The following is a 576,716-nucleotide window of genomic DNA, read 5'->3' on the forward strand; positions in this document are numbered from 1 at the left end:
ACACAGGGCTCTGACTTCAGCTCTAAAGCTGGGTAATTCTCTTTATTCAGGTAGACTACGCACAGAGCCCCAGGGATTGATGAGCTGGGGAGATGTTCAAACAGAAATGAGCTTGGCTCCCCAAACTTCCAGTGTTGGTTTCACATAAGCACTGAGACTAATATGGTCCTATGAGCCAAACCTGCAACTAAGTGAACAGATGTGGGTCTAACAGCTGCCTCTAGCAAAAGAGGAAGCCAAGGGAGAGGGAGGGAGCTCCAGCTTGGCAAAGATATGAATAAATGGGAGAAAAGAGCAGAAATCCTCCCTCATACCATTACATAAAGGGCCAAAGCCCACCAGGGTCTCCACGTGAGACATTAACCAAATACACAGAAGACAGAAATCACTGGAGAGAGAGGAAGGAAGGGAGAAAAAAAGGGAGAGGAAGAGGGAGAAGAAAAGAATGGTCAATTTTCTGTCAACTGGAAAGGTAAACAAAAGCGCCAGTTGGTTTCTCAGGATCAATATTCATTCTTTCTCACACAACTAATCCTCTTTTGCTTGCTGATGCCACTGAGGAAAACTTTCTTTTTTTTTTTTTTTTTTTTTTTGCCAGTCCTGGGCTTGGGCTAAGGGCTTGAGCACTGTCCTTGGACTTTCTCAAAGCTAGCACTCTCAAGTCACTGATAGTTGGTGTTCTATGCTTTCACTCAGACAGTACGGTTTATGTAGGGCACAGGACAGAGAGGTAGCACAGTGTGAATATGCCAGCTCACCTCTGTCACCTAGTGCTCACAGGCATGCCAGGGAACTTTGCACTTTGTGGCAAAGAGCTCTGCTCCAGGACCAGACAGGGTTACGGTCTGTCACACCCCCCTCAGTGACTGGGTACAGGCTGCTTCCCCTCCCTATGTCCATAATCTGAAAAGGTCAAGACACAGTGAGTGCTGAGTGAGGCCATGGGAAAGAGTCTAAGATGAACAGCTAGCCAGCCCTTACTCCATGTAAGCCATGATTATTGCCGTGTAGGCCCTAAGGGTTCTGTGCTAAAGCAGGAATTGTCCTGAATAGTGAAGAATGTAGGCTGGAAGGGGAGGGGGGCCTAGAATATACTGATGCCAGAAACTACTTGGATATTGTGACACCCTGAATAATGATTTCTCTTCTTAAAAAAAAAGTCTAGGGCCAGGAGTTTGGCCTAGTGGTTAAAGTGCTTGCCGAGCATGCACAAAGACCCAGGTTCGATTCCTCGGTACCACATACATAGAAAAAAAAAAAAAGCTGGAAGTGGTGCTGAGGCTCAAGTGGTAGAGCTCTAGCCTTGAGAAAGTCCAAGGACAGTGCTCAGGCCCTGAGCTCAAGCCCAGGACTGGCAAAAAAAAAAGTCTAGTTTTAGCTTTTGAAGTCTGAGAAACGCACGTCATGCGGTGTGATGAAGGTCATGTGTGTGATAGCTCAGGATCTCAGTACTATCTGTGTGGGTCTACTACAATCTGTGCGATGACAGACAGAAGAGGATGCTACTCCAGCAAGGGATGGGAAGGCTGTGGAATCAGGGCTGGGAGCCAAGGCGTAGGGGAGGCCTCAGAAAGTAGAAAAGGCATGGATCCTCCGGGTAGAACAGAGCCCTGCACACACAGGCTTATTTCCTTTGAACATGTCACTTTTGAACAGCAGCAAGGTCAGCTGGAGACAGGGAGAAGCGTGCACTGGGCCTGCCATTGGAAATCTGCCTCTAGAAATTAGTCTGCTTCATCGCGATGAGCCTAATGGTTCCATCTCTTAAAGTGAAGATAAACATATTGAAGTGTTGGCTGTCAACAAGATACAACAGGCACTCCAGAGTTGTATCATTCTTTTCATAAGAGATATCAGATGCACTCTGCTGTTCCTAAAGGGACTGGTTATTTAAAGGACCCAGTGCTTCAGAGCTCTGGCTGATGCTCGTCACTTGTGGATGGGTTTCTGTCTATTTTGGAATTCCCCAAGATTCCCCAAGAGATAACATTTTAGATTCTATTACCAGGGCCTGCTGATACTGTAGCTCAGTCATTCCCCACACCGTACCCCATTCATGATTCACACACCCTTGACTGTGAGTCTGTCCTCAGTTTTAGACCAGCTTGTACATCATTTCACCAAAACTTACCGAGAATGCTAAGAAGTAAGTTCACCTTCATCTGCCCATAGGAAATACCGTCACCATTCTGATTGTTGTCAGTAATCATAATGGTAGAGTATGCTGACTACCGGATGCTGCCCTACGGAGAGATGGGCTATGAGGATGGGATCTTTTTCTTCCCTCCCATTCTTTCCCTGGAAGCTCCCTTCCCAAGGTTGGCATAGAGACATACTGGAGTTACACAACAGGAGGTAAATAACATTAGAAACATGTATGAAGTCTGTCTTGCAGAGGTTTCACTCAGACTCGTGTCCCCTCCCCACCTCTGCTCCAATCTCTGCCCCACCCTCATGGCAGCTACAACATGGACTTACCCTAAAAATCCAGGCCTGACAAGACAGACCCAATGGATCAAAGACAAGGGAAATGCTGAAGGATGCAGGGGAGGAAGGACTGAGGGTGCAAGGGAAGAGAGATGTATGGGTGTCCACAGCAGAGTGAGAAGGAAAGTGCATTCTTGCTCCTCTTTCTCTGTCTCCATGCCTGACCATTGAGTAGGATGGTTCTTGTCCTGGTGATGAACTGTATCTTCCCATCATTATAGACACACATGGGACGCTAGGTACACACCCATCATTTCCCTTAGCCCTGATGAGAACATGCTGAGACACCAAGGAGATGATGAGTTGATGTCCATGACAACCCATCAGTCAAACCCAGGACCTCTACAGTACCAGCCCCACTCCAGAGACGACTGCCCTTGGTGGCTGCTTCCCCTGGCTTCCTTCCCAATAACATGACAGCCATTGCTAAGATCACCCCTGAGACCTCTCCCTATAAGGCCCAAAGCCCTGCAGCATCCAGATCCAGGAACAAATGAAAAACAGAAAGCGAAGGATCCTTCCCAAGATAGAACAGCTGGGCCCAGCTGAGGGAGAGGATGAAGTCACACACACACGCACACACACACACACACACACACACACACACGCACACACACACCCATTACAGCATCTTGGAAGAAAGCCGAAGGCGAGTGCTGAGAGAGAGCACTGCCAGTTGGCACAAGCATGAAGAATAGTAGCCACAGGATGCCAGGCAGCTGCTGGGAGGAGGTCATAAAGAACAGGACTTCAGAACAGCCTTGGAGTCCTCGGACAGCTGACTTGAGGGCGCGTGAGCATCCAAAGTCTTCCCAGCACACCTGCAGGCAAAGGATAACCCAGAACATCTTGTGCAACTCACAAGGCTGTGAGCTGCTGACATAGTGTCCCTGAATGGAAGAAGCTTCTCAGTGTCAAAAAGTCTCCTTTTTTGGCCTGGGATCCTATACCCCACAGGGCACCTGACGGACAAGGTACCTGCCTTGTCTTCCCCAAAGGTTCCGCGGTTGACCCTTGGATCCTGGCCCCCGAGGCATCCCTCATATGACTTGAAACTGTCTTGGCCCATTTTGATACCTCTCCCTCCCTCTCCCAATCTCACCCTCCTAATCTCTCCTCAGCCCCAAAGGACTTCACCAAATGTCATGTTTTCACTAACATGCAAAAGCTAGGCCCATAATGTTAGCAACAATAGTAATAATAATATGAATTTAATAACTGTAAGCCCTCCATACATTGAAATAAAATAAACAAAAAAGAAAAAAGAACATGAATTTAAAGGGTAACGGGATAAATGGATCACATACAATATATGTGTACACACATGTACACACACAGAGATATGTACATACATATGGAAAGATAGATATAGATAGGTAGATATAGGTAGATAGATATGGGGAGGGTATAATGAAGCTCACCACAAACTGTTAAAAAGGGCAAGAGAAGAGGGAGAAAGGTTAACAAAAAGTTATGTAGACGGGGAGAATTTTATTGAGGTACATTAGATGCATGTTGTAAATATCACAGTGAAACCCCTTTGTATAATTCTTTTCTTGCCAGCCCTGGGGCTTGAACTCGGGGCCTGAGCACTGTCCTTGGGCTTCCCCCAGGCTAGCACTCTACCACTTGAGCCACAGCACCACTTCTGGCTTTTTTCTATGTATGTGGTACCAAGAAATCGAACCCGGGTCTTTGTACATGCTAGGCAAGCACTCTACCATTAGACCAAGCTCCTGGCCCCACCTTGGAATAATTTATGTCAATAAATGTTCATTTACTGGAACTCCATCTTGAGCTCAGGCCGTGCGCCATCCTCCAAGCCTGCTGATCCCAGCCCTGCGTGTCTCTCTCCCCGGTACCTGGCTCCTCATCCATCACGAGGCATCGAGGCTCCTGTGACTGGCACAGAAAAGCACTGCTTTGGCCTTCCATAAATCACCCAGCTAATGGTCTTCTTGCTCCCAAAACTATGTGCGGACAGCCCTGTTGGCACTCACTGAAACGATAAAACAGCTGGGCCCCATGCTTGTCCTAAAGGAAGGATACGAATTAGGAGAAAGGAAAGGCCAAAGGCATATTCCTCCCCTCACGCATATGCCTTCCTCTATGCTTTGCTTCCTTTCTCCTCTCCCTTCCTTGTTCCCCCTTTCCCTTTCTCTCATGTTCCTTCTTCCTTCTCTTTCTCCCTCCTTCCTTTCCTCTTCTTTCTTGTCTCCATCCTCACTCCTCCCCTTCCTTACCTCTTTTTGTCTTCTTCCTCCCTGCTTCCCTACCCTCCTCTCTTTCCTGTCCTCTTTCTCCTTCCTTTATTCTGGCCCTGTTACTACATCTCCCACTCATTCTGATTGTTTTATTATCTTCTGGAAGGATTTATTTCCTGTTGCCTGAATCCAAGATGGTCTGTCCCATCTGTAGGACTTCTATCTCAAGCTCTCACTAAATTTCCTTCCTCGAGCTTTTCTATCCCATGTAATAAGCAATTAGATCCACTGGGCTTGCTGAATGCTACTGGGAAAGAGGGATAAATCTCTCCTCCTCTTCTTCTTAGCAGAAGAGGGTCATTCTCCTCAGGCATAGATCAGTTTAATTTCAATGTTTTTTGATCACCTAGTCTTGAGAGGTGCCCAAAGTTTCCAGGAGAGCAGAATCTCTGCTCTCTTGTTTATCTCTACCATCTTGCATGACATTCAGCTGGCAATTAGCAAAATGAATGAATAATAAGTTCTTCTGTACACATGCTATTCTCATCTGGGTATTTTGCCAAGGCAGACATTGTCTCCCATTTAGTTGTACCCGTCAGCATTATAGATTTCCCCAGCTTCCTATGCAGAACAACATGGTGTTTGTATACAACCCTCAAAAAACATTTGATGAATGAAGGAATCATTGAAAGAATGAGCAAATGGCCCATAGCCAAGCCTTGATGGACTAAACTGAGTTAAGTAAACCTGCAGGAATAAAGGAAGTGCCACATCCTCACGACGGCAAACATGTGTTCTGCGTTTGTCAGTGATGCGTTCTTGTGTTTAGTTCCCCCATACGGTCGTCATGCCGCAGTCTGCTAATGGGATCATAAAGGAAGGGGAATCAAGCCCTGGGCTTTTTCAGAGTCATCAGCTCAAAGCCTTTTTAATGGGAGTTCCTGGTTCAATTGGGTGTGGAGAGAAGAGAAAAGGTGATGAATGGCCCAAACACAAGGAAAGTCAGATACCTGACTTTGTTCTTATCTTGGGAAGAATGTAGCAGCCTAAAATAGTCTGCAGCTGGCATACTGTGTCAAGATGAACTAAGAAACTCAAGAATGTCCCTTGATAAATGTTTGCTGGATAAATGAATGACTGCTTCTGTTGCTTATTACCTTTTAAGTGAATAGGGTCAAAGGTTGACATTAACACAAGGCTCATGGAGTAAGATAATCTTTGTGACCTGGCAGGAATTATTACCAAGGGCAAACCAGGCTAGCAAGTTCACATGGCTAATGAAGACAGGGTCACAGGTTTGAGACCCCCTAAAGACTAGTTATCTGGAGGCAGGAGAAAATTCTCTTTCACACCCATACCCTATACCGTAGTGCTGAGCAACCATCTTATCAAGTCATGCATTTACCCAGCAAAGGAAAGCATAGTATGAATGCTTCTGTTGACACTCTTGATCAGAGGATAAGCATCCAAACATTTCACATTTGCAAAGGATGCCATCATGATTTCCATGATGATGGTGATCGTATGTAATAAGACTTAACTTGGTGTCAGGTAGTTTGCTGAGTCTCTTAGAGAGACCTTTTTTTTCTCACTGACCTTTTCTCAGAGACCTTTTTTTTTTTTCTTACAAACTGGTAAGGATTAAGTCACACTTATAAAGGAGAAGACTGAAGCTTCGCTTACACAAGATCCTTTCACACCCACTGTCCTGCCCATGTCAACTGATTGAACTAGCTGCCATTTTGAGAGATGAATTTTATTATTCTCTGTGTGTATGTATGTGTGTCTCTCTCTGTGTCTCTCTGTGTTTCCCTCTCTCCCTCTCTCCCTCTTTCCCTTTCTCCCTCTCCCCACCCCCTCTCTCTTGGGGCTTGAACTTGGGTCCTGGGCATTGTCCTTGGGCTTTCTCAACACCACTTCTGGCTTTTTCTGTATATGTTTTACCAAGAAATTGAACCCAGGGCTTCATGCATGTTAGGCAAGCACCCTATCACTAGGACACGCTCCTAGCTCCTCTCTCTCCCTCTCCTGCTCCCTCTTTAACACATGAGAAAACTAAGGGTGGGAGAGATTCCTTGATTGATCCATAATCACCTAACTGGGATGTAGCTGGGCCTGATGTTAGGTCTAGGAGTGCTGAAAATCAGTTCCATCCTCTTAACCAAAACACCAGAGAGAGTGTTCATTCTTCACATGCAAATTATTGATGCGGTCTTTACAGATGAAACATTATTTCAAAATCAGGATGAAAACAAAAAGGCCATTTGATGGAAAAGAGTGGCTGGGCTACACACACACACACTGAAACGAGGTATGAAATGTAGAGGAAAGTATGGGTCTTGCTTCAAGTCCTGACTTCCCCTTTGTGACTGCTGAGGTGGGTTATTTCACATCTCTGAGCCTGGTAAAGAAGCATTCTCAGTGCTTTAAATGCATCAATATTGTCCTCACAACAAACCTCTGAAGTGGGGAAAGTAGCCCCATTCCATGGATGAGAAGTCAAATGCAATGAGGCCAACCAGTCAGTGGACTCAGGTCCAAGGACAAAGATAGGTGCCACCATGGAAAAGATCTTACTAGAACAGGAAAGATGAGAGGAAAACATGCTCTGAAAACAAGAATAATGGGAGTAAAGAAGAAATGAATGGCTGCTGCCGAGATAAAATTCCATCTCAGTTATCCTACAACCAGGCAAAAGATGACAGCCAAATGGGCAGTCCTAGTGGTTGTTTTTTTGTTTTGTTTTGTTTTGTTTTAAGATTTTATTAACATTGATTTTTACATGGTATTTCAAATGTCATGTTTAACAAACAGGTATTCAAGAAGAGAATCTCTATACACAATCACTGGCACATAGATTTTAGAAAATAATTAATACTAAGCTGAGGGTTTGTATGTCATAAATACACATTAATCTATGTAATGAGGCAGGTTTCATTTGACTCATCTAGAGTTTCTTAAAACGCTCCTGTTTTGGGGTCTTCATGGGCCCTAAAAGCTCAGCTGGGAAGAGTGGGGATAAAGGAATGGATAAGGCCAAGATGCTCCACTTGGCTCGGAATTCTTACAATGTCTGGGGTTTGGGCAGAGTGTGACCTCTGCAGACCAAGGCTGGTGGCTACTTGTCACGTGTGTGAGGATTTCTGCTGCTGATTAAGGGCGGGACCAGTGGCCTCCCTTGCATCCTGCAGTCCCAGTATAGCACAATCTTGCGCTCCACCACTTCCTCTGGACAATGCTGAAGTATCTACAGGCTAGAGAGACGCATCCTGGCAGAAGCACTTTTGTGTCAGACATGGAGACAGCACGATTCTCTGAAATCAGAAGATGGTGGTGGCAGACGGGCCTGGCAGAGATGTCTCTGAGAACCATCGCCCTATCGCTGCAAAGTTTCTCCTGAAATCTGCGATCCCACAGTCGCACGCCTGTTTTCTAAGTTGATGTGACAGACTTACAGGAGGTGGGAGCCCCAAGAGGAAGGCCCAGCCTCTCGAGGTGCAGGGATGGATGGTCCCAGCCATCAATGGAGCCTTGTGGCCTCAGTGGAAAGAGAGGAACACCCTGTCTCAGGAATGCAACCTCCAGAGCACCGAAGACAGTCACTCTTTGCCATTATGAAACCCCAAACAGTCCGGCTGTGGTGGGGGGGTGGCTGGTTAAAAGCATATTCTATTGCACTGAGGAGCCTTGGAAATGTGGAAAGTATACACCCAAGGCCATTAAATGCCCAGACAGCTCAGGACAGAGACAAGAACAAGGAGCCAATGAGCTTGGGGCAGACTGTCTCAAAGAAATAAACATGCGGTGAAGGTATTTCCATAACCTGTAAATACTGTCTTTCAGGGGGTTCCGGAGGAGACCAAACAGCCTTCCTCTGATAAAAGACTGACACTGTGTATCTACGGAGCGAGTAGCCAGGCACCAAGGCCAGATTTCCCAGCCACCCTTTAATTTATAGGCCATAAATGATGGGGCCCGTGATCTATTGCCCCTGATTCGGGGGGGATTTTATTCCAACCAGAGGCGCACACAGAGTCCACTGACAGAACAAATGGCCTGGGGTGGAAAAAGGTCGGGCTCTCACTGAGCACTAAGTAAAGATGTTTAGAACAGACAGTTGTAATGCCAAGAGATGATTCCAGATGTGACAGGAGGTAGCAAAGGTGAACCTTCAGGCTGAGCTGAGGGAAGGAAGAGCTGGGAGAGTTGGCCAGAGCAACTGAGACCAGACCTTGCTCTCTCCCCGCTTCTCCATCACAACTCTGCAAGCCGCCCTCTCGCCCAAGCTCACACCCCACTCTCAGGTGAGGAGTGGATCAACTCCTTTCCCAGGGAGCTGCCAGGCCAGAGTGCCACGTGAGCCCTGACTCACCTTCCCCTGATCACTGGACATAAGGCAAGATAAATTTGTGTTCAGTGAACACACAGAAGCAGCCTGATCCTACTCATCCATCCACTCTCCACCACCCTTCCTATGGGAGATTCCTCCAAAGGAAACTTGGTACAAAAAGAGAATATACTTCCTGCTCACGGCAGAGCCAACAAGAGAGAAATAATGCTTTGTTTCCACTGCGCGCATGCGCGCGCACACACACACACACACACACACACACACACACACACACACACACACACACACGATGTTCGTCCTTTTCACAGATAGGAATCCTGTGTTCTGTTTAGAAACTATGTTCCAGTTAGCAATGGAGCCCACTTGAGCAGGTCAAGGTCCTGGCCCACATGTGTCTTTGTGCACCAAAGTCCACCTGAGGGAGGGGCATTAGGATGAGGAGCAGACAGCCCCAACTTCCCCCGAGCTTCCCGCCCTCCAGGGAACAGGGGTGAGTGAAATGTCCAGTGTCTGAGATGGGCTCAGCTGAGCCAGGGTGTGCCTTCCACTCACTGCAAATGAACCCTGGGGACACACTGAAATGGCAACCACATTTGAAAAGAAAACAGAGCGGGGGCTAAAATCAAAGCCTGAGCAACAACTCAGAATAAGAATGTGGATTTCGGGAAGACTGAGTACTGGTGGCTCACACAGCTGATCCTAGCTACTTAGGAGGGTTAGACCTAAGCGCCATGGTTACAAAAACAGCCTGGGCATGAAAGCCTGTGAGATTCTTATTTCCAGTTGACCACCAAAGAGCCAGAAGTGGAGCTATGGCACAAGTGGTAAAGCACTAGTCTTGAGGAAAAAAAGAAAAAGGGAAAAAAGCTCAGGAAGAGTGCCCAGATCCTGAGTTCAAGCCTCAGGACCAGCACCGAAAAAAAAAAAAAAGTTTACGTGAAACAGGGCCCACATTTACACTCAGAAATACCACCTGATTCCCAGGGTAGAAAAGCCTTCTGATTTTCCGGGCACTCAGTAGGCTTTGTGTAAAGTCTTCTACCTACTTCATTAGGAATAATTCATCATAGGTGGAATGGTCTTAATACAGCTCAAAAGACTTAAAAACAACACTCCAATAATTTTTTGGCAAGTAACTAAATTGCATTCCAGAGAAAAACCCCTGGAATATAAGAACATAAAACTATCCAGGATCTGCCTGGTGTGGTGGCTCACGCCTGTAATCCTAGCTACTCAGGAAGCTGAGATCTGAGGATCACAGTTCAAAGCCAGCCTGGACACTAAAGAACTTGAAAATCTACCTCCAATTAATCACTAGAAAACAGGAAGTGGGGCAGTGGCTCCAGGGTAGAGCAATAGCCTTGAGCTGAAGAGCTCAAGGATAGCACCCAGGCCCAGAGTTCAAGCCCCACAATGGGAAAAAAAAAAAAAAACTATCAAGGGTCTAACAATGTAATCAGAGAATCAGAGTTTCTAGAGAAGACTAACAGAAGGCAAAAACCATACTGGGAGATAGTGAAGGAAGGGGTGATATTGTGCAAAAAAAAAATGTACTCATTTCCTGACCTATGGAATGGTAAACACTTTGTATATCACCTTAATAATTGCAATAAAAAAAATCACATACAATCACTGAAAGAACACTCAGATACAATCACTGAAAGAACCATCTGCTGAGAATTCCTCACCTATATGGCAATCGTTTTTAGAATAAAAACTTTTATAGACACACAGAAAGCTGTAAATTTTATCAGCAGCAGATCCACACCATAAGAAATGTAAAATACACCAACGAATAAGATAAAAATAATATTTTAATTTATTGCAAAATTAAAGTTAAGGAAATGGGAATATACTGCATAGGCACCAACTAAAAGACAACATGATAGACAAACATATCAACCATACCAAAATCTCATTTGATATAAATAGACTAAACATCTTGATTAAAAAGCAAAGATTTGGTCAGGGGGTGGAGCGGTAAAAGGTTAAAAATGTTGAAAGGATGACACAGACCAACCAAGATGCATTGAATACTTAAACTGCTCTGTTAAATGGCAAAACTAAAAATATATTCTACAAAATTAGGAAAAGCTGGGAGTGTTGGATGAGAATGTTGAAAGGGATGACAATCAAGATACCGTGCATTCATAAACTACTTTGTCAAATAACAACTCCTTAATGACAATAAAAACGTTTTATTTTAAAGGCAGAGATTTTTTAAGACATCAAAAAAGCAAAATTCAAGCACATGCTGTCTATAAAAATGTACTTTACAAATGCAGACATAGATGAACAAAGATAAAATGGAAATTGCACATGAATGCTAAACTAAAAGAATCTGGAGTGACTGTACTATACTCAACAAAATAAATTTCAGAGCAAAGGTTATTATGAAGATCGTTTCATGAAGAGTTCAATTCATTATAACATAATTCCAAATATTTATACATCTAATAACAGGCTTTAGAATATGTGACATAAATGCTGATTAACTAAAAAGAGAAACAAAAATCATAATTATAGAATGACACTTTAATACCTAAACTCAATATGTGACAGAACAAATGGGCAGAAAATGTGGATGGACACAAATTTAAACACACCATCAACTAGTTTTCCTTCACTGACATTTATAGAACATACTACCCAATTATCAGTGTAGTACTGATTAATTCCAAGAATACACAGAACACCAAAGTAAATCATATTCAGACCCATAGGGTAATATGCTTTAAAGGATTCAAGTCATATAACTTGTCTGAGAACCAGTGTTCTCATCTATAAACAGAAATGCTTCCAACCCCAGGATTTCCTATGATGAGAAAAGATATGTAGATAAAGATGGCTGCCCAAAGTCTGACATTGTCAAACATAAACAAGGCTCCTCAGAAATTGCAATGAAAACAAACAGAAAAGGCTAAAACCACATGCAAAGAAGAATCACAATTATCACCATCCAAGGTTACGAATGAGAGCATTTACAATGTTCTGAGAATAGGATGTACTATATATGCTTTTTCTTGTTTTTTAAAATGAGCGACTTGGGTTCTGAGTATTAAGAGAAACATACACATATTTCATGAATATATAAGAATAATTCTACATGCAAAATGTTAATATTGTATATATAAATATGTACTAACACCGAGCACTGGTGGCTCATGCTTGTAATCCTAGCTACCCAGGAGGTGAAAATCTGATGAATATGGTTCACCGCCAGCCGTGGCAAGTCTGCAAGTCTTAGGTCTCCAATTAACCACCAGAAAACTGGAAGTAGTGCTGTGACTCAACAGGGTAGAGCACTAGCCTTAAGCGAAGAATCTCAGAGACAGCACTCAGGCCACAAGTCAAGCCCTATGACTGACAATAAATAAATGAATAAATAAGCAAGCAAGCAAGCATTAATATCCATTCTATAGCATGTACCTTTGACACAATGTCACATTAACAACACACGCACACACAGTAAGAAGAGACCATGGAAATGTCAGCACACATTCCTAGATTAATTTACACGTTTCAAGCTAGAGTCATACACATGAGTCCGTGTGATGTTGTCAGTTGTTCTGGACTATAGATAGGCTAGGGAAGTGAAGCATCCTGGGAGACATCTAGTGCTTTCTACAATAGGAAGCACGGGGTGAAGCTTCTAGAGCCATCTAGAACCAGGAAGACTTGGTTTCAAATCATAGCCCAGTCCTCTGCAGCGGTAGGCGGGTAAACATGGAGAAAATAAGTGTGGTAAGCACAAAGGAGACTGAAATAGGTCCTGGGCGGGTCACCCTTGGGTACTGGCAGAAGACAGGCAAGGAAGGCTGCCTGGTGGAGGCTCTATCTGAGCTGCTTCACGGAAATGATTGACATAGAGCAAGACATTGCAGCAGGAAACCACTTCCACTGGCTTCGCTGCCTTCTCTGAGTCCTAACTCTGGAACTCCCCTTGAGTCCTATAATGGCCGACGTTTCTTGCCCATATATCATATTCTCCCTTTCTGATTTCTATGATTCCATCATTTTCAATTATTCTCATTTTCCAAATGGCTCAGTCCTTTGCTTCAGTGGTAAATCCCTATCCACTGGTTGGATATTCAGCCAGCACCAGTGACTCTCCTTACCTATGGGGTTGGCTCTCTCCATCTCCCGGGGCTCTGTTTCCATGAAGGACCCCATGTCTTCCCAATGAGTTGGTCAGGCTGGTAAACCCTACTGTCTTTTATCCAGCACCTCCTTTGGTCTTCTCAAAGCCAGCCCTAACTGCATTATTTTACCACTGTTTATGTTAAAATCTTGCTACTGTTCCTTTCCTGTTCTTCAGAAAATAGTTGAAATTCCCATTCAAATTACCTTCAGCAAAGAAGATGTCTGTTGGCTAGTGTAACGGAAATCATCTTCAGAAAGGCTGAATTCAGGGCTTAGATGTTGTCAGATATCACTCTTTGGGTTCTCTCTGAGTTGATCTCGCCCTTGCTCATCAATTCCTTAAGAACTGACAAACCTCGCTTCAGGATGGCATCTTACCTCTTGGCAGCCCCTCTGGTAAGAGGGTACCTCAGCCGCGAGTCTGTGGTTCTAGCACACACACCCCTGAGGAACTGATGTTGTTTGGGGACAGTGTGCTATGTTTTCTCATACCTCACCATTGACCCTATCCAAGATGCCCCCCAACACAAAACGGAGGAGTTGCCACTCCAAAGTATAGAACAACAATCAGCACCACACTAATTAATTAATTAATGAGAATATTGTCCAGACTGCCTTCTCATGGTATTTTTGGATTCCAATTTCATTCCACTCTATGTGCTGCTCTTTTTCAAAATAATTTTGATCATTTTGCTAGATTGTCCACAAGCCTTCGACTTCTCAGTGAGCCCGAGGCTGCTCAGAGAAGGGCTGCAGCCAGCACACATGAAACGTCACAGCTCCTCCTCCCGAGGGACGTAGCAAGAGCTGGCATTGTCATGAGTTCATCAGTGTGGGTGGGAAAGGAGCTGTAGTTTCTGGGAACCCAGCTAGATACCTACCCTGTGCTGGTGTAATTTGAGATTCCCAGCCAAGTTTCCAGGAAAGCAGATTTAGGCAGCTTCCGGTTTCCTGTGTAGCTGTCAAAACTCTTGATTTCACCTACCAGTCTTGTCTTCCCCCAAGAGAATGACACATGCTCATCCCTCTCCTTATTTATCTGCCTTTGTAGAAATGTAATGCTGGAAGGCAGGGAATGCGTCTGCTTCATTTTTCTGTGTTCCCAGTGTCTAATAGGGTACCTGACAAATTATAAATACTTTAGTATTTACTGGCTGAATTAATGAATGAAGAAATGATGGATGCCCAGCATTGGTCTTTTCAATTCACTACCACTTATTCCAGAGCTTTACAGACAGCACAGGCTCCATAGATCTTCCTCAGCTGTGATTCATTTCAACACATCATTTGTAAAAGGATCTAATTCATATTTTGCTGCTTTGAGCCTAGGTAGATTTTAGGAGGCAGCCTAATTTATCTCTGTGCCAGTGTCCTCAGACCCATACCTGCCAGTCATTAAACTGTGACCAGCCACATTTTCTATGTCATTGCCATATGAGCACCACGCTGCTGGAGCAGGTAGGAAGAACTTTCTCAGCTCCCATCGGGAGAACTACCCGCATGGATGCACATCCTTCCCCATAACCTAAGCAAATTCCATTCCAGGTGGGTCTGCCCTCCGTCTCAGCCCTGCTAAGTGGGCTTCAGGCCTCAGCACAGAACAGTGTTGCTCCTGGGAAACCTTCGGAATGTGAATGCTATTGAACCACTCCGCTCAACCCCTCCTGGTGTGAATGGAGCTCTGGTTGCTAGGCAACCACTACAAAAGCAGCAAGAGTTCCAAAATATAAAGAGACCCAGAATACACTTGAATCAAGTACAATTGCGCTGTTAATTTGTGAGTGGTCGGGTTGCAGCCTTTCCTTGGTCAGATAGCCTATATTTAATATTTTCCCCAGAGCCCTAATGAAAATAGAGGCATGCCTTGATTCCTAGACTCCTAGGAAATAGTAGGTGTTCAGTAAGTATCTGTTGAGTTAATGAATATGTGGGCACAGGGGCTGTTTATTCATCCAGAGAGCATCGTGGCTTCTAGAGAGTTGATAAAGCTTAGTTGTGCATCTGCATGGTGCTTTCAAAATAAGCCCACAAACTCTTCGGTATTTCCATCTCTTTATGCAGTGCTGCTTGCAATGGGGATTGGCCCAGTGAGTTGCTCCTAGAAAATGCAAGATGGCAGAATTGACAGCATAAAGCTAGGGCATAAAATAAGCTGCAACTTTCCTCTCTCTCCCTCTCTCTCTCTGTCTTCCATCTTTCCATCCCCTTTCTCTCTTGCTCTCTTTGTCATTCTCTCTCTAGCCCTCAACACTTTGTCATAAGTTGCCATAAGCAAAGCCAGCTACCACGCTGTGAGGTCGCCTAGATGTCTGTGGAGAGGACCCCCCTGCCCCCCGGGATCCTGAATTCACTCAACTGACACCAGGAGCAAGCTTCTTTGGAATCCTCTATGAAAACCTGGACATAACTTCTTTCCACACTGAGAAGCAGTGTATAGTGAATTCCCTGATTAAAAAGGAGCTTAATAACAAAAGAACCATTAAACAGGTAAATATCCAAATAGACATAACAGGAAGTACAGATTAAAAATCCAGCAGAACTCACATAATCCTATGTTTAAAACAGAAAGTTGAATATCCAAGACCAGAGGTGGGTTTGTTTGTTTGTTTTTCCCAACCCTTTGAGTTTCCCTGTGGCTACTGTAATACAAGGTTAACAGCAGACACGGCAATTCCAATGTTCTTCCAGTCCCTAGTGCAATGCATTCAAGGAAAACTTCCTGAGTCTCAGGGTGCCAGGCACCATGGAGGGGTCTTTACACACCTCATGCAGTCTAGCTCAATAGAAAAATGATAGTGTGACACTCAGATATCAGCTCAGAGAACTTGTGTTATTTAAAAGTAATACCACAGCTGGGTATCGAGTGGCTCGTGCCTATAATCCTACCTGCTCAGGAGGCTGAGATCTGAGGATTGCAGTTCCAACTCAGGCCAGGCAAGAGAGTCTGTGAGACTCTTCTCTCCAATTAACTACCAAAAAAAGCTGCAAGTGGAACTGTGGCTCTAGTGGTAGAGTGCTAGCCTTGAAAGGAAAAGGGGGGGAGCCAATGACAGTGCCCAGATCTTGAGTTCAAGCTCCAGGACCAGCTCCTCCTCACCTCTCCCCCCCAAAATACGAATGCCCTATCTAGACATCCTCCAACCATCCTGTTCCCTGCTTAGAGAGAAGCACCTGTGTAATGTTATTTTCATTTTACTGTTTCAAAATTTTAGTATTTAGAGATCATTTTCATTTTTAATGCATCAAACAAGTTTCCAATATTTTGAAATAATTTAATAGGTTGGCTAAACATATTAGGAAATATTTCCTTGTTTGTTGTAAAACATTGAAAACTTGCTGGCCAGGTTTTGCCTCCACATGAGACAATACAATTTACCACACTATAGATAAAATTCCAGTGTAAGAGGTCAATATCTTTCTAGGTCATATCTTCTGAAATATTAAAACTAGCCCCAAGTGCCCCATGGTTCAGGTTTTTCCTTCAAAGTGTCTTAAGGAAGCCATTATTACAATCAATGCAGTGTGAAAGGGAAATTCCATTCTGGGGATTTGAAAGTAAGTCGGTGTTAACCTCTCTGTCATTGCCTCCCTTTTCTCCCAGCCCAACCCAAGCTGTTCCAGCAAGAAGAAGCTGGAAATGGGAGGAAAAGGGAAGTAGGGTGTGGGGAGAATTGAGAGCAAAGACTCTTCTAGAATTCACTAATTCCCAAAGCAAAACAGCAGCCCATAGCATCGACCATCATCCAGCTCTGGGACAATGCTGCCATCTGCTGGTACAAATGGAAAATTAAAGTACACAATGTTGCATGTCTAACAAACCATACATGCTATCTCATGTACCAATAGAAGTTTTGAGGGTTGTTTTGTGTGTGTGTGTGTGTGTGTGTGTGTGTGTGTGTGTGTGTGTGTGTCTCCAGTGCCATGTTTTAATTGTCTGTACGAGGAACTTTCCTCAGGTCCTCTATCTATCAGGTGCTCAGGCTATCAGAACCTCCACATGTGTGAAACCCCTTTATGTGGCCTCTGAAGTCTGTGACATTCACGTGGAAGTTTCCAACCAAGTCAGAAGCTCAGAATTTAAGCTTATTTCAAAATACGATTTCTATAGATTTCTTCCTTTAAGAAGAGGCGATCCTGGTCCTTAAAGGAGGCTCAAGGTCAACATCCCAAGTGCAAATACCAGTATTAAAAAGGGACTTGTCCCTGACTTAAGCACAGACACGGACACAGAGCTGAAAAGCTCTGAGATCACTTCCGCATCCACCTTTTCCTATGCTAGCCAGTTCCACATGAGCCCACACCTCTTTTTCTCTTGTTCCTTCCCTCTGTCTCCATAAACCTCCATCTCATGCAGTTTGCTCTCCTTTCTGCCTGACCCAGGTGACACATTTCCTTTTGGCAAAACTTAGAATGCCCAGGCCACAGAATAGCAACTTGGGAGAAGAGATAAGCAGATACTTTGCTTTTATATTTCATGAAAATAAACTCACATTAGGTCAAGAATCTCAGTGTAACAATGAACTCTCACAAGAACTAACAATAATCAAGGAAATAAAGGCATGGCCTCTTCTTCTTCAAGCTTTCTACATATGATGATGCAAAATCAGGGCATAAAGAAGATGGATCAACTGACCATATAAAGATCTGAGGATTCACGTGCAAAGCCAGACAGAGCATAAAAGTCAATGAGACTCTTCTCCAATTAACTCCCCCCAAAAAGCTAGAAATAGAGGGGTGGTTCAAATTGTAAAGCACTATCTTTGGGCACAAAAGCTCAGGGGAACCATCACACACACACACACACACACACACACACACACATACACACACACACTTACAATAAACAAAACTTTTATTGTAAGAGCTCACCAAGAGCTAAGTCGAAAGACAACTAGCACATGAAGATAAAATATTGACAGAAATACCAAAATAAAGAACTTGAGCCAGAAGTTTGGCCTAGTGGTAGAGTGCTTGCCTAGCATGCACGAAGACCCAGGTTTGATTCCCCAGTACCACATACATAGAAAAAAGCCACAAGTGGTGCTGAGGCTCAAGTGGTAAAAGTACTAGCCTTGAGAAAGTCCAAGGACAGTGCTCAGGCCCTGAGTTCAAGCCTAGGACTGGCAAAAAAGAACTAAAATCTGTCATGTGTTGGGTGATTTTTTTAATTGAAAGAAGAAAAAAATGACCAAACTATTTTTAAATGGATGAAAGATTTGAACATGATTCACCAAGGAGAAAAAGACGTGGTGGCCTTTAAACATTTAGGAGAGTGTTCGTCTTCACTCATGTAATAGAATTGCAAAACAGAATAACACGGAACTAACATTTCTTGCTGGGTAAAACCATAGTGAAGGTTTAATGGGAGAAGCACTTCCATTTGTTGCTGGTGGGGGTGCGTGTTTGGCAGTCCCCTGGAGGAAAATCCTGCACCATCTAACAGATACAAATGCATATGATCCCCATCAACACAAGCTCACTTCTGGAAATTGGCTTGGAAGATCAAATTTATAAAAAGCATATGCACAAGTTTACTGAAGTATTATTTTATTCAAATTCCCACAAATGTCCAAAAATCAGTTTGATGATTAAACTATGGCTTTCTAGATAGGCTGATTTTTTTTTTCCTAGGTAATCCTGGGGCTTAAATTCAGGGCCTGGGCACTGTGGCTAAGTTTCTTTGGCTCAAGGCTAACACTCTACCACTTCTGCCACAATGTCACTTCTGGCCTTTTCTGAGTCATTTATTGGAGACAAGAATCTCAGAGGCTGGCTTTGAACCACAATCCTCAGATCTCAGCCTCCTGAGCAGCCAGGATTACAGGTGTGAGCCACTGCGCCCAGGTTAATTTGTTTTTTTAGATCATCTCATGCTAATGGCAACCGTGAGCCACCCACCTCTGCTTTTCTAGTGGTTGAGATTACAGACATATGGCACCATACCCAGACCCCAACTTATATTTCTATGCACATCAGTTTTTTATATTTCTATTAACATCAGCTTCCTTGAACCCCCACATACAAACCCTCAAAATTTCATTTTCAATATTTATATTATTTTAAAGTCAAGAGTTCCGTGGTGTCAAATGTCTTCATCCTTAATATATGATCATGAGGCGTTGTGATGGACGTATGAAAGCAGAGCGCATTCCTCTTCACTCTGGAATGCTCCCTCTGAAAAGGCAGAGGGGCAGGGCATCCCCTCCCAAGCTCGCCTAGGACACGGCATGGACTCACTGCAGGCCCAGTACTGGGACTGGACTGACTGGCCAGCAGAGAAGAGTTAGGCCTCCACCAGCTGCTGCAGCAATGACAGTGTCCCATACAGAGCAGACAGGGGCATCTTGGCATCCAGGACCCAGGTTGAATTAGGGCTATTCTGCTCCATCTTCAGGCCACACTCCTCCAGCAGGCCATAGGTGATGGCCACACCCTCACCCTGGAGCTTGGCAAGGAGCTCAGATGGGAGCCTGAAGGGGATGCACCAGGGATATCGGAAGTTTGGCTCTAAGATGCTCCTCACCTGGAAGAAGGAGGAGGAGAAGAAGGAGGAGGAGGAGGAAGAGGAAGAGGAGGAGGAGGAAGAGGAGGAGGAGGAGGAGGAGGAGGAGGAAGAGGAAGGGAGGAGGAGGAGGAGGAGGGGAGGAGGAGGAGGAGAAGGAGGAGGAGGAGGAGGAGGAGGAGGAGGAGGAGGAAGAGGAGGAGGAGGAGGAGGAGGAGGAGTAAGAGTAGGAGGAGTAAGAGAAGGAGGAGGGGGGAAGAGAAGAGGAAGGAGAATGAGAAGAAGAAGAGGAGGAGGAGGAGGAGAATGATCAAGACCAGCCTTTGTAAGAGGGAAGGAACATTCTATCCCACTTGTCAGAGCCCACATGGGGTAATGGAAAGACCCAAGAACTTTAGGGCCAAGCTTTGGTGTGATCAGATAACTCTCATTGGTTCCTCAGCTACAGAACTGAAATCATAAAGCTAACTTGCACGACAGTAATACTTGGATATCTATCTACATAAGTACACGTGCATGTCTGGCATAAATCAGTAACCTATGTATTTATAGGTATAGGTAGATGATAGATTCATATAGATAGATAGGTCCATTAGCAAATGGTAACAACAGTAAAAACATAATATATGTGCAATATATAATATAGAGTAATATATAATGTATATAATATATGGAGTGTATAGGATATATAGAATATATTCGATACATCCTATGTAGAATAAATACTATATACTATAGGCTATACATCTATGTATGTTTGTGTAGCTTCCAAAGACCTGCGTTCCTATACAGCTGTTTTCCAGATGTTAGGGTCTCCTGCAAGGGTGGCCATGAAAGTAGAGATTCTCCGACATGGGCTCGTTCCTAGCAGGCTGCTCACCTGAGGGAGGAGCTGCTGGGAGTTCCACTGATCCTCCCTCCCTCCCTCCCTCCCTCCTTCCCAGGGAAGCCAACCTCATCTCCTTTCTTGAGCGTCATTCTTCTCATCCCTGGCTCCCTGCTCTCCCCCTACACTGACCGGGATTGCTCACCAGCTCCTGCTGCTGCCGCAGAATCCCCTTCTCCACAGACTGGGCCAGCAGATCAAGTTGGGTGTCACTCAGCACTGGAAGGAGGACGTGTGGGAAAGGAGAAGGACTGAGACCCATTGAAAGGAGAGCTCTTGAGTAGGGGAATAAGTCCCCTACAAGTCCCCTAGCCAATCTATCTGCCTGGGCAAGTCCTCTGTCTGCTCTTGAAACGTTAAATAACATTATCTGTCTCTGAGGATGTGTCTATGAATGGTGGAGGCTAGAATCATCTATCTCCAAGACCTGGTGTAAGATCAAAGGATGCCTACTTTCCAGACTTCACCTGGAGTCATCACACTGACCCTGACTTAGGAGAGAAGGATGATGGGAAGAGGAGGGGGGAGGAGGAAGAGGAGGAGGAGGAGGAGGAGGAGGAGGAGGAGGAGGAGGAGGAGGAGGAGAGGATTGAAAGACTTTGGAGAAGTGGCATCTAACACATCCCTAACAGGGGCTTTAAGGACCAAGCAAGGTCCCTCCCACTCTTACCCATGAGGGCTTGAAGAAGATAAAGAATGAGGCTCTGCGGCCTCACCCAGGAAGGTTCTGAGCTCTGTTGAAGCGCCTCTATGATGACTCCTCCAGGACCATCCAGATGACCCAAGCTATCCAATTCCAGCTACAGGAAACAGGTGTTTGTGTTAATAAGAATAGTAATGCCATCGTGCTCATGTGATTTACCCGTGTGTCTGACAGCGATAACCAATGGGCAGACGAAAGATTCTCTACCTTCCCCAGGAATCCCAAACAGCCTCAGAAAGTGAGCTCGAGGGTCCTCCCTCCCCACCCCCAGGCATCTTGGAAAGTCCATCTCCTAAACACCCCTCAGAACCCAATCAGCATTCGATAGCTGTGGGGCTCTCACCATATCCAACAAAGCCTTCAGAGCCCCTCTGTCCCTGAGCATGGACAAGACATTGTGGAATAGGACATCTTGAATATCCTTTGTGAGGACAGCCAGTGCCTCGGCGTTCTCTGAAACTTCCTGCTGGAGGAACTTGAAATCTGCCACAGGGAAGTAGAGACAATTCTTCAATTAGAATATCTTTGAGAGCTGGAGCCCTTTCTCCTCAGGTAAGTCCAACCCTTCCAGCTCAGTCAGCAGTTGACAGAGTACACACTAATGGCTGGCAGGACACTTGATCCCCAAGGAAGGGACTGCTATGGAAAGATGGTGATCCCTGCTCTGAAAGGAAAAGACATCCTGGTTGCTAGAGAAGGAGGCTCAAGTGGCCAGCTGTGCTCAGCTGAGAGTGAGCGGCCACCACAATGGAGCCTGGAAGAGGTGTTTGCGCTATCTCCAGGGCCAGAAGAATGCCTGCTGCTCCTTCCTAAGCCCTCCTAACTGCAGGAATGAGTGCAGCTGGCCAATGCAGGAATCTGGAAGAAGACTTCAGTTTTCCGAGTTGCACAGAAACCTCCATCTTGGATACCTGGCCTTTAGTTTCGCAGCAGAAGCATTGCATTCCCACTTCGCCAACACTCACCTAGCCCGAAGGGTTCCTCTATCCTTCCTAGAAAGAGAACCACAAGTCACGTTTACTTTTGAGACACAGTAGAGAGATCCGTCCCTCTTCTCTCCTGCTGCATTCCCTTCCTGCTCCATCCCCTCCGTCCCTCATCTCTCCCCATCCCGGGGACCCCAGAGCCAAGGAGAGGACAGCCGCAGCCCAGCACGCCAGGCTGCCTGCTCACGTTGTGTGCAGAAACGGACACACTTCAGCAGGCCCACACACTCACCTAGTGGAAGGACGGAATTCATTGTCCGCCCTAGGAAAGAAAAGAAATTAACCAACCAGTGAGTCAGTCCTCAAGAGACTTGGTTTCTTCCCACTCTGCCTCTTTGTCCCTTGACCCCCCCTTCTCTAACAACCTCCACCCTTTACCCAGAAACCAGACCCCAACAAAGCCTTTGGCAAAGGCAATCAGATGAGTTTGGGGTGTGTAAAGTGACCTGAGGGAAGAGGCTGGTTCTACTTGCCAGGCTCCAAAACCATTCACTCAAACCACAGAAGAATCCCAAGTGGAAGGAGAAAGAGAAGTGTTCACTCTCCAGTAACCAGTCCCCCTCCCCTCCTCCCTGCTCCATCTCTTTCCTTCTCACTTTTCTATTTCTCCCTCCTTCACGTTATTGTTTACCTTCTATTACTACTCCAGGCAAGAAATGTCTCCTGAAAGACCACCCCCACACACCACCACCAACAAAACACCACCACCACCACCAACACACTTATCCAAGTGTCTGAGGTTGGTTCAAACTCAGTGGACCGTATCTCAATAACTTCGCCATAGAAGTCCGAGTCATCTGACAGCGGCTCTGTGGAAAGGAACCCACAGAGTCCTGTGCTGCTGAGAATTTGAGGCTTCACAGGGGCTCTTTGCAACATGCCTGGAAGCACAGTACCCATGGCAGGCTCTATAACCAGAGAACAACGCGACCACCACTTGTCATCTTGAAAGGTTTTCTGCTTGGAATCAGCAGAGTTGAGAATGGCTGGAAGGAAAAGAAGAGGTGTTAGGAAAGCTGCAGTTCTGCCTGCTGGAGGGGCCCCATGCCTCCCCCTCAGCATGGGAACCCATCACACCCAACACCCAGGGTGACAGCTGGCTGCTGGGTCCCTTGAATGTGATCCCATGGAGGGAGCTGGGAATCTTGCACTTCAGAGAAGTGCCTTGGGGGAACCATTCATGTCCCCCTATTATTAGAGAATTGCCTTTATCGGGTACAGGAGCTTCCTCTATCCTACCCTGCCTAACCTTTCCTCACTGTTTTGTTTTGTTTTTTTTTTTAATCAAATCTCAACCATGCAATCTTGGAATCTTTCACATTTCATGTACAGAAGTGTGTGCTGAAATCTGAACCTTGGCCTAACAATAGGACTTCGGCTTGTGACTTGTGACAAGAGCCTACAAGAAGACAAGATAGTTTTGACGGTTGGAAAGGATGCTCATTTCAAAGCAGCACCTGCAATCAATTCATATGCTGAACACTAGAGGGCGCCACGTAGGTATCTGTTTAACAACTCGGGCCTATCAAGAAAGTGAACTTGCCTTTGACCAAACAGAACAGAACTGACCCTCATAACGAATCAGAAAGGAAGATAACACTGGCAACTGTTTAACACTTTGCCATAGCACTGACCAGTGACTATAGCGAGACTTAAAGCGTCAGCATTCTCCTGTGTAACATGAAGTTCATATGAGAAATGGAGCTTAAGTCTTCACCTTGGCCTCCCTGGCCAGAGAGCAAGCTCAAGTCTGTACTTTATGACTCTCTCTCACCCACTTTCTCTGCCATATTCCCCCAAGCATCTTTCAACTGTGTCCTCACTTCCTCTCCTCTCACCCACACCTAGCCATTGCACAGTGATCCTGCAGAGAATTCAACTGAACTCAACCACCGGTGACCAGGGCCTTAATTCTCTCTGAATGCTATACCTGTCATCAGATTATTTTTTTTTCATTATTTTCCTGAAGTACAAATACTTGGGCATTCGCCAAGATCTTTAAGATCACTGGCATCTCCAGGCACCCTCCGCTGGCCTCTCCCTGATCTCTTTCCTGCTTCCACCCATGGCCTCAATAGAGAAATGCTTGACATGATCTTCCTCCGGGAGCCAGACTAGAAAGTCCCACCTCATTCCGCCCATTGTCAGTGACTCCTTGACCCTCCCTTACCCAGATTCACAGTGAGGTATTGTATTGAGGAGAGGACATGTTCCAGCCTCCGCTGACACTGCTGCCCCCTAGCTGGGAAGCAGCAGGCAAAAGGAGACGCCCGAGACCCCGAGCACTCACATCACACCCAGGTCTAAGACTGACACGTGGATCTGCCTGCATGGGGCCTACACTCAAGGGGTGTGTGTGTGTGTGTGTGTGTGTGTGTGTGTGTGTGTGTGTGTGTGTGTCACACACACACACATTGAGGTCAACAAAGAAGGGAGAGATGTGGATAAAATCCTATAGTATGGCTGGTGGCTCACACCTGTAATCCTAGCAACGCAGGGGTCTGAGTCTGAGATCCGAGGATCATGGTTGGATGGTTGGAAAGCCAGCCCAGGCAGAAAAGTCTGTGAGACTCCTAACCATGAAAACAAAGCTAAAAGTGGAGCTGGCGTTCAAGTGGTAGAGGTCTAGCCTTGAGGGGAAAAAAAAGCCAAAGATACTTCCCAGGCCATGAGTTCAAGCCCCAGTATCAGTGCACAAGCACAAAGAAAGACGCACACACACACACACACACACACACACACAATCCTATATGTTACTGTTGGTGTCACTTATGTCTGTGACCTTAATGAGGGTTTGTGGGCCACCCAGGGCCCAGTATAGCCTCTTGTTTGTCTGCTGAGAGAGGACTGTGCATGTCTAGAGATAGCTAGGACTAGGGCAGAACTTGGCTCATTGCTCAGGAATCTCCAAGTTGGGTACCACAACAACCAGTCAGGGACCCCTGGCAACATTTCAGCGAGGGAGGCCTGGCTTAGCTGGCTGTGGGCAGCGGGCAGTGAGTGTGTGCTGACAGTGAGAAGTACTGCCCATCCTCCTCCCTGGAAAGAGGAGACAGTGGGATGGCGGGCTGATGGGCTTCTCCCCTCGTGATTCTCTTCCCAGCAGAAGCAGACCCCATCTGCCTCCCTCCACCCCTGCTCACCGCAGCCTTCCTCTGTGATCACTAGCTGCTGCTTCTTATAAGCTATCACTGTGCCTCTTGGGAGAGTCAGTTTAGTTTCTCTCTCCTTGCGACCCTCACCTTGGCTTCGAACATGGGAAGAGAAAAGATGTCTCCAGGTTTGTAGTTCTTCATCATAACACTATTGCAAATTCTGTTTACTTTTATTGTTTAAATGTTTCAAATTGTTATTATCATGGTGATGTACAGAGGGATGTTTACTTTTAATCAAAAAATACATGTAGAGTAGACAGAATGTACAGCGTGGGAAAAGTACACCATAGTGACAATACTGCTTCTGTCTCACTGAAATCATGGCCTGATTAGGTCCCGAGAACCCTGGGAAGTGAGAGGGGGCTGGCTGGACTGGCTGCTTTCTTGGTGTCTTCACTCCATACCTTGCCAATAGTGTTCCAGGGAATGGACAGTTTCCCAGAAGTATTCAAACTATCCACATGTCGCAGCACAGGTTGGTTGGTCAGCTCCACAGTCTCTGTCACCACATACAGGTTGTCCCCTCTCCTTCGGCAATCCTTCAGAAATGATGGCTCTGGATCCCGAAGTTTGCTGAGGATGAACACAAGAGGGAAAGGTTAGAATGGAAGAGGGATGCATTTTCAGAAAACCCTGAGCTTCCTTCCTCCTTAAGAAGCAGAAGTGGGGGTTGGAAGCATGGCTCAGTAAGTAAAGCACTAGCCAGTGAGCAAAATCGCAAGGTGTACTAAGTTTAAATCCAGGTCTCAGACCAAAGAAAGAGAGGGTGAGAGAGAATCAGGAGGGGAGAAGTGCCTTTGGATTTTAGGGGGTGAGTTCTCAGAGGCAGGAAGATACTAGATCACTTTGATTACTTTGGTAAGGTGAAAAGAATATATTCTCTGATACACCAGATGGAAATGGTGTTACAGGCGTGAGAGTAATATACCACAGGGCTGAGACATCTGTATTTTGCTAGTTCATTTTGTTAGGGGGTAGTTTGTAGAGTCCACACCTTTGGGCCATCTCAGACAAAAGGTTACAAGCAAGATTGCCCCAAAAGCTGAGAACACACCTTACAAGATCCTATTTTCAAAGTCTGAACGTGTCCAGGGATAAAACTGAGGTAGTTAGGGTAGAATGTGGCTCACACCTGTAATTCTAACTCTTCTCAAGAGAGGAGAGAGCCAAAGGATTGTGGTTTGAAACCAACCCTAGGCACAAAACTTGAGAGATTCAATCTCCAAAATACCCAGTTACAAATAGGGCTAGAGGTGTGACTCAAGTGGTAGGGTAGCAGCCAAACAATCAAGCCAAGCAAGCTCAAGGCTGAGAGTGCAAACCCTCATACACTGCTATCAGCAAGAAAGCAAGATGAAGGAGGGAGGGGGAGGGGAGAGGGAGGGAAAAAGAAGAGAAGGAAGGAGAGAGGGGGGAGAGGGAAAGATGGAGAGGAAAAGGGAGAGGGAGAGCTGGGGAGAAGAAGAAAGAGAAAGAAAAAGAGAGAAAAGGAAGGAAGGAAGGAAGGAAGGAAGGAAGGAAGGGAGGGAGGGAGGGAGGGAGGGAGGGAGGGAGGGAGGAAGGAAGGAAGGAAGGAAGGAAGGGAGGAAGGGTCAGTGCAGGACATAACAAATTAAAGATGTCAGGTGCTGGCTACTCAGGAGACTGAGATCTGAGGACCACAGTTCAAAGCCAGCCCTGGCATGAAAATCCATGAGATTCTTATCTCCAATTAACCACTGGAAGTGGTGCTGTGGCTCAAGGGGTAGAGCACTAGCCTTGAGCTGAAGAGCTCAGGCACAGCGCCCAGGCCCAGAGTTCAAGCGACCGAAAAATAAAAATGTAGAAATCATGAAAAATGAATCATGAAATCTTTCAAATAAAGAGCTCAATAACTCAAATGAAGAAAACGAAATCGAAAGCTTAAATAATAGAACACAAGTAAAAACAGAGTATGGTGACTGAAGATAAATCAGAATTAGACCAATCAGCCCCAGCACTTTAAAAAGCACCGAGAAAATTCAAATGGAATTTGAATGGTATGTCCTCTAGGACATACCATTGAAAGACCAAAAGGGGAGTTTGGCCTAGTGGTAGAGTGCTTGCCTAGCATGCATGAAGACCAGAGTTTGACTCCTTGCTACCACATACATAGAAAAAGCCAGAAGTGGTGCTGAGGCTCAAGTGGAAGAGCACTAGCCTTGAGAAAACCCAAGCACCGTGCCCAGGCCCTGAGTTCAAGCCCTAGGACTGGCAAAAAAGTGACCAAACATACAAATTATGGGCATAGAAAGTAAAGACACAGATCACCTGTTTAAAAAAAAATAGCAGAGAAATTTCTCAATGAAAAAGATAGGATACGTAGATAGGAGATTTTCAGAACTCCAATAAGGGAGATCAGACACAGTATAATTTAAACTTAAAAGTACTGAAAAAAGAAAGATTACAAGCTGCAAAAGAGTGCAATGGCTCATTTATAATGGCAATGCATCAGCAGGATTTCTCAGCATAAGCTTTCACTGCATGGAGGCGTGGGATAATAGATTCTAAGATCTGAAAGAAAAAATATTGTCATTTTATATCAATGTATCTAGCAAAATTATTCTTCATAATTGAAGGAGAACCAAAAACCTTCCACAATTAACAACTGGGCTGGGAGTTTGGCTGAGTGGCAGAGTGCTTGCCTAGCATTCACGAAGACCTCGGTACCACATACATAGAAAAAACCAGAAGTGGTGCTGTGGCTCAACTGGTAGAGCTCTATCCTTGAGAAAGCCAAAGGACAGTGCACAGGCTCTGAGTTCAAGCCCCAAGACTGCCAAAAAAAAAAAAAAGCAAGACCCGATCATTTATCACCAGAGTGTTTAGGATATCTGTATTTTGCTAATTTACACTCATTTGATTAAAGGGTATTTTATAGATTCCAAGCCTTTGGATGTCTCAGACAAATGGTTACAAGCAATATGTAGTGAAGTGAAAGACTTTTAGACTATGGTCTCACCAATACATAGCTCATCTGGAAAGAGAAAAAGGTATCAACAAAGAAACTTCAAAATTAATGACATTGTAAACCAAATGGACTTAACAATAGCTACAGAACATTTAATCCACTGACTTCACGATAAATATTCTTCTCAGAAGGCCATGGAGCTTTCAAAATAGATTGTGTTTAGCTAATCTTAGAAAATACTTAGAAAGCGCAGGCCACCAGCAGCTCACTCCTATAATCCTAGCTACTCAGAGGCTGAGATCTGAGGATCCTGGTTCAAAGCCAGCCCGGGCACAAAAGTTCATGAGACACTTATCTCCAATTAACCACCAGAAAACCAGAAGTGGTGCTGTAGCTTAAGTGGTAGAACAGTAGCCTTGACCTGAAGAGCTCAAGGATAGTGCCCAGCTCCAGAGTTCAAGCCCCATAACTGACAAGAAAGAAAGAAAGAAAGAAAGAAAGAAAGAAAGAAAGAAAGAAAGAAAGAAAAAGAAAAGAAAGAAAACTAAAGTAATCCCCAAGCTAAAGTAATCTTGGACCATAGTAGAATGTTTAATTCTATTGGCATCAAAAGATACCACACACACACAAAAATTCAAACACATGGGGACTGAACAATATGTTGTTAAATGGTCAGTGAGTCACTGAACTTTTTGAACCCAAGGATCCTAATGAAAATGAAAGCACAACCTACAAAATGAACTGGGTATAACAAAGGAACAGTCATTAAAAATTTTTCGTAATAAAAAAACATTAAAAAAGAGGAACACTCATGAGTATAAGGGCATAACCAAAAAGCAGAGGGATCTCCTGTAGAACATGAACGCACCTCAAGCCCCTATCAAACAAAATCAAGTCAAGTACCAAACTGGCAAAATCAAAAATAATAGTGAAGATGAGGGTAGATATTAAATAATCTGAGGCTTTCAAAAACTATACCAAAAAATCATACAAACAAAAAGTGGTTTCTTTATGAAAAATAAACAAAATTCTTAAACCTAAATGAAAGGAAAGAAGGAAGGAAGGAGGGAAAGAGGGAAGAAAGGAAGGAAGGAAGGAAGGAAGGAAGGAAGGAAGGAAGGAAGGAAGGAAGGAAGGAAGGAAGGAAGGAAAGGGAAGGGAAGGGAAGGGAAGGGAAGGGAAGGAGGGAGGATCCACAATAAATCAGTAAATTCCAATGAAATCCAAAAGAATAGGGGGGTTTGAATACCCTGCGCGCAAAACCTGAAAGGGCATACAAGATGCTATGAGAGTAAAACCAAGATGCAATGGAGACCCAAAGAAGCAAGAGATGCCAGAAATAAGAAAAATATACCCAGTGAAGGCTAAAGACCATGAGAGTGATCCCAAGAGAGGATTGTGGGCTGAAGCTAGCAAGGCTGTGGAAGCCCTCTCAAGCTCGCATGACACCAAAATGTGCCCAGGATACCAATCAGAGAGCTACAAGATTTAACGATTGCCATCCTGAATTTCAATCTTGATTCGTTTTGCTTCTTTGATATTTCCTATTCCTCCTTTTTGAAAGGGGAATATGCACCCTTGCCCACCATTGTTGGAAATATGTAACTTGACTTGATTTCGACTTTTTAAAAATATACTATTGGGGGGCCGGGAGTTTGGCCTAGTGGTTAAAGTGCTTGCCTAGCATGCATGAAGACCCGGGTTCGATTCCTTGGTACCACATACATAGAAAAAAGCCAGAAGTGGTGCTGAGGCTCAAGTGGTAGAGAAAGTCCGAGGACAGTGCTCAGGCCCTGAGCTTAAGCCCAAGACTGGCAAAAAAAAAAAAAAAAAAAAAAAAAAAAAAAACATATATATATATATATATATATATATATATATATATATATATATATACCTACTATTGGGCATTGGATTCCTGTCGTTGTGCTTAGTAGGCATGCATCTTTAAATACCAGAGGACATCTAGGGTGTCATTGCTTTTGTGTGGACCCAGAAGCAAATCTGCTACAAGTATTTTGTTTGTTTCTTTTTGTCTACAAGAGTACCTCTTGGACTCCAAGGCCTGATTCTTTACTCTCCTGTGGCCTTACCTGTTTTGAAGGGTCTGCAGGTTTTTTAGTGGAATCTTAGCAAACTGATACTCAAGAGTGGATTCGTGCATTTGAGTGACCTCCCCTGACACACCTATTTCCAGCCCAGCATCAACTTCTGCACCCATCTTCCAAGCCTGGACCACAGTGTCAATGAAGGGAAGGGGTCCTTCCACAACAGATTCTGGAAAAAGACAGGATAACCAGAGAGTTACCCAAGAATTTACTGTGTGATTGCAGATGTAGAGCATGGGAGGAAAATAACAAGAGCAATTTCCTTCTAAATATATTACTTATTTAAACCCCTCAATCAAGAAGCAACCTGAAGGGGTTGGGCACATGGCCTCCCAGGGAGTGATTGCCTCGCATGCATGAAGCCCTGGGTTCGATTCCCTACTACCACATATTCAGAAAAAGCTGGAAGTGGTGCTGTGGCTCAAATGGTAGAGTGCTGTCCTTGAGAAAGGATAGTGCCCAGGCCCTGAGATCAAGACCCAGGACCAGCAAAAAAAAAAAAAAAAAGACATAAAAACCTTCCCTACGGTCCCACCATACCACTTCTGGGCATCTACCCTGAACATCATAACCCAAGATATGATAAGGACACCTGCTCAACTATGTTTATCTCTGCACTATTCACAATAGCCAGGTGATGGAAACAATCCAGATGCTCTACTGCAGATGAATGGATACAGAAAATGTTATATATATATATATATATATATATATATATATATATATATATATACACACACACACACAATGGAATTCTACATAGCCAACAGACAAGATAAAATAATGGCATTTTCAGGGAAGTGGATGAATCTAGAGCGAATCATGTTGAATGAGACAAGTCAAGACCAAAGGAGGAAAAGGCTCATGGTATCCTTAATATGTGGCTTTTAGATCCAAACAGTGCAAGAGTGAGGACTCAGTATTTGCATACCCAATGATATGGACATGGCACTGGAAATATAAACACAACTACATAGACCTAAAAACTTATGATTCTATAGACATAATGTTTTTTTCATATATTTTTACTGTAATTAATAGAAGGGTTACATTATATTTGCCAGATAGAAGGTGCATTAATTCACATACATTGATACCCTTTCTCATGTGTTGGTCCCCATTTCCCTCCCCCCCCACCCTCACTCCTCATCTTGTTGACATAATGTTTTATTATATAGATTAATATGTATCTATGATATACAAACCCTCAGCCTAATTTTGATTATGTTCTAAAATCTAAGTGCCAGTGATTGTATATAGAGATTCCCTTCTTGAATACTTGCTGGTTAGACATGACATTTGAAATATGATGTAAAAATTAATGTTAATAAATTCTTTAATTAAAAAAAAACTAATCACAGAGGACCCGAGGACGGACATCACTACAACTTCTTAAGAGCCCCTGGAGTCTCCCTGAGTCTCCTCTGGCAGCTACCAAAAGCCCCTTCATCACCCCCATTTAGCAGGAAGGGTTTCCAGGTCTTGCGGCTCACTCTCCTGAGTGGCCTTTACTTTCTCTTTATTAAAGCTTTCAAGTTGTGGGAAGAAAAAAGAAGCTAACTGGAGTTAGCTCCAATTTTCTTCATATCAAGTGACATTCCTCCTTGCTTTTTATTTTCTTCTCTGTTGTTCTGCTTTGCCGAAATTAATTGTTTCTGGCTTTGGGGGTGGTGAGGAACTAATCAATTAATGATCAAAGAGTAAATTGCACAGAAGGCAAATGCTTCGATCCTTCCATGTGTTTTCGTAGCCCCAAGAAATGGTGATGTTACTGTACAATACTCGACCCGCCGAGTCATTTATCCAGGTGTAGGGATCCAACCCCAGAAAGCCGTTCACTGGGGCAGAGAATTTGAGGATTTGGATTGTCAAGTCGATCTGGGCTATTATTCTAGTTCTGTCAGAACCAATGTAACTTTAAATGAATTGATTTTGTAAATCTCAATTTCTCGTGTGAGTAAAACAGAGGATCCTGTAATTCTTCTGTGACCACATGAAAACCTACATCCAGAACATGAGAAAACTGTTCATTCCTTGCCCCCTGCATTTAAGCTCCGTGAGTTCTGTCTGTCTGTGCATCTAGGAGATCCTTAGCTGCTGAACACCTTCTGGTGAAGAGGCTTAATATTAATACCTTGTGTCCTTTGCCCATGATGGATAGAACGTACCTGGGACAGGAGAGCCTGCATCCAGGATGTCCATGAGGGAAAATCCAATTGGATCATCATTGGGTTTCTCCCAAAACCTGGACTTAGAATTCTTCCGCAATATATTTAACTGGCAGAATTTTTTGGCATCCATCAAGTATTTGACAGGCCTCAGATCTCTGCCTCCAAGCTGTTTGGCCATTTTAGTACTTAAATGCTCAAATATGGAGGGCATGTTGCCAGATGGAGAAAGAAGAAAGACCAATGTTGAGCTGAGAAGAGAAAATGGTTAACGTTCACTGACCTGTGATGGTTTTCATAAAGCAAAGAATCTGTCTATGAGATGATCAGGTCTTAACTTAGCATCGTAACTAGCTGATATCTCTCAGTTTTGCTATTCTGAAGAACCTCAGAGCTCCTGACAGAAGCACAGCTGAAAATCTCATTGCTCCTGACAGTTCTAACAGAAAAGTCTGAGACCTCATCTAAAGCTTAGGGATTCTCTCAGTGACAAGAAAGGGGAAGGATCGATGCTATCACCAGCTACAAAAATGGAGGGAAGGTCGGGTTTATGTTAAGGGGATATGGGCAGTGGTGGTGGTTGCATGTTTACACATTTTTCAGAGAAGACCTCCCTGAGAAGTGAGGCTGAACAAAGACTTAGAAGCGGTAAATATAAACCATGAGGCTATGTGGAGACCATGATTCCAGGAAGAGGTTTCAGCAAGTTGAGCATGACTAAATAAGTAAGAAAAAAGAGGTAGTTAGCAGTCATGGAGGGCAAGTTAGTACAGGTCCCAGTTGGGGCCTGTCTCATGCATCTGTGGACAGCCTGTGAATTGACAACAAACTATATACAGTAAGGCAGGGAGGACAGAACTAGACAATCTAGTTTGGGTGCTCTCGCAATCATTCAGATAAGAAATGGTTACAGAGTTATCCAGTTCACTGGGCTCAAAGCGCTGGAAGTGGTGAAATCCTGGTCTATGCTGAAGGTAGCTGCACCTACAAAATGGGTGGATTGACTAGGTGGCATGGCTCCAGAAAGTTCTATAAAACAATTCTAGCAAATAACTTACTCAACATCATATAGTAGGTACCGAAACATAAAGCAAAAATAAGATTCTAATTATATCTTTTAGACTAGCCCAAACCCAAAGCACAGAAAACATCAACTGCCAGTGAGAATTTTGGTGGAAGAGCAGAATGTTAGACTATCTTTGAAAGACTGTCTGATGAGTTGTTACAAATCTAAGTTTGCATTTTCCACACAGAGTTAAAAAAAAATGTTTGTGCGCATAAAAATCTTTCTTGGCCAGGAGTGTGAGTATGGCCTAGTGATAGAGTACTTGTCTAGCATGCACAAAGCACTAGGTCCAATTCCTTGGTACCACATACACAGAAAAAGCCAGGAGGAGTGCTGTGGATCAAATGGTAGAGCGATAGCCTTGGGAAAGCTCAAGGACAATGATCAGGCCCTGAGGTCAAGCTCCCCACCCCACCCCCCAAAAAAACATTCACATACACTACTAGAAGTCACGAAATACAAATAAATAAAAGGCACCTAAATCAGAAGGAAGAAATCAAATTATTCCTGAATGCAGATGACATGCTATATAGAGAAAAATTATAGACTTTTTATTTTTTCAATACTGATGTTTGAACATGCTAAAAGAAGCTTTACTACTTGAGCCACATTCCCACTATAAAGCTAGCTGACATATAACTAGGTATACTGCATTGTTTAGAGAAAAAGTCCATGCATGTTCATACAGACTCAATTTTGTTCTGTGCATTTTCAGAATATTCTAGTTAAGTCCATAGCTACAAGACCCTTGGTTATCAAGAGCCCTCAATTCCCCTAATAAACAAAAAAGAGCATTACTGAGAAAGTGACCTAAATAGATTTATGATACAGAATCCCTTAGTGTGAAAAGGATCGAAAGCAACAAACTTCAACTAATTCTGAGGTTATTTATAACAATCTATAAAACCAAGAGGTGATAGCTTTTATGTGGGTCACAAAGAAAATGGATTATCATGTTTCTGGCTTGGTTTTTTTTTTTTTTTGCCAGTCCTGGGACTTGAACTCAGGGCCTGAGCACTGTCCTTGAGCTTTCTCAAGGCTAGCACTCTACCATTTGAGCCATAGCACACTTCTGGCTTTTTTTAACTGTATGTGGTACCAAGGAATCAAATCCAGGTCTTTGTGCATGCTAGGCAAGCACTCTACCACTAGGCCAAACTCCCGACCCCAGTGGTGCCATTTTCTGAAGAAGACTTATTTGCAAAGGAAGACGATGTATTCATGCTTGGAAACACTGATGCTGAGATCAGATGAAACAGTGATACAAATCAACCCTCACAGTGGGAAACTGCCTTGGAGATGGAAATGTTTGAGCTATAGGTAGACAGGTGGAAATTGAGGCTCTGTATGCGGACAAAGTTATGAATTTGAATACTAAATAGGGATAGAAAGATGTAACAGCATTTTGCAGACCCAATTAAAGAAAATCAATCTATTTATTCAGAGCAACTGAGAATGTTTTCCAGCTACATATAATTGAGCTTTTCAACATTTTGAAAATGTTGAGTCTTAATAAGAGACAGAATTTTCAAGATTTATGGAAAAATCCTGATGTGATCATTTTGATTCTGTCTGGTATGTGCTATAAAAGAGGTCATGAGACAACAAAGAATAAGAAAAGAACCACCTCTGGAACAGTACCTAGACAAAGATACATCAAAGATCAATCACTTTGAGTGAGGGTGGGAGTGTGTGAAGGTATGGTTCAAGTAGTATAGTATCTGCTATGAGTGAAAAAGCATGGGACCTGGAATTCAAGTTCTAGTATAGACCCACAAATACACAAAGAGAAAGAAAAGGGGAGACCCTGTCTTTCAGACATACATGCTCTAAAGAATTCCCTATTAAGTCTCTTCAGAAGAAGTTACTAGAGAAGTGTAGATCAAATTATATAGGAAAAAAAGATCTTGGGAATAGTGCTGTGGCTCAAGTGGTAGAGAGCTAGTCTTGAGCTGAAGAGCTCAAAGACAGAGCCCAGGCCTATATATAGTTCAAGCCCCATGATCAACCAATCATATATATCATGTATAGATATATAGATATCTTCTATTCATGTCACAAACCCATTTTGAACCTCTGTGTTCTGGCCTGAAGTAGTTTCTTCTTTACTTTCTACACCCAATTAGCACTTACCAGTGTAATGTGTATTGGTGTGTCCTGTAGCAAAGGCCTCTGTAAGATCTTCAGACTTTCTGATATCACACAGAATTTGGACAAATTCTCACTATGTTTCTCCTCTGTGGAGGTCTGTGACTCAGTTTCCAATGGATATTCTGTTAATGAACAAACAAACAAAGCTTAGGGAAGGCTTCTTCTCTTCTGGAACTGAATTTTGGATCGCAGAACTTTGCTTCTCCCGTGTTTCCCAGCCAAAATCTGTATGACAGACTCAAGTAGCTCTGGATGATGTGTCCGGAAAGTCCTCTCAGAATACAGTAGAGAAGGCCCTTTGAATGCTGTGCCTTTTCTTTTCTTGTAGAAAACCTGCTGGGCAAGTCTCTGACTCATGGATTTGCTCAGAAACCAGCAGGAGAAATAAGCTAAACTAAACATGTTCACAGCAAAAAAAAAAAAAAGGACAGCAAGAAAGGGATCTTCAGGAGGAGAAAGGAAGTGGGGAGGACAGGACAGGTCAGTGCCACTATCCTGGACAGAACTGCTTCAGAACTGCCTACATGCAGAAGGCTGATACAATAGAAACAGTACTTCTTCCACCGGGCACCAGGCGTATAATCCTGGAATGCTCTTTAGTGTAGAGATAATGAAGCTGGGCATGGTGGCTCACACTTACAATCCTAGCTACTCAGCACGAAAGCCCAGAGACAATTATCTCCTGGTAACTACCAAAAAGAGTTGGAAGCTGAGCTATGGTTCAAATGGCGGAGCGCTAGCCTTGTGAAAAAAAAAAAAATGAAGCTCAGGGATAACCTGAGTTCAAACCCTAGGACTGGCATCCAAAAAAGAAGAAAGAAAGAAGGAAAGAAAGAAAGAAAGAAAGAAAGAAAGAAAGAAAGAAAGAAAGAAAGAAAGAAAGAAAGAAAGAAAGAAAGAACTCTACCACTAGGCCAAACTCCCAGCCCTGATTTCACTTTTTTTTCAGTACTAGAATCTGGCCTCCTGCTTGCTAGATTGGTACTGTCACCGCTTTTGATTACTTATTTTGGAGATAGAGTTCTCTGACTTTTCTGAGCAAGTTAGCTTGAAATTTCAGCCCTCCAGATCTCAGCCTCCCAAGCAGCTAGAAATATAGGCATAAACCACCAGAGCTCAGCTTAACAAGTTGTTATTTGCATATGCATGCCGTTCCTCGACAGGAAGAGATAGCCACACGAGTCTCTACAAAGACTCCAAGTCACTGAGGTAGACTGTAAGGACAAAGGCAGGCAGTTTAATTAGGATGGTCGTATAGTAGTCCAGGTGACCATGGGTTGGGCAAGCCACTGCTCTGGAAGCCATGAGGAATGTTCATAGCCTGGTTTATGCTGAAAGTAGAGACATCTACAGAAAGATGGAGTCACATGATGCTCATAGTTTTCACTGTCATTCGGCTCAGGAAAGTACCATGTATATGTTAGGAAACAATTTTGGCATCGGTTCTTTGATTAGGAAATGAGTTGGCAAAAGAAATCAGAGTGGTAGGTGTTCAAGATTAAATTGAGACAAGTTGTGACAAATAAAGGGAATCTTGCGTGGAATTTTCCAAGCATCAATTCAAAGTGTGTCACTGCGTTAATGCTCTTGGTCTCTCCATTATGAAACACCCAAGGCAGTTCTCTCAAGAGAAACCATGTGATTTCGCTCTGTTTGAGAGGTTCACAGTTTCCTACTCACTGGCTTTATTATCTGATCCATGGGGAGCTTCATGTTGGGAATGTGTGGCAGAAAAAACCATTTACATCATCAGTAAGAAGAAAACTGGAGGAAGATACCAGCTTTACCTCCCAAAGGTCATGGGCTTTTGGAAGGCGTTTTGGATCCAAACTGTATCAGTCATTGTGAACCCATTTACTGTACTTGTGATAACAAAATGATTCATTGTAATGGCATGTCTTAACTCTTTCAAGAGGTAATACATGAGTTTTATAATGTCTTGAGCCACAGAACCACTTCCAGCTTTTGTTCCATATCTATGTGGTACTGAGGAATCGAATCCAGGTCTTTGCACGCTAGGCAAGCACTGTACCACTATGCCAAACTCCCAGCCCTGAGCTACATTTTAGAACATAAATTTATTTATGTATTTCTCTAGCAGAGGCCCAGAGGCATTGAGCCTTTGGGCTTCTCCCCTACGAATATTCTGCTTTGGTCACATTGTGTGTGAATGCCTAGAATCCTGTATAATTTATCATGATTCAGTACATGTTAGATCTGGTGTCTGCATAAGAGAGATGAGAGAAAACATGCATTGACTGTCTCTGAGCTTGGCTTACCTCACTTAACATGATTTGTTCTAGGTCCATCCTTTTCCCTGCAAATAACGTAATCTTATTCTTTCTAATGGCTGTGCAAAATTCCTTTATGTACATGTTCCATATTTTTTCAATCCACTCATCTACTGTAGGGTGTCTGGGAGATTTCCGTAACTGGCTATTTTGAATAGTGATCTCCTGGCTTGTGATGTTATGGGTAGCTGCCCAGGAGTGGTATGGGCTGCAATAAAGATCGATATTTAATATTTTAAGGAACCTTCAGACTGCTGTCCAGAGTGGTTCTACTGGTTTACATTCTCACCAACAGTGTAATAGGGTTCTTTCTCCCTGCATCACCACCACCATTTGTTGTTTGTATTCACAATGTTAGCCAGTCTAACTGGGGTGAGATGGAACCTCAGAGTTGTTTTTTTCATTTTCCTTTTCTTTTTTCTTTCCTTTTCTTTTCTCTCTGGTACCGGGGATTGAACCCAATACACTGCACTTGCCAGGCAAATGCTTTGCCACTGAGCTACATCCCAGCCCTCAGGCTTGTTTTGATTTGCATTTTGTCATGTGTTTTCTTTGCTTTTCTTACCTCTTCTTTTGAGAAGTCTTTCCTTAGCTCCCTTGGCCATTTAGTAATCAGTTGATTAGATTTGGGAGGGGTTAGTTTCTTGTGTTCTGCTCAGCCCCTGCCTCCCCCGCAAAAAATGTATAAAAACTACCCCTGGGCTTGGGGCCTCTCAGCGTCACCGGTTTTGGCCATGTATGTGGGAGACCCAAGCTAGAGCTTGCAAAAAAGACTCCTTTGTTTTTACATTGGTGATGGTCTCTGGTGGTCTTAATCTAGAGATAAGTTTGTGTGATGTCAAAGTCCATTTCTCTGGAAATCTGAAAGTCCAAAGTCCTCACACACTGTCTCCACCTAGGAATGATGAATCCAGTAGCTCTTTACTGGAAACCAGATAATGAACACATCCCAAAATCAACTGTAAAACCTGTAAGGACTGCATTGAATCATGGTTAGCACTATCAGCTAGTTCAGCTTCCCCAAGTTTTCCTTCAAATGATTCCTGGGTCTTCCTCTGGATATCAGAGATAACACATGGCCTGGGGAGGGGGGGGAGGTCAACAATAGCTATCACAACTGGATAGACAGCATACTTTGGTTTGGAAGAGCATACAGGATGCTCTCCCAGTTCTGCACCCAAGAAGGCCCTCACAATTGGGAAATATACATCCAAGCATAGCAATGCCTCAGATGGGCACAAAGAACAGATCCGCATCAGTGTACCAACCCTGACCCTGTTTGTGTTATGGCTAATTCAATTACATACTAATTTTACTTGTAAGCTCCATTCTCAGGGCATGCTCATACCATCTCCTACATACAGGAACTCTCTAGGATTTGTCTTCCTCCCTTTTTAGAACATTTAAGACAATTCTTTCCAGATCCCTTCTTATCCATCAGAAGCTATTTTTCTGTTTTCAATTCCTTTCCAAAGGTTTTCTTTACTAACTGTTCTCTCTCTACTTTATTTGACTATATTCCTCATTTACATTTAGCACATCTCATCTCTAGGATTTTCAACTCTGGATGGAGATTTCCCTTCACCCAGGCAGAGGCACCATGATGGATGCAAAAAGCTAGGGGACTTTGAACTAAGTACAAATAGAACGCCCCACCACCAAAGGTTTAGTTCCAGTCCTCTCGGGAAGCAGCTGCGGGGTGGTGGAATCAGGCAACATAGGATGTATAGCAGCAGCCTTGTTTTTCAGTAGCTCCAAAGGAACTTCACACCTCCTGCTCAGTTGCCTGCAAATTCCTGTACAGGCTGGAACTTGGTAAGGGCCAAAATTACATCTAAATAAGGATCTGCTGTCTCTCTCCATGGGCCCAATGGAAATTGCTATAAAGAAACTTACAAGAGCAAGCTGAAATAGCAATTAAGCAATCATTTTGGTAGTCCTAATTTTCCTTCCCCCCCCCTCTTTTGGTTTAGGTTACTGCTGAGAACTCCAATAACAGTTTACACTCAAAATAACAGTTTTTCCCTAATGCAAGAATTGCAATCATCCCTGCGCCAAAGGTCCAGACTTAGTTTCCTTCTTTTTCTAAAATACATTCAATTGAAAAGTAGCATGAAACCAAATCATAAGGAAATAAACCTTTAAACATTCCTTTAAAAACCTTTTTCCCCAATTTAATACATTTTAGGGGGCAGTTTAAGAAATACTAATCAGGGCCAGGAGTTTGGCCTAGTGGTAGAGTGCTTGCCTAACATGAACCAAGACCCAGGTTCGATTCCTCAGTACCAAATACATGGGAAAAAAGACGGAAATGGTGTTGAGGCTCAAGTGATATCGCTCTAGCCTTGAGAAAGTCCACGGACAGTGTTCAGCCCCTGAGCTCAAGCCCAGGACTGGCAAAAAAAAAAAAAAAAGAAAGAAAGAAAGAAAAGAAAAGAAAAGAAAAAAGAACTACTAATCACATCACTCACATTTTACCATCAGCTTTCTAGTGTCAGTTTGCAAGGAAAAAGACAGGACGAACATCTGACCAGGTTTAGATGAACAGCCTTTGTGCCAGCTTCTCTTCTTTCCCCATGCGTGGACCCTCCCTTACAGTCTTTTCCACCATGGGAACACAGAGCTGCACCTTTGCCAGTTCACCTCTCACCCCCAAAGATGGTCACACAGGACTATCCTAAGATTTCTCAGTCCTTTTCTTGGTATTTGATTACCTAAACAGTTTTAAAAGACAGGCAAAGTTTCTGACATTGATAAACAAATTCACATTTAAATTTCTGATACATATCTCCAAATTTTAACTCAAGGAAATAAATTCCAAATTCCCTAATGCCTCTGTGCTAAACAGGATAGAATGTTTACAATGTAAACAACTCTATGCATTACAATACCAGATTTTTTAAAATGCAGATTTCAGAATTTTTAGAAAAATCCTTTTAACCAGTTCCTCTTTAAACCAATGCAATAATCCTTTGAGATATTGGAAACATTCAAACCTAATCATTTTCTTGAAGTTTCGACTTAGATTTACCCAATTGCCTTTGTGTTTCAAGTATAAATTCATCCATTGTTTTACACAGCATGCTGACAATTTAACCTTGAACATGTTCACTCACTCCCATTCACACACACATTCATACTCAAAGATCTTAAAGCATGCAAAATTAATATTAGCCAAACATTTTCTGAAAGTTTTAACGTCAAGAGATTTTTTTTTTTTTGCCAATCTTACTCTTGCTGGTGACAACCAAGTTCTAAAAAAAAAATTTCTAACAAGGCAACTTAGCTGAAATTTATTTTTCCTGATGTCGGACAAATTACCATAATTCTTTTTGCAGATAAAAGCTGGGGGAACTAGGGCTGAAGTCTGCGTCTTGCCACCAACTGTCTCCAGACTGTCACTTCAGCAGATTGTTAGGAAAAAGAAAACTAGACTAGGTCTGCAGCTGCCTTATCTGAGCGTGGCTCACCTCAACTGCAGCTGAGTGGGAGGGGCCATATCAGGCCCGAGACCTACCCCAGGGGGGCCAAAACTTTTACTCCCCAGAAATATTCAAATAGATAACAAAGATGCACACACACACACACACACACACACACACACACACACAACAAAACCACAAGGATCCATATTTAGGACTGATACCAATTTCAAAGACAAAACCGGACAAGAAAAAATATCCAAGGAAAAACATGTAACATGAACAAGACTGAAACTTTTAAGTAACTCCCAAACTTCTGACGACATGCGTGGCCTTAAACTATCAGAGTGACGGAAAGACCATGGGGCCCTAAACTCAGGAGGCGCCTCCCCTATGGAGATTTCCATTACCTTGTGGCTGGCCAGCAGAGGCCATCCTAACCTGCAAAAGGTTTTCAAGCAAAAGGGAAAGCAAAACCAGACATTGACAGAAATTAAGAACTCATAACAAGAAAATTGGACTCAATCAGATTCACTTAACACAAACATGAACTCAGATGAATGTTCTCACCAAACAGTTTATTTAGATTTAGACATGTCTTGCCAGTGGGACTCAAACCCACATGTCCTCTCAGACATGCCCTGTTATCAACTAGAAACCCAGAAGGGGGCCAAGGCATCCCTTGACCACCCAGGCCTTAGATAGATTACTGCGCCCAGCTTTTCCTCTCTGTTTTAGGCCCACAGTGCACTTTCTAGAAAAAAAAATACAGACTTGCACAGGGTTGGCTGACTTCTACTTACTTCCAAAGGCCTTTATTTTCCACCTAGGCATCTTTCCCAAAAAAGGTGGTTAATAGGAGGGGTGGTAAAGGCAAACCGCTGTTTATGAAGCAGGTGAAGGGAACTAGGGAAAAAAAGCAACACTTTATCTCAATAGCATACAAATTATTAGGAATTGATGAAAGACTTGGGAGTCCTGGTTGGGTGGCCCCCACGGACTGCAGATTATTTACTGCACGGAGATCATGAAAAAACCTGTATTTGAAACCTGCATTTGCCTGACCCTTTTGATAACAAAAATGGGGAATTCTGAAGCTGTTCCTGTATGAATTTTAGTAGCTCCAATTGTTTTTGCTGCCAATAGGCCACTGCTCCACCCAAAAAGAGTCATGTGATTTCCAAGTGAACTGTGGCCCCTAGAATTGGGGAGCAGTTTTATGCCAATTTTCTCATAAATAATGCAGTCATCATAGAATGCCACAACATCCACATCTTGTCTCTCCCTAGAGCTCACTGGGCAGGTCCTCTTAAGAACAGCGGCTGAACGGCTCTTGCCAGGGCACAGGGCATGCTGTTTGCCAAGATGCTGCTAGGCCACATAAGCCCTGGAGCTGGGGCCTGCGGCAGAGTTTCCAGGAGGTGGCAGAGTTTCTAGGAGGCGGGAATTAGGGGTCTGGGAGGAGATCTGACCTCAGCCTCATCATAAAAGGCTGCTTTCCACTGTAAAAACTGTCTCCCTGAAAGTATTGCCCGTATGATTGTCTCCTAATCCTGGGGGGTGTGGTATTGAAGGTGGTAGGCATTGTTTCAAACATTTGTTCTACAGAAGGGGGAGGTGCAGGCCATTTTCAGAAACTGCCTTCCAATATGGAATGGTTCTAGGCTGTGTGGTTCCCAGATCCCCCGGGGTGGGCTGCTGTCTGCCTGAGGGTAACAATTACAGGGAACACTTCCAGAAGGTAACAATTACAGGGAACACTTCCAGAAGGGTTCAACTAGGCCTCAAGTAAAGGAAGCATGGGGGTTGGGATTATTGAGGGAAGGGCTCCCCACCCCAGGAGATTCCTGAGGAGGCCGAGGGGCAGAAGGGAACCTCTGTGAGGGGGACCAGCCATGATGAGGGGAGGTCTGCTTTCATTTTTGAGTTTGAGATCAATCAGTGAAGAATAAACTTGCTGGCCCGTGCTTTTCTCTACAGGGGCGGCAGAGCACTCTCCCAGGGGGCCCCTAGTCATGGCCGAACCCCAGAGGCAACTCAAAGTGGCGGCCACAATGGGAAGCACATATGGGGGCAAGTCATCCATGTGCCCCTCTTTCTGACCTGCCAGGCTTCCCTCTCCCAGGTGAACTCATCCCATATCCGGCCTGCAAGAATCCATGGGCAGAGGCACACAACAGTTTCATAAAATTGCTCAAGCTTTTTCCCTACCTTTTGCCAGGTTTCTAAATTTACGGTTAGCCCCTCTGGAAGCCATGGGCACACTGGCTCAACAACCCAAAAGATCAAGCTGCTCTTGCCCGCCTGTTACTCTGTGAGCATGGAGTGTTCCTTTAGGAGCCTGCACATGGAGCCTGCAGCTCTTACCTTGTCCCATTATTTCTTACTCCCGACTCTACACTCTCCTGCTCTCACCCTCCCTTATGCTTATGATTCATCACTCACCGCAGCGGGGGTGTCCCAGGTTTTCAGGTACCTGTTCAGGGGCCACTTGTCAGAGCCAGCCAGCAGCAAGGCGCAATTCCTGATTTAGGGTTGAGGAGGAGAAAAGAAAAAGACAAGAAACAGATGGGGTTGGAAGGTCTACAGCTTAAGTCAGCAGCCCAAGACTAAGGCTGTAAGCTTAACTGTAACCCCGTTTATATCTGGTTCCAGTCTTATATACTCTCTTAAAACCAGGAAACTGTCTGGGTATTCAAGTCTCATCTCAGTTAAGAAGAAAGTGACAAAGCAATAAAGCAACAAAGCCATACCTCAATAAAGCAATAAATCAATAAAGCCAGAAATATTCACAATACTCGCTCACAGGACAGCTCATTTCTTTCTGTGGTTATCTGTGATGCCCATTTTGGAATCCTTACCCAAAAGACAGCCAGAGACTGGCTCGAGCCTGGGCTCCCGTGTACCTGGCTGCAACCGGTGACGGTGAGACCCCCAGCCCAGAGTTACAGCTCTTTTTATACACTTCTTTGGGGAAGGCAAGGGCTTTGCATACATCATAGCATCTTGCAGCAATCCATTACATACTGCGGGAAGGTTACAGAACAACATAATTGGCATATCATATAGCGGGATTGACTAAATCAAAGGGCCTGGGTACTTCAAACTAATTGGTTAGGGACATCTTACCCTAGGCAAGAGTCACCTGTGGGTCATCCTGCCCTGGGCAAACACCATCTGGTGCTATTTCAGGGAAATGTGTGTGCAAGGCTCTCTATAGGACTGCAGTGGATCAGGGGTTTAGTCTCAGAAAGAGGTCTCAAGTAAAATGGGGTTGCTTTGGTCTCTCATATCTTAGCGATGCAGATCCATGGGTCAGCTTGACCCTACACTTGGCTCCCAACACTTCTTTAAAAGTCTTGTAGAATTCAGCCATGAATCCATCCAGGCCTGGGCTTTCCTTTGTTGGAAGACTTCTGATTATGTCCTCAATCTTGTTGCCTGTTATGGGTCTATTTAACTACTTGGTGTCTTTGTGGTTCAGGTTGTATGTCTCTAGGAATGAATTCATTTCTACAAGGTGTTTCTTCTTATTTGAGTATAGGTTTTGAAAGTAGTCCTTTATACTCATCTGGATTTCTTGGATATTTGTTTATTCACACAGGAGTTGATCTTGCAGTGGTGAAGCAAGTCATCCAGCCAGCTAGAATCCCTCTCCTCCTTAAGATACAGCTGCTCTGTGATATTTGCATTTCAAGTAGATGATGTCCAGTCCTTCAAAAAGACATACTGGGTCTTCAGACTGTTAAATGGTCTGTTCAGGTTGCTGACGAATTTCTATACACTTCAAAGCAAGGAGAAAGTTCTTATGAATTTTATAAATTAATAGTGTGTGTGTGTGTGTGTGTGTGTGTGTGTGTGTGTGTGTGTGTGTGTTGCTCCTGGAGCTTGAGCTCAGAGCCTGAGTGCTGTCCCTGAACTTTTGTGCACTCTACCACTTGAACTGCAGTTCCACTTCTGGCTTTTTTGGTGATTGATTGGAGATAATACTCTCATGGGCTTTCCCAACTGCGCTGGCTTCAAATTTCAATCCACAGATCTCAGTCTCCTAAGAAGATAGGATTAAAGACGTGAGCCACTGGCTTATGAATGACTATGTTTAAGAAAAACAGAGTCTATGAGCTCCTCCCTTACTTTCAAGGAGAACTAGTTTTATTTTTCAATATGTTTGTCTTTATCCAGTCTTCTCATCCATAAAGTGAAATCTCTCTAGAACTGATGTGAGGTAGAGAGACAAATTTCCAGCAAGGAAGCTGAGGACTGACATGTCTCATCCTTCTCTCCAGTTTACCTGCCTGATATCACATTCAGCTTTCTGCCACCTGTAACTCTGTCATCACCTTACCTCCTCTCGTACACTTTCTCTGAAGAAAGTTGATTCACTTCCTCCCTGACGTGCATACCTCTGCCCCTAGTGAAAGTCAGAGAGCACTGTGGCAGGGTGTGGTTACTCTCTCCTGTACTATGGCACAGTGACTAGGCATTGCTGTGTTTCAGGTATTCCTAGGTTCTGGAGTACAATACTCAAGATTTCTGACTCCATTGCAGCAAAAACAACCATTAAGAATAGGAAGATAGATTTGAAAGAGCAATTTGTTAGCAAAGCAAAGCTCACCTGGAGACATGAGATGGGTGGTTCAGGTCAAAACTGACTACACGAACACTGTCTGGATTGGGGTTTTACTGTTCCATAGGGTGACATTATTAAGTGGCATGCCTCTTCCCCAGATGTCTGCTGACTGTGTGGTGACTTCCAGAGTTTGGAAAGACGCACACCTGCACATGTGACACTCTCCCCATTGGATCACTGCACCTTCAAGGTGCTTAATCTAACTTTTTTTTATGGGAAGTGGCATTCATGAGGATGACATAAGAAAGATTTTTATGCCAATGTTGGCCAGACTAGACCATGCTGATTTTAGAATGGAGTCTTTTAAATCTTTTATTATCATGGATAACATGATTCTATACTTTAAAGACCCCCAAAAACTCAGCCAGAAACTTAAGACCTGATAAACACTTTCAGCAAAGTAGAAGGACACAAAACAAACATTCAAAACCTTGTAGAATTCCTATCACTTTGCATTTTCAAGATACTCTGCAAGAATGGGTTCAGGTTTTCTTTTTTGCTGTTTTGAGTTTCTTTCCTTTTTGTTCTGTTTGCTCATTTGTCTTCGGGAGGTAAGAGGAGACACAGAAATGGAGGGACCAAGGGAGGACAAATGCAACAATGGTGCTCACTGGACACGGTTGAAAATGAACTCTGCCGCTTGTAGATGGGAATGGGGAGACCTGGGAGATTGGGAGGGGATGGGGGAGGGAAAGGGGGCTAAAAACATGAGAAGGGGTATCAAGATTTGAGAAGTAATGCACCCATTACCTGATGAATGTAACTGTAACCCCTCTATACATTATCCCGACAGTGAAATACAATTTTAAAAAACTGGGAGACATTTATAAGGAAATGGAAAGACTTAAGCCAGACTCAAAGGAACATAAGCTCAATGGTTTCCCTCATTCGTCATAATCAGTAGAAATCTTGGGCTCTCCTGGCAGAGATTTACAATAGAACAAAACCTAGATACATAAGGCCATATAGTATGACACTAAATGAAAGGACCTCCAGGATATAGAAACAAAAGCCATATAATGAGTGAATGCTGTCCTTAATGTACTATGTTACCTATCATTTCTTTTTTTATCCCTTGGTTATCGCATATTGTTACAGCATTTTACCTTGTTATCTGATATATTGTATATATGCGTATCTGGTTATTTGAAATAGGATAGGGAAGGGGGGAAACAAGATGAGGGGTGGGGGTGGGGGGAGGGAAATGGGGACCAAGACATAAGAAAGGCTATCAATATTTGTGAAGTAATGCACCTTCTATCTGGTGACTATAATGTAACCCTTCTATTAATTACAATAAAGATTATATTTAAAAAACTGGGAGAGTGGGAGAGGAGGTGACACTATCTGAAAATAAATGCACTCTTCACTTATGGAACTGCAACTTTTCTGTACATCACCTTTACAACAACATTAAAATATAAGTTTAAAAGAAAAGAATAGATTAAAGTAGTCATCTTTAGCATTCTGGTGGCATTATTCAGTAGTGAATGAATTGAACATGAAACCTCTGCCCAGATGGCTTTTGGAATAGAAGCTTGGAATCTCAGCCAGCTCACATTATTGATGCAATGTCATTGTCAGGGACTTGGTCAACGTCATGTCTGCATGTTCCTTCATTGTAAAAATAACTGTTGAGTTAGTGTACAAAGAGTTTCATCATGGTACTTCCATACATGACTACAATGCACCCCGATCAAACCCACCTGTCTGTCACACCTCCATCTTCTTATAACATTTTCAACATGTTCAAATGCAATCTTGGAAGTTACCTTTTTCCAGCTCCTGCCTACCTAGCTACCTATGCTAACATTATTCTGTCCTATCCAGTCTTGTTTACCAGCCTATTTCCATTCTATTCCTTTCTGGAATATGTAAGACTTGTTCTTGTGCCAGTCTCTGACCCAAGCACATTTCTCTACATAAATCTGAAATTACCCAGGAAGATGGCAGGACTGGGAGAAGCTACATAAGGGCAAAATATTAGGGCAGGGGACAATTCCAAATATGGAGGGTAGAAGAAGTTGACTTGGTTTACCTCACGAAAGCGTTAATGAAATATCAGAGGGCAAACTGATCACCCTGGTGCTGGCTTTGGCTGCATGACCTGCAGAGACTGGGTCAGAAGAAACAGTGAAGCCAGAAGTCTCTTTCAATAAGAGACATATATAGTCCTGATTCCAGAATCCGAAGGCCACACTGAGGAAAGCTGGCATACTTTGCTTGGAAGCAAAAGTCAGAGAAGGCGTCAGGTGCCAGCCACAAGATCCCAGCAGAACTTCGCCTAACTTGGCTACAATTCCGCCCTTCCTGTCATCACAGATGACAACAAGCACTTTTCAAGAAGGTGAGTTCCAGATTTGGGCAGGTTTTCTGCCCATGAAGCCCAAGTTGCTGTCAGGAGGTCTTCTCTCAGACCCTTCCTGGCCCCTCGACTACCATAGCAAATGGGGCCTTGGAGAGGCATCTTTCTCTCTGGACCTGGGAACACACCTCTCCTTCCTCCCAGGAAAGCTGGAGGATGCCAGCAAAACTCCCACACACCATCTGTACAGACACTGCTCGCTGGCAGCTAAAAGGTGCCAGGCTCATGCCAACGAGGAAGGGACAGGCTTGTCATCCTGGGGATATTCTAACCAAAAAAAAAAAATGGTCTCTGCTTTCTGGTAGATGCCAGAGGACAGACTTCATGCCCCGACAAAGGGTTTCCCACAAAACAGGGTCACCCATCTGAAGGATGTGCATGTCATGTTCTATGGCATCCTATTCAGACTTGGGGCCAGAGGGCTCTGCAGGGCCTGATGGACATAGTGGAGATCCCACAGCTGCCGAGGGGCATTATGCCTTAAAGAGGAATGTTTAGGAAGTAGCGCTAACAAGATGCATGGGGAAGGAGGCTTTCTGGGAACTATGGTCTTGAGCACAATGGCCAGAAGGGGGCAGTATACCTCGAATGCTGGAGAAGGTGGAGATCCCACAATCTACCCACTGCTTATCACCTACAGACACAAAAGAGACCAGTAAATTACAGAACAATGACAAATTACTATTGTTATCATTGTGCACAAGAACACCTGTTAGGGCCAGGAGTTTTCCCTAGAGGTAGAGTGCTTGCCGAGCATGCATGAAGACCTGAGCTTGATTCCTCGGTACCACATACATAGGAAAAAGTTCCCCTTTCCTCCCCAAAGCCATGTCTTCTCTGTCCTTTTCTGACCCCATTTTTTATGCCCCCAGTGTCTCATCCATACAGGTGACTGGGAAAGACTTACTAAACCGAAGTTTATTAGTTGCTAGTCCTGCGACTTGAACTCAGGGCCTGGGCACTGTCCTTCGGCTTTCTCAAGGCTAGAGCTCTACCACTTGAGCCACAGCACCACTTCCAGCATTTTCTCTGTATGTGGTACCAAAGAATCGAACCTGGGTCTTCATGCATGCTAAGCAAGCACTCCACCACTAGGCCAGACTCCTGACCCCTAACCCAGAGTTTTAGACCTTGCGTAAAAGAGCTGTCAACTACAGTCACGCTTCACTTTCCTCTTCCTGCCTGGGGATCTCTCATCACTCATTTTCTTCCTTCTTCTGAACAATGTCCCCGACATTTTGTGTTCTCAAATTCTAATGTTAACTCCAGCATTTATCTCTTTTTATGTATTCGAGGAGTTTTAACTCGCCCAGGTAGGGCACAGTGTCCAGGGAGTCCACTCGTGCTGCCTGCACACATGTGCATTTGAAATGTTCCTTGCCCTGATGTGTAGCTGCCCTTCTTTACCTCCTTGAAGGAAAGCTCTGCAGGGACACCAGGCAAGACGATGTCTTTGGCTTGGGTGTGTCATCTTCATCAGAAAAGGCCCTGACACTTTCCCCCACTGCATATCTCAGAAATAACTAGTATGGACACCCTTTCAGTGTTTTTACACACACACACACACACACACACACACACATGAAATGTCATAGAATGAGGTGAATATAGACATAGGTAAGAAAACCTGCTTGTTAGAAAAGTGATATACAGTGGGCGTATCAGTAAATCATGCTCTGTAAACCTGGAATCCAAAGTTTGGGGCAAGGAAATCTTTGTAGACTTTTTACCACAGCCTGGAGAACTGGAGTGTGGGAAGAGATGTATCATGGCACCACCATCACACCACCATCACCCCTCCACCACACTTCCGCCACACTTGAGCACCTTCCGGCTTCCTCTTGCTACATGACCTTGTCACAGGCTCCTCCTTGTGGGGCTTGAGAACACAGACACTCTCCTCCCTCCACTGTCTTAATGGTGTGATCCATCCAGTCAATCAAGTCTGCTTTGGCACCTGGCCGATAGGTTCAGAGACTTCAGAGTACAGTGGGGACACCCCAGCAACTTAGAAGCAACCCATTGTTTATCCAGGTCTTCAAGAACATGACAGCGGCACAGGATTTACAGCAAATTCAGGTTATTATCTCCCTCCACCTTGCTCCCTAAAGCATCCCCAGCTCCCCCCACGCCTGACCCCACCCTTCCAAGATGTGGCCTTGACCTCTGGCCAGTCCCTGTCTGTCTCCTCTTTATTCTAGTCCACTGAAACTCTCAATTCAGATTGACCTACTTTCTTGCCCAGCAAGAATCTGTCCTTTGGCAGAGGTGAGAAAATGGACAGTATTGGTAGTTCATGTCTGTAATCCAAGATACTCAGGAAGCTGAGACCTGGAGGATCATAATTTAAAATTAGCTTTATGAGATTCCATCTCCAATTAACCAGCAAAAATGTTGGTTTGGAGGCATGGCTTAAATAAATGGTAGAATACCAAGCAAATAAGAAAACCAAGCAAGTGCATAAGTTCAATTCTGGGACTAGGACACCAAAAAAGTGTCTTTCTTGTGGTTTGGTAAATGTATTAGTATTTTCAAGCTCAACTTTTTTTTTTTTTTTTTTTTTTTTTTACCAGTCCTGGGCTTGAGCTCAGGGCCTGAGCACTGTTCTTGGACTTTCTCAAGGCTAGAGCTCTACCTCGTGAGCCTCCGCACCACATCTGGCTTTTTTCTATGTATGTGGTGCCAAGGAATTGAACCCGGGTCTTCATGCATGCTAGGCAAGCACTTTAACCACTAGGCCAAACTCCCAGCCCCTCAAGCTCAACTTTTATTCAAAGGAACCTTTACCTAAAATTAGAAGTGATCACAAATTTAACCAATAACATTCTACCAAGCCAGTCTCATTCTTGGTTCATCATCAACTAAGGTGGAGGAAAATAATGTCATACAGAACAAGGCTCAGTAGCCAATAGATTTGGGGTGAACCCTGGCTCTGTTAGCAGCTGTGTGACCTTAAACAAGTCTCCTACCTCTCTGAGCCTCTAATATTGTTCCTTTACAACAGGAACAATATTATCTCCATGTGTCTGAATGGCCAAGTTCAGACAGTGGCCTTTCAGAGGAGAGCCATGTCCTCTAGCAGGTGCGACCTGCCAGGGCGTGTGCCTGTGGTGCTCAAGGGGCAGAGTCAAGGCTTAGGGGCTTCAGGAGGTGCCAGGTGCCCGCAGAGGTGACAGGTAAGCTGACCTGGAGCAGCAGCCACTTCCGGGTGTGCAGTGGCTCTTCTGCCTCCGTCCACTCGCGTGTAGCTCTCCCGGGCAGGCACAGTGGCAGCTATTAGGGGGAGTGTGTAAGTAGGGAGGGGGTAACTTCACAGACAGTTCAGAGGGGGCCTGGGGAGCTCAGTCATCACAGGAAGGGGGCCACGGCCAGCACACACAGCCCTTCCCTACCCTGGAAGTCCCAGTTACTTATCCTCCATGGTCCTCTCCCCTAGTCTCACTGCCAAGTGCTCACTTGAGCTGTTTCCTGCACGGGCCCCACGGATGCCCCAAAGAGCAGAAGCCCTCAACGGGGTGCGGGGGGACAGCACCTCTGCATCTGGTAACCTCCCCAGCCTTGTGAAGCTGCCTCACCCCGCTTCCCATCACCTCCTATCCTCCCAGGAGTGGGGGCGCCTCTAGATACAACCTTCACAATACAACCCAAATCTGCTCAGCAAATTTGGCATGGCAACCACCTCCACCTGTAGTCCCTCTGCCTCCATGACAACTGCTCAGTGGGCCTCCATTTGTCTTCCCACAGTCAGTCTGGACATCATGTCGTTCCTTGTCTGAGGCATTAGAGCTGGGAAGGCTGTGATCTGACCCAACCTCCTCCCTCCACCCCCACCCCCAGCCCTGTAGTGCTCTTGGCTCTGTGGGCCGCTTACCCACACCCCTCGCTGCCACACTGGCCTTCCCTCCTTCCTGTGTCAGCTCCACATTTCTTACTCGAGATCCACCATGTTAAACTGCCTCTCAAGCCACTTGAACTCCAGAGAACTTAAGAGTGTCCTCCCTAGGACATGGCATACTGGAAACCCAGCAATCTATGAAACAGAGAACCCCAGTTCTTCATGGACTACCGTTTGGCAGGTAGGAGAAGTAGCTGCTAAACAAAAATCACACCGACACTTTGTCCATTCTGTGATGGCTGCTACGAAGGGGGCCGCCTGAAGTTGATAGTCTCAGTTCATGTCCTCAGATTCTGCTGCTGTCAAGCAAACTGTCACACATGCTTCAAGAAGTAGTGCTGTTTAGTGCAAGCACAAGTCCCTGAGTTCAAACCCCAGTACTACTTCCTCCACCAAAACCAATAAATGCCAAATGAATGGTGGGAAAAGGCAATGATAGCATGTCAATAATTCTAGCTACTCAGGAGGCTGAGATGAGGACTTCAGTTCAAAGCCAGTCCAGGGAAAAAAAGTCCTTGAGTCTTTATCTCCAATTAGCTTACAAAAATGCTCGACTTGAAGGCATAATTCAATTGGTAGAGCACCAGCTGTGAACAAGCATGCTGAATGACAGCACAACACCCTGAATTGAAGCCCTAGAACAAAAACAAAAGCAAAACCAGTGAACTCAACCTACACACATTACACACGCAAAACCAAGGTTAATTCTGCATGTGAAAACCTGACCACAAGACATGTCCTCTGCTTCATAAGGCATTGCAACCAGCAATTGAAGCCCAGCCACCAGGGGCCAACATCACAATCACACCTTCTTATAGAAGAGATCAAAGCTTTGGTGTCATGAAGAGGCTCAGACAAGGTACACTCTACAGCTGGGTGGATCAACAATATTAGAGATTGTTTCAACTCCTCATTTCACTAATTAAGGAAAATAGTTCTAGAGAAGTGATATTGGCTTGGGTCTTGAGACTCTTCACCCACATATCTGTCTACTACATCTTTATGATTCATCTTATTTTGGCCTTTAGGACTGGAACCGTGTCTCAAGTGGTAGAGTTAACTGTCTAGCAAGCACAGGATTCCAACTTCAATGCCTATTACCACCAAAAATATGAATTAAAAAATAGGACCTGGGGCAACAAGGCGTGGTATTTATACACAATGGAATTCTAGGCTGTCAGAAAGAATGACATTACCCATTTGTAAGGAAATGTAAAGACTCAAAGGAACATAGGCTCAATGGTTTCCCTCATTTGTCATAAGTAGAAATCCTGGGCTCTCCTAGCAGAGATTTACAATAGAACAAAACCTAGATACATAAGGCCATATAGGATGACACTAAATGTAACAACCTCCAGGATATAGAAACAAAAGCCATATAGTGAATGACTGTTGTCCTTAATATACTATGTTACGTCTCATCTCTTTTGCTGTCCCTTGATTATCTCATATTGTTTATCTGATATATTGTATATATATTTGGTTATTTCAAAATTGGAAGGGGGGAAAATAAGATGAGGGGTGGAGGTGGGGGGAGAGAATTGGGGACCAAGACATGAGAAAGGATATCAATGTTTGTGAAGTAATGCACCTCCTATCTGGTGAATATAATGTAACCCTCCTATTAATTACAAAGATATATGAAAAAAATAGGATCTGGGGGCTGGGAGTGTGGCCTAGTGGTAGAGTACTTGGCTAGCATGCACAAAGCCCTGGGTTAGATTTCATGGTACCACATACACAGAAAAGGCTGGAAATAGCACTGTGGCTCAAGTGGAACAGCACTTGCCTTGAGCAAAAAATGTCCAATGACAATGGCCAGGCCCTGAGTTCAAGCCCCATAACTGGCAAAAAACAAAACAAACAAAAAAAAACACACACAAAAAACTAGAAGATTGCTTTATGAGAATTCCTGCAGTGACTAAGTCTAAAATGGAACCAAATAACATTTAACTCAAAAGCTCTTACCTTGAGCACAAATGCCAATTATCCTTATGACAAAATACCTGGAGTAATTTTTAAGTAGTAGAAAATGGTTGTGTGGGGGGGGGGAGGGGAGTTGGGGTGCCAGCCCCAGGGCTTGAACTCAGCTTAAGCACTGTCCTTGACCGTCTTTATTCCAGAGGATAGCACTCTACCACTTGAGCCACAGCACCACTCCTGGCCTTTTCTGTGTATGCAGAGGTGGGCAGTGGAGACATGGCATTAGTAAAGCTCGGAGCCAGATGACTTATTCCTCTTGTGAAAAGGAATGAACAGGAAGAGAAGACAACCAGAGATGTTTCAGAAAAACCCAACATGGCAAAAGGAAGTTATCTCCAACAGGCAAGGCACCGTCCACTAACCCTGGTCCTCAAGCTGCACTCGACCCAGCATGTTTGCGCGGAGGGCAGACACTGGAGCAGAGGTCTATTTGAATGGCAAACAGTAGGCCTGAAGTGGAGCCTGTTCCCTACCACAGCATAGTACATCTTCTACCGTGGGTTCTCAAACCCTCTCTGGTGACTGGGGAGCAGTATCTATTTGCACCTGAAGGCCATTTGGTCTCTGTCACAGCTAGACCCTTCCAAAGTCAGAGTAGCCATAAATAATATAGACACAAATGACGGAATGTGCAATAAAACTTTATTTATGAACACTGAAATTTGAATTTCATATACTTTTTTCATGCTGCAAAATATTTTCTCAACCTTTTTAAAAAACATTTGCTTTTTCTTTTGAATTTTTCAACCTTTTAAAAATCATTCTTAGTTCACAGGATGTATACAAACAAATGTTGGCCCACAGGCCGGAGTGCTGGCCTCTGGGCTACAATAAGCAATGAGATTCTCCACTTACTCTTCGACATGCAGAGCATGAACTGGTGTCACCTCAATAGGCCACGGCAGTATTCTACATCTACTTCAATAAAATTACTCTGATTTGTGTTCACTCACTCTACTCAATCACTCACTTGGCACCTACTCAGATTTGGGTACTGTGCAAGGTCCATCCTAGGGACACTGAAAACCAAGACCAAGCTCTACACTCAAGCTCGCATACAGTCTCAGCATCCAGCATCAGGAAAGTGCAGTTAAACACCAGGGGTGCTTTATGACACAGCTGTATTAGACTCTTAGAGGTGCTGTAACCAAGTACCACAAACGAGGTGGCTAACCCAGCAGGAGTTTGTCACCATCCTAGATGATCCAAGTCTGAATGAAAACCTCAGCAGGGCTGTTCTGGAGGCTTTGAGGGACACTTGTTCCACGATCCCCTGCTAGCTGCTATACCCAGCAGTTTTTGACAACCCTGGGCATACAACAATGCAAGTCTCTGCCTCCATCCTCTTGGGGCCTCTGTGGTGTGTCTGCATGTCCTCCTTTTCTCTCACAAAGACTTGATATCCATGATTTCATCATGTCTAGTTCCTTAATTTCCCTGCAAGTAAGTCTTTTACCAAGGGAGGTCATATTCACACGTTCCAGGTAGATGTTATTTTTAGGGCCACCATACCGCTCACGGCTTGCAGAAGATGCCAAGACAGAACCAACATCATCCAGAAAGCTGAGCCTCGGAAGCTAAGAGGTGGTGTTGGTCAGATGGAGATGAGAGAGAAGGGAAAGTCAGGTTTAGACTTAGCCAGACCACAGTGATGAGACAACACCCCATGGAACCATCTGTAAACAGCAAGTAACTGAGCTTGGCTGGAGAACAGAGTGTGAAGCAGCAAAGTGAGCAGGAAGCCCGAGAAGGAAGCAAGGATTTGATCTCGAAGGACTACATGTGCCACACTGTGGCATATTCCTCCAGGTCGCGATGGAAGCTTCTGTGATGTTCTTTCATGTAATTGTACTCCGGTCACTAAATCACTGGCATGGTTAAGTCATCTTCTCCTAACCATGAAACTGAGATTTCATGATTTCATTTTTATGACCTTAAACTAAAAACATTAGTTTTCTATGAGGAGTGAGAACATGGCCTGGGAAGTCCCATTTACACTCCTCCTCTCCAAGGCCAAGGGCTGCTTTGCGTGCATATCATTTGCTTCATGTTGCTGCCTTCTCGTTCCTAAATGAGAATCAAGCAGGTGTGGTTTTCTATTACTACTTCCATACAAGATACATCAGGACAGAAGTCAAGTTCATAACACCATCACTAGTCTTAACTACTATACAAAGCGAAGTATTAAAAGCAAGTATGTACATAGACAAAGAAGAAATATACAACTGAAAAGACCCATCTAGTCCCCAGAAGGAAAAAAACATGTGATGTGTATTTGCATTCCGTAAAAATATACACGAGGAAAACTTAAGAAGCCTAAAACAAAACCTCAGTAAACCAAGCCACACTTAGAAAAAGGAAAGCTGATTTTTATTTTATCAACAGCCATTCTTTAAACAGGAACATGCATACGTAATATTCTACGCACACATCACAGTTTTTAACGTTAGTTAATAAAGGTTAAACACACAACATACATCCTTACAAAAAAGTTAAAATGCAACTTAAAACTTTAAACAAAAGTCTAATTTAAAAAAAGTTTGTGTTGGGTACCATTTGTACAACACAGTTAATTTAAACATTTTCATTTTGGCTGCACATGGAAAAAGCGGCAGTAGAAAATAAAGTCATTGAGGGATTTTAAATAGCAGAATAGGCAGTTTTGCCATGCAGGAGAAGCAATATTAAATATTAGTTTTCAAAAAAAATCCACATTTAAAAATATTTAGTTCAAGTCACAGAACTTTTCTCAGTAGAGACCCAATGCAATGCATAATTAGCTGCCTTAGATGGCCTGGGCGAAGGGCTGAAGTCCCTTCAGAGGATAACTTCACTTATTTTGGCACAGAAAAGAAGTTGTAAGAACAAGAACATGATTAAAAAAGTGGGAAGAGGAACAGAGGAAAGAAACAAAAGCAAGAATAAATGAGAGTAATTGCAATCACTAAAAACTGTGCATTCTCAGTCAATGCAACACTGTCCTCCATCTGAAGCAGGCGCTTGCTCCTCAACTGCTATTGCAGCATGGATTTAATTTGCTTGGAGGTAGTCTCATCATTCAAATGTTTTGTTGTGTACCTAAAGGGAAAAAAAATGTAAAAAGATCATTAGGAAATTAATAACAGTCTGCACTGCATTCTATAATGATGACAGGATGAGGCTGGACTCATCTCACCCAATTATACGTGGCTAAGGTCGGAAGTGCTGGAGAGCCCTGTGCAGTGACTCACACCTGCAATCCTACCTACTCAGGAGAGGCTGAGATCTGAGGATTGTGGTTCAAAGCCAGGCTGGACACTGAAGTCCATGCGACCCTTATCTCCAATTAACCAATAGAAAACTGGAAGTGGTGCTGTGGCACTGTGGCCACACAGGGGTAGGGCGGTAGCCTAGAGCAGAGGGCTCAGGGACAAGGCCCAGGCTGAGTTCAAGTCCCATGACAGACCAAAAAAATAAAATAAAATAAGTAATAAAGAGTGGGAACAGCTGTCTCCTCACACCTCTACTACATGGCCTGTCATGTCTCCTGTCACAGCCAGTGCTCTCATGTAACAGCTGTAATGGAACAGCTGTTCCATTACAGAGGTGGGAAATGAGTCACAAGTCAAATCCATGTCATCACCTGGCCTGTGACCTACCTTTTTTTTTTTTTTTTTTTGCCAGTCCTGGGGTTTGACCTTAGGGCCTGAGCACTGTCCTTGGACTTTCTCAAGGCTAGTGATCTACCACTTGAGCCACAGCACCATGTGCAGCCTTTCTGTGTATGTGGTACTGAGGAAAAGAACCTGGGTCTTCGTGCATGCTAGGCAAGCACTCTATCACTAGGCCAAACTCTGGGCCCCTGATCTATACTTTTATACTTTGGATAACTGGGGGTTGGGGACAGAATCAAAAGAATAGTAGTATTTGGTGATGAAACAGAAATTACATGGAATTAAAATCTTAGTGTTTACACATGGAAACCTACACAAAGCTACTGACTGGAGCATCACCTATGTTACCCTCTTGTCACAATGGCAGTTAAGTAGCAGTATCCTCATGCAGTCACTATGAACCAAACAGCTGAAGATTATAACAAGATTTTATTTTCTAATTACCACTCTGTATTTGTGGGGAGGGGGGACTTACTAAAGCTGGTGACTTTGCCTCTTTTTTGCTTTTCCATCCCTTCCCTCAAGAGACATCAGTGTAAGTAGAGTTTGCGTTCTCTTCCCTCTTTACCAATGCCCTCCTCTGCTTTAATTAAAAAAAAAAGGGGGGGGGGTGAGCACAAAGACCCGGCTCGATTCTTTGGTACCATATACATAGAAAAAGCCAGAAATGGTGCTATAGATCAAGTGGTAGAGCTCTAGCCTTGAGAAAGTGCAAGGACAGCACTCAGGCCTGAGTTCAAGCCCAGGACTGGCAAAAATACATACATACATACATACATACATACATACATACATACATACATACATACATACATACGGGGGATAGAATCATCCTTAAACTCTAAAGAGTTTACAACATTATACGTTTCTCAAATAATTTTTGAGAATATCTCTAGTGTCAGCTAGAACTAAACCTCAAGTTCAATTACCTCCACATTTAACAGTGCAATTTGCTGCCACATGAGGGCTTGGAGAAAAAAATCTGGCTGAGAGACACAAGGAATGGCCAGGAAACAAACAAGGAAAAAGCTTGACAATACCCCACTGGTTAAAAAGCAAAAAATCAAAAACAGCTTGGACTGCAAGACAATTTTAATCACCAGGCTTATGGCTAGAACAGCCTGACATTATACAGTTAAGTTTCTTTAGTATCATTTAGAATAGATTTCTATTCAGGTGATGCCTGAATTATTATGCAGCATTTGAAGGTGTTATTCATGACATAAGCATCACTATGTAAACCCTTGTTCGTGACATTTTGTGGTTAAGCATCATAAAATCAAGAAATGAGAAATCACCTTTCAGATCATGAAAATTTTACTAGCAGATAAATTTCAGTGATAAGACATTACAAAGTACTGAGATTTTCATTCAAAAAACATTCCAGCATCCTCAGGAGCTTTAGTAACTACATCAAGTAAGACATACATACATACATACATACATAGATAAATAAAATAGTGAGTGACCAATTTACTTTCATTAAGACAAAGTAAAAGCAATCCTTGCTTTGAAGTTGGGGGGGGGGAGGGACCCAAATCAAGATTTCATGTTTATAGTGTATATGCTGATTCTAAATTTAAAAAAAAAAAAAGGATGTGGGTGCTGATGGCTCATGCCTGTAATCCTAGCTACTTGGGAGGCTGAGATCTGAGCATTGTGGTTCAAAGCCAGCCTGGGCACGAAAAGTCCCTGGGACTGTGATCTCCAATTAACCAGAAGTGGCACAGTGGCTCAAGTTGTAGAGTACTAGCCTTGAACTGAAGAGCTCAGGAACAATGATGCACAGGCCCAGAGTTCAAGGCCCATGACCCACCAAAAAAAGGGGAAAAGAAAGAAAGAAAGAGAGGGGGGGGAGGGAGAGAGGGAGGGAGGGAAAAGAAAGAAAGATTAGAAAAGAAAGAAAAAGTTGCTGATCTCCTATCTTCATTATAAGACACCTCAGCAACTAACAGAAAGCAGCATTAACTATAAGCAAACTGGAAGGTTCTCATTTTAGCCTGAACCCACCTACCTTCATATTCTTAGGTGCTGCCACATTCTGAAACATTACACGGTATGTACTTCCTTACCTATTTCTTTTACATGTAAGTACACGTGAGGATACACACCTGAGAGCATTTAGAAGACCTTCTACACTATTAGGAGGTTGGTCCTTAAGAACTTTGATACAACCTTTCATCTAAAGTGAAAAGAAAACAGAAAAAAAGTAAAATGCTTGCTTTTTATAACATATTCATTCTCCCTCCCTTGGGGGGAGGGACGGTACAAGGTTGAATTCATGGTCCTGCTTGACACGCAAGCATTCTACTACTTGAGCCATGACTACATATTCATTTTCAAAATAGTAAAACTCAAATCAGAACATTATAGCACTCCAATTGTCCAAGTATTCATTCTTACATGAGGGAAATTTTAAAAGAGAAACATAAACCTACTAAATGTTTTTAGTTTCAGTTTATCAGTTAAATCAAACTTGAAGAATCAAATCAGTCAATCAAAAGCATATCCCTACTGATGGCAAAAAGGGAGGCTGAAAAGTGAAGAGGACTAAGAACAACTGAAAGGACAGAATGGGTCTACAGAGTGGGTCTGATGGCACTGTATACAGGTAGAAAGGGACAGGGTATCCTAAAGGCCAGGACTACTCCTCAATGAGGGAGGTTACTGCGAGAAAGCACAGCAGAGCAGGCTTTGGAAGCCTGTGTTAACCCCCACAATGGACTACTCTGATTCTAACACTCAATTTCCCACAATGCACTTGCTCTGCTAGTGAAGGGGGGGGGCAGTATCAACACCTGCATTGCCACAGGTATCCAGGAGAACAAGGTAACAATACAGTAGGTGTTAGCGCTGTTCTCTGCATAAAACATGCGCTCACGAAGGCACAAAGACTGGCATAAAATCTGTAACTGAGATTCAAAATGCTGAGAGAAGACTTACACTTTCAGGGCTCATTTCTATAGTGCATTACTACAGAAGTCTTACTGATTGTGTAAAGTACCAAAATGCTAAAAGCCTGAACAAATAATGAAGGAGAACTGGAAGACAGTTCTTAGCAATTTGAATTTGAAAAACTAAATTTGAGAGGATGATGAGACAAATGACAAGACAGAGAATCCAGAAAGCTACTTCATTTCTAATAGAAATTTCTAGAGAAGGGAAAAATCTGGCTATAGTCACAAATGACTATGACTTAGTAGGGCAGAGGAAATATGGGAGACTAACTAGTACTGACATTTTGTGAATAACTTGGGAATAAATCTTTTCTTTGAAGTGACAATGGCCAAAGGAATTAAATAACTAGAAATTTTATTTCATCTCACTTATTTACATTGCCATGCATGTAAAAATAGAAAGCTCCACAGAAGGTTACAGACAATACAGTTATCCCTCTATTATTTAACTCCACCTGCACACTAGCCACCATGAATAAGACAGCAAAGAAGATGAAAATCTACCATTATTATATGTGATAAAATCAGAGTTCTGTGAGGATTCAGCCTAGTAGGTTTTTAAAAACAAAAGCCAATTGATTTTCATAGAAAAGAAAACGGTTTGTAACTTACATCAATTTTAGAAGTTTTGGCAAATGCTCCCACTGGATGTACATGGTCATAGAGTATGATGACACCCACCATTACCCTTAAGCAGAATGACACTGTCTCTTCATTTGTAAATCTGCTTCTGTACTCCCTGGAGGGCAAAAACATGTGGTTGGGTAAGCACATCAAGACTTTAATGAGCTGACTCACTTTGCTGATACTGAGACACGTTTATAGCTGGGTATGCTTTGGCAAAATCATTATCTCATCAGTATTATGTGGGTGAAAAAGGTCAGAGAATACTTACGGTGTTTCCAGCATGACTCTACACACGCTAGCCATGGTGCTTAAGCAGTCTGTGGTATTTTCTATTGGTAAATTTTTATTCTGCAAGTATATGGAGAACAAAAGGAAAAATCATTTAAGAATAATTTAAAACTTAAAAAAAATCACAGCTTTTAATTTCCTAAATTAATTCTCTTTCAACTAATTCCTCTTCTAATTTCCTAAATATGCCCTAGATTGAAGTTTTGTTTTACGCAAGCTCTGGAGATAGCGCTATGTGAAACCATCTGCTTGAGAGCGAGCACAGTCTTGAAGTACAGGTCAGGGGTATGAAGTCTTGATTTGGATTTACCCTAAGCATACTGAGAAACTGCTAAAAAAAACATTTTAAACAGAGGAGACAACTTAACTACGTGTTAAAACTAATTGGCTGTTCCATGGGGCAAGGACATAAGAGCCAGCAGGAACACAAACACAGTAATACCCAGAAGAAGGAGTCCTATCTCCATAGGCAGAAAAGGAGTTAAATGTCCAGACCCATGGTAACCTTCAGTGAGCCAATGATACTTCAATGAGTAGATTTAGGGAGAGATTCGAGAGGATGTAGGAACAGAATTTAAAATGATAACCTCTAAGCTACTTGCTCATATAGTGGTACTCCAAAAGACTGGAAAAAGGCAAGATGGAAAAGGTAATCAAGGGTTGAGTTAGGCTACTTCATCACTATAGTGTTCACAGTACCTCAGGAAGAGAGCAAACCGGGAAACAGACGTGCACATATGGGTCTTGGAGAAAAGCTAGTGCGCAGTTCAGATGTGCAGGAATCCACAGCTGGAAGAATACCAGCACAAAGAAATGCCTCCGCGGCAACACTTACCTCTGATACAAACTTGGTTGTAGCATCACTTAAAGTTTTCAGCATTGGTGTTGCTTCAGCATAAAACAAAGACATTCGATTTGCCAACTCATTATTTACTTCATTTTCTCCTTCTGCCTGTGTACAAAGTAAGAGCAGCCACTATTAGTCCATGAATTGTCAAATGTTGGCAACATCTACAAAAGGACCAAGACAACGAGCCTACCTCACTAATGCTTACTCATCTAAAAAATACTCTTAAAAAGACACTCATATGCACACAATACTAAAATATTCCTTAAAAACAATGACACCAAGCAATTTTTAAAAATGGATTCACATCTAAAAACTTAAATAGTATTAATATTCTCACTGTACAAGAAATGGTTACATATGCTGTGAAAAACGGGAAGATGCTTATGAAACTGTACCTGTCCTCATGATGAACACAAAGCATCCACATAACACTGGGACAGACAATGGCAGAAAAAAAGGAATGAGGAAAAGATTATTAAGCTAGACTGGAAGACCACTAAAAGGATTATGGAAGAAAAAAGACTTTCATAGGCAGTAATGAAAGGTATGCCTAACTGGTGGGGGAGGGGTGAAAGGAGAGAGAGGTAAAAAGAGGGAGTGGAGAATGTTTTCAAGTAACACAGTACATTTTAGCATTTTCAGTGGTAGTAAGGACCAGCAATTAGCTTAAGTTGAAGTTGGAAATTACACTGCAGAGTGTCTTAAATGCTAGCTTATTACCTCCCTAGTTTTCTTTCCAAATTCAGTGTTAGAAGATAACAACAGCCATGTATTATTTTCAAAGAAAATGAAACCTGAGAGTAGTTAGAAAATAAGTGATGCTGTTATATTTAATGTCCAAAGAAGGTAGGAATTGGGCTCTCTGCTGAAATAGAAGCATTGAGAGATGAAAAGAAATACTGAAGGGGGAAGGAAATGGGGACAAAAACATGAGAAGAGCTATCAATGTGTGGGAAGTAATGCACCTACTACCTGGTAAATTAACTGTAACTCCTCTATATATTTTCCCGAGAATAAATAATAATAATAATAAATATTGGAGAAAACTGTGAGAAAAAACTTCACTTGAAAACAACTGGCTCTACCCTTTAACTGTTAAGGATGAAAAACACAACAAAGATAGCTTTTATTAGCTATCTGAGCTTTGCTCAGAGTGATGGTAAAAATGATTACACAGTTACCTTATTAGCTTACATAAAGAGATAGACAAGATGGTTCACTTCCACACTGGGAACTGGTCTAAACAAAACCAAACTGATGTAAATAACCTACTGCATCGAAATCTTTATCTTCAATTCTGTGCCTATGGCACAACCGCTTCACAAGTACTTTTTTTTTTCCCCCTGATAAATAACTAAACGTGTTTTTGGGGGGAATTTTTTAAATCTGCTGTTTACTTATCATTCCCTAAAAAGTTCCAATATTTCTCTATTAAATTATTTAATTGAGGTGTGGGTTCATTTTTTTTAATTTGTCTATTTTTCATACCAAATAATACAATGTAGGTAGGTATTTTCTTCATATCTAAGGTTTACTTATAGCGTTTATCTCCTCAGAGGTAGGAAAATGTACAACAGAGCTTAAAAGCACACATATTAAAAAAATCTGTATATGGCTGGGAATTTGGCCCAGTGGTAGAATGCTTGCCTAGCATGCATGAAGACCAGGGTTTGATTCCTTGGTATCACATACACAGAAAAAGGCAGAAGTGGTGTTGTGGCTCAAGTGGTAGAGCTAGAGAAAGGCAGAAGTATGCTGTGACTCAAGTAGTAGAGCTCTAGCCTTGAAAAAGTCCAAGGACAGTGCTCAGGCCCTGAGGTCAAGCTCCAGGACTGGCAAAATAAATAAATAAATAAATAAATAAATAGATAGATAGATAGATAGATAATAAAATAAAATCTGTATAGTTACAATGAGAAAACACAAGTTACAATATCCAATGCTGTACAGACAAAAAGCCATTTTACTGAAGTAATCATGGTAATCAAAGGCTGAAACAGACCAACATCTTCCTATGGTTTGCTACAGTTTGCTGTCCTGTCCCACAGCTGTGACTGTCCATAATTATTACCTGTAACACTAGCTCTAACATCTGAATAAATTGGGGGAAGGAAAGAAGCAAAAGAAGGAACATAGTGATTCAAATTAGCCTTTCACTCAGTAATTCATAGCATTCACTTACTGGAACATTATTAATCCTCATTCGACTCAAAGTTCTTCTATAGTAGCTGAAATCATTCTGTATGGCAGGATTTGTCATCTAAAGAAGGCATTTAGAAAAGAATGTTATATACCAACTGCTAATGTCAAAAACATAATGAAAAACTTATTAGTTTTTCTCTTAGTAAATAACAATTTGGATTCTGTAATGTTTTTAAAAACTAACCTAGGGAGCTGGGAGTTTGGCCTAGAGGTAAGTGTTTGCTTAGCATGCACAGAGCCAGGTTCAATTCCGTGGTGCTGTATACATAGAAAAAGCTAGAAGTGGTGCTGTGGCTCAAGGAATAGAGCACTAGGCTTAAGAAAGCCCAAAGACAGTGCTCAGGTCTTGAGTTCAAGCCCTGGGACTAGCAAAAAACAAAAAAACTAAAAACTAAAAGCCCCCCCCAAACAAAAACTAAGTTAGGGGCCAGGAGTTTGCCAGTGGGGTAGAGTGCTTGCCTAGAATGCACGAAGACCTAGGTTTGATTCTTCAGTACCACATACATACAAAAAGCCAGAAACGGTGCTCTGGCTCACGTGGTAGAATGAATGGTAGCCTTGAGAAAACCCAAGGACAGTGCTCAGGCCCCAGTTCAAGACTTGGGATTGGCAAAACAAAACAAAAAAACTAATCTTGCCATTGAAGGCCTACAACACTGAACTCAGTCCTTACTAAACATGATAGACCACACAGATCATTTCCCACTGTGGGCAGCATATTTCCTTCTTCCTGACATGACGTTCTTAACCATTGGGGCCAATAGAAACTGCACCTTGAGTTCATCAAAGCGGAGTGTGAAGTGAAGAATCTCTGCAAACTGTTTGGCAAGAGCCTGCTCTCGCTCCAGATGCTGGGTGGGGGAGTATGGTGTACTGGTCAGGGCCCCCAGGAGGCCTCGTAAGGCCGCTTCTAGGGGAAAAAAGAGAAAAACAGTAAACTGCTTGCATTCTGCTGGCATCTAAATAAATTAAAACGCAAAGAATTCATAAATGTTGTAATTCTGAATCCCCAAAATGAAGGGTCTCTTAATTCCATTTATAAACTGTAAATACAAACTCACTAGCAATTTAAAAGCACCAGGGCTGAGGGGCAGATGCAATTACTTTCATTATTCCACGTACTGAGGAATTTGGTAGAATGAACTACTGATGGCTTTTTCAGCAGCACCGAGTCCACTTAATCAAAACTACACAGGCTATGAACGAAATAACCACTTCTCATACTCTGAAAATGCTATCAACTTACAAATATAAATTGCTTTCTCTTAGCTACTAAGATGGCTTTAATAAGCTGATTTAATAAGCTTTACAACTATCTTAGAACCTCCATAAAAGCCTAATTCAGACAGGCAGATAAGTTGAAATAACTTTACTACTGGAGTGGAAGATTAATAAATACTATGTTTCAAAATGGAAACACTAATATTCCATTTAAAAATAGAACTCTCAGTTATAAGCTACAGATAAGAAAACAATGCTAGATTCTAAAAATTAATAATGCAGTGATATGACATGAACAAATGCCTGATTAATAAGCATTAATTAACAAATTAATTTCAGATAATCAACCCTGACTTTAAAAATACTATCTGGGGGCCAGGAGCTGGCCTAGTGGTAGAGTGCCTACCTCACATGCATAAAGCCATAGGTTTGATTCCTCAGTACCACATACATAGAAAAAACCAGAAGTAGTGCTGTGGCACAGCTCAAGTGATAGAGAGCCAACCTTGAGACAGCCCAAGGATAGTTCCCAGGTCCTGAGTTCAAGCCCCAGGACTGCCCCCTCCCACAAAAATACCCCAAAAGAAAAAACAAAAACAACTATTTATAAAGACCATGTGAGCCAGTAATAGCTGTGTACTTAACACGGCTTCTTATTTAACTGTCATTATCAACTCTGACTTGAGCCTTGCAATAAATAGACTGGTTCAAAAGAGACTGGAACTCAGGCAATAAAATAGCTAGCATATGTTAGATGTTTTTGACTGTAAAGTTCACTTTAACACTCATACCAAATAAAGCTTTACAAAACACAGTACTACTAATACTAGGTATTTCTTACATATTTCTCACCTACACAGTAAATTCAAGTGACAGGTATAATCTCCCCGCCTCCCCTCAAGGAATCAGAAGCTGACTGCTTACTCTGTGTCAGGGAAGCAAAGATACTGCCCACCCAACAGAAAGACTTCTTGCACAGTGGAAAACCGTCTACGAGTCTAGGTAAAATACTCAAACGTAGAAAAGTTAAGTAATCAAGACCACGGGAAAATCTGTAGCAAGCACGAACCACAGATGTCTCCAAAGGCTCACATCTATTATTATTGATGCTCTTGAATTCATACACAATATTCTGATCTATCAGGTTTGCCCTTCCATTCTTATATCATTCTTATATCACTTTTTTTTTCTTTTGGTGGGCCATGGGGCTTGAGCTTGGCCAGGGTGCTGTCCCTGAGCTCTTCAGCTCAAGGCTACCACCCTACCCTTGAGCCAAGCCCCATTTCCCATTTTCTAGAGGTTAATTGGAGCTAAGAGTCTCAGGTCCTTTTGTGCCCAGGTTGGCTTTGAACCTTGATCCTCAGATCTCAGCTTCCTGAGTAGCTAGGATTACAGGCGTGATCCATCACGCCCTTCATCATTCTTATATATCTCTCTCTTGTAAAGCAAAGAAATGTATATCGTACTAGCAAGTAAAACAGGTTATTGATCAAGAGATAAGGTAGCCCACTGGATCCTTATAACCTACAGAAAGTCCTTTAGGATACAATGAGGAAGGCTCAAGGCTCCCCACAACAAAAGGAAAATCGGTAGTGTTGACGTATCCTGTTACCATGCCCTCTAGTGAAAAAGAAAAGCACAGCACCCCTGATGGAGCACACTTCACTAGACTTCACTCTAACAGTTAAAACACAGGAAGACATTTAAGTCCAACCAGTCCAGTCACTCTTTTTTCTTTGAAGTCTGTTGAAGTTTAGTAGAAACCGAGTCACATAAAGAATGTTAACTTCAAATTCAACTAGAAACTACCAGCACAAGAGTCTACACACACAATAATAGGTAACAGAGTTGCAAACAGGTTAAAGAAAACCACAAAACCAGACAACCAAGATACTTGAACAAAAGACAAACACTGTGAAAGAAGGAATTTTCATGCTTAGGAAAATAACTACTCTGGGCTGTATATCATAAGCTCAACAGCAGAGAGCTTGCCTACCATGTACAAAGGCCTGGGTTCGATTACCAACACTCGAGATGGAGGGTTCCCCAACAGTCTGTCCAGTCTTAAGTCTGGACTTAAGATACAAACTCTACCATGTGGTTTCTTATACTGAGATCCTTCAGCATGCAAAGAAAATATAATTTGCTGAGAAAAACAGTCTAAGTAATAAAGATGATCAGTAGATTACAACGTAGTATTATAACCTGTTTTAAGTATAAAAAAGTATATTTTGTATTCTATAAAAAATATGTTTCAACATAAAATATTCTGGATAGCCTCTAAATCTAACATGCTTGTCACCATTAAGTCATAATTGTAAAACTTCTCACTTACCTAACCTCTGAGAAAATTCATAAAATTTCTTTAATTTGCCTACTAGTGGAACAACTGCACCCCATGCCTTCTCTTGTAACTTCTCATCTGTTGGATGCTGGATTGCCTTTAAATCCAAAGAATAAAAAAGTCAAGATCAAATATATATACATATATATACACACACGTATATATTAGATGTGTGGTATGTGTATTACTGGTGTCATTTTTACACTAAAAATACATGCTTTAGCTAATGACAGAAACTCTAGTATAATGTGTAAAGTATACAATAGTGGACCCAGGAATGCCAAGCTAAGGGACTACCTTCACAACTCATAAATACTTTAAATTCTATTACAGTACATTTTAAGCTTCCTTGCAGTAGATTTGGTATATATAAAATATACACTAAATATGTTAACTATACTATATTACTATACTATATTACAGTGTCATTTAAATCTGCAAAAAGGCATTCTATATTGGTTATAAAATCACACAGTGGCTAGGCGTGGTGGCTCAAGCCTGTAATCCTAACTACTAAGAAGGCTGATATCTGAGGATCGCGGTTCAAAGCCAGCCTGGACATTAAAAAGTCCATGAGACTCTCATCTCCAATTAACCACCAGAAAGCCAGAAGTGGAACTGTGGTAGCCTTGAGTTGAAGAGCTCAGGGACAACATCCAGTCCAGAGGTTCAAGTCCCACGACCAACAAAAATAAAAACAAACAAAAAAAGCCAGAAGTGGTGGTGCTGTGGGTCAAGTGGTAGAGCTCTAGCCTTGAGAAAGTCCAACAACAGTGCTCAGGCCTCGAATTCAAGTCCCAGAAATGGCAAAAAAAAAAAACCCCAAAAAAGTGGAAAAATAAGACATCTATGTTTGATAGATTCAACAAGCAAGAAAGCAGAAAAGGAAAAAAATAGCTTAGAAGTCTGACAAATATTTAATGAACTTAAATTGACTTGAAATAATATGGCTCAGAAATGGTCATATTGTGGATTTTAAGTTTCCTCAGGCTTTCCTGAATAAGATTAACAACTACTTTGAAATCTGAAAAAAAAGCAGAAGCTAGAAACCCTAACAAAAACATACCTTTGTCTTTTAAGCCAGAGGCAATCTTTTCTGAGTATAAGGGGTTATTTACAAATAACCAAATAATGCTTTTGCCTACAGATGCTTTCTTAATCCTTTATAGAACTTAATTTTTTAATAACCGTTTCACTTTCTCCAATAACTTCAAACTAACCATACCACAGCTAAAATTCAATTAACAAATAACAATTAACAATACAGGTAAACATCAGCAAGTATTAACATGCCTACCTTTTCCTAAGACACTAGTACTTCGAACCCTTTCAAACTATCACAAAGAGAGCAAAGAAAAACTGAACCCAGATAAATTTAAAAGATGCTGTGAGTAAATTAATTTTAGAATTGCTTAAGCAATTTCTTTACTTTTCGGTATTTTCAAATTTGTAAGTTTGAGCAAACTGTTCTTTTCCTTTTAAAGATAAGACCTTTTATCCCAGATTGGGATTATGAGAATGTACCACCAAATTTCCTTGGTTAAGTTTTCTCTACACTACTTTTAATCTTTTTCCTTCTTCTGTGGTCAGTCCTGAGGCTTCAACTCAGGGCCTGGGTACTGTCCTTGAATTCTTATGATGGTTGATTGGAGATCAGTTTCACGGACTTTCTTGTTTGGGCTACCCTTTAACCACAATCCTAGGATATCAGATATGGTTAGCACTAACTTTATAAAACGTTTTTGGAATGATGCTTAAATCCAATATGATCTCAAAGTCCATCTTGGATTATTGCCAGAAAACATTGTAACATTGAAAATCAAACATCATATTTTGTGATAATTCTAATTTTATATCATATAACTGTGAATATTTTAATTGCTGAGATACCTGAAAACAATCATCAGATCCTCAAGTCCAAATACAGTATTTTATAATGAGTAGTATAAATTTGTCTAATTATTTGTAGGAAACAAGCAAACTGGTGAAAATTATAATTTTATTTTCTTCTCATTAGTCCATCAAAATTTTCCTGAAGGGTTTAAGGCTTGCTAAATAGATGTGGATACAGTCTCACAATGTGAAAACACTGCAGTAAACATTCACTCTTGTGAGTAGGGCTATCTATTTTCCTGGCTCTGTTTTGCATGGATATACAACACTAGGGATGTTATAAACAATATTAAACTTATGGCTCTCAAACATCTGTCTGTTTCATGGTTGCTAGGTAAGGATTTTGTTCAACACTCCATTAGGAAGTACCAATGGTGAGGTTATCATACAGCATTTTCAGCATCAGTCAAACTGGTAAGAACATACACAAATATTAACAGTAAATTCTTATTTCCCTCCCTTGGAGTTTATTCAGTGGAGTATTTTATGTTATGTCTTCATCTATTTATGTACATTTTATAGATTATAACTTCCATCCTATCTTAAAACAATATTATTTAGCATATATTTAATTTTATATTATTAGCTTATCAACAGGAAACTCAGTTTATATCAGGACTGTTACAGGGGCGAGTGCTTGCCTACCATGCACAAAGACCTGTGTTCAATTCCTTTATACCACATACACAGAAAAAGCCAGAAGTGAGGCTGGAAGTTTGGCCTAGTAGTAGAGTGCTTGCCTAGCATGCACAAAGATCCGGGTTCTATTCCTCAGAACCACATACATAGAAAAAAGCCAGAAGTGGTGCTGTGATTCAAGGGGTAGAGCTCTAGCCTTGAGAAAATCTAAGGACAGTGCCCAGGCCCTGAGTCCAAGCCCCAGGACTGGTTTTAAAAAAAAAAAAAAAAAAAAGAATTTGTGACTGGTTTCCCCTGATGAATCTCTATTCTTAGAAACTTTCTCTTTGGGGCCAGGAGCTTAGCCTAGTGGTAGAGCTTGCCTACCATGTACGAAACCATGGGTTGGATTCCTTGATACCACATATATAGAAAAGGCTGGAAGTGGTGCTGTGGCTCAAGTGGCAGATCACTAGCCTTGAGTAAAAATTGTTGGATAGTGCCCAGGCTCTGAGTCAAACACCAAAGATGAGCAAAAAAAAGCCTCACCCACATTTTGTGTGACTGTGCCTGGGCTGGCTTTGAACCACGATCCTCATATCTCACACTCCTAAGTATGATCACAGGCATGAGCCATCAGCACCTGGCTTTTACCTCTCTGTCTTCAGTTCCTTTATCAAATACTTTATAATGATGGCATCTTTGTAATAGGTCTCAGCCTGGAAAGACTCTTTTACCTGTTTTTTCTCTTCATTTTGATATGTGTGTATGCATATACATCTTAAAAAAAAAAATGAAGTGGAGCACCAGTGTCTCATGCTTGTCATCGTAACACTACTCAAGTCACTGAGATTGGAGAAGCAGGGTCATAGCACCTTGTGAAAACTGGAAGGAATGGAAAAGGAAATGACTAGAAATCTGGCTAAGTTCAGAGATTGGGAAAGGAAAGCTTAAGGACACACCACACTCCACTTGGCATCAGGCATTAGAGAAAGGAAGCAAGGAGAGGCTGGAGATGGCAACTTTCACTGCCTAGGGCTCCTAGAGAAGCGAAGCAAAGTGGCAGGGAAAAAAAAAAAGCCACTCTCTCTCCCTGCACAAAAGCGAAGCAAAAATAGTGCCCCCTGAAAGGTAATAAAACTTTAAATTGGATTGGAAAAAGGAAAGAGGATAAGGGAGTGACAAACAGATACACTGTATGCAAACATGGATGTGTCAAAATGAAACCTGCTTGCATAGCTACTAATGCTAATAAAATATGGGGGGAAAGGAAAATTGCAATGAAATACCTGACAGCTCTTGGGATGGCTATTATCAAAAAACAAAAGACAGTAATTTCTGGAAAGATGTAAAGCAGTTTTAACTCCTTCACAGGGTGGGAACATAATGCTGCAGCCAATCTAGAGAATACGGCATCAGGTTCCTCAACAAACAAACAAACAACAAACAGACCTAAAACAAAAAAACCTGGTACCAGTGGCTCACACCTATGATCCTAGTTACTCAGAGGCTGAGATCCAAGGATCATGGTTCAAAGCAAGCCTGAGCAGGAAAGACAGTGAAATTTATCAACAATAAATTACAAAAAGCCAGAAGCAGAGCTGTGGCTTAAGCGGTAGACCTCTAGCCTTCAGCCTTCAACAAAAGAAGCTTAGGGACAGTACCCAGGTCATGAGTTCAAGGCCCAGGACCGGCACAAAAAAGAAAGAGAGAAAAAGAAAGCTTTAAGATATAAGTACTGATTCCCTTTACTCTCACATTTATCATTACAGTCACTTTTTAATGGCCTTCCTTCACAATGCAGAATTACTTATGAAATGTGAATCATATTTCATATGACTAGTCTCAGGTCTAGAAAACAAATGGAAGAAGTGTGACACAGGATATCATTTACTAGACAGTGAGTGGGGCTTTTACCTCTCGTATGTCATGGCCAGCTCCTCTGTATGACTGCAAGTCTTCCAAGATGCCTTCTGCATCTTTTAATACTACATTCACCTGATTGTAAATTTCCTTCTCAGACTCTGTAGGCTGGGCATCTAAACAGCAGGAAAGCACAAGAAAATTTACAGTGACATGAATTTTTTTAAATACTTATTTAACACTAAGAAATCAACAATCCAAATTCCCCAAAATGAGTTACATTTTAATGCAACAGAAATGAGTCTATAAAATTATCTTGTTCATCTGTACTTTAAGACTGACACTACTTTACTTTCCTATAAAGTCTATTCTATTCTTAGCAATAGGTTTTGGAAAAAAAAATGTAAAAACTTTTCAACAAGTATTTTTTACATGGTCCTCTTGTCTAGGGGTCATTTAAATTGTCTCCACAAATATGACAGGCAAACAAAGGAGAAGATGCATACTTAAGACTAAGGCCGTAACAGTTACCTAGTACTTCTCTGCTTAATGAATACAAGGTCAGAATTCCTATGTGGAGCAGTTAAAATTAGAAAATGCTCCAGAATTCACAGGATACTGAAAATGAGATAATTCACACTAAACTACAAAACTACTGTTTCAGTTTTGAAATGCTAAAGTAAAACAAATTTCTAAATCCCTGGTATTTATAAGGAAGAAACAGAGGGAGAATTACAGTTGAAAACATCACCACTGGGGCTACACAGGGGCATTTCCACCATCTGTGGTGTTAATCACAGAACATATGCTAATAGTGACTCAATCTGGGTTTCTCTCTGCTAGAATTAAGGTAGCAGAGATCTCATTTTTAGTAACGTGGACATGTTACCTTTAAGGACAAATCTTAATACATTTGTCTTTCCTCTTTCCAACCGAACCCCAAATTGCAGGTAAGGCATAAAGCACTTAACGTTTTAGTGAGGACTTAAGCTGGCAGGACTACTCCATGATATAAATGTTTTATCTTAATAGGGGGAAAAGAGACAGCTCAAATTTGCAAGGAAACTTTAAGAGCATTCACTTTGTTTACTAACTATATAAAACGAGTTCCTATACTCTGTATTTGTTTCACCTCTCCACAGTACACAACGATTCACTTCTTAGGAAAATTTCTCCAGGAAACTTATTCCAGGAAAAATTCTCTTAGGACACTTACTCCACACATGAAACAAGGAAAAAAGATGCCTTAAAATGTAACTACTTTATACTTGGTGCAGGTAATAACTCAGTTCTACCAATTAAACCTGACAATTTGTCCAAAGTACACAACATTTTTAAAACAATTACAGCACTAAATTTGAAGTCAACACATATAAAACAGTATGGCAACAGTAAGAAAAACATTCATATGCAAAGCCAACTTTTAAAAATTGTGTTCATGTATCTATCTGTTTCCTTATTTTCCAAATTTCTTTTCAGAAGTAACTTTCTTTAAATAAAAACACACTGAGATAAAATAACTGCATTAAGAGAAGTCAATTGGTAAACTAAGACTGTGTTCAAAGCTAAAAAGCTTACTGCAAATACTGGTGATGAATATAAAAGACTGCATGTTTTAAAACTCTGGGACTGTCATTTTAATATGCTTTCACATTCTGCCAGACTATACTGTCCAAAGTAATAGATGCACACTTGAAAGAAGCAATCACAAAACTTTATACTTACACCAGATGCAGCAGAGAAAAATACTTTCTACATGCAAAAATGACAGTTTTATATTTTTCATATGGAATTTGGAACTATATAGACATAACATCAATAGTGGAAACACATTATAGTTTGAATTTATGAAGTGGGAATTCATGACAAAAGACAGTATTTTAGCTATTATACATCAAAGGCATTTGTGTAAATAAAGTATGTATTTTTGGTGTGGTGACTAGTTATTAACATAAAAATGTGACATTAAGACTTACAAACAAAACATTACCAAGTAGAATTAAATAGACCTTGTAAGTAGCTAATGACTAGTAAAGGTTTAATAAACGCTAAAAAATTTATAAGAATAAAGGAGATTCAAGTTCCCTCAAGGGTGGGAAAAATACCCAGCACCACAATGATTAAGCCTTTTTTAGACTGTCACAGGAAAGTCACATTTATAATTTTGAAAGCTGCTGAAGACTGCTGTAGAAATGAAGACAAACAGAAATAGCAGACAAGTAAGCACTAGTATACTGAAAGCAAGTCATGCAAAAAGGCTGAGATGCCAGGGAAGGAAAAAGACTTTTCCCCACCCCAAAAATGGCATTACATAATGCAACCAAGACTTGTCACTTTGATTTTTCATTGCAAAGAATGGCTTTACTTCAAGAAAACATACTGTTCAGCCTATCAACAAAAGGATACTCAGTTGATTGCAAAATAACATCTACTATTGAGAGCAGACATAGATTTCTAATGAAGCTTAAGTTTGAAGGGCTTTTAAAGAGAAATTAGGAATGCTTTAATTGTTCTTACCAGTAAAATTAAATATTTTAATAAATAATATACCTCAATATCCTATATGGAAACAATCATTAAAAATATCTTAGCCAAGTGTGGTGGCTCATGCCTGTAATCCTACCTACTCGGGAGGCTGAGATCTGAGGATCAAGGCTCAAAGCCAGCCCAGGCACTAAAAAGTCTGTGAGACTCTCTCATCTTCAATTAATCACCAGAAAACTGGAAGTGGCGCTGCGGTTCAAGGGGATAGGGTGGTAACCTTGAGCTGAAGAGCTCAGGGAAATGCCTAGGACCCAGTCTGAGCCCCATAACCAACAAAAAGAAAAAAATTTTCAGTCAACATAAAAATTACCATAGTGAGATGGGCAGTGGTGGCTCACATGTGTGATTTCAGCTACTCAGAAGGCTGAGATTAGAGGATAGTGACTTGAATCCATTCCAAACAGGAAAGAAAAGACCATGATACTCTTATCTCCAATTAACCACCAAGAAGCCAAATGTAGAGCTGTGAACTCAAGTGGTAGAGTGCCAACTTTAAGCAAAACACAGGGCAGGGCTGGGCCTCCCAAAATTTGTAATTGTAGTGAGTTGTTTTTTTTTTTTTGTTTTAATCCTATATTCATTTTGTCCATCATAACTGCATACAATCTGTCTCTGTAAGTTTCATTAAAGCAGGGACCAAAATGGGTATTATATACAACTGGTATGTTTTGCAAACTCAATATGAATAGTTTTTCTGTAGTATCGTTATTTAATGAATGAGAAAGTACAGGCATAATTAAAGGAGGGCATAATGCATTTTAATCTCTGGTCAATTTTATACGCAGTTTTACTTGGAAAATTATATATGCTACCAGAAAAAGAGGTATTTCAAGTACAGGACAAACACGATAGAAAATATGCAAGAGATCAAATAGATATTTTTAAATAATTGGGAGGGGGACAGGCAACACAAGAAGACATAAGTAAGAGAAATGTATGACTAAATGGAAAAGGCAAAGCTGATAAAGAATCAGAGGAGACTTTAGTCTCACTTATAAAGACTATTTCTCTATTCTGATCTACCTGCATATCAGTAAAGCGTACTTAGCTATAAATATTGAACTTGTATCTCACTTATAAAGCACTTTGGCTAAGGTTTAGATGGGCACAAATCAAAGTCGTACCAGAATTAGTGAGCTATTGGATAATAGGAATTGCTCATTAGAATAAGTTACAAACTAACAACGTTTTCATAAAATAGTAGAAAATTTCAAAAACTAAGGGGCCAGGAGTTTAGCACAGTGGTAGAGTGCTTGCCTAGCATGCACGAAGACCCAGGTTCAATTCCTCAATACCACATACATAGCAAAAAGCCAGAAATGGTGCTGTGGCTCAAGTGATAGAGCTCTAGCCTTGAGAAAGCCCAAGGACAGCACTCAGGCCCTGAGTTTAAGGCCCAGGACTGGCCAAAAGAAAAGAAAAGAAAAGAAAAGAAAAGAAAAGAAAAGAAAAGAAAATTTCAAGAACTAGAAGAGACTATCAGACCCCATTTGGTGACTTTTTTTATGTATCATTAGCTTCACAGTTGCTATTGAATGGACAATTCTGGGCTTATAGCTGAACCATTATCATAAAATACAAATAAAATCTACTGCATATGTAGAATTGAAGGAAAAAAATCCCTCTACCTAAAGATCATTTCACTGAACACAGAATGACAGTGCACAACCTAAGATCTTTGTACAACTTCCTGTTCCAGTGTCTCCCCCTAAATTAGTCTGAAATATCTGAATTCATCCTACAAAATACTAGTGAAACATCACCACCAGAAAAGTTTTTGTGACGTCCACGCTACTAATTCCTTCTGTTCTACCCTCTGAATGTTAACAATGTAAATAAAACTGTGAGTTTATATTTCTATCTGTCCTACTAGATTGAGAGTTGTCCTCAAGGCAGGTGTTAACCAGTTACCTTTACATCCCTCCCAATACCAACTGGCTGGTATTCAGCAAGTAAACTATATTCACTGAACTTAGTAATTGGAAGGATGAGGAAAGGGGAGAGTTAGGGGAGTAATAATTTAAAAGTTCCCTTTATGAACTCTAAGTAGAATTTTATTTCATAGAATCATGAAAGATGTAATAATCGAGCTATACATAGATCTATATTCCCCAGTGGCAGCGACATCGCTAAGTGGCTAAATTTAGCCACTTAGAATGATGGAAATAGTATAATTAATGTAGTAGCTATCCTACATACATTTAAAATGTGGTTATATTTATTAAATTCATCAATAATTCTGGTAATTTTGAGTCTGGTATGAAATAATATAAAATGATCCATTTAATGTGGCAAAGGCCACCAAATATAATATTCACATGAAGTGACTATTTCTTTTCTTTTAAAAAGATATGAAAATTGATGAGTGATTAAAAAAAAAAATCAAGAATCCAGCAATGTAAGCATCTTCAGTGTATCAGTGCCAAAGTTTTACATTGGCTGATAGAGGCAACAAGTATTTAAACAATTATGTCTGCCTTTTAAAAGCTAATTTTTATATGTAATTCTACATTATTAGTTATTAATGTTGTAATTGTGACCTTTTCCTGACACTAAATTAACTATTTAAATTTCAAGAATAATGGTCCAACTACCAAGACTGGAATGCTGTGCTTTTTAAAATCTTTTACATTTTCTATTTAAATTCAGGCCTCCCACTTGACCATAACCTATGCTAGTTTTATAAAAAAGATCAAGTGCCAAGTCTTGAACAAGATCTTGACTGTATCAAAGCCAAGATTCTGCAAATGTAAAGGGATGTGGGACAAGGAAGAAAAAGAATAGCAGAACAGCAGAAAAATAGACAAGACCAAGATTGAAAAAGATGCAAATAAGCTAAAATACAGCTTTTTAATGTAAGCTGCCTCATCTGAAAGAATAATTTTCAAGTCAGCAATTTGCTCAACATCCCCAAGCTGATTAAAACTCATGCTAAGCATGCACTTAAAAGAGCAGTGGTAAATTGTTGAGAAGGGTCAAGAAAACTAATAATCATTTAATAACATTTTCCTCAATTTACTATTGCTTGATATTAGCATTACTACCCTTTAACTAGCCTGAACATAACCCCCCATGTAGTAACTAATCATTAATGTAATACAAGAAAATAAACATCAGAGATCATAAAATATTCTGAAAAATGTATAATGCCATAAACTGACAGCTTTATATAACCTTGGCTTAAATATAAAAATATGATGTAAATGATTCACAAAATAAGTTAGTTTTTTAAAGTCACAAAAACTAAAGTAAAGATGGTAGAAAAGAAAACGCTTTGGCATTTACAGGATTTGGTTTGTTTTTAAGATTAGAAAAAGTCTTAAACTTTTAAGTATTTAAGTCTGTTCAAATGTTTTAACCAAAGAATGTAAGGGAGAATACAATTTAAAAGCTAAAAGCTATCTCTTCACCCTTTCCTAACAATTTTCTAAGATCAGTTAAAATAGCAACATTCACTTAAAACACCAATATCTTTTTTTTTCCGTTATGACAACCAGACAAGCTAAAGCAATAACCAACAGCCAAAAAAAAAAAAAAAAAAAAAAAAAGCAATAGTTTTGCAGCATGCAGAGATCAATGACACTTACCTGCCACTCTTAGACCATACTACAATAGGTCATGCAACACAAACAAACAGAAGGCAAATTACTCAAAGGTCTGTGAACCTATTTTTCTTTTTATTCATTAAAAAGTTTATCTTTAAAATAGTTAATTTTTAACTTTCAAATTATATGATGATTTAATCATTTAGGTTCACACTTACCTTTTAATATTATGCCCAAATTACTGAGCTCTGAATAGCCTTCATGAAAAGAATTTTACTTAAAATACTTTAATATACACACAGTAACTGAAGCCCAGTCAATTTTTTCAACTGCAAATAATTTTCCGAAACACTGCTTTTACTAATAAATTTTGAGATAGCACTTCACTAAGGTTTTTTTTCCATGAAAATGTGTTCATTAAAGCAGGTCTCAAGTCATAAAATCTCCAATTAAAAGATATAAAATTTCACAAAAAATCTAGCTCACTTTATCATAATTAAATATAAAAATGACTTCCAGTTCTAGAAGGCACCAGAATTTTACTCAGACAATTCATAGCTCAGTCATGCAAAGCGATTAAAGATGGCGAGGTGGAAACATTCATTTAGTGCAAGACAAACGCAGTCTACCGCAGGCAAAGAGAAATAGGTATAAAATCATCTTCTCACTTTCAAAATCAAGGAAAAAATTTGGCCCCTGCTCAAGGTCTGTGCATGTCAAAACTTTAAGAAGATTCCCCATGTTAAGGTACCTGTCAAGACAAGAATGAGAAAAGAGAAAATATCCCTTTATAAAAAAGAACATCTGAAATTTACTCAAAAAAAAAAAAAAAGTAACGGAAAACGTTCATTAGGCCATGAATTCATCCTTCAGGTTACCCAGACTGTGCTCTGGAGGCAGCATACAGTGTTCTCAAGATGCTGATATGTAGGACCTAGAGGTGAAATGTGGTTTTTCCTGTACACAATGGCACAACTGTTGATCTAATTCCTCTCAAAATTCTCCAGATACAAGTTTCATTAATGGCCTTATAATGAAAAATTCTTTAAGTATTCCAATAGTGTTAGGATTCTGAAAAAGAAATTTCTGATCAAGCATTATTTGTATCTGATTTGGGCAATGTAGCACTAAACAGTATGTCAAAGTCAAATACTAAGAGGCTTAGCCAAAGCTCACCTTTGCATCTCATCTTAAATTAGCAGAATTACAAAGTTTATTTCCTGAATACTTTTAAATATAGCAGGGGTTTCTAATCAAATTTGGTTATTAGTAATATTTGTGAAAATGAATGTATTGATTTGGATATGCAGCACACTATTTTTTTTAAGGTTATAAGATTACAAACAGACTGGCATAGTCACTAAAGCATACTACTAAGAATATTCATCATAAGGCTACTTGCTTCATGGACTAATGAAAAGACATCACTGGCTACAGACTCAACATGATTTTAGCAAATGAGAAACTGAAGAATTATACATATGATGGTGATGTTTGCCTATGATTAAGGAAAAAAATCATGCAAAATTGGATCCCCATGTTTAATTAGCAAATACTCTGCCTGGCCTTCACTGTGGTGTGAGTATAATTATCTTTCACCTTTACCATAAGCACCAGCTGTGAAGGGCTAAAGAGACTTACTTTCAAAGTCCAAGAAAAAATGTGCTGCATTGTGGTCTATGTCCCTGGTTAGCACCTTAATGAGATTACCCATGCCAGCAAACCTAAAAATAAAAATGGCAACATCATTTAGTTCCAGTAAAAAAGTTGAAGCAGAGGCCTGGGAGCCGGCAAAGGCTGGCTTGCTCATAATTACCAACAGGTGCGGGTTTATATGCTTCTGGTAGCGAAAATTTGGAACAAAAGCACATTTGGCTGACTTGATAGCTCCTGTCTCTCTTTTCCATATATTAAAAAAGTTACATTAATCAAGGTGGGGAAAAAAGGATTAACTTTTACATACAATTTGCAAAATTTACATCTTAATACCTATGTTAATGTTGCTACTTTGAAACTTGCATAAATTAAATTAACATCAATAATCTTTCAAACAAGTAAATATTGAGACTTTTATTTTAAAATAGGGATTTTTTTCTTCTTGCTGAATCAAATCTTATTGGTAATACAAAAGAATAGTATCCAAACCACATTATAACCATTAGACTAAAGAAAGTTACCAATTAAAGACCCATTTAAAAATGTACCATACAAACACCAATATTTCTTTTTATCTTCCATCTTCTAAAATAATCAAACTTTGCTTAACTCTTACAGTGAATATGCATCTCTATATGGTATATGCGTTAACAGCAAATAACACATAAGGAGTCAGTCACCAATTATAAAAACTTAAAAGTTTGTAAAAGAAAAAAGTAACATAAGGCATTGACTGGCAGAATTCTTGCCTGAGAACATGTTATTGCTCAGAGACAATAATAGGAGCAGTGTCAGGAATATTCAGAAAACCAGGCTCAAGGCTCAAAACTGGAAATTGAAGAACAACAGGGAAGGCAGGCTACATTATCAGAGATAGCAGGGATATCCATTCCTTCCTGTTCTACCTGCAAATGCAATCGTTTTCTCCAAAAACTGAACTGTAGGCATATATAAATAAAACAAAAACTCAAAAGCAACAATATTTTTACTAATGAAGGAAAAGACCTTCTATTACCTCCATTAGAAGTTTGAACAACACTACCGTCTGTGGTCACAGGGCTATCTGGCTCTATTTCCTCCACTACTTCCTAAGATTGGTTCATGTTCTTGTCAGTTTCCCAGAGGAAATAATTATGCAGGTATAACAGTAACTTGCTAGAAGTCAAAGTCTGATAAGACAAAATACATCTCTCAAAATTTGATAAATGTGAATGATAAGTACTAAGGAAGCTTTCTTTTCCAATATGCCCTCGAGATCTTTTTATTTAATATTTTTATTACATATTCAATGTTCTGACTGCAATGTTTTACCTAAGTAAGTGGAATAGGTAAGACAGATTACATAAAAGATATATTTAATTTTTCACTGTATCTATAAATTAAAAGTTTCAAGCAAACCTTTCATATCTAAGAAAAAGAAGCATCTTTCCTTATATCATCATATACAAATTCATTACTTAAACTTAAATTCATAACTAAACTTTTACCTAAAAGTTTAGTACTCAGAGGAATGAGATGTGAGGACTGTGGTTCAAACATAGCCCAAGCAGGAAAGCCCACCAGTCTTGTCTTTAATTAACTACCAAAAAACTGAAGTGGAGCTGTGGCTCAAGTGGGAGAATGCTAGCCTTGAGCACAAAACTCGGGGACAGCATCTAGAAGCCCAGAGTTCAAGCCCTGGATTCACACAAATCAAAAACTGCAAAAAGTTTCTTTTTGACAAGAAAAAAGCAGTACATCTGCTGAGTTTAACCTATGGTATCAAATCGGATTCCAATGGTAGTTTACTAGTTGTGTGATTTCAAGGATGGCTGGTAGCTTCTTTGGGACTCAATTTTGGACTGGTACAACAGAGATGATTACCTATCATTATCAATGGGTTATTAGGAGGGTTTGGCAGATTAAGCATTGACTGAACACACAGAAAGCATTTAACAAGTAAGTGGTAGCAGCTTTTACATTGAAAACCAAAGATCATATATAGTCACTTTCTAAAAATAGCAATGGCTCTACTCCTTTTAATGCAAAACAATCTTCAATGAATCTCAAAATTCCAAATTTGATCATTTGTGTCAAGAATACTGATGAAAGCTGAGCGTGGGTAATTTAATCCTAATACTAAGATCTGAGGATTATGGTTCAAAGCTAGCTGGAACAGGAAGCTACAGGTAGAGCCCGGGAAAAGCTCAATGACAGTGCCCCGGTTTGGAGTTCAAGCCTCAGGACTGGCACCAAAAACAAAAACCAAAAACCAAAAAAAAACCCTCCTGGGATGCTGTCCTAAAAGACTATCAGCAGATATCAGAGGCAGAAAAGGAATGATTACGGAGTTCTTTATTATCTTTTTACCCCACATACACACCACCCACACACAGAGAAAATGACCTGTTCCTTCTCTACTCTTTGATAATTTAGAATTTATTTTAGTTTTATCTCATACCTTAACATTTAGCTTGACAATGACTGTAACATAGTGTTTGCCAGCCCTAACACATTTATTAATGTTTTGGTCTGGATAACTCATTCCTCTGTTGTGGAGCTCTGCCTCACTCTGTAAGATACTTAGACTCAACTCACTAGATGGAATCAAAAAATGTCTTTGTCATGGGGCTGTGAGTCTGGCCTAGTGGTAGAGTGCTTGCCTAGCATGCACGAAGCCTTGGGTTTGATTTCTTGGTACCACACACATAGAAAAAGCCGGAAACGGTGCTATGGCTCGAGTGGCAGAGCTCTAACCTTGAGAAAGCCCAAGGACAGTGCTTAGGCCCCGAGTTCAAGCCCAAGGACTGGCAAAAAAAAAAAAGTCTTTTTCAGCTCGATGTAGTGGCTCAAGCCAGTCTGGAACTGGAAACGGGAATGTGGCTCCGACTATAACAAACAGTTCATGAGTCTCTATTTCTGTCAATGGCTGCATGCAGTGGCTTCTTATGTCTGTCATCCTAAGGAACTTCGGGAAGTACAAGAGTATACCTTTTGAAACCGATTTGTTTTCTAACTCATCATCCAGATTACCCTTCTGACACACTTAGCACAATCTGAGTAACACCACTGTTTCCTCTTGTTTAGCCTACTACCACCACCACATGCCTCCTACCATGGGTTCACTCCCATCACACAATCACTACCATACTGCCTGGATCGTCACACTGCTACATGGCACTACACACCTACTATCCACTATGTGCCTACTACCTCATGCCATCACACTATTATCACCTCTTACCATCACGTGCCTACTACCACCACACACGGTTAAAACCAAGCACCTCCGCCACTGCGCCTACTTTGTGCCTACCATTTGCTCATTGTTATCACCACGTACCTACCTACTACCTAGATGCCTATAACTTACTATCACCACATGGCTACTGCCATACATACAGCTACCACTACGATGTGTTACCAGCACCACATGGCTGTCACACCATATGCCTAGTACTCCCACATGCCTTTGAGCATCACACTGCCACCAACCACCACACTGCCACCACCTCATGACTCCTATGCACCTACTACCAACACCCACTCCCATGTACCTACAACCTGGTGTTTACTGCCATGCATCTACACCCACAAAGCTATCACCTGTACCTACTACCACTTCAATGCTTTTCTTGACCCCACTATGAGACTGACAAATGAACCTTCATTACTGCTTTCTACATTTTCAATCCAAATTCTCCTAACTTATTTCTGTGTGTCTTTTATACACACCACAACTATGTAGGTAATTCTCTAAGGTCACTGAAACTTGCATCTATCTCAATTCAAAGGGCACTTTTTACAAAAGCAACAGCTTTGGACACAGTTCATATGCCTTCAAGACACTGTCTTCATTTGACGGGCGTTCTCCAAAACTCTCCCTGTTTCCTTCCCACTTCATGGTTTTTCTTTTTCAGCCCCCCTCCTTTTTTGTAGGTTATGGGACTTGAACTCAGCCCAGGCATTGTCCCAGAGCTCTACAGCTCAAGGTTACCACCCCACCCCTAGGCCTGGCCTGGCCGAAGTCCCAGAGCTCTTCAGCTCAAGGCTACCATCCTACCCTTGAGCCAAGCCCCACTTCCCCGTTTTCTAGAGGTTAATTGGACATAAGAGTCTCAGGTCCTTTTGTGTGCTCGGGCTGGCTTTGAACCTTGATCCTAAGATCTCAGCCTCCTGAGTAAGTAGGATAACAGGTGTGAGCCACCAAGCCCAGCTTCAGTCCCCTCCTTTTTGAATTATATAGATTTACTCCTCCAATGTTATATAAAGCAAAAACACATCTTGATTCTCTTTTCCCCTCTAACGCCCTCTCTACTCCATTGCCTCTCTTTGTTAGCAAAATTCAGGCAAAAATGTCACTGTACTTACTGGCTTTTCTTTTTCTCCTTCACTATCTCTTGGCTTTTGTCCCAACCCAACATTACTAAAACTGCTGGGACAAGTACACTACATGTTCTTAGCAACATTCCACCAATGAATTCCCATATCTTCATCTTACCACCTGTCAAGAGCATCAGCCAAAGGGCCACATCTCCTTAATATAGCTTCCCCACCCCAAAGGCTAGTGCTATACCGCTTAATCCACAACCCCACTTCCAGCCTTTTTTGTCTGTGTGGTACTGAGGAATCGAACACAAGACTTCATGCATAGTAGGAAAGCACTCTACCATTAGGCCACCTTTCTAGCCCCTTTTATCATTAAGTCCAAGGAGGCTGTGACTTCCTGTCCCATCACTGGGGTCTGTGACACCACTGCTTCTTGCCAAGACTACTTCAAGATCCCTACTGCTACCCTCACCTCCTCCTATAGCCTCTAACATAAAAATCCTCCTCCAGGAAGGGGCACTGTGGCTCCAGGGGTAGAGCAGTAGCCTTGAGCCGAAGAGCTCAGGGACAACACTCAGGCCCAGGGTTCAAGCCCCACGACCAACAAAACAAAACAAGCCCCCCACCAAAAACAAAAATAAAAACAGCCCTCCTCCTATAGTCTCTTATATAAAAACAAAGCAATTTTGGAAAAATATAAATGGGGCCACATTTCCCTGTTCTATGCAATGGCTATCATATGCTAAATAAAACCCAAACTTTTACCAGTTCTTACAAACCCCCATATCTCTTAGTGACGTACTTTGTCCTCATCTCCTGTCACTGTACAGTACTCACATCTATCTAACCACAATGACCTGCTGTTAGTTTCTTCTAGACAATGGCCACAGTTCCCTTTCTCTTTGGACTCTTTCCTGTACTCTTCTATGGAGCACTTTACACAGACCTCCCAGTGAGAAAGAAGCACTTCACCGAGCGCCTGTTGGCACCTGCTCAACTAGCCAAATGAGCAGGGTTTTTAAGCACATTAACAGAAATATATAAAGCATAAGTAGATATAATCAAAGTAGAAAGGCAGGTCAAAACTAAACATGCTTTTGCTATACTGAAAGGTATTTTAAATACTAGGGTACAGGCCACAAACATTAAATATAGTAAACTGCAAAATTAATATGTGGAAGTAAACCACAACAACAGTGGTATTACACTGCTATGGCATCTGAGTTTGATTTAAACATTACTAGTACTCTCCCTGACCTTTAGCCATTAAAGGTTAGTCCTCCAATACAAATTATGACCAGAGCTGTATGTACACTGGGTATGATCAAGGATGTAGAAGGAAGGGCTGGCACATGTTTATTATAAATACAACTATTACCCTGAACATTTTTTGTCAATAGTTGAATGTAGGGGCCGAGAGTTTGGTCTAGTGGTAGAGTGCTTGCCTAGCATGCATGAAGACCCAGGTTCGATTCCTCGGTACCGCATACATAGAAAAAAGCCAGAAATAGTGCTGAGGCTCAAGTGGTCGAGCTCTAGCCTTGAGAAAGTCCAAGGACAGTGCTCAGGCCCTGAGCTCAAGCCCAGGACTGGCAAAAAAAAAAAAAAAAAAAAAAAAAAAGTTGAATGTATAGAAGTGGAACCCATGGATAAAGTACTGATAGAATTTGCTTCACAAGGTCTCTCTACTTTTTGTTTAGTTAATCTCTCAACAGCCCCCAACCAGCTTCTCTGCCTGTCTCCTCTCCTAAAGCAATGAGTACATGAAAGGCATGTTTCCTTTCCAACAAATTGTTTTTCACTGTAAAGATATGTATTCTTTTGACTTTCATTCTAGCTGATATTTTTAACTTGTACTTTCTTAATTCAGTAAAAATGAATGTATCTTTTTGCATGTTTATGGCAACTATCAGATGTATATATTAATTTCCTTTGTTACCAGCACTAATTGTTATTCTATTCTCTATGTTCAGTTTTCTTTGAATTATGTTGTAAGACTGTACTGGAATAGTTTTGCTTTTAAATCTACTTTTTACATACTCCTTCTATTCCTTGGTATTGTTACAAACAATAGAAGGTGTTAGTTTTTCAGTGAGTTTTAGAGTTTTATCTCCTTTTCATCTTTGAAACTCTAGTGGCCAGCACTGTCATACAACTAGTTTCAATATACATTTTTACCATGTTAATTAATTAACAATTCAAGTACAAAAGCTTGGTCATTAAAAGAGAATATTTAAACCAACCAAACTTCATAAAAGAAGTTTTCTTTAGGTCACATGAAACGGAATGTGTTAGTTACCTATCAAGGTATAATTCAAATAAAACTCCACAATAGTTAAGAAAAATCAAGAGCAAGTAAATGTTCACTGTTAAGATATTAAAGTTGATTCAGACAGCAATTATTTCCCTCAATATTCTTTACTATCACTGAATTTATCTTCAATAGTCATTCTTTTTTAATATTTTTTATTGTAATTAATAAAAGGGTTACATGATATTCGCCAGATAGAAAGTGCATTAATTCACATACATTGATACCCTTTCACATGTCTTGGTACTCATTACCCTCCCGCCCACCCTCCCTTCAATAGTCATTCTTAAACATTACTGGCAGTAATAGCCAAAATCTACCCCTAAGACCAACAGTCATCCTCACAAAAAAGGAAGTAATTAAGGGCTACACAGAGGCACTCCCACCTGTCACACACAAATATTCTATCTCCCCCCACACACTACCCACCCCTGCTGCCACCACCCCAAAGAGACTTCTTAAGACAAAGGGAGGGAATTTGAAGAAACCTGCCAGAATCACACAGGTAAAAGTAATGCTCCAGTCCTACTGAAATGGATAAATTCTTCTCTTATAATCTGAGCTAGAAGATAAGGTATTTTCTGAAGTGAAGTATCCCTTAATTTTCTAGACCAAGGGCTCTTATTTTAATGTCCATCTAAGAAAAGACATAAGGTATAATGGGTATTTTATCACTAGTAGGCAACAGAATCTTAAACCAGGAATGGACCCTCTACACTAAAAGGGAAGACTCAAGCACAATCATTTTAGTTGAATATCAATTTACTTAAAATATTTATACCACGTAAGCTATCTATAGCCACTGATTAAATACTTAATAACTTTTGGGGAAAAATGTTAACAATCTTGTCCTTAAGAAGCACAAAATCCTACCACATAAGGTGGCTCATGTCTGAAATCCTAATCATTCAATATACAAAGATCAGGAAGATGGTAGATCAAAGTCAGCCTGGGTATGTACGTGCATGCACATACACACCTCAACCAACAAGCTGGGTCTGTCTATAATCCTAGATATGCGTTGGAGAATGGACCATTCTTAACCCTGAGCAAAAATTTGAGATTCTATTTAAAAACTAACCCCTCTCTCTGTTTTTTGGCCAGTCCTGGGCTTGAACTCAGGGTCTGAGCACTGTCCTTGGGCTTTCTCAAGGCTCTAGCTCTACCACTTGAGCCACAGACACACTCCCGGCTTTTTCTATGTATGTGCTATAAAGGAATTGAATCTGGGTCTTTGTGTATACTAGGCAAGCACTCTATCACTAGGCCAAACTACTGGCCCTAAAACTTCTTTTTGTTTTAAGGATGGGTTCATGGATTATGAGTACAAGACCTATCTAGCAAATGTGAGTTTGAACTCCATTATTGCTAGGAAAAGGAAAAAAAAAAGTAGCAAGGCACCTTCCATTAATCTGCAATCACTTACCAATTTCTTCTCATTGGTTCTAATTTTCAATGGCCTCCCAGAACTAAACAATCCCAATACCACTTGACAAACTATTAAATCTTTAATATCTCTCCAAACACTAAAATAAAAAGGAAATCCATCAGATTATACAGATATTTATATAATATATATATATATATATATGAATGTTTCCTGCCTAGTAATTATGGGAGGATTAGCTTCTGAAAGGGAACAAAAAGTTCAGAAGTGGCTATTTAGTAAGCATATCACTAGAATCTTCTTTAACATTACAAACTAAAGATATAAGGGGAAATAGTACCATTTTTTCTCTTTTTTTTTTTTGTGGATAATGGGGCTTGAACTGGTCTGGGCACTGTCCTAGAAGACCTCTTCAGCCCAAGGCTACCACCCTATCCTTGAGGCTAGCCCCACTTCCCATTTTCTAGAAGTTAATTGGAGGTTAGAATCTTAGGTCCTTTTGTGCTCGGGCTGGCTTTGAACCTTGATCCTCAGATCTCAGCTTCCTGAGTAGCTAGGATTACAGGCATGACCCACTGCGCCCAGCTAATAGTACCATTTTTCTTTTTTTTTTTGCCAGTCCTGGGCTTGAGCTCAGGGCCTGAGCACTGTCCTTGGACTTTCTCAAGGCTAGAGCTCTACCACTTGAGCCTCAGCACCACTTCCAGCTTTTTTCTATGTATGTGGTACCAAGGAATTGAACCTGGGTCTTCGTGCATGCTAGGCAAGCACTCTACCACTAGGCCAAACTCCCGGCCAATAGTACCATTTTTTAAAAAGTCTGACTCTATCTTAATCATGAGCGAAGGGGATAAGTCAACAAACAAAATCTACTATTTGTCACATACTATGGCAGTATACACAGTCATAAATAAAAGCCCATGTCATTTTTACAAAAAGAATTGTAAAAAAAACATCTTAGACATTCCTGAAAGAAATGAATACTAATACTAAGATTACTACATCGGGCAAAATGTCCTCAGAGGAAAGAAGAGTCTTTTTTAAAGTATGATCATTAGTAAAAGCATACAATTAGCTGGGCGTGGTGGCTCATGCCTGTAATCCTAGCTATTCAGGAGGCTCAGATCTGAGGACACAGCTCAAAGCCAACTCTATGAGACTCTTATCTCCAATTAACCACTAGAAAACAAGAAGTGGTACTATAGCTCAAGTGGTAGGGCAGTAATCTTGAGCTGAAGAGCTCAGAGACAACGCCCAGGCCCAGGGGTAGGGTGATAGCCTTGAGGTAAAGAGCCCAGGCCCAGAGTTCAAGCCCCACATGGACCCCCCCCCAAAAAATCCATGTTAATAAAACACCTTACGTAATCCTCTACACTAGGTCTGCTTTAAGGTTTGTATCACAGTAAACTTTACAAAAGAGTAGAGACTAGCTGGGAAGGTAGCTTAGTGGTAGAATGCTTGCCTAGCATGCTTGAAGCCCTGGGCTCAATTCCTCAGTATCCTATAGACAGAAAAAGCCAGAAGTGATGCTGTGGCTCAAGTGGTAGAGTGCTATCCTTGAACAAAAGAATCTCAGTGACAGTGCCTACGCCTTGAGTTCAAGCCCCATGCCTAGTTTAAAAAAAAAAAAAAAAAAAGCAGAGCCATTTCTTTATTGCTAAAATAATATCCTAAATATATTGTCTCCCAGTTCATCATAATAAAATATATTAAAATTACATATTTTCTTTGTATCAGAATTTTAAATTACATATTTGAATAATTTCTATATTTCTAAATCAGTTTCGTAGAATGCTAATAAAAGTCTAGCAGAGGGGCCAGGAGTTTGGCCTAGTGGTTAAAGTGCTTGCCTAGCATGCATGAAGATCCGGGTTCGATTCCTTGGTACCACATACACAGAAAAAAGCCGGAAGTGGTGCTGAGGCTCAAGTGGTAGAGCTCTAGCCTTGAGAAAGTCCAAGGACAGTGCTCAGGCCCTGAGCTCAAGCCCAGGACTGGCAAAAAAAAAAAAAAAAAAAAAAGTCTAGCAGATAGCAGAGGTTATTCATTATATCATGATCTTGCCACACAATGGCCATTACGACGAATATTTATTTTTTTCTTCCCTATCTCCATCTGAATTATCAAAAAAAGTTATTTCCACTAGGCAGTGGAAATTCACAACTGTAATCCTAGCTACTCAGGAGGCTATAATCTAAGGACTGAGGTTCAAAGTCAGACTGGGTAGAAAAGTTCCTGAGAAACTTTTATCTCCAATCAACCATCAGAAAACTGGAAGTGGCACTGTACCTCAAAGTAGTAAAGTGCTAACCTTTAGCAAAACTGCTCAGGGCAGCGCCTGGTCCCCACAATGGGCAAAAAAAAGTAATTTTTTTTTTTTAGTACTGTACTCCACAGTATTGAATTTTTGGGTACAATATGAATTGTTAAAACCATATTAATATTAAATATGGTATGTATATTATATGCATTTTTGAACCTCATAAACCACTTAGCTATTACAGCTTTTAAATGTCTATACAGTTTAATAAAAAAATATTTATATAGGCCAAAGTTCAAATCCCTATTTTTACCTGATGTTCAAACTTGTAGAGAGGGAAAAGAAAAAAAAAAAGGAAAAGAGGTATGAGAAAAGACAGAGTATAAACACAGACACAAGGTTTGTAAATGACTGAATGTCATGTAGCTCAGCTCTTGAATCTTCTGGAAGATTCCTCTGGAATTGAGGAGTAGAAAAATGTGGTGGTTCAGACAAAAGCAGCACAATAGTGAGTAAGTGGGACTGAACACACTTAGGCTCTAAATATGGGTTTAACACTGACCATTAGGGCCGATAAAAGAATTCAGTACCAACATAAGAAACCCAAGAGTCCAATGCCATCCCTCGGCCCCTTCCAAAACAATATTTGTGCTATTTACTCTATCAACCAAACCTCACTAGAGAATGTGCCATTCCTTAGTACACAGTCTGCCACCAGAAGCTTGACAAGCTCAGCAGCAGCAGCAGCAACACTGTAGGCTCTCCCTGGTATAAGCTGGCAATAGTAACTTTGTATGTGACTCGGTATTGAAGGCACTGCAAAGCATTAGTGCGTTACCTGAAATTTGTTACCATTTTTGTCTTTCCAGATGGAAGCATCCATGTACTTAGTATCTACATTTTTCCAATATCAACTATGACAATTCTCTCATGAAAAATTCCTGTATCTAGATGATTGGGATGGGGTGGTGGGAGGGAAATGGGGACAGAAACATGAGAAGGGGTATCAATGTGTGAGAAGTAATGCACCTTCCTTTTTTTCTTTTTTTTGGCTAGTCCTGGGCTTGAGCTCAGGGCAGGAGCACTGTCCTTGGACTTTCTCAAGGCTAGAGCTCTACCACTTGAGCTGCAGCACCACTTCTGGCTTTTTCTATGTCTGTGGTACATGAGGAATCCAATCCTGGTATTCATGAATGCTAGGCAAGCACTCTTACCACTCAGGCCAAACTCCTGGCCTGTAATGCACCTTCTATCTGGCGAATACAACTGTAATCCCTCTATATATTACAATAAAAAATGACAAATATTCCTGTATCTCACTATATATATGAAGATACATACATTCATGTTTATGTATTTATTTCATATATCTTCAAACCAATATGCAAAAGTTCTAAGCAGGCAGGGAACTCCAAAGTTTAAAATCTATTTTCAGTTCTCTACTGTAGTAAATAATGTTCTTTTTTTCCAGCTAGTATTGGCCAGCAACAAAAGACTGTTCAAGGCTATTTCACAAACTTCTTACTTTAAAAATGAAGATCATGCTGGGTGTGGTGGTAATGGTGGCTCACGCCTGTAATCCTAGCTACTCAGGAGGCTGAGATCTGAGGATCGCAGTTCAAAACTAGCCCAGGCACTAAACTCCCTGAGACTCTTATCTCCAGTTAACCACCAGAAAACCAGAACTGGTGCTGTGGCTCAAGGGGTAGGGTGATAACCTTTAGCTGAAGAGCTTGGGGACAACACCCAGGCCCACAGTTCAAGTACCATGACCGACCAAAAAAAAAATCTTTAGAATATGGGCCTGGGCGCTGTCCCTGAGCTCTGCAGCTCAAGCTCTACTGTGTTGAACCACAATACCACTTCCACTTTTCTGGTGGTTAACTGGAGATAAGAGTCTCACAGACTTTAGTACCCAGGCTCTCTTTGAACCGTAATCCTCAGATCTCAGCCTCCTGAGTAGCTAGGATTACATGTGTGAGCCACCAGTGCCTGGCTATATTTGGTAACTTTTAATCTAACTGATTTCCTTCTTCATTGCAGATATTTGGTTTTAGTCAATTTTGAACCATTACGTCGACCATTATTCTGGAGAAGGATTCACAGGCTGGTTATGGACTGGTAACACAAAATGGGTAGGTGGTGACAACTCTGAAGAACCACTGAGCAAATTTATTGCATTAGCGCCAATAAAATACATATTTTACTATCTTAATTTGTTACAAGGTAATTATAAGCAATAAGTAATAATTTATTACAAATGTACTCAGGATTTTGAAATAACAATTATATATTTTGCTAAGTATCTTTTTTTGGGGGGCAGGAGTTCCATGGGGCTTAAACTCTGGCCTGGGTGCAGTCCCTGAGTTTTTCAGCCCAAGGCTACTGCCCTACCCCTTGAGCCGCAGTGCCAGTTGTGGTTTTCTAGTGGTTAATTGGAGGGAAGAGTCTCATAGACTTTAGTGCCTGGGCTGACTTTGAATCACGATCCTTCCTGAGTAGCTAGGATTACAGGCGTGAGTCACCATACCCAGCTTTGTTAAGTATTCTTTACTTTTTAACTGTTTGTGAGAGTTCTGTTTTTGAAATATGTAACTTCTACAACAGTATTTACATTTCTAGTTCTTTTTACAAAATATGCGTTGCCATTTAAGAAGTATTCTTTACTGCTAAGACTTTTTTTTTTTAAAGGACCAAGCCCAGAAATAGGTGTAATTCTTACTTAAGATTTTTAAAAAAGTGTGTATGAAAGTGTCCAGCTGGGGGCCGGGAGTTTGGCCTAGTTGTAGAGTGCTTGCCTAGCATGCATGAAGACCCGAGTTCGATTCCTTGGTACCACATACATAGAAAAAAGCCAGAAATGGTGCTATGGCTCGAGTGGTAGAGCTCTAGCCTCGAGAAAGTCCAAGGACAGTGCTCAGGCCCTGAGTTCAAGTCCAAGACTGGCAAAAAGAAAAAGAAAAAAAGAAAAGAAAAAGTATCCCTCTGTCTATTAAACTAGTTATTAAAGATATTTGCAAATTGGGGGGGGAGGGTAATGGGTACCAAGACATGTGAAAGGGTATCAATGTATGTGAATTAATGCACCTTCTATCTGGCAAATATCATGTAACCCTTTTATTAATTACAATAAAAAAAAGAAAGAAAAAAAAGATATTTGCAAAGATGCAAAACCATGTTGCCTTTCTAATTGCTTGGTTCTGGAAAATGGAGTTTGCAAAATAGGTTATTTGTGTAAACAAAAAAAAGCCTATTTTATCTACAAGGTGAGAGGATATTATGTATATATCATGTACATATATATATACATACATATGTACTCATACATTCATGCACCCATTTTTTAAACTACTAAAATTATACGTTAGGCCTTTACTGATCAACAATGCTAGTAGTAACTAAAATGACTTACAAAAGAATCCAAAGAAAGCCACTCACCTCAACTACTGAAAGAGAGCTGTAAAGGAAAAATTCTAATTAATTTACACTTTCCCCACTATTTCCTATTCTAAACGAGAAACTAGGCAATACTTTCTACATACATTTTCCTTAAATCAAATTTAACCAATCTGGATTTTTATTTAAATAATGACTTTCCATTTATAGTTGATAATCATTTCCCAAAGACATATTTACCTTCAGCCAGTGCTGGTGATTCTGTCCTTGTCCCTCTATCTGTTTAAAGAAAGAACAAAGGAAGACAGTCTAAAACATTATTATATTTTTAAAACAAATTATTACAGTTAAATTTAAAAATAAAGTCCAACCAGGGTGCTGGTGGCTCATGCCTGTAATCTTAACTACTCAAGATGCTGATATCTGAGGATTGTGGTTCAAATCCAGCCCACCCAAAACCTGGAAGTGGAAGACAGGTAGCCTTCCTGAAAAATTTCAGGAATAGCGTCCAGGCCAATTTCAAGCCCCAGGACTGGCACCCAAAATCAAAACAGAAATAAAGTTCATGAATGCTATTAAACTCATTAACTCCATCATTGTTTATGGAAGAAACAATGGGTAACAAGGACATTTTTCTATATTCCCATAAGAGGGTCCTAAAATCACCGAAAGACGTGTTCATACATTCTTATCACAGTTTTAAGTTCATTTAGTGTAAATGTATTTTTTAAGTTGTACTAGTCATAGGCTACAATAATTTTAGGTAAAATAAAATCTTTATAATGAGTTAATTAAAATTTTGCAACTAAAGTCTCTTTAGGATACTTTACACAAGGAAGGGGAAGGAAACACTGGACTAAGGTATCCAGACATCTTTATGTGAATGTGTTTCTCTAAGTGTTGATTCTATAACTCAAGAGTCCTGGTAGGTTGGGTACCAGTAGCTCACCTGTAATCCTAGCTACTTAGTGGGGCTAAGATCTGAGGATCACAGTTCAAAGCTATCGCAGGCCACCAGAAAACCTGAAGTGGAGCTGTGGCTCAAAGTAATACAGCACTAGCCTTAAGCATAAGAGCTCAGGGACAGGGTACTTAGTTCAAGCTCTACAACTGACCAAAAAAAAAAAAAAAAAAAGTCCTGAATTCAACACATTTCTACTTACAAAATTACTGGACAGCATTTTTAGTATATAATCTTACATTGTCTTCCATAAGCTGGAATATGTCTGGCAAGTATTGAAACAGAACAACACAACAAAAACACACACAAAAAAAACAAAACAAAAAAACAAGACAGGCACTTGTAATCTTAGCTCCTCAGGACACCTCTGTGCTACCTCTGTGCTGCCTCTGTGCAGGCATCTGCCTTTGGCAGATCTCTACTTCACTGTGTTTGGGGACTCTCTTAAGAGATGCTATCCAATCACACAAACCTGCAATTAGGAAAATGTTAGCATAATGTGGCCTGGGGTAAATCAATATTCCCTCTGCTTGCCACAACCTTCTCAAGACTTTCTTGAGTTGCTCAGTTTAATTTTTGCTTCCCCCAAACTTCCCCACCCCTATTTTTTTTTTTTGTCAGTCCTGGGCTTTGAACTCAGGGTCTGAGCACTGTCCTTGGGGCTTTCTCAAGGCTAACACTCTACCATTTGAGTCACAGCACCACTTTCAACTTTTTTTTTTCTATGTAAGTGATACTGAGGAATCGAACCTGGCTCTTCGTGCATGCTAGGCAAGCACTCTACCACTAGGCCAAACTTCTGGCCCTCCCCATTCTTTCTCATATCAACAAATCCCCAAATAGATTATCTTCAAAAAAGCTCCATTCTCAAGCTCTACTACAGTGAAACCAAATTCTAACAACTGTCTTCCAGGATGCCACACAAACTCTTTTTCGCACATTCTCACTGCATGTTCTTCTCAGTCTCCTTTAACTCCTCCTTTGCCCTCAAACTCCTAAAGCTGACAGGACCAAGGCTCTCATTGTGATCCCATTTGTCTTACAGCTTTTGGACCAGTTACCTCAAGTTTTCATGTCCAGTCATTTCTCTCCAACTTCACCCAGTATCTCCAATAATATCTCTAAAAGTGAACTCTTTCATCCTCCCTCCCCAAATCTGATCTACCTGCAGGGTCCCTCAACACGGGGCATTAACTCTCTTCCCTTTACTCACATCCCAACCTTACATTATTCTTTCTCATACACTCAGTGTTCTGCCCAACCTCTGACTAAATCCTTATGTTTTCAATCTCCTGTTAAAAGCTGAAGGGTCACCTACACTATCAGTATTAAATTTACTACTTCTTCTCTATTCAAGAGGTTCCAGATCACAGGTTGCAAAGAAAATGCATATGAAATTGGCGGAGACCATCTAAGGTCCAAACTGTGCCATTGCTATTAACATACCATAAACAGATAGGCAATCAGTGCTAGATGTAAGTAATAAAGAGATGTTAATTGTGATTGAATTTAATGAGGTAAGTTTAAGAAGTACTTGGCAAGCCAAACAAAACAGTTGGAAGGCTGCAGTGTGGTAACTACCATCGTTTGCTTGCTCTCTAGAACTTTATGCTGTCTAGACTGTAGAATACCATTTACTTTTTTCAGAACATGAAAAGTAGCTATATGGTCAAAGTCTGACCACTGCGGTTTTCCTCAAAATTTTCTCTTGAATCATGTCTTTATAAACGGACACGAACCAATATTTGATGCCTTAGTTTTTGCCAAACACAAAATGTTTCCCCTAAAGCCCACTACAGACACCTAGAAATAAGTAGTTATTTGATGCTCAAGTATACACCCAAAGAAACACATGTATACACACACACACAATGAAAAGTGTACCTAAGGCTAGGAGTGGTGGCTTATGCCTATAATCCCAGCTACTCAGGAGACTGAGATCTGAGGACTGCAGTTCAAAGCTGGCCAGGGAACAAAAAAGTCAGTGAGACTCTTATCTCCAATTAACCACCAGAAAACCCCAAGTGACTATGGAGCTGAAGAGCTCAGGGACAATGCCCAGGCCCAGAGTTGAAGTCCCACAACCAACACCCCCCCCCAAAAAAAATTAAAATTGTAAAAAGCTTACAAATTCTAACTTTCTGCTGACAGCCAACCATCAGTTTACAAAGTAGTGCTGGCTTGCCAAGTTCACTTTTGAATATCACCTCTGGAACCACACTGTCAGGCACTACTTGGGACAAGTTAGCCTCTACCTTTGCCCACATACAAACTTCAGGACAACAGCAATACCTACCTGCCTGAGTTACTGTGAGGCTTAAATGAGTTGGAAGCTGATACAAACAGAATACTAATAATTTGGCCCACGCTTAGAAATGAGGCTAACTCCATATTAAGAAAGCAAGCATTGCCAGGGTACTGGTGGCTCATGCTTGTAATCCTAGCTACTTAGGAGGCTGAGATCTGAGGATTATGGTTCAAAGCCAGCCCTGGGCAGGCTCTTATCCTCTTATCTTAGTCCATCAGCCTCTTATCTCCAATTAACCAAGGGGGAGGTAGGGAGGGTGTAAAAAAGCTGAAGTATCAACACTGGTAGTTAGCCTTGAGTGAAAAAGCTCAGGGACAGCACCCAGGCTCTGCACAAAAAAAAAAAAAAAAAAAAAAAAAAAAGCATTCTGCAGTGCGGGTGTCACTAGCAACTCAGGAGGCTGAGATCTAAGGATCAAGGTTCAAAGCCAGCCTGGGCACAAAAGGACCTGAGACTCATATCTCCAATTAACCTCTAGAAAATGGAAAGTGGGGCTTGGCTCAAGGGTAGGGTGGTAGGAATTCTACAAGACGTTTAAAGATGAAATAACTCCTATACTCTTGAAACTTCCGAGAAATAGAAACAGAAAGAACAATACCAAACTCATTTTATGAAGCTAATATCACTCTCATCCCCAAACCAGGGAAAGACCCAACAAAAAAAGAAAACTACAGACCTATCTCTCTTATGAACACAGACACAAAACTCCTCAATAAAATATTAGCCAATAGAATCCAGAAACAAATTTATGATCAAGTAGGCTTCATCCCACAGATGCAAGGCTGGTTTAACATTCGCAAATCAATCAATGTAATACATCACATCAATAGAGCTAAGGATAAGAATCGTATGATAATTTCTCTGGATGCGGAGAAGGCATTTGACAAAATACAACATCCATTCATGTTGAAAGCACTAGAAAAAAATAGGAACAAGAGGTACATTCCTCAAAATAATGAAAGCCATATATGAAAAACCTACAGCCAGTATTATACTAAATGGTAAAAGACTGGAACCATTCACCTTAAAATCAGGAACTAGACAGGGATGCCCACTCTCTCCACTTCTCTTCAATATAGTGCTGCAACCCTTAGCCAGAGTAATAAGGCAAGAAAAGGACATCAAAGGGATCCACATAGGGAAAGAAGAAATTAAACCATCCCTATTCGCAGATGACATGATCCTCTACTTGAGTGACCCAACAAACTCCACTCTCAAACTTCTAGAATTAATAAACTACTTTAGCAAAGTAGCAGGATACAAAATTAACCTTCAGAAGTCAGTAGCCTTCTTGTACACCAACAATACACAAACAGAAGGCCAAATCAAGAAAATGATCCCATTCGCAATAGCCCCCAAAAGAATAAAATACTGAGGAATATACTTAACCAAAGAAGTAAAGGAATTATTCAATGAAAACTACAAAAGCCTAATGAAAGAAATTAAAGAGGACACTAGGAAATGAAAAGACATCCCGTGCTCATGGCTAGGGAGAACGAACATAGTGAAAATGGCTATCCTGCCAAAATTGATATACAAATTCAATGCAATCCCCATCAAAATCCCAAAAATATTCTTTACGGAAATAGAAGATATAATCCAAAGATTCACATGGAACAAGAAAAGACCTAGAATAGCCAAAACAATTCTAGGCAAAAAGAGCAATGCCAGACCTCAAACTCTACTATAGAGCCATAGTAACAAAAACTGCTTGGTATTGGCACAAAAACAGACCAGAAGATCAGTGGAACAGAATAGAAGACCCAGAAATAGAACCACATACCTATAGTCAACTTGTATTTGATAAAGGAGCCAAAGATATACAGTGGAACAAACACAGCCTATTCAGTTATTCGTGCTGGCAAAACTGGGCAGCCACATGCAGAAAACTAAAAAATTGACCCTAGCCTTTCGCCATGCACAAGCATTAACTCAAAGTGGATCAAAGACCTCAACGTCAGACCGGAAACCGTGAAACTGCTACATGATAAAGTAGGAGAGACACTGGAACTCATAGGCACAGGCAAAAGATTCCTGAACAGAATCCCAGGGTCACCACAGATTGGAGAGACCCGATAAATGGGACTACCTAAAAATAAAGTTTCTGTACAGATAAAAACATAGTCGCAAAAGTAGAGAGACAGGCCAGGAGTTTGGCCTAGTGGTTAAAGTGTTTGCCTAGCATGCATGAAGGCCCCGGGTTCGATTCCTCGGTACCACATACATAGAAAAAAGCCGGAAGTGGTGCTAAGGCTTAAGTGGTAGAGCTCTAGCCTTGAGAAAGTCCAAGGACAGTGCTCAGGCCTTGAGCTCAAGCCCAGGACTGGCAAAAAAAAAAAAAAAAAAGTAGAGAGACAGCCAACCAACTGGGAAAAGATATTCACCAACAATACATCTGACAAATGCTTAATATCCAGTATCTACAAGGAACTCAAGAAACTAATCCCCCCAAACCCAATAAACCATTCTATAAATGGGCAAGGGAACTAAAGAGAGATTTATCAGAAGAAGAGATTAAAATGGCAAAAAAGCATATGAGAAAATGTTCATCATCTATGGTCATAAAGGAAATGCAAATAAAAACAACCTTAAGATACCACCTTACCCCAACAAGAATGGCCAAGAAGCCGGGAGTTTGGCCTAGTGGTTAAAGTGCTTGCCTAGCATGCATGAAGACCCGGGTTCGATTCCTTGGTACCACATACATTGAAAAAAGCCGGAAGTGGTGCTGAGGCTCAAGTGGTAGAGCTCTAGCCTTGAGAAAGTCCAAGGACAGTGCTCAGGCCCTGAGCTCAAGCCCAGGACTGGCAAAAAAAAAAAAAAGAATGGCCAAGATTTTGAACTCAGATAATTACAGTTGCTGGTGGGGTTCTGGAGGAAAAACGAACCCTAATACACTGCTGGTGGGAATGCAGACTAGTTCAGCCAGTCTGGAAAGCAGTGTGGAGGTTCCTTAAAGAACTGAAAATTGACCTTCCCTATGATCCTGCCATACCACTTCTGGGCATCTATCCTGAACATCATGACCCAAGATATTATAAGGACACCTGCTCAGCTATGTTCATCTCTGCACTATTCACAATAGTGAGGCGATGGAAACAATCCAGATGCTCTACTGCAGATGAATGGATACAGAAAATGTGGTATATATACACAATGGAATTCTACGTAGCCAACAGACATGATATTTGTCATACAGAAGGTGCATTAATTCACATACATTGTTACCCTTTCACATGTCTTGGTTCCCTTTACCCTCCCCCCCCCCCCCCCCCCGCTGGCCCCACTATACATCATTTTTATAATAATGATCTTTTTGCCACTCCTGAGGCTTGAACTCAGGGCCTGAGCGCTGTCCTTGGGCTTTCTCAAGGCTAGAGCTCTAGCACTTGAGCCACAGCACCACTTTCAGTTTTTCTGTGTATGTAGTACCGAGGAATTGAACCCAGGTCTTTGTGCATGCTAGGCTAGAGCTCTAGCACTTGAGCCACACACTCCTAGCCCTATAATAATTTTTTTAAAGTACAAAAAAAGGAATTGTTCAGCTATTCCTACTAAATTTTTAGCAAAGACATAAGACACATGAAATTCTCAAAGTTTAAATTACAATGTACTCAGTAAATTTTAATGTTACTACCTCATTTCCTTACTCACAAAAAAAAAACAACTATGCTTTTGACAAGAAAATGTACAGAATACACAGTACAAAGTGAGAACTACCTTAAGAAAAATTGATACCTGTAATCCTAGCTACTCTGGAGGCCGAGATCCTAAGACCGAGCCTGTTTGAATCCAGCCTTGGAAGACAAAGATGTTTTATCTCCAAATTAAGAAGCAAAAAGCTGGAAGTGAAGGATTGAGTTTCACAGTTTCTTAAAAAGTTACATATATACTACCACACGACAGTTATTCTACTTAGGTAGATGAAAGATGAAATGGTTATGACCATACAAGCTATCCTACATTGATTCTCATGGCTCTTCCATTGGTACTGTAACTAACCTGCACTGGAAACAATCCAAATGTTTATCACCACATCAATGGACAAACTATGATAACATTCAGGCTTTGGAATACCACTCTGCAAGAAAAGGAACAACTTCCTGTTGTACTCACATATGTATAATTTCGAAATCTCATTAGGCTGAAAAAAGCAAGATAATCTTAGTATATAAGTTCTCACATAAAATATTGTAGAAAGCTGGGCACGGTGGCTCACACCTGCAATCCCAGCTACTGAGGAGGCTGAGATCTGAGAATCAAGGTTCAAAGCCAGCCCTGGCACTAAAGACTGAGACTTTTATCTCCAATTAGCTACTGGAAAACAGGAAGTGGAGCCATAGTTCAGGGGTAGGGCAGCAGCCTTGTGCTGAAGAGCGCAGGGACAGCGGCCAAGGCCCAGAGTTCAAGCCCTATGATGTGTGTGTGCGCGCATGCGCGCATATAGCACGCGCGCGCGCATGCATGCGCGCGCATGCATGCACGCACACACACACACACACACACACACACACACACACACACGATTACTGAGGCTTGAGGCTAGGCACAAGTGACTCCCATCTGTTATCCGAGATTCTCAGGAGGCTGAGATCTAAGGATTATGATGAAAGCCAGCCCAAGTAGATGAGACTCTTATCATCTTCAATGAATCAGTAAAAAGCCAGAGGAGGTGTGGAGGTATGGGGTCAAATCAGAGCACCAACTTTGAGGGACAAAGTTAATAAACAAGAGTGTAAGCTTCAGAACTTGCATGTATACACGTACACATGCACATACTCTCTCAATCTCTCTCTTGAAAAACTGAAGGAATGAAGGACATACCACACAAGCACTAGACCTTTTGCCAAGCCTCACCTGACATGTTGGGAACAACAGTAACTCCTCTGCATGGGCCTTATCATAACCATTATATACTACATATTTGATAGTGTGTGCTGGTAGCAATCAAAATAACAAAATTTTCAGATTAAATAGTTTTCCACATCATCTAAAACAGTACATTCAGCAAAAATCAAGAAAGGAGGTCCGGGAGTTTGGCCTAGTGGTAGAGTGCCTAGCATGCACGAAGACCTAGGTTCAATTCCCTGGTACCACATACATAGAAAACAAGCTGGAAATGGTACTAAGGCTCAAGTGGTAGAGCTCTAGCTTTGAGAAAGCCCAAGGACAGAGCTCAGCCCTGAGTTCAAGCCCCAGGACTGGTAAAAAAAAAAAAAAAATCAAGAAAGGAGCTCCAAAAGGCCAGATATTATCTGCAAGGCAGAGTATGAAGTGCAGAGTAAAACAAGACCTGTCCTCAAGATGCTCATAGTCTACGAGATGACATGTAAACAAATCACTATACTAAAGGCTAATGAAATAAGATGCTATTTCAGAGTTGTGTGGTTAAACTGCTATAGGAAACAGATGAGGGACTAATTTAATTCCAGAGGAGCATGTCAGAGAAATCTAGAGAGTGATGACAGAGTTTGCCCCTACATTAAAAAGCACCACTAGCACTAACAGCTTACAAAGACATTTTCCATATGCTTTGAACTAAGCAAAATAACTTTCTAAAGGTTTAATATTAGTGGGCTGGGAGTGTGACCTAGTCATGAGTGTTTTGTCTAGTATGCAGGAAGCCCTGGGTTCAATTCCTCAGTACCACATACACAGAAAAAGAGGGAAGTGGTACTGTGACTCAAGTAGTAGAGTGCTAGCCTTGAGAAAGCTCAAGGACAGTGCCCAGGCCAAACTGGAGAACATTTTCTTCTAAAAGAAGCAAGAGAAAAATACCATCTGATTATTAACAAAGAGATACATAATAAAATAAATCTGAAATCCTTAAGGAAAAGGCATTGTTATCTCCACTGCATACTACAAACTCAATCACATGGTATGGAGGGCTATTTTTATGTCAGTCATGTTTTTGTCTTCATTTCTCATATTTAAATTTCACATCTTCAATAACCTTTATGAATTAAGCTTAGTAAAATGCTTTTAGTTTAAATAATTTAAATATAACGTACTTTCATAGGGTTGACAACGCAATAAATTTAAGTTGAGACTTACAAAATAAAAAGGCTTTGTTCAACTAAGACTAAAACAACATTGAGAATTCACCAGAACAATGTCTTTTTGAATGTTCATTGTTAGTTCCCAAATTCTCAATGGCTGATGTGCTCAATGCCTCCAAATACAGCTCAGACGTCACTCCCCCACATCTGTATACTGTCTCTTTCACCTGAATTCCATCAGCTGTAAAAGTACCTAGACATTGTTTCATTATATAGTCCACTGTTTTCATTTGTATCTGGCAGGTATTTATTCTATCTAGAGAAAAAAAGCTTTTGAAAAAAATATTTTTAGGAAGGAAAAAAGGGAAGTGCTCAGACATTCATCGCCGAGGAACGGGGTTAAAAGGAGCATCAAGTCCGTGGACGACCCTGGGGCGGCCTTGGCAGAGGAGCAGAAGGAAATGGAAGATAAAGTGACTAGTCCAGAGAAAGCTGAAGCAGCAAAATTAAAAGATATCCTCACCTGGGACAAAAGCCTTAGGTTCAGATCTTTTAAGGAAGTGACTGCAGAAAGGGCAAAAATATTTTGATTCTGGAGATTACAACATGGCTAAAGCAAAGATGGAAAACAAGCAACTGCACACCGCAGCCCCGGACAAGACAGGGGTCACTGGGGACCACATTCCCACTCCACGGGGCCTTCCTCAGCGGAAACCTTCCCTCGTCGCTAGCAAGCTGGCTGGCTGATGAAAAGACCTGAACTGCATGAATCTTCTAATTCCCATTCTTTCTCCTTACTATGTGACGTCCCCACTTCTGTTTCCTTTCCTTCACTAAGTCTTTTGAGACTGACAGCTTTGCAGGTAGCGGTAGTGTGTGCTGCTATTGTAAGGGACTATTCCTGTGTAGAGGTTTTGATTAGCTTAACAGTGCACTGATGAAAAGGACATAAATAATCTACTTGAAAATAATGGTATATATTACCTACTTTCTAATGTAGGTCTGGTCCCAACAAGAAACAAAGCAAGTTGTACCATTTTAATGTTCTGGCTTTCTTCATCTTAATTATCGCTTCATACACTAAGTACTATTTAATATGACCTCTGTTGTGTTGATTTCTTTTGTATTTTCCTCCTGGATTTTGTTACATGGAAGTTTAAGACCACAAGTTGGAAGAAAAGTCACATAACTCAAACACAAGTTGATGGGGCTCCAAAAGATTGGAATGACTATACTTAAACTTGAATGGCCTTCAACCTATCTCAGCGTTCACAATAGACTCTCCCTTGGGCAATTTGTCCATTCCAATGTAACTTTTGTGGCTTCAGTGCTTAGTAGCTGTTGGTGAAGCTTGTCCCTGGTTTTGTGGCGTTACAACCTTTTCATTGTGGATGATGTAAAGCACTCATGTGCAGTGACTGTTGCATTCACTTTTGTGCCATTTTTGTAAATACAATAGTTTTGCACAACCTTTCACAAATGTCTGTATTAATTTCACATATTAGAAAGTAGATAATGTGCCAACCAGAAGCACAAGAGCTCCTTACAAACAAACAAACAAAAAACCCCACCAACTATATGTCCTTATAGCTTTTATATAATAAGAATAGTTTACAATTTGGGGCGTACAGAATATCTGACAGAATATCAGTACCTTCTACTTGCAAGCACCCCTATTACTTGCTGAGCTATAGCCTCAGTTCTATAGAAACTTCACAGTGAAGTATAGTTGTGAAGATGCCCAGGAAACTGTCAGAAGCATTCTAAGACAATCAGACTTGTGACAGAGTAATTTACATGGTAGATAAAACTCATTCATATTAAAACATTTTGATGATTGCTTCTTTTGATATCATTTTAAGAAACTACCAATTTGCTTTTAAAAAAATATTTTTAGTCACTTGGAGCTAGACTATGTAAGAAAATATTTTTATTTTATTATTAAAAAAGACATCACAAAGCTAGCTCCTCAGGAGGCTGAGATCTGAGGATCTCAGTTCAAAGCCAGCCTGGGCACCCAAAAAAGTCTGTGAGAATCTTATTGCCAATTAACCACCAGAAAAACCACAAGTGGTGCTGTGGCTCAAGGGTTAGAGCAGAAGCCTTGAGCTGACCACTCAAGGAAAAAGCCCAGTCCCAGAGTTCAAGTCTCAGGAATGACTCCCCCCCCCCCAGCCAAAAAAAAGGAGGAAAAATGACCAAACACCAAGATCATTTTCTAAATATCAGTTGAAAAAAAAAATTTGAGAACTTCCTAGAAAAAGCACATTACAGAAATGATAGTGTTTGTTTTAAAGTCTACTCTCGCCAAACAACTTTTTCTTTCATGTATTCCAGATTACGCCAAGAATAATGTGGGATTTTCCCAGGCACATGACTGTATCCCATAATGCACATGCTTGTTCATACATACCAATTTCGTTCTGAAAACTTTTCTTTTTTTTGGTGGTGGTGGTGGGGCTTGGACTCTGGGCCTGGGAGCTGCCCCAGAGCTATTTAGCTCAAGGCTACTGCCTCCCTTGAGCCCCAGTCCCATATCTGGGTTTTCTGGTGGTTAATTGGAGATAAGAGTCTCAAGGTCTTTAGTGTCTGGCCTGGCCTTGAACTGTGATCCTCAGATCTCTCCACCTCCCAGCTGGGATTACAGGTTGAGCCCCTCCCTATTTTTTCCACAAAGATGGAGGTTAGGAGAAGAGAGGGTCCTATTATACCTACAACTCAGTTCCAACAACTTGGTTTGAAAACTCTTCTAATTTCCACGTTCTGATTTGTCTGCATTTCTTTCACAGTGCTTCATTCTTACAACTCACTTCGGCCTAGTGTGATGGCATACTCCCATAATCCAAATCACTTAGGAGGCTAAGGTAGAAGCTAAGCCTGCCTAACAAAACCTCAAGACTATAAATTTCATTTAGCACTTTCTCACATAATGTGTGCTATACTTTCTCAATTTTCCATAAAAAGGAAGAAAATAAAAAATCCATAATTCTACCAGTTAGACACTATTACCACTTCATTTTCTACTAATCTGTCATCTGAATTTTTTCTTAAGTTTAAAAAGGTTAAAATCTCACACAGGGCTGAACATGTAGCCTAGTGCTGGATCATTTGCATTCAATTCTTTCCTCAGCTTCACAAATACAAAAATACATACTATGTACAAAAATACTTTGTCATTTCATTGAGTAATTCAATTTACTAAATAATTTAAACAGATTTTCTTCAAACACCATCTTTACTATGTTGACACTCTCCCTCCTCATTTTGTCATCTCACAAGCAAATCCTTTAACAGTTATTCCTTGCCAGAGATTCAACTGCTTTTGTAACATTCAGCATGATCTGTACAGTCTCTTATAGCTGTTACTCCTCTAAAGATGATTTTCATATGATGTATTCATCCTATGAAATCCTACTACAATAAAAATGTGAATGTCAAGGGAGCTTCTGATAATAGGATCTGCCCTTCACTGGCTATAGTACAGATTTCAGAGGTCACCAAAGTTCTATCATGGCTAACTAAACATATCTCAGGCTTCATCAAGGTTACATGATTAATTTACAAAGTGCAAAAGAGCAAAGGTTGACATTTCTTTATTATTAGTGTAAGCTAAGCTTGTGGCGTATATTAGTTCTCACATGATTGCAAATAAAATTCTGTATCACCATGCATATATATTTTCTTGTTCCACATCTGTCACCAACTGACAAATCTAATATTCAAGAAAACCCTAAATGCTTAAAACTGGACATGGAGATTCATTTCATTAAATCATACATGATTTGTTATAAAGTCATCTTTCCAAAAATAAAATGAGAAGCAAATTCCATTTAAACATGCTACCAAGAAAAAGGCACTTGTAGTTCTTAGTCCAAAAAAAGCTTTAGTCTCAAAAGTTTTGTCGGTAAAAATTCATAGAATTACTAAAGTGCCTGCAGAAAAATAGTCCTTTCAAAGCTGACAATGAGAGTATTCACAGGAAAAGCACACAAGAACAATGTGTGTGGAGAGGACAAATAATGGTGTGTCTTTATGTATACATGGGATGTGTGTATTTGCAAATACATACTCATGTAAACTAACAATGTTAAAGATGCACAGGTGTTCATGTAAAATAAGAATGTTAAAGATTCGAGGAAAGGTGTTCATTCAAATTGAGACTATCTAAGTAGTGACTTAAACTTGTTTTCGTCATCTGCTTCTCTATTATTTCAGTTCTTTACAAACTTCAGCATCTATTTTGGTAAGAAGTTACTAATACGACACGCCATGCTAAAAGTATAAGCAAAACCCCCCAAAACAACCACCAACCTAGAAATTCAGAAATAAGCCTATTAACTTGCAATCAACTACTGAAGTTTACCAAGGTAGTTCAATGGGGTAAAGGGATAGTCTTTTCTGTATAGTGTTGATACAACTAGATATCCATATGCAAAAAGATAAACTCAACACAAAGTTAACAAGACTGGATTGTATACCTAAATGAAAAATTAACTTCGAAAAAAAATTTTTGGTGCTAGTACTAGATCTTGAATTCAGGGCCTGAGCACTATGCCTTAGCTTTTTCACTAAAAGCTTATTACCACTGAGCCACACCTCCATTTCTGACTTTTGGTGAGCCACCAGCAACCAGCATTTAAACAAACAAACAAAAAACCCTCTTACAATAAAATACAGAAGGCACCAGTGGCTCACGCCTATAATCCTAGCCACTCAGGAAGCCAAGATCTGAGAATCTCAGTTCAAAGCCAGATCAGGCAGTAAAGTTCAGGAGACTCTCATTTCCAATAAAATTATCAAAACAAGGCTGGTAGTTTGGCTAGTGGTAGAGTGCTTGCCTAGCATGCATGAAGATCAGGTTTTGATTCCTCAGTACCACATATATACACAGAAAAAAGCCCTTAGTGGTGCTGTGGCTCAAGTGATAGAGCTCTAGCCTTGAGAAAGCCCAAGGGCAGTGCTCAGGCCCTGAGTTCAAGGCTCAGGACTGGCAAAAAAAAAAAAAAGTTATCAAAACAAGCCAGGTGACAGTGGCTCATGCCTGTAATCCTAGCTACTGGGGAGGCTGAGATCTGGATATCATGGTTCAAAGCCAGTCTGGGCAGGAAAGTTTGTGAGACTCTTATCTCCAATTAACCACCAGAAAACCAGAAGTAGCACCTTCAAAGTGGTAGAACACTTGGGCTGAAGAGCTCAGGGACAGCGCCCAGGCCCCAAGACAGACAAAAACAAAACAGGCAAACTAACAAAAACAACTGCTAGAAATCGCACTGTGGCTCAAAATGGGACTACACTAGCCTTAAGGAGAAAAGCTGAGAGACAGTGCCCACACCCCAAGTTCAAGCACCAAGTCAGGCTTAAAAAAAAAAAAGCAACTCTGAAACACATCCTAAAAGAAGATGAATATGCTTACAACTATGAAAACTGAGCCAAAAATCCTATTGGAATTATTTAGAGAAGAAGAGAAATACAGAGGGGACAGTGACAGATTGGAATACGTGTAAATGTGGAAATTTAACAGTAAATTACCCCTCTGTATAACTAATGTAAGCTTATAAAAACAAAATAAAAACGTAAGATAGAATACTGCCAATCAGCTAAGAAAAAGTTCTTAGACGACAGAAAAGATAATATGCTAACAGACACTAAGAAGGATGAGTACCTCATACTAAAGACAGAGGCTGGCCAGTTGTCATCAGTACACATACCACAGTGGAAGAACTCGGCACACCCATTCCAAGAGATTTTTAACCCAGGCTACATATTTTGACTTGCCTTAATACTGTTCTATAAATAAAAACAGAAAGCTTCAACTACGTTCACATTTTAGTATAGAAGACGATTTCTAAAATACTTCCATATTCATGTTTTGTAAGCGTCTACTTTTAGTAGTCAGCAACCCAAAGTGGAGTTCTGCTATTACTAGATTAGTGTACATTTCTAAGTCTATAAACTCATGTATTGTCTAACTCAAACAAACAGAATAAATGAAGTGGACTCACCTGCATTTTTAACATTAGCTCAGTAAATACATTTATGAAACACCAGTAAGATATTTAGTATGGGAGGGAACTGATGATTCATGGCTGTAATCATAGCTACTCAGGAGGCTGACATCTCAGGATCACAATTGGAAGCCAGTCAGGGAAGAAATGTCCAATGAACTTTTACCTCCAATTAAGTATCAAAAAAGCTGGAAGAGGGGCTGGGAGTGTGGCGTAGTGATAGAGTGCACCCCTAGCATGCCCGAAGCCCTGGGTTTGATTCCTCAGTACCAAATACTCAGAAAAAAAGCCACAAGTGGTGCTGTGGCTCAGGTGGCAGGGTACTAGCCTTGAGCAAAAAGTGTCCAAGGACAGTGCCCAGGCCCAGAGTTCAAGCTCCAAGACTGGGAAAGAAAGAGACAGAGAGAGAGAGAGAGAGAGAGAGAGAGAGAGAGAGAGAGAGAGAGAGAGAGAGAGAGAGAGAGAGAGAGAGAGAGAGAGAGAGAGAGAGAGAGAGAGAGTGAGAGAGGGAGAAGAGAGAGACAGAGAGAGACAGAGAGAGAGAGACAGAGAGAGAGAGAGAGACAGAGAGAGAGACAGAGAGAGAGAGACAGAGACAGAGAGAGAGAGAGAGAGAGAGAGAGAGAGAGAGAGAGGGAGGGAGAGAGAGAGGGAGAGAGAAAGAGAAGCTGCAAGCGGGGCTGGGAACATAGTCTAGTGGCCGAGTGCTTGCCTAGGATCCACAAAGAATTGGATTTGATTCCTAGACAACATACATAGAAAAGCCAGGAGTGGTGCTGTGGCTCAAGTAGTAGAGCAGTAGCCTTGGAAAAACCCAAGGACAGTGTGCCCTGTCCCTGAGTTCAAGCCCTAGGACTGGGGGGGGGGGGGAGGAGGAAGGAAGAGGGGGGAGAAAAGCTGGAAGTGGAACTGTTGCTCAAGTGATAGGCAGCCTTGAGGAGAAAAGCCCAGAGATAGTGTCCAGGCCCTGAGGTTCAAGCCTCAAGAGAACCACACATGCACACATACAATGATGACATTAAATGACATTCAACACAAATAAAAATTGCGATTACCTTTTTAAATACTTCTTTACAGAACTAGCTGGGAGGAAAGATTTTAAAAATGCAGTCCCCTAAGCTGAGACAGAAAATGAGCAAGAGAAAGGTACTTCAGGTTTAAACCTCTCCATCACTACTAGATCTTACAATTCTGAATTTGTACTGTCTCAACAGAAAAAGCAGCCTTCCTTAAAATGTAATTAGGGCTGGGAGTTTGGCATAGTAGTCAAGTGCTTGCTTAGCATGCACGAAGACCTGGGTTCCTTGGTATAACATACATAGAAAAAGCCAGATGTAGTGCTGTGGATCAAGTGGTAAAGCCCTAGTCTTGAAAAAGCCCAAGGACAGGGCTCAAGCTGGCAAAAAAAAAAAAAAGTAGTTAATTACCATCATTTGTTAGAACTTGTAAGGATTTCGAGAACGGTAGTTTGATATATAGTAAAAGCAAAGTTATCTCATATCTTGCATACTATGGCAGTATTTTCATATTTCACTTCATTGCTCTTGAAATTCTTGAGGAAAACATATGGATCTCTTCCAAACAGAAAGATGTCTAAATGTGCCCAACATTACTCACTGATTAAATGTTACTGGTACTGTCCATTTATCTTAAAGAAATCTAATCATATTTCTACCACGGTCCTTATGTTGCTACAAAAAACCAGATCAAGAAGTAAACATCAATCACATGTCTTGTCTTCTTACTACATGCAAAGAAACATTTTTGCAATCAGATTTTTTTTTTTTTGCCAGTCCTGGAGCTTGAACTCAGGGCCTGAGCTCTGTCCCTAGGCTTTCTCAAGGCTAGAGCTCTACCATTTGAACAATAAGCATCACTTCTAGCTTTTTTCTATGTATGTGGTACCAAGGAATTGAACCCGGGTCTTCATGCATGGTAGGCAAGCACTCTACCACAAGGCCAAACTCCTGGCCCTGCAATCAGATTTTTAAGAGCCAATTTATATCTATGGGTAAACAATTCTCTATAGATATTTTGCATGTGTTGTAAGAAGTACCAACTACTCTTAGCTCTAGAGAATCTTTCCAGGATTTCTGCACTGTGAACAATTGTGAAAAATACAAATAATGCCTCTTTCCAGAGAGAAAGACAAACATGCATACTGTTTACTGTAAAGATTAAGGTTCCCTAATTTCAGAGCTTCATTCCAAAAACATGTGTACAAATATTATTTGACCCTCACCAACTCACTGTAGAATGGAGGCTCAGAAAAACAGTACAAATACTGATACTCTGCCTTCCTTCCATCTCTGAACAAGTGTCACGTCTTCTGCCACTATCCCTTAGAATGGGAAACTTATTAGATTGCAACAGAATATAGCCTCAAGCTGGGTGCGGTGGCTCACACTTGTAATCCTTGCTACTCAGGAGGCTGAGATCTGAGAATCATGGTTCAAAGCCAGCCTGGGCACTAAAAAGTCCATGAGACTCTTATCTCTAATTAATCACCTGAAAACCAAAAGTGGCGTGGCGCTGTGGCTCAAGGGGTGGGTGGTACCTTTGAGCTGAAGAGCTCAGGGACAGCACCCCAGGCACAGAGTTCAAGTTCCACAACCAACAAAAAAAGGAGAAGAAGAAGGAAAAAAAAAGGAATGTAGCCTCAAATTGTTCTGGCTCTTACCAGATGCAGAAATATAACATTCTAAGAAAAACAATAAAGGCCCAAATACTGAGTTCTGGAAATCAGAATGAGCCTTGTAGCTGGTCAGGAGAAGGTGGGAATCAGGATCATCTCCCTTCCAGTCTGCTATACCGTAGAAGTGAAACCAAAATTAGCAGCCTCAATGGTAGATGGTTGTTTACTCTCCACTGGGATAGTGGAGAAGGGATGTACTATGACAACAGGCCAACCCAAGTAAAAGGAACCAGGCTGCTGAACTAAAGAATCCCCTAAGTTAAATTGATGGTTTAAATAATGGTGGCCTTGCTGTCAAATGCAAGCTTCAGGAATATCTGAAGCATTAGAAGCTTCTTTGATCAACAGTTAATACAAAGCTCTGATTCCCGTCACAGTTTCTCTCCTTCCTTACCCTGATACCATTCTGCTTACAAACTCAAATTCTTTTGTTATAAAGTAAAAAATGATTGGTGATGGAGCTGAGGTCCACTGAGGGACTAATCCGAGACTGCCCAGAAAACTAAGAAGGAACTCAAATGCTGTGGTTCTTCTGGGTACAAGCAACAGAGACATCCAGATTCCCATCATAGGATTTGCTCAGGGTTTCCAGCAGACTAGGGGATCAAATATGAGGTACATGTGGAGTTCTTCAGGCCAGTGCTCACTATATGGCTACAGCTTAGTGAACATTAGAAATTGACCATACTTCTCTACCCTGTGTTAGAGAGGGTTCTTCCAATCTGGAAGAGGTACACGTGCACAAGTGCTATTTTGGGGGCCCCACACTCAAATGCCCATTTAGGGCTATCAGTCTCTGGGATTCATGTTTTACCAACTAGTACATCAAGCCAGGTATCATCTACAAGTGAAACTTGAGAGTTCTGGACTCACTGCCTCCTATACAACTATCAGGTATATTCCCTTTGAAAAAAAGCTATTAGCTTCTTGGCTCTGTAGAAACTGAATGGACCATTTCTGGATCCATTTGCTTAGCCTGGCATTCCTATTTTGGGGTGGATCAGCTCATATCCAATGACTAACAATACAATAAGTCAATGGAAAATGCTCACTTAGAAACATATCTATCTGGCTTAGCCTTAGCCCCAGGCAGCAGCATTTCAACTGCGGTAAAATTTCCATTTCTCCAATGCTCCAGTGAGGTTGGTTACAGGCTCGATGGACTCCACATCCAGAAAAGCAGCAAATCTTATACACTGCATCATACATATTTAAACATTTCCGCATGGACTGGGCAATGACTTACTAACCAGTCTTCCTATAGCTGATCTTATTTCCATCTTCTTTCACTGTCAACCCACACCCTAAAAACAGACAGAACAGACTGCATGTGGTAGTATAACCATAATTCTAATTCTTTGGAGGCCAAAAAATTTTAGTTGGGCCACAAGGACTACATAGTGAGTTTGAGGCCAGACAGAACTATATGGCAAGTTCCTACCCCCCAAATAAAAATAAAAATTTGAAAATTTATTTTAAAGATTAGAAAAGGCAGACTGAGCAATCTTCCCTTCTCCCCACATCTGTAGGTGGGGATAGAACCCCAAGCAAAATGCATGTCTGGCAGAGGCTCAATCACTGGACCACACCCTCTGCACTCAGAACAAGATAACCTGAGTCTTTAATTCTCTCCCACAAACTCCGGTACAGATTTCTCCACTGCCACTAGGCCAAGCGAACTGAACACAATTAGTTCCCACTAACTTGTGTAGATGGTCTTAGGGTTATTTACCTTCCTCTTTCTCACTTCTTTACTTAGCATTACAGCCCTACTGTACAAGGCTTTATAAACAAAAAGGTTGACCTTAGCCTCAAGATAGGTTATTCATACAACACTTAAAATAGGTTATTCATTTAATCACTGAAATCACAGTATCTTCCATTCTAAACGGGGACTATGATGCTCTAGTCATCAATATATCTCTGCTTTTATGTGCCCAGTAAGTATTTGAGTAAGGCAATTATATCCTGCCTTCCTTATGTTTCATTAAAATCAATACAAAAAATTCCAGTAATATGGTGTAGGGTACACAGCTGTAATCCCAGCACTAATGCCACTAGAGCAGAAGACCAGCCTAAACTATATGGCATGACCTTGTCTTTAAGAGTTTGGCCTAGTGGTAGAGTGCTTGCCTAGTATGCACAAAGACCTGGATTCAATTCCTCAATACCAGTACAGAGAAAAAGCCAGAAGTGGTGTTGTGGCTCAAATGGTAGAGCCACAATGAGACAGCCCAAGGACAGTGCCTAAGTCCTGAATTCAAGCCCCAGGACTGGCAAAGGGGGCTTTACAGTTGTTCCCATTCTGTAATCAAAGGATCTTCACAATATCAGACAAGAGCATACCAGAAAGTAAACACAATGTTTTTGGGTAATACGTCAATGAAAAGAATTTCTAAATAGAGTACAAGTTAAACTGCAGAAGTGTACTTCAACAGGTTTAATCCTCAGCCATCACCAAGAGTTTGCTCTAAGACCCACTTAAATTTCAGACTTCATTTAAACTAATACAGTTGGTTCTCTTTCCTCTACACCAAGGACAGGGACATGGCATCTGAGAATATGTCATCATTCTTTTTCTTGGCCAATGTTTTCTAAAAATCTTCCATCTAAACTGGTGTTCAGTACAAACATTCCAGTTGTTGAACTTGACAGCAAAGAGCTTGTATCATCCCAGGATTTCATATAAGCCATATTTAATGCATTATACAAATATATCAAGTAGAGGGACCGGGAGTTTGGCCTAGTGGTAGAGTGCTTGCCTAGCATGCACAAAGACCCGGGTTCGATTCCTCGGTACCACATACTTAGAAAAAAGCCAGAAGTGGTGCTGTGGCTAAAGTGGTAGAGTGCTAGCCTTGAGAAAGTCCAAGGACAGTGCTCAAGCCCTGAGCTCAAGCCCAGGACTGGCAAAAAAAAAACAAAAAAACAAAAAAACAAAAAAAAACCAAATATATCAAGTAGAGAATACTGCAGGACAGAAAATAACAATACATGAGTTAATGCTTCAGTGCACCACATAAACTATAATAATGTACCTCTACTTAGAAAACCACAAGAGCAAATAGTTTCAAGATAATCTTTATATCATGTATCACTTCAAATTACCCTATAGGACATCTTTGAGAAGTTATTCTCTCCTACAGTCACATTTTGAAGATCAAAAATGAGTTTCTTCATAAATGCATATAAGAAATGTATATGAAGAATCAAAATGTTGGGAATGATTTCCTTGTTTAAAGAGTTTAATAACTGCCACTCCTCCTTACATGAGTGGAAAAGAGGTAGATCTATGACTGGTTAACAGGCAATTATAGTATTGTATGAACTCACAAGAGAGTTCAGAACAAATGAACATTATCTTGAACATATTCTGAGACTACCTGTTTAGTATACCTGCTACAAACATAATATAAAATATAACACCTCAAATTAGTACCTTGAAACACAATTTTAGTAAAGATAAGTCATAGGCCCAAGTTCAAATATCAGTTTTTCACATTTCACTTGAGTGTATCTGAAAAAACTGAAATAAGCTCAGAGCTCCTAGTATTAATCAGGAATTAACTACAAATAAACTTAAATGTCTTACAGGGTTGTCAAAAAAAAAAATTAACAGCACATATAAATACCGGAGGCAGAATAAGTATCCAACATCACAGCACAATAACTTAAGAACCAGGTCCCAGACAAACCGAATGAACATTTACTATGTTACTGAAGTTACTTAACCTGTTTCCTCATCTGTTAGACAAGGATATTATTGCTATCCAGGCAATTAATATGGCAGTTCAAAGTTTTGCCTGTTAGGGCAGAAAAGTCCATGAGACTCTGATTTCCAATTAACCACCACAAAGCTGGAAAAGCTGAAAGTAGAACTGTGGCTCAGGTAGTAGAGCACTAGCCTTGAGGGGGGAAAAAAAAGCCATGTGAGAAAATGAGGCCCTGAGTTCAAGCCCTAGTACAGGAACATGCACAACCATGCACGCATGCATGTGCAGACACACACACACACACACACAAACAAATACAGGGTTACTGAAAAGACTTGAAACAAGTCAGAATACTGCCTGACCAGTAGTGGTCACTTCGCAAGGGTTAACTGCCATTATCACTAGCAGTACCAGTGAAACAATTAAGTCACCATTACATCACACTGTGTATTCTTCTACTATACAAAAAAATGCTTGAAATGCTAAACTTATTTAGTGAACTGGTGTATAAAGGAGGAAGTTACACACTGAAAAATTTTAAGCTGACTTTTAGAAACTTTTAAATGTATAATTCCGTATCTCATATTGTTACAGTATTTTACCTTGTTATCTAATATATTGTATATATGTTTATCTGGTTATCTGAAATAGAATAGGGAAGGGGGGAAAACAAGATGAGGAGGGGGGGTGAAGAGAGGGAAATGGGGACCAAAACATGAGAAGGGTATCAATGTTTGTGAAGTAATGAACTTTCTATCTGGTGAATATAACGTAACCCTTCTATTAATTACAATAAAAATATATGAAAAGAAAAGGAGAGAAAAAAAAAATGAGCCTTCCATGTTGAACCTGAGTTCAACTTCTAGTTCTGCCTCTGTTGCAGTGATTCCGAGAAAGTTCCTGGACTTCTCTCGGACCTTGACTCTGAGACCTTGTCTCTTAAGGTTATAGAGAGGAATAAATAAAATAATCAATGGTTAAAAAAAAAGTATAATTCATTAAACTGACTACTGTTCATAAATGTTTACAAGATACATACATACATGCATCAAATCTCTTCTATGTAAAACAACCCATTCTGTGAATTAAAGCATAACACAAAATGACTATTGTACTTTCTCAAGACCATTTAAATAACTTAATCTAGGAATATTCTAAATATGCAAAATACTTGAGAATGAAGCTCAGAACAATCAATATCTTTACTTTTGCCACATAATTACAAAATATCATTAACTGTCCAAGACTCTGACCTTGGTCAGAGTCAAAATATTAACTGAGTATCCACCAACATCAGGTAGGAACTGTGCTAACTTCTTTGTGTTATCAGAAAAGTAGAAATAAAAAAAAATAAATGCTACCAACATCATAATTAAATACCACCATGTATTATAGTCTTGATTTCCTTAACCAGTCAACGAGAAAATTATAGGATCTGACAGCTGAAAGTATCAATACGTAATAAAAGTAAAGTAATTTTGGCTGGGAGTTTGGCCTAGTGGTAGAGTGCCTGCCTAGCATGCACGAAGACCCGGGTTCGATTCCTCAGTACCACATACATAGAAAAAGCCAGAAATGGTGCAGTGGCTAAGGGTAGAACACTAGCCTTGGGGAAAGCCCAAGGAGAGTGCTCAGGCTCTGAGCTCAAGCCCAGGACTGGCAAAAAAAACAAAGAGTAAAGCAATTTTATGCAATAATCCATGAAATAAGCATCCTTTATGTCATCATTTGTTATAGATAAATAACCATTTCAAAAATGAGACATAATTTAAAGAGTGGTGCCATTTATCTTTAATCATTTTTATTTTGGAAAGTTTTAAAGAAACTAGTTTTAAGTTCCACTATATATCACCTTAACCTACCAAAAATAAGCTGCCCTCACTTTACTTGCCACCTAAAATAATATTTTTGCTGGGACAACTAGAATCAATTTTAATCACATCTCTCTTTGACCAACCAACCACTTTCTTAGGAAGAAAAATCTAACCTCAGCAGGTAAAGTTAGCCAGACCCGATTCAAAAGAACAAAATACAAGTGGATGTCCAGGCTCACACTTGTAATCCTAACTACTCAAGAGGCTGAGATCTGACAACCATGTTGAAGCCAGCTCTGACAGCAATGTCTCCTATCTCCAACTAACTACCAAAAAAAGCTGGGAGTGGATCAAGTGGTAAAGCTATTCTTAGGCAAAAAAAGCTCAGGGACAGAGTCCAGGCCCTGAGTTCAAGCCTAGGACTGGCCCCAAAAGATGAAAAAGGAAATAGCTCAAGTGACAGAACACTTGCCTGGAATTCAACTGCCAGTATCACAAACAAGCAAACAACAACAAAACCCACCCTTACACAATTACACAGAATGTTTACTATATATCCAACAATAGTTCACAAAGCCAAGGGTTTCCTCAAAAGCAATTACTATTAGAAATCACCATGTCTACAATCCTACCAGAAAACACAATACCTGTAGTCCTAGCTTTTTAGGAGACCGAGATCTGAGGATCACCTTCGAAACCAGTCCAGGCAAGAAAGTTCTTGAGATTCTCTTTCCAATTAACAAAAAAAAAAAGCTAAGGGGCTGTGCGTAGTTCAAGCCTCAGGACCAACACAAAAAGAAAAACAAGAATCATCACTTATCACTGTACTAACCCAACATGCAAGTAGGTAGGTGGAGACGCGCGTCAGAACCTTCCCTGGAGTTGGAAACAGGTGGCTCACACTGGAATCCCAGGTACTCAGGGGGCAGAGATAAGAGGATGCCAGTTTGAATGCAACCTGGGCAAGAAGGGCTGATTTGGGCGTTTTACCATCAAAACGCTGTATCTCCACTGTAGGTCCAGGTCGGCCGTTAGCAGGGCAGCGAAAGCTAAGGGACAGCACCCAGGCCCTTCAGGTCAAGCCCCCACTATTGGTGCATACACATCCATGTGCGCACCAAGTCGTGGTGTCATCTCATCCGTGGACGCTGGCTGGTCAGTCAGCTCCGGTGCACTGCTGCCACCCCACAAAGCAGGGCCCCAGGACCAAGGCACCCCGAGACACTCATGAAACGCCATCCAAGAATTCACAAGGCTCCGGGCGCTTCCCTGCAGGGACGCTCATCCACGACTGATTCGCGCGGGGGGGGGGGGTCAGGTACTGAACACGGAAGCGATGGAAATTCCTCCAGATGCGGGAGAGGCGCCTCCTTTCGGAAGGCGTCGGCCTGCCCACCCCGGGTGGACACACGCCGTCCACACGGAGCATCTTCAGGAGCTAAAACCCGTGCCAGACTCGACAGACTTACGGAAGGGGGGAGCAAGGCGTGTAAATTAAAAAGGGGTGGGGGAACCACCCCTCCTCCTTCCTCAGCACGGCGGGCGTGGGGGTCTCGGCGGCGTGCCGCACTCCGGCGGCGCCGACTCGGGGGACGAGCACAAGCGTCCTCGGCGCACACACAATGCGCGGGGTCGGCGGGAGCGGATCCACGCGGCCGGCGCCCCGCCGGGCCGGGGTGCGGGAGGGGGACCGCCGAGGACCCGTGCCCCGGAGCCGCCGCGCGCAGGCCACACCCAGACCGCGCGCGTCCCCCCCGACCCGGGGGTTCCCGCGAGCGGGCGGCAGGAAGGCGGCCCGGGAATGAATGAGCGCCGGGCCGGGCAGGCCAGGCCCGCGGGGCCGGGGGCCGGGGGCCGGGCCAGGCCCGCCGCACCGGGACGCCGAGAGACCCCCCGGCCCCCGCGGCCGGCGAACGGCCCCGCCGTCCAAACCGGGTGGCGGCCCCGGCACGCGCGGCGGGCGCGAGGGAGACGGCCAGACCCAGTCACTCACCCGCCCTCGCGCCTCGAGGCTCTCAGCCCCGCTCCTCCGCCCTCCGCGAGCGAGCGGCGGCTCCGCGGCGGCGCTAGGGGGAGCCCCGGGTCCGGAGAGGGGGAGCGGCGGCAGCCGGACCGGGAGCCCCCTCCGCACCTGCCCCTGAGGCGGAGCCGCGACGAACCCGGCGACGGCAGCGACGACGGAGGCGGCGGCCGCGGCGACTCCGAGCGGAGGGCAAGTGACCCGGATGTACAGGGTAACGGCGAGAGGGGGGAGGGGGAATGCCAGGAAGTGAGGGCGCCGCGGACCTGTCCGGCCCTGCGCATGCGCCGCGCGCCCGCCCCGCAAGGTAAACCCTCAAGCCCTCCTTCTCCGCCCCCACCTCCCCCGCCCTCCAGAAAGGGGCGTGGCCTGTCCGGAGACAGGTGGTCCGGCGGCTCCGAGACCGAGGGGGCGCGGCCAGCCTCGGGCACGCCCCGCCCCTTTTAAAGGGACAGCGCCTCGGCGCCGAGACAGCTTCGGATGCTCGGGGTCTTCAAATGGAAGGCGAGCTCAGGAGGTGCCCGTGACCGGCCTCGGCTCTGCAAGCTCGGAAACACCGAGGCGTGGAGCTCTCGAGCGCAGACCAGGGCTCGAGCCCCCGGCTATGCCACATTCCAGCCCCGCACACCTGGGGCGTCTGGCCGGGCTCCCTGCAGCACGCCCTGTTCCCTGGGGGCCCGGTCCCGAGCGGCAGGCGAGCTTGGCAGGCTCCCCGGGGCCCGGAGATGGTCTCTGGGGGCCGCCCTGGGGAGCCGGCCCGCGGCTCACCGCACGTCCAGACACACCACGCGGGTGTCCTGGGCCCACTGGGCGGGCTTGAGGCCCGTTCCTCCCCCTGCCACTCCGGGAACTTTAAATATGCACTCCACGAGGACACAACACCTCATCTGAACTGGGTCATTCATTCACATCCTGTAATAAAAACGCCCAGATTTTGTTTTCACTAACATAGTGTAAAAAGATTAGCACGGTTACTGCCCCCAGATCTGATCAATAACTTTAGTGGTTGTAAAGGCTTTGAGGCTAAGGCCTAACTGCAAAAAGGGAGGGGGAAAAATCCCCTAAAAATATGGGTTTTCTCCCTCGGGAAAGTATATATATATATATATATAGTAATTCAAATCTGCATATGATCTCAGAAGATCGTATGACTTATAAACCCAGCCTATGGATAAAGCCCTAATTCATGAATTAGCCCCTCTAGTCAACCAATATCTCAGCCACGGCTGGCCTTAGTCTATGGTGGCCAATAAAAATCACTTCATACCCCAAATACTGAAAGTTGGTCTTTCTGGCTTCTTTCCCATGGAGTTAGGAAGAGGTCAAAAGGTATGCAACAAGGTACCACATTGTATACAATTGGGCCTCAGACCTTTCTTTACCTTAGTCAAACTATTTTGGAAGACTGGGGATCCTATACTTTTTTTTTTTTTTTTTTGGTCAGTCCTGGGTCTGGAACTCCAGGGCCTGACAACTGTTCTTTGGCTGTCTCAAGGCTAGAGCTCTACCTCTTGAGCCACAGTGGCACTTTTAGCATTTTTTTCTCTGTATGTGGTACTGAGGAATGGAAACCCAGGTCTTCATGCATGCTGGGCAAGCACTCTACCACTAGGCCAAACTCCCCACCCCTGTTAACATGTCTACTGTAGAAAATTTCATTTGTTTCTGATTCTTGTTGTTGTTAGTGGTTGTAGGGCTTGAAGTCAGGGCCTAGGGTGCTATTCCTGAGCTTTTCTGCTGGAGGTAGCACTCTACCACTTTGAGCCAGCCACAGCTCTACTTCTGGTTTTTAGGTGGTTAATTGGAGGTAAGACTCACAGAATTTCCTGCTCAGGCTGGCTTTGAACTGTGATTCTCAGAATTCAGCCTTTTCTGTTTGTGGTATAAGGAATAGAACCCAGGTCATCATACGTGCTAGGCAAGCACTCCACCACAAGGCCGAACTCCCAGCCCCCACCCCCTTTTTTTTAAATGTCAGTGATGCACTCAGGGCCTGGGCTCAGGCTCAGTTTGCTCAAGGCTGGTGCTCTAACACTTTGAGCCACAGCTCCACTTCCAGTATTCTGCTGGTTAATCAGAGATAAGAGTGTCACTATTTTCTGCCCTGGCTGACTTCAAACCTCAATTGTCAGATCTCACCTCCCACCCGTACCTGACATGTTCCACTTGATTATTACCAGTAACCAATGGACTGTCAGATCCCCAGGCTGGTATCTCACTTGTGTTGCTCATCTGAGATAAACTGGTACCAACAGTACCAACAGACAGGCTTTAGTTTTCACATGATTTAAAAGAGGTTGTCCTAGAAGAAACTGACATTTACAATTAGGATCTGTCTGTAATGAAAGATATAAAACTAACCTGGAAGTTCAGGTGCTGAAGATGCTATGGGAGAGATTTCTGTTTTTGCTGGCAAGGTTGGATTAGATATATGTGGTTGATGAGAACTCATATCAGAGGCACTGGACAGGTATGTGAGGGTGGTGGGTACACATGGACCAAGAAATCAAGTGCCAAAAAAGGCAGAAGTGGAGCTATGGTTCAAGTAGCAGAGCACTAACCTTGAACCAAAAGAGCTAAGGGATAGCACCCTGAGTTCAAGCCTTATGGGACACACACGCACACACACACCTATTTCTATGTTCCTTTCTCCGACTGTGAGAGGTAAATACCATTCCTCAAGTATAGGTAAGGAAACTGGCTCAGAAAATGAGACACTACAAGAAGTGCTGAGCTTGCTCTTCACAACTCTTTCATTAGTCTGCATGAGTATTATCAAATTTCAGCTGAGGCTGAACCCCACAAGTTTTAGATTACAAAACCAAGCAGAAGGACACTAAAACGTTGTTCACACACAGGCCTCAGCCTCTCCATGACATGTGATCTCCGTACTGTAGTGAGCCTATTAACTACTTTGTCCTCTTTTGCTGGCCACAGACACGTCACGTGGTTCTGGCTTTTTTTTAAATGTCCATCTTACACAGGAAGCTTGGGACTCAGCTGGCAGTCCAAGATTGAAACCCAATCTGGGGTTTGGAGGGGTGGTTCAGGTGATAGAAGTCTAGTCAATGAGTGAGTTCAAGTCCCACTCTTGGACAAAACAAAAAAGAAACACAATCTGTCTACTCACTCCATAGTTCTTTGTTTCTCAATTTTTAATTCACTGCCTGTACTTTTCTACATTTCAAAAAATTCTGGCTGGGTGTTGGTGGCTCACACCTGTAATCCTAGCTACTCAGGAGGCTGAGATCTGAGGATTATAGCTCAAAGCCAGCCCAGGCACAAAAGTCCATGAGACTCTTGTCTTCAATTTACCACCAGAAAATGGGAAGTGGCACTGTGGCTCAAGTGGTAGAGAACTAGCCTTGAACTGAAGAGCTCAGGGACGATGCCAGGCCCAGAGTTCAAGCCCCATGAACAACAAATAATTCTGTTGCTTTCTTTGTTTTGTTTTGTTTTTAGCTCTTCAGCTCAAGGCTACCACCCTACCCACTGAGCCACTGCCCCACTTCTGGTTTTCTAGTGGTCAATTGGAGATAAGATGGGCTGGCTTTGAACCATGATCCCCAGATCTCAGCCTCCTGAGTAGCTAGGATTACAGGCATGAGCCACCATGCCCAGCTCTGTTGCTTTCTTTCTTTGTTTCTTTGAGGCCTGGACTGTAGGCCTGGGCGCTGTCCCTGAGCTCTTCAGCACAAGGCTACCACCCTACCCTTGAGCCATTTTCTAGAGATTAATTGGAGATGAGTCTCCCAGCTTTGTAGTGCCCAAGGCTAGCTTTGAACAAGGATCCTCAGATCTCAGCCTCTTGAGTAGCTAGGAATACAGGCGTGAGCCACTGTTGGCTTTCTGTTGCTTTCTTTTAAAGGCTGTTTCCTTTGCAGATTTGCTTTCTATTAAACCAATTTTAATTTACAACTGTTATTCTGTCTACTCCGGAGGCTAAGATCTGAAGACCAAGACCCAAAGCCAGCCCAAGCATATATATCCAAGAGATCTTTAACCTCCAATTAACCAACCAAAAAGCTAAAAGTAGAGGTATGGTTCAAGGGGTAGAGGGCCAGCCTTGGGTAAAAAGGCCAAGTAAGAATGCAAGGGCCTGAGTTCAAGGTCTAATACCAGCACACACACACACACACACACACACACACACACACACACACACACACGCACACAATTAAAACATAACAACACTGCTTCACTGGACCAATTATTCATTCAATCAGCATGTATTTTTGCCGGTGGCATAATACTGAGGGTCTCAGGAGGAGAGCAGTAAGATGAAGTCTCTGCTCTAGAGGGGCTCTAATCTCATAATTATATCCGCATGAATTGTGGAACTTTAGGGAGGCAGAGGAACCAACTCTCCCTGGGACAGGTACGAAGGCTTCAGAGGTTAGAACCTTTGAACATGGTCTATAGGAGAATGGAAAAGGAGAAAGCCAATAACAATAACAACAATAACGCACAGGGCAGAGGCAGTAAGATACATTAAGGCTCCTCATTGCAGTTGTTAAGTAAACAGAATCTTATAACCAAGGGAGAAACAGAAGCAAGTCAGGCCCTGGTGGCTCAAGCCTGTAGTCCTAGCTCCTTAGGAAGCGGAGATCTGAGAATCATAGATGGAAGTTAGCCAGGACAGGAAAGTGGATGAGATTCTCACCTCCAATTAACCACCAAAAGAGCGACCCAGAAGTAGAGCTGTGGCTCAACTGGTAGAGTGCTAGCCTTGGGCAAAAAAAAAAAAAGCTCAAAGACAGAAGCCAGGCCCTGAGTTCAAGCCTCAGTATTGGCAAGAAAAAAAGGAAAAGAAACCTAACCCTAATGGAACCACAGTGTCCTCCCCAGTGAGGCGCCTGGAGAGATGGAATGGAGGTCGAGAAGTCTTAAGACACTGTAGAAGAACCTGGAGAGCACAAGTATCCAGGCTGGAGGGGGAGCTTGGTGGCAGAGTGCTGGTTTTAGGGCCTGGGGCTATCACTGCCCCTAGCCTAGACTAAAAAGAAAGAAGTCTGGTAGTAGAAATGAAAATGAAGCACCAGAATGAAGATACTGTCATCACATGTATAGAAGAATCTGTGACTGGATGAGACTGGAGGAGAAGGACCAGGAAACACAGGGTAGAGTAAATGGATGGAACCTTTACACAACTTTCTTTCCTATCTTCTTCAGACCTTTGTCCAAGTAAACTCCCACTGCCTTTGCCGGCATCTTCAGATATGTGCAAGTGTTTCCCAATACTTTTTCATGTTTCTACACTGTGCTGTCTGGTTAGCATTATTTTAATAGCTGTAGCGTATTTCATCATGTGGAGATAGCACAATTTCCTTCAGTTGCTAAAGTCCACAGCCTCTGTGCCTGGCTTAGCCTTGCCTTCCTCTGCAATGGGTGTTTTGTAAGAGATGGGCTAAGCCAGGAAAGAGAGCCTTTAGGCAAAGGCTTTGGGAAAAGTGTGGCCTTGGGGCAACCAAACACCATGCTGGAAGTGGCTTAGGCAACTAAAAATTGCACACGGAAGCTTCAGACCTTCAAGGAAGAACTGGTGACCCCAGATGTCAAATTCTCTAAAGAAGCTGCTTCTCCTATCCTAACCCCTCCTCTCCATTTCTCCACCCATCCATCCATCCATCCATTCATCCACCCATCCATCCATATGCCTCTGCCATGAAATCTCACAAAGCATAGTAAAGTAGAAACAGAAGCCCCCTCAAAGCTCGGGATAGAACCTTATCAGGGTCTAAAAACCTGCTCTGCAACTTATACCGGTTATCCAAACCTCTCAGTTTCCCAACACATGGGTTGTAAAAACTTAATTGAAGACAGCCAGATGCAGGTGGCTCATGCCTGTAACCCTTGCTACTCAGGAGACTGAGATCTGAGAATCTAAGTTTGAAGTCATTCCAGGCAGACAAACCCCATGAGTCTTATGTCCAGTTAAGCAGCACAAAGCCAGAACTCTAGTGTGGCTCAAGGGGTAGAGTACCAGCCTTGACGGGAAAAACAAAAGCAAGAGCTGAAAGCCCAGGGTTTATAGGCCCCAGTACATGCACAAATTAAAAGAGGGGAATGATTGAAAAGAGTGCCTGAGCATAGTGTAAGACATGTGCTCTAGCCCGCATGCCTGTGTCACCCTGATGCTGTAGAAAAAAAATCTAAACATACGTGAGCATAAGAAAATATACCCATGATCCAGCCATGCACATACTTTTATTAAAATGTCTCTTATCAGAATGATCATCTTCTATACCCCCTCCCAGTATATCTCAGTCAGGCTTCCTTAACAAAAGGCTATATAATATTCCACTGTACATTCACACTATAACTAGTTCAGGAGTCCGGTTAGAGTTTAGCTAAAGGGAGGTGTCTTCGAGGTCAGGGAATGTTTGTCATTGCACTTCCCTCTTGACAAGTTCATTTTTCTCCCCCTGTTTGTGTTCCTTCAGCCCTGCATATCCACAGAACTAAATTTCCTGATGCCCATTTGTCATCTGCAGATTTTAGAGTCTCTGTCAACTAGAGAAGAAAAATTGTCTGCTATGGGGTCAGGAGTTTGGCCCAGTGGTAGAGTGCTTGCCTAGAATGCATGAAACCCCAGGTTCAATTACTCAGTACCACATATATAGAAAAAGTCAAAAGTGGTGCTGTGGCTCAAGTGGTAGAGCTTATTAGCCTTGAGAAAGTCCAAGGATAGTACCCAGGCCCTCAGTTCAAGCCCCAGGACTGGCAAAAAAAAAAAAAATTGTCTACCACCAGGAAATCTGACTTTTTGGTGGCTAATTGGAGATGAGTGACACCTTTTTCTGCCTGAGCTGACTGAGAGCTGAGATCCTCAGATCCCAGCTTCTGGGTGCTAGGGTTATAGGTGTGAGCTACTGAGAGCTAGCTCTCCAAGCCAAGGTTTTAACTGAAAAAGAAAGACTTCTTGCCCAGGCCACCCCTCCTCAAGCCCTGGTACTGACTGACAAAAACAAAACAAACAAACAAAAAAAACCCCACATGTTAACAGAATCATAGGAATCTGAAAGAATTGTTTATACAATAAAAGCCATTTTCACTAAAATTTAAGTGTCTGCTCTGCTACACAGGAGCGGTAAGATCTTAGCATGTCTGTTCTTTTCTGTGGGCCTGTTTCCTCACTTCAGCATAGTGCGTTTGTGCTCAGTAACCCACAAGTTTTCTAAATAAATTGTAATCCATTCACATCAAGATAATATATAGCTACTGATCCCAAGAAAGATGGCAGAAACATGGAAAATATTCTATAATGCTTTAAATATCAGTATTTGCAGTCATCTTTAACTCTATTGCTTTCTCTTCAGGTTAACACCTTCCTCCTTAGTTTGCATAATATGGGTTGTCTCTCTCCATGACAGATAATAAGGACTCTCATGACAGACAAGCAGGAACTTATGTCTGGTTTGTTCAGGTATATTTCCAGCCCCTAAAACAGTGCCTCACTCATATAGTAGTCATCTAGGGATTAAAATTTTGTGACAACTGACTTGTAAGAACAAAGGACCAGTCTGTCTATGTACCGATTGCGGTTCTTAAAAAATATGGACTCTTGCAGAGAAATGGTACAGGAAAAAAAAAAAAGGACCAAACAAGTGAAGACTCAATGATAACAGGAGAAAAACAACATTCTTATTTCTCTTTCATGATGTGAACAATCTTGTTTCAAAAGCCTAGCAATTGAAATGTGAAGAGTTTCAACAGAAGGCCAGTAGAAGAGAAGCAGCAGCAAATGTGGCTGAGGGCCATGCAACAAGCAGGATGGAGAACAGGAAGGAGGAGAGGGAGGTGCCAAAGCAGAGAGAAGACTTGGGGCTGTCTCCACATTCTGAACAGAACCACACAGCAAAGACGAAGCCAGGTACCGTGAAGCTGATTTAAAAAAAAAAAAAAAAGCCAATTCACCTTGAACTTTTAATTGCAGGCTAACATCTTTTAAATTATTTCCTACGTCAATAGAATTCTCCCCACTAATTGCCCAGCTGAAAAGAAGCACAAGCAGACAGTTGAAGCTGTCACATGGTAACCATCTAAGGCCTCCTGACCAGCCACCTTAACCAAAGTCAACACACCAGCCCTCGGCACTCTAAAACACCACCAATGTTGGTGATGCCAAACAAATGCTACAGATGACTGATCCTGTGAACTCAATAGGTATGAATTCTTCCTTCTGGCCTGGTATGGAGATGTCAGGCCTTGTCCTGCGCATCATCAAACCACAGGGACTTTCGTGCTGTCTGTAGGAGGGTGTAAGGAAGCTGGGGAAGGGGCTCTTTCCCTGTCAATCAACCACTTTTGATGTCCCTACCTGCCTGCCTTGGTTCCTGTCTGCAACTTGCAGACTTAGAGCAAACCAGGTGGGCTTCTTGGCTGTGCAAGCTCTCACAGCGTCACGTTTCTGATTTAGGACACATGCCGCCAGAATAATGGTTATGTGTGCCACTCCTTGAACACTGTGAGCTCCATATAGGGAAAGGCTAAGCCTTTTTTTTTTTTTTTTTTTTGCCAGTCCTGGGCTTGAGCTCAGGGCCTGAGCACTGTCCTTGGACTTTCTCAAGGCTAGAGCTCTACCACTTGAGCCTCAGCACCACTTCCAGCTTTTTTCTATGTATGTGGTACCGAGGAATCGAACCCGGGTCTTCATGCATGCTAGGCAAGCACTTTAACCACTAGGCCAAACTCCCGGTCCCATGGGCTAAGCCATTTTGTCACTCCTTTACTCCCAGGGCCAGCACTAAGCCTAGTACTGGACACAACGTATGGCTGAACCAGTCCAAGACATGACATTGTTGTGGGCTAGACAAAAACTTGCACTTCATGCAAGTGGTGACAGACCAGGACCCGGCAACTCAGATAAGCAGCCCAGAGAGGGAAACTGGAGCACCCCTCAAAATTAGCTTAGATGACCAAGTCACTCGCTAGGGACCGAGTATCTGAGATCTGAGCTTCTGCTAGAACAGTAAGGATTAGTAGTTAAGTGAGCTAAAAAGTATTTTAAAAGCTTAGCAAGTGGCCAGGAGTTTGCTGGCCTAACTGCGCAAAGACCAAGGTTCGATTCCTTGATACCATGTATGTAGAAACAAAAAAAAGGCAGAAGTGGGGCTGTGGCTCAAGTGGTACAGCTCTAGCCTTGAGAAAACCCAAGGACAATGTCCAGGCTCTGAGCCTGGCAAAAAAAAAAAAAAAAAAAGCTTGCATAATAGTTACTTTTTAATTTTACTTTTTGAACTTCACAAAAGGGATATTGCATAAGGTTTTACTAATAACACAAAAACAAACACATGGCCAAATCCCAAAGTTTAGCTAACTTCTTCTCTAAAATCCTAGTGCCCACTTCATAGTTCATGTTAGAACACAGGCTTCAAGAGGATACATCCCTCTGCCCAGCTGCAATGCTCAGAGAAGGCACAGGGGAAAATGTACCTTGTCTAAACATCTGGTCTTCCTCATCTCACAGATTTGGAATAAATATCTGTCATGTCCATTTCCATGTTTGCATTTTAATGTAATAGGTTATCTGTATTCATGACGCCTGTATCAGAGTTTCTGAATGATTCACCTAAAATTCTTTTTTTTTTTTTTTTTTGTTGGTCATGGGGCTGGAACTCTGGGCCTGGGCACTGTCCCTGAGCTCTTCAGCTCAAGGTTACTGCCCTATCCCTGGGCCTGGGCTCTTCTGCTCAAGATTATGCCCTACCCCTTGAGCTACTTCCCATTTTCTAGTGATTAACTGAAGATAAAGAGTCGCCCATTCTTTGGTGCTTAGGCTGGCTTTGAACTGCCATCGTCAGATCTCAGCCTCCTGAGTAGCCCGGCTGACTGACCTAATTCGAAAAGTACAAGAAACCCAAAGCTTTTCACTTACAAAAGTATAGCCAGAGCTGGGCACCAGTGGCTATACCTGTAATCCTAGCTACTCATGGGACTGAGATCTGAGGATCATGGTTCAAAGCCAACACAGGCATGAAAAGTCCTTGAGACTGTTATCTACAATGAACCACAACAAAAAGAAGTTGAGTTGTGCCTCTAATGGTAGAGTGATAGACTTGAGGAAAAAAGAAATCTCAAGGACAGTGCCCAGGCCCTGAGGTCAAGCCCCAGGATTCGGGGGGGGGGGGGGGGAATCTCTACCAATGGTATGTTGTCTGGATTCTTCAGGGTACAAGGGAGTCGATGGAATTATTGCCCTTGTCAGTCTCTTGTTACACACAAACCTGTCCCATCATTAAACCAGTCAGGACTCATATTGTGCTACATGATGAAAACATAAGTGAGATACACGTTTGCTGGGATTTCCCAGCCATGTGCAGTAGTGGGGAGTGGTGGTTTCACTAAAGTGCTTACAGGGCTCCAGGGAACACTGGTTCCTGCTTCCAGGCCTTTATCAGAGAGCTCTTTTCTCCCTTTGGAACATCTTCTGACCTCCTAGAAACTCATCAGGGATCCAGTCACAAATCTCATAAGTATTTCAACATAATACAACACAGCTCCCCTTTTTACCTTGCAGTAACCTACAAACCTAGCAATCCTTCTAGGTGTCAAATGTACATAATGGGGTGAGGTTTGATGAACACTACTGTGTACTCTATTGAGAAAAGAGTATAAAAATACCAAGCAAGGCCGGGAGTCTGGCATAGTGGTTAAAGTGCTTGCCTAGCATGCACAAAGACCCTGGTTCGATTCCTTGGTACCACATATATAGAAAAAGCCGGAAGTGGAGCTGAGGCTCAAGTGGTAGAGCTCTAGCCTTGAGAAAGTCCAAGGACAGTGCTCAGGCCCTGAGTTCAAGCCCAGGACTGGCAAAAAAAATACCAAGCAATGTTTCATTAATTTATTTAACCTGGTTCCTTGAGACACATACAGAGTGGTTTTCATGGGCAAACCAACGAACCCACGATTAACAGCCGAGTTTAATGCCCTCTTCCCTTTTGCCAAGCCACAAGTCAAAATAAATCCACCCTCAGTCTCTAACTTTGTGACATATGCTTTTTAATGTTGATGCTTGAATCCGCTGTGGTTTATTAGAAGGATGGTTAGATCTATCAGAGTTGGCTAGGGGATGCTGTGGTAACAACATCTCAACCTTAGGATAGGCCACTGGGATCCCGCTGGGGTCAACAGGATACATCCAGCAAACCTCTTCTTTCTAGTCTGTAGCAGATGGTCTGTCTAGGTCAGCCAACTTGGCTGGCATAACTGGACAGGTATCACCCCCCCCACACACTTCCTTATCCGATTTCCCAAAGCTCTTCGTGCAGAGTAAGGACCAAATCCGAGAATGTCTGTGAAATATTCCATGTCCTGCCTGGGCTGGAGGTCCTACAATGTCAGCCCTAATGACAACAATCACAATCGTCACCTTCTAGAGTCAGCAATCATTTTTTTTGTTTTGGTTTTCTTGTTTTTGTTTTTGGCTGGTCATGGGGCTTGAACTCTGGCTCTGGGCACTGTCCCTGAGCTCTTCAGCTCAAGGCTAGTATTCTACCACTTGAGCCATACCTGCAATTGTGACTTTTCACTGATATAGTCGAGACAAGGGTCTCAGACTTTTCTGCTGGGATGGTTTTGAGCCTCCATCCTCAAGATCTCAGCCTCTTGTGCAGTTAGGATTACAAGCATGAGGCATAAGCACCCAGCCTGTTTTTTTCAGTTTTTACCTGGCATTTTAAATCTAAGCCTTCCACAGCTCTGTTTAATCTTCCTTTCATTTTATACTTTTTCAGGGTCCATTTGAAGTGTGCCAGGCTCCAAATCAGAGCTCATGATTATAGTGATGTAAACAGACACAGGAGGCTATTACAGCTATGAGTAAAGAAAATTATGTTTCCATCCAGTCTCTACCCAAGACACACAGCATCAATGTGAGCAAACATCACAATGTGGTTAACATCAGTAATAATATGGGGGGAAATGAAAAAGAAACACAAGAACTCAAGCTGGATATGGTGGCTCATGCCTATAATCCTATACTCCGAGGGCTGAGATCTGAGGATTGTGGTTCAAAGCTAGCCTGAGCACTCATTTTTTTTTGCCAGTCATGGGGCTTGAACTCAGGGCCTGAGCACTGTCCTTGGACTTTTCTCAAGGCTAGTGCTCTACCACTTGAGCCACAGTACCACTTCCAGCTTTTTTTAATGTATATGATACTGAGGAATTAAACCTGGGTCTTCGTGCATGCTAGGCAAGCACTCTACCACTAGGCCGAATTCCGGCCTCCCACCTCCACACCACCCCAGACACTCTGATCTCCAATTAAGTACCAGAAAACAAGAAGTGCAGCAGTGGCTCTGTGGGTAATGTGGTAGCCTTGAGCTGAAGAGGTCAGAGACACTGCCCAAGCCCAGAGTTCAAGTCCCACAACAGACACACACAACAACAACAACAAAACAAACAAAGCATTTTGCCGGGCACTGTGGCTCATGCCTGTAATCCTAGCTACTCAGGAGGCTGAGATCTGAGGATCAAGGGTCAAAGCCAGCCTGGGCACAAAAGGACCTGAGACTCTTATCTCCAATTAATTTCTAGAAAGTGGGAAATGGGGCTTGGCTCATGAGTAGGGTGGTAGCCTTGAGCTGAAGAGCTCAGGGACAGTGCCTAGAGGGAGTTCAAGCCCCATGACAAAACAAAAACAAAACAACACACACACACACACACACACACACACACACACACACACACACACGCACACGCACGCACGCACGCATGCGCGCAAGAACTCCAAAAGCAGAACACCAAATAGAAAAACTATTTGCTAACTGGTTGTCAAATACCATTTGGATCTCCCATTTGTGTTTAAGTTCCCCCACAATGAGAACTGGAGAGGTCAGGAGACCTTTGAACAGATGAGTGCCCTTTCCTCAGTCACCAAATACGGGTCACTCACAACAGGGTCAGGGCACACAGTCTGAACACACATGCCACCAACACATAAATGATTTCCAGCAAATCATTATTATGCCTTTACTCTGCTTGTTATGTCTAGAGAAAGCCAGCAAACGCAGCTTCTTTGCCCTCATTTTGGCAATTTAATCCAGAAATCATACTAGTTTTAAATAGTCTCTGCTGAAATAAAAGGTATTCTGTATTTTGAAGATTCAATTTAACTTGGGCCCAAGGAATAAAAAGCAGTGTGAGTAGTTACACTATCACTTTAAAGCTAATGGTGGCCTTTTTTTTTTTTGCCGGTCCTAGGGCTTGAACTCAGGGCCTGAGCACTGTCCTTGGTTTTTCTCCAGGCTAACGCTCTACCACTTGAGCCACAGCACCGCTTCCGGCTTTTTCTGTGTATGTGGTACTGAGGAATTGAACCTGGGTCTACCACTAGGCAAAACTGCCAGCCCTGATGGTGGCCTTAATTCTGCTTTGCACAGAAGCTCACTGGATTATGTCTTGCTTACCTGAATTTTCTAGCATTTTCTTCCCATTTATAGTTGGTTAAAGAAAAAGGGCAAGATTTCCCTCAATGAACGCTTCAAATGAAAAGGAAACAGTAACTACTCCCCAGGCCTAGCTTGGTGGGGGGGAGGGGCGGATTTTAGACAATCCTTTTTGAGGTCTCTATTAGCAACGTCTTTGTCTCTACAATCATTACAACAGGGAGAGGAAATGGCAAGTGGAATCCACAACCACAGACAGATCCCATTGGCTTCCCAGGCCAGCAGTGACCTCAACTCTCTAAGCTGGTTTTCACACCTGTAAAGTAGGAATAATGACCTACTTGACGGACCATGCAGAGATGGGCGTTATATCTCTCCATAACATCTATTGTACTCTTCCCCACCATGGAGCAACCCTCAGTGTTGTAGACCTCTTCTCTCACTCCAAAGGGGCCATGAATGGTCGAATAAGCCAATCAGTGCTATCCTATATCCTCCACCTCCATGACTGGTTGGGCAATGGTCCAATCAGAGGGAAACTCAGACATTTTGATTAACAGCTGTGGAGAGAAGGTAGCTCTTTTCTCTAGGCTACTATGAAGGAAGTGGGGCTGAGAACAAAGCCAGTGGAAGTGCAGCACCCAGAGAATTACCCTGAGATGAAGCCAGAGCCCTGATCAAAATATGCCTGAAACTTATCCTTCTCTACTCAGTTACTTGCAACAGAAACATCCTGGTCTAATGTGAAAGGGTATCAATGTATGTGAATTAATGCACCTTCTATCTGGCAAATATCATGTAACCCTTTTACTAATTACAATAAAAAAATAAAAAAAAAAAAAAAAAGAAACATCCTGGTCTATAGCCGATTGAAATCCCTACAGAAAAAAAAAAAAAGGTCTGGAAAGAAACACCATCATCACCCTGACAATGATTGGCAGGAACCCTACGGTACCTTAAGCTGAAGAGCTCAGGGACAGCGACCAGGCCCAGAGTTCAAGCCCCATGATCGACACAAAAAAAAAAAGAAAAGAAAAAGAAAAAAAGAAACAGGAGCCCTAGGCAGTGGTCACCTAGATCCTAGGACATGGCAGTTTCTGTACACAGACTATCAGCAAATACCTTTGTAAGGTTATAGATGCCTTTGCTGTTGTTGGTGGTCATGGGGCTTGAACTCAGAGCCTAGGTTCAGAGCTTTTTCCTTCAAGGCTAGCACTTGACCACTTTGAGCCACAGAACCACTTTTGGTTTTCTGGAGATAGAGAATCTCACCGACTTTTCTGCCCAGGCTGGTTTGAATGGCAATCCTCAGATCTCAGCTTCCTGAGTAGCTAGAACTACAGGCATAAGATACCAGCACTGGCTTGCAGATACTTTTAAAGCCCTAAACCACAGACATATCTAAAGCAAAGGAACATCAAGAAGAAGTTCGTGATATCTGATGATATCGCAGAAGGCTGGGCGTAAAGAATGGCCCCCACCAAACCTCAGCTTCCTCTCCTGCAAAATGGAGGTAAAACCAGTCTCGTTGGGCTAGGGGAAATGTGTCACAACACCAGAGGAGGTCACAATCACAGCTTTCTGTGTATCATGGGCTCTGCTCTAGGGTTCAGAAGCCAAGGCCATTGTCTATATGCAGTGGTGGAACACAGGATCCCAGCAAGACTGCATATCTGTGAGAGACAGAAAGGTGCAGAAGGATACAAAATGATGGACTTGAGGCTTGGCTAATAACACATGACCCCTCATGATGCTTCTTGTTCTCACAAGTGCCTCAGATTTCTGCTCTAACACTTCTTCCCATAATGCCCTGGGTGCCCATTCAACCAATGAAAAGAGAAAAAGGGCATCACATGTATAAACCATGAAGGAACCAGGAAAGAGCCACGGGAGGCGAGCCATGCCATGAAAACCATGCATAAGCACGTGCTGAGCAGACTCCATCAGAACACTTTAGATCCTCTCACTTCCTCTTTTTTCTGCTTTGTTAATTGTCTACAAGTAATTGTGTGGGGCAGGTGCAAAAGGGCAGCATCACAGTCCTGCATACCTAATGCATTTGGAAATGATGTAGGGCTGCTAAGCTCCGGACTATCCCTGCTATCCCACTTGATAACATTGGTTCTGCGTACATGAATGAAGATGAGTGGGTGGACATGCAAATAGTGGTTAAATGAAGATTCTCAGAACTACGGCGAAACTCCAACATGTAGTATCACTGGATATACAGCAGCCAAATCAATGATCTAGAAAATAAGAGGATAGCTGACCCTGACAGACCTGAAGGCCTAAGACAAGCTCCTAGCTTTTTTTTTTTTTTTTGGTGAATGTTCCAGTAGTGAGCTTGAACTCAGGGCCCCACTGTTGTCCTTAAACTTTTTTGCTTAAGGCTGGCACTTTACCTCTTGACCCATACATCCACTTCCAGCTTTTTGCTGGTTGAGTGGAGATAAGTCTTTCTGATTTGTCTGTTCAGGCTGGCTTTGAACCTGAACCCTCAGATCTTAGCCTCCTGAGTAACTAGGATTACAGGAATGAGCCACAAACATGGAGCTTAAGTTCCTAAGGTTTTTGTTAGTTTAGTTTCTTTAGCTAAAACTTTAATTTTCAAGATTAAATCAGAATGTTTTGGAACGAGAGTAGAGAGAGAAATAACCAGAGACCATGTGCCAAAATATTAGCTGTGAATAACCTTACATGGTTATTATGAAGATGCTCACTTTCTTGTGGATTTTTGGATTCTGTATGATCAACATAAATTAGTTAATAATAATAAAAGTGAGGTGATAAAAAATGTATCTAGCCATGCACTGAGGACATAAAAGAGAGTCCTAAGGCACTCTTTCCCTGTGGATGCCCTTTACTTGTTTGCACAGAGTGATCATATGTCTCATCCATCTCTTATTACTTGTTAAATATTTCAGCTAATTGAATGACTTGATTTCAAGGCTCTTTTTTCTCCTTGTCTCTGCACAGGCTCCATCTGTTAACACCTCCACTCCAAGTACTGTGTACCCAGCTCTCAGAGCAGCAGCAGGGCTTCTTTGCTCATTCGTCTGTTAATTCACTCACTGAGTAAACACTGATTCAAAAGCTACTATATTGGACATCCTTTGCTTTTGCCTACCCACCATTCACAAATGGTTCCCGGACTTTTTTGGAGAAGAATCATCTTCCCTCACTCTCAATCCTTCTGCACTGAGAGGTACAGAGAACATTCTAGCTTCTTCAAAGGGTGGGTACCTCTTCCAAGATGGGCAATCAGAACCTCACATTCACCTGGCTGCAAGGACTGGTTCAGAAATGCGTGTGTTACTCAGACAAAGCTAATCACAGAGTGAGACCCCATTCGGAGATTTTTGTTGAATTACTGGCTTTCTTTTACTTCCAGCTGGAATTGCTAACTACCTTGTGTCACACTATCTGAAAAGGAAATAAATTTAGGCAGCACTGAGAGAAGGTTTAAAAAAAAAGTGTAAAACTCTGTCACATTGTTTTTGTTGTTTTGGTTTGTTATTTTTTTTTTTTTCCGTATCAATCCTGGGGCTTGAACTAAAGGCCTGGGCACTATTTCTGAGCTTCTTTTGCTCAAGGCTAGCGCTCTACTACTTGAGCCATAGCACCATTTCCGGCTCTGTCCGTTTAGCTGGTACTCAGGAATCGAATCCCTGGCTTCATGCATGCTAGGCAAGCACTCTACCCCAGAGCCACCTTCCCAGCCCTATCAGTCACACTGCCTACGCCTTAGATTCTCCACACCGTAAATCTCATCCACAGACATTTCTACACATCAGCTCCATCTACAGAAGCTGGAAAGAGGAATTCGACTGTAGAAGTCGAATGGATGCTGCATGCCGAGGTAAGATGACCCACACCACCTTTCCAGTTTGAGGTAGAGACAATCACGTACAACTACAATTCTGTCAAGCCCTCCAATTCTGTAACTGGCCCTCCAGTTCTGCCCTGTGCACTGTGATCTCAGGAAGGGACAACAGGAATGATGTGCCAGCCACAGCCTTCATGCCTCCTCTCCATCCCTCCCCAGGCAGTGAAGACAGAATGTTTTTGTGTGGGGCAGTCAGTGAACATGGCTTGCTTACATTCCTCTCCTGGTGAACTAAAAGTACCACTAGACCCCTTACTGCAGAATGGGCAGTAATTCTGAAAAGCACATACCATCTTCAATGCCATCCCAAGAGATCCATCACTAAGTGGCAGGATCTCTCTTGGAAGAGTGTCCTCTGAAGGTCACAGATGGTGCCATGCTCTGACACTTCCCAGGTCAGTGTTTAGGATGCTGATTCCATAAACTAAGCTGTCACTCCATTTCCCTGTCCTTTTGGGTTATTGTTGATCCAGTCATTGCAGCATCATAAAAAAAGAAAAGAAGAACAGAAAAGCGAAGAAAAAGGCCCTTTCAAGATGAATAACCCACATTCAGAATTTGTTTCCAAGTTATAACAAAAGAAAGGAAGACAGGAGGCTTCAGATTCTATAGAACAGTTCACGGCCGGGTGAGATGCAGGACTGACTGTGGAAATCAACAATAACAATGATAAACCTGCCTCTGGAAACATCTATTCTGCTGAGGCCAGCCCTACAGGTGGCCATTTTTCAGAGAGCAGAAGCCAGTGTGTCTGGACCCTTTGATAACACAGCCTTACTCCCTGGTCAGTTTGTGAAGAAACTAAGTTAGAAAACAAGGGCACCACAGGACAAAAATCTCCCGCCTCGATGTTTTCTAAACACTTCAGAAGTTTATTTGGTCCAGGAACACAGCTCCAACTTTGCAGAGCAAAAGGACCTTACTTGGGACAAGCCACTCTCTGAAGTCCCCAGGGAGGCTCCAGGGATGAGTGGCAGGAGAAAGAGAGCAGCTCAAATACCTTTGTCTCTAAAACCTTCCTGACTTCTGCCAACTTCCACCCCCTCATTTTGAAAACAGATGCACATTTCTCAGCCATTTCCTGAGCAGCTCTGGGGTCCACACAGGGCCAAGTGATGAAGAGCCCTCCATAAGTGCTACGGGTTTGCTACAACGAAACTAGGGAGCATGGTAGCTTGGGCTCCGATGGGAGCTTAACTCTGGCGAGAGGGTAACAATCCTAACAGACACAGGCTGACACCTCTCGACTGGCAGGGGTTCCATGTTGAAGGCCCCTCGCAAAATTTTGTCACCAATTTCTGAGAGTGTGTAGTTAAGCATAGTACTGGAGGTTAAACATCATAGGCAGATGCTCTCCCACTGTGGCCACAACCCAGTGCTTATTTTGTTTGCTTTTGTTTTTCAGATAAGGTCTAACTCTGCTTAGGCTGGCTTAGGCTGGTCTCAAACCTCTTATCTCTCGACTCCCTCCTTGCTGGGATTATAGGCATGCCCCACCACATCCACCTTGTGTTAATATATCTATATCTATATCTATATCTATATCTATCTATATATATATATCTTTTTTTTTTGCTAGTTCTGTGGCTTTAACTCGGGGCCTAAGCACTGTCCTTGGGTTTTTTCCTCAAGGCTAGTGCTCTGATCTGTCTATGTAGTCTGGCTTTGAACCTGGATCCTTCAATTTCAGCCTCATGAGCAGCTAGGATGACAGCTGGCTAAAATTTATTTTCCAAAAAAACATGAAAAGACCTGTAGTCAGATATCTTCCATCTACCTCTGGACCGGCAGGCCTTCGAGGCCTTTCAAGGTATAAATATTTCCCCAAACAACTTATACTTTCTCCATCATATATACAAGATATGTATCTATATACATGTGGGTAGGTATAAAAAATCACATATATTCCCTTTCCTACACATCAAAGCACAATATATACACTATTTTGTATATTGGTTTTAAAAGAAACAAAACAAAACAAACCTCAAGCATCTGAGGATGTGGCTAAGTGGGAGAGCACTTTTCTGAACATGAGGCCCTAAATTCAATCTCCAGTACCACAATCGTAACTAAGGAAAAAAAAAAAAAAGAAAAGGATCTGCCTTCAAAACCACTCTTTCTTGCATATGCAACCTTCTCTTCTGCAGACAGCATTACTCTATGGATATACAGTCAGACTGTTTTCTGCTGATATACATATAATTTGCTTCCAGGGTCTTGCTATTGTAAACGCTGCAGCGAATTAACATTATACACATGTGCAACTACGGAACAGATTTATAAGATACATTCTCAAAGTAAGCTGGGCTTCCGTGGCTCACGCCTATGATTCTTTCATCTTTTATTTTTATTTTTTGGTGCCTGTCCTAAGAACTGAACTCAGAGCTTAGGCATTATCCCTGAGCTTTTACATTCAAGGCTAGTGTTTTACCACATGAGCCACAGCTCTACTTCTGGATTTTTCATGGTTAATCAAAAATAAGAGTCTCATGGATTTTCCTGCTTGGTCTGGCTTCACACTGTGATCTTAGATCTCAGCCTCCTGAGTAGCTAGGATTATGGGCATGAGCCACCATTGCTTAGCTTTCAGCTTTCATACCTTTAACAGAAAAAGCAAGAGCTTGAGACTCAAGAGTTCAAGCCCCAGTAAGGGCGCACATGCGTGTGCGTGCACACGCGCGTGCACACACACACACACACACACACACACACACACAATCTCTGAAGCAGACCTGGGCATAGTGATATATAACTGTTATCCTGGGCATTAGGATCATAAGTTTGAGACCAGCCTGAGTTATGTAACATTCAAAAACAACAACAAAAAAAACACCATAAGGATGAAATTGCAGGGTCAGAGAGTATGAGCATACAAAATGTTGGCAGGCAGTGCCAAACTGTTCTTCACAAGGTTTCACTAGTTTCCACTCTCACCTGTACTACAAGGACTATGCCAGTTTCTCCACCCACCTTTACAAAGATTGTTGTGTTGTGGCATTTTGTTCTTAAAAACAGTTGTCTATTCTTGCCCCTATGAATCACCCATGACAGGATTACTTCCTTTAAATTCTGCCCTGGGGCACATCACCCAGAGATCAGAGTGTAAGAGGATGAACACAGCTATGTTTTCTCTCAGCTGGGGAAGCTAGATCTAAAATATACCAGGACATGATAAATGATACAGGACGTAAGACAGCCATACACAGTAAGACCAAAGGAGAATACACTCTTAAGAGAGGAACAACAAGGCAACACTGCCTCTGCCTCCAATTATACAAAATAATACTCATCAAAGTGGACATGGAAATAAGTGGATTTTTTCTTTGTTGTTGTTTTCTTTTTTCTTGTTTGTCTCTGAGATGTCAAGGAGGGACAGAGAAATGGAGGGACAAAGAGTAAATGAATGCAGCAGTGGTATTCACTAGACATTATGTTGAAAATAAACTATGAAAGAAAGAAAGCCAAGTATTAGTGCCTCATGCCTATAATACTAGCTACTCAGGAGGCTGAGATCTGAAGATCACAATTCAAAGCTAGCCCAAGCAGGAAACAAAGCTAGACCAGGCAGGAAAGTCCCTGAGATTCTTATCTCTAATTAGTCACCAGAACACCAGAAGTATAATGGTGGCTCAAAGAGGTAAAGCACTTTTGCCTTGAGCAAAAAATAGGTCAGGGACAACACCCGGGCCCCAAGTTCCATGACCATCAGAAAAGAAAGAAAGAGGGGGGGGGGGGAAAGGAGGGAGAGAGAGAAAATGAGCTATACATCTTGTTCAACTTGTGGATGGGGTTAACTTTACATAAAATAATAGTAATACCAATCAGTCAGTATTTATTGAAATGAACTCCAGGAAATAGAAACCTGAGGGTTTTTTCCCCCTTTTGTTTTTGTCTTGTTTGTTTATCTATGCATGAGAGTGAGTGTGAGGCATGCACAAAAATGGAGAGACAAACGGTAAACAAATAAATGCAGCAGTGAGCCAGGAGCAGTGGCTCACGCCTATAATCCTAGCTACTCAGGAAGCTGAGATCTGAGGACTGCAGTTCAAAGCCAGCCCAGGCACTAAAGAACCTGAGACTCATTTCCAATTAACCACTAGAAAAAACTGGAAGTGGGGCTGTGGCTTGAGGGGTGGGGTGGTAGCCTTGAGCTGAAAAGCTCAGGGACAACACCCAGGTCCAGAGTTCAAGCCCCATGACCCACAAAAAACAACAAAAACAAATAAACAAACAAAAAATGTAGTAGTGATACTAGACACTGTGTTGAAAATGAACAATATAACTGTGGGTCGGGATGGGATGGAAAAACTAATTCCAAGTCTAGTGACACTCACAGTAAGAGTTCAGAATTGATCACTGTGGAAATATCCACACCATAAGTTCAGCCAATGCTGCAAATCAGAGCTTTTTGTTGTCAGCTTTTCCCAGAGACTGTTGTAAACATTTTGCAGCCACTAATGCAATCTACCATGCAATCTGAGGCTCTTCTGCTCAAAGATGAGAGGAAATCTCACCTCCTTTCCTTTTCTAATAGTGGCTCTTCCTGGTCCTCTACTGTAGACAGTTCCATTTGTGCCTTCTTACTATTGGTTCATACTTCCATCTCTAGTTTTTACAGTCATTTTTCTCTGAGTGTCGTAACTGGAATCAGCCTCTACACTTGCCAACCTGAATCAAATCCCAGCTCCCGTGCTTACCTTGGGCAAGAGGGAGAAATGACCAAGTGGTTTAAAATACACCTCATCTATCAAGTACTGAGGATCAAAGTAACACCTCTTCAGCATTTCATTGAACTGAATGAATGCAACACACTTCACGAACTCATTGTCCATTTCACTAACTCTCTCCTCAGCTACATCTATTTTTCACTTCACCCTTTTGTTAGACTCTTTAATGCAATGGCTATGTTTTATTTTAGTTTAGTTGCTTTCCAGTATCCTTATTCCTTTCTCAGTATTTCTGACCTTTCTGACCTTCGTCAGTTCTCAATCATTTTCAGCATATCATTTCCTAGTCTTGTCCACAGAGTTCCATTACTTACAACTGTAGTGATTGGAGTTTTTTTTTCATTGTGAACTCATCTTCGGAACCCATCTTCAGAAAATATGGGACTCTGCATCAGGAATACACAGTGACTTCGTGTTTACCGTAGGGGTTTCACTGGTACCAGTTTTTACGCTCAGTTTGAAGAGTGTCATACTTCACATATCTCAAAATATACGTGCATTCTGCAACTATATATAGTACCCTGACAGATTTGAAATTTCCTGCTGGTAACCTTTTCTGGCTCAGTATAAACTTCCTAACAATGGAGTTTGGTTTTATTTTTGAGCTCTTTTTTTTTTTAAATTGATTTTAAAAGTTTCCTTAAGTAGTTGTACAAAGAAGCTTCAATGCGACATTAACAATTTATAAGTACAAAATGTTTTTCCTTTTTCTTGTCAGTTCTGGGACTCAAAACTTGAGTACTGTTCCCGAGCTTCTTTTGTTCAAGGGTAGCACTCTACCACTTGAGCCACAGTGCTACTTCTGTTTTTTTCTGCTTGTGTGGTACTGAGGAATTGAACCCAGGGCTTCATGTATGCTAGTCAAGTACTCTACTGCTAAGTCACATCCCTAGTCCCAAAATGCTTTTCTAGACCCTCAGTTCTACCAGGAACCTAGGCCTCATTTCTTGACTCATTTAAAATCTTAGCACCCCAGACTCTCGGTTGTATCACCTGGGTACAAAATCCCATGAAAGGCTGGCTTACATTCCTCTCTGCATCTTTCACACTGGTGGGCTGCCTTTTCATAATGACTTACTTTCATACAATTCTTCCATTTCCATCAATCTAGCATTCTTACCAAGAAGGATTCAAGCAAATCAGCTATTTCCCCAAGATGCCAACGTGTTCTAGCTCACCAAATCCAGTAGAATCACTCACCCGTGCTCACACTCTGTCTGCATTACTCAAGGGTTAGCATCTATAGTCAGCAAGGCATGGGAAAACTGGAGAGCCCATTCTTGCCAAATTCCTACAGCAGGCATCACATTGGAGACCGCACAATCGTGTGCAATGTCCAGTGTAGCTAGCTGGCCCTTCCTTCAGAACCGTATTGGGTTTCTTGAGCTGAGCACCATAAGAAATAACTGGTGTGGATCCCGGGACAACGTTGTACGCTGCTTGCAGTCTACATGAACAGGGACTACAGGAAGACACACGATGCTCATGCTCTAAAAGGCCATGGGAACAAAACCCAACAGAAGCAGCAGATCTGGGCCTCTTGTTCACATGCACTCTGAGAGAGATGCATGCTGGGTAGAAGTGGATGTAACCACCCATGCTAAATTTAGAGCTTTTCTCTCTCTACTTCGTTTGGTTTTTGTTGAGCAAGTATGTGCAGATGCAGAAAATTAGAAACACAAATCTATGATGATAAAAGTCAAATAGTGGTTTATCCCTCAGGCCATATTAACTTAAAAGAGGAACGCTGAATATTCTGATGTAGGGATGGTTAGATGGCTATCACATATTAGAATTTTATCCAGCTGGATAATTAAGACTGTGTATTTAATAGTAACTATAGTTCCATTAAAATAAAACAAAGCCCATGCCTGGACAGAGGCTGCTGTCAGCATTACACTAAAGGGCTCCTGGGACTGCCCCACCCCTGCCCCCATCCCGACCTTGGTACCACTTCTGGGGCTTAAATTCAGACCCTCATACTGCTGTTTAGCTTTTTCCACTCAAGACTGGTGCTCCCTACCACTGGAGCCACACCTTCTTCAACGTCTACCTTTTTGCTACCTACCTGCAGATAAGAGTCCAAACTCTGAGTCTCAGATCTCAACCTCCTCCGTAGCTAGGATTACAGGCGCAAGCCACCATCACCTAGCATGGCTCTTGTCTATGGAGAATCCTCCACCAGAGGCTGGAGGAGACGGAAGTACCGGTCAGCTAGAGGGCATTCAGGCTCCAAGGGCAGCTGGGGGTCTCCAGGGATACCAACTCTTAGTGGCAAGGAAAAGTAGCCACCAAGCCAGACTACAGGGATGTAGAGCTGGACCTTGGGCAAGGAGCTTCCGGCCTCTGAACTTCACCTCAACAGTGTGACGCCAGACTCCATCAACTACACAGCTCAGCATAGGATCTGCACATAGCAGATTCCAGAAATACTCACTCTTATTGCTTGCTCCTAAAGACAGGAAGGCTGGAAATGGCATCTTCTTTCCAAAATTATCCTTTAATTAATAATTTGACCCAGTGACCTTGTAGACGTTGTTCTGGAATATTTGCAGAGTGAAGCAAAGAATGCAAATGTGCTCTGAATTTACTGAGACATCAAGAATTACTTCTGCTGAGCTTTTAAGTGCATCTCCTGGCTGTTGCCCCACACAATCTTTGGGGGGGGTTGTTTGTTTCTTGTTTTTGTGCCCATAAGTGAGGCCTCAGGCTCTTGCTTAGCTTTTTCACTAAGGCTCCCACTCTACCACTTGAGCCATGCCTCCACTTCCAGATTGCAGCTAATTAGATGAGGGTAAGAGTTTCTCTGGTTTATCTGCCTGGGCTGGCCTTAAACTGAGATTCTCAGATTATAGCCTCCTAAATAAGTTAGAATTACAAGACGTGAGGCACCAGAGCCCAGTTCCCACACATTCTTTGATGTTTTTTCCTCAGTGGAACAGTATAGAGGCCAGGTCCTAGAGCCAGATAGCCTCAGTCACAGCCCAGCTCCATTACTTACCAACTTGGTAAACCTTGAAGGAATGACTCAAACTTCACCCCTCACTCAGTTTCTTCTCCTGGAAAAGAGATACAGCAAGTTAACACTGCATCATATAGAACAGGCTCTTGGTTAAATCCTAGCCACCATTTCCCACCACACCCCTGGAAATACCAAATAACATTTTATCAGTCCATTGTAGGTTACAGGGTTCTTTCGCCAACACATTTCTCATTCAATGCTCAAAACAATTCAGACATCGCAAATAAAGAAGTAATGGATCCGAGATGTGAACTAACTTGCTGATGCCGCACAGCAAGAGCAGAGACCCAAGCCTTACTCCGAAGACTAAGAAACAGTGGGCTATGTTGTCCCCAAAGCACAAGGCAGTACCAGCCTGTTCTTCAAGATTCCAAATTCTAATGGGAAGCTGCACACACTGGGCTACAGGAAGTTATGGTCCCAGCAAAACGCTCAGCTCTGGCTTGAAGCATGGCTCAGGTGACAAGGCCACCTCTCAAAAGAGAAAAACAAAACCAAGCACTTGGCTCAACTTGCCTTTGAACTGGGCTTTGTCATTCTGCCCCCTGAATCATTTCCTGGTTTAGATTTCCACTCTGCAGAGAAAAGAAAGCACACATGCACACACACGCGCCAACCAGCCTTCCTTGTCACCCTCAAAACTGGCTTACAACAACAAGAGCTTGGGAATCAAAGAGTTCACAGAGTGGTTCAATGCTATCCCGTCTAATGCAACTGCCACACATCGCATGGAGGGCTGGGCACCGACTCGATGCCCTTATTACGCGGTGCAAGTGGAAGGGAGGCTCTCGAGTCTGGTCACCCCTCCGGTGGCCTCAGATTCCTTAGGCTCACAGCACACTGAAACCTCTGGAAGCCCCTTAACTAGCCACCCTGGAGGGAGACCCCTGTCTGCTGTTCATCCCACCCTTTCTGCTGCCTCGAAGCCACCCCACCCCGCGCCCCGCTTTCTCTCCTCAGCACAAGGGTTCTTTTCCTTCTTCTCGCTAACAGTCTTCACTTTGTTGTTGCTTTGTTTTGTGTTTTTGTGCTGGCCCTGGAACTTGGTGCTGTCCCCGAGCTTTTTCCCTCAAGGTTGGCACTTTACTACATAGACCTATGCTTCTGGCTTTTTACTAGTTAATTGGAGATTAAATGTCTTACACACTTTTCTGCCCCCTGGCTGGCTTCAAACTGTGATCCTCAGATCTCAGCCTCCTGAGTGGCCACTGGCAGAGGCTTTGTTCTGGAAACAAAGTCTCCCTAGCTACCTCAGGCTGGTCTTCTACTCCTGTCTATCCTCCTTCCTCCGCCGAACAAGTTTGCCTTCGTTTGTATTCCCAGGATGGTAGGGATGGACTCAGGCCCAGTCCAGGCACACAGCACGGAAGTCTCTACAACCCAGCTGCACACCTGCCCTTGAAAGCTCTCCTTTAAACACAAGCCACAGGACGGCATATGCCCAGCGGGAGAGGGCTCAACTGAAGGACAGTCTAAGGCATGTCTTCAAATGTGTGCATGGACTCTACACATACAAACACACAAAGTCCAGTCTTCCTGGCCCCATCTTGTTTTTACCTGTTACAGCTACAGTGGGTTCTCCTGTCTAATCCTTTGATCTGCTTTTCCAAAGCAGAAAATGGGGACAGTGGCTCACTTGGGAAATATTTCAGGGCCTTGGGCAAAGTCCTAAAAATAAGAAGAGCTTGCAAACTGGCTCCCACAGAAGTCAGGCTTGCTTTGTTTTGAAGAACACAAAGGAAGTGCTAGCTGCTTGGCTTAGGGACAAACCCAGGGTAGCGGGGGGTGGAAGGGGAGGTAGGAGGAAGGTAACACAAAAAACAAGGACAACTATGTCCTTCATCCCAAGAGAGGCACAGAATGAACCAGACCCTCTTGCCTCTCCCAGGACATACCCTGGGCTCCCGAGCCACCTGACCTGGGACGGGTTACCTGCCGTCGGGTCCCTCCCCAGCCTCTGCTGCGGACTGAGGACCAGACAGCTCCAACATCCCCTGAGTACCAGGGCCCATGAACTCAAGACTCTCCAGCTTGGGACCTCAGATCAGGGGGACAATTCCAGGCAGACAAGATCTCATGCTTCTGAGCAGCTGGGATTACAGGCATGAGTCACGGGCACCCAAGCCATGTTTTTAAAAGAAGCATGAGCATGTCTAAATGCATGGCTCTTAAGCCACTAGGCTCAGACATATTGCTTATTGGAGGAGAAAGCTCTAATGTTGACACGTGCAGGAAAAGCGCTCTCCCAGGCCCAGCCATGCCACACTACCACCTGTCCTGGTGCTCACAGGAGTAAATCCATTTATGAAGATACCAGGAATCTTTTAGAGATTGTCTATATTTTTTGGTGATATATATTCTTCAAGTAAATCCTCTATTATGTGATCTAAGGCTACGATGGTATTTTTTAAAGAACAAGCTTTGCAAATTACTTCATCTTTGTCTTTTAAAGTTTGTGGGAGAGAGCTAGGCTGGGTCCCTATCGTAGTCTTTTAAAGTTTATTATTAAGCAACTTTACTGTAACATCAGCGTCAATATTAAAGATAATGTTTTTGCCGGGCATCTCCTAGACACTTAGAAGGCTGAGATCTCAGGATTGTAGTTCAAAGCCCAGGCAGGAATGCCTGTGAGACTCTTATCTCCAATTACTTACCAAAAAGCCAGAAATGGAGCTGTGGCTCAAATAGTAGAACACCAGCCTTGAGTATAAAAAAACCCAGGTCCTGAGTTCGAATCGCAGTACTGACTGGCACCAGAATAAGGAAAACGGGCTGTAGATATGGGCAGATTATTCCACTGGGCACAGCAAACAAAAATCTCAAGAGCTGCTTGCCACTGAAATTGAAGTGGACGTATTTTTTGTTGTTCATTTTATGCAAGTGAAAGGACATCTGTGGCTAGTCCAGGATTTTAGTGCCAGCCCTGCACAGGTAGACAGGATGGAACCCAGCTAGCTGGGCCCAGCTCTCCAGGTAATTCTCATGAGGGATGGGGCTGAGAAAAGCCAGGCCAGGATAACTCATTAATCAAGAGAATCCCCTGGGAAATCTGATCTGCAAGCGAAGAAGTCTTTGTAATTAAATAAAACAGCAGATGTAAAAGTACCCAATGGTGCCTATTACCCAGAAGACAATAAATGTTAATTAAATAAGAAAATACCACTCAAATAATCACTTCTACCACTCCATGAATCCATCTTGTAGTATTATTGGCTTGTCACTTTTTTTTAACCATGATTCACTCTATCCCAATTAAGAAAATTATAAATTTACACCCATAATCCCGTTCATTTACAAGAGCTCCATAAGCTTTCCAACAACCTTTAATCATTTCATTTAATAAAAACTTCCCTAGAACAGTAACTAATAGTAAATATGTATATTTATGACTATTCAGAATTATTTTAATGTAGGACTCATGTTCCTTTTCCTAACTCAACTGAATTATATTTATTTCATATTCTTAGGAGGTATCTAAACGAAATAGAACAATGCTTAAACAAACAATGAAACTGGCCTTTTGGACAAACCATTTCTTTTCTTTTTACAGTTTTATGGAAGAAATAATAAATACAATCATTGAAGAGCAGGTAACTTATTTAAGTCCAAAGCTTGTGCTAATTGTTACTGTATCTGACTTTGTTGCCTGGTATCTTGTATATTCATTTATTTGATTAGTTGAAATAGAAAAGGGAAGGGGGAAACAAGATGATTGGGAGGAGGTAGGGGGAGGGAAATGGGAACAAAAACATGAGAAGGAATACCAGTGTATGGGAAGTAATGCAGCTACTATCTGGCTAATGTAACTGTAACCCCTGTATACATTATAATAAAAAAAATTACTTCGATATTCCTCAAAGGAATTAGTTATAATCTGTTCCTGCCAGAAGTTTGGCCTTGTGGTAGAGTGCTTGCCTAACATACATGAAGACCTGGGTTCCATTCCTCAGTACTACATACACAGAAAAAGCCAGGAGTGGTGCTATGGCTCAAGTGGTAGAGTGCTAGCCTTGAGAAAGCCCAAGGACAGAGCTCAGGCTCCGAGTTCAAGTTCTAGTGCTAGTATGCATGGATACACACACAGAGAAAGACAGAGAGAGAGAAAGAGAGAGAGAGAGAGAGAGAGAGAGAGAGAGAGAGTGTGGGAGGGAGGGAGGGAGGGAGGGAGGGAGAGGGAGAGGGAGAGGGAGAGGGAGAGGGAGAGGGAGAGGGAGAGAGAGATTAATCTAATCCCTAAGAATGCATTTTCAATATAAGGGATTCCAATGCACTCTTGTACACAAGCTTTTTTTTTTGCCAGTCCTGGGGCTGGCACTCAGGGTTTAGGTGCTGTCCCTAAGCTTTTTTTTGCTCAAGGCTAGCACTCTACCACTTAAGCCACAATGCCACTTCTGGCTTTTTCTGTGAATATGATGCTGAGGGATGGAACCCAGGACTTCATGCATGCTAGGCAAGTGCTCTCCCGCTAAGCCACATTTCTGGCCCTGCACACAGCATTTTAAAAGCCCCTTCTAATAAATAGAATATATGTAAATGAATATATATAATATATGTAATTCATATAATTCTAATATGTAGAATATATGTAAAAGAAAGAAATAGAATGTCAGACTTTTCAGTGCATGTTCACCCTCAGTATGCCAGCTCCACACATTTGGGGCTTGCCGTGGATGTTGTTGTTTGTTTTTAATTTCCAAATTTATTAAATTAATTTGAGAAACTTACATTGATGTTGTTTTTTGAGATAGAATGTCTGACTCTAGGATCCACCAGGGACTTGTAAAGATTCTCTGCTGCCTTTCTTTCCCAGAGTGGCCAGGGTTCCTTTGACGTGTTTTGCTACGCTGAGATGTGAACACAAAAGCCACTAGGGCTGCTGTTGGTCATGGGCTATGTTCTGGAAGACTGTAACCTGTTGATGAGAAGCCCATTTGTGGGGAGGGAACCGCTGGGGAATGGCCTGTGCCCCGGGGAGATAGGGCCCAGCGCTCTGCCCCATTCTCCACCCAAAAGATAAGACAGCACCAGGGCCTCCTGGAACTCTGAATCTCTTCCAGAATCAAATGCTGCTGTGTGATAAAAAATAAATACACAGTGTCTACATTTCCCCCAAGACTCTGACTACATGACTGCACTCACATTCTTCCCACTAGCTCTATCTACTCTTTCCATATTTTAAAATATTCCTAGCTGGCATAGATGGCTCACAGCTTTAATCTTAGCTATTCAGGAGGCTGAGGTCTGAGGATCATGGTTCAAATCCAGCCCCAGACAGGCAAGTCTCCACCAATTAACTACCTAAATCTGGAAGTGGAGCTGTGATTCAAGTGGTAGAATGCTAGCCTTGAGTGAAAGAGCTCAGGGACAGAACCCAGGCCCCGAGTTCAAGCCCCAGTGCCGGCACATACATATACACACACACACACGACCATGTGTGCACACACATTTCTAATGAGTATCATTTGCAATTCAGACCAGCCACCAGAATAAAGCAATAACGTTAACTCTAAGTGTGTACTTCAACACCTGGTCTTCCCTTGTTCTTTCTTGGGTCCTCTTCCCTTCATCTTATAAAACATACCATGCAGGCAGCAGGCACCAAGAGGGCAACAGCTTACTATGTGCTGAGCAGCCCTGTGTGTCAGAGCCTCCAGACCCTCCCAGTTGGCCCCAGACCCTGTGTTCAGCTGGCCCTACCCTTTGGCAAAGCGAGGACAAGGCCAGTGTGGGCAGCACGTGCCTAGCTACTCAGGAGGCTGTGATTGGAGGATTGCACTCTCAAGCCAGACCTGGTGGACAAATGAGAGACTCGTCTCCAAGTTAGCTGCAAATAGTGGTATGGCTCAAGTGGTAAGGCAATCATCTCGCAAGAGTCTGAGGCCCTGTGTTCAAGGCCCGATATCAGTGCCAAAAAGTCAAATGGGATAAAGTGGGAACAAGCAAGTGAGCTGACGTTTCTAAGCTGGTAACCGGGTGGTTTGTCAGGCGCTTTGGGCTGTCTTGAGAGGCAGAGAAGATTCTCCCTGCTCGGATCACTCTGATTGAGTTGGGGGGACCCGCGCGGCTGCGTTCACCTGGCGCCCTGCCTGTGTTCATTCTGCGGTGGATGGCACCTGCGGCCAGTGGAATTCAGTTCCTGCCCTGCAGGTGGGTGCTCCCTCACAGTGCTCCTCAGACTGGACCTGAAGAGGCCTACTTGGAGTAACATTCCTCTCCGGGTGCTGACACTGAGAAGAGCACGAAGTGACTGGGAGAGCCTCATGTCCCCATGTCCCAGTGTTCCTTCGGTAACAGTCCCTGCCATTGGAGGCAGGGCTGTGGGCATGGCCGCTCAAGGTCAAGTGCTCTCAGAACTTCCTGTCCTGAGGCATATCTGCGCTGTCCCATCCCAGCCACAGGCCTGCTGAGACTCCCAGGCTGTCTAACACCTCTGAGCATTTCGTTTAAATTCAATATCTCTCATTTTTTTGTTTCATGCCTTTGCAGTATGGGGGTTTGCACTCAGGGCCTGTGACCACCCACTCTGCCATGCCTCCAGCCTTCTTGTGTACTGGTGATTTTTTTTTTTTTTTTTGCCAGTCCTAGGCTTGAGCTCAGGGCCTGAGCACTGTCCTCGGACTTTCTTAAGGCTAGAGCTCTACCACTTGAGCCTCAACACCACTTCTGGCTTTTTTCTATGCATGTGGTACCAAGGAATCGAGCCCAGGTCTTCGTGCATGCTAGGCAAACATTCTACACTGGGCCAAACTCCTGGCCCCCTGTACTGGTGTTTTTTGAGAGAAAACCTCACTTCCTGCCTGGGTCCCTGTGGTGCCAGGATGACGGCACACACCACTGTACCCAGCTTCTTCTGTTCAGATACAGTCCTGGGGACCATTCTGCCGCAGCTGGCTCAGAGTGGCCGTCCTCCCTACCTGAGGCCCCTTGTGTGGCTAGCATGACAGACACAATCAGTACTGAGGAAAGGCCTGGCTGCTCTGCCTGGATTGGCCTCCAACTGCGATCCTCTGGACCTCAGCCTTCCAAGTAAGCAAGCTTGCTCTTTCACTTGAATCAACATGAACAGCCCTGGGTAGCCAATGGCTGCATTATGGAACTGCTGGGCTCTGGCTTACCTGCTCGAATGACAGTTTTAAGTGACTGCTCTCAAAGATGGGAGGAGTGCAGGGGGCAGGGGGCAGGTGGACCTTAGGCCAGATCCTGACTTGATCTTCACTGACAAGGCACATGATGTCTCAGGGAAGCTTGCTTCTTCATCCATAACCCTTCAGACGTACTGTCTATTCAGAAAGTGTCTAGCCCACAGTTAGAACTTCCAGAAATAGGATTTTTCTACACACAGCCAAACTAAAATTACGTAAACATGTTAGAAAATCTGCTGTTGGACGAAAAAGTGAAAATGTAAGGATCACTGGACCAACACAATTTCAGCCTGTTTTTAATTCTAATTGTAACTACCACAGCCGGCCTCCTCAGCTTGCCATGCATTGGTTTTTGCCAGTGGTAATCTCCAGATCACTAATACCGTGCAAAACACACACACACACTCGCACTGAGTAGGGCATGGTAGTTCATGCCTATAATCTCAGCCACAGAGTGAAGGCAGAGGGAAGACTGCCACTTCCAGGCCAGCTTAAGCAAAGTCACCAAGACGCTGTCTCAAAAGCAAACATAAGCTGGGTGGCTCTCACCTGTAATCCTAGCTACTCAGGAGGCTGAGATCTGAGGATCAAGGTTCAAAGCCAGCCCGGGCACAAAAGGACCTGGGATTCTTATCTCCAGTTAACCTCTAGAAAAGGGAAGTGGGGCTTGGCTAAGAGTAGGATGGTAGCCTTGAGTTGAAGAGCTCAGGGACAGTACCCAGACTGAATTCAAGCCCCACAAGCTACCCACCCCCCCCCCCCAAAAAAAAAGCAAACACAGAAGGGCCGAGGTTGTCTCAAATGGCAGAGCATTTACATGGCAGGACCTCATCTGTCCCAAATCATCAAAATGTACACATTAAATATGTACACTGTTTACATTATGTATGCCTTAATAGAGCCACACTAACCTTGCAGGTAAAGAGCAGACTCATTTTAAGAAGGTACCTCACAAGCCCTGCCTGCAGTCTGCAGAGCCCTGCCTGGATCCAGGGAGGGGTGAGGGTGGGTGGGGAGGGCTCCACAGGAACTGCGGGGGAGGCAGCTGAGGACACAGCCGGCACCTTCCTTCCGGTGTGGAGGTGGGCGGGGCAGCCAGTGAGTAGGAGCTGTGAACCCCAGAACCTCTTCTGGGCCCTAAAGCCCCGCCCTTTGGCAGGAATGGGTGGCAGGTCCCAGGGGACCCACGGGTCTCTGCTGCAATCACCTGGAGAGAGGAGTGGGGAGTGAGGAAGAGAGCTTCTGAAAAGTACTGTGCCCCAGAATTGAGCTGCAGACAGCTCCCAGGTGCCAGTGACCCTGACAGATGGATGCAGAGATGGGCAGCCAAGAAATGGGGAGCCTTCCGGCAGAGAAGCCCAATTTAGAGCTGTGGCAGGGAGCCTGTGGTTTAAGGTCCTTCCTGCTGCAGGTGGCCCCAGGGTCCTGAAGCCACAGGGGGCACAGGCTGTCTTCCCCCACCCGCCTTCCAGTGCCCACTGGTCTAGGGTCCTTGGGACCCTTCTCTTCCATGGTCATGGTCAGTGATGTCATACCTACCACAGAGCCAGAAACCAGCTGGAAAGATGGCTGTGACTCAGGATGGGATGCTGAGGCAGGGCCTCTTATGGAACCCAGTCTCCTGGGCCACTTTCTTCCCTCCACCCTCACACACTGTCCACTGGTGTCCACCCCTCTCTTGTCCCTCTTGAGCCAAGAAGCAGGCTCCTTCAGTCAGGATAGAAGTCCCACTGCATAGCTAAAGTCTCTAATTAGGAAAAACCTGTCTTCCCCAAAGCAGTCCTCTGATGCGGAGAGGGCCTTGTGCATGGGGTGTGTTTGCTTGCTTTGTTTTGGAGAGGCAGTATTGGGGTTTGAACTCAGGGCTTTGTGCTTTCTAGCAAGGCTCATCTACTTGAGTCACGCCTCCTGCTCTTGCGTAGAGCCTGGACTGGTCTGGAGTGGACTCCAGTCTTCCTCTTCTTACTCCTTCTGCAAGTCAGGATGAAATGCGTATACTACCATAGCCAGCTTTTGTTTTTGTTTTTTTCTGTTGAGATGGGAATCTCACAACGTTTTATTCATTTATTTATTTATATTGTTGATCATGGGGCTTGAACTCTGGGCCTGGGCGCTGTCCCTGGGCTCTTTAGTTCAAGGCTACCACCCTACCCCTTGAGCCACAGGACCACTTCTGGTGGTTAATTGGAGATCAGAGTCTCACAGACTTTGTGCCTGGGCTGGCTCTGAGCCGCGATCCTTAGATCTCAGCCTCCTGAGTAAGCTAGGATTACAGGTGTGAGCCACTGCACCCAGAGTACAATGTTTTAATTTGAACTTTTTTGGGGGGTGGGGCATAGGCTGCCTCAGTCTCCAGACTATAAAAATGAGCCCCCGGGCTGGGAGTTTGAGATAATGGGTAGAGTGCTTGCCTTGCATGCACAAAGACCCAGGTTCGATTCCTTGGCACTATATACATAGAAAAAGCCGGAAGTGATGCTGTGGCTCAAGTAGTAGAGCTCAAGCCTTGAGAAGGCCCAAGTACAGTAGTCAAGCCCAGAGTTCAAGAATGAGAGCCTAGGCTCAGTTTCCTCAGCTGTAAAATGGGGATAAGAACACCACTAAAAGTTTTAGTCAGGATTAAGTGAAATCATTCCAAGGACTACGATTAGCCCCTAGATCAACAGCAGCAAGTCACTAGCGGGTGGTAGAGGGGAAATGGGGGCCCTCTTATCCACAAGGGACAGATTCCCCACCCTAGGGGGTGCCTGAAACCTCCCACAGTACAGAATCCTATGGTACCATGACTTTTCCCGTACATACATACATATGTAAGTACATATATGCATACCTACGGCCAAGTTTAATTTATAAGCAAGGCACAGTAAGAGGTTAGCAAGAGTGGGGAGTAATGGAAGCTTATGACAGAAGAGTTGTGGGAATGTGATGTCCCCTTCTCTGGAGTTATGCAAATAGGACCCATCACCCCTGCTCTCCCAGGACCTCTCTCTCCCACGGTTCCCCTGCTCTCTCTATGCCTCCGTCATCTAGGAGGAGGCAATGCGCAGGGTGTGGGACATGTGGGTCACAGGAGGGCGTCCACACATTCCACCCACTCCCCAGAGCACTGCGCCAGTTCAGTTTATTTCTGAAATACCCCATGAGGATTTTCAGACTGAGACCCATCAGTAGTCTGCGGGGGGTGGAGGGGAGGGTTGCTGTGTCTGTTGCCTTCTCCATGCCAGGACCAGCAGCAGTGCTCTCCCCTGCCTTCCTCAGCTCTCCATGTCTTCCACACACCTCACCTGACCTCTCGTCTCAGGGGCGTGGTCTGCTCAGGTGGCTATGATGGCCATATGGTCAGAGGCACCTCATGTCCCCTGCCAACCAGAAATAATAAACCCATGATAAACCCCCTATTTCAGGTGCTTTTACTTGAAATCAAATATTTATACTCTCCAAGGCTCATAAATGAGTAAATGAATCAATGAGTAAATGAATGAGTGAATGCATGCATGACAGAGGCGGGTCCATACAAAGTGAGTCAGTCAGTCAGGACATGATTTAAGCTGTCTCAGACACATGGTCTGGGGTACTGGACACATAGTCTTCACCCAGGCCACTGGATTATTCACAGTCCACAGGGGTGGGGGGCGGGAAATCCTATTTCCTTTCAGCATGCACAGTCAGGCCATGCAGACTGAGTCTCCTCTCTTGGCCATCCCTGGCTTCCTCATTAAAGTCTAGTTTCCTAATTTGTGTTTACTCAGGGTCCATAAACACAGCTCTCCCCAAACCAAGTGTTTAAGAGAAAGCAGATGAAATGTGGGGAAGGAGCAGCTAATAAAACCCAGGCAGCTCTGAGCTCTCAATCATGACTGCAATTAAACACCACTTGCCAGAGGAGGCTTTGAGGGCCAGGACAGCAAAGTGTGTGGGGCTGGAGTTTCCAGTGTGGATCAGATCCTAAACCTGAACTTCTGGCACAGTGAATTGCTCATCCTCAGGAGATGCTTGCAAAGATCTGCTGTTCAGGGCCAGGGAATCCTGGGGCAATGAATGTGGCTTCCCTTCCTCCTCCATCACCACCAAGCAGTCACCTGGCCCTACTACATGGCATGTAAACACCGCCAGTAACTCTGGCAGGCCACACCAGGGACAACATGCAAGGGCCTGTGCAAGGACTCCAGGAGGTGTGAGAAGCTAGGACTGGTAAACACACTGATAATCCCAGCTACATGGGAGGCAAAGGAACCACAAGGCCAGCCTGGGATACACAAAGGAGACCCAATCTCAAACACAGGAGCATCAGGACTGCACTAGATGAATGGCAAAGACATTCAAGAAAGGAGAAAGCCAAAGGAATCCCCAAGGAAGGAAGTGGGTGGCTTCCCAGTGATCAAAGGGTCTTGGGAGAGGACTCCCTGGGCGGGCCTTAATGAAAAACCAATGAGCAATTCTCCACAATAAAGACAACAATACAATGGATGCCTTTGATTGGACAATATGCCCCCAGTGCTCAGCTGGCTCCCCAGGGTGTTTCCTGGGCTTTGCAATGTTTTCAAAGCAAACCATCTTGAATGTACATTATCCCTGAAACAGAGAGCTGCCCAGGGCCGCCCCAGGGCAAAGAGCAGTGGCCCAGATGGTCTCCTAGTCACACAAAGGCAGCCCCAAGATCTCCACTGCCTCCCTCCTCACCAGTCTGTTTACTAAGGACCTGTGACCTGGCCTTCAGACTCCTTTGCCAGGATCCAATCTCTCCTGATGCCGCAACCTGGGGCAATTCAGAAGTGCTCTCTGCCAACTGGCTGACAGCAGTGTTCATCCGGAATCAGCTCTAAGGCAGCCTGGCAACTGAGGCATCCTGGGGACCATGGGCCAGAGGAAAGCAGGCTTGGGAAGGGCTGGTCATTCCTGTCCTACCCGCCTGTCCCCAGCACTGGCCACAGAGCTCAGCTCTAGCTGTGCTTCCCAGGCCCCCAGTCCCTATTCAGTGAGCTGGCCTGTGGACTCAGACTGCAGAATAGAGAACTGGGTTTCTCCTCCTGGGTTAGATTTTTGAACACCCCCATGCTCACTATTCAACAGTTTTGCTGAGCTGCGGCCTCGGCCCAAGCCTGTACTCCTAATGACGCAGTTGGCTGAGATCTGAGGATCATGACTCAAAGCTAGTCCCAGAGACTTAAGTCGAATTAATTACCAAAAAGCTGGAAGTGGAGTGGGAGCGCAGCAACCTTGAGCAAAGAAAGCTCAGGGTCAGTACCCAAGCCCTGAGTTCAAGCCCCAGGGCTGGCAAGTGTGAGCGTGCGCGTGTGCGCGCGCGCACACACACACACAAACACACACACATTTTTGTTGTTGTATAGTAATTCATAATGTAGAACTCTATAGGGTGACCTTTGACCATTTTGTCAGAACAGAACAAACAAGCCAGCACCAGGGGCTCTTGGGAAAAGGAGAATGGGGGATCCCACTGAGCACCCCGAACGTGAGCCCCTCCTGTTTTGGGAGTGTCAGTGTGAAGCTTAGCACCCACAGGGGCTCTGCAGCATTTGGGGTGAAAGGCAGTGTGTACCGGGCAGGGAGCACAGGCTGTCTGTCCACCAGTGGGAAGGTGAAGCCTAGGACAAAGTCTTCTCCTGCCCCACTCAACCCCGGCCCCCAACTCTCCAATCACAAGGGGCCTTGGGGTGCGGGGCTTTGGAGGAAAAGCTGGGTGCAGCCCCATGAAGGAGCAGATGCATCCACACACGGGATGGTGGAAGGGAAGGGGCCGTGTGACAGGGGGCTAAATCTCTGAGCCCAGTGGAGCTCTGTATTGGAGCTCTGCTGCAGGCAGGGTGGGCAGGAAGGGTGGCCGGCACACTCCACCCTCCCAAGGTCATCTCAGGATGGCCACCCCTCAGGGACACATGACACTACATGCACCGCCGATCAATCAGATGGCAAAACACGTGTCACAGGGCAGGGGGAGGCCCAGGTCCTGTGTGTCCTGCACCCTCGGGTGCTGGCCCGGACTTTGCTTTGTCCCAAGGACCAACTCTTTCCTCATAACCTTGGGGAGCTGACCTCACTGCCGCAGGTTTGGATGAGGGTTGAATGAGATGACGTGGCCAGTGGCCAGCTGCCTTCCGTGTTTCCATTCAGATTCTTCCTCGGCCCTGGCGGGGGTCACTGCTTCCTGGTGCCCACAGCTGGGCAACCTCAGGACCCAGTGGGTGTAGTCGTTGGCTTCTTCCCACACTGCACGCTGTGAGCACTGCGCCAAGGCGAGGACAAGACACCCTCTGGGTAGGGTACAGAGGGGAAAGGACCCTTAACTGAGGCCTAGTGATGACGCCGGGACCTCTGCTGAGTGGTGCTGGCTCACGCCTGTCATCCTAGCTACCCAGGAGGCTGGATCGCAGTTCAAAGCCAGCACAGGGAAGAGTCTTGTACGACTCTTTATCTCCACCATAAAAGCAGAAGTGGAGGGGTGGTTCAAGTAGTAGAGTGCCAGCCTTCAGCAACAAAACCAAACAACCCCAAAACAACAGCGGCTCAGGGACAGACACACACACACACACACACACACACACACACACACACACACACACACACACACACACACACACACTTGTCCCCATTCTGTACTCTGGGCCTGGCTGCAGTTCCTGAGATTTCTGACTCAAGGCCACCACTTGAACCACAGCCCTACCTGTGATTTTTTGCTGGAATCCTGCCCAGGCTGGCTTTTTACTGAGACCTCTCTTCTCAGCTCCTGCACAGCTATGATTACAGACGTGAGCCACTGACTCCCGCCTCCCATCAACTTTTTAGACACCACTACTGACTGTCTTCCCAAAGAAGAAAATTAATCCTTACAATCCTTTGTCCAACACAACTCAAAACCAGGTATCTGTGGGTGTTTTGTTCTCTGAATGTACACACAAACGAATGGAAGGAGGAGGATATCCAAAGGGAGGAAGCATCTAAACATGCTCCCCCCCTCCGCTTTGTTTTGTTTTCCTTTTTTGGGGACACAATGGAGGGAAGAAGAGTGAACAAGTGCAGTTGTTATATCCAGAATCCACTAGTAAACAATGAGCTCTGGAGCTTGTGAGCAGGGATGGGAGAGGAAATGGAGGAAAACAAAGATGGGTGACATGGAAAAGTTGGAGAAACTCCATCTCCGGCTATAGCTGGCCACAGTGGCGTAAGCCTGTCGTCCAGCTTCATGTGAGGTGAGGGTCAGGTGGAGACTGTGGCTCCTGGCCATCCCAGACAGAAAAATCCCCAAGACCATGATGGTCTCATCAACAAAGAGGCTGAGTGGCTGATGTGTGTCATCTCAGCTTTGACTTGGAGCTTATAATAGGTGGATCGTGGTTTAGGTGCAGGGCTGGACAGGCAGTGAGAGCTCAGCTCAGAAGTACCAGTACAGAGCCGGACATTGGCGGCTCACATCTATCGTCTTCATGGTGGTTCAAAGTCAGCCTAGATAGGAACGTCCACAGGGCTCTTTTATCTCCAATTAACCACCTAAAAGCCGGAAGTGGAGCTGTGGCTTTAATGGGAGAGACTCTTGAGCCAAAACATTCAGGGAGAGTGCCCCAACCCTGAGTTCAAGTGCGTGTGTGAGCTCTCCCCCACCCTTACACACACACACACACACAATCAATGCAAAACAGGATTAGAGGCATGAGGCGTGGCTCAGTATTAGAGCACCTGCTAACAAGCACGAACCTAACAGGCTCTGGGTTCAAACCCTACTACTGTAAAAAAAAAAAAAAAAAAAAAGTGAGGTGTTCAGGAAGATGGCCTAGTGCTTGCTAAGCATGCATGAAGCCCTGGGTTCGATTCCGAAGTACCACATACACAGAAAAGGCCAGAAGTGGTGCTGTGGCTCAAGTGGTAGAGCTCTAGCCCTGGAAAACCCAAGGACAGTGCTCAGGCCCTGAGTTCAAGCCACAGACTGGCAAAAAAAATAAAAGAAAATGAAAGCTGAGCTGACATCAGAGACACAGGCAAAGATGACAAGTGGGCCACGTAACAGAGCAAGAGGGAGCGGAGCAGCAAGTGCGGCAAGTAGTAGTCCCGTAAGGGCCAGTGGGGCGCTGCCAGCCATCGGCTTCTCTGGGCAGATCGGAGGCATTTCTTGCTGCTGTTCAAGTCCCATAGAACTCAGTGAGGGATCTAGAAAGGGTCCCTGTCCCCAGAGGGCAGACACACCCCCACCTCTGGAGGGCAGAGCAGAAACCGGTGCTGATTGCAACCCCACATCCAGCCCACTGCCAGGATCAAGTCCCTTTCCACCCTGGCACCCCCAGGCCGCCTCACCCAAACAGCAAACCCTGGGCCACCTACTCGGCCGTGGCCGTCGTGTGTCCTCCTTCCTCCAAGATGACTGCGTCTTTGGGGACCAGTGGCTCACGCCTGTAATCCTAGCTACTCAGAAGGCTGAGTGAGGTCTTTGGACTGTGGTTCAAAGCCAGCTCACACATACAAATCTGTGAGGTTCTTACCTATCACATTTACCAGCCAAAAGCTGAAAGTGAAGAGTGGCCCCAGTGGTAAAGTACCAGGCTTGAGTGAAAATAAAGGAGAGCATAAGCATCTTACTGAATGGGGCATTTTCCAAAGCCAGCCCCCATCATGGCCGAGTATGGTGGCTCTGCAGGCTGGGGCCAGCTTTTTAAAAAACTGTGGGGTGTTCCACTATGTAGCTCAGCTGACCTTGAATTTGTTTTGGTACTGGAGTTTGAACTTAAGGCTTAGCTCTTGGTAAGCAGGCATTCTCCCACTTGAGCCTTGGCTGGAGGTACAGCTCCCTGGAAAGAAAGCACTCCAGGAGCATTCCCCAGACCAGCACCACAAAATGAACAGAAACAGAAATCAGTTAATGAACAAATGAACAAAGTGCATAAGTAGTGTTCACATGAGTGTTCACATTTGTATTCATCTCTTTTTCTTCCTCATTCAGTGCATTGCATGCACGCATACCCTGTTCTATACAGAATCACATGCAAGTTGGACGCCGGTTGCTCATGCCTGTAATCCTAGCTATTCAGGAGGCTGAGATCTGAGGATCGAGGTTCAAAGCCAGCCTGGGAAGGAAAGTCCATTAGACTCTTTATTTGTCTGTCACAGGACTTGAAGTCTGGGCCTGAGCATTTTCCCTGAGCTCTTCAGCTCAAGACTACCGCCCTACCATTTGAGCCACAGTGCCGCTTTCCCCATGAGACTTTTATCTCCAATTAACTACCAGAAAACCAAAGTGGTGCTGTGGCAACACAATTCAAGCCATATGACTGACCAAAAAAAAAAAAAAGAAAAAAGAATCACATGCAGCCACAAAACTCCTAAAGAAGAGAGTCTTGGGAATGCTTCTGCCATGGACTTTTGCCACCTTGGCCGGCTGAACTGGAAGATGGCCTCTGAATTCCCAGGCCAGTGGGTGCCATGCAGGGCTCCAGAGTCTTACAGCAGGGACAGGCTGGCAGGGACAGGGTACCTGCTACATGCTGGCTGTGTGGCCTTCTGCAGGATGGCACCTCCCTGGCTGCTCCTAATCTCTAAGTGAAGGCTGATTGTCAAATTCCTGGGGGACCCTGTGCAGCTCAGCATCCCTTCTCTGGGCCCCTCACTGTCTTGAAAAGGAGGCTGAGTCACCTCACCGCCGGCTCCAAGAGGGCCTTGAAGATGGGGTTACACTGTGCTGAGACACTGGCCTTGAGAGGCGCTTCCTCTTTCATTCTGGGGTGGGGGCCCCCCGCCCAAGTCTTATAAATCCATTTCCTCTGTGGGCCACGGGCGAGTGCAGCTGGGGAAGAAGCTGCAGGGGACCTTGCAGTGGTGCTTCTGTCTCACTGCAGCTCCCCCTATCCCTCGGGCCTTAGAGCCCCTTCACTGGGCCCATCCCCAAGGGGATTCCTGACTTCCCCCCTCCAGCCAGCTTAACCCTCTGCCGAGGAAAGACAGGAATAAGCATGGGATGTTCTACCAAATCCATGCGCTGAGAATGAGACACTGAGAACAGAGGTGCAGAGCCTGTAGCCACCCTGTGGTGCCAAGTGGACAGTGACCATGTCCAAACACAGGGACAATTTCTACCCCCAAAACATGCAACCTGTAACCTCCCCCTACCAACCTCCCCGACCCAGCTCCAGGAGGGTCTCCCAGCACGGAAGGGCAGACCACGCCACCTGGCACAGACGCATGCCCAAGAATGACTCTAAGAACAACCAAGAACTTTCCACTTAGCATTTCCTTCACTAGCCCATCTGATCTGCAGGCACACCGCATGCACCCCAAACCAGAGTTCAGGGCCACGGAGCTGACATGTGAGGCCGACACTGTCCAAATTTCACTTCCACTATCTTTGGCCTCAGCTCTGGTGTTGAGCAAAGCAGGGTTGCTACAGCTACGCAGAGTAAACACCACCCCTGGCCGATGCTCCTCTCCCAGTATCCCTGGCCTGTATGGACCAGGAGACTCCAGTACCAATCAGCCATCGAATGCCAGACTCTGAGCCAGGCCTGTGCAGAGTCAGAACTCAGGTACTGAGATATGCTGAGAGGAAGGGGCGGGGGTCGCTAAACAACCCATAGCATACCTCACAGTTAGGGGGTCAGGTTTGAACTCAGAGCCCCTGGCCCCAGGAGCCATAAGTCTCACCTGCCACTGTCACCTTTCAAGAGTGCCTACCACCTTTGCATTCTGGATTGTGTAAAACCACCTGGGCTGTCTGGAACCATCAGGCAGGAATGCCGCTCCACCATCCAATCTCTGCTCGGCAAAGTGACCGTCCGACAAGTATAGGAGGCTGGGACGATGCAGGTGTGTTTTGGGAGGGGGCCTCAGGCCATTTCCAGAGGTGATACCAGATGCTCTCGATCCCGCCAACATCCTGGGACCCAGGTGGCCTGAGCCCAGCTCTCTCAAGGTCACGTCTGCTTCAGCAAGGTGATGGCATCTGCCAATCACACAGCACTGAGGGCTGCGGCTGGACTTCGATGCCAAAGAGCACTGGACACCAGAGGTACATACCTGTAATCCTAGCTACTCACTGAGCCGAGATCTGGGGGCCTCAGTTCAAAGCCAGCCTAGGCAGGAAAGTCCATTAGACTCTTTTCTTCAATAAAAACTTCCAAAAAATAAAAAATAGAAAAGCTAGAAGTAGAGCTGTGGCTCAAGTGGTAGAGTACCAGTTCTGTGTGAAAAGGATAAAAGAGGCGGGGGGTTTGGCCTAGTGGTGGAGTGCTTGCCTAGCATGCATGAAGAGCCAGGTTCCATTCCTCAGTACCACCTACATAGAAAAATCTGGAAATGGTGCTGTGGCTCAAGTGGTAGAGCTCTAGCCTTGAGAAAGTCCAAGGATAGCGTTCAGCCCCTCAAACCCCAGAACTGGAAACAAACAACCTAAGGGACAGTGCCCAGGCCCTGAGTTCAAAGTCCAGTACACACACACACACACACACACACACACACACACACACACACACAATTAATCAATAAAAATAAAGTCCAAAGAGCTAAACTGGTGATGGGAGACGTCTCAAACATAAGAACGGGGTCCTCCCAGCTCCTGAACATTCCTATGTCCTCCTAGGCCCCACTCACAGCCCAGGGGACCGGACAGAAAACCAGGAACCCCTGAGTGGTGTGCTGGGGCCCGCACTGTTGCTTTTCCTTGTTTTGTTTTCACTGCTGCCCCAGGCACGCTGTCCTCAGTACACAAACTGGCAGGTGCTGGGGGCTGTGGGAAAAGCTGTGCTCAGGAGCCAGAATGGCTCTGATTCTGCCTCTAGATCAACTTCCCTGCTCCCTCCTCTGTTTAAGAAGAGTGCAGAGCTGAAGGCTCCAGTGTTCCCCCAAGATGTTGTATGGGAGCTGTCTCCTGACAGTCCCACTCCCCCATCCCATACCCACCCCTAGTTCAAGGACCCTGCTAGGCCTAGCAAGCACCTCCTCCATGGGCTTCATTCTACCCCTGGCCTGCGGGAAGTCTCTCCTAAGTATACTGCTGTCTGTGTGTATTTTTACCTCCTGTCTCTTCTACTAGCTATAAGCTGAAAGCTGCCAGAAAACTTTCAAGGCCATAGATACAGAAGTTACATCCTCAGTGTCTGTCTGCCTATCTGTCTGCCTGTCTGTCTACCTGGCTATGAAGAATACACAGCAGAGTTAAGACAGGATGGTCACCAGGGCTAGCTATCGAGCCACAAACCACAGGCACGACATCCCAGGAGGCTAGATTAGAAATGTAATCAGGCGAGGAGCTGGGAGTCACGCCTGTATTTCTAGTTAGTCAGGAAGATGAGATCTGAGGTTTGCAGTTTGAAGTCAGCCTGGGCAGGAAAATCCATGAAATTTTTTATCTCCTCCAGAAAGCCAGAAGTAGAGTTGTGACTCAAGTGGTAAAGTGCCAGCCTTGGGTGAAAAAGCTAAGGGACAATACCCAGGCCCTGAGTTCAAGCCCTGGTACTAACATAAAAATACATATACACACACAAAGAGGGAAGGAAGTAGGGAGGAAGAGAAGGAGGGAAAAAGGGAGGGAAATTTAGACTCAGGCCATCCTAGGCTGATTCAGAATCTGTATAGTGAGTCCCAAGTGGCCTAAGCATACTTACATTTGGGGAGCCTTCACCCCCAGCCCATCACACAGAAGCTTCCCAAATGTGGTCCTTAGAATTATTCTCCAAAATGCAGCCTATCATTAGGCAAAAGGGATCTGTCTTAGGAACCTTCTAGAAGCCTGCCACTCACTGCTACAGCAGGGCGTGGTATATGCAGGTGTCGGGTCCTCCAGGCAGGGGTTACTGGACGTCTGGACATCTTGAGGAACCCAGGCAGAAAAGTTCACACCACCTTATACCAAATACTGGGGACCACACTGCATGCCTGGCATTTCCTAGCTAGGTAAGAGGCTGAAATCAGGAGGATCTAGGTTCTATGCCTGGCTTGGTAGAAATGTCTACAAAGTTCCATCTCCATAAAGGGAAGCTGAATATCTGCAATCCAGACAGCTGCACAGAAAGTCTAAAAAGGTGGTGTATCACAGATGGGGTGTGTAAGCCAGAAGGAAATGAAATCCTATTATCAAATACAACCAGCCCCGAAGAAAGCTGGCGGCCAGGCTCAGTGGTAGAAAAAAAAAAAACCTGCCCAGTAAGAACAAGGCCCCGAGCTTCAATTCCAGTACTGCCCCTCATCAACAAAACCTACTTTGGGCAGTTGAGGTCTGAGATGGTCCACTGACTGTGACCACTTCACTCTCCTACCACACGGCACGCTGAGATGCCCACAGGAGATGGAAGACCACGAGAGTAGCCTTCCACAGACTCCCTCCAGGTCCTGGCCCAGGCTCGCTCAACACAAGAAAACATAAAAAGCCTTTACAAAGGACACTTTCAGTTTGTTTGTTTGCATGCTTAATAAACCTTGTAAATTTTTAATGGCTTCAGATTTGTCTTAAATATGTAGTTTTTAAAAAAAATCACTCCCAGCCACGCGACTCTAGGCAAACCTCCTCTTCGACTTCGATTATTTACGAATTCACGAACACTATGTTTGAGGAGCAGATGGCAGCTAGTAAATCTTTGAAAACGGGAGGGGGGAGACGGGGAGGGAATCAATGGGATGGAATAGAAACTGGGTGAGTCCCCGTCAGGCTTGCCTCCCTCCACACAGCGCAAGCCCTGCCAGCAGCTGGGCAACGACTGTCTGAAAATAGCGCACTTGGGCTTGGGAAAGCTTGGAAATTCCCATTTTCATCTAGGAACAACCTGCCAGCCAAGGGCCACCACCCTGGGGAACTGTTAGGGGCGGGGAGGAGGGCAGGGCCAGGGTAGTCACAGAGAAGCCCAGCACGGGTGATGTATGCTGGTAAGCCTAGTTCCTCTGGAGGGAGGCTAAGACGTGAGGATTGTGGTTCAAAGCCAGCCCCAGCAGGAAAGTCTGTGAGACTCTGATTTCCAATTAACTGCCAGAAAACTGAAATGGCTCAAAGTGACACAGCAGTAGTCTTGAGCAAAAGAGCTCGGGTCCTGAGTTCAAGTCTTAGTAACATCAACAACAAAAAAGAAAGGCCAAGCGCTACGTACAGTGTACTATACAACCTCCCAGTTGGTCCCACCAACGCCAACACCAGTGTGATGATGCCACACAGGAGACTGAAGGACAAAGAAGGATCCTGTTGGGTCTTTAGGCTGATAACCAGCAAAGCCCAGGGTGAATGGCACACCCTGATACCTCCGGAAACAGAAAATTAGAGATCAAAAAGAATTGTTTGGGGTTTTATGCAGGTACTAGGGCTTGAATTCAGAGCCCGGGCATGGCACAGTCCCTGAGCTTTTTTGGTCAAGTGTAAGTGCTCTACCACTTGAGCCACAGTGACACTTCCAGCTTTCTGGTCATTAGCTGGAGATAAGAGTCCTGTCCAGGCTGGCTTCAAACCACGAAGGGCCTGTCATCTTTCAATCTGGGAGCCAATCACTCCTTCAAAACAATCAATGACTAGATCTCCCCAAGTTCTGCCAAATCAGTAAGAGTCTTTGTCCACTGGAAAAACTGAATGATAGACCAGACAGACAGACAGACAGATGGACAGACAGACGGATGGATGGACTGACACAAAGAGAGCAGAGAAACCCCTCTTGGATGGGGGCCACTGCACTCATAAACTGACATGCTGAATTAAAACTCCTTTGCACAATTACTTAAACTTAAAAGTGCCTCAGCCCTGGCCGGGAGTTTGGCCTAGTGGTTAAAGTGCTTACCTAGCATGCATGAAGACCGGGGTTCGATTCCTCGGTACCACATATATAGAAAAAAGCCAGAGTGGTGCTGAGGCTCAAGTGGTAGAGCTCTAGCCTTGAGAAAACCCAAGGACAGTGCTCAGCCCCTGAGCTCAAGCCCAGGACTGGCAAAAAAAAAAAAAAAAAAAAAAAAAGTGCCTCAGCCCTTCGATATGGGTGAAAAACAAAACCCACAGCCTTTTCTCAAACATCCCTGGTCAGGCAGGGGACTCTGCCCCAATCTGCTCCTCGAAAGAAGCTGGATTCCAGGTAAAACCACCATTAATACAGAGGATGCAAACTCTGAATGCTGTGCTCACAGGACATGGCTGAGGGACACAACCCCTGCACAAGCTGCCCATCTTCCAGGTGAGAACATGGAGACTCCAGAGGTGGGCAAAGTTTCTTTAGAAGTGAGGTGGGACCCTCTTTCTTACAGGAAACCTACAGAGGTTCTACGTGCAGACAAGAAAATAGGCACCCCAAGAAGTAGTGACACAGGGCTGTGTGGGCAGTGTACAGTGAAAGAGTTGTTATTGGCTTGTTGCTGCTGTTGCTTTTAAGGCAGACTCTCACTATATAATCCAGGCTGGCTTCGAAATCACAATGTAGCCAGGCTGGCCTTGAACCTTAGATCTCTCGGCCTCGGAGTGCCAAGTGCTGGGACTACAGACGGCCAGTGGCATACTGGCTCAAGGGCACTGACCATGCCTCTGCGTCTTTGCCAGCACAGCATAACACAGCCTCAGAGTTTCACTGGAGACAGCCAAATCCCAGACCGCCAAAACCACATGAATGGTGGTCTCTTCACAATCAAAGGCAGGGCAAGAAAACAGAGTGAGGCTGCAGCCTCCTGGCACCCATCTCTGGGGAACTGTCCCTCAGCCCCAGTCTCTGGATTCCGATGAAGGAGCTGGAGCTGCTGGGGACTGCATGGACCCGGAGGACAATTCAAGGTCACTTCCAGGCCAGGGCATCGACCTTGAGATGCAGATAGCACGTGCAAAGAGAAGAGCAGCTCTTTTACTCACTTTGTTCAAAGAAAGAAAGAAAACCCAACAAAACAAAAACACAGAAGCTGAGTTGTCAGGCCACCTTGTCAGGTGCCAGGAGGACATAGGATATTCGGAGGACCGCAAGGCCCACAAGAACCAACAAATACAGCAGTGGCACTCATGAGTCAGTACTGTGTGAGAAAAATGCACTATACAACTTGTTGGTGGGGGCAAGAGGGAAAAAACTGGAAGAAAGAGGGAAGGGGTGACATTGTCTAAAAAGAAATGTACTCTTCACCTGACTTATGTAACTGTAACCCCTCTGTACATCACCTTGACAATAACACATTTTTAATTAAAAAAAAAAAAAAGATCAAACAAGCCCCAAGCCTGGGAAATGGTCCCAGCTGGCAGCCCTGGCAGTGCCCAGGCCAGTCCTCAGACAATGGCAACCAAACTGATACTTTCTTTTTTATTACCACCAATGTGATCCTCCTCCCAGCACAGGAGAGAGGCTCCCTGTTCACAGGGAGGCAGGATTCCCACACAGCCCTCCTCCAGGCCCAGTGACTGCACAACTGCACAGAGGGCCTGGCGGCCACACAGGACCCTGGGAGAAGGGAGGGGAGGTTGGACTACACGTTACCGGGCAAAGAAGCCAAAATGAGGAAGCACGGTGGCTCACTTCTCCAAAGACACAACCAGCCACGGTTGCTTCCACAGCTCCACGGAGTGCCTGCCTCCCCTGGGGCTCCGGGCAGACACCCAAGGCAAACCACAGAGACACCTTCCATGAAAGCGCCCAGCTCGTGCCAGAGCCCACGGTGCAGTTTTCTCCAGACACTCGGAGAGGGTGGGTCACTGCGCCCACTTGGCAGGGCAATGAAGAAGGCAGGCCCCACGGGAGAGTCCCCTGTCCCTCCTCCCCATTCAATCCCCCAGCAGCAGGGTGGGAATCAAAGACACCTCCTGAATGGGGGGGGGGGTCCTCTGGAAGGGGAAGTGCGGGTTCCTCTTTCCTCCCACCTGACCCAGGACACCAGGTCCCTTCCACGCCACACAGACCAGGGAAGGCCCAACTTCACTTGAAACAAAAATGAAAAGATAAAGGGCGAAGAGGAAGTGAACACAGGCCGCGCTACCCCAGAGGAAGTGGGGGGCAGCACTGGAGACTGCGCCCCCCCCCCCAGTTCCTCAATTCTCCACCACTGCCCTCCCCAACCTGCTGAGGTTAAGGGAGGCGGAAGCTGGCGCGGCCTCCAGGGGTCAGGCCCTGCGCCCTCACCTGGGGCTGCAGGTGGTGCTCTGCCCGGGGTGCCGTGGTGCGGCGGCGGAGGGGGGGGGTGCGGCCCGGGGTGCAGGCCGCCCGGGGCTCGGGGTGTGCCCTGCCAGGAGGGTGGGGCGGGAGTGCAGAGGGGGTGCATCCTGTGTGGGTGGAGGAATGGGGGTGCTTCTTTGCGTGGGGGTTGGAGACAGTGCGCCCAGACTGGAGGTGCGGTAAGGGGGGGTTGCATCCTGCCTGCGGGGCGCCGTGGGGGATGGGGGTGCAATGGGGGTGCGCCCTGGGGGGTGCTGTGGGGGGATGGCCGGACGGACTCCGACGGCGACGCCGCCGCACGCGCGCCCCCGCCGCCCCGCGCCCGCCGGCCTGGCGCCCTGGCCCCTCGGCGCCCTCCCCCTCCGTCTCTTCCCGCTGCGGCGCCCGGCCCCGATCGCACCCCCATCCCGCACCCTCCCGGCGCCCCCACTCCGTGCCGAGAGCCCCGGGGCGCGCGGGGGCTTCAGGGCGGCGGCGCCGGGAGCCCCGCACGTACCTGGCGGCCCCGGGCGGGCGAGGGGACGCGGGCCGGAGCGCAGCAGCCTCGGAGCCTCGGTGCCGCCGCCGTTTCCGGGTTGGCGGGGCTCACGTCACCGCCGCAGGTTCGCGGGCGGCCCCCGGCGCGGCGGCAGCGCGAGCGGCGGCCCGGAGAGCGGCGAGAAATAACTATAAAAGGAAGCGGCGGCGCGCGGAGGAAGAGGAAGCGGTGCCCGCCGAGCCGCCGGCGCCCGCACAAAGGAGGACGCCCGCCCCGCGCCCCGCCCCGCACCCCGAAACCCGCCGCGCGCCCGCGGGGCCTCGCCACCCCGGCACTGCGGGGGGCCCCCGCGGGGTGACCTTGGGCGAGTCACCGCCGGCCGGGGCGCGGAGGGCGGCCCGCGGTCCTCCCGTGGGCCTGGACACTCGGACCCAAGGTCGCGCCGTCCCCGGGCTGCGCCGCCTGCCTCACCTGGGTCAGCGAGGAACGCGGGGCGCACGGCCCGCCCGCGGGGTGAGCGCTCTGGGCCGCCAGCCGAGGGCCTGCTCCAGGCCCCCCTCCACCCCCAGGGGTCCCGGGCGAGCGCGGTCCTAAATGACTCTCCACGGACTTGTCATTTGCAGCAGAACATTCCAGATGGAGAGCTCCCCCCCTCCTCGTAGTTCTAGTTTCCTGGTGGGAGACCCCAGCCCCCTCGCCTGCAATGCTGATCGCCCTCTTCTCTCCCCTTGCCAGGGGTGATGGGGCGCGGCTGTTTTCCTCTCCTCCTCACCCCAGCATCACCTGCACATCGGGTCAGTGACCTCAGGAAGATGGACAGGAGTCTGGAAAAGTCGTTCCCCTGACATTCAGCGTGGCACCAAAAGATTCCCCTTAAAAAGCGGTCATTTGATTCCATTCCTCTTTCTACCCTCCACCTCCAGGTTTCCGGGGTGCTGTGGGGGGCAGGTGCCCACAATGGTTTACCTGGTTGGAGTGCACACATTCCCTGCGCGCCTTCCTTCAATCCGGGGTTCTCCAAGGCCGCAGGTCCAGCCCTCCTCCGTTCCACTAGGGTCCCGACCCCAGGTATCAGCTCCCATTACCATGGCAGAGTCCAGCAGCATCCTGTAAGGAGCCCAGTGCCCGCAGGAGGGAAAGCCAGGCGGCCTGCACAGACCCCTTCATCTCTGCCTCCGGTTTCCTCCTCTGGAGTGGGAGTAAGTCATCAAAATGCCATTTTCTGGTGTGGAGAGGCTACATGAGGCCATGGATTTCGAATGCTTTAAACACAGTGACTGTTCCAGTAGTAGGATGTGGGTCTCCCATAACACAAGATCCAAATATTAAAAATGCCAGCCAGACTGCCTGTGTCTCGCGCCTGTCATCCTAACTGCTCAGGAGGCTGAGATCTGGGGATCCTGGCCCAAAGACAGCCCTGCAGAAGAGTCCATGAACCTCTTAACTTCAGTTAATTAGCATGAAGCCAGAAGTGGGGGTGTAGCTCCATGGTAGAGTGCCAACTTAGGGCAAAAGAAGCCAAAGGTCAGAGCCCTGTGTCTTTGGGCCTTCACCATTGTGGCAGTATGTGTGGCTCAGCCGCAGAGCATCACCTGGGGACTGTTTAGGAGAGCAGAATCCGTGCGGGGAAGGCCCTCTAGTGATCTGTCAGCTGCTGTAGGCAGAGCCCCATTTCCAGGGAGCAAAGCTGCTGAGCCCTGACTGCATGTATTAGAACCACTTGGGAATTTGTTACCAGGGGAACCCCTGAACCCTAACCCAAGACTCCGAGCCAAGTGATACTGCTTGTGCTTCAGAAAGTCCTGCTAGGGGCCAGGAGTTTGGCCTAGTGGTAGAGTGCTTGCCTAGCATGCACGAAGACCTGGGTTCAATTCCTCCGTACCATATACATAGAAAAAAGCCAGAAGTGGCGCTGTGGCTCAAGTGGTAGAGCTCTAGCCTTGAGAAAGTCCAAGGACAGTGCTCAGGCCCTGAGTTCAAGGTCCAGGACTGGCAAAAAAAAAAAAAAGTCCTGCAAGTGTTCTGTAGGGCAGGCAGACTGAGGGACCCTGCCTGGTGCTGCAGCCCGCTCTTGGACTGTGGGTATCTTCCCCACTTCAGAATGTGAGAACACGGTAATGTAATGGAGTACACGGATTCTCTTTAACCTTGGATGCAGACAAAGAAATGGAGAGATTGGCATGGCATAGGACAGCTACCAGCTACCAGCTCATTCCACTCTCCTTAGGGGCTGGATTGTGCTCCTCTTCCCCCACCCCCCCATTCCTCCACTGGAGTTCTGAGCTCCCAGCCCTCACAGTGAGTCTGCATTCTTTTCTACAGAGGACAGTGAGTGGCAGACATATTGCAAGTGGCCCTCAAGTGTTCTTTTCTCATTTCTATGTTGAGCCAGGTGTGAATCCTAGCACTCGGGAGGCCAGGAGGCAGGAGGATGGTAATTTGAGGCCAGTCTGTGCTACATAGTAAAGCCCTATCTCAAAAGAACATAGTTCAGCTTTTATTACATATAAGCACATCAAATACAGTCTTCTTGGTTTCCTCCTCATCCTGGGGCTTGAACGCACCTCATGCTTGTAGGGTAGGTGCTTTATCACTTGAGCCAATGCCTCCAGCCCTTGCCTTAGTTATTTTTGGAATAACTACGTGCCTTAATTAGGACTCTTTTCCCGTCATCTTTTGTGCACAAAGACATCCAGGTTACCAGACTGTGGTGCTAGTTAGGCGGAGCACAGAATGGAGCAGACATTACCAGAGCCAGGGGGTAGTCTTTTGAGGTGGGCAAAAGTTTTCAGGCAGGGGTAGATCTATAGACCTGTCTTACAGGTGAGCCCAGCAGCCATGGACCTTGTTTTATGCCCCTGCCACAGTGCCCTGTAAATATGGCACAGCACAGGAGAGAACTCGGCGCCCAAGGCCCTGTCCCATTCCAGAGTTACAGCTTGTGCTCTTCAGGACAGACTTTTGCTTTATTTTTACCAATCTCTGTGACCTCGAGAAAGGTCATGGGAGGGATGCAGACAAGCAGCGAATCTGAGCAATTGGACCCAAGTAGACAGGACAATAAGGCCATCCCGCCTCTAGCTTGTGTCTGGGGAAAACAAAGGCGTCTGATCTTTTGAGTAACGTTGTGAATTTTGGCACGGTAATAGAAAGATCACCATCTCTTCAGTGACTCCTTCCTCCTGGGAGGCTCATTCCTCTCCTTGCTACCAAAACTGGCACCTGATACCTGTCTCAAACAACTGTAGTCTATAGTCCCCACATATTCGGCATGTATAGCCCCACCCTCCCTCCCTCCCTCCCTTCATCTCTCCTTCCTTTCCTTCCCTTTTTCCATTTCTCCCTGTTGCCCATCCTCTTCTTTCTCCTCTTTCTTCTTTTTCAGGAGGCAATGTTACATAGCCCAGACTGGCCTTGAACTCAGGATCTTCCTGTCTCAGCATCCTGAGTCCTGGGGTTACAAGCATGTGCCAACATGCATGGCTCCACTTTTTGATAGCTGTTCACAGGTGGCTGCCTGCCGGCTGCCGGCCTTCCTGTTCATCCTGGAGAATGGCAGTCAGCTCCTGGGCTGATGGAGGAGTGTGGGTATAAACCTGACAAGGGCAGAGCCCACAGCAAGTCCTGGCTTCCTGTGTGGGTAGAGACAGCTCTGAGCAGTGGGAGCTCACACATCACCAGCTCGTGCTCAGGGCAGATGGAGGAGGTGAGCCACCTGGAGACACCTGCCTGCTGTGACGTAGGGAAAGTTAGGTCTGGACATGGGAGATTGTCCAGGAATTGTGGGTCCTCTGTAAAGGATACAGAGGAGGTGAACAAAATACAGAGGTTGAAATGTGCTTTGAGGTTACAAGAAGGGACCACAAGCCAAGGAATGCAGATGCCTAGATCCAGAAAAAAAAAAAAAGGCAAGTAAGGATTTACCAGAAATGTCTAGAACACACTCTGATTTTAGTTGTTCTCCTCCACCTCCTCTTCCTCTTCTTTCTTCTTTGGGACAGAATCTCACTACGTAATCCACACTGGCTTCAAACCTTCCAGCCTCCTGCCTGGAAGGTGCCAGTACAGCCCGGGGCAGCCCTGCCCAGCTTGTGAGGGTGGAAGCGGGGCAGGTCTAATGGGAATTCACCTCCCATTCTCAAAGCTGGTGCACATGTGCATGTGTGTGTGTGTGTGTGTGTGTGTGTGTGTGTGTGCACGCACACATGCACATATGTGTGCACACAGAAGAGGGCAGAAATCCGGCCTGCATGGCACAGGGCACTTCTCTGAGTGGGGCGGTGTGTGCCAGCACAGCTCCCGGCCCAGTCTGACTGGGCAGGGAGGCACTTCGCACTCAGGGCTCAGGAGCTGAGATGCACAACAACTTGGTTTCATTTTGATTTCTAAACTCACAGCTCACCGTGCCATGGTGTGCCATGTGCCTGCTCAGAGTTGTTTCCACAGGAAGTGGGGCTCTGAGCCTTCAGATATGCTGTTCAGGGCCTGAGTTCCCAGCTGCTCCCCAGCTCAGGCAGACTTAGGAAGCAGAGTCTGGCTGTTTCTCTAGGGTGGTTAGCAGACCAGGCCCAAGGGCTCAGGCACACAAAGTGTTTCGGGGTTCTGGAGGAGACTGAGAAGTCCCTGCTGAGGCCCACAGCCACTTCCCTGGCAAGGAGAACCAGATGCATGACACCATTTTCAGTTGACAGCAATTGTGTGCATGCAGGTGCACTCATTCTGGGACTTGAACTTAGGGCCAGGACACTGGCCCTTAGCTTTTTCACTCAACAATGGTGCTCTGCCACTTGGCCCACACGTCTGCTTCGGCCTCTAATAGTTAATGGGCCTTTCCTACCCAGGCTGGCTTCAAGTCGTTATCTTCAGATCTCAGCCTCCCAAATAGCAAGGGTTACAGGCGTGAACCACCAGCGTGGGGCAGTTCTGGAAAGGATGAGTGGCAATAATGACTACTTTCTGCCACAGGGTTGAGACTGAGTGAAGCCCCTGCATGCACCACCTCGCTACTTCATTTATATCTTGCACTGTCACTCTAACCACTTTCCTACTTAGGCAGAGAAAGAGACCACGGTCTGGGGAGGTGAAGGCCTAGGGCCCTGGTTTCTCTGAATTCTAAGCCTAATCTTGCTGGTTTTTTTCAGGACAGCTCCTCCAGATCCAGCAGGATCCATTCAGGACGTGGCACTGTGCTGAGGCGATCCGAGACGTGCAGCAGGGCAGTGTGCTGGCATTTATCAGACTGAAGGCTAAATCTGGGGAGATTGGCTTTGTGGCTTCTTAGAGATTAGCACACTCCTCTCCCCCATCTTCAGCCCAGGGAAGCTGACTGTGCAACGAACTCACCAAGCAGAAGCTTTCTGTAGCATCCTGGTTCACAAAATCACTTTGAGGACAGGAATCACGAAGAGTAGCAAGGTAGAAAGATCTTAAGAGGACTAGCGTGATGAACTGTGCAGAGAGAACCAGAACTGTGCCACCTTTCAGCTCCAAGGTAAGTCTCAGAGGCCAGGGGGAACAAGGAGAGCCAAATTCTAATTTGTGTCCTCTCCTTGAAGGTTCGTGTGGCAGTTCTCAGTTCTCAGGGGCCTGTGAGGGGGCGACTAAAGCACGCTGGTGCTCAGGTGCTGAGTTATAATTCACCAAAAGTCCAGCCACTTGTGATGGATGGAAGCTAAATTTGAATCCCGATGTGGCCCTGTGCTACTCTGTTCATGGCCCTTTGGGAAGAGAAACTGAGTCAAAGCTGGTCTTCCCTAGCCCCCTTCGAGCAGGCCAGCCATGAGGGAGGAAAGTTTCCAAATGACAGTCCTTGCCTGAGGGGCCCCTCAACAGCAGTTCGCTGTCCTGCATTCAGGAGCCAGACTTGGGGGTTCTTGATGTGGGGGCTTCTCACGTGCTGGGACACAGGACAGCAGGGAGGGACCAGGTCTGTGAGGACAGTGCCCTGTACATAGACACAGACACATGTAAGCTCCTGAAAAGAATTCAAGCTCGGATAAACACAGCTGTGCTGCAAACATGGACCCACACAGCAGAGGCTCCTCCATCCTCGTCTAAAGAGGCCCAGACAGACCTTCTGAAAAGTCACCATGAGAACTGTGGGCTTTCACTCTTCCACAGATAGAATTCAGCTCAGTAGATAGCTCCAAGTGCATGCAGGAGCAAGAGACAGCCCATGTGTCGCCCGCACACAGATAGGAGATATCCTAGGGCCAAGTTTTCAGAGTATGGTTAAGTTCACCCAAGCTCCTCTGTATGAAAGACTTGCTCACAGTTCCTGGAGACTGCGTCTCAGGAAGGTCCCAGGAGTCTGCCTTAAACCTAGGTGTAGGTAAATCTTGTGCACAGCCAGGTCTCAGCTACCCCCGGACCAAGTGGCTCAGCCCCTCCAAGAATGCAGTTGTTACCAAAAGGGAGGATAGATACCCAGAGTCTGACCCTCCCTGTAAGGACAGGAACCGCTCAACGTGGGCTCTAGTACTTAGGAGACACCCTTGTCACTACACTGCCATCGTAAAGTTAGCCGCTTAGTCAGAAAACCCACGTTTTGACAAATGGGGGCAAAAACAGATTTACAATCACGATGGACGGAACTACCTGGAAAAAGAGGTAGAATGATCATAACCAATGTGATTCTGCACTCCACCACTGCCCTGAGAGGGGGAATTCCAAATACAAATGGAGCTGGGTGTTGGTGGCCACCCAGGAGGCTGAGATCTAAGATTTGTGGTTGGAAGACTGTGGTTTAGGTGGTAGAGTACTAGCCTTGAGCACAAAAAGCTCAGGGACAGTGTTCAGGCCCTGAGTTCAAGTCCCAAGACTGGCACATACACATGCACACACTCTCATACACACAATGGGGAGGGCGCGGGGAGAGAAAAAGCAGGGGTAGAGGGACAGAGCTATGGTTGGGGGTATCAGAGGTAGCCCTGAGCAGATCCCTGCGGCTTTGTGGGTGCGTTTCATTAAATGTGGCTGGTAATTCTGGCCTCAGAGAGGGCAGAGCAGGTGTAAAGAATACACCTCCTCTACAGTAAGCATTCAGTGTAGGCTGGGCTCGTCCCACTTTCTTTTGCTTTTTTTTGGGGGGGGGGTGGGACTTGAACTCTGGGCCTGGGCTCTGTCCCTGAGCTCCTCAGCTCAAGGCTACCGTCCTGTCCCTGGAGCCACAGCCTCACCTCCCATTTTTTAGTGATTAATTGGAAATAAGTCTCATGCTCTTTAGTGCGTAGGCTGGCTTTGAACCACAATCCTCAGATCTCAGCCGCTTGAGAAGGATTACACTGCACCTGGCTCACCCCGTTTCCTACGACTGCACTGTTCGTGCTGACTGCATCACAGTCCCCCATGTGTGGACATCTCAAGACCCTCGCACAGAATCCAGACTCAGTGGTTTTCTGGTTATGAACCTCCATTAGGTGCAGGAATCTGCATCTCACTTCCACACTGGCCCAGTGAGGGGGTTCGGGCCTCGGATTCAGTGAGATATTGCAGACAGGGCACCTGTGTGGCTCCCGCTGCCAGGCAGAACACATCCACAAGAAGGGCACTCACCTGTTGCCAGTGCACTGCACACGGGAACTGGCACCAGGAATGGGAACAGAAGCAGATACAGTGGAGATCGAGGGAACTCAGGTTTCAAGAATTCTTTGCAAGCCATCAGGCTCATGCGTGGTAACCAACCCCCAAAGCAAAGCCAATGAAATCTTGGCTTATTTTCCAGTCAGAAGAGTAGTGGACAACTCACAAAATGGCCTGATTTCAGATGTTTGGGATCAACTGAGAATATGTTTATTTAAAAGCAATTTTAAATATCAAAAAAGTAGAAATTAACACATACAGTACTGTCACATTAAATACATGTGAAATGAAAAAGGTACTGATGCTTATGGAATTTAACTAGCTATGGGATTGCTATACAACATGTTGAAGTTCTAGGCAATAAAAAAATAAATAGTAATTGTGTTCAACAGGAAAATAAGACACACACTATTTGCTGAACATAACTTTCCCTTTCTGGGGGGAAAAGAACTAATTTGCTATTTTTTTTCTTAAGGTTCCATACCTTCAAAATACTATATCATGTACAAAATTGCAGATAGTGGCTCACTGAGTTAAGAACAAGATCAGACTCAAACTCAACAAGATCATCAAAATTTTTTCTGTTTTCCTATATCCCACTGGAAACTGTATGAGAGAGAGAGAGAGAGAGAGAGAGACAGACACACACACACACACACACACACACACACACACACACACACACAGAGAAAGAGAGGGGGGGGAAGGGGGAATATCTTGATGCAAATCAGAAACCAAACAAGAAAAGAAAGGTATGAAGGTTGCATCTGTGTGATTTGGGGCGATGGGACAAGAGCAGACATTGCTCATGGAATTTGGGATCTGATATTTTGTTTTCTTTTCTTTAAACCCATGTTATTCTATATCACTTGAAAAGAGTCTGGGCCACAAAAAAAAAGAACGGTCTTTCATTGAAATGTAAAAACATTGGATGGAATGTTGTGGGACACCAGGCAAAGTGGAGGCCATTTCCTGTCTGCTCCCCAGCGTGGCTGCCACAGACATGTCCGCATGCACCAATGCCAGGGAGACCGGCTTTCAGTCCATTTCTACGAATAGCCAGTGGACTATTCTGCAGGTTTATCACTCAAGCCCTATTTTTTACCTGGCTGCTCAGTGTCTGAAGCGAGCCCAGGAAGCAGAACTGGATTAATAGCTGCTGAGGGCTGTGACTACAAAGGAAGCTTCGTCTTGTTGGAAACTGTGCTTGTGTGAAATGAGCATTTCTCATTCACTGCCCAGATTCTCTGCTTACAAATATTCGTCTTCTGTGCTGTTGCCACAGCCGCAGTTTATGCAAATGTAAGATCCAAATAACACAGGAGCCCTTGAGTCACCAAAGCAGCACAAGGACTGCATTTCTCCAAGACCCAGACTCAGGTAAAAGATGGGCATGACAATGTTCTTAGTACTCTGCTGAGTATGGCTAGGATGGGAAAAACTGAAGCAAAAACCTAACCTGACACACCACACACACACACACGCACCCCACACACTCCTTGTAGGGAGAGAGCTTGTTCACAGTGCAATTCATAGCAGCGTTCCAAATCCTGGTTATGAATGGACTCCCGGGGCGGACCTGCTGGTAGTGCTTTAAGGTAGGAGGAGCACGGCTAGCGGGGATGAAAGACGAGATGGAGAGACAAACACTTGGTTTCAGCACCTGGATTCTATGCTGGAGGGGCTGACTTGTTAGATTCTTCATACAATCGTTTAAAAGTCGACATTTATCTAAGAACAAAAACCATTTAGAAACGATTACTTCAGATGCTTCAACACCGCCTGGAGCTGCCAACTCAACGCCCAACATGTAAGCTGGGCAAGGCCAAATGACTGACTGGAAACAAAATGGTTGCAACCTTATAATTTCTGCTTTAATGGCAATCAGGTTTAAAAAATGTACAGTTCAACTTATCCATACTGTGTATTCCTTTATAAAAGGCAGAATCTCGGGAAAGCTTCTAGAGCATGCATAATGTAGAGGCTAATGTGTTCTGGCAGTCCTTGGTTCCTGAAAGTTGAACTTCATCAGACGTGGTTTGAAACTTTTGTTCAAATAGTCATGAAGGGTATGTTTCTGCATCATGAGGTAATAATATCTCGGGGCGAGCACTCATCACCAGGACACCGCGGAAATCCACTTGTGCGAAGGGCTCGAGGAGCACGGGTGTTTTGCTGAAGGAGTAACACTTACACTAACAAAGCGCTTCTCTGTACGGAATACCAGCATGGGCGTGGTAGCTGTACACGGCAAACACGGGTGACTGTAGGCTGGAGACCAGAACCTATCACTACACCATGTAGAATACTGCATTGTGAGGACCCCTCGATGGTCGCACTCGCGACACCAGCCAGCAGTTCCTACATTCCTGCTTTCTTTCTTTGCTTGTACAACAGCATAGAGAAAGATGTAAGTGCTAGATGCCAAGGATGGCTTTGGCAAACCAGTAAGGCGTGCCGGGTCCCGAGGCTATCCTAATACTGGCGAAGGCAGAGACCACAGGATATTTACAATGCACACTATATTCCCTCCTGAGTGGCCCTCCCACAAGCTTCCTGTTCTGTAACAGCAGCTATATACACGTTGTGCACAGGACTACAAAGAAGCAGAGGTCTGCACGAAGGACGTGGACCATCTTCAGGTTCTGTTTTTTGCTAGTCAGACAGGATGTGAACGAAGGACACTGGAAAGACTCCCTTCCTCTCGGGCTGTCCTTCAATGTGCCCAATCTGCAGGGAGAAGAGAGACTGGTCAGGCTGAGGCAGCAGGCTGCTGCCCTGGACGAGTGCACAGAGTGAGACCCCGGGTCAGGCTCTGTCCAGAGCCCCAAACTCATTCTTGCTCACCCTGTGGTGAGCTGCAGAACTCACAGATCACAGAGTGCTTTAACAGAGCAGCAAGCACAAAGTAGCCAAGAAGACATTACAAAGATGCTCCCTGTCCAGTGGCTCCCCCATGTGATCCTAAGAATTCAGGCGACTGGGATGTGAGGATCATGCTTCCAAGCCAGCCCCAGAAGGAAAAGTCCATGAAACTCTTATCTCCAATTAATCAAAAAAACAGAAATGGCACTCAGGTGTGATCCTGTGTTAGCCTTGAGCAAAAGGAGCTCAGGGACAGTACTCACATCCAGAGTTCAAGCCCCAGGACTAGCAAAACAAAATGAACCAAAAGCTGGGAGTGTAGCCTGGTGGTAGAGTACTTGCCTAGAAGGCACAAAGCCCTGGGTTCCATTCACATAAACAAAAACAGCTGGAAGTGGCACTGTGGCTCAAGTGGTAGAGTGCTAGCCTTGAGCAAAAAGCTCAGGGACATTGCCCAGGCCCTGAGTTCGAGCCCCAGGAGTGGCAAAAAAACAAAACAAAAAGCAAACAAAAAACTCCATGTAAGGCTCATGTGATTAGATTAAAACAACAACAAAAAGTGTACATGAAAGGGACCATTATGTATTGATCACTCTTTTGGTTGCTGTGGGGAAAGGATGCTGTGGAATGTTTGAGTCGGATGGTGGCTGTAGCCTCAAAGCTACAGTCACTTGCAAAAGTTATCTTAGCTGGGTGAGGTGGCTCACGTCTGTAATCCTAGCTATTCAGGAGGCTGAGATCGGAGGATCATGGTTCAGAGTTAGCCCCGGCACTAAAGTCTGTGAGAATCTTATCTCCAGTTAACAACCAGAAAAGCAGAAGTGGCACTGAAGAGCCCAGGGACAAAGGCCAGCCAGGCCCAGGGTCTTCTTTTATTTTATTTTTTTTAAAGTTGTACTAATTTTTTTTTTTTTTGGCCTAATGGTTGAGTGCTTGTCTAGCATGCATGAATACCAGGGTTTGATTCCTTGGTGTCACATACCCACATGCATAGAAAAAGCTGGAAGTGGTGCTGTGGCTCAAGTGGTAGAGCTCTAGCCTTGAGGAAAGCCCAAGGATAGTGTTCAGGCCCTGAGTTCAAGCCCCAGGACTGGCAAAAGAAAAAAACACCAAGAAAAACAAAATAAAAAAAAATTAGAAAACATCTTCAACGTATGAAATGATTATAGGATACCATGGAAAAAAAGTATATATAAATATTAGTTTTTAGCTAGGCATGGTAATTCATGCCTGTAATCTTAGCACTCAAGAAACTGAGATCGGGAAAATTGTGGTTTGAGGCGAGTCTGGGTAACAAACATTTGTGAGACCCCCCACATCTGAACCAAAAACTGGGTGGTGTGTGCCTATCATTCCAGCTATATGGGAAGCATAAATTGGAGGACTGCAGCTTAAGCCAGCCTGGTAAGCAAAGCTCCTGAGTTTTAACTCCAATGCTACCGAAAACAACGAAGTCAACTCTCTAAGCTATGTGCAAGAAATAGATGTGCTTTTCTAGCATATACAAGAGGCAGAAAAGGACAAACCCCTAGGTAAGTAATTCAGCTGGCAGGATTTGTGCCCCAGAGGACTTTCCTCCCTATGATATCTGTAGCACCCAAAGTAGGATGCACCAGCGTGCGTGGAGTGCTCAGGGAAAGCTTGCTGGATGGGTAGTGTGTGTCCAGGGTGAGCGCCCGCTGGCTGGCTGGTTGTGTGGTGGGCCCCCAGGGCATGTTGGAAAGGCTAGCTGCCTGGCTGGACCGGCCAACGCTGTACGTACCCACCACTCCTGGTCCTCCTCTCCAGTGACAACAATCACCTCTCCCTCAATGAAGGTGAGCTCATCGTCGTTGTCTGCCTGGCAGTCGTAAATGGTCTTCACACGCCTCACTTTATTTTTCCCCTTCAACAACAAGAACAACAAAAAAAAAGCTGGCTTTTAGTGGAGAACAGACTGATGAGAGAGAAAAAAGCTAAGCCCTCTTTATATGGTGGTGATTGCAATGTGCTGAGCCCCAATTTCCTCAACTGGAGTGTGGGGACATGTTTGACAACCTCTTCCTCCCCCAGCATCTGGCTGGTGCCTGTGCGGGTCACTTGCCCCAGCACAGACAGTACAGGTGGCAATCACTACTCAGATTCGTCCCCCTGTGTGTCGGGGGGAGTTGGCCTTCCCCCATCGACAGCCTCAGCTTGCACACACGACAGCAGAGTCTAAAAATGGTTTTAGGAAGCATGATGTAAAAGCAAAATGTGCAGCCTGTGCATGCTGAATGTGCAGCATAAACAGATTTCTCTGTTCCCTCACATAAAGCAGCAGCTCAGGACGTGCTGGTGAAATCAGCAGGGCAGAAGTCCTGCACAGTACTCCAAACAGTTGTGAAAGATGCACAGGGAGACCTTTTTAGGAATACCAGCTAGCAAAATTGTAAGCAATACACACATGTTCTGGAGTAAGGGACTGACCCTCTCTGTCCCCAGTTTCTCCCAGTTGATCTCAGTTCCTTTCTGAGTTCTGGGGGGCACCTGTGGGGTCTAGGAAACCCGGCAGAACTGTGGCAGCAGCAAATTTTCATCTCCTGTTGACTCTGATGCCTTCATTTACAATGGCGGGCTTAGGTGAGAAAAAGAGCATGAACTGGAGTTTTGCACATAAGCCAAGGTCAGAGAAGACAGCACTGGATAAGCAGTAGCTGTGGTGGTCGCCGGTGCACAAGAGGACAGGGTTTACTGTTCTTACCTTCTATTGTAGCCCTGTTTTCTATATATCTATTGCAGCCGTGTTTCTAAGAGACAGAGTTGACCTGTGTAATAGGACTTCTGGCTTGCATCCTAATCATTCTCAACTTGGGGTGCTGCTCCCGCACGAGATGCAGCCATGTCTGGGGCCTGGTAGACTAGACATTCTCACTCAGCCTGATACTTGAGGAAACTAAGGCCTGAGGATGGCCAGTGTTCCATCTCCACGGAACATCTTCTTTCCAAAAATGATTGCCAAGAAAAAAGTGCTCACTGTAAAAGCCTTTGTACATTAAGATAAGGGTGATGCATTAGAGAAGGTGAAGCATCGCAGGAGGTGATGGGAGGTGGGGACTTTCACACAATTCCATCTGTGGAAATCTCTGGGCTTTCCCTCCTGGTTCCTTAAGGAAGTTTCAGTGAGAACTGGGAAACTGCTTTCTTAGGATCCCGTGTTTCTTCCCCAAGGTCTTGCCTTTTATTCTAAGTCCAGTATTCTATCAGCTTCTCTATGAGACACAGACTCACAGGTAAGTGTGATGCAAAAGTGTGCAATCAATGAGGTCCTGAACCAGGTATGAGGCCTGTTGGAGTACAAAGCCTGCATGGCTGCGATCCCACCCATCATGCTTGACGTGCATGGACATGCGGCCAGCTGGGTGAGTAAGCACCCATTTCCTCAGGTCAGTTGGATCAAGTGGCCTTCTGCTAAAGTGCAAACTGCAGCAGGTCCTAGAGAGGTAGCTTAGTGGTAGAGTTTATCTAGTATACACAGGCTCTAGGTTTGATTCCCAAGTGCTGCAAATGAAAAGAAAATGTGTAGACAGGAAGTGAAACTGTGGCCAAGAGATAGAGCACTAACTTTGAGTAATAAAGCTAAGGGACAGCACACAGGCCCGGAGTTCAAATTCTATGACTATTATACCACAAAAAAAAAAAAAAAAAAAAAAAAGGGAAGAGCAGGAAAATGTGCAGACAAGGGTCAGAGTGCCTGAGCCCTGGGGCCACCCACCGTGTTAATCTTTCTGGGCAGTGGTACCGGTGTCTCTGGCAGAGTGGGTGTGAGGTCATTGGAGTCTTCGGATGCTTGCTTCTGGATGGTGTCCCTGGACTGTACATGCGGGGACAGATCCCCTGGGTGTGACTTCTGAGTGACATCCGAGGGCTGTTGTGTCTTGGGGGAGATATCACCGGGTTGGGACTTGGCCAGCAGATCTCCCAGCTGTGGTTTGGGGGGCAGGTCCTTCATCTGTGGTTTGGGAGGTAAGTCTGAGAGCTGGGGCTTTGGTGGCAGGTCGCCCAGCTGTGGCTTGGGGGGCAGTTCTCCAGGCTTAGGTGGCAGATCTCCAATCTGAGGCTTAGGGGCCAGTTCTGTGGGTTTCGGGGGCAGGTCTCCAGGTGGTGGCTTTTGTGGTAACTCTGCCAACTGTGATGATTTCTGAAAAATTTCAGGTGGGACATTGGTTTTGTCCAGGGAGAGATGATGGCTCGTTTCTGTTTTCCTTAGGGCCACTGTGGGAAACAAGGAGAGACAGGGTCAGGGAGCTGGGCAGAGGCAGGAGTGGCGGCTCTCTTCTTCTGTCCCCTGAAAGAAGCCAAGGGCCTTGAGGATAATGGTTGTTTTTTTAAATTTTTCTTGTCAATTCTGGATTAGTTGGACATCTTACTCTTACATAGTTCAGATATATTCTGAAGAGGGTGCTCTATTCAGTTCTATAGCTGTACTATAATATATTTCCTATTTTGTAATGCATGCAGCAAGAAATACCAAACTTTTTCCCATCACCCCCTGTAAGCTCACCCCAGTTTTTTGGTGATACACACATGCTGATGAGTGTATTAGAGTACAATGCAGACTGAGCATCTGAAAGCTTACGTTCCCTGTGTAAGATGTCCCCAAATCCTGTCCTTTTCTTTACCAGCTGCAAACTGGTGTAGGCAATGGCACAATGTCAAAGTTGACCCATTTTCGCAGCTCTTAGTTAGCTCTGAAGATGCTAGGATATCTTTAGATGCTCAGGATATCTCCAATTTAGCTCAACCTCTTTACAGCTGTATGATGGTGATCAGGTTATACAACCTTTCTGTGCCTCAACCTCTTCATCTTTAAGATTCTACCTTCAACGACCGTCATGAGAATTATATGAGTTAAGCTATGTAAAGAATTCACTGACAGGACCTGGCAGGCTGCAAACATTCTCTAAGAGTACAGTTATTATTGTTACACAGGGTTCCTTGAGCCAAGATTTCTCATTTCAAAATTCTTGGTCTGGGTACAGAGGTTAAACACTTAGCTTACACTTAGAGAGGAAATGGCCAAACAAGGGATATTGATTGAATCAAATAAAGAATTTCACTTTCTAAATACAACATACTTAGAAAATAATATGTACAAGACAGAGGAAACAAGAAGGAGAGAAATCCCAGAGTTGTAAGCTGTCAGGAAGGTGCAGTGGGGCTGTTTTTGCTGTTCGGGCGCCAGTTGCCGGGGCCTACCGGCAGCAAATTAGGGTTCCTGAAATAGGGGGCAGGGACTGGAAAAAATAGAAGAGAGACAAACACATTGGGTCTGGGAGGTCTGCCGCCCAGGCAAAAACTGCAGCCTAGTTTATTGTCAACTCCCTTCTTGAAACCAGGGAACTTCCAGCTGTTACATTCATATGGTAAATCTCAGGTCATTTAAACAGAATAAGGCCATAAAACAATAAGACAATAAAGCCATTGTCTGATGCAAATCAAGGTACAATTTGATTCCACTCTGGCTCCCAACACTAGTTACTCAGGAGGCTGGGATCTGAGGATTGCAGTTTGAAACCAACCCAGGTAGCAAAGTCAGTGATAATCTTATTTCCAATTAACCACTAAAACCCCAGAAGTAGCATGGTGGCAAAAGCAGCAGAGTGCTAAAGCAAAAGAATCTCAGGGACTGAGCCTAGGCCCTGAGTTCTAGCCCTAGGACCAGCAAACACAGGGGCCCCTATCCCCACACATTCCTACATACACATACTCAAACCAAACTACAACCAAAAACTACCAACCCTACAAACTCAGCAGTCAAGAGAGGCCACCTTGTGGGTTCTGCTGTGTAACCATGCCTGGCCCTACGTCAAAATGCTCTTCTGAGGTACCACCTGACATAAGAGTTTGGAGAACTGAATTTCAACTCAGAGGGCCTGCTGCTACTGGTACTTCCTGCATGGCCATCAGAGCTCTTCTGCGTGTCCACTGAGATTTAACATGGGATTGAGTGAAACAGCCATCTCTGAAGGGAACCTGGGTCTCTAAAGGTAAGCAGGTTGCAAGATCACTTGTAATAAGAAAGCTAAAATTTTAGGAGGCTGAAAAGTGTGGTAAGGATTATGGAAGACAAAAGATCTCTTCAGAGTGGAATGCCTGCTTGGCAAGACAGTTTGTAGACACACTTTCATGTGCTTGGCACAGTACGGGTATCTCCATTCTACATGGCAGGTGACACTCACTTGCTAGGGGTTTTCATTCTGTGCATAGAACCTCATGAAGGCAGTAGGATTTCCAACTTGACAGCTGGGGAATCTGAGTCTCTTGCCCGAGGTCACAGTACTGAGTACAAGAGCTCAGAATGGCTTCTAAGTCCCTTCAAGACCAAGAAGAGAAAGAGTGGCCCTTGGGGGTCATAACGATGTGCCTTACAGGGTCTTATAACACACATATTTCTGTTTATAAGTACAACAGACCCGAGGTATCCAGTACTCTATGATTCTGAGACAGCTGCTAAGGAAAATCTGCCCATGCTAAGGAGGTGAGTTCAGTGCTGTACTTCAATGTTTGACTCATTTTCCCATAATGCCACTTCAGCTAAAGGCATGTTGTCTTTCAATAAAAAATAATCTCAGATTCTTTATCATTTCATCATGTTAGCATTGTTTTGCAGGGGAGGGGGATATCGGTTGTGGGGCCTGAACTCTGGGCCTGGGTGCTATCCCTAGTGCAAGGACTAGGTGATTCTCTTCATCAATGGAGCCGGGGAGGATTTAAAGTTTCCTTTGGTTTAAAAGATTTTTTTTTTCCTTTTTTCTTTTTTCTTTTTTTTGCTAGTCCTGGGCTTGAGCTCAGGGCCTGAGCACTGTCGCTGGACTTTCTCAAGGCTAGAGCTCTACCACTTGAGCCTCAGCACCACTTGCGGCTTTTTTCTATGTACGTGGTACCAAGGAATTGAACCCAGGTCTTCGTGCATGCTAGGCAAGCACTCTACCACTAGGCCAAACTCCCAGCCCAAGATTATTGTTTTTAATCATGCTTGGTCAAAGCCACATGTAAGAAATCTGTAAGTAGGGTGGCTATTTGTTTCTTCCTGGGCCTCCACCACACACTACATACCTGGCACTGGTCACAGAGATGAGACCCCTGTCCCCAGCAGATGTGGTGACAATTTAGATACTTTTGAACACAAAAAAGAGAAACCTTACCTTTCTGAGGTAGTTTGGGAAGAACTCGTGGGCCAAGCGCAGTCTTTGCAGAACCGGTACTAATTAATAAACAACAGTCAGTTAGGCTCTAAGTGGGTCACAATACCAACAGAGATTGATTATTTAAACTAACCACAGGCACTGACCCAAAGGCTCCTTTTGATTTTCTTTTTCTAACAAAAGATTAGTGTTGGGGTATCAAGGTGCGAGAAGTAATGCACCTACTACCTGATGAATGTAACTGTAACCCCTTTGTCCATTACCCTGACAATAAAATTAAAATACAATAAAATAAAAGATTACTGTCTACTTTTTATACTTCAGTGTGTGTCACTGTTGAAACACAGGGAACAGGTGTGAAAAAAATAATCACCATTAATGATAAAGCCAAACTTTCTACACCATGGCTCTTACCAGAGGCAAGAATGCATACACAGCACACTGTGGCTCCTATGTAGGGTAGAGTTCTCCCCCCTCATATGATTCCACAGAGCAGCCTCAGCCCCCCTCCTTTTCAGACAGTGAAACTGAGGTGTGTGGAGTGTCACTGGCCAGCAAGGTATCCCCCAAGTGGGTAGTGGTGGAAGTGAAATCAAGCTATATGAATCTCTGAAGCACTTCCTTCTTCCTCCACACACACAGCTTGCTGTGGCCAGGGCCTCTGTGGGGGACATGTAAATAAGTAGGGGAGAAATGCTAAAGTCCCTGACATAGAAGTGCATACCATGCTTCCTGAATAATCAAACTCAGTGTCAATCAGCTGGAAGGCATGCCTTCACTTTAATCAGGGTGGAGAGCACGCAGGCTGTGCACACCAAGAGCACAAGCACCAAGTGCCCATGCTATGACCCAGGGCCTCTGGTGTCCTGGAAGATGGCACTTGTTCTTCTTTATACTAACTGCATTTAAGCAGGAAACAACAAGCCAATCCACTCCAATCAACCAACTAGCCAACCCACAAGAATTCAGGGGAGATGAGACACACTTAGTGCTGGTTTCCCTTCTGATGACTTCAACACTGCTGAGATGAAGCCTCAGTACATGAGAAGCAGCGCATGTGAGAGGGTTGGTTGGAGGACTCAGAACAAGGCCAAGGGTACGGAGGGGCCTGGGACATGGAGTGTGGAGGGAGTGAGAGACAGCTCTGACAGCCATGCTGCTACTGAACCAGTCTGGACCTTATTTTTCTCACTTGTGAAACTGAAGACCATTGTAAACTCTATACAGCTGAAAAGAGTGTCATTTAAACAAACAAAAAAAGGTAGGTTTAGATGCGGTACACATCTCCAGCACCAGCTAGGGGGAGTTAGAGATGAAGGAAACATAGTATGAGGTAATGTGGGAAAAAGTGAGAGCCAATTTCATGAAATAAACTGGAAATAGCAATTCATGACTATAATCCCAGCTACATGGGAGGCAGAGAAAGGATTTAAGAAACAAAAGCAGTAGACTCTACCTGCATAATAAAGTAAAAGGGGGTTAGGAGCATGGCTCAAGTGGTAGAACACCTACCTAACAAGTGCAAGGCTCTAAATCTTAGGACTATCAAAAATAAAATTTTGGTTTACAATCACAATAAATATTTTATAAGCATTAAAAAATTAAAATTTTGGGCCAGGAGTTTGGCCTAGTGGTAGAGTGCTTGCCTAGTATGCACAAAGACCTGGGTTCAGTTTCTTGGTACCATATCATAGAAAAAGCTGGAAGTGGTGCTGTGACTCAAGTGGTAGAGCACTGGAAAAAATAAAAATAAAATAACTTTTTCTTTTCATATCTTCAACAGACTCCCCACATCAGCCCCTTGTCGGCCCCCAGCTGGAAGTTTCATATCTAGAAGTGGCTCTGCATCCTGATGTCAGATCTACTTCTAGAGGAAACGATCTGGGGTGAGGCTCCGTGAACACTGCCCCAGGAAGGTCTACCAAGGCACCCTGCTTCAGTGAGAGGAGGGAAGAAAACAAGACTATTCAGCCTAGCCACAGATACTTTGCGAACCAGGAACCCAGGAAGAGTTTTCCCTTTCTGTCTGGAGATCTCCCAAAGGGGTCGAGAAGAAAAGACGCATTATAATATCACAAATAAACTTTTAAGACCCAACAGGAGTTTGGTCCAGACCACTGTAGGCCTGACTGGACAGAGCAGGGAACTGAGGCTCTGCTCCCAGTCATTCTATGGACAGAGTGGGGCCAGGGCAGATCTGTGCTAGGCTAGGGTGCTCCATTACAACCCAGGAGCCTGATACAAACCCAGTGAACACTCAGCTTCCCATCGTCATCTGTGCTGCCGGCTCAGCACACTTTGAGTATTGCCAAGAAGAGTAAAAGCCACTTCTAGAATGCAGTCCATTGCAACTAGGCACAAGTGCTCGGGGTAGCTCACCTTGACTGCTGAGACAGCCCCTCAAACTTGTTCGAGGCCTTACTTGAAGACGATGGACCCACATCATTACCTACAAGGAGAATACAGAGTTGAAGGCTGTGCCTCAGACATGGACAGGCAGCACAGGGGGACAGGGCGCTGGCATCCCTTACGCCCATGGAGGCATTTAAAAATCAGAATTGTAAACAAAAACCCAAGCGCTGTCTTGGACCTGCCTGCCTTTCTTCCTTTCCTCCCCCTGCCTCCCCCCACCTCTCTTTTGCCAGTCCTGGGGCTTGAACTTAAGGCCTGGGCACTGTCCTTGGGCTTTCTCAAGGCTAGAGCTCTACCACTTGAGCCACAGCACCACTTCTTGCCTTTTCTATGTATGTGGCAGTGAGGAATCGAACCTGGGTCTTTGTGCATGTTAGGCAAGCACTTTACCTCTAGGCCAAACTCCTCGCCGGGCTTTTCCTTTTCAATTACAGAGGACAATATTGGTAGACTTCCCCTTGGCCAGGCCTCTCAGATCAGAGATTCGATGGTGTCCCAATAGCTCAGTGTCTGGGGCTTGGCTTGGTCTCAGAAGAGACTGCCATGCTGAGACTCACCTCCTGTAGTCTGAGTGTGGGCCCCTGTGTGGCTAGCATCAGCCAGGAGCTCACACCCAGTCCTCACCTCAGCCACTCACTTCCTCACCATCCATCACGATGTTAACACTCTTTAAGCACTTACCTCTAAGCAAGGTATAAACACGAAGTAGCAGCATCAAAGAAGGTAAAATGTCACCACACTCAAAGAGTTTAGGATCTGGCTTGAGAGACTTGTACACAAGAATGATCTAATCACGTGAGTTGGGCTAACAGTGGTGAAAATGGCAAGGAACCAGTGCTTACACCTAGCCTGTGAGAGGGAGTAGGAATGCTATCCGCAGAGGACACTGCATCTGAACAGTGGCTAAACCAGAGACCATAGGTACATAGAAATGCATTGAGCCCAGGAGAAAGATGAAAGATGAATTAGAATAGATGCGGGCTCTTTTGGGATCACTCCAGGGTGGGACAAGGATGACAGGACTGGGGCCGCCAGCCACAGGCCCCCAGAGGAAGCTGGATGAAGGAAGCTGGCCATCAGCTGCCCTCAAAATACTTCCTTGGGCTGGGAGCATGGTCTAGTGGCTGAGTGCCTGACTTGTATGCACAAAGCCCTGGGTTTGATTCCTCAATACCACATACACAGAAAAAGCTGGAAGTGGTGCTGTGGCTCAAGCAGTAGAGTGCTAGCCTTGGCAAAGCCCAAGGACAGTGTCTGGGTCCTAAGTTCAAACCCTAGGAATAACAAAACAACTAAAAAAATATTTTCTCATGCCTGGCGCCAATAGGTCACGCCTGTAATTGTAGCTACTCAGGAGGTTGAGATCTGAGGATCAAGGTTCAAAACCAGCCCAGGCATAAAAGAACCTGAGACTTTATCTCCAATTAACCTCTAGAAAACAGGAAGTGGGGCTTGGCTTAAGGGTAGGGTGGTAGCCTTGAGCTGAAGAGCTCAGGGACAGCACCCAGGCCAAGTTCAAGCCTCATGACCCACCAAAAACAAAAAAACAAAAAAACCCCAAAAACCTTTCTCATCTGTCCTGCCACCTTCCTTACGACATAGGAGACTGGCCTGACATTCAGCTTTTTAAAGATGAGGAGAGGAGGCCAAATGTACAAGTGGCTGTAAGCGTCATGGTCCTGACCTAAAGTCTATGTGCTCTTCACAGTCCACAGCGATGCTCCAGTAGTCATATTAGGAGCAGCAGCTATCATTTATTGAACACTTACACCTTATAAGGTATAGTGAGAAATAATCTCCTCCTCCATTTCATACATGAATAAACATATAGAGAGGAGAGTAATGTGCTCCATGGTTAGTGCTAGGACACAAGGTCAGCTGCCTCCTAGATCTGACCTCTGAACTCCCACGGAAGTTTGACTGAGTTCACTCCATGGGAGATACAGTTCACTCCATGGGAGATACAGTTCACTCCATGGGAGATGCTGGCAGAGCGGAGGTGCCAAGATGAGATCTTGATAGATTGGTCTGTCAGCTCCAGGACAAGGTGACAAAAAGAAACAAGCTGAACTGGCATTACCAGCACCAAAGACCCTTACATTTGGCTTCTGCTTCATGTGAATACAATACTTTTCCTAATGTTTATATACTTCCATGTGCCTGGGGCCCAACACTTAGGGTTTCTTGGGTCTCTCAGGAGCCACTAAAAAGCAGGCATTTCTGGCACTGCGCTCCATGCTGAGTCCACAGAGCTGGGCACTTAGCCACACGTGTCAGACTGGAAGGAGCCCTCACAGTGAATGACTGTGGAATACACAGCTGGCCACACCTGTTGATTTCTCTCCAGGCAGGAGGCATTTCCAACAAGTAACACACACAACACTGTGCACTCCCTAGCTGTTCACTGTGACACCATTTTTATGCCTATGTGACTTTGTCATTCTTACCTCTCCCCTACCCCAGGGCCTGCCCCTGCTCACTCCTGCAGACTCAAAGTCACTTTCTGAGAACTGACCCCTGGTCGACCTGGCAGTGCCCTCCTGGGGAGAGGTTAAGGATGTGGACGCAGGGCCTGAATTTCAGATGTGCTGCCGATTCAGGAGGTATGACATGGGAGGACCCTGCTCTACTCTGCCTCCATCTCCTCGTTTATACAGCAGGAGTAATAACTGGGCCCACTACACTAGGTGGTGTGAGCATGGAGAGCTGGACTAGGAGTTGTGGGGAGAAGTGCTAGAAGCTTCACAGGAAGTGTGACATGGATTTTTCTCCATTTGCTCAGTGGGAGAGTACCTCTCCAAGCAGTGAGTTCCTTGTGTGTAACCTTCCAGGATAATGTCTGCCAATCATCCACAGGCTTCTGTTGCAGAAAGATGGGCTCAACTTCTCCCACAGAGTGACTTTCCACACCTGGGTGGGAAGCTATCTGTGGTGGATTGACAGTAATGCTGTCATTCTCACAGCAAGGCCAAGAAAAAAATTCAGAAATTTGGTGTTGCTAAAAAGAGGTGAATGAGAGTAAACTAAGGAAGCAGTTAACTAAGAAATTTGGTGGTGCTAAAAAAGAGAATGAGAGTCAACTAAGGAAGCAGTGAAATCTTTTTGAGCTTTTCCTTTTCCTCTACACAATTTGGAAAGGGCCCTTGGTGTGTCACACAAAGGTGTATAACAGAGCTGGAGACAGATGATGGGCAAGAAAGGAAAGAACCCGCGGCCATAACTCTTGACCACTTATGTAGCTCACAGGTTGCAGGCTGAGTTGATAGAGAAAGCCAGGGCTTCGGCTCAGTAATACACAGCAAACAGGTCCCAGAAACTTTTAGGACAGTGAACTAGTTATGTGCCTTGGAATCAGAATCCAATCTCAGTTCTGAAATCACTCAGCTTGTTCTAGTAAACAAATCATTTGTTGACTGTGTATGTCAATCCTTATCTTTAGGCTGAGGACAGTCACAGTCCCTATGTTTAAGGATGGCTGTGAGGGTACAATACAAACATATAAGGAAAAATTACCTGCTCTATCTTCGTAAAACATGTATCTCTACCTGTGTCTATAGCTGTACATGCCAGTGGTCACCTAGGCAGGGATTGGTAGGATGCAGGTCGAAGGTCAGGCTTCTGGAATGCTCACCCAGGGCACACCTGGTCTCCCATGTGTGCTGTAGGAACGTCTCTCAGTACTGAAGGGTGAAAATCCCCAGAGAATTTACTGTCTGGTATTCACTCTAAGAATATCAGGGGGCAAGAACAGGATTAATCTCAGGAGTACAAACTGAATGGTTGTTTCTTCTTCTTTGCTTTTTCCCATTGGCCCCTTGCACTGACCTACCCGTGGTCCACTTCCAGCCACGTCATCTGTTCTAAGGTTATGAATGTGAGCTCACAATCCCGGATTTCATTTTACTTTGCTATCTTTACTCTGTCTTCATTTCCTTATTATTTAAGCTGTATTCAAATATGATACCTGCGGTAAAGCAGGTCATTAAAAAGGGGATTTAATGAAATGTTGCTGTCCTCACAAAACACCAAGTTGTTCCTTAGGTTTTCTGAGCCAGGAGAGGCACCAGCAATGGACTTCAGCACGAAAGGCCTGGGTTCTTCTGGGTGCTGTGAGCACTGTAGGTCTGGCAGGGGAAAAACCTTGATGTGACCCTCCCTGCCTGAGCCAGGCTGGAACTGCATGCCAGGTGCCCTGTGCTGAATGCTTATTATCTATTCTAAGTGGAATAACAGAGGTGGATGGTGAAGTATGTGGAGAGCAAGTAAGTTAGTCCGCTGCTATCTCCTTAGCTTCTGTACCTCGGAGTATCAGGACTCGAGGGGTGGAGGGTTCAGGGGAAGATGCTATCTAGGAGGCTATCCCTCTCTGTGTCTTGTTAGTGACCAGTGTGATCTCTGCCTTTGGCTCATGGAACACAATGTTAGCGGGACACAGGTGACAAGTTCAATAAAGGACAGACATTTGGATCAGAGCCAAGTTTAACCTGCTGGTGAGAAGTTCAGCTGTGCACCTGCAGATACACACCTCTATTACTGATCTGTGTTGTCAGATAAGTCTATCTCACACATGTGTTACACCAACAAAAGCCTTGATTATTCCAGAAGTAACACTCAGGGTTGTTTGTGAATGGTCACTAGAGTTGGGTCATGTGGAAAAGTGTCACTGTTGTTAAGGACAATCTTTAAGGCAAAGGTACACGGCAGATGTTTGAGGGCCACACCCACGAAAGGCTCTACTGCTTCCAGATATGCAGGCAGTAGTTTTTATTAAGTGGTAACAACTTTTGTTTTGTTGGGAATAGGCCCTCATTCTGCCAACACCAGAGATGAAGAAAGGCCAGATCCTAGTTCTGCTGCTGAACAGAGTGAAAGAGCAAACTTTCCAAAGTTACAATTTTTAAGGCAGAAAATAGGAATTCGTTAAATTTGTTTGAGAGCTGAAGAGCTCAGGGATAGCGCCCACACCCAGGGTTCAAGCCCCATGACTGACAAAGAAAAAAAAAAAAGAAAAAAAACCCTTCCCTTTGAAGGGGAAAATAAAGATGACTAGAATGGGGTGGGGAGAGGGAAACTGGGAGAAAAACATGGGAAGGGGTATCGACGTTCAAGAAATAATGTTCCCACTACCTGATGAATATAACTGTAACCCCTATATACATCACCTCGACCATAAAATTGGGAAAAAAAAATCTTCCTTTTGCAGTCAGTAGCACTAAACTGACTGTTATACTAGCTGACTGGATGAGGTTTTTCTTCTCAAGAGATTACTGACTACCTAGTGTGAGCCACGTGCCATCCCAGGCTCTGCAGACACAGATGAGGACGAGACAAGACAAGTGTGCTGCACTGTGAATGTACATTCTAGATGGGGAGACAGACACAATGAGGACTTCCCACCCTCGATGATTTCTCACGGTGCTGGGGAAGAAGTCAGCCACTCGAGGGATGAGGTCAGGGGAAATGTATAGAGCGAGAGCAGAAGACTGACCAGGGGCCAGGCTTCCAAGGAGTAGTACGGGGAGTGCGGGGAGTGCGGGGAGTGAGGGCTTTGGGAGGGTAAGTGTGGGGTGGTGGCCAGGGAGGAAGGACAGCAAGTGGAAGAGCAGAGGTGTGAGGCCCTGCAGACTCTAGTGTAAGGAGTCTGCATTCAATTGAAACTCAGCAGAAAATCTGTAAAGGTGTGAAGGCAAAGGGTGACTATAATCTGATGCTGTTTTGTAAGAAAGCCCTTCTGACTACTATGAGCATAGGCCCGTGTTTCCTCTCTGTGGGATTAACAGCACCTGCCTCTCAGAGCTGTTGTTAGGACTGTACAAGATCTAGGATATGCTTATTAGTACTTTTTACTATTATACTGGACTCTCTGTATCTGTGAAGCCAAGCAACTGGGGATCAAAAGTATGTGTGTGTACAGAATGTGTACACAACACTTGCATTGTATTAGATTATTATAAATTATCTAGAGATGACTTTTAAAGCATACGGGTTATATGCAGGTAATGTGCCGTTTGATACGAGGGACTTAAGCATCCACAGATGTTGGTGTCAGGGGGTAGTGGTCTGGAACCAATGCCTTGACACTGAGGCACAACTGCATTTATAATTAACATCAGCTTTTGATGTCCCCAAGTATTTTCAAAATACTTGTTGGCCATATGAGGCAGATATAACTATAATGATACATATCTAAATCTTCATCCAGGGGGTGTAGGTTTGGTCCATTTTCTGAATGTGCTAACTATTCAGTGCCCAATGGAGCCCCCCCATTCTGACTGGCCCTGGGCAGCTTTGGCCCTGACTTTAGGAAAACTTACCCCAAGGAATTGCGCCTTTGTTTGGGGGCCCATGAGGTAGTGGGCTGGGAGGGTCAGACAGGGTTCTCTTGTGTCCGGGTGGTGGGGGAGGAGGTCTCTTCTTGGAGAGAGTGGAGCTGCCACTAGAGGTCTGGGTGCTTAGAGGGAGTGTTGAAGGTGGGCCAGTTGGACCTAGAAAGGAAATTGAATGGGGGCAGGAAGGTTAATCCCAGTCTCACAGACACGAACAGATAGTATGCAATCTCACACATCAAAAGGTGGTACGACACAGAGAGACAAAAGCCAAAGGCCAGGTATGCCACATTTACCAATTCAGTGACTCACAAATAAGGGTCCCAAAACTTGATGGTTACAAACTGATACAAATAAAAGGAGAATTTGTGCGTTTAGGGAACAAAACTTCAACCACATTGTGTGTGGTGACGAAGGCCTGTAACACAAGCTACTTGGGAGGCTGAGAAAGGAGGAGGATGTATGAGTTTGTAAATAACTTGGGCTGTTTCTAGATATCATCTCAACCAAATTGAAACAAAACTCAAAATAACAACAAACAAAACAGTAAAAAAAAAAAAAAAAAGCTAGTCCACACAGAAAGCTAAGGGGTTTAGACCATCATTTAGCTACCATGGGCAAACTAATACAAACACATTGGAAACCAACCACTCACTGGAATCATCACATAACCTGCCAAGAAAGAAGAGATATAGCACACGACCAGGAAAATCAGCACAGGAAGACTAGAGCTGTGGGAACTGCTCCATCAACGAACTACAGGTAAAACGGGAAATATTTTCATCATGGGTTTTTTTCCCCCTTGTCTACTTATCCAGTTGTTTTTTTTGGGGGGTGGGGGACAGTTTGGAGTTTGAATTAAGGGCCTGGGGATTCTTAGGCAAGAATTGTACCACTAAGCCATGTCCTCAGCCCCCCAGTTATTCTTTTAGTCACCAAACTGAAGTTTTCGTTTCAATTTTAAGTGAGAGTCTTCTGAATTCTAAATGATGTAAAATTACCTAGATAAGAGAAAGGGTATCAATGTATGTGAATTAATGTACCTTTTATCTGGTGAATGCAACCCTTCTATTAATTACAATAAAACTATATGAAAAAAAAGAAAAGAAGAAAACTCCAAAAATGTTTTATGTTCTAGTTCTGAATTATTCTAGCAGTCCTAAGCTACCTGTTGTATTGAAAGTGAACAGCAGTGAGTTTGTCTTTGGAAGCATTCTGGGGATAGTATGTATGAATAGTATATATATTGTTAAAGTGACAAGAAGTGGTTGATATCTGTGAGGCACTGGTCTCTTGGACAACTATTTATTTACGGAACATTACTAGGTGAATGGTTTAATCGTGTCTATGAATAATTATCTTTGCAGACATTTAGAGAAAGAAAAAAAGAAACAGAAGGAAAAGCTAAGAACACTACCACACCAAATGTTTAACACAGGATAGTAGATACCTGATGGTCCAGAAAGGCTCCAAAAGAGCTTTTTATATTCTGTGTATTAAAAGAAAAACTTAAATTATTGCTAGTGTCCTTCCTGGATATAGATATTTCTTATTATCAAATTTACCATCTAGTACTCACATCGATTTCATTCTCAAAAGATGGTCTAGTCTTGGCAGTAAATATTGTTAATCTCAGGGAATAGTCATAACTATATAGTTTATTTTCTGTCTCAATGGTATATGATAGAAGTCTTATGGTTATCCTAAATCAGTGCCTAATCCCAGTTACTACAGTTTTCATGAGCACCTTTCGGTACTTGAATGTTGTACTGTTCCCACTATGCAGGCAAAAAATTGGGCCTATAGATCAAGGGCCCATGGACATGAGGGATGGAGCTGGGGCAGTGCTGGGACAGAGACTGGTGAGGTGTTCATTCCAGCAGTAGATGCTGCTGGTTTTTTCTGAAAGCCAGGTAGCATTTCCTGTGCTTGAGGGAAACAACACCAGTTAACTATCAGGAAGCATAACTTTCCGTGTGAAATACATGCATTACACACAATAGACAATGCTGAGATTCCCACCAATTTCATCTTTATCGCCACCTAGGGACATTCTGATGCAGTGCACTGGAAAGGTCACTCAGGCTCCAAATCTTATCTGGAAGCAAACACTGCCACAGACAAGATGCTAACAAGACTATGTTGTATGCTTACATGATTCCGAGAGTAACCACACCCTCGAGTCATTTAGTTACCACAGAATTAACAGAGTATGCCTCAGAGAGCACAGGAACTTGGCGCAACCCAGTATGATGCGACATCCAGGCGAAACCCTGCTGACCTAAAGACTGAACTCTTGGCCCAGGCACCAATGTGCTTCTCTTCCTCTGAATGGCATCTTGTCTTCTCTGTGTTGAACACTTAGAGACACCACCAAGCTCTTCAGTTTCATCTTCCTCCACATCTTCAGCTTTCAATGGTCAGCAAAGGTGCAATCCTATCCAGACTCCTCTCATGAAGCCCCTGTGTCCTGAAGCAACTGCTTCTATTTCTGAATTTCCACAAGGATTACAAAGCTCTGGAGAGTCTCCAGATTGTTTGGGCCATTGGGGTGGGTGATGGATGGTGTGGTGGTGGTGGGGTAGGCTGCCCTTGCCAGTACTGCTGAGTGGCACATTCTGCAAAACGCCCCCCCCCCAATACAACTATCAAGACAATTCATGGTACAGGCAACCAGGAGACTTTCCAGTGCTTGCATATCTGGTTTTCAAGACCAAGGAAAATACAGTCCTCCATCTGGGAGATTGAATAAAAGTACAAATGTGAAACTTCATAGATAATGGATTGAGAAATCATCTTGACCATGTTGGACAGATTTGTCTATAAAAGTGTAATTACTGATTCTAACATGCCAACCAGGAGGAACAGTGACAGAAACTGTATTTACCAAATTCTGTATCGTACAGATGAAACTTCAACCATCATTTCCTACTGACCTTTAAAAATTGGTTTTGATAAATAAGCATTGTACATATTTATCATGCTCAATATATTGTTTCAAGCATATATTCCCTGGAATGGCTAATCTGAGCTACCATTTATTGCTTCACTCGTTTCAAGAAATATGACTTAACTACAATCACCAAGTTGTATAACCTATCTCCTGAAGATATTCTTTCTGACTTACCTAGTGGTTTTCACAGTACAGAGCTTCAAGGAAGGGTAAGCTAATGTTAATCACTTTAAGTAGATGAAGATAAAATGCTGGGTAAAGAACTGTGTAAAGGAAGGAACTGTCATCATCTCCACATCAGATGGGAAAACAGAGGCATAGGAGGTACAGTGTTGGAGCACTTCAGTGAGTCAGTAGCAGGTCTGGCCAGGATGCCAACATGGAAGTACATATGCCCAGGCATGACAAAGCAGGATACTACTCTGTTGGCTGATTTCTATATGAAAAACAGCATTTGTTAATCCTTGAATCTTCAATCTTTTTATGATACTGATGACCAGGAGGAAAGTATTAGAACTTGATGGCTCAGGGCTGGTTCCTTAATAATCACTCCTATGTCCCTGATTGCAAAAGCACAACCAGGATTTCCTCTGCTTCCCCTTCCCCACCCTGGTGGTCAGGCAATGTCGCTGGACAGTGGCCAGTGTCAAGGGCAAAGCACACGTACAATGCTCTGGCTACTTCATGTGCAATGCTTTGAAAAGGAATGTCAGACACTGATAAAGGCCAAAACAAAAGCATTCCCCCTCCTCCACAAAACAGAAATCCAATGTGAACCAAGGACAAACTACTGTATTCAAACTGTCTTGCACAGTATTAAAAAAAAAAAAAAAGAACAGGAAACTAAAGCCATCAATGTATGACTCATGCTACTGATAGGAAAATGCTTCCTAAGCTTGTCTCAGTCGTCTAGCAGTGTCCTTCCTGATGGCAGGTGGCTGCAGGAAGCTGAGAAGGCTTGTCCCTTTCTATTTGCTTTTGTCCTCTACTATTACAGACCTCTGGGAAGAGTGAGAGCAGCTTTCCCAGCTGCATTTAGCATAACTAGTGCAGACATTTCACAAAGAGATTTTTTTGGGGGTTGGTTGTGGGACTTGAACTTTGGGCTTGGACATTGTCTCTGAGCTCTTCAGCTCAAGGCTACCCGACCCTACCCCTTGAGCCACTGTGCCACTTCCACTTATGGTTTTCTGGTGGTTAAATGGAGATTTAAAAAAAAAAAAAAAAGTCTATGAGATTCTTAAGTCCCTGGCTTTGAACTGTGATCCTCAGATCTCAGCATCCTAAGTAGCTAGGATTACAGGCATGAACCACCACACCTGGCTTCACACTGAGATTTTTCAGCAAGTGAACCTTCACAATGCAGGACATGTGGTTCAGTTTTAGGATGCTTCTTCCTTAACCTACCACCTATTTCTAGGACATACTTTCACTGATTCTTTCTGTTGTTCATGCAGTAGACAAGCTCTTATTCTCTGCTTTAGGAGTGCTGAGACCATTTATTCATGGCCCCAGTCTTCCAGGCTTTTGTCTCTAACCAGGTCTAAAAGAATCCTCCACAGAGGAGAAAGCAGCTCCTCCCACCCCCACAGTACCTCCTACTGGCCTGACAGGATATTTCCATGTTTCTCCTGATGACTAGCTCTGGGAAGAGCGGCTATTCCATCATTCTTCCTGAAATAAGTTTCTGAACTGAAAACCTGCCCTAGGATGGAACTCATGTTTTCTGAATGCTTGTTAGGTGTGTGATATATCACAGACTTTATTGCATGGGATTTGTTCAGTGGCTCAGGATAGCAGACCCTGTTTCTTATTTTTCAGATGAAAATGTTGAAACTCCACAAGGATCACTGAAATTAGAAGAGGAGACATATACCAACCTGTATGGAGAAAAAATTCCAGTCTTTTGTGAGCTGGAGAAAGGTGGCTTCGTAAAAGAGAAGATGAGGTTTGAAAGGCTAAGATTCATAGCTACCCAGTAGCTGCAGTCTAGCTTGCTACAGATCAAACTGCCTTAGTTTCATTAGTGAGGCATCTAGTCATTGTCCACACTGATGGCTATACTTCCTGGCTGTGTACACTCCACGGTACCAAGACTTCATCACTATTAGCAGGTAGGTACCATGCTGCTTTTGTCTAGATTACTGCTTTCTCAGACCAAAGTCAGAGGCTATTTGAGGTAGGATGTCTGCATTACACTGGACAAATGTGAAATGGAGAGTTAATATTCACTGTAAATAATTCTTTTTTTTCACTGCTAATAATTTTTGATTTTAAAACTTCATCTCACCAATGATGGGAATAAACCATAATTTGCATTCTTGTTCCTAAAAGCTTACACTATTTTAAGTTGAGATCAGATTCATCCTAGATTTAACAAAACCTTTAACTGAGCCTATACCAGTGCCTGGTGTCATATTTGAAGCACTTGTTAATTCAGTAGGTAGATGATTTCAGTGCAGACTCTGTAACTGAAAGGATTCCCTTCTTAGAGCTATAGAGTTGCTGGACCTAGCAAGGGAAAGATAGTATCCCCTGAGGAATACTAAGGGCCAGGAGCTGAGTAAAATGTCTCATAGACTTCTCATGTAAGGTACTCACTCTCTGCCTGCACTATTATACACACACACACACACACACACACACACACACACACACACACACACGGCATTAGATAATTGTAGCTGCTCAGGAGGCTGAAATCTAAGGATTGTGGCTCAAAGCCAGACTGGCTACTAAAAAGTCTGTGAGACTCTTACCTCCAATTAAAGATATATCTTGCAACTTCTGCCTACCACTTGAGGCTCAGCACCACTTCCAGCTTTTTTTTTTTTTTTCTATGTATGTGATACCGAGGAATCGAACCTGGGTCTTCATGCATGCTAGGCAAGCACTTTAACCACTAGGCCAAACTCCTCGCCCTCTTACCTCCAATTAAGTAACCACCAGAAAACCGGTTGCTCAAGGGGAAGGGCAGTAGCCTTGAGCTGAAGAGCTCAGGGACAATGTCAAGGCCCAGGCCCAGAGTTCAAGTCCCATAACCAACAAAAAAAAATATTTAAAGACACAGTCAAATCAAACAGAAGTAACGTATCTTCAAGCACCTGTCTGTGGATGGGTATGCTGCCCTCTGGTCTCTCACACTCCAGAGTATTTCTAGTCATAGCCCAATAATCCCCAAATTGAGTCTCTTAGGGAAATGAAAAGCTCTGCCTCTTCCAAAATGCCTTCTTGCTGTACTGTCTCACTGAATTCTGATAACAACCTCATGAGCCAGGCAGGAGAAAGATGGCCCATTTTCCCCAACAAGGGAAGGAAGGAACTAAAAGATCTGGTGTGACAGCCATGAAGTCCAAGTAAATTTCCCATTCATTTCAGCACCATGTGACCAGAAGTAAATTCCTTAACCTTTCCAGAGCTGTTTCCTTCTATACATGATGGTACAGACACTTAATCATCCATCGACTTCTTTCTTTTTCTTCTTTTTGCCAGTCTTAGGCTTGGGCTCAGGGCATGAGCACTGCCCTTGAGCTTTCTCAAGGCTAGAGCTCAACTATTTGAGCCAAGCACCACTTCTGGCTTTTTTCTATGTATGTGGTACTGAGGAATCAAGCTTGGGTCTTGGTGCATGCTAGGCAAGCACTCTACCACTAGGCCACACTCCCAGCCCAACCTATTTTTTTTTTTTTTTTGGTCAGTACTGGAATTTAAACCTGCTTGCTAGGCAGATGCAGTACCACTTGAGCTATGCCTCCAGCCTTTTGCTTCAGTTATCTTTTTTTTTGTTTAGAATCTTGCATTCTTGCCTGGGTCCAGTCTCAGACCAGAGTCTTCCTTCTCCATTGCTGGGATTACAGCTATAGGCTACCATATCTGGCAATCTAGGATAAGACTTTAACCTAAAGATTAAAAGCAAATATATGTCTAGTCTTTAAACATAAAGTAGGCAAAGGAAAGCTGTTGATCACAGGTGACCAATGTCTCCACACTTGGTTTTGTAGTTTTCATTTACTGGATCCTTTCCCCCTCCAAAAAGGGGTTAGGCAGCATAATGTTTCTGTATGAACAGAAAGAACGGTAAGTTCTTCTGAGACTGATGAGGACTGCTCAAACACAAGGGGGCTTTGCTTGATGGTAATTCAGATCAAACTTCCTGAATTTTGATGAGCCAGCTGGAGTTTCTTGAAAATATTCCTAAGTTAGGCTCAGAAGAATTCTTTCTATGGTTCTTTTTGTACTCTTCTTGTTTGTGGGAACTTTGCCACAAGTGTCTGTATACATCATAGAGGCCACTACTCTTTAGACTCATAAATCTGAGGCCATGAAGATGACTTCTGCTGTAAACAGAGACCAGGTCTTTCCTTGCTTGGAGAATGAGCAATCCAAACCAGGATTCGAGACAGTCTTGTTCTCAATCAGAGGCTCCAATAGGAAGCCACAAAAGAAGAACTAAATCTGTACACACAGCATCAGCTGACATTTAACAATGCCTTCTAACAACTCAGTTCTACACACTGCCAGTTCTTCACATGTACGGGCACTCAGTCCCTTATGACCATCACGAAAGGCTGCCTTGTCTTACCAGCAGACAGGTCAGAGCTCTCAAGCTGATGTTCTACTCTGAACAGCCAGGAAGGTTACTCTGTTGGAAGGAAGGATTTCTTTTTTTCCCATTATGGTCTTTAGTTTTCAGGAGGGGGGATAAGCTGCCTATCCTTAGTTGACCACAGTTGCTATAGCCAAGTCTCTAAGCTCCTGTTCCAGCAGCTGACTCACTAAATAAATTTGCTCTTTGTCTTCAAAGTCTTTGGTAAAGAGCTGGCTAGAATTTATTCAAGGCAGGAGAGATATGCATGGCATTGAGCCAGAGAGAACATTTTATGTGTTACTGTGTCCACACTGAGATAAAATTACAAAAGGGGGTGAAAGGAGGTGAGTATCTACTGGTTCCCTGGACTCTGGTGTCAGTTCCTTCAGGATCTCAATGACACGGAGGTTCGGTGACCTGGGCAGGCCCTTGCCTGTGGAGGGAGATTCATGAACTGTGTTGGGGAGCATAACTATAGAATATGAAGTCTTCCAGAGTTGTTGCTTACTGTTATTAGGACTGGGGATCCCTTACTGTGCTCTGGAGGGTGCAGTGCAGTGAGGGGCCCTTGCTCTTGTTTGTTGGGGAACATCTTTCCCCAGAGGGGAGCAGAAGCTCAGCATTCAAACACTATGAATCTGGAGTTTGATACCCTATTTATTTAAGAGAGAACGTTCTAATATATAGGACGCTTATATGTATAGGGTGGTAAGAAATACTGGCAGGTCCAGCCCCTGGCTCACGTGTGCTGTTATCATTAGGGCCACTGGTTATGTTTGATGAGATCTGTTCATGCAAAGCCTTATTCTAACTTGTCTGTCGTATTTTATGATCCATGAGGCTATTTGTGGTCTAAGAACACAGCTCCCATTTATAACACTATTTCAATGGAGAATAAGCTCTGAAAAAACACTTTTGAGTAAAGCTCACATTTCCTACAAAATAGCTCCAGTGATTCAAATAGGCATCGCATTGTACACCACGAGGTCCTTCAAACCTGGGCTAGCAGGGCTGAGCACACAGGGAGAATCCTGTATTTGGAATCACTAGCAGAGACCAAAATCAAAGGTGCAGCTTGAGGTATCTCTCCATCCCACCACCCCTTCACCTGAGTGGCCCTTGAGATGAACATTTCTGTGCCTCAACTTTTCCCTATATAAGAGGAAGCACAGTGACTTTCTGGGCAGGACATACTCTTGTGGATAGGAGGCGTAAGACAGCACTTTGTGAGAACAGGATGCTGGATCACTGGCTTAAGGAGCATCCCTGTGGAGGTTTTGATAATGCCTATTCTAACACTCCTCTGGGAAGAGAGCCCTCTCCAGATCAGGCCCTGTCTCAGGGAAGACAAACCTCATAGGAGAGTGTAGTACTGTAGATTTATGTCATAGAAGACCTGGTGACGAATCCCAAGTAGTTGAGAACCTTAGGCAGTCTCTATGGATGCTACAGCTGCAGTAGTACCCACCTCATCTGGGGTCCAAAGAATGGGAAGAGCTTGGCTTAGATTCTCTATGACATGAGTGTCAACCATCATTAGGAGCTTCAGCATCTTCAATAGAGTCACTTAGCGTGGAGGAAAGTTAAATTTCTGAGAACTCACATCCCAGCATGCTACCAAGACCACAGGTTTTGAAGCCACAGGAACTCTCAGACTAAATTTTATCTCTAGATCTCTTATGGCTGTGTGACCTCCAATAAGACACTGTACCTCATCTTTAAAACAGGCACAAACGCATACATCTCACTGGACCTGTGTGAATTTATCAAGAGGCAAAGCACAAAGTGTGCCTCTTACACTGCTTGACCTGCTGCTGGTGCCAGGCAGATGACAAGGTGCCCACTAGATACTGTGCCTGACTGTGTGGTCCCCATTTTGCTACTCCAATGGACCTCAGACTCTTTCTTTCAAGCTGGGCAGCTGAGCAGACCAGTAGCTCTGAAGAGGGAGCCACAAAGCCCATCTCTAGTCATACCTTTCCCGGCGTTCCTAGGTGGCAGAGGGGGGGCCTCTGAAGTGGGTGACGTGGGTGAGTCTGTGCTTGTAGAGACAAAGATCTGGTTGGTGAAGGCTCCATAGGAGAGCCGTTGCTTGTCCCGAGGAGTGCCAAACCCTGGCAGTGACAGCTTGTCCTGGGGTGAGATGCTGGAGGAGTGGCAGAAGCTCTGGGGCCTGGGTGAGCGCTCCTTCTTGATTGGGCTTGGCTGGCAGATGAGACAACAGTGGGTGAGATATAACCATGCACTGTTCGGGATGGGTTCAGGTGTCCCCTGGGCTCCTGCAGCTCTGCTGTAGGAGGTCAGGACCTGCCCCAGAGCTTCCCAGCCATGCATGACAAGAAAGCCTTTTCCTTTCTACTTCCTGTATCCTCCTCACTGGTGGCCACAAAGGAACACTGGTGAGGGGCCAGTAGAGCATTCAAAGCAGTGAAGGAATAAATAACTTCCCTGGGCAGGACATCTTCTCTACCCTTCTGTGTTCTCACCCATCTGACCCCCGCCCCCCCGCAGCAAACTCATACACAGCATGGCTGTGAGGTGTACACCTAGGTACATGCCGACTACCAGATGTGAAAATCCCACCTAAGCTCTAGGACTGCAAACCATTTCCAACTGCTCAGCTGGCATGGTTGCAGCAGCAGATGGCACTGTAGTGACATCAACGTCACTTACCTGACCATGTTAGCAACTGGATATTACTTGGAGCCCCCAAGGCTTTCCCAGATGCCAAAGGGACCTCAAGCTTCTTCCTAGTGAGCGGTTCACTGATCTCAATGCAACTCAACAACTCCTCAATGCCTCTGGTTACTATCCACACAGCATCCAGAGCTGGCAAGAAACCTTGCTCTTCTGATACTAAACTTCAGCTTAGATAATCTGACAGCTTAGATAAAAGCCCAGCCTAGTGTGGCCTTTTTCGACCTGGCCTTCCTGATTCCTCCCTCCAGGAGGACACAGTACTTCTCACCATTTTCCAAGCTCTGCCAGACTCCTAGCCTTGGCTAACAACCAACTACCCTCAGAAACCCACCTTTAGAGCTAGTCCCTCAATGGGATCTGCATAGTCTGCCAAGGCTGTAGAGCTCAGTCTTCTGAACACTTCTCAGGAATCTTCCAAATCCTCAGTATATTAGTTGTTATATCAGATGAGCATGTACACCCACTTACAAAATGGCTTTAGGGTCTCTTTGTTCAACCATTCTTCACATCCTGCCTGGCACTGAGGGACCACCCAGCCAGTGATAAATGTAAGTGATATCAAGTAGAGTTAAAGCTACCTGCTTTTAATTCCAGAGTCTGTTTTTATCAGCTCATTGACTTCACTAAGTTGCTAAATTATTTCTGTGTTTTAAAGTTTTCTCTTCTTTGAAATGAGGACAATAGCCCTAACTCCTACTGGTATTCTGAAAACTGGTCTGAGATGTCGTAGGTGCTAGATAGCCTAGTCAATAGTTAAGTACTCAGTAAATAACAAGTGTTAGTACTTATTAATTAGCTATTACGAAGATTAATTTTAGCCTGGCTTGGCTAAGCACTGGTGTCCTACATTTGGTTGAGCATCAGTCTAGGTGTTGCGTCAGATATGATGACTCTTGAATCCACTGTTTTAGGTTTGTAGTGCCTGTGAGTGGGCTTCATGCAGTGAAAAAGATAGAAATGGAGGGACAAATGCAACACTAGTACTCACTAGACAACATTGAAAATGAACTATACAATCTGTATGTAGGAGGGATGGGAGGAGTGAATTGGAAGAGAATGAGGGAAAGGGTGACACTTCCCAAAAGGAAATGTACTCATTATCTGACTTCCATAACTACCACTTCCCTGTACATCACCTTAATATTAACAACAGAAAATAAAACTTAAAAAAAAAAAAAGATGAAGGGTCTCCTGGACACTGAGGGGTTCTGCCTTCAGCCTCCGCTCTGCCACAAATCCCTGCTGTGATCTGTTCATTTGTAGCCTGCTGGTCTGGCAGTCCCCTCAACCATGTGAGCCAAGCTTAGACAAGTTTTCCTGTTTCTCTTTCGATCCCCTTGCTTCAGTTTCTCTGGACAACCCTCAATAATGCAATTGTCAAACACCAAATGACAACAGTCCTGGTACATCAGGTCAAGAGACCCAAACCGAGCAGGTCACACAAGAGTGGCTTTGGTCAACGTAGGGAGGATGGGAACTCTCTCCACGGTGCCCTTCCTTCACACTCACTTTGTCATCCAGATCATCATCACTTTCATCCATCTCGTCCTGTCGAAGATTCCATTCATACTCTACATGGACGTGTGGGTTGAACTTGCCAGATTTAGCTTGGGAAAGCTGGAAGGAACAGCATGGTATAAACCATTTAGTTGTAATATCTAAACACTCCAGTCCTACACAAACATGGAACAAATCCCATTTGGTACCTGGGTTCAAACAGATCATCCATAGGTGCACCTGGGCACAACTCTAACTAAGCAATAAGATAACAGGGAATACAAAGCACTGCGGAGCCATCCTGACATGGACAATCTGATTTGTATCTGAAATTAACAACTTTCTTTCTCTCTTTTTTCTTTTCTGCCAGTTCTGAGGCTTCAACTGTAAGCCTAGGTACTTTTCCTGAGCAATTTGTGCTCAAAGCTAGCATTCTACCTCTTGAGCCACAACACCACTTAAATCACTTTTCTGTGATTTAATTGGAGATCAGAATCCCATACACTTTCCTACCTCAGCTGGTTTCGAACTACAATTCTTGGATCTCAGCCTCCTGAGTAGCTAGGATTACAGGCATGAGCTACCAAGCACCCCGCTGAAAAGCTTTCTTAATATTAAAATGTATGGGTTGGGAGTCTGGCCTAGTGGTAGAGTGCTTGCCTAGCATGCACGAAGACCTGGATTCAATTCCTTGGTACCACAGACATAGAAAAAGCTGGAAGGGGCTCAAGTGGTAGGGTTCTAGCCTTGAGAAAAAACAAAGGACAGTGCTCAGGCCCTGAGCTCAAGCCCAGGACAGGCAAAAAATAAAAAAATTAAAATGTATTTTAGAACCACATATTTCTGTCTGTTAAGCTTAAGAGGTACATCTTTAAAAGCCTAGCCCATTTCTTATTAATAAAATGAATGCAGAAACAACTACCTCAAGAATATTCTAATTAATTAATTAGTTAATTAACTTATTGTGCCAGTCCTGGGGCTTGAACCCAAGGTCTTGGCACTGTTCTTGAGCTCTTTTGCTCAAAGCTAGAGCTCTACCACTCTGAGCCATAGCTCGACTTCCAGCTTTTGAGTGGTTAATTGGAGATTTGGAGACGAGAGTCTCATGAACTTTCCTGCCCAGGTTGGCTTTGAATCATTGTCCTCAGATCTCAGCCTGCTGAGTAGCTGGGATTATAGGCACGAGCCACCAATGTCCTACTAGAGTATTTTAAAGAATAAAAAGGGCTGGGAGTTTGGCCTAGTGGTAGAGTGCTTGCCTAGCATGCACGAAGACCAGGGTTCGATTCCTCGGTACCACATACATAGAAAAAAGCCAGAAATGATGCTGAGGCTCAAGTGGTAGAGCTCTAGCCTTGAGAAAGTCCAAGGACAGGGCTCAGACCTTGAGCTCAAGTCCAGGACTGGCAAAAAAAAAAAAAAAAAAAGAAAAGAAAAAAGAAAAAAGAATAAAAAGGCCAGGTGCTCGTGGCTCATGATTACATAATCAGCTGATTCAGGGGCTGAGCCTCTTAACCCTTACTTGGGTACAGTGGCATGTGCTAGCTATATGTGAGGTTGAGATTGGAATGCTTCAAGTTTCAGGTCAGCCTAGATAGAAGAGACCATGAGACTCCATTTCAATGAAAAGAAACTGGGAAAGTCTGCAGACATTTGTCATTCCAGCTAGGATGGAAGACCTTAAATAGGTAGATGGCACATCTCAAGTAGGAAGTGACAGCCCATCTAAAAATAAGCACCAAAAACTAGGGCTGGAGACATGGCTTCCGAGCACCTGCCTAGCAAGCATGAGGTCCCAAATCCAATTTCAGTACCACCAAAAAAGGAAAAATAAAGTATAGCTGAGAAAGATGGTACATGCCAACAATCAACATACAGGAGGAGTGTGAGGCAGGAGACCTTCAATTTGGGGCCAGTCTGAGCTACACAGTGAGATCCTTTCTCCGAAATGAAACAAGGTAGGCACTAATGGCCCACACACCTGTAATCCTAGCAATTCAGGAGCCTGAGAACTGGCTGATCTATGAGAAGCCAGCTTTACAGAATATTTTAAGAGACTTTATCTCCAATTAAGTAGTGAAAAGATGTGTTCAAGGTTCAACTCAAGTGGGAGAATGTCAACTGGAACAAGAAAGCCGAGCAAGAGATACCCTAGTTCAAGCCTTGGTACTGGAACAATAAAAACAAAACAAAATCAAACCCAAACAGAATTAAAAGTACAACTACCAGGCTTGGAATCTGGTACTGAGCAAAATTTGAGAGAGAATGTGACTTTTTTCTTAAACCTATCTCTTCCTTTCCCATGTGTGATGGTTTAGTCTGTCTACTCTGACACTCATATTATGGTTTTCATTAGAACCATCAAAAACACCAGGTCTTGATTATTCAGTGAGAACCGATGGTGTCCAATGAGGTGAATATATAGAATTTATTTATTTATTTATTTTCTTTTTTGCCGGACCTGGGCTTGAGCTCAGGGCCTGAGCACTGTCCTTGGACTTTCTCAAGGCCAGAGCTCTACCACTTGAGCCTCAGCACCACTTCCGGCTTTTTTCTATGCATGTAGTACCGAGGAATTGAACCCAGGTCTTCGTGCATGCTAGACAAGCAGTTTAACCACTAGGCCAAACTCCCGGCCCGAATATATAGAATTTATACTTTCAAAGTCACCCTTCTTTTGTGCTTTAGTTGCCCAATGGTGGAAGCTACAGAAAAAGCCTCTTGACCTGGCAACTGCATGACTGCAACTGGTGATCCTGTCCAATGACAGCGCTTCTTAAATGCATTCACCCCACCATGCCACAACTGCGCTCAAAACACAAGTGGATGGCAAAGGTATTACTTCAATTTTTTTTTTTCTTTTGTAGTACTGGGCTTTGAATTTGGGGCCTTGTGCTTTTGCTAGAGTGTTCTACCACTTGGTTATGCCTCTGGCCCTTTCTTCCCTTTATTTTTCAGAGAGTCTTATCATTTTTTTTTTCCTGTGGTCTAGACTTAGACCATGATCCTCTCATCTAAATCTCTCCAGAGCTGGCAGTTGGAATTAAAGGTATGAACCATACTTCCTGGCTTATTTTAATCTCTCAGAATGACCTTTTAAAGAAAGCTGGTGACCAATAAGTGTCTAAATATACTTTCCCTTACCAGATCTTCACACTGCGTAGCTTTTAACCTCTTTGCTATGTCCAAGGCAGTTTCTCCAGCTTGGTTAACTGAAACAAAGGAAAACTACATTTGCATTAAGTGTCTAGGAAATAACAATAACTGAACAGTAGGTAACAAGCAAGTCTCAGTTTCAATGAACAGATGTTAAGAGATGATTGCTGGTGACACATGACTACACTCTCACCAATGTCCACGGTGGGCTTGCTCCTGAGAAGCAGCTTCAGACACTCAGGCTTGCCATACATGCTGCAATAGTGCAGAACCGTGTTCCCCAAGGATGTCTGCTTATCCAGGTTCCCACTGAAAAACCATAATATTACAAAGAAATGACTACAACTCTAGAAGACAGTTGCTATTTAAAAGTGTATAAATGGCTTATTTCTGGATTTTTACATTTACTATGTTTGGATCATGGTTAAACTCAGGTAACTGACACCTCAAAAAGTGAAAGTGTGGATAAATGAAGGAATATGATAAATGTGTATATCATATTCTTGAATTTGCCTTTTTTTTTGTCAGTTGTGGTACTTGAACTCTGGGCCTGGGTGCTATCCTTGATCTCTTTACCTCAAGGTTACTGCACTACCCCTTGAGCCACAGTGCCAAGTGTGGTTAATTGGAGGGAGATAAGAGTCTCATGGATTTTTTAGTGCCCAGGCTGGCTTTAAACTGTGATCCTCAGATTCACCCTCCTGAGTAGCCAGGATTACAGGCATGAGCCACTGTGCCCATCTGATATTTACTTATTTTTGTGATGAAAGTCAAACTTGGTTTTATATAGAGTAGGCTGGTTTTCCTGTTTTAGCCTCTCAAGTAGCTGAGACAACAGGTGTGTGCCAATACATTTGGGTACTTCTTTCTATGCTAATAACTGACTGAAACTTAAAACCTTACTACAAACAGGGAAAATGATAATGTTTCTACATTAAACCTAAATTTATGACAGTAATATTTACTGATATTAATTTATCAAATTATTAAGTTATTGACAGTGATATTGAGAATTTAAGTGCATAGGAAATCACAGAATAGCTTTTACATGCAGTAATTGACTGAATCTCCACACCCATCTGACAAGGTACTAAGACTAGCTTCCATTTTACAGATGAAAAATCCTAAGGCACAGAGAGGCTGAGGTGCTTGCTTTCATGGTAACCAAGACAGGAACAGTGGAATGGGGATCTGAATGTAGTCTCTCTGGAACCAATGCTCTTCACCACTGTGTCATTAGTCCCTCTAAGGGAGAGGCCTGCACCTTTATACAATTAGACTATAACCAGGAGCCATTCTTCCTACACTGGGTCAACTCCCCTCCTTCCTGATCATTTGCCCCTGGATAAGCTCTGCTCCTTCTTAATCCATCTTCTTCTTACAGAACAAGTCACATTGATCAGGATGCATCTACTTACAAAAATGACAAGGTCAATTGAAACCCCTGTGTACAGCTACTTTACAGATTAAAAAAAGAAAGAAAATGAAAAGAATCCAGCAGAGACACATCTGCTGTGTTCAGTATTACAGGCCTAACAGTATGTCTCTCATATTGAACTACCTTTCTGTCTCCTATTAAATAACAAACACAAATACAGCTGACCTGCACTGTTCATACTCTTCTTTCAGTCTCTCTTAGTACAGTCATTTTTGTTTATTGTTTTGTGTCAGTCTTGGGCTTTGAACTCAGAGCCTCGGTGTTATCCATGGATTTTTTTTTCCCCTCAAGGCTAGCACTCTACCACTTGAGCCTCTCTTCTACTGCTAAATTAATATATATATTAATTTATTTTTATTGTAATGTATAGAGGGGTTACAGTTATATTTGCCAGATAATAGGTACATTACTTCTCACACACTGATACCCCTTCTCATGTTTTTGTCCCCTTTCCCTCCCCCCTCCCCATCCTCTTGTTTTCCTCCCTTCCCTTTCCTATTTCAAATAAACGTATATACAATATACCAGGTAACCAAGTCAGATACTGTAACAAATGAGATTAACTAAAGGGCAACAAAAGAGAAGAGAAATAACATAGTACATTACAAACAATGATCACACAATATGAAGCTCTTGTTTCCATATCTGGGAGGTCCTTTCACTTAGCCTCATCCTATATGGCCTTATGTATCTAGGCTTTGAGCTATTGTAATCCTCTGCTAGGAGAGTCCAAGGTTTGTACTAATTATTACAAATGAGGGAAACCATTGAGCCTATGTTTATTCCTTTGGGTCTGGCTTACTTCACTTAATATTTTTTCCAACTCTTTCCATTTCCTTACAAATGTGGCAATGTCATTCTTTCTGGTGGCAGCATAGAATTCCATTGTGTATAAATATAACATCTTAATACAATCATCTACTGAGAGGCGTCTGGGGTGGTTCCATATCTTCGCTATGGTAAATAGTGCTGCAATGAACACCATTGTGTAGTGGCTTTAGTATTTCCTTATTTCTGAATGGTTACCACAGCTTCTCTTCTGGCTTTTTTTTTTTTTTTTAAACTAGAGATAAGATTATCACAACTTTCTTGCACAGGCTGACTTTAAACCATGATTCTCAGATCTTAGCTTCCCAAGTAGCTAGGATTATAGGCATGAGCTATCAGTGCTCACAGTGCAGCAGGATTTTAGGCACACAGATAGGATTTCACATTTACTGTGGCCAGGCATTGGCAAACTATAACCTGTAGGATATAGTCAGAAGGTGCTCTATTTTTGTAAATCAATTTTTTTTTTTTTTTTTTTTGCCAGTCCTGGGCTTGAGCTCAGGGCCCGAGCACTGTCCTTGGACTTTCTCAAGGCTAGCACTCTACCACTTGAATCTCAGCACCACTTTCACCTTTTTTCAATGTATGTGGTACTGAGGAATTGAACCCGGGTCTTCGTGCATGCTAGGCAAGCACTCTACCACTAGGCCAAACTCCCGGCCCCCGTAAATCAACTTTTATTGGTGGTTATGTTCACTCACTTACATATTGTCTATGGCTATTTTCATACCACAATGGTCTGCAAAGCCTTAGATTTTATATGGCTAGTTATAAAAAGATGTTTACTGTGTTATGATCCAAGCCACCAATAGGTCTGGTGTGTACTAATTTATGAGTCATATTTACTTAATACAATGGAGAAAAATGAAAGGTTTACCAGTTTTGTACAAGGAAGTCAACCAGATGGAGAGATGTGTGGTCAGCAGTTCGGACGGCGAGGTGGAGGGCTGTCTCCCCAAGCTCCTGGGGTATAAAGAACAAGTACAAACATGGAGATTCATATGCCTGTGTGTCTCTCCCACACAAGGCCCAAGTAGTTATCAAAAGCATGCTGCAGATACACCAGTTGTGTCTCCTGGAGTTGAAGAATCTTTTAGATATTCACAGCATTTTAAAAAATTTGAGAGTCCTAATGAGCTGCAGTATTTTGAATATGGTAAAGAAGGGAAGGTATTAAACTCAGAAAACATATTTTTAAGCATAAATTGGTTTTTGTGGGAGAGTTTGACAATAACAATGACAAGCACAGAGAAGACTGTGAAAAGTCTACTCACTATACCCAAGCGGTAGTTCTGAGAGGGAAGAAAACAACTTAATGCACCAGATGTGGAAAAACATACACCCAGAAATCAGCTCTTAGGAGCCATTGGAGGATTCCTACAAAAGAGAAGCCATATGAATGCAACAAATGTGGAAATTCTTTCACCCAGAAGGCAGGCAGGCCATAATAATCATCAGAGAACACACTCAGAAGAGAAACCTTATGGATGCAAAGAAGTGAAAAGTCCTTCACCAGGAAGGCATGCCTTTCTATGCATCAGAGAATACACACAGGAGAGAAACCTTATACATGTAACATGTTTGGAGAGTCTTTCACCTGGAAGGATCGCCTTACTACTCATCAGAGTATTTCACCTGGAAGGAAAGCCTTACTACCCATCACAGAGTACACACAGGGGAGAGACCTTATACATGTAACATGTGTGCTAAGTCTTTCAGCGACAAGCCAAGCCTTATTGTTCATCAGAAAAGACACACGGGAGAGAAACTTTATAAATATAACATGTGTGGAAAATCTTTCATCAGGAAAATAGAACTTACTGCCCATCAGAGAACACACTCAGGGGATAAACCTCATGAATGTAAGAGGTGTGGAAAGTCTTTTGCCTAAAAGGCACAACTTAATGTCCATCAGAGAACACACACAGGAGAGAAACCTTATGGATGTAACAGGTGTGGAAAGGCTTTCACAACGAAGTCATACCTCACTTTGCATCAGAGAACACACTCAGGAGATAAAACATGTAACATATGTGGAAAAGCTTTCAGTCAGAAGGCAGGTCTTATTATACATCAGAGAAGACATACAGGAGAGGATCCATATGAATGTGTCTAATGTGCAGTCTTTCACAGAAACTACATCGAAGCAACCATAAAAGAATTGTCACTGATGAGAAACCTTAGGAATGTAATGAAATATTTGAAGGCTTTTTCCTAGAAGAAAACTCTGTGTCACAGTACCCACACAGAGAGAAGGCTTAAGAATGCAGCAAATGTGCAGTCCTTCACTCAGAAGTCACAGTTCAGGGTTCCTCACTGAACACCGCATGAGAGAAGTCCTGTGAATGAAACAAATGTGGAAAGAATTTTTTCCTTGTTTGTTTGTTTTTACTTGTTTTTTGTCGGCTTGAACTTCGATTTTCTGGCAGTTAATTGGAGATAAGAGTCTCCCGGACTTTTTTGTGCTGGGGCTGGCTTTGAATCACCGTCCTCAGATTGCAGCCTGCTCAGTAGCTAGGCATGAGCCACTGGCACCTGGCAAGTTTTTTCAAGAAGTCATACCTCAGTTTGCATCAGAAAACACACAGGAGAGAAATTATATGAATGGAACAACTGTGGAATGTCCTTTACCAACAATTCAAGGCTCTGTACTTAGAAATCTCCTTACTATAACAATGGAGGAAAATCTTTCATCTGGAAGGCACACCTCAGTGTTTATCAGAGAAGTGATTCATATAGAAGAAAAGTAGCAAACAGTACAGATGTTTAGTGACTTCTGTTCAAGAACACAGAAAGCATCGATTTCTTCACTACTGTACTACCATCTCCTATGTATGTGTGGTCTATTAATTGGAGATAAGAGTCACTTGATCTTTAGTGCCTGGGCTGTCTGTGAACCTCAATCCTCAGATCTCAGCCTCCTGAGTAGCTAGGATTACAGGTATGAATCACCATACCCAGATTGTCTTAACACCTTTTATCCCCTTGTTACTTCCTGAAACATTCAGAGAACATGGAAGTACATATAGTTGGGGATACATTTTCTTTGTGTGTTCGGACAAGTCTTGGCAGCTTGAATTCTGACCTTAGGCACCGTTCTTAACCTTTTTTTTTTTTTTTTTGCCAGTCCTGGGCTTGAGCTCAGGGCCTGAGCACTGTCCTTGGACTTTCTCAAGGCTAGAGCTCTACCACTTGAGCCTCAGCACCACTTCTGGCTTTTTTCTATGTATGTGGTACCAAGGAATCGAACCCGGGTCTTCATGCATGCTAGGCAAGCACTTTAACCACTAGGCCAAACTCCCGGCCCCTCTTAAGCATTTTTGCTCAAGGTTAATGCTCTACCAATTGAGCCACAGCTTCGATTCTGGTTCTTTGGCAGGTAAATAAGGATAAGAGTCTTAAGAACTTGCATGAGTAACCCCAAAATGACTTTAGTTTTTCCTTTGATTGAATTAATCACTGGTGATGCATTATTTGTGATTGTTTACTCTTACCCATTCTGTTCTTTTTGTGAGTTACACTAAAGCACCATTGTGGGGGGGGAGCATGCCTTTCACTCTCAAATTCTCTTGATTTAAACATGAGTTCTCAATCAAGCTACAGGAACCTCACTATATGCTGTTAGACTAACAAAAAGTACCATTTAAACTGAATTTTTATTTTCTATTCTATGATTTCAGTGAGGCCTTACCTGCCCAGGTTCAAGCAATGGCTCCATTAGCTCTACCCCTTCTGCATAGACTTGGACTAGTGCAAGTAAATCCCTGGATTTAATGGCTTCAAGCAGCTCATTCAGCTTAGCTGTAGGGGAGGAACAGGTCTTCCTCGAAAACTTATGGTCTACATACTTCGCAGTGATATACTCTTTCCGTATGGTCCTGTAACAGAACAAAACAAAATCACTAGTCAAAAAAGTTTCAGATCTTTCTGATACATACATACATACATACATACATACATACATACATACATACATATCTACACACACACACACACACACACACACACACACACTCCCAGCCCCAGGGAAGCTAGATTTTAGACTAAGTTACTCCCATAAAGGCAAACTGAAGAAATGGATTCATATTTACTGGTACATGCAGGTAATACAATGACAAAATTAACAGGCACAAAGACCACAGAGTACCACCTTGATCAACATCAGGAGATATCTGCTCTTAATTCATCAAACTTAGAAACATACAAGTACATAAAGATACTCAAAAATGTAGAAGCAAAGGCCAGGAGTGTGGCATGGTGTTAAAGTGCCTGCCTAACCCAGTGCATAAAGCCCTGGGTTCAATTCTTCGGTACAATATACATAGAAAAAGCCAGAAGTGGTGCTGTGGCTCAAGTGGTAGAGCACTAGCTTTGAGAGAGCCCAAGGACAGTGCTCAGGCCTTGAGGTCAAGCCCCAGGACTGGGGGAAAAAAAAAGTTTTCATAGCCCCATGGAAAGGATTTTAGACTTAGACTTATAAGTCTTGTTTGGTGAGTGGCCTGGTCTGAGGCTGAGAAAGCCTGTCATGAGAACAGGTCGGCAGGGAGCTCCCCTGGGATGAGATGAGCTCCTCCCTGCAGAAGCTACTGATAGAGCAGAAGGCTTCAGTGGGAACCTGGTGGGGCCAGATTGATAGTAAGAATGTAGAGAGTAATGAACTGTCCTCAAAAAGTTTCAGATGGGAATGAGGACTCTGCTGAGAATTGGGCCAGAGGCCATTCATGTTACACTGTCTGCCTTGAGTAAGCTGAATTTAAAGGTTATGATCTAGTTCAGCTAGAGAGATTTTCTAGGCAGTATAGCAGGTGGGGAGTGGCATAAATATTGCCAGGTTTACGTTGAGGACTGGTAGTAAAAAGCAGAACCTAAGGATTTTAAAAAACCTGCAATCTGGCCAGAAAGGAAAAGCACTGAAAGTTGTACTGAAGGTAGGCTTGCTGAAGAGATTAGTGAATTCAAAATAAGCCCGTACTTTGCATCAGGATAACTGGAAAGATGCGTTGGGAGTATCTCAGCCCATCAAAGGCTCTGGGATCTGAAGGTAAGATGGACTGGAAAGAGTTTGCTTGGAGAATAGAGGACTTGTAAATACTGTAGCTTTAGTCCAAGCAGGCCTGGCTACTTCTCAGATTGTTAGTGGATCTAGGCTTCAATCATGTGATCTAGTTATGCAAGCATGCAGAATGCAAGTGCTTATGTAGGGGCATGGAGGATTCTACCAAAACTTCAAAGGAAGGCTGAGAGGTCAGGCAATGTATGGCTGGACTGGAGTTCCTGCAGGAAGCCCCCGAGAGGGCAATGCTTTCTGAATTTGTGAGGGTAAAACCGAAGCTGTATGAATAGCAAAGACTTTGGGGGACAGAGATAGAATATATTTTGGATATAAAATGTGCCCCCACAGACTCAAAAGCCTGGGTCTTCTGCTATTAAAGGGTGACTATGAGGAAATGGGACCTGATTGGAGGAAATAGTTACAAGGGAGATGTGTCTTTGAATGGCATACACCTTGTCCCTGACTTCCTGCTCTGTTTTCTGGCTGCCATTATGTGAACAGTTTTCCTTCACCACACTCTGATGCCGGGATATTCTGACTCAGGCTCTTTCTCACATCTACATAGCATTCTACTATTTGGCTAGTATTATAGACTACTTGCTCAGATGCCTATCAATGGTCACTTTTTTTTTTCTTAATCTTTTTTTCTTCATAAAATAAGAATAAATGTCCAGGTGAGATAACCAACTTAAAGAGTAATAGATTTACAGTCCTGTTAAGTATGGTTAATTCATTTTTTATACTGTATCATTTTGTGTTTTTATTGGCAACATACTGGATATGTTTTCCCAGAGCCTTGCTGAGTAGATTGTAGAGTATTTGGAATTTTTTCAATATAATGGGACTTTACTGTTGTCTTTGTATTATTTTATCACAACTTGTTGTGACTGAGAAACAAACGTCCTTATGAAGATCTGTGTTCCACAGAGCAGGCGCTTTGTCTGCAACTACCTAAGGGAGGGTATTGGTGAAAATAATCTGTGTTTCAGAAATACATTAAGAACATTTTGCTTTTCCCTGATAATTGGAGAAATATAGCCACTGAAATTCTAGAGAGGATAGAAAAATAACTCTGAAGTAGTCAAATACCCAATATATTAGAAGTACTTACATATCACTCGAAGGAGTGGGTTTTGGTGAAGGGCTGGGTAAATTTGCTTCCATAATATCATTAAAACTATTGTTTCCTACATTCTTGGCCAGCTGTAACAGAACAAAACACTATGGTAAACAATTTACTACAGTTAAAACTTTATTATTTTGCTTTTGACAGATTTTAAAGCTCTATTTTCCCTCATCTATATGTTCAATCAAACTTTATTGAACTTTTTTTTTTTTATGTGTCAGGCATTGAACTACTTTTTTTTTTTTTTTTTGCCAATCCTGGAGCTTGAACTGAAGAGCCTGAGCACTGACCTTGGGTTTCCTCAAGGCTAGTGCTCTACCACTTGAACCACAGCACCACTTCTTGCTTTTCTATGTATGTGGTACCAAGGAATCGAACCCAGGTCTTCGTGAATGCTAATCAAGCACTCTATTACTAGGCCAAACTCCTGGCCCCAGGCACTAAACTTCTAGGAAAGGTAAACCACATTCCCTTCCCATAGGTGTTCAGAGTCTACTGGGACAAGAAATAATATCTATAAATATATGATAAATGCCAGAAGACACAAGGAGCTGGTCTTACAAAAATATAATCTAAGATCACACAGAGCAGGCTCCATGTGAGTCTAATCTAAATTCTCAATGGACATGAATAGCAACACCTTTTCTATTCATCCACATACATTCATTTACTATGACCAGAGGAGAAAGGAGGATCACTTCCTATTTGGGTACATGGTAAGATGCTGTGGGTAGTGACAGAGGAAGAGCCAAGAAGCATTTTGCTTCTTTCAAGATCTTCCAAGATATTTTCTGAAGGGTCTTTATCATTTACAATTATAAGATGAATGTAAAATGTAAGAAATATTCATGCAAGTGGGTGCTTGGATGAAAAATCTTTGGTGTATTATGCCAAAAATGTTTAGCATTTTATTTTCCTATGTCTAGATGTCAACTTGGATCTCATTTTCACAGGTCAAAGAGATGGTGTGACAATAGTCCCACACTAAAGGAACAAGTGTTTTAGGAATTAGGCCTGAGCCTTTCTCTGAAAGGGTAAAGTGAAATGAAAAGCTGAGCACTAAATTCTTTCCTTCCCTAGTGGGAAGGCTCTGAAAACACAAGACACATCATTGTTCAGTGTGGATGCTCACATGGCAAGCCCTGCAGCTGGGCTGCTAACTGCCCTAGCTTTTTCTCTAGAAAACATTAGTGCTATGCTAGGTTTCCAGGTTTTCTGAGCTCCAGTTCACTCAGATTCTGCTAAAGGGACACTGAGGAGTTCCAATTTCCTTAACAAATTTCGTTCTTAAAGTCCTGTCAATGATCCTATTATCAGGATCAATTTAACTTGGGCTTCAAATCTTGGTGAATCACGATAGGTGGAAAAGTAGTTACAGAAAGTAAGTTCAACTATCCATGCCTTTTTTTCATGTTATAACACTAAGCACCATAACTCCACATATACTTTTCTTCTTCACTACTAGAAACAGACATGGCTTCAGAAGTAACTGATTCTGTGACAGTTCGGAATAAGATATTTCCAACTCATGGGTACTTTATTAACATACAAACAGAAAAGAAAACTGGGAAAACCTTTCAATCACTTTTTTAAATAACTGAAACCAGTAGGTAGTAATGGGAATGTGTGATTGTAATTGCTATTACAGTGAACCACCAAGAAACTTATTCCTAAGGAAAAAAGTAGCTTACACAAAGTCTAACCCCAAAGAAAGGAACTAGTTCCAGTATGAGTCACCATTTCTTCAAAGAGGAAATAGTAAACAGTAAGCCTTACACATTACACAAGTTAAGTTTTAAACATCTAAGCAAATGTATACAATTTAGAAATGAGAATTCTTTGTACTGAACACTAACAAAGACCACAAAGCAACAATTGAAATATATTCAGGACAATAAATTTACTTTTCTTCCAAAGTACAGGCCAAGACTTACCAAGAGTTCAGAAGTTCCTAATTTGTCTAGTTCCAAAGACTGAATTCGAGAAATGTGAACACCCATTTCCCTGTGGATTCCGGAACATTCTATACATGTCAAAATACCCAAGTTGGTTGAAAGCCACGTGGGTTCTAGAGAAAAGATTTAATGAAACAAGATTTTTAAAACAAAAACAGATAGATAAAACAAAAATAGTAGTAAGACATTAAGAATTATTAAGAGGGAACAATTTAAATGGAACACATATATGCTTGTGATTTAGCCTAGGGGCTAATACAAAGCTTTCCCTTCCACACTGAATTAAAAACACAATCAAGCCTTTATCCTTGTAGATTATCTGGGAAACCTGTTTCCTAGGAGATCCTATGCAACATCCTCAGGATTTGTGGGAAGGTTCCCTTAATGCCACTGCCACCCCTGACAAGGGAGGCAAAGATCTGTAATCCTGTACCTGGGGTCTGGATTCTGCAGCTGTCATTAGCCTAGTTACAACTAGCTTTACCCACCATTCTCATCTATGGCTTCTCCTTACATTCTTCTTGACAATAAGACAGCTGTAAATACTGAACATTTAATGTTTTCTAGTGTCATATGACTTTTTGCCTACAATCTCAAAAGGACTCCTCCAGAACAGTGGGCACAATTATTTGTATGTCACTAAAATGTTACTTCGATTGGTCAACTCCTCAGTGTTTATTACTCCTCTGTTACGGTCTTGTAGCACTTGGGTTTCCAACAGGTTTACATGATAGTCAACCTGAAGCTCTTTTCTGGGGTTCTATGATATCCTGTGTGGTGAAGCCCAGTAAGTAGCACAACAAGGACACCCTACTGCTGAAGAACATTAGGCTTAGGCTGGGGAATTAGCTCGCTGTTAGGGTGCTTGCCTAACACCCCTAAAGAGCATCATAAAAACTACAAAGTAAAGCAAAACAAAAATAAAGACAAAAGAACACCAGATTTTGAAGCTGTGTTCAACCTCCCACTTGCAGGTGTGTGACCTTAAATAATTTCTCATCTTATGAATAAGGATATTAGTATTTTGCTCACAGAGCTTCTATGAGGATATAAACCAGAGATTCTATTCTTTGGTACAAAGGACACACACCACAGGAGTCAGCTGTTGTCAATATATCAGTAACACAGAAGTCTGTGGGAAGGTGACATTACTATGGCAGGAGGAAGGACGAAGAGTCATGTGTGTTAGTCCTTTCATAGGGTGAAATGTCCGCAGACTACCATAGATAAGAGCTCGGTATGCAACTGTCATGCTCTGAGTAGCAGACTTATGACTGAAAACATGGACACTAAGTGCTATGCTTCCCACTTATGTCTGACTTTTATTTAACCGAACACAGTAGGAAAGGGAACACTGTGGCAGGCAACCGTTCTGGAAGACAGGTGGGAGCTTCCCAGGTAGAGAGAACAGTAGAAGTAAGCAGCTCAGGGAGCATTCTTGTTGGGAGTACACATTGTGTGCATCTCTAAGTGTGTCCATAGGAAGTAAGTCACTACAGGAAAAGAGGACATTGACGAGCCACTTCTAGTACAGGGAAGGATACCTGAGGAGCCACAGTCACAGCACACGTCATTCCCAGGCAGCCGTTGGACATCTTCAATGATGGCCTTTGTCAAGTCTTCCAGACTATTCTCCCCTGTGCTCTGCTCACCACGAAAGGCCATGGTGAGAGCCTCTTCTTTGCTATTTGTCAATACTGATATCCATCTATGATCAAAACATCAGAGAAGGCCTTTAGAAAGGACTAGTCATTTTTTTCTACCCCCATAGCAAAAAAAAAAATAGCAATACAGTGAGGAAAATGCAGAAACTAAATTTGATGGGAAGAGATAAAGAATGTATGCCTAGCAACAAGGCACTGTGTTCAATCTTCAACAAGACACACAAACATACTTGCATGTAAAAAGAAATCAAAAGAAACACATAAGAAAAGCATTAGGTACTGGACTAGATGAGAAAAACCCAAAGTAAGCCAGGACTTGCATAAATGCACATGTGTGCTTATCTTCCCATGTGGATAGAATAAAGGGAAAACCAGAGAGGACAGGACTCAGAGAAGAATCAACCCAATGTAAAGAATATGAGAACTCAGCAAAAGGCATCTCTTCCCTAGATGTCCATGTCTATAGGAACATTTAACAGTGGAAATGAAGGGTTATTTTATTAGCAGTCATAAAAATGTATGCTTGTGAAAAAGATATAGTAACTTGGAAACATACTGACATAAACAATGTAACATATTTGGTTACAGGTAAGCCTATCATATATTTTATGCGTGTGTGCCAGTCTTGAGGCTTGAACTTAGAGCCTGGGTGTTGTCTATGAGTTTTGCTGCCCCAGGCTAGCCCTCTATCACTTGAGCCACACCCGTTCTTCTGGCTTTATTGGTGGTTAATTGGAGATCTGAGTTTCACAGAATTTCTTGCCCAGGATGGCTTCAAACCATGATTTTCAGATTTCAGCCTCCTGAGTACCAGGATTACAGGTGTGAGTCACTTGAACCTGGCAGAACACTGACCAAATAATCATTAAAAAATCAGACATTGAAATTTAACTTTTAAATAATTATTTGATGACACAGGAGAAATACTCATAATGTTTAATTAAAATGGGAAATCTTGTTGGTTTGTCTCCGGTTCTTTTTTTTTTTTTTGCCAGTCCTGGGCTTAAACTCAGGGTTTAAGCACTGTCCTTGAACTTTCTCAAGGCTAGAGCTCTACCACTTGAGCCTCAGCAGCACTTCCAGCTTTTTTCTATGTATGTGGTACCACGGAATTGATCCTGGGTCTTTGTGCATGCTAGGCAAATACTCTACCACTAGGCCAAACTCACGGCCCTGTCTCCGATTCTTTTTAAGAAAAAACTAATGGAGGGTTGTGTAAGTCTCTAAACCTATGTATTTGTATTACTTTTATGAATGAGGAAAAAGAATCCAAATTTATTTTTTGGAAAGAAAATGAAAAGCACTTGCAGCCCTTGTTTTTATGGTCATAATGAACAGCTATTTGCTCTAAGTGAAAATAGTGAGACTCAGAATGCAATGCTGGTTCTTTGGTATGCTTTAGGAAGGATAGCATGATGGCTACTAAGCAAAGCACTTAAGGTTTTTTTTTTTTAATTAAAGAATTTAAGCCGGGCGTGGTGGCTTATGCTTGCAATCCCAGCTACTCAGGAGGCTGAGATATGAGGATCAAAGTTAAAAGTCAGCCCAGGCACAATAGGACCCAGACTCTTATTTCCAATTAACTTCTAGAAAAGGGAAGTGGGACTTGGCTGAAGGGTAGGGTGTTAGCCTTGAGCTGAAGAGCTCCAGGACAGCTGAGTTCAAGTCCCATGCCCACTCTCCCCCCACAAAAAGAATTTAGTAACATTGATTTTTAATCATATTTCAAATCTCATATTTGACAAACAAGTATTCAAGAAGGGAATCTCTATAGATAATCACTGGCACAGAGATTTTAGAAAATAATTAAAATTAAGCTGAGGGTTAGCACTTGAGTTTTTGAGTGACAGAAACAGTATGAGACTTTAAAGCCAAACCAGACTTAAAATATGCAAGTGCAAGGCACACCTTTGACCCTAGGTGGCGCTCGCCTTCAGTGATCATGAGAAACCTGACCTGTTTCACTTTTTTACTATGATACAGAACCTGGACTACTTCCTAACCAATAGCTTGGGCATGTGTCAGTCAGTTAATACATTTTTTTTTTGGGGGGGGGGTCAGTTGTGGTACTTGAACTCTGGGCCTGGGTATTGTCCCTGAGCTGTTCAGCTTAAGGCTAGCGCTCCATCTCTTGAGCCACAGTGCCACTTCTGGTTTTCTGGTGGTTTTTTGGAAGCATCTCACAGACTTCTGTGCCTGGGCAGGCTTTGAACTGCCATCCTCAGATCTCAGCCTCCTGAATATGATTACAGCCATGAGCCACCAGTGCCTGGCTTGTGTTAGTACATTTAAAATAATACATTTTTAGAAAATTTGGTTTCAAGGTAAAACTAGGAATTGTTTTAGTAAAAACAATTCAAGAAACTAGATTCAAAGAACAAATAACTATGTCTATCAACTAGATGGCTGTTATGGATTCTCCTTGACAAAATTCTCCACTTTGCTTTCCTTGAGCACTATTTTTGGTTATCAGTCATATGGACTCGTATCTTCCATATGTCAAGTATTTTTGAAAAAGACTCTTTCAAGGGCCCCAGGTTAGGGATTAGAAATACCTTCCTCCTTGAGGAAGCCAGAAAGGTTCTGGGTCTAACCCACAGTCCTAGACTGGACTGGGTCAGACTGGGCGAAAAAGCTATTTCTGTTAACCTCCTTTTCAGGGATCCTTTTATTATATATTTGCTTCTTTACCCCCGGCCTCATCCTTTTAGTAAAAAGGAATGAAGTTTGTTGTGAAAAATCAGAAAACATACATTTAAAGAACAATTAATTTTCTAGAGGAAGCAATTCAAATTTGGTGACATGGAATGACTATATTTATTTCAAAAAAGTCAAGATAGTGATTATAATATTAAGAACTTCAAATTCTTTTAAACTAGCAAGCAAACCACGAAGTATAAAAGACAATATAGTATGTAATTTTGTCAGCATACTTTGACTTGGTCAGTTTTACAAGGTAAAAGGATAAGCTACTGGCATGCTAGAAGCTTCCTACATTTTATTCTCACTCTCAGAGCTGCACAAGGGAGTCCTAGAATTCCCATAGACTCAAATGATATGATGATCTGCCTGAACTGTAAAAGCCATAGGTGGGAGAGCCAACACTAGAAGCTGCATCACTGACCTTCAAACATGTACCTGCCTCTTTCTTCTGCAAGAAGGAATTTCCTCATTTAATTTCACTGACATTTTACCATGGCTAGGGAACACAATGATGCTGCTATGTAAATGTGGAGGGAAAAGAACAAACTGGGGCTTCCCTTCCAGCACTCAAGGAAATCCAAAGTACAAAGTATGGACCCAGCAGCTCTAGCCCTGAGAGCATTACAGTTCACAGGCAAAGCAGTATCTAGCAAACCTGGTACAAAAGTACCTGTAAATTACAAAATAAGACATTGAAGGCCTGGACTTGAGACATAGGGAACAAAGCTGAAGTGCATCTGTCCCCTGCCTCATATATCTCTCATTTGTCTTTAATTTAGAACTTTGTGGAAGGGGGAAGACGAAAGAACGGAATCAGACAGGGAGGCAATATTCCGTTACGGTCATGGAATGGTCTGGGCTGAAATCCTAGCTAATTAGGACTTGTTTGGACATGGACACTATGTGCCTGTTTCCTCAGGTGCACATAGGGGTAAAAGCTTCTACTTCACATGGGAGAGAACTAATAAGGAAAAAGATACACAACACGCTATAATCTCAGTAAGTATCACCTCTCTGAGAATCTTCTCCCATCTTCCTTTCCCATTTGGTTCCTAGTGGCCTTACAGTCTGTCAGCTCTGCATTAGTAACGTGGAATAGTCCAGTGGCTCCTCCAGATTGGGACTCAGGGTATTTACAACCTTCTGAATCCAGCTCAGGCCCATCACGCTCTAGAAGGTCAATCTTCAGCAATAAATCAAAGATCCCAGCAGGATGTGTGACCTGAGTGTGGGCTGCCACAGCAGTCACTACAGGGCTTCCTTGATCTAGCTAGTTCCTCCTTCAGGGTAGGGCTCCACTAAGTCTACTGAGGTATCTCAGCACAGAGGTCCTGGACATCTGGTGCTCATGCACACGGAGGAGCTGATAAATACATCTTGCTCTTCTTCCTTTCCTTTTCTCAGCTATTTTCACGGTTGCCATTTTCCCAGTGCTACATACTTTCTATCCATTTCCTGTTCTCCTTCTGGTCCCTTGGTGTAACATTCAAGAGAGGAGTGTAAGCACATGTATGTGAAGGAGAGAAGGAAGGAAGATGGATTTTTGTGAGGCAAAATGGGTGTGAACATCACCTGTAGAGCTTTGAATGTAATTAAGAAAGGAATAATAATTATTGTTCAGGAAGAACTAACAAGTTCTTAGAATAATAAGAAGTAAGAAAACTGTGGGCTAGGTGCTGATGGTTCGTCTATATTCGCAGTTCCTCAGGAGGCTGAGATCTGAGAATCACAGTTTGAAGCCAGCCAGATCTGAAAAGTCCAAGAGACTCTTATCTCTAATTAATCAGCAAAAAACAGCATGGAGGTGTGGCTCAAATGATAGAGTACTAGCCTCAAGCAAAAAAGCAAAGAATGAGTGCAAGGTGCCAAGTTCAAACTCCAGGTCTGAAACACAACAAAATAAAACAACACAAGGCTTAAGCTGCTGCTTGTACACCAATGTAAGCAGTTGAGAACCTAATAGCGATACAATGGCTTTTTTTTTGGGGGGGGGGATGGGTCATGGGGCTTGAACTGGGCCTGGGTGCCCAGGAGATAAGAGTTTCAGGTCCTTTTGTGCCTGGGCTGGCTTTGAACCTTGATCCTTAGATCTCAGCCTCCTGAGCAGCTAGGATTACAGGCATGAGCCACATGCCCGGCTAGCAAAACAGTGCTTTTGACAGTCGTGGCAGGCTACTGGGCTACAGGAAGGAAGAGGAATAAAGCTGTCTCAGGATGGAGATAAAGTAGTGGGTGACCCCTGGCCTGACTCTTTCCCAGTGTGTGACGCTTCCTTTATCTGCAGCACTTGTCTAGGCAACTCTGCTCCTCTCAGGAATAGCTGGGCATCTGGTGGACAGACTCAAGCATTTGGCAAGAAGCACTGAGCAAGCAGGCCCCTCCTCAGTGGCATGGTTAAAAGATGCATAAGGCACAGGGATTTCTCTTTCCTCAAGAAGCTCTTAGTCTCAAGAGGGCTAAGGACATGCACCAAAGGAGTGCAAGAAAGTATGTAGGGGCAATGGCAGAGAGGGAGCTGGAGCCTGGGGTGTCCAGGCTTAAGCTCAACTTGCAGGAGACATCAACAGAAGCAAGTATAGTGGGAAGGTCCAGAGTCAGAAAAGGAGACTGACAGGCACTCAGAGCAGTTCTAAACATTGTGTTTTCAATTTATGTCATTGTGCTATTATTTCAAAAATACTCACGCTACGTAATCTTGCTCATCTTCTGCCTGAAAGTGATATGTCCTATTATCTGAAATACAAAAGAGAAAACAAAGTGAACCTTCAGGATAATGCAGGTTTTTAAGTACCTGAAACATAAAAAATACAGGCAATAAAAGTAGCAATTTAATAACATTTTATTTTTATACCCCTATGTTTCAGCAGGTAAACAATTCACTGTCAGTATTTTTTTCTTAAGTACAACAGGAATACAATAAAATACCACAACTACCAAGTGTACCTTAGGCAGTTATTCTGAAGTAGAAGGGAAGAAGGGAAGAGGCAGTAACACACTCACTGAGCATGTCAGTGTCTCCTTAACAGAAATCATTGTGTCTCCATTTCTCTGACCCTGAGAATCCACATGCAGGTTAGCTCTGCCTGTCCCCTGTGGGAGGCTGCTCTCTGGCTGAACTAGGTTCCAAGAAAGAAAGCCTCGATCTCTGTCACTCTGTCACCATGAACAGGAAGGAGAAGGCTAGGAAGATATGTATCTACAGGATGTTCTTTTCTTTTTTTTGGGGGGGTGGGGGGCAGGGAGTGTTCCAAGACCAGGATTCAAACTCAGTACCTGTTGCTTTTGCTCACTGGCTAGCTTTCTATGAACTGAGCCATGTCTCCAAAACCAAGGATGTTTTCTTTTCTTTTTTCCTTTTTTAAAATTGTAATTAATAGAAGGGTTACATTATATTCGCCAGATAGAAGGTACATTACTTCACATACACTGATACCCCTTCTCATGTTTTTGTCCCCATTTCCCTCCCCCACCCCTTTGGAAGTTTTCTTAAGATTTAAGATTTGTAAGAGGCATCAGCATATTCAGGAGAAGTCACATTTCCGCAGCATTTCCTAGGTGACTCTTTTTAAATCCCTCACCTTGCCAATACAGAGATGATGTGTATGTCAAAACACTACATGCCAAGTGGTAGGGGCCTGCCTAGCATGCACAAGACCCCAAGTTAAAAACCCTCCAGTACTTCCAACAACATTGTCTGCCAGGGCTTCCCAGCATACTTGAGATTCGAGGAAGCTGGGTGAGGAGGTGCTCACCCAGAGGCATGGTTACTCATGAAGCTGAGGTAGGAAGACCACTTTGATTCCATGGATTCAAGACTAGACTGGGCAAGAGGGGGACACTTTGTCTCAAAATAAAAACCAAACAGACAAGAAAATGAAACTTTAGGAGTCTTCCTAGATCTGCACAAGCAGAAACAACCAGGAGCTGTATGGATGGCAATGAGGAGGTCTGCTTGGAAAAGTTACTGCTGTTTTAATCAGCAGAGAAGAGAAATGTGGTCTCAGAACCCACACAAAACAACACAGGAACTCATGTGGCCAAGTGCTAATTGCGCATGCGTATAATCCTAATCATTTTTAGGAGGCTGAGATCTGAAGATCATGGTTCAAAGCCAGCCTGGAGAGAGTTTGTGAGATTCTTATTGCCAGTTAAGTGGAGCTGTGGCTCAACTGGTAGAGAGCTGGCCTTCAGCAAAAAAAAAAAAGAAAGAAAGAAAACCAAACAGGAACAGTGCCCAGGCTTTGAGTTTAAGCGTTAGAACCCCCCCCTGCACCCCCACATACATGAAAAAGAATGGAAGATAGATAGAGAGGAGGGGAGAGAGGGAGGGGGGAAAGAGGGAGAGAGGGAGAGAAGGAGAGGAAGAGAAAAGAAGGAAGGAAGGAAAGGAGGGAGGGAGGGAGAACCCCCCCCAGAACTCACGTGATATCAGGTCAAAAGACTTCTTGTCTTCGGCATTTGGTTTCACCTGGCAGGTGAGAAGGTTCAACTTAGCTGGTTGCCTGTTAGACTGGATGAAAGAGATAAGAAGTTAATGTGGCATAACTCTTTTGTCTACCCACAGCACCATATCAGTGTCATAAGGACTGCTCAAGGCCAAAAGAATACCTTGAAGCTAGATTTGGAATCTCAGTAAAGAAGGAAAAGAATTTTAAGTGCCCTATACAATGTCTTTTAATTATAACTAATATCCTGGTGATTAATCAGAATGAAATAAAAAATAATCCTGGCAATGAAGACTGGGAAAGTTCTGGAAATGCACTACTGGAAGCTCCACAATTCAAGCACACAATTGGTACTTATAAAACCCTATCTCCTTATTGTGAAAGGTAGCCATGCTGTAATTCATTTTAATTCACAATGATTCCATTGATAGTTATCTCAAACTTGGAGTTCCAAATATCCACAAAATTTGGCGGTAATTACAATATACATTACTTCTCTTAAAAGTGGCAAGAGGATAAAAAATGTGGCACATACACACAATGGGATTTTATCTATTAGAAAGGACGTTATATCAATTACAGGGAAATGCATGGACCTAGAACAAGCACAGAGAGACAAATGGCATACATTTTCTCTCTTGTGGAAGCTAGATCTAAAATGTAACAGTACATGATAACTTACATAGGACTCTAGGCATTTACACAGAAAGTCAGATTAAAGGAAGATACTCTCTCGGGAAGAACCCTAAAGGGATCTCCTGATCCTTTAAAATACTATTTACCAGAAAAGAATTCTGGGAATTCTGGGAAATGGAAATATGTAGTTTTATGTTGTTCTTGCTTTTTATTTTCTTTTGGGGGACAAAGGGACATAGAAAGGGAGGGAGGAAATGTGAACAAACATAGTCATGGTACTTCGTGTACACTATGTGGAAAATAAACTATGTAACTTATGGGTAGGGCTAGAAAGGGAAAACTGGGAAAAAGCAAAGGAATGGGTGACACTGTCCCAAAAAGAAATGGACTCATTACCTGACTTACGGTAACCCACTTGTACAACACTGCACTAATAACAATAGAAAAAAGTACCATGGTAATTACTACCTGCGATCTGCATTTCACAATTTAGAGAGGGGAATTTAATAAGGATTTCAGATTACTTATCAGCACACTTCTGATCACACATTCAAAGCTAAGCCCACATAGCTAGTCATGCCACCTAAGGATGTGGCACTCCTGCCTGCATTTATCCCAGGTCACGTGATGGTTTTGCTAATGCCATGCTCCCTGGGTTCTGCAAGGCTGACAGGAGAATGAGCTAGGTTTTGCTTCATCTGGAGAAGCCTCTGGAAGTGAGCAATGGACTCTCTGGCCAGACCTGCCTGTGCCTCAACTGACAACTGTGACTGAACATCTCCCAGTTTCCAGGGAACAAAAGGTTTTTAAGGGAAATGGAGGAGAAGGAGGGTGGATGTGGTATCAGTGAATCAAAGTCTTGAGCAATGAAGATGGCAGACGATTACGATGGCTTCAATAACACAGTGCACCTCTCGTAAGTATCAGGTACTATACAATTAATTTGCTTAACGTTCTGTGCTCTCCTTTTGAGAGAGCACACTATCTATGAGCAGGAAGAGAGACTCGAAGGGATCTCATAATTATTGTACAGGCCTACATTTAGACAGAGAGAAAGCAAAACACAGGAAACCTAAAGCACTGGAAACCACTGGGAAACATAAAAGGAAACCACTGGGAGTGGCTTTCTGGCTGCTGACTCCAGAGGAGGAGGCAGAGGGGTGTGGACCAACACATGTTTCAGAGTTGAGCTTGGGACTGACCTCAAAAGGCCCAAATTCACATCTGCAGCCACAAACCTAGGCCAGGGAGAACGGGAGCCCTACAGCTTGTCCCTGGATGCTGAAAGAATTCTTCACTTCCCATATGAATGGCAATGACAGGATCATCAAAGGATTCCTAGAATGTTTGGAATCTACAGTTAAAGAAGAATTTAGAATAGCCTAAGGAGATCAGGAGATGATTTAGGGGGCAGGATATGGAAACTCTGAAGATGGGTTGAAGGCATTACTTAGTCCAGAGGAAGAAGGCTGTGGGTAACTTAATGACCGTCTTTGGGTACACAAAGGTTGTTATCAGAAAGACTGGCAGCTGTTTTCCATTTGCAGAGATGAAAAGAAATGCATTCAAACTGTAGAAGATCTGGGTCAGACACAAGGAAGAACTTCCCAAGTTTAAGCTGATTATGCATAATAAGTTTCATGATTCCCTTAAATAGGAAAATTTCTGTGAACAACTTAGTGTCTTAGACCTTATGTACATCTTGATGTCACAGAGGGCTAGTGCAATCATTTTATTTCACACATCTAGTATTTCTTAAATTTCTTCCTAGTGGACACAGCAAACAACAGCTAGAAAAGCTTGAAGTGAAGGAAAACATCTCATTTCTAAGCCTTCATGGAAACAAAGTATTTTGATGGAGTTTGTACAGTTTAAGTCAGTCCATGATTGACTCACTGACATGTGGGATTTACTCCTCAGAAGCTTGTCCGGTTGCTTGCACTGGCATTTGCCACTTTAACACCAACCTCATGTGCCACAGTCACATTTTGTGTACACACAGTCCTCTTTCTGAAGCTGAGCTTCTGTGAGGTGTCTGACTTAACACTCCAAACATGGTTTGTCAGGAGTACACAGCACAATTTGAAGCAGCCAATGTACCAAATACTGAGCACAAAACACCAGAAAGGGGAGAGAACGATCAACAAAATTCAACGGAAGTTCAAGGGCCAGAAGCACGGAAATCACCAAGCAAAAACAGCAATTCCAGATGTTTATACAGCTTTCCAAGATTTCAAAGCGCTTTGACATTTAGACCAAAATTATAGGTGTATTGATTAAAGAAGACATAATCTTCCCTAGGGTTTCAATTGACTAGAATCAAAGAAAAAGTAAATGACTTGCCCTGGGCTACAGCATGGTGGGTCAGTTAAGGAAATGCTTTCATTATTGTTTAAGTACAGGAGAAGAGAAAAAATAAATGTCCAGGCCCAAAGAAGTATGAATGCACTGAGCTTGTTGTTCATGATTTAGCCCATCCATACCTGGAGTTCATAGGTACTACCCATGGATCTCATGTCTTCTGATGCTGGGTCCTGCCACTGTGTCACCTCACCCTCTGCTGATGAGGGGGGAGGGGGACCCTTCCGCTGCCCTTACTCCTGACTCTCTGGTATGCTGGTCCATCCCCTTGCACTCTTACTATATTCCTTCTTAACACTCTAGTTACTTTTTTTTCTCCATGAAAGTGTGCCAGGCACACACAGTGGACAAGCAAATATCTAATGAAATGATTTCTCTCTCCAGGTGCCTTACTATGATTACTTCATGGACGCTCTGAAGTGGAGATTTAGTTTAGTTTATTTCACTAGATAAAGAGATAAAGGTACAGGGAGGTTAGGTAAGGTTTCTAAGATCTCTCAGTAGCAAGTCTACTCTTTCTCTTCTGCTTCCACTGTGTGGTACAGCTTGGAAGACGGTGGGGTGACCATAACACCTCCAAGAACAGCGATGGTCCCCATACATCTTTCTTCCCAAGCATAAGTTCCAAAGATTAACTTTGTTTCACATTTAAGTGCTTACTTCCCTAACTGATGGGGAAAGAAATTCTTTCATGTACTTCCATGCTTAATTATACATTTGGCAGATGGTTCTTAACCCTCTTTCACACCCTAAGTACCTGTAAAAGTATGTGGTCACTACCATCAACAGCTCTGGAAAATGGACCTACATAAGAAGAATAGGCCTAATGCCCACAGAGTACAGATTTGAGCTCTTACATGTACCAAGGACTCTGACTCTGACAAGGCTCCAGGCACCCTTGCCCTTCCAGTGAGGACCAGGGTAAGCAAGTAATTAGGAACAGTCTGGGTGAGTGCAAAGGAGCAAGCGTGGAGTCCTAAGTGGGAGGAGGGTCTATTAGCAGCAGGTACGGATGGCAGAGGAGTAGGAAGGGCACAGCATGTGGTGTTAAGGAGATCACACTTCGGAAATTTTGTTGACTCAAGTCCTGAAGTCCTTGCTCATGAGGGCAGTGACATGCATTTCAGGGAGTGGCTGGTGGAGAAGGGGAGATGGGACAGATAGGATAGAAGACCACCGATGACTACCTGAATTAAAGCTATAGCATAAACTGGAGACTCAAGGCACAACTAAAGATGGACCTGACTTACTCAAGAGTAACTTTTCTAAGGTATGGCAATTGCCAGTCCAAGTCAAGATGAGGAAGTATGAGGGAGTGTGTGTGGGGGAGTGTGAGTGTGTATGTATGCATATGCACACATACAGCATGCCTATACTTCCTGATCACTGCCTCCCAAGTAGCTGGAAGTCAGGCTCGAGCCACTATACCTAGTACTATACTATCTTAATCTGAAGAAGCTCTGTGTGGTGCCTGTTTTTCCAATTTTAAAACATGCACTGTTTGGGGCCTGGAGTTTGGCGTAGTGGTTGAGTGCTTGCCTAGCATGCACGAAGACCCGGGTTCAATTCCTAGGTACCATACATATAGAAAAACAGCCAGAAGTGGTGCTGAGGCTCAAGTGGTAGAGCTCTAGCCTTGAGAAAGTCCAAGGACAGTGCTCAGACCCTGAGCTCAAACCTAGGACTGGCCAAAAAAAAAAAACCCCAAAACAAAAAAACATGCACTGTTTAAAGTCATACATATAATTTTAAAACTGCTCTGTCAATTGACAACATTCACAGATGTGTTTATTTTACTCAAGGACTAATGGCAAACATATCTGAATTACTAATTTGTGAAAATGAAAACAGTTTAATTAAGGAAACCCTGGTACATTCCAAGAAACAGAGGTGATGAAGACATTACCCTTTGCTATAATGCTCTCATGCTCAACACAAACTGGCCATTTAGCTAGAAATGTAGAGAGAGGTGCAGGAAGAAATCGTATGCATTAATTTGGATGAATTATTTCTACCAAAAGGAAACAAGTCCTGTGTTTGTCCTCAGACAGCTTATCATGCAGCATGGTGCTGTTTCTGCTGGAAATGTAGACGTGTTGGAACAGACATCTTTCTCTGAGAACAGAAAGTAGCTGCTGCTGGAGTTGCTATTCAGAAACAGGATCATTCCCTCCCATTATCCTGCCCAATTGCTCTGCTTCACAGATAAGAAGTGAACACTGGTAGTAAGTTTGGAACAATCCTGACCTCACCATGCTGAGGCTGATATGTAGAAGAGATGAAAAGAACATGATCATGCTCTCTTTCCTTCCTCCACTAGTATTTGGAAACAGAGTTGCAGTACAGCCATTTCAACACTTTTATTCACTAAGTGCCCAGACACATACTCTGCTCTAGAGGAGTGATGAATCTGGCACATGTTCATCAACAGCAATGAAGTCCTGGCAAGGAAATAAAGTGCCTGACGAGGATCCAGCACTGCAGAAAGATTCTCTCCAAAACCTTAGTGCATGACAACACTTTTGGTTTGGGGAAGGTGTTTTGCTATATTATGAGCAATACAAAATATTTTCTCCCTCAACGATCATCTCTACTGATAGGAAATGTGTATAAATTGTATTATTAACTCTTGCACTGACTACAGAAACTAGTACTAAACCTATTTCATGATGAGCAAAGTGAGGATCAGGAAGATGATATAAACTAGGCAAGATTGTGAGCAAAACAAATCTCTTCCCTGTTTTGATGTTGCCTCTTGGTCAAAATCAAAACTTGAAAAACTAGGAAAGCAAGCAAGGTTATTTTTCTAGTTTCTCCTTTTCTAGCTCTTTCTGACCAGTTCCCTCATTTTCCTGCTGAATCACTGAGTACATCTGATGAGGACTTCCACTAATTTGTGTAATTATCCACGTTCAGAAACCACTGTTCTTGTGACTACAAGCTCAACTCCCCCACTGTTGGCCATCCTTCCAACAGCTAAACAGAAGTACTTTATTAGCTAACTGAAGTATTTCATTCTAGACTGTGGGTGACTATAGGGCCCTAACCTTCTCTACCATTTTAACTATGGGGCTAATTTCTACTTGGTTAAAAAAGCAACTAGAATAAAGGAGGTGACTTCAAACTGGATAAGCTCTGACCAGATCACAATGACCAGTAGCACTGTAGTAGGCTACAGAGCAACTTTCTTGTCTCTCTCTGACACTACTGTGGATGAACATCAGAATTATCTGGGAAGTTTTTGGGCTTCATCTCCAGGCTTCTCTAATGTTCTGTCAGAGGAAAGGATCACTAGAGTCAACTGTAGCCTGTTCCAATCACTGACAATGGTTTCTTCACATGGAAATGATACCTAATGGGAAATGAAGACAGTGTTATTTATACTGTATTTCTGCAGATTAAATGCAAGGCACAAACTGTCAATTAAATGGTATTTCCATTTCGTCTTTGGTTGTTAAGACAGTTTTACTATATAGCCTGGGCTTTTCTCAAAGTCTTGGTTTTGCTGCCCTGGTCTCCCTAAGGCTGGGGTTATAGAAATGGGCTACCACACTTGGATCTATTTCTTGTTTTAACACATATACTATTCAAATAGTATATGACACTGAGATTAAATACAGGAAGTAAGATTTTGAAGAGTACAGATGCTTATATTTTGGAAATTAACCTTTTAGGATTACTAAGAATGAAATAGTTTACACTCGAATGCCTTTTTTTTTTTTTAAAAAAAAAAAAAAAAGAGGAGAAGAAAACTACCTCTAGAGGCAGAGAAACTGAAAGCCAGATGGCAGCGGAGTAAGATATCTCCCATGAAAGACACCAATTTGAACAACTATTTGTGTTTTTTACAAGAGCCAAAGAAGCCAACTGAGAGACCACAGTGCCTGGTTTTAATACAACAGAAAGTACTGAAGTACAACAGATGTACTGAACAAGGCAAAAACGAAGGGATGCTCAAGTCATCTTATTCCAACTACAAGTAGCAATGTGCATATGCCTTCTGCCTAGAATTAAGTCCAGGTCTTAGTCCTGGAAGCCCTGTACCGGAGTGTAACCCACAGGCATAGAAATCTACTTAAAGTGACTTGATACAAACCTTTTTTTAAACACTTAAATTGTGCCATAGGTTTGTTAGACTTGGATTCTAAAATAAAATGATCTTGTACCCTAATAACTATACTGGATGGAGCTGGGGTGTAGTTCAATGGCTCATTGGTTGAGAACTTACCTAGTTAAATGTGAGACCGTGAGTTCAAACTGTTCAATATTAAGATAAAAAAAATATTTCTAGAACAAGCACTATGCTGGGAAGGTGGAGTAGATCCTACCCAGGTGGTCAAGGAAAAGACACTGAATCTTTCATTGATCAGGGATGAGGAACCTTTTTGGCCAAGGGACCCTTGGGTATTATAACATCATTCCAGGGACATATCAAATCATCAGTGGAAGCAGACAAGCCAAGCAGAGCCAAGGAGTTGCATACATGTCTGCCTTGGCACGTACCAAATGATTTTGTGTGCCAGGCATTCCTACCCTTGAAGGAATGCAGCCCTAATCCCATTCTGAACTACTTCCATAAGAACAGCAAAGATGATACTGATGGTGTCTAAGTCAGAGGAATGTGTGCATGTTAAGGAATCCTAAAGAACGGCCCCAAATTTTCTGGTAACAAAGGGTCTTTCCCTGCTGTTTAAAAGATCAGGGAATCTCTTCATGTTTTCCCAGAAAACCAACAACCTTCATTTTCAATCATGGTGGTGTTTGCAAGTCAAGAAAAGCAACTAAACACTGCCTATGGAGATCTTTCTGTGGGAGCAGTAAAGTGATTATAAGTGATAGAACTGGCAGCAAAAAGTCTGGCTTAAAGCCAGTGAAAAGAAGGGAAAATAATATACCTCAGTGGGAGGGAGGAACACATTCTCCCACACTGTTAGCAGCAGGAGGGACTGCTAAGAAGTAGATTTTTAGCAGTGCCAGTGACATCAATGAGCCCCCAACCCCTAACTGTGCCCACAATATGACATGTTATCTCACTTAATCCCCAAAGAATCTCCAAGTTAAACACTTTTCTCAAGATCATGTGGTAAACATTAAAGCTGGTATTCAGATTCAAATCTGACAGATGCCACTGTTTCCTTATCCATCAAACAGTGTGGCCAATGTGCTATTTGTTGTTAATTAGAGAGAACATATATAAACAGTTGGCTTAACCAGAATGTCTTTTGGCAGGAAAGAAAAAGAGGGATGGGGAAGAGAACTTGCTTTTTATTTTTAGAACATTGCTCAAGGTCATGTAGGGAAGTAGCTTGTTGAGGTACCTTCATCTGTGTGATATCCCATTGAGAAGAACATGATAAGGACATATACAGCCTATCAAACTGCTTTCTGAAATGACCATAGCCAGACAAATCCACATGAAGAGTTCTCTATTAGAAGGTTTTAAAAAAAAAAGTCATCTCTATTCCCTTATGACTTCTTTTGGCCAGTCCTTGGGCTTGAATTCAGGATCTGGGTACTGCCCCGAGTTACTTTTCCTCAAGGCTAGCACTCTGTAACTGAATCACTTCCAGCTTTTTCTGAGCAGTTAGAGATATGAATCGCTCCCTTATGACTTTTGTAACTCTGAAAACCAGAAGAATTTTTGCTAGTTTAAAAAGTACAAAATAAAGCCTGGTGCGTTGGCTCATATCTGTAATCCTAGCTACTCAGGAGGCTGAGATCTGAGGATCACCATTCAAAGCAAGCCCAGGGCACTAAAGAGCAAGAAACTCTTAATCTCCAATTAACCACTAGAAAACTGGAAGTGGCACTATGGCTCAAGGGGTAGGGCAGTAGTCTTGAGCTGAAGAGCTCAGGGACAGTGCCCAGGCCTAGAATTTAAGCTAGTGGCTGACACCTGCAATTCTAGCTACTCAGGAGGCTGAGATCTGAGGACTGTAGTTCAAAGTCAGCTCAGGCAGAAAATTCCTTGTGAGACTCTCATCTCCAACTGACCACTTAAAAACTAGAGTGGTAGTTGGCATGGTACAGGGCTGGCCTTCAGCAAAAGAACTCAGGGGCAACACTTTGACCGACAAAAAATTCCCCCCAAAACCCCAAACTACAAGATAGAAGTTTTGTTTAACTGTGATATTAACAGCATAACTAATTTTTTTTTTTTGCCAGGCTTGGGGCTTGAACTCAGGGACTGAGCATTGTTCTTGGGCTTTCTCAAGGTTAGAGCTCTACCACTTAAGCCCCAACACCACTTCCAGCTTTTACTATGTATGTGGTACCAAGGAATCAAACCCGAGTCTTTGTACATGTTAGGCAAGCACTCTACCACTAGGCCAAACTCCTGGCCCACCAGAATGTTCTTTAAGACTATTTTGTTTCCTACATTAATTTGTCATGAAAAGAACCATCCTTGTAATTCAGAAAATTATTCCCCCCTGCCCCGAACAATCACTAAAAACATTTCCTAGAAGATTATAGAATCAGAAAATACCTAATTTACTTCAAGGCATCAAAACCCAAATATTTTTGGTGGGACTGTAGAACAATGCAGGCAATCGTAGTCCACCATCAGAAGAGGTAAAGCTAATGCTTCATAAAATACCTTATAACAACCAACTTGAATCCAAATCCACATAATAAGGAAATTTGGGTCAAAATTCGGTGCTGGCAACATCACTGATTTACATGCAGGGAAATCAGACACTTACGGTGGCGTGTGAGATGGTCAGAATCCCATTCTTCACGGCACACTTCCTCCTTTGCCACACCTTTCGAATCCTAGGGAGCAAGCCAAACAGAACTAAATGCTGTGTCTGATTCACTCTGGGACATGCAATCTTATAGTATGATCCAAGAAACTAATCACACAAAAAAGGATGACCCTGGAAAACAACAACAACAAAAAAAACCCAGCCCTCTTCAATAAACCAAGTACACAGAAAATTCCCATTTGCTCTTATTATTCCAGATGAAAGGTGAACCAGACAGTAGGCATGCAAAAAGTTGGTCAATACTGTTTTGGACAGTGAAAATATGAAATAGAAACAACGTGACTCTAATAGGAGAATGAGTTCGGCCTGAGCACTGTCCTTAGACACTTTTTGCTCAAGGCTAAAGCTCTGTTATTTGAGTCACAGCAACACTTCCCGCTTTTTCTGTGTATGTGGTACCAAGGAACTGAATCCAGGGCTTTGTGCATGCCAGGTGAACACTCTACCAGTAGGCCATGCTCCTGGCACCAGAATTTTTTTTTTTTTGAGAAGCCCCAGGTACGGGCAAGAGATTATGTCTATCCTATATGCAGGGCATATCTGCTGTACCATTTGGGACTACTGCCATCATGCAGGTATAAAGTAATAGGAAACAGAGATTTCCTGGGTGAGAGAAGACAGCAGACTTTTCTGTTGTCATGTAAACAAACAACATCAAAGGAGATCACTGTAGTTTTCCCAGACCCTTAAAACAGTATCTTGTGTTTCTTTTTCTTCTTAAATTCATCCTGTGAGAAAACTGTCACAACCCAAATTTAAAACCAGCATTGAACAAGTCTTCCTGTGTATGCAACTACCAGAAGCATAGTTTGTTCCAAAGCACACTTCACAGAGAGAGAATTTGACACTGCCTGACCAGATGTAAACTCCACACTGTTCAAAATGCCAGTTTCCTCAAGAGGCAATTTGCAACCATTAATTGAGAATATGTCCTCAAATTACAGCTAAATCACTTTTCTTCGGCAAGTACCGATTAGGGACAAGTTTGATTAGAGGTAATAGCTGCCAAACAATCATACCCATACCTATACATGGTTAAAGTAATCAGCTCTGTGCAAGTGGTCTGCATCTCATTTTGTCCTGTCAAAAGCCCGTTCATATGGATCAGGTATTTATTCTCTGTATACACTAAGTCAAAACCACAGTTCTCCTCTAATGATATATCTTACAGTATATCCAACAACTAGCCTAATTTAGCTTATTTTACTTAAACTTCATTTGTTAGTTTTTCTTACTCATGTGTTAAGAAAACAAAATATCCATCAGTGTTTTCAAGCTTATGCAGTTGAGAGAGAGTAACACAAAAGCACAAATCTTCCTGCTAAGAGCTCACTAACAAGGTGCTTTTAAGCTCCCAGAGGAAGGCAGTAAACAACCTCCCCTGCACAGGCAATAGCAGAAGCATCTTATCTCTGTAAACACTGTAGGGGGTTGTTATTATTAAAAAGTGGACTTGTATAAAGTCAGGAATGGTATCACACCTATAATCCCAATTTAAGGGAGATGGAGGTAAGAGGACTGTAGTCTCAGCTTAGTTTAGGCAAAGGTATGAGAGTCTTCATGAACAGTAATTTAAAAAGCACAAAAGGTCGTACAGGCTGGGTGTGGTGGCTCACACCTGTAATTCTAGCTACTCAGGTGGCTGAGATCTGAGGATCAAGGTTCAAAGCCAGCCTGGGCACAAAAAGACCTGAGACTCTTATCTTCAATTAACCTCTAGAAAACAGGAAATGGGGCTTGGCTCAAGGGTAGGGCGGTAGCCTTGGGCTGAAGAGCCCAGGGACATCGCCCAGGCCAGTTCAAGTCCCATGACCCATAGGAAAAAAAAACAAAAAAACAAAAAACCAAAAGTTCAAACATGGTTCAAGTGGTAGAGCAGTTGTACAGTAAGCGTAAGAACTGAGTTCAAACCCCAGTAAAACAAACAGCAAGCCCCCCAAAGACCACTAACAAAAAATGGCTGTATTCCTGAGTATCAACCTTGATACTAGATCACTCATCTTTTGTCTCTTGTCACTCTGCTGTAGTCCCAACAAAGCCACATAATTTTAGGACTCATTTTTTATCCGTACCAGGAAGATGTAAAATTCATTTTCTGAGGTTATTTTGAAAAAATATATGTAAAGCAATCGAGTCTTTCTGGCCTCTTAATAAATGCCTTTGAGCCATAAAGTAGTCATTAAAAAGTTTAAGAACTGATGGGGTACCAGTGGCTCACGTCTCTAATCCTAGCTACTCAGGAGGTTGAGATCTGAGGATCATGGTTCAAAAGCTAGCCTGGGTACAAAAAACCATGAGACTCTTATCTTGAATTAACCACTGGAAACCAGAAGCAGCGCTGTGGCTCTAAGTGCTAGCCTTGAGTTGAAGAGCTTAGAAACTACTGTTCAGGCCCAGAGTTCAAGCCCCATGACCAACAACAATGAAAGAAGTTTAAAAATGAATAGTCAGTTCTTAAAAGAAATAGTCCCTTGTAAAAAGAAAAAGAAATAAAATAACAATATGGGTCTGAAATTACTGATGAGGAGAGACTCACACAGTAGTTATAGTTAGCAACAATGAATCTGTTGTCATTTCAACCTTCTTGTTTCATAAAAGCCATCACAAGTAACTCCGGCCTATCACTACGGAACTGCTGATATCGAGTATCCTTTCCAAGACACAACACCCCTTACGCTTCTCTCTCTGTTGCTCTCTCTTCCTCCCTTCACCTCTTGCCAACAGACTAGGGCAGAGTTAAGGCCACATCCTATGTACTTTTTACCTTTTAACATCTACCAGATGCCTGAGACACTGGAGTGTATATGCATGGAGAGCATGGAGGGGCAATGAGTCGAGGGGTGAGTTTCTGTTAACTTTTCCCTAGCATATGCCAAGAGTGATCAACAGCAGTCCCTTGGAAATATTGAGGGATGACACATTTGGTATTTGATCAGGAGACCCAGACACAAATTGGGGATTTCATACTTTTGTCTATGTATCTTGATGAAGCCAGGCATTTTATCATGTATTAAGGATGAGCTTTCTTTCTTTGTACCCGGTATCTGAGCGTTCTGTTGACCTAATCTTCATTATTCAGAATCTGTCTATTCTTTCCATCTGTGCCCTGGTTCCCCCAGCCTTACTAGCAGCTCCCACTGCGGATATGCAGCAGCTTCCTGACTGGTCTCCCTGCTTTTGCTTTTAGACAAGGACAGAGACAACCTTACAAAAGACATCTGATGATATCAATATTCCAAGTCTTCGGTAACAACTCATTTAGGAGCATCCAAAGACCATGGTTTCTCTCCCTGTCCTCCCAAACCTCATGTCTTGGAACCCACTCCTTCCTCTCTTTCCCCCTACCCCACTGCCCTGCTCACTCTACTGAAGAGATGCTCAACTTTCCAGGCGACTATCAAAATGGAATAATGGAATGCATGTTCCTGGCCACTCCTCCCTTGTCATGTCTGTACAGGACACTTCCTGACTTCATGTCACCTCAGGAGTCTTCTGTGACTGCTCAAGTCAGATCAAGAACCATTTTCAGGGACCAGGAGTTTGGCCTAGTGGTAGAGTGCTTACATAGCATGCACAAAGACCTGAGTTCGATTCCTCGGTACCACACACATAGAAAAAAAGCTCAAAGTGATGCTGAGGCTCAAGTGGTAGAGCTCTAGCCTTGAGAAAACCCAAGGACAGTGCTCAGGCCCTGAGCTCAGGCCCAGGACTGGCAAACAAACAAGCAAATAAATAAACAAATAAAACATTTCCAGCCCCAATATTGACTTTCAATATTCTCTTCCTCCTTCTGTCCATGTCCTACAGCACTCATTCCATGACCTTCATTCTTACCAATGACCAATTTTTTCCCTTCTTCCCTCAGAATGCAAGTGCCATAAGAATGAGGCCTTTCTTTTGCTCACACTACATTCCCAGTGCCTTGAAGAGTAAGTTTTAGTCATAGGAGGATTTCCAAATATTTGCTGAATGTATATATAGAATGATGGTGTGGGACATTTATAAGATTAATACTTGCAAAGAAGAGTGACTGATAGACCAGTTAAAGATGGATCTGGAGAGATGATAGTGGAGCATTCCTGGAGCCAGGGTAGCAGAGACAGTAAGAACAGTGTTATTTTTAGATTTAGAAAAAGAAGGGCCATAAATTTGGCCTAGTGGTAGAGTGCTTGCTTAGCATGCACGAAGATCTGGGTTCTATTCCTCGGTAACATATACATAGAAAAAAGCTAGAAGTGGTGCTATGGCTCAAGTGGTAGAGCTCTAGCCTTGAGAAAGCCCAAGGACAGTGCCTATGCTCTGAGTTCAAGGCCAAGGGCTGTTAAAAAAAAAGAATTAGAAAAAGGGCCCTTGTCAGATTATGTGTAATGTAAAGAAAAGGTCAAGGGGTTTGGGTGTCTAGAAGGGTATCCCAGATAGAAAATGCTGCAGTGAATAAACGCAGAGGTGGGTTTCCTACTTATTGCTTTCTTTTTCTTTTTTTCTTTTTTTGTCGGTTGTGGGGCTTGAACTCTGGGCCTGGGTACTCTACCTGAGTTCTTCAGCTCAAGGCTCCTGCCCTACCCCTTGAGAGTATACCCCACTTCTGGTTTTCTAGTGGTAAATTGGAGATAAGAGTCTCACGGACTTTAGTGCCGGGCTGACTTTGAACTGAGATCCTCAGATCTCAGCCTCCTGAATAGCTAGGATTACAAGTGTGAGCCACCATGCCCGGCTCAACACTTAACTGCTTTAAAAAATGAGCAGGCTCTATGTCAGAGGTGCCATGTGGGGGCTACAGAACAATGACTGCTTTTGTTTTTAAAGACAATTGTTAAAATCTCAGACTCAGCAGAAGAAAACCAGCATATGAGAAAATATTTTCTAATTGAGAGCCTGGAAGACGCTCCTAGTGGAGAGCACCTAGTAGGCATGCACAGGGGTGTGGGGCTGGGCTATACATACCCATCACTTTTCTTTAACAGGTACCCCTTCTTTTCACTGCCATATTCCTTATTGCCCTGTAGCTGATGCATGCTGTATCCTCCTTGTCGGCTCTGGGAGTCCTAGAAAACAGAAACCATGATTACAAAAATGCTGGGGACAATTCTTGAATCCTCAGCTCTATAATGCCTTTGAGCCTTATGGATCTTTAAGTCCAAAGCAGAGCTGGGGCCTGGGGTCCAGGTCTCCTCATTTTAGTTCAGAACCCAACTCATCTTTGAACTGAGCTCAAGCAAACGTAAGGCATTGGGGGAATTCTGAGTCAAACTAGCTCACACTAGCAGTAGAGGCAAAGAGGAAGCAAAGGGAAAAGTGAAGTGGATCAGGTCCCTGGTTACATGGGATACGGCGTGCTCTTTCCTTTAGGCACACCCTTCAATCTTTTGTATTCTGCTAATGGACTAAATAAATGAGAACCTCCTTTATCAACAACTGGTATAAAATTCTTGTTATGCAATCATCTACACTGAGTATTTCTAAACCAAAATCTGAAATTTTTTGAATGCTCATATAATAACCAAAAGCTTTTTGAAGCATTTCAAATTTCTGATATTCTTAAAAAAACAGGATTGCTCAATTTGTAAAGCCTATGCAAATACCCCAAATCTGTAAGAAAATCTTCTTTCAGAGGGCTGGTGGTGATGGTGGTGGAGGTGGAGGGAGCCCAGTCTTGGGGCTGGAACTCAGGGCCTGGGCATTGTCCTTGAGCTTTTTTTGCTCAAGGCCAGCTCTCTACCACTTAAGCCACAGTGCCACTTCTGGCCTTTTCTGTGTATGTGGTACTGAGGAACTGAACTCAGAGCTTCGTGCATGCTAAGCAAGCACTGTACCACCAGGCAACACTCCCAGCCCAATAAAAACTCTTGAATCAAAAACCTTTTGTTTCCAAGCATTCAGGTAAGGCCCAATCAGCCTACAGAAGTCTATGAAATGCACTTAACACAAGTTATAGTTTAATGTGGTGACATTATGGCATGAGAAGAATGTGAGGTAGTGACAGGATCAACATAGATGCAAATAAGCTTCATTTTACATCAGGACTCCTTTGGTGCTTACTAGTTTCTTGCACGACTGGGAACAACCATTACATTATACGAAAGTACACTACAAATGAACAGGGGTTGAGGTTGCAGTGAGGGAACATGAGTCTCTTGACACAGAGGTCGGACAATGCGTTTTCACAAAAAGCATTAACTTACTCTCCTAGACTTCGATCAGGAAGGGCAAAAGCAACAGAGAAAAAAGGCAGAACATTTGAAAAGTTAATTTTACTGAAAACTTTATCACCGTAATCTAAGCACTTATATAATGTGCACAGCAAACATTGTTACAAAGATATACCATAAAATACATCATAAAATACCATCAGAATCATGATAATCTTTGGGTGATGAAAGAATAGGTATTTTTATGCCTATTGGGGTTTGTGTCAGGTTATACTGAGAAAGAAAAGAAACTGAGCTGAAAGGAATCAAATGAGGTACACATTTTATCAAGATAAGATGGCTGTGTTTACCAGGAAAGTAGAGAAACTCAACAAGAAGTAACTGGAAAAATTTATTAAATTGTAGGTATCCTGTTGCTTTGTTTTGCTTATCCAACTGAAGAGAAGCTAGTAAATATATTCATTTATATCATAAGGAACACTTGAAACATGAGGGTACTGAGGGAAGAGGCTAAATTACCTGTATTACTTACTGATTGCTGTGTACAGCAGAACTTTAAGACCAAAATGGCCTCCTATTGGAGCAAATTGTATCCTCAGTGATGCAAACTAATGTTAACATCAGCTGAGGGAAAAACTGTTAAGTCAGTACAACTTGGTGTTGTTCTACATGTCATTTAAGTTCTGTGTTTAAAACTACATCCTGACCACATCCTAAAGGCCAGGATTGAGGATCCTGACCACTGGACATGGCCTGGTCTGTGAGGTGCATGCTAAACTCTCTCACACCCTCTTCATGTCACTCTCCTGATCACTTGTGTAGTTAACTGAGAACTGACCATGAGTTTTCCTAGCGAAGTTGAGTCCTATTGCTTTTCTTGTGGTACTAGGCACTGAATCCAGGGATTTTCTCATGCTAGGAAAGAGCTCTACTACTTCAGCTTTGCCTCTACTCTAACCTTTAGTCACTTCTTTAATAGGAGTAAATTTTCTCCTTTTCTCCTTTATAGGCTAGATTCTTTCCATCTACCTAGAAAGTTGTAATTACGTGGAGACTGAGGGGTGGATCATGGAATGACATCTAGGAATTCAGCAAAATTACTTTTAAACAGGGCCCACAGCCTTGGCCTGCACAGTAGCTTTGTTTACTAAGTCTACCCTGATGGGTAATTTCATGCTTTTTACATAGCCATGGCACTGAGGGACAGACATAAATACTGGTGTGCAAGAAAAGTAGCCACGATCTACGAGTGTGCAGAAACAATAGTTGGAGGTAAGTTTTCTTGAGGGAGGCATTAGTATGTCTATAATCCAAGGAAAGAAAAGTTAGGGCTGAAAATGATTAAGAGGTAGGGAGCTGAAGCATGGGACAAAGTAGAGGCGGGTATAAATGTACTCTCTGGACTTTTCCTGCTTTAACACAAAGAAACTACAGGAAAATCACAACTACTGACTGACAATTAGGGACTTCCTCTATCTCCCATAGACCAACTAACCAACCAATCAAATCTAAAATCTCCTAGGACAGCAAATTGCTCAAAACTACTTTTTTGTTTTTAAAGTAAGGATCCAGATGACTGGTGAAAACTATTATGTGAACCTTACCCTAAATACCTGTAGGCAAAGTATTTTGTCTAGATGTGTTTGCTATACTTGAGACAAATATGCTTTTACAGGTGAAACAATAGCTGAATTGTAGGCTTTGACCTCATTAAAACAACCAGAAAGGGAGAGGAATGTGTTTCAGAATTTGGCATCAATGGTGCTATATTAATTATTAATGAGTTTCATGGCTTAATTATATCACATTAATTATTTATGTGCTTTGAGAATAGCAGACATCATTAAGTTTAACAGAGTATTAGAAGTGAATGAAAAGAGGACTTCACTTTTGAGAATTAGATATTGTGGAATTCTCAACACCAATCATAATTTAAATCACAATTAAAGAGATGAAATAGGTCCTAAATTCTTTGACAATATTATCAAAATCAATCATTGGTTCAGAAAGAGAATTGCACATGATAAATTCATTCAGGCAATAATATGCATCACTGAAAATAAACAAAGAACTTAAAACTTTGGAGAAATTTCACAATGGGAGAGAGGAAATGTAAACTACAGCATGAAACCACTCTATTAATTTTCAATTCCATTTCCTATATCTATTCATGTCCAGACAAAACACTCTTATTTGAAACTGTATTAACATACAAAAAGCATTATTAAGGAATAAAATGGTACATTTCTTTAAAGTGCAAGCAATTACACATTCACTCATTTAATGGGGTTATAAATGTTTCTAGTACTCCTCTTAAAACCTTGTATCACGAAAGGAGTTACAAATATGTATGGCATGGAAGGACAGGTAAAGACTTCCTTCTCTTATTAAATATCAGAGTGGTGTCTGTGTACCAATCAGGTAATGTGCTTGCTGCATTGTGCAAAGGAGAGGGAGGGATAGCACACATAGCCATGAACCCTTCATGCCACACTGTGATGGACCATTCAGAACTCATCAAGGATGAGAAATGAGGACAGAACCTATAACAACCTGGAATTTTGTTGGAATTATTTTGAGTTCCCTAATTATAATTTATAGATATCACCATTAACAATCGATAATCACTACCTTAAAAATATCCATGTAATGATAGTTTTTTGGGGGAAATGTGGTTAGTACAAAAAGGTAGTTAATTTTACAGGACATTTGCTATATGACAATAAAAATCTGGGTTTTTTTTTTTCTTTTTTTGCCAGTTTGAGCTCAGGGTGTAAACACTGTCCTTGGACTTTCTCAAGGCTAGAGCTCTACCACTTGAGCCTCAGCACCACTTCTTGCTTTTTTTCTATATATGTGGTACCGAGGAATTGAACCCGGGTCTTCGTGCATGCAAGGCAAGCACTCTACCACTAGGCCAAACTCCTGGCCTAAAATTCTGGTTTTAACAAGGAAAAAAAAAATCAAAGTACTTGATTAGCATGCACAAAGACTCAGGTTTGATTCATCTCGGTACTACATACATAGAAAAGCCAAAACTGGTGCTTTGGTTCAAGTGGTAGAGCACTAGCCTTGAGAAAGGGCAAGGACAGTGCTCAGGCCCTGAGTTCAGTCCCCAGGGCTGGCAAAAAAAAAAAAAAAATCTGGGCTCTTATTATAACTAAAGCTAAGCTGTCCCTTAGCGTTTTTTACTCAAGGCTGGCACTTTACCACTTTGAGGCACAATTCTATTTCTGGCTTTTTGGTGGTAGATCAGAGATAGAAGTCTCACAGAATTTCCTGTCCAGGTTGTCCTAAATCTCAATACTCAGATTTCAGCCTACTGAATAGGTAGGATCATAGATGCGAGCCACCAGTACCTGGCTACAACTGAGTAATGCCACCAGGTTAGAACCTGATGGTTTACTTAGGCTAAATGATATGGAGCACTTTTAAATTTCTAAAGTAATTTTTTAGATAACACTCTTTTCAAACAACAAGATTATGGAAAGAACTCTGTTGTAGACAGTGTCTTCACATTTATTTAGTCTAAGTCATTAAAAATCTTTACCCTCTAAAGATATTTCCCAATAAAGAATGGTACACAGATTGGGAAGGGACAGGCTTGCTGTGAAGGATAATTTTTGTAACAAAATATCCTTAACACTGCTAACAATAACTCATTTATTAATCTGAACTGCAGTTAAAAATAACCCAAATCAATTTCATTATGTATATTCTCTTTTGGTTTATGTGAAACTTGGTTCTTTAGTTAGCCTAAGTAAAATACACCAATCATTATCCAAAACAAAAACGGAGTTTTCTTTCGCAGAAAGTACTATCTATCCAGATACAGAGAAATGAGGTGACCCTGTGTGACAAAACAGGAGTAGGAAGCCCTTAAGTGCACACCAGTAAGTAAATATGCCCCGTTTTCCTCCCTTCTTAGGTACTTTTATTGCCCCTACACTGAGAAGCACTAGGATTTGTATGTCAGTCGTAGGCTCTCTTAGCATGCATGTTTGTGTTTCAGAGTGATACTCAGAATGTCTTCTAATATAGACTGGGGCTTTCAACCCTACATGTAGCCATGGTGAGGCTGCCTGGGTATAAATATAGTGCCTCAACATACAGCTCTTCCTGGATATCATGCCTTTGTCAAAGGTGAGAAGGCACACAGTATTAGAAGGCTACAGGCTTTTCTCAGTGGACCGAATCCTAAAGCATATATAGACCTGTAGTAAGGGAAGCAGAAGAATAGGGAAATTTAGCTTCTTGGTGAAGAACAACTCCCAGGTTGTTATAAAGGCTAGTTCAGGTAGTAAGGGATTTTTGTTGTTTTTGATGTGGTGAGGGTTGGTTTATCTTTGGATTAATGAACACCTTCCGGAAATTTTAAGAATTAAAAGGAAGTATACCACTGATGTGACAAAGCATAAGGAATTCACAATATAAAAGATTACATTTACGTATTACTGCACTCTAATCTGTAATAATTTTCTAACATAAACAGGCACATGTGACTTTCTTCCATGTAACAAATGGTGATTACTACCTATTTACCCTTACTAGGAATTCCTTAATATAACAGCCAGTTTTCCATAGTCAGGTCTGAGTTTCTACCTAAGAAATCCATTTCTACTTCTCCATGCTTGCTGCTCTAATCTGTTTGAACCCATGATGACAGCAGGCAATTTTCTATCTCTGAGTGGTTTAGGATATCTCTGGCAGCAGCCACCATCTCTAAGAGCGTCCGTACCAACATGACTGTGCACTCAGCAGGTTCACTCTTCTATACAATGGAAAAGACTAAAGCTTACTATCTACATTAGTGCCTGGTACACAGAAACAGGTAATGTTTCAACAAGTAACATTTACAGTTAGGAAACTACATTACATTCTCTTAACACTTATCATACACTGTAGACCTTGTTTCAAATATTCAATATATAAAATGAGAGCTAAAGGCAGTTTCTACCCTAGGCATCACCACACTTCTACATTCAACCTCATCTGTCCCCACAACCACCCCACAGGAAGATATCAATGTGCCTGTTTCACAGATCACAAAACACAAAAGTATCACAAGTAGCCTCACTTACACTGTTAGCCCTGCTGGGAACATATAAACCACCTACTTCTTTCTGATCAAGCTGAAGAGAAGATTTTATTAAGTCACGGAGTGCAGTTAGCTGTTTTTTTTCTTCATCCTGGGTCTGTTTGATCTATAAAAGAAAAAAAATTAGTTCTATTACTTATCATTTATGCTTTTAGGAACACATTTTAATTTATCCAAATATACCATTCATCAAATAATTCAATTACATAGCTGATTTTCAGTAAACACCTTCGTACTGCCTAGTTACATATCAGTAAGTTTTGAAGTTGGTTAAGCATGGTGCACCATGCTTTCTTATCAAAGAACACCTCTAGGTCAGACAATGAACTCTAAAGTGCTATTTTAAACAAGGTTAAGAAGCGTATTAAAATCATGTGCTTCTGGTTTTCCAAAAAGTGGGATCAGGAATACCATGTGGGGGCCAGAAAAGCATCATATGAACAGCTAAAAATTCTGTGGGCCAATGAATACACACAAAGTTTCTATTGCACTACATGAGGAAAGGGATTGCTGCTATCACTTTAGTCATGTGGCATTTAATTGTGACCAAATCACGTCAACTATTAACAGAAAAATTAGAAAGGAAACCCAGTAACTAGAAATAGCTACCTTTTCTTTTTTGGTGTGCCAGTCATTGGATCTGAACTCAGCCAGGCACTGTCCCTGTCTCCTGAACAGACATGAGTCACCAGTGCCCACTAGCTGTAATTTATACTGTTATGTAAGAACAAAGGTTGAGCATTCCTTACCTGAAATGCTTGGGACCAGAAACATTTGTGTTTGTCCGGAGTTTAAAATATTTGCATGTACATAGGAGTTATCTTGAGGATAGAATGCAAATCTAAACATGGCATTTGTTTATATTTCATAAACACCTTATTCACATAGGTTGAAAGTGATTTTATACAATGTTATTACACAACTGCATTTTAAGTGTAATCTCAGTAAGTTAAACAGAATTTTTTATTAGGGGTGTCATGGCAGTCAGTGCTCAAACTGTCAAATTTTACATTTTGGATATATGGATCAAAAATGTACCGTCCGCAAAGTATTCTCTGCAATTCTAAAAACCCTATCTGAAGCTAATTCCCTTATATACACAGGGTACTCATTTTGAATAAAACAAATAAAACCTAGAAACTAAAAAGAAAATACAAAGCAAACTGAAGAAATCCATAAATCTGCCTACTCAGAGATAGTTATTATTTTATCCTCTCCTGATCAAATATTCTACAACTGTTGGTCAAAGGGCATGTAGCTATTGCCTGAGCACAGAACCACCTAGAACTGATGGTTTATACTCCCCCTCTGAGAAGTGTAAGTCTGGAAGATCTGAACATGAATGACCTCACAGGGTTAAACTAAATACTTGTTTGCCCTACCTTTATACTGATTTATCACTAAACTTTTTTTTTTTTTAACTTCTCATAGTCTTCATGCTCCAGGACTGGTGTGTGAACTCAGGGCCTGACCTTTTTCACCAAAGGCTGACACTCTACCACTTTGAATCACAGCTCCAGTTTTGGCTTTTGGTACTTAATTGCAGGTAAGAGTCTCATGGACCATCTTGCCAAGACTGGTTCTGAACTTCATTTCTTAGATTTCAATCTACTGAGTAGCTAAGATTACAGGTATGAACCACCAGAACCCAACCTAACAGGCTTCTATCGCAGATTCCTATGATACTGATACAGCTGAAATACAGCTGAAATATACATACTACATACATACTTACATTATATAAATCAGCAGCCAACTTTTCAATGTACTGTTTCAGCTTATCAGCTGTTTTCAAGCCATCCTGAAAGAAACTACAATGGAAAGCAATAGCATTCTATCAGCCATTAAAAAGGAAAGGAATTATAATTAAGTGAACAATCTGAAAATAGACACATTACTTCTCTGTCCCCATTATCGTCACAAAATAAGCATACACCTACTTTGAGTATTTTATGGAGAGTTATAACAAATGATTTCTACCAGCTTACTGTTTGACATTTGACAGATCTCTCAATCACATCAAATTACAGCGGCCTCCTAACTACCCATCCATGCATACACATTCCCAAGGGGCCACATCTGAATGAGAGAGATACAATATCCACTGGCCTACATGGAGTCCAAGTGGACACATAGGAGAGAAGTGACTGAACTGGAAATACAGGCAGGAGGGAGGTCAGTGTTTCTTCCAGTTCCTCAGAAAACAATGAGTTCCTGCATAAACTCAAAACACAGGATTTCAAAAACATTGTACCAGTGGATTGGGAAAGCTGCATCCTATATATGAATATTTCATCTGAATAATAACAAGAGTTAATCTTGGTGGAGCATTTATCCCATGCCCAGCACCGAACAACATACTTTTCGCAAAATATTTTATTTGCTTGACTCAGGAATTAAGCATTTTGATGTCATGTTGGTTTATCAGAAGGTATATTAATTTGCTCTGTTCACAAAGATGTGGAATTCAGATTCAGGTCTTCCTGATTCTGAAATCATATCACAACCACCGAGCAAAGAGACTGTCTGTTTTGGGATGAACACTCCTCTCAGGAGCCCCATTTGTGAAATCAGCATAGAGAAACACAAAATAAGCCAAAGGACAGAATTCCTATTGCACTCGTGGACACTTCTCTAACCATAATCTTGTAGCCATTATCTGTCTCACTGCCTCCCCACAGCTAATGGGAACCATCTCATTTTCACATCAAAGGAGGCTCAGCACAAGTGCAAATGGCTAAGTGACTACAAATAGTATAAAAATTTTAGGATCCATATTTCTTTTGAACTTATATTAATACATTCATTATCAACCTTGCATTCCATCAGATTTTGCCTTTGGGATGATCACTGAAGTTATACAGATTGTGTGCGTGTGTGTGCGTGTGTGCCCATGAATCCAATGGCTTGAGCTCAAAGCCTGGGCACTGTCCCCGAGCTTTTGTTCTCTACACATTCTACCACTTAAGCCATAACTCTATTTTTTTTGGCAGCTAATTGAAAACAGGAGTCTCATGGACTTTCCTGCGCAGGACGGTTTCGAAACACAATCCTCCAATCTCAACCTCCTGAATAGCTAGGATTACAGGTATGAACAACCAGAACCTGGCAAATTTTCTAAGGTTAAAGTCTTTGGTGGTAGAAAACCTTTTCTAAAATTAGAGGAAACACTAGTTTAGAAAGTCTCCCACCAATAGAGTAGGAGCAGAACAAATATATATTTTTTATTATTTAATTAGAAAATGAAAGTTTAAATGTGTTTTCCAACATGTGTTCACTATCTTCAGGGATATGAGCTAAATTTGTCTGTATAGAAATCATAATATTCAATGTACATATGTGAAAATGGAACCAGGTCCCTTGAGGGGACTAGTGAGATTTGGAGATGGGGGAGAGGGAGAATACTGAAGGGGGAGATGCATTGTACTTAAAAACTGACATACTGAATTGGACTCAACAATTACATAAAGATAATAAAAACAAATTAAAAGAAATTCTCTGTATGGAACTAAAGAGCTTTTATTTGTTCTGGCCTTACATACTTTTCTACTTTTATCTATTACATTTTCCTTTAAAAACTTCCCAGCTCTGTGTAAGAAGAAGGAGCAGGAATGAAAGAAGAGTTGCAGAGAAAACCAAGTGACAATACAGTCATTAGTAATGAATTATTAATGCCACCAAAAGCAAATGCCAACATGTTACCAGCTACAGAGAACTTCTGGAAACTTGTTCTCTACTTGATTCTTTTTCCTGAGAGAGTCTCAGTTCCATCTGTGCCCAGGTGGCACAGAGCTATCACTTGCCACAAAACCTTGCAGAAGGTGGCAGTTCAAGTCCCTTCTTTCCTCCTCTACTGTAACTGGCTATAACTAAGAAGAAATACAGGGACTTAAAAGTCAAAAGCACATCCTAATTTATCTTTAAACTTCATTAGATGAACTATCTTGGGCAGGTTCTGGTTCTGAGACCAGCATGCTGCTGGTCACATAGTGAGTACAAAAAATTCTAAGGAACATCAGATGGAAATACAGATAAATGTGTTCTGTTAACCAGGAAGTAAAGGATAAGCATGCTCTCAGTACCAAACTTAACATAGAAGCTCTACAAATAGAAGGGGAAATTATTTCTTTGCCAGTCACTTTCTCTCCACATTACTGAAATCCTCAGAAAACAGACAGTGAGCTAGTGTGTTACTATTTCCTCTATGTCAGTCACTGCCATACTCAGTTTGTAGAATGTGTGTGTGTATGTGACAGTCCTGGCTTTATTTAACTCAGGGCCTAGGGATTCTCCCTAAGCTTTTTTTTTTTCCCACTCAAGTCTAGTACTTTAAGACCTGACCTGCAGCTTAACCTCTAGGCTTTTGGTAGCTAACTGGAGGTAAGATTCTCATGAACTTTCCTGCCTGGGCTGGCTTTTTAATTGTGATTCTCAGCTTCTTGAAAAGCTAGGATTACACATGTGAGCCACTGGCACCTGGATGGAACATCTTTGTAAAGGTTTATTATGGATCTATCCATGTGTGCTAGAGAGGTAAGACTTGGACTTTTCTGTCACCTCTGGGTCAATGGCTGTATTGATTATTACATTATAGAGCTTCTATAAAAACTCCAGGAGAATTGCAAATCTCAGGAGCATGGGAACAGAAATCCTATGGGCCTCCTCAATTTGGCTGCTCATTTGTGTCCTTTAGAGTAAGTCAGTAAAAGTTTAAAAAAAAATCTTACTGCACCTCAACCTGACAGGTAATTCCCATTGGTTTATACATGAAGTGCACACAGTCACATGGGTTAGTTCTTGTGAGCACTAGAGATAATGTACTTATCATGCCAGGCTTAGAAAAGAAGTCTAACACGTGATGGCTCCAGACCAATAAAAGAGGTTTCAGATTGATTATCTGATCTTTGATCCTAAATAAGCAGCTTGGAAGAAACATGAATTTAGTGACACAGGATAGCAAGAAAATATAAGTTGCACAACAGAAGAACAGAGGGACCTTATATTTAGTCTGACTATAAAACACATACTGCAGTGAAGTGCAAGTCAAGGAGAGTCTAATCACATCCATCATCAGCAGAAAACATTCTCCTCAGAATAAAGCAGGACTTTCACCTCAGCAGTAGCTATACCCTTTCATTGCCTTCTTAAGTCACTGGGTCCCAACAATGACAAGGAAGGAAAACCAAGCAAGATGAGTGTTTCCCTTGATAGTTTGGACAAAAGCTGCCACTTCCAAAGGAAGTATGGATATGTTACAGAATCACAGATATTATTTACCAAATTATTAAAATAAAACAAATAATGAGGTCATTGGGAGGATCTTGCCCTCAGGTTAGTGCCTATGAAAGTTTAGGGAGACAGCCAGGTGCTGCTAGTGGCTCAGGTCTGTAATCCTAGCTACTCAGGAGGCTAAGATCAGAGAATCATGGTCCAAAGCCAGCCTGGACATGAAAATCCATGCGACTCTTATCTCCAATTAAGTATCAGAAAACTGGAAGTAGTGCTGTGGCTCAAGTGTTAGAATGATAATAGCCTTGAGTTGAAGAGCTCAGGGACAATGCCCAAGCCCAGAGTTCAAGCTCCACAACTGACAAAGGAAAAAAAAAGTTAGGGAGACATCACTCATCAACAAACAGAGTGAGGAAGTTCTACAGTCTGTATTTTCAGAGAAAGATAGTCTGAGGCTTCCGTGGTAACAACTTGAGACCTTATTTGAAAAATAAACTAAAATCAAAATGACCGGTGGGCATGGCTTAAATGATGGAACACTTCCCTAGCAGATACAAGGCATTAAGTTCAAACCTACTCATCAAAACAAAATAAAACAAAATACCTAACCATTGAAGCAAACAATCCCTATGCCCACAAACTTTTCTTGCCCTGAGAAAATTCGAGAGAATGAAATTTCTAAATTCAGGTAAAATTAGATTAGCTGAACTAAAAAAAAAATGTATTTTAAAAAGGTGTTGTAAATCAGTATACCAATTCTCATATTTTGGTAAAAGTTTCACAGCAATGCAACAAATTAGTAAAAGATAAAAAATATTCCATCCAGACCAAAAATCAGGGTGAATTACCCACATATTTCCATGTCTAAAGCTTGAGGATAGGCAAACTTTACCTAATAATGATTTTTTGGAAAGGTAACTATATATAAAGTAGAATTACTTTGAAAAAGTGAAACCAACAATTTGGTCATTAAAAATAAAAAGAAACACCCTAACAATAACATATATAAATAAATGAGCTTGATGCCATCCCAATATGTCAGGCACTAAGCTAAGGTTTCCGTGTGCATTTAGCTTATTGGACTCCAGTGTCCCAACAAGAATCCTCAGGTGGGTGCTACAACCCAAACCCAGTATACAGATAATGCTCCTGAGGGTTATAGAAGGACCCCAAGCTTTGTGCTTTTCCTATATGTTTATTTATAGACATTCATTTTCCTAGACATAACAGTATTAAAAGGAATGAAAGCAATCAAAGAGAATTATATATTATATATTGTATATTATATATAAAGTAGTATAAATAATCTTTGTATTATTCTGATGTCTGATCCTCTTTGGAAAGTTTCTCATATTTCTTTCCATGTAATTCCCCCCCACTCTTCTAACAGTAACAGGTACATTTTTACACAGACTCAGAAAAAAAAGTCTTGAAAGTCCAGTTAGTGAAGAAGGTAAACAGGCAGCTGCAATGCCACAGAATCATCATTGGATTATCAGATCTAAAACCTAAACAAATAAAAATGGTGTTAGTAGTATTATTTTACCATAGCAAAGATATGGAACCAACCCAGATGCTGCTCAGTAGATTATTGGATCAACAAGATGTGGTATTTATACACAATGGAATTCTATGCTGCCATCAGAAAGAATGACATTGCTGCATTTGTAAGGAAATGGAAAGATGTGGAAAAAAAATCATATTAAGTGAAATAAGCCAGACTCAAAGGAATATAGGCTCAATGGTTTCCCTCATTTGTAATAATTAGTACAAACTTTGGACTCTCCAGGCAGAGGATTACAATAGCTCAAAACCTAGATATACCAGGCCATATAGGATGAGGCTAAGTGAAAGGACCTCCCAGATATGGAAACAAGAGCTTCATATTGTGTGATCATTGTTTGTAATGTACTATGTTATTTCTCATCTCTTTTGTTGTCCTTGGTTATTCTCATATTGTTACAGTATCTTACCTTGTAATGTGGTATATTGTATACACAATTATTTGTTTATTTGAAATAGGAAAGGGAAAGGGGGAAAACAAGATGAGGGGAGGGGGGGAGGGAAATGAGAACAAAAACATGAGAAGGGGTATCAATGCTCCTTCTATCTGGCGAATATAACTATAACCCCTCTATTAATTACAATTTGAAAAAAGAAAAAAATGGTGCTAGTGCAGAATGGATGCCCCTGAAAATATATCAGCTCATATAAATCTACATATAAAAGCAAAAATTCATAATGCTCACAGGCTTCATATAAGTAAAAGCTCAAAACATGATATAAATGACTTAATATTCTTGAAAAGTCCTTATGCCCTGAGAAAATTCAGGTAAAATCAGATTAGCTGAGGCAGAAACAGAGTTCAAGACCAGCCTAGGGAAAGCTAGGGAGACTTTATCTCAGAAACAAAACATAAAACCAAAGGGCTGTATTTAACTCATCCCTAGTACTGAAAGTTTAAAAAAAAAAAGGAATGAAAGAAAGGAAGGGAAAGGAAAGGAAAGGAGAAAAAGGAAAAAGAAAAGGGGAAAGGGAAAGGAAAGAAAGATCAAGTAGGGGATGGACAGATGAGGAACAGGTTAGAAAGGCCTCCCTTGTGGCTCATTCATCCTCTACATTTGATTTTCAAAGCTGTCAAGGTTTATCATTTCTAAGGAAGGTACTTTTTCTGAGTAATCACATAGTTGTCCTATTTTAAGCTACTGATTTACACATGAAGCAGTACAGACAGAAGACAATACTTTCTTATACATTTATCTGTGTAATGTCATGGCTACCAAATGAAGAAAAAATATGTAGAGAAAAAAGAAAATCAGTGACAGTGAAGGAGTATGATAATGACTGCAACAATCTACTTACTTGCACTGTGCATGATAATACTTTATAAGATTCTGCAGCAGATCCACACCCTTTTTGGTCTTGATTTCATTAACTTTAATGAGATACTGTGAAAATAATGCAGAATTTTAGGTTGGGAACTCCAGATAGGGTTCTTGAGTCAGGGGTTCAGGTGGCAGAACATATTCAGAAATGTGTACAAGTCAGTGAGCCTCAGTGGTCATTAGATAGGATAAGCTTAACTTAGAGAAGCTGATGTGGCAGTCATCACAGCAAATGGGTCAGAGTGTTAGCACTTGATAAACTCTTACAACAAGCTTACTAGACAAGCAGAAATAAAATGGTAAACAGTCTAGAACAGCTGGTTCTTTCCCCATGGGGAAGTGGATCTCAAACTTACAGTTTATATGAAAGGCAACTGCTCTATGAAGAAAACAAAAAGAATAACATTCTCTTCAAAAAATGTACCACAAGGGCCAGGAATTTGGCCTAGTGGTAGAGTGCTTGCCTAGCATGCATGAAGACCGGGATTCAATTCCTTGGTACCACATTCATAGGAAAAGCCAAAAATGGTGCTGTGGCTCAAGTGGTAGAGCTTTAAGTCTTGAGAAAGTGCAAGGACAGTGTTCAGGTCCTGAGTTCAAGCCCCAGGACTAGCAAAAAAAACCAATCAAAATCTCCATTTTAGTATTTCCTGAAAACTGCAAAAATACCTCCATTATTGAAAAGCAGACTAGAACTGGTGAGAATTGGCCTTTCTCTATGGTAAGGAGTGCTAATGTTCTGAACTCAGTTTGAGAACCACTGCTCTAGGTTTAATGCAGCATGCATTTTTTTTTCACAATCTTGGCTTCCTTAATAATTACTTTAAGCTGAACCCATGACTAAAACAAAAACAAAAACAAAAAAAACACATGCTCTAAACTTGTAATATTCACCAGTGTTACTGCTCATCAAAAATTTCCCCACAAATCACTCTCAAGCAACAGTAAGGTTCTCACCAAAGAATGCTGTTTTGGCTTAACCAAGGCTCAAAATATGACACAACAGATCAATGGCAGATCCCAAAAAGCTTGGAGAAAAATGGAGATTAGAATTCTTAGGAAACAGTTCCCTCCTCTAAGAATCAAACACAGCTTAACTTCTAGCATAGAGCCTGCTGACCAGCAGAGAAAGAATATATATTACAATTCCAGGCTCATGATAAAAAGGCCCATCTTACTTCACACATCTGAAGCTGAAAGAGGCGTCTTTCCTTCTCCATTTCTTCTGCAATCTCAGCTCCTGTTATCTCTGTGCGGATCATCCCATGCTGCTTTGCATGCTCTCTTTTCTCCTTCTCAATTTTTGTACTGCAATAAAAGCAGATGTTTTGGGCTGGGAAAGAGGCCAAGTGGTAGAGTGCTTGCCTAGCATGCATGAAGCCCCGAGTTAGATTCCTCAATACCACATATACAGAAAAAGCCACAAATGGCACTGTGGCTGATGTGGTAGAGTGCTAGCTTTGAGAAAGCCCAGGGACAGTGCCCAGGCCATGAGTTCAAGCCCCAGGACTGGCCAAAAAAAAGTGATGTCTTTTATTTTGTCAATGCTATTATTTTCAATAAACATCACTTGTTTTTGTCTAATACCAAAAATGAACCTAAAGTATATCTGGACTATGTAATGTGTGGGGTGGAGAATCTGCTCAAAAAATCTTCTGAGTAAGGAACAGTTCAAAAAGTGCTAGAGAAGTGGTGCTGTGGCTCAAAGTGGTAGAAGACTAGCTTTGAGCAAAAAGCTCAGAAACAGTACCCAGGCTCTGAGTTTAAGTCTCATACTGATTAAAAAAATGAGTAATAATAAAAAGAGTAAATTACTTGCCTATTATGTACAAAGTCCTGAGTTCGATTCTAGCAATGCAAAAAAATGTCTTTGAAAACAAACCATACTGGTGTCTTTCCTTTAGTGAAAACCACTTACTAAAGTTGAGGAAAAAATTCTTAAGGTGACTGAATCAATCATTAGTAGCAAATCTAGCAAACATACAGTGTAGATTTTCATGAATATTTCAACTTCAATCTTATACATGACAGGTCATAAAATTTCTCATTGGTACGAAAACATATTGACAGTTTACTGTTTTTTGGGTAAAGTACCTCATGATGAAAACCATAAAATGGGAGATTTGACACTTTTCTGATTACTGGTGGATGGTAAAACTTAGAATTATTTCAAGACAAAGTATACAGTAGGTATTTATTAGTATGCATGAAAATTAAAGGTAGTTTCTAATAGCTTCTAAACTTGGGATACCTTCACATGGCAACAATCATATTTTAATCAACATACCCACTTAGGACTTGGAGAAAGCCTAGTATCTAATATGGAATCCTATGAAAATGTTTTCCTGTGGAATGAGGAGGTGGTGGGGGGACAGCAGGGTAAAAGAAGGCAGGCTCATATTAAACTGATAGTACCTAAGGCTACAATGTGGCTATGGTAGGTTGTATTCTGGTAACTACACCAATGATCAACCCTGTATCCAAAATTCCATTTAATTTGAAAATGGACTTCTGAAACACTAGTTTCTGATGATTGTAAAGACTGATTTAGCCCTCAAGTCTCCCTCCCTCCCTCTCCCTTCTCTTCTTTTTTCTTCCCCCACCCCTTCTCCCTTTCTTTCCTCCTTTCCTCCTTCTCTCCCTCCCTCTCTCTCCCAGTCATGGCACTGTCCCAGAGCTTTTCCACTGAGGCTAGCATTCTAAGCTTGAACCATAGCTCTATTTGCAGCTTTTTGGAGGTTAACTGGAGATAAGAGTCTTACAGATTTTCCTGACCAGGTTGGCTTCAAACTGTTATTCTCAAATCTCAGCTTCCTGAGTAGCTAGGACAGCAGGCATAAGCCATTGACATCCAGCAGCTTTTGAGCCTTTAAGCTGCAATGGTATTAGTTTAGGAAGCCAAGCAACAGAGAAAGCCAATAACTTTGCCTATATAAAAACAACTAACTCATCAACCAGTGAAAAGTCTACTGCAAACCTGTTGGGATTCATTCTAATTTACCAGTGCTATATTTAAGCCATCTGATCTTGACTGATAATGAAAGAGGCAGGGATTTTAGTTGAACAAGAATATGCCTTGTATTCCTCTGACTGACATGGCTGGGAAGAGAAGTGGAAAGCTTGAGAAGAAATTCAGGGGCAGGAGTGACTTCACAATGATGTCCTGCCAGTCTCCTGCCTCATCATGAGCACGGTAACACCATTTTTATTTGCTGTGCCTCTACAGATTCGATTAACAGCACAGTCAAGGCATAAGCCTCTTAAATGCAACATCCGATGACAAAAAAGGGTTCAAGATTTTAATAAACTCTTAGGCGAGTCAAGATGAAGAGTCTGCTTACTCATGAGCAGCCAGACTGCCATCACATAAATTCACTAGGAGGGGAACAAGAGATCTTAAGAGCCCTGAGATCTCAGACTGGCATTTGGAACATACCCAATGAGACAGTTGTGTTAGTGCCTTAGAACTTAAAACTCTAAAGGAGACAGGATGCTTTGACAATTCCTGCTGAACCTTTAATCATCCTTTGGGAGACCTTCTCTGAAATATGAATGTGCTTGATGTAGGGTTACTAGCTTTAGGAATTTCCAAAGCTCCTTAGCCTCTCTAGGCTTCAGTTTCCTGATATATAACAGATGAAGTTGCATACTCGTAGGTTGCTGTAAGGAGGTCATACGAAATACATTTAAGTGCAGGTCTTGGCAGGCAGAAAAATGTTGCAAACATTTGCTATTACTTTTACATTCTCAACTGTTAAATTATGCAGAAATGCAAGTGGTCCATAGTTATGATGAAAAAAAGAGTCTAATAGTCCTGAGCTAAATTTGATAATACTAGCAATCAAAAATGCCAAAATAATCAATTAATAAAAGTGTCTCACGCTAGAGACTTACATAACCACTTTGTGTATGTATATTTGTATGTGAGCAGGTCCTGGGGGCTTGAATTCAGGGTCTAGAGGCTGTCCCTGAGTTTTTTAGTCAAGGCTAGTGCTCTAATACTTGAGCCACAGCTCTATTTCCAGCTTTTTGGTGGTTAACTGGAGATAAGGGTCTTATGGACTTTCCTGTCAGAGCTGGCTTCAAATCACCATCTGGAGTAGCTACAGAATTACAACACAAGCCACTGGTAGCCAGGCAATAACCACTTTTATCTAGGTCAGTGCATCCAATCTTCCAGTTCTTACAAGGACATACAAAATGGCTTTTTGTTAGGAAGACATTAGTTAAGGACTCTAAGCTTTTATTAGCTTACTCATTGCTATACATTTCCACACATGTTTACAATCAAACTTCACTCTCAAGTTACATTTATAATAACAACACCTACAAAATAAAAAAAAGCTACTTACAACTTAGTCTCATAATCTTTCCAGGCTTTGTCAAATGGCTTCTTTAGATCCTTAAATGAAGAAAATAAAACTCAATTTATTTTTGCTAAATCAAATAATTCTGAAATAGCATCTTAGTAAAAGTGACCTTCCTTCGTAGGATATTTAAAACAGTACCCAAGCAAGATGCTTTGGAGCACATCACACTGCACATGAAGCCTGAGAGAGGAATGAAATGGGGGTGCTTCCAGTTCTGCCAATGAAAGAGGAGTCAGAGGGTTCTGAGAGGCCAGTCCATGGTGATCAGCCAAGTCACAGGCCTAACTTCTCTTTCTCCTTCTTTCTAGCCCCTCTGTCCTCTCTCAGTCTCTCCTCTATGTCTCCCCACTTATAAGGCTCTCTAATCTCTTTGAAGTTGTCCAATATTGTTCTTTTCTTAATATCGCTATGAAAAGTGGTACCATTTTTTGTTTTAGTGGTACCATTTTTTTCAGTGATTGTTTTCTCCAAGAACATTTTTCATTTGAATATGTTCAGTGTCTTTCAAATACATGTACTACTGTGATCTTAAAAGAGGAAAAGAAAGTCAATCCTTTCAAGATGGAAGTGGAAATCAAAATTTCTTCATACTTACTCCTTTGACTCCCTTGAGGTCTCCTTTTAACAAGGAATCCAGGGTGAAGATCACATTGTGGCTCAGGCCCTGCAGCTGTAGAAAGATAGAGAATTATATGAAACAATGCCACCAGCCCTCTGTATTGTCCAAGTATTTCCCACACAGGCTAAGTGCATACAGCTATATTTGAGTCACCCTGGTGAGCTTGTGTGATACTCCCTGCATCAGGCAGCATAACCACCTCACTCTGTAGCTGAAGACATGGGGACAAAGGTGGAGGCACACATGCAGAGAATACTATGCATAGTATTACAATAAACTGACTCTTCCTGTCACCTCAGCATCTCATTGCTGCTTTTATAATGCAGCTCTTTATGGGAATCTTCTTCATCTGCCTCTGTCAGAAGAAGGAGGGGAGTATACAACTGGCTTTTACCATCTCCGTTTTGTACACTTTTGCAGCAGCACTAATGCCTGACATTGCTGATTGCGCTGCCTCCTGCATGGAACATATGGATATTGAGGGAGGATAGTGATGTGCGCTGCGTGTCTCCCAGTACAACCTCAGTGGCAGGTTCCATTACAAAAATATATATACTTACCTCTTTTTGAGATGTCTCGCTATGTTCAATCTGGCCTCAATCTCAAATTCTCCTGCCTTAGTCTCTTAAGAATCAAGGTCACAGGCTCATGACGCTATACCTGTCTAAAACAAGATCCTTAAAACTGTAATCTCCAGTTTTTCACTCTTCTGAGGCAGTGGCCTGGGCTGCTGGGTATTTAAATGTACAGAAGAATCCATAAAGGAAGATGCAATGCTGTTTGGGTGGAAAGTATAGCAGCAAAAACAAAACAAGGGCAAGCCATGGATGGTCATGTGTGAAAAGAATGAGCAATATATGAACTGAGAGCAGTTTAGGACACGGTCATTCTTCATTAAGACCTCAATAATCCTGGGAAAGTCAGTTTTAGTGGCATGGAACCAAGAACAAAAGTATCTGCAGGTGAAGGATGGAAAGGCTTTGTGGGGCAACTCATTCTAGAAGCAATTAGTCACATAAGTATGTTCATCTGTTAGTCTGTCCACCTGTCCATCCATCACTCACTAAATACCTACTCTGTTTCCCACATTATGCCAGCAGTTACTCAGGCAGCAATGAGGTCACCTCTTGTTTTGAGAGGGCACATGGCCAAAAATCGCACATGATGTATGTGTGAGATGGAGGAGTGTGTGGTGGGAGAACATCTAGTGCTAACCCATGGGCTTTGTGTGGACTTAATGCCATCGAAGCGTGAGGGTGTTAAATTCTACTACTAGCAGCTGTTGTGAAGGTGCAATGAGTTAATGTACATGGACAGTGTTGGTTGAGATCTACAAAGTGCAAAATAAATGTTTATATTTTCAATTGTCACAGAGTAATAAACAGAAATAAGGCAATGGGAGAGGATGACCTTTTCTTTGGTTCCTAACTTCTTAGTGCTTTGTTGTGGTTCTCATCCTAGAATTCTTGCCACTCTTAAGCCATTCTCCCTTTTGTCTTCTCAACCACATGACATGTCCACAATCCTAATTATCTACAAAGAAAGCTTCTTAATGCATACCACCAGAGGACTGGGTCACTACCAACTACTACTTTTTCAGGTCAAAGACAAGAGAATCCTGCCAAGACAACTGTATCCCTGTGACTTTGCCATAATCCACAGAAACAACCTAGCTAGCAGGCCAGAGTGATACAGGATATCTCTTGTGTTATGGGATAGGCTATCTGTTTAGGAGAAGTGGGGTAAAAACAAACAAAAACACTGAGTTTTTATAAATGTTGTGGCCATTTAAATGGCAACAGGATAGAAAGTGATTCTGGCTATCTATGAAAATTTCATGTGAGGAGGAAGAGGAGGGGGAAATGCCCACAAAGCCTCTAGGATGGGGAACTGCAGGAAAGAGTAATAGTAGTGGTGGCAGCGGCAGCAGCAACAGCCTCAGTAGTAGTAATAATAGGTAATATGTTTATTAAAACCAGCCAAAATTTAAAAATAAACACGAAAAGACAGTGATTATGGTTTTGACCTTTTAGTCCTAAATTATGATTTTCATCAATGCCTCAAATCTTTCCTGAAATGAAGACTCCTAAACCCCAAACTCATCCAACCAACCAAATATTGTTATTGCTACTACTGACCAGGAGGTGTATCACAAACAAGGAAGGAATTATGAAATGTGTGGTTTGTGCTGATGCTGAGGACTGTTCTGAAAGAAATGTCTTTCCGAAGCCATGAGCTGGCCATCTACAGTAAGTTCATTGTCATCACTGTGGTTAGACTTGTGTGATAGTGGTTCGGTGATGGAAATCCCCAAGAATTCAAAATTTCTCTGAGGTTAGCTACACACGTATTGTTAGGGGCTGGTAAGACGAGGCAGCAAAACATTATGAGTAAGAAATCTAGAATTTTCACAGATTTGCCTAGGAAAAACCACTGAAACTTTTCAAACTCTTTTCAATTTACTTCCCCGGAAGAAGTTAAAAGAAATATAAATCAGGCGGTCCTGAATAGTGAGTGGGAATTATAGAGATATATAGAAGTCAAAACCAGCTCAACAAAGGAAACCTTTACAAAATACTTACCAAGGGCCTAAACAAAACTTTCTATCTTAGAAATCCAAATGAAGAAGGGAAATTTTTTTTTGGATATTGCTGTTCTGTGACAGAGATAAGTCACGTGACCTTACAATCACAGAACTATATACAACTGCAAGTTTTCCTGTGTTTTACTTTTCTTGTTCTTTCAGGAATCCTTTGCATGGCCTGCCCAATTTCGGCTGCACTGCTCTGTAAGCCCTCTACAGGCAGTTATAGTGGACAAAATTCCTATGGTCATCTTCAATGGATTTTTAGAAAACCTGTCATATTTACTGTGAACTTATTTCCACCCATTTTACTAAAATTCTAGTTATTATTCTATTTCTATTTACTCAACGTCCAAACCATTTTCTTTCCTCTAATGATGAAATGGTATTAAAATAAGTTCTTCATGTGATCCAAGACTACAAAGCAAAGAGTATGTTTTTAAAAGTACATGTATTAGCCAATCACCAGTGGCTCACACCTGTAATCCCAGCGACTTAGGAGGCTGAGATCTGAGGATCACGGTTCAAAGTCAGCACAGGAAGAAAAGTCTATGTTTATGAGACTTTTATCTCCAATAAACTACTCAGAAAAAGCTGAAAGTAGTGCTGCTGTTCAAGTGGTAGAGCACTAGACTTTAGCACAGAGAGGCTTAAGGACAGAACCCAGGCCCTGAGTTTGCCAGAATTGGCAAAAAAAAAAAAAAAGTATGTGTTAAATAAGCAGTACATTAAAAACCATTTCAGGAATGATATTTAGGTATGGTAAATATATTTGTTTTCAAACAAGTTACTGTTTAATTTCTTCCCTATAAAAGGCCATTTCCTCTGCCAGAATATATATATATATATATATATATATATATATATCAACTCCCAGAAATAAGTAGACAGATGGAAGCTGAAGTGTATCCTTTCAATATGCAAAAGGGACTTGTTTAAACAAATAACTAATTAAGACTAGCTTTGATAAATATAACTATTTCTCTCTCACAATTGCTACAACATTGACAGTCTACAAACGGCCCCACCATTCCAGTTGCTGGAGATGAGTTCATAAACAGATTTTCCAGTATATATAAACACATATTATATTCTGCCTTGACTCTTTTTGAGTTGTTGTTGTCAGTTACTCAATGTTTGAACTCAGGGCCTGGTGCCACCCGAGCTACACCTCTACCTCATATTTTTGCTAATTATTTTGGAGATGGAGTATCTCAGACTTTTCTTGTTTGGGCTGGTTTCAAAATGCAGTCCTCCTAATGTTAGCTTCCTGAGTAGCTGGGATTACAGTTATGAGTCACCAGTGTCTGGATAATTTTTTTTACCCACTTCACCAATGAAATAGTATCCTTTTGTTTATGAATATACCCATCTCTTCTCATTTAGAGGTAAACTTTCTTACAGAGGACTGTTCCATCTGTTTTGTTTGTTAGCTGACCAAACAGGAATCCAGGACACCATCCTCTCTGGCCTACCTGAACTGTTCCTGAATAACTATTAGCCATTCAATGGTGTTCAGTCTACTAGGTAGAGAAGGGGTGCAGGCAGAAGTGTTCCTTTCTTTGTTTCACAGCATGGGAGGGAACAGCCTCACTCTGTAGACGAGTTATCCATGGTTTCTACACACATATTAGACTGTATTAATTTATAAGGACATAGTTTACTTGCTTCGTCATCATGCACTAATTCCTGACAATCTCTCTCCCTTAGCTATTGCTTCTCCCTCTCCTCTTATGCAGATAGAAACACTTTCTGTGAAAGAAAAGCTAATGCAAATCTGCTGACTTGCTCAACATATCGGAAAATCCAATTAAAATAATGTGCCAGCTCCCAGCAGTTAAGCTGGCAATTCCCTGGTATAAATTAGGTGTTCAGTCTACAGCGTTAACGCCTTCATGCCTCAGACAAGCATCTCCCCTGAAGTGATTTAAAATAGGTGCCTTGTCAGTAGGCTGCTCTCCAGAGTTCCAGGACACAGAGCAAAAAAGTGCAGAGGCATGTAGCCACACATCACTCTGGCAAAGTTTAACCTGATTGGTGTCCCAGCACCTTGCTCAAGCCCAAGCTATGCTGGCACCAGGGAGACTCTACTGCATCGTACTCATGCTACTTAAATGCTACCGATTAATCTATTCCATTACTCAGTGGTAGTTAATTTTCACTGTCAACTTGACTGAATTAAGAAATGCCTTATTCATAAGGGCTCTGACCTATGAATGGATTAATCTCTTGATAAGAGTCATGATACTACAGCATTATTGTGAAAAGTAGAGTAGCTGGAGGAAATGGGTCACCAGGCCTCTGTCCTTGTGCATGCCCCTTCCTGTAATCCTTCTCTTTGCTTCCTGTCCACCATGATGTAAACTGCTCCACTATCCTTCCTTGTTCTGAACTCTCTAAAACCATGAGCCAAATAAATAATTCCTCCATTAAGTTGTTCTCTCAGGTATTTGGCCATGATAATGTCAAACTGACACTCAGCCCTCAAAGCATGTCCTTTCTTGTAATGATGAAATTGAGTGAAAATCAGTTTATTACATAAGGCCCCAGAGAAGCTACCTCTCCTCTTACAGCCCTAGAAGGCATTATTAAGTAACTTGTTCAAACACACAGCTTGTTAAAGGGAATGATAAAGCCACGAACCAGGTATAGTTCCAAAGTCATAGAACTTCTTATAATAATAGCTTCCTACAGATATAATTATTATTATATAATTATTGTCAGCCATTATTCTTTGAAAACTAAGTCTGGGTTTTATTTGGTCACACACAGATAGTTAAGGGTAAAGAAAGAATATTTGTTCACAAGTTGAGGGTACTTCTTAGAGAAGTAATGCTATTACCTTACCTACTATTCAGATATTTGTATTAGTTTGTGATCTCAGCCAGGGTACTTACACTCATCTGGTAACAGACTTAGCTAGGTATATGAAGTGTTGATCAGATCACATCACCTACCAATCTTACCTGTCACAGAGAGACTAGCTTTCCAAGCTTTGGCTTATCTGTTTCTTGATGACATCAAATTCATGACACATATATTCTAAATAAAAGGTTTATAAATAATATCCATGGATGAACAAATGAAATCTTCTCCAAATCAAGTGAGCTGTCCTGAGATCTAAAGTGTCACAAAATCTGAAATACCTATGGTTTTCCTACATTTTCTTGAGCTGAGCATCAGAAAAAGGAAGTAGGAAGACAGAGTTCAGGAGAAAGGCTAACAGTGGGTTCACAGGGGGTGGTGGTGTGACAACTGGGAATAAAGTTTAGAGATCAGGAGACTTCCAGATAGAAAGCTGCCTATTGGCTGTGAAGTCAAGGCAGGCCACTTTGTCTTTGCCACTGATAAAGTTATACCTTCAAGTTTAAAATGAGCTACTAGATACAACTAAGAACAATGGGGAAAGGTAGATCAAAAGGGTAAATCAACAACAGAGAGATGCTCACATTACACAGGAATAGGAAGAGGGAGTCCTGGTCCTCAGCCAACAAACAACATAACAGTTCAGCAATAAAGCTGGAGTTACAAGGGCCAAATCATAAATCCCATTCCAAATCTTTGACTTCCAGTAGGGTCCACACAACTTGCAAAAACTTCAGCAGATCATAAAACATACCCTTCTAAAAAAGTCTGTTTATTTCTACACCTTGAGTTTGCTTTGACCAAAGCAGACTTCTGACTGGTTCCCTTGGTTCAAAGTGACTCAAATAGAAGGTCTGCCCTGAATTCATACAGTAACAAATCAAAATCTAAACAAATCAATATCTAAACAAGATATAATCCTTAAATGTATACAGATTTCAGATGAGGCTCTAACTATTCTGTTTTAGATAGTCAAACAATGAAAATGCCAAGAATTGGAAACTGAGGAACAATAGTATAAATATAAGATGGGTATTCTAATTTGCCAGAAGTGGTAGGGTGAGGAGTCTGGCCTGGGATTCACACAGGGCAGCTCTGCTTCAGGAAGCTGTATGCTTCCCAGGGAGGCTCTTGGACTATATAGTATTTTAGAAGACAGGTGCAGGTGGATCACATTTATAATCCTAGCTACTCAGGAAATTGAGATGGGAAGATTATGGTTTGAAGCCAACATAGGCAGGAAAGTCTGTGAAACTTTTATCTACAATAAACTAACCTCCCCCTACCTTCCAAAGCTGGAAGGGTACTGTGGCTCAAGTGGTAGAATGCTGGCCTTGAGAAAAAAAAGGGACAGACCAGCATTTTTTTTTTTTTTTTTGCCAGTCCTGGGCTTCAGCTCAGGGCCTGAGCACTGTCCTTGGACTTTCTCAAGGCTAGAGCTCTACCACTTGAGCCTCAGCACCACTTTCAGCTTTTTTCCATGTATGTGGTACCGAGGAATCGAACCCGGGTCTTCATGCATGCTAGGCAAGCACTTTAACCACTAGGCCAAACTCCCGGCCCGAGTCCAGCATTTTTTTAAGTGGAAAATATGCATTAGAACAAAGGTTCTCTGTTAAAACATGTACATGAAGGAAAAATGGACATTTACAGTAGTTACACACACACACACACACACACACAAAACCTCTTAATAGTGAACAACAGATTATTCATTTTTCTCTTTCCCCTTGTAATTTTCAAGTTTCCAACAATGAAGTAATGTTACTTTGTATTCAGAAACTCAGTAAAAAGTAATATGACACAGAAACACAAGAGGGCGATATCACCAATCTGTTTCTTACTCAATTTGTTCTTGGATTATTAATGTAAGATATGGATCAGGCTGCATGTGGAAAAGTAAAAGTAACAGTGTAGCAAATTCAAAGGAAAGAAGCCAGAGCTTTTTCACACCACCAGAGAAATTCCAGATCTATGTTCACTTGCAGTCTTTCCTGGTGGTCCTGGGACCAGAAGTTACAGCGCCACTGGGAAACTTGCTAATCATAAAATCCTAACTGATCAGAAATTGATAGGATCTAATGGTCTTAATAAACTCTTGACATTAAATAAACCAAGGTCAAGTTTGAGAACCACAACCTTAGATTAAGGGCTTACAAAGTAGCCCAGGGGAGGGAGGGAGGGAGAAAAATCACCTGCCCATAGTCTGAGACATAATCAGCTGGAAGAAAGAAAAGAGGTAAAGGACTACCCTAGGAGATCTGGAGAAGTGAGAACCAAATCATATTATCAGCTGAAGGCATCAGCAACTGACAGGACTGAATGTAAGCAGACATGTTACAGACAAAAATGGATAGGCGTAGGAGTGAAAGAGATGAGAATTTCTTAACAAAATAATGCAATTATATTTTGCCTAATTTAAGTAAATGGTAGGTTAGATTTAACATCATCTCCTACACTGAGTGCAAATGAAAGTACTATTTCCCTTTGCACTATGTGTAGCATCTGATTTATTTGAGGATAATTCTATGGAAAGGGGAAGGAGCTAAGATCTGTCAACCTAAGACAAATGAGAAAGCAATGGGAGAAGAAGGCTACAGAGCTAGGCTATGTGTTGAAAAAAAAATCATCTTAACACTAAGCATTTTACTAGTGCACTTGAAACGATAAATCAGTTCACGATCAACTTTCAGGTCTTTAATTTCATTTGCATGTACGTATCTTATAATTAGCAAATGTTTGACTAGAATGAAACCATACTGTAAATAACATCAAATCACATTTTCCTTGCCTTCTCTGAACATCTCTATCACATATTATACATGTTTTACAGTAACTGACTTTACTTCACCTAATTAAAAGTATCTTTAATAAAATAAACATATAAGCACACATGGGCTTCCTATGTAACAGGGAACATCAATGCCTTCACCCAATGGATGAGTCAACAAAGCTACCTGCTATTTCGGCTAGACTGTTCTGTCCCCATCTGCTTGGTCTATTACTTTATGTTGTTAAAATTGATTTTCCTTGATTCTTAGAGATTCTAATAACTAAGAGAACCCATCTAAATGGTGGCCATGATTCTCATCATCAGGTGGCAAGTACATCTCTAGACCACCTGCTACCAGAAAACCAAGTAAGTGTTCTTACTGTGGGATCCACAGAGAAGAAAGTCTTAATTTAAGACTCTGCCTCTAAACCATGCCTATGTTTTTCTTTCTCTGCGAAATTAAGTGGTACTTTCAACTTCCAAAATATTCCATATAACCATCACAGAACGTAACATGATGGATAGTCAACCCCTAGCACAGAGCCTAGAATGCAATGGGCACTTGGTAAATCCTGGCTAAGTCATGATAGGCTTTAGAAAGTCTTTTCTTTGTTTTTCCAATATTGGTTTCAATTTAGACTCAACTGACTCACTACATAGTGTTTCAAGTACTGGCTGATGCTATTTAATGTTTCCATTGACCGTCTAAGGAAAATCTATGCAAGGTTAAGAGAACAGAATTTCATAGATACCTATTAATTACTTAAACTCAGATCAAGGGTGCCTCTTGTATGAAGACTTTCAGTAACAATGAACAGATTTGTCTCTGGTGACCTAGCCTGGGTAGCAGCATATCAGAGTTTTGAACTCAGCCATATCTAACTTCAAAGTATTGAAACTACTGCCAACTCTCTGAACTTTCAATTGAATTTCCCTTCCCCCTACCTAATTTCTTAATATGGCTGGAGGAATAAGTCAATGAAAAGGTATATTCATTTCTGGTGGAAGATGTAGTAAGACAGTACTTGAAAGGCTGAATCAGATAGAATATTTCATGTTTAAACTACCATATGATGTGAAATAAAAAGAAGAGGCAAAGTCTAAGGAGCAATATGTTGAAAAATAATCAGAAATAATATACTGAAATAAATTCTAGAAGGGCAGAAGTAAAATGGAATACAATTGAAAAAGTAGAACAAAGGAAATGGATCCCCTGATTCAATTAATATCTAAGCATTTCTCAAAGTGCTTCAATGGAAAGTTGCTTCTTCTATAAGAGGGGAGTTTGTGAATTAACTGGAATAGGTTTTTTTCTCCCTAAGTGTGAGATATCTAAGCCTTGAACACACAAATGTAGACTGAAAATCTCATGGGAAATGTTACTGTTCCTCAGTGCGGAACTTGTACTGGATAACAAGCTTCAGCCTCCCATGTTATACTCTCTTTTCCAGGCAATGCCTTGCAAAAGGTATTATCCTGTGTATAGTGTGCAGCAAGTGCAGGCAGCTCAAAGCACACACCTAGCATATACAAGTGGATCCCGAAACTCAAGAATGTTCCCCTCATTAATACATGGTGCCAGGGATATCTGCCATGATATCAGAAGGTGCCTCCCAAGCATTGGGCTGGAGTATGTGGCTTTGTCTGAGGGCAATCAAATAGGAAGTAAGGAGAGACTGAGAGGTATCATCTGCAGAGGAATCCAAAACCAGTTCATGATAGAACATTTAATCTGAAGCAGCCAGGAAGAATGGGATGGGAAGGAGAATGCGGGGATCCAACGAGCAGATGTGGAGTAGAGTATAACAGGAATCTGTTGAGCTAATGAAAACATCTGGATTTGCTTTCCATAATGTACCTCCAGATTTGAGCTGGGGAAAAAAAAAAAACAAAAAACTCTGGAGGATTCTATAATGGGGACAGAGTGTCTCAAAGCAGCTTTTGCCTTGACTTTGCAGCATCTGTGTGCTGCTTTGTTGTTCAACCTAACACAAGTTTGCCAGTCAGCCTATGTCCAGGAGAAGATGCTCATACATTGAGGCAATGCAGTGTGCAGTGTTCTCTGATGTAGACATTGACATTAGAGCACTGGCTCTTATACCTGAACATGTAACCAAGTTGTTTTTCTTTTCCTATTGCAAACCAACAAAAATTAACGTATCCAATCGGTTGCTGTGAGTAAATAACCCACATATACATATGACTGAGGCATAGATAGCAGACAGTAATGCTCACCAGATACTCCATTTTTTCTTTTCCATTTTCTGGTCCATTGCAGCTAGGTGGAGCCAAGAACTAAAATATCCAGAAAACCACAAGTCCTCAGTCTCCGAAGTCCATAGCCAGACCAAATAGAGGAGGAAGAACTTCCATGTGCCTTAGTTCCTCATTTATTGTTAATCTATGAACCAATCTCTCAAACCTTCTAGTACTAGTAGATTAAGCCATGTGAAAGTGGGATCTAATTTACCACAGCACATCTTAGTCTATTCTAATTTAAAACAGTGCTTGGCACAGTGTTAGGATGCTATAAATACAAACTACTGTTAAATTTGTATAAGCAAAGTTGAACATAAAAATAATGATATCCTTATCTGTTTTAAGGCTCTGAGGGCGAGATCAGCTTCTTTTCTCCTCCATCCCTATCTCTCTTCCTTCTTTCCTTTTGAACACTGCATTGTACTGATCAGGTGTTGAGTAGCTGAGACAATTTGGTACCTTCTTTTTTTCAGTGGTACTGAGGCATGAATTCAGAGCCTGACACTTGGTTAGACAGGTACTTTACCTCTTGAGCTATGTTCCTTAAACTATGCCTCCAGCCTTTCTTTGCTTTATTTTTGAGATATGGTCTTATGTTTACCTCTGGGCCAGCCGGGACCTCGATCCTCCTATTTATGTTTCCTAATGTAGCTGGGATGTCAGGTATGGATCTCATACCCAGTCTTCTACAAATATTAAGGATGTAAGAAAACATTCTAATGTTATTCTCTTTGTAATTCAATCCTCACTTTTGGCTGTTGAAACTTCACTAATAAATGACTAGGGTCTATCACTTCTCCCTCTTCTTCCTTCTTTCCTTTCAGATAGATTCACAGCTCTAAAACTTAAGTCTCTTCTAGTATCAAAATACTGTTCTGTAAGTGTCTCACACTGAAGAATTAGGTATATGCTCATATCACACACATAATTTTTTTAGATTAAAAGGATTATTCTCTATAGGTTGAAAATTCAATCTTAATTAAAAATTCATCATTTGGACCCCTCTTTTTGAAATATGATGAACAAAAATCTTAAAAGAATTTTAAAAAAACTCTTAGGATGAACTACTTTTAAATTTAACCAGGGATAACCTAGGATTTCTGTATACTAGATGCCATTGTAAGGCACATTGAACTAAGGCATGGAAATTCCAATTCATTATTTAGGAATATAATTCAAAAAATTCTATTTAGTCTATTAAAATGATTTTTTAAACTTTATTTATATGTTCATTCAGAACTATACCTTAAAAACTCATTTCGTACCAAAACCTGACCTGGCCTGAATCCATTTCATTGGGCAAACTCTGACCTGTATCCATAGTATTTGACTTATCTACTTCAAAAGAAGCATTCAAATAATTCACAGGAGAGATAATATTGTGTTTAATCATAAGCAGGGGCCAAAGAAGTCACTGGGATGTATTATATAACATGGGATGTATTATATAACATGGTACATATACATCATGTTACTATCCGAAAAAACATACTCTCTGACTTCTGAAACATGTCTAACCTTAAGAGTTTTAGATAGAAGATCATGAACTGAGGGATACATATATCTTTATATCAACAAAAGATAAGAATGAATATCAATGCAATAAACACACAGACACATATGTAAATTACTGGTGCTTGTAGAATTATGCAATTAAGTTATTAATATTTTAAATATTTCTAATTTTTTAACCATGAGCATGTATGATTTCTAGAACAGAAGAGAAAAAATAAGACTTTCCCCTCTTGCACACCCACATAGTTAGACAAAATAACACACAGTTTTAATTAGTAGTGAAATATGTCAGGAATTCTGATGCATCAAACACTGAAACCTTCTCACTGTCATGTTGTAGAAAGACAAGGTTTCAAAAAATGCATATACCACTGGGTACAACTACTCTTTATATATTTTTATAGTATTTCAAACAATGTGAGTTATAATCTACTTAACAAAATTCTAGACCCAACATGCCCATTTTCTAGCTATTCTCATTTGAGGAAAAAGAAAAGAATAAACTTAAAAAAAAAGAAAATGTCCTAACCCAAACCACAAGATTCTAAAGGAGAAACTACAAACGGGAAATGCCCTGCAGCTGGAGAAATCTTTTCTTTGTTCCAATAGCTGTGAAGCAATAACAGCCCTCCATCTGTTAGAAGACTCTGGGCTTGCAGGCAAGCTCCAGAGCTATCCAAAAGTGTAGAGCACAGAAGAAACCAGATCACTAGTTCCAGCTAGACTAGGTTTTACCATATATATATATATATATATATATTTTTTTTTTTTTTTGTGCCAGTCCTGGGGCTTGAACTCAGGGCCTGGGCTCTGTCCTTGGACACCTTTTGCTCAAGGCTAGTGCTCTGTCACTTGAGCCACAGCACCACTTCCAGTGCCACTTTTCTGAGTATGTGGTACTGAGGAATGGAATCCAAGGCTTCATGTATGCTAGGTGAGCACTCTACCATGAGGATATGCTCCTGGCCCCTTACAACTTTTCTAAAACCACTACTACACTGTGACTATTGACAGGCATGGCATTTAAATGGTTTTGTCTGACTATAGACAATCTATTTCAATCCATCCATTTACTCCTTTCCTGTCCCATTTTGTAGTTCAGGAAAATTACATGGATACAATTCTCTTTGTTGACTTCTTAACTTCTTTGCCAGGAACACCGGCAAGGTCCAGTCAGCACTGTTCAGTAAGCAATTATTTTATGCCTTTCCTTTTAATGGTTAAAATAAAAGAACATAATACTGATATTGTATAATCAAATGAACAACAGAAACATTTAATGTTCAACATTATTCTATGTTTGTTTTTTAAAGGAAACTTCACTGGAAAGAAAGGATTTGTCATTAATTGGGTTCCCCAGCAGAAGGACTGCACCAGAATACTATATATGCCAAGATGACAGCCTGCATGTCTGGAGCTAGCTTTCATTAGGATTCACCTGTAACCAGAACAAGGAGGAGTAGGGATTGGCAAGGTGACTAAAGAAATATATCTAATTACTTTTTAAGAAATGTAACTGTATACTAAGGATATAATGTCAACCAAGTATTATGGTGGTACTTCACAAACATCAGTTCAAAAGGCTATTAAGAATGAAAACTTCAAGAGGACAAAGCCACGCACTATTCGAACTGTGGAATCTTTCCTGTGGGATCACAAGGCTCATGCAGAACCCCAATAAACAATTGGATGAACCAGGAGTAAACATGGCAAGAATGGATGGCTAACCCCATTTTACAACAGAGAAGAAAGCAAGATTTAGATGCTGTTCAAGTAATCTGCCACCAAATACGTAAGAAGCTGCTGAATAATTCTTTATACCTAGGTCTCCTTAGATTCAAGTTCCATGCCACAGATACACTAAAGGTAACAATGAAATAGATCATGTCCAAATCTCTTTGGCTTCTCACCACTAGGAGATAGCATTTCAAAGACATTCATTTTTTCCCCCTTCTCCTCCCCTCCCTTCCTCCCATTTTTTAAAGGATAGAGCTCTACTACTTGAGCCTCAGCACCACTTCCGGCCTTTTCTGTGCATGTGGTACCAAGGAATCGAACCTGGGTCTTCGTGCATACCAGGCAAGCACTCCACCACTAGGCCAAACTCCCGGCCCCTTCATTTCCTTTTCTCTCTCTCTCTCTTTCTTTCTTTCTTTCTTTCTTTCTTTCTTTCTTTCTTTCTTTCTTTCTTTCCATTGGTTTAGTGGTACTTTAATTGAATATTCTTTCTAAAAATTTTTAATGTTATTGTAAAAGTGATATACAGAAGGCTTACAATTAAATAAGTTAGGTAACGAGTACATTTCTTTTTGAACAATGTCACCCCTTCCCTCACTCTCTTACAGTTTTTCCTTCTCTCTCCTCACCCACAAGTTGTATAGATCATTTTCAACATAATGTAAAGTGAGTATTACTGTTACCCTTTCACCCTTTGTCCAACCATTTCTGTTTTCCCCACTTCTCCTCCCTAAGACAAATAAATGAACAAACAGGACAAAAGAAAAAGAAGACAGAAACAAAGAAAAGAATCTCTTGTTTCTATTTCCTGGAGTCTATTTTGATAAATACTAGACATTCATTTTTAGGAGTGAACAATAATCTTTTCATTCTCGCTAAACAGCGACCATAGAAAGGTCTTTAAGAAGAAAAGTCTGTTAACAAGACCTAGAAAAGCACAAAGGAAGTGAGTTAAGAACTGGAGATCAGTTGGTTGTCTTACGGCTTACCAGAGTAAGAGAGTTTGACTTTCGCTCTGTACAATTGTTTTATAGTGAAATTTCCATTTAACATTTTATAAAACATTTCCTCTTATGTTTCTTCCTGGACTAGAATTCAATAGCTCATACTGATTTAAATTTTTATGTTAAAAAAATAAAAAACCAATACTCACAAAATGTTGAAAAATAAGCTGAGTGCTGGTGGCTCATTTCAGTAATCCTAGCTACTCATGAGTCTGAGATCCACGGATCATGGTTTAAAGTCATCCTAGGCAATAAAGTCTGTGAGACTCATATCTCCAATTAACCAGCAAAAAGCTGGAAGTAGAGCTGAGCTAAAATGGTAAAGTGCCAGCCTGGAGTAAGAAAGCTAAGAGATCAGTGCCCAGGCCCTGAGTTTAAGCCTTAGTATTGGTAGCAAAAGAAAAAAAAGTTTAAAAATATTATAGAAGGTTCCTTTGCATACAGCATCCTCTAGCAGCAAAAAATCCTCCAATTTTCTCAATAAAAATTAAGAAACTGACAATGACTGGACTACAGAACTTGTTTAAAATTCTACTTGATTTTTTATGTGCTCATTTTCTTTTTTCTCTTGTACACAGGTCTTAGGAAGAGGAGCTCATCTGTATTTAGAGCCAAGTGCCTTGCGCTAGGACTGGAAAGAATGCCTAAGGCCCGTCAGTTTTCTGCAAATCCTCCCTACCAAACAGGCTCAAAGTTGTAGGAATGAAAATTTGTTTACCTGGGGAAAAGAGATGGAGTGAGAGAACCAAAGAAATAAGTCATTTTTCTGTGTTTAGCCAGGTAGGCTGTAAAAGGCTAAGGTGCTTAGAGACCAATTTGGGCATAAAGTTTTGAGAGACCCCCATCTTAACCAATAAAACTGAATATGGTGGAATGCAGTTACCATTCCCAGCTACATAGAAAGCATAAATATGATTGTGATCTAAGTTGGCCTATTTTAAAAATATCTTAAAAGCAAAAAGGGTTGAGATTGTGGCTGAAAATGGGTTAAGGTAGAAGACCTGCCTACAAGAGTAAGGTCCTGAGTTCAAATACTAGTATGGCCACAACAACATCATCAACAACATCATCATCATCATCATCATCATCAGCAGCAGCAGCAGCAGCAGCAGCAGCAGCAGCAGCAGGGCAATGAAAACAAGATCATTAGTTCTTTCTACAGATAAGGAAATTAGGTTTAGAGAACCAAAGTAATCCACCTAAAAAAGCTGAAGCTAGTGAATAAGAGCTGGGATTCCAAATCAGATGTAGACAAAACTTGAACGGTAAGAACAGAACAAGGTGTTCCATATCTATCAGTTGCAAACAAATGTATTAAGACAGACGAATACAGCTTCTGACTGCTTGACTGGCTTGTGGGTACGCATGCACACAGAGGAAAAGCAACCCGTGGTCCACTAATGTGTGGAGTGGACTGATGCAGAAACCGGGGGTAAGGACTTTTGAGTTAAGCCAAGTATGCTTAGTCTCCTGGAAGCAAAAGGAGCAAGATACTCTTGTGACATACCTTGCTCAGAGAAAAGAGAACTTCCTGAATCTTTTGTCAGTTATTACCAAAGTGTCTGAGTCTTCTTTTACTTCCTTTCTTCCCACCACCCACCCTCTGAGCAACATTACAGGCAGAAAGGCAGATCACACTCAGAAGGAAGAGGAAATGAGAAGGCCGTTTTCTAAATAATAGAGATTCAAATTCACAACATGGTGACTTGTTAAACCAAAAAAATGCAAGCAAAATTGGTTCTAAGGCTGGGATGTAGCTCAGTGGCAAAGCGCTTTTGCCTAGCAAGTGCAATGTCCTGGGGCTTTGATTGCCAGTATCCCCTCTTCCCCCCTTCACCACCCCCAAAAAAAGACAAGAAAGTGATGGTGTTTAAAGCTGACACCACAGACTTAGTAGGAACTTATTAACTGTATTGAACATTTTTCCTTGCTTTTGACCCTGTGTATAGTTACAATGCCAGATTAGATTTATAGCTGCTTTATGTTGTATTAAATGATAATTTTGCTTTCTGTAATACTGTTATAAAATAAAGTTTGTTTATTCTCAAAAAAAATTGGTTCTAGGTTAAAAATGATCCTTTCTCAAGTTTTTGAAATGAAAAAATCTTTCTATATTTACCGTTTTTTTCTTCCAGGTCAGGTGGTTTACTATACAACATTGATTCATGGGCATAAATTTGAAAAGTGGAATTAAACTGTTTGGAAGATAGATACATACACATAAACTTACAAGAACAAGAAAAGAGTATTTTGGCTGGTCAAATATTCAGGTTAATAAGATTGGAAAGGGAACTTTATTTTTTACATATGTGTCTATACCTGAAAGCTATTTAGGGCAAACAGATTTATGTCACCTTATACTCTAAGGTGACAGAAACTCATCTGATATATAAGTGTGTATATATATATGTGTATATATATATATACACACATATATATATGTATATATACACTTATCGGAAACTCATCTGATTATTAGGTAAGGCCGTTTGAGCTTAGAATCTGGATCCTTAAAGGAGGCAAACCTGCTGGGGGTGGTGGAGGAGGGGAAAGCAAAGGGAAACATGGCCTCTTCCCCAGAGCAGAACTGAGGAAAAGTAGGATAATGAATTGTTTTCTTCTGGTACCACTGGACCTCCTTTCATCCATCACTTGATCGCTTGAGACTTAGATGGAGACTTGATTAAATGAATTCACAAAGAAGTGCAATGGTTCTTACAGAAATCCTCTAACTCAAACATCAATCAACTCACATTGTCAGCCAGGTGGTGTTACAGATTACACCTTTCCATATATGAACAGAAGGGGAGGCAGGGGAGAGTAGGGAATAACATGGCAATGCCCAGTCATATTCTCTATCTTCTATCTCTGAATCAGCATTTTCAAGTCAATGTCTTCAGGGTTCCTGCTTTTTATATATTCTTCCTGTCTTCAATCTTTGAAACCTACGTTCCTGAAATCTCAAAAATGTTTTATCTCCTTGTGGAGTTGAAAGAGTTTCACTATTTGTATGGCAAGAACCAATAGGTTATTCTAATATCTCACAGTAGTGAGATGAAATAATTGAAAGGTATGCTTCTGTTTAACCCAGAAATTATTACCATCTTTTAACCAATCAAAAATCAAAGTTATCCACTTGGATAACTCATTTCTGAAAGTCTAGCTACTTGGGAGGCTAAGATGGAGAGGATCATGGTTCCAGGGAAGCTCTAGAAAAGTTCAAAAGTCTCCATCTCCATAAAAGAAGTTGGGTGTCACGTCACTTGGCTATTACCCCAGCTACAACAGGAAGAAAAAATGGGAGGATCTCAATCCAAGCATGTATCTGGGCAGGAGTAAGACACTTTTTCAAAAATACCCAGTGCATAAGAGGCTGGATATACAGAGTAGTACAGAGAGAGGAGAAAGAAAAGAGGAGAGAAGAGAGGAGAGAAGAGAGGAGAGAAAGAGGAAAAGGCTATCTTAAAAGAAAAAAAAGAAGAGTAGTTGAGACTCAACAACTCTCCCCTGTTATTTGCTGTGATATAGGTACAGATACTAGGAAACTTCATATATACATATGTATAAACCACATAATCCTCCTAAATGGACTATATGGCCTTCTATTTTTATCTTATTTTTGCCTCCAGCACCGAAGGCTGGGAGGGAAAGCAATGAGCAATATATTTTCTGTGAGACCCTAGGCTCAGTCAGGCTGTAATTCTTTCCCATCACACATGACAAGGCTTACCAGATTTTTCAGCAGTGTGGACAGTTCCTTTGTAAGAGTAGAAAACTTGACAAAAGCAGTGCCAAGATCGGGGTTGTCGCGACTTAAAAAATTACTCCCAAACTTATCAAGAACTTGTGCATAGTTTTCTTCATTTTGTACATGGTCTGAAAAGAGAAGACGATAAGTATGAGGTACTATTTGTCACAATGAATAGTTATTCTGAACACTGATCACTGAAAACTCCAAAGCGGAAAGTGAAAGTGCAACTGTTTATTAAACATGTCCATACTGAAGATTCTTGTTTTTTTTTTTCTTCTCCTCACGATATAGACCAGGCTGGCTGGCCTTAGTATGAAATCCTTCTGGTTCAGGTTTATAAGTGCCAGGAATAAAAGTATGTGTCCACATATCCAGATGTCTCACTTCACTTCCTTGAACGTTTCCTTGTTCCCTTCACAGAATTTAGCTAGTTAGTTCTTACATCCCACCACACCCCCTGACTTCTTCCTGGCTGTAGGACATTTTTTCCTTCCCATCACATTCTCAAGCAACTATAAAATAATGAAGAAAATTTCCACTTTTTAAAGGGCCAGGAGTTTGGCCTAGTGGTAGAGTTTTGTCTAGCATGCATGAAGACCCGGGTTCGATTCCTTGGTACCACATATATAGAAAAAAGCCGGAAGTGGTGCTGAGGCTCAGGTGGTAGAGCTCTAGCCTTGAGAAAGTCCAAGGACAGTGCTCAGGCCCTGAGCTCAAGGCCCAAGACTGGCCAAAAAAAAAAAAAAAAAAAAAAAAAAAAAAGCTCTTGAAATGCCAAAAGAAAATCTGTTTTAACACGTGTCTTTCTCTACATATACTCTTTGTTTCCTTTAATTCTATTTAAGCCCCAAGACTGAGAAAGGTATTGGAAAATATTTTTCGTATACTATATCTCTTGATATAAAAGGTGCCGGCTTGATCAAATCAATGTGTTTGAAGCTTATTTTTCACTACCTATGAGCTTTCTATTTTATTAGTTATTGTATTTTTTTAAAAAATGTCCTTGCTTATTATTGTACCTGATACTTAAGAAGCATTAATCTATCCCAGTAGGTTTCCATATGCCTGTAATTCTAGCACTCGGCAGGCTGAGGTAGGGGTAGCCTGGGCTATAGTTGGCATAGTACAATTTTGTCTGAAACCCCTATTTATGAATAGCTTGTTCCTCTTCCCTAAGCTCTTGCTTTCCATCTGTAAGAAGAGGCCAAGGTAAAAAATGTGGTGTTGAGTTGACATGAAGTATATAAGGTGTTCTCAACAGTGAATGCTCTACAAACAGCTAACTCCATACAACTCCTCCATCACTTGGCCTCTAGGACTCTCGGTTGTTCTCCAAGCTCCCAGCCACTGATCTCCACTGTTGTTGAGGGCTCTCCATCTTTCTGACTTTACCACACTGGAGAGTCTCAGGCCTGTCTTTGCTACTTTATTCTTCTCTACTCATGATTACTCTCTTGGATCTCATTTATTGATTTAAATGCTATTAGCTGGCAACTCTAAAATTGATATTGCAAGCCCAGAGTCTAGTCCTAAAATACACTTATCTGTTACATATTTAACTATCTACTGGGAAGCAGAAAAGGAATCATAGTTTGAGGCCAAGCCCAGCAAAAAGACCCATCTCCAAGAATAAGCTGGGACATGATGGCATATTGTCTATAACCTTAGCTATCTGTGAGGTGTAGGTAGAATGATGATAGTCCAAGGGTGGTTTGAGGCAGAAGTATGAGATCTTACCAGAAAAGTAACAAAACCTACAGGGCTGGGTGTGAAGCTTAAGTGGTAGAGTATCTGCCCGGTAAGCAAAGGGCCCTGAGAACTGTCAAATGTACCCCCCCCCACACACAAAAAAAAACCCTAACAACTCCAACTACTGATATCTCCACTTACATGTCTGATAATGTTCAGTCTCAATATGTCTACAACAAATCCTTGGTCTTCTTTCTCAGCCCTTTATCCACAATCCCTTCCCTTGATCAGTTAATAATATCAAGTACCATCCCTGAAGCTATAATGCTGAAAACTGCCAAATTATACATGGTTTTTACATCTCATTCCCCAGATGCAATCAATCCACTGACAAATTGTGGGAGCTTCTATTTTTAAAATACATCTCAAATCTGACAACTGCTCACCAACCCCCTTGTTAACATCCCTACTCATCAGAAATACCCAGGGCCCCAACTTTGCAGACGTAAGGAAAGTAATGCTGTTCTCCTGCACTTTGCACTGGCCATGAGGGAAGATCCATCTTCATCTCCCTTCTCCTTTGTTATGGTGCACAGAGAAGCATGCACCTGCATGGGGCACAGCGTTTACTGGACCAAATAATGAACATATAAATATATTTCAAAGTCCTATCTTGAAAGGCTGACAGCAAACAGCACTTCTTTCCTAATCAAGTTTTCCCTCATGGTTAGAAATAACCATCCTAGCCTACAATCTTCTGTACTTAATGGCTCCCATATAGTATATTTATACATGTTTCATCTTTTCCTGTCACCAGACCATGAGAGGCAGGCTCATCTTGGTTCGCTTCTGTATCTCCACCAACAAATACCCACTGGAGATTCTTCCAGTGAGCTATACTAGAAAAGCCAGGGCTCAGTAAATATTTGTTGACTTGGAATTCACTGATCTCCTTTTCAGAAAGTTGAGCAGCAACCCCTCTGAAATCTCCTAGCTATTCAGCAAATCAGTTTTAGAAATTTAATTTCTTACATCTTTAGTAAGGGGCAATGGGTATCTGTGAAACAGAAAGGAGTTTAGACTGGGAATAAGCTGGGAAATAAACATCTCCAGCAGTAGAATGAAATGAAACGAGGCCCCAGTGGCCTCCTAATCATCACTACATTAAAAACGCATGGGGCCTGCAGTGGTTGGCAGCATTTCAGGCTGAGATTAAAAAAAAAGAACAAAGATAAAAAGGCAGCTCTGGTTACTGTTCAGGTTCATGCAGAGAGCTGCACAGGAAAACAAGACACATCAGCTGACCAGACAGGATGCGCATGTGTGACTTGCACACTGCAGGAGCCAGCTCCATGCCTCTATCTAGATCAGTGAGGCCCAGTGAGACACTTGCCATTGACCATCTTCCCCAACACTATTCTCTGCCTCTGGAGGGCAAGGAACAACAAGATCCATTCCAACCACTTCTAAGGGAAGGAGCTCCATGCTAGCTTCTATCATGTCACCCTGTCAGATGACTACCTCTCAGGGACTTGCGTTTTCCACATCTATAAAACAATGCCAAAAGATAAAGGAATAGTGAATATGAAAGTTCCTTTGGAAGGACAACAAAACTATTCTAAGAGACACTGACTCACTTCCACTTGGTGAATGTAATAGGGAAGACCTTCCAGGCAACCATCACAGCACATGTCCAAGGACAGAGAAGTTGACTGAGGCACATGGGTGGAGGAAAACGTGCAGACCTGAGGAGAGCAGAGGCACAGATCTGAATCCCTGCTGTGGTTTCAAAGGGCCCAATGTGACATTAAACACATTCATAACTACTGGGCCTTGATTTCATATGTGAAATGGGATAAAATTATAAAATCTATAGTTAATCTCTAAAAACAACTCTACTTTTATTAATTTCATCTATCTTGAGACCGAGGGCTGAGGTTCTAATGATAATGGAACTGGTAGTATCCTAATATTTTCAGAGAATTCTAAGATACATAGGATTTTGAATCAAATTTCAGGTGAGGGTAATTTATGTATCATTTCTGGCTCTGCTTTCTTAACTGTAATACCTACTTGATGGAGTTATTATGGGACATAGGTGAGAAAAGCCATACAGTTTCTGGCATGTAGGAGGTATTTAGACAATGTCCTGCCCAGTCCTTCTATCCAGAACTTTTACTTCTGTACTTTCCCATTTCTTTTCTGGATCCTTGTTCAAGGTTGTCACACAAGTCCTCTTGTGCCAAGAGTTCAGAGTGACATGTGTTTAACATCTATCTCCACAAGCTCAGGAGCATCTTAAGGAGGAAAGCTTGGATATATATGCTAATATTCTGGTCATATAGCCAATCCACAGTTCTCCTATCCACAAGCTCTGCCACTGTTCCAAGCCTCAGCCTACTTACTTCAAGGTAAAATACAAGTGGAACCCACTTCCTCCTTTATGTCTAAGAATGATGGAGCATTAAGTTTTTTTTTTTTAGATTAACACTATTTTTTTTAAAAACCGTATTTCAAATGTCACGTTTAACAAATAAGCTTTCAAGAATGGGATCTCTATATGCAATCACTGGCACATAAATTTAAGAACAAAATTAAAATTAAGCTGAGAGTTTGTATGTCATAGATACATATCAATCTATATAACATTATGTCTATAGAGTATATATCCCAAGATTTTTATGTCTATGTAGTTATATTTATAATTGAGTCATTGCTCTTGTACTGTTTGGATCTAATATCCACATATCAAGGAGACCAGGTGCCTTTTGTTCCTTTGGTCTTGACTTATCTCACTCAACATGATTTGCTCTAGTTTCATCCACTTCCCAGCGAATGCCATTATTTTATCTTGTCTGTTGGCTATGTTGAAGTCCATTGTATATATGTACCACATTTTTTTTTTGTATCTATTCATCTGTCGTTGGGGCATTTTGGTTGTTTCGATTGCGTAGCTATTGTAAATAGTGCAGTGATGAACATGGCTGTGTAGGTGTCCTTATATCTTGGATTATGATGTTCAGGGTAGATGCCTAGGAGTGGTATGGCTGGGTCATAGGAAAGTCTATTTTTAGTTTTTTGAGAAACCTCCAAACTGCCTTCCAGAGTGGTTGTACTAGTTCACATTCCCACTAGCAGTGTAATAGGGTTCCTCTTTCTCCACATCTCTGCCAGCTTCTGTTGTCTGAGTTTAGTATATTGGCCATACTAATTGGAGTAAGGTGGTATCTTAGGGTTGTTTTTATTTGCATTTCCTTTATGATCATGGATGATGAGCATTTTCTCATATGTTTCTTTGCCATTTAACCTCCTCTTTTCATAGGTCTTTTAGTTCCCTTGCCCCTTTAGTGATTGGTTTGTTGGGTTTGCGGGGGGAAGATTAGTTTCTTGAGTTCCCAGTAAATATTGGATATTAAACATACTCTGATGTATTATTGATAAATATCTTTTCTCAGTTGGTTGACTGTCTTTCTACTTTAGTAGCTGTGTCTTTGTGCAGAAACTTTTTTATTTTTAGGTAGTCCCATTTGTTGAGTCTCTCTCCAATCTGTTGTGGCCAGTGATAGGCATAACACACAGTGAGCCCTCAGTAAGATGCTTACTGCAGGGAGTAATTCTCCTGTAACAAATCCTTTCCCTTCCTTCAGCCATGTGCCACGCGAAGACAATACAATCAGTTATAATTCCAACAACAAAGCAACTTCCTAGGTGCCAGAAGTCCCAGTGTAAGAATGGAAGGAAAGTAATAGGTGTTCTTAAATCTTTTTTTTTTTTCTTTTTTTGGGGGTAAATCCTGGGGCTTTAACTCTGGGCCTGACCACTGTCCCTGAGCTCTTCAGCTCAAGGCTAGCACTCTACAGCTTGAGCCACAGCGCCACTTCCAGTTTTCTAGAGGTTAGTTGGAGATAAAGAGTCTCATGGTCTTCAGGCTGGCTTTGAACCTTGATCCTCAGATCTCAGCTTCCTGAGTAGCTAGAATTACAGGTATGAGCTGTGTGGCTGTGTTCTTACATATATTATACTTTATAGCACCTATCACTTTAAAATTTAATTCTATTTGTTTTGAAAATTATAAATTATTCATGTGGTTATGCTGCTATAGACAGAAAATTATAATTCCCTTTCCTCTTTTCTAATCCCATTTCCCTTAAAACAAGCTCACATAAACTGAGTATATCTCCGCAGAAATCTGTCCCTGATTCTCTATGTATATATGTATGCCTATATACATATACATATACATATATATATATATATATATATGAGTTCTCACTCCACTCTCACTTAAAAAAACCATTACAGCAAGGTTTGCTTTTCTTCCACTGGTGAAAGATCAAGAAATTCAATGCAAATAATTATTTTTTGTAGTAGTGGCTTTCAACTCTGGGCCTCTAACAAGTGTTCTCTTACTTGAGCTATGCTTCCAGCCCTTTTTGTCTTAGGTTATTATTTTTTTTTAGGGCTCCTGTTCTTTTTTTTGCCTAGCTAGCTTTTTCTGTGAGCCTCCTGGGATTATAGATATCATTACCCTTTTGTTTTCCTTTTTGCAGGTTGTGGGGCTTTAACTCTGGGCCTGGGCACTGTCCCTGAGCTCTTCAGCTCAAGCTACTGCTCTACCCTTTGAGCCACAGCGCCACTTCCAGTTTTCTAATGGTTAATTAGAAACTAAGAGTCTCTTGGGACTTTTGTGCTCAGATTGGCTTTGAATCTATCTTCAGATCTTAGCTTCCTCAGATCTCAGCCTCCTCAGTAACCCTAGTTACTGGGGGTGAGTCACTGGTGCCTGGCTACCCTTGCTTTTTGTGAGATGGGGTCTTACTTTTTGCCCATATGGCCTTAAACTCCATTCCTCAGAATCTCTGCCTCCTGAGTAATAGAGATTACAGGTTGAGTCATCAAGCCTGGTCTAATACAAAGTGCTTAGTACATATAATAAACTATACTACTATTGATGTGATAATCCTTATACTGAGAGACTTTCAGGTTACTTAAAGATCTCCTCTCCCCCTCCAATTTATATACCTAAGCTTTTTTGTTTTTTTAAACTGGCTGTCACATGGTACTATTGAAAAGATATTAACAAAGGCAGTATTTTGGGGGATAGGGATGAGGTGGTTACATTGTTATAAGCATTGCTCTCTCTCTTCCTTCCATCATGGGAGTGAGGCTCAGATCCTTGCTACAAAGTCAGCACTCATCTTGTGATCCTGACAATACTTTGTTTTAACTTTACAGTCATTTCCCAGGAATGATAACCATGTTAGGAGGAAGTGAGGGTAGATTCATTTCCTTGGATACAACACTGACTAGTTTGGACACAACAGTTACTAGATCAATGAGTAAGTCATTTCAGTTCCCTGAGTCTCCATTTTATTATCTGTCCCCCAACCCCTCACAGCATAGGTCTAGTGTTAGCAATGAAGATAAAATCCTTTGGAGAAGAAAGCCCTCTGTACATATTTTTTTAGACTGAATTTTTCTGTGTCACTCTGGATGACTCATCACCTTAATTCCTCAAGGCCAGTGAATGTGTGTTTCTTCTTTTAAAATTCTCACCAAGCCACTGCAAGAATCTGCCCCAGACCATGGAGTGTTATCTAGAAACTCAGCATGCAGACTCACATGTGAAGTCCTATCAAATCTATTACCTAACAGATCCATGGGGACACCTGCTGAGTTCCAAATGGCTGTTACTCAGACAAGGGCACAATTAGAAATGTCTTCTCTCTTAGCTTCATCATTGGGCTGCCTGTAGCAAGAGGAAATGCACATACTTGTAACTTTTGGTGGCTCTGTAGGCAATGACAGTGTAGTGGTAGGGAGACAGCCAATTCTGCCCCCATGTCTCTCAGATGATTACCTACAGAAGGAGGCAAACCTTCTTCTAAACAGGTTTTACTGATAATATGTGGCCCCACATTTTATTACTAACCCATCAATCTCCACCAAACTCTTACATTAGGAAATAAAGGTTATTGAGGGTAACTCTGAAACTTTGGGTGTACTCCTTAATTATAAGCAATTATAAGCATTAGCTTCTTGGTTTATAAATAATGTATAAAAAGATCACACTCCTCCCCCCCCCCCCCCGGGTCCTGGCTTGAACTCCAGGCCTGGCCCTATCCTTGGACACTTTTGCTCAAGGCTAGCTCTGGCACTTGAGCCACAGTACCATTCTAGCTTTTTCTATGTATGTGGTACTAAGGAATCGAACCCAGGGCTTTGTGCTTACTAGGCGAGCATTCTACCACCAGGCTATGATCCCGGCCCTCTCACTGGATTCTCATTCTAGTAACTGAGGTGATCTAAGACAGGGCCTGGACAAAACATACACAGTCTAGGCTAGTGTTCTCCAAATTCTATGTGACCATCCATCCCTGTCAGTAAAGCACTTTACGGCATACTTTTCCTGTTAATGATTATCCATTTAGACCACTATGCGTGTTATATGGATTTATTGTAATATATTACCTTCTAATATATTACTTATGTAAGTTAGTGGTTCTGGCCTCAATTCCAGGGACTTTTCAAAATATGAAGTTGAGGGCAGGGAGTTTGGCCTAGTGGTAGAGTGCTTGCCTAGCATGCATGAAGACACAGGTTCCATTCCTTGGTATGTCATACACAGGAAAGCCAGGAGTGGTGCTGTGGCTCAAGTGGCAGAGCACTAGTCATGAGGAAAAAAACCAAGGGCAGTGCTTATGCCCCAGGACTGTCTGGACAAAAATAAATAAATAAATAAAATTGAATGAAAAATCCTGTTCTGTAACTTTTTTTTTTTGAGGGAGGGATTCTGGGGTTTGAACTTAGTGCTTCATGTGGACTATCCCTAAGCTACACCCCTAACCCTGTACTGCACTGATCGTTTAATTTTGGTAGTACTGGTTTTGAACTCAAGAGCCTCTTACTTGGTCAGCTTGCTTATGCTGCTGGTACTCTACTGTGTAAGCCATATTTTTAGCCTAACTTTTTGTTCAAGGCTTGCACTCTACCACTTGAGCCACAGCTCTACTCCTGGCTTCTTGGGCAATTAATTGGAGACAACAGTCTCATGGATTTTCCTGCCTGGGATGGCTTCAAATACAAACCTCAGGTCTCAAACTCTTGAGTAGCTATGATTATAGAAGCACCCAGCTGCACTAGTTATTTTTTTTTAATCTCACTTCCTGCTTAGATTATGATCCTCCTATTGGGTTTTAGGCTTCCTGCTGTAGAAGGGATAATAGGTGTATGCCACCATTACTAGTTTTTTTTTTTTTCTTTTCCATTGAAATGGGTGTCTCATTGGATTTTCTGTCTAGGCTGGCCTGGAGCCATGATAGTCCCATTTTAAGCCTCCCATGTAGCTGGAGTTACAGGAATGAACCACTGATAACAGCTGTAAAATTCAAAATTTAGAGGTCTGTTGTTTTGAGATTAGAGGTCTTTATGCACAGAATGACAGGATCATGGAAGAGACAGTTGACTATGAAAATTAAGCTCCCAGCCACCTCTAGGTGATTGGCTCAAAAGGAAACAGGTTTAATGCTGTATCTACCGGACCTGTGAATACTCTGTAGGGTATATACAGTGTGTTTATCTCATTCACAGCCACCATTATATAAAGGGTCAGAAGAGGAATCACCACTTCATTATAGAAAACTGAGGTCATCAAAGAGAAGGAACTTGTGAAAAAACTGTTCTTGCTAGGTTTGAGATCACATTTTAGGCCAGACAAGTATAAGAACAAGGGCTGCAGAGCACAGATGTGTTGTTGAGAAGGACTGAAAAATCATAATGGATTCTACTGGCAAGTAGTAATTTAAAAGATGGTAGCTTTTATTTATCATTTATTTTATCTTTCAAAACAGAACCATTAAGGCAGAGAAACACAATCTTATATTTCTTTTCATCATTTTGAAATTAAAAACAATTTCAAACTACTGATCATAGAAGAATTATGAACAAGTTTATTTAAAATAAAGCAATAGCAGAATGCTTGAGGCAATAACAACAACAACAACAACAACAACAACAACAATAAAAAGAACTTCTTTAAAAGTCTAGACGGCTGGGAGCGTGGCCTAGTGGTAGAATGTTTGCCTAGCATGCATGAAGCTCTGGGTTTGATTCCATGGCACTGGATACACAGAAAAAGCTACAAGTGGTGTTGTGGTTCAAGTGATAGAGCACTAGCCTTGAAGAAAGCCCAAGGACAGTGCCCAGGCCCTGAGTTCAGGACCCAGGACTGACAAAACCACCACCACAACAACAACTCAAAAGCCTAGAATTTTAAGATCTTAAAAAAGGAATGGTCTTCCAAAGGTATTCTTTTGGCTCCTCCAAGTTGTATTTGTGGGGACAGAATGAGAGTAATATTTTCTTGGCTAAGAGCACTCCCTCTGAATGGAGTCCCATCCTGCATGGTTCAAGGAACTCATAACTCCAGCATTTTGAGTTCTTAAGGAGCAAAAATGAACCCACTAGAATACATACTGCATGAAGGCCTAAGGAAACCTGTTCAGATACAACTATAATCCCCATCACAGTCTTTATTGAAAGCCTTTGCTGAAGCTTGTTTGGTAAACTTGCCATTATAAACAACAACACCAAACTTTTATCGTTCACAAACTTAGGAAACCACAAAATACTAAATTTTGCTAAACAAAGACCAACTGATTTTGTATGGGTTTTTATTTTTTGACATTCTACTTTTTCATATCTCTATTAAAATCCTACTGTATTTTTATCCCTTATGTATACCTGTTAAGGAAATTTTTCATCCCAATGAAAATTATAGGACTAAAATTTGCATTACATGTTATGGTAAGGCATCAGACTTAATTACTAACTGTAGTTATAAACAACTGCACACTCTACCTTAAAAATGTTTAGAAAAATAACTGAAATGAAGTTGTTTGCTTCCTATCCACTGACAAATTTTACTTCACCTTTAAAATAGTAGATTTCACTCCAGTTTGAGTTTATTTCCTAAAATAGAATTTAACAAAACAAAAATGGGGAGAGACTACCACACACTAATTTTCTTTCAAGAAGCACAAATGTTCTCTTATAAAACTACTCATTACATAATTCTAACTAGAAGAGAGCAAGAAGAAAAAAAAAAAAAACAAACCAGAGGCTGAGAAAGCCAAGGGGCTTTCTTGCTGGCAATGAAAGCTGTGATGTTGTAAGGGCCTAGCAGTACTTTGGAAGAAGACTTCTGCATCATTCACTTGTCACTGGATTATATAAACTGCCAGTTTCCTCCCACAAAAATGAAAGGGTTTAAGACCCTCAACTTTCAGACTAACCATTTCTAGGGAATACCATGTATTATTAATAAGCTAACATTTATTCAAAGTTTATCTTGCCAAAAAATTTCAGAAAGACATCATTCAATAATAAAACACACATTTGGAGATGAAAAACATACCTACATATACTCTAACATCAAAGAGGAAGATTTGGGGTCTTTACTCCCAGAAAACAAAGTATACACATGTATATCTGTTTACATGCTAACATGTTAATAGATTTTTCAACTTACCTAAAGGATTTGGTAGAAAAAGAAATTCAAACTATCATGCTTATGATTTGTTCAACTTTACAAAGTACACTATTATATAACTTTTTTTTGCATGTGGGTACAGTAGGCATCTGAGCTCAGGGTCTTGCTCTTGCTCAGCAAGTTTTCCACAGCTGAGCCATGCTTCCTGCCCTGTTTTGCACTGATTATTTCTGATAGGTTCTTATTTCCTGTCTAGGCATCAGCCTGGACTGTACTCTCCCACCCTGACCTTCAGGTATCCTGTTGTTGCTGGGATGAAAAGCACATGTCACCATGTCCAACTCCCTCCCTGGAGATGGAGTCTCATGGACTCTTCTCAGCTCCCACATAGTTTAGGATAACAGATGTACCCAGCTATGAGTTAAGAAGGGATCTTGCGAACTTTTCTGTCACACTGACCTCAAACCACAATTCTTTCATTTTCAGGCTCCCAAGTAGGTAGGATTACAGGTGTGAGCCACCAGAGCCTGGCTCACTTAGGTTTTTGGGTTTGTTTGTTTTTTTTTGTGGGTCATGGGGCTTGAACTCTGGCCTGGGCATTGTCCCTGAGCTCTTCAGCTCAAGGCTATCACCTACCCCTTAAGCCTCAGCCCTACTTCCTGTTTTCTAGTGGTTAATTGGAATAAGAGTCTCTTGTTCTTTAGTGCCCGGGCTGGCTTTGAACTGTGATCCTCAAATCTGAGTCTCCTGAGTACCTAGGATTACAGGGGTGAGCCACCAGACCCGGCTCACTTAGTTTTTAATAGCACTGAGAAGTCTCTCTTGTCTTTAGAGAAAAGTGGATACATTGGCTTGTGACGTTCATGTACATGCATGCCATCGCTGGAAGGGTAGAAACTCTATGGCTTATAGCCCTATTTATAGTTATTAACCTCAGGTCTCTCACAAACACTGGAGTTAAGAAGCCAGCCAGGGCTGGTCGCCTGAAGAGCTACTGAGAGAATGAGCAAACTGGCTGGTACACTCACATGGCTGGTAACACAGTGCTGGCTCTTGATAGAAACCTCTCTGCACGAGACTTCCAAAGCATCTTCAGGGTAGATGGCAAGGGAAATTGTCTCTGCTATGATCTGACCTATGACATGTGGCATCAGTTCTGTATTTTATTTATTAGAAAGGAGTTACTAAACATGGTCTACATTCAAAAGGGAAAAGGGTATCAGGCCCTCCCATTGGAAAGATTTCTCCTCAGTGTTCAATAAACAATTTGCTACTTAAAGTACACATTAGCAAAAAGAGAGAGGGAAGGAGTGAAGAATTTTGAGGAGACTACTGAACCATATGTTCTAAATTTCAATATGTTTCCTAGGTTAAACATTAAGACTTCAAAACTTAGAACAACACAGGAAAACAAATGGCTTGGAAGATCGCCCCTTGGTCTAAAAAATTCAGATTCTGAATTTTGCTTTGTTATGTTAAAATGTTTTCATCCACAGCAGGGATAAGTAAAAGATAAATTCCTAAAGCAAATTTTAAACTAAGCAGCTTGCACAAAAATAATTTGCTATTTAAAACTAATTTCTCTTATTGCTACATTGTTTTCCAATCAATAATGCAAGAACTTTGTAAAAATAGATAAGTTTTAGCTCTTTCACATTACTTGGGGAAGGTGGGTGGCTGGAAATTTCCAACCACAAATATAAAAATGCTTATGTCTTGAAAGAGCATCACATGGGTTTTCTGTCACTTAAGCACTGTGAGAAAACAAGAAAATTAGGAAAGCACATTGGGAAACAGATACCAAACTTAGACCTCTTGTGGCCTCTGGAAGAAGCCAAAAGACCTTGGACGGGAAGTTTGGATTCCACTGAGCACGAATCATGGAAAGATATGTGACACTACTGTTTTACTCATCTAACTCTTTTCAAAGAATTAAATGTCATAGTGCTGCCCACATAAGCTAACCAAAGCTTTGCATATACTGCACTGGTTTAATGAGTGTAAAACCCTAATGGTCTTGTTGGGATCTGAGTTTATCCTGACATTTCTGAGCCAAGGCCCCCATGAGGGAGCCACCCAAAGCATCCCACGGATTAGAAGGGTGAGTTCATGATTCATTCATGACTATTCATGATTAGTGAATATTTAACAGCCTTTTTCAGGAAGCTTCCCAAGAAACTTGGTCCCTATCTGGCTAACATGGAGCATTCACTAGGTATTTGTTGAGCCTCATTATGTGTCAGGTAGAAAACAAGTACAAAGTAGCTGTTCTAAACTCAGCTAGCTGCTTCTCCCATTTCTTATGAGGTATGGCATCTTGGCAAGGTGTTCTGGCTCTTTAAGCCTCAGTTGCCTCACATATTAAGTGAGTCTGATGGCACTTACTTCCTAGGCCTGTTTGAGTTATTCCCTTGTATAGCATAAGCACCCAATGAATGTCATTCCCTTAGAGAGGCACTGACTTAGTGTTCTCCTCACACTCCATCAGTCCCCTTCATTATTTCACTCTGCACCTGTAAGCTTTCATTTGTTGTACTTCCTAGTTTCTTACTACAATTACTTTTTAGCTTGATATGGTGAACATTTCTTTCTCCTCTCCCCCGCCCCCACAGACAGAGACATTCTGATTTGTAAAAGACATTCAATACCCAGAACAGTAGCATATGACAGGTGCTCAATAACTGTAGAACTAACAAATCACACCAACAAATGAGCATAATACAAAGATAAAAGAGCATTAGTCTTCACCAAGGAGGCCACAGGTTAATGAAGTAGTTAATAATTCTAACTACTAGTCAAACTCACTTAGGGTGTAATTCTTTTTTCAATCTCAATACTTGATCTTACTCTTTTACAACTCCAAGAGTGTGGGCCTAAGGGATATCTGCCCAAATTTTTCATTTTAAATATTTTTATTATCATTATATAGCTGTATAAAAGAGTTGCCATTCACCAAAGCAGATTCTGAATACAGTTCATCTTGATCAGTGTCACTCTTTACAACATTCTCAACCACTCCTCACAACACACCCCTTCCCTTACTTATTTTTAGGTTATGTGTTGAATTTTTTTTTGTTTGCAATTTAACAAAGCAGTTTATGCGTACAATGCATCTTGACCTGTATCTCTACTTCAACATTTCCACTCCCCTTCAACCCACTCCTTTCCATATATTTCTCAACATTTTGGTTTTTATATTGAATTCTTGCCTGTATTCTCACCTCTTCCCCTTTTATTCTTCTACTCTTCTCTTCTTGGTTCCCTCTAGAAATCATCCATTTTCCTGGCATTTATTTCATTGGACTTTGACTTAGTCTTTCTAAAAAATGGTATTATTTTCGTCCTCTATAAAGTATATTATACTTGTTAATTCATTTGTTAACCTCTGCTTACCACCCAGTGTGTTTACCTGTAGAAGTACAGGCACATTCTAGCTACCACAAATGAGGGAAACCATGTAAACTGTGTTTCTCTGAGTATGGCTTACTGTGCTTAATATAATTTTTCCAAGCTTTCTCATTTCCTTATAAATAGAACAATATCATTCTTCCTAATGGGTGAGTTGAATTCCATTTCTCACATTTTCTCAATCCATTCTTCCACTGAGGGGGATCTACTCGGATTCTATATCTTGGCTATGGTAAATCATGCTGTGATGAACATGGTTGTGCTTTAGTGTGGCATTGTTTGTGCGCTATTGGATAAATGCCCAGGAGGAACCTTCATACTGCTTTCTAAAGTCATAAACAAACTTAACATTCCTACCAACAGTGTAATGAGTTCTCTTTTGTCTGCTCGTTTTTTTTTTTTTTTAAAGAATACTCCTATCATAAGTTACACAGGAGGGTGAGGTTGGAAAGATCACAGTTCCAGGCCAGCCTAAATAGAAAAGACTTAAGGGAAACATACTGGGTTCAATTGTACACGTACACATCTGTATTCCTAGCTGTGACAGAAAGCTTAATGCAGGCAGATTGTGCTCTAGATGTGTACATGAGCAGAAAGTGAGACCCTTTTTAATAACCAGTGCAAAGAAGGGCTAGAGGTGTGGCTGACTTGGAAGATAAACATGGAGCCCAGCACAGTAAGTGTGGTGGCACACATTATAGAAGAGTCTGCTTTCTGTGGCAAACAAACTATGACAGAGAAAGGATCTTTAAACTGTCTATACATAGGCTGCTCCAGTGTTATCAATTATAACAAAAGTCACTCATGCCATGTTTCCTATCTACTACCTATTAAGCACCTATTCTATGGCAGGTAGTGTACAAGAGGCTTTATTTTGTGTAGAACACAAGTTTCTTATTTAAATATCTGAGTATTTTCCATTTTTTTTTACTAAAGTTGAGAAAACTGAAGACTCATGGAAACTTAATAATTTACCTCATTTTAAGAAGTATGGCAGGCCGGGAGTTTGGCCTAATGGTAGAGTGTTTGCCTAGCATTCACAAAGACCTGGATTGATTCCTTGGTACCACATGCATAGAAAAAGCTGTGGTGCTGTGGCTCAAGTGGTAGAGCTACAGCCTTAAGAAAGCTCAAGGACAGTGCTCAGGCCCTGAGTTCAAGCCCCAGAAGTAGCACAAAAAAAAAATAATAAAGAAGTATGACAAACCTAGTACTTAAAGTTAGGCCCATACAACTCAAGTTTCTTTTTCTAAAAGTATGTACAGTGCTCTACTATATTTTCTTATTTGTAAATCCAATTTCTGTTTTTTCCAAAATCCAATAAAAAGGCTCCTGTGAAGCTCCTTATTTCTACATTTTCAATGTATGTTTTAATTGGTGTATAACACACATCTAACAGGATATGATGTTAAGTGATCATCCAGTGATCACTGACAAGTGATCAAGTAAACTTGATCATGTAAACATCTCTCATGCCAAAAAAAACAACAGTATAAGTCCCTCAAAAGCATTCTGTAGTTATTTGTAGTTATTTACTCCACTTGCCTCTGTACAGAGCTAGTATCTAAAGTAGTTTTTGATGTTTTTTGTTTTTGTTGTCTTCTTAGGGGAGCAAAAGGGGAAAAAAGGAATGGAGAGGTGTACAAGAATGGAGGGAGGAAAAGTAAATAAATGCAGTCATTGTATTCAACATACACTATGTGAATACAGACTATGGAACTTGTGGACAGGCATGGGAATGGGAAAACTGAGGGAAGCAAAGGAAAAGATGACACTGTCCGAAGCAATGTACTCATTATCTGACTTACAGAATTATAACCCTTTTGTACCACCCCTTAGAAATCACAATAAAAACATAGAATAAATTAAATAATAAAATGGACCAAAAAAGAGAAGTTATAAATTAGGTATATGATTAATGCCAAAAACTACAATGCATGGCCACTATATAACTGGACAATCATTATTTATCTACCTCATGTAGATGCTAGTACTTTTACTGACTATAAATAATCAGAAAGCACTATCAAGTAACCTGAATACAAAACGTGTGGATAATTAATGTTGTAGAATTTCTTGAAGCATGGTGAGGGGCAAAGAAGACAAAATACTATTAGTCTTCTATGTAGGCTAGTGATGCCTAGCTTTCATGGCCAAGGGACTGAAGGTGGAGTAATAAAGCATCTGTGGGTTGAGTTTTGCTTTGTTCAAGTTCCTTACAACTCTACACTTACAGAATAAATTAAGAAGATTGAACATTTACTGTCCACAATAATGTGGTCAGAATACCTTTATAGGTATTCACTTACTAAATCCCTTCAACAATTCTGTAACGCTACCACCTCATTTTACAGATGAGAAACAGAGGTTAGAGAAAGTGAAGTAACTAGTTCAAGGTTATCTTGTTGAGTGTGTTAGCATGGATGAAAACACAAATCCGCCCAGCCTCTCCTCTTATCTCTCCCTTGAAGTCTGCTACCTGCCCCCTCCTTGGAGAAGAATAAATTACAGGAACTAATTTCTTAGAGAAATGGCCTCTGGAAAGTGAGCTGGAACTGCAAAAATGACAAAAAGGTAGGAGCCAGATACCTTGAAAACTTTGTTTCCATGTCTCTCCTTCCTTGTGGAGCTGGATTTTTTCTCCCTGGGTTTTTATTTTTTTTCTTTAAACCGTAATTTGATTAGTTTCTTCTTATTCACTGTTAAAACACTTTTGCTTCTAAGTTGACAAAGTCCAAAGCTTAAACAGTTAGCTATGTGGCATCTTCTAGTACCAAAGAAAGGATCCGAGTGGACAGATCTGTGGATGTTTAACTTTAATCTTGACCCCTCTCTAAATGCCATAAGGGCCATGGTCAGTATTGATTATCAAAGATGTGCAAGAAAAGAAGGAAAAGATTCCTCTAGGCTTAACTGAGACCAGTAAACTCCAGGGTGATCAACCATACAAAGTGTTAATATTTCATGTCATCTGTGATAAGATTGTTTGGTACCCCTTGTTAAATCCTTAAAGGCCTAACAGAAACCCCTGCAACTCATGGTTTTCTTCTTTATGCTGCAGAAATGCTAAGACGTTTTAGACAAGCATAGAAGGAGGAAAAAGAGAGAAGCATTGGATTTCTTTGACCTCATTAAGTCTTTTTATAAATGTCTTACAAATAACAGAGACAACTCTGAAGACATGTTATCTGATTTGGTAACTGCTTACCTTGGCCAGAATTATATATTGCTTTGACAGATTTCTTCACTTTCTGTAAGGCAGTTCTATCTTGGTCTAAAGCCTAAGGAAAAAAAAAGAAAAAATTATGTTGGAAAATTTGAAACATTTCTTAAAAAAAAAAAACAACAAAAAACATTTGCAACTGCATTTGTTTTGCTGAGCACGACAGCAAGTAGCAAACTGATAAACTAACAATGAACCATTTCAGAGACCAGTGTCCAGGCTTTGAATAACTATGTTTTAAGAATACGAAAACAGTACACAGGGCTCAGCTTATGTGAAATGAATCACATGGTAGCTTGTTAGTAATCATGAAAAGAATGCACAAGTCTTAGGAAATCCTAAGACTTCCTTCTCTCACAAGTTTATACAGTTGATAGGGAGAAAGGCAGATAAAAAAGAAGGAACAAACACATCTATCATCTATACATAATTTCGGCCAGAAAAATACATTTCGTTTAGCAAATAGGACTAACCTTTTCTATAATGCTTTCAATGAGGATTCCAGTGATAAAAATCTATCTGTATAACTAAAGATAATACAAATATTTTTAATGTATCTGAGGCTAGTGTAACTTGTAATTTTCTTATCTCACCTTCCTAAGAGTTGAGATTACAGGTGTATGCCAACAAATACAATCACTAGTGATACTTCTAAACCATGTAGTTTTAACTGTGGTTCAAGTGCTACTTTCTTTTGGCTCCTCTTCTCTGGACACTGGGAGGGCACCTGGTCCCATGCCAGGCTGCAGATCATTCACCCTGGGATTTCTGGGCTTGTGAGCAAGTACGTCCACAATTCCAGAGGATCGAACTATTTCTAACTTATTTCCAAAAAAAGTGAAAAAGATCTGCTTTCAGTTCATCCATCAGTTCAGCTTGGATGGAAATGAATGTATGGACTTTAATGTTTATGTATCTTTGGAGCTAGCGGCTCCAAATGAGCAAAGAAACATAGAACACTTTAGTTGTTATATTTTATGAAATCATCTCTCTACATCCTTTTTGAGGGTGCGGATGGAGGCAAAGTCATGGGGTTGATAATATTGTTTTCTCAACTCATGTAAGAACTGATATGGTATAAGACTCATACACTTTCTTTTAAAGGTTATGAACAGTATTTCATCTAACACAAACATACAAATACAGTTAAATCTGAGAGACAATTCTAAAAAAAAAAAAAAGCTCTAGAGTTTGGCCAGTGGTGAAAAGAAGGCAAATGAAGGGTACATCTAAAAGCTCCACCCCACAGCTTAGGGAAAGGATGCTGTCCTTCAGTCACGCAAGGCTCCTTTCTTGAAATAACACATCTAAATATGCTAACAAATCCCATTACCCCAAGTGCCAGAAATCTGCAATAACTTCCTATAAAATGTCATATAATATTAGACTAGGGCAAAGAGAAAAATGGCATCTTTGTGGGCTATACAATGATATTCTTCAACCCACTAAAAGTATGATAAAATGCACAGCTGCATTTACTTACCATTTGATCATGTCAAAGGTAAGGGGACAGAGAATAAACAAATGCCTGTAGAAGATAATGTTCATCCCCAGTAACACAGTAAGTAGTAGCTGACCTGTCTTGAATTCAGCAATACAGCAACTTTACATCCTATGTATAACTAAACAGTATGGATTTTTAACCTAGGAGAGTATTTCACAAACAGTCCCAACAAGTTTGTTCATTCAAATTCTAGGCACAGAAAAAAAAGACTAAGAAGAAACAACTCCAAAAAAAAAATTGTTATGTGGAGAACTGCTAGAAGGATTCAGAAAAAAAAATCATACAAGTGGGATATAAGAATGGAATATTCTTTGAGCCTATACCACTGATGATGGGATATGAGATCTTCCCTCCAGACCAAGTGGTATCTGTTCATTACAGCACAGTGTAGGAACTACTAGTCTGAGACATGCACACAAATCTGGCCACCCCACTCCTAGCTTGGGACAACTGTACTAGCTGAGTCCTCTGTCTGAACTCTCTTCCTCAAGCTCACAGATGATTGGCTCTTTTCTTCTTACATGGGCCTCAGATTAAAAGCTCTTCTTCTGAGGGGCTATAAACAGACATTTTAAAGCTATATATTCTTGAGCCAATGAGAGTTCCTTTCAAACTCATCTCATATGGTATTTTGTAAAGTACTACCCCATCCTGAAATGACTGTGATTTATTATTTATTTATCTTCACTAGAAGAATGAAGCTTTTAAGAAAGCAGGGTATATTTATCTGGATTAGGGAAGGGGGTGGGGAACAAACAAAATGGTGAGACAAAGGACAAAGGGTGAACAACAGCGATATTCTCCAGACAGCATGGTGGAAATGAACTTTACAACTTGGGGGAGCCAGATGGGAGAGGGAAAGTGAGAAAATAATGAGGGAAGGTATAATAAGGTTCTACAAGAAATGTATTCATTACTTTATGTGTCTAAACATCACTTTGACAATAAAACTAAATTTTTTTTTAAAAAAGGCAGGGCCCTGTGTAACCTCAAAAATGCATTATGACACGAAGCCCAAGTGATACTGTAAATGATTGTAAATGAATGAACAAATACACTATCAATAAAGTAACAGTTCAGAATCCTAAAGATAAGTGGACATGGGAGAGAAATCAGTTGCCTCCCAGGAAGGCCCCAAGCCATCCATTCCATTAATGTACCTACAGAAGTATCTAGTACAAAGCCTTACACAGAGCAGATACTCAAAACCAGCAAGCAGGTCTGCACATGCAGGTCGTCAGTAGAGTGCTTGCCTATCGTGTGTGAAGCCTTGAGTTCAGTTCTCCAATAAAGAAACAACAAGGCAAGTAATAACTGCCTTCAAGGTGGTTGGTTCTAAGAGTGAAATTCTTGAAACCTTTAGAAGAAGTATTCCTGTTCCCAAGTGATTTTTTTTTAATGAATTGTTAGTTGCTTGTGGAGAGAGGAAAAAGGAGAGGAAGAGGACGAAAGAGAAGAAAAGCGGAGGGAGGAGAAGGAAGGGAGGAGAGGTGAAGGGAGAAGATATTCTGTTTATATTGCTTTTAGCTATATTCAGAGAGATCATTTAAAAATTATATGTGTGTAGTATGTATAAGCACGCATGCGCTCTGTTGGGGATTGAACTCAAAGCCCTGCACGTGCCAAGTATAAATTACAGCAAAGCAAACATTTTCTAATATGCACTACTCTTTTACTAGGGAAGACAACTTTGGTTGAATTTTAGTTCATGTTTGCTTGTTGGAAAAGCCAGAGACTGGGGAAGGAGGGAGGATTGAATAGTATGTTCAGGCTGCAGGATGGAATACCTAATTTTATTCACAGAAAGTCCTTAAGGACCAAGAGTGGCCTTCCTGCCAGAATTATCAACTGTAAGGTCTCATATGTTAGAATCTGTATGTGTATAATAATAGTGAGAAAGCAAAAGCTCAAAAAGTAGTTCAGCCGGCCCCAGTGGCTCATGCCTATAATCCTAGCTACTCAGGAGGCTCAGATCTGATGATCCCGGTCCAAAGCCAGCCTAGACACTAAAGTCCCTGAGGCTCCAATTAACCACTAGAAAATGGGAAGTAGTGCTATGGCTCCAGGGGTAGGGTAGTAGCCTTGAGCTGAAGAGCTCAGGGACAACTCCTAGGCCCAGAGTTCAAGGCCCACAGTGGACAAAAAACAAAAACAAAACAAAAAGTAGTTCAATGTGATCCTCAAGAAAGTAGTGAATAAAGAGAAAGAGGGACAGGGAAGGGATAAAGGCATCAAGAGAAAGAATGACAATTAAAAGCACTTCAAGGAGGGCCAGAGTTTGGCCTAATGGTAGTGTGCTTGCCTAGCATGCACAAAGACCTGGTTCGATTCCTTGGTACCACACATACAGAAAAATGCCAGAAGTGGTGCTGTGGCTCAAGTGGTAGATCTCTTGCCTTGAGAAAGACCAAGGACAGTGACCAGGCCTTGGGCTCAAGCCCAGGACTGGTAAAAAATAAAAAATTAAAAAAAATACTTCAAGGAAGAGGAAAATAGACTGCAAGAGTTTGTTCTGTTGATCCTTAAATGTGTTATGTATATTTGAATAGTCAGGCACTTCATCAGATGCCTAGGTGTGAGTATCAAGCACTACACCAATCTCTGCTTGTGAGCTGCATGCTCCTTCACACAGTTCCACTCAACACAGCAAAACTAAACCTGAAACTCTTCTTACTGACACAGCTGATGAAGGAAGTTATCCATAAAACTAATTCTTACAAATCAGGGTTTGTAAGATCACTTCCTGATCTTACATTTTAGACATTTAGGTATCTGTGTCTCTTGTGCTACTCTAGCAGCTAAAAACTATGTGAGGAAGACAACACTAACCAGGATAATATCCAGTTACTTTATTTCTTCACACAGAAGATGCCTCTAAGAATTTGCTGAGTTAGTGAAAAAAATCTCCCCTCTCTCCCTCTCCCTCTCCTCTCTCTCTCTCTCTCTCTCTCTCTCTCTCTCTCTCTCTCTCTCTCTCTCCCTCTCTCCCTCCCTCCCACCTTCCCCCCCCCCCTTTGTGGGTCATGGGCCATCAGGTTGGCCTGGGTGCTATACCTGAAGCTCTTCAACTCAAGTTACCTCCCTACCCTTGAACCAAATCCCACTTCCCATTTTCTAGAGGTTAACTGGAGATAAGAGTCTCAAGTTCTTTTGTGCCTGGGCTAACTTTGAACCTTGACCCTCAGATCTCAGCCTCCTGAATAGCTAGGATTACAGGCATGAGCCACCTCACCCAGCTGGCCTTCTCTTTCATCAGCTCAAGGCTCAGGTCATCTTCTAGAAAGGCCTTTCAACTCCCCTACTTACACCAAAACACTCTGAGGCAATTTATTTCTGGTTATTCTCACATATGGACAGATTAATTCCTAAGGCATGAGAGCCAATGATCTGGCTGGAAGGCTGAATCAAAATTGTGCAGATCACTGGGTTTTAACTTTCTGATTCTTTTCTAAAAGGCTTCAAGGAATAGGATGGCATCAGCCTTCCTGGAGAACACAGTAAAAGCTGAAAGATTAAACCAATAGTGACAAACACTAAATACTTCTCTCATATCTCTGTATGCTGTTGAATATACTTCTAGGTGATTTCGGAAAAACTGTCTTGAATATATAATGTGAAAAAGGTACCTCTTCACATTGGTTTTGGTACCATTGAAGAGCTGGTTCCAGAACTTCTGAACTAATCGAAATGAAAAGAATGCTCACTCTTGGAGACTGTGCAAGAATATCAAGGGAGCACAGTGAATGCCGCTGAAACCAGATCTGTCCTGCAAGGATACAGGTAGTGGCCATAAAGGAAACTTAAACCCAGGTAGTCTGAAAATATTTATCACTGACACCAATTAGAACTATCTTTCTATGCAATTACTGGCTTAACCAATGTTCACTGAGCACTGCAGTGTTAGGAAAAAAAAATACAAGGGTCTGTGTGACACACCTTTGGAACAGCTAGGTAAATGGCACAGAGTTGCAGACGTAACAAAAAGAAGGGAAAGGGGGACAAGAAAACTGACATCATAGTGTACACAGTATGTGAGGTGAGCTGTCATTCCTACCATCCACGTCTGCTGTCATTCCTACCATCCACGTCTGCAGTCATGGAGAGTCCTTCTACTGTTCTTGGACCAAACACAGAGGATCAGGGGTTAAGAAGTCACGAAGACAGGTGAATGCAGAATGCAGAAAAAGGAACCCGAAGACAGTGTGAGGAGCTGAAGCCTGGGGTACCGCAACTTATCCTGTGTGCCACCAGCCTATGAGACACCAGCAGGACCAGAAGAGTGCATTAGGTCAGAAGACCTGCTGCCTACAGAGAGAAAGGGACAGGGCAAGAGTTCTTTTTGTGAAAAGAATTGGCAGAGATGCTACCCTACGTTAGTTTCACAATTAGTATGAGTTGAATGAGGTTGCTAAATCAGGAGAAAATGATTTACCTAAAATAAAACGATTTGCATAACACAGCAAAAAATGGAAAGCTAATGTGTCATATGCAAACGAAAGATCTGAGTTGTTTATCAGTGCCTCTGTAAACTATAAAGAGCATTATGAACACTCAATCTGCTGCACTCACACAGACATCAATCACAGACATTTAATACCCTCTCGTGTTCATATTGCTGAATGGAGTAGAATGTGACCCAGGACGGCAAAGAGTTGTAGATACTAAGGGTTTAGGATCCCATGTATCCTATTTCACATTTTGATCCTTTGACAAAGATCCAGTATATAATTTTCAGTGATACATCTGGAATGACTCTAAAGCTCCAATACATACTATAGAATTGTCACCAAATCATCAAGTTTCTAAGCTTAAGAAAGGCATTAAGATGTAACTCACTAAATTCTGCCTTATCACTTGTACCTTCTGTAGATATTGAAGCCCAGAGTAGGGTTTAACAGATCAGTTCAGTGACTGTAAGTATCTAGAATTAAACAAGATCAGGATATATCTGTACTCCATAATGCTGCTGTTTCTCTTGTACCACTTGTTTTAAAATCTTGCTGTTTAGTTCACTACCTTGAGAGAAGTGGCTTCTTAACCTAAGGCAAAAAAAAACCCAATGGTTTCTTTGTTCAGGTGATATTGGTACAAGCTCACTTTCTAACTTTCTCAGGGGACATCATGGTTCCAATTGTCTCCAAGCCCTAGCCTGTCTTTTGAAGGTCAGGACAGGACATTAATGACGAGGCTGTTTTCTGTTCCCTGTGGACGAGGCGTATTTCCCTCAGTAAACTCCCCTTTAAGCTCAGCTGATGAGCACAGGAAGACTTACTGAAGTCCTCTCTATCTTGTCTCTCCAACAAGTAAAAGTTCCGTGTGAGGAGATCTGGGTGTTCATGTAGTACAAAGAAAGAATCCTGGATAGGATCTAACTGGATTGCCTCTCGTTTGTGGATTCTCAGTTTTCTAACAGGGACATCTAGACCAAGGTGTAGTCTCTTCTGCCTCTGATTTTCTCTACATTGAGTATTTTTTTCAAGTCCCAAGATACCATCCTTCCATGTCAATTTTCTTAGTATGCTAGATTTTGTTTTAAATAAAAGAAATATCAATTTCAAAACAGGAGTTACAACAGCATCATTAGTCCTGGGGAAGGCTCTTATATTTAAGATTTCCATGTAATTAAAGAATCAGTCGCAGCATTCATTTTAATTCCAGTAACCTTGGCATTACTTTTTTGCACTTCTGCTCCCAAGAAATTGAAAGTCCAGAACCTTACGAATCTTATAAGAAAAACATTAACGCTGCCATTTTTTTTTTTTTTTGGCCTGTCCTGGAGCTTGAACTCAGGGCCTGAAGCACTGTCCTTGGGCTTTCTCAAGACTAATGCTCTACCACTAGCACCACAGCACCACTTCCAGCTTTTTTCTAATGTATGTGGTACCGAGGAATTGAACCCTGGTCTTTGTGCATTAGGCCAATCTCCCGACCCAATGCTGCCATTTTCATAAACAAAGATATTGGATAAAAAGGTAGGGGTCCAGAGTCTAAAATCTAGTAAAAACAATAAAAAAAACTTGTTTAGTCAGTTGTGAACTCAGAGCTTCGACACTGTCCCCAAGCCTCTTTGTTCTCAAGGTTGGGGCCCTACCACTTAAGCCACAATACCACTTCTGGTTTTTGATTGGCTAATTCGAGGTAAGAATCTCAGGGGAGATTTTTCCCCTGGTTCAAACTATGATCCCTAGATCACAGTCTTCAGAGTAGTTAGGATTATAGGCGCTGAGTAACATCTGTTACTTAAAGCTAGCACTCTACCACTTGAGCCAGTGCCACCTCTGGCCTTTTCTGTATGTGAATATTGAGGAATTGCTAGCCCTGTTTTCTTTTGTTTTTAAACTCTTGTTTATTTCCAAAGTCTGTGCTTTTTCTCTAATACCAGTTCCTGTGGTTCCCATGTGTGCTACACACTGAACTGCTAACTGACTCACCTCCCTCTTCGAAGGGAATATAAAACTTAACCCACTAGGGACTTAGGTTTCTTGCTTATTCAGCAAAATGTACCTCACAAGTACCAACTGAAGGTAGTATTTCCCAGCCCCTGAAACAAGATTTTTAACAAACAAACAAAACAAAACAAAAAAACCCCAGAGATGGCCGGGAATGTGGCCTAGTGGTGAGGGCTTGCCTAGCAAGCATGAAGCCCTGGGTTTGATTCCCCTGTACCACATATACAGAAAAGGCCAGAAATGGTGTTATGGCTCAAGTGGTGGAGTACTAGTCTTGCTAAATTTTAGGGACAGTGTTAAGGCCCTGAGTGCAAGCCCCAGGACTTGGGGGAAAAAAAAGAGAGAGAAAAATAATTATAATAAAAATCACAGGTAACAGTTGCCATTACTACTGTGAACTATATTTGTAACTCTTCCATTGTACCCACAGAAATGCAGAAGGACGCAGAGATAACACAAACATAATAAACTGCAAATAGCAAATGCATGCAAATAAGTTCAACCAAGTAGTAATAATAAATTCTGCATAAAACTGTCATGAGATTCCTTTTTAATCTTTGTACAGCTGTAAAAAATGGAATGAGGAATAACGGAGAAATTTCTGAGAAATGGACACAACTTGATAATGGTCAAATTGTATTCTAAATCACAGATACATGTGAGATATTCATCCTACTCCTGATAGTTCCTACCAATGCAACTGTTGATATTTCCTCAGTTGTAGATAAAAATATACTGTTATCAAATGTTCTACATGCTTTTTTGTAGAGGTTTATATAGAAAGCCAGAAATAACCTAAATCCAACAACACTGAAATGGTAAAGTATAAATAGGAGGGCTTATTATGCAGTTATTAAAATTGCATTTGCAACAATTAAAAAGAAAAGAATATCATTTACTGAATATCAACTACTGGGTGATGTGTGTACACCTTATGAAATATCATTTAGAAGGTAAGTCTGGAAAGACAAACATGTCTAAAAGCTACTACTACGTATTCAATGATCAGGAAACGTTCTTTTAAAATAATTTCCCTCTACAATATTACACAATGAAAACTGCAAGAACACAAAAGACTTTTAGGTGTTTTACCTACTCTTTGTAATTCATGTAATGCCTGCTTTCCCTCACAGTTTCAAAAGACCCAATGACATGCTAACTTTCATGGAGAATGGAGGAGAAATAGTACATCCACTCAGTAATTTCTGTGTCGCTTGGCAAATTGTACATTTTAAAAATTAGTAGAATATTGTGTTTCAAGAGCTCCTGTCTGGGGCCAAGAAGAAAACTGTAATCACAGCAATTACCTTGTGAACCTCTAATTTCTGTTGTAGCTCTAAAGTTTGGAGTAGCATACCCACCCACGAACACTATGGCTTTTTCATCTAGAAGCAATTTCAGCTCTATTCTTGGGAAAATAATAATTATAGGTACAGCAAGGTATTTAAAGGAAAAAAAACAGTCTCAAAACACCATTGCCATGTTATAACATAGTGGTTATTCCTTAAGAACACTGAAATCTAGACTAGAAAGAAGATCCCAAGTCTCATCTTCTAGAGATTGGAAGACCTTAGCAGGAGCCCCTGAGAAGAAAACTGTTTTTTTTAATTTTTTTTTTGCCAGTCCTGGGCTTGAACTCAGGGCCTGAGCTCTGTCCTTGGGTTTTCTCAAGGCTAGAGCTCTACCACTTGATCCACAGCACCATTTCCAGCTTTTTTTCTATGTATGTGGTACCATGCTAGGCAAGCACTCTACCACTGGGCCAAGCTCCCAGCCTGAGAACAGTTTTTGCTGTGAGATAAAAAAACAACTGAGCTAGTTGGCCTTTTAGCTACTAACCAGTTCTAACATTCTATCAAAACTGTATTTCCCGAAGTAGGCCCAATAGTCTCCCTCGTTTGTCATAATCAGTAGAAACCTTGGGCTCTCCTAGCAGAGATTTACAATAGAACAAAATTTAGATACATTAGCCAAATAGTACACTGAATGTAAGGACCTCCACGATAAGGAAACAAAAGCCATATAATGAGTGACTGTTGTTCTTAATGTACTATGTTATCTCTCATCTCTTTTGCCATCCCTTGGTTATTGCATATTGTTACAATTTTTCACCTTCTTATCTGATATATTTTATAGGTGCTTAATTGGTTATTTGAAATTGGATAGGGAAGGGGGGAAATCAAGATAAGCAGGGGGAGGGTGGGAGGGAAATGGGGACCATGCCATGAGAAAGGGTATGAATGTTTGTGAAGTTATGCACCTACTATCTGGTGAATATAATGTAACCCTTCTACTAATCACAATAAAAATTATTTAAAAAAACAAAAAAGAAAAAATTGTATTTCCTAGTCTGAACCTAATGACTCAAAACATGAGGTAGATGACACAAACTCATTTATGTTAGATCAACCATTTTCATCTCTGATGGGATAAGCACATTAACTACTAAATAGATACCAGAATTTAGGGGCAATGGTTTATAGCCTGGAATTTGGGATCAAACTGCCTGGGTCAAATCTCAGCTCCAGCTACAAGATCTGGCCGGGTACATAACCTGTGTTTTTTTCTCATCTGTAAGAGTTATTTATAGTAACTAATCTCATAGCTGTACAGATTAAATGAAGAAATCCACACAAATCAAGAGCTCCCACGGTGTTTGGTACTGTACACAGCAAATCCTCAATGCATGTTAACGCAGGTACAGGCTTAATGATTTTGGTAGTGGTGATATTTTCATGGTTCCTGGGAAGCCTAACGGTCAGATAATGGTCAACTCAAAAGATAGGCCTCTTAAAAGGGTTTAATGGCTAATGTATAATGTCCGCCCTTTCTCCACTCCCGAACTTCGGGTCTTTAACACATCCCTGATCATACAAGCTCCCAGACAAGGTACCCAATTAGCAGCACCTGGGCCTTACTGATGAAGAATTACTAGAGAAACACAGGGATGAAGTATGTGACTTTGCCTAGAAGCAAACCCCAACATTATCTACCACTGTTGTTTCTATACATATAAATCTCCACGTTCACCAGTAAACAAGCTTTCTAGAAATCAAACTTTTGAAATTTCATTAAAACCCCCCAGAACACTTTGGAAATGTTTTCCTCAGAATTCAGGTTTTTGTGTTTCATGAGAATGAGAGCTTTGGTACCAAGCATGGTCACTCTCTCATGCTCCTAGTTCAGGGTGCAGGCTGCCAGTATGACAAACTTATTATAGTATGATACTTGGGGATGTTTTGATTTGTACTTCTTTTATGGCCAGAGATGTCGAACATTTCTTCATGTGTCTTCTTTAGAGAAATCTCTCTTTAATGGGATGGTTGTTTCTTTGGACATTTGTTTTGGAGAGATTCAGTTTTTTAGCTGTAGATATATTTTAGATATGAGGCCTTTGTCTGTTATATGGCTAGTGAAGATCTTCTACCACTCTGTGGGCTTTCTATTTAAGTTGCTAGCTATGTATGTCTTTTACCATACAGAAGCTCTGAAGTATAATGCAGTCCCATTTGTCCAAACTTCCTTTAATTTGTTGGGTTTCTGGGTCTTTATTAAGAAAGTTTCAACCTGTGCCAAGGAGACCTATTCCTTCTTGTAAAGTTTTCAGGGTATCTGTTTTTACCTCGATGTCTTTGATCCATTTGGAATTAATCCTGGTGCAGGGTGACACAGAAGGATCCAACTTGAGTTTTCCGCAGGTGCTTAACCAGTTCAGAACTAGCTTTTTTTTAAAAAAAATATTTATTTATTTTTGGTTGGTTGTAGGGCTTGAACTCAGGACCTGTGTGCTCTCCCTGAGCTTTTGGCTCAAAACCAACACTCTACTATACTTTAAGCCAGAGTACCACTTCCAATTTTCTGATGGTTAACTGGAAGTAAGACTCTTCTAGACTTTCCTTCCTGGCTGGCTTCAGACCTGCATCAGATATCATCCTCCTAAGTAGCTAAGATTATAGGCGTGAGCCACCAGGCTTATTAGCATTAGAAGTAGTTCTTTGAATGACTCAGTTTGGGTAATACAGATTTGGATCATAATATTCAAAAAAATCTGTTAGTTCAATTAGAGAATACAAATGGACAGTATTTTACATAGCATACTATCTTTTATAAATTTTGCCTTTACACATATACAAATGTGGTAAAACCACTGGTGGCCTACATCTGTAATCACACCTGCAATCCTAGCTACTCAGGAGGCTGTGATCTGATGATGGCAGTTGGAAAGCTAGCCCAGGCAAAAAGTCCTTGAGATTATTTCTAATTAGCGAGTAAAAAGGCCTGACCAGAACTGTACATCAAGTGGTACAACATCAGATGAAGTGGTACAACACCAGCTATAAATGAAAAAGTCAAATGAAAGTGCCAGACCCTGAGTTCAAGCCCTTATACTGGCATAAAGAAAATATCTCCAGGGAGTCTTGAAATAAAAATTCACAAGCCTCTCCTTTCCTATACAATGCCTCGACTGAACTCACTTCACCTTTTCCCAGTAACAGAAACCAGTGAAGCCTAACAAAGAGATTCAACTTGAGGTTCTCCAGTTTCCACTGAAGTTCAAGGTCCAGCAAGTCAGTGATGCTTGGTTCCAGTGTCACAAGATCTCCTGTGGCTGCCATAGATAACTGTTGCCCTGGTAACAGTTCAAGGATGGAAAGAAGGTGTTAGGTCATGCACAGGATTTTTGAGGAGAAAATCATCCACCTGAGCCTACTTCCTCTGTGAAGACTGTGAGAGAGGATGGCTGCCAAAAATAGCTCCTATTTATACCTGCAGCTCTGGAATACTTAATAACCCAGCCATCCTCACTTTCAACTCACTGAATAAGTTACATGGACAATCTAGCCGTGAAGCCTTCTAGATTACGTCCCCCAAGCTCAAGTTCCATGAATAGATCAGCACTCCTTTCCAACTATTTCATCACAGAACTATGCAAACAATACAGCTGGTGCCTCTGAATGACTCTGGGAGTATGAGTGTGTCCCTCAATCTCTTTAGTCTAGTCTAGACTACTGACTACTATTGACAGGTAAAAGGGAAGATGAGAGGTACATCTAGTTGTCTGACATAAACAGGTGCTGAGTAAATAGTACTTGTTCTCACAATGTGTCTCCACTCTTACTGTCTCAGCTGTTCTATTCAAATGCAGTTTCTAGTTCTCACAGTAGATGTCCTAGTATGTGGTGGCTGACTGCCTTGCTGATTTCTCTTCCACAAACATCAAGTATGTCCTTGTCTCAATTTCTGAATTTCTTACTCTGTGCCCCCTCACCTTGCAATTTTGAAGCGGCAGGGAGTCTCTTCCTGTATGTTCCTTATGAATTCCAAAAATAAATGGCAGAGGAACATCTGTCTTTTTGCTCATTTTTTTTTGAGGGATGGGGGGAAAAAAAGGAAACTCTATGAAAGTAGTAAGTCCCCACAGAATATGCATCACAAAACCCATGACCTGAGTTGATATAATGACAACTTGCCTGTAATTAGGGGAATAAAATGATAAATCCACAAAAATGGACTGGATTTTTCCTTCAGGCCTTGGGATTGCTAAATATCACATAATCTCCCTTGGGATTTTCCTGGCCTTTATTTGCTTCCAACAAGCTTCAAACATTCTCCGAGTTCCCATTTCTTTTAAATCTACCTCCTTTTATTTCAGCTAATAACAGAAATAATTTCTCAAGAGTCACTGCTATGAAAAGAAAGTCTTCAAGTGAGTGCTTAAATGTTTAAAATTCATGTCCCAGTCTCACCAGTTCTATTCTGTGAAACTGCACTGACATCATTCAGAGGGCAGGGATTCTCCTGCCCACTGGCTTTTCACCCAAGGGACAGACAGGCAAAACTAAACAATTCCAAAAATAGGTTTCTAATCCAATAGCACTGTTATGGGTTGCTGATGACTACACAAAAATTTTACACAAGAATCAACATGAGTTATAACTATGATTCTTTATTATTCAATCTAATGAACTATCTTACAACTGCTCCCTAATTAGCTATGCCTTCTGTAACTTCACACTTTTATAGAGAAAGACATTACAAAAGGCTAGATTAATTTTAGTTCAATGCCCTTTATTTACAAGACAGATTTCCAACACAAGCAAATTCTGTGTTTTTGGGTAATTCTTATGAGGATAAAGAATGACTAAGTCTTTCAAATTAACCATATTTATCCACCAGCCATTAGTTACCCTAAGACTAATAAAAAGTACAAGTGACAAGATGGGGAAGATGGATGAGGATATAATAAATATGGAGAAAGACTGATGAGGATATGATAAATTACTTTTTTTCCTCAGAGGTAGTACTGGGGTTTAAATTCAAGGATTTGTACTCACTAGACTGGCACTCTACCATTTGAACCATGTCTCTCAGCCCTAAATTTTGGTGGTAAAATAGCAACGTCTTCTGTTCTGGTTGGTCTCAAATCACAGACCTCCTGGGTAAGTTAGGATTACAGGGATGAGCTATCGCCATTCTTAACATGACATATTCAAAATAAATACTTGAGGAACTGGAAGTGTAGCCTAGTAGTAGTAGTAGAGTGCTTGCCTAGCATGCATGAAGCCCTGGGTGTGATTCCTTAGCACTACATACACAGAAAGAGCCAGAAGGGGTGCTGTGGGTCAAGTGGTAGAATGTTAGCCCTGAGACAGAGTTCACCGATAGTGCCCAGGCCCTGAACTCAAGCCCCAGGGCTTGCAAAATAAATAAATGACTAAACAAACACTTGAGGAATAAATAAAATGAATATGATTAATAGGTATAAGTTTAAAAATAAATATTATAATTACTATAAAAATAGCACTAATAGACACATATAATATAAACTGCATTTTTTCTTCTTTGTTAACAACCAGTATGTAAGAAAAAATTTATTTAATGAATAGTTTTCATGCTTCTAGTGCTGCTTAATAAAAAGACATCAAACAGGTTTATTCATTGTCATTTTCAGTAAACATTTGGAATAAAAAATAAGAAAAAAGGGGTCATTGCCATCAACTGGAATTCCTAGGTCATCAAATGTCTTTACTATTTAGACTAGAAAAACCTCTTATTTCCCATGATCCCTGCTTGGAATAAAGACTATCACAAAATTTTGAAAATATTTATAAAATTGCCTACATTGGATATTCCCCTCTCTGAGCTTTAGAAGAACAGCTGTCAAATATAGTTTATCTTCAGATGCATCATTAAATATTTCAAATTTTTATCTTCAACAGAAAGATAAACAGAGGGAGGCCTGTTCCCTGACCCTGACAGGATTTCCATGAATGACATGCTAATAAAAAAATGCAAGTCAGTGGAAGCCTTGACTCACTATAGCAGAGTTTGCTATATTCAAAGCAAATGTCTGCTGTGCATCAGCACAAAAGAAATTGCTCCTCAAACCTACCCTTAAACCCCTTTCCTGATAAATTTTCTGCTTTTGTACAATGTGGAAGCATTTAAAAAAAAAAAAAAACTCCCTTCCAATAGTCAACACACTTATTAACATCAATAGCTCCTACTACTTGGCATATAGTGTCTGATTATGTTGTAGATCATAACACCCACCTTAAAAAAGTGCCAAGTCAAACATCAGATTAGACCTAGCCAGGATTTTGTAGCCAAGAACCACACTTTTCTTCTTCTACCTGTATAGCTAAATGGGCCAGAGAAGATAGTTTGATCCAGCAACCCAAAATGTGGCTGGAGAAAAGAAAGATGATGACTGGGCCACTTGGATACTATCTTTTCAGGATCTTAAAGGAGAAAAAATTAAAAAAAAGTAATTGCAAAGACCAGGCTAATTAATAGGGGTAATGTACATATATAACTAACCAAGAGAGAAAAGACAGGGAAGCCAGGTAAGACAAAAGAGAGAATGAAAGAGATGTCAAAACAAAACACACACACACACACACATACACACAGCGAGAGCACGAGAGATAGAGATAGAGCGAGAGCGAGAGCGAGAGCGAGAGAGAGAGAGAGAGAGAGGACTCCAACAAGTAGTCAGGAGGTCTAAGACTTAATTCCTCTGCCCAGTCCTAATTCTGAGCAATCTGACCTGAGCCTCTGCTCATTGAAGGGGCCAAGCTGAAATGAAGCTTCTTGTTACTCTATGTAAGTATTATAACAACCCTATGGAGTTGTTAATAGGTCACCGACCTATTAAATGATAATGTCAGGGACCTAAACTTTCAGCAAAGCCCTGCTCCCAAGCCCAGCCTGTGCACACAATATTCACTAATCTATGCACATTTCTTAATTATAACTACTAATGTTAAACAGCACATGAAAACCCTTGACATATACTATCTATCTGCTTTTTAACAGATGAACCTTTCAGGACTGGCAATGTTAATTATTTCATAGATGAAGAATCTGAGGCTCGGATAAGCCATGTGGCTTAATGGCTTGTCTAAGGTCACACAGTAACAGATGTCAGCCCTCTAATTTATATGCATTCTCTTCTTGATACACTTACGACTGTGAAATTCTACCTTATTAGAACTGATGAAAAGGAAAAAAGAAAACACACTCACCTGGGAAAGGTAGAGAATTCCTATATAACCTATACGTGATAGAACACGATGAACTATGGAAGTCTACAGAGAGATACATAAGCATATACACACTGCCTGAGTGCAACCTCCAAATGAGAAATGGAAACTTACAAACATCAAAGACAGGATCGAAGGCAAACCAAATAAAAAATGCTAGTCAAGGGCTGTGAGTTTGGCCCAGTGGTAGAGTGCTTGCTTAGCATGCACGAAGACCCAGGTTCAGTTCCTGGGTACCACATACATAGAGAAAAGCCAGAAGTGGTGCTGAGGCTCAAGTGGTAGAGCTCTAGCCTTGAGAAAGTCCAAGGACAGTGCTCAGGGCCTGAGCTCAAGCCCAGGACTGGCAAAAACAAAACAAAACAAAAACAAAAAAACACAAACAAACAACAACAACAAAAAATTAGTCAAGCAGGAACATCAACCAAGTCCCTAAAATTATGGGAAGGGGAATCGGGGAGAGCAAAGTGTGGGTGCCTCCCCTCACAACTCTTTCCACACCTCACCTGGTGGGAAGGTGTCACCATCATCTAAATGAGTTTAGATGAGAGGAGCAGCTGGACAGTTCATCATCGTTCCCTCTGCCTGAATGGAAGTTCGTAGACCACAACTTCTGATGGTGCAGGTTGCTTAGTTTATTCTTTCCCAAACTGGCAAACAGTTGTTACTGCAACCACTTTGGAATGAGGCCTCCAACGTGGTAGGAAGGAGCCATGCGACTCTAATATTGGAGTCACCCCTCCAACTTATGTTGGTTACTGTCAGGAAAGGCCAGGCTGGGCTGTGACACTCTAACTTGTGCTTCTCCATGCCACAGGGGATGATAAGTACATTACACTGTGTCCAGCCATTGTGCTTTACACCTAACTAGGTTAACAGGCATGCACTTGAATAAGAGGGAGCCTCATAGCCAGGTACTGGTGACTCACACCTGTAATCTTAGCTACTCAAGAGACTGAGATCTGAGGATCAAGGTGATAAGAGTGCCAGCTTTGAGCAAAAATAGCAAGTAAGGGTGGCACCTCCTAAGCTAACTGTGAAGACTTCCTCAAAGGAACAGTGAACCAACTGTAAGTGACACATTATCACCTTAGAAAAATACTCTTAAACAGTCTACTAAAGAAAATACTGAGTGAAGTCCTTTCTGTATAGAGTAACTTCGTAAGCTAACAGCCCAGAACTAGTTGGCACGGTCTTCCTAAAACCATGCTATTCTTTGTGACTAGAGGAATAGCCCACTGACAAAATACCATGGTAGCATGTTCTATAAAGACAGTACTCCACCCCAACTGCTTCAGCATCTCTCCTGGGAAGGAAATTACTCAATAGAGAAAGATGGGCAATGCCTCAAAGTGGGTTATGGCACCGAGGGCCATCAGCCAAAATACAGGCAATGCCTAGAATGTCAATAACACAAAAATGGTTCAGGAAATGAAGAACCATTTCTATATGGTGATATCATTATGTGATTTCTAAAAACAAAAAGACTGTAAAACAAGTGAAAAAAAGCAAAATTTATCACGATATGTGTTTAAGAGTGGTAGATGTTTAAAACAATATGTGCAAGAAACAGAGAATGAAAAGTAACTAAAAATAGCTGGGTTGCGGCAGTGGGATCATGGGTGATTTCTTCTGTTCCAAATATGTAAAAAATTCACGACTGTATAGTATACTAAATCTCAAAGAAAAAAAAAGGCATTCCAACTTCTTGATTACTCTCCAACTCAAGAACCATTTGCAGTCTCCAGAAAATTATAGTACTGTGTGTTAAACTAAGTTCTTTCCCTGAAGCACTCCCCACAATCTTGCCAATGTTAGCATACATTATGCAGGACAAGAACATTATCAAGTTACTTAACAGGACTGGAGAAATCTGAGGGAAGAGAGGGGGTGGAGGAGAAGAACAGTCAAAGGCACTTAAGCCACTAACAAAAAAGTACTGTGGCTTGTACATAAAACCATTACTGGCCGCCATGAGGCATTATCAGTCCAATAATACATTTATGTTTCAGACTTGAAAAAAAAAAGTGTACTTGAAACCAGAACAGGCCTTGAATTTCAAACACTCAGAACTAAAGGAATGCCACAGAGGGAGAATTAAGGCCAACTAAAATTGGCCTTTTGTCTAGCAGGCATTCTTCAGACTCAGGAAAAAAGGCAGAGTCTGGTTTAGCTGTGGATGCATTTGAAAGTAAAATCTGAAGTTTCCAGAATTACCCACTAGCCAGAGCTAGAATGCTGATGCTGATTTCTATGATACAATTTCCATATGAAATGACCATTACGTGACCTGAATGTACCTCTAGCTCTAAGGAAATAGACCAAAAAAATCAGCTAACAAGATATCCTGGGAATACAGACAGTTAGAATCCAAATGTCTGTTTACACATGCTTACAGGGTCAATGGATGCAGGGGAAACAATGTTAAAACTATGTGCCACCACACTAAACTGTCAAACACAAACCATCTATTCAGAGTTCCCTTGCCAAGTTACACCTTGATAAGGTGAATCTTTCAGCTTAGTGAACAGCATAGGCTTTGAAAACTGCATATGGCAACTTCTTTGCTTACTTAAACATAGTTCTCCATCCAGATAATGGATGGCAGTCTCTGGGACACTATCTGAAGGTCTGAAGGTACATAAAAAAGAACACATCTCTGCCTTCATGACTCAATGTATAAATACATGGCATCTTGATCAATGTTACCCCTTCTGTCACTCCCCCCATCTATCTCAACCCAACCCATCTTCTCAAGGCCTGGTTCCATATTCACATATGTACATTTAATATTAATGACTACATTCACCCGCCATTCCTCTCTCCAATTGTCTTCCCCCTCCCTTAAACCCTTCTCCCCTACTGATCAAACATCTTCCAGCTTCCTGGTATTTTTTTTTTGGTATAATTATTTAACCCAAGGAGTTATACCACTGGAATCCAATGGTATGTTATATAATTTGTGTTTATGTACATAATTTCCATGTGTATAGTTTAATATATATTTATAATTTAGATTTACATTATGAGAGAAAATAGGTTCCCTTTGTCTTTCTGAGCCTGACTTACATGGAAATGAAAACACATGAGCTGCTGACTCCAGTAAAAATAGCCATCATCAAAAAACAGTAACAAATGCTGGTATGGATGAGAGGTGGAAAGTAGAACTCTATTACATTATTAGTGAGAATATAAACTAGTGCAACCACTATGGCAGGCAGTTTGGGGATTCCTCATAGAACTAAACAGACGACCTTATGATCTAGTGGTATCACTCTTACTCATGTATCTAAAAGACTACAAGTCAAGATATAATAAAGATACTTGCATAGTTGTATGCAAATGTGTATGTATGTATATAAACATACACTACATTTTTATTCATCCATCAGGAAGAATATTATGTCATTTGCAGGAAGATGGAGGGACCTGGAAAAAAATATGTTAAGAATAAGGACTTTAATTATCACCTTTTCTGGTCTCTGCATTAGGGTTAAGTGGACAAGCATGTGTATTCTAAGTATCTCAGAAACACAGTACTTAGAGGCATTACTGTAAAGTACAAGAAATTTCTGAACATGTAGCATAAAATGCTTAGATTAATGGCCTATTTGAACCAACACCATCCCTTTACTATATTAAAATCTGTATGTATGCACATGTACATGAGCCCATGTGTAGGACAACACTAAATGTTAATAAAATCTTTTAAAAAATTTAAAAAAATAGAAACTTAACTTCTGTCCAGCAAGTGGAAGCTGCTTGGGGAAAAAAACAATCCCTTCACAGAAGATACAAAGTTTATTTCAAATCTTTTTTTTACTAGTATGTTCAAATTATTTTTTTTCTACTGAATTACCTCCATTTCCTTTCCCTTTTTCTTCTTTCTTCCCCTCTTCATTCTCTTTGTGCCCATACTATGGGCCTTATTTTTTTTGTGACTTTTCTGTTCATGGCCATGCCTTCAGTAATGCATTTCTGTGGTTAACTGGAAATGGAATCTAAAGGATTTTTCTGCCCTGGCTGGTTTCAAACCGATCCTCTGAGGTAGTATTATAGGTGTGAGCCACTAGAACTTGGCTACTGGAATCTATTTTAAGGGAGAGGTAATTAGACTGAATCTGTTCCTTACCTAACAGCCCTGGGATCCTCACGGAAGTTATCCATAGATCTCACAGCAGAAAATATAACTAACAATGTCATGATAAAAACAAACAAAAAACCGACAGAACATGCAAGAGAGGATGTGAAGCAGGACAACAAAATGCTTTCCATTGATCTGTGGTAAGGCACAGGTACTGGCACTACTGAAGTTCCTCAGGTGACAGGCCTGGATAGACAGCATGGTCTTTTATAATGATGGCTATTCTAATAACAAAGACCTTCTTAAGCTCCTGTTAATTCCAGTTGCATCCTCCACTAGATGACATGTACTCTAGGCTTCTTTTTCCCTTGGGATGTACCATGTCCAAATGACAGCAGGCCTCAAGATGTCAGACTGCTGATCCTACATGAATGGAATGAGTGACAGGATATCATCAACACATGTAAAGTGATACTTAGTTCCCTACTTGTGCCACAGACTACCAATCTAATATGCCCCTCTTCTCATAGCTTCCTATGGCCTTCACTTTGGGGGACATACCTTTGATCATTAATACTTAATGATATATTTTATTTTATCCAAGTCTCATTGATCAACAGGAAATCATTTATGTAAAAGTATATACAGAAGTAGTGGGCATGGAGTGCACATATGATGATATAAAGGAAGGATACATGACTTCCCATAGGGTACTTGTGGGGAGCCGGAGCGGCCGCCATTACAAGATGGCGCCTGTTCCCTGCCTCGCTCCTTGTAAACAACTTCTTAGTTCTCCTTATTTGGTATGTGAGTGCGGAGCCTTTGCTCGTTCCACTGAGTCTGCGCGTATGACGTCAGAGGCCTGACCAATCCCGAGTTTTAAAATGGTCCTGGCAACAGAGCGACCAATGGCAAAAAGCCCCGTGTTCCTTGATTGTATATAAGCAGCTGCATTTCCCTGCCCAGCGCCCCTCTGCTTCAGCTCTCCCTTCAATCAAGTTGCTCTTCAATAAAGCGTGATACGAGAAGGATCCTCGGGTGGTGTCCCTTCTTCCCTGCTGGTCAGGGGTGCCGGGCACCGCAGGTACTGATAGTCATAAAGCCTTCGTAAATGCCCTAAGTACAGAATCTGATTGGTTCTTAGCTACACTTATTGCTGTTCTTATTTCCCTTAGACCTGTACATAAAAATGGAGGCAACTCTTTTCTTTGTTCATTACCTTAACTTGGAACAGAAAGTGTTTAAGTTCTAGTGAACACAGACTATTAAGACTATGCCCCACATTAAAACCCTAGCCGTGTTGCTGTCACTGTTTCCTAATTTCTTAGACTTGGTTACTTCACTTACAAAATAGAAAGGGTCAGAATGAAATGATAAAGTATACAAAGCTCCCAGAACTCAGAAGACAGCCAACACATGGTAGCTTCTCATTTTCTAAGTGCTTTGAAACTCACAGCTGGGCGATTCTACAAGTAGAGTTATATTCCTAGCCCTAGCTGAAGTGGATAACAAATGGGTAAACGAAGGAAGCTTATAAAAGGCTTGCTCTGGGTCCTATACCAGGGAAATGCAGAAACCTCCTAAGTAGCTCTTTAGAGCAAGGAAAGCCCACAAATTCATTTATCAAATGTTTCTGGAAACTAACAATAATGGTTTGGGCTGGCAGCACTTAGGCACGTTCAGATGGATGGTTCAGTGTCAATACCCTCTCCATTATCATTCCCTTGAGGCACACCCATCCTGATAGTCTTCAAGAGTTCTCCTTACCCACAGTCTAGGGAACCTGAGAGCACATCTAAAACAGGGCAGCAGACAAAGCTAAAAGTTCATCCCCTTAAGTAAAATGCCTATTAATGGAGTCATAGCAAAGTTCAGATGGGGCTACTTTGTTCTTGTTTTTATTTTCTAGTGAAAAATCATGTGGGAAAAATGCTTATTTACTCAAAGACTAAAACAGCAGAACAGGCAGGAAACATATTTACTTAGAACCCACTGAAAGAGATCCTACTAGCCACATTTCTGTATAAGTAAAGGTCCTGATATGATGGACTTCATCTGAGGCAAGAGATTCTATAATAGGTGTTCCAGAAAGAGGCATGTTTCTCTAATGAGTACCAGAGAGAAAGATTCAGCAATTCCATGAAGGGATATTTTGAACAGTAATAAGACACCACTGAAGAACACCCGAGACTGGCTTTTTAAGCCAGCCATTGCTAATAAAGTATAGTGCCTCTGGGCACAGAAAACTTGCAAAGCAGAATAAAGTGAGGGCAGGGGCACTGCGCTAATTATCACTATGTAAGTACAAGAAAACAACCGCATATACATTCCAGTTTATTCTTCCATGGTGACAAAAGCTCTACCAGTCTTATTTCATAAAGATTCACTGACTTGTTCCAAATCACACTGCTAATAAGTACTAACAAGACTGGAAATTCTAATCTTCTAACCCAAAATTTAGCTTATTTTTCCATGAGAGTCAATTATAGAATACAAAAAGTGAGCATGCTAAGACACTGGAGGTTTTGTGTTGAGTGACTGGAGCCTGAGAAAGAAGAGCTGCGCGAGTGTTCTTGATATCCCAGGCCTCCTGTGACAGGCTGTCTACCACAGCCCAGCTTACTTGGAGCAAGCCATTGACTCAAATTTTGACCAAACAGATTTGTGACGACACTTTGGCAAACTCAAATGAGGAAAACAAAGAATGCGCTACTTGACTATGTGAGCCCCAAAATGGAAACACATACATAGTGCCCTAAAAAGCCCAGTGGCAGCATATGTGACCCTAAACTCAAAAGAAACCAAGAGCCCCAAAATGGAAACACATACATTGTGCCCTAAAAAGCCCAGTGGCAGCATATGTGACCCTAAACTCAAAAGAAACCAAGTCCGAAGAAGCTTTGTAACAGAAGCAGAAGAACCAAATAAGCAGTGCATGGGTGGGGCCAAATGTCTCAGTAGACTTGGGAAACTCAGAGACCATAATGGCGGACAACAGGAGTCTGACTGCTGTGGGCAAGGTTAGTCCCAAAGGAGGAAATGGCCTAGCTGGCTGATGGCATGTCAAGTGCCATTTTCTTAGCTCTCCAGAACCCAAGCCCTCCACAACAGACACACTGTGTTAAGTGCAGACACTTAACAACACCAGACCCTCCAGATAAGAATCTCCAAGTTGATCATGATGCATTCTCTGGCTGAGGACCACAGGCCATGGTAACCTAAGGAAGACTAAGAAGAAAGCAGCTGCCACACAGGACAGGAAGAAAGAAGAATCAAATTGTCTCTGTTTCATCTATTCTGGCCAGTCACCTACAAGACTTCCTGTGACAGCCACTTTGTAACGAGGACAGCGCAGGGATCAGGACAAAAACATCAAGAAGACACACTAATTTTCCCTGCTAATGAATTTAAGACAATAAAAAATAAAAATAAAGCAGATGAAATTGAGACTAGAGAACCAGAAAATCCAACATAACCAAATAAAATTCAAACTATGAATTCCATTTTTGCCACATGTGAAAATGTTTTGATTGTCCCATCTTTTAAAATGTGAGTCAAAACAAACAAAAAAATCCCCAAAGACACAAAATAAGCCAAGTTATACAACGTGGTCTCATGACAAAAATCCAAAGCAAGTGTCATAGCACTCCAAAGCTAACCTGGCACTGAAGAGTCTGGTGAGCAGGACACAAGGAAGCACAGATACAGGTATCACTTTCAACTGACTCAGGAAACATCACATCAAATAGCCATTTAGCTCAAATTTGGAAACAGCTTGTGAGATTTCTCCCAAGAATGTCTATATTTTGCCCCTGGATCATATAAATGCCTCTGCAGCTCTCATTGCATTTGCTAATAGAGCTCCGGCATTCCTGGGCCTACCAAACTGACCTGGGCAGTGTTCAGACAATCAGAAGTATCAGGAGCCTCTAGAGTAAGCCTCTAGCGTTAGCCTCACGTGGAAGGAACTCAAGTAGAAAAATGTGTTCTTAGCAATAAGGAAGAAACCCCATGTAGGCTAGTTTTCAACTAGATTTACGTGTGCCTTGAGAAGAGCCCTAATGAGTCCATATGCAGAAAACCTCCAAATGAAATTTAACTATGTCAACACCAACTCCTTCAAATTAAGAGATGCTTAACTACTACTACTACAGGATAGTAAGCAGCGCTAAAAAAACAAACCAGATTCTAAGTTGTGTCATATATGTTTCTCAAAGTGGTAGGTAATGTGAGCACTTTCAAAAGGACCTTAACTCAGATCTTTTAGGGTGGCTCTGACCACCCTAAATGTCAGAAAGATGTCAGTACAGAAAGCTGTATTGACATTTCATACTGTAAACATATTTCACTAAACTAGGGAGGTATGGGCAGGGAGAACTCTCTATTCCTATGCTAAATGAAAAAAAGAAAAGAAAACATGAACCTCTCCAAAAAAGAACTGCATTTTTTTTTTTTTGCTGACATCAACAATGTCAGGGCGGAAACAAAAAATAAACCAGAGACCCACTGACTTCTGTTTCATTAGAAACACATGAAGACAATATCTGCCAATCAGAAAACATACCTTTTTTTTTTGGCAAAAGTCTTACACACAAACCAACAAATCTTTTTTTGCAGTATAAGGACATCCAGCTTGTCAAGAACTTACACACAAGACTCACATAATAAAATAACTGGGCAGTAAAAGAAAAAATAAGCCTAAATAATTCCTAAATAATATTTAATCCATATGCAATAAATATCCTTTCTAAATATAAATACATGGGGGCAGAGCAGTGGAGAGACAGCTGTTTCTAGGCCACCCAGCATCTATTTACTCAGAAACCATGTTGGGGTGACAAATTCAAATTTAGGTCATTTATAGTTTATGTCCATCTTTTCATGAAAGCCTTCACACACAGAGGGCACTGTGTTTTCAAATCCCCCTACTCATCCATTTGCTTGTTCATCCATTCTGAGAAACAAGGAGGCAGGAACTCTCGAACCTATTTCACAGATGAGAAACTTGAAGTAAGACATTAATGAAATCCACACAACTAATAAGGAACTAAACAGATGCTGGTTTCTGACTCAAAGCCCATCTGCTCTCCAGAGAAAGCAAATATCAGGCAGTTGATGCACAATGACATTGAGGGGGGAAATGAACAGAAGCAATACAGACTTAACACCTTCCTCTGAACTGTGGAGGCAAAGGAAATCAGTCTTTTCTCCAGCCAAGCAGGAATCAGACACCCAAGGCTTGAGGTATGAAGGTACTCACAAGCTGCCTGTTTACAAGGTCTACAGCTGTCCCTTGTGGAGTCCTGAGCACCACTACCAGGGACTGGGAAGGCCAACGGGATGCGAGAAACCCCATCTGTGAAATGGCTATGCTTTTAAATGGGAGCAGAATGCCCCATTCCAGAAGAACACAAATCTTAAAGTAGCATACTATGGTGAAAACAAATTTGCTTTTAAACCAAGATTCCCAGCTTGGCTGCTGATTATCTGTATGATTTTTTATTTTTAGGGGAGGAAACTACTCAATTTTGAATTCAGTTCTCATATTTGCTCAGCAGGTGCTCTACCACTTGAAACAGACATCCATGCTTTGGTTATTTTGCAGGTAAGGCTTCACTTTTGTCACAGCCAGTCCATGCATGATAATTCTACCTGACTGAAATTCTCTTGTATCTAGGATCCCAGCCATGTGCTACTGTAAGCTTGCTTGCTAAGATCTAGGTCTCACTAACTTTTTGCTTGGGCAGTCCAGAAACTGCAATCCTCTGTATCTCTTCTCCAGTAGCTAGGATTATAAACATGATCCACCATGCCACAAATCTATGTGATCACCGTGGTGTATATGTGTGTGAGTACACATATGCATACAAATATGTGAGCACAAATGCTGGTACTAGTGCTTAAACTCAGGGTCTCAAGTTCTGCTGGGCTTTCCATACCCACTAAGGCTGGCACTCTATGACTTGAATCATACCTCTACTTCTTGCTTTCTGCTAGTTAACTACAGATAAGCATCTTGAGGATTTGTCTTCCAGACTGACTTTGAACCTTAATCCTCAGATCTCAGGCTCTTGAGTAAGGAGTACATGTCTGAGCTACTGGTATTGACCTAACTTTTCAATTACATATTATTATGTGCCTCTTTTATTGAGGGTAAAAGCAAATAAATTAAAAAATCATATTAAGTAGCTGGATGCAGTGGCTCATACCTGTAATCCTAGCTACTCAGGAGGTTAAGATCTGAAGACTGCTGTTCAAAGTCAGCCTGGGCACTAAAGTCGGTGAGATTCTTATCTCAAATTAACTACTAGAAAACCAGAAATGGTATGGCTCAAGGGGTAGGGTAGTAGCCTTGAGATGAAGAGCTAAGGGACAATGCCCTGGCACCAAGACTGACAAAAAAAAAATCATATAAAGTGAAGTAAGCAAGACACAAAGAAACAGGCTCCATGGTTTCCCTCATTTGTAATAATTAGTACACATCTAGCATTCTCCAAGCAGAGGATTACAGTAGCTCAAAATAGCACATATAGCCATATAGGATGAGGCTAAATGAAATGAACTCTAGGATAGGGAAACGAGGTTTATCATTGTGATTGTTGTTCTTAATGTGCTATGTTAAGCTATTTCTTTTCTCTTAAAACCCTTATGGTTTATCTGATGTTGTTACTGTATCTGACTTTGTTACCTGGTATATTATGAATACACTTATTTGAAATAGGGAAGGGAAGGGGGAAAACAAGATGTCTGGGAAGGGATGGGGGAAGGGGAGGGAGAGGGAAAGTGGGAGAAAAACATGACAAACGGTATCAATGTTCAAGAAGTAATGAACCTACTACCTGACAAATGTAACAGTAACCCCTCTATACATTACCCTGATAAAATACAATTTTTAAAAAAGTAAATAAATTTGACTCTGTCTTAGACCACTGCTAAAGAGTACTTCAAACTGGAATATGCATGTTCTTTATTTACTTGGTTGTCAAAAAGAACATGTGGAGCTGGTATTTTCTTTTCTTGTCTCTCCTTTATTGACAAGAAGATTCAGAGACAAAGGGGCTTTTAAATAAATGTCACATGGCCAGTGACTAGCACAGCTGGACAGACCAGACAGTACAGGGCCTTTCTAATGTTCCTGTTATCCTTTTCTCACCAGACTTTCACCCTTCTCTGGAATGTGAATATTAGAAATCATCAGGATAAAATAATAGTTGTTGTCTACACAGGGGTTTAGAAAAAGTGTGCTGTATGTTCAGTTTTGAATATATACCTCAAATTCTGGAAATTTTGTAGGTTAAGTTTAATTGTGATAGCATATATTAACAACCAAGTTCTCACAAATCAGTCAGTATGTGAGGTATCCTTGTACACATTCTACCATGATAGAAGGTAGTCCTTCATGTCAGTTACACAGATAAGAACTGTTCCATCTCATGAGTCATACAACATAACACAACTACCCTACCAAACTTTCCAGCTCTGAAGGACAGTTAATAGAGCCAATAAAAAGAGGGAGAATAATATATAAATACTCATAAAAGATCATACTTAAAAATGAAGATTTGTAATAAAATAAACTAAAAGTAAAATTACTCACTTAAAATTTATAACAATTCATTTTGAGCCCAGGGAAGAGAAGATTTAATGATCTACTTTAGAATGCAGTCACATTACAAATCTTATTGAAATTTTAAAATAGCCAACAAGAAAGTAAGAATTTTCAGTCCACTGTTCTTGGGAATTAACAGCATCATCTTCAAGTAAGTCACAGCTCCAAGAGAGTGTAAGGCACTGGTTTGTCTAAGAAGGAGCAAATGAATATGTGGATTAATAGATCCGCAGTTTTCCCAAAAACCTAACCAAAAGATACTTTTTTCCAAGTAATAAGCAGTACTATGTGTATGTCTATACATGTAGATAATAAACCATGTTTAGTGGAAGTATTGATAATTAGTAACAAATAGAGATTTAAGTTCCAATAACCTGAGAATGTGACACTGGATGGCTGATTTTATCTCAATGAACATAATTTCCTCTTCTGGAAACAATATGAACTATAGAGGGCAGATGCGAGGGAGGAGTAAATAAGCTTAAAACTCCATGAAATATAGCTACTGGCACTAGGGACCCACAGAACAACAAAAACAACACATCCTTATCACTTGTGGCTCTCCCCTTGTTTCTACACTTTATAATCTCTATACGGTCATACTGACTGTTTCGTTTCATCACTGTTTCTAGACTGTGTATGTGCTCGTGTGTACATGCACACATGCATGGTGTGGAGCTTAAATTAGGTTCTGGGTGCTGTCTGAGCTTTTTCGGGCAAAGCTAATGCTCTACACTTTGAGCCACAGTTCCAATTTTCTAGAGGCTAATTGGAGATAGGAGTCTCACAGACTTCCCTGCCTGGGCTGGCTTTGAGCCACAATCCTCAGATCTCAGCCTCCTGAGTAGGTAGGATTATAGGCGTGAGCCACAGGTGCCTGGCTGTTTCTGGACTTTTTTCCCCCTATTAAAAATATTGACATATACACACTAACTAGATTTGAAATCTGCTAGGAAAGAGAATGCCATCTTTGGTCTTTGGCTTCTCACTAATGTCAGAGCTTTCAGACTGGGAAATCTTATCCAAAGTTTTAAAAATAGTTTGGAGAAGGAAGTCATTCTGTCCTGGGACACATCCATATTATGATATGGGTAAACCTAGGAATCAAGATACACAATACTGGCAGATCAGCTAGCTTTCCTCTAAAATATTTTGTGCCTCACAAATGCCTCTGCATTTTGCATTAACAGCTAAGTAAAAGTCAAGTTGATTTGATCACACTATCAAAATAGAAGTACTTAAGATCGTACGATTTATATGGTATTTTAGCAACCCAATAATAAATCTAGAAATTAATTATTTCTTTACTTACTTCACCAAATAAAAAAGATATAAAATTATATCATGACTTTGTTCTTTAGATGTTTTAGTAAAAATTCTACCTTTACTTCCAAAAACCATTACACTGAAGCATTTTAGCATCTCATCTGGAAGTATGTATGGTCTCCTGGCTGCCATAAAGCTACTTCCTTCAGCACTCCATGTAGACACCATTTCAATCACTGTGTGACTGTGACAAGCTCTTAAAACAACCTTCACCTTTACAGGAAATAAAAGGCTCAACCATTCAAGTACCACTTTACTTTCAAATAGTACTCCAAAGAAAAAACCCTAAGCCAGACACTGGCGGCTCATGCCTGTAACTCTGGCTACTCAAAAAGGAGTTTTAGACCTGAGAATTACAGTTCAAAGCCAGCCCAGGCAGGAAAATCTATGAGAGTCTTATCTCAGAAAAACTCAGAAAAAGCCCGCAGAACTGCTGTAGTTCAAGCGGTAGAGCTCTTGCCTTGAGCACAAAAATGCTCAGGGACAAAGCCTAGGTTAGGCCCTGAGTTCAAGCTCTAGGACAGGCAAAAAATAAATAAATAAATAATAAAAAAATAAAAAAAAACACAGTCCCAAACATAACCATAGAGAGTTTAACAACAGAGAAGAAGTACATGTGCATATCCCTCTTTCATCAAATATTCCCTAATCCTTCTGCCTGTTTTGTTTTAGGGACTGAGAAAATAGAAATAAATAAGCAAATTCCCTGATCTGCAAAAATAAGAGGTAAAAAAGCAAAAGCATGTGCACTGACCATATCAGACCAGAGGGGAATGCTGTACAGGGAGTAGTAGTTCAAATCCCAGATTTTAGAAGTAAACAAACATGGGCTTGAGCTACTTTTTAAGCAATTTAGTGCTTAACTTCTTTTTTTTTCTTCATACAATTTTTATTGCAATTAATAGAAGGGTTACATTATATTTACCAGATAGAAGGTGCATTACTTTACAATTAGTGCTTAACTTCTTGCTTCCATTTTCACCTGTATAAAATGTGGTAAGGCGTTTATTTCTCCATGATATTGCAAGGAATAAATAATCGCAGGATCATAAACTAAATGCTCTTTCCATACAGCAAGAAAACGGTAAGAGAAGCAAGCCTGCTATCACAGCATGGAGAGGACAAGACTATGGTCAAATGACAGAAACCTTGGTCACATTAAAAAAAAAAAATCCATTAATTAGTTAGCTTTAGTTGGCCTTTGCCATTTGGGAAATGGGGTTCAGTACTATCAAATAAACCAAATATCCAATATTTATTGAAATTTTCTGAAATGTAAATGACAGTAACTAGGCTAAATCTTCATGTGCACGTGAAATCTCTGTGGGCTGGATGTGGCAGGTGGCCCTGCAGAACTACCTCAGGATACAAGAACACTCCACAGCTTGGTGAAGTAGGGAGCACTCTGCAAACACCATGGGATGTGAAGGAGCTTAGCTTTAAGAGATGCAGATGGGGGGCCGGGAGTTTGGCCTAGTGGTTGAAGTGCTTGCCTAGCATGCATGAAGACCCGGGTTCAATTCCTCGGTACCACATACGTAGAAAAAAAAGTCGGAAGTGGTGCTGAGGCTCAAGTGGCAGAGTGCCAGCCTTGAGAAAGTCCAAGGACAGTGCTCAGGCCCTGAGCTCAAGCCCAGGACTGGCAAAAAAAAAAGAGATGCAGATGGGTAGAGAGGAGTAGATAGGCAAGGAGATGTACGAGCACGGAAGTGAAAAGTAGTGACCAACCTATAAGAACAGAAAGTCACAGGTAACATACAACTTGGCAGGAGGAAGAGAAACGCCTTAAAACCAAGCACCGAAGTTTGGAGTTTACTAACAGGCAATACAAAATTCTTGTCTGATGTTGCCAAAAATGATCTTTATCACTAGGAATATTTTTGATTATCTAATTAAAACCAAGGAAAATGTAATTACAATCATACTTACCTATTCAAAAACTATTCATTTAAATGTGTTTTAATTACTGAGATGAAGAGAATCATCATATGTGTAGCAGCTAAAATACCAGCCAAGGGTAACCCTGACATCTCTGTGAAATTAAACAAACACAACAGGTTGGTTCTGTTTTCTCAAAGCTCTGGGAAGGCATCCATGATGGGTGTCAATCTGGCATTCAAATTTAGTTGGAATAAATAAGGCTGGTATCAGTTTCTGTCTTTCACAGGCAACAGCCCAACTACCTTTAAAAATAGGAACTTTTTGTTTATGCTTGTCACAGAGAAAGACTTGTTGACTCTGATTCTTGTTGTAACTTTACCGTGGTTAGTGCCTCAAATATTAATTAAAAGGAAACCAAAACAAAACAGTGGGACTAGGCCTTACTGGCACATATACAATAAACAGTTTGGTTTGGTGTCTGTATGAAATTAGAAAATCACTGCCTGCTCACAACAGTTTTTCTGAACTATGTACTATTTTCAGCCACCAGCTATTGAGAGCACACACTACACCAGAACAGCACAGGCAAGATACAGACTTTCCAGGCAGGATTACCATCTCTTCTTTTCCAGATGAAAACACAGGGAAACACAGTAATATCAAAGAACAAAGCAAGGTTTAGGAATCCAGCACCAAATTTCCTATCAAACACTATCAACGGGTGATATTTGGTTAAAATTGGGGCTGAAATAAAACACAACTACAAAATGAATTTGCAGTTAGTCACAATTTTCCAAAACTAAGGCTGGCATTTATTTTGCTGATGAACATTTCACTATTTTTATTCTCAAAGTCCATGGTTTAGTGTGACATCAAATAAAAACAACATGTACAAAATTCCTAACAGCTCAAGGAACCCTGACATGAATGCTGTAGATACAGAGTTTCTGGGTTTTTAGTACTGCCCAAATGTTTTTGTGCTTTGGTTTTCTCTCTATAAAATGAGAACTGCTGTATGAATGAATGGGAGGAAGCATATACAGCATCAATAATACAACAGAGGCGTCCATCATCACCTGCAAGCTCACTGGGGGATGCATTTGTGGCCTCCCATATCTTAGGCAAGTTATCTGTCAGTGAGCCAAATCCTCAGCCTTATATACATACTTGTGCCACAACTGAGATGAGTGGTGAAGATTTACAGCATCCGAAATATTTACTGAGCTTAAAAGATGTTCACCTCCCCAAACAACTGCACAAATGAGCACATTTTAGTGTTTAGGTTAGCTTTCTGTTGTTACAACAAAACACCTGTGATTATCAATTTATAATGAGAAAGGGGTTATTTTGGCTTACAGTTTTACAAGTTCCAGTCATGTTCAGTTGGCTCCAATGCATCAGGCCTATGGCAAGACAATGTACAATGGTGGGAATGAAGCAGAGCAAAACTGCCTCACTAAATAAAAAGCAAAATGAGAAGAAAGGAGCAGACTGCAAATGGCTCATACCTATAATACCAGTTACTTAAAAGGCTATGATATGGAAGATTACATTTCAGTAAAAAATTTGAGACTCAGTCTTGACTGCCAGTAGACATGGTGGCATGTGTTTATAGTAGGCAAATCATGATTTAGGTACATTCTGGATAGGAAGTTAAGACTGTCTCAAAATTAACCACTGGGGGCAAAATGGTTGAATGCTGGCCCAGGGATACAGCACCCACCTTAACAAAAACAAGGCCCTGAGTTCAAACAACAGTTTCACAAAAAGAATTAAGAGGAGGAAGAGGATTATGAAATGATGTAGAAATACAAATTCATAACATCCTCAGGGAACATTAAGCGAACCATCAATTTATTACCAAGACATATTGCTATAGGAAGAAAATAAGAAAACAGACTTTCAGAGCAGAGAATGATACACATGAAGACCTATAAAGATCAAAAGGAAGAATAAGCACAATTTGTAGAAAGACATCCCAGAAGGCCAACCTGAAAGGAGAGTTTGAAGGTGTTGGCCAAAGGAGCAGAAAGTACAGTCCTAGTACCGGGGCTAGAGGAACATAGGAAACAAGAGTCTGTTCAGCTGAATTACTTCATTCTTATCAAATGAAGTACATAAGCATGAAGAAGCCAGGATTCAATTTCATGCATCTTTTGTATATTTCCTGTCTACAATATAATACCCAGTAGTGAAGGCATGGAGAGACAAGAGAACTTGGAAGGGATAGCTTGAGAATAGGGAAAAGTAACAGATAAGGCAAGTAAAATTACTTCAGACTAAGAAGAACTTAAGAAATAGGAAGAAGTAAGACAAAGGCATGCACTTACTTATTAAGACACCCTCAGTTTACTTATCCATCCATCCATCCATTTTTGAGAAGGGAGATCCTAATTCATGGCTCCTCTAATTCTACATACCATCCCCCCTCCTTCCCAACAATGGTTCACTGGAATGCTATCAGGCCTTGCTCACTAGCTGGGGCTTTGGTTTACCTGGTTGCTCTAGAATTTAAGCTAAATCAGTAAGACCACAGGCCTCAGCACTGGTGGCTCATCCACAGTAATCCTCACTACTCAGAAGAAGGAGCACTAAGCACAGTAATGTCATTTAACCAGTCTTCACCTAGATTCGGGATACTGCTTTCTCCTCAAAACTAAATATAGTATTTCAAGGTCTATCTGGGAACTCCTATTAGAAAGAGGTGCTAGATGAAATACGATTATATAATTCTGTCTGAATCTGGCCCAAGCCACATGGGGAAGTGTGCGTGACTTCATAAAGAACTCCTTAAGTCCTGCTAGCTACTACTCTTTCTAATGGCAGTCACTCCTCTTGGTCATTGTCACATTTGTGAATCCCTCCACATTTCTACCAATCCCACTGCTTGCTGATTTTTATTTTTATTTATTTATTTTTTGCCAGTCCTGGGCCTTGAACTCAGTCAGAGCCTGGGCACTGTCCTTGGACTTTCTCAAGGCTAGAGCTCTACTACTTGAGCCACAGCATCATTTCTGGCTTTTTTCTATGTATGTGGTACCGAGGAATCGAACCTGGGTCCTTGTGCATGCTAGGCAAACATTCCACCACTAGGCTAAACTCTTGGCCCCTGCAGATTTTTCAACTTGTGGACTGTTTCCTGGAAGATGCTCTGAATCCTCAACATTGCATTTCACATTCAGGATGACATCTCTTTCCTTTTTTCATACTGGGTTATGACCAATTTTAGTATCCTATCATATATAATGCCATGATAGTCCTAGAGATGCAGCTTAAGAAGTAAGAGAGTAAGAATGAAATGGGTTCTTGATGTTCAATTCCTCATCACCTTCTGAAATCAAAGAATGTTTTGCAGGCTGAGAAACAGAAAAGACAAGTTGCCAGGCTACCACTTTAGGAATTCAGTTATCCTGCTCCCTGCCCCCCACCTACCACCTGCCTCTGCTGCAGCTAAAAATGAACCTCAGATTCTTAAACCCCTCCAGCCAGAAATGAAGAAAAGTGGTATGTAAATGGAAACATTATCAAATACACTTAGAATGTGAAAGTCAAATTCTCCTGCTGTTGGAAAAACTCAGATGAAACCAAGATTGACAACTCAAGAAAAATGACACCCAGAAATAGACAATTGCTAAAGTATATATTCCAAGTAAATTAATTCAGGAAAAATAATTACTAAAGACTAAAGCCAGTTTCTGGTTCATCTGCCCCCTCACATCTTCACTGTAGGACTTATTGTCCTCATTAAGGGAGAGTCATCTACTGTCTCTTCCCCATGACGCTTTAAGGAAAGAAAAATGGGAGGTATGAAATGGGAACACCTACAAGACCATAAAACGTATTATCTCCACAACTCCTACAGAGCTCTAGTGAGCACAGAGGTGAGAGGAAGATGGAAAAAATGGAAGAGGAAGTAAGTAAGTTTGATAAATGTGAGACAGAAGAAGGAAATAAATGATGTGAATCAGTAGAGCAAGTAAATATGTATTTCTCATTCACATGGAAAAATGCAGCCCAAACTCCATGTATACAGAGTAGGAGTCAGGCTCATTAATTTATATTCCCAGGCAAGAATGATCCCTTTACTTGCCATTTGGCCATGTTAAAATGCTCCACACTGTGGGAAAAGCCTGGTAAGCTGGAAAAGCTCCGAAGATGTCACTTGTACTTAAATGGGGACAAAGAGAAACAATGGTCATATACATCACAGCTAATATTGTTGATTTGCTGTCTAGGGACCATGTCGTGGTCAAGTTCCAAGTGAGACTCCTCTTCCTAAGAATAATTCCTAAAAGCTGCTGTAGAAGAGCCAGGCTCAACATGAGCTTCATCTCCCACCCTTCCTCTACCTCATACTTTCCGAAGCTGTTAAAAATATATAAAAAGCAGATAAGAGAGGAAAAAAACAGTACCAGATCACAAAGAAGAAAAGTATATAAGCATCCACTTAACATATATGAATGGTGTGAATGCCAGGCTCCAGGGCACCGGTGGGAGCTGAACTCTTTCTAGGCCCTCAGTCAGCTATGTGTGCACAGACTAATAAGGCAGGCTCTGAAGAGAGTGGTTAAGCTAGGTAACCAAAGCAACCAATTATCTGCCTGACTCAGCCCCAAAACCACTGTAGAGGGGGCAGTCACAGAGCATGGATTCTTTGTGTTGAGCTTTATGAATGAGAAGTTGTATGAATGGTAAGCAAAGTGGACAGAGAATGAAAATGGCATTCTGTTCCAGGCTCTAAGTCAGAAATACCTAGGAAATTTCCCACAATGCTGATTATTCAAGAGTTGGTTATAGCAAACTCTGTTTCTGGTCCAGGTTCTATTCCCACCTACCATGACTTGTGGTCCCTGTGTGCACAAGTATACCTGAACAATGCACTGTCATAGGAGAATACTTAGTATCTTAATATGGAAGCTTCAACTAGTAAGTAGAAAGGGGGGGAGGAAAAGGAGAGAATCCTTGAACTTGGGAGTTTTAAGACAATGTTTATACCCACTACTGATTTTAAATGTATAACTGGGCAAGGCTACCATCCCACCCTTGAGCCACAGTACTACTTCCTGTTGTCTAGTGATTAATTGGAGATAAGAGTCTCACAGTCTTTAGTGCCCAGGCTGGGTTTGAACTGCGATCCTCAGATCTGAGCCTCCTGAGTAGCTAGGATTACAGGCATGAGCCACCACACCCTGCTTGGGTTTCAGTTTTATTATCTATAAAGCAGCAGCCCACAAGACTGCTGAAGAACAGAGGTTTTTTTTGTTTTGTTTTGTTTTTGCCAGTCCTGGGCTTGCATTAAAGGTCTGAGCACTGTCCTTGGACTTTCTCAAGGCTAGAGCTCTACTACTTGAGCCTTAGCACCACTTCCAGCTTTTTTCTAAGTATGTGATACTGAGGAATCGAACCCAGGTCTTCATGTATGCAAGAACTCTACCATTAGGCCAAACTCCTGGCCCCTAGGAATAGAGCCTTTAAAGATAGTTTTATCAGTAATTGCACCACCTATATGCAGTTAGCAGCTCAGTTTGGGATGCTGTTGTTCAAATATCTGGTAAGAAATAAACCAAAAGAAACATTCTGGTTCTAAGAGCTACAGAGCCAGTCACTTATTTAAGAGTTTACTTCTTATTGATCTTGGGATCTTAAAATCCAGACGCTGGTGCAGCTGGTCCAGACTGGAGGCTCAGACTCGGTATTGCAAAGGTGCTTAGGTGGTGCTAATGTTGCTGTTCCCACACCAATATCAGTAGTCAAAAAACTGAGGGTCCTCCATCAAACCCCTAAGTGTCTTACCCACCACTTAAGAGTGGACTCACTCACCCAAGAAAGGCAGCTCTTTGATTTCTGGCTCTCTCCTAACTTCCAACACCTATTCCTTCTACAAACCATTTCCCCTAACCACACTGCCTCATGACAAATTATCATGACAGATTAGCCCTCCTCACAGGGAGGTAACAAAAAAATGATTATATCTAACCCAACCTGCAAAGACAACACAATTAAAAGCAGGAAAGAATATCCCATTCCTTTCCCACAATCAGCCTCAGAGCTGTGAGGGAGTTCAAAATCAGCTTTGCACAATGTACTCTAAAGGGTTACTATCTACCACTCACTACTGGGTCATTTTTGGGGGACCATTCTGGTAAGTGAGCATATATTCACAAAACTACAAATGCCCTTTGCGTGACACACCCCTTCTTTTTTTTTTAAAGAATTTATTAATGTTGATTTTTACATCATATTTTAAATGACAAGTTTAACAAACAAGTGTTCAAGGAGGGAATCTCTATTTACAATCACTGGGACTTAGTTTTTAGAACTTAATCAAAATTAGGCTAAGGGTTTGTATGTCATAGAAACATATTAATTTAAGAAATAAAACATTATGTCTATAGAGTCATAGGTTTTTATGTCTATATAGTTATGTTTATATTTCCATTACCATGTCCATAGCTTTGGGTATGCAGTTATTGAGTCTTCACTCTTGTACTCTTTGGATTTAATAGCCACATATTAGGGATACCATGCGCCTTTTGTTCCTTAGGTCTTGACTTGTCTCACTCAACATGATTCACTCTAGGTTCATCCATTTCCCTGCGAATGCCATTATTTTATCTTGTCTGTTGGCTATGTAGAATTCCTGACACACCCCTTCTTTTGTCTTGAACAAAGGTAGCTGCTCAAATAGCCATGTAAGTCTATATATAACTCATAATAAATCTATATATGATAATTATATACAATAAAGCCATAACTCACTAACATTTACTGACTGTGTAACCAGCAATAAAAGTGCTTTACAATAGTCTGAGATCTAAGAAAACAATGACTAAAACACACCTTTGCTACAATTCCTGTAGCCTGTGCCCTAGGTTCTTTGCTAATACTTTAGCTACCCTTTCTCATTTCTCACAAAAATAATACCAAGTAGGTCTTAACACTTAATTTCACAGGGGAGCAAATGAGACAAAAGAATCAATGCCCCATGGAACTCATGGCCAGAATACTCTGTTTCTGTCAATCACCACAGAGGGTTTTTCCACCCCAATAATAAACATGGACTGCCTTTTGCCCATGTAATAGTCTTTTGGATTGGAAATAGTTCTTAAGGTTCACATGACTCTCATGGTACTAACAGAAAGCATTCAGTGATGAGTTCTGACAGTAAAGTCACAAAGCTCCAGAAAAATGGTGATGGTACTTTCCCCATGTCCCAGTTACCTCCTGTGGAGCTCACAAGCCCAGACTTCTGCAATATCACCCTGGTTACTCATCATGCCCAAGTAAGAAGTATGACATAGAAGAGGTACCATCAGCTAGTCAGGAGTGATTCCACAACTTGTCAACAACAGCACCTGCAGCTGGGGGATGGAAAGGTAACATGAGAGACTACTATGTTCAAGTGTCTTGCACAGTGGCCCGCTCATGAGTTTCAGTTCTCTTGTCCTTTACTAGGGCCATGGCTTTGATTCTGAAGTAGAAAGAACAGTTACAAGTCTTTCACTTGGCTGATGAAACAGACGATGTTTGAACAACATTAAAGTCAGAAAAAGACCAAGTGCAGTAGTAAAAAGTCATAGGCCAATTACTGAGGCAAATTACATGCAACTCTTGGGCTTAACTTGGGAAAGAACATAGCCATTAATAAAATGATGAGATGCTTTCTTTTAAAAATCAGCATGTCTGGAAGTCAGAGGTGAATTTATAAGACTGGATAGGATCCAGCAAGTGACCAGGAAGGGAAAAATAAACAAGTCTTAGCCTAAGGTACTAACTTTTTTTTCCCCTTCAAAGACTGTCTCTCACTGATTACTTGGGAATTCTCAGTGGAAAGAACAGAGGTTCCTGAGTCAGGGAGAACTGGGTTTAGGTCACAGTTCTAGCACTTATTGAGTGTGTGGCCTTGGGCAAACTACATAAAGACCCTTGGGTTCCCTTTAACCTAGAAGAAGTAAGCACAGTTAATGGAGCTGTTAATTATATGTCTGGCCCTTGGAAGGCTCTAAACAGGGAGCCTGAAGGCTTTTGTGATAGCTGGTAAATGACTTATACATGCAAGAGGAAGATTGGATGCTAGGCTATTATTTCTGCTATTGCTGGTTTCATAAATGTTTCTGAAAGTTTGATGAAACTAAAGCAAAAAATAAAAAATCCCCCCTCATCAGTCCATAAACATGTTTCAAACAGATACCAAGAATATTTTGGACCAGGTCTTAAGTATGCCACATTTCTAAATTAGATGAAATAAGTTTAAGAGCTGGGCTATGTTAAATGGGGGGGAAAAAAATCTCTTTTGGGTTTCCTGGATGCCTCCAGCTCATTGCTCAGAAGAAGCACAGACCTATCAAAACCTGACCTTCTTCTTTGGTTTGACACTCGGGTTTCTTGAAGGAACAGCAGGGGCTAGGTGAGAATGCCAGCTCATGCAGTGGCAAAAAACCCCAAAAAACCAACCCCCCCCAAAAAAAACAGATGCTTTGAAGCATTCAAGGGCAGGCTGTGCCCAGTACTACATGCAGATATGCCCACTTTACATTCAGGAGCCCAGGGGCCCAAAACTTAGTATCATCTTTCTAGCACTTGAAGGTGTTGGCAACAGAAAGTTGTATCAGTGTTATGTCAGAAATAAAGGTAGGTCACAAACAAACTCAGCACTGCCACTGACTAGTATCAAGTCTTCTCTCTTCTTGGTTTTTATGCTCAGTACTATCTGGCAGAGAGCATTATCTGACAAAGCACCTATCTCCCGACCTTCAACCTCAACTTTCTAAAAAAACTGTATAGCCACACAAACTGTTAGCCAGAAGACAATGATCCATGTATGGGTCAAGCAGCTGTACTATTAATAATAGTAGTAGTATAACTGTGACAAGATGAAAAGACAAAAGAAATATATTTCAACAGTGAGAAAAGTGTAAAACAATTTAGAATTTAAAGAGACAGACAATGAGAAGATAAACATTAGCAAAAGCTTTCCAGAGTAGAGTTAAATTAATTCAAGATTCAAATAGGAACAAAAAAAGCAGTTCAGAGGAAAAATAATTCCTATTAAAAAATTAAAATAATTATGCATCAAGATCAGAAATAATGCACTTCAGAGAAACAATAATATCATTACACTATTTGTTTAAATAATGTAAATAGGTTAAGTATTTCTTCATACAAATCCTGTCAATAGACCAGAAAGCCACTAAGGAAAGGGCCTGTGCTGAAATGAGCCACATATGTGGGATATGGAAGTTAGACAAGGAGTCAAGCAACTCCTTGGAAAACAAGTTAGCCAAAACAAAGGATGAAAAACAATCTGTGACATAGTATCTATGCCAAACAATAGGAGGAAAAGTTTCTCTCTCTCTCCCCCCCCCCCCCCCTCTCTCTCTCTCTCTCTCTCTCTCTCTCTCTCTCTCTCTCTCTCTCTCTCTCTCTCTCTCTCTCTCTCTCTCTCTCTCTCTCTCTCTCTCTCTCTCTCTCTCGCACACACACACACACACACACACACACACACACACACACACACACACACACACACACTACGTGCATTAATACATAAGAGTTACAAGTTCCCAAAATGTCATAGTGATCAACAGACGTGGTGTTTGCCAACCTTTAAGTATGTACAGAAGCTTAATATCAAATCAAAGAAGGGCATGTTAATGTCACCCTGTTTTGTTTTTCTTAGTGAAAGGATAAAACTTTTATACTGCTCCTTTTTTTCCCCCCTCTGGTCCTGGGATTTGAACTCAGGGCCTGGGCTCTGTCCCTGAGCTTATCTATACTTAGGGCTAGAGCCACAGTGCCATTTGCAGTTTTTATTGGAGATAAGAGTTTCACAGACTTCCTGCCTAGGCAGGCTTTGATCTAATGGTGATCCTCAGATCTCAACCTCCTGAGTAGCTAGAATTACAGACATGAGCCACTGGTGCCTTGCTTCTTTGTTTTTGTTTTTAGTCAGTTGTGGGGCTTGAACTCTGGGTCTAGGCACTGCACTGTCTCTGAACTCTTTAGCTCAAGGGGAGCACTTTACCACTTTGAGCCACAGCGCCACTTACGGTTTTTCTGGAGATAAAAGTCTCACAGCCTGTCCAGGCTGGCTTTGAACCTCGATCCTTAGGGGGGGGGGGGGGGGGGGGGTGTGTGTGTGTGTGTGTGTGTGTGTGTGTGTGTGTGTGTGTGTGTGTGTGTGTGTGTGTGTGTGTGTGTGTGTGTGTGTGTGTGTGTGTGTGTGTGTGTGTGTGTGTGTGTGTGTGTGTGTGTGTGTGTGTGTGTTTCATGAGGCTTGAACTAGGCCTAGGTGCTGTCCCTGAGCAATTCAGCTCAAGGCAACCACCCTACACCTTAAGCCAAGTCCTACCTTCCAATTTTCTAGAGGTTAATTGGAGATAAGAGTCTCAGGTTTTTTTGTGCCTGGGTTGGCTTTGAACCTTGATCCTCCTGAGTAGCTAGGATTACAGGCGTGAGCCATCACACTTGGCAGATCCTTGGATCTTAGACTCCTGAGTAGCTAGGATTACAGGCATGAGTCGCCAGTGCCCAGTTTCTTTGGTTTCTTAAAAGATGAAAACTCTTAATGAACCCACTACCTGATGAATGTAACTGTAACCCCTCTATACATCACTCTGACAAAATTTTTTTAAAAAAGATGAAAACTCTTTGCCTCATGTCCTTGCTTATAACTGTATTACATAAGCTTTGGGCTGCACACTGGAATGCCCAAGCCTTAAAACACTGCTCTCTACACCCTCTCTTCCCCAAACTTTCTGAAATAATTGTTTTGGAGGTTAGCCTGGGATTTTTAATATCCCCAGCATGATTCCAACACAAAGCCAAGGTAGAGAACAACAGTCACCTCACCTCTCTCAAAAGCTAGAAACAGATAATAATAAGGCTGAAGAAACAAACTGATAGATTAGAAAGCACTACCTTAATTTTTGAAAAGATAAGGTCTTTTCAAAAGACCTTATCTTTTCTTGCTTCATTTACCTTCTTTCTAAACAACTAGATTCTTTAAATTAAAGCCCACCAGTAGGTTGGCCATTTTGCACCAAAATAGAGGTGAGACATTACCTAATCCTTTACTGATTTCAGGGATAGAACATCCATCACAATGATGACTAGTTGCTAGGAAAGAGGTTATAGAAGCCCTCTCCTTCTGCCATTCTGTATTTGGAAGGTGAGTAGTGCTAGGGTTAAATCAAACTTCAGCCTGACAAGCTATAATGCAGATTCTTTGTGGAGAAATCCATTGAGCCTTTTAAGGAGATGATGCCAAAAAGCCCATTAGTTCAGATGAATGCATGGGGGATAGCATAAATACAGAACATAACAAGAAATTGTGCCTTATATTTTATCCAGACTATCTTAAAGTAGCTTGCATAATTAATTAGCCTACCTTCCTCAATCTCCTATTAAGTGATAGAGACCAATGCCCACTTTTGAAGGAAACTGAACACAGCAGCTTCTGGTAGGTTGCCCACAAACAAAACAATGTGTTCTGGAAAAGAGTGGGAATTCTGGAGTGACAGGTCCATACACATTTCCTGTTGCATGAGAGCATTTCATTCATATTTCCATTATCATGACTATAAAGTAAGTTTTGAAATGATGCTCTACCAAAACAGGACTTTTCCCCCACGTACTGTGTACACTGTCACATGCTCACCATGTAGCTCATGTTCCATATGTAGCTGATGAATAAATTGAGAAACCATCTGCTAAACTAAATGGTCACTACTATTTACATGAGTCCTTCCAGGCAGAAGAAAGAACTACTTGCTCTGCTTTTTTCTTTACATATAAATTCAATATCTAATACTTTGGGGTTTTTTTGGCCAGTCCTGGGTGCTATCCCTGAACTTCTTTTGCTCAGGGGAGTGCACTAGCCACAGTGCTACTTCCAGCTTTTACGAACAGTTCGCAAAGATAAGAATCTCATGGCGTTTCCTGCCCAGGCTGTCTTTAAACCAAGATCCTCAGATCTCAGCCTCTGGAGTAGCTAGAATTACAAGTATGATCCACTGGCACCTGCCTTACAATACATATTGATGACTACAAAAAAAAAAAACCAACAAAACTTCAAACTCCAGCAATCTGACAAAACTTATAGAACCAGAAACAAGTTATCAAAATTTTCTTCACATGTACATACAGTGGGATAATACTCATATTTTATAACATGCTGTTTTTGTTTTATACATGTGTGTGTGTGTATATATATATATATATCAAGTTAAGAGATATGTATATGCATTGTTGTTAGAGTACTACATTGACAGATTTCACTAATGTTACTCAGTAGGAATGCCCAACCATTTTTTGCAGTTCTAAACAAAACTTGCAGTCTGATGAACTTCAGAAGTACAATGACTTGGTCAGAATTGTAATGAGAAAAGTGAACCCCTATGAAAGCCAGAGTTACCCCCAACCTGGACCACAGAGTCTGCTGCTTAGAAAGTACTTGAATACTAGTAATCTGTGTTCCAGGAATAAATATTTCACCAAAAGGAGAGAAAAACATGTAGATGAATAATCGGTGCTTGGTTCTAGTCTAATGTTAGGTATAGCATGTATATACATGCACAGATTGATATATTCATTTGTATGAAGTATTTTTTAATGTATCTTTTCACTTAGCACAGTAAAAAAAGACTAACCATACAAGAAAATTCTATTTTTTTCAGATAGAATCTGTGTATCTCAAAGTCTGATTAAAATGACAGAGAAATGCTAAATATGAAGAAACACATTTTCCAACAAATAAAAATGCTGGCTTTTAAACTAACACGGCCAGCTGTTATCCATGGCAATTAGGAAGAACAGATCAAGAGGGTAGATGCTAATGGACACTGAAAAAGAAGCACTAACTTCTTCATCCAGTTCAGCTGCCATTTGAAGGAATGCTAGACTGATGACCACAGGAAGAAGACAGCAACCAGCTGAATCTCTGAATGGATCTTTGCAGTCTCATTCTCCACATCAAGCAAATGGATAAAACAGGACTTTGCTTCTGGGGCTAGGAAGAGCTGAGTCATCAGAGGACTTGAGTCACTGAATCTTTAGCCTGGAGGCTACCACAACTCAGGGAAGGGAGAAAGCAAGCTGGATATAAGGAACCAGAAAACAATGAGACCAGAAGTTTCTCCCCAAGGCCAGGAACCAGGACTTCCTTAGGCCTGTTTCTGTAATACTGAAGCACCTAGCTGTGTACTCTAAGAATGTTTACTAAATTAAAGTGCAAAAAGATTATAAGAAAACTTTTGGGGTTTTAAGGTGCTAGGGATGGTATGCAAGACTTTGTGAATGCAAGAGAAGTGTTCTACCACTGCATTATACTAAGCACTAAGTTAGGTATGATAGAATCAGGAATCAGCAGTACAAAGGGATTGAACAGAGACCATGTTTGGCATGTTTAAGAAACAACAAGGGGATCCTGTCACATTGTAGATACTCAATAAAAATCTGAGATGCATATGGATTCTTTAACTTTTAATCAAAATATTGATTTTGTATACTGGTTTAAATGACTTGATAGGGCTTGTAATTTAGGGCTGAGGGTAGGAACCAACTTATTAGCTTGAGTTAGTTTATTCTAAAATCACCTAATTGTAACACCTTCATCACTTATGTGAGATTACAGCAGAAGCTCTAGCTAATTTACTAAAAAGAAGAAACGCTAGGCCACCTCTGTCTCTAGTTTTGAATTTGTGCCTTTTTACTCAGGCCTTTCTCTTCTACACTCACTTTACAGCCATCACAGAGGCCAAAAATGATCAGCCAAATGACAGGTTCTGTGACTCTCATAAACAAGGCTCCACCAGACTAATCCTGAGACAATTAATGGACTTTTATACTACCTCTGGCCATTTCTGAAGATGCCTGTGACTGAAACTGTTGAACCACACCTATCTTTTGCCTTCTGCACCTAGTTCTTTTTCTATTTAAATGTTGTTGTGCTAAGATGGCTAAAGATGAGTTCAAGTGTTGCCTTCAGAGGACATTCATGCCATATAATCAATCTTTTTTCTGCCCTTCAATATGTCTCCTTATGTGGCATATATGGTCGGTGGCCAGACATGATGGATTAAAGTCAATAGCTGGCACACAACTTTGTCTTCAAGGAAACATTAGAGACTCAATTATTTACAACAACATCAAGGTCATCTTCATTTTTGAGTTCTTGGTTAATGGATATTGCTTCTCCCCAGATAGTATTTACTCAAATGTCTTTCTTTCTACTCTTATCAGGGCCAGCAATAAGGTGTCATTAATTAGGACTGTAGGACTAGAAAACCTTTGTCCGAATTTCATTCAGCCACCTAATAACTAAGATTTTTCAGCAAGGAAGTTAACCTAGTTAGACTTAAGTCTATCACTTAAAGGCAACGAAAATAGCAACCTAAAGAAGTCATTGGAAAGATGAGAATCAGGCACAGAAAGACCTTAGTACTACAGGTAATCTAGCAAAAACCAGGTAATTATAAGGTGTCATATTTCATTTTAACTTGTTTAGCAAAGTAGTCACTCACTAGAAAATCTGACTTATAGTGAGTGCAGGTGGCTTATGCCTGCAATCTTAGCTACTCAAGAGGCTGACATCTGAAGATATTGGTTTGAAGCAGACCAGGCAGAAAAGTCTTTGAGACTCTTATCTTTAATTAACCACCAAAAAGCCAGATGTGGAGCTGTGGCTCAAGTGGTAGAGTGCCAGTCTTTAACAAACAAGCTCAGGGATAGCATCCAGACCCCAAGTTCAAGCCTGAGGGTAATAAATAAACTTCTATTTAGGCATGTTATTATAAATGTATACCATAAACGATTCCCTTTCACTGGCTACTTAGATAATGGTTCCTTTCTTAACACTCCAATCCCCTTATTGACAATCCTTTTAGTCTTTTGATAAATGTTCTTTAAAAAAAAAAAAAAAGCTACCAAATCAATGCAGAAACAAAAGGAAAACCCTATCCCTGTCATTAGCACATGTCTCCCGAGAATCCATATGGTCAAAGGTCTGAGTAGAGCTAGCTGGTCCTTTACTTAAATTTTCACTCCAGAAACCAAGAGATAGGGGTCAATACCCTTGGGCCACTGGGAAACTAAACTGGCTTTTGCACAAGGTTAAATTAGCAGAAGGAAGGATGAAAGGAACTCAGAAGTTGTTTGATTTATATACTTAGGGTATGCACAAAGTAAATTCCAGCAAACTAAATAAATCCTTTAGCACTCACAGGGCATCTATCATTAATTTCTATCGCACATGTCTCTGTTTTTATCTCTGTGGTACTTTTCTCCTTTTATTAAGAATTTAAGTCTTTCAGACCACAGAGTCAAATGAAACTGGAAACTGGTGGTTCACAGCAGCTGGCTTAGCCTCTGCACCAGAGTCTCTTGAGGTCTGTAGCATCCGGGCCCAGCCAACTCTTCACATTCTCACCTCTTCTCAACCTCAGAACACAATTCAAAAGTTATTTTCCTTCAGTAAGTATTTATGGACCATTCCTAACAAATCTACCTTATCCCTGCCCTATCATCTGTTGTTGTTCTTTCCATAGTAGTTGCCATTACTCAAACCTACCTTCACATTTGCTTTCTTTGTCAGGTTCCCTCTAAAAATAACCCTCTAAAAAAAAATGGGATTACAGAGCCTGATATAATAGACTTAGGACAGTTATGATTGAGGTACTAAGTACCTCAAGTTAGTATTCCTTGACTAATAGTGTCTGGAAAATACCATTTAACTGAAAATCATGAATTTTTATCTAATCATGTGGTTAAAAAAAGAGTATCCCAAAACAAATGCTATTCAACTATGACATGCCTTTAACTCTAGCATGGACTCAGAAATTTTGTTCCAAGTCATACCAAATAGACTAGACCAGAGATAACTGCTCCTGTTCCAAAAAAAAGTTTAGAATAGTAAAAATGTATTTGATGTGAGCTTTTTTTTTTCTTTTACTCTCCACTCCCAACCTTTCCTCCTTATTCCTAACAGGAAACTTCTCTATGGAAGAAGTATATATCTGTACAGGATGCCATATTTTTTTTTCCCCCAATCCTGGGCCTGAGCTCATGGCCTGAGCACTGTCCTTCTCAAGGCTAGCGCTCTACCACTTGAGCCTCAGCAACACTTCTGGCTTTTTTCTATGTATGTGGTACCAAGGACTTGAACCCAGGTCTTCGTGCATGCTAGGCAAGCACTCTACCACTAGGCCAAACTCCCAGTCCAGGATGCCATATTTAATGTATTCCTTCTGCCTCTCTCCTAAGCTTGTAAACAGCTTTGTGAGGTTGGAGGAACAGGGCTAAGCATCTACACTTCCCGTTGGAGGAACAGGGCTAAGCATCTACACTTCCCAATTCCTCTCTGTCAGAGGGGAAACAGAAGGCTCTGGGAAAAGTCAAAACACCAGCCTGAAGTCACAGGGGAGTTAAGTGATGGTACTGGAACTTGAAACCAGGTATTTCTGGCTCCAAATTCTTATTTCTTTCTATTGTAGTAAGCTGACTTCCTTAAAACAGTGAATTCACTTTCTATACTTTAGTATTAACAGAGTTTAGAGGTAACTTCTGCACAGCTTCAGTGAGCAGTTTCCTCCCTTAGAAGTTTCTCCATTTCCTGAATTAATGCAGGAAATGTTCACATTTAAAAGTTACCAGTGAAGTGTTTGTGTTTTTTTTTCTTTTCTTTTTTCTGATTTTTCTTGTATGTTGTTCATCTGATTTGGGGAGGGGAAGGAGAAGCACTGAAATAGTGGAACAAAGGGCAAACTAATTCAGCAGCAATACTAGACACTATGCTGTAAAAAAACTATACAGTTTGGGGGTAAGGAGACTAGGGAGGGAAAAATGGGAGAAAAAATGAGGGCAAGGGTAACAATGTTCCAACAGAAATTACCTGACTTACGAAATTCCTCCATACATCACCTTTACAATAACAAAAACCACTAATTCCTTGGCTTCCAGCAACATCCTAAAATTCATAATATTATTATAAAAATTTAAGTGCACATCCTTTGTGGGGGGGCTATGTATTGTAGACAAGTTCTCTTACTACTGAGCTAGTGTAACAAGTCATAGCTTCAAAACTGTATTCCAAATATAAGATTTTCCTCAAATTAAGATTTTCAGTTGTCTCACTTTAAATATAACATGCTAGAGTATTTTTTCCTGCTGCATTTTAAAAATCAAGTCTCAATTTTGAACTCAAAAATAATCTAATTTCATGCATGACAAAATGGGCAGTTTAAGCAAGGATAAAGAGATTAAGTCAACTACCATGTAAGTAAATTATAAGCCAAACAGACTAAAATCAACTTGTACATTTATGAATTTAAATGTCTGCTCTCCAGAATAACTCAATTCTTTGTAATAACATGCAGATGTTCCTTTTAAAATGAAATTTTAAGATTTAGTAAGTAATAATCTTTTCATAAATAGTGTATTGCAAGTTTATTAGCAGTATCATTGAGGAATAAAATGAGGAAGCTATTCCCAAATATGCATAATACAAAAGTCATTTTTATATTTTCAGCAATAAATTTTAAGATTTTTGAACATGGGCCTGGGTGCTATCCCTGAACTGAATCTTCAGCTCAAAGCTAACACTCTACCACATGAGCTGCAGCACTACTTCGATTTTCAAGTGGTTCATTGGCGATAAGAGTCTCACAGATTTTAGTACCCAGGCTGGCTTTGAACCCTGATCCTCAGATCTCAGCCTCTTAAGTATTAGGATTATAGGCATGAGCCACCAGCACCTGGATTTTCTTTCTTACTGGAATCTGGACTCTAGCCTTTGTGTTTGTTAGGAAGGTTCTCTACCACTTGAATCATGCCCCTAGTTATCAACATGTTTATTTTCAACTGATACATAATTTCATTCCCCTGGTATATATAATCTAGTGAATGGAACGTAGAGTGAAGCAAAGCATCTACTATCTTCATAGGTAGTAGAAAGAAATAGAGCCAGTTTGTATTCTAACTCTGCCAGGGATAACCCAACAGATGCGAGTAAGTGCAAGTGAGGAGGACTATAGCAGCTTTCATCACTTCAGCATACCATGGAGTACCTACCACATCAAGGAGTTAATGTGCTGGCCAGTAAGATTCTCCATTTGGTAATCTTTGGCATACTTCACTATATTAAAAAAACACAACGCTTGCTTTAGGCCATGGTTTCTACTTTTTAAAAAACTCAGTGAGGGGATGGACTGGTGGGCAGAGAACACATTTCAGTGTATGAGTAAGTACAAAGAAAAGGTAGACAAGTTTTCATAAAATAACAGAGAAGTATCAATTCAATCTGGTCTAACAAAGAGATGATGAGTAAAAAGGTATGAGAGAGGACTTCAGGGACTCTAAAGTTAGATTAATCCCTAAAAGTGAGTAGGACAAATTAAGTAAATAAGCAATTGCTTGGGCTAGCCACACAGGAAGCCTAAGAGGTGGGTAGAGATTCTAGAGATGAATTAAGATAAATAGTGAGACTTATGGAATTCTATGCTGTCATCAGAAAGAACAACATCGTCCCATTTGTAAAGAAATGGAAAGACTTGGAAAAAAATCATATTAAGTGAAGTAAGCCAGACCCAAAGGAACATAGGCTCAATGGTTTCCCTCATTTGTCATAATTAGTACAAACCTTGGACTCTCCCAGCAGAGGATTACAGTAGCTTAAAACCTAGATATGTAAGGCCATATAGGATGAGGCTAAAAGGACCTCCAGGATATGGAAACAAGAGCTATATAATGTGTGATTGTTGTTCTTAATGTACTTATGCTATTTCTCATCTCTTTTGTTGTCCCTTGCTTCTTGTCATATTGTTGCAGTATCTTACCTTGTTATGTGGTATACTGTGTATATGTTTATTTGTTTATTTGAAATAGGAAAGGGAAGGGGAAAAATAAGATGAGGGGAGGGGGTGGCAGGAGGAAAATGGGGACAAGAACATAAGAAGGGGCATCAATGTTTGTCAAGTAATGCGCCTTCTATCTGGCGAATGTAACTGTAACCCCTCTATTAATTACAATAATAAAAAAGATAAATAGTGAGACTTGTGTAAAGCTGGGGCTTTGCCAAACTGGCCCTTTGCTGAGGGGTATGCCCCTGGAGAGGCACCAAAGGTCCTCTGTACAACAATCAGGACAGTTCTGAGGGGCATTCAGAATTTCCTGATAACTCATGCATGATGAGGAGAAAACATGGGAAATCAAACGTCAATGGAGACTAGCTTCAGGAGGCTTTAAAATTTAGTAAGAACAGGCTTTGACTCCTCCCAAACTAGACTTTTGGTTAGTCATGGGGCTTGAACTCAGGGCCTGGGCATTATTCCTGAACTTTTTTGGCTCAAAGATAGTGCTCTACCCCTTTGAGCCACTGCTCTACTTCTGGTTTCGTGGTTAACTGGATATGAGTCTCAGGAACTTTCTTGCTGGAGCTAGCTTCAAACATCAATCCTTAGATCTCAGACTTTCAAATAGCTAGGATTACAGGCATGAGCCACTAATGCCTATCCCAAATTAGACTTTAAATAGTGGTAAACTACAAGCTATACTGCCACATGAACTCATGGTCACACACACACACACACACACACACACACACACACACACACACACACACACACACACACACGAGAGATTCATCCAAGCCAACTTACTAGGTTTAGATGAAAAATTTTCAAAATCTAGAAATCAGTAGGAGCCTTGAGAAATCTCCAAGATGTGACTAGTAGAGCAATGCCAATAATAACAGTGAAACAAAGTTCTCTTCAAAACTATAATATCATAACTATTCAATCTTAGCCCCAAGTTCCAGTGTGACCATATGTTAGCCATACTGACTTGGCACGCTCACTGTGATTTCTCTGCCTCAACTTTTCCATCTGCAAAGTAAGCATCTTAATGTGCATCATAATAGAGGAGGTGCTGAGGACTATTAAAAGAGAATAGATGAAAGGCCTATCTAAACCTCAATTTGCCTCAAAAAAAAAATACAAATAATTTGTTATAGGCTACAGTCCAGTGTTGTGGAGTAGAAAATGTATCAAAAGGAAATAACTGCAATATTGTATACTAAATCAAATTAAAAAGACTATTTTAATTAAACAAGACAGATTAGCCTAGAGCACTTATCTTTAACAACATAAAACCACCTACCAACCTCTCCTTGACCCCAGTAGTCATCAAGCAAAGACTAGGACAGACAGGGTGAAGAGTGTAAACTTCATGGTGATAAATGTGTCATGAAGTAAATTAACCACAAAGGCAATTAAGTCATAAAAGCATCAGTAGTGATATTAACTAGACAGAACACTCAAAAGATTATCTCTGAAAAGATTTCATTAGCCAAACCACAAAATCCTGTTGAAAAACACACCAGTAATCTAGTTTGAAATAGGTCATACTATATATAGAATCCATCATTAAATTACACATTCATTAGTTTAAAATGGGGGGGGGGCGGGGCTGGGAGTTTGGCCTAGTGGTAGAGTGCTTGCCTAGCATGCATGAAGACCTGGGTTCGATTCCTCAGTACCACATACATAGTAAAAAGCCAGAAGTGGTGCTGAGGCTCAAGTGGTAGACCTCTAGCCTTGAGAAAGTCCAAGGACAGTGCTCAGGCCCTGAGCTCAAGCCCAGGACTGGCAAAATAAATAAATAAATAAGAAAAATGGGTGGGGGGAATCTAAAATCTTCCTTGAAGAGGCATGCTAAACAGGACCACTCATGTGTTGGCAAAGAAAATAGTCTGCTATAGAATCTACCCACATGTGACAGAAAATGTTCTTAGTAAATCTCATTGCAGAAACTAGCCCATTCCACCACACATTGAGCTTCACTGTAACCAAACAAGCTCTACTTGATGCCAAGGTATGTGTACATTACACTTTATTCAAGGACACGTGGTACAAGATTGGGAAGGAAGACCAACCTGGGCCAAAATCAGGAAGGGGGAGGTATTTCCTTGATGAGGCTTCTGTCAAGGCTTATTGGTTTGACACAGCGGAGGGCAGTGATTCTGTGGAAATACTGTCTAGGACACAGGGTTAGCAATGCTGGTGGAATGAATCACAGGCCTGAGAAACGAAGTGCTTTCTCTATTCTGACTACAAGTGATATGAGTGATACAACAAAAAGACAAGTGGTGGCAATGTAAGTGGGAAAGTTACAAGTCATGTTTTGGTAGAGTTATAGGTCATGTGTAAATGCTCTTAGCTATGTTTTGCCAGGAAAAGATATCCACAGAGATGGGAAAGGAGAAAAGCAATATATTATAGGCTATTTATAATTGCGGAAAACAGCTCTGTAGACCCATAAAGTTTTGCACCGAATTCCCTCCAAATGAACAGCTCCAAATTTAGCCTGGACTATGTATGGACAAGTACATTCTTGGTTATTTACCTTGTACAGTGGTCATTGTAAGAAAGTACTTCTCAAAAGATATATGTTACAATAAGAAAGTTTTCCTCACCTTCGGCTCCCTAGGAACTAAAAAATCACCATGGTATGAAGGAGACTATGTGCAGAGACTGCTTCCATATCTTTCTACAAAAAAAACCCCAAAAAACAAAAAAAAAACAATGCTTTGGGCCAGGAGTTTGGCCTAATGGTAGAGTGCTTGCCTAGCATGCACGAAGACCCGGGTTCGATTCCTTGGTACCACATAAACAGAAAAAAAAGCCAGAAGTGGTGCTGAAGCTCAAGTGGTAGAGCTCTAGCCTTGAGGAAGTCCAAGGACAGTGCTCAGGCCCTGAACTCAAGCCTAGGACTGGGAAAAAAAAAAAAAAAAAACAGTGCTTCACTCTGGCCAATGTCTCCATCACCATGGAGGCTACACATGTCTTTCTCCTGCTTATCCCTGTTCTTATAGCTCCCTCTGGAAGTAAGTGTTTGCCTTCTGTTCTGCCTTTCCAATGCTGCTGAGCAGGTGTGTATTAATCCTGGAGCTCAGAATTAGGAAATCTACTTGCTTCACAGACAGAAACAAGATGTCCACTTCAGAGAAGTATGGTCTACATGGTCTTCTTCCTTAGTCATTTTTACAACTTAGTCCAGAACTCAAGTAGAGAAGCATAGTCCCAATTTCTAGGCCTCTTCCAGCCCCAACAAATGCATCATCCCTTCTTCACAGTTGTTAACTTCACTTCTCACACTTACTAAAAAATCACAACAAAACAAATGTTCTATTCCACATACACTTTTGTAGTTCTAATTTTTGTGTGTCCCAGATCTGGAGCTTGAACTCAGGGCCTAAGCACTTAACTTTTTGTGCTTAAGGCTAGTGCTCTATCACTTGAGTTACATCACTAGATGTAACTTTATTACATCTAGCTTTCTGTGGTTAACCAGAGATAAGAGTCTTACAGACTTTTCTGCCTAGGCTGGCTTCGAATTGCAATCCTTAGATCTCTGCCTCCTGGGGAGCTAGGATTTCAGGCATGAGCACTCAGCTGCATCTTTAATTTTTTTTTTCACTTTAAAGTGATGATCAGTTACCAGGAAGCCTGCATTATCAAAGAATAAGAATCAACTACAGAACAGAATAATCTGGCTTACCAAATACTTCTACATTATTTTTTGATGTATGTATGCCATTTCAGAACTGTGTAACAGAATCAGCCAGTCCATTTTCCTAAATTTGAAGATACGTAAGTTATTGAAGAGGTTAAATGTGTGAGAACTTCTTAAATCTAAAATTAGGACTGGTGTAATCTGCTAGTTTCAAATAGGAAGAACTAATAAGGTTCAATGAAGTAGACAAACTCAGGAAGATAACATAACATAATTTGTCCCTAGCTCCTTCCACTTTAGCTGGCTTCCCTGCTCCTTGCCATACTTTGATGGAGAAGAGCATACTGGCACACCAGCTCTGCCAGCTATTCTCAACTATCCGACTTTTCTTTTTCTATGCCTTAGGGATTGTAAAAGTGCTTCATCTTAAAATATTCTGCAAGGCCAATCCTCTTCCAATCCACTTAGCAAAATGAGTCATCCTTCAAACTGCCTGGATCAAGATCAGATGATTTAAGGAGGATGACCTAAAGGCAACTAGAATTCTGAGTCAAGGTCTTTCAATCTCTTTAGGAAGAGATTTCCTTTGTCCCTTTCCTTGGTAAAAGACACTTTCTGAGCACATCTAGTGTTGTCATTGCCTAGCACTGTACTTTAGGTCAATGGCTGACCCCTCTCAGGACCTCAGGGATCATCATTAAAGCCTCCCTCAAATAATATTTTACTGTACTGTAAGGCTACATGAAATCAAATGACTGTAATACAACTGTGTATTCCAATGTGAAAACTGGAATCCAGATCTGTAATACAATGTCAATGTACAACTATTTTGGAAATAAGGTCCAGCACTGGTGTTTTCCCCTCCTAAAAGTAGCTACTTAGCTTGTTTTTCCATTTAATCATATTTTAGGGTTCTGGATTGGGATGTGCCTAAGTGACTCTCAAACAAGTAAAATCAGGGAATAGGCACCGGATTATCAGAAGGCCATGAAGTGTACCCTCACATAACCAAATACTTTATGTTCTCCAAGTTCAGTATTTTAGAACAATGGGAGACAGAAGGTAGGTTAAAGGATGAGTGGTTGATAGAGTCAAACTATGAACAAATATCCTATGGCCTGCAGATAATTTTTAAGTACTTCTAATGAGTCTCTTCCCTAGAGTAATAAATTCTGTTTTTATCTAAATTAACCTACCTCCTAACGAAATTTCTAGAAGGACCAATATCTTCCCTCATCTTTGTTGCCCTCTCTCTCAATGAAATCATAAATGTAATCCTGCTTCCAAATCCTATGCCTTATAACAAAATTACTATTTTTCCTTGCAATATTTGCCTTATAGGAAAAAAGAAAAAAAAGAGTTTCCTTCATGCAAATTTACTGGGGAGGGGGAGGTATCTGCAGGGCGAAACCCATTAGGTTGGTTATATTTTCTCAGATTACTGTAAGTACTGCCAAGCTAGGATCTGCACTTTGAAAATGTAAACACCTTTTGGTGACAGAACACATAATTAAAATCCTCGCAGAAAATCAGAGTGAAGCAAAACAAAACAAAACAAAACAAGCAAACAAACAAACAAACAAAAACAGTGAAGCTTTGCTTCACTGGGAGTATGGCTTAGTGGCAGAGTACTTGCCTAGCATGCATGAAGCCCTGGGTTCTATTCCTTATACCACACACACAGAAAAAGCAGGAGGTGGTGATGTGACTCAAGTAGCAGAGCGCTAGTCCTGAGCAAAAGTGCTCACATAGAGTGCCCAGGCCTTGAGTTCAAGCCCCAGGACTGGCAAGAAGAAAAGAAAAGCTTCAATGCCTAAAATTATCAACCTGCAAATATCCAAAGCTAATTAAGGCCTTTCATCTTAAACATTGTCTACATTCTGCATAGAATAGAAAAACCTCATGACCATTTGCTATGAGTTTTATTTAAACATCTTAGAAGGAAAGGGAATGAATCCTCTTATCTGAGCAACATACTGTCTGAAGAGAATGCCACATTGTCAGCTAGTAACTAGTAGAGGGTATGGCACAATTGAGAATTAAGAAAGCACACAAAAAAATAATGACACAGGGAGAGTACCCAAATTAATTCACTAACGCTTCTGCCCACCTATCATCCCCATTCTCCCTAACTGCCTGCTGACATATACCTCTTCCCTCCTTCTAGGTTTAATGAATTATCTTCACTGGCTACAGTCAATCTGTTCCTGGGGCCATTGGGTCCTTTCTTGCTGAGGACCAACCCATTAGCTATTCCATGCCTGGGAAAGAAAAGCTTCCCTGCTCTCAGTTATCAGAGCACTACTCCTTTCACGACTGTCTGTGGGTGGAGAGGTTGAGATGATTAACTACCACCTCTATGGTAAATCAAAATGTCACAACCTACAATCGAGTATCAGTTTGAGTCTGATTCATGGAACTTCTTCTATCTGTGATTCTACCTTGGGTACTTGATAGCAAGACATGAAGTTAGATCCACTCTGTGACCAGGAATTAGCCCACATCCAGTATAAGGCTTCACTCTCCAAACAGAAAAGCAGCAGCCATCACTGATGCTATCCAGGCATCAGATACTATGGAGTGCCCATACTACAGAGACCCTTCCACAGCCTGGAGCACTTAACCCAGAAGCCAGTTAATGTAAATAGTGAGCTTTTGAATCCTATTGCCACTGCCCGTGGCAGTGCTAAAAATGGGTGAAATAGAATTTTAAAAATGGACTGGACTGAACATACTAGATGTTCGATAAATGGTTAATGAGTAAATGAATAAAAGCATAAGTAAATCAATGTACCAGCCAGGGAGTTCTATGAACTCAGGTAAAGATGGACATGAGTCGGGCACTTTCCTCAAAGACCTAATTAGCTTTGAATCAACACAAGCAACAAGAACAGGTCTACAGCACTGGGGTAGGAAGCCATGAGGGGAGAGCTGAGGAAGGGCTTGTGAAGAAATGTTTGTTGCACTATTAGTCACTTTTATAGAAATGGCTAAAATAAGGAACAGGAAATTCTTTGCAAATAGGTATAGAGAAATCAGCCACTGCTCATTTCTAAGCTGAGACAAAAGGAAAAGTACCTAATAGTCTGATGATTCTGTAGAGCAGACAGTATTTTACTGGTGAGAAGCATTCACTATGTGGGGAGAGAAGATCACTAAAGGAGAAACCAGGAGCTATGCATTGCCAAGCATGCTTAAGTAGCAGGCGTTTCATGAGCATCACATTCGCCCTCATAGTAACAGTGTGGGCAGGTGAAGTAACCTGACCAAGGGCCACTAACATGGAAACCGAAACACTATTCACTCTGTGCCAGCTCTAGGCTTTCAAAATAGCATCAGTCAATCCTCTCATGGCCCACCAGGCTGGCTCATAACTTGTTCACAGACAGGGAAAACCGAAGTGTGGCTCCCCAATTATTTGAGGTCTTAAAACAGGTATGTGACAGTGTTGGAGTTCAGAGTCTTAATTTCAATTAAGGACCAGATGACTGAGGAAACTTTCCCTCATTTCAAAAATAAGACACTGAGTGAAAATGCCAAATGAAGCAGGCAGGGAAGAAAGAACAGCAGGACAAAGCAGAACAGTCCAGAGTATTCCCTGGTCTCAACACTGGCCCAGATCAGAAGAGCGGAGAAGGGGAGGTAGCTCAAAACCTACCTAAAGAACTAGCAACTATATTTGAATGGATAGTGTAAGAAAAGTATCATCGAGGGATGGATCTGATGGGGATTTATTGTATGCATACATAGAAATGGCACAATGAAACATGACCTTAAATAATGAACATGTGAGAATTAAATTTTTTTTTAAACAAATGGAGAAAGGAGAACTAAAACAACTCATCAGAGCTATGAGCACCCAGTCCTACAATCAGCATGGCCATCCCCTCAGACATTTTCGGTGTTAGAATATTTCCTTCCTCTGCAGCAACCACTTCTGTCATGTGGGGAAGATGGGGTTGCTGAGGGTCTTGGTGAGAATGCTCAAAAATGCTAGATCATTTGTGTGGCCAGAAGTAAATGGTGCTCTCACTTAAGGTACTGTCACACTGAAACTGGTAGCAGAAGCAGCCTCCAGCTGCTACCTTTTTTAACACAACCATTTCAGTCCTTAAAAAAAAAAAAAAAAGATGTGAAAGAAAGAAAAGAAGTATGCTAAGAAAAATCTTTAGCACTTCCCTAACCAACATTGGTGTCACTGAATAAAAAGTAAGAAGGAAATGCTTGGGGAAAGAACCAGTTCATAAGGCAGTGCAGTATTGCCCCAGGTCCTCAAAGAGGCAGTGGGCTTTCTTCAGGCAGGGCTATATGATGCAGTCAGGAACTAAGCAATTCTTTTACAAACTTTGAGAACAGGGAGTCTGAGCTTACCCTGTGACGGTGAAAGCATTAACTGATGTCACATTTAATTAAAGAACTCATAAGGCAATGTGTGAAAGCCTTAGAATCAGCAGCTCAGCTTCTAAGATGTCATCCTAGGGGTCAGTAGAAAGATGAATAGAGAAATTGCATTAACAGTAAAGCAATGGAAAAAGTGGTACTAACAGGAACAGAAATCAAATAGCTACAAAGATTACACAAAGAATACTATGAACCTATAAAAACAAGATAATGGTTTTTTTTAACATGAGAAGATAACCATATTGTGAGGGAAAGCATCAGGACACGCAGCAGTGAATGTTCTTCTGTACAGAAATTACTCCATATAGTAATTATTTGCATGTGTTGATGACATTCCAACTATTGCCATTTAACATACAGAAGTACATTTTAATATAGTCCTATGTAGTTAACAGTAGAATTCTTAAAATGGCGGGGTTTGAATTCAGGACCTCACTTGTTTAGCTTGTTCTACCACTTGAGACATATCTCCAGTCTTGTATTTTGCTGATTAACTGCAGAGGAAGTCTTGAAGACTTTTCTAGTTGGGCTGGCACCCAACTGCAATTCTTCATATCTCAGCCTTCTGTGTAGTTATGATTACAGGCATGAGCCACAGGTACCACATATTACTTTTATATCAGAAAATAGCACAAATGTAAAATGTAAAAACCAAATTTCTCATGCTTTTCAAGCAATCTGGTTTTATTTTACTAATTAAGTACTCTAGGATTTATGACCATAAGAAATACAGGAGCTAGGCACAGTGCCATGTGCCTGGAGTTCCATGTATTGGTTGGAAGGCAGACATGAATGGAGCCTTTGATCTCAGAGTTCAAGACCAGTAGGACAGTATAGTTATAGTGACTCCTTATCTCAAAATAAAGGAAAAGGAAGAAGGACAGAGGGAGGGAGGGGACAGAGAAAGGAAGAAGGGAGAGGAGGAAGGAAAAAGAGATCTAGGGAAAAAGACCACCTGGGCTACATAAGGCAGGAAGAAATAAGATACCATATGTATGTGTATATGTATGTATTAGCAATCTACGGTACCAAGGACATAATAACTTGAATGTAACATGCCAACCCATCTTGTCCAGGAGGGCTAGTTAAACCTCCAACCTAATGTAACAGGCAACTGTGCAATCAGATTGGATAAGAAAGACTGACATCAACAGGCAATATGAAGAAAATGTGAGTCTGTTCTTGTGTCATGATAACTGTCTGTGTGTGTGCCCCCCCCACACACAAAAGAACTGATGTCTCCTTGGAGGCAACTATCACTCTTCATTGTCATGACAGATTCCAAGAGTATGCTCTGGGTTGGCTAACCACCATAAGCTTGTAGTACAAGCTCTAATACTGAAGAGAAGGACTGCTCAGCCACTCTACTCAAGCATGAGCTTCACACTGCATGGGATGTGGGTTAGCAGAGAAGGGTAGAACTGATTTTTCCAGTAACAGTGTAGAGAAGCAAGAGGGAACATATTTTCTTGTTCTATTTTTCTAAAAATTATTAGAAGCTAAGAACACTAACAAAATCTAAACAAAGGCAGGGCTAAGAATAAATTTACACAGCCTATTCAGACAATTCATTTCAAGGCAGAAATTTCTACTGTTAACTGCTCTGTTAAGAAAAAAAAAAGAGTTTAGATTCCTGATTAAATAAATTTTGACCCCTCTAGCTTCTTCTACTCTCTCTATTCTCATATTTCTTATTGCCAGTCAGAGCTTTACTCTGCCTCTTCTGTGTGCCCTTAACTCTTTCCCGGGTACCATTTTCTGTATCAATGTAACACAGCCATAAGCATGTGAAGTGCCTAACCAGGCTATGCACTCAGCAGAACATCAGTAGACAGTGGCAGCTCTGCTCCTGCTTTAGAGGCCCTTGTGGGCATCTGTATTGCTTTTTCTAGTGTAGAATCAGGCACAGAAACACCAGGGTAAGTCAATATCAACAACAGAGGAGAAGGATGTGTAAAGGGAGCTTTCGGGGCTCTGGCTCCCAGAGCTGCTCTCGTTTCAGTGCCAGACCTTCCGCCCGACTGGATTCCTCTAGAGCTTAAAAGCATGTGAGCCACCCCTCTCCTACCCCATCAACTCCATGAGACATCAGCTAGCCAAACAGCCTGAGTTAATCATCAAATCAGTAAAGCCAACTTTCTGTAAGAACCTGGAGGCTTCTAAATAGGGAAGGTGGGACCAGTTTAGTCCTGAAGAAAGGTTAATTACTCAGCCCACCTTACCTCAGGCTGGTGGCTGTATGCTTTTTCAGAACATGAAGGAAGTTAGGTATCATTCTCCTCTCCCCTTAACTCCTTCTTTTGCTAAAATGTAATAAGTAGGTAAGCCAGGTAAGGAAACAGTAGGTGTAGGAGAGCATGCTGGACTGCTGTGGAAGCAGGTAGAAAGTATCATACCCAACTGGAGAACTGGCTCTACTTAAGAACAGTAATTGTAAAGAAGGGATTTTAGGGTGACCAAAGTCTGGTTCCTCTTCTACCCAAAAATGAAACTGAGGCACAGCCAAGTGAACTAACTTAGGGGGATGGAGAAAAAGCTGCAACAGGGACAGGCAATGGCCAGGAGCTACCTGTATACATCCTGGATGACTCAAGGAAAATTGGTTACATCCTGATTTAACACTATGTCAACTTAGGAAGTCAATTATTAACAGTGAAAAAGACTATGAAACTGTCAAAAGTATTTACAACTTCATCTGTTTTATTCAGACACTTCAGATTCTTTTAAGGATCACTCACAGGGCCCAAATCTTAACTACTCATTTTCATAGACCCATTTTGAGAAACAATGGCACGTTCTTGTTTCCCCTGTGAGTGGGCAGCAGAATGTGGGAATCTAGCACAAGGAGCAGGTTAGTGTTCTAGACATCTTACTCGGTAACCCCTAAGCCCTTCCAACACTATGCAAAGGTGACAGTCCTGTTAATCCAGGTTTACAGCTGAGACCACAAACCCAACTGCCAGAAGCTAGGCCGTTCACAGGTCCCTACAGAAGCAGACGGTGTCTAACCCTGCCCTAAACACTCTCATTAACTAAGGAAACAGAACTCTGTTCTGACATGTTGGGTGGGGTGAGGGGTGGAAGAAAAGCGCAGCAATAGCAATTAATGAGTGAGCTTGTAGCCTTCCCTTTTCTGCCTAAATGTTCAGTTAGATGACACAGATGGATTCAGAACTGGAACTGCTAACAGCTCATGGTGAGAAAAGACCCAATGCTACACTACACTTATCTTGTGTCCAGTAATCACACCACAAGCATTCTCATAAAGAAGATCTGGAACATTTGTCTTACCTTGATCACTCTATAAACAAAATAAGAGATCTTTGTTCTGACTGCTGTGTAAGTTCAAATACTCCTGTCTACCTAATGATTGTTCAGCTGTTCTGTTGAAAAAGGCATTGAGGTACACACAGAAGAAACACCACCTTTGCTTAACTGATAGATCTTGTCCAGCAGTGCAGGAAATCAGCAATGTAGATGTGTTGTACCTATAGTAACTATTAATTGTCACATGCTGAGAAGCCAGGTGCTTTACATAGTGGAGGACTTAGACTAATAGGATTCCAGACTCCTCACCTCACTTGTATATGACAAAACCAAGATGCAAAAAAGTTAGCTGTTTCTAAACTGTACACACCAGTAGTACAGTATCAGTAGTACTGACTGAGACTGTACGGAACACTAACAATGGGATAAACTAGTAGTCTGTGTACCTATCATAGAATTTGTTACTTTATCTTCCTAAAAATTCCTTGAGTATCATTATCATCAATTCACAAATGAAGAAACACAATTTAAATCATCTGCCATGGCAGAGTTAGGTAGAAACCAAGATATTTGCTGACTCTACAGCTTATATCCTTAACCCCATCTGTATTTCTAAATAGTGCTTCTGGAAATCAGGGAAGGCTTTAGGGAGGAGGGGATCTATAATGCCAACTGCCCAGTGTGCATCCTGCAGTAACTAGTGGCATATGTTCTTGCTTTCATACTCATAATAATAATTCTCTGTATACTCAGGACCCAACAGAGTTTGTACTTGACCTTACAAATGACACTATTTTCAGAATCAGTGACATTTATGGCTCTGTGCTTGGTGTGTCTTCCACAGGTTTGCACAAGGGTAAGTCAGTCACCTCCTCTAACAGTTTCACCCAGAATATCATGTAAACTGTTGTTACTGTTCCTCAAACAGGACTAGTCACAGTAAGTATAGTATGCCTGGCTATCTTAATGTATTCCTCAGTGAAGTATATAGGACTACTCTCAAGCTCATTTTCCTCAGCAGCTGCAGGAGCCTAAGACTTTCCAGAAATATTCTACAGCAAAGGAATACAGCAAGTATTTCATTTCTTTCCTTCCTTTATTTTTTTTAAGTGGTTGTACTGAATTTAGGGTCTGCACAACTCGCTAAGCAGCCATTCTACCAAGGAGCCAAGCTTCCATCTTTTTTGAGGGGGAGGAAGGCGGGGACAATGGTTATGTGGAGACAGGATCTTGCTCTTTGCTGGGGGTTGTACCTAGAACATGATTCTAGCTAGGATAGGGTTGTGCCATCATTCCCAGCTTTTCCCCCATTGAATGGAGTCTTGTAAACTTTTCTGCTTGGGCTGTCCTGGTATCACAATATTTCTGTATCAAAGCATGCTCTACAGAATCCAAATGTTGATTAAACAGAGGTTTTACAAACTTTTTGCCTAGACTGGCCTCCTGAGTAGATAAGGTGAAAGGCAGTTAGTTACAAGGTCCTGGTATCCATGTAACTTCTTAATGAATCATAAGGATACCAGGTAACTTCTATGAAGAGGATAAAGAAGAACAGTATGAATATTACCTATAATAATGAAGACAGCTCAAAAACTCCAACAACATGGGCTAAATGCTAAATTAAAGCATATCCACATAACAGAATACTCCGAACCATGAAATGTTTAGGTGCAGAATGTCCAGAATACACAAATCTAGAGATATAAAGTAGACTGGATGATGAGGGAGGGGAAGAATGATAATGAGACGATTTGTAAAAAAGGAAAAAATGGACAGTGATTGGGGTGAGTTTGGGATTCTTTGGGGAATGAAAGAAAAAATTAAAAATTCACTGTATAGCTTTTTATAAACATATAAAAAACTTGAATTTCATAGTTTAAGTGAAGTACTGTTATTTGTGTCAGAGACTAAGAAAAAGTGGAAAGTTTTAAGTATTATTTAATAGGATTCCACTTCTACTAAGTCAAAACACCATAGAAGACTATTATATTTTACTGATTTTCCTACCATCACTTACTATAGCTTAAGTAAAATTTATTGTGTACTTAAGCTCTTGTAATCATTGTTAAGTATTTCTTGCATATTTTCATATATTACCCTGATAACTCTTTGAGTCTGGTATTATTATAAAGAAACAGCCATGACTTGTAGAAAAAAGAACAATCTCCACCAAGTTCATAGTCAGAACCTGGCACAGCACATTTCAAACCTGAGCATCCAACCAAAGCCTATGGCCTTAACTACTATGCTATATATGATGTTTGCCAACAGTCTTAAATATGGTGAAGTACAAGTTGACAACCTTTGCACTACTTCTGTTGTAATAAACTTGAATTAATTTCTCAAATCACAGGACAAAAGAGAAATGATTATAATTTTGCCAAATGGATGTTGTAAATACCTGTCCTTTTAGGGACCCTGGGCATCCACATACATCACACAAGGTATGGCACTACTTTTACCTCACAACGCTGTACTTAATTATTTCCATAAGGAAATAATGGTCAAAGATAGAGTGCTGTGAAAACCAATTAATCACTTATGGATCAGTACTTGTGGCGTTCTGACAGCTGGAAAAGACAAGTCCTCTTAGATTCATGGATATCAAGGCAGTATTTTGCTTGAACACCGCTGGGTCAGAATATGACATCTGCTTGACCAATGCTACCCTCAGAAACACCTCAATTCGTCTCTGTCCACATGGTGGGTGGCTCCTCCTCACAATGAGGTACTTAGGGTACCTGAGCCCTTCATCCACCCAAAGTCTAGCTTTGGCTCCTTTCCTACTATGCTATGCTGTCTCTTCTCTAGATGACACAACAGTTTCCTGGTTTACTTAAGACATAATTTCCAATTCTTGTTACCACTGTGGTCTCTGTCACTCCTCTCACAACATGGCATTCAGTGTGAGGTATGGAATGGGTGCATCCCTTGCTGAGGACACTTCAGAGCTTCAGAATTTCGACTTGGCTTCTCTTCCTCTTAGGACTGTAAAAATGGGACCCTGGATTTACTCATCCTTTTTGTAAAGGGGTAAGGTGTATGAGGCCTTGGGAGGTAAGTTGTTTCAAATTCATTATGCCACTAATGTAGCCCTTAGGGGCTGGGCTACTTTGCTCAATGTTCCATAAAGAACACTGGTTCTCTCCAAACAATAATAATAAAAAAATGAAGCGCTCACAAACAGTAACGAAACAGAAAATTAGGCAAATAAAAAGTTTCTGATCAATTACTATGTGTTCTTTAATGGAGAAATCTAAGCTACCATGCTGTCTTTTTGGAAGGAAAAGAACCTGGCTTAGTGAAAGAAGTATTTATTAATCAATAGCAGAAAGTCTTATTTATTCAAATAATTTTCTAGTCAACATACTCAGTGCCTCTAAATCACCACATCCCTCCTGATCTGCCCGCACAGGGAGGGATGTCTGATGTTATAGTCAGGGCCCTGGCTCCTGGGGAGAACTGGCTGTGATCTAATTCCTCAATTTGTCAAAGAGGACATTTTCATTGCAGCTGGACCCAGCTGGAAATGAATCTCTCCTACACATATCCCCAACAAAACATAAAAGACATTTAACAGAGAAAAATGCATGCACATAGACATTGACTGCTTCATCAAACCAGACTGCAGAAGCATGAAATAAATAAAGTCAAAGCCACTGCCAATGGGGATGATAACCCCGACTTCTCATCTAATGGAAGTCCTTTCTCCACCCTCTACTTTCCTGCCTCTAGCCACTGCTTATGGAGTGCTCTACCTGGAACATTTTACTCACCTATATTCTTCATGGTCTGCATCAGGAAGAGCTCTCTTCGGGGCTACTAGTCATGGCCTCCTGACTGCTCCCAAAGCCACCTGAACTATCACCACAGCACTGACAAGTCTACATTAGGCTACATTTAACTCTGTACTTCCTGCATTCATCTCTGAGCACTGTGACAGTGGAGGTCAGGTCAAATTCATTCAGTTACCCATTGATCAGCAACTATGAGAGAATAAGCCTACAGGAGGTACTCAAACATTGTCAGAATCAAATTAAACTGAATGTAATCAGATGAGAGTCCTTTCTGGGCATTTAAGATTTATACTGCCAGAAGCAATTTGTCTTGTGGGTAAGTTTTATGACAGACTACTTTTCATTTCTAAGTTAAATGCATACATGCTATAAGGTGGGAAGGGAAGAAGACAGTTCTATCCAATAAGTGGATGGTTTATCTTTGTATTGTCTTCTGGGAATTCTTCCTGTCTGCATACAATCATTGAGACTATAAAAGTATTTCAAATTGAAATTTATATACAAAACCGCAAAGAATCTGCTGAATCCAATTGTGTGGCCCTTGTTCTACTTCTAATCTTGCTTTTTTTTTGTTCCTCAGCATATGATATAATGTGCCAAAAATGGACTGTGATATCATAAAACCCCAGCTCAGGTTTTCTTATCTCTCCACTTTTCTGCAGTGCCCTTGACCAGACAAGCCTTTTCAGGGCTTGCTCCCCTAGCTACAAGCAGAAATACAACTAGTTCCCATGTAGGCAGGCAGAAACAATAGAAAAGATGAAAGTCCTAAGCCTAGCAGGCACACATGAAATATCAGTTATCCCAATCCTAAGTGTTGTGGCTTCCTGTTATAGCAGAAATAAGGGGTACAAATATTAAGGGGAAACCTCCTATCACAACCTGAACTCTTCCCCAGAAAGTTAGCTGATGCCATAATATCACCTTGCTCTAGACTTATCCCTGAGAGCCATGATGAAAATGTCAAACTAGGGTAAGGATTCCAGGGAAGAGCCTGTCAAGAAGGAGAACACTGACACTGAGCAGGAAGAGCATTGGCTTTCCTTACTCTGTCAATACAGAGTAAGGAAAGTCAGTTTACTTCATCTCACTAGCTTAAGGAAATGGGTCCAGAAGGTCAGATAAAAACCACAATATTGTATATAAGTTTATTTGAAATAGGGAAGGGTGAGAAAACAAGGGAGTGAGGGGGAGGGAAATGGGGACAGAAACATGAGTAGGGGTATCAATGTACGAGAAGTAATGTACCTATTACCTGACGAATGTAACTATAACCCTTGTATACATTATCCTGCCAATAAAATAAGATTAAATAAAATTTAAGAAGAAACACAAGTTGGCTGCCATTCAAAGCCTACATTGCAACAGAAGATTCACTCACAGCTGGGTATGATGGCTCATGCCTGTAATCCTAGCTACTCAGGAGGCTGAGATCTGAGGATCAAAGTTCAAAGCCAGCCTGGCACACAAAAGAACTAGAAATCTTATCTCCAATTAACCTTTAGAAAATGGGAAGTGGGGCTTGGCTCAAGGGTAGGGCAGAAGCCTAGAGCTCAGGGACAACACCCAGGCCCAGGGGTAGGGCGGTAGCCTTGAGCTGCAGAGCTCCAGAACAGCACCCAGGCCAAGTTCAAGCCCAGTGACCCCCCAAAACAAAAACAAAACCAAAACAACAAAAAATAAAATATTCACTCACTACTCTAGACTTGCTGTTTATTTCTGTTTCCTAAGCAAACCTTGATTATTTACAAGGTTATTTTCCAAAGCGTTACACTACAGAATGTTAAGCTGGGTCATGGGGCTGTGCTTTAAATTTTCCTCTTTATTTCTACGATAAACAATCATGGTTATAATTTTTTAAAGTTATGGCAGAAGAGTTCCCATCGTGAAACAAAAAGGTTTAAGTGTGACAGTCAGAATGCCATCTTATTGATTACACTGGTAAAATGAAACTGTTAGACTTGAGATGTCTGCTCTTTATTCAGGGTATTTCTGGAGGGCTACCTATAATAAAGTAGGCTCAGCACAGCGCACCTACCCCACAGAAACTGAGCTTACAGAATATACCTATCGTCAAGAACAAGTGGAGTCACAGGTACTGGGCCATAGGGCTCACAGTGAACCCACCTCCAGCAGCAGGAAGGAGAAACAAGGAACAAGTTTAGGAAAGGACTCTTCAAGATGATGATGTCTGAGCTGGGACCGGAAACATAAATGAAATTTCATCTGGCACAGAAGAGGTAGGAGGGCCAGGAGTGTTGCCTAATGGCAGAATGCTTACCTAGAATGCATGAAGCCCTGGGTTCAAGTCCTTGGTACCACATACACAGAAAAAGCCAGAAGTGGTGCTGCAGCTCACGGGTACAGTGCTAGCCTTGAGAAAGCAATGACAGTGCCCAGGCCCTGAGTTCAAGCCCCAGTACTGGAAAAACAACAACAAAAACAAAAACAGAAGAGGTAGGGACACATTAAGAGCAAGAGCTCTTAGGCTATGTATGTACTCTTTCAGGCAACTGGAGAGGACACAGAGAAGATGTGGCTCCAGGTGCAGCTAAGGAGAATGAACATCACACTGCAGGCAATGGAAAGTCACTGGGATCAACAAAGAGATGTGCTTTGATTTCCAAGTAACAAAAATCAAGTATATCAAGTATGGTTCTTGGGTATGGAAAAAGAAAAGCACATGATGATATGTTAGCTCTAGGAATATTAGCTTACTTGTTCATTAAAGCCTCCCAAAAGGCTACCTGTATTCCACTCAAGTTCAGCATTTGAGAAGACAGTGTTTATGGTCTGTCTTTTACTTTTAAGTCACAGGAGCCAGTTAGCAAATTTGAAAAGGACTTTGTGCCATAGTAGATATTTATTCTACTTGTCACAACCACTCTGATGACTTACAGATTACTTCTAGCTGCCATATGGGACCAAAATAACTTTTATTTAATAATTCAGAGAACACAAAAAATCAAATGAGTGAAAAGATCTATTATGCTTCAAGTGTGTAGTGATTTACTGTTTCTTCCATACTTTTGGCAGCCCAGGCATCATATCACAGAGCACTTTTTATACTATAACATCAACAGAAAGATTCTGGAAAAACTTGGCATCTCACTCAAACACCAACGGTTCTCCAATTAATAATAGGCAACAGCAATGTAATTATGAAGTGTCACCTTTAAATTAACTAAATACATACAGGACCATCAAGCTTGCCTTCCAGAATACCAAGTATCTCTCCTTTTCTTCACAACCTTCCTCTGCTTCCTCTTCATGGCTCCTGTCATGGACATGAAGAGCACAACTGTGGCTTATTTACTCTCCCTACAGAATGAACCAGTGTCCAGAGAGGAGCACGCTTCCAGGCCATTCCTTACTCAATCATGAGCACTCTCATTATCTCAGGCTGCCTTTCATTACTTTCCTTTGCATTCAGTAACACTGGTCGTTCATCTTCCATACCATACAAATGACAAGGCACCTATCATACAGCAGACTTTTAGCTGGACAGGCAAACAGATCGATTCATCCCTGTCAATGTCAGTAACCCTGTTTTACAGATGGAGAAACCAAGGTTTGGCAAAACTGGAACACAGAGAAAGATGTAGTAAACTGACAAACAGTGAGCAACCAGATGGGCACTGGCGCCCAGGTCCATGAGATCTAAATCCTGGTTTGTCAGTAACTCTTGGTTTAACTCTGAACTACCACAGTAGATACAGAAATCAGGGATACTAGAATATGAAAAATGTACTGAAAGTCAGCAATCAACAGTACCTGGAGACCACCCACTCCAGTGAGGTATAGTGCTGGGAGCACATTCTGGGCTTGAGTTTGCCTCCAATGAGTGAGGAAGGGTCCAACACTTCCTGATGAAGTAGCTGTGTCATCAGCCCACTGATGATTCCCCAGGCTACTTGTCAAGTGAGGTGTAACTCATAAATAAAACTCATATAAATGTATCAAGAGTCACTACTCTGCAGGACTGAACCTAAATAAAGTTAGAAACCTATATGGAAATATTTCCTTCACAGTATTACTAAGTCAGTCAAATGATTAGGGTAAATTTGGTTTGTTTTTCTAAGTATAATCTCCATGCATCTTAATGGCTATAAAATATGATTACATGGAACTGAGCTTTTTAAGTCAGACACAGATGAGGCCAAATGGTAGGTAATGGAGACACCCAGTTCTAAATTTCATCTGATCACAGCCCATCAGACATCTGGGATTAAAATAATGCAAAATGGGTCTCAGAAAAGGCTCTCTGAAAGCAATCACATGGCTCACCATCAATATTTATGGAGCAATCAATCAATGCAAGGCAATAATCCTTGTCTTGCACTTATAACCAAAGAAGGGAAAAGAAGGCAAAGTTAAACGAGAGGGGGGGGGGGAGAATGCACACACATGGGTGTAATGCTGTCCAGCATAGTCCATGCACTAGCAAGCAGCATCATTTAAAAGCTAGTTGGAAATGCAGATTACAGGCCTAAAACCTACTAATTCAGAGTCAGTATTTAACATGCTCCCTCCCCTTTCCCCTTCCCCAATGACTCAAGAAAGTTGAAGAAAAACTGGCTATGGTCTACAAAACATAAAGCAAGCTAGGTTAAAAGTGAGGGGTGGGATGTAGCTCAGTGGCAAAGTGCTTGCCTTGCAAATGCAATGTCCTGGGTTCAAGCCCCAGTACCAAAAAAGAAAACACAAAGGAAAAAAAAAGGCAATAAAACAAAGGGCCTAATACATGCTGACTAGCTCCTTATACCAGAAATAGTATTTATATGATAGAAGAAATAGCAGTAAAGCAAAATGAATAATGTCAGCATAACATTGAAGAGATAAAAAAGCATGCAATACTCTTAATTTGGGAAGATCATGATAAATCATCTAAGGGGAATGATAAGCACTTTTTAACAGTGCTCATTTCAATATTTGTCATAAAACAACAAAATATAACAATCTGTACTGCTAGTAAAAGATGAAAGAAAAACTAGAAGGAAGTTAAAAACCAAATAAAACCACAGGGAAACATATAAAATGAACTATTTCTCCCTGGCAGCTCTAGTCAAGAGAAAAGAAATCTCACATCTCACCTAAAAAAATAACCCAGAGGACATCAGCAAAGCTGCAGGACACCCGATTCTTGAAGACAGCTGCTGAGCTCACAGGTAAATGCTCTGAGGGGTCCCTAGAGTAGGGACAAGAGGATCTCTTCCTAGTCCATCTGCTTACTTCTGCTGCTCAAGCCAATCTTCAATAAAACCTAATAATTAAACAGCACTCAACTAAAAACTGAGTGTAATAGACTATTAGGGGAGAGCTGCCCTTTTACTATGAAGAGTCTGAAAAAAATGCCCTATGGTAGCTTAAAAATGTTATCAATGATGATGAGATTATCATAGGGAAAGCAAACATAAAACAGAGACAGTCTATCCAAGTCCACAATTTACCACCAAAACAAGAAAAGCTCATAATATTTCTATTATGAAAACAATAGCTTAGTAGGTGCTGGTGGCTCATGCCTATAATTCTAGTTATTCAGGAGGCTGAGATCTGAGGATCACGGTTCAAAGCCAGACCAGGCAGGAAAGTCTATGCGATACTTATCTCTAAGTAACCAGCAAAACCTTGGGAGAAGAGCTCAAATGGTAGTGTTACAGTTATGGGAGAAAAAAAAAAAAAAAGCTCAGGGGTAGCATCCAGGACATAAGTTCTATCCCAGGACTGGCACAGAGAAGATAAACAATTTTTCCCCCAAAGTCGCCTGTATAAAAGCTACCAGGACTAAACATGTCAGGGCCCAGCCCACTACTGATCACTAAATCAGTGTCTACAAGAAATGTGAATTTAGTCAGCCACAAAGCCTTTGGTCATCTTCTAAACCCCAAGCTACTGAATAAACATATCATTTTGAGGGGGATCCTCTAGATTTAGGCTGAGTCTCAAAAGGACAAAGAGGCAAATGAATCACTAACATATTCTTTAAACATATTCTTTAAAAATACTTAATGAGTACATGTATTCATTAAATAAGTGCTGAACCATCCACATAAACAAAGACCAGCAAGACATAGTTATAGCATGTAGTTTTTAATTTTAGTCTAGACAAAGCAGCAACAAAATGGAGGGTGCTGGAAACCTTCAGGTTTGTCTGAGTCTTGGGTCTCAGGATCCAAGAAGGCCTCAGAGACAGGATGGGCTTGTTGGATATCTAAAACCATTCCCTTTTACCAGATGAGGACTGGCTCTTCATACTGCCTTCCCCAGTGATCTATACCTCTAATATTTGTCAGATGAAGGAAGAATTTTAGTCTAGAAAAATGATTTGGGCTCATGATGGACCACTGAGAGGCAGGAGTCAAAAGGGAAGAAGATATAGAAAGGATTTTAGTGATATTAAAATTCTACCATGAAAAAAAAAATTTACCATGCAGACCAATACCAGCTGTATAACAAAATATTTGAAGTTCTGTACAAAAATCCCCCCTCAAAACTGCAATGTCTAACATTTCCTTTCAGAGGTATACATATCCCTGAAGAAACTGCTAACTCAATTCCTAGTTCACTTTCATTCTAAAAACAACACTTACAAAACAATTGCTGAAGGGACCTACTCCCACTGTGTCCCTGTCTATTTGCAATATTTTTGTGTTGACTAAAACTGTTCTAAAAAGAAAGGAAAAAAAGATGTCACACTCCATTGAAGATAAGCTGAACCCACTGCATGTACAGAAATAAAAATCTCCTGGTGTAAAGGAAAGGGAACAGGCTGCAACATCTGATTCCACATATTCTCTGACCAGGGTAGACACCTGATTGTTGGGGAAAACCTCCATTGGCTGACCAAGAGGTAGTAAAGTGATGCAGACCAGCCTACTGACCAATAGTCTTTAAACTTTTGGATCTCAGTAGTCCTTAGAGCTCTTAAGAACTTAAAAGATCTCAAAGAGGTTTGCTAATTTTAAAGTGGGTTGTATCTATTGGTGTTTGCAGCAACGAATAACTAAGAAATGTATCCAGATCCCCAAATTCATGCACTTAATTTAACAAGCTGTCAGCAATGACAGTTGTGAAAGCAATGCTGACTTCTTGACAGCCTCTGGGACAGGGAACCCTAAAGCCATATTTAGATTACCTTTGCATTAGGATCAATCAGAAAAGCTCATCCCAGACTTCTGCTAGCAAATAGAGAAAGGGATGGTGAGTCAATGGTAAAAAATCATAACCCAGGCTGGTGAAAAGACAGGATTGATTTCAACATATTTAAAAGATTTGTGTATGTTTTCCAAGTTAAATTATAGATGAAAATAAGATTACTTATTTACAACTATCATCTTAACTCCAATCAAATGGTGCCTGTTTCAAATAGGACTACAGAAATATCAATCATTGTAACTCCTATATTAAAACTGATAATCAGGTTAATTTCCTGTGCCACCAACCACTTGCCTCCAATTTCTCAATGATAATCAATGCAACAGGCTGCTTTTTCAGAAGTCTCCAGTTTAATGAAACTGAATGGACTACAAAGAAACCCATTATAAATTCTGAATGCTAATTAAGCAAGCTATTTCACTCAAATAACCAAATCCTATGTGCCCATTATAATTAACACAAAATAATACTATCAGAAAATATAAGTTGGGTGTAAAGAGAGAGATTTCTTTCCATACTGGGAAAATTAAAAGTTAGCTGAACTTTATCCCCAGCTTCTCAGAGTGTAGTATCTTATCTGTATGTGTACACTTCTTTGGATTTTTTTTTTTTGTCTACAAAGCTGCAGCTGAAAAAAAAATTTTATTGTGAAAAAATACACAGCAAAACAGAACTAGAAGTTGGTAGGGATAAGGAAAAAAAAAGTAAAACTAAATATGTTGCCTAAACATAGATGGCTTCCTGTTACACAAGGTAATGTGGCCCCTAATCTCATCTTCCTTTCCTGACTCAATCTTGTCTTTACCAGGAGCATCCATTTCTAATTTTACTGCTTTCTTGGAGTTTGGGAAAGGCTCTACAGTTCTCAGAATGGAGAAGGGAAAAAAATGTTAGTCTTTGTTCCAGTGCCTTCTCCATGTCTATGGAGTTGTCTTCAGCCCATCCTTTAGTATTTGTTGATGCCAAAGAGATGAGTCCCATGGAACTGTGGTAACTTAGGCAACAGCACACTGAGCGATGTGGTAGCGTTGATGAGAAAATGAGCAGCATCATACTTGGTGTAAAAGCTGGCCAGCAAGTAGAGTACATAGGAGAGATGCTGAAGAACTTGCAAGAAGTAAACTGGAGCCCATAGTCCATCTGTTCCTAGTGTGTCAAAAGTCGAGCTTTTCCTTGGTCAGGGGTTTCTAAGAGTGTCCCTTTCACTGTATGTAGGAAGACATACATTCCCAAGTTATGAATGATGTTGGTCAGGGTCCAGACGACGGGAATGCTGAAGAAAGGGATGCTGAGTAGAACCCTACGCAGCAATCCTACCAAGATGATGCAGGCCAGCCAGATGCCCCGACTATTCATCACTCGTGTGTTGAGATTTACTTCATTGAATGCCACCCCACGTTCATCCTGCCAGCTTCGGGGAGCCGTCTTCTTTGGATTTCTATAATGATTATTTAACCTTAACTCTCTCTATGAAATATTAGCCAATCACCAAAACATTCTGTAAGTCAAAATACAGTAGATAGTGGCTAGTCTTGGTAACATACCTTTTTTATTTGAGGATGGGGCAGTCCTGGGGCTTGAACTCAGGGCCTGGGCACTGTCCCTGAGCTTCTCTTGCTCAAGGCTAGCACTCTATCACTTGAGTGACAGATCTACTTCTGGCTTTTTATGTTTATGTGGTACTGAGGACTTGAACCCAGAACTTCATGCATACTAGGCAAGAGCTCTACCACCAAGCCACATTTCTAACTTGGTAGCACACTTTTTTGCTCTTAAAATCTTTTTTTTTTTCCTCTTTTGGTTGTGGGACTTGAACTCTGGGCCTGGGCACTGTCTCTGAGCTCTTTAGCTTAAGGCTACTACCCTACCCCTTGAGCCACAGAGACATTTTTCTTAAAATCTTATGTACATAGAAATTTGTGACAATCAGCTGCCAACGAGGGCAACTTTTAGTTGTCGTTTCAGTTGAATACATACCATATACCAAATACAGAAGATGCCTAACAGTCATTACAATATTTGGACCCTGCCAAAATCCTTTAAATACATGCTATGCATTTAGAGATGAAAGGAAGGATGGGTGACATAGCTTTCCTCAGATCAGGTATTAGGGGAAAAAGGTCCAAGGAGCTCATGATGCTTCCTGTGCACCTTTCACTCTCCCAATGACACACACAGGAGTAGAATACCACTAAGGGATGCTTACAGCAGATGCCCAGAGCACAGAGAGCATGGGTAGCTAAGAGGTAGCTGAGGTGAATAGTACCTACCTTAAATGGTGGCTGAGAGAGTCAAATGAGCAGAAAGAGCTAACTACCTGACAGAGTAAGTAAGCAATAAAAATGAGCTGCTGGCTGGGCACCACTGGTTCATGCCTGTAATCCTAACTAGTCAAGAGGCTGAGATCTGATGATCACAGTTTGAAGCCAGCATTGGCAGAAAAGTGTGTTAATCACAGAAAAAGCCGGAAGTGATGCTCTGTAACTCAAGTGGTAAAGTGCTAGCCTTGAGTAAAAGTAGCTTAGGAACAGTGCCCAGGCCCAGAAATCAAGACCCAGGATCGGGGGGGGGGGGGGGGGAGGGGAGAAAGATGCTTTGAAAAAATACCCTGCATACAGAAAGCGTTCAATAAAGAGTAGCTAGTAACAATAGGAATTATGTATAACAAATAGAGTACCCTCCCCCTCAAGAATATTATCCCAATATCTCCAATGTAATTCTGGTACTCAGTCACCTGAGCAAACACTGCAGTATCTCTAATGGTCATGCACATTTCTGTGGTATTTTCTCCTGACGGCTCCTAAAAACATGTGCTGTGTGGTATGATGGGAATGTTGACATGGCGCTCCATTCTCCACTTGTGTGTGGTCTGTCCCTGGCCTAGGACACTTGCAAAATGGCAAATGTTCTTGACTAGATCCAGGGGATTCTGGCAAGAAGAATGGAAAGGAGCCAATGCCTGGCACAGCCATGACAAGGTTCAGCAAGGGACAAGTCTGTTCCAATGGAAAGCAGGATTCCATCTGACTGGTTTCTGTGATTTTTAAAAAATAATGTCCATTGTGACAAATATCTCAAGGCTCAAAAAAATTACTCAGAACACAGAGCACATTGTGAAGGCTGGGTAGGTGCTTAAATCAGTAAAAGCATTAATTTAAAGAGATCCATCTGGCTTTGTCGTTGAAGTTCAGTGGGCAGCAACTGTAAACTCAGAGCAGGGCTGACAAGCAGTTGTAATGATCTGTAAAATGAGGTGGTTGACCTACATGACCTCTGAGGGCTACTTCTGGATTTAAAACCCAAGACTGCAAGAAGCATTATTCCTCTTGAAATCATGTACATTCTATCATATGTCCTCTGCTTAATCCCATAGATACTTCTGCTCTCAGACTCCTCATCTTCAACTCCTCTTTCTCCAGAACTCATATCATCTCCCTCCTCTCCTCCCCTACCCAGTCCCACACCAGGATGCCTGCTCACACCTATGTTCATTTGTTCATTCAAACGGCTTCATAGGTTTCAGGCTTTGAAGATGAACAGATACCTAAGTCAAAACAATCCTTAGAACTTGAACTCTATAGGCTTGGGCCCAACAACCCAATAGGTTCCATGTTAATAAATGACAGAAAGGATTGCTTAGACAAGAGAGCATTTTCCACTGATACTAGAAATTATAGGAAATTATGGGTTGTGTGTAGGCAAATGGCAAGTTCCTAAAGAATAAAAGTGATCTGGATCTCTCTGAGACATAGCAGACAGAAAGACACAGAACTTTGTTATCAGACGAAAAAGTCAGACAAGGTTAGGTTCAAACACAAAAATTAACTTTAAGTGACAATTTATACTAGATACAGAAGAAAATCCTTTCTCCCCATCACAATTTAACCTCTCTAGGAGAAAGGGTATAAGGAGAAGTTAAATATTTGATTAGTAAGTGTTTATGATATTCATATTCTGGTACCTGATATATAAGATACATGCCCATGCGTATATTTATCATTTAAATTATGAACTTAAAAATACTCATTTCAGATTCACTTTTTTAACAGGCTATAATGCCTCAAGTAAGAGAATGACATGAAGGAGTCAAAAAACCTAGCCTGAGTCAGGGCACTGGAGAGTCACACCTTTAATTTTAGCTACTCGGGGAAATGAGATGTGAGAATCAAGATTCAAGGGCAACCTGGGCAAACAGATCCTAAAGATTCTTATCTCCAATCAACCAGCAAAAAGGTGGGAATTAGAGTGTGGCTCAAGTGGCAGAGCACCTACTGTGAAGAAAACCATCAAGTAAGAGCACAAGGCACAGTGTTCAAGCCCCAGTATTGGCAAAACCCTAGCACTGTGCATCTAAGCATCTATTTCCCCTCTTTATAAAACAGAATACCTTCTATAAAGAACCATAAATATTATCATGAAGAACTTAGCACAGTATTAGGCTCCAAACTTAATATTGGCTATTATTGTACAATGGTTCCAAAAGCTCAATCATTGCAATGAATAAGGAAACATTCAAGTCTGCATAGTACTGAAATGCTAGATTTTTTTTCTTTTTTAGGGTAGGGGTATATTGGTGTGGTTTGTTTGTGCATTTGACGAATATTAATATAATTTAGAATGCCGTATGTCTATGGAGTCTAACAGATAAAAAAAATCAATTCATGTGACAGGATGTGCTGCTATATTATGTAGCAGGAAGTGAAGTCTATCCTTCACAGTTCCAGTGTAAAGCATACTCGTCACTACAAAACACACAGTTGGGCACAGGATAACAGAAAAGCTACCCTGTTTCCCCAAATAGATACATAGCTCAATTGTCAGTGCCAATCTCCTGTCTGATTCTTATGCTCTTTCCCAAGTAAGCCAGGAGAAGTTCCCATGGAATCTGAGCTTGAGCACATTTACCCAAGTACCAGCTGTGGCATCCTGGGTAGGAGCTACAAGCCAGGTAGTTAATAGCACAGACTAGGAGATTGAAAGTATGGCAGACCTTAGTCTGAACTGGCAGGTTTTACTGCTGTTTCACCTCAGCATTATAACCAAGGCAGAAAATTACTTGCTGTCAAGACTCAGGTTGCAATCTGAGCAAGCAAATATTTTAACTACACAACTGTTACGAAAATCAATGGTAAAACAGTCTCAGCCTTATGATGGTTTGACTTTTTAAAATTGAAGGCGCAGAAGGAATATGCATTCCTTAACCTGTGTTTTGTATTTTAAATTTGGGGTTTTTCCCAGGCTAGTTGGTATGGGGTAGATAATCCAATGTACTAATGTTGCCAAGTTATGATAGATACCTGGTAAGTTAGGTGTGTCGAAATGCATTCATTTGCAAATTAACAAAGGATGTTTCAGGACATAACATCCCCATCACTACCCTATAAATATAGGAACATGCGTGTATGTGAAGAAATGGGGTTCTCTCCAAGTATGTTTCCACAAATGGCAAAATGGAGACCAGAGAATCCTGAAAAAGCTGCTACAATGGTAAAACAATGCAACTTCTTTAACTTAAATTCCCAATCCAGCACTCTAGGTGATAAAGTTCAGTCACCAATGGCTTCAGAGACTTTTAGAAAGTCCTGGTATTAGAAAGGTAAAGAGGGAAATCACCCATTTATATATTCATTACTAAAAAGTAAGAAGAGGACCCAAATTAAGACTCAAATCAAGACTGGAGGGACTTAGTTAGCACTGACTTTCAAGGGCTCACTGCTCTGAGAGGAGACAGCCAGCAAGCCCATAAAATGGGAGGTGCTACTCCTAAGATTGCTTCCTAACTTCTTCTTCCCTACAATACCTGAAATCTTCCATTCTGTTGTTCTAGGACATAGTGAATGTTAAAAGAATGCTTGGGGCCTGCTCCTGTGATATCTTGATACTCACTAGTATCTGAATTTTATTCATTTATTTATTTTTTGCCAGTCCTGGGCTTGAACACTGTCCTTGGACTTTCTCAAGGCTAGAGCTCTACCACTTGAGCCTCAGCACCACTTCTGGCTTTTTTCTATGTATGTGGTACCAAGGAATTGAACCCAGGTCTTTGTGCATGCTAGGCAAGTACTCTACCACTAGGCCAAACTCCTGGCCCCAGTATCTGAATATTTTTTAGTAATTTTCTTTTCCCAAAAGACTTGGCTGAAGCAGACTTTAGAAAGAAAGGTTTAGGTTCTAATCCAGGGCATTCAGGAAGAGATAGGGATGTAATATTCTGGGACCTGAGAAAGACAGAATAAACCCTAGAGGGGTAAAGAACATGCAGAGAGGTACCCAGCAGTAAAAATGAGGAAAATCAAAGAAAGCCCAGGGGCCCCAGAGGCACAAATTTCAGTTTCCTTGCAACTCCCGACATTGGTTGAGTGGCTGCTTTTCTCTGGACTTTTTTTTTCTCATCTGTTTGCTTTCCAAATGCAGTAAAGGTTCCAGAACATGGTGCATGCAATGAACCCCCTGTGGAACCCAGACTCTCCCACCATACATGGGACACAAAGAAGTATAGGTAAGCATCAACTCCCACCAGACAGGATGCTCCAGGGACCGCTGCTTAAGACTCCTGGGGAAGCAGAGGTTTTTCAACATCTTCAGGAGCAATTTCAGACGTGAGAGGGCCTCCCTGCAACTTTTGGAACTATGAAAGCACCACCCTGGAAAACAACCATCATTGCCACATATTAAAAACATTACAAAATCGCAAGCTAATGCTCATGGAGTTCCCTAGTCAAAATTTGGCTCAAACACAAAATCTGAAATATAACTTGGCTTAATTTTTTTAAGTGAAAATGTCAACTCTTAGGAAGGACAAGTAGCAGTTCTGTTGGGGCTGCAGAAGGCAATTCTATGGCCTGAATTTGGTGTGTGTCCCACAATAATAATCTGGGCTGGAAACTTGGTCCTGAGTGTGGTGGTGTTGAAGTGGTGGAACATTTAAGGGATGAGGCTTAGTGATAATTAGGAAAATGGTAGTGGTACTCATAGAAAGCACTAAGATAATTTTCTGAGACTGGCTACCATTCAATAATAGAACCTCTCTTCTTATACATGATCCCCCCCACCATCCTGCCATTTCAGAGTCAAGTTGATGCATACCGGTGAATCTCTCCAAAACTGTAAGCTAATTTAATTTTTATTTTGCTAGTTCCGAGTCTTGAACTAAAGGCCTGGGCACTGTCCTTGAGCTTTTTCATGGCTAGTTCTCTACCACCTGAGCCACAGCAGCACTTCTGGCTTTTTCTGTGTATGTGGTACCTGCCTGAGGAATCGAACCCAGGGCTTCGTGCATGCTAGACAAGCACTCTACTGCTAAGCCACACTCCCAGCCCACACCTCTTCTATTTTAAACATACACAGTCTTAAGTATTTGGCCGTAAAAACAGAAAGTGGCCTAATCCAAAGGTGTTCTTAGTCTTATGAACCTAGTAATAGAAAGAGAACAGAAGTCACTTTAGAAGCTGCACTACTGTCTAGTGTATACATTTCCTCTGTTCATGGTGAAAGTCATTTATTTCTGAGCCTATAAGACAGAGATCTCAGGAAACTTATTTCCACAGCTAGCAGAAATTTCAGAAGAAAGGCGACAAGGGCAGATAAAGAAGTCAGTTATCACTAAGGGGGCTGGGCTGGAAGCTGTTAAGACAGAGCTGCCCACTTCCCCCACACTTTGATGACATCCACATCCATTTCTTTCTGCTAAGCAGACAAGTGGCAAGTGGATAGCACCCCATGTACTCCTTTTTCCCTTCACTCCCAGCCCTCCCCTCCTCCTCTCTCTGTCTCTTACACACACACACACACACACACACACACACACACACACACACACACACACAAACACACACACCAGGACAAGCATTACATTCAGCATCCAGTGTTTCCCTTCAATATTGACCTTTCAGTTCAAAGTCTCCTCAAATCTGTTCCTGTGTGAACTACAGTACTTCAACAAACCACCTGGGACTGAGGGTATATCATGGCACAGGCAACTTTTCTAAAGGAACAATCTGACATTTGTGACGACTGCATCAGAAATTTATGAATACTGCTGGCCTTTGACTCAGTAATTCTAGCAATCAACCCACACTAGTTCACAAAATGACAGATGAATTCAAATATTCAAAGGCTCCAATGAACAAAAGGTTGTACTTTGGGATAACTGCTAAGCCAACTGTTTAAAAACAAAACAAAACAACAAAAAAAACCATTCTTTCTGCTTCTGCACATGTGTAGAAATTTAATTGAAAAACGAACTGCAAAAGCCAGTATTCAAAGGAAAGAACTGCTTGGGGACTGAGCTACTAAGAAGAAAGGGCCATAGAAAGAATGGTGGGTAAGGAGAAAGGGGATCTAACAATGGAAAATATCACAAAATTCGCCAATAATAAAACCTTCTTGTGTTGTCTGATTGCTTTGAGTTCAACTCAGCTGGCCTTGAAATTCCTCTGCCTCAGGCTCCTGAATGCTATGATTAAGGCATACACTAATGAACCCAAGACCTGAAATATGTATGTATGTATGTATATTTCTAAAGGTATTCTTTTTTTTCATTTTATTTTTTTATTATCAAGGTAAGGTATAGAGGGGTTACAGTTACATTCACCAGATAGTTGGTGCATTACTTCTCACACATTGATACCCCTTCTTATGTTTTTGTCCCCATTACCCTCCCCCCGCCCCCTTCTAATCATCTTGTTTTCCTTCCTTCTCTTTCCTATTTCAAGTAAACAAATAAACATATATACAATATGACAGGTAACAAAGTCAGATACAGTAATAATATGAGATTAACAAAAGGCAAAAAAAGAGAAGAGAAATAACACAGTACATTAAGAACAATAATCACTCAAGATAAAGCTCCTGTTTCCATATCCTGGAGATCTCTAAAGATATTCTTTAAGTTACAAATTATTGGACAAATGCCCTCTTACACAGGTCAGAGAACCTGGGGAGAGACAGGGGACTGCTTGGCAGAATTGGTCTTCAGTCTTTTTCAGCAAAAATAATGGAATGTTTTGAGTCTCAGTTTCCTTATCTGTCAAATGAAATGTCTTTGTTGCTTAATAAAAGGCTATGTGGATAAATGAAACAACATAACAGAATAAAAATATACTGGAGAGTAAACCCAGGGCATGATTGCTCATAAAAATTATATGATTCACTACTTGCTATGATAAACAAAAATCAGGGAGGTCAACTCTTTCTGAAAGTATCAATTCTCTCATTAATCCCTCTTATACCACACTGACTGATACAAAATTATCCAGATTTAAATGCCTCCCACTCAGTCTAACGGAAGCAAATCAGAGAGGAATGATGCTTTCCTGTTTCACTGGCAAGTGCAGATCTTGTTTGTGTGTGTTCATTTCACCAGACTAAAAGCTGCAAGTCACTATCAAGAAGGTAGGCAGAATGGCAGAGGGGAGGGAGGAGAGTATGGGCTATGGAGCCCTGCGTGATTCCCTATTCCATCACAGTCTAGCTGATGTGAAAGCTGAAATACCATAGAAAAGCCCTCAATGCAAAGTTGTATATCCACATCCAACAGGATGTGGATGCTATACAACTAGCACTGGGCCTGGTATTACTAACAAAGACTGAGTCAAATGGACTACTCAGGAGGCTGTGATAGGAGAATCAAGGTTCAAAGCTAGCCTAGGTAGAAAAAGTCTGTAAGAATTATACCTTCAATTAACCAGCTAGAAGTACAGCTATGATTCAAGTGGTAGAGTGCCAACATTGAGCAAAAAAACTAAGCAAGGATACCCGGAGTTCAAACCCCAGTACTGGCAACAACAACAAAGATTATAAGTCAGGACCAGGAGCGTGGCCTAGTGGTAAGGTGCTTGCTAGCATGCATGAAGCCTTGGGTTCGATTCCTTGGTACCACATACACAGAAAAAATCCAAAGTGGCCCTATGGGTGAAGTGACAGACTACCAGCCTTGAGAAAGCTCAAGTACAGTACCTAGGCTCTGAGTTCAAGCCCCAGCACTGGCAGAAAAAAAAAAATTACAAGCCTGATACCAAAAGGCACACAAGGAATCTAAATCTAGCTCAAGTTTGAGATCAGAAATTTATTGTTAATGTTTTTCAACTGCTTTCTGCAATCTATAAGTATACAGCTGAAGTTCAGTGTTAGTTGGGCACCTATAATCCTGGCCATACTAAGGAGGCTGAGATCTGAGGATCAGAGTTCTAAGCCAGCTGACAGAGAAAAGTCTACCTCCAACTGACCAGCAAAATAAAAAATAACTGCTGATATTTTTTACTCAGTTAGAAAGTTGGGTTCTGTTGTTGTTGTTTTTATAAAACTAACCTAAATGCCTCATGGTTCAGCAAAGGCCTATTTTTTAATTTCATACACGTACATGTACACACACACACACAAACGCACGCACGCACGCACACGTTTTTCTTGAAGACAGTCACAAGAAGAAAGAGCATAGATGGGCTGAATCTTTCTTAAGCCTACTCAGCATCTGTAAAATGGGGAAACTGCATTTACTCCTTAGAGCTGCTGGGAAGATTAAATCAAGTGAGCTGATTGTACAGCATCTGACCCAGAGCCCAACACAGAGTAGGTGCTAATTGTAGTGTTGGCAGATTCTGAATTTGCATAGACTCTAATACATGAGATGCAGGAGCCTCCGGAGGTAATGGCACTTGACTTGGCACTGTTTTATTTACTGAGAGGCAGTACATTCGCTTGCTTTGCTATGAAAAATATTACTATTATTAAAGCAGCAGCTGCTGCTGGGCCAGCAAAGAATGCTTATTTTGATTCTCACTTTGTAGAAATAAGGAATATCTAATTTTATAGAAACGCTATTAATGTGAATAAACATTAGCAGGAAAGGGAAATAGGCTTCATGAAGAAAAGAAATGATTAATGAAACATTAAAGGAAAGCTCCCACATCTCAAAACAATGAAGACACTCAAATTTTATTTTGTGTAAACTGAGCAATGTGGAGATCACTGCAGAGAAAGAAAGCTGTTAGCCCTTATGAGACCTTTATGCACTTAATCCCCACCAGAGAGAGCCAATTAAGCCAGACATTTCCCCCAAAGACAATGAAGTGTCCCCGACTTGTTCTCTCATCTATCCATGAGATTATGAAAGATTACTCAAAGACATCAAGTTACCACCTTGGACTTAATCTCTACCCACACTCTGTGTAGAATGCTGGCCTTCCTTGATCACATGCAAAGCTACAACTACATAGAACAATGCTCTAATGAACATCCCTTGTGGAGGGAAGGACAGAGAAAACAAATAGCTCCCATGTACCTCTGGTACCAGGCATTTGTCCACATTGTATATAAGCTACTGTCTCCCAATGTATTATCTAGTCACATCCATCTAACTTCTTAGCAGAAACCCTAGAACTCAATCCCAGTTTTGCTATGTGATCTGGGTACAGTGTAGGTTTTCCCAGCCTCTTACCCTCTCCAAAAACTACAGAAAATGAGTGCTGAATTTGAGTACTTAAGATTCAACCCTACCATCATCCTGCACAAAGCTGAATTAAGTGGACTGCTCCTAACCTAAGATGAGTCAATCAAATCACCTCTTACAGATACATCTGTCCAAGAATCAGGCACAGAGACCCAAGTGGTATGGTACACTGCAGCTACGAATAATGTAGGGTCAGGTCTGCCAACATCTACCACTAACCCGAAAAAAAGTTCATTTCCTATCATTCTTCCTATAAAACACAGGATCTTCGCAATCAATACTCATGGTGCTTGAGTAGCTAGCTGTGTTTTGTTTTACTGGGATAGATAGGGGTAGGGGATCTGCAACTTACAATAACATGACAGGGTTTTCTGCACCTCGGCTTTCTCATTCATAAAAGACTACATAACCTCTAAGGCCTTTTCTAGCTTTGTCATATTTATGCCATAATAATACAATTACCTTCCTACTTATTCCAGCTAGGTGTTCGCTGTAACTGTCCTGGCCACAATCCTGGTCCAGAATATCTAAGCTATATTCTTAACAGAGCTGGAAAGAGCCTGTATTTCCCTTACCCAAAGCTCATGTGGCAGGGAAAGAGATGGCATTAATTAACTTAGCCAACTCTTTGCTTTCTGCAAAAGTTGACACGAAAAGGCAACTGTCTTTTGGGCTTTACTTCCCTGGCACATGAGGTTATGATTTTGTTTTTTTGGCTTCTGGGTGGCTAAATTGGGTGCTGTCTTATCAAAGGGACACATATTCCAGTTCTTTGGAAGAAAATTATAGCATAGCCTCAGCATTAAAATTCAGCTCTTATGTAACTGGCCACAGCACCATGACACAGGGCTCACAGGGGACTGTGGCCTGGAAAGAGCCCCTGGTGGACTCCCACATTCAGTTAAGTCCAAGTCAAGAGTCTCCGAATCTGATATAAGTAAAACTCATTTTACTGATACTGAAAGGAGCTTGAAGCATATAAAAATACCAATTCAAGGCCAGTTCCTGTTCACTTTAAGGCGCCTGCCTCTGAACCAAAATAGAATTCCTTGTGGTCTGTGCTCCAAGCTGTAATCAGTAAAGCACACGACCTAGCTGCCACGCTTTCAGTTCCAGTTGGACCCAAGGAAAAATGCTATGGACCCAGCACCCCTCCCTCAACAAAGTAACAAGTCAAATACCTGCCATTCACTACCTAACAGAGTTCCTTCTCCCCAAATCCCAGGGAAAAAAAAGCAAAAAGGGAAGTGCTGCCTCTACTTTGAGGCACCACAGTGGGGGATAAGGCTGGGAATGTGGAGGTAAACAGAAGGAATCAGTAGTAGTTGACTAGAGAAGTGTGGACAGTAAGGCTGCACTGGTAGAGCCCGTCAAGCTGGCTGACATCAGGAGTCTGCACCGCCACTGGTTCCACTACTGCACAGGAGCACCCACCAAAAGCTGAGTGTACAGCTATCTGAGTCAGCAGTTGTGACCACAACCCATGTGGACACAGGTATTTACTTCTGCACTGGACCCCAACTTGGTCCCATCTGTGCCTCTATCATCCAAGTCCTTTAAGTTGATGATGTTATGTGGCCATCACCAACCTTCCAAAAATGCATCCACCAATCTTTGTCTTCGCTTTCACATCTGGTGGTTTAATGTAATAATGGTGAAGAGCAATGGTAATGAGGATAATAAGAATGGTCACTGATACAGCAATTACCATGCTAGACATTATTTGTCAGCACTTTACCTATACTGATTCACCCAGAGTAGGTACTATTCCATGAGGAACTAAGTAAGGTTCAGTAACTTACCAGACACACCCTAGAAATGAGGCTGCAGGCAAATATTGCCTCCACAGGGAGGGATCCTGTCCTTTTACTTACTTCCTCCCTGTTATAGGAAGAGGTCTAGATAGTCAAATTAAGTGATTTATGCATAGAGTCATCTCTGACCCCCATCATTTATTTATGTTTAAGGCCAAGAAATCCCCAAACGACTGGGTTACATGAATGGTACCCATGAACAAGCATAGTGTTTGTACATTCAAAACCACAACTGACTTCAGATGAAGCCTTGTCAGCTATCAGGAGGGCTATGGTGGCCTCACAGAGCAGAGCATATGAGACCAGGACTTTTATCAGCAGGCTGACCTACCAAAATGAGCTTCTTCATTTCAGATTTACTTCCCTTCTCCTCCTTAAAAATTCCAGCATGTATGCTATTGGGAAATCAGAGCTATTGGGTGACAAGAGCCCTGAACTCAGGTTTTCCTTTTCTGTATGCCTCAATCTCCCATACTGGAAAGAAACAGAATTAAACTAGTCTTTGTATGCGTTCCTATCACACATGACCATTCTCTCTGCTGGAAGGCTCTTCTGGCAAACCAGCTAGTAACATAACACTTTGCTTCCATAAGAATGTGGTCACAAGATTACCAGTGCTACACTACTGAGCTGATCAGTTGCAGTCCAAATCAAACACATATGGCATGAAAGCTGTGCTAAACCACATTATTAGAGGTGACTATTGATTTTTCTGCAATGCTGCAAGTGGCCATTAGATCCCCATCATAGCTTCCACCAGCTACTTGGAGATCAGTTTCCCAGACTAGTAAGCCCCAAATTAGATATTTTTTTTTCTTTTTTTGTGGGTCATGGCGCTTGAACTCTGGGCCTGGGTGCTGTCCCTGAACTCTTCAGCTCAAGGCTACCACCCTACTCCTAAGCCATAGCTCCTCTTCCCATTTTCTAGTGATTAATTGAAGATGAGTCTCTTGTTCTTTAGTGCCTGGGCTGGCTTTGAACTGGGATCCTTAGATCTCAGCCTCCTGAGTAGCTAGGATTACCGGCATGAGCTACCATGCCCAGCAAATCTAGTTAATCTTAACTCAGACATTTAGTAAGCCCTTGAGAGCATCCAGGAAGCTAGAAGGCAGACTAATAGCAACCGTGATCCAACACTAGCTTCACGTTGTGGTTTTTCAGCCAGGCCCATTGGCAAAAGGTTGATGTACAGTTCCAGACTATGTATGCCAGGGTGGAGCTGAAAGGCACATGGCTAATTCACTTATGCTTAGCCCAGGGAGGACTACTGGAAGCACTATCTTTGACCACAAAATGCAGAGATTTAAAGAGAGGTCCCATAAAAGCAGAGAAAAGCAAGTGGCTTTTTCTTCCCTCTCCCAAAACTTTGGCTTTGGGGCATCAGAAATTAAATAGGAAAGCAGGATGGAGGTGCATGTCTAGAATCTCAACTATTCAAGAAGACTCTACAGAGAATTAACTCCCAAGCTAACTTATTGTGATCTCAGACAAGATATTGCATGTCTATAATCCTCTTTCTTCCTTGATAATAAATCTTTATTCCATACCTCATTCTTCATTTAAACATTTCTATGCCTTCAGAGATGACTGAATACACTATCTGTATAAGTTAAGTCTCAGGTGCTAGGATCACACCTGATTTTCAGCTCCCTTAGGAACACTCCAGTGACACCCCAAGGGCACGACTTTCATCAGCAGGCTGGGCTACCAAAGTGAGCTTCCTCATTTCAGGTTTACTTCATATCTGTATCCCTGGACTAGCAGTAAAAGGCACTCAACAATTTGTATATTAACTGGATAGCAAATGAGTGAGCCAGTTTGTACTGCAGGAGTGAAAGTTCTGTAACACTTCTCCTAGCTATGAATTTATATGCTCTCTCCAGCTAAGAGTTACAATTTTATTTTTCTCAAACATCAGTTGCTTCCATAATACAATTCAAATAATAATTCCAACAGCTCAGCTGGAGCTGGCAAAGTGAGTGACATATATATAGCAGGTACTCCTCAAAACTTTGTTCAGTGAATGCTGACTGCAGATTATAGCTACAGAAGTTCCTACATTTCAACCTATCAAACAACCTATACCCAAACCTTTGAAAGCACAGAATAAAAATCAGCATATCAAAGCCCAACTATTAACAACTCCCTGGAACATGGACATAGGAAAGAACAGCAGACTTTAGAAGGCTTAGTGAAAGTGAAGGCACTGTCTCTACAAAGTTACTGAAATAGGTCTTTGCAGATATTCAGAACATCTATTTTATGCCTTATCTGTTTAAAGGGTTTCCTAACTCCATTTATTTACTAGCCAATCATTTCACATCTTGGGGCTTCAATTTTCTTCTTTATAAAATATAGCTAGTAACTGGCCCTGCTGCTTCAGCGCTCATGTCAAGACTGCACATCATCATACAACCCATTTGCCTATGACTAGCCTTGCACAGAGCAGCTGCTCAGCAAATGGATGGAACACGCATCCTCTTTCAGCCCCAAAATGAAATGCATCCAATCTAATGTAACTGAGCTGACCTGTGCTGACCATGTTCGACCCTCCTCCTTTCAAAAGGTGCAATTATTTGCCACTGTAAACCTTCAAAAGGAAGATCTCTTTCCACTGGCTCCCTCACAGTGGTCATAAAATGCAGGCCTAATCCCTTCTGCAGAAAACCATCTCCTAGTCACTTACTCATAACTTCCAGTCACAAGTAAAATGGCATTCAGCAATGTGCTTTAGTTGCCGAATAAGCAAAACACTGGCTTTTTTGCTTGGAAAACACTCATACACCAGGATGAAACCTTGGCAGAGAACCAGTGGATCCATTTCTGCCTCCCCCAAAACAGCCTCCACTTACTCTATGCCAGCCAAGCCCTAACTCCCACAGACATATGTGCCCCTTTACCCCCAAATAAGCCTAGAAGTAAACTCTGCCTCTTCTTACCATAGATTTCTGACTCATTTCCTAGAGAGCTCATGACAGAGACTTTAAATAAAAGCAATAACATCTGCACAGCACAGCATACTCTTTGCCAAGGAGACAGCAAAAGGAAGAGTGTGGGTTATTGTGGAGCCCCAAGCTTGGAGATCGTGTTTAAGCTGTACTCTATCTATATATGTCAGTAATCCAAACAATAGCAAAGACCACAAATAAACAGGAAGTACTTAATTATAAAAACTAGGGAAAGATTTTTTTAAGAGAAAATTCCAAGTTATCCAAATTAGCCCTATTCCGGAGTTTCTACATCATTAAAAAAAAGGGGGGGGGGACACAAAACTCTATTCCTAAGAATAACCACAGAAAAACCCAGGCCATATCCTTACAGCTTTCAAATATCTCACTTGTGAAGTATATGCCCAAAAAAATTTTGTGGTATGCCCTCTAATTTTTCCTTTTAGCTTGGGGGCAATAATCTAAAGTCTTATATTTTTGAAAAACTGAACTGTGATTCACAAGATATTCATTTTAGTGTATCTTCTTCGTCTATGTAAGCTTGAAGGAAAAGGAAACATTGAACTGTGATAATTTTCCATCAGTAAGGAACTAAAGCATTCATGCAAAAGCAAGATAACCCTGAGAGTCCAATCTCCTGGAGTATGATAAAAGTTAAATGCTGCAGAGTACAATCATTTTGTAACCAACACTGTACTAAAGTTTAGAAAAAAGAAATAGTATTAAGCCATCCTGAATGAAACATTTACTGTTACTTTTTGAGAATGCCAGTAATTATCAACAGCACTCTAAGGTGACACTTTTGAACTTCTAGCCTGGTTCCAACTCTTCCAAAATGGCTCAGGCTAGGCACACACAAACTGTTAGAGTTGTATCTCTTTTTCTACCCAACTTTGCAAGTCAGAATTCTTCACCATATATGTGCAAATGAAAAATTTTAAATATTAAGAATTTAAAAATCATTGACATTTGCATTCAAATTTAAACAAAGGTCAAAGCTTTTAGTTCAACCCTATCTGAAGGTGTTGCTTCAATACGCACAAATACCCCGACAAACAGCACCATCCAAACCCTTATCGTGTACTGCAGTAACACTATCTAAATGTGCAGAAAGAGAAAGTTAAAAGTAACAGACAGCTCTATTAGGAAGCACTGAAGAACTTACCTAGAGGAAAAATAACCCTGCCGACTAATCAATGTCATATCCTTTACAGGCACCGCAAAAGGATACACAATACCCCATATCAGCATGTTCCAATTTACCATATATGAAGGACTCCTCATGAGGTTGAAGACCTGGCAACTCTCTAGTTCCAGCCACTAACTGTTAGGGTAACACAGCAGACTGATGGTTCACAGAGATAAAAACCAACAATAACAACAACAACAAAAACCACCTCAATCCACTTATCTCTGGCTTTCAAACAATCTAGGAGGTATTCTTCCACCCACTTTAAAATGTATTTAAGCACTCAATAATGACCCCAAAGTATCCTCAACTGGAATGAAACATTTATACAAATACCCAGAACTGGGGAACTCAACAGGAACAGGGGTTTCCCCTTCCTAAAACCCCAGTTTTTCTAAATACTGATTCTTCCTATATTAACTCAAGAATCAGTATCAAAAGCAGTATTGAAAGCCGTTTACCTACAAAACCACAAGCTTCCCAACATTACAGAGGGTGGGTCATGGTGGCTTTAAGTCAGAAAGGGCTCTCCAAACCTCAATAAACAAACCGAGTAATTCCCCTAAGGGAAAAATCATTCCTCTCCACCTACTGCTGCCTTTTCCTACTGGAGGAGGAGGTTCATCTTGTTTGGAGGAGAGTACTCTTTTACCATACTGAGTGACAGTGCTGAGTTCCAGCATAAATGCTTCCAGAGGCTTCTGTAGCTCCTGAGCTTTTCCAGTTCCTTCTTACCCATCTCGGCTCATCACTAAAATCCACTTGGAAATTTTCAGGAAATCGCTGTGCCCTTGCCCCCTGCCTCTGAACATCCTGGCTGGAAGGTCCAGGTTAAAAAAAAAAAGAGTGTTTCTTCCACAGCCGCCCAGTGCCCCCTCTTCCAGTACCAGGCTGCACGGGCCTCCTATTTCCTTCCACAGGCTTCCCGGTGCCCTGCAGACCTGGCTTGGCGCAGCTGCCAGAACCCTACCAAAGGCATCTGGGAAAGGGGAGGGAGGGAGACCTGTCTGCAGAGATTCACCTAGGGTTGGGCACCAGCACCAGAGACTAGCAGAGAGGCGTCCTGCAGAGGATGCAGACTCTGCCCCAGTTCCCTCTTCTTCCTCCTGGCCCCTCATCTCCACAGCTAAGTCGGCCAGGCGGCCCAGTGCTTTCGCTGTCTACCTACCAAGTCCCTGGCTTGGGCGACCTTGGCCATGGTGATGCCCGGCCTCTCTGACCTCGGCGGCCTGACGCCACCACCTACGGGGTGGGTTTAGAGATGGTCACAATGCTGTGGAAGCATCCAGAAGACTGCCTCCAAGTCAGACAGGATGGAGGGTGGGGGGAGAGGGGAACTCCTGAGCTCCCTCAGTCCTTCCTCACGTCCAGTCCCCCCGGGGGGACCTTGAAACCAACAGGACCCCGAGAAGGGCCGGCAAGTGAGGTGGCCGGATACCGGGGAGCCGGGAAGGGGGTGTGCGGCTCCCCCGCGCCCGCGTCCGTCCTCGGAGGGCCAGGCTGACCCCGGGGCCGGCGCCGCCCGGAGCCCCGCACCTACCTCCTCCAGCAGCGTGACGGTGTTCCTGCAGTTGTGCAGCCGCGTGGTGAAGCTGGACGTGGTGGGCGAGTTGTAGTCTTCGGTGGTCTCGGCGATGAACTCGGAGACGGAGATCTGGTCCGGCATCCTGCCCGGGGGGATGGGGGAGGACGAGACACAAGCGGGGACCGAGCGTGAGTCACGGCGCGGGCTCCTGGGGCCGCGGGGCCGCTCCGAGGCTCATGAACGCCCCGCGCGTCGCCCGCTCCCGCCTGGCGCGGCGGCGCCCCCCCGCCCCAGCCCCGGCCCGGCCCGGCCCGGCGGCGCGGGAACGGGGAGAACGAGGAGGGCGGACGGACGGACGGACGGACGAGGGCGGCGCTCGGCCCTTCAAACTCCGAGCCGCGCGCGAGGCCGGGGGCTCGTGAGGATCCGCCTCCCCCGGCTCATGCCGGCAGGGTGGGGCGCGGACGCTGCGGCCGGGCGGCTCGGGCAGCAGCGACGGCGGCGGCTCCACGAGAGCGCTCTGACAGGCGGCGGGGAGGCCGGGCTGACTGAACCCTCAGTCCCGGCGGGCGGGCGAGCGAGCGGGCGGGCGGGCTGCCGCGGGCGGTCACGGGGACAAACAAGGAAGTGTTCTGCGCCTGCGCGTCTCCGCCCTCGCCCCGCCCCCGGCCCTCGCCCCGCCCCCGGCCCTCGCCCCGCCCCCCCGCCTGGCAGCGCGATGCTAGCGTGGGGTGAGGAGGGGAGTTGGGGGCCCCCACGAGCTCGCGGGTGGGGGGGGCGCCGGAACCACGTCCCCCTGGCCGCCCCCAGCGTGGTTACTTCAGCGAGCTGGTGACGTACGCGAGCGTTTCTGCAAGAAGGGGACCCCCCCCCAAAAAAGTTGTGCGTTCTGTTTTCGTCCCCAGTGGGGTGGGTGCGGGGTGGGGGTGGGGGGCGCAGGCCGGGCGAGGGGGGGGCGCGCGGCGCTGGGCGGCCGGGGGCCCCCGGCTGGCAGCTGCCTGCCCCGCTTCTCCCGCCCTTGGAAATCTAGCTTTGTGCAGTTGCTTAGGTGGCTGGAATGCTAGGTGACGACAAATGAAAGTTGGTGGGTTTATGTGTTTTTTTTTTTTTTTAACAATTTCCTCATCTTTTCATTTGCATCTTTTTTTCTTAACCGAGAAGAAAATCACGGAGGGAGGTGCGTGTGAAAGGATGTCCCAGAATCAAAGCTGACAAAAGGAACCAACAAATAACTCACATCTCAAGCCTCAGCAAATGACTATTTAAAAAAAAAAAAAAGTCCAGTCCAGTCTGCTGTAGTTCGAATCCATCTACTTGCTCCCCATTGATTAGGGATGAAGTTGGGTTTTTTTTTTTTTAAGAAAAGGAAAATGAAAATCTAGGCCCATGAGCAGTATCTCAGAATATAGGAGGCCTTAAAAGCCTTGGTCCTCCTAGTGTTCCTTCTGCTGGAATGCTGGCCCCTGGCCTCCCCAGGACTTAAGTTCCAGCTGTCCTGTGTGGCTGGAAAGCTGTTCTCTAGTCCTGTGCTCTTTCCTACAGCCTGATCAGGAGACATGGATAGGGATCTTGTCTGAGTTGGGGTGGCTGGTCATTTACTGCCAACAAATACTTACCAAGAACCTACTATGTGCGGGGGAAAGTGGGCAATGGGCCTTGCCTGCCATGCAGCTTACCTTCTAGGAGAGACATGAGCAGGCAACAAAGAGATGACACTGGGTAAAGTAGACATAAGGAATGAAAGTGTGGTAATGTCCCCAAATAAATAAAACCTACAGAAGGCCTCTGACAAATTGAGCCTCCTTTTGTAAGAGTCAACCATATAGCCTGTTGGTTCTGAGATCTTAGGCCTACATGAAGGCAGATGATAAAGGGTACCAACTCCAGGAGGCTGTTAAGAACTACAGGTTAATGGATGAGGAAGTGCTCATCCAGAAGAAAGCCATAAAGTGGGGGATGCTTATCTGTGGATTGGCCCAGCTGAAGGAGCTTAGTGCCTCCAGGGAGATGCTCAGAAGCACTTGCTTCAGGTAGGAAATGTGTTTTAGTCATAGAAAGGCAGACTAAAGTACCAGAATAAACTCACTTCAAGTGGCATTATTTTCAAAGATAATAATAATTAGACACTAAATAAACAGGAGTTGCTTCTCATCATTAATACCTTAATAAAATTGGTTTGGGACATTTGGAGTACGAAATTCTGAGGAATAAACAAGCGGAATTAGCAGGCGGCTGGAATCCCATACCTGGAGGTCATTTATATTCTTGTAGTTGTAAAATGTGGTAGTTTCCTTCTTTTTCTTAAGTATGAGCCACCCAGGAGGAATTCCTACCTCTGTCTGGAAAGGTCTGTAACTTGGAAGAAAAATGGACCCTACTAGCTTGGACTAATTAAGCTCTCTGAGTCTCCATAATCCTGTGTTCCCCCACTGAGCACTAAGAAAGTTACGCTGAGAAGTCAGACTTCCTTCTATTCCAAAAAGGTCTTCCTTCCTCAAGGCCAGAAATAAATTCACACTTGTATGTTTTGCCTTTATTCCAGTCTTCCCCTGATTCCAAGTTGTTATCTAGTACCTGTCACCTACACTGAGCTGATAGCTCTCCTGTCATCTCTAACTGGGGAATAGTTAACAAATAAGAACTGGTACTAAAGTCCTAGAGTTGTTGAATAAATGCCTCCATTCAGCCTTCAACTCCAGAACTTCCTGTCCTAAACACCAGTGTTATCACCTGGGGATGGGTGCTGTCACTTGTAAAATAAAGAAGCAGACAGGTCAAAGTGATCACACAGTGGCAAATGCTCAGCTCTGTGGAGGTAAGGAATAAAGATTATTGCAACAGGCAATAATGATTGCTAACTGCAATAGTAAATAGTGCAGTTTGGGTTTTTTTATTTTTAATGGGGGGGAGGGGTACCAGTCCTGGAGCTTGAACTCAAAGCCTAGGTACTGTCCTTAACTTGTTGCTTTTTTTTCTCTTCCCTAAATGCCCATGTTCTGCCTCTTGAGCCATACACCGTTCTTCTTCCAGCTTTTTGATACTTAATAGAAGATAAAGAGTCTCACAGACTTTCCTGCCCAAGCTGGCGTGGAACCACAAAGATCCTTAGATCTCAATCTCCCGAGTAGCTAGAATTATAGGAGTGAACCACCAGCACCCAGCTGAAATTTCTTTCTTGACTGAATCCACCAGAGCCCAAATTCCTGCCACCATTGTGTTTCAGTTTCATTTGAAGAGTGTGTTATGTATCTGCTCCTTCTCCCTCCTACTCAGGCCAAGAAAGGAATATTGAAACAATGAGATATTGTGCTCTGGTAAGTATATACCCCTTAGACTGGTCTGCAATTAGAATTTCAAAGGTTCACACCTCAACCCACCATTTCTGGGGTTCATGGGCCATAATCCTCTTTAAATTTGAAACCATGCCTTAGTGGAAACCATCTGTACCTCTCATTTTTCTCAAATACCCTAAAAATTAAAAAAAAAAACCTATTCCTGGGTATCTAGAAGGAAATAGAACCTGACGTGGGTAAAACTTAAATGCTGAATTTCTTTGCATGAAGCTGCCCAGAAATATACACCATCCTTTTCAAAGCCAGGAAAAACATACATGCATATGTCCTTAGGCTTGTATGCGCACCCAGCTTTATATAAAGTAAGCATCATCTTTGTTTTCATCATTAGACTCCCCCTCAAAGACTGTTTGCCCTTATATCTCTCATGCTGTTGAGCTTTGTCCACAGGGACAAGACAGTGGCCCTGGCAGAAGGCTCCTTGTGTCCTTAAATAGAGGCAACCAGAGTAATGATGGCTGAAGAGCGATGGCATTAGTGACCTCACTGTCACTGGGGAATTGGCTCTGAGCCCCATTTCCAGTTATAGACTTCACTCTCCCATCTGCTTTATAACCAAGGGGGCACATGTGCAGGATGACTGACAGTGGACCTGGGGTAGGGAAGGGGGTAGTTGTTCAGGCCCAAGAAATCACAGAGTGCTCCAAACCACAGTGATAGCCAGCAAAAACACACAGCAAAATCCTCTTGTGTGACAGAGCAGTGAGGAGAGACAGTGAGGAATAAAATGCTTCATGCTGGGTGAAACTGGATTTGAATCTCTATCACTTGTTAGCCTTATTTCCTCATCTGCAAAATTAAGGTAAAGGTCATAATTAAGCTTATGTTTCAGGTGGTAATGTGAAATGACATAAGGTGATGGGGACAAAAACACTGATGCATAGTGAATAAGCAGTCATTGTGAATCCCTCTGAACTATTTTCATATGAGAAGTATGACTATAAATACATCTCCTTTCATCTCACAATTCAGCTGTCTCTAAATTAGTCACCTGCAGGGAGGAGGAAGCGGAAGGGAAGAGGGAAGACTAAGCAGTAAAGCAATTTCCAGAGTCTAGGATCTGGGATGTAGGAGTCAATAGACTTTGGAGACCTTGCTTATTCCCTTAAGTATACTTTGTGAGGTCAGATCCATTAGTGATGGTTTTAGATTTGGGAAATAAATAAACAGTACTTAGAACCAAATAGGATGGATTCCACTCAGAAATGAGTTGAAATCATAAAAGCTCAATTAAAAAAAATAAAACATAGCTCTTGTAAGGAAAGCTATTCTAAACTAGGCATTTATTTTACAGGAACTTAAGTTTATGGGCTGTTCTCAAATTAGAACTACTTGGCTCGCTTCTCTGCTGCACAGAATCTACAAAGATGACGTTTACCTAATTCATTTCTGTGAGTCTCAGTTTTCACATCTATGAAAGGGGGGCAGTGAGCAATCATTTCTGGTGGCATATACCTGTAATGCCTCAGGAGGCTGAGGTCTAAGTATCATGGTGTGAAGCCAGCCAATTAATTACCAAAAAGCCAGAAATGGAGTTGTGGCTCAAGGGCAGAGCAAGCACTAGCCTTGAGTGGAAAAAGCTATGGGACAGTGCTCCCAGGCCCTGAATTGAATTCCTAGTACTGGCATAAAAAGGGGGAAAAAAGAATCTGCTATATACTAGACTGCTATATATGTACATTTGTATTCACATTCCTTTCTTTAAACCTCACAGGTTTATAAAGTAAGAATGATGATCGCTGAGATACCAAAGAAAAAGCTAGACTGCCGGGTTACCAACTTTTACTTTCTGAGCTCCTTCCCTGGGCCAGGCACTGCGTTGGCAATATGTATGTAATATCTGAATCATTCATTGAACAGTCCTAAAATACAAACATTATAGTCGCACAAACTGAACACAATGAAATCAGAATTGTACACCATGAAACCTCAATGCAAGCTCACCTCCCCTAGCCTGGCAGATGCTATCGACACTAAAGCCAAATCTCAATTGGGCTCTTTCTTGTACCTGGTAAGCTCTACTTCCTTGAGACACTGTTTTCCAACCCAGGGAACAGAAGGAAGTTTCTTTCCTAAAAAAACAAACAAACAAGCAAACAAAAAAAAACAAAACAAAAAACCCAGGAATGTGCTGTGTTTCCTTGCTTTAAAAGAAGCAGTAGAAGAAAAGGAAACCCTCTAGGGGTAGGTGGAGGGAGAATTGTGCTTGACTTCTAGTGTTGTGCTATTAGTCTCCTTTTACCATACTCCACAAGGGCTGAGACTTGTTTTCTTTATGTTCTTTGTACAGAGTGCCTCTCACGTATGATTTCATGTAGTATTTTTAAAAGGCCTATTCTAATCCCAAATGTACTTCATTTAATTTAAATACGTCACGTAAAACCACCACAGTGTTCTGAGTAAGTAAAGAAAGAAAACATAGTTTGTGTAGAGGCAGTCTCTATTCTAACCTCCCCATTCCTGGACCCTTCCCTCTGATGGAGTTAGGAACCTATGAGACCAGGTGGCAGATGCTGGGAACCAGAAGACACACAGTGTGATTAAGTAAAGTAAGGAATATATTTCTCTCTTTCCTTCCCTCCCTCTCTTTCTTCTTTCCTTCCTTCTTTTCTTTTTTTTGGTGCCAGTCCTGGGGCTCAAACTCAGGGACTGTGCACTGTCTCTGAGCTTCTTTATGCTCAAGGTTAGTACTCTACCACTGAAGCCACAGCACCACTTTTATGAGTAGTTTATTGGAGATAAGAGTCTCGTGGACATTTCTGCTTGAGTTAGCTCTAAACTGCAATCCTCAGTTCTCCTGAGTAGTTAGACATGAGCCACCAGGGCCTGGCTTCAGGAATGCATTTCTGTTCCATCCTGTGAATGATGAACATGAGCTAACAATTGGTGTGCTTACTTACTATGCATCTTGCACTAAGCTGAGTCATTTCTGTTAGGACCTCACTTAAGGCTCACGGTGACTTTATATAGCAAGTGCTACATTATGCCATTTTTATATGAAAGGAAAACGTGAAGCTCAGAAGTCACCTTAACCAGTCCTAGAGCAGGTCCTCAAGCTCATTAACTTGGGTCCCCAGACCCAGGATCATTTTTCTGTTGCAGTCCATGTGGATAGCTTTTCTCCTAAGCCCAGTTCAAATGCAAGTTTGACTGACTTGGGAAGGACTCCCCCCATTCCATTCCTTGGGGATTAATTTTCGCCCAGGTGTTCCTAGTATTGACCTTTCACCTTCTGCTACAGCAAGGAGGGATATTGCCACAGTTGGAAGGACTTCAGATTCAGGTACACATGGCAAACTGTGAATTTCCACAGTGATAAATCAAGCTGTTAATGTCAGGGCTTGGCTGAGAACTCACAGCTTCCTACTGAGTTTTTTAAATACCAAGCTCCAGATTGCCAGTCCTTGAGGGCACTTAGGGACTCTCCTGCCCATCTCTCTCACCTACATCCTCCAGGGGGAGGGAGCGTTGGAAGGAAGGACAGAAGTTCATGGAGCCTCGGGCATATGACATGTGACCAAAAGAGTCTCCTGAAATCTTCCCAGGAACTGGGTGAGGTGGCACGTTTTCCAGAACTTGGAGACATGTACAGCTTGTGCAAGGTCAACAGTTAATAAAATGGAGACGTGCTCTTAACAGCCAGTCCCAATCTCAGCCCTGCAGGCTTTTCCTTCCCCACAGAAGACTCTGCCTCATACAAGCCTCTAAAGGCCCCCCCATAAATGTGTTTTGAATTGAGCTGGCTCCCTTTTATGAGCTACATCATTTCTAATATAAGAGAGACAACCTCCAGAGAAGAAAAATTGTAGTGGTTTATAGGATTCCTAAAATCTTGCCATCTCTAGGAGTAAAAGATTTTAAATCTTGTTTTATTTCCGCAAAAGGAACCCTCCCCTGAAATGGGAGGAAAACTTATAAAACAACCAAGTTTTTCTTATCCTTTGATAAATTTGCTTGGTTTTACATGTAGCTGATGATCATTTTTGGTAGTATCTTAGAACTGAGAACTTAACTTTTATGGCCCCTTTTCAAGGCACCATTTTCCAGTTATTCCTATTTCTACAAACACTGCAAGCTCCTTGTAATCAGAAGGTGGGGGAGGAGTTCTAATTTTATAGCCCAAGAACGCCAGCTGCTTATGAATGTTTTGTTGGGTATATGGAGGATGGATGAAAGAATGAGCAAAAAGGAAAAGGTGGGATCAGAGGTAGAACACACAGAGGAAGGAGATGCTTCCATTGCCTTCTATCACCATAAGCAACAGTAGCCATTCAGAAATTCAAGAATACTGTGCCTTCTAACCTTTCACTTTTCCAGTGGGTCAACAATGGATTCCAGTTGAGTACCTTGCCCAGCAGTTCCCAGCAGGTATGTGAGGACTGAGGCCAGATGCCCTAGTTCCCAAGGGCTCTCACGTCTCCACCATTCCCAGTTATACTTTCAGTCAAGCCCTTGTCTTTAGTCACTCCCATTTAGAGACTACTAACTTAGCTTTTGCATTGCAATTATCAAGGGATTCCTATAAACATTTATCTACTATGCAACATCGATAACCATAAAAACTCTGGCATGCCATCACTACCATGACACCCCTAATTCTGAACAAGAACATGGCACCCCATGGTACTACCTTCTGTTTTCCTTCTTTCATTTCCACCTCCCTGCCCTCCCTACATCCTTTCCTGCCTGTTCTCCAAAACCTATTAATTCTAAATCCTCTCCATGCCACATCTGTCCTTCTTTAGAGCTACTGGATACAATAGCAGCTAGTTTGTGACCTTGGCATTGCAAGTCTGTTGTGGTATATTTTATAAGAAAACCACTCCTTACCTCATACCAGGAAGGCCCTCCAGCAAATGCAGAGAGCAAGTCATATTTCTCCTTTGCTAGTCCACTGTACTCTTGTGAATGACATAGTCCCAAATGAGGTCCTAAGTCTCTAAGGACATTCTCCAGTGGGTAAAGTAGCTTTTGGGTGAAGCATAATGGGCTCCTATGCAGTTCTATAACCTTTCCAGTGCTAAAATAGACTTGGAGCTGGGTTCTAATAGCTCATGCCTATAATCCTAGCAAGTTAGGAGCTGAGATCTGAGGATAGTGGCTCAAAACCAGGGAGGGCAGGAAAGTCTGTAAGAATCTTTCCTCCAATCACTCACCAAGAAGTTGGAAGCAGAGCTGTGGCTCAAGTGGTAGAGCACTAGCCATGAACGACAAAGCTAAGGACAATACCTAGACCCTGAGTTCAAGGCCCAAGTTTAAATGAGATAGAGAATCCATGCAGGATACCTGGTTACCTACTAATGTCATTCTTTGCATTCTCAACAGGTAATAAGTTAGACATTCCAGAAGCAAAAAGTGAAATAAAGATAAAACATATAAGACATAGCCTCTGTCATAAAAGCTCAGGAGTAGGTATAGGTATCATTTTTCAGTACAGCTGATAAAAGGATCCTAGTATTCAAACAAAGAAAAACAAGGGTATTTGAAAATGTGAACTATGAATATAAAGTGCAAGGAAAGGTAACTTGATGAATTGCTATCTCTCTGATTTGCTCAAAGCCCAGTGAGACCTATTTTTATGAGCACTTTTCAAATCTGCTGATTGTCTGTGGAAAAAAAATTGATAAATGGTAGCTATTTAGGACTTCAGCACTGAGAAGTATGCCATGTGGAATGCCAAGGAGGTTGGCTCTTTTGTTTCAACTAAATCACATCACCTCTCTTGGCCTAATTTTCTCTGTGGTTAAAACCATCACCCTAAGGCAGATACTCTCTGGGCTCCGGAGCAATATCACTACATAACTGGATGATTTTTTAAATTAATTTTTATTTGTTTTTATGCAGTACCAAGGATTCAAACTCAGGGCTTCATCCATAGTAGGCAAGCACTCTGCCACTAAGTCATGTTCCCAGCACCCCCCCACCTTTTAACCCTAAATACAAGAGGCTTCCAGCTCTATTTCAGAGGCTAATGAGAAGCCAGAAACTGTCAGAAGGTCATCAGGCAGGTCTGAGATGTGAACCTCACTGGTCACAGTATCCAATTGCTTTTGAAAACTGTGATTTCACCTGTAATGTATTGGAACTCACTAGCAATGACCATTATCATAACAGCATTTTGTCATCGTTTTTGTCAAATGTAGGGCGTTGCTTCATTTGAAAAAGGAAAAATGCCCACCCACTGCCAAGATTTCTTCCTAGCATATGTTATTGGTTAACATCTTTCTCAAATGTGAACATTCCAAATCACACCAGGGGCTCTAATTAAAAAAAAAATTCTCTTCAATTGCTAGCAAACCTTCTGACAGATGCAGCTAACTTCTGTTCACCATTTATTTTATTTTATTTTATTTTTTGCTTTGTTTTTGAAAACTTATTCTTTTCGCTCTGGACATAGATGATTGTAAGCATTAGAGACACTAATTTATAAACCAGATTACTCAATGTTGATTGGCTCCAAAGGCTAGGCTATTTTCAATATCATCACTTTATGTGTATATGTGTAAGAGAGAATGTGTATGGTAAGAGAGACAAGTAATAGATGAGAGAATTAGATTTTTTGCATGCATGTGTTTGTGAGGTCTGAGTGTAAGAGTGTGTGTGTGTGTGTGTGTGTGTGTGTGTGTGTGTGTGTATAAAGAGAATCTTCCGCAACATTTGGGTTTAATTTATCCATCAACTAATTTTAGCATCTTGAAATTATCAGCAGTATATACAAGCCTTTAAGATACATTTGCCTCTTCTTTTAGGAAGCAGTTTCCTGATTCTATATGATTCTCCAAAGACAGCCAATCGTATATCTCCTTCTCAGGGGGCTGGACCAAGGAACAACTTACATTAATAAGAACTATAAGCCAGGCCCCAGAGGCTCATGCCTTATAATCTTAGCTACTAAGATCTAAAAGATCTTTGAGGACAACCCATGGAGAAAAGTTTATGAGACTCCCATCTCCAAAATAACCAGTAAAAATCAGGAATAGAAGCATGGCTTAAGTGGCAAGGAGCCAGCCAAACAAGCAAGCTGAGTAAGCACAAAGCCCTGAGTTCAAACCCTGATATCAATAAAAGGAAAAAAAAGATAAAACCTAAAAGTCTACGATTTACTATCTATTGCATACAAGACTATTTATATACATGGATTTATTTCATTCTCACCAAAACCTACAAGGTAGCTATTACTTTCTTCATGTTTAATGTAAAGAGAACCTAAGCCTCAAAAGTTACATGCTAGGCCCAGGGTTCTGCAATGACTAAGTAGTGAGCTAAGATTCAAACACAAGTCTACTGAAAAGTTCACATTTTTCCCACTATATCAATGGTGCACTGCTGGATGTGAGATATGCCCTCCATCTGGTCTGTTTTTTGTTTTTTGTTTTTTTTTCACTAACAAAACCCACAGTTTTATTCTGATTCAGTCAAAAGACCCATCTTCTAGCCTTCCTTGTGGCAAGTGGCACTTAGTAGAAGCGCTATGTAAAACTTTTGAGGAACTGACTTATATAAAAGAGCTAACCTCTTATCTTTTCCTTTTGTTCCCATCCTGCTTCCTATAATGTGGATGTAATGGCTGATACTCCAGTCACCATTTTGAATCATGAGGCAGTATACTAAGGATGGTAGAACTAGACAGACAAAATAAACTTGAGTCCTTGATAACCACTGTGTACAGCAGGCTTTGGACTGTCTCCAGTCTAATCTGGCTTTAGTGGGGCAGGAGAAAAAAAAAAAAAACAAACTAATTGCTAATGTTATTTGTGTTTTGCTTATATACAGGATAAATTGAATCTGTCTTTATACAGTGGACCACAGAAATGCTAAACCAACTAAGAATGTGAGAAAATAGTCAATCTCAGAAGTGGTCAAATTACAATCCCACCAAAGTCATTTTCCCAACTTGTCCTCCACATTTTAGAATCAGTACATGGTACTGAATTATTTTGAGACATTCATTTTATGGAGTTAAGGAATCCTTAAAAAGGATGGTCTCAATTCATCAGACATTACATTTATATGTACTTAAATTTCATCTCAGAAATTGCTTCAGAAAATCAGACACAGAGGGGCCTACAGGCTCCAGAGGGTAGATTTCTGAAGAAGCAAATTTATTTATACAACCTTTGTCCAATTTGGTTAACAGAAAAGAGATGAGGCAGATTCCAAACATAAAAGTAAGATGATTATGTGTAAAGATTTTTTTGCTTTAAAAATCCTTACAATGCAATCATTTAAAATTCCAGAATTACTTTCTCTGCCAGAAAAACAGCAGTCTTTCCGAGGCTTAGAAATAATACTGTTTTTGTTTGTTGGTTGTTTTTTTGGTTTTGGTTCACTGGTTCTGGGGCTTGAACTCAGGGCCTGAGCATTGTCCCTAAGCTTCTTTTACTTAAGGCTTGTGTTATACGACTTGAGCCACAGTGCCACTGCTGGCTTTTTCTGAATAGTTTATTAGAGATTACTGTCTGGGCTGGCTTCAAATCACAATCCTCAGATATCAGCCTCCTGAGTAGAGAACCTTGTTTTGCTATTTAGCTTTTTATATAAGAGTTGTGTGATATTCATCAGTCAGGGTAATGTTTATAATCAAGAAGCAGCACAACGGAACTTAGAACTCTAAAGATAGGAGATCGGATCCTGCAAGGACTCTCTACACATCACATGACATTTGACAAAAGACACATGTTCCCTACTTCTAAACAAGGCTATTTCCAGTAACTCAGGAGATGTCATGAATAGTAAGTGAGCTGACATATATCAGCTAATTTGTCCCATAAATGCCCATCCAAGTCCAGTAAAACTGAGGTTTTACTATGGCTCCTTTTTTTTTTTTTATCCTAGGCTTGAGCTCAGGGCCTGAGCATTGCCCTTGGACTTTCTCAAGTCTAGAGCTCTACTATTTGAGCCTCAGCACCACTTCTGGCTTTTTTCTATGTATGTGGTACTAAGGAATCAGACCCGGGTCTTCGTGCATGCTAAGCAAGCACTCTACCACTAGGCCAAACTCCCAGCCCAAAATCTTTTTTTTTCCTTTCAATGAACTTATTATAACTAATATTATCTGCTCTGATAACATCAGTTAGAAATAAAGGAAAAGAGTTGAAAGGCCCTGTCTTAAAGAATAAACTGGTTATGGTGTTACTACATGCCTGTAATCTCAGCTACATAAAACATTGATTCCTACAAGTCAGGAAAGGATTTGATCTGGGTGAAACTATTGTGCTCTGGTGTTTAAATCCCAGACCTTCCTGTTACCAATGCCGAAACCACCAAGTTTTAGAATTAAGTTCCCTTGAAATACAGTCTCCTCTTCAGAACACAACAACAAAAAAAGAGCCGTTAGTTTCTGATTAAGCGGGGTATACTGTTTTGTGTAACTGCTTTTCAACAAGCTTTCATACTTGTTGGTTTTCTCGTCTCTACTGGTAGTGGGACTTGAACTCAGGACCTTGTTCTCAAGCTTGGCTTTTCTGCTCAAGGCTGGCACTCTACTCCTTGAGCCACACCTCCAACATCTAGCTTTTTCTAGCTCACTAGAACTAAGAGTTCCACAAACTCTTTTGCCCAAGCTGGCTTTGAATTATGAGTCTCAGATTTCAGCCTCCTCAGTGTAGCCAGGATGGCAATGCTGCCTGTAGGACTTAAGGATAGTGGTGGAACTCTCCTAGGAGTATTCAGCCCAACCTTCAAGGTGAATTATCAAAGAGGTTTTCCACACCAAGCGTCACTCCCTCCCCTCAGCCATCCGTCAGCTCTGGGAACTCATTACTGACTGCCTCACCTCCCTATGTTTCCCACCCCAGTTTCCTCACCGCTCCATTATGCTGGTCTCAGATCCAGGATGCTCAGACAGCTGCCATCCATGGTGGGCACCTGGAGGCTGACAGGCAGAAATGACCTAGGGCCAGGTCAGGGATGACTTAGGGTTATTGATGTGCGTTTGGTATCAGAACTCTTAAACCTTTGGACCCTCTGTGCTCAGGCTAAAATGCACCTCCCTTGGTTAATATTCTATTGGTCAGTGGAGGAGTACATCGTGGAGAAGCAGTCACCGAGAACTGGATGGGAAGATTAACAGGGGGTGGAAGAGTTGAGAGGAGGAAGAAAAGTTATGAAAGGAGGAGGGAGGGAGGGAAAGAGGGATGAATGAGAGGAGGGATGAATGAGAGGAAGGATGAATGAGAGGAGGGAAGAGGGAGGGAGGGAAAGAGGGAGGGAGGGAAAAGGAGGCTTTGGAAGCTGTAACAAAAAGCACAGGAGGGTAGACTCCAAGCAGTAAATGGAGAGAGGAAGGATGCCCCCATTTCTGCCCACCCACCATTACTCAGATTTCTACTTTGGTTCTGTTAGTCCTTACACAATCCTGGGAGTGAAGTAAGACGGTCCGCAGTTCACAGGTAAGGAAATTAAGGCACGAAAAGGTTAAATACAGTGCCCATGTCCTCACAAGTACTTTATTATTTATTTGTTTGTTTGTTTGTTTGTTTATTTGCCAGTCCTGGGACTAGAACTCAAGGCCTGAGCTCTGTCCTTGGGCTTTCTCAAGGCTAGCGCTCTATCACTTGAGCCACAGCGCCACTTCTGGCTTTTTCTATGTATGTGGTACCGAGGAATCAAACCTGGGTCTTCATGCATGCTAGGCAGGCACTCTACTACTAGGCCAAACTCCTGGCGCCCTACCAAATACTTCTGTGTGATTTCAAAGGCAAAACAGTTTTTCTCCATCATTTGTCTATTAAATTCTGTCCCCCCCCCCCTTTTCTCTCTCTGCTCTCCTTCAGATGATTTTAACTTGGAAGAATCATGAGGCAGAAGCAGTGGCCTCTTGGATGCACTGGGCAGGGCTGGTCAGGATGAGTCCACCTGCCAGGCCCACACGGACTCCGTACTCTGCACCAGGCAGCTGCTTTTCTGCCCTTATCTGAGGAATTCAGGGAAAGGCTAAGGTTACAGCCCAGCCACTGCAGTAATTCTGGCTACATACAGCCTGTGTGAGATCAGCTAACTCTAGCCTCTTAAATTGAAAACAACAACAAAAACAAATGGAAGTCTTGCTTTCCATGTTCATGTCCAAAGCAAAATGGGCCAGGAAGTGTGAGAAGTTTTCAGAGCCACCAAAGACACTGAGTCCAGATAAGGCACCAGAGGGACATCATTGTCCCCACCAACAACCCCACAAATAGCACACACATACATCCACATGCAAGCACATACACCCATGTGCACATGCACACATGCGTCTGCGTGTACAGATACATTTTAAATTCCCAAGCTCACACATGAATATGAAGCAGACACTCAGGAAACAATGTTTAACTAAGGCTCAGCAACTTAACTCTGCCCAAGCACCTCCTAAGAACTCAGCTCTGTGGGGCTCCCCAAGTGCCAGCAGTAAGATCAGGCCAGCTCTGAAGAAGCCCAGGGTCAGCAGGGCACACACCACACTGATGGCAGCCTCGCCCACTCTCTTTTCCTGCCCTGCTCTGGACATATCCAGGACCTCTTGGCTCCTTAGCCTTGGGGTGGGTCGAGGCATGGGACTGGAGGAAGGACACTGGGAAAAGGGGAGCACTCCCCTCCTCTGCAGGCTCCATCTGAAAGCCCTCCCCACACAGTCTCTTTACCTCCCACTTTCCACAGGAGTCCCTGGCTTTTCCCTTCATTCCATCAATGGAGGCCCCCCAGCACCCCACTTCCCTCTTGCAGTTTCCCTGTCTCCTCCCCCCACATTTCCTGGATGTTGCTCTCAGTTTATCCTATTTTGAGTATGCCATCTGTTTCCTGCTGGGACCTTGACTGACACAGGGAGGCAGCCGTGTAAACAGACAATTACAGTATAGAGTAGAACAATAAGAGACAGTATTGCTTCCCCACCAGCTCCAGGAGCATCGGCTCTGTATCCTACTTCTTCCTCAGTGTGTACCACTGAGAAACGGGGCAAATGCCAGTGCCCGCTTGGGAGTGTGGTCAAGTGAATCCATCAAGTTTACTAGAATGCTCGGCACTGGTCAGGCATTTTATCACTGCTAAGATAACAGCAGAATTTTTAATTTTTTTTCTTTTGTGTGTATATGTGTGTGTATGTGTGTGTGCTGCTCATGAGTCTTGAACTCTGGGCCTGGGCGCTGTCCCTGAGCTCTTCAGCTCAAGGTTACTGCCTGACCCGTTGAGTCACAGCACCACTCTGGTTTTCTGATGATGAATCAAAAATGAGTCTCATGGACTTTTTAGTGCCCAGGCTGGCTTTGAACTATGATCCGAAGATCTCAGCCTCCTAAGTAGCTAGGATTATAGGTGTGAGCCACCACGCCCGGCTTCATAATTTTGGTATGGTGTATGAACTCATGAACTAGTGCTTGCTAGGTGTGCTAGGCTCTACTACTTGAGCCATCTCCTCAGCTCCTTTTGCTCTACTTTTTTGGCGAGAGTCTTATTTCCCCCACTGGGGGACAGCAATCTCAGATGGTGGTTATCCTACCAACCATTGGCCCCAGAAGCTGGGATCAAATGCACACACCACCATACCCAGCTTTGTGGCTGAGATTCCTTAGGCTGGCCCCCAAACCAGATTCTCTGTCTCTACCTCCCAAGTAACTGGGATGACAGACATGAGCCACCACTCCCCGTGGCTTTAACTATGCAGTTCCTTCCGAATTTCAGACACCCAGCACATACCTGTTCACTGACTGGAGCACCAGGTAAATTAGGCATGGTGAAGAGGGGAGAAAGGAACAGTAGTAAAGGAAATTGGGAAGGCCTACAAAGAGCAGAAGCCAGCAATTAGGATGCCTAGCGAAGGCTGCTTAGGGCAGAGGAAATAGCAGATCCTGAAACACAAGTGGGAGATGTGTTTGGGTAAGTACTGACAGCTCAATGCCATGACAACAGGCTCTAAACAAAGACCGAGGCCAGGAGGATGCAAGGGCAGCTAGGTCAGGTCTTCGATATTCTAGCTATTCTAGCAAGTATTTGGGTCATTATTCCAAACGCCAGGCAGAGCTTCTAAGCTGGCGGTAGACATGGCTAGTTTTGATGCTGAAAAGGCTCAGTTTCAGAACTGCCTTTGACTGAGATACAACGTGAGTACAACACATCAGAAGTATTATACACAGGTTTGTTGAGCAAACTAAGAACGAAGGAAGGAATGCACCTCAAAGGCTCTATTCAGAGGTTCTATCCCTCCCTGCCTCTTTCCTTCCTTCCGACAGATGCCCATACAGCATGCTGTGATCTAGGCAAGTCACCAGTCATGGGTTTTCCCACATTTGCTCATGTGATTTCATTAATAAACTAAATATGACTGTGATCATAATAAAAAAGGTATTTGGCCTTTGCCCCTGATTCCTGGTACCAATCTTCGAAAACCCTTGTCATCTCTGAGTAAGTACCTACCTGACTCCTCAGAGTGAGGAGAAGCCAATTGTTTCTGGGTAGTCTCCAAAAGGAGCTGTGGGGAAGAGGGGCTGCGAAGAGTCTTCACTTGCCAGTACCCAATGATTTATCCCTCACTTCATCCTAAGTCACATGGGGCTTCCAGGCTTGGGAACACAGTGATGGCTGGGAGGGAAGCATACCCAGGGGGCCAGACAATGCCCCTTCCCCTCTCTTACCCCTCACACTGGGCATCTATCCCACTTAGCCTCCCTATGCTGTATCTGTTCTAACATACCAGTCATGAAAGCGAAGTGCTTTCCTGGATCCTATCAGTAGTTCTAGCAAATCACTGACCGTGAGAAAGCAGGTGTGTGGGGAAGGGAGGGTCTCTAGATTCATTGCTGGCTGGTCAGAAGTCCAGGTAACCTCTGGGACTTGTGGCTCTCATCTTTGTGCCAAATAAAACAGTGTCGGAATTAAAGTGAATCTTTGAATTACGGTAAATGAAGTGAATTACAGAAATTGGCCAGATACTGGTGAGTCATACCTTGTAAGCCTAGCTACTCAGGAAGCTGAGATCTGAGGATCATGGTTCAAAACCAGAACAGGCAGAAAAGATTGTAAGACTCTGAAATTAACCACGAGAAAACAAAGTGGTACTGTGGCAAAGTGTGGTAGAGCACTAGCCTTGAGCAAAAGAAAAAGAGCTCCAAGGGCCCAAGTTCAAGCCCTACAATTGACAAAGAAACAAAAAAAGAAGGAAGGGAGGGGGAGAAGGAGGGGAGAGGTGGAGGAAGGCAGGAAGGCAGGAAGGCAGGAAGGCAGGAAGGAAGGAAGAAAGGAAGGAAGGAAGGAAGGAGGGAAGGAACGAAGGAAGGCAGGCAAAATTACAGAAATTGCTTGATGTGAAAAACCCTAACCATTTGAAGTTAGAATTACTGTGAGAAAATTCATGGCACTGCTGATAATCAACTTTACTGGGGGACACTGCCTGCCTTGGGTTTGCTCTGAGACATCTCGTGGGCCCCACAAAGGACAGCACTATTCTGAGCCCCTGCCCCACTGACTCAGCTACTGACTCAACTGTCCCTCTGGGTGTGGCCCCTAGCAGCAGCTGGGACCAGCAAGATGCCACACCCTAAACAAGACACACCCCATGCGTGTCCTTGTCCTTGCTCTCTCAGAGGTCGAGACCAGAAAGGCCAGCAAGGAAGTCTGTCACCTGCAGCCTCACTCCAGACCCACCCCTGATATCCTGGGGAGCTGGCCCCTCCCCTGTAACTGAGAATATATCTGGTGGGTACTCTAAATCTAGGATGGCACAACCTGAAACAAGGCTCTGAGTGCAGGGGGGTTATTTGCGAAGTCATCCCAGATTGACAAACTGAGGAAATAAGTCAGGGACCTTCTGGTCAATATTGAAAGACAATATTGGACATTATACAAAAGGCACTGGGTGGGGGGGGTTGATGCAGTGCACACCTTACATTTGTGCCCGTGAAGACAAGAATGTTACACGGGATTTTTTTCTTCCACTCTGGTCCTCTGCTGGCTGAGGGCTACTTCCAGAATGTTAACTCTGGCCTCTGGCCAGAACCTGGCTCAGCCGCAGGGACCAGTAGGCAAGGGTGCCATGTCCAAAGAGAATAGCATACACACAGGGGACTCAGGTAGAGAGTTGTTGCTGAGCCTGAGGAATCACCAAGCAGACACAGTCCTGGTAATTCAGGAAGAGTGTGAACCACTAGGCACACAACTGTCACTGGAGGGGCAAAGCAAAAGCTCAAGAAACCCCCAAGACATAGAAGACATAGCTCTCCATCAGTGACAGAAGCCAGCCTATGTCACTCATGCACAGTTCAAACCATTAGCAGCAGGAGCAGACAAAATGGAGTGTAATAACATAGATCACTTGACCAGATAGATCCAAAATATTACCCTCTCTCCCTATGTCAGGAATAGAAAACTGACGAGTGGGACCATCTACATTTTTTTTCATATGTACATTTTCATTTGGACAAGCCACGCTTCAACTTCTTGGTCGATACTCACGGCTGGTGGCTATGGTACTAGGTGGCAGTGGTAGTGTCCCAGCACCACTGAGGAACAGAGGCTTCCTAAGGCACTGAGACTACATGAGGCCCAAGCATGGCCAAAGGTTTATGTGTCTGGCTCTGCACTCATCCGACTTCCAGCCCAACCTTCCTCCTCTCCCATACTACAGCCTGGCCTACTGCCCTTCTTATAACAGGCCCCCACTGGGGCCTTTGCCCATGCCATTTTCCTTCACCCAGAACATCCCACACCTCCGCATGTTTGACTAGTTATCCTTGAAGTCTAAATCCACAGGGGCCACTCTTCTGCCCACCTTCCGCCCTCCTCTCCATTCTCAATGCCTGCTCTGTCTTGACCCTGGCTTATTACTTTGTTCTAAACCAAGTGCTGGTAGCTCACACCTGTAATCTTAGCTACCCAGAAGGCTGAGATCAGAAGACTGGAGTTCAAACCCAGTCAGGGCAGGAAAGTCCAGGAGACTCCTATCTCTAATTAGCCACCAAAAATAACAGAAGAGGAGCTGTGGCTCAAGGGGTAAAATTGAGATAAAAAGATAAGAAATAGAATCCAGGCCCTGAGTCCTAGCCCCACTGTGTATATACACAGACACAGACACAGACACACACACACACACACACAGACACACACACACACACACACACACACATACACACAGAGACAGAGAGAATAAAGTAAAAAGAAAAAGCAAAAGCATTATGGGGTTTCTGCTTTGTTGTGTTGTGTGCCAGGCCAGGAACTTGAACTCAGAGCTCAGGGGCTATCCCTAAGCTTCAAACCTCAACCCTCAGATCTCAGCCTTCTGAGTAGCTAGGATTACAGGCATAAGCCACAGGCACCCTGTCATCTTGTTCTTTAATCTTCATCTTCTAGAGCAATGCCTGACAAAATAGCACATACTTAATAAATGTTTGCTAAAAATTAATAACTCTTCGGTAGAGGAGAAACAGAGCAAAAGGAGAGCTCACATTCCCTCTGACATAGATGATAAGATCATTTGTATTCCAGAGACAGAATGCTGTCACCCAGTATGTTACTGTTCAAAACTAGAAACACAGTAAATAATAAGATGTTTGGAGAGGAAAGGTAGTAGATGCTTTTACCACAAAGTGGGGTTCACACAGAGGCTGGGGTTGAACAAGAATGTGGAGGATGAGAAAGGCATCCCTGCCATAGAGAATAGCATGTGCAAACACCTTGTGTCACAAAAAACGTGCCTTCCTTCTCTACAAGTTCTTACAACACATGGGCTTGCAAGACTCCTTACCCATTCTAATACCTGGGAATGACATCTTGTCCCATCCACTTTCTTCCCTTCAGCTCATGCCAGACCCTTCCCCTCAAGCATTCCAAGTCTGCCCCCAGCCAGCAGCCAATGAGCTTCTCTGGTAAAGAGAAACAATTTCCAGGGCACAGGAGGCTCTAAATTCAGAAATACCAGGGACCCCTGGGGGAGTTAGCTTGCCTAAGAAAACAATGGACCTCAGACACCATACTATGTGCCAGGCACCATACTAAACACTGCAGTCAGCAGGCTGGTTTCATCCTCAACAGAAACCTGTGGAATGTATTATTAGCACTGAAGAAGAAAGTTGGGGCTCTGAGGAGTTCGAGGTCACAAAGCAGCTAAGTATATCAGATGGAGGGGCTTCTCCATGGGTATATAGTATTACAACGGAAGGAAGGATGGAAGGATGGAAGGATGGAAAGAAGGAAGGAAGGAAAAAAGGAAGGAAGGAAGGAAGGAAGGAAGGAAGGAAGGAAGGAAGGAAGGAAAGAAGGGCACAGATCTAATGACACCCACAGCAGAGCTGAAACCAGGAAGGCCCTAAGCCAACACTTGTCTCTGAAAGAGGACCAAGAAATGTAAAACAGCCTCCCAGAAAGGAGAGGGATGGCCTAGATCTCTTTGGCGGTCTGGTGCCATGAGAAGGACTGAGTTCCTGGTTCTGCTCCAGAGCTGGCCATCTGCCCAACATGGAGCTCAGGGTGAAGGGTATCCTTTGTGACTCACAGCTGAACTTGTAGCTGAACCGTGTTGGGGAAGAGTCAATGTGCCAATGGTGCGCTAAGCCGCACAAAGGAGCCACAAGTAAAGGAGGAGAGCATCCATGCCTCCTGCCTTATTCAGATATGGCCTGCCCAATTCTTGAGGAAGATGGACATGGCTGACTCATGGAGGTGTATGTAGGGCTCATTATAAAAGACCAGAGACTCTTAAACACCCCCTAAAGGTGCTGAAGTTGGCCATTTGTTATTTTGCCTCCCAGCAACCCAATACTCCTTTTTCTGGTGAGTGTATTCCTAGTTCCCATTGGCCAAGCCATTCATTCCTTCAACTTCATCCTCAACTCTGAACATGAGCAGGTGACTCGGGCCTGTCCTATCAGAATATTCTATCACTTGGTCCGCAGTGAGTGGTTCAAGATGAAGAATACAGCCCAAGTTAGATCAATGGGAATCGTTTCAGAGACTTGGTTTGAGAACTGAGACACAAAGATGTATCTACCAGAGCAATTGTGCTGGTAAGTATAGGGCTTGTGGAGATCACATGTGGAGAAACTGAGAATAAAGGCAAAGTGGCTTGTGTTTATGATTCCAGCTACTCGAGAGGATGGTGGGTCAAGGCCAGCCCAGCAGAAAGTTCTAGAATGCCCGTTTCAACCACTTGCTGGAGGTGCTGGTACCTACTGGACATCTTCAACTCATGTCTCAGTACCATGCACTGGAGCAGTAACACAAGCAGATACAGTGGTCTTGTGGGCTGGAGGGGGTGGCAGACATATCTAAGGGGTCAAGTCAATCCAGACTGTTACAGCACTAGGGAGAAAACACCACAGAGAAGAAAAGCCAGGGAGGTGAGAAAGATCTATGTGAGGAACTTGCAGGAAAGCTTCAACTGTGGGATGTGAGGGGCAAGGTGCTGGGAGAGGGGGGCTAAATATGTGGGAACAGAGGCCTGTACATAAAGGAACAGCAGGGAGCCATCTCTAGCTGGAAGGGTACTGGATGATGGGAAAGAGAGGAGATTCTTGGGGCTGATTGGCTACAGAGATGGTCAGGGGTGGGACTATGCATTTCAGACTAAGGAAAATGCATAGAAGGTGTTAGGGATATTGAAAGGTAAAACAGAAGCACAGAAGAACAGTGTTACGGGAAAAGGAGAAGAGAACAATGTTAGACATGCAGGCTGCTTATTCCCAAAGAACCAGACATAATTTGGCTTTCAGAAAGGTTGTGGGATATAAAATCTTTGCCAAAGGACTCCTGTGTGGAGGGATTGGTTCCCAGTCATTTGTGTTACTGCAGCACGAGGGTGCTTACTTCACTGAATCTGCCCATGATGGACTCACGCTGAACGGGCCACTAGAAGGTGGGGCCTGGTTTGAAGTCACTGGAGCTGTGCCTTCAAAGGGATTTCTGGTTGCCGGACCCTCCTTCCTCTCCCCTGCTGTGTGTTTCCTGGCTGCCATGAGGTGAGCAACCTCCTCCATCACACATTTTCAGGTTTCTGTATCACCACAGGGACTAAAAGCAATGAGCCAGGAAACCGTGGACTAAAACCTCTGAAACTGTTACTTAAAGAAAGCTTATCTCCTTTTATGTTGCTTTCTCAAAGACTATGTCATAGCAGCAAGAAGATAACAAGAAAACATTAAGACAATTTTTTGATTTGAGGCTTATTTGTATATGCATAATGAGTATCTTAGGGCTATGATATTATCATAGATACATAATCAACATTTCTACATTGGTTTGAGCTAAGTAGACTATCTGAGAGACTGAGACAAAGGACAACAAGAAGCAATCTAGACTAGTAAACTGATTTTAGATAGAGAGTGAGAAGTTGGGCCAAATATTTTCTGGAAGCTCAACTGACTTGTAGATTGATACCAAAACTCTGACATTTGGACCTAGGACTACAAATGGGATAAAGGATAAGGGAGCAGGGAGTTCATCTTAAAAGGCTTTCTTTAAAATCTAGGATAATCACAACATAGTTTATATATGGGAAAACTATAGCCAGGTGCCAGTGGCTTATGCCTGTCACCCTAGCTACTTAGAAAGCAGAAATAGGGAGGATCACAGATCCAGGTTAGTCCAAGCCAAAAAGAAATTCCCAAGGCCTCAAACCAATCAATCGCTGGGCATGATGACATGTATCCATCATCCGAGCTATATTGGTATAAAGTGAAAATAGAAGGACTAAGGTTCAAGCTGGCCCAAGGAAAAAACAAGATCCTATTGCAAAAATAACCAGCGCTGTATACTTTTTTTGACACAAGGGATAGAATGCCTCCCATCAAGCTTGAAGCTTTGAGTTTAAACCCAACATAATCAGGGAAGAAAAAAAAAAAAAAAGGAGGGGGAGATTACAGGTTCTGGGCCATACTGCTTGAAATTGGATTTCTTCTGTATTCTACTGCCAAAATAGCCTTAAACAATTTTCTGATTCTCCAGAAGCTTCAGATTGTCTTTAACACATAAATAACAATACTATCTACTCCTGAGGTTGCTGTAAGGATTAATTGTTAATAAATAGCAAGTTCTTGAGATAATATGTGTCTGGCTCCTACCAAATACTCAGAATACTCAGTATTAACATTAATTGTGGGTTTTTTTTCTTTTTTCTTTTTTTTCTATCAGTCATGGGGCTTGAACTATGGGCCTGCATGTTGTCTCTGAGCTCTTCAGCTCAAGGCAAGTGCTCTACCACGCTAAGCCACAGTGCCACTTACGGTATTCTGGTGGTTAACTGGAGTTGAGTCTCATGGACTTTTGTGCCCGGGCTAGCTTTGAACCACGATCCTCCTGAGTAGCTAAGATTACAGATATGTGCCACTGATACCCAGCTACTAATTGTTTATTTTCCAAAAATTTTTCTTTTTGGTTGGTCGTGGGGCTAGAAGTCTGGGCCTGGGCACTGTCCCTGAGCTCTTCAGCTAAAGGCTAGCAATCTACCACTTGAGCCACAGTGCCACTCCTTAAAAATTTTTAATTGTTATTATAAAGGTGATATACAGAGGGATTACAGTTACATACCAGGTAATAAGTACATTTCTTTTTAGACAATTGCTTTTTCTGGTGCTGTTAGTAATTTATGCAGAGTACCAAACACTGGATTTCATATGCATTGTCTTTGGTAGGAAATAGTGTTGTACCCATTTTAAAGACAAGGAAACTTGCCTAGGATCACACAGGCAGTTTCAAGGTGGAGCCAGCATTCCTATCCAGGTCAACTACACAGACTCTGCTCCTAATTACGGCAGTTCAATTCCACCCAGCGATGCCCAGATGGCTGGTTTATGTCCAGTGCAGGGAGAAGAATGGCTGACTAATGCACTAATTGAGCTTCTGCTTCAACTTGCATTTCCACAGGTAATGGTTGTTTTTAAATTGGTGTTGATGTGCTTAGACAGTCATGCCTAGCTTAATGATGGGGTGATACTGAAAACTGCAGCACTGGTGATTTCACTGTGATACAAACATCCTTAAGGATACTTATACACACCTCGATGGTACAGGTCAAAAACCACTGCATAGAATCCCTTTGATGTAATGAGGAGACATAGTAAATGGGAGACTATAAGGCCACTGCAGTTATATTGTTTTACAGGCAGGCTTTTTTCTTATTAAGAGGATGCTGGGAATTCATGCCTACTTGGGAGGTGAAATCTGAGGATTGCAGTTCAAAGCCAGCTGGGGCAGACAAATCCATGAGACCCTTATCTCCAATTAACCATCAAAGAGTTGGAGCTGTGGCAGAGTGTCAACCTTGAGTAGAAAAAGAGTGTCAACCTTGAGTAGAAAAAGCTAAGGGATGGTGCCCAGGCCCTGAGTTCAAGCCTCAGTACTGGCATGCACATGCATGCCCAACCCCCCCCCCACACATACTCCTTTTGACATAATCAGGAAACACAGTAAACAAGAGATTTTCCTTATTAGGAGGACACTCTACCTAAAAGTCTAATGAATATATAAATGAATGACATTCAGTATCACCATCAAGTCGTACCGACCATGCATTTTTCTCTACTGTGCTTTTTTGCAGACATCCCACCATCCCCCACCTAACGTATTATACTACACTGCAACACAAATTCTCCTGCTCCCATGGAATCACTGCATGCCTGGTCCACAGCTGACTGTCCAGTTTCCGATTTTGGCAATTACAAAACAACCAGTATCTTATTCTGCATTTCATCAATGTGGATGGGAAAGTTAAGAAACTACAGCTTTGGTATTTCTCAAATGTATCTGCATCAGATTAATCTCAGATGGTTAAAATGTAAATTCTCTGCTCTGATTCAAGGAATAAGAACCTCCCTGGGGAAGACTGTAGGCTGTGTGGATTCTTTTTTTTTTTTTTTTTTGAGCTGGTGGTGGGGCTTGAACTATAATCCCCAGATCTCAGCCTCCTGAGTAGCTAGGATTGTGGGTATAAGTCACCAGCACCCAGCAAATGTGTGTGCTTTAACCAGTTGCCCTGGTGGCTAAGGCACAGATTCATGATAGGTATTACTGCCCTGCCTAACACAGCAGTCATGATTTGCAGTTCATTTCAACTCCTTAAAACTAAGTACAGTCATGGTGGGCTGGTGGCATGTGCCTATAATCCTAGCTACTCAGTAGGCTGAGCGCTGAGGACTTAGGCAAGCCAGCCAGGGCAGGAAAGTCTATGAGACTCCTAGCTGTAACTAACCAGAAAAATCTAAAAGTGGAGCTGTGGCTCAAGTGGCAGATAGCTGGCCTTAAGTGAAAAGCTAAGGGTCAATGCTCAGGTCCTGAGTTCAAGCCTCAATATTGGCATCAAAAAACAAACAAACAAACAAAACCCAAAACCAAAAAAAAAACAAAAATAAGAACAAAAAAAAAATCCCACAAATGCACAGCAAACCACTGAGAAATCCTTTCTGGCCTGTATATCTTAGGCCTAAATCAATGCTCATTTAAAGGATGTATTGTGCATGTTGAACCAAGGCATAAAACTTGGTCACCCTTTTTTAATCAGTATTCAAAGCATACATACCTATTAATTACACTAAAGAGATAACTATTATCCATCCTATTAAGTTGGAAAGAATCTATCCGCATAATCTGTTTTCTATAAGACACTCTGCTTACCATGAAAGCCAACACTAGGCAACAATGACTAAGGTCGATTTTTCTCCAGGCCACAGACTCAAAGAAATACTTGGGTATTACTCAATTGGTCTACATGACATACACAAAACAGGAAGTTGACAAAGAATCCATACCTAGTAGAAGAGCAACTGTCCCCAACTCAAAGAATAGCAAGTAATAGGGAAGATGTGGGGAAAAAACAGGAACTTTTGTTTACTGTTGGTGGAAAATGGTGCCTATAATCCTAACTACTCAGGTGGTAGAGATCTGAAGAGATCTGGAGAATGACAATTTGAGGCTAGCCAGGACAGAAAAGTCCTCAAAACTCCAAAAAAGAACCAGCAAAAAGCCAAGCTAGGGGCACAGCTCCAGTGGCAATGGGAAAGCCTGACAAGGAAGAGGATCTGAGTTCAAATCCCAGTATCACCAGGACAGAAAGAAACAGCAGCAACAAAAAAATAAAACAAAGGACAGAAAAGAGGAAAAGCAGGGAAGTGAGAGGAGTGTGGACAGGGAGTTAGGACAGGATGAGCTTTCCCACCACTAAATTTAGGGTGAGTTTCCTGCCTGGATGTATCTAGCTGAGGAACAGCAAGGCTGGGGAGCAGCCAGGGAAATTTTAACCAGTTCCCATTACACCGAAAGGGCAGTCATGGTGAATGAGAATGCTATTTTTCCAACACACATTTCTGTTTCCTCTTCCACCAGAACCCTAAGGCTTCCTCACCCCTCCAATTATGTCAGCAATGCAGAGTTGAGAGGTCAGCCTTCCGTGTCTAGCTCCAGGGACACACTTCCCGCCATGTGCAGCATGCATTCCTGACCCCTGCCCTGGAACCAAAATGGGACATCAGCTGGGCCCAGGGAAATTCAATTTGGGCTGATGGCCGGCGGCATGGCAATGACAGGGCATGTGCCTTGACATTTGGAAAGGCATTCCCATAGCTTGGCTAAGGAAGGTATAAAGCTCAGGTCAGCTTGTTCATACAGATGGAAAAAACCCTGACTCGAAAGGCCAGCTGCTTCATGGCTGGCTGCAAGCTTCCATTTGCTGTGTTTCAGCTTCCAGCTTGGGGGAAAAAAAAAAAGGCAACAGGAAGCTGCACAACCCAGATATGTTCTCTATTGTTTCTCTGCCACGGTCTTCCATGCCACAATTGCTTCATGGTCCCTTGCTAGCTCCTCTAGCCTTTCTGGCTGTTCCAGCCTCCATACCTATGATCAGAAGGAAAGATAAAGAAGGAAAGCAGGCATTTTTCCTTCAAGAATGCTTCCTGGAAAAGGCGCTTGATGCTTCTATATTATTTGAATGTAGCTTTTAATTAAAAACCAACAACAACAACAACAAATAAATAAATAAATAAATAAATAAATAAAAGAAGCCTAAGAAGTAAAACTTGATTCTAAGAAAACTCTTACCAGCCTGAGCGTTATCATCACCAAAGAAAACAGAGCTTTCTGTGTCCTGCTAATATTTATTGAAAGCTTATTATTGAGGAATAAGCTCTGTAGGCAGACTATTAAAAAGTTTTGAGTCCTGGATCCTGTGACCTCAGAAGAGCTACTGAACCTCTCCCTGCTTCTGCCCATCTGTAAAATCCTTACTATGTGCAAGGGATTCCTGAACATTAGATGAGTTGAGACGCATGCCTGGAACACAGTAGGTAGTACCTAGGTATCAACTGCTGTCACATTTACAGACTGCTCCACATCACATTACCACAGCTGTTCCTGCCTCCCAATTCTGCTGCCATTGCTACTGCTTCTGTTGGCATGGCTGCTGCTTCCATTAGTGCCACTCAATCTATGGTCCCCATCACTGCCACCTCTAGAGGACACTGCACTGAGTGGGGACACAATGGCTAGTAGGGAGCATAGGGAAGGTGTTGAGATCTACTGCTCTTCTATTTCCTGCTTTGGGTACTGGTTTCTTGGTTGTAAAAATTCATTGGGTGGCATTCAGCTGTTGGTGGGTCACTCCTGTAATCCTGGCAATTAGGGAGGCTGAGGTCAGGAGGATTGTGGTTTGAGGCCAGTCCAGGCAGAAAATTCTGTAAGACCCCATTGGAATGGAAAGAAGCTAAGTGCAGTGGTATGCTTCTGATTCCAGGCTCGGTTTCCAAGTGAGCATCCAGACAGGATGTGAGACCTTACATAAAATAGAAGGGGGCTTAGAAGTATGGCTCACAAAGTCAAGGCCCCTAAGTTCAAACCCCAGGACCACTAAATTAAAAAGAAATCCTTGGGTGTCTCACATTTCAGACTGTAAACACAACATGTTCATCTCATACTTCATAGAAACATGGCATGCACCCAGACTGTGACAGAACACAAGCAACACCCTCTGCTCCCTACCACACAGGCAGTCCTAAACATAACACAAGGTCCTGGATCTACCTTCCTACTGCCCAACTGCCACATCCGTCCACTGTGTGAGAGTCATGTGCCAGAACCAGCTAGGATGCTTGCGATACAGGGTGTATGAACAAGACACGTCCCCCTCCGCCCTCCAGTAAGGCTCCATCCAGAAAAGGCAGGAGAGGACAACATCAACACTGTACAGATTGACAGCCATCCAATGAGAGCCAGCCACACAGTCTCCACTGACTGAAAACAGAAGTTCCTACACACACACACACACACACACACACACACACACACACACACACACATATATTCACCAACAGCGCATGGTTTCTCTCATATACAGCAGCTAGATCTACAATGTATGATAAATTATCAAAACTCAAAGCATTCACACACAGTTGAGAGCAACACAAAGGTGCAATGCATATGTGCCTCTGATCATACAAAATAATATTTATTGAAATAAACTCCAGGAAATGGAAATGAGAGGTTTTTTCTTTTTCTCTTCTTTTTTGCCTTGTTTGGGCAGGAGGTAGAGAGTACAGGGAGCACAGAAATGGAGGGATATGGGATGAACAAATGCAGCAGTGTTTCGCTGTAGAAACTATGTTGAAAAGGAACTATGTGGATAGGAACAGGAGGAAAATCTAGGAGAGAACAAAGGAAGGGCTGGTGACACTGTCCAAAGAGAAATATATACTTATGTAACTGTAACCCCTCTAATACATCACCTTTACAACAATTTTTTAAAAAGTAAAGAAGGTTTCAACTGGGTACTGATGGTTCCCATCTGTAATTCTAACTACTCAGGAGGCTGAGATATGAGGATTGTGGTTCAAAGCCAGACCAGGAAGGAAAGTCCATGAGACTCTTATTTCCAATTAACCACCAGAAAACCAGACATGACACTGTAGCTCCAGTGACAGAGCACTAGCTTTGGGCATAAAGAAGCTCAGAGACAGAGCCCAGACTTTGAGTTCAAGCCCTACAACTAACAACAATTTAAAAAAAAAAATGAGCCCTACTTTCATGGGCTATCCATGATGGTACTCACCCCTGTAATCTCAGCTGAGGCCAGCCTAGGCAAAAAGCACACGATCTTGTTTTGAAAAAATAAAGCAAAAAGGACTTGGGGTGTGGCTCAAGTGATAGAGCACTTGCCTTCAAAGTACAAGGCCCTAAATTCAAACCCTAACACCATCAAAGAAAAAAAAACCTCAACCCCTCAAACTATCTTCATGTTAAAATTAAATAATCCTTGTGTTCAGCGTGCCTATCTTATTCAAAATCCTTTTCTCTGTATCTTCTCTAACCTGCACTAAAACAACAAAAACCAAATCATTATTCCCTTCTTTTCTTGACTAAGGAAACAAGACACAGAGACAACCAGTGGCTTGTCTAAGTTCACACAACAGGTCAGTTTCAGGACACAAACCCCAAACTGGCTTCTTGGAAATGGTGGACACCAAGACCCAACTGACTTAGATTCTCAATGGACTTGAGATTCTCATACTGCACAAAGTTTCCCTGCTGGGGGTCCAGGGAAAAGCATGGACATAGACATGGCTAACATGTCACCTGCTACTGTTGGCAGCAGAGTTTCCTCTCACCAACAATATCCCTGACTTCTGGAACCTTCACGCTCCTGACTTTCCTTCTGAATGAAGAACATGGATTACGAATAGGATAGAAAATACAATCCACATATACCAACAAGCTCATTGCCACCAACAGTCACGTGGATTGCATTTGTGCAGATTTCCCCTATTTGTGGTTTATGGCATTTTGCATTCTGACCCTTCCCTGTTCCCTTGCACCGGTCACCCATGGTCCCTCTTCCCTCCCCAGGCCAGGCTGTCTGGTCACAGCCCTCTGCAGAATCACTCACCGATTCCATAGTGAATCTCTCGAGGAAAAACTGGAGAGCCTGGAGGCCGAAGATCTCATGTCTCAGCCGTCACATCCGAAAATGACCTGCAGGAAGGCAGGAGAGAAGGTGATAGGTCATCCACTGGGCGGAAGAGCTGGCCTCAGGCCAACACTGTCCCTGCTTGGAGGTGGTGAACCCTGACAGGAACCTTCCTGTGCCCTGGAATGGCTATCCAGTATTTTGAGGGATAACCTGTGCAACCCCACTTAGGAGCCGTCACCTCCATTGGTATCTGTGTAAGGAAGCCTCAGGGATCCTTCTGGCGTTCTATTTCTGGCTCTACGTTGGAGAGCAATTTACAAGTCATTAACTTCTGTACACGAAGGCTCTTAAACATGAACTTAACAGTGTGCTGCTGGGTAAGAAAGACTGGCTGACAAACAGACCGGCAGACACAGCTATGTGCCCACAGGATGGCAGAGGTGTTCTCCTAGCCAAAGAATCAGACCCATAAAGGAGGCAGAGATAGAGATAGATGGACATACATACCCCAAGACAGGTCCTCTGAACCTGGGAGGTGATTTCAATTAACTCATGCATACCAAAACTTAATTAATTGCTGAGTGTACTAAGTGTACACTTCCTACTAAGTGTAGGAAGTCTGGGATGAAAGGTGTTGCATAAGGGAAGGATTGCAGAATAGAGGGGAAAGAGGTACACGGGGAATGCCTTGAGCCAGGGGTCTGCTTGGTTCTTCCCCAGGGATGAGCCTGACACCTCGATCCAGGCCAGAAACTGCTCTCTCATCTTTCTACCCAATCCATTCCCTACTTATGGCTATCTTCCTTGCTAAAGATCTCCCTCCTTCTCTACCTTGGACCAAGCCCCATCATTCTTACCCTAGGCCACAACCATTTCCTCTGGCAATGTGGTTTCCAGTGCTGAAATCAGAATAATCTCTCTCCTCTCCTCACCTCTTCTCTGTCTCTTCTCTCCTCTCCTTTCTCTCTCTCTCCTCTTCTCCTCCTCCCCTTACTCGTCTGCCACTCCCTCCACTTCCTTCTTATTCTTCCTCTCCTCTCTCTCCCCTTCCTTCTCTCCTTTTATTACACTAACAATAACAGACAACTGCATCACAAATGTAGCACCAATCACCATCAACCCATTTTCAGTCCCACCCACCCACACCCTCTCCCTCACTAACCCATTATATTCCAGACATTTTATCAATTCAGTAGTTATTACCGCATATCTCTAAGATAAGGTCTTTCATAAAAATATGACTGCAATACCATTGCCACACTTCCAAAAGATGATAATAGTCCCTTGATATCATCAAATTCCCATACAATGTTCAAATTCATACTAGTCTCATATAAATGCCAAACTTAATGCCTGTTTTGAAAGAAAAAAAAACCATACAAGTAAGGCTCGGGCCTTACAGCTGCTACAGCTGGTTGTTATGCACGGTGACTGTTGGAAAACATGATCCTGATTTTGTCACCTCCCACCTCTCTGCTTCCAGCTGAATATCATTAGTGCCTTCTCAGTGCTTTGGGACAAAAATTGAAATCATTTAACATGGCCTGGTGTGTGTCCACCTCTCTGACCTCATCTTGTCCCCTAGACTCACTGCTGAAATTCTGTGGCTTTTGGCATGCAGAAAAACTCACAAGTACACATGAGAATATTAATTTAGAAACAAAAGTGAATGTGAACGCTGGTTGTAAAAAATTAAGGGCACTGGTGGCTCACATCTGTAATCCTAGTTATTTCAGGAGGCTGAGATCTGAGCACAGGCAAGAAAGTCCATGAGATTCTTAGGTCCATTTAAACACCAAAAAGTCAGAAGTAAAGCTGTGGTTCAAGTGGTGGAGTGCTAGCCTGAGAAAAGAAAGAAAATGGAGGGAGGGAGGAAAGGAGAGAGGGAAGGAGGGAGGGAGGGAAGGAGGAGCTCAAGAATAGCACCCAGTTCAAGCCCCATGATTGGCAGAAAAAAAAGGAGAAAATAAAAAGAAAAGAAAAGCAAGCAAGCTAGGCACTCAGCAAAAGTACAAACAGTATAGACAGAAATACTCAGTGTCAATTTGATTCTCACGAAAGTCCTACAGGAGACCAAACAAAGTGGTGCATGCCTATAAATCCAGCTACTCTACAGGCAGAAATCAGGAGGATTACAGTTTAGGACCTGTCTGGGCAAAAAGCTGAGTACAGCGGAATGCCTGCAATCCTAGTTACTAGACAGGCTATTAGGATCATAGTCTTGTAAGAAGTTTTTAAAACTAAAAGGGCTGGAGGTGTAGCATAAAGTATGCAAGACCCTGAGTTCAAATCCCAGTACAGTAAAAAAAAAAATGGTGTATGTGTGCACATGCATGAATGAATGTGCAAGCAAAGAGAGGAGAAGAGAGGAAGAAAGAAAGAGAATGGAGAGAGAGAAAGAGGAAAGGAGAGATGGAGAAAAAGGGGGGAAGTGGGAGAGAGAGAAGGAAATAAAGAGGAAGAGAGAGTCTGAGTAGACTGGCTCCAAGACCACTGAGCTTTAAGTCAAAGAATCCGGGTTCTGGTCTCACCCTGCTCCATAGCAGAGCTTCCTCCTTCCAAGGTGAGCCTCTTATGTCCTTCTTTATGAAATGAGGTCATGAATCTCAGCGTTACCTGCATCCTGCACTGTCATGAACCTCCTGAGAGGAGGAGTGTGAAAGAGCTGTTCAAGGTAGGACAGCAAGGTGAGCTTGCACCCGCTGTCCCCACTCAGCCCAGTGGAACCAGGTCAGCCTCTACTCCCAGGCTGGTGACTGGCCCATAGAGCTCATGTGCACACATGAGTTGAGTCCCCTGTATGCGATCAAACTCATTTTTTTTCAGTTATGACATTAATAGAGAGGTATCAGAAAAAGCACTAAGACATTAAAAAAAAGTATTATCTTAATATTTGAAGATAAATATTGTTGTGAGTTCTAAGGCCATTCCCTTTCTGAGACTCTTTTATGCAAGGGTATGATAAAGGATGCAGTTTGCTTTACATGATATTCTAAGAACCAGAGAACACTAGTAAATAAAAGAAAATAATCCATCTGTATTTACTGTTCATTCAACATTGGTTTTGTAGTGCCAGGAATTGAATCCTGGGCTTTACACGTGCCAGGCAAATGTTCTACCACTGAGATACATCCCCAGCAAAAGTTTAAATCTGACTTCAATTCTTTATTTACTTTTTTAAAAAAAAATTTAGGCCTTTTAGACATGGTCTCACTATATAGCCTTGATTTGCTTCAAACTTTTACTCCTCTTGCCTCTGCCTCTCAAGTGCTGGGAATATAGGTAATTGAGGGTTTCACTCAACCAAGTTTTATATTGTACTTCTCATGGGCCTGAGACCACTCTCACTGTCTGAAGACAAAGCCAAGAAAACAAGAAAGATGTTGATCTCAAAGAATTAACCTTTATTTATTCTTTTTATTAAAAATAAATATATGGGCTGGAAGCTTGGCCTACTGGTAGAGTGCTTGCCTAGCATGCAATGAAGACCCGGTTCAATTCCTCGGTACCACATACACAGAAAAAAGCTGTGGTTCAAAGGTAGAGCTCTAGCCTTGAGAAAACCCAAGGACGGTGCTCAGGCCCTGAGCTCAGACCCAGGACTGGTAAAAAAATAAATAAATAAATAAAAATTTAAAAAATATATAAAGAACTGCTAGATGCTGGAGACTGGGTGATCATGATGGTAAAGGTGACACATTCTTTGTTACAGCTTGTGTCTTGACTTATTGTTAGATAACAAGTTGGCCTCCAGAACAAAAGCACTTGAGAGAGAACCCAGATGATGGCTCAGGTGACTAAATAGGTCAGGTGACTATTTGTTCTTATACACTTCAGTTCTCTCATCTTCAAAGCAGGGAGAATCACAGGACCTCAGTCACTGTGAGAATCAATAAGACAATGTACTCAAGGCATTGCAATGGAAATGCACGGCCTCCTGGTAACTGACTAGCACATGCTAACCAATCGTGTTGATGTAAGGTCACCTCATTTCATCCTCACAGCCAGGTTACAGGAGGGGAAAGGTAAGTAAAAATGGCTAGTGCTTGGGCCTTCTGAAGACTGTGCAGAAGATGATGGATTGTTCCCATGTAGACAAAGGAAGCTGGGGCACTCATCCACTGACTTGCAACCTTCAGCACCCATGCAGAACCAGGATGGCCTATGGCATGGATGCAGGAGAGGTATTTCTTATGAGCATAAACCTGAAGGTGCTCAAAGAAGCAACAGCATCAATAAACAGGTACTTGATTGAAGAGTGGGTGAGCATGTCCTTTCCACCACCTCTCATCTCTGCGGCCCCTGTGATGCAAGATTGGAAGCAACTACATGCTAAAGTGAACTAGAATCCAGCACCATGAAATATCCATGCATGCACTCCCATGTATCTGCCTTTCCACTCAAAGTCTCCCCCATGACATGCCAGCATCTGACTTGGGACAGTGACTCCATATGCCACCCAGGCATAAACAGCACAAATCACGTGACCCCTGAACTCTTCTTCACTCCAACATGCATTAAGTTTTATTCTTTAGGGGCCTCACAGAGACTAAGATTCACCAAGTTCAGGGAAGATGTTCTGACCCCTTCAGTCATCTGCAGCTGGCTACCTCACTGACTAGTTTTTCTGCCCAATAATTCATGTCAAGCACTCTTCCTACTTACCAGTGCAATCATTTCCTGTTCTGTTGGAGCTGTACTTAGAAAAGCAGGGGCTTAAGGAAAATGGACCAAATATATGTTATACTTCTGTTTCTAAAAATGAATCTGAACCCCAGCTTGTCTAGTACCAGTTGAAATTCCATCCCTTCCAATACAACTATTCCAGTCTAATAATCTAACTTTTCCTGAATTTTCAGGGAGCTTATAATAACAAAAGCTACCCCTTTTTGAGTACTGTAAGGGTTCATTTTATATGCCAACTTGACTTGATTGTAAGTTGCTTCTGAGTGTGTATGCTGAAAGTATATATGAAAGGCTGAATAAAGATTGTCCTCTCCAGTATGAATGAGTCCAGTATGAATGAGTTTAGGCTCTAAATATAACAAAAGAGCAGAGAAAGGGTCAATCTGTCCTATTGGACCATGCACCTTCTCCTGCCCTTGGCTACACGTGCTCCTTCTTCTAGGGCCTTCAGACACAGACCAGGATGGAGGCCATTGATTTTTCTGAATCTCTGAACTACATCACTGACTTTCCTAGTTCTCCGGCCTACAGAAGGCAGATCATGGGGGCTCTGAGCCTCCACAATAAATTTCAATCATTAAAAGAATGGAGACTGAGAGTATGGCTCAAGTAGAGTACTTGTCTAGCTAGCAAGAATGAAGGACCTCGTCCATCTCCTATAATTAATCTTCTTTGGAAATGAAGGCATGGCCCAGAGGGGAGATACCATACTTCAGACAAAAAGCTAAGGGAGAATGGGAGGTCCTGAGTTCAAGTCTCAATACCAACACAAGATACTTATTCATGAGCATGGTAGCTCAAACATATAATTCCAGCTATTTGGGAAGCAGAGATCTAAAGGATCAAGGTTCAAGGTGAGGCAGAAAGCTCATGAGATTTTCATCAGCCCCTAGCTAGATGGAGTGGTGCACATGTCATCTGAGATATAGGGAAGCACAAATGGGAGGACAGAAGCCCAGGCCAGCCTAGACAACGCGGAAAGGACCAGCAGAGTGGCCCAAATGGTACAGTACCTGCACAAAGACATAGGCAGGAAGAAGTATGGTGATATAACCTGGGTGGAATATGACATCATAGGACATGACTCACAAGTATTTCTAAGTATTGACCACATGGTATTTTCTGTTAGCTAGAGCATCCCATAATGAGCATTATGCTCTAGGGAAATGTATCTGCTCCTCCACTAATATACTGGAAACTATATTAAACCAAATGTCAAGAGCATACGGCCAGTAAAATAGATATACTCTCTGCTTAAGGCTCTGGTGCCAGAAGAACCCGTATAATACAGGCCATTATTCGTTTTTAAAAAAAGAAAAAAGAAAAGAAAAATAAAAATCCCTCAGCATTGTTTTTTTTTTTTTTTTTTTTTTTTTTGTCAGTCCTGGGCTTGAGCTCAGGCCTGAGCACTGTCCTTGAACTTTCTCAAGGCTAGAGCTCTACCACTTGAGCCTCAGCACCACTTCCGGCTTTTTTCTATGTATGTGGTACCGAAGAATCGAACCTGGGTCATCATGCATGCTAGGCAAGCACTCTACCACTAGGCCAAACTCCCGGCCCCTCCCTCAGCATTTTGAAAACAGCTGCATCTTGAAAACACTGGGCAACTTTAAATAAACTAGAGAAAAGCCTCAGGAAGTTGAGGATAGAAGGCAAGTGATCTGGAGAGCTACATGCTAGGAGGCAGGCTGATCACACCTGTCAGATACACAGTCTGCTCCTAGCACCAGCAAGAAGCAAGGTCCACTCACTGGGTGCCCCCAACAAGTACGCATTTCCTTCAGGCTCTCTTGGGAAGAACCGCAGGTATGTCAGGTGGGATCTGTGGAAGCTGGGGTTTGTTGTGCTGCTTTTTTAGCAGCATGATAAAGATCCTTTCTACCCCCCCGACGTGTGGGCACACTGGGGACAGAGCCATCCGTATGGCTGGCCCTCTATGCTCACTGAGCAGAAGGAAGCAGGGGGAAGCCCAGTGTTTGGGAGGGATCGCAGACATTAACACTGCCACACTGACTCTCCCACCCAGTTGCTGTGTCTCAGAGATGAAGGTCCCTACAGTGTGCCTTGTTTTCCTTTGGGAAATGGGGTTGTAGAAGACAAAGATGATGTCCACGCATCTGGCCTCAAAGCTCACAGGTCATTAAAAGTGGGCACATTCTGTTGCTAGCACTCCCCGTCACTTAGGAGCAAGCCAGAAGTGCCAGGCTCCTAAAGCCATCCAGCAGACCAGGACGGGTGGGAAGGAAGGAACAAACTCCAGCCTTTGTTCCTGTACTGGAACAATGCTGAGTGGCCCATAGAAGAATGAAGCCCAGCTGGATGAAAAACCCTTTCGTAACAACCCTGTTCCGTCTCACTTCCTCAGGCCTTCACCTATGGTTCCTTGGATTGCCTCCCAAACAATCCACGTACGTTCATGCATTTCCTCAGGTTGGCTTTGGGGAGAATATACCCTAAGATGAAAGGTGATGGCACTTGTGATGTAATGTGGTTGGTAGGAAGAGGAGATCATGTAAGTGTGAGAAGACGCGCACAGGGCATGTGCATAACTGAGACAGATAAGGAAGACCCAGTCCTTCCTAAGGGTATTTGTCTGGGGGTGTTAGTACTGCCGAACATATTCTGACAAAGAATGTTAATTTCATTTTAGATCTTTGGTGGAAGCACACCTTACTTTTTCATTTTTAAATGGCTAACACTGTGTGGTGTAGAAATTTCGTTGCTTGTTTGATAGCTGTCAGACCCTTCCTTAGCCTTGTTACAGTGGTAGCTGTGGCTGTCTCAGGGTCCTTACACCAGCTCAGGGAGACAGATCTAGCCACCAGCAGGTTCCAGGGGAGATTTTCAATCAGTCTTGAACAGCCTAAGAAGACTCTGCTTCAGTCACAGCCACTTTAGACATCCTTCAAGGCCTCCCAGAGACTTTGCTTTGGCTGCGACCACTTCAGATAACCCAACCTACTGTGATCCCAGATGACCCCGCCCACAGCCACCAGAACCTCAAAACACTCCCAATCTGGCTGTAGAGGAGTATGTCCCAGCTCAGAACAGCTTCACTGGCTGTATACACAGTGGTCGGTCCTTCTCATTCTCCTGGTAATTGTCTGCCTGGTGCTACAGTCCAGGCTCCAATAAGAGCCTCGTCCCAGTGTTTCACTGTCCACTTTTAGCCTTTATCACCTGTAGAGTGGGCTGAGCTGGGAACACAAATAGCAGGAAACTCCCAGGGCTGCGATTGAGGCGTTCCAGAGAGTGGCTAAGAGAAAAGATGATGAAGAGCTAAGACCCCAGGAGACAGAGAGCTGCGAAAAGCCAAGGCTATGGAAGGTAAAGATCTGTGAGGAGCTGAGATTGCAGAAGAGGTCCAAGCTCTCACCACCAGATGAGCTCCAGTAAGTAACTGAGCTAAGGGTTCCAACACTCTAAGCTCAGGACTGTAATATGAGCTACTGGATACTAGGCTTCAAGGCCCAGAACAAGAACACTGACAGCTGAGTCTCAATACCCACAAGCTTGGAGATAGGACATTTGCTACATTATGATTTCAATCTGAATAGAGCAAAGGAACCTTCAATTGATTAGCGACATGGTAAAACAACTGCCACTAGGTGGCTGACCCAAATAAGAAAGAACACTTGCAGCCCAGGGTTCTTACTCATCAGCTTGTCAACAAGGCCTGTGGCACAGACATGTGTCATGTGGCTGGCCACCCAGTTCCATTGTGGCCTGCCTAGGTGACAGTCAGAGAAGATATAACTACATGTAAGTCTCCTTCCAGGAGCAAGGCCTCGGTGTTTCAGCCTCTGTTTAGTCCAACGATAAGAGGAACAGAAAAGGTTTACTTGTTGTGCAGGAAGTATCACTGCTGTTTGCTCCCTAGCATCACTCAAGCCTGGATGGTGTCAGCTACTCCACCTCGAGTCCTCACTCAGCCCAGAGCAGAGGGTAACATGGTCTTAACCATTCTGAGGAGGAGACAGTAGCCCTCCCAGACTGAGTAATAACTGCAACAAAAATGTCAAAAAGCCGGTAGATGAGGTTTGGTTCTCTATGCCCCACATACTACACAAACAACAATGTTTTAATCTCATAATGACCTATTCCATTTCACAGAGAAGAAAATGGGCTAATAATACAGAATGAACCCTGTCCTGAGTTTTTATAGCTAATAAACAACAGCTAGATCCAACTCTTGCCTTTTCTTTAGTTCCATCAGGCTTCATACCAGGGGCAGCCTGAGGAGACTCAGTTACATGCATACCATCACCTCCAGTATAATTTTTTTTTTAAATCTTTAAGAGGCTAATCCTAGTAGCTTCACTTAAATTCATCCTCATTCCAATCAGCCCCAACCAACAAGCAACACAGCTCAACTACAGTCCTTGTAATTACCTTATTTCCTCTAATCTACAATGTCTGTATTTTCACAATGTAGCATGTCTGGAACAGAATGTGTATCCATGCAACTGAAGTTGTGTTTTCTATCCCAACACTGTAAGGCTATATCAATAATTCATCTTGTAATCAGAAGAATCTCAGAATCAAAAGAAATCAAATCTATCTAAGCAACATTCAAATCTCATTTGGTTAAAAACCAGCAAAATATGAGAAGCAAGGAGCCTAAATCTTCTCCTTCAGATCGCCCAAAGAATCCTTCAGAACACACCTGCCCCTGAGTGAGGTTTCACCCACACAGACTTCTGTCTGTGGCTCACAAATCTCATAGCTGAACTTCTCACAGAGAAAATACTTGTCAGTCTACAGATAAGAGCGTCTAATGAGTACCTGCTAACCTGCAAAAATGTGAACTAGATATCTTCTAGTTTGCCAGGTTCATTCATGTATTCATTCACCCATGCCTATAACAGCATGACAGCTGCTTATAAAATGCCAAGCCAAGTTGGGAACTTTCCCCTGGTGGAACGCAGACTGGAAAATCAATAATACCTGCAAAGACAGAAATTGCTACAAGCAGAAAAATGAAGAGGAGGACTGAAAAGATAAGAGTGGTTTCACAGGAGAGGCAGCACCTAGCTTTGAGGTTAACCAGGAGAATCCCAGGGAAAAAAGTGCCAAAGGTAGGAAATCTGAGTGCACACCACAAGAAAAGAAAGACCTTCAGGGGACAAATGTCTGTGTCATCAAAGGCACAGTGACAACACCTGCATAACTATAAGAGAATCAATACAAACCACTAAGTTTGTGTTCCTACCTACAATCTCGTCACACGCACATGCACAAATATGCAGCTTTGATTTAAGAGGATTCTAGATCTTAAAGTTCAGTGAAGCCAAAGGAAACAGAATCAGGGAAGGGCGGGGGGCCGGGGCGTGAGGGGGGGAGGGTCCACACTCCTGGCTCTTTCTTTACCAGCCTTGGGCAATCCACCTCACTTCTCTGAACCTTAGTTTTTATGCCTGGAAAACAAGCATAACATAGAAACTTTAGAGGGCTCCTATAAATGAGACTCAGATAACTACAGATTTTCTTGCCATCTCTTTGGTCCACTGATCTCAAAATACAAACCTGGCATCCCTGAGAAGCCACAGTGCATGATCTATCTAACACTGAGGCTTTTTTTTCCTTGTAGGATAATGTATCCAATGTTGTATTTATGAGGATGAGAATATTGCTTCCTTCATTTCCAAAGCTTTTTAGAATGTTTGCTGCTTAGTGGATGCTCAATAAACACCTGTTGCTAGAATGCATTATCTGAACCAGAAAACAAGGGGAAATAGCAAATTATTATTGTGTGAGGAAGAAGGGAGACCTACTATGCCATAGGGAACTGTTCTAGGGACCTCAAATTGGCCTTCCCACTTTGCCTCCACCAGCCAGACAAGAATATAAGACTACTGGCATGGGGTAACCATGTTGGACAAGAAACACACTCATTACCTCATATATAACTGGAACCCCCTCTGTAGGTCACCTTGACAATAAAATTAAATTTTTTTAAAAAAATTTATCAGTAGAAATCTTGTAACCAGGAAAACACTATCATTCCAGGGAACCCCCAAGTCTCAAACCCCTTCCACTAGGCAGGATCAGTCACGTCTATGGAACCCTTTAAAAAAAAATCAAACTATTGTTCTTGAGTCTAGATCCTTTCCTTTTAGTGAGGCTTTAAATGTCTTTCATATCAACAGCCTTTTGTCTCCATGTACAGCAAGTGGCAATACCTAGGCAGGACGGTGGGCTGGGATGCACTGACTCACTGTATTCAGAGCCACTCCCTGTATCATTTAGCATCGTTAGCCCTGGAGAACGAGCTGCCCATTTCAGGGTGCAATACAATTGGGAAAAGCATGCTAGCAGACACAACAGAATTATAGGAAAGAAAACCACGCCATATTGTGCCCTTCCTTGCTCTCAAAAAAAAAAAGGACTTTGGGGAATAAGACTCTACAGCAGCTAGCACCATGCCTGGCCCTGAGAATGTTTGGTGAATAAATAAGTAAATAAGTAAATATCTAAGTCAACACTTTCACACCAAGCCTTTCCAGGAACATTTCATCTCCCATTACAGTTCAGTTCCCTAATGCCAACCAGGTAACACCATGGGATCAGCACCGAGTCTGCCAGTACGATTGTTGCTGGTACCTATCTCCAAAATGGGTCTCCCTGCCTGGTAGCCGCCATCTTCTTCAGTTTGATGCAAACCCAAAGCAGTAACCCAAGTCTTTCATCTTCCCCAGCCTCCTCCCACTGAATGAAAAAGAACTATGAGCTGTGATGGATGCATTAGTGCCCCAATGGGCAAGAGATCCAGCCTTGACTCCTTTGACTACTATCACTGAATGAAAGAGGTTCACATACTCCCTGAGGCCCTTGGAGCTACCACAGAGAAATGAGAACTATAATGTCCACATCCTACAAGCACTGAGGGGTTCCCTGGGAACAGAAAGGGCATCTAAAACTTCCACTCTGGCACCATGGCCCTCAGCTGCTAGAACATGGCCTCTGAAAGAGGGTGGCAGAAGGCAGCAGGATCATTCCCTGTCGCTTATGGAAAGGAGGGAGAGGGCTTTCCAGATAAGCCTTCAGGGGCTGGGACAAAGGTCTTCCTGCTCTAGGTTAAATTCCCCAGTATCTGTCTGTTTTTTCCTTGGGAGCAGTTTTCTCTCTTCACTGAGATTTGCTGTGGGAAGGAATCTACCTGGGAGCTCAGGTTTTCACAAGCCTTGGAGAGGACAGAAAGAGGGGCTGTTTATGGGCTGGCAACACTGACAAGTAGGGCAGCATGGAACTTGCAGCACAGATAGATTCAGGGCACAAAAGGATGATGTGGGAGGGATTCTCTATCTGTGGGTTCTGCACTCTTGCAGAGTCAGAAGAGGGGTTTTCCTCAAAGATCCCTCACCCTGGGGCTGAAGTCTAGACATACATAATACAGCTACTAGGGGGAGGAGCTGGCAAGTCCAGGAAAAGCCTCAGGACAGGCATTTTCTTCCCCACCATGACACAATATGGGACAACCATGCAGAACGCCGGCCACTGGGGCCATCTCTAGTCTCTGTCCTTGAGGAAGGATAGACTAGAGAAAACGAGGCCTGGTAAAAAGGCTGCCAGGAATTCAAAAACCTTAAGCTTAAAACAAATGCAGGAGATATTCATCCATCTGCTTCCCTTAAGATGAAGAGACGATAGTCATTTTAGGGGAAAATGAGTCAGGATAAATTAAGGACAATGAGGCCTGGTGAAGGCATTTCAAGCAAAAGGGTATTTAAAAACACAGAAGCGCCATCATGTTTCAAAGAAACGCAAGTGGATGCATTCCTTCCTGAAAGATGTATTTCTCGCACCAACAACTAACATTTGCTTGGCAGGGTGTATGCCTTACTAAGAGAAATGCTCCCGCAAAATCTCCTATCCAATCTTCTACCCCAAATGCAGACAACACGACACCTTCCTTATCTCAAGGACATGCATCTGTTTAATGGCAGGGCACACTCTTACCTGGAAGAAATACCTCAAACATCCAGAAACTAACAAAGTATAACACCAGAAATGATCAGAGCAAAGATAAAACACCTATCTTTGCAAAATTTTAAAGTCAGCCCCTTGCCTTTACCCTAAATTCACTGACAGCCAAGGAATGCGGAGTGTGTGTGTGTGTGTGTGTGTGTGTGTGTGTGTGTGTGTTTCTCCATTTGAGAGCACCCATACTCTATTAGTGTTCCCGACCTTTCTGCTTGTCTGCTTTCTTACTTACTAAAACTCTGCCAAGTTTTCTTACCATTGTTACTTGCTCAGAAATTCTTACTCTGTGATTGAAGTCAAAGGCCTTCAGTGAAGAGTTCCTACTTTTAGAGGGAAACTTCGCAAATCTCCACCTGCGTCTGGTGACATCCTCTCTCAAGTTTGTCATTGTACTTTCCGTTCTCCTTCCACACTGTGGCCCACCTTGCTGGGGTTTGGGTGGGGGTGATCAGAAGCCCCTTTTATCACAGTGAACCCCCTGACTGTGAACCAGCTGCCACCTCCAACCCTAATCTCAGCTCTGGCCAGAGCTACAAAGCCTTCCTTGCCTCCAAATTCTGAGAGCCAGTTCCTCCCTGCACCTCAAAACTGGATGTATCCAATCCCACAAGGCTGTTGTCCCAGGTATTGTGTTAGCCCAGGGCTTCCCCACACCTGCCCACATCTCCCTGAAGATCCCTTTGTATAGCCAGAAAGCACAAAGGAAGACAGTCAAGGGCATGAGTCATGAGGAAAATGAAGCTCACCAGCAGGGAAACATCATTTCATACCTAGTAGGTTGGCCATAATCAAGAAAATGGGAAGAAACAAGTATTGGCAAGGACATGGAGAAACTGGGACACACTCACACTGCTGCTGAGAATGGAAAATAGCATAGCCACTTTGGAATCGTTTGGCAGTTTCTCAAATACAGCATTATAAGGATGACCCATCAATTCCACTCCCAGGTATATACCCCAGGGAATTGAAAACACATCTTCAAATAAATACCCATAAATGAATATTCATAACAGCATTCTCCATGACAGCCAGCAAGTGAAAAGAGCCCAAATGTCCATCAACTGATGAGCGCATAAGCCCTGTGGTCTATCCACACATTGAGCTTGTAGATTATAAAAAGGAATGAAGTACTAACCAGCTATACCATGGGTAAACCCCCAAAACACTGTGTTCAGACATTATGCCCAGAGAAAGTCAAATGTAAGATCCTGGGTATAGTAGGATTCCAGTGACAGCAAATATTCAGAATAGGAAATACAGAGAAGAGAGCAGATGAGTAGTCTCTATGTGCTGGGACAAGAGGTCATAAGGGGTGACTGCTGACCTGGTGCACGCTTTCCTCGTGGGATGAGGATGAAACTGTCCTGGGATGAGAAAGAAGCGATGGTTATGTGACACTGTGTCTGCACGCAATGTCTCTGTATGATATGCTTTTCCAAAACACTAATTTTACCTGGAATTATTTTCCTCAAGGGATAGTTAGCGCTCTACCACATTGAGCCACAGCCCTACTTCTGGTTTTTGAGTGGTTAATTGGAGACAAGAGTCTGATGGGGACTGTTCTGCCCCATCTAGCTTAGAATTACAATCCTCAGATCTCAGCCTCCTGAGTAGCTAGGATTATAGGTGTGAGCCACGAGCACCTGAGTTTTGGGAAATCCCCAATTAATTACCCAATTCTTCTTGAATTGTCTTACGACAGGTATGCTGTATATTTCCAACAAGGATGACTGGTGCCTCTCCTGACCTGTGGACCTGCGAATATGTGAGTCGATGTATTTCCTGTTGATTTTGTCTTGGTCAAGTCGCAAGCTCCCTTATTGGTATTGCTACCCAAAAGCTTCCCTGCTGGGTAATCTCAAACAAGTTTCTCAGCTTCTCTGGGTCTTTTTTCCTCATATGCAAACCAGGGCTCCTAATACCAAGGACTTAACTGATGTCATTAGATTTAGATTGAATGTGACAGCTACTTAGGAGAATGTATAAATTATAGTTACAACATGAGGCGGGACTCAATAGGTGACTTCATTCATTTGTTCCAGTACAAATTATGACTCAGTGACACTCATAATATCTAACTGGTAGAACTGGTGCCAGAATCACGTGGGGGAATGTGCAGAGTAGCAGTTACACAGGTAGCTCTGTCTGTCACCAGCTCTCTAGGGCCCAGCTGCACAACCTCTAGAAAATTATTCCTCTGACATTCAGTTTGCTCCTCTATGAAGCAGGGAGATAATTACAGGTGAGAATTGAATGCAGAGCCCTCAGCACCACTCCTGGCACACAGTCTCTGTGGCCAGCACTGTGAACATGTCATTATCACAGAATAGAAGCACAGGGCCCAGAAAGCGCAACAGAGTTCAAAGTTTGCTTTATCCTCCCTCCTCCTCTACCATCAGCAACAACACTTAAGAGAGTGTTCTGCATATCCTGAGTGCTTGATAAATAAGAGTCACAAGTGCCTCAGGTTGGGAGAAACCTCAGATCTCTCTAGAACACAGGGCCCAGACTATGGCCCAGATCACAAATATTACTTAATAGGAATCTTGCCTCTCCAAACCCAATGCATATCCATTAGTCAACCAAACCATATATAAGAGGCATACTCACCAACTGGGGCAGAGATTGCTATTCATCAAGACTGGCTCTTCTATCCTGGCATGTGGCCAAACTATACTTCCCAGACTCCCTTGAAGCTGGATCTATCAAAATTGTAACCAGGAAGGGGAGCAGGCTTTTAAGTAAGTGTGACTCCTTTAGCTCTTTCCTCTCCTCTGCTCTTTCCTCTCCTCTGCCCACAGAGGAAGAAATAACAAAGCCTTCAGGTAGGTAGGACCATAAAAAGTGAAAGAGGCCTGGGTTTGTGTGTGGCCACCATAGGAAAGTCACCCAGTATTATACCCAGTATTAGGAAAATTCATGTTGGACTTTTATATGAGTCAAAAAAAAAAAAAAAGACATCTCTGAGCCAGCCATGGTGGCTGATGCCTGTAATCCTAGCAATTCAGGAGGCTCAGATCTGAGGACTGTGGTTCAAAACCAGCCTGGGCACTAAAGTCCGTGAGATTCTTATCTCCAATTAAGTACCAGAAAACCAGTGGCACTGTGGGTCAAGAGGTGGGGCAGTAGCCTTGAGCTGAAGAGCTCAGGGACAACACCCAGGCCCAGAGTTCAAGCCCCATGACCAACAAGGAAAAAAAAAAAGACATCTCTGGTATTTCAGCCGCTGAATATTGTGGGAACCATTTGTTACTGTAGCTAATATCACTAGATCACTACAACCAGGCTCTGCAGTCAACAGTGCTATTGAACTAAATTACATAAGGTTTCATGGATTTATCCAAAGCACAGTCTATCAACGAATGTCAAGTATGTGCCAGAGACTGTGGATTCCAAACACAAATTATAATAGCATGTGCTCTTAGAAAGAGAAAGGCATATACAAAGCAAGCTAGATGAAACTGTCCGATACATTTTGGAAAGCATCCTCTGCAGACAAGACAGAAACGAAGTATGATATCTCAGGAAAGAGGCTTACTAAGTAAACCAATGTGACAGGTACTCAGGGCAGAGAAACAACTGCAGCTAGATGTGACCTGACACAAGGCAAGAGCAACAGAAGTGAGGTATGGAGCACTGGCTTCAGGGGACAGGAAGGAGAGAACAAGGAAAGGTGAAGCCAGGGAGGAGAAATGCAGAGCTAGGCCATCACAGGCACCTGTGATGTGGAAAAAACTGATATGATCCAAGCCAGAACCTCCTAGACAAGGCCTGGATTTCTAGTCCCTGACACAATAGTAAACTTTGACATTCTATCATCTAGTGTTTCCTGCCTCCTGATTTCTGGCTTCCAGCTTCTCTCTCACATAGGCTGCTTTCCTGTACTCTTGTTTATCTAGGTTTCCTTGCTACTCCTCCTAAATTCTCTGTCCAGACTTGGACTCCAATTGTCTGGAAACACACAAGACATTTCCTGGGAATCTGTCCTCCTTCCTTCCTTGTGTCCACAAAGCTCTTTCCCATGGGTCAGGCTCCTGAAGCCTTCACACTACCAGAAGTAGGCCTGGTGGCTGGCCACTGACATGGAAAATTCCATAAGGAGGCTTAAGATTGAGATAGAGCAGGAGGTTTGGAGGCCCATGTCCTTGGTTCAAATCCCGGTTGTTCCCTTTGATTCTAGGACCTTAAACATGTCAGTCCCTACTGAGAGCTCACTGATAGCTCAGTTTCTTAATGATAATAAGGAATAATATAGACAGAGCCTCTACTTCCCTCCCATACTTTACAGATGAGGAAACTTGAGGACCTTACAAGTTAAGCAGGCAAGCTGAACTTGCACAAAGACAGGTCTAGAACCAGAGTCTGTGCAAAAATAGTTGCAAGAGCCAGGTACGGTAGCTCATGCCTGTCATCCTAGCTCTCAAGAGGCTGAGCTCTGAGAGTCAAGGTTCAAAGCCAGCCTGGGCACAAAAAGGACCTGAGACTCTTATCTCCAATTAGCCTCTAGAAAACAGGAAGTGAGGTTTGACTCAAAGTAGGGCCATAGCCTTAAGCTGAAGAGGTCAGGGACAGCGCCCAGGTCGACCCACAACCCACAAAAAAAAAAAAAGTTGCAAGTAATAGAAACAGATAGCCTCAAATAGCTTTAGATCAATTTGTAACAATCAGCAAAATCCATACTTATACTAATTCCTAAGTAAAACATGTACTAAATGAAAAAAATGCAAATTAAAAACCATTTGTTTCAGTCTCCCAGCTATGCCAAAATAAACATAATTGACAATGCCCGAGGCTGGCATGGATTTGAAGAAATATACACCTTTAAAAACCAGATATGAAATAGGCTGAAACACTTCCATGGGAGGTAGGGTGTGTGTGTGTGTGTGTGTGTGTGTGTGTGTGTGTGTGTGTGTGTGTGTGTGTGTGTGTAAAAGAATGTCTAAATAAAATGCTGGTGTCTATGGCCATGAGAAAGGATTATGCAAAACCAGTCACATGGAGAAAGAGTCTCAACATACTAGGAAGGAGAGCAGATAAGATTACTAAAAAGAATGTGCAAGATGATGTCAGGGCAGAAGTCCATGCCTGGACACAGAACTGTGGCTCCACTCAGTGGCTAGGTCATTTCCGGAACCACTGTCTTCCTCTGTCTTTGCCTCTTCCTCCTGATTTTGTACTTTGAGTATGTGTGATGTTTAAATTGGGGGGAAAGAAAGCATGCAGAAAGAATAATGGTTAACTTCAAGGATAAGGAGGGGAGTAGGGGAAATGAGCCCAACTACTAATGAGTCTGGATGGAGTTTCTTTGGGGATAAAGAAAAAATTCTACTACAAACTACAATAATTATTTTGTGATATACGAAAAACATTGACCTCTGCAATTTCAATGGGTGAATTTCATCATATGTTAAATAAAGCAGTTACCAAAAATATAATTTAAAAATAAAAAAGGAGGGGCCAGGAGTTTGGCCTAGTGGTAGAGTGCTTGCCTGGCACGCACAGAGACTAGGGTTCGATTCCTCGGTACCACATACAGAGAAAAAAAACTGGAAGTGGTGCTGTGGCTCAAGTGGTAGAGCTCTAGCCTTGAGAAAGTCCAAGGATAGTGCTCAGGCCTTGAGTTCAAGATCCAAGACTGGCAATAAATTAATTAATTAAAAAAGGAAGTTGGGTGCCAATGGCTCATACCTGTAATCCTAGTTACTCAGGGATCTCAGCCTGGGCCAACCTGGGCAAGAAAGTCTGTGAGACTCTTATCTCTAATAAACTACTCAGAAAAGCCAGAAGTGGCTCTGTGGCTCAAGTTCACAGTTCAGGAACTGTGCCCAGGCCCAGAGTTGGCCAAGCCTCAGGACTGACAAAAAAAAAAAAAAAAAAAGAATGGAACAGAAAAGAAGAAATAGGGAAAAAAATTAAAAAGAAAAGAAAAGGGAAGGAAAAGGGGAAGGGGAAGGAAAGAAAAATGAGGGTGGGAAGGGGAAGATAAAAGTAGGGAAAGAAGGGGAGGATGGAAAGGGAAAGGAAAGGGAAGAGAAGTGTGAGCTGAGCTGTGAACCAGGGTGGGGAGGTCCCCACAGTGGTCTCCCATAGACTGTGACCAGCCAGTCTCTGGTCTATACAGTCAAACCTTACTGGCCAGTTTCTTGAGACCTGGTCTGGATCAGTCTAGATCTCTTAAGCCAAGAGGGCTGATTCACCAATTCCTGGCCTATGAGGCTGGCAGCCAAGTGTCCCTCTCTTATCAGTATAATCCATGTGCCTCTGCCATGTGGACAGCGAGGAGAACACTCCACCTCCACTCCACAAGTACCCTTCAGCACAGCCATCAGACTCTTCTCTGTATTTGCTCTTCCCTTAAAAGGCCCAGGGGCCACCTAGTAGCTCAGGGATTTTAACAATTCAATCTTCCTGGTTTCAAGGACAAGCTGTGAGCAGCTCTGACACTGGCTGGGACTGATGCCCTTCTCAGCAGGTGATAAAGGGACCAGGTGGAGTCATTCAATAACTAAAGCACTTCCAGAGAACTTAGCATGTACAGAGATAGCACTGTATTAACCAGAGTAGACTTGGGGACAAAACAATGTTATCCTGGAGCTGAAGGCCCAGCAGAGGGAAGAAGCAGCCAGTGACACATCAGCACAACAAATGTCTAGATAAGATTAAAAGTCCACTTTAGGGTCAGGCTAATCATCCAAACAGCAGTAAGAATGGCGGCCATTAAAGGCAGGCACTGGCTAAGTATATGTACAAAAAGTAGTGTGTGAGTGTGTGTGTGTGTGTGTGTGTGTGTGTATGGTGTTGTTTTTTCCTTCTCACACTACCTCTCTCTTTCTTGTTCTCTTTCTCTCCTCTTTTTGTATTGTCCATCCGAATTTCTTTTATAAAGGCATCAGTCACCCTGGATTAGGGCCCATCCAACCAATCTGATTTAACTCGATGCCCACAGAGAAAGTTTCTTTCTAAGTAAGTCATGATCTGAAGATCTGGGGATGAAGGACTTCAAAATATGTTTTGGAAAGGACATGGGTCAACCTTACCAATCACCAGTACAGCCAACGTTTCCACTTCCCCTGGTGCCCATGTGCCAGGCACTGTTCCCACTGCCCAAACAGCATTTGACAGAGACTCGGAGTCTTGCACTTGTCAGGGTCAGCAAACAGCCAGCAAAAGGCCAAGTTATGAGTCACATAGGAATCCAAGATTCAAATTCTTTCCCAGCCATCTACACATGGAAAAATCTCTTTCTGATGATCACTCTGTACAAGGTTTCAGGGCCCTAGATTATGAGATCCACCAATACTCGACAGCTAGACATGATTCCTTCATTCAAACTAAAAGTTTAAAGTCTCAATGCAAAATTCAGATTATACCAACCAACTTTCACCTTATTTGATAAGCACACCACACACATTCAAATTATTTCCAGTAAGGCTGAACAAAGTTAGTAAGATCCTGTCTCAAAAACAAAATGTAGGCTCAATGGTTTTCCTCATCTGTAATACTTAGTACAAACCTAGGACTCTCCTAGCAGAGGACTACAGTAGCTCAAACCCTAGATACATAAGGCCATATGGGATGAGACCAAATTAATGGACCTCCAGGACATGGAAACAAGAGCTTAATTATGAGTGACTGCTGTTCTTAATGTACTATGTTTTTTTTTTCTCTTCTCCTTTGTTGCCCTTTGGTTAATTTCATATTGTTACAGTGTCTGACTTTGTTACCTAGTATACTGCATATGTTTGTTTATTTGAAATAAGAAGGGGAAAAAGATGAGGGGAGGAAGTAGGGGAGGGAAATGGGGACAAAACCATGAGAAGGGTATCAATGTATGAGAAGTAATGTACCTCCTATCTGGTGAGTATAACTGCAATCCCTCTATACATTAAAATAAAATTTTTAAAAATGAAATGTATACAAACAAAAAGAATAGGGCATGTCCTGAGCGGCACAGTATTTACTTAGCATTCACAGGCTATGAGATCAACTTTAGCACTGCTCAAACAAAACAAACCTCTTCTGAAAACTGATTTTTTTTTTCTGTTGTGTGGCTTGAATTTAGAGCCTGGGCACAGTCCCTGAACTCTTTTGCTCAAGGCTAGTGGTCTACCACTTTGAGCCACAGCTCCACCTCTAAAACGTCCAGCTTTTCCTTTCCTTTTTATGGGTGAGAGGTGGGGGTGATTTATTGGAGGCAAGAGTCTTACGGACTTTTCTGCCTGGACTGACTTTGAACTGTCCTCAGATCTCAGCCTCTTGAGTAGTTAGGATTATATGTGTAAGTCACCAGTTTCTGGTTCTGAAAAAATGAATTTTTGAAGAACAAGTCTTGTCTGCCTCACTGATTAGTTCATGGGGCCTTACTTATACAAACCTGCATCTGTTGTGAAAGCTGCCTCTAGGGTTTACAGGGCCCCACTCTGATTCAGGATGATATAGTCCAGGACCCAGGCAACCTGTCACAGAAGCTATTTTCCCACTGTCACAAGGAAACCACAAGGAGAACACTGGGATTGGAGGCTGGAAGCCTAGGCATGTAAGTCTTGTCTTCTGTTTCCTTATCCACAGAACCCCCTTTAGCTCTAGACCCTGACTCCTTCTGGCTTACAAATTTAGCCAGACATGGACTGACAAACTCTAAGTTAGAGAGGAATGGAGGGAAAAATTCATTCATCAAAGGCAAATTAAGCATCTGGGAACATGCACTTTGCTAAGTGGATGTCAAGGAAGCATTGAGATGAATAAGACCATAGGGGAGAAAGATATTGTATGTGTGTGTAAGGGAGGAAGGGGAGAGAAGGAGGGAGGGAGGGAGGGAGGGAGAGAGGGGGGGAGAGAGGGAGGAGAGAGGAAAGGACAGAGGGAGAGGGAAAGGGAGAGGGAGGGGGGGAGAGAAACTCACAGAAGCCTGGTGTAGGACAAGGATTATGGTTCTTCCGAATTGTCTGGGAGAAGGGCCACAGACACACATTTAGAAACCCTTTCCCTTCTTTAGGCTCAGGCCTAGGGAAGCAAGGGTACCAGAAAAGCCACATTACAGTTCTTCCTGATCATAGGATCCAAAGAGCTGAAATTGTGGGAGAAGAGACCTGTTACTACTACCTTACTCCAGCTTCCAGAAAAGAGCACTTTAAGGGGTAGCAGGATCAGGAGGCCAAACTCTTTTGAGACATGGGCGTGGCTCAGCCTCACCAACAAACCAGAAGGCTGTGTTGTGGCCATCTTCCCTCGTCACACCCCTCCCTATGCAGCCAAATTTGCAGCCCACACATCTTCCCCTCTATCCTCCCACACCCCACCAGGGCACCCTGACTGGTTTTCTCACTGCCTGTCATTTTCCTCCCCCTCCTGATCCATTCAGCACCCAGGGCCATCTTTCTAAAGAGCAAAGACCACACCACTCCCACTTTAATCCCTCAGAGGTTCCTCATTAGCCTCAAGATAAAACTCAAGCTTCCAGATGTGGCTCCTGCCTTCTCCCTGCAAGGCAGTCTATCCAAACATCAGGTTCCAGCCACACAAGTCCCTCATGGTTCCCAGCATGTACCATGCTGTTTCTACCACCACATCCTCATTGGCATAGCTCTCTCACCTCCTCATCTCCTTGCCTTCTTCCTCATCAAACTCTGTGTGCCGATATGACAGACCACCTGGTGCACCCGTGTTCAGCAGTGTTTGCATTCACACACAGGCCACAGCATAACAGGTTGATGCCAGTTGGTGACACAACCGCTGCACACAGTAGGCATCTGATGAGGAGAGAATGGGGTGAGGGGAGTCAACAAATGCTAACATGAGTTCTCAAAGAACAAACACCACCAGAAAAGGCATAGCAGGGAAAGCGCACCTGAGCTTTGCTCTAAGGCTCAGGCTGGATTTGGGGAGGGTGGGCATAGGGAAAGGTGGTGAGCGGTTTAGTGGAGAGGTTTTTAAGAAACCTAGAATCACCTAATCATTTAATGTCATATGTCAATGACCATTTCATTGAGTATTCATTAAGGTGTTTTATGGCTACATATTACAGAAAAAATAACTCAGAAACATGTTTCCTTTTGACACCCTTAGCATGCTTCCCCTAACTGTGCCACAAGAGTTGCCACAGTTTTAGGGTATCTCATGCCCATCCCATTATGTTCCACAGCAGAAGAATAGACTTCTTTTCTGGGGGGTGGGGTAAGGTTTCTGGGGCTTAAACTCAGGGCCTGGGCACTGTCCCTGAGCTAGCACAGTTCACAGCTAGCACTCTACCACTTGAGCCACAGCTCTACTTCCAGCTTTATTGGTGTTGATTGACCTTAAACTGGAATCCTCAGATCTCAGTCTCCTGAGTAACCAGGATTACAGACCTGAGCCACCATGCCCAGCCTTAGATGCTTGAAGAAAAATGTTACACATTCTCAAATCCCACCAACTCCTCTTCAAATTTCATTAGCCAAAGCTGTGCCATGGGCCTATGGATGAACTGTCCTAACTTACCCCAGGACCTGGCTTCACCCCCGAATAGTCTATGGAAGGGGGATTTCTGAAGATCCACGTCTGATCAACAAGAAGAAAGGGTATGGGGTAAACAACCACCATGTCTTCCTCTACATCTTGTCTCTCACTCAAATCAACAGCTTCCCTCTGCACAGTGTCTTAGTGGCCTCCTCATCACTACAGCAGGATACCTAATCCAAGCTACTAAGAAAAAACAAGTGGTTTATTTATCTCACAGTTTGGGAGGCCCAAGGGTTGGGTTCCTGTATGGGCTCAGTTCTGGGCAGAGTCTGGCAATGGCAAGAGCATGCATGAACTAACTCCGAAGTCAGAGGGCAGAAAGAAGTGGATGGGGCCAGGCTGGCCCTTTTTATAACAACCCTCTCAAAATTCAAGTGGCAGCATCATTACCTTCTAAGGGTACACCCTCAGTAACCTAAAGGCCTCTCACCAAGTTTCACCTCTTGAAGGTCTCAGCACTTCCCAATAGCATTACCCTGAGGCCCAAACTTCCAATACATTATCTTGAGGGGACACAATCAAAGAAAATGCAAACCATAGCGGAGTGGAAGTGCAATCTGCAAACAGCCCACACCTCCATCGTCCTGCCGATCTATTTTGGGGCTGAGGAAATAGCTATCCTAGGAGAGGAAATTTGCTAAGGACTATTACGGGAAGGGCAATAAATGAAGCTGATACTTGCTTTTCTACATCACTTCTGTGAGGGAGGGGGACAGGAAATAGCAGGGACAACTGAATTCTTAAGAGAAATCCCGAATGGTAGTATATTTCACTTAAGAGTTCTTCTTTCTGGGGCCGGGAGTTTGGCCTAGTGGTTAAAGTGCTTGCCTAGCATGCATGAAGACCCGGGTTCGATTCCTCGGTACCACATACATAGAAAAAAGCCAGAAGTGGTGCTGAGGCTCAAGTGGTAGAGCTCTAGCCTTGAGAAAGTCCAAGGACAGTGCTTAGGCCCTGAGCTCAAGCCCAGGACTGGCAAAAAAAAAAAGAGTTCTTCTTTCTCCTTGAGCCAATGGTTTAATCCTTAGCCCTCTCCCCAAATAACCAGCACATTTCCACCCTGAGGACTTAGGTTAGCTCTTTTCAACATGTCTGAGTTTACAGATATCCTGCCCCCAGCTAAAACTGAGCTCTCCACTAGGCTTTCTCTGGTGCCCTGAGATGACTTCTGGTCCACAACCCTGAATCTCCCAACTCACACCAGCATGGTGTCTTTTTCCTGCTCTCCAATGGAGAGGGCTGACAGCTATCCAAAATTATCAACAGGTACACACCTTTCTCTTCCACTCAACTACACCCAAGCATGTATATTCTGCTTTTCCTCTTGGATTATAAGTGCCTAGCTCAGAGCAGGGCACACAGGAAAATTTTATGTAGTTAAAAACTCTATACCCTGTTGGCTCTTTCATGCTTCCTCTCAGATCATGCAAATGAGAACTCTCATGGCATTTCGGAACCCACTCACTTTTGTTATATACCAATTTTGTACCAGCCACTCACTTAGCTACTTTCCTTATATAATTGTTTTATTTGACACCTTAAAAAAAAAACTGTGAAGTTTTTCACTATTTATAGAAGAGGAAACGGAAGCTCAGGAAGGCTACGCGAAAGACTCAGGAGGCTAAAGCCACGGGAGGAATTAGAACATGAGATTCAAATTTAGGTCATTACTTTCAACGGTGTGGGCAGGGGGCTCCATCACCTTGCTCAAAACTGAGGGGAGACAGGCTATACATAAATGTGGTACCACCTTATGGGGAGTGAGTGAGCTCTTAAACAGGAAAGGCTTAGCTGGTATGTAATAAATACTGGCCATCATTGTTGCCTCTGAGTCCAGTGGCTTCCCAGGACGTCCTTGTGAATGTTGTTCCTCTCCACTCACCAAATCACATTAGACAAGAAAGAATGACATGGCCGGAAGGACAGCTATCCAGAGGATTAGCCTCATAGAACAGCAGGTCAAAGATCAAGAAGACTATGAAGTGCCGACACCCCACGGCCCAACAGCTCTCAGAGACAGCTCCACACTCTGTTGTGGGCCTTGGAGAAATTGCTAGAGAAAGACTGTCACAAGATCCAGGAGCCAGTTAAACACTCCAATGCCCAACTGCTAACCACACACCACAACATAGCCCCTTGCTTGAGAGAATAAGCTCTGGGGAAACCAAAAGCTTGAAATCCCTCCCCAGAAAACCCAGGCCCATGGTTGCTGAGGTAGAGGAAAGGGATGGCCCCAAAGCCAAATGCTCGCTGGGAGCCCCTGTTCCTTTCCCCTCAGAGGATTCCCTTCCCCCACACCAACTGCCTCCTTATAGCCTGGCAGGGAGCATGGATGGGGCGAAGGCCACATGATTGGTCAGTCTTAGTATCAATTCCTGGACTAGAACTCAGGACTTCTGAATCTCCTTTCAGTGCTTATTATGCCTCTGGGATCACTATTTGTCTTCTTCAACTAAAAGAATGTCCTTCTTCCTTCTGTCCCCCAATTTGTTCCAAAAGTTACTATCCTCTCTGCTAGGCACGATGATAAACAATAAGAAATACAAGTCAAACAAAGCCCTTACCTGCCCACGCCCTCTCTGGCGTGGGGTGCCTGGCGTGCGAGCAGACAGCCTCAGAATGTGCTTGCGACTGACTCCAATCTTTCAAATGCTGAGGTGTGCACAGAGATTCTAGTTCTTTCCCCCAAATGGCAATTTTTACATGTTTATGAGCATGCTTTAGTCTTTTCTAAAAGAAGATTAAATAGATTAAGCTGTTTGGTTCCAATTCACTTTGTCCCTCAAGTAAAGAAGAGCTGGGAGGCCTTTTTACAAAGCCAGGAGCCCAAAAGGGGTCAGTTTTAGCTAGAAAACTTGAGTCTGCCTTATTTAGAGTCATGAGTAGGAGTGGGGGAGCCTCTATGCAATATAAAATTAAAACACTTGTCAACATGAGTAGAGTCTGTCCTATACCAAAGGTATGGCCCAGAAGGTACTGGATCCAGCAGCTCCCTTCAAACTTTGTCCAGGACCCCTGGAGTTAGGGTCAGGGGCAGCAAGGCTCTATAGAGACACATGCTACCCAGTTCGGGTGGAACTCACCTGAAACATATACCCTTGTGTCCCCAAACCGCAAGACATCAGAAGTGGAAGGAATGTGCCCTTTAGAGCAAACAAGGCAGAGCTGTGTCAAAGTTTACCATTGATATGTTTAAACACAGTATCAAGTATGGGAGAGAAACCCTAAAGAAAGAATGAGGCTGGAGGATAAAAGACCAGGATAATATAAAAGAACCAAGAACGACTTCTAGAAGTAAAATCATTATTAAAATTACCAACTCCATGATGGACAACTTAAGCTAAGGCACCTGTCCCTGCTTCCCCACTCAGCACCTACCATTTGCCAACTCCCTTCAAGCCAATCAGTTTCACAGGTGGGAGAGGTTAACCGGCAAGTTCCTGCAAGATGGCTGGGACAATGGCCTGCATTAGTTAAATCAGTGAGGCTGCAGCAATGATGTTCAGGGCAGAATGGAGGGGAAGGCTGGTCAGCAGTGAAGCCCTCAATCTTCTGGTTCCCCATTCTGCCAAGGCGCTGTTTTCATGGAAATCACACAGCTGTTGAGACTAGAGAGGCCCCATGTGATCCTCGAAAGGAGAAATAAGACCACAATGAAACAGGCAGGCAGGCAGGGTGAGTTAGGATGAGTCTCAGAAGAAGCCTGGACCAAAAAAAAATCATGCTCAGCCTGAAAGAGGGAAGTGTGTACATTCTCCAAAAGGGAGTAGGTGTTGTCCTGCTTCTCCAGAACTCCAACCACATCTGGGGGCGGGACTGGCTGACCACTCTCTTCTATTCCAAACCACACTCCCAACCAGGACCCTTCCAGGCAAGGCCACACCAGACAACTCTTCTGTTTTTCTAACTCTGTGCACCTTCACACTTCCTGACTTAGGATGGCAGAGGAAGAGGAAGCGCCAGAAATATTACAAGACTCCTAAGAGGAGACTACTTTGTGGCATTTCCAAAGGACAAAACTGGAAGGAGCTGGCAGGGGAACCCCAAATGGCGCATGATTCTGTCTCTCTACAGTCACACATCCTGGTTGCTGAGAGGGTTCGTGTGGCTCTCCAAACTGTGTGTTTCCTGGCAGTATTTGGCACTAAGTCTGCTTTCTGTAAAGTAACTTTATTTTTTTTTCCCACAAAAGCTAAATAATTTACTCAACTCATAAAGCTGGTAAATAATGGATTTGAAAACCGAACCTAAAGTGACTTGTTGTATGTACTCTAATTGCTTTACATACTAAGTCTGTATCCTTTTGTACTTTATTATTATTATTTTTTTAAGAAGCTTTTTCCTCCTCTTCTGGTACAAGGGTTAGAATTCTTCCTCTTCAGCTTGGATTGCTTGACTAGTGTTCTTACCACCTGAGTCATGCCTCCAGCCTAGCATTTTGCTGGTTATTCTTGGAGATGTCATCTGGTGGCCTTCCGACCTGAATTCTCCACATCTCAGCCTCCTGAGTAGCTAACATTACAGGAAAGAGCCACTAGCACCTGACAGAAATCTGGTCTTAATTATCTCCTCCCAGCAACATGGGGTGGGTGCCCACTCATTGTGGCTGAGTCCCTCCTTTTCAAAGGATGGACTGACCATGTGCCACCAGAAGCTCAGGCACTCAGATTTTCCCTAAGGATTCAGATGTATTTATCCTGATCCAATCGCATGTTCTTCCCTAACCTCTCTTGTGGCCAGTGACCCTGGAACAGCCTGGCTTAGGGTAGGGGCACTAGCTGGGATTTGAAACTAATATTTAGCTTTACAAAAACACACCTGTTGAGCTTTATATTTGCTGGTAAATGAACCCTGAGCATCTTCCCATCCCCCTAGCCCCATACCCTGCCCATCTCTTTCTGGGAGAGGACGTGAGGGCAGGTGAGTTGGAGGAAGATTTTCATAGTCGGTAATTAATTATGAGTTTAGTATCCCCTGGTTGAAAGTGAACCCCAAGCCTGCTGCTAGAAGACTGTGCAGGGAATTAAACCTCAGTCCCAATTCCACACATAGACCTGCAATGGAGATTTCCATGGCATGACCAGACATTCACCTGAAAGCATGCTGTATCACTAATGCTGTAGAAATGTCCTAACTTCCCTGCCCTCCTGGGTCAGAAATCTCTCCCTAGCATCTCTTTTATCAATTCCCAAAGATGTCCACATAAGAATGCCCAGGATCTACAGATGCGTATTATGTGGCAAAGAGAAATGATGGCTGCCCATCAGTGGTCCTTACAATACAGACAGTAGCCTGGATTATACAGATTCCTTAAAGAGAGAAAAGGAAGCCAGAATGGAGAACCAAAAAATGGCAACCCAAGAGAAGACGAAGGCCAATTCTACCTTAGGATTACAAACCTAGGCACGCAGGCGGTCTCAGAAAGCCCGTGAAGACATGGGTATAGATTAGAACTTCTAGTAGGAATGCAGCCTTGCTCACTCCTTGATGTTAAACTAAGGGGATCCATTTCTGGTCTCCAGAAACAGACAATGGTTAAGTCAGTGCTGTGTAACTCATGCAATTTAGGGTGACTGACCAATGGCACAATTGAACACTCATCCTAATAGAATACCTTTTTTATTTCCATGCCCATGCTAACCTGTCATTGTTACTTATATGTCCATTGCTAAATAGATTACATAATAATAATAATAACAAAAGAATAGCTAACCTTTGTTAAGCTTACACTCATTTTCAGTACTATATGGAAGGGCTGCACCAAATTTTTCATGGATGTAAGATACAAAAACGAAAAAGGTATCTTTATTTGAACACTCTGAAAGAAGTCAGGCACTGGGGCATGGGGGGAAGGGAGGAAGAGATTGGGGGGGCGGGGAGAATGACAAGGGTCTGAGGTATCTTCTAGGAGATAAAGGCATAAGTTTTCTTTAAAAGAGGTGTGAGAGTCAGCTGTGGAAAAAGGAAGAGCATCTCAGGAAAGGAGGAACATAAACAGTTGCTCGAAAAATAACAGAGCAGGATACAGGCTGGTAAGCATTTCAGTGATAAAGCTTCAGGCTGAGAATGTCTCCATTCCCTAAATCTTGCCTCCTCAGAGTCTCTCGCACTGCCAAACTGCCTCAAATCTTTATGGAGATGCACCTAGACATCTCAGCCTTACCATGGCCAGTTCAAAGAGCTTCATTTTCTCCCCAAACATATTCCTCTTCTAGGCTTCTCTCTCCTAAGATGACAGGAATATACACAGAACTGCTCAGCTGGAACCCTTGAGGTAGGGTAGAGTAGGTCATGTTTGAATTCTTCCCCTGCATCACCACCATGCAAATTATCTCCAAATAGTTTCAGCTGTATCTCCAACCTCTAACTAGCATCCACCTGCTTTTGCCATCCTCACCACCTCTACCTGGCCTAAACCATCACCGGCTTTCCTGGATTAGCAAGAAGGCCTCCTAAGTGGCCTTCCAGCATCCTCTTTGCTCCTATGATTTACTCTTCATGCCACAGTCAAAGCAGTCTCAGAAATGTCAATCAGCCAGGCACCAGTGGCTGGAATCTTAGCTACTCTGGAGGCTGAGATCTGAGAATCACAGCCCAAAGCCAATCCTGAGCAGGAAAGTCCATGAATTTCTTGTCTCCAATTAACTGAAAAGCCAGAAGTGGCTCAAGTGGTAGAGCACCAGCTTTGAAAGCTCTAAGTTCAAGCCTTAGGAGTGGCACAAATAAAAAAATTAAAAAGTCAATCCGGAGCTAGGCAATGGTGGCTCATGCCAATAAGCCAGAAAGTTCTGAAGGCTGAGATCTGAGGATCACAGTTTGAAGTCAATCCAGGCAGACATATTTGGAAGTCATATCTCTGGTTAATCAGCAAAAAACTAGCAGTGAATCCAGGTACTGGAGGCTCACTCTGGTAAGCCTAGCTACTGAGGAGGCCAAGATCTGAGGATTGAAAGTCCGTGAGAGTCTATAATCTCCAATTAACCACCAGAAAACAGAAGTGGCACTGTAGCTCAAGGGGTAGGGCAGTAGCCTTAAACTGAAGAGCTCAGGGACAGTGCCCAGGTCCAGAGTTCAAGTCCCACAACCAACAACAACAAAAACTAGCAGTGACATGTACGTCAACTGGCAGAGCACCAGCCTTGAACAACAAAAGCCAAGAGTGCAGAACCCTGAGTTCAACCCTCAGTACCTGCACACATATTTGCGCGCGTGCACACACACACACACACACACTCAATCAGATCCCACAGGCCTTCCCCCGACCTTCTCTGACTGCCTCATTCTTCACTTCTTCCTCAGGTCAGCTTTCTTCAGGTCATCTTACAAACAAACATTGTCCCTGCATCCTACTTGGTCTCTGGCTGCTTTCCTTGATAGCACCAATCATCACAACCTTTTATTAGTTAAAAAAAAAAAAATCTGGGTGCAGTGCCTCACGTCTATAATCCTAGCTACTCAAGAGGCTGAGATCTGAGGATTGCAGTTCAAAGCCAGACCGGGCACTAAAGTCCATGAGACTCTTATCGCCACTTAACCACCAGAAAACCAGAAATGGCACTGTGGCTCAAGGGGTAGGGCGTTAGCCTTCAGCTGAAAAGCTCAGGGACAACACCCAAGCCCAGATTCAAGCCCCACGACCAACCAGCTTCTACCTCAGCTCCTTGTCTCCTCCAGTGGAAAGCAGTCTCCAGGAAGGTGGGGCTAGATCCCAGTCTGCTCAATATAGGCATCAGTAGGTGCCCAATATAGGGTTGCTATGTTGATTAATTAAATTGAAAAGTATGAAGGATGAGGCCTTGAAAACAGGGTCCTATTTATCTTATCTATATATGATTGGCACCACCAAAAGCAGAGCCACTTAGCAAATGTTTACTGAATGTAGGAAAGAGTGACTCAACTCTAAATGAATCTGAGAAGTGCTGTCCTTTCTGGGCAAATCTCCCAAAGGGGTTCCTTCTAAGGCATACAGTAAGAGATCAATAAATGCAAGCTGGCACTATCACCATTGCTTATATAGGAAATCACACACACACACACACACACACACACACACAAAAGTCCTCTCGTATCTGTAACACACAGCAGTGAGAAATGGAGGGGACAATGAGGAAGTACTAGACAGTAGGATCCAGTGAGATACCATGAGAAGGAAATGTGGGTTCCTTCCCTTTCTCCCTCTACTCTTCAATACCTGTGTACCACTAAGAGAGGCCATGGGGGAGGAAGGTCTTCACAGAGCAAGCTGTGTTGCAAAGCATACATTCGTCTCCGGGCCTGCAGGCCTCACATTGGTTTTGAAAATCTGGCTTGCTGTAGCTTGGAAGGACTGGGGAAGTGGAGAGAATTTCTTTCACCAAATGGCAAACTTGTAAAAAAAAAGAAAGGAAAAGACAATCCTTTCTCTCTAACATTATCACATACTACCGATGAAAAAGCATGAGAGCCCTCATGAAGAGAAAAATAGGTGGAGTGGAGAAGGACAAAGCAAGTCTGTGAAACAGTACAAGGTGCATGATGTGCTGAGATTTTGCCCTTTTCTCCCCCCAAAAGCGGGGAGAGTGTGGAGGAAAGTAATTCCCCATATGACAAGCCATCTATTTACTATTTCAAGCCTGTTTGGTAGCTGAATCCCAAATATCTGGTAAATAAAGAGGGAAGAGATAATTTTTTGCACTTCCCATCTGAAAATGGGACTGTAAGATACCTGCACATCTCAAACGTAAGAGTCATCACAGATAAGGTGGGAGATAAGGCCCTGAAGTAGGGAAGGTTACAATGGGAGACGACAAATTTCCAAATCGTGTCTCATGGCTGGCAGACCATTAGCTCTCACGGTCCAAGGAGCAATGGCCTTGCCACCCACTAGTCATCCCCTCGGATCTCATGTATGTAACAAATAGGGGGTGGGGACTGGAACAGTAGTTCTCTAGATCTTTTCCGTCCTAGACTTTCTTGGAGAATTCCAGGGGCCCTGAGTCTTCTTCCAATTGCCAGGCAGAAAAGATCTGAACAGGGAAGTTTGCCACTGAGATTAAAAACTGGCCCCAAAGCTGAACGGTATGTGTTTTTACCATCCCAACACTTGACTCAGCAAGACTGTCTGTGTGACCAGAATCAAGTCTGCCAAGGCAACCTGACTGAATGGCTGGAGAAAATAAGTGGGAGAGAGTTGTGGGTTGGTTCCATTCGTAGAGGTAAAGCAGAGGTCAAGTTAGCCGCGTCTGGAGACGGCTGTCCGTCTGCCCACACCAGTGGAACCATACATTATTAAAAGAGCGCCGCAGGGGAAGGGCTGCTGGGATCCATGGACGCAGTAAACCACAGAACACCGGGCACCGGAGACCTTCCTTTCTTTCTTTCTTCTTTTCTTTGAAAACTTCCTGTTGCTCACAGAAAACGCAGCGTCTCCGCGGATGGTAAAAGCGGAAAGCACAGACCATTTCCCTGGTCCCGGGTGGGAATCGCCCCTCCGGTTCCTTTCTAGCCAGTGGTCTGGGGCCTGCCGGGTGGCGCCACGTCCAGACCGGGGCGGCGGGGAACTTTCCGCGGCCCCGCCACGGAGACAATGCCGCGGCCGGCGCCCGCGCCTCCGCCACCCGGAGGGCGCCCGTCGGGCTGCCCCTGCCATGCCCAGGTTGGGGGGGGGGGGCGCCCATCGCCGGTCCTCGCGGTCCCCGCGCGGGGAGGCGCCCGTCGCCTGTTCCGGCTGTCCCCCGGGTGGGGGACACCCGCACCATCCCGGGCCCCCAGCTCCCAGGCGCCTCCGCAGAGCCGGGGCCCGGACGAGCCTCCCCGCGGCTCTGCGGATCGGGTCCGGGCGTGCACACCTCCCCCGAGGAGGCCTCGCCAAACCCGGGAGCACGCCCCGCACGCTCCGAGACACCGAGCCGGCGGAGAACGACGCCCGCCCCGGTGCCCCGTCCATCACCTTTCCGCACGGAAAGGTGGAGGGGGCCGGGCAGGGGCGCCTACAATCAAGGATCTTCCCCCGCCGCGCCCGAACTGGCGCCCCTTGCAACTCACCGGGACCGGGCGGGCCGCTGGGGCATTATTCCATCGCGGGCCCGGCGGCGGCGATCCGGGGTCGGGAGCCGAAAGGCAGCAGCAGGAGAGGCGGGCTGGCGGGAGGAGGCGCGGGCCGGGTGCCCGAGCGCAGAGTGGCGGTGGCCCGCGGCACTGGGAGGCGAGGCCGGGCGCGGCCGAGCGCGGGAGCGGAGCGCGGCGCAGGAAGGGGCGGGCGACCATGTGCCGAGGGGAGGAGGCCGGCGACGCGGGCGGCTCGCACGATCCCGCTCGGCGGTGGTGGTGGAGGGCGAGGGCTTCAGGAAATCCAAACACTTCGACAGGAAATCGGGATCCTGACTAAGCACTCCCGGCCGGCGGCCACCCCGCGCCGGGGGCTCCCGATGCGCTTAACTCCAGTCCCGCCGGCGCGCAGGCGGAGAGGGGCGCGGGGGGGTCGGGCGGCGGGTCGGGCACCCGAGCTGGGGTTCCCCCCCCCCCCCGCTCCCGCCAGCCCCGCTCCTCCTCGCCCAGCGGTGGGAGAGTGGGATCAGATTCACAGAAGCCTTGGCCTTGAAGGGAGGGGGGGGGTCAGCTCGGCCCCTCTCCAGTCCCTTCAGAGGGTGAACTTGCGAATCGCCATCTCCTGGTGTTTCCTTTTTTATTATTTTTTTCAATTAAAAAAAGTGACATTTCCCGGTCCTGTGGCACGCTTCTTTTACGGGGATATCCTCATTTTTCTTTTCTTTTTTTTTTTTCAACAATGTAGAGGCAGGCTGGATCTTTAACAGACACAGTAAAGGTAAGTAATTATGGCACTGTGTGCATGCATCTGGATTGATCTGGGTTGAAATACAGCCTTTGCCTTTTCCTTCCCTAAGCCTTAGTTTCTCAAATAAGAAATGTTTTGACAGGGGCCACCAGCCCATTGGGAAGAATGATAGCTTAACTGTACCATGGCCATTGACAGACATCAACAAAGGAGGCAGTTCACTTGTGGCATGTGTGTGGTACCTTCTGTGCCTGCTTGCCTACCAAGCCAGGGGCCCGTGGTCTCCCCTTAGAATGTCATTTCCTTCTAACCTGTGGGTAGTTAATATTGTCTGCAGGGCTTCAGAACCACTCTGTGCAAGTTTTTGTGGCTGTGGCTGACTCCCTTCTGGTGGAATCTGAAACTCAACAAAGCCACACAAAAGTTGGGATTTTGTTCTCAACCTGGGGTGGGGATTGCAGGGAAGGGGTCGTTCATAAATCTTGAGATGCTTCACAAAAATTTAGGAGAACCAGCCAGTCTCCTGCCAGTGGGAGTCATTCATTGTGGTTTCCCATGGAAATGCCACATTTGGGAGTTTTCTACCTGAAGAATGCAGTTTTGTGGTTTTGCTGTGTTTCAGAGTCTTTTGAAACTCAGACTATGAAGAAGGAACAAGATTAAGGATGAGTAAAATCTGAACTGTATGTTCTGAGAACTGAAACTTGGGTACCAGCTCTACTTCTCCAAGGAAAGACCACCCATTAGCTTTGGACTAGACTTGTTACTTTCAGTGAGGAAGACCACCAGTTCATAGGACCATGTCTGTAGTGGCCAGGAGAAGTCCAGAGTCCTGCCCCAGGCCCTGTGCAAGCTACTGTCTCTTTTGGACACATGACAGTTGATGGCAAGCAATTCATAGCCCAGAAGAGATTCCTCAAAGGAGCTTCCTTCATCCATTTGATCTACTTATCTTAGGATCCATAATCCCACCACCACGCCTTCCACCATCACTTACTCAGTTTATTGCTTCTTAGCCTACTAGTTTTTTTAGCTAGCTGCTTAGTTAATCATTTCCCCTTGGGGAAGCTGCATTGAAGTTCAATTATTGCCTGTCTTCTTTTCTTCTGTATCTCAGTGCCAAGAACAGTACTGGCCCACCAGAAACTCTCCACAAAGATGTTGAATCAACGAATGAATGAGTGAATAAGGTAGTGGCCAGATTTGTAGATTCAATTCCCAGTGAAGCACGGCAGGCAATTCGCTGTGCTCCTACATCTTTTCATAATATAATGGAGGAATTGTCAGCCAGCTCTGCTAATGGTTCTGGGAAGTTAAAACTCGTAAGTAATTAAGACTGTCAGACAAGCTAACCAGTCTCATTGGCACAACCCCAGTTAATTATTCCCTCCTAATACCTCCCCAGAATTTCTTCCTGTTCATGAAAGACCTTACCTGTCACATTTTGCACTTATGAGGAATACACTTTCTTACATCAGATGACAGAGTCACGGTGGTAGAAGGAAGGAAAGTAGACACATTCACTGACCTATTCTCTGAGCCAGATCCTGAAAGCAAGGTGAATCCGGATCTCTTTAACATTAATCATGTACATATAGGATGCTCACAATTCTGAGCATTACACCTGCAAAGCATAAAAAGAAATATTTTCAGCCAGGTACTGGTAGCTTACATCTGTAATCCCAGCTACTGAAAAGGCCAAGATCTGAGGATTGAGGTTTGAAGTCAGCAAAGTTTGTGATACTCTTATTTCAAATGAACTACCAAAATCCAGAAGTAGTGCTATCCTCTCCATCAGGGCTTCCTCTAGGATTGTGGGATCTTTCCCAGTCTGGAAGCACCCAGAAGCCCTTAAGCCTCAGCCATTGTATGGATAAACTCCTCAGCTTCCTCCGGGTCCCTAATAGGGAGCACTCCTAAGGTGCTTTGACCAAAGGTCCCTAAAGGATACCCAATGAGATTAAATCCAATTGCTCCACTCCCCCAAATTGCCTTATCATTAACTCATTCCTTCCTTTCCACCCTCCCCTGCATTGTTTTCTCACTCCTTCCTTTGTTATTTCTGGGACAGCCTCGGAGATAGAGCAACCCCACCCCATCCGTGGTCCCCGGAGTGGCTTCTAGAGAAACTCAGCCCGGGGTATTGGTCCATCGATCGACAAATACTGGCTGGACACTCCCTCTTCAGCTTGTGCCATGGCTGGGTAAATGTGCATACTTGCTATAAGGTTTCAGCATGATCTGAAGAACGGAGACATGCCCAGAGTGGAAAGCAACAAGACTAACAATCTTTTGCACTGTTTTTCCATCTGGGGAAACTGAGACACAGGAGTGTTGAGTAACATGCCCAAGCTAAATGCTTAGGGAATACAACTGTAGAATCTGGGCTGTGTAAAACTTCTCATGTCTTTCCTGGTGGTTGAAGATGAGGTTTCAGGTTGCAGCTGAATTGACCTTGGGGGATGGGAATCGAGAAGTAGGAGGACTACAGGTCAAGGAAAGAAATTGCTGGGAAGACCAGTTCTCACAAATGTCACCGAAAAATGCGATCCAGTAAGAGCTGGGGAGCAAGCGTTCCTTGCCTTTGGCAGCTACAAAGGCTTGGAACTTTTACCAAAGCTGTGTGGATGGGATGTGGAGCGATGGGAGCGGAAGCCAGATTGTGGTGGGTTGAGGAGTGAGTGGGAGACTGCAAGTGTAGACAACGCTTTTTAGAAATATGGCTGTCTAGCAAGTAGGAGGTAAGGGTGGAGGGCGTTCTAAAGATGGCAGGTGTGCCAGGGTCTGTGGGTGGTGGGAGGGTTCCAGGAGAGTGGGAGGCATTTCTGAGGCAGGCTTAGGCTCAGAGATGGAGCAAGGTGAGAAGGGCATGCAATCGAGGGGAGAGGCAAAAAGAGAAGTTAAAGCACTAAGTTTCACCATGAGTTTGTCTTGGATTCATAGACCAGGAGGTAGGAGGGTTCTTAAAGTCCCTCTAGCTTAATTCCTCATGAAATTCATGCTTCAGACAACCAAATATGGATCACTGTAAAGTGACTTTAGCTCGATGACTGCCAAACAGATGGTGTGAGAAGTTACATTGACCCATGTAGGTTAATAAAGTAACCAGCCTAGGTGATACTGAGCAGATTTGGGAGAGTGGCAGCGAAGTAGTTGATGGAAGGACATTGGTACTCCTGGGAGGAGGAGGAGAGGGAGGAGGAGGGTGGTATTTTTAACCACGATGAAGAGCCAGGAGAGGAAGGTTCTGTGGAGAACATAATGAGTTCCTATGTGTGCTTGATGCAGCAAAGGCAGTGTGGAGGGAGAGAGGAGTGTGAGGCTCGGTGGGGCTGAGGTAGGAAGCAGTCTTGAGGGTGGAGAGGTGGGGAGTCCACCCCTTAAAAAAAACAACAACACTTTCAAGTTTCTGTCTTCACACTGACTTCTTCACTGCTGGGTTTCTCATCCTTGACACTGCTGGCACATCCCTGTTCTAGGGGTTTCTTGGGCCTTTGTGCAAAGTTTGAGAGCATCCTGGCCTCTACTCACTGAATGCCATAGAAGTTTCACACTTTGGGACAGCCAAAAATGTGGACATGGCACAATGTCCCTGGCAGCAAAATTGCCTCCAGTTGAGAACCACAGTTCTATCATCATCTTTTCTTTAGAACACTTCAGAGTTGTGAGCAGAAGGCTGAGACATAAGGATTGTGAGTTCAAGGCCAGTCTGCATAAAAGATCCTGTCTTTTTGTATCAGTACTGGAGCTTGAACTCAGGGCTTTGTGTTGTGCTCCCATTTAGCTTTTTTCACTTGAGGCTAGCATTATACCACTTGAGCCACACGTCCACTTTCAGCTTTTTGCTACTTAGAGATAAGAGTCTCCAATTTTCTGCCTGAGCTGGATTTGAACATCAATCTTCAGATGTCAGCTATATATATTAAGATATAGCCACATAAGTCTTTGGGTTACTTTTTTTTAAAATAGCAAAAGCATCTGCTCCCAGTTTCAGATCTTGGTTCCTCCTCTTCCCCTGCTTCATGCCCTTACATGACTTTCTTCCCTTCTCTGGGTTTCAACTTTGTTGTTTTATTTCATCTGTAAAATGGAGCTTTTGAGAGCATGACTAGAAGGACTTCATGTCAAGTACTGGGCTTAGAGCATGCCATTAACATTTAGTGGTTGCTTACTACAATTAGTAATATTTACAGTGATGTTTAAAAACTGTTGTGACATCCAGCAAATATTTGGAGATTTGGGCTTGCAGATGTGGGCCTTGCAGACATCTCATAGACAAGAAGGCCCCCCTGAACTTTGGACATCTATACATGACCTGCAGAGACAGCAGACAGAAAGAAGAGAGTTTGGGGAGGGGGGAATCCCAGGCCCAGGGATCATCTACAATTTACCAAGCAGATGGAGGGAAAGGAGTATGCCATTGAAATATGGATGGTTTAAACATAGATTAGGAATCCAAGTGAGTTTCATGTAGACAATGTTAAGGGGCATTCCTGACATTTAGCAGTGAGTGGGAAGACATCTTGTGCAATGATGGCATGTTGATGCTGGAGGTAAGTGGTCGTCACTAAGTGTTACCTTGGTTGCAGAAGGCTGTGTATGTTAAAGGACTATGTTGATCATCTCCACTGCAAAGATGGAAGGAGAAATGGTGAAAAGAGACAGAGACCCCCAAACAATTTCAGACAACCAAGGTGATGTAGAGCCAGGAGTGGTAGTTCTCACCTATAATCTCAGTGCACAGTCAGAGGCGGGCAGATCATGAATTCAAAGACAGCCTAGCCTCTATAGAGAGACTATCTTTCCCATCCCCCCCCAAAAAAAACAATCAAAACAACAACAAAACCCAGATCAGGTGGGTGAGGTAGGTACAAAGCACTGGGCTCACACAGAAGCTGTGCCCCACAGTGCCACATCTAGCCACGCTGGAGCCCAAGGCAACGTCATACTGTGTCTTTGTTAAAATTGTAGTATTTTGTTTATGTTGGCATTTCCTAAGAGCTTCTCCTTCTAAACGTTTCATTGAGCCAGGTACCAGTGACTCACACCTGTCATACTAGTTACTTACAAGACAGAGATTGAGATCATGGTTTAAGGTCAGCTTAGGACAGCTTAGACCACTTACATCCAGGTTTAGAAGCCACATCTCAATCAATAGGTGGGCAGAGTGATAAGACCAGCTGTTGAATGATATACCTGCCATCTCAGGAATGTGGAAGGATGAAATAAGAAGATCTCAGTTCCAGCTCAAGTAATAGAGTGCTTTCCTAGCAAGTATGAAGAAGCCCTGAGTTCAAATCCCAGAACCTTCTTTTTTTCCTTATTGGAGTTTTAGAAGTCTTTATTACTGAACTTGCTTGCCCTCAGTGGGTAGAACAAACAATGCCAATTTCCTTCTGCCTCCTTGATCCTATGTTTATGACTTAGATTCCAGCCTGGGTTGTCCCCTTCCTTGACCAGGAGAAGGTCAGTATTGTGACTTTGGCCCCTTGGGACAGAGTCAGTGGAAAACTTTAATTCTATGGGGCTCCATAGAATTCTCTACCAGAGGCTCCCAAGAACAGAAAACTCTAAACTAATGAACCCAAAGTTAACAGACATCTACTGTAAGAGATTCTGTTTGGGCCATCCAGAGAGCTCACAGTGCAGAGACATCATTGTGGGGAGCTGTGAGGAGGAGAAAGAGTGGAAAGATGGGGTCATCTCTGGGGTGCATACAGACCCCAGGGATTGAAAACTTGCACTGCAGTGGAGCATCTAGGGTTTAAATTCTGTACCAACCACCTACAGCAAATCCGCAGTGTGGATTTACCTAGTAACTAATGTGTTGGGCCTCACTTTCCTGGCTATAAAATTGAGATCATGAAAATATTCTCCTAAGACTTTATAAGAATCTAATAACCCAAATCATATAGATATAATTCAAACTTTAGATATATAGTCACTTCTTTTTGCTTTTTTAAAAGTGGGGTTTGAATGTGTGCCCCAGAGCTCATCATGCTGGAAAATTAATATCCAATGCAACACTATTGAGATGTAGGCCCTTTAAGAGGATTTGGGCCAGGCATGGTGGCTTAAGCCCTTAATCTTAGCTACTTTGAAGGCAGAGAGGGAGATGAAGTTCACAAATTCATTCCAAGTCAGCCTAGACATAAATATTCAAGAAATTCCATCTCAACGAATGCCTGTCATACCCTGAAAACACAAGTAAAGGAGCCACAGGGCCCATGGGGTTCATGCTTATAGTCCTAAATACTCAGGAGGCTGAGATCTGAGGATCACAGTATGGAGCTAGCTCTGGTAGGAAACTCTGTGAGATTCATATCTCCAAGTAACTGCCAGAAAGCCAGAAATGGCACTATGTTTCAAATTGGTAGAGTGCTAGCCTTGAGTACATAGTGGCTCAGGGACAGCACCCTCAGTTGTGGCAAAACACAACTGATATCTTACCTCAAAAATAAGCATTGCAAAAGTGGACTGGAGGTGTGGCTCTAGGAAGTGTGAGGCCCTGAGTTCAATTCCCAGCACTACCACCAAGGCTTTGGCCTCAAGTTTGGATAAATAGTACAATTGAAGGACTGTCTCTACCTTTTTTGACTCTCCCTACCCCTTTCCATGTGATATGTATTGCCTTTAACCATGTTATGGCACAGCAAGAAGGCTCTCATTGAATGAGATCCTTTTGACTTTGGACTTCCTGGCTTCCAGAACCATAGAAAAATATATTCTTCATAAATTGCCCAGTCTTGAGTATTTTGATATAGCCATATCAGACTATGGCAATAGTTATTAGCATTTTCTAAACTATTCTTATTTTCAAGCATTGCATCATACAAATAGGAGAGATCGAATAACATGGGGGAACTTGGGTTGGGGGGGGTTATTTCTTCCTATTTGAAGAGCAAAAGAAGGGTCCAGCTGGGAGGGTCTGAGAAAAGGGTGCTATGGGCTCCAACTAAGCTGAGGAAACCTGTCTTGAGCTGAGTTGGTTAGGTTGCTGACATAGGGATGAATGGAGCAGGATCACTCATGTCTAGCCAGCATGGCCAGAACAGAACCCAGGCCTGTGAACCATGGTGAGGTTTTGCCCCTGACTCCATGATCACTAACCTCACTGCTAATGCTTTCCTGAAGGGCCTGGGAGGTAAATTCCCCATGACCTTTCTCCAGGGACTGCCAGAGTCAGGAAAGATTATTCGTTCTGCCCTTGGGTTATTAACGTTAAAAGCTTCATACAGCTATAATGGACCTGTGTGATAAAAGGGCCTTACAACTATCACTTAAGAAAAAAAAGAGTTCTCTTCTGTTTTGTGCGAAATTGATAAGGGCTTTGCCCCCATCTTCACATGAGAACCACAGGTGTCCCGGTGAGATTTCTCTAATCTGCAGGATGGAGCCTGCCCTCCCCTGTTTCCCCAAAGCTTTCCTGGATCCATACCCAGAGAGGCTTTAGTACAGTGCTTGGTTGGTGTCTCCCCCTGGAGCCTGAGAGGACAGAGACTCCCTCCGTCGGCTGTGACCCTTGCATCAACTGGAGTGCCAGTGTACACTCAGACACCCAAAATATAGCCTTTATCAGCTATTTTAGAAAACCTACTGAGTTCCTGAGACTGCAAAAAACCAAGTAAGGAGGACTTCAGAGCATCCTCTCCAACTGGCATGTAGTCAAGATCCAGGCTCTGTGAGTTGATAACATGGATGATGGCAAAGGTGACAATGACCGTGACAATGACAATGGTGTTGAGACACTCATGAAGATGATGAGTATGACCATGATGTTAGTATAAGACAATGACAACAATGATGTTGATGGCAAAGATGATGACAACCAGGATTGTACTAAAGGTGTGAAGACAGCCATAGGGTGATGATGAAGACAGCAACAATCATGATAATAATGATGTAATCGTGCCAATCACGATGATGATGATGACAATGACAACTATGATATGTCAGTGGGACCGAATGCACCCATGATAATGGTGATGAAGACGGTTTATGATAATGTTGCTGGTGTTAAAGATGATCATGATCACGATCATAAGATGATGGTGACCATGATCTAATGTGATGGTTTGAAGAAAATCGTGACTATGATAAGATAATGAAGACGATAACCATGATGATGATGGTGTGAAGACAATGATGATGATGATGGTGTGAAGACAATGATGATGATGATGATGATGATGATGATGATGATGATGACGACGACGACGACAGTGGTAAGGGTGTGAAGATAATCACGATGAGGATAAAGACTTGACCATCGTGATAATGACAGTGATGATGCATATGAAGAATTACTAGAACTGTCAAATGTTTACCCTATTCTTGGCACTTTTCTAATGATTCCAAAGGCTTTTTTGAATGATTGTCTCATTTAGTCTCAAACCTATGCTGCAAAACTATGAATATATTATGAGATGAAGAAACTGAGTCTCAGAAAAGGAGCCCACAGATTTATCTATTCATAATTTCCCTCAGGTTTTCTTGTTTGCCAACTAGCTCCAGGGACCAAATTTGGGCATGGTATTTGCAGATTCCAAATCTTAGGGAGATTTTGATACGTTGAAATCAGATATATAATATAAAACAACAGTCCCTCTGGTCTTGACCTACTGTTTAAAAAAAAAAAGCAGAAAAATAATTCCCCGGTAAACAATCCTTAATTGAACTCAGCACTGGTATCCTTACCACCAAGTTCTGCAGTTAACCAGCCTGGAGATTGCTGGAGATTGCTTGTAGCTAAGAAGATACTTACATATCCATGTTTTAACTGTAGGCAAGATATTCAGCCTGTAAATTGCTTACCCAGTTGTAATCATAGCTGCTAGGAAACTGCCTGGGGCCCTATCAGGAGAATAAGAAATGGAAAGAATTCCCCCCTCCCAAAGCCAGCTGTTTCCCCCCCTCCTCACCACACACACCAGAATAACAACACTAACAATTAAGAACTAACATTGGTATAGTCCTTCAAAAACTACAAAACATATAGGTGGCTTGCCTTGCTTTTAGTTCTCATGCTAGCTGGGAGGAGAGGATGATGATGAAGAACCCCACCTAGGGGGCGTGGCTCAAGTGTTAAAGCACCTGCCTAGCAAGTGAAAGGGCCTAAATTCAAACCCCAGTACTACCCAAACAAACAAAAGACCCCCAAAGGCCTGTTTCCTCCAAGACTAAAGCACAAATACAGGCTTTCATTTAACATACACTCAGTAAGCACCAACTATGTGCTGGGAGCTTTCCTAGAAGCTGGAATGTAATGGTAACCAAAATAGACTCAGTCCTTGGACCATGAAGCTTACATCAGTACGGAAGAAAAAGACTACCATCTAGTAATATGTACACACCAATGTAAGGTTACATCTGCTACGAGATAGGGGTCTCTGTGAAGTATCATTCCAGGTTCTTGGTGTCTCAATCAAAGAATTGAATGAAACACACACACACACACACACACACACACACACACACACACACACACGCGCGCGCGCGCGCGCGTAATGAGACAAACAGGTTAATTGAGCAAAAGAAAAATAAGATTGAAGTTGTAATATACTCAATGACATGGAAGCAGATCTGAGCGAGAGAGCTCCAAAGTCTAAGGAATGATGGCTGGGCCAATTTGAGGCTGAAGAAAGTAACAAAGAACCTTCACACAGGAGAGGACCTTTGTGATGGACAGTATTACATGCATAGTGGTGGTTATGTACTTTTTAAAAATGTTCATGACCAATCTCACAATGCATTATGTCATAATGACATAAATGATACTCGTTGTTTAAGCATGAAGCCTTAATTAGGGTGGGGGGGTCTCTTCTAAAAGTTCACCTGAGGACATTCAAGCACAATAGCATGCATATGTCATTTAGGAGAATTTTATTTTACTGAGAAAGAGTCCTTATGATTGGGATATGGCACTCATTTGACTGTATAAGACATTTATCAGTACTTTTTATTTTGTATTTTTGTACTAGCTCTAGAGCTGGGACTGAGCACTGTCCCTGAGTGTTTGTACTCTGGTACTCTTCTTCTTGAGCCACAGCTCTACTTCCAGCTTTTTGTAGTGAATTGGGGGCACTGATTTTCCTTCTTGTTCTGGCTTTGAACCACAATTCTCATAAACTCAGCTTCCTGACAAACTAGGATTACAGGTCTGAACATTTATTTTCTGCCATTTTTGATGTCTAACATCAAAAACAAGCACCAGGTATCTAGCATGTGCAAAGGGCTCTGAATTCCCAGAGGCCAGGTGACTCGTTTCCTAGGGCCTTCCCCAATCCATTGTCTGCATATCATCCTATGACAAAGCTGAGACCCAACAGGGAAGCTATGTAGCAGAAAAGACAGTCAGAAATATTAAAAACCACTGCCCCTTCAGCCGGGCCAAAGGGGACTTGGTTGTCTGTCCCAGGTTTTCTTCCTGAATCAAAGCTGTTGGACTGTAAGGTTCTTCTTTCTGCTCTTTTCCCCTTCCTTCCTCCCTTTCTTTCTCTCTGTCTCTGTCTCTGTCTCTGTCTCTGTCTCTGTCTCTCTCTCTCTCTCTCTCTCTCTCTCTCTCTTTCTCTCTCTCTCTCTCTTTCTCTTTTATTGGTTGTGGGGCTTGAACTCAAGAGTCTGGACACTGTCCTTGAGCTTCTTTTGCTCAAGCCTAGCAACCTACCATTTTGAGCCACAGTTCCACTTTTGGTTTTCTGATGGTTAACTGGAAGTAAGAGTCTCATGCCGTGCTTTCATGGGCTGGCTTCAAACGGCAATCCTCAGATCTTAGTGATAGGAATCTGCTTTGTTCTCATACTTTGTGTGTTGCTCCTATGGTCCACGAGCCACTATCCCCCAGGGGCCCCTTCTGGTTCTCAGGAAAACTTCACCCTGATCTTATCTGAAAGTTCAGGAGTGCCATCGTTAGGATAAAACCCTAACATAAGACCCCAAATGGACTGTGCACCATAAATTCCCAACAGGACAGGACAAAGAAATTCCAAAGAAAAGTCCAAGCTCTTTCCCAGTCTCTTCTTCCAGTCCAGTCTTTTCATCTCTCCAAAACCATGTACAAAACAACTACCTCTCTCCTCTTGGCCCAATCTTCATATATATCTAAAGGTAAAAATATGAAGGACTGACTGCCACCCTATTATCCCAGGTGCATATGGAAGTCGGGCAAAACCTGGGGATGCTCTGACATGCTTGATGTGCAGGCGGGACAATCCAACCTAAGCCTAGCCGTCAACGTTCCATTGTGGGCCTAACTGAAAGTTCTCCTCTCCTCAGTCCTTGCAGCCCTTTCCATAACTTCCTCGGACTCCATAAAAGCTTAACTCCAACCCTACCTCCTTGAACAACCTCCATTCCCAAGGGGTGGTTGTGGGTCTCACTTTGGTAACTCAATAAACAGTAGTAGCTTGTTGAGACTGAGCATGAGTCACCAGCACCTAGCTTCTTTTCTTTTCTTATACTCCCTTTCCCCCAGTCTTTCAAACTGTTCCTTCCCATTAGGTAACAATTTTGTTCCAGGTAGGAAAAGATTGACAAAATCTAGCAGAGATATTGCTAGAAAACATGATTTTTAAAAAAATCTATAACTTGAACAAGTTTGTCCTTAAGGGCAAATGCTAAAAAAAGACGAGCAAGTGAATCTCCTCTCTTTTTCCCCCTTGAGGCTATGAGCTGATGCTTCTTTTTTTATTATTATTATTATTAAGATTTGCTGTTTCCTCTGTATGTTTCTGACTCAGACTTCTTGAATGTGGAACATAATTTCTCCTATCTGTGCCTCAATTCACTCATGTGTGAAATGGACATCCGCAGTCGTTTTATGGCCCTTTAAGTGGAAAATGGCGCCCTGTAAAGCACATGATACAATCATCCTATCCATTCCTGCACTCTTTAAGGAAGTACTGAGCATCTTCTAAATTAATTCATCCAATTGATTTAGTGATCACCAACTAGGAAAGAGTCATTGTTCTTGGTGCTTAGAAATTGCAGTGAACAATCAAGAGTTATGCCACTGCCTTGGTGATTTGAATCAAGTCAGGTGAGCAATGTGTGTGTGTGTGTGTGTGTGTGTGTGTGTGTGTGTGGTGGGGGGTGGACTTTGGCAAGTCAGCTCATCTCTAGCTACACGATCAGGAAAGATAGTAAGAGTCTTAGTTCCAGTTAATCTAATGGGAAGGAACAGTGAAAGACAAAGGAGAAGGGATAATAAGAAAAGAAAAGAAGCTAGGTGTTGGTGGCTCATGCTTGCTCAGTCTCAAAAAGCTAAAATTGTTCACTGAGGCACAGGCAGGGAGACCAGCAACTTTGTCATGGGAATGGAGGTCATGCCAGGAAGTAGGGAGGAGGTGTGGTTCAGGTGATAGAGCACCAGCCTTGAGTGAAATATTCTGGGGAAGAACACCCAGGCCCTGAGTTCAAGCCCCATCACTGTCTCCCTCTTCCCAACATGCATGCACAACATGAACATACAACACATACACACACACACACACACACACACACACACACACACACACACCCCAAAAGGAGAGTGGGCAATGGAGGGTGTAAGCAGCAAAACAGCCCTTCCCATTTCCATTTATCACCAACTGCAGGTCTTAGAATGGCAATAAGCAAACCCCCTTCTTCTTCTTCCGAGCTTGGAACCAGTTAAGTGATGCAGAGTGTGAGGAACTCGCCATGTCATCTTTATCACTGCTAGAAACACTGGACGATCGTGGCTTTACACGTCTTTACACATGTACTGGCACTCTTGGTCGCCTCCAGTCTCTTCCCAGGGATAGACCAGCCTCAGGAGAGCTTGGGCTGAGCATGGGCCTGCCTGCCTGCTTGCCTGGGCTTGTTGCCTCTCATCACTCCCCAGTGTTCAGAGCCTTTTATCTGATTGATTCCACCCAGTGATTGCCACCTACCAGGGTCAGGACGCAGCATTTTGCTCAAAATGAGGTTCTTCTGTGGAGATGTAGATGAAGAGAAAGGCAATTTGCCATCTTTGCCAGCATGAGACTGTTCAACTTAAACAAGTGCCCTATCTTACTGTGTTCAGTTAAGATTAACCTGTAGCTCATGCCTGCAACCCTAACTACTTAGGAGACTGAGATCTGAGGATCAAGGTTTGAAGCCAGTCCAGTCCGGAAAGTCGTCAGCTTCTTATCTCCACTTAACCAGCAAAAAGGTCAGAAGTGGAGTTCTGACTCAAATGGGAGAGCACCAGCCTTGAGCCAAAAAGCTAGGGGACAGCTCCCTATCTCTGAGTTCAAGTCACACACACACACACACACACACTCACATACTCACATACCACATATGACTTTATGACTCTGATCAAGGTATCATGTACTCATAAATTGACATGTTGAGTTGAAACCTCTTTGTACAACTATATAATGAAAATAAATTTAATTAAAATATATAATCCTACAGGCTCATTTGATTTTTTTTTGATCGCCCACTATCATCTATTCCTACAATCAGTCCTGAAAGTGGTCCCAGAAATCTGCATTTTAACCCACCTTAGAGTATAATTGTAAGTTATTTCCAAGTGATAGCATGTATGTTTATTCCTCTCCCTTTTCCCCCTCCTCCATTTTTCTTCCTCCTTCTTCTTTCATTGGGATTTGCTAAGTACTAAGATGAATTAAATACCTGATATAATAAATATGTGTTGTACAAATAAACCAGGAGATTCTAATAAATCATTGGTGAGAACAAGAATGGATGGAATGATTCTGTTACCTGGTTTGTTGGATTCTATTCCCATCATATCTCATCTCAAAAAATACACGGTAACGTGTGTTAATCATTAGGTTGTGGCAAATTTTAATTTGCATTCTTTTTTGCTTAAATTTTGAAAATGTTATGTGGTAAGTTCTAGTTTTCCTTTAACATTTTAAGATCACCTTTCGAAGTAAAAACAATATTAATAATATTTGAAAATTAATAAGGATAGCATAACAAGGACAGATATGGTGTCTATCTATGTATTAAAGTCTTCCACTGCCTAGTAAGGGCAAGGCCCTGAGTTTAAATGTGAATACCATCAAAATAAAGAAATGAAAAGAAATCTTCCACAGTGATTATGGATTTGTCTTTTCCTTTGTAAGATCCATCAAACTTTGCATGTATAACATTTATGAAGCTGCATAATTAGAGGCTTGTAAATTTATAATTATTACATTTTTTGCCAGTCTTGGGGCTTGAATTCAGGGCCTGAGCACTGCCCTTGGGTTTTCTCAAGGCTGGTGATTTACCACTTGGGCTATAGCACCACTTCAGACTTTCTGTGTATGTTGTACTGAGAAATTGAATCCAGGGCCTTGTGCGTGCCAGGCAAGCACTCTACCACTAAGTCATACTCCTGGCCCTATAATTATTACATCTTTCAAATGGACTTTACTTTTCCATTATGAAATACCTTCCAAACTCAATCCCTATATTGCTATCTGACCTTGAGCACATCAGTTTCCTTTTGGGGCCTTAGTTTATTTTGGACTATTTATCTCACATTTGTATAATGTATTTTCATTTTCCACATACAAAAAGAAGACATCAAAACAGACCAGTCACATGGTTAGAGAGCCCATTCCCTTTCCAGTTCTCCCAGTAATTCTATTTATCTCAAAGAGAAAGTCTCCATTTTCTGATGTGAAGTAGTAAATGAGATTCTTAAACTCTTGCAAACATAGCCCTTTGAGTGGTCCATTTTTAACAACTAATAAGTCTGAAGCTTCGAGCCTTGTGTCAAATACACAGAAGTCAATAGCACAGTTGGTTTTGTTTCGCCTGTCCTGGGGCTGGAACTTTGGGCCTGGGTGCTGTCCCTGAGTTCCTTTTTTGCCCAAGACTAGCACTCTACCACGAGAGCCAGAGCTCTACTTCTGGATTTTTGTTGGTTAAGTGGAGGTAAGAATCTCATGGACTTTCCTGCCTGGGGTGGCTTCAAACCATGATCCTCAGATCTCAGCCTCCTGACAAGTTTTTGTCCTCTCAGTATCTGAACTCCACTTTACTTGAGAAAAATCCTTTAAAATTATAGGTACATCTTGTGGAAGTCAGTATCCCACTCATTCTACAGAGGCTGACAAGGACCACTCTTCCTCTGTCCCATACCTATAAATCTGTGGCAGGAGATCTGGACAACCTGAGTATTCCTAGGATTCTCCATGTGCACTAGATAATTAAGAGAAACATGCTCCTACTTATGACCTAGTGGTTCCACTGGGATTAGTATGCTTAAGAAAAAAGAGTGCAGGACCAGGAGTTTGACCTAGTGGTAGAGTGCTTGCTTAGCATGCATGAATACCCGGGTTCAATTCCTCGGTACCACATACATAGAAAAAAGCCAGAAGTGGTGCTGAGGCTCAAGTGGTAGAGCTCTGGCCTTGAGAAAGTCCAAAGACAGTGCTCAGGCCCTGAGCTTAAGCCCAGGACTGGCAAAAAAAAAAAAAAAGAGTGCAAATGCCTTCCAAGCACTTTCATAGGCAAGTACTCATCATAGTCCTGAATGAAAAATAATCCAATGTTCACCAAAAGTACAATGGAAAAGACGTTGCACTATAAGCATACAACATAGTACCTACTATAAAAACAAAAAACAAAAAAAATCTACTACAACCACCTGGGTAGATTAAAAAAGCTTTAGACACAAAAGCACAGATAGATATTGTACAGTCTCATTTATATAAAGTTTACGAACAGTCAAATTTTATCTATAGTCATAGATTTCATGAAAAATATTACCTTTGGGAGTGGATATATAAACTGTGAAGATGTATGAAAAAGCCTCTGTCGTGTTAGAAATATTATATGTTTTCATCAAGGTGGTGGCTTCATGGATATAGAAGTATTTGAAATGTACAATAAGGTTTATAGGCCTAACTCTATATAAGTTGCATCTCAATTAAAAAGGAAACAAGCCCAGTAGCCTGAGTAATTCCCAGGCTGGCAGCCTTGGTGTCTGCACTCTAATTAGAACATTGCTGTGACATGCTTTTGGCGGGGTTCTCAGCGGGCCCCTCCTCCCTTTGTATGTGCCTCAGTAGGAGAAGGGTTCTCTAGTCTGGCTGGTGAGTCTCCAGCAGCCAGCTTGCTTTCCTGCCAATAAATTCCTTTTACCCTCACATTGGGGCAAGTCAGTCTCTGCCATTTGCAGTGCTTCATGAAGAAGCAGGCAGGCCTGGGAACTCCAGCTCTGATCTGTGGCTGTGCTGATCATGCAGGATTCTGTTCAGCCCTTCGGGAGCTTGGTCAAAAGATGGTGGACTTAAAGCTGCCTTCAAATCAGAAGATGTCACTATCTTCAGGACTGTCATCGTAGCTATGGGATAACTGTGAGAAAGTTCTACAGGGGTCTGAGACTAACCAAGAAGCCCACTTCAGCCTGGGCATGGTAATCCTACATGCCGGTAATCCGAGCCACGTAGAAAGCTGAGATCCAAGGATAGATATTCTGAGCCAGTCTAGGCAGGAAAGTCCATGAGACACTTTCTTCAGTGAAGCAACTAGAAGCTGGAAGTGTTCCTCAAGTGGTAGAAACCAAGACTTGAGCAAACAAGCCAACTGAGAACTCAAGCCCCTGAGTTCAATCCCCAGTACTGGCACAAGCATGCACGCGCGAACACACACACACATACACATATACACACACACAAAAGAATAAAGAATCCCACTTTAATGTTTTAGAAATTATTTGATAGATGTTAAATATTGAATTGCTACAAAACCACTGAGTTCAAATTATATAATTCCTTTATTTTTCCTTCTTTGTCCTCCCATTCCATCCCTGCCTCTCTTTTCAATAACCTTCTTTGTTGGTGACCTTAACTCTTATATGTAAACATGAAAGCTCTGGAAAAGAAGATCAAATAAAGCAACAAATGTAATTGTATTTTGTAAATGTTAAACAACCGAAATACAGAAAACCACATTGTTATTATTAATTTTAAAAAGGTGAAGTAGGCCAGGTCTGGTGGTTCAAACCCATAAAGTCCAGCTGCTTGGGAGGTCGAGAACGGGAGGATCAGAGTTTGAGGTCAGCCTGGGTATAAAGCGCAAGACCCTATCTGAAAAAAGTAAGCAAGCAAGTACTGTAAATGTGGTTCAAGGATTAGAGCTCCTGAAAAAAAAAAAAAAGAAAAGAAAAGAAAAGGAAACTGGTGCATGAAATGCTCAACTGATTTGAAACATTAAAATCATTTAAAGCTATGCTTTACAAGGCTGCTTAATTGCAAAAGCCATAACATGTCTTGGGAAAACAACCATAAAAGAAAGCATGACATTTTCCAAATGTAATACAAGTCAGGACTGACTGACTATCTTATGTTAGTTTTCATTGCAGAATTGTTATTTCAGCTTAATGAGAAACTTTAAAAATGCAATTAGGTCTTTAGACTGTTCAAATATGAACACATAATAAAATGAAGATCACAGGTATACTGGAAGATAATGTTACATAAGGAGATTATTTTGGTGAACCTTATTTGAATCAGGATGATTCACAATTGTATAATTAGATACCTCAGTTTAAACATGAAATGCAGTAAATGGTACAAGTAGAAAACAAAGCATCTCTCTGCTATTTTTCAATGAAATCTATTAAATGAGACATTGACATTGAATTTTTCCCGAGACCACCAGTTGTGATGAATTGCTTGATGGTCTGATGTCTGTGAACGTTTCCTGTTAGGTTATAACATGAGCATGTAAGGTAGCAATTTTCTTGTATCTGCTCTGCTCACCAGTCTTTAATTCTGGGTCTCCTGAGGCTCCCAGCTCACTGGAGGTGGGAGGGTGGAAATAATGGGTGGCCACAGCAGCAATGTGTGATGGGGATCACCCAACAATGGCTGTGATATCCCAGGGAGCCTTGGTCTGCAGGTCAGACTCCAAGCCTGCACACCTCAGGTGACTCTGAAGTCACACTGGTTGCTCCATCCTCTCCTCCTACCATCTTAAGTCACATCTTGGAGGTTAATTGATATGCTGTGAATTAGACAACTGAGTATAGCTTTTCAAACATCACCACTCATCTACTTCATAATGCTTCTTTAGGTAATGATGCTGGATCTTTGAATATAGCTTACAGTCCTTTATTTTTTTGTGGGTCTTGGGGCTTGAACTAGACCTGGGTGCTGTCCCTGAGCTCTTCAGCTCAAGGCTACCATCCTATCCCTGGGCCTGGGTGTTGTCCCTGAGCTCTTCAGCTCAAGGTTACCACCCTACCCTTGTTTACCCCACTTCCTGTTTTCTAGAGGTTAATTGGAGATAAGAGTCTTTGGTCCTTTTGTACCCAGGCTGGCTTTGAACCTTGATCCTCATATCTCAGCCTCCTGAGTAGCTAGGATTACAGGTGTTAGCCACCGTGCCGGCTCAGTCCTTTATTTTGTAGATGAGAAAACTAAGGAAGTGGTATTGTCAGGCAAATGATGATAAAATGTCGATCTAATTTTGGTGAAAGTTGGGGCTGGAGATTATAGTATGAGTGTGGTCACATTGTGCTCTTTACCTAAGCATGGAATAAAAGCCTTGCCACTGGTGGGTCTAAATACGAGAACATTGCCCTAATAAGAGATACACGCTTCCTGCTGAGCCTCTGCTATGGCCTGAAGCAAAGCAGAACTGGTTCTCTGTGGACTGATGTGGAACAGGAGGAAGAGAAGGGAAGGACTGTCTTCACATTCAGGTCCTGTTCCCAAAACTCAACTGTGGTTGATGTCTTTTCTTCCTTGGGAGGAGTGACCAAAGGGCACAGGCACCTAGGTGTGCCCAGCGGAGAGAGGGCCACTCCTGCAAGTAACAGACTGATTGATGCTTACAGTGGCTCTCAAAGATCCATCACCCTGTAGCCATGCCCTGGTGGAATTTTCCACTTGGGATTCAAGCTGAACCTAGTGTGGTATATCTTCATGATTAGACTAGGCTACCAAGAATTGTAATCCTTCCTCCCTCTCTCTCTCTCTCTCTCTCTCTCTCTCTCTCTCTCTCTCTCTCTCTCTCTCTCTCTCTCTCTCTCTCTCTCTCTCTCTCTCTCTCTCTCTCCTGCTCTGAGAAAGCTCAGTTGCTACACTATTTAGTGGAGAGGCTTAGGTAGAGCAAGGGATTGAGGGGGCCTCAACCAGTGGGCACAAGGACTGAAGTATTCAGGGAACTGAATCCTGTCAGCCACTACTTGAAGAAGCTCGGAAGCAGATCCATACTGGGCACCTTAAAATGGCTGCAGCTTCTAAGGATAAGCTGCTCCTTGTTTCCTTGTGACACCCCCACACCCATCCTTCTCCTCTTCTTCCTCTTCCCCTTCTCTTATGATTTATCACATTTTACTATGATGTGAGTAGATTAATGATTTGCATTGCGTGTGTATGTTTGTGTGTGTGTGTGTGCGTGTGTGTGTGCACGTGTGTGTGCACGCATGCGCTCCTGTGCAAGTTCTGGGGTTTGAACTTAGGGCTTGAGCTCTGTCCTGGTGCTTCTTTTGCTCAAGGCTAACACCCTGCCACTTAAGCCATAGCACCATTTCTGGGCTTTTCTGAGTACTTTTCATGGTGATAAGAGTCTGACTTTCTTTCCCTGGCAGGCTTTGAAGTGCGAGCCTCAGATCTCAGCCTCTTGAGTAGATAGAATTACATGTGTGAGTCACCAGTGCTTAGGCATAATGTTTTAAAACGAAGGCATACCATTTCAAATCTAGCAACCCGTAGGGTCAGTGCTTTTTGTCTCTTGGGTCTTTTTTCTCTTCTATGTGCTATTCTCTTCTCTTTGTCCTTGGGTGACCCTGGGCAAGTTCATGGAGCATTTCAGCCCCACAGAACACATTTCAGAAAAAGTGACTAGGACTAGGTTAATGATCTCATTATTGGCATTTTTCAAAAAAACGTTTGTCTACCCTGCCTCCATCTTCTTTTCTCCCTGCTTGTTTTCTTCCTGAAAAATCCCTTAGCCCTTTCAGAATCATCAAGGATACAGCTGTGGTGGCTTAGACCAAAACCCTAGCTTCTAAGGGATGCTACCTGGGTCAGGAGGACTGTGATTTTGTGGTTGGAGGCCAGTCCAGGCCTACACACCCAACAAAGAATCATGAGACTTCTCAACCAATAAAAAAAACGACGTGCACTGAGCACGGCTGTCATCCCAGCTCCATGGGAAGCATAAGTAGGAAGTTCACCATTGACTGACTGAGGCTGGCTGAGACACTGTGAGACTCTACATGAAGAATAAAGGCTGAGGTTATGGCTTAAGAGGCAGAGCTCTTGCAAAGCAAGAGCAAGTCCCTGAGTTCAACCCCCAGGACCACCAAACACACAAACAAAAATTAAAAAAACAAAACCAGAATAGATAAACCATCAAGGCATCCTTGTTGCATAAGCTAAAGCCAAACTCTTCAGTCTCCACATTCACATCTAAAGTGTTTCACCATCTAGTCCAAACCATTGCAGCCACTTAGACCAGAGGTACGGGGGAGGAAAACATAACCCTGCACCTACGGGGTCTTTACCTTCGTAATGGTCCAAGGCTTGGGGCTTGGTTTGAGGATTTCTTCACTCATGGACATTCACCAGGCAGGCATTTATTGTATGCGGAGGAACATGTCAGGGATCAGGAAGAATCATTCTTGCCCTAGGAGCTTTGCACTCTTCTAGGAGAAACAAAGTATTACCAAAGAAAAAGAGTAAAATGTACGTTATCCTGGGTTTTGAGTAAAGGTTGTAAAGGAAAAAAGCAACAACACCAACAACCTGGGATACTTTGAGGGCACTGTGACAGAATAATGGGACCCATTAAAATTGTTTAAAAGAAAAGATGGGATGGAGAGGAGAGGGCTGAAAGGAAGCATAAAGGTGGTGAATTTGGTCTAAGTGCATCATAGACATGTATGGAAATCCCTTGATACTAACGCGAATTATGATGGCCTAAAGAGGCTTAAGTTAAAAGTGGTATCTGGGGCTAATGGCATGTCAGGTAAAACCTTCTAGGCTGCAGTAAAGGACTGACTTGCTGAGTCCTTTACTGACTCAGTAAAGGAGTCATATGGCTTCTTCCTGCTGAATAAGCCATGGCAAGTCCCTCATCCCTGTACCTTAGTTTTCTCATCTGAATTATAATGCTGCCACCTCACAGAGTTATTGTGCGCTTTATAAGAGACCATACATGTAGGTAGAAGACTCATCATTTATCCTGTCTATAAAAATATATCAAGCCAGGCACCAGTGAATCTTACCTGCAATCCTTAGCTACTTAGGAGGCCGAGATTTGAGTATCCTGGTTTGAAGCCAGCCCCAGCAGGAAAGTATATGGGACTTTTCTCTCCAATTAACCACCAGAAAAATCAGAAGTGGAGCAGTGGTTCCAAGTGGTAGAGCTTTAGCCTTGAGTGTAAAAGCTCAGGGATAGGACCTAGGCCCTGAGTTCTAGCCCCATGACTGATTAAAAAAGTTTTATTAATGTAACTAGAAGCCACTGAGTGTCCCTGGCACATACAAGTTCACCCGTGATGGGTGAGATTACAATGATTAAAATAGAATAAGTCAGGTGGTACATACTTATGTAAACCTGGTGCTCAGGAGGCTAAGGCAGGAATATTGCTAGATAACAGTCAGCTTGGGTTATAAAGCAAGGCCTTGTCTTCTCCTACCCTATCTCCTCCAACAGAAAGGTAAAGGAAAGAAAGAGAGAGACAGTAAGTTGGCAGGTGATTTATCATATATTTTGTTTTTCTCCCATAAATTGTAGGTTGGCCTGTGTTACCTCACAGTCTTCTCATTCAAGAGGCCATAAAGTGCATTCAACATGTGGTCATTTGGCTGGAATGAAATCCTTAAGGGTCTTAAAGAAAACCTAGCGGCCCAATAATCAATGGCATAAGTACTGATACAGGGTCCATGATATATGATCTTGGTTCTTCCAATTTCCAGTGTGAATCCCCTACTGGATTTCTTTACGCTGAGCTCCATACCACACAGAGAACTTAAGGGCCTTGGTGAGGAGGTTTCCCTGGACTGTTCAACAAATGTATCTGTCAGCACTGTTTCATTCCAAGACAGGCAGTTTGAGCTCCTTGAAAAGACACAGATTAGGGGAAAACAAAAAGGAAACAACCAAACCAAATCAGCAAAGCCTTTTAGGTCCTGGGATGGGTGTGTCTCTTCTACCTAAATGTCTGAACTCAGTTCCTTCTATGTCAAACTGGAGGTAGGGACTACTAGATGCTGGCTCCAGTACCAGCCATTACAGTATGAAACTGAACTTGACAGAGCTTTTGCCCTTGAGGACTTCCCTGTCTAGTGGGTGAGACACACATACAAACGATGATGATGCTCATGACAAGGGTTATGAAAGAGGCAGACGTGAAGGGATGTGGGAAAGCAGCTAAGACTAGATAATTCTGCCTGTGTGTGTGATGGAGTGCTAGCTGAGAGTTAATAAAGGCTACTAAGGTTTCCAAGGTACGTTTGATTGAAAGATACTTTTTGATCTAATAATAAAAAGTACCACCACATTTTTAAAGGGTCACAAAAGTTGCAACATCCTGTTAGAACATCTTTCCCCTTAAAGTGGTTACTCAGGGATAGGGAATCTGGGAAAGTGCATTCTCCAGACTCAGGTGAGCAGGACAGGCTTAGGAGCCCAATTCAGAGTTTAGAAAGCTCTGAAAACAAGTAGGGTGCCTTAGTCAGGCAGCAAAACCTAACTGGCTGGTGTTGGAGATATCACTGAATGGAGGAAATAACTACACATAATAATAAGGCTTGTTGGCCAGGAGTTTGGCCTAGTGGTAGAGTGCTTGCGTAGCATGCATAAAGCATCAGGTTCGATTTCTTGGTATCACATACATAGAAAAAAAAACAGAAGTGGTGCTGAGGCTCAAGTGGTAAAGCTCTGGTCTTGAGAAAGTCTAAGGACAGTGCTCAGGCCCTGAGCTTAAGCCCAGGACTGGCAAAAAAAAAAAAAAAAAAAGATTACCTTAAAAAATAATAAGACTTCGGCCGGGAGTTTGGCCTAGTGGTTAAAGTGCTTGCCTGGCATGCACGAAGATCTGGGTTTGATTCCTTGGTATCACATACATAGCAAAAAGCCAGAAGTGGTGCTGAGGCTCAAGTGGTAGAGCTCTAGCCTTGAGAAAGTCCAAGGACAGTGCTCAGGCCCTGAGCTCAAGCCCAGGACTGGCAAAAAAAAAATAATAAGACTTGTTATTATTCATTATAAGGTTTAGTTCTGGGATAAATTCTGCTACTTGTTCATTTTCGTACAGGTTTTGTCTAGCAGACCCAGAGTTCAAACTTCCATATTGTTAAAAATAACAACAACAAAACAAAAAATACAAACTAAGAAAGGAGCTGAGGGCTGGTGGCTCACTCCTATAACCCTAACTACTCAGGAGTCTGAGATCTGAGGATGGTAGTTCAGAGTTAGTTTGGGCAGGGAGATCCACATGGGAGACTTTTATCTCCAACTAATACTACCAAAAAGCTGGAAATGGAGCTGTGGCTCAAGTGTGAGAGCACTAGCTTTTAGCAAAAATAATAAACTCAGGGAAAACATCCAGGCCTGAGTTCAGGACCAACACACACACACACACACACACACACACACACACACACACACACACACACACACACACACACACAGATATGGCACTACATTAACGATTGCTAAGTGAAGTCATTTGCCCAGTTCAGAGAATCGATTGCTAAGTGAAGTCATTTGCCCAGTTCAGAGAATCATGGCTCCAGGAAGCCAAGGAGGCTGTGTCTAAGAACTGTTTGCAGACAATAGTTGGACAATGGCTAAGCCACTGCCAAGCTCTCTCATTCCAGGTCTCACTGGTGAGCTTTCATCTCCTGGCCCTCTGGGATTCAGCTGCCTGAGGAGAGTTGGTGGAAAATTCCTCCTAGATTTAAGGACAAGCAGGCACATGAGGAGGCAGAAGCTGTACAGGCAGCAGACAGACGTGGCAAGGGGAGGGTAGAGGCAGATTCAGGTAGGACTGGCTTTCCTTGGTGTCACCTGACTTCAAGGCAGCCTGGGAAGGAAATCCCTGTGGTTTCAGTGGATCTAGGAAGCATGTCACTGCAGCTTGAGTTCCCTGGGAGGAGCCTTTCCGGAAGGAAGGACTTTTGGTCCCCTTCTGCTCTATCCCTTGTCTCCATGGAAATGCCTGAGCGGCCCAAACAAGAAAGTAGGCTTTCTTAAGGAAGGGTGGGCTGGCCATCTGCAGAGGACTTCCTGCCAGTAAAGTCTTGGCTCTGAGCTGAGTCCTCCTCACCAAGCCCATTGCTACCAGGTACCATGAACTAAGTAAGGACTGGGGGCATTAGGTTTCCGGCCAAGAAAGCCCAGGAAAAGACCCAGAATGTCCTAACTGAAAGACATTTCAGAGACTGTCTGGAACAGAGCAATGACAGAACTTGCCCAAGGTCCTTATGTCCTATAGCCTAGGACCTAGGTCCAGTCTGGTACCATACCACCCACGACCCCACGATGAATCTGCTGTACTGGCAGCAATTCTGCTTACTGGAATCCTAAAGTTACTGGATGCTTACCTTGGGCTAAGCACAGTGAGAATCCTTTCTCACATACCAGGTTAGTTATTTCTTACTGCAGTCCTGAAAGACACATAGTGCTATCTCTGTTTTGCAGACATGGTAATGTGTTGGGTCAATGTCTCAGAATGGTGAATCTTCTGAGCCACTCCACAGACCTGGGTACTTGGCAGTGAGTCCCAAAGCCTCAGGCTCCACCCTTTTCCTTCTCTCCTGGCTGTTTTGTTTCTCTTATATCCTCACTTGCTGGCCCTTCCTCTCTGTGCTCATGGTGGCTTGTAATCTATGTTCCAATAGCAGTTGGCCTCTGATTTTTAAAGCCTGCATTTTGTTGTAAAGCAAGACAGCAAGAAAGAAGCCTTAGGCCTTTTAGAAACAAGTCTAGACTAATAGAAACATTCTTTTTGATTGCCAGTGCAATACCAAGGCTACATGTAGAACATTTGGATACTATGAATAAGAAGGCAGAATAAAACCTCCTATCTTTCTTGACTATTTCTTTTAGGAATATTCCTGACCTTATCATTTATCCATTGATAATCTTGATGGTTTCCATCTCACTTTGCTTAAGAAGGTTGTCACTTAATGCTCTAAATGGCTGTAGATACCTTTTCTTCTCTTCCAATTTGTTACTTGTTATTTTTCGTTTTAAAAGTGATTCTAGAGGTTGGCAATGGCTGTTTAAGCTTTCCTGGTCTGGTTCTCTGCCTGGCAGATATCCTGATGCAGTGTCGGGCTTTTTGATTAGCAGTGGCAGGTTGACAGGACTTGATGCTGGCTGAAGTAAGCAAACGCTGGCTGACTGGATGCTGGCTCTCAAGATTCTTGTCTAACTTGACATGTAAAGCAACCACCCTATCTTCAATGGCCCCAGTATATCAGTCAGTCAGAAATGTCATTACTATCTACTTTTCTTTCCCAGGATGTGCAGGGTACCACTTTCAGGGCTAAATGACAGATGTACAGCACAGGAGACCCGGGGGCCTGCCGAATCATCCCTGAATATCATTGAAAGGAGAAGAATCCTGTAGCATCTCTCACCAGGTTCATCACTCAGTTCAGTTCTTACTTGGTCAGTAAGCTGTAGTCTTCATTGCAACAATGATTTGAGTGACTGGAGGACCCTCGCTGCTTAACTGCTCTTAATAATGGTGGCTCCTCATGGTGGCACTGGTGTTTACACGGAGTGATTCCCACAGCTACCCCAGGTGGTAGCACGAGGTAGCCATCAGTACTAATGGTTTAAGATGCTGATGTTGAGGCTCCGTGTCAAGACTGGGTTTAGGATCTGAGCTTTGGGGAATTTCCCTGAAACTAGACCTTAGTGAGTGGGGTTCCTGCGAAAGGGTCCGGCCCAGAGGAAGGACACATCATTGTGGGTATCTGGACTTGAGACCTAGGATCTACCTGCTTTGCTCATTTGTCTGGACCGATTCTGTTTCCCTGTGCCCCCTAATAGCCACTTTGCTCTTCCCAGGTATGAAAACAATGAGAGGCCCAGACTCATATACAGCATGTGCTTAATCCTGAATTCCTGGAAATAACCCCATAAGAATTAGGAAAATGTCATGCCATGACCTCTGCTACTATGAGACCACAGCAAGCAGTATAGTGATATGATTAGAAAGGAGAAAAATCAGAGACAAGGAGACAAACTACCAAACGTAGATCCAGCCTCATATTCACCACACTCACGATACTCACTTAAAAATCATTTCCAGGAACAGAATTCATTCCCTCTCTCAATGTAACAAAAAGCCAAGGGCTGGGAGCGTGGTCTGGTCGTAGAGGGCTTGCCTAGCATGCATAAAATCCTGGTTCAATTCCTCAGTACCACATACATAGAAACAAAGCTGGAAAAGGTGCTGTGGTCCAAGTGGCAGAGTGTTAGCCTTAAGAAAGGCCAAGGACAGTGCTCAGGCCCTGAGTTCAAGCCCCAGGACTGGCAAAAAAAAATGACAAAGAGGAACATTTACAATAGCACAGGCAGATTGTCTCTTATGCTGTTTAAGTTGGCTTTCAGAACCACTCACTGAAAGGAATTGAACAACAGAGTGTGAAGGGATGAAGGGTAAGATCAATAGATAGGTTAACTTGATGGAATTATAGCGAACACAAAGTGAACTACCATGGTGAAACCTCTTTTTACCATTACTATACCCTAAAAAGATTAAAAAAATTTGAAAACAAATACAATGGTATGTAGGACCTGCTAGAGAGGAGAGACATCCTTGGGATGGGGGAAGTTGGATGGGGAGGGTGAAGAAGGATGAATATGGTTGAAGTGTTTTAGATCATATATGAAAATATATCAATGAAACTGTGGAAACTGTTTTAAGAACGAGGAAGGGGGATGAGGAGAGATGGAGGTGGTGAGTTGACTGGGTACATTGTATATATGTATGGAAACTCCACAACAGAGAACGCTCTACTTTATGATGTCTCACATTCTGAAAACATTAGCATGAAAGTCTGTTTGCTGGCTCACCCCTGTTATCCTACCTTCTCAGGAGGCTGAGATCTGAGGATCTTGGCTCAAAGCCAACCTGGGCAAAGAAGTTTCTGAGACTCTTATCTCCAATAAGCTACCAAAAGCCAGAAGTGGCTCAAGTGGTAGAATGCTAGCTTTGAGCAAATAAAAGCTCAGCGACAGTACGGAGACCCTGAGTTCGAGCCTTAGGGAAAATTTGATGATTTTGATGAGGATTATATACATTCATATAAATGCATAGAATAGGAGGAAGACTACATACTCATAAATTTACTTTTCTTACTTGTAATCTTTTATATGAACACAAATTTATATAGAAAAGAAGCAGATGAAAGTATTCATATAAATTCTGAAAAATGTGAGGTTGCCTGAAAATAACTTGAGCAGTTTGAGGGTACATGAATAGACCAACGAATAAAGCAGTACATTCAAGATCAGCAACAGACATAGAAAGGTAGTTTGTGATTAAAAGGACACTTCAGAGCAGTCCAAAAATGCAGATTATGTAATAAGTGGTGTTGCATTTAAATCAGTGGTAGCCATTTAAAACAAACTTATGCTTCCTAGTTCCTTATATCAAAATCAGTTCCATATGCAGTAAAGATTTAAGTTGAAAAAAATCCATGAAAGTATTAAAAGAAAACAGGAGATTTTATTTAAATAATATCCAAATGGGAAAGGACTTGGTCTTTTAAAACATAGCACAGCCTCCAGAAGTCATAAAAGAAGACTGATTAAAATGATACCACAAAATTAAAATTTCCTGCATTGCTCAAAATACTGCAAAGTCAAAAGACAGGCAATAAACGCAGTTGGAAAAGATGTTCCCAATATGTGAGACACCAAAAATGAGTTTCCTTAATAAACTCCTCCAGAAGCCTAGGACAAAAGCAGAGAGTTCCAAGTTCATAGAAAAATCAATGTCATTGGCCTTTGAAACCATGAAAGATGTCACTCTCACTTCCTAGCTTAAATTCATGTGAGCCAAATTTACCAATTCAACATAGGTAGAAATGCTATTTGCTAATGTGGGGTTGGGGAAGTGGGTTAGCCAGTCCTGGCTGTTCCTATCATGGGATTAGAAAGGGGTTTAATCCCTTCCCAGGATCACTTAGGAATGCCTTCCACCATATAGCATGTGCATGTTCCCTGACTTCAGAGTACTATTTCTGAGAATGCAACTTACATATACATGAACGTATTTGCTTAATGACAGATTGATGAGGGTGTTATGAACAGAAAAGACCTAGAAATAACATGTACTTTGACAGGTGAGGGACACATTCTTGTGTGAACTACTTTGTAGCCATCAGATACTGCATGGCAGTTTACAACCACAGAGAACAGGCCTTCCAAATTGCTTAAATCTATGATTTCTATGACTGCTGGAACTTTCCAACTTGTTTTGATCACTACCTACCACATTATGAATTAAAAATGACATCAAAAACTTGTTCATACATTAATTTTCTTTCAGCAAATGTTTAGTAGCTGGAATGTTGTTAGACACAAACTGGCATTGAGAAGACAAAAGGGAAAACATAGATGATAGGTTTTCTACTATCAGAAAAACACAAAATTTTTCAACGAATGATTAACATGGGAACAAACAAAATGCTAGCGACAGAAGGAAAATCAGTGGTTACCTGGACATAAGAAGAGGGACTGGTCTGACTGTAGAGGGCCCAGATCACTCTCTGGGGTTAGGGTAATGTATGTGTATCCACCATGATAGTGATTATGCACCTAAACAAATTTGATAAATGTCAAATATTTATTAAATGCAAACTATGCCCCATATCTGAACCGCCAACTCGCAGGAGCTGATGCACCTCAAATAAATTAATTTGTATAACCTATGGGCACCCTACAATCCAGAGTTTTGAAAACTGCTAGCATAAATAAAAGGGGACACAAATCACACATAAACACATACTCATAGAATGTCTATAGGAGTGTGCATATACACATAAAGACGCTGAATATATAGCAACAGCGATGAACTACTTATTGGAAGGGAATTGGAGGAAGAAGGATCAGAATAAAGGCGAATTTAATACACTTATAGTGTTTCATTAAACGATTTAAAGCATACCTATCGATTGCTTTTAAAAATACACCTAAAGTGCTGAAAGGAAAAAAGCTGAGAACAGCCTTTGGGAAGCCACTGGATGTAGATGAACTACGCGTGTGGTGGTATCTAAGCGCTTAACCTCACTGGGCTCTTTTACCTGCTTGTAATATGCTTGATCTGAAAAACTTGAGCCTAATCTCTTGGATATTCCAATTCCTTGCAAATCCTCTTGTGAGGGTGAACCCCTATCTACTGAGGGACGCTTGGTTCAACCTAAGACAATTCTCTGTAGAGGGGCAGCAGTGAGACTGGGGACTGAGGTTGGAAATGGAGGCAGTATTTGATGTAGCAGTCTTGAAAGAGAATTTCCTCTTCTTTGGGGAAACCATACGTTTTTCTTTTGAGGTCTTCAATGGATTGGGTGAGTTCCATTCACTTTATTATCAAGAGAATTTTACTTTTCTTAAAACCAATTGATTGTAGATGCTTCCCATACCTGCAAAATACTTGCCCAACAACTCCTGTCATATTTTGAGTAAGTAACTATCATCTATCAAGTAACTATAGTCCAGTCAAAAAATTATCAAAACTGATTTGCTGTAGTATTTTACCAGAATTAGTTGAAAAATCATTATATATTAATGCAGAAGTTGATGATGCAATCATTTAAAGGGAAACAGGACTGCTTTCATGTACTTGCCTGAAAGTCACAAATTTCTTTTGTGTGAACTGAAGAAAGCAAAGTACGCTATGATTCCATGTGTATGTTAAAATACATTCCTGTGTATACAGAGGCATGCACATGCACAGAGAGAATTTAAGGACCGATAGGCAAGAAAATATGAGTATATATTTCTTAGAGGTGTGGTTGGAAAGGGAAGAGCAAGTGGAGGCCTTTGTCTTTCATTTTGGACCATTTCCCCCTGCCGTGTCATCCTCTCTCACCCCTTCTTTTCTATGAATTTATACAAATTTAGTAGTTACTTCTGCTAATTCTGGGAAGTTATATTGAAGTAGAAGGCTTTCATTTTGCATTCCTCTAGTATTTAAAGTGCAATCATATTTTACCTTCATAGTTAATTAAACAGAAAGTGAGAAGGAGAGCTCTGGTGGAGTTCCAGAGTATAAGATGGAGAGTGGAAGATTCTGTGCTCATCAGAAAGCTCAACATCTGACCCATGGAGCCAGGAGAGCTTGACAGTGATATTTGAATAATAGGAATCTTGGAAATGGACCCAGAGTGAAAACATACCTGGAAGCTGGGAACTGGGAGGCAACCCTCAGTACTTTTCCTGTGGACATAGAGTTGGAATGAAGACCATAAAGAGAAGACAAAGAGGTATCAGAAGTCGAGTGCTGAGAGAAAGAGGAAGAGAACCTTCAAGTTTGGGTCTCTCCCATTATCCTGTTAGCATCTGCTGGCTATGTTGTCTTTTCCTGACTAGGGATTCACAGATGTGGGGGTTGGGGTGCCTGGTGTTTTCCCCACCTGTTGAATATCTGCTGGTGAATATCTGCCTGGCTTACTCCTCTGCTGTTTGTATAGGGGAAGGCACCAAGTTACATGAATTCCTGTGAGCCAAGTGGATACCCAGCAGGGCACAGCATTTGAGCTGTTCCTCAAGTGCCAGGGAATCCCCAAAATATGAGTCTATGGAAAAAAATGGGGTCCTAGGAGCTCCAAGGGGTGCTACATTAGAGAAAGTCCTCCAAGGAGGGAACTATGCCAAGATAAGACCTCTGCGTGTGGAGATGATTATGGCCGGTGGAGGTTCAGTATTGGAAGTTCAGGGAAGGACTAAAGTTCATAGCATGTAGTGGGGATGCTGAACATAAGCACATAGAAATGAAGACAAAGCCCACAGGAGTGATAGATCTGACCAGGGGAGAGTGTGTATGCTATGACAATGATTGGGTCTGCAAGTCTTGGGAGCATTCATCCTTAGGAAACAGATGAAATTCACATGGATGAGCTGAAAAGCACTGTTAGAGAGATAAAAGCTACTGAGAAGAAGGTGACATAAATATTCCATGAAAGTTACAGACCAAGCTTCACATGTGGGCAATTTGCTTTCCCAGGTTAATTGGCTGAGAATGAATTTCATGTTGAGGAGCTGGGGATGACTCATCCCTTGTTTGTTATTTTTACATAAATTACAGTTTCCCATATGCCATTTTGGCAGAGATCTTCTTATAAACATGTTTACATGTATCCACACACCAATACATTTGCAGGCATGCATATATTTAAGTCAGTTAAACTAATATTGGTTGAATCTTGATTATGTGCAAAATACTTAATATCCCAAGCAATGGTTTGGCTAGATGCACTGCAATCTACCCAGTATGCCCAATACCGCGATCCAGAGGCATGGTGAGCAAGTACATGGTCCCAGGTAGGGGTCTCTTCTGAACTCAGTAGCTTTTACCAGACTCCTTCACACTTGGTAGGTGATCTACCTGGCTTGAGATGTGGAGCAATCTTCCATGCTGTTGCTTGGCCTCTCAGAATCTCAAGCTGGAATGTAATTCCCACTGTTTTATATTCAGAGGTGGGAGCAGGTGGGATACTTAAGAAGTGATTAGTGGTCTGCCCTTATGAACCAATTAATCTCTTCATTTGATTACTGAATGCATGGATTAGTGAATTCATGGGATGACCTGCAACAAAAGCCAGTTTAGCTGTCAGTCTACATGTTCCGTCTCTTTCCATGCCATGCCCCATCCTGTGTCAAGGCTCTGCTACTCTGCCAGTAAGACAGCCATCACAAGATGCAGCCCCTAGACTTTGACCCAGAAACATGACCCAACAGAGACCCTTTTCTTCACAATTTACCCTGTGGTTTTGTTTTTTGTTTTTTTTTTTTTTACTGTGTTATTAACAACAGAAAACAGAGTCAAATAACCATTTTCCCTGAAAACCTCCTGCCAAGTGAGAAATAAGCAAGGCACCAATTAATATCTTAATACTCACAGACCTATAGTCCAGAAGCACTGCTGGGAAAGGCTGACGGCCTATGGATACTATTGCTCATTCTCTTGCAGGAGACACAGCCTCATCTTTGCAGGTCTGTTTCCTGAGTTTGCTTGAACTTGTCTTTCTTTCTGCCTGGAACTGGACTCTGCTTCTGTAAGAGGCCAAGAGACAATTCTTCCTAGGAGATTATAAGTAGTTCAGTCCAGGAAGGCTGGAGTTGAGGTGGGTAGGAAAGTAAGGAAGCTAAAACTAAAAGGCAAAATGATTTTTTTCTCTCTTTTTTTGTTGTGGTCTGAGGGTTGAACTCCAGTATGGACACATACAGGTATACACTCATCATGTCAGTTACAACCCCCAGTCCTTTTACGCTTTACTTATTTTACAGATAGGGTCTCTTGCTTTGCCCATCCAGTGTAAAACTATGATTCCATATTAGCTGGGATTATAGTTGTTTGTCACCACACCCTTTTTGTGCGTGCCTATGTGTGTGTGTGTGTGTGTGTGTGTGTGTGTGTGTGTGTGTTACTATTTTTGCCTAGGAGATCCTGGAACTATTCTGCTTCCATTTTTCTAAAGAGCAGAAAATTACAGGTGTGAACCACTAAGCCTAGCTTAAAGACACTTCTGAGACTAAGTTAGAAACTATTTGGGAGAGAAGCACAACAATTTTGCAAAGAATGAGGAATGACTCTCTTTGGGGAGTTTTTCCTAGCAGGTAAAGAACATCTTCCATGAAGTTTTGTTTTACTTTTACCAGACCAAAAACTAGTTGGTAGGTTGAGAGAAGAGCTGCCAGGGACCGATCAGGTCCTGAGAGCCTATCCGTGAGCGAGGGCCTCATATTTGCAAGGTTACAATTATGCCTAAAATGTCCTTTATTTGGTGGCACCTAATTTTGCTAAATGTGATTTCTGCCTTATTATCATGGGAAGCTCTAACATTTACAAAGGGCAACAGTAGGGTCTCCTAAGCATGCTTCAGCGCCAGCTGTGAACTTCAGGCCCATCCTTTCTCATTCTTGCCCCATCCACCTCCACCTCTCTCAAGGCAAATAACCCCCACTATGCATGAATACTTCAACATCATGACTTTTTGTGAGCATATATCTTTTAAAGATAAGAACTTTTGGTTGAGCGATAGTTTAGGGATAAAGTGCTTGCCTATCATGCAAAAGGCCTTATGTTTCCATCCATAGCACTGTAGGCCAAAAATAAAGCAACCCAAAGAACCTTTCCAGTTCACATAACTATAGCACCATTGTCATCCTAAAACATTTTAATAATAGTTCCTTAACATTATCCAGTATACAGGTGGTGTTGGAATGTTGTTTTGCACATGCTGTATTTGTCATTTATAGTTTTGTTTTTCGTATCAGGAGCTAGACAAGAGCCATGCATTGCAAATGGCTTAATTTTTGTTGATATTTTAAAGTTTCCTTTAGTTGTATTCCCCTTCACTCTCTCACTCTGTCTCTGCCTCTATCTCTGTCTCTGTGTCTGTCTAGCTGTCTATCTTTCCCTTAAACTTTATTTCAGTCCTGATAATTTGTTTGAAAGACAGTTTTCACTTTTGATACTACAGAATTTTTCCTGTTTGGCTTTGGTCCTTTCCCATACGGGGCAGCTTATTTCCTCCATGTTCGCAGAAGGTGTTAGTTCCATTCAGAGCCACCCATGCAGCAGTCACTAGCTATTTAAACTTGAATCAATGAAATGAAATAAAATTTCAAGTGTGCATTAGCCACTTGTGGTTTATTGCTTCAGTATGGGACAATATACTTTATAGACCATGCCATAATTGTAAACACTTCTACTTGATGTTTAGAGGTCTAGAGGCTTAATCTGATTGAAATTTGAACTTGGGGGAAGACTAATTCCTCAGGGGTGTTGGCTGGGAATGTTCAGGGGATTGTCTTTCTTTTATGATTTGATATTAACAGTGTTTGATGCTACTTTCACTAGGAGAAAAAATGTGTATCTTTGAGATCCTTGACTCCAAAAGCACAGCCTGGTGTCTCTTCGCTGCTCAGGTGGATTTGATTCTTTAGATACTGGGGTGATGGGGTGGTCCCTGAGGTGGCTGGGCAGACGACTCTGGGCAGACAACTGGGTCTGGTGTGGAGCTTTCTGAATAATGAGATAGTGACAGATTCCATATTTTAGCAGCTGGTTCAGCATTCATACGTCTTTGGTCCATACTTCTTTTTTGATCCTTCACCCTTTATTCTATTGTATGTTATTCTATTGGTTTTCTTCTAGTTTCCTCCATACTGCTTTCAGTCAAACATACTGGATTCCCCAAATCCTACTATTCATCAAGTCTCTGTCCAAGGTTCAAGATTTAACATTGGTTCTCTCTGGGGCAAGGGAGGGCTAAGGCGTGGGGATTCCCTAATTTTTTGAACTGGCTTTTTTCTGGTTGCTTTCTTTCTGATGGATCATGTGTTTCTATTCAACATTATATCCATCCCTTACCCCCTTACATGTGACAGATTAAATCAATCATGTTTTGGGGGTTATTTGTGTATACAGTCATTTATTGTTGAACGTTTGGAATTGAGTTTATAGGTTGAACTTTTTTTTCCCCCAGCCCTGGGGCTTGAACTCAGGGCCTGAGCACTGTCCTTGGACTTTTTCTTCAAGGCTAGCCACAGCACCATTTCTGGCTTTTCTATGTATGTGGTGCTGAGGAATCAAATCCGGGTCTTTGTGCACACTAGGCAAGCACTCTACCCCTAGGCCAAACTCTCAGCCCTAAGTTTAATACTATTTGATATTATTTGTTTTTCCAGGAATCTGTCCCTTTTGCTTTATAGCTCTTGGGCACTACTATTTTCCAAATAAAGGGTAATCGTTGGCAGACACATGATCTGATTTGTTATCTGGGGGCTACTTATCCTGCAGAGACCATGGTTTCACAGCTAGACACCTGCCACTCAGTGGTGCCAGCTCAGCCAAGGGGAGGACTGTATTCCAGGAAAAATGGGGGGAAAATGAAGCTTAGTCAGTACAGGATGCAGATGGAGCATACAACACCTGGGCAGATAAATTAAATGGGGAAGCCAGTGAGGAGTGTAACCTGAGTTACAGAGCACAGATCCAAGTCCTAGGATTCCACTTAGAGGTCCAGCCACTCAACCCAACACATTGAGTAAAGGGATGAGTAGCAGAGAAAGATTTCTTAAGTAGCTGAACCAAGAAGAAGCAAAGAGAGTGTTTCAGCTCATTTTGGGACCAAGACATGTGCTTTTAGATTTACATAGAGAAAGATCCAGAGCAGGAAGAGAAAAGCATGCAGAATGATTAAATAGCCCTTGGCTATGAGGAGATGCAGAGGAGTTGTTATGGGATCACAATAAGAGGGCTAGTGTCTGGGGGGATAGTCTGTCCTACAGAGGCTCTGCTGTACCTTTCTTGGGGTTGGTTTCTATCCCTTGCATTATCCACCATTCCTGCCCTTTCTACATCTCAAGGAGAGTGCAGAGGGGGGAACAACTCAGAATAAAGGAGACAGAGGTCAAGTGGAGGCAGGGATGCCAAGTTCTCCTGCCTTTAGTGCTCCATTGAACCATGCACAAGTGAAGCCAGTGCTTTTTAGCAAAGCCAGGTTCCAAGTACCTGTTTTTTTTTTTTTTTTTTTTTTTTTTTTTTTAGATTTTGCTTCATTGAGCTCTAATCTGGTCCCTGAGGTGCGGGAGTGAATAAGACAGAGAAGTCCCTGATTTTGTGGAGTTGATGGTTGTCTTCCAACCAGGAAGACAAAGGAACAAACCACACAACCAACAAGTCCCATTAAATCTTGAGAATAAATACAAAGGATCCTCTAGAGGCCCTCCAGGAGGTCTTGGTGAGCTGCCAGAGAGGAGATCAGGAGAGAGGCTTCTCATTTTTGGGAAGGAGGATTCAGCTTCAAGTGAACCCGGGGAAGAGGGCAGAGTAAACTGAAGCAGCACAGGAGAGGAGGAGCACAGGGAAGGAGCCGCTGGTGGACACTTGCTGCAGACATTGCAGAACCCAAAGTGATGGCAACTATTGTGTTGTGTCCTTCTAGCCATGGCAGGAATCAAGATTATAGTCATATGCAGTAACTTTTAATAGAGTCAGACCTTGAGATTGATAGTGCCATCAGATCTGGACACACACACACACACACACACACACACACACACACACACACACACACACACACACACACACACCCTCACTGGATTTTGGCCCACACTGCCTCAGGGAGAGTGCAGATTTTGGCATTTAAGCTTCTCAAGAATCCAACTCCCTTTCCCACAGTCTGTGGGAGGAGCCGGCTGTCAGAGGCACAGCAGGAGGGAGGCAAGGCTGTGGGTGGGGACCCAGCCTCTAATTAGCATACTCCAGCAGAGCCCTGAGAAGCCTCCTCCAAAGTTCTTCTGCACCATTTCTCAGAGACAGGAGACCAATTTGTAGCCCAAACTGGGGACTTGAAGGTGGCACAAGCCAGGGTGGGCAAGGAACTGAGGAAGAGCTAAGAGAGTCGGCTGGTGAGTGGGGGGAAACAGGTCACCAATTGGGAAAGCAGAAGGCCAGAGTCAGTGAGGTGAAGAAGAGGAGGAAGAGGGAGAGGAAGAGACGAGGTGGAGGAGGAAGAAGAGGAGGGAGAGAGTCACAAAAATAATTCAATGTCTTTTTTCTATTTCTCTCTCCTCATAGTCTCTCCCTCCCTCCCCTCTCTCTCTCTGTCTCTCTCTCTGTCTCTCTCTCTCTGTCTCTGTCTCTCTGTCTGTCTCTCTGTCTCTGTCTCTGTCTCTGTCTCTGTCTCTGTCTCTGTCTCTGTCTCTCTCTCTCTCTCTCTCTCTCTCTCTCTCTCTCTCTCTCTCTCTCTCTCTCTCTCTCCTAGTACTGTAGACCTTTTGAACTTGCTTAGTTTTCCACTCAAGCCTGGTGCTCTACTACTTGAACCACATCTCTACTTCTGATCAGCTTTTCCTGGCTTCTTTCTTTGACTAAAAATCATAGAATTATGTCCTCATAACAGGTAAGTTTTGTGGTTTGTAAATGATACCTGAATAAAGCTGTGAAAACAGATTTATGAAAGATGGGAACATGCTAGCCAGCTTTTATGGAACTCTAAGTCTTTGTTACCAGACAGGTTGTTGAATATTTCTGAGCGTCAGTGTTCTCCAGTATAGACAGCAGAGGGGTTGGAGGCAATGAGATGGCACATTTTCATGAGCTTGGAACATAGTGGGTTCTGCATGAATGGTGGTAAATTCAAGTTCTCCACATATCTATCACAGAGGTCACTAGACCTCTGGCCCCAAGGGAGACACTTTTTGCCACTGAATCAGAGGTTCATCTCGCCCTTTGAACTGGCTTATGATCACCAACTAAAGAAGGCTAATTTGGTAAACTTTTCATTGAAGTTGAAAAAGGGAGCGATGTCTTTGCTTCTCCCCTCCCTCTGCCAGATAAGCCCTCCTCTATTGCAGACAGACACAAGGAACTCATCAGACATTCAAGGGTGGGGAACGCACATTTATAACAATTGGGATGCAAAGGGGAAAAAAAGAAATGGAAATTAAATCTAGCAATTAAGTTCTAATTGCGCAATTACTTTATAGTGTGGCACAGTGCCAAGGTTGGGAGACAGGCTCTCTCAACCCATGTTTTTGTGCAAATTACCAAAAAGGTCGGTGAGGGAGAGAAGTTAAGAAGGCCATATCTTGAGACCAAGAAACAAAGGCATTGTATAATGAAAACCTATTGCCAAGGGCTGGATGCCAGTGTCTGATTGGCAGAACTGTGGGAGAAGGCCAGGAACTCAGGACCCTTGTAAATCTGCTGAGCTCAGAGCTTGCTTTACAAAATGCTCACTTCTTTTATTTAAGGGGTATGGCTGTGGAACTGGGACACGCACTAGCACCTCAGGTTTGCTAGGTAACCCCTTGAACCACACTCTTAAGCTTTTTGTTTTCTTTAATTATTTTTCAGGTAAGGTCTGGTATTTTTGCCTGGGACTGACTTTGGACAGAGATCTTCCCACCTTCTCCTGGGCAGCTGGGAGTACAGGCAGGCACCACCAGGCTCTCTGTCCCTCTGGCCTGCAGTGAAGGGCCCTCTCTGTAGTCAGTAGGCCTGTGATTTCCCAGAAGCCTGCCAGAGAAGGGTAAGGGGCTTGCAGTGGATTCTACTTAGTGGATCCCTATTTTAGGGGAAGAGAAACTGACACTCTAATCAGCAGATTCTATGAGCGAGTATTGAGAGCTGCTGCCCTGTCTCTTGTTTATTCACTTGTTCATTCATGTACTCATGCCCCCAACTCTGATTCACGGATTCTTCAACTACTATTTATGGGCAAAGCATTCTATCCAGTTTCATGTGGAAAAGCTGGAAGATTTAAGATGGATCTTGCCCTCATGGAGTAAAAAGTTATATAAGGTGATCTGATATCTATTGAGTACCTACTGTGTGCCTAGAGTTGCCTGTAGTGTATACAGGCTATTTTTAAACCCATAGCTTCCTTCTGGGGGATGTCATGTCCATTATACAGATGAGGACAGTGGTATTTAAGAGAGTCTAGTGCCTCCCTCCCAAATGTTATTACAACAGGTCAGTCTGGGAGATCTGGGAATGGAATCCTATCCTGAAGACTGACATTTTTGTGATCTCCAGGTAAAAAATAATATGTATTCTAAGAGGAAGACAGTTATAGCAAGAGTGACAAAAGCCTGAAGCAACACAAACATGGCTCTTCTCCATGGAAGTAACCAAAAGCAAAATTGGGAAAATGAAGATGACACCTTGCTGGGATGGGTGGTGGTCTCAGTCCCTTTGGCAGAAGCCTTGGCATCTTTCTCAGCTGAGCAGCTGGTGCGGCAGCTGTGGGGCGGCCTGGCTCACAGCAGCTGAATGCCTGCCATATCACACCATGGGCCAGAATCCATGCTCCAGTAGGTTGCCAGGCAGAAGCCCTGCTTGAGATGGAAATTCCAGATTTTATTTTGTACCCAACACAAAAGCTCCAGAACTCTAGGTCTATGAGAAATCAACTGCAGGTGTTAAGACCTGTCCCGTTCCAGGGAATCTTTCAGATCAAACTCATAGAAGGGAGGGAGATGGAGGATGGGAACTTCAGTCTTTCCAGTGGCCATCTGGCCCTCTCTGATGTTCTCAATGTCATCTGCTGTTGTGGCTTTTCCAGATGCAGCTAATGTTTACCCCACAGGCTATGTCCCAATCACTTCTCCCCCACTCCCCCTTCTCCCAAGTGTTTTTTTCTGCTTGTCTGCTGCCAAGCCCATTCCTTGAGCTCTGCTGAAGAATGACTTTGCTTGAAACTGTCCTCCCCATACCCTACCAACTCTATTTAGTGTTTCTCCTTCTGTGGTCAGTCTACATGCTCAGGGATTAAGATGGTGGACTGAGTAGTTTCACTCCTATCTCTACAACTCTGTAAAAAGCCAGGACCAGAGACGTTACTTCTCTGAGTCTCAGTCTCCACAGCTGAATACTTGAGACCATGCCCAAAGCTTGTCTCCCATGGTTGTTTTTCTCGGGGAGGTACTTCCAGAGTACCCACTGTGCACCAGACTTTGTGCCAAAGGCTGATGACTGCTGACTAAAGCTGAGCTTTTCTAAGAATCTGAGGAAGCAATTTATGTAGAAGAATTAGGATCACTCTTGAACATTGGTTAAAATCTCAGTAAATTGTTTATTGAGATCATCGTCTAGGAGGATTTCATACATACCTCTACTAGATCAATATGTCATATTGAAATTCTTTGTTGACATGGCTTACCTTGCCCAGACAAGCACTATGGCTATAGGGACAAGATCTCAAATGACCTCATATTCCCAGTATCTCTAGCATCCCTCAGCATGGCCAGAGGGTGTAACTGAAACAGCAGCTTAAGAGCTATCTATCAGGTCTTAGGATACAAAAGTGGCTTCCCAAATAAGATGTTGTTTTAGTTACTTTAGTAGTCTCTGAGGCTATAGACCTGATAGAACAACTCAAAAGAGGCAAGATAGATTTCAGCTTCAGGGGGTTCAACACGGAAAGTATGGAGGAACAGGTTACATCATGGCAAACCAGAAAGCAGAACAGAGTCAGGAAGGGATCCAGTGCAAGATATTCCCAAGACCCCAATCCCAGTGACCCATTTCCTTTAGCTAGGTCCTGTCCCATACCCTAAAGTTTCTAGATCCTCCCAAAATAGCATCACCAGCTTGAGATCCAGCTCTAACACATGACCGTGGATCAGAACATTTCACATTCAAACTATAATGGGATCAAGGTGATATGTGCGGGGGTGGGGAGGATCATCCGGAGACACCTGTTAAATTATCCATGGGGTTTTTGCTGGTGCAAAAAGAAAGGCTCAATTTCGGTGGCTTCCTATTTTCTTTTTCCACTGCTCTATATTCCTGAGATGTTGCACATCTGGACAAACAAAGCTAAAAAGTATCTGATGTTGAGAAATAAGAAGTGTCAGGGAAGAAGGCTAAGGGGAGAATGAGAAGGTGGCAGATAAAAGAAGAAAGGAGAACAAATCTTCCAGATGCAAACCGAGCGCTGTGGAGACGTCTCCTTATTGGGCTACAGACCCTCAACCTGGCTTCCTTTTAGTCCTACCTCCAACCTGTACTTTCAGAGCCATTCTAACAACACCTTACCCACTGACTCCAAACAGCTTTCAACAGTTCCTCATGTTTTGGGGAATCAAGCTTGAGCTCCTTGGAATCACACGGAACATTCCCTGTGATCTGGCTCCTGCGAATGCCTAGTTTTTGCTCTCTTGCTTCTTCTCACCCTGCCTCCACTTTGCACAACTCCTCTGCCCTCTGACCCGTGCTCCAGCTATTCAGGTCTTCCTGTGGTTCCTTGGATGCTTCACTCGCTTCTTCCTTCGCTTCTTGGAAGATATTCACCAATTTTTCAAGACTTTGCCCAGGCAGTGTGGTCTCCTGGAAGCCTCCTGTGACTCCCACATCCCTGCCCCTTTATGTAGTCACCACTGGAACCAGTACAAAGTCTCTGCACAGTGCCAACAGCACTTGAATGCACTTCATAATAGCAACTCACCCTTGCAGGGCGCCTGCTGGGTGCCAGCATTGAACTAAGAGCTTTGCATCATGGTTTGTTTGAAATCACAGAGCCTTCCAGGAAGGAGGTGTTGTTATTATCATTCCCGTTTTGAGAGGAGGGAACTAAGGGTCAGTGAACAAAGGGGATGAACTTGACCCAGATCACACAGCGAGTACACAGTGCACTCCACGTCTGTCTCACTCCAAAGCCATGCTCTAAACCACTGGTCTCTACTCACTCCACTGCTCCAGCGAGTGATCACTGAAGTTAGGGATAGATTTTAGTTCTTAGGCCTCGCTCCCAGCACAGTATCCAATACCTAATATAGTATCTAGCACCTCGCACCGTATCCAGTACTTAACACAGTACCCTCTTACACAGTTTCCAGAACCTGGCACAGTATCCAGCCTGTAAGAAGAGCTTAAAAAAAAAAAGTAGTACTTGAGGGAGCTAATAATTATTGTGCCTGCTTTAGAGATAAGAAAACCAAATCTTGAAATTATGACATCTTCTTGTAGCTACGTTGCTGGCAAAGGACTGGAGTTAGGGTTCCAGTCTCAAAAAAGATGAAGCTCATTTTATGTCCCCACAGTGACACCATTTGCCTCTCCCTGGGCTCGGGGTGTGGCTCAGTCACTGAGCTCTTCTGTACAACGTACAAGGACCTGTGGACTAACTGATGTACTGCAAAACAACAGAAACAACACCACCACAACCACAACAATGGCAACAACCAGGTAACTCCAATGTGTGTAGGCATTGCAGAAACCACGTCAGCCTCACGACCATCACTTTTTACCAGACAGCAGCACATAGATTTCTAACACTGGTCCCTTGCTGGGCCGGAGCTGCTGTATCACATGCTCTATTAGTGGAGCTCATGATTTTTCCTATCAGACAGAACGTCTGAGTCATTATCTGATGAAGAGTCAACTGAGGCTTAGGGGCTGAAGTAATTTGTCTGGAGCTGCTGCCTTTAGCTCAGAACCTTTCTTCTTCACCCCATGAACAGGGTCTTCCCATGGGTGGAATTTCACCTCTTTTGGAATTTATCATTAAATTCTTTCGCCCTGATTTTATTAGACTCTATTAACTCCATGAAGGATTTTATCGTGCTGTTTCTGCAGATGCATTCAATGCATTCAGATCATTCAGATCTAATTCACCCCTCTATTACTTTTTCTTCTCTCACAAAGTCCTTTTTATCATTCCATTTTCATGTATGTGTATGAAGTGCTTTGATCCTATTTATCCATTCTTTACCCTCTCCTTTCTTCCTCCACCACCTTGCTCATTTCCCTCCCTTAGGTTATTTATTTTTCTTTTTTGTTACAGATCTATATACCAGATATGAAAGAAAACATATTTATCTTTTTCAGTCAGGCTTATTTTACTTAACATGATAATTTTTATTTTTATCCATCAGGAACAACTTAAGCATTAGTGAGAAGAATGAATGCAATTATTTGAATAGAGAAGTACTACATATAACTAATATACAAATATTTATTATGTAATAAAATAATATAGTGTTATACATCGCACAACATCTTATAATATAGTATGCATCTATTTTGATTCCTTCACCTTACTCTAGACGGAGGTGAGACAAAGAAATGAATAGGTATTTTGCCTTTTCTGAAGGAACTATTATTGTCAAATAACTTAATATTCTTTCTTGATGAAGATAGGTTTTTATCAGTGCATTTTAGTGGCGGTCTCCTTGTTTATGCCACTCTGTGGTTATATGGCTCCTCCTCATCTGACACAGGGTATACTCCTCCAGGCAGACTCTCCTAGTCTTTCTCTTTTGTGCCTCTCCCTTCCAGTCTCTGCTAATGTGTGTTCCCCTTCCACATGCATATATACCTCCACCCTCAGCCACCTGGTCAATATATTGAGCTCTTTCCTCTGCTTTATCTTCATAGCATTCATCTACACCTGGTTTTCTGTCTCCTGCACAAGGGAGACATTGCGTCTGCCTTATTTCCCGCTGTACCCGACATCTAGATTAGTGGCTCTCCTGCTGTGTGGCAGGGGTAGTCCTCTTTCTCACTGGCTCACTCTGTAGTTCATGAGGTTCTGGCACAAAGCCTGACATCTTGATTCTGGTGGAAGTCTGGCCCAGAAAAGAAAGCGGCAGGAAGAAATCCATTCTTCTTGCCCTTAGGAACTTGGAAAGATAGTTACTGACAACCTGCCAATGGAGAAAAATCTAAAGCCGGTCCTTAAAGTTCTCTAGGATTGGCTCGGGAGTGAGTGGCAATGTCACAGGAGGCCAGGTGTCTGGTGGTCTAGGTTGAAGCCCCAGTTGGAATAGGCCCCTGCCTTGCTGGCTTTAGATAAGTCAGTGAACATTTCTGAACAGTCGGCTTGCTGTAAGCCACAAGGAGACAATGGGTGTGAAAATAACTTACTAATAATGATGGTCGGATCTGTAGTCATTATTCTCATTGATTTCATCTTTTTCCCCTTGATGATAGGTTGGAGGTTTGGGTTCCTTGGATGCAAGCAACGGAGATAAGACTATGGATTCATTTAATAATATTTTTAAAGAAAGTTTTATTGGAAAGATGTGTGGTAGCACTCAGAAGTGGTGGAGAGCTGCACATCTTGGTCTTTAAAAGGAAAAGAACCATTTTGGTCCCACAAGATCCCATATGAGGTATTGTTGGGGGAGGGGGATCATTTGTCACTAGGAAACAAGCATCTGATGGACTTCTTCTGACCTCAGTGCCCACTACATGAACAGGAGAAAGCGGGTCATATATTTGACTGTGCCACTAAGGGTGGAGGAGGGAAACAGGGTCAATGTGACAAAAAAAAAGGAGTAACAGATGCCAGACAAGGAACACAAGAGGCGGATTTCAATAACCATAGCACTGCATTTCCTGTTTCTAGTCCTGTGCAGGTCTGTGAAGAACTAAAGGCAAAGAAAACACAATGCTGAAGGTTTCTAATTTTTCTGTGTGTGGGGCTTGAGGGAGCTGGGTTTCTAAGCCTGGTATTCTCTATTTCCACGATGTATTGAGTTGCAGCTTCCTATTGGCAATTTATCCCCCTAATTAGGCCAGTTGGGCCATGTTTGCTTTAGGGTTAGAACATAGTTTGCCCTCCTAACCTCACAGCCTGGTGCCTGGATTCTTTTGGCAAGTGGGGATCCTTTGCACAGCAGGATGGCTGGTGGCTCGAATGTGCTTTCTTGTCTTGAGCACTGGCTAATGTCACAAGCCACTTCTGAGTCATCTGTTTGTGGTCTCTCCCTGGGACAATGGAGACTAGTTAGTGCTTTTTACATTTACCAGGGCAGGTCCTGAGATGAAAGAAGAGGAGGAAGGCCATGGGTACATTTCTGTTTCCTTTGGGCTTCTAGATCTTTTGCCTAGATGTTACTGTAAAAATACTTCTGTGGTGGCTTTCATGATTAGGAAGGCAATGAACAAAGCCTTATTGTGGAGAACTGAAAAGGAAAGGAAAAGAGGAACAGTGTCAAAAAGAAATCAAACATGCCCCTCATCCCATCACGGGCCCGCCATTATTTGGAGATCTAGCTTTGCCCTTTATCTGAATGCACATAGATAACTAAAAAACGTGGCAGATTTTCCTCACTTGTTATTTAGAGTCAAGTGCCATAGGCGAGTCTTCAATGTCACATACAAAATTATGCAGAAGAAAGGGAGAAATATATTGTCTATATGAGTCACAACGGGAAATTAAAATGGGGGAACCAAGAGTATCTTGGTTGAGGACTTGACTGCTGCAGTAATAAGGGTTATTCTTCACAGCGGGCAATGAGGTAGGAATGATAAGAATCCTACTTGTCTTATAGACAGGACGTGGAACATAGAGACTTCATATAGCTGGCTCCAAATCAAGTGGCAGCTAAGCCGCTGAGTTGGGATGCTGCTTTGGCCACCTGCCTCTCGAGTCCTGCCTTCAGCTGCTGTGGTCTGTTGGCTCTCTGTGGTTACAATAGAGACTTCATGAAGGGATGGGCTAGGTTTCCTTTAATGCTGTATTACTATTTACACTAAAATTTACATTAGTGTAAATCATTATCTATGTTGATATTATTTTTATTTTTTTTGCCAGTCCTGGGGCTTGAACTCAGGGCCTGAGCACTGTCCTTTCTTAAGGTTAGAGCTCTACCACTTGAGCCATAGCACCACTCCCGGCTGTTTTTTTTTTCTTTGTATGTGGTACCAAGGAATCTTTGTGCATGCTAGGTAAGCAGTCTACCACTAGGCCAAACTCCTGGCCCAATGTAGATATTATTGATGTAAGTAAGAAACTATTGAATATTCCCCTGTAGAGTGCTAAATGCCTTTGGAAAATGAGTAATTCTTAGCTGGACCCCCAGGCTGGACACCAATCCCATATTTTCTCTCACATCTCTAGTCTTGCCAAATGTTATCATTTCCTAAATAGTTTCTACATAGACATATTTCTAACTTTTGCATGTTGATTTTATGTACTGCCACTTTACTGGAAATGTTTAACAGATCAAAGGCTTTTCTAGTGGAATCTTTAGGATATCTTAAATATAAGATAAAATCTTCAAATAGGGACATTTGGCTTCTCCCTTTCCTACTAGTTTCTCTGTAATTTCTTTCCCATGTCTTATTGCTCTAAGTTCTTCAATGAATACGAAAGACTCCCAGATTTACAAGAAGTGCTTTCAATGAACTATTCAACTTGTAGATGGGTATGGGAGAGAAAAACTCAGGCAGGCCATTTATGCCTCACATATAATTTTGAAATTACCAACCCATATGACTGTGAAAAACAAACTCACCACCTAAAAATTTTGGCTGATATAATTTCTAATTGGTTGACACAATAAGGAGCCCTAAGACTACTTCAATGCCAGGCATTAGGATCAGTTATCTGTAACTAGTGATAGGCTTTCCTACACCTTTTTGAGCATCTGTACTACGATAGTGAGTCCTGTGTGTGTTGAGATTCTAGTGTGCCACGTCTCTTTCGGAAGTGAGAGCTATAGCTATTACACATGATCTAGTTACTTCTGCTCTGTCTTGGTGGGAACCCAATACTACATCTCCAAGAACTATTGCTGGGCTTCTCCAGCTTTTGGCTTCTAAACTATATCATAGCAACCCGAAGCTTATCCTTTTCTGTTAGTCCTGGTCAGACACTCTGCTCTTCCCCTCCTATAATAACTGATTTACACTCAAGTTCTATTATAAAGTATCTTGAAGTTTTTGAGCTGTGCTCACTATATTTTTTCTCAAGATGTGGAGTCTCTGTTCTCTTGAATACAAGGGGAAACAGAATGTGTTCATTCCCCTAATGTAGCCTCTCACAGAGGGTTGGTTACTGCTCCCAGGTCCCCATGCTAAGAAGAAGGCTTGTGGGTAGTATGTACTTTGATCATAGCTCAATTTGACAATGCCTTAGAGGAACCATCTAATTTCACCTGACATTGCTGTCTGAATTCTGTCTCCCAAGCTTGGAGGTCTGGGTGCTGGCTCTAAATTCCTTTTGTGATTGCTCCCCCCTCCCTCTACTCCCCCTCTCCCTCTACTCCCTCTCTCCCCCTCCCTGTTTCTCTTGTTTTCCATTCTTTATCTCCACACACTCTAGTCACTTATGTGTCTTTAGATTTTTCTTATTCATGGAATAAAAATGGTAGATGCTTCCATTCCACCATTTTACCCTGTCTCTCCTGTCTTTCTAGCTTTCAGATGAAATCTGCAGGTCATTCTGAACAAGTACTCACCGGGGCATGTAAAATGATCAAGAATTGGACTACATGGGTCTCTACCCTCTCTTTTGCAGTCACATTCTTGATTGCTGGAGTATATTTAGAGTTTCTTGGGGACTAACTTGAAATTTATTTAAAATTGATTGGAGTTGCCTAGCTAATCATAGCCTCCACCTTAGTTTTCAACTTGTAACTGGAGCCCCTCTTGTTACAACTAGGCTAGTAAGAGTCTTTGTTAAATGAAGACGGGCAATCAGTATCCACAGAGGGGTAGGGAGCATGGCCTTCCCTCAGCACTTTTGCCTTTCCTTTTGTTCCCTGATTAGGAATGAAAGGTTTATAATTTTCTGCAAGCCATACTAATTGCCATTTTTGTTTTCTTTAATTTTGTCTTTTTAAAGAAAATTCAACATGTCAGCCAGGTGCAGGGCCCAGGCATAAGGCAGTTTCTAAAGGAAGAAAGAAAAGGCCTTCCTTAGCATTCCACATAGCTAATTGCTTTCAGGTGTTCAGTTGGCTGTGTTTGAAAGTTGGCTCTGGCAGGAGTTGGGCACCCTGAAGGCATAGGATAGGCACATTGGAGGAAAAACGTGGGGGAGAAAAGAAGGAGTTGGGAAGAGAAAAAAGAACAGTGAAAAACCTGTTACACCTGCCTGGGTATGATGTCATAAAAGCTTAACCTTTATGTATTTCTTTCAATTTTTGTCTTTGCGGGTGGGAGGAGCTTTCCCAAGTCTCTCAGCTAGGGAACAGAGGTACGTTCAACTTGGTTCTCATTTTTAGAATCAACCTGGTGTCAACTCTAGCCCTGTGTCCCAATCATGAGGAGAGGGCTCTAGAATCAATTCATTTGACAAAAGACTCAGAATTTGCTTTTGGAAATTAAAATACTAAAGGACCTTGAAGGAGGGAAAACCTATTTGATTTGGTTTAATCAATCAGTTCTCAAGCAACAGAATCCCTTCTATTTTAGCTTTGTTTGTGTCAACTCTCCCTTTCTTCCTTTGCTTCCTCTCTTCCTTCCTACTTTTTTTCCCCTCCCTCTCTTTTTTCCTCTACCTTAACAGTACAAGTGTACACATTTCCAATTCCAAGTAAACACTGGTAGGTTCATTTCAGGCTTTCCCTTTCCATATCTGGGACTTTTTTCTCTGACAATATATAACCTGTATCTCACTTGTTTGATCTTAGAACACACATATAATTTTGGAATTACCAACCCATATGACTGTGAAAACCAAACTCACCACTTGAAATTCAGCATTTCTTTACAGGTCCTTTGTTCTTATAGGCTTGAAGGTATTTAGTCAAATCACTACGTTCAAGATTCATATAGTCTGATTTTACTGTTCTTCTTAAGTTTGATTATGTTGTGAAATACAGTTTGGTTATGCATTTCTATTTGTGTTTCAGTTTTATTTTCCTCCCATGACCATGTTGATTTTCTTTCTTGAGTATGTGAAATGTGATATGGTTCTAAAAGTCAAACTACATAAAAAAACATATCCCGATGTATGTCATGCCTTCATGACTTTTACACTCCCAAGCAAACATCCTTTCTGTCCTCCATAGACAATAAATTGATTTCTGATTTATCCTTCTGATGAGACTTTTTTCACTAGATATGTGTACATATGTGTATATGTAAATCTTTATTTCTGTATTAGTCACAGTTTTTCAGTGGAACAGAATCAATAGGACTTACATGTAGATATATGAGAAGATTTTAGAGGAATTGGGGCACGTAATTATGGAGTCTGAGAAGTCCTATAATGGACTTTCTGAAAACTAGAGAATCAGGCAAGCTGGTAATGTGGCAGAGTGCAAATCTTAAAGCTTAAGAACCAAGGGAGTTGATTATGTAATTCTCAGTTTGAAACAAAAGGTCTAAAAAATTATGGAGGTGAGTGCTGGTTTTCCAAAGACTGGTTAGCTACAGCTCCAAGAAAGAGAAGAGAGGAGAGAGAAAAGAGGGTAGAAAGTGGGAGAGGATCAAAGAGAGTAAGAGGGAGAAGGAAAGGGAGAAAAATCGGGAGAAATAATTTGCCTTAAAAAGTATTTATTTATCTGGGCCCTAAGACAATTAGATCATGTCTTCACCATATGCCTCCTTAATTTAATGACTAAAAATGCCATTATTTTCATTATTTCATAGCAATACTTGAAAATAATGTTCTACCACTTACCCAGGGATGCTTTAATCCAGTCAAACTGATAATTAAAATTAACCATCACAACTTTCTTAGTCAAGAGATAGCATACCATGGATAACTATTTGTACTTTGCTTCTTTCACTTAATCATACTTTTTGGAAATCATTCTTACATTTTTTTTTAAAGCAGCTGTATAGCCTTCTTGTGTACCCATACTATAGTTTCAGTCAGTTTGCTCTATCTGCACATTTAGGTTGTTTCCAATACTTGGTGGTCATACATGCTGCTGTAATAAACAACTTATACAGATGTATTTTCACAGTGTTCAATGATAAATTTTATACCTGGAATTGCCAATTCAAAGAGAAACACTATGACTTTTGTCAGATGTTTCCCAAATTCCCTCACACATATCCATTTTCAGGATGATGTGTTAGAGTATGGGTTTTTTCTTTGCCAAAAGAATGTGTTGTCATTCTTTTTAATTTTGCTAGTCCAATAGATGGGACATATTATCTCATTGTGACTTTGAAATATCAGTTATTAAATCATGAATTAGACTGGATACCTTTTCGTATGTTTAGAGACAATATGAAGTTTTCTTCATGAATTGTATTTTAAAGTTTGTTCATTTTTCTGTCTGGCTGGCTTTTGGCCTCAACACCCTCTACCCCCAATTTTCAGAGTCTGTGTCAGGGAAATTGGCTATTTATTTGTGACAAAGGTCACAAATGTTTTCTCCCATTTTTTCAACACTGTCTTCACTTTTCCCTTCTGGTCAAATTAGTCACTCCTTTATTGAATTTGAATTCTGAGTTATAATTGGAAAACTTTTACTTATTCCAAGATTATAAACAAATTCACCCATCTTTATTCTTGGAAATTGTGGTTTCATTTAAAATTTTTTTCTTTTTGCATTTAGATCTCTGATTCATTTGGAGTTTATTTTGGGGCATGGTGTGAGGTATGGATCTAATTTTGTCTTTTTCCAAGCGACTAGTTTCCTTGGCACCATTTATTAAAATGTCATCTTTTGCTCCTGACAATGTTTTAAAAAGACAAGACATTTGCAGGACAGCTAGTTTGGCTAAATAAAACACTTGGCTAAAGTGTTTGCCTAGAATCTGTTTCCTCGATGTATTTAACCTGGCTGCAGTGACTGACGTCTGGCTGGCTGGCTAAACACCAAGTGGTCATGCCAGGCTGGCCTCGTGATGACAAGTCTGTGGTGGGGCAAGGCCATTGTGGTTGATTCAGCATTTGAATTCTACCCTCTGGCCTTGTGGATTGGATCTTCTAGTAGCTTTCCAATTTCTTGCCTGTGGTTATTTCCACATGGTGAAACGGTACCAGCTGCATTTTAGCCCTAAATTGCTATGGTGCATTTTCCCCTGGTTTGTAAAAATGCAAGGCATCCTTTTAAATATGAGTTTTAAAGTTTGTTTTGCAGTATTCTTGTTCTAAATCCAGATGACCCAGTGAAGTTGGGAAAGGATGAGGCGACCAAGAAAAAGAAGAGTTTTCCTCTCATGTTTCTCTTGGAATCCCTCTTAACTGTCAGGACTGATGTTAAAGAAACTGGAGGCATCTTCATGAATTTAAATTTAGGCAGCAAGCACATATAGGATACCTACTGTATGCCAGTGCCTGGGGTAGCTGGGGACAAGGCCTAATCCTGAACTCATAGAGCACACAGTCTAAGAGGAGAGATGAGCTCAGATGGAAATAGATAATAGTAGCTCCTAAGTACTCTGGCAAGCCTTAAAAAGAGAAATATGTGATTTGAGAGTTTGTGAGATGAGAATGAAGGCTGTAGATAGTCATTATAGAAACAGGCACTATTCTAAGTTTAGTCTCTTATTTGACCTTCTGAACACACCCTGTTTGCAGATGGGGAAGCCGAGTGCTGGGCAAAAGATTGTGTGAGTAGCACAAGTTGGTATATAAACCCAGAGCTTCTGATTTCAGTGTCTGTTTTGCCTCTGCTATAGTAAACCCTCTCTGAGTGTGTTGTGTTGCTTACTTTTCCATGGGTGTGAAGGAGGATGCAGGTGTATTCAGTATGAATTCTTTGGAAGTGTGAGATTCATTCCTCTGCCCATTTCTGATGTAAACCATTAGAAATTTGCTTCCTATTCTGTCCCTCATGCTTCCTCTGACTCTACTTCCTCCTTTTTTCTCAGGTTTTAGAAATGCGCTTAATAGTAGTAGTAAATCTGGTTGGATGGAAGATGGAAAATAAGAAGACAAAACATATGATGTAAGTTGAAAATTACAAAACACTTCTCCATGAGAATGATATGCCTGAAATTTTCTTCACTGTTGTATGCTCTCAACACATTGACAGGTTGCAGTGTACTTGCACCTCTGACAGGCAAATTGTACATAACTTAATCCTTTTGTGACAACCCAGTGAAGAGAAATCCTGATATTGGTATTACTGGTGAAGTCATATGGGATTGGAATCCAGTATTATGTCAAAACCTGCACTCTGAAAAATCTAGGCTGAATGAAGAATAGAGAGAGAACCCTTCTATTCCTCCTTCCACCCCATATCCACTGTGCTCTGTGGACCTCCCTCTCTGACCACTTTATCTAGGGATGAAGAATAGCTTGCATTTGAGGGAGAAAATGTGTCCCTTCAAGTCCTGGAAACTGGACAGAAGCTCAAAGTTCTAGCCAGCTACCACACTTTTGGAGGTCAGCATGGGTTCTGGTCTTCTAAACTGTACAAAGAACATAGCTAGCTTTGAGAGCTAATGTGAGGAGAGAGGAGGACTAAACACCTATGGGCACCAGTTCTAAGCATATTTGGGACTGAGTTGTCTCTGTGCTTTCTGTGTCGCATTATGACTGCCCTTTGCTTTGCATGATGACTAGATGAGTACACTTCATGGGTATGTGGAACATGTGGTTGCTCTTGAGTTGGCTTTGGCTTTGTTCCCCTGCCCTTGGAAAATGTAGGTTTGAGGTCACATGGGCTGCTTCCAAAGTGGATAGTCAGAGCTTGCCATCCACTGAGAATGAGGGAGTGGGCATTCAATAGATCAGTCAGAATAGTGTTAGCAAGAGAGAAAAGAACTGGAAGACTTAGCCTAAAGGAGACCTGTTGACAGTGCATGTGGCTGTGGCTGCGTAGTGAAGTAAGTGGGGATCATCTCCCAAGGCTTTCCCCAAGCAAGAGTCCTCACATGATCTCTGTCCTTGCCTGCTCTCATCTCCATGAGGTCCTTCCCTCGGATTCACCTAACTCCAAGGTAGTGTGAAGAGATGATCAGAGGAGCTTTTCCTTTACCATGGGACTTGGTAAATCTCCATTTATGGAGTGTGGTTCAAACTGCCCCCCTGAAATCATCTTGGTTTCAGAGGGATTGGATAGGGGTTCAGAGAAGGAGAAGGCTGAAGGTGAGAAATTTCAAATCCATGGCCTGGAGTCCTTACCAACTAAGTTAAAAAGAAAATATTCAAGGAGTCAGGTAAAAAAAAAATAAGGTGGCGTTTGAACAGAAAAAGGCACATCTGATCCCCAGAAAGAAAGGCCTTATAATCCCAACGGGCAGGCAGTAGCCCTGGCACATTTGTGTCCCTTCTCTGTCTCAATGAATTTTCCACATATTGATGAGCAGAGTTCCTTTTAATGCTCACACTTTCCCTGGAGTTGTTTTTTTCTTCATCCTTTGGTCAGGAAATGTTTCCCCACAAGGGACACACAGTATATGCGTGAGGAGTCATGCTGGGTAACAAACTATCCCCAGACCTAGCCCTGAACACTACACACAGCAATTCCCCTATCTTACAGTGCCTTGGGACCAGGATCCCTGAGTGGCTTAGCTGATACTTGTGGCTCAAGTTTACTCATAAGACTTTGGTCAACCAGTCAGGAATGACGTTACATAGCTCCCCTCATATTTTGTCAGCTGGGGATGAATCAATCAATCAGACCACATTCAAGGGGAAAGGGTTATCCAAAGGCCTTGGTAGCAGAGGAAGGGTCATTGGGGATCCTCTTTGAGGCTATCTAGACATTAAAACTAGAATGTGAAAACTGTGTGCATGGTCTTGTGATCTATTAATGAAAAATATGACTTTTCCCAGGTACGTTCAAAGGAAATGGTCAATGCAAAGTTTGGGAGGCATGTGGGTGCCTGCTAAAATCAGAAATGCATCCGAAACATAGAAGGGTCAGAAACCAATGAGAACTTGTCTATAGATGCCATGGATGATGTATGTGTGAAATTTGGATGAATACCAAAAGCAATGAGGATTTCTTAGTGGGCTATACTGGGCTACTACATGCACAGTCCTATTACACATGGCAGACAGGTAATGAGACTAATAGTTCAGGGAAGAGACAATGTTGCTCATCTACTGGTGGTGAATAGATTAAATGCACTATATCTGTCCAAGACAGTATTATTTGCCAGTGAAAATGATTGCCACACTGGTAGATGCTACAATACAGAGGACCTTGGCCACATTAAGCTATCAACACATTATGTAAAAGAAGTGAGTCTCACAAGACCATGTATCATATGAATCCACTTAGATGAAATGCCCTGAAATTTTGGAAAAGTCATCCACAGAGACGCAAAGTAGACCAGTGTTTACCTAGGCAGTGGAGGATGGAGGCCGTGGGTTTGGGGAATGATAGCTTAAGGGATGAGGTTTCATTTTGAGGAGATGAAAAAATGCGTGTGAATAGGTTGTGAGGATGATTGCACAATTCTGTAAATGCAGTAAAGAAAAAAAAAGATTGAATTGTATCCCTAAATGTGCAGAGAGCATGGCATGTGAGTTCTCTGAAAGTTATTATAGAAACACAAATCAGAACAAAAGAGATGTGATGGTGGCCTGATCTGGGTTTTTTTTTTTTTCTTTTGTAAATTTAGGAACATTTTTTGGACTAGTCAATTTCCCTCTTGCTGTTTATGTTCAGTTCCTCAAACTTCATTAAATTCTGTCCCATGACATTAATTCTTCTGTCTTTTCTGTTTCACAGGCATCTCCTTACTTCTAGCTTCTTAGTTTTTATTTTATTTTATTTTATTTTGCCAGTCCTGGGGACTGAACTCAGGACTGAGCACTGTCTTTGGGCTTTTCCTCAGGGCTAGGAATTGAATCCGGGTCTCTGTGCATGTACTCTAACCACTAGGCAAAACTCCCTGCCCCAATTTTTATTGTTTGGAGATGAGTCTCTAGAATGTGTCTGCCTGGGCTGGTTTTGAACCGAGCTCCTCATATCACAGCCTCCTTAGTAGCTAGAATCATAAACATGAGTCACCACTGTTTGCTTCTCTATATTATTTTTTCTTCCTCTTGTTGGTCTCCATGTCTACCCCACTGGACTGCAGAACTACTTTGCTTTGAGTCAACCTTCTTGAGACTTGATCCTGTATGCTGATGACCTAGAAGTCTGCCTTCCCTGCCAGGTCCTCATTCTGTCTTCACTTTATTTACATGCCCCAGTGCTCCTAGTCTGACTTTTTAAAAAATTTATTTATTTTTATTTTTTACTGTTGGGGTAATGTATAGAGAGGTTACATTCACCAGGTAGAAGGTGCACTACCTCTCACACATTGATACCCCTTCTTATGGTTTTTGTCCCCATTTCCCTCCTTCCACCCCTTCCCAATCATCTTGTTTTCCCCTTTTCTTTCCTATTTCAAATAAACAAGTACACGTACATACAATATACCAGGTACAGTGCACCATTTTCTGCTCCATGATTCCATCTTGTCTGTGTCCCTGTAAAGACTGTGTCTTACTGTGAGGCCTGGTAGAAGAATCATACTGTACCTAAGGAAGAGTGGGTCTGATTGTGTGAAACCATAAAACTCTGCTTCTGCACAGGAGGCTCAGGAAATGTCACAACTTACAGCATTGCTCCCCAAGGGAATACGTGTAAAATGTAGCCTACCAGGAACTGTACATGTGCAGTGAAATGATTTCTCATAATACTAGTGCCACATTCACCGACTTCCAACCATGCATTGAGATTTTGAATTTTCACAAGAATCCTTTGGAATTGGATATGATTTAACTCAGATACCACATGTGACTCTAAGAGGGAAATGACAGGAGCAGAGTCACATAGCTAGTGAATGGCAGAATTGAGATGTTATGCAAATGGCTGTAGGGGATGCTGTGGTTTGACTGTTTGTTGTCCCCTACAAAACTCAGGTTTGTACTCAGTTCCCAGTGCAGTAGCGTTGGGAGGTGGGGCCTATTGGGAGGTAAATCCACCCTCACAAATGGATTACTATTGATTCTAAAAGCTCTGAAGGCTGAATTCAGCCTCTTGTTCCTTTGTGCTCCTTCTGTCTTCTGCCTTGGGATGGCACAGCCAGGAGGCTTTCATCAAATGGCATCTTTTCAACCTTGGACTTGCTGGCCTTGGGACCTATAAGAAATATATTTCTTTCTTCCCTCCCTCCCTCTCTCCCTCCCTCCCTCCCTCCCTCCCTTCTTTCATTTTTCTGTTGGTTCATGGGCTTGAACTCAGGGCTGGGTACTGTCCCTGAGCTTCTTTGTGCTCAAGGCTAGTGCTCTACCACTTGAGCCAAAGCACTACTTCCAGCTTTTCCTGAGTAGCTTACTGGATATAAGAGTCTTATGGACTTTTTAGTGGGGCTGGCTTTGAACCATGGTCCTCAGATCTCAGCCTCCTCAGTAGTTAGGATTATAGGTATAAGCCACTGGTACCTGGCTGTTCCAGGGATTTTTTTGTTGTTATTTGTTTCTCAAAGTCATTAGAATGTTTTCTTTTGCTTCTGGGCCTTCTCATGAGCTTCACTCTTAGCTAGAAATACATCACTCATATGTCTGGCTTTTTTTTTTCTCATTCATTTAGGGATGTCATCTCACACTCTTAGGGTTGTCAGATGTATCTCTATGTGTTTCTTACATTTGACAAATTTCCCTCTTATGTTCTAATTTTTTATTTAGTTATCTATTTCTTCTAATAGACCACAAACTTTTTCAAAGGTGTGGAACTCCTTCCTTTACTCATTGTGCTATTTAACAATGGTTAGTATTGGAGGTGTTCATTGAATAGGGGAACTGAAGAATGCACATTGCATCTAGTGCATTATATTGCTAGTTGCAAAAGATGTGATTTAACCAGGAAATCAATAGTATTAGAAGATGGAGTCTCTTCCTTGTGATTTGATCCTTCTTCTGTCAATTTAATTGGGGCAGCCTGGTGACAATGTTATTTTCTAATACTAAAGATGTTAGCCTGTTGCTAGCCTAGGCTGGCCTCAAGCTCATGATCCTTCAGTTGTAGCTTCCCAAATGCTAGATTACAAGTATGTGCCATCATGCCTGGCTATTATTGCTATTTTTTTTTCAATTTTTGTCCTTTGCATGGTATACATACTTACCGCTTCATGATACTTGGAGTGAGACTGAACTATTTTCATGCTCTGGCTTCTCTCCATCCCAGTGGTATCTCTTAACCTCTTTAAGCCTCAAATCCTCCAGTAGGAAACTGTAAACAATACTACCTCTCATACATTTGATGTGAGGAGTGAATGAAATAATTCATGAAAGGTAATACTTAGTACAGGGACTGGCACATAATAAGCACATTAAGCGTGCTAGCCATTATTAGTATTACCATAAGGACAATAAAGCTACCTTGCCTGCCAATTAGGTGCTTGACAGATGGGAGCTGTATTGTTATTCTTATTATAAAGGAATGCTGTGGTTTTGTTGTAATGACTCTGGGAAAGATTGGCAGGACACTGCTCTTTGGCTATTTAGGGGAATGCAGCCATTGCTGGGCAGGCTCCCCACTCTGGTTTCCTGGAGAAGAACCAGGGGTGCTGATTCTGCCTGAACTGAGCCCTGGAAGGGAACCATGCACAGGAAAACTGCCTTTTTTTTCTGGCTACTGGCTTGGGGCAGAGCAAAACGCAGCTGTTGGGAGGTCTTTAGGAAAGGGCCTTATGAAATTTTTTGAACCTATGTTCTTAGGCTGGGCAGAATTATATTTCTTTCTCAGATAAAGGTTTAGGTAGATGACCCAGGATTGTGAGAATAGCTTTGCTATCTTGTGATTCTATCATTTTATCATCTTTTGCTTTCAGATTCCTTCATGTGATTAAGATGCCTGGTACAGCATTGCAGGCAGAGAGGGGAAAAAAGAGGAAGAAAGAAGAGAGAAGGAGAAAGAGAGAGAAAGAGAGGGAGAGAGAGAGAGGGAGAGAGAGAGAGACAGAGAGAGAGAGAGGGAGGGAGGGAGGGAGGAAGGGAAGGAGGGAGGGAGAGACAGAGAGAGAGAGGGAGAGAGAGAGAGAGGGAGAGAGAGAGAGAGGGAGAGAGACAGAGGGAGAGAGGGAGAGAGAGAGAGAGAGAGAGAGAGAGAGAGAGAGAGAGAGAGAGAGAGAGAGAGAGAGAGAGAGAGAGAGAGAGGTGGAAGCATGGCTAACTGTTCTTCACATAGTCCTACTACTTGTGGTCTGAATTTGCATTCCAGAAAACTCGAGCTAAGGAAAAATGGGATTGCATATATGTTTATAATTGGTTCCAGGAGCTTTTCCCAAATCCACTTAGCTGAAAACTAAAATACTGATATAGTCCATATTCAATAAAATGCTCATTGTATTAATTCCACTCAATACAGTGGCATGCCCAAGGGGTTTATCAACTACTTTATGGTTGCTTGGTATCCCTGGGGACTTTACTCTCTCAGGTGTCTCTGTCAATCATAACTATGATGATCTAGACTTTGCCTGAAAAACCAACCTGAAGCCAAATTTCAAAATCACATACATTTTTCACTATGATCTTTCCTATTTCCTAGTGCTGAGATTTTGTTAGGGTGTGGTTTCTCTTACTGTGGCAGGCAATGAACTTTGCTTTATCAACAGGTTATTTTTATTTTTATTTTCTTAATATTTTTATTGTAATTAATAAAAGGGTTACATGACATTTGCCAGATAGAAGGTGCATTAATTCACATACATTGATAACCTTTCACATGTCTTGGTCCCCATTACCCTCCCCCACCCCCCTCTTAGTTTTCCCCCCTTCCCTGTCCAATTTAGGTTATTTTTATTGTGGTTGCTGAGAGTCAGCAGTTTTCATGATGGAAGCTGATGGAAGTTTCATGCACAAATTTCTTTTGGCAAGAACTTTGTCATGCCGTTAAATCCAAATAAATGCCAATCTTCAGATGGGCAGTTTCATGTTTGGCTAAAACATACATGTCTTATTACTACAGGAAAGTTAGAGAATGCTAGGGGAGAGAGAGCGGTATCATTCCAGAAAATTGTTCACAGCATGGCAGATGGTTTTGTCAAGGCCAATACAAGTGTCTTTTCCAGTTACAGAATTATATAAAACAAAACAAGCACAAGCATGACATCCCAACATCTTTGCCTTCCACAAGGCAGTGATACTCCATCATGGTAACCATAATCTAAGTAAGTCATGGATTCTACCCGAGCTCTAAGGGAGAAATTATGCCAGGGTCACCTTGTTTGCCACCCTGTGCCATGAGACAGAGCATGAGTCTTTTAGGGAACCATTTTTCATCTCCCCAGATGTACTTTGATCTCTCAATTAGAGCTAATTGCTCATTCTGTGCCTACATTAGTTTCTGGGATGTTTAAACAACATCATGCATGCATGGGTGATATAAAACTATGAGATTACAATGTACTAGTGAACATAAAATAATTACCTAGATGAAACCTTTATCATAACTAGTTATTGTCCTTGGGATTGAATATATTTCTAATCTATTTGTCATCAGGGACTTAAGTGCTCTTGGATAACAAAGGACTATATTTAATTTTGTAGAGCCATGTATAGTTTAATCAATTATGCTAATGGAATGTACATGCAGAAAGCTTGACAATTAAGTGTGCCTCCTGAGGATACTTTTTCAGGATGATTTAAACATCATAAATATAAATTACATAACTTTTTCATAATAGCCTACTAGACTCCAGCAGGGCTGGAATCAAAAGAGAAAATTTTTAGATCTTGCTCTTCCAGAGCCATCCTGAAAAAATAAATTCATTTCTTTGTGAGGCTATATTCCCTTATTAAATTTAAACATGAAGAGAGTGAGCTCAAAAATCTCTGAGGTACCTTTCAACTCAAAGATTCTAAGCACCAAAATGACGGTGCCATTTCTGGATCCAACATACTTAGGATTTTGACCAAAAAATTGGATCTGTTTATATAGTAACTTGCACTGGAATGGTGTGTGTGTGTGTGTGTGTGTGTGTGTGTGTGTGTGTGTGTGTGTGTGTCTGTGTCTGTGTGTCTGTTGCTTTGGGGACTGCCACCTCCTTCTGCACAATGTAGCACTCCTTCAAGGACTGCAAAAATACTGTCATAGGTCATAGTTAAATTCCTCCCTAAGAATTATTCTCAACTGAAAACAACTTCAACTCTTCTGCCTGCCCAATACTGTTGGGTCTCTGTTCCAGTTGTTGATCCTGACATCTCAGTGACTCTTTCTCAAGAAACCTGAACTGGGACTCATCATTTGGTATCAGCATCATGTAAAAGAAAAGCAAGTGGTGGCAGAGAGTGTGGCCCAATGGTAGAGTGTTTGCTTAGCATGCATGAAGCCCTGGGTTCAATTCTCCAGTACCACATATATAGAAAAAGCTGGAAGTGGTGCTGTGGCTCAAGTAGTAAAGTGATACCCTTGAGAAAAGTTCAAGGACAGTGCCCAGGCTCTGAGTTCAAGCCCTAGGTCTGGAAGAAAAGAAAAGAAAAGAAAGCAAGCAAAGATCAGAGAGTATGTATATCAGTCCTTTTGGAGCTATGGCCATCTTGAATTGTAACTACCATGGTTGCCTTGGTGCAGCTCTGGTTGGTTTTCCTAGCATAGTCTTCCAGGATCTTCCAAATAAGCAAAGCCATTAAGATGGGATCTGGAACAATCTAGATTGATACATGAGTACCAGGAATGTGATTGATATCTTTCATTTTAGGCTGGAATAAAGCAGGCACATTCTGGCTTAGATGTCTTGACCAGCAGCAGTCTGGCATCTACATCTCACAGGTAGACTCATAGCAGTGTGGCTGTGACCTGTTTTTCTTCTAATGAGAATGGCCAGATTTCACTGCATAGGACTGGTAACAGGAACGTCACAGTAACCCACAGCCCTGCTTCAGCTTCCACTTTAGGTTAAGGGAATTCAGTATTTATGATAGCTAAATCCATCCTAGGTAAAACTCTTTAAAGAGAGCTAATGGATATTGATTTTCTTCAGACTTGTAATGAACTATAAAAAGCCATAAGTGTTCAGACTTAAGGGGAGGAGACAGATTTCTTTACAGCTAATATAAAGAGGGAATTTTATGCCATGTATTTATATTAATAATGTTGGATAAGTAAAAAGAAAACAATTACAGTATCCCTAGTATCTGAATTCTCCATCCATGGGGTCAAACAATTATAGAAAGAAAATATTTTTGTATTGACCATGTATAATTTTTTTACTTATAAAAATTTCCTAAATAACGTGGCTCAGTGGCTCAAGAGGTAGAGCACTAGCCTTGAGCACAAACGGCTTAAGAACAGTGTCCAAGCCCTGAATTCAAGCCCCCAAACCATCACCATCACTGCCACCACCAAATTCTCTAAATAATATAACAAAGTCAAATACATTAGATTTTATAAGTAATCTAGAAACGGTTTAAAATATACAGAAGCATGTTTCATGTGGTAGAACACCTGCCCAGCAACCTCAAGGCTCTGAGTTCAAACAGTATTACTTCAAATAATAAATAAAATAAAATAAAATATACAGAAGGATGTGTGCAGGTTATGTGCAAATAGTACACCATCATTTATAAGGGACTTGAGCATCCTCTGACTTTGGTATTCACCTGAATCCCAGAACCAATCTCATGAATACTGAAGGATCACTGAGTTTCTATAGTTCAGTCAAGGTGCTTTTCTTTTTTTTTTTCTTTTTTTTGTATCTTCTTTCAGTGTTATCTTTTATCACAGTCAATTTTCAAGCTTCAAAATCAGGGTATTTACCAGTGGTTCTCAACGTGGATAGGATGTCAAAAATAACAGTAGTCTTTAAACAGATAGGTTCTTAGGAGCATCTGTAGGGATTCTGACTCATGGGATCTAGCATGGGGCCTGGGAATGATAAGTATAAATCCATCACGGGTGATCCTAATGTATATTCAGAGTTGAAAACTACTGGTATAAATGTAAACATAAGCACATACTTGTTTTTTTTCTTGGCCCCAGCTAGTGATTGTGGTCACTTCCTATAAGTGAAATGGTGGAGATAAATTATTATTTTCCTTCTCCATTCTTTACTAGTGAAGTCTTAGCTACTCATCTCCCTAATACGATAGGGCAGTGTAGTGAATGCGTTTACACTGTTGTTTTTTTCTATAGGGATTCAGTTAGTCTTGACCAAAGCCATTTTGAATCATAATCATGATGGTTGCCCCTGAGTAACTCCAGTTGATTTTCCCTGCACAATTTTCCAGCACACGTACAAGCTGTCAAAAGCATTCTAATATTTTGGAGCTTTATCTATGATCTAGACTGTGGCTTTATGAGCTCAGGAATGCACTTAATATCTTGGATTTTAGTGTATCTCAGGGTAAACCAGGTGCTTCTACCTTAGAGGGAATCACATTTGTTCTGAGCAGTATACACATTCCCTTTTTCTGGTCAGCCACCTGATCTTGCTATGTAGGGCATAATAAATCATTAGAATATTGCATTTTGTGCAATCCTGGTCTATCTTCAGTCTTATAGCACCTAGGGACCAATTCTCACACACTGCAGTTGGGTAGGCCTGTATACTTCCAATTTATTTCCTTAGGAGGAAAATGCCATATACTTAAAAAAAAATCTCCAGAATAAGTTAGTACCAACTGATTATGTTATGCTTTCATTTCTAGTTGCTGCCTTGAATTCTTGAAGGAAGATTATAAAGAGTGCATTTTTTTCTTCATGCAAGGTTCCATATGATGTTCTCCTTATCTCTCTAACATATATTTAGTGTAAAAGAGATGCAAAATATCTCTGTGCTATAAAATGTAGAAGCAAAAGCCACAGGCTTAAGTTTCAACATTAAACACCCTTTGATAATTTATTCACTGGGCTTCAGAGTGCTCCTCATGTGCAAAAGAGGGTGATAATTCTCTTTCTCCCTGAGCACATGTGAGGACCAAATGTCATGATGTATGTGAATACCCTTTGCAAGTTGTTTTGCAAATACTGGTTGCTTTTCCTCCTGCACCTGAGCTTTTTCCAGAGTGTACTGTATGTGTCTGAGGTTATAAACCAGGAAAGCTACTGAGGGCCAAAGGGGACTTCTATTTATATTTATTTTTTATGAAGAAGAATAGATGGTGCAAATTAAGAGTAATCATTTCTTCATTTTCAGCATCCTGGGATGTTTTGGTGTTAACATGTGCCAAATAAGTGGCTTTTTTATAAATTAAAAAAGTAGAATCTTTCCAATATTTTATAATGTGATAATAATACTGTGATTCATCCATCATCTTATGAGAAAGCATAAACAGTCAAATATAAAGATGACTTGTCTATTTGTCCTTCATGAAAACATTTATGTGCCATGTTTACTGAAATTCCATGATTTGTCTCTCACTAATCTATTACTCATCTAGTATTAAAAAGCAACCATGGGCATTCATAATTCAGACCTACAATGCTGGCTACTCAGGATTATGAGATTTGAAGCCAGCCCAGGCAGGAAAGTCAATGAGTCTCTTATGTCCAATTAACCACCAAAATGCTTGAAGGGAGCTGTGGTTCAAGTGGTAAAGCACCCACCTAGAGCAAAAAAGCTAAAAGATAGTGTCCTGATTTCAAGCCATAGTACAGGCATAGAAATCAACTAGGCAAACAAATAACAAAACAAAACAAAACCAAAATATGTTCCATCTTTCTGGATTACAGTATTTATTTTTGAATTGGTATACATTCATAACATCAGGGGATTTCCTTGTGATATTTCCATACATGTACATAGTTCACTTTGGACAAATTTACCACCTCTACCATATTCCTGCTTCTCTCTCCTTCATATCCCATCTTTAAACAGTGCTTGATGAGTTTCACTTATAATATGTGTATGTCATACATAAATGTCCTTTGACTCTCTACAGCCCTCATTTTATTTTATTTCTTAATCCTTTCCTCTTCCCACTGATTGATTCCCTCTACAAAGTTGAAAATTTAACAACATTGAAAAGTTAACTTTCAAAGGAACTTTTTTTTCTGGGAACATTTGAAACTGATTGGAAGCATTTGCATCAGTACATGACTTACTGTCACTGATTAAAAAGTCTCTTATGTATGCTTAACCTTGGAGGCAATATTTTTCAACACATTGAAACATATTGAGTAAAAATGTTCACTGTATTTTAAATTCATTCTTCTTCCTACAATTCCCTATTATAAAAAAGCAGAACATTTTCTGATTGAAATACTGAAAGATGAACTTCATTTTTCATGCTTTTATTAGCATCAATTAGTTGCCAGAGGGTATTTGGTTACATATATATATATATATACACATATGCATGCAATTATCTTTTATTATTTTTGTGATAGTATTAGGGTTTAAACTTAGGCACTGTTCCTTGACATTTTACTCAAGCCTAGGACTTTACTACTTGAGCCACACCTCCACTTTTAGCTTTGTGGCTGTTACTTGTAGATGAGTCTCAAAAGCCTTTCTGCCTTGGCTGACATTGAACACTGATCCTTAGATTTCAGTATCTTGAGTAGTTAGGATTATAGGCAGGAGCCATTGGCACCCAGTTTGCATACTATGTATCTTTTTATATATTTTTTATTGTAATTAATAGAAGGGTTACATTATATTCATCAGATAGAAGGTGTATTACTTCACATACATTGATACCCTTTCTCATGTCTTGGTCCCCATTTCCCTCTCCCAACCCCTGCCCCTCATCTTGTTTTCCCCCTTTCCCTATCCGATTTCAAATAACCAAATACGCATTTATCCAATATATCAGATAACAAAATGAAATACTGTAACAATATGAGATAACCAGGGGACAGCAAAAGAGATGAGAGATAACATAGTACATTAAGGACAACAATCACTCATTATATGGCTTTTGTTTCTATATCCTGGAGGTCCTTTCATTTAGCATCACACTGTATGGCCTTATGTATCTAGGTTTTGCTCTATTGCAAATCTCTGCTAGGAAAGCCCAAGGTTTCTACTGATTAGGACAAATGAGAGAAACCATTGAGCCTATGTTCCTTTGAGTCTGGCTTACTTCACTTAGTATGATTTTTTCTAAGTCTTTCCATTTCCTAACAAATGGGGAGATGTCATTCTTTCTGACAGCAGCATAGAATTCCATTGTGTACAAATACCACGTCTTGTTGATCCACTCATCAACTGAGGGACATCTAGGTTGGTTCCATATCTTTGCTCTGGTAAATAGTGCTGCAATGAACATTGTTGTGCTAGTGGATTTAGTATGTCCTTGTTTCTGGATGATTGGGTAAATGCCAAGGAGTGGAATTGCTGGGTCATAGGGGAGCTCTATGTTTAGCCTTTTGAGGCACTGCCATACTGCTTTCCATAGTGGTTGAACAAGTTTGCACTCCCACCAACAGTGTAGTAGTGATCCCTCCTGGCCACATCCACTCCAGCATCTGTTATTATTAGTTTTCTTGATCCTGGGCATTCTAACTGGAGTGAGGTGGAATCTTAGAGTTGTTTTGATTTGCATTTCTTTTATGACCAGAGATGTTGAGCATTTCTTCATGTGTCTATAGGCCATTTTTGTTTCTTCTTCAGAGAAGATTCTCTTTAAGTCTTTGGCCCATCTTTTAATGGGATGGTTGTTACTTTGGAGATTTGTTTTGGAGTGATTCAATTTTTTGAGCTGCTGATATATTTTAGATATGAGGCCTTTGTCCATTGTGTGGTTAGTGAAGATCTTCTCTCATTCTGTAGGCTTAAATTAAATAGGAAGCATACTATGTATCTTAATCAGACTCACCTCTCCTTTGGTTTCTCAAATTCCAATAAGTGGAATATACATTTTTTGCCACTTAAATTTTGTAAAAAAATACCTTTGTGAAATTAGAGGCTGAATTGAAAGTGCATATTGTGATTTTTTTTGATTGGACTGGTGAATCTTTGAAAGGTCTCCTGGTTGGTTATCATGGCCATTAAAGTCAAGTATGACACTGAATTTAAAACCAGACTTTCAAAGTGAGATCACCAGTTGAAAAGTAAACATCTATGTTCAATTTCATTGCTCTAACTAAATTATATGTTATCACTCATAATACTTTTATGTTGGTGCAATGGGGAGATTTTATCATTGATGAGAAGTAAAAATTTATGTGCTAGAACTTATATTGAAGGTGTTTATGCAAAGATATTTGGAGACTGTTATATTTAACCCAGAGTGCCCCAAAATATGAGGACCTACCTTGTTTAAAATTCCATTCTTAGTGCTAGACAATTAATGGCACTCTTAAAGTACTTAATGAAAGTGAGTGGAAGGTAGAAGTAATGGCTGTCTGGCTATAGTAGGGATGGAGTTTGCAAATTTTTATACCGTTGTTCAGGAGCTTACTTGCTTAGGAGACAAGTATATGCATTCATGAAGCACTTAACTTCTGGTAAATGCAAATAATATAAACATAATAGATTGGACTGTTAAAGTCACTGGACTGAGAGCAGATCCCTGTTATTTAACTCTCCAACTTTGTACATCAAAGATTGCATAAACCCACCAAGCATTGCTGACAACAATCCCCTTGCTTGAGGAAGAAATTTTCTTGCTTAAAGGATGTTTTCCAACTTGTTTGGAGAAGCAGCATAAATTGTGGTTGAGAACTTTTATCTTGACATTAGCTAGACACTTGAGTTTCAATCCAAATGTTACTGTATGAGTTTGAGCAACTCATTAATATTTAGAGTTTGCACTTTTCTAGTCTTTATAATAAGACTGGAAGTAGTAACATTTCATAGGATTATTGGAGGAAAAATTAACTTTTTAAAGCCTTAAGAAATCACTTGACCTATATTTAACACTTCAATTGTTAATAACTGATAAATGAAACATTTCAGTTGAATAAGATAAAGTGTTACTCTTACTGCTCTAATCAGTTCAGTGGTTTTGGTAAGAATTTTTCCTCCAAAAAATGATTATGGCTTTCATAAACTCAAGTCTGGAAATATTTACAGAAATACTCTTTTCAACTGAGACATGCACAAAAGGAAAGGAAGATTAAAAAAAATAACTTAATTGCTAAACATCTGCTCAACAGTCATACATTTACCCTTCTAGAAGAACAGAAAGGAACATGGACCTTCCTTTCAGAGCCCTAATTTACTAAATATCAACGTTTATGGGTCAGAAACATGTTGAGTACTGAACAGATTCCATTTGACAAGCAATTATGATTTAAAGTGACTTCCATCAAATCAAGAAAAGGATTTTTTCCTTTTGGGGTCAGGCATTGGTCAGATAAATGTCAGCCATGAACATATCTTCATTGCAATCCACGGTGTGCTGTGCGCATAGTTTTAGATGCTGACATGAATTATAGATCCCAAGATAAAAAAGGTAAGTGGAGCAAATACATATATTTTGTCTCCCACTGACAACGCCTTTAAGTATCAGGAAACATGATTTTTAGGAAAGCAATAATTTTGACAGAATGGGACTAGGTGTCAGTCATCATTCATTTTTACTGAAAACAGCTAGAAAATCTGGACAAAATATTTTTAATAATCTTTTTGAGCACTCTAGATTTAACAAGTGGGTACAAGTTTTACCACGCCCATAATTATGAAATCATACTGAGATCCAGGTACGTGACTACAATTTGGGGGGACTTCTTTTACTTCTAGAAAAGTGAGTCATATGTAGAGAAACAGGTAGAAATCCTAACGGTTGAAACATTTCTGATTTTCAAAAGTAATAAAAGAGTATGAGAACATTCTCCAGTGAAGGTGAACTAGAAATAGTCCTCCCTGGACTGGGATTTAGTTTTGAAACATTTCAATCCTTGAAGCTACATTAAGGTAATACCAGAATACTAGTGTTTCAGGGTACCTGGCCTTATATTTATTTTTATATATTTATTATTATATTTCCCTTATAAACTATGTCTGAGATATGATTAAAAACATTTAGACATCCACACAGGCAGGAAAAGAAGATCATGAAAAACATGAAGGAAGATCAGCAAAAACAACAGAAACAACAGACCCACAGTAGCTTTTAAATGCTACAGCTAGCAAGTCAACAGGTAAAATACATAGTGAGTTACAGAAGCAGGAATCTGAAAACTACATAGAAATCTGAAAATTCAACAAATAAGATGCAGAGCTCAATAGATCAAATTAGAAGCACATCAAGGAGATTGTAAACTGGAAGATTATATAGAAGAAAATATCCAGAATTAAACCAGAGGAAGCAAAGGATTAAAAAAATTCTCAAGTTAACAGCTACCAAAAAAAAAAAAAGAAAGAAAACTAAGCAGGATCAATAAATAAGACATTAAATTCATGTTAAAACAATAGGGTATGATATTTGAAAAGACAATACATGCTAAATTTCCAAAATTAAAGGAATGAAACTGGGTAAAGAAGCCTTATAAACTTCAACATGACAGCCAGATACAAAATATACATCTAGTAATACTTTTGAAAATCAAACCAAATAGGAAATCATAAACATAACTAGACAAAATGACCTACTGTTTACAAAAGCAGCAAAACAACAACAACAAGAAAAAAAAAGACTGACCCCTGACTTGTCAATAGAAACAATAAAATCTAGACGCAAAGGAAGAACAGTTGTGTTTTTTTTTGTTTGTTTTGTTTTTTGCCAGTCCTGGGCTTGAGCTCAGGGCCTGAGCACTGTCCTTGGATTTTCTCAAGGCTAGAGCTCTACCACTTGAGCCTCAGCACCACTTCTGACTTTTTTTTTTCTATGTATGTGGTACCGAGGAATCAAACCTGGGGCTTTGTGCATGATAGGCAAGCACTCTACCACTAGCCCAAACTCCCAGCCAGGAAGAACAGTTTTGAAGAACAGAAAGGGGAATATCAATCTATGTAATAAGAATATCACATTTTTTTGACCACAAAAGTTTGCAGTTTGAACTTAGAGCCTTGCACATAGTTCTAACACTTATACCCTCAGACCTTTTCTGCTTTATTTATTAGTTAGTCTGTCATAGACTTTAGTTATTAGTTATTGCTTCAGGGCTAGTCTTTTTTTCATATATTTTTTATTATAATTAATAGAAGGGTTTCATGATATTTGCCAGACAGATGATGCATTAATTCCCATACATTGATACCCTTTCACATGTCTTGGTCCCCATTTCCCTCCCCCCACCCTACCCCTCATCTTCTTTTCCCTGCTTCCCTATCTGATTTCAAATAACCAGATACAAATATATCCAATATATCAGGTAACAAAGTGAGATACTGTAATAATATGAGATAACCAAGCGACAGCAAAAGAGATGAGAGATAACATAGTACCTTAAGAACAACAATCATTCATTATATGGCTTATGTTTCTATATCCTAGAGATCCTTTCATTTAGCTTCATACTATATGGCCTTTTGTATCAAGGTTTTGCTCTACTGCAAATCTCTGCTAGGAGAGCCCAAGGTTTCTACTGATTATGACAAATGAGGGAAACCATTGAGCCTATGTTCCTTTGAGTCTGGCTTACTTCACTTAGTATGATTTTTTTCTAAGTCCTTCCATTTCCTAGCAAATGAGGCAATGTCATTCTTTCTGACAGCAGCATAGCATTCCATTATGTATAAATACCACATCTTGTTGATCCACTCATCAACTGAGGGGATCTAGGTTGGTTCCATATCTTTGTTATGGTAAATAGTGCTGCAACGAACATTGTTGTGCTGGTGGATTTAGTATGTCCTTGTTTCTGGATGATTGGGTAAATGCCAAGGAGTGGAATTGCTGGGTTATAGGGGAGGTCTATGTTCAGTCTTTTGAGGAACTGCCATACTGCTTTCCATAGTGGTTGAACAAGTTTGCACTCCCACCAACAGTGTAGTAGTGATCCCTCCTGGCCACATCCCCTCAGAGCTTTTGTATGGCAAAGGACATAGGTAGTAAACTAATCAGGAAGCCTACAGAGTGGGAGAAGATCTTCACCAACCATACAACAGACAAAGGCCTCATCTCTAAAATATATCAACAGCTCAAAAAATTGAATCAATCCAAAACTAATCTCCAAAGTAACAACCATCCCATTAAAAGATGGGCCCAAGACTTAAAGAGAGTCTTCTCTGAAGAAGAAACAAAAATGGCCTATAGACCAATGAAGAAATGCTCAACATCTCTGGTCATAAAAGAAATGCAAATCAAAACAACTCTAAGATTCCACCTCACTCCAGTTAGAATGGCCAGGATCAAGAAAACTAATAACATCAGGGCTAGTCTTGAACTATGATTCTTCTGATTTTGACCTCCCAGGTAGATGAAATTATAAGCCTGTGCCACCCTGCAAAATATTATACTCAATGAAAATATTTTTCCAGGGAAAGAAAAATGAAAACATTTTAAGGGAAGTACAAATGAAATAGAGTACACAGTAAGAGATACTATACATAGGCATGTATATGTATAATAATTCATTTACACAAAATATTAACATACAGATATTTTTTGCTGGTCCCAGGATTTGAACTCAGAACTTGGGCACTATCCTTGGGCTTTCTGAAGGATAGCACCCTACCACTTGAGCACAATACCACTTCTGACTTTTCTGAGGAATTGAACCTAGGACTTCATGCATGCTAGGCAAGCACTCTATCACTAGGCCATGCTCCCGGCCCCAAACATAGACCCACTTGTTCTGGTGGTAGTAAGGTTTGAATGAAAAGCCGTTGATATCCTAAGCTGGTACTTTACCATTGAAGCTATGATCCTAGCCCTACATTTTGCTGATGACTCTGGAGCTTGAACAAAAATTCATCCTCAGATCTCAGCTTTCTAAGTGTCTAGGATTACAGGAATGTCCTATCAGCTGCTGCTTTTTTATTTTTATATTTTCTTTTTCTTTTCTTTTTTTTTTGCTTTTGAAAACTTACCACTTAAAACCAATATTTTTTTGTGCCAGTAGAAGGTCTTGAACTTTTGACTTGGGCACCATCTTTTAGCTTTTTTTGTTCAATGCTGGCACTCTATCACTTGAGCCACAGCTCCACTAGTCCATTTTGGTAGTTAATTGGAGATGACTCTCACACATTTTCCTATCTGGGCTGACTTTGAACTTCAATCTTTAAATCTAATCTCCTGAGTAAATATGATTTTATATATATATATATACACACACACACATACATATACATGCTACTATAAGAACTCTGCTTTAGGGTAAGTCTCAGACTTTGCTGTCTGGCCTGACTTTGACAGCATGATGAAACCTACAAAATGCTGCTAGAAAAGTGGGAGGGAAAGGATCGAATGGGAGTGTTCAAAGTGCACTGTGTCTATGTATGCAAATCACTCAATCCGGCAATATTTTCTACAGAGAGAATATGAAGGAAATTCTTTTTTTCTAGGATGATTGATCGAAATTTGTTTATTAATGATATTTCAAGAAACTTCCTTTCAACTTCACTATCTGTAATAGGCAGCGTCAACTTAAACAGATGTTTACCAAATTTCTTTCCAATGTGAATTGTGAAAGAAGGGATTTTTTTTCCACTGACACCTTTGTTTTATCTCCATCTGAATCCAGGAACCACAAAATATTCAGATCTTGATAAACAATACCTTGCTTGGAACATTATTTATATTATGTCACTCTGTGGGTTGGAATAGTAGGCAGTGAGACTTTTTTTTTTTCCTGCCAGTCCTGGGCTTGAGCTCAGGACCTGAGCACTGTCCTTGGACTTTCTCAAGGCTAGAGCTCTACCACTTGAGCCTCAGCACCACTTCTGGCTTTTTTCTATATTGAGGAATTGAACCCGGTTCTTTGTGCATGCTAGGCAAGCACTCTACCACTAGGCCAAACTCTCAGCCCCAGTGAGACTGTTTCTGAAAGTCATTCTGTTGGTCAGAGTAAATGGTACTGTAACCATACATGGAAGTGACTGTTACCACAGAAATCCATCAGGGAAAACCCACCCTACAGAAATCCACATTTCCACTTAAGCTGAGTCTCCAAAATGCCACAGCCATTTCCACATCAATCACCATGGGGGCGGGTATGAAAGAGAGAAGGCTAGAGTAGAAAGAGAACATGGCTCAGCCAGTGTGGGTAAAATTCTTATTTTGCATACTTCGCCTGTGTAACTAGGTGATTGTAGGTATCATTGCAAGGATGAGAAGGCAAATAAGAAGCTTTGTAAGTTTCATTTGATTGACTTCATAGCCAATCTTCCCTTCCCATATACATAGTAGGAACTTAGGAAGTATTTGTTCAATTTCCTTGAAAGATTTTCTATATGGGTCTGCTTGTTTTTATGTGGAGCAGACACTGGCCACGAACCATTGGTACAGCCATCCACACAAACCCCAGGTGACTGTCAGCAGTGCTGTCTCAGTGAAATGACAGTTCCTTTGTCCAGAGAAACTAGCTCATAGGGAAGATTCAATCTTCATACATAATGAAGGAGTTGGAATCCAATTTTGGACCACATCCTAGAGCATGACTCCTGAATTTATAAGCAAGACTTATGGACCCAAATTTAGCTTCTTTAAAATTGCCATTTTGACCCCAAATACAAGATGAAATTTGGAACAGTCAATTTAGCACTGCCTAGAGTTAACAACTCACCTGAGCTCTAACGCCCACAATAAACTCAGCTACCTAGCAGTTAATGCTCTATTGTATTACATTCCATTAGCATCTTGGTTTAACTTATGCATGGCTTTGCATAACATGCACTGGCCATTTGGAGAATATCAGCTGACTAGTAACACAGATCTCTTGTTAACATTTATTATTTTATAATTTTAAGAAAAATCACATTGATTACCCCTATCACCACTGATTTGATCATGAGCCTTAAGCATTGGGAGACTGCCTGAAACTTGGAAAATTGAATTTTATTGTTGGCAAAAAAAACACTGTCAGCTGTTCCCCCCGCCCTTGAAGTGACTGGTTTACTTCATTCATCTTCAGTGAAATGCCTGCCAATTATCCAAGTCTGAATAACCATAATTTATCTGTGGGGTTTGTTCAATGAAAATGGTGTTTCATGAAAAATGCAGCTATTTCAGCTGGCAACTCAAATGACTGCACAAGTATTTTTCCTGGAGATGACCATTATAGAGCGCCAGCTCAGGGCAGTGTTATATATATACTGTTTTGTTGTGTGGAACATAAAAGATGCATTTTTAATGGTCACAGGAAGTAAAATTAACTGTTTTTTTGTTTTGTTTTGCCAGTCCTGGGCTTGGGCTCAAGGCTTGAGCACTGTCCTTGGACTTTCACAAGGCTAGCACTTTACATCTTGAGCCTCAGCACCACTTCCGGCTTTTTGCTATGTATGTGGTATCGAGGAATTGAACCCAGGTCTTCGTGCATGCTAGGCAAGCACTTTACCACTAGGCCAGACTCCCGGCCAATTAACTGGTTTTTAAAGAATCTTCATCAAATATATTCTAAAAGGGAACTGGTATTCTTCTGAGATACTGGGGTTGAACTCAGGGCTTCATACTTCGAGGCAGGCAGTGGTCTTCACGAGGCACCCCTTCAGCCCTTTGTTAAACTCTGATTCATTTTTGAGATAGTCTTGCATTTTGCTTGGGCCATGCAGGACTGTGATCCTCCCTTTTACAGTTCTTGGACTAGTTGGGATGATGTAGCATGTTGCCATGTCCAACTGTTTCTGTGGAGACCGGCTCTCAGGAGCTTTTTTTTTTCTTTTGCTAACCTGACCTTAAACTGTGATCCTCCTGCTCAGTAACTCTTTTTTTTAAAATAATTTTTATTGTGATTAATGGAAGGGTTACATTATATCACTAGATAGAAGGTGCATAACTTCACAAACATTGATACTGTTTCTCATGCCATGGTCCCCATTTCCCTCCCACCCTCCCCCCACTTATCTTGATTTCCCCCCTTCCTTATCCAATTTCATGCCATCCCTTGGTTATCTCATATTATTACAATTTTTCACCTTGTTATCTGATATATTTTATATGTGCTTGATTGGTTATTTGAAATTTGAAATCAGTAACTCTTGAGTAGTTAAGGTTACAGGCTTATGCCACTGATTCCAACAGTACTGGCTTTTTAAATGTTCAAAATATTTTCTATCATCATCACCCTTGTCACCACCACCACCCCTGCCAACATCAGCATCAAATATTACAAATGTCCTGAAAAGGTCTTTGGGAACTCCAGGGCTCCTTCCATCCAGGTCACACTTTGGGAATGAACATTGGGATTCGTGGGCCCTTCCTCTGTCTCTGAGCATTTCAGGGCATTGCAATCACCTGCTCAGAAAGATAGACACAAGGGACCAGCCCAGGAATGGTACTCTGTACTAAGACCTTCTTGACCTCTGCCCAGAATAAGAAAACTTAAGCTTACTACATGTCATTCAGGAGAATATAAATGAGTTGAAAATTTTAATGACATCTCTAGTCTCTTGAATCAAATGGATTTTGTGCTTCAGAGAGTATCTATGGGTATCCCAAATAGCCATGACTCGCAGAGCCCTAGCATGGATGGGTTTTCACAGCATGGAAACTAGCATTCTAAACGGGTGCAATGGGCAATCTCTGAAGGGCACATAGTATATCCAAAAGGGACTAGAATACCATCAGGAATAGAAAACTCTTAGTCTATTTCCCAAAGTCTTTAGTTGCACCAATTCCTAAATTCTTAATTTGCAGACCACTCTAGTGGTATCATCATTCCTGTGTTCAAATAATCCCCATCTTATTTAATACCATCTCCAAAGCACAAGAGTAAGAATGCTAGCAATCTCATTGCAGCTGTTACAACTTTTTACTATTAGGTGTCATTGCTAATCTCTGCCTATACCCCACTCAGAAATTAAGCTTTATCATAAGTATGCATGCATAGGAAAATGTAGTGATAATCAGGCTCTGTATTATTTGTGGTTTCAACTGTAATGGGTGTCTTGGAACATATCCCTCGTGGATAAGTGTGTGCATAGGGACTATTGGATTAAGTGCTGCCATTTCAAACTGTGCAGACTCTGATTGCTTAGCCATTTGTTTTCTAGTAGAAACCCAGTTAGATCTAGGACCATGACTGTCTTCTCGATGGCAGCATCCACGGTAAACATCCCGTGTATGGAACACAGAATAACTCGATATTCATTAAAGGAATAAATGAACAAGATTGTGGCCACATCTAGCCCAAACCTGGATAACTGGACATCTCCTTGTGCATACTTTATCCATTTGCAGCTCAAATCCATCATCTCCTCTCCACCCTGTTGAAATCCAGGTCACCTTTTCTCTCAGTTGTTCTGTTGCAATGGTTTTCTCAATGGCCCCCTTCCTCCCAAACTCCTGCTTTTAACCCTCTAAATATTCTTTCTAAATACAAATCAGATCGGGTTCAAATTCTTTACAATATAAGTTGCAAATCCCTACTTATTTTTCAGCCTTGTCGCATACCACCTCCCCCACCCCACGCTACCCACTAACACACCACGTTCTCTTAAGATCTGTGACCCGATGACTCCTCTGCCTGAAATTCCCTTTCCTCTAGCACAGCCATATCTCGCCGGGCCTCATACTACAGTTCAGACATCACATTTCGGATCTGAACAGCATGTGAATTTTCTCAGCCAGTCTTTTGTTCATTTATAGAACTATTATGGCTGATCTTTTAATTTCTGTGTTCTTAGAGCTCATTGCATTTATGCTTTTAGTCAGATAGATGTGTGATTCAATTTTTATCAGTAGCTTGCCAATTTAATGGTGTTTTTTTTTTTTACACGTTATTTTAAGTTTGAAAAGAAAAAGCCCAGGTGATTCTACATCAGAATGCAGGGGAAGCCTCTGGTCCAGTGCCGAGAATGTGGACCATGGGACATTATTAGCATTTGTATCAACTCGCATACTATTAGAAATACAGACTACTTGGCCTCACCTCTACTCTACTTATTCAGAATCTCGACCTTTGTAAGATCCCTGGGTGACTTGTGTGCACACTACACGGTATGAAGAACCATGAGCCACAGTCTTCTTGGGCTGTTGTTAGCAGTCACAAATACTAGATGAATTTGGAAATCACAAGTCAATATGTCCCAGGATATGGGAAGCTGTAGGCCTTTGGGTGACTTCAAGAACACCTGGGAAATACTGCAACGAGGCAATGGGTCAGAGCGTTGACCTCTTAGGTCAACGAGGCTGAATTCAGGTCAGATAATAATAGATGGTGCATGTCCCACACTATCGTAGGGACTGGCAAGGGCAGGTTAGGATTCAATCCTTGCCCTTCAAGGCCCAGTGGGAGACAGCAGGGAAGCCAGTGTTGTCAGGATAATGGAGTAAGCTCTGTGAGAAAGGATGGGCAGCATGGAGGAACACTGACCTCAGCTCCCGTCCCTCTGGTGGCACAGCCACTGAAATTTCTGAGCCTGTTTCCTTAGTTACAAAATGGGGTTGGATTGCCTGGCCGAGGCTCCTTTGGAAATCAGCAGAAGTGTGAAGATTACTCCACCAGTGAGGGTTGAGGCTTGTAGCTCTTCCCAGGGCAGCTGACCCTTCCTGGACAAAGACTCTGACTCATGCGTTTATAATAGCTTTAGGCAACCAGGGGGGGAAGTCGATACCAGCCAGAATTAGACAAGCTTCTTGGCAGTGCTGGGATTTGAAGTTGGAATAAATGGAACTATTAAAGAACTGGGAGGTCCGAGGAGAATAGGGGATGCAGCAGGTGCGGGGAACCATGCCTTGAAAACCAACCTCTGTTCGCGTGCTTCTCCACAAATTGAAGAGCTGTTCTGTCAATGTGAATCTGGATAGACAAAGTTGGAATATTTAATTTTTGTGAGACTTTAGTTGTGGAATGGTCAACGGTTTTGCTGAGGAAGCGTTTGGAATTTATAGAAGGACATTTATAAAGATGGGTGGAGGAGGGGAGAGCTCTCAGGTTTTTCGTTTTGTTTTTGTTTTAGTTTTTTTCCAAGGGAAACCAGTGCAGAATGAAGATGCTCTGGCAGCAAAACCTGGGGCTAGCCACTTCCCTGGAGCTTAGCCATGGTGCAGGTAGTGACTGTGAGTGGCAGATTGGTGGGTAGGAGCAGGTTAACGCCTTTCCCTATGTATCTGACCCCTTTGGGGTATACTTGGCTTTGTTGGGAAGGCCTGCAAGAACAGCTTAGTATCAGTAAGGAAGACAAGGTAACCAATAACTGACCAGAGAGAAAAAAAGTAGAATCCCAAAGGTAAAGTTGTCCGATGGAGTCACTTTTCAGTTCTCCCACAGGCTGACTTGAATAGGGGACTAGAAACCAGGAATCTTGTTTGAATGCTGTGATTTCAGCTTCCTTCCCAGCCCCAGCCCACCTCCGTCTCCCCATCCTCCTCCCACTCTCCAGTCCTCTCTCCTCTTCCTGTCTATTCTACTTTCCCTTCTCTCGTTGCCTGGGGAGGCTTTTTGATCTTTCAGAATCTTTTTTTTTCTTGAGGAGGAGCATCTGCAAGAGAGGCAAACTCGTCTTTTTATATAAATGGATGTACATATATATCCATAGACATCCTTATCTACATATATTTCCTCTTATGGAAACTCCTCATAACATTACTTTGTGATATTATTGTGCTAGCAAGATGTTCTTTATCCACCAAATAACCAAAGAGAGTCCTCTGGGTAAAAAGGAAAGGAAGGAAAAGAAGATTTGGATGAGGAGAAAAGACACCCACATCCTGCAGCATGTACAATTTATAGATTCATGTCTGTTGTTCTTTGGGCGCTTAACAGAACTGCAATCAGATTCCATTTGATTCAATAGTTGACTTTTAATTTTTTTCCTAAACTCTTTCCTCTGCCATTATCAGATGCACAAGTCTTTAGTGTATAGCTTAATGACTTATGACATATGCTCCTATGTGACTGCAACTTACATCAAAATAGGAAACACGTATATTTCCATAGAACATTTTATTATGCCCTTCTGTTTCCATGCATTTCCTGTCATTGGTTTCTAATTATGTAGTTTGGCTTCTGTCACTATAGAGGACTTTGGCCTGTTTTGCCATTTCATTCATTCATAATGGAAATATGTAGTGTACATTCCTTTGTGTATCTTTTTCTCTCCCACTAAAATGTTTTTGAGATTCAGCTTGTTACTGAATGCCTCTAAAATTTAACAAAAACCAATGATGACAGCCAAGTGCTGGTGGCGCATGCCTGTAACCCCAGCTAAATAGGCATAGGGAATGGAGGATCACAGTTCATAGGTGTCTGGAGCAAGAGTGTGTGAGACTCCCTTCTCACCCAATAGCTGGGGGAAGTAGTGTGGGTTTGTCATCGCTAACTTTCGACTCTGGACTAGATATCTTGTTCTGAAAATGGACTACCAGGAATGATTTCTCATATACTATTAATAGATATTTAAGTTGTTTCTAATTCTGGGCTATTTGAACTAGCGGGGGCATAGAACACTTTTGTACAAAGCCTTTTGCATACATATACTCTCGTGTAAATATTTAGGGAGTAGTGTAAATGCGTCATAGCGAAACCCAAGTGGGTGTATGCTTAAATTTCATATTTTTGAGGCTGGGTCTCATTTCATGGTTGAGCTGGGCTCCTTCTTATTTGTGATTACTGTTGAAAATTTCCCAAGCTGTCATATCAATTTATTTTCCCACAGGTTCAAGTTTTCAACATTTCTCCACATGTTCACCAGCTTGGGACTGTCAATCTTTTTCATTTTACTCATTTGGCAAGCATCCTTCAGTTATGGTTTTATCTTCCAATGTGTCTGACAATCAATGAGATGAGACATCTTTTCATGTGGTTGCTGACCATTCAAATAGCTCCTTTCATGAGGCGCCTCTTAGGTTTTGCCCATTTAAAAATTAACACCTTTGTTTTTCTTTCTCATATTTATAACAGTTCTACATATATTCTAGATAAAAGTCCTTTTTCAGATATATGCATTATGAATAATTTCTCTTCTTGGTATATCTTTTTACATTCATAACAAGGTCTTTGGGTAAACAGAGGCTTTAATCTTCATAGTATCATCCATCAAATTTATTTCATGATTATTTCATTTTATAGCCTCAGGTATAGTTGTCTACCCTAAATTTAAGATGGTCTTTTCCTGTGCATCCTTTAAGATACCTTCCAGCTTAACATTCACATGTAGCTCTATCATTTATCTTGAACTGCTTGTTTGTAAAATGAGACACAGATCAATCTTATTACTATTTGTATGCATGGTATTATTTTTTAATATTTTTATTGTAATTAATAGAAGGGTTACATTATATTCACCAGATAGAAGGTGCATCACTTCACAAACATTGATACCCTTTCTCATGTCTTGGTCCCCATTTCCCTCCCCCAACCGCCGCCCCTCATCTTGTTTTCCCACTTTCCCTATCCTATTTCAAATAACCAAATAAGCATATAATCAGATAACAAGGTAAAATACTGTAATAATATAAGATGACCAAGGGACAGCAAAAGAGATGAGAGATAACATAGTACATTAAGGACAACAATCACTCATTATATGGCTTTTGTTTCTATATCCTGGAGGTCCTTTCATTTAGCTTCATACTAAATGGCCTTATGTATCTAGGTTTTGATCTATTGTAAATATCTCCTAGGAGAACCCAAGGTTTCTACTGATTATGACAAATGAGGGAAACCATTGAGCCTATGTTCCTTTGAGTCTGGCTTACTTCACTTAGTATGATTTTTTCTAAGTCTTTCCATTTCCTTACAAATGGGACGATGTCATTCTTTTCGACAGCAGCATAGAATTCCATTGTGTACAAACATCTTGTTGATCCACTCATCAACTGAGGGACATCTAGGTTGGTTCCATATCTTTGTTATGGTAAATAGTGCTGCAATGAACATCATTGTGCTAGTGGATTTAGTATGTCCTTGTTTCTGGATGATTGGGTAAATGCCAAGTAGTGGAATTGCTGGGTCATAGGGGAGCTCTATGTTTAGCCTTTTGAGGCACTGCCATACTGCTTTCCATAGTGGTTGAACAAGTTTGCACTCCCACCAACAGTGTAGTAGTGATCCCTCCTGGCCACATCCCCTCCAGCATCTGTTGTTATTAGTTTTCTTGATCCTGGGCATTCTAACTGGAGTGAGGTGGAATCTTAGAGTTGTTTTGATTTGCATTTCTTTTATGACCAGAGATGTTGAGCATTTCTTCATGTGTCTATAGGCCATTCTTATTTCCTCTTCAGAGAAGACTCTCTTTAAGTCCTTGGCCCATCTTTTAATGGGATGGTTGTTTCTTTGAAGATTAGTTTTGGAGCATGGTGTCATTTTTTAAAAAGACTTCTCCTTTTTGTCTGATTCCCACCTAACCCAAAACAAGGGATCAGATATAAGTGCTGATCCATTCTTGGAGTCTCTAACCCTTTGGATTGGTTTATTTTCCTACTTATAATTAATCATTATTTCATTATTGTAGATTTATAGTAATTGAAATATAACAATGCAAAGTCCTTTTTGTTCTTCTTAAGCTTTTCCTGGCTAGTCTAAATTTCTCCTATCAGTGTATCTTTCAGAATCAGCATATGATCATCGACTGTATTTTGCGAGATTAATCAGAAGTTTACTTACTGTATAGATTACTTGAGAAGAATACTAAATCTGAGTTTGTTGCAGTGCATGCCTTTCTTTTAAAATTTTCTTTGATTTCTTCTACAAGTTAATATTTTGTACTTCTCAGGAATTTATTCTTACATGTCTGTGCTATTTTCTAACTTACCAAGTTTTGTTACAGATAATGTAATGGTCTTTCATTTGTTTCTGTATCTTAAACATTACAGTTCATTTTAGGTATGGTTTACAATTCACTTAAATTTACTGTGAAGGTTTAGGTTATTTAAAGACTTATTCAGAAAGTGAAGCTGAGCATTTAAGCAAAATACATGGAGTGAAGTATGGGTCTCAGATGTTGTATTTACTTATTTAATCCTCAGAAAAGCCATTTTGTTCATTTCTGATTCATTCTTAGGATGCAGCCTTAGTCGGCCTCCTGGAGAAAAGCATGTATTTGCAAGGTGCTTATAGAGCCGTGGGAGTCTACTGGAGATGCTTTCGTGCAGCCGGGCTAACAATGCTCTGAATTCTCTACTGGGGAGTTCAATATACGACATCAAAAACTTGGCTCATAAACCGGATACAATAGCTCATGCTTGTAATACTAACTATTTGGGATGTGGAGTTGAGAGATTATGGCTTGAGGCCAGCCTAGGCAAAAAGAAGTTGAGATTCTGTCTCAACCAATGGCTGGGCACTGTGGCATGCATCTGCTGTCCCAGGTATGACAGAGGCACAATGGTAGTAGTGTGCGACTGTCATCCCCAGGAACACGGAAGCAAAGTAAGGAGGATGACAGCCAAGGTTTCCCTGGCATAAAGGGAAACCATGCCACAAAAATAACCAGTGCTGAGGACCTGGAGTTTGGTCTAGTGGTAGAGTACTTGCTTAGCATGCACGAAGTCCTGGTTTCAATTCCTCGTTACCACATACATAGAAAAGCTGAAATGGTGCTGTGGCTCAAGTGGTAGAACACGGATTGGCCTTGAGGAAAGCCCAAGGACGGTGCTTAGTCCCTGTGCTCAAGCCTTGGTACTGGCAAGAAAAAAAAATAACCAGTGCAGAAAGGGATTGAAGGAATGTCTGGAATGATAGACCACTTGCCTGGCAAGCACAAGACCTCAAGTTTAGTCCAGCAAGGAAAAATATAGCAAAAAAGAGAAAGAATGTGGCTCACAGGAAGTAAGGCAACAAATCCTTATAGGGTGAAAGGATGAAGGAGCATGTGGATGGGCCAAGAAGAGAAAAGGTCAGTGGTACTGCTGAGACCTTTCCCTGCGCAGGGCCAGCTTTGTTTGTCCACCTGTGACAGTGCCCATCAAGTGAGGAAACATTGAGATAAAGAGGAAAAAGATGGTGAGTCTCTTTTACCCTCCCACCTGTCACGTGAGGAATTGTTGACACAGGTGAGTATGACCTTAAGAAAACCTGTCCTAAAGAAGAGTAAGAAAAGAATTTAGGCTAACATCTGGAATTCTCTATGGATGGCACCTTCAGAAGTAATTTTATTTTTTACTGAGGTAATATATAGAGGGGTTTCAGTTACACTCACCAGACAGTAGGTACATTACTTCTCACACATTGATACCCCTTCTCATGTTTTTGTTCCCTTTTCCCTCCCCAAGCCCTCCCAATCATCTTGTTTCCCCCCTTCCCTTTCCTATTTCAAATAAACAAATAAACGTATGGAGTAATGTATAGAGGGGTTACAGTTACATTTGCCAGGTAGTAGATGCATTACTTCTCACATATTGATACTCCTTCTCATGTCAGAAGTAATTTTCTATCCTGGATTGTCTTCAAAGAATGCAAGGGGATGAGCTGGTGGCTACTTGTTTAGGATTTGGATCTAGACAAGTATGGGTTCAAATAGTTTTCTGTACTTTCAAAGCTATGTGGCCCTGGATTAATAGTTCGAGTTCTCTGAGATCTAGAAGAGAAACAATAATAATACAGGTTTGCCAAGTGGTTTAAAAAATTACTTGGTTCCTAGATGGTCTCCAGCACAGTGTCTGTTCTTAACCCACACTACACAAAAAGAATCTTGATTTCAAATGGGTGAAGATGATGGGGTGGGTCCGGATCACCTTCAATGTCTTGTTAAACGGGCCAAAGAATGAACTGAGCATCTAACGTGAGCGGACACTGCACTGCTGTTCCATGTCTCATCAGCTACCAGATTACTTTTGGCACATTGATGTTCCTTATCCTTTCACAGAACTTTTACTGGAGAAAGAGGAAGAACCTTTGCATGAGGACCGTGAACATGAAGTGAAGGTTATTAGGGTGACAGTTTCTGTGACAATATGCTTCAAACAGGCCTCCTGGAGCAGGCCAGGCCTCCAGTTGGCAGAAACTGTCTCTTTCTTTTCTCTCATCTGTCCCAGGGCCAGTTGGCTACTGAGTTGTTGATAGAGAACGCTCCATTTGGCTTCATTTCAGACAAGTCCCAGGAACATCATTAGCAACATATAAAAGGGGTGATGGATGACTTGGATGAAGTCACAGAAAGAGTGCTGGTCACATTTGCATTTGACTCAGGACAAAGAAGGAGAACTGAAAGGCTGGGTGATGTAATCAACGCTTGGCTTGTTACCACGGGTTGAAATAAATGAGGCCAAATTTAATAGGGGGTGGGAAATCAAGACCCTGCATCTAGATTATTAAAGACATCAAGCTTTGTAACAATGACAAAGAGTAAATTCAAAGGAAAAAGATTGATGCATTTGGCTCCAATAGACTATAAAACATAAACGTCAGAACCACCACAAACAAGATGGAAAGGCAAACTATAAACTAAGAAGAATAATGGCAGTACAGGGTAGCAGGAGTGGGCTGACATGTTTAAGAGGTTTTTCTAATCTATAAGGAAACTAGAAACACTCCATTATCAAAATGACTAAAGGTAACCAAGCAGGTTAGAAGACAAGAAATCAGAATGATCAACCAGCATATGGAAAATATTTGCCCACAATATGTTAAATAATACAAGTAGACACAAGAGATTTTCTTTTATTTTCCCTATTGGATTCACAAGTACTTAGAGGAATGCCCCAAGGTGGCTGTTCATGCCTGTAATTCTAGCTGTACTGGAGATGGTGGAGGTCAGAGGTCAGGAGGACAGAGGCTCAAGGCTGACCTTAGACAAGTTTGTTTGTCTTTTTTTTTTTAATAAAGAAACTTAAAATAAAAAGGGCTGGAGATGTGAGAGAGGACCCTATATAGGAAATTCTGAGTTTTAAATCCAGTACTTTCAGAAACAAACAAGCAAACAACTTAAAGGTATAGAGATAATCCACTTTGGCAAGACTCAGAAGAGAGAAGGAAGTGTCCCCATCTTAATAGATGACAGTGTTCCTGGGTACCAAGACCTTCAGATACACATTAATATCTAAATGCCCTGGCCTACCATTCCACTTTCAGGACTTTATTCTAAGGGGAGTTGGAAGCGAAAGATACAATGATGTCATAGACTAGGAAATTATTTACTTATACTAACAGGAAAAAATTGGTATCAGCCAAATGATTCATAATGAAATAGGGAACTCTGGACAATCAGAATAGTGAAATAACATGCAAGTCTCAGCGCTCACTGATGTGGTAAATGTTCCTGGTGTGCTATGTGGTCGGTGGACAGTGAGATCTTCCTGAGATCTGCTTAGACCGTCCTCAAGGAAGGACTTGCGATCAGGTAGATCAGTTTCTTCAGGACTGGATTGGTTTTACTAAGAAGTCTTAGCCAAGGCCACGTGCTTTCCGATTTGCCCCATCCACGGATGATTTGAGGGATAGGCATAAAAGCCATCATTTCAACCCAATGCCTAACATTCTGGCACACCATTTATGTGTCAGAGCTCTCTGTGATGTTACATCTGGGTTCTGTCAAGCCTGCAGCGCAGAAGACAATTCTCCATCAATGTTTTCATGCATGCTGTAGGGCTTCAGGTTTCTGAGTGAAGATGACTGGTACACTTGGTTAAAAGACGACTAAATAATTAGCATGCATTGTGTGTGTGTGTGTGTGTGGTGGGGAGAGACAATATTGCTTTGAAGAAATTTAAAGACACATCTGTCCCTGAGACATTTGTTCATTTTCTAGGGTAATAAATCTGAAGATACCTCCCCCTGTTCTACAGAAACTCACATTTATATTCCAGACTAAAGAACTCTCTTTCTTCAAAGGAGAGGATAGATGGATTTCCAGCACGCTAGATAATCCCTGGACTTCCAGCATTTTTTGGAGCTACTGCTTGTTGAATGCAGAGGGCAACAGCTGGCCTTATTGAGTTGTCTTGTATTGGGAGGCAGTGCTAATATTATCTGCATGTGAGAAATTGTCTGCTTGTGACAGAGAGATTCCATGTTTCCTGTCACCCCTCCCCATCTCTTTCTTCTTATTCTTCCTTTCTTTTTCACTTTTTACCTAGTGGATAGATAGATGCATGTGTCTAAGTATGTGGACATACTTACTTAGACACACACACAATTAACAGCTGGCACCTGCATTGGAGTGACTTCTTTAAAAAAATTTAATTGTTATTATAAAGGTGTTGTAAAGGGTACATTTCTTTGTGAACAGTGCCACCCCTTCCCTTGCTCTCTCCCTGTTTTTCCCTCCCATCTCTACTGACAAGTTGTATAGCTCATTTCCAGCAGCATCCCTCCTATGCCGCCCTTTACCTTCCCAAAGACGGATGAAAGAATAAACAAGACAAAAAGAAAAGAAATACAACAATGAAGGAAAAAAAAACAACCTCTCCTTTCAATTTCCTAGATGGGGTGACTTTTTAAAAACTCTCCCTGTCTTGATTTTTTTCCCCTTCTTCTTCACGTGCTGGTCCATCAAATAAGCCAGCCTGCACATTTCCAACTCAGTGTCTGCTTTGGAGGGCCTCACCCGCCTTTCCTGCTGAGTTCAGGACAAAGTCATTCTATAGAACCATATGTAAACCCAATCAAATTCTTGTACTTGGTATGAGGTACACTGAAAATGAGAAATGACAGGAGTATAATATATTAATGATGGCTTCCTGTTGGTAGTGTGAATAAGAATAATTGCTAATTCTTTGTGCTTCTCTGTGATTTCCATGGGTCTCGAGTGGAGCATTTATTACTTTTAATTGCAAGTCTGTCAGATGCTATTGCCACAATCCGTATTTAGTAGGAAGTGAAGCGATGGACAGGTCTGTACGAGCTGGGATTGGAGACTGCTGAGCCTGGAGCTGGCAGTGTTTAAAGCATGTTGAGTGTGATCTCTCCTTACAGGCTCAGTGCAGCCTCGCAGGGAGGCATTTGTATTTTTTCCTCATAGAGGAAAAAAGCTGAGCCCTGGAAATGATCAATCCTTTGCTCAAGGGAAAGGAAAGTCTCTGAAGTGAGGCTACCTGTTCTCAGAGCCCAGGTTTCTAATCCTTGTGGAATTCACACTTCAACCCTGTTCTTAGGTGTACCGAGAAACTCTGCTTTGTCCACATTTATCTTATTTTCCATATAACACCCTTGACCAGTCCTGTCTATATCCAGAGCCCACTCATGCTACCTCTCTTGTTCTCTGAGCTCTTCACACTTGGCCCCCGAATACCATTTTTTCTGCCCTTGGATTCCTAGGCATATAATGTTCTTCCTTAGCTTAGGGTTGTGGGGCTCTACTTTCATGCTTCAAGTTCTAACTTAATTATCCCCTTTAAGTACTGCCTTCCCTGACCCCTGTATGTTTTTCTTCATCCCTGCTCACCTGCCTCCTTTCCTAGACCTCTGTTTTGTTCCACTAGACTTCTCCGTCTTTGGTAGACTCCCATATTGTTTACACATCTGGAGAAGTACTTTAGAATATGTGGGTGCTGGGATGGGCTGCCTGGTTTCAGTTCGTGTTTTTCTAGCAATGCATCACTGGGCAACTTAGCTGCTTCTCCATGTCTTTTACTTGTGTCTCTGTAAATGTTTTATTTTGACCATCACTTGGCCTATAATTTGTTTAAAGACCATGACCAGGGACTATACCTCATTCCTGGCACTGAGTTCCTAACACAATGCCTGGAATACACAGGGGCTCAAGGAGTCTCTTTTGAATCCAAACAAAACTACACACACCCCATGCAGAGTTCTGGCTCTAGTGGCTTGCTGAGGTCTAATGTGAGGTCTGTTCAGGCTGTCCTGTGTCTGAGCATGACTGCGTGGAGGAAGCATCTTTCCTTGTTCTTAGTTTTCTGTCTTGCCAGAGGAGAGAAACCAATGCAATAACCCTACACAAAGCTCACCTGTGAACCATTGAGTATGCAGTGTAACTCTGGCTCCTTGTCTAAGTCCATTTTTTTTCTTTTCACCCATTAGAATTAAACCTTTGAAGTGAGATAGATTTTTGAATTCTTTCATAGGGTTTAGGGCCTCATCATTCAAATAGAACTTCCTTATTTTCTTTTCTTTTGCCACGGTCAATGCCTATGGCTAACAGATACTGAGAAGCTTATAGGAGCTGGGTTTCTGCCCTTCTTCACTGATCATTTATCATGATGCAGTCTTTTGGTGAAGGAAACCTTTGCACTATACCAACTGTTCACTTTGAATCAGGATCCGCTCTAGTTTCAGAATGGTTCCTTATTTGTGGTGCCTTGCACAAAATGGAATATGTAAATGAATGATGGTGGAGTGGCTAAGTGAATTAATGAATGAATGAACTCATTTATAAAGTTCAAGAAAGGGAGGATCATGTTATCAAAACACATGACAGCCACATAGCAGCTCATTAAATTCATGTAGGCAGCCACTTATCAGCCCTTGTGGGTACATAGTAGGTTTAGGAAGAGTAATAGAGATAAGGAAATAGTGATGAACCCTGTAAGCATTTACTTTGCCCTGATAAGAAAATGTGGTTGATTAACTGAATGAGTGGATGCATGCTTTTCTGATTTGATGGTTGCCGTTTGCAAAGTAGCTAATGCCTTACTCAAACCTGAGGTTTCCTTGGAACAGTGCTTCCCCCAGAGAAAAGTTGAGGTTCCTGTGTTGTTAATAAAAAGTGTGTGCATGTAGTTGAATGGCTAAGCAGAGGACGCTTCAAAATACAGAGATTTAGAAAGAGCAGGGAAGGTTTGGCCTTTGCACTGTCCATAGGACAAAAACAGACGAGTCAGAAAACTTGTTCACCAAGAACCTGGGTGTGGTCAGGTCACAAGAAGGATGTTGAGTCTCTCAAGAAAGGAGGCTGTTGTGGCTGAATCCAAGATAAAATCTGGCTGACCCCAGCAGGGGAGTTCAGTCAACCTTCTAGCTGTGGCTCTGGGTCAGCGGTCAGTTCCCTGCAAGTGACACCACAAACTTTTAGCACAACAGTGACCCACCCTGCATAGCCACATTGTCTCACCAGGAGTCCCAGGATTTATGCCACAAGCACAGGGAAGTCCTCTCCTTGACCACTGGCTCTCAGGTAGCATGCATGGAGCCTGCTGACCCCTCACTCCAGTGCTGTCAGTGCCCTGCCTCATGATCACCACAAAAGGCCCCGGGATGGCCTGACTAGCAGCTAAATGCTGTAATAAGACTATAAATGGTCCTTCCCAATGCCTGACGTGCCCATTCAACAGCCAAGTCCTTGCTGAGGTCCCGAACTGGTATGCAGCCTTCGGGGCTTTCTTCAGCAGCCTCCCCTTTGATGTAGCTGCTCCCATCTGTTCATATTGTTGAATCTTTTTATTTGTTGGTTCTCTGATACTCAGATTTGAATTCAAGCCCTCATGTTTATTCAGCTTGATCCTTCAGCTGGTGTTCCACCATGTAAGCCATGCTTCAGGGCCAGCTTTGGGCTGTGGTTTTTCTTTCAAGAGATAGAGTCTTGCAAACGTTTGACTAGATCAGCTTTGAACTGTGATCTTTCGGATTTCAGCATCCTGAATAGCTAGAAGTATAGGAGTGGAACATTTTGAGTGTTGAAGTTTAATGTCCCCTCACCTCCACTTTACCGTGCTGATCAGTGTTTATTTCTTTCTCTCTCTCACCTCCAGTCCTTTCTCCAAATTGATCAGAGTCACTATCTAGAATGCAAATTCTACTGTTCCCTTGTTTAAGGTAGTTTGGAAGCTTTGCCTTGATCTCATTGAAACACTCAGGCCCCCGAGCCTGTCCCAAAGGCTCTCCTGGGCCTAGCCTCACTTCTCCAACCTCACTGGAGCCCTTCACTCACCATAGTCTCTCCTTTCCAACCTGTCCTTGTCCTTGACCAACCATGCTCTGAACCATGCCATCCCTGCCCCTGACCCCTGCCCCATAGAGGCCTCAGTCTTACTCAGATGCTGCTTCCTTGACAAGTCTCACCATTACAGGATTCCTGCACTGGAGTACTCCTCACATAATACTGGTTTTTTAAATTGTGATTAATAGAAGGGTTACATTACATTGGCCAGATAAAAGGTGCATTACTTCACAAACATTGCTACCCTTTCTCATGTTTTTGTGCAATGTCTGCCCTGGGCACTATCCACTCTCCAAGGACAGAGCCATTTCTCCCAGAAGTACTCTTCTATTGTGACCATTTCCCATAGTGCCAAAAATTACACAATGAATTAAATCTACATTTTCCAGATAAATGTTTCTCCCTCTCAGATGTGAGCTTCTTGGAATCTGATTCTTCTGGAAATAACCCTATCTTGGCCCCTCCTATGTGAGCATCATTAAGTACTCAGGGAATATTTGTTGCATCTTGGAATTTGAATAAAAGTGCAGCTGGATGCATGAGGACAAGGTTTCCTTAATGCTTGCCGTTCATCTCAGTGATTTCGGGCAAGCTATCTTTTGTCTGGAGCTTAGCTTTCTCACCTGTAAGCTAATATGGCAGCAATAGCAAATTTAAAAAAAAAAAGAAAAAGAGCGTGCCTTGGAACTCTCCTCTGCGTCAGAGTGTCTGATATACCAAATTTTACCTGATTAGAAGCATTAACATTAGCATCAACAATAGCAAATCATCAGCATCAACAATTCCATTGCTTTACCTGAGCACAGTATTAGGCACTGGTAACTGTGCTTTTAGGGAGTGGGGATGTCAGAGACAGTCCTCTCGCTAGCCAGAAAGCAGGACCGGTCCTTTAAGAAAGGGGAAGCCCTTAGGCCTGTGATCAAATTTAGGGTGTAAAATAGAGGTGCTGGTATAATGCAGATGCATTAGTGAGACAATCTCCCAGGGTGCCTAGCAACCTTTAGTGTCCTCAGTTCCCTACCGGGGTTGGTGGTGGAAAGATGGCTTTGATCCAGAGGCAAAGACTTGGGCTTTGATTTTCTGCCCTGATGTCACTGGCTAGGTGACTCATGCAGAAAACCATCTTTTCTTGTCTTATGACTTGGCTTCTTCCTGTCACAGAGGTTAAACAAGATGGCCATGAGAGCTTGTTGCTCAGTGAAGTTCATGAATTGGTAGGAATCATAAACAAAATATATGCTTGGGTTTTGGATATCAACAGCCACATGTAACAAAGTTGGTAATTTCCTACCCTCGCTCCCTCCCTCTCTTCCTTCTTCCCTCTCCTTCCTTCCTTCCTTCCTTCCTTCCTTCCTTCCTTCCTTCCTTCCTTCCTTCCTTCCTTCCTTCCTTCTTTCCTTATCTTCTTTCATCTCTCTTCTTTCCTCTTGCTCCCCCCTCCCTCTCTCTCTTCCTCCCCTCCTTCCATCTCTCCCTTCTCCCCCAATCTCCCTCTCCTCATAAGCAGACATAGGAAACACAGAAGCAAAGCAAACTTCAACTCTCCCCACAGCAGTCGTTCTGAGGGTTATTAGTTCAACCATTTTCCATTAAACAAAACAGATAGCTCAGAAACATGTGGGCCACACTCGTCAGGAATCTACTGGGCGCTGGTATTTCACTTTCAAACCCCAAGTCATATTGGATCCAGTGTGACACCCTTGAGAAAACAGAAAGCTTCCTGAGCTGGCCAGGCCTCCCTCCACTCTTTCTCTCTTTTACTCCTGAAAAGCTCAGAGGCAATGACAGCCAAATAGCACTTGGGTGGGTTGGTAAGGAAAACCCAATCCTGGCTGCAGATGATTCCCTTTCTGCCAGCTCTTAGGCCTGTGTACCCTAACTAACTTGAGTACTAGGGTGGAGGGTGGTTTTTGGGGTGTCAGGGTGCCGTGAGGATGAGCAGCCAGGCTCAGTGGGAGTGGGAAGGTAGGACCTTCTGCCGCACAAGGCTTGCCTGTTTACCACAGGCCTCTGCTCTCAGTTTCCAGGCCCATTGCATGGCTCAGGATGAGATCTACATGCTGACATGGGGACTTGCCCGAGAGACCTGGTCCTGTGGGCTTGATGGACCCTGGAGATGCTGGTGCTACTGGCTGGTGCTGTCGCTTCCCATTTGCCTTCATTATCCGGTTGCCTCGACCCCTGGCAGGGCTGCAGAGGCCAGCTTGAACATGGAGGGGATGGGCTCTCAGAATGGGGAGGGCTTCTGAGGTCATCACAGATGAAGTCCCAGCTCACAGATCAGAAAGCAAGGTGACAGTGTCTGAGGTTTAGAACAAGTTCTGCAGCTCAAATTGAGCTGCAAGGAAGGATAAGGGGGAGCTGTATAAGGAATGTGGTAGGCCTGCCATAGTCTCACTCAGGGCTCCTAAATGTTGGCTCCGTCTGCTCGCGTGTGAGCAGATTAGGAGACCCTAACCAGCCTGCTGCTAAAGGTGAAGAGAACTGCCCAGGTGTTAGGAGTTATCTGCATGTGCATATGGACAGGGATCACACAAGCCAACTATCCGGTCACACAAGTCAACTAACAGGCATGCAAGTGCATTCTTGTAATCTCAGCACTCAAGAGGAAGAAGCAGGAGGGTTGGGAGTTTGAGGCCAGCTTAGGTTATAGTAAGATCTTGTTCAAAAGAACAAAAAACAAAACCAAAGAGAACTTCTTTCATGCTACTTCCCAGAAGAGGGAGAAGCCTGACAGGAGGTAAGGGAGGGTGTGGAGGGTGAGAGGGATAGAGAAGGAGGGGAGACAGGTTGGCAAAGGCGGAGGACAGCAGTGCTGGGGGCAGAGTCAAAAGTCAGGCACTTAGGGATCAATTAGATAAAACAAAGGACTGACTTTACCCCTCCTTCTGCAAGGCAGGATTGTGGCTATCAGACCCATCAGAACCCAGCCAAATGGAATTAATTCCCTCTTCCAAGATGCTTGCCACAGCGTGCTGAGTTGTGCCTCTAGCACTCCCATCCTTAGTCTTCTTCCTTCTCTGCAGGATAATTTCATACCAGTGGCCAGGTAAATCTCCATGAAGTATACTTCCATCCTGTTAATTCTGTGCAATGCTTTCCCATAGCCCAAGGAAGCCTATCTGAGCGTTGCTGCTCCTGGCTGCATGGTCCACACTGCCTAGGGGGAGATGGAGTAATGGGATTTTATTGTGAGAGTGAAGAGAGTAGCGACACATTGAGACTGCTTCTGACAGCTTCCTGACTTTGAGCTGGTGCAAGTGATTTTTCTCCTTTCTGCCCCAGTAAAGGAGAGATGGCCAAGAGAGCCTCAAAAGTACTGTGCAGCTGAGGCTTTCTGCGACTCTCTGGTAGACCATGCTCATTAAGGAATACTATCTTTAAGCCAAAGTCCTACCCCAGGGTAAGGCCCTGAGTAGTTGTCAAGCTCCTTGTTCTATATCCTCTCCAGGCTCAGCAGTCACCATGTTTCCCAGGCAAGATCTCAGCCACCAATACGGAAGCAAGAGCTTAATTATGAGTGACTGTTGTTCTTAATGTACTGTTTTGACCAATATGGAAACAAGAGCTTAATTTTGAGTGACTGTTATTCTTAATGTACTATGTTTTTTTTTTCTCTTCTCTTGTGTTGCCCTTTGGTGAATCTCATCTTGTTACAGTATCTGACTTTGTTACCTGGTATATGTTTATTTGAAATAGGAGGGGAAAAGAAGATGAGGGGAGAGGGTGGGGGGAGGGAAATGGGGACAAAAACATGAGAAGGGGTAACAATGTGTGAGAAGTAATGCATCTTCTATCTGGTGAATATAACTCTAACCCTTCTATACATTAAAAAAAAGATGTGAGAGGGCACCTAGTTAATATAAATTGGTATAAATAAAATAATATAAACACTGAAAAAAAAGATCTCAGCCACCTCCATCTTGACTGCATGGTCTGGGATTAATTTCCTCCCAGAGACAAGAACCAAAAAATAAATGTGTCCTACCCCTGATCATGCTGCATCCTTTATTCCCTGTGAGTAGCAAGACCACATGAATATAGAGCTTTGGGGGACACTTGGTCCTGACATGGAGGCAGTGGCTCTTGCAGGCATATGGCCAGCAGGCGGGCTGCAGGTTGAGTGTTATTTTCAAAACTGAAGCTGAACTTGCTTCAAGCCAAAGCACATTAGGTGGTCTCAGTTCTTGCATCATAAATCACTGGAGGTAGCTGTTTTTCCTGGCCTCTCTTCTGACCCAGTATAATGTTGAGATTGGAAGGATGCTGGGGAAGGGAATTTCCTGCATTTCAAACCCCCAGGGTATTTAAATCTCTACTTTCAACATAGTGGGGAGCATGTGTGACGTGATGGAATGCCCAGAGAATGTTGCTGCTAGATGCTGGGATGAGTTCTCTGCCCCACACAAACTCTGTATGACCTTGCCCATATCACCCACAATGTTTTTTTCTTTAATGTCTCTTGTTATCATGGTTCTATTAGATTATTGGTTATCATTGTCGATCTCTGTTTTAGATACCTTTTTATAGCTGTGATCTGACAGACAGGACAAGCTACCAGGCAGAAGGAAGGGTGTTACTTTGTCTCATGAGTTCCAGGTTTCAGAGGGCTTGGTCTATGGTCACTTGGCTGTGTCTTTCTCAGCAGAATTGTCAGGCAGAACACCATGAGGGTGGGGGAGGAGTTTCTTCACTTCATGGTGGAGAGGAAGCCATAAGCAAGACAGGAGGAGCCAGGGAGATGTTCCTAAGGAACTGTCCCCCGTGAATTACTTCCTCCAACCTTCCATCTTCTAAATTTTTTTTTACAGCATCACAACATAGTGCCACTATCTGGGGACCAAGTGTTGAACACACGATTCTGTGGGAGACATTTCATATTTGAACAACAACCATGTTGTGACTAAAGTATAAATAAGAGTCTATCATAGTTACATATGAATAAGGGGAAAATATCCATAGGGTCCAGTACTGAGAATCAGGTACCTGCTAGGGGTATTTGGATGCATTCCCCTCAGATGAGACAGAACTAATGAATTATTCCCATGCATTTTCAGAGACATGTTTTTCTAATCTGTAATAGTATGGTCCCTTATATCTCACTTTCTGGGTGTCAGTGATTCTATGAGAAAAACTGTCCATGGAACCAACTCTGAATGTCAAATGTTCCAATATGGTGCCCTGGTATCAAGGCTCCTTGAATCCCATTGTCTGTCCACCTTCCTCTCCAGCCAGCCTTTCCCCACTGCTCCCTTCCCACCTGATTCTCCTCAGTGTGCCTGCTCTTCCATAGGCCTAAGCTCTAGCACATGCTGTTTTGTCAACTCTGTTGACAGAGCTCCCTGTCTATGCCATCTTTTCAGCTCCCTGAGGCCTCTTGAATAAGCCTGCCTGTGTTTCAAGTGCACCTAGGACCATAGGTAAGTGCCTTCAACAGAATGTTCATTTCAGTGTCTTCCTGGAGCAAATTAAACATTGAGTTGACCTCTCCTGACCCGTGGCAACTTCAAAAAAGTCATTGTAGAAGTCCTCAGAATGCACCTTCATTGAAGACAGGCACCTCTTCTCCCTGTGTCTGCACACCATCTTCCTTCCGTCTGTGTCTAAACTTTCCTCTTACAGTCACCCATCAGATTGGACTGAGGCCCCAACCCAGTGATCCACTGAATCTTACTCTGTGCACGTAAAGCACAATTCGACATGGCATATGGTAATTTGCATCGTCTTTAGGAAGTTCGCTGAACACTAAAAGTTGAAAGCAACTCTTCATGGGTAGGGCCAGCGTGATGAACGGAATTATTATATTCAGCTTTAATGAACTGACTTATCTTGGTGCCAATTATTTGTATTTTTTTGTCGAAAGAATTGATGGAAAAATAGCCAAGGTGAATATCAATGTATAACATCAAAATGATTACTGGACCCAGTTCTCATCTGCACTCACAAAATAACTGAAAGAAATTTCAATCATTCTCTGAAACATTCAACATTTCTTGTACATCATTGTCTCATGTGTATTTTGTGTGTGTGTGTGTGTGTGTGTGTGTGGCATTAGTGCTTGAAACCAAGGCTTCCCTCTTGCCAGGCAGCTGCTCTCCCATTTGACCTATGTCCTCCAAAATATTCACCTTTGTGATTTCTCAAATAGGGTCTCACATTTATGTCCGGGTTGGATCAAGATCCTCCTATTTATACTTTCCATGTAGCCGGAACTGCACCCAGCTTTTTTAATGTTTAAGATAGGGCATTGAGAAGTTTTGCCTTGGATTGGCTTTAAAACACAATCCTCCCAGACTTCCCCTCCTGAGTAGCTAGGATTCTAGCCATGAGACACTCTGCCTGGTTTGTTTCATCCAACTTTGAATCCACCCTAAGCAGTATGGACACAGCTTTGCCCCTCTGTCATAGTTAGCAGTTATCCCTCCTTCACTCTCATCTTCTCTTTAGCTGGCATAGCACCATCACTGCCAGCCTGCCATCAATACAACCAACACTATCATGTCATAGACCCTCAGAAGCAATCTTTTTTTGTCAGTTGTGGGACTTGAAATCTAGGCTTGGGCATTGTCCCTAAGCTCTTAAGCTCAAGGCTTCTGCCCTGCTCCTTGAGCCCCAGTACCACTGCCTCAGAAGAGATCTTACAAAGTTAATAGAACCCAGGACACTGCTTGTCTCAGAGTAGGCTCTCAAATGACTTTCATCAACCAAAGGACTGGACATGTGAATGTCATAAGTTAAATAATCAGAACTGGCAGGAAGCAATCATTTAAATCCCTTCTAAGTCTGCATAGATGTTTCAGTGGACAATTTTAATCCACCTCTTAGAAGTTTAGAGCCTTGGCTTCCAAGAAGGTTAGCCCTGCTGGACCAATCCAGGTTTCAATGATGAATACAAATGATTCAGGCAAAAGGCAGGGAAATACAAGCAGATGAACCAGCATTTGACTCACACTATTTGCCTCTAGCAAATCGTGGTACTGAGCCAATCTTTAAAAAAATGCATTCTTAAATTCTAGCAGTTTAAATAGAAAATTCAGTTATTTTAGTTTGTTATCCTTAACTCTTTTCCACCTGCTTTTTCACTACTCAGGTTCCAGGGCTCTGTGCCTTCCTTCCCACCAAGCAGAGGTATCAGAAACATTTCTTCTCCTGCCCCTGCTCTCCTAGGCTCTGCCTGAATCCTCAATTACAGATTTTCCCATTTACCCTGAAAAGAAACTGGGATATTTCCTGATAGTCAGGGCCAAGACATCTGGAGCCCTCAGGCTATTGACGTATTTCCTGTGAGCCATGGTCCCTCCAGTGGAATTTCAATTGATAACAGCTTTGAAAATCACCTATGGAAACCAGACCAGCTCTCTTTCCTTCCCAGGAGGCAGACAGGCAAGCAACAAATGACCGAATATTCTTTCTGGTTCTGTATCATAAATCACAGCTTTCTAGGGCCTGCGATTGTGAGGTGACTAGCTGCTTTACACATGGGCTGCTGGCTCACTGAAAAGGCAAAGTGAACACCCAAGGCCAGATGCCTTGTCTTTTCCCCAGGAGTCCTTCCTGCTCCATCATCAAAGCCTGGTGGCCTCTGTATGAGATCTGTCAAAAACATATCTCTTCTTTTGCAGGCCAGAGTCACACAACTTTTTATGACTGTCCTCTGTTTTGGTAACATGGTAATGACTGAGTCTGAGCTCATGGCTCTATGAACTTGTGCCATCTGGTCCTTGCTTTTATGATCACTTACAAATTCACCTGCACATCCCATAGGCTGGCTGGCTATTGTCCTCTACTGAATCTTCTGCCTTGTCTGGTTCATGCTCCTTTTCTCCTAGGCTAGGCTTTCTTGCCCAGTGGTTCTGAGGTCATTGCGTTAGGTAACATCTCACAAAACCCATCAGTGATCATTTTAGGAGCCTACATGATATTGTGGGCACGACATAATGCTCAGCATCCATGCCTGGAATACAAACTCTGGCTCATTCATTTATTAGCTGGGCAAATGACCTGGGTCTGGAGTACCTCAGTTTCCCATGAGCCCAATGAGCTTAATGATATTATCAGTGTGATGGTGATTAAATGAAACAGCTAAGTGGCTGCGTAGAGCAATTCATGGCACTCACTAGAACTCACAAAATAAAAAAGTCAATTTACTTCCCACTGCCCTTGAGCTTTTATTATAACATCTTGTTTGGAAAGAATTAAAATGCAGCTGAGTTGGCTTCCACAAAGAGCCAAGAGACAATATTTTTTGAGTAATTGTCTCTGAAGGAGAGTCAGCCTGGGAAGGAGGACATGACATAAACGGCAGGTGACAGCATCTGGGGTCATTTTATGCTTCCTGTGTCCCTTATGTTGGGTTGAAGGCTGCACTATGATCTTTATTTGTTACATATTTTCCATCTGACCACGGGTAAGATTGACTGGACCATCTGATGGAGAGGAAGAAGAGTAAGTAGCTCTCACCACAGAGACGACACTGACTATGGGGTCTCCGGGATGGTTCGCATCCTCCATGATGTCCAGTTAGCATTCTAATCTTGGCAAGTCACATGTCACTCTGAGTCTCAGTTTCCTCCTCCAGAGAGTGGTGTTGGCTAATTCTACTTATCTTTAAGATGATTCAGGTGACGAGGAAGGGAAGATACCACTCCAAGTGGCTTAATATAACAAAGGACACAGAATTAGGTGAGTGATAAGGTCGGAGGCAGGACAGCAGGCATACTTTGATCAGAAATGTGGCTGTACTTTGCATGCTTTGGCTCCGTCCTATGCTATAGGTTCGCGTTGTCATTGGCTTGGATTCTGTATGGATCAAGACACTTGTTGGTAGTGTGTTTCTCATAATCGGGAAAGCCAGCTTAGATTAAACTATTTTAATTAATACGTCCACTGCTGGATGGATCAGCCTGGCATGGAGACCAGTTTCAGCTCTGAAGGGGGGAATCACTGCTACTTGAATCAGCTGCTGTACAGTGAGAGGTGAGAGATTTGGGGTATATCAATATAATTCTACTCAAATGTTTTTGGCAGTGTTGGGAATTGAACCTAGGTCTTTGTACCCGATAGGCAAGCTGTCTTCTCCAGATCTTGATTTTTAGTTAGGATTTTTTTACTGTGATTGTGAAGGTAGTGTACAGAGGAGTTACAGTTACATAAGTGAGGCAAAGAGTACATTTCTGCTTGAACAATGTCATCTCTTCCCCTGTTTTCTCCCAGTTTTTCAGTCCCACTCCCCCCTTCCCAAAAATTGTGGAAAGCTCATTTCAGCATGGTGTCTAGTGAGTAACCCTGCCCTTTGTTTGCCCCTTATTCCTCCATTTCTGTGCCACCCCTCACTAGATCTGGAGTTTTTGAGATAAGATAGCCTATGGAGCTCAGATTGGTTTGAATCCACTGTGTAGCCCTGATTGGTCTTGAGCTTGTGGTCACCTTCTCTCTTCTTCCCAAGTGATAGGATTACAGCACTGAAGCCATCATGCCTGCTTTGTATGAGGCCAGTATCATCTCATTTGATCCACCACGACCTATCATTGTGAATATAACTATTATTCTTTCCTTTTCTTTCCATGCCATATTTCCTCTCACTACTGTATATTCATCTGGTGACACTTTATTAATTTCTAGTGTTGCCTGAATGAGACACACCCCAAATGTTCATGTTCTTACATCAGAACCTGGGACTTTTACTTGTTTAGATTGCAAAGGTGACTTGCAGGTTTCATTTGCCTAAAGATATTGAATTATCTGGATGGGCTTTGTGAGTAACTGGAAAACTGCACTTTAAAGGTGATGGGGTGATGGGACTGCAAACCAAACAAGACAAGTGGCTACAGAAAGCTGCGAAAGTCAGGCAGAGAGTTTGTCCTAGTGGACACTTCCGGTTTTCTAGTGGTTAATTGGAGATAGGAGTCTGTTGTTCTTCAGTGTCTGAGCTGGCTTTGAACTGCAATCTTCAGATCTCACTCTCAGGCTCAGCTTCACCTACCCTGAGTAGCTAGTATTATAGCCACCACGCCCAGCTATTGTACAAATTTATTCCTAGCGTAAGGGTTTGAACTCAGGTCCTGTGCTTGCTATACAGATGTTCTACCATTTGAGCTATGCTCCTAGACCTTTTGGATTTAGTTAATGTTAAATTTTGCCTTGCATTTATGCCTGGGCCAGCTTCAGCTATGCTCCTCCTTTGTATACTTCCTGTTTAATGGGATAATCAGTGGTTATTTGTTGAGATGAACTTTGTGCCCAGGATGGTCTTTTTTTCATATATTTTTTATTGTAATTAATAGAAGGGTTACATGATATTTGCCAGGTAAATGGTGCATTAATTACCATACATTGATACCCTTTCTCATGTCTTGGTCCCCATTTCCCTCCCCCCCACTCCCCCCTCATCTGTGTTCCCCCATTCCCTATCCAATTTCAAATAACCAAATACAAATATATCTGATATATAAGTTACGGTCTTAAAGTGTGAATCTCCTGGTCTTTGCCTCCAAAGTTACTGACACTGCAGGAACAAATCAAACAGTGTGGTCTTTTATGCTTGTACTGATATCCTCCACTGAGAGTCTCTGTCCTCTATGAGCAGAACTTCCATGGATCCTTGCTGGCTTTTTTCCATCTCTGTCGAATCTGCCTTACCTCCATCTCTTCATAATAGTCTGACATCTATAGCAGTTACTGGAATGTCTGTAGGATTTATTGGATTCCACCTGTGCTTAAAGGATAATGCAATCACTCAGGGTAAGGTGTTTATACTTGACATTTATTGGGTCTCACAACCATTCCAGGCTATGGCTCTCTTATTAGACCCATTGGACAGATGGCAAAACCTAGAATCTATGAGAATCCTGGAATGTGATTTGACTAGCCAGTGGTGGGGGTTAGATCCAAAGCTAGTAGGGAGCCATCAGAATTCATATCTTACTTGTCACTGGCTTGTTTCACTGCAAAGCAAAATAGCCAACTTGTTCTAAAAACAAAGACCAATGACCTCCATCAGCAAGAGCCTACAGAGCATAAGCACACAAAAGTTATTGACTTATAGTTACCTGGTTAAGCAGGATATATGCATAAACATGGTATCACACATATCTATGCATATTTATATATCATATGTATGCAGTAAAATATTATGGACATATACATTTTCTTCCCGTTCTCACTCTTACACATGACAAGATATATTTTCATTATGTTTGTACAGTTTGAGTTGGTTCTTAAATATTGATAGTGCAGGATCCTTGAAAGTCACTTTTGGGACTCTCTTGAGGACATGTCATGGAGACAGTAGAAACTGTGGCCCAAGGAGATGCTGATGTGGCTGCTGGTGGAGGAGATAATGCCACACATGTTATGAGAAAAGAGAAGAAATAGATCTCAAGTGTAAGTAAGTGCCAAGCTGAGAGTTTTTTTATATGTTTTTTATTGTAATTAATAGAAGGGTTACATTATATTCACCAGATGGAAGGTGCATTACTTCACATACATTGATACCCTTTCTCATGTCTTGGTCCCCATTTCCCTCCCCCAACCCCTGCCCCTCATCTTGTTTTCCCCCCTTCCCTATCCGATTTCAAATAACCAAATAAACATATGTACAGTATATCAGATAACAAGGTAAAATACTGTAATAATATAAGATAACCAAGGGACAGCAAAAGAGATGAGAGATAACATAGTACACTAAGGACAACAATCACTCATTATATGGCTTTTGTTTCCTTATCCTGGAGTTCCTTACATTTAGTGTCGTACTGTTTGGCCTAATGTCTTTAGATTTTGTTCTATTGTAAATATCTGCTAGGAGAGCCCAAGGTTTCTACTGATTATGACAAATGAGGGAAACCATTGAGCGTATGTTCCTTTGAGTCTGGCTTACTTCACTTAATATGATCTTTTCTAAGTTTTCCATTTCCTTACAAATGGGTGATGCTGTTCTTTCTGACAGCAGCATAGAATTCCATTGTGTACAAATACCACATCTTGTTGATCCACTCATCAACTGAGGGACATCTGGGTTGGTTCCATATCTTTGCTATGGTAAATAGTGCTGCAATGAACATCGTTGTGCTGGTGGATTTAGTATGTCCTTGTTTCTGGATGATTGGGTAAATGCTAGTAATGGAATTGCTGGGACATAGGGGAGCTCTATGTTTAGTCTTTTGAGGAACTGCCATACAGCTTTCCATAGTGGTTGAATGAGTTTGCACTCCCACCAACAGTGTAGTAGTGATCCCTCCTGGCCACATCCCCTCCAGCATCTGTTGTTATTAGTTTTCTTGATCCTGGCCATTCTAACTGGAGTGAGGTGAAATCTTAGAGTTGTTTTGATTTGCATTTCTTTTATGACCAGAGATGTTGAGCATTTCTTCATGTGTCTATAGGCCATTCTTATTTCTTCTTCAGAGAAGACTCTCTTTAAGTCCTTGGCCCATCTTTTAATGGGATGGTTGTTACTTTGGAGATTAGTTTTGGAGTGATTCAATTTTTTCAGTTGTTGATATATTTTAGATATTAGGCCTTTGTCTGTTGTATGGTTGGTGAAGATCTTCTCCCACTCTGTAGGCTTCCTAATTAATTTACTAGCTATGTCCTTTGCCATACAGAAGCTCTGAAGTTTAATGCAGTCCCACTTACCCAGCCTTTCTTTGATTTGTTGTGTTTCTTGGCCCTTGATGAGAAAGTTTCAACCTGTGCCAAGGAGGCCTAGTGTGTCTCCTATTCCTTCTTGTAAAGTTTTCAGTGTGTCAGCTTTTACCTCGAGGTCTTTGATCCATTTGGAGTTAATTCTAGTGCAGGGTGACAAAGAAGGGTCCAACTTTAGTTTTCTGCAGTTCCAAGCTAAGAGTTTTGAAACAAACCCTATCATGGTGTAACTCAAGGACTATTAGAGCTGTGCCCCTAAGTGAGAATCAGTTTCTTCTAGGTAGGGCTTGGTATCCAGCTTATGAGTACAGATCAGGAGCAGAAGCTGAGAATGGCTTTCCTGACGTTAGTGATGGAGGGGTTAGGAAGATGGAGAAGACAGATGACCTTAAGTGCCAAAATCCATCCTCCAAAAAAGTCCATTCTGGTGGTTGTAGCCCACTGGCTGCCGTGGGAATGGATGCTGGATCTAAAGGGTGGGAATCCCCAGGCCCAGGATGAGAGAGAACAAGGAAGAATAAGTTGAAAATATGTAAGCAGTGGGCCTCACTCTGTGGGCTGCTGGAGAAGTCTATGCATTTCCTCTTGCAAACATGACCGACAGAGGCTGGGCATATATTGTCAAATTAGTATTTTTAAGTTTCGTCTAACATATGGACATTGTACTACCCAAAGCACAAAGCTTTTTGTATTCATTAGGTATCGATTTAATGCCAGTGTTTTCCCCACCAAAGACACCGATAAGCATTTTCCAAGAGAATTTCATGTTTCTAAATGTTTTCCAATATAGAACATTTATTAAATTACAGGTTTTTTTTTGTTTTGCAAGAATAACTGGCTTGCTAAGTGGAGTGGAGGTACTTTGAGGTAAAAGTATAACAGGCTATTTAAATCAGAAAATGTCATTCATTTTGAACCATTCCAAGTAGCTTATTACTTTATTCATGGTCCCCAATTTAAGAAACATTAATGGATCAGAGGAAGACAAACAGACACAGGGCTTAAGTAATCTTTGTATTTTTATATATTGATGCAGATAGACATATGCATTATGCATTAAGTAAATGTATTATGCACAAAGTAATGGAGAAACATGTCCATGGTGGTTAGTTTTATAAATCAACTTGGCTTTGATTTTGCTGTACCACACAGTTATTTAATCAGACACGATTCTAGGTATTTTACAGTGGTTAATGTCTGTTTAGCTGACTTTAAGTAAAGCAGATACCTATTGATATAACAGGGGTTGACTTCATCCAGTCAGTTGATAAAGCTTCAGAACAAAAGCTAAGGTTCTTTGAGAAGTAGATATACTGCCTTAAAACTCAGGGGCTGGGAGTTTGGCCTAGTGGTAGAGTGCTTGTCTAGCATGCACGAAAGTCCAAGGACAGTGCTCAGGCCCTGAGTTCAAGGCCCAGGACTGGCAAAAAAACCCAAAAACAAACTATAGCCTCAGTTTGCAGCCTGGGAGCTTGCCCTGCCGACAGTGGACTTGCCTCCCACAATCATGTTAGGTCTTTGGAATGAATTTCTCTATAGCTACATAGACAAATGTGCATACACTCATGTGCAGGCATACTCAGGCATAGGTTTCTCTGGAGAAACTTCGCTATTGACAGTGGCCATGAATGATAGATAAAAACTAAATTAAATAAACAAAAAAACCCCCAAACCAAAACAAAAATACCAAAGACAATTTCATTGAGAACCACAGCATGCACACATGCTCATCTAAGTGCTGACATGCAAGAGTCTAAAATTATGAATATCTTATTCATGTATTCCAGTTGTTCCCAGCTATGAATAAAGAGGTTTATCTATGATGTTCTTGTAACATAGCTGAAGATCTGTTTGTGCAGCAAACCTCATCATTAGACCTAATAAATAAACCCATCACGTGTATGTTCATTTATTTGTCAATTTAGAGTGCTTATTATGTGCAAAATATCCCTCAAGTGAATAAAGATAGTCCTGGGTATAATTAAATGCAAATGCATCAAAACTCATTTCTGAATAACCAATAGAATCAGGGTATAATAATTATCATGTGGGTATTTATCTTTTTTCAATCTTTGATACTTAAAAGATTTCTTTGTGTTAGGAAACGTTGAGAGCCAACAATAGATGAGATCTATATGAATGATGAAATGAGATATAGAATATACCTCAATATATTCCCATGAAGTCATCAGTTTCACTTTATCTGCTCTGGTCTCTCATATGAGGACCCTGGAGTCACATAGGGGTCTAACTCTAACAAGGCTATTAGAGAATATAGTTCAGACCCAGAAATTAAATAGTCTGCAACTCCATTTCCTTGAAATGGACTTACTACTGGCCCACAGACTGATCAGGTGTACAACTGCAGGCCTGTTTCTTTAGTAGTCTTGGGGTAGAGAATGGCTTGGGTGCTCACTTTAAAAAAGATAGATCCAGGAAAGTATCATAAGGCAAATGAGGGAGAGAGGGAGGGAGAGAGGAGAGGAAGGGAGGGAGGGAGAGGAAGAGGGGAGAGGGAGGGAGGGAAAGAGAGGGGGGAGGGAGGGAGGGAGGGAGGGAGAGAGGGAGGGAGGGAGGGAGAGACAGACAAGGAGGGAGAAAGGGAAGGAGAGAAGGGGAGAGAAAGAAAAATACAGGTCAGTGCTTCTTGCTCAAAATGCTAGTTAGACTCCTTACTTCTCTCTGGAAAGTTTCCATTGTGGAAATTAAGCCACATGAAAATATCCTCATGAAACTCTAGTCTGCTTTCTGTGTCAGACACAAGGAACAATTAATACACTTGATTTTCCAATTTGGTATTGCAGCCTCCCAATTTCTCAGTTAAGAGGACTTGGAAGACCCAAGTAAGTCCTCTGAGGAGGTAGAAAGATTGGGATGAGATAGCTGTTGTAAGGCAGAGTTCTTCTCATCACTGAGTAACTTCTGGCAGTTCAGGTAAACTCTCTAAGCCTCAGCTACTGAAGGTTTGAACTGGGGATAGCAATAACACTTACCTTCACTATTGCTTTGCAAATACTTGAATTAATAGATCAATCACACCCACACACCCACACACACATATATAACAGAACCAACAAGGTAATAGTCGATGAAGCAGTGCTAATTATCATTAATTTGAGATCATCTTACTAATTAAACCATGGACAAAAATTTTAAAGTAATTATGAGCAAAGCAAGGCTTATCCTTAAAAACATTTCTTATGACTGGGTGCAGGCGGTGCACGAATGTAATCATAATTACTCAGGAGGCTGAGATCTTACTGTCGTGATTTGAAGCCAGGCCAGGCAGGAAAGTCCATGAGACTCTTATCATCAATAAAGCAGCAAAATGGTGGAAGTGGAGCTGTGGCTCAAGTGGTAGAGTACCAGCTATGAGCAAAAGAAGCTCAAAGATGGTGCCCAGGCCCTAAGGTAAAGACCCAGGATCAGAACATACACACACACACACACACACACACACACACACACACACACACACACACACAATATTGCATAATTCACTGAAAGTATGCACTGGCCAGGCATTGTGGTGAAAAATATAGACTGGTGAAGTAGAAATATTCACTTAGATTTTAGTGAAAGAATTAGATATTGGGAAAAATCTATAATGATAAAAATATGAATACTAAGTGAATTCAAAAGCTAATTTGTGGCAGGTAACTTTATGTGTCTATTTGAGTGGGCTACAGCGAACCCACATATTTGGTCAAACATTATTTTGGTTGTTCCCATGAGGGTGTAATGGGGCAAAACAAAATTCACTTTGTAACGTAAAGGCCTGAATAGGGCTAAAAAGCTGTAGCGAATCTCCCTTAGCGTAATAAAGAATTCCTTTTGTCTCATTCCTTTTGAACTGAATTATTGGTTTAGTCTCTGTTTTTGATCACTGAATTTTTCTAGGTTTCAACAAGTATGAAATGAATGAGTGATTTGATTAGAGAAGTGAAGAAAGGCCATCAGTTTCTTGAAGATCCTGGGAGCTCAGGACTGTGAACGAATCATGCCGTTTATCCATGTAGTCATGGGCTGTCAAGGAAGACTTTAAAGGTCAGTGAGAAGGTTATTCATCTCCCAATGCCTCATCATTGCACAGGGGCCAAAGAAGAATATGAGATTTGAGAAGTACTTCCTTTGAGCCAATAGCATCTCACCCTTGTTTCTGGATTCTGTTCTCCACAGGACACAGCAGTAGTTATTCTGTTGTTTGGTAGAGTTAATTGTTACTGGCACAGGGGTGTGAATAGAAGTCATCTTCTTTCTCCTAAGGGAATTTCCTAGGTTGCAGATGAAGAACAGTATTCTTTGGGCCTCTGTAACCCATCTATCCCTGCGCTAGCATTAAGAATAGATGCTATGCTGCTCACTTCCATTACTCAATGAGATGTAGAGCCTTTGTCTCCTCATTATTCTATGCAAACAAACATATTCCACGACCCAGACACTGCCGAGGCAATCTGTATCCACCCAAACACAAGAGACTGCTGAAGAGACGTCCAAAAATGCTGATAAGGGAGACTGAATATGTGCTGCTTACTAAAAATTATAATATAGCATTGGTGGATTGAAAATGTAAAATTCAGAACAATAGAATAGCTAGAAATTTGACCAAGCATGAATAAGTGGAAAGCTCTTAGTGTGCTATGAATTAATCATCAATACATCTATTGGCAGCAGACTACTTTTTAACACATACATCAAAGGAAGGGCAGATCACCTAATCAGAATAAGTACCTTCTTTTCAAGGTGACATTCACTTTATGGGGGACAGGAATTTGATTCTCCTAGGTGCATGGCAGCCTAGGGAATTTTGTCTCAGCCTGCACATAAAGGGGATACACAAATGCTTTATTTGCTGAACGAGAGCAAATCATGATCTAAACTTTATTTTAGACAAAGCAAATAATTATTTGCTCTAAAGTTTGGTGCCACTGTGAAACTTTGCTTCCAGTCTCTTGGTTCTTTTCCAGATATACAAACTATCCTTTAAGTCCACAAAGGGCACAGCCTTGGCAAATTTACCACAACACTGTTCTTCATCTCCTGAAAGCATAGTGGAGAGTTGAATGACATGCCAAGGCAAATCCTGCATTCCTTTAAATACTGAACTCCATTCTGTACTGAACACTTACCGCCATGTGGAAACAGGCACCATTGAGTAAAAGCTGGGATTAAAAGAAAAGTAGGGTGGGATCCTGAGTCATCATGTAGTCCCACAAGGTCAGTGCAGTTATCTTGATCCAGGCATCTGGGGGGAAGAGATTTCAGTCAGGTCATGAAACAGAGTAGCAAAATTATCATTTATTGAAATAGACAAGGCACTTCCGGAGGTAAAAGTGGGTTATCTCAGAATGAGAGTTTGAAATCTGGTGCTGGTAACAGCTTTTCTGGGAGCTGAGTCCTTGAAAATTTTACCTCCAATGAACTGGAAGTGGAGCTCTGGCTCAAAGCGGGTAGAATGCTAATCTCGAGCAAAAGAGCTCAGGGACAGTGTGCAGGTGCTGAATTCAAGTCCCATGACTAATATAAAAGAAAAAGAAAAGAGGCTGAGAAGAACCATCACCTCCACCCATGCAGGAATTTATTGAAGTTTAAGGGGCTTGGAATATCTAGGCCCTCCCCAGACCAATTTGTGGTTTTGAAATGGGAATTGTGAAAGCATTAGGTCCTGAGAAACTTTCTAGGCATGCAATTACCCATGACCACCTACGAAAAACCTGGGGAGTGGTGGTTTAAAAGCTTATGAGATTGTAATTTCATGGTAATGAGTAAAAGGCAAATCTTAGACTAAGTAGCCCACCTTAGTTGATTTAGGTCAGAATTTATTTTTCATTGGAACCAGGTACAGGGGACATAATGATGTGTGTCCATTCTAGCCACGGTTTATCTTGAGACGGGTTTAGCCTCCTTCTTATCAGTTTGCATAAAGCTGTCTCCCCATCTATCCTATGGGGTCTCTTTTAAGTTTCACAGTTGTCTCAACAGAAATGTAGAGTCACAAGCTCCAAGAAAGGTCAAGAAAAGGTTAACTTGCAGCATGGAAGCAAGCAGTCCGTGGGGGAGAAGGAGCAATGCTCTCAAAACATAGGCATTGGGCTCCTCCAATTTAGGTTTCCCTCACCTGTCCTCATTGACCCTGTGGGATATCTATTAAAAGGGAAGACAGATAAGGACATGCTTTAGATACTCCAAGGAGACCGTGCCTGGTCTGTAAGGAGGAAGCTGGAGAAATGGGGAGACCACATGGAAACAGGAACCGTTAACACTTCAGCACTGCCTATTGCCATAATGGCAATTGTGCCTATGGCTACCAGGCCCGCCTCTCCTCCTCAGTCAAATGCTGGGGAGGAGAGAGTGCTGGATGGAGAAAAAGCCTGGAATGTCTCCTGTCATCATAAACAATGGAGAAAAGAAATCTGGAATAAGGAGGACCTGGAGAGATCTGACATCAGGCAGGAGTCCGAACTTCATGGAGATCGCTGCTTTCTCCTTCAAGGATCCATTCTTCCCTGCTGAGGAAAGATGGCTACCAGCAGTTGACTGTCATTCCAACATAGAAACCTTGCTGGAAAGAGAAAATGTCATGTGTTCTTATAGAGTTCCACTAAAATCCTAGGGAGAAAAACTAGCTTACCCCACTCCTTGTCCACTGTTAGTACATACAGCCAGGTTGTAACTGTTGGGAATCATTTCCTGGGGGAGGGTAAAGAGGTAGGGGAGGGGGCAAAGAGTTGGGGGACGAGGCAATGATAGAGGATTAACAATAATGAAATACATTGCGGGTCTGTATATAGATGGCATAAGATTTCCACTGGAAGCCATTGAACATAGAGGCAGAAGGTTTGGGAGGAAAAGCAACAGAAGGAGTTAATCTGACTAAATTCCAATATATGTATGTGTATGTGAAATCCATTCATACAGTTAACATGTACTGAAAAAAATAGAGAAAAGAATGACAAGGAGGTAAAACAGGCTCTGTTGGGAGGGTAGGTACCAGTGGAAGGAGGGTGTGGGGGTGGCAACACAGAGGGTAACTATGGAGAAACAGTCAAAGTGCTTTGTATGTATAAGTAAAAAATACAGTAATGAAACCTGTTGAAATTGTTTTAAGAATAGAGGGGAGATGAGGAAGTGTGTTAGGATAAGTTGGTTGGGGTACGTGGAATGCATGTATGGAAATGTTACAATGAAATCTAGCTTGCGCAACTAATATGTACGGATAAACTATAAGAAAAGAAGCAGTAAACACTGTCATAAGACAAGGAGCCTTACCAAAGTGAAGTGCTATGAGCGGCGTTGCTGTTTTTTTTTTTTTTAAATCATTGCAGCATCATCGGTAGCATGTTAAAACCGATTTCAGTTATTGACTGTTTTCTTTGTTCAGAGGAGGCATGGCTAGGCCTCTGCTCAGCTGTTTGAGGGCCCGAAGTATTTGATAAGGTGCTTTCTGTAAAAGATCTTAAAGTCAACTTGAGAAAATAATAACCTAACACTCTCCTGTTACTCAACAGATAAGAAAAACAAGTTCAGTTCAGGATGCGGTCCTAACCAGAGTCTCTACAGCTTCTAGCAGTCCAAGATCAGAGACTCACACGAGACGGGTCTCAGAGGGCTGTGCAGTAGTATATTTTTGTTATATGGTGATAGTTTATTGTTAATTGATTTTCAAATGCTGTGACTAGATTTATTCACACTTTATGATAAGTTTGAAGTGCAAGTTTAGAAACCAATTAGAAGGCTAAAAATGATAGAGAATAAAGTCTACTTTACTCATATTTTTAGAGATCCTGCATAGTTTAACAAGGCTCTAACACTTGTTTTAGCCAATGAAAGTAAGATCTCCAAAGACAAATATATGCAAGTGTGGGCCTAGATGTGTGTCATCTTCCTTGGCTCCTGTCCCAGCATCTGGGAAAAGAAAAAAATATCAGCCTTGAAGAAATAAGCTTAGCACATAGGCAGAGATTTAGTTTGATTTGCGCACTCATGTATTCCCACTTGCCTAGAACAGTGATAAGATAGGAACTTAATACAGATTTATGAAACACAAAAATTACTCTCATTTTCAATTTCAACATGCAAAGTACTATATTTCTTTTTCAAATCCATAGAGCCTTTGATCATTAGCATTGCCATACCAGTGGATTGTAGTAATTGAAAGTATAGTCGAGTAGACCAGAGACATGGACCAGAGAAGTGGTGGAGTACTTATCTAGCATATGCGAAGTGCTGAGATCAACATGCAGTTCCTGAAAAAAACCAAAATGAAAAGTGTGCTTGACTTGCAGAAGCATGCGTTGGAATTTCACAGGCTTTGACTTTCACAGTAGAAAGCCAGATTCCCTGTCCAATACCCGAGATCAAAGAATAAAACCTCAGGGAAACATTTGGTATCTGGTCTCTGTCTTTCAGATTTCCAAATTCCTAATTTACAGGTGTTTTTTTCTCTGTAAGAAAACTAATCAGCTCTAAGGCTGTGATTTTTAAACTTTACCACCCAAATTCTCCTAAGGGTTGAGGCAGTTATATTATAGGCAGCATTAAGCAGCAAATTCTCTGTTTTTATCTTCAAAGCAAGTAAATTTCTCTCTAAACATGAGTACCAGGAGACTCCCAAAATGTCCATGTAAATAAGTCCTTCAACGGTCACATTTTATTCAGGATTGAATCTGACTTCTGTCAGAAATCTCTTTTTAGCCATGACCAGTTTGAAGGGATCCGCCTTACTCTACCATAACTTCCATATTATGGTGTTTGGCATAGGCCCAAACCAATGAGCCAACCAGCCACAGACTGAAATCTTCACATCTGTGAATCAAATAAAGCTTTTTTCTCCAAAGTTGATGGTTTCAGGTACTCTGTCATGATGCTAGCAAAGCTGGCTAACACTCATGAGGGTAACTTTCTAAAGAATTCTTCTATTCGAGCAGTCTATGGAGTCTATTATACCTCTGTTAATTCATTGGCAGCTGCTTGCATACCACCTAGTGTGTTTATTTGTAGATTTATAGGCACATTCTAACTACCACAAATGAAGGAAACCATGCAAACTTTGTTTCTCTGGGTCTGGCTTACTTCACTTAGTATAATTTTTCCCAAGTGTTTCCATTTCCTTATAGATAGTATAACATCATTTTTTTCTGATGGATGAGTAAAATTCCACTGTGTATATATACACCACATTTTCTTGTCCATTGAGGGGCATCTGGGTGGATTAAATATCTTAGCTATGGTAATAGTGCTACAATGAACATAGTTGTGCTAAAGGCTTTACTATAGCCTTTTTTGTGTTCCATTGCCCAAGACTAAGTCAAATCCCAACAACAGAAGTACCAGGAAATGGTGTGGGTGGGGCAAGGGGAGAGGTGTAGAGGAATAAAGTGGGGATAGAAGGAGAATGCAGTCAAGAATTCAATGTGTATATCACAGAATGAAGAAAAATAATCAAAGGGCTGGACTGAAGGGGGAAAATGTTGAAGGGGTGACACAAATGAAGATGAATTGTATAGATAAACTGCTTTGTTAAATGACAAAAAATTCAATATCTATCCTACAAAATTAAGGAAAGAGGGTAGCGGTGGTGTGGGAGGGGTGGGTGAGAATGTTGAAAGGTGACAGGGCACATTTTATTTATAAGCTGCTTTGTTGAATGATAACTCCTTCATATCACTACTTAAAAGGACAATAAAGTATTTAAAGGAATAAATAAGTTATGAGCTGTTCTAATAATATTCAAATGACATATAATTTAAGAAAAAAGGAAACAAGTTATTTTATTGCTCGATTAGTAGTATTGATGGAAGTTAAATATCTTGGCTTCCTCAAAGCTTCATGGCAGACAGTGATATAGCCCAAATAGATAAATGTTAACTTCTTGAGAACTGTCATGAAGAGCTGTTACCAGAAAAGAAAGTAGTGTACCATATTGCGGCAGCATATTTCTATCTTCCCTGGTCTTCCTCAATCATTACTATTGACTGCTGAGTATGTATTCAGCACAGTACCATGTACTGCAGAAAATGACTTCTAATTTTAGTGCTGTGATTTTTAGGATGGATGTTGTTGAACTATTTCTTACATAGAGACTCATTATTTTATTTGACTTCTTCTTAAATGTGGCCTCAAAGATGAAAATTCTTCTTACTGCTTGGAAAAATTGTATTGCCTTGGGCCTGTTTACCACTGAGATGAGAATGACCAGTTTTTGGCTTGTGCTAAGAAGTGCTAAGCCTGTGCTCAGTCTTTCATGATGTCCTTAATTCTGGGACAGTATTAACTGAGGTTAGAAATGGATACCTGAAGGTCTAACCAGATATTGATTGCCTCCTAACAGACAGTAATGACTGCAATAAACACTGGAAATCTCAGTTGAAACAAAGAAATAAACTCAAAGCTGAGGATGTCTGTGAATGCTGTGAAGATTGCTGTAACCCATTCTCAGAACCAGCTCCTGAGTCTCTGGTGGGAAGAAGATGCCTTTAGCTGCTAGGAGGTGTGTGGCCTGTGTCATGCCCGTGTTAGGAAGAGCCTGGAAAATGGTACCTGTTTGTGTCCCTATAGGACTGACCTGTGTTTTGCTCTGGGAACCCTGTGTTTGATAGTGAGCCTTGGCTTCTATTCTCATATCCTCAACCTCTCATTTTTTTTAAAAAAGTTTTTCCTAGAAATTCTTCCAATAAATAATTTTCCATGTTAATATTTATGTCAGAATTCACTTCTGATGAATTTGACCTATGAAAACACTTCACCACAGAACTTGGAAGATAATCCTCTAAAATCAGTTGTTAGTTCCCCACTGAGAGTATTTAAGTTTGCCTCGAGTAGGACCGTACCCCAAATCTACAGATGGTGCCCAAACCTCTGGGAATAATCTTACTCTTTCTTATCTTCAAACTGTGATCTTTTCAGGTCAACTGTCCAAAGTAGACATTGCACAGGGGTTCCAGAATTCTCCACTTTGGTGTCTTGTTAGTTTTCTTCAGGACACCGAGTTAGACTAAGTGTAATTACCATATAGATGTTTGTTTCTTTGATTTAGCATTATCTCTGAACTGAAGGTCTTGTTAGACTAGGAGCTCCAGTTAGACCAGGAGCTGTATTTTCCCTGTTTTCTGTGGTGTAATCTGTACCTGGCTCCGTACTCAGCATTTGTTGATGAAGGGAAACTGTTCATGATATGACTACCAGTGAGTCCATCAGGACTGACCTTTGTGGACAGTGCACACATGGCTTTCTACATTCAGATTCTATAAGAAATTAATAGAGATTCAATGTACAGAAATTTTGGGAAACCTACCTGTCCAAAACAAAGGAAACAGATGAAGCTCTGTATTCATCAGGGGTTGTTCAACCTGGAACATACCAGCCAGTAAACAGCTTGTGTCTGACAATCCTCGCAAAAGGTGTGGAAGTATTGAAATCAAAATGTTGCTGGCATTGATTTGGTTCTTGGAAAACCCCCTCTTTCCCAGTCCTCTGCCTGACTGTGCCCGATCTCTGAGTTAGATTTTCTCGGTACAACAGGCTAGGAGGGAGAGTGTTTTGTGGGTTGCACATTAACTCTTGTGGGTAATTAGTATTTCTCTAAAGCAGCAAAGATGAAATGAATTCTGAAATCCTCAATCCTCTTGGATAGAGGGAAGAGAACAGAATTTTTCAAAGTGGGTTTCACAGAATACAATTATGAGGAATATTAATATGGTTTCACAGAAACAAAAGCACATGTGGGAGGCAAAATATATTTGGAAAGACTCTTTAATATGTTAATATATTTTGTTTGTGATCATGGAATTTATGTGGTCACATATGTTTTTGGATGATTGAAAGAAAAATCCTGTATACATTCTGAAATTTCAGTTTCACATGTTTGTATTCATGGATCTGTGTCCTTAAGGCCTTCTCAATCTCTTTCTACTTCATATCTTCTTCTTCTAAACCCCAAATGCTCACAGTTCATAAACATGACAGCAACTTTCTTAACTACTGTTTTCCCACAAGGCATCGTAAAATTCAATGGTATTAAACAGCAACAATTGCTACTTTAAAGTCATATTATCTGCGCTGGGGCATGGTTCAGCAAGGAAAGACAATCTTGGTTTCATACAGCATTTGCTGGGGCTGCTTCCTTGAGAGACTTTCCAGTGTGCTGTGTTCACATATCACAGTTGGTGAGGGATGGTGGCAGGGATTTCAGCCGGGCTGTCAGCTGGAGCATCCATATGTGACCCCTCCCTCTGGTTGATTGGTTTCCTCGTAATATTCCAAGTGAGTTAATGTATATTAGAAACATAGGAAATGGACTAGGCTTGCAAACAGCTGTTCCACTTTTACTGATTCTGCTGCCCAAGCACTCACAGAACTCAGACTCCAGGGCAGATGACGACATTTTCACCTCCCTATGTGACAAAGAAACAGGGAGCCACATTCTAAAATGGCAATAGTTGTTCTGTGAATTTGCTCTTAAAATTCATTCTGCCTGTAATTTTCTTCACTCCCACACCCAATTTGCCACCTAGAAAAGCCACTCATTTTCCCAGGCCTTCCTTCCAATATCACTTCCTCTAAAAATATTCTTGTCTATGTTTGCTTAGAATGTTGTTTTTTTTCATTGCTAGTCTCATATTTATTTATTTATTTAACAATTGCCAAATTTTATTTCAAATAGAGAATATCGGTAGCCTCAGAACAAGAAGAAATTGTCGCATGTCATGGGTTATGAAACATAAGCAAGGGAGCCATTTGCCCTTTGGTTTTCATTGGTCCCATTAACACAAAGCAGTTGGACACCTGGGTGATTCTGGTAATGCTGAAGGCCTGAACTTGGATGTGAGCTTGTAACTCAGAGTTCCTGTGGCTGAAAGTGACATTAGTTAGAGAACTTCACAGGAAGAGGAAGAAGGTCCCTGATGTAATGTTTGGGGTGGTCAGGAAAGGAGGATTGAGACTTGGCAAGACCCAAGGGTGCCTTAAGGAAGGAATCTTTCAGCAGAGGAAAGCTATGATGAAACTACTCTTTCCTTCTGTGGGAATAAAAACCATAGCATTATATCCATAAAGCATATATATTCTAGAAGCTTCCTTCTTTAGGTCAGCTAGGAAGGAGAGAGTGTTAGCAAATATTTAGTTAGTAAGTTATTGATCACCCTCCTCCTTCTCCTCCTCCTCCTCCTTCTCCTTCCCTGGTGTTTTTGGCTTTCCTTGAACTATCTATCTTCCTGTCTCAGCATCCCAAGTACTGGGGTTACAGATGTGAACCTCCACACCCAGCTACTTATTGACCTTCTTAAAGGTAGAGAGATGAATTAGACAATAGTCTACTGCCCGTGAACTTGCCTGAGATGTTGTTTATGTGAAAAATTGTCATCTTAGTATTCACCTCAGCTAGTACAATTAGTACTAAGTTAGGAAAGTGTTTTGTGTGCTGTAAAACCCCATGAGGCGATGTTAGCTCTGCACATGCGCTTTGCACCTTAAACAGTCTGGTAGACTCGTGTCCATTGGCTTTAGTTTTGCCTTCTGGGGCATGAATAGAATAATGGATGAGCGCAGCCATTGATGTCACTTGTCAAATGCCTGTCCTCCAGTGTGCAATTAGGAAAATACATTTGCGATAAAAAGTCAGAGGATGTATTTTTCACAAGTGAGGTTATAATTTGTTTTTAGGTTATTATATACTAAATTAATTGATGTCCCCCTAACATGCAGAAGAGCAAGAGATTCATCTGACAAATAGTTTCCATTAAAAAAATTCCATTTGGCTTCCCAAATTTATCTTGTGTCCAGAGGTTTCTCAATGCTACAGTGTCCTTTCCCTTGGCTTTCAGTGGCATTTCATTGCCATGTAGATTTCCGTGGTTTGGAGAATATCACTATTTATGCAAAGACAATAGTACAGCTTAGGTTGAAAGTTAATCTTTGGACTCCCTAGTTCATGGTTGTTAACTGAAATGCTGTTTTCAGTTTTGGTTTATATTTAGAATGTAATATTTGAAGATATTGACGATAAAGGGAGTATGTGTGTATGTGTGTGTGTATGAGAGAGAGAAGAGAGAGAGAGAGAGAGAGAGAGAGAGAGAGAGAGAGAGAGAGAGAGAGAGAGAGAGAGAGAGATTATTTCAAACAGTTAATACAGCTCAGACAAAGTGAGGCCATGGTCAAAGTATGAGCAATCCCCTATAAATGAGAATTCTCACCAGGAGAGCTCAGGGCACAGCCCAGACCCAGAGCTCCAGCTCCATAACTGACCCAAAAAAATGATCACCAGGGATTCAATAAGGCAGGAAAGAAAGCTCTGTTGGGGGACAGTCAGTGCTATTCTGGGGAAGGGAGGTGACTGGTAGAGAGGAAGTCAGTTGTTTTTAAACCGTCTCACAGGTGTCTTTTTTACTTGGTGTTCCACGTAGAGGAAATAAGGTAGATACCCTCTCTCAGGAAAACACAAGACACTTATATGCCATCTTTCCTGAAGAGTACCTGTACCCCAAAGCGAGCCCCCCACTACACGATGACACTCACTTCATATTTCTCTGGCTTGTCCTCAGGTTGTTCTTCCTCAAAGTCTGGATGGGGTTTAGGATGGTGGATTTTGATGGATAGAACGTAGATGAGACCCCCAAGGACAGCACCAAGCAAAGGGCCCACGACAGGGATCCACCAGAAGTTATTTCCAACTGGGAATGCCTCAAACCCCCATCCTGCCAATGCTGTGAAAAGCCTGGGGCTTAGGTCCTGAGCTGGGTTCATGGCACAACCAGTATTGAGTCCCAGAGAAGAAGACAGGGCAATGAACAGGAGGCCAATGACCACGGGCTTGAGGCCTCTGGGGACACCCAAGTTTCTGGAGTCAAATATGGCAAAGACAACCAGGAGGAGAACATGGCGGTGCATGCAAATTCATTCACCAGAGAAAGATATGGAGTTGGCTGTGTTGCAAAAATGAATGCTGTTGCATTTTCTCCTGTGATGATCAGTTTTCCTCCAGCAAAGGACATGAGTCCATCATAGTAAAAGCTGAAGACAGTTGCAGACTCCACAAAGGCTCCCCCAAACTGGGCTCCCACATAAAATAGCAACTTGAGCCAACTCATCCTTCCAAAGACACACATCGCCAAAGACACGGCCAGGTTGATGTGACCTCCTGAGACACCTCCAGTCACATGAACGGCCACGACAGCTGCCATAGCAAATCGGACACTGATGGTGACAATTTCTTCAAAAGTGCCTCGCTGAGGACAGCTTGGGCAATACAGCCGCATCTGAGGACAATCATTATAAACGTGCCCAGGAGCTTAGAGAGTGTCTCCTCAGCCAGGCTGCTCTTCAAGGCCAGTCTCTGCGTCCAGCTCTTCCTCTTCTGTTCCTTGTCAGGCTGCATCTTAGGACTTCTCTGAGTGACACACTCCCCACTGGTCCCTGCCGTGAATGCTCTTCACCTTCACTTTATTCTCTAGGTATTTTTTCTTTGCTGGGTTTTTTTCTGTTTCCAGGAGATGAGAAAAGAGATGTTGTACAGGTTGTGTTGCCAAACCACAGTGACGGGCCCTTTGCAGGAGGCCCTCAGTCATTTCCAGCTGAGGAGGTAGGCAGCAAAGAGGGAGAGGAAGATATGGAGAAAATTGCTGGGAAGATCCCAGTGGCAGGAGACACCACCTAATCTGTAGGTGAAATGTAGAACTTAGATCTCAAAACCATTACTAGGCTTTCTGGAATCTATACTGCAGAGAATCAGGAGACACCCCAGCAGTTTGGCCTTAACTCCTGTTTAAATGATCATGGCATGACCACTGTTGTCTTTGAAGAGTTTCCTCTGACCACACAGCTCTCCAAATCCCAGGGGACAGACCAGAGAAGCAGGACTTCATTACTGCAGCCCAGCCAGCAACACACAAGGGTTGTTCTTAGTTCTATTGTTCACTCATCTGACAAAAATTCATGGCAAAATCCTTATGTGCCAAGCACTGACACTTAGCAAAAGCACACAGTATTCTCTTTCTTCTCAGAGCCTAGGGGAAAGAGAAAGGGAGAGGAGAGAGATGGAGAGGAAAGAGAAGAGGAAAAGAGAGAGAAAATGAGAGTGAAAGGGCACTAGTTTCATATTTAACACATCAGTTGTCTGCTTAGAGGTCAAGAGGCATTTTTGTTCATCCATTACTCCAGTTCTTAGCAAAAGGCTTATGCTAAATTAATGAACTGACTAATTTTATAGACCTAATATTAACATAACAATTATTATCTTATTGTCCCATAGGCCATAAAATATGAGTTTCATATTTTATGAATTGAGTTTTCACAAACAGTAAGCCATCATTATTCCTATCAGAAACAATAAGCCATCATTATTCCTATCACACAAATGGCCAGATCTCTACTTACCCTGCTCTCCTACTCCATCTGTAAGGCAGACCTTACATCAATGAGGCAGAGCAAGGTATGAGAGCTTATGGCATTCTGTTAACCCTATTTTCTCCTCTAGGGTCAGTAAAGGTCTGTGAAGAGTTGAGCTTTAGTTCCCATTCTGCAGTGTGTAAGTCATTCCCCCACTTTCTCTCTCCTGGTATTTGTGAGGCCTCATGGATAATGGAGCTTACTCCCCAGTGTGAAAAAAAGGTGGTGCTCTGCTATTACCTGCAGATACCAGTGGGACTAAGGGCTAAAGGCACTTCTTTTCTGCTTGTTCCAGTGAAACAATGAGTCAGCCAGATGGGGCTCAGTCCAGGAAATGGAACATTGTATATAACACACAACACACATACACACACACACACACACACACACACACACACACACACACACACACACACACACACAGCAGACCTTTCATCTACAGATCAATAGGGAACTATTTAGTAAGAACTAAAGACCGACTAAGATCCAGAATCTTGTAATATGTATCAAAATGTGTAGCATGAATCAGGAAAAAAAAATATCACAACTTGAATGACAAAAAACTATTGTATACTAACACTGTGATGAATAAGATATTGGAATTATCTGACAGGAATTGTAAAGGACCTACTTAACGATGTTTTAATGAGTCTGTTTTGGTGTGTTTTTCTTTTCAGAGAAATCTCCCAGTGTAGCCCTTTCAAGGCTCTTGCCTCATCTGTCTTTGGGCTAAGATTGTAAGTGTATGCCATCCTCCTTAGCTTTAACTCCCAAATACTTATTTTTTTCAAGGCAAAAAATAGAGAAGAGAAGGAAAAAAAAAAGAAATTATAAAAGAAAGGATGGAAATTACAGAACTAAAAAAAATCATTAGACTCCTGGCATTTCCCCAAATGTCCAGAAGCAAGACCATACTTTAGTTACTAGCACAACAATGTTCATTGCAGCACTATTTACCACAGTGAAGATATGGAACCAACCTAGATGCCCCTCAGTAGATGAACAGAACAAGAAGATATGGTAATTATATACAATGGAATTCTATGCTGCCATCAGAAAGAATGACATTTGTAAGGAAATGGAAAGACTTGGAAAAAATCATACTAAGTGAAATAAGGCAGACCTAAAGGAACATAATCTCAATGGCTTCTTTATTTGTAATAATTAGTATACATTTAGGATTCTCCTAACAGAGGATCACAATAACTAAAAAGCCGTGAACGTAGGGTCATACAGGATGAGACTAAATGAAATGAACTCTAAGTTAATGATACAAGAAGTCTTTCTTTGTGATTTCTGTTCTTAGTGTACTATGTGTGGTTATTTCTTTTCTCTTTTTTTCCACTTATGGTTAATCTCATGAGGTTACTGTAGCTGAATTTGTATACTGGTATACTGTATATACACTTATTTGTTTATTTGAAATAGGGAAGGGAGGGGAGAAAACAAGATGACTGGGAGAGGGAGGAGGGAGGGAAAGGGGGATAAAAACAGGAGAAGGGTTATCAAGATTTGAGAAGTAATATACCCACTACCCGATGAATGTGACTATAATCCCTCTATACGTTATCCCAACAATAAAATACGATAAAAATATCTCACTGGATTAGTTCAATAGTAGAGTGGTGATGACAGAGCATAAAATTTGCATTTAAAGACAGATCAATAGAATTTACCCTATAACAGGAGAAAGATTAAAAAGAAAAAATGGATAGAAGCCTGGTGCTGGTGGTTCATGTCTGTAACCTTAGCTACAGACTGAGATCTGAAGACTGAAGGTTAAAGCTAGCTTGGGCAAAAGTTATCTTATCTCCAATTAACTGCCTCCCTGCTTCCCTCACCCCTCAAGCCAGAAGTGAATAGTGGCTCAAGTGGTAGAGCACTAGCCTTGAGCAAAAGAGCTCAGGGACAGCTCCCTGGCCCTGAGTTCAAGTCCTAGGATTGGCACACATATATGTGCCCTGCACACACACACACACACACACACACACACACACACACACACACACACACAAATGGATACAGCTTGTTCAATAAGAATGAGCTTATATTCATGCCATCAGAATCCGAGATACAGATGATAGAGTGAATGTGAAAAAGAATTAGAGAAAACATTAGCCCAAACATTCCTGTGTTGGGTGAAATATACTTATAGATGCAAGAAGCTGTGCAAGCCTCAAGTAGTATAAGCACAAAGGATGTAGAAAACATCATAAATGAAATTTCCGAAAACTAAACTAATAGAAAACTACCTTGAAAACAGCCAGTGAGAGACACCAGATTGTGCTTTTCCCATTGGAATAACAGAGGATTTCTCACCTGGAATGATGCCTGCCATGAGGAAGTGGTACGCTCTTTGCAAATACTGAAAGAAGACCACTGTTAGCTACTGAGTGTATTTGGGGAGACTATTATTTAGGATTGAAAAGGAAACAAAGACCTTTTCAGTTGAAAGAAAACTAAAGTTATTTCCCACATTTTCTTAAAAAGACTAACTAAAGCAATTTTTTTTGACCAGAAAGGAAATGACAACAGAAACTTGAAACCTTAAAGAAGAAAGAATAAAATACAGCACAATGAGAGGTTTAGTTGTTTTTTTTTTAAAGTCTGTATTTCCAATCACTTTTTTTTTTTGGTCAGTCCTGGGCATGGGCTCGGGGCCTGAGCATCATCTTTGGGCTTTCTCAAGGCTGGAGCTCTATCACTTGAGCCACAGCACCACTTCTGGGTTGTTTTTCTATGTATGTGGTACAGAGGAATCAAATCCGGGTCTTCATGCATGCTAGACAAGCACTCTACCACTAGACCAAACGCCTGGCCCTCCAACAATTATTTTATGAACATAAAATATTCTTTGAAGAGTATGGACTCAACAACAACAGCAAAAACACCTAACTGGATGTTAGAGCTATCCTATGGTACTGCCATGAAAATGACTCAAAATTAAAATTCTTTTGCTTTAAAGAATGTTGCTCTTAGTGGTTAATTTCTAAAAATAATTGAAGTTATACATTTTCAATTTGGTTCTTGGTTTCTACTCCAGACATATGCTGTCATAAAATTTTGGAATGTTTCAAAAATTAATATTATCTCATTATGTACCATTGCTCACAAGTATGCTATGAATTTTGGAATTTTCTGTCAGAACAATGTAACCTTGAAAAACATAATTTCTTTTTAAATATATTTTTATTGTAATTAATACAAGGGTTACATTATATTCACCAGATAGAAGGTGCATTACTTCACAAACATTGATACCCTTTCTCATGTCTTGGTCCCCATTTCCCTCCCTCCACCCCCACCCCTCTTGTTTTCCCCCCTTCCCTATCCAATTTCAAATAACCAAATATGCATTTATACAATATATTAGACAACAATGTAAAATACTGTAACAACATGAGATAACCAAGGGACAGCAAAAGCGATGAGAGATAACAGTACATTAAGGACAACAATCACTCATTATATGGCTTTTGTGAAAAACATAATTTCTTTTTACTTTATATGGACAGTAACAAAAGGCAGTCTTTACTATTAGTGACATGAAGAGTCATTTATATGGCTTGAATTTTATTTCCAAGCATGTATGAGGAGATTATTGCAGTCTTCAAACGTTGAGTAATATTCCCATTGTAGATTGAGCTCTTGTTGCCATTATTGGGATTAAACACT

At 42.2% G+C, this 576,716-nt stretch overlaps 3 protein-coding genes, 2 long non-coding RNA genes and 4 pseudogenes across 25 annotated transcripts; 4 read left to right on the forward strand and 5 right to left on the reverse strand.

Moving 5' to 3' along the window:
• Nucleotides 1-19,395: 19,395 nt before the first annotated feature.
• On the reverse strand, nt 19,396-36,051 carry Gsdmc (gasdermin C). Its single transcript, XM_090338778.1, has 11 exons — nt 35,822-36,051; nt 32,623-32,873; nt 30,440-30,623; nt 25,822-25,990; nt 25,406-25,565; nt 22,985-23,248; nt 22,242-22,268; nt 21,620-21,759; nt 21,244-21,373; nt 20,719-20,792; nt 19,396-19,708 (listed from the first exon to the last, which is right to left on the reverse strand). The coding sequence occupies exons 2-11, from the start codon at nt 32,834-32,836 to the stop codon at nt 19,469-19,471; spliced, it is 1,602 nt and encodes a 533-aa protein (XP_090194904.1). The 5' UTR covers nt 32,837-32,873; nt 35,822-36,051; the 3' UTR covers nt 19,396-19,468.
• A 20,722-nt stretch (nt 36,052-56,773) lies between these two features.
• Cyrib (CYFIP related Rac1 interactor B) lies at nt 56,774-169,670 on the reverse strand. 11 transcript variants are annotated; one of them, XM_090339385.1, is made up of 14 exons: nt 169,600-169,670; nt 144,866-144,923; nt 94,589-94,627; nt 81,702-81,855; nt 79,699-79,781; nt 72,996-73,117; nt 68,559-68,664; nt 65,776-65,912; nt 64,983-65,060; nt 62,786-62,902; nt 61,931-62,010; nt 61,648-61,774; nt 60,190-60,260; nt 56,774-57,503 (listed from the first exon to the last, which is right to left on the reverse strand). In XM_090339385.1, exons 5-14 carry the CDS (start codon nt 79,769-79,771, stop codon nt 57,440-57,442), a joined length of 975 nt encoding a protein of 324 aa, XP_090195511.1. In that variant the 5' UTR covers nt 79,772-79,781; nt 81,702-81,855; nt 94,589-94,627; nt 144,866-144,923; nt 169,600-169,670; the 3' UTR covers nt 56,774-57,439. The 11 variants fall into 11 exon arrangements, with proteins under 11 accessions (XP_090195511.1, XP_090195510.1, XP_090195517.1 ...); XM_090339384.1 differs by lacking the exon at nt 81,702-81,855 and adding an exon at nt 94,391-94,409; XM_090339391.1 differs by lacking the exons at nt 79,699-79,781; nt 81,702-81,855 and adding exons at nt 80,672-80,754; nt 94,391-94,409.
• LOC150059245 (small nucleolar RNA U3) lies at nt 61,013-61,139 on the forward strand (annotated as a pseudogene).
• On the forward strand, nt 104,057-104,363 carry LOC150059246 (cAMP-regulated phosphoprotein 19 pseudogene; annotated as a pseudogene).
• On the forward strand, nt 119,961-136,717 carry LOC150059247 (uncharacterized). 2 transcript variants are annotated; one of them, XR_016536704.1, is made up of 4 exons: nt 119,961-120,077; nt 127,548-127,736; nt 127,835-128,029; nt 136,228-136,717. It is a non-coding gene; the product is annotated as an uncharacterized LOC150059247 (long non-coding RNA). The 2 variants fall into 2 exon arrangements; XR_016536705.1 differs by lacking the exon at nt 136,228-136,717 and adding an exon at nt 131,599-131,665.
• A 9,344-nt stretch (nt 169,671-179,014) lies between the features above and the next one.
• Nucleotides 179,015-455,498, reverse strand: Asap1 (ArfGAP with SH3 domain, ankyrin repeat and PH domain 1). 9 transcript variants are annotated; one of them, XM_090339394.1, is made up of 31 exons: nt 455,287-455,498; nt 422,074-422,159; nt 391,915-392,041; nt 300,435-300,507; nt 282,619-282,764; nt 264,128-264,202; nt 263,515-263,564; nt 260,341-260,470; nt 259,140-259,225; nt 252,784-252,859; nt 251,032-251,154; nt 244,746-244,846; nt 239,739-239,808; nt 230,015-230,102; nt 228,277-228,325; nt 222,770-222,933; nt 221,205-221,338; nt 219,256-219,347; nt 216,783-216,969; nt 213,969-214,054; nt 211,019-211,134; nt 210,814-210,881; nt 207,682-207,789; nt 205,449-205,677; nt 197,382-197,420; nt 195,920-196,090; nt 189,573-189,642; nt 187,194-187,252; nt 183,761-184,260; nt 181,790-181,912; nt 179,015-179,892 (listed from the first exon to the last, which is right to left on the reverse strand). In XM_090339394.1, the coding sequence occupies exons 2-31, from the start codon at nt 422,130-422,132 to the stop codon at nt 179,818-179,820; spliced, it is 3,474 nt and encodes a 1,157-aa protein (XP_090195520.1). In that variant the 5' UTR covers nt 422,133-422,159; nt 455,287-455,498; the 3' UTR covers nt 179,015-179,817. The 9 variants fall into 9 exon arrangements, with proteins under 9 accessions (XP_090195520.1, XP_090195524.1, XP_090195522.1 ...); XM_090339398.1 differs by having other exon boundaries at nt 251,068-251,154; nt 455,287-455,497; XM_090339396.1 differs by lacking the exon at nt 455,287-455,498 and adding an exon at nt 422,955-423,083.
• Nucleotides 373,366-391,572, reverse strand: LOC150059249 (ORM1-like protein 2 pseudogene; annotated as a pseudogene).
• On the forward strand, nt 392,004-397,313 carry LOC150059250 (uncharacterized). Of its 2 annotated transcripts, none has more exons than XR_016536706.1 (3): nt 392,004-392,087; nt 396,547-396,643; nt 396,967-397,313. It is a non-coding gene; the product is annotated as an uncharacterized LOC150059250 (long non-coding RNA). The 2 variants fall into 2 exon arrangements; XR_016536707.1 differs by lacking the exon at nt 392,004-392,087 and adding an exon at nt 394,698-395,213.
• Nucleotides 455,499-571,154: 115,656 nt separating the features above from the next.
• LOC150059251 (aquaporin-9 pseudogene) lies at nt 571,155-572,031 on the reverse strand (annotated as a pseudogene).
• Nucleotides 572,032-576,716: the final 4,685 nt, after the last annotated feature.

Source organism: Megascapheus bottae, chromosome 9, assembly GCF_031878675.1.
Source record: "Megascapheus bottae isolate mThoBot1 chromosome 9, mThoBot2.hap1, whole genome shotgun sequence".
NCBI classification, from domain to species: Eukaryota; Metazoa; Chordata; class Mammalia; order Rodentia; family Geomyidae; genus Megascapheus; species Megascapheus bottae.

Coding starts and splice junctions, on each gene's coding strand:
- Asap1 (XM_090339394.1), bottom strand. CDS start 422,132: ATGAGATCTTCGGCCTCCAGGCTCTCCAGTTTTTCCTCGAGAGATTCA. Junction 221,339..222,769: donor CTGTGACTGTGGCTCCTCAG/GTATCCTTCCCT, acceptor TCTTTTCTCTAG/AACCCACGTGGCTTTCAACC. Junction 196,091..197,381: donor GAGCCTTTCTGGACCATCAG/GTATCTACTATC, acceptor TTTCCTTTCTAG/GTCCAACTGGCCCACCTTCA.
- Gsdmc (XM_090338778.1), bottom strand. CDS start 32,836: ATGCCCTCCATATTTGAGCATTTAAGTACTAAAATGGCCAAACAGCTT. Junction 30,624..32,622: donor TGCAGGCTCTCCTGTCCCAG/GTACGTTCTATC, acceptor GTCTTTTTCCAG/AATCTGTTGTGGAAGGACCC. Junction 20,793..21,243: donor TCTTCTTCAAGCCCTCATGG/GTAAGAGTGGGA, acceptor TCCTCCTTCCAG/TGCTGAGTGACACCCAACTT.
- Cyrib (XM_090339382.1), bottom strand. CDS start 79,771: ATGGGGAATCTTCTTAAAGTTTTGACATGCACAGACCTTGAGCAGGGG. Junction 60,261..61,647: donor CCAAAACTTCTAAAATTGAT/GTAAGTTACAAA, acceptor TTTTCACTTTAG/ATGAAAGGTTGTATCAAAGT. Junction 57,504..60,189: donor GGTCTTCTAAATGCTCTCAG/GTGTGTATCCTC, acceptor TTTTCCCTTTAG/GTACACAACAAAACATTTGA.